Source organism: Serinus canaria, chromosome 18 (assembly GCF_022539315.1).
Source record: "Serinus canaria isolate serCan28SL12 chromosome 18, serCan2020, whole genome shotgun sequence".
Classification (NCBI taxonomy): domain Eukaryota; kingdom Metazoa; phylum Chordata; class Aves; order Passeriformes; family Fringillidae; genus Serinus; species Serinus canaria.
The window spans coordinates 5,905,960-6,360,982 of NC_066331.1; the positions used below are offsets into that span (position 1 = coordinate 5,905,960).

Genomic DNA, 455,023 nt, shown 5'->3' on the forward strand with positions numbered 1-455,023 from the left:
TTCAGCGCCGGGGTGGCATGGCCGGGCGAGCCACTGCCTCTATCCCCGCCGGGGCCAGGCCGCCCTCCTCGTCCTGCCCTGCTGTCTGAGGGCTCCGTAGCTCCTCCTCGCCGTGCCTTCGGGGGCCCGAGCCGCCCGAGCCGCGGGCAGGGGGGCGGCGGCGGGGCGGCCCCAGCTGCCGGTGCTGGCCCCACCCGGGGGGCGGCCCGCCCTTAGCGACTCTGCTTGTCCCCTCTTCTCCCCAACATCTGCCCGGGGCGATGGGATGCTGCTCGGCGCGCCGGGGACGGGCGACAGCGGAGGATGCTCCGGCGGCGGCCGCGCCGAGCCGAGCGCTCCGCACAGCTGGATCACTCACTCCAACTTCAAGTCCCGGCTCCTCCTCCCCCCGCCGCCAATGGGGGCTCGCCCGCGGCCCCCCAGCGCCTCCCCATTGGCTGCCGCGCGTGTCCGTCCGGGGGCACAGCTGGCCGGGCAGCGCGGTCTTCGGCGGGGCTGGACGGGGCGCACCCGCCCGGCAGCCCCTGCCCTGGCGGGGGCGCGGGGGGACAACGGGGAGACGAAGCGCCGAGCGGTGGGGGCAGGGAAGAGCGAGAAAACGTTAGGCGGAGGCAACCCTCGGTGGCACATTGCAGCACTGGGAGAGGGAGAGCCGGGGGGAGGCAAGAGGGAGAGATGCGGCGGGAATAGACCGCCCCGCCCGGTCTCTCCTGCGGGAGAGAAGAGCGCCAGGAGAGCAAGGCCGGCAGGGCCAAAGTGCCGAGAGGACTGCAGGAGCCGATATGGAGCCTTCCCGAGGGCTGCCTGAGCCTTGCACGCGATCCTCCCTCTGCTGCGGGTCCCCAGGGGTTGCCTCCTGCCCCTTTTCCGCCGCCTAAGAGCGGAGACCGTGCTACTGAGCTCGGTGCATGTGGGTCACGGCCCGGTCTTCCCCCCTTCCCAGTCTCCGGCTGCTCGAGAGTGGTCACCCCGTCCCGAGCCGGTCACCCCCGGGCTGACTGGGTACACGATCCCGGCCAGTAGCTCGCAGAGAGGCTCAGCCACGAGGAGGGGAGGGGGACCCGTCATCCTCCAGCCATGGGAGCAGCCGGTCCCCCCGGTTCCCCCTGCTCGGAGGACGCGGCCGGAGCTCCCTCTGCCGGTGCGAGTCCCGGCAGCGGCAGGAGCCGGTCCCGACGACGGGGAATCGCGCCGCCAGCGCCCCGGGGGACAGGCGGGGGACACACGGCCCCGAACGAGGGGCACTGCCCGCTGGGCACTCCCGGCCACTGCCGAGTCAGACCTTCCTCCAGCGGGACCCGAGTAAAGGATTTTCTGCCACCACCCGGCATTTTGACATCTCCAGGGTGAGCCAGGACCATGCTTTTAAATGCTTAGATTTTTTTTCCACTTTAGAAACAACTTTCTCATTCTTCCCCAGTAGCTGCTCCTGTGTATTTTAATAAATATGAGCATGTCCTTCCCAAGAGCTCCAGCTAGTCCAAAAACACCTGCAAGAACAACAGGCAGATGCTCCTGTCTGCCCCAAAATGCCTTCTCTTGGCCAAATCCTGCTGGCCTGGGAGCACACTTGATCTTGGATTCACAGCCTGTGCTGTCCAACTCGAGACAAATCACATTTCTATTGGCAAAGCTTCAAGGCCAGCCAGGCTCTGCTGCAGAGCTGTGAGGGACAGTGTCCAGACAGAGGAGATTCAAATCCCACAGCCCTCTGTGCAGGGCCAGGAGACCCTCCTGCAAGCCCACAGGGACACTGGTGTGACAGGACATGGCATGTGTGACACCAGGTGAGTGGAGAGCCCATGACACAGGGGCTAAGGACAGGGACTCCCATTTTTTCTGCAGGTTTCTGAGCGATTCCCCCCTCTGGATGCAGTGTGTGCACAGAAGGGGCAGAGCTTGGCTGTCTTTGGCTTCTCCCTGCCACAGCCAAAGCACATGAGCACACCAAGAGCTCCCTGAGCCCCCAACCAACCCTGCCACGGAGGGGCATGTACCAGCCCTTGCTCCCTGGCAGAGCATGGCCCAACAGCTCGGCTGTGGTACAAATGCAATTCCCAGGAAGGTCCACAAACACATTTGCAAGTACAAGGTGCAGTCTTAGATCAAGCAATTTCCTCGCTACATATGTACAGCCTGGTCACAGCTGCTTTTGATCCCATTCTCTTTGTATCCCAATAATGTACAGAGAGCCTTTGTGTGTCGTTCTGTTTATTTAAATGGATTTGGAGCAAACATTTTTTAAAGCTGAAGCTTTGAGCCTCTAAGTGGGTTACCAGATTATATGCTGTCTTCATTTTAATTACATTTGGCTCGTTTTGTTTATTGCATACATTTTCAAGAATTATGCTTACCATGAGAATTGAAAGCATTTTGCTTTAGAAGATACCTGCCCTATAAAGGGATCCAACATCACACAGGAGAGACGATGCAAACCTTCCCATCTCCAATAGCATTCTCCCTTCAACTAGGACAGGAAGAAAGGAAGAGGATATACAGTCTGTCAAGCCCATATTTAAAGTGAAGCATTCAAGGAGAATCAAGCCGGCACCACCAGCCTAACAGGAGTTTGGCACAAGCTAATACTAAACTAAAAAGATGTTCTTGATAGGGGAAGAATGATCTTGGTTGTGGATCTCGGAGGGACGAGAACCCAGAGCCTGGCACAGCCCAGTCAGGATGTTCATTCACCCTGTCTCTGGGTGGGAGTCCTTCCCAGCACTGCTCCAGCCCACGGCATCTCCCCAGGGAGCCCTTCCCTTGTGCACAGGCTAGACCAGGAGTTTGTCTTCCTCAAACAATGGGGTTTGTTTGAGGGGGGCTCAGCTTCCAGACAGAAGCGGAGTAATCTGTCAGGGACAGGGAACAGAGCTCCAGCCCAGAGTCTTAATGAGAAGGATGGAAGGCAGCAAGAAGTGACCCCAGAGATCAGAGCTACACATTTAGGGATTTGGGATGTAAATGAGTAGAAATTTCAATACAGCCTAGAACTAACGAGGTCACAGTCACCTCACATGCACAGTCCTGGCCTTCTAATTAGACCAAAGATAGCACAGGAGAGAAGGGATGAGCCAGGGACAGCTTAAATAGTGGCAGGAATTTTAGGGCTGTGGTGGTTTTGAAGGGGCAAGAGGAAGGGGACTCATGCACTGCAACATCAGTTATGCCCTCAACAGCAGTTGTGATGAGCCCCAAATTACCCAGCAGACCCCTGACAGGGACACCTGAGGAGGAAGAGGAAGAAGAAGCAGCCCTGGTTTCATTCCAGCACAGCCCTCTTGCTCTACTCTTCCACATAGTTTAGGAGGTTTTTGGGGGGAGCACAGCCCTGCCCTCTCTTCCTTAGCAGTCCTTCTAGGAAAAGCATTGTGAGCAACATTTCACGTCAAGGGGGAGATTTAGCTAAGCCAATACTCACCAAAAATGGCTCTGGCCCCAGCATGGTAATGGAATTTGGAATCAGCCATACAGGAGCTACTCTGAGCTACAAAAGGGAAAGCCTCCATCTGTAACCACTTTGGCAGGAAGAGGATTGAAGACAGACTCAGCAGAGAGGCTCCAACCCGATGGGAACCAGTTGCTATTTGTTTTGCTGTTGACACACAGCTGCAGTAGCTGTGGGTGATTTTAATAAGGCAGGACAATATTTCTATCTGTTCTGGGAGCTATAGATGGAACCCATACAGTATCCAGCTCAGGGCTGAGTGATTAATCACAACAAGGTCCAAAGCTCTTCTGATGCCTTGGAACCGGATGGAAAACACACATTTCGTTTTGGATGTCACAGTCTAGGGGCAGAGCAGGCCTCCCACAACCAATTCACAGACTCAAGTGCTGTGGAAGAGCACTTTAAAAGCAGCAAATCTGCTCTGTCCCTGCTCTCCCACCCCACCAGTGACAACCAGAGATCAGAGTCCTTGCTGTGCAAATGGGCTCCTGGCTGCCCTGTCAGTGAATTGACCCCCTGAGAAACATCATTCACACTATTTGAGCTGACACAGCTACAGCAGAGACACCCACCAAACCCAGCCTCACACACACCCTGCTTCCCTGCCCTCCCTCTTCCAGTGACATGGCTGCTCCTCCCAGTCCCAGCCCTGACACAGCCCTGCTGGGATGCTCCCATCCTCAGTACAGCAGTGGAGGATCTGGGAGGGGCAGCATACCAGCCCCACATTCCAAACAGTACAAACTAACACCTTAACTCCTCATAATTCCATCCAAACATCTGATTTCCCCCAAGAGGTCCTTTTGCTAATTCCCTCTGTCATCATCCAGACAATTTTGTGCTCTTCCCAGTTATACCATCAATGCCATGGTTATCCCAGTCTAGTGCTGCATCCTGCATCCCCAAACCCCAGGGGCCGAGTACTGGCACCAGGAACCACCATGGAGGTTTTGGGAGAAACTTAATGAAACCAACTGCTAGAGGCCATAAGCAGGGCTTTGTCTTTCTTTTTTTTTTTTTTTTTTCTCCTCTTTGCTGAATGGGTTTATTGTATCTCTCAATCTTTATTAAGTGAGGAGCCAGACAAGTAGTTGGAGGGAATATTTACTATGGCATAAAGCACCACCATGCAAATGTGCAAGGGGACGTCCGTGACCAGCACAATCCACTTGGTGGGCATGAAGGATTTAACAATTTAGGCTGGGGAATGCTTATTGTTGGCAGATGACAAGCACTTTCCTACATGATCAATTTTTGCACCTTGACTTCTTGGTACACAATCAATCCATGCCTGAGCATGGCCCGAGTTTTGGGAACTGCTTCGTATGCGAGGGCTGCTTGAGGCTGTAGCACTGATGTGGCTCATTCTCCTGAGAGCAAGGAGCTGACCCGAGCCCAAGTTTCAGCTCTGGGGCTCAGAACATAATTTATAATAAAAATCTCTCTGCCCCTGCCATCCTTAAAAAATTTACATTTCCCTTCACAACCTCTATTACCTCCAAAAAACATGAAGAGGAGAAGGAAGTACCCTTTCAAGGCTATTCTGTCTGGGCCAGATTGGGTGTTTTAGTGGCTACATCCTGGCTCTGACCATCATAAGGCACAAAACCAGACTGCCCCCCCTTCCCCCAACAGCACACAAGGACCCAGCACTACATTGGATATTGTCCCTGTTGAATATCCTCTTACATTTACCATGGCTCCCTCCCTCCAGAGGGAAAATAAACTCTGCTGAATCCAGCAAAGATCAAGGCAGGTCCCTGTCCAATGCCCTAGAGAGGTTCTGCCTTGCTCTCCCCCTGGTCATGGAGCCTCAGCCCAGCTTCTGGCTTGCCCTCAGTGCTGCTCTGGTAACCCAGTTCTGAGGGATGAAGTTTTGGAGGAGCAAGCCCTGCCCTGACACCCAGGCTCACCCCACTGAGCACATGCTGTGAACCAGGTCTTCCACTCCCAGCCTGGTACTGCCTCAGGTCCGTCTCCCGACTGGGCACCATTATGCAGTGCCAGGGCTCAGATCACACTCCAAGCCTCCAACCATAGAGTTATAGAGCATTTTAGACTGGAAAAGCCCTCTAGGGTCAGCAAGTCCAATCACCAATTCAGCATGGCCAAGCCCACCATGAAACAGTATGAGCCTGAGAAAGCATCACATGCACTTACCTTTTAAATCCCTCCAGGGATGATGATTCCACCAGTTTCCTGGGCAGCCTGTTCCAATGCCTGACCACCCTTTCTTTCAGTGTAGAGACTTTTCCTAATATCCACCCTAAACCTCCCTTGACACAACTTGTGGCCATTTCCTCTTACCCTCTTGCTGCTCCCCAGGAGCAGGCACCAACCCCCACCTGGCTATGACCTCCTTCCAGTTGTAGAGAGTGATAAGGTCCTGCTTGAGCCTCCTTTTCTCCAGCATAAACACCCCCAGCTCCCTCAGCTGCTCCTCATAAGACTTGTGCTCTAAACCATCCCTCAACCCCCTCAAATCTGCATTTCTTGCTTTTTTCTCCCAAGTTCTTTGGCTTTCATTGAGTTCCCACTAAGCAGGAGCACAGGGCATGAGCAGTGCACCAACCCTGCTGCTATCAGCAACTCCCCCTCTAATTGAATCTTCAAATCTTTCTGACAGGAAGAGACAGGAGGGAAATTAGATGCTTATTGCCAGGCCCTGGATCCCCAAGCTCTGCTGCTGCCAGCTCTGCTGAGCACCAGGACGCTAGTGAGCACCTGCCAAGAGAGCACCTGCCTTGGCCCCAGCACTGATAAAAGCACTTCCAGCTCCCGGGAGCTCAGGAAGGCATCCCCAGAGATAAGAGTGGCCTCAGAAAGGAAGGGTATAAAGTGCCAAAAAGAGAAAAGAACTGAGAGTCAGGCAAGGGGAAGGGCAGAGGCAGGGGAACACCTGAGAGTCAGGCAAGGGAACTGGTTGTGGAGCTCAGCCTTGGGCTCAGCAGGGATCAGGACACTAAGATCTCACTCAGCATGTGCAGGTTGGCAAGAAAAGAAACCTTCTAAACAACAGCAGCACACCCAGAAGTCACTGCCCTTCCCTCACAGCAGCTCCATGCACAAGAAAAGCCCTTTGTGTCCATCAAAGATTCCATAGCAGCCAGAGGTACCCAAGGGCATCACCAACCCCTCTCTACTGGCACAAGGGCTAGAGGTCTCAGCACAATAATTCTGCTTGAGCTCTTACCTGAGTGCTCAGGAGCTCCAGCCAGAGAACACCTTCACCCCAGAGCTTCACCAAACACCCTCCTGCCCCTGGGTCTGGCGAGGAAGAGGCAGGAGGTGGAGCTGTGGTGGCATCTGCTGAGCAACTGAGCAAATTGCTAATTGAGAAAAGATGGACATGGGAGGGGGAGAGAGAAGGGAGAGGTTAGTGTTCTTAGAGTTGGTGGACAGGCACAAGAAAAACAGATCTTGGCCCATATTTAAAAAAAAACCCTCCAAATTTTCTCTAGTAAAGGTTGTTTCCTGCCACCTCTCCCACCACAGAATAGCTAAGCCCTGATGCCTTAGGATTTTAGCTTTTATATTTTTCAAATCTTGTAGTGCTTTAGTGTATAGTTCTAAACTCCATATAGAGTGTTAGTTACTGTCTTCACATTTTGGTCACACAAAACAATTCCTCTAGGCCTGAAACTCAAGCACACCCTACTGCTTCAGGCCCAGAAAAGTATAAACAAAAGTGAGTTTGGGGCAGAAGAGCAACTGGGGGAATATGACTTCATTACCCAAAGCTGTAATTGGAGGATTAACCCCTGATATGTAAATGGGCTGAACTAATAATTGCCTGAAAAACTCATGACCATCATCCATCCTGAGTGTAGCCCCAGAGGTTTCTGACTGCCCAAGGTGTACCTTTTGAAGGTCTTTACTAAATACCTACTCTTATTGTCTTAATCTTGTCTAGCCTCTGTTCTAGGTAGCCACTCCAAGGCATCAGCCCTTGTAGGTCAAAATCATGAAACCCCCGTGCTAGGGCTGTGCTGCTGTGGGGAAGGGGGTCACATCCCTCCCCAGAGAGGCCAACTCTGTCCCCTAACTTCCAGCTCTGGATGGCAGGTCAGGTGAGCACTGCACCCCCCACACCTCTTCCCCAGTCCTAAAACAGTAGCTTCCCTCTCCAGCTGGGGACAAAATTACCCAAATGGCTTTAAAATAAACGAATATTAAATGAGCATGTGGCACTGATAGCAGTGACTGACTGACATGGAACAAATGTCTCTTTCTCTGAGGAGCAGAGAATAACTAGAACAGGGGTACCTGACAGGAGAAACCTGACGCTAGGGGAGCCAGGAGGAGAGGGGTCAGGGCAAAAGGGATAGTGGGGCTTTAACCTGGCATCTGTGGAGGTCGAGAGCCAGGTACCCCTGGGCCAAGCCAGCAGGGTGCTGGGTTGTGAGCAGGAGCTAGTGCCCTCCACCCCACTGAACATCTCATCCCAGTAAGTGATGCCCCAAGCTTGCAGCTGCAGGCTGGAACATCTGGGATGGCTGGGATGGCAGGTCTTTCCTCCAGGGAGGGGGTTCTGTACCTACAAATGATCTTGGCTGTGAACTGGAGGCACCCCAAGGGCCACTGGTCCTTAGACACCCCAAACTTTGCTCCTTCCCCTGTCAATTTTATTAATATTCCAGTTCACCTGTAAGAACTCTTGATGCGAAAAGCAGGGGTTTTTTACTGTTTTTTTACTCCTTTCCTTCTGATATTTTTTTTTCATATAAGGCCTCTACTGGGAAATCTTTGTAATTAATAGCCCTTTAAAATAAAATATAATTAAAAATAATGTGGAACATGACAAAGCCCTCCAGCAGCTCACAGTGGGGATGGCTGATGGAGGGCAATGCACCTGAGTGGCTGCAGACACAGGTGCCCAGGTTGGGGTGTGGGGGTACTGCAATATGCTGGGGTGGGCTCATTCTGGTCTCACTTCACCCTAAAGCAACTTCTACATCACCAAGAGCACTTGGACTTCTCTGTCTCACCTGTGGGGACATCGGAGTCCTTCTCTTCACTCTCCTGTGGGAGATGGGGCATGGGTGGCTCTGCTGGGACAAGATGCTGAACAAAGTGCTGGGGCAAGTAAAGACCAAATCCCACCCTGCAATGCATCCATACTGACCCAGGGAGCCTTCCTGGATAGGAAAGTCTGATTTTGACACTCTTAGAAAGCCAGGCATGGAGAACTGGCATGTTGAACCTCCACGGAAGCCTGTGCTCCCCAGCCACACTCTTGCAGGAGATGAGCACTGCAGAAGCATGGAAGTGAGAACTGGCTCATTTAAATTTAATGTTGGTGAGGAGATCTTCCTCCACCTTCCAGCAGAGAGCAGATGCTCTTGCTTCACATTGTCAAGGCATCTGTGAATCACCTCTAAATCACTTCCCCAGCAGCAATGTGTGTGGTGATGTCATTGTTTGTAAGTTATTAGTTACTATTTCATAGGCAAACCTGAAATTTTTCCCTTTTAAAGATACATTGAGATGGAGTCTGGGCTTCTGCTACCGAAAATATCCTGTTGGTTCCATCATTAACTTCCTTTCAAGATCAAGGCTGCTTTCTTCATGGCACATAATTAAAAGAGCACTTCGAATTTTTTAGCAGCTCACAGCATCTTCAGGATGCACGGGAACCCAGGCAACACAGGCAATGTCCCAAAGCCACGCTAGGCATGGGGACCTGCAGGAAGCGAGGGATGCGGTGTGAGGGGTGGCAGAGCAGCAGGGTGACCCCGGCAAGCCCCGGCAGTAAGCCGGCTGCCTGCGGCTCCGTGCGGTCCCTCCTTTGTGCCGTGCCGATGGGGAGGTGCTGCTGGCACCCGGGGGTTTTTTAGCCAGTTCCACACGTTTTAGCTGCATCACACCGCCTGTGTGTGGCCTCTCCCCGGCATGAATCATCATTGCCTTAGAGAATCCAGGGGCAGCACCGCTGGGGTTAACCCTGTGAGGGGGAGAGCTTGCTTTTGGGCTGCCCAGCCCTTGTGAGTTCCCACGGACTCAACAGGGACAAAATGAGATTCTCATGTCGTTCTGAGAGCCAACAGGGACAAAATGAGATTCTCATGGGTGGGGCAGGGCTGGTGGGGATCCAGCTGCCCTGTGGGGTGCAGGTAACACACGGAATGTGGTGCTGAGAAGCTCCACACCACCGGGGCAGTGCAGCACCAGCCCCATGCCACTGCTCATGCTCTGCATGCCGGTACCAGACCAGTACATTCCCGCATCCTCCCTTTTCTTAGGGTAACAAGTGGCACAGCCTCAGCCTTTCCCATGGGAGCTCTCCAAGGAACAGCCCAAGTCTTCACACCACCCAGGGATGGGGCAAAGGACTAGCAGGTGCCCCACACCAACCTCCCAGAAGCCCCACAGCAAAGCACAGGACATCAACAGGATCAAAGCCTGTCTCTGCCTCCTGAGAATTGTTGCAGTGGAAAGCCTGGACACAACTGTGTCTCAAGTGGCTTCATCTCCCCCAGCACAGCCCTGGGCAAGCCCCCACACACCAGACCTGGCTACAGCACTCAGTCACCCTCAGCAAGTCCCAAGACCTTCCCTAAGATCTACCTTCCCACAGTACCCAGGTCCTCTTTGCTTAGGATAGACACAGCTCACCCTCATGGGGACCAGCTACCACCCAAAAATCACCCAGGGCTTCCCCACCATGGGCCTGACCCATTTCACCACCTGAGTGTCCAGCTGTGACAGCCCTGACCTGGCCCCAGCATGGACCAGTGATGCTTTAGTCCACATCCCCACTCAAGCAGCAGCACAGCGGAGACACAATCCTGGCTTTATTTCAGCCCAGCTGGGTCCTGGCCCTCCAGGACCAGATCTCTCCCAGCCCTGGAGCTGCCCCAGTTCTGCCCTTCTCTTGCCCCAGTTCCTGCCCATAATAGTGCGAGCAGACACAGAGCGTTTGCATGCACAGAGGAGCCAGCAATGAAAGGGAACATATTAATGCTCCTCTAACCAACAGAGGGGAGTTAATGACATCAAACTGGTTTGTTGTTGTTGGTTTTGATTATAATTTTTTTAAGCTCTGGCTTCTATCTGTCATTACTGTTATATTGCATAACCAGAGAGAAATCTGAATGAAGTTAATACCTGCGGAGTGCAGTGCAGAATATTCATGTACTGTGAACCAGAATGCGGCAAATCTGAATCTTTATTACCAGTGGAGGTTGTTAAATATTTTATTTTCTGTTTGAGACATGCTGTGACACATGAAACTCAATTAGAATATAACTAAACCCCACTGTAAATTTTAGGTAAATGACAACAAATGAAGGGGAACAGCCTGAGCTCCCCAGTGCACAGCCTGGGGGAACAAGGGGGACAACTTTGAGAGGAGGACAGCCCCCTCAAGACACCTCCATCCCAGCCAGCAAGCAACAACACAGCAACGTGTTTCCTCTGCAGGGCTGATTTTTGCCCTAAGACATCCTGAGGGAGACCCTCAGGGAAGCAGGATGGATCCCATTTCTCTGCTAATCAGCTCATGTATTCACCTGAAACAGCCCCAGACTTCCCCCTCCCAATGCACCATAACTCCTGAGCTCCCTGTGCCTCAGCTATGTTTCCTTAAATCTGACTGTGCCTGGTAATAAAAACCACAGCAAAAAGAAAAGACAGATGTTAAGGAAAAATATGTATCAAGGGCCAAAGGCTGCACTGGTGCTGTGTTATGGAAATGCTGGGATTTTCTATCCTTTGGCTTATCAAAGCCAAGCTAAGGACATGGTCAGGGATGGAAAATTAGGGGCTGAAAGGCCTTTGGGGTTAATTCTGTAATTTGTTCTGGGAGATGCTCGTCATCACTGGAGAGGTTGCATGGACTGTGTTTTAAGTGGCTGCTGCTGGGATCAAGCAAAGCCTCTAAGCAATATCCACAGGGATATTGCTGTGGGCAGACAGAACACACAGGCAGACAGGCATGCTCTCAACCCTGACAGGCATTTTCTCCCTGACCCTGCCAAAGTTCCCAGGCTGCTGGGATTCCCCTTTGGTGGCCTTGTAAGAGTATCCAGCAGAAGCATCCTACCGTGTTGCATGGAGAGAGGGTTCAGGAGGAGCCCGGGTGCTACACTCCTCTGGGGGGGCGGCAGGACCCCCACTGCACTGCAGCCCTTCCCCTTGGCTGTCCTGGGAGATACAAGGGATTTAGGGACTTCATTAGTGCCACAAGGATCTCATCCAGAAACAGGGGAAGGATCTGTGGTGTTGATCAAAGCCAAGGCCTTTCATTAGTGTCAGTATCCAGGACTTTCATTAGCATGTGATGGGGGAGCCCAGAGCAGCGTGGCAGACAGGAGGATCGGGAGGTGGGGTGGAAAGAGAACAGCACCTTCCTCGAGGGGATTTTTCCCTGTGATTCTCAGATCTGCAGGCCTCAAAGGACACCAGGCCCTTGCAGTCCCCTCCATCCCACTCCCCTCTGGGGGCTCTGCCAAAGCACTGCAGTCACAAAGATGGTGACACTGAACCTCTGCCCTACACTGACTGTGGTTAACACAGCCATGCTCAGTGCTTTCCCTCCCCAGGATGTGTTTCCAGCCTAATTGTCTCCTAATTTTGCCTCTTTTCTCCTTTTGCTCTGCCTCACTGCCTCTGCCTGCCTGCTCCCAGCACAGGGTTCTCCTCCTCCTCCTCATCCTGCCTCCCAGAATGGGCCCTCTCTGAGCTCCTTGCCAGCACTGGCCATGGAAAGCAAAGCAGGAACCCTTCCCCAGCCAGAGTTTAGCCCCTGGCCAAGCCTGCCCATGGGCTGAAGGGTTTCCAAATGCTATGGGGACACCTGCTCTTGCCAGGGTACATCCCATCCCCATGGGTTTGCTCCACTGATGCTCAGGCTGCAGCTTCACACTACAGCCAGGACCTCTCCAGCACTTCTGCCTTCGTAGACTCCTTCTAAATTAGATTCTTCTCTTTATTATCCCTGCCAACCCCTTAGGAGATGGGAAATAACTTTATCTCCATCTTTTAAATTTCTTTTAATTTCTATTTGTTCACCAAAACATGGATTTCCTTTCTTTTCTGGGAGGTAAACACACCTGTTCTGGCTGCATCCCAGAGGCAGCACATCCCCAGCACGTGGCGAGGGTAGCAGCTCCCACAGCCCTCAGCAGTTGATGGAGACCTCATTTACAGCCACTAAATTATGAGTTTTAAAGCACAAGATGGTGAGGAATAGGAGCCAAGAGGGGTAGAAATCTGGGTGCTGTTAGCACCCTGAGCAGGCTCCCAGGAGGGACGAGAGGGTCGCATGAGAGAGCAGGGTCTGGTCCAAAGGCATGACCTGAGAGCTGCTCATGCAGCTCCATAGGGACAGGGATCCCTTGCTCCATCCCATCCCAGCCGAGAGGCCATGCCACTGTCATCTGACCACAGAGCTGGAGTGACATCAGTGCCACTGCACCCAGCACCCTGCCTCTATCCAGGGCCCCGTGACTAATTTGGGATGCAGTGGCCGTTTTTAATAGGCTGATATGAATATTCAGGGACTGTCAGCTATGAAAAAGGACCCTGCCTCATGCCCTGCTGCCAGGCCAGGAGGCAACACGAGGGAGACAGACCAAGCCCTCACTGGCAGCCATGGGAGCACGGAAACCCCAGAGGGTCACTGGGACATCCCCAGTTTCCATCCTGCTGTGAGAATGCCTCGTTGGTGCACACCTTGCAGACGGCCCAAGCCAGTTCGTATCCAAATTGTGGATGAGCACCAAACCAGTTTCCCGGTGGCCGTGACGTCCCCAGGAGAGTGGGGGCGGGCGGGGGGCGGCTGTCACAGCCGCGCCTCGCATCCCGCAGAGCCGCAGCTCGGCCTGTCACGGCGGCCTCCGCTCTGCTGAGCTGCACAAACCCGATGAAAGCCTTGTGCTGAGTCGCAGTGCTGCCGTGCTCGCCTGCATCGCCCCAGGGACCGCCTGCCTCCCCTTCCCAAGTCCCCAGCGCCCCCTCCCAGCCCCCCATCACTCAGGCAGCACCGCTTCCCCAGCCCCAAAAGCCTCATGCCACAGGGATGTGCAGCCCGATTTCTGCATACCTATCGATTCCTCCTGTATACTCTTCACCCCGTATCGATCCAGTTTAGCTTCTGTGACTCAAACTAAATTAGCTGCTGTTAATCCATGGATAATTGCAGCGAGCCCAGCTCTGCCTGTCCCAGATTCATGGGTGTCAGGGACGGGGAGGAGAGTGCTGGGTCACACAGACACATTCAGGTTTCTCCTCCATGGGTAAAAACCCCAAACAAGCCAGCAGGCATCAGCCCAGAGGCACCAAGGAAGTTGTCTCAGGACATCCATGCTGCAGAAACTATGGCTGGGAGCTGCAATTCCAGCAGGAGATTTGGCCCCAAAATCCAGGCATTGCCTTCCAGCTTTGGATTTCCCCAAGCCTCAGAATTCCTGTAGGTTTTAGTCTCAGGTGATACCATGAAATATTGCTACTTGTTCCTGCCAGGCTACAGCACATAAGGAGTTAACTCCAAATTCCACCCAGCCATGGGGAGAGGAGCAGCCTCAGCCCTCCTGGAGTCTTGGATAAAAATTGGGTGGAGAGCGGAGCCTGTTCCCCTTTGATTAGCAGCCCAGGCTCCCTGGGAGCCCTCAGCATCTCTTGCCTCTAATTTAGCAGCTCACAAAGTGCCGAAGTCAGTGGAGATGCCACTGTCAGCTCACCTGGACTGACAGGCTGGCACAGGACCTGGGGATATCCCCACACTGATGGCAAGGCCATCCCTCCACTGCAGTCCTGATTCCTTTGTACACCCCAAAAACCCCCTCCCACCCAGGTACCCACAAACCTGCACCTTCCTCCCTGGACATCCTCCTTTGCCCTTTTGTAAAGACTCCAAAATAAGCATTTATTTTTTATTTAATGCAACAGTTACCACAGTCAGTAAATACCAAAACTATAATAAAGGAGGATTATGGCCACATGCACCCCTGCCCTGGCCTGCAATGGCCAAGTGTCCATTGCATAACCCTTAATTGGTGCTGATGGCCTCCTGCTATGCCACAGGGCGTTCAGCCATCCCTCCCCACCCCTCCCTGCCTTCCCAGATGTGACCAAGGTTGGCAGTCCGTTGAGAAATAGGTGGGATTGCTGCAGCTGCCAGCCAGGAATGGGAGATTTCCAAGTGGTAAACTGGTTCTAAGCACTGGCCTGTGGGTGCAGAGCCTGTTCAGAGCAGCTGAGCATTACATGGGGATGATAGTCCCCAAAATACCTTAGCCAGTGCACCTGCAAAGGCAGCCAGCCTGGGGGGAGCTGCGAGTTCCTCTGCACAGCTCTGGAGCACACAGGGGCTCTGGGAGTGGCCAGGCTGGGCACATGCTCCAGGGCCATGCAGAAGTGGTGTAGGGTTTGGACAGAAATGGCCAGGACACGCTTTTGTGGGAGGGGAAACTAAAGCAGCAGCTGAGCCACAGGGGACACCCCCACAGAGTCCCCACAGCACAGCCCGGCTGTGTCCACTTGGTCCATGGCAACGATCTGCACAGGGGGTCAGTTTAAAAAGAAAGAAGCATGTTTTGAGCAAGTGTCAGCCAGCCTCAGCTGCAAATTCCCTTCTAAGGAACATTGGAATTACTTGGAGATGGATGGTGTGAACATCTGCGCAGCGCAAGTGCTGAGGCAGGGAAGGGTAATAGGAGCTGCCGAGCCCCCCAGCCCCCTCTGCCTGCAGATGCTCCATGGAATGCCAGAGGAGGGTTGGTGCAACCCAACATGTACCCCCACCCACATCCTGCTGCAAGGGGACTGCAGCAAGCACCCCAAAATACCCAGGAGAGGAGGCTGGAACTCAGGGAATTCACCATGGCAGCTTGCTGGCTGCAAATTCTCTCTGGGTGAATACTGGAGTAACTGGGCTCAACCGTACAGGATTGGCTTTGGAGAGACTCATACCAGCCCCACACCTCCTGCCCCCCTGCACCTGCCTGTCAAAGGTTCCCCTGATATTTTGGGGCATTATGAAGCCTTTCAACCACTTTCTCAGCAACCACTGAACGGCACTTCCAAACCTCTTCCTGCAGCAGCCCCCAGCTACCAAAACCTGCCTGTTCATGCCCAAAATAACCCTCATGCAGGAGCTAATTGTCCACTCAGGCATAAGCAGATCAGTGCTCAGGTGCTACTTGGCTACCCAGGTGTGTGGCAACGGGGTGCTCAGCTGTGCCAGACGTGGGTGCTCATGTATGAATTAACTGTGTGCTCAGCTTAGGAAACCTCATTATTTTGTCCAATAATGCATTCTCAAAGGCATTGCAAATTGCACCCCCACATCTGTTTCGGAGGGGGATATTGACACTGGAGCAGGATCCAGGCTTAGGACACCCTTCTCCATTCCCCTTCTCCCACAGATGCAACATCCCCCACAATAAACAGCTTTTAAAGCCCATCTCCCATTGATGTCACTTCAATGCCACAGGAGATAAAAGCTGAGAGATCCAGAACTAGTGCTGGGTTTTCCAGGGAATATTAATTAGAGGGAAGGCCTCATTAGTGCAGCAAGGGTGGCTGCTTATGCTGCCTCCCCCATACCCCATGTGTCCCGGACCCCCCAAAGGGACATTGTGGGTGTCAGGCCTCCCATCTGCCTTGGTGGTCTGAGCAATGGAGTGCCCTGCACATCCCCCAATGTAAGTTTTAAATGTTAAAGTGGGTGTTTACATTAAAAAGATGCCAAGGGAAAACCTGTTTCTCCCCATCCATGGCTGCTGGGGCTCCCAGGTGAGCCCAGAACCCTGGGCAGGACAAAGTCCCCCTGTGCCATCCACAGCAGCCCGATGGCAAACCCAAGTGTTTGTGGGGAAAAAGCAGCACATCAGTCATCTGATGTGTGTTTGGAGAGCTTTTTTGACAGCTCTGCAGCTGGAGAAGAGCGGGGAAGCACAGGATGCTGCCTCCAGCCACCCTGAGCCTCTGCACTGGTGGAGAAAGCCTCTACATCTGCAAAGGGAATGAGGGAAGGGATCAGGAAAATAGGCACTGGGAAGTGGCACAGGACTCCTGAGCCCAGAGATCCCACTCCATCATCCTCCTGAGGGCCTGGGTAGGCTGGGCAGCACCCACCAGCCCTGTCTCCTGGTAACTGCCCAGCAAAAAACCCTTGCAGCAAAACAGCATTTGCCATGAATTCAGAAGGCCAATGACAGGAAAGGACAGGAAGCACCACTAGGAGGGTTTAATCACTGTAGCCACCAATGAGGAGCAGTACCCCCGCGTGCCCCAGCACTGAGCCTGGCCAAGGGGTACCAAGGGGTCCAGAAGGGGAGCTGCAGTAGAACACAAGCAAGAAGTAGAACCCCTGCTAAGGCCATAAAGGCCAGGGGTGGCTCCAGGGACAGGGAGAGTGTGGGAAGCATAGGACATAGCCTCCAGCATCCAGGGACAGCAGCAAGGCAAAGGCACTGGGAGGACAGAGGTGCCACAACAACAGTTATTCATCACCAAGAACTTCTCATTCTTTTTTGTTTTGTTTTGTTTTACTGAGAGGTGAAGCCAATTCATCCTGACAGAGGTTCACAGCACAGCTCTGCCTGGGGGCTGCTCACAGAGACACCAACACACAACACAGTATGGGAGGAAAGCACAGTGCCACAAGGGGCTAGTGAGTACCAGAATCTCACCCTAGCCCTGTGCCACCTCGGTGACCACTGCCATTGTGCTATCTATGTGGGCTTCCCCACAGGCACTCAGCACCAGCTCTGCTCTCCGAGGATGCTCTCCCAGCAGACACAAACCAACTCACTCTGAGCACTTCTGAGGACGGCTGTCAAATCAATCCCCACAGCAGAGATGTCAAGTTAAAAAAAAAAAGATGGCAAAAAAACCCAGAAGAAAGTAGGCGGACATCTGCCAAACCAGCAATTTTCAGCTGGATTTCCAGAAACACTTCAAGCTTTTAAAACCAAGAGAGGAGAGAAAACAAAACCCCTCCACTCAGATGAAGTGCAAAATTCCAATTTGACTTCAAAGGCATTTCTCCAGGCTAGTTACTCCCAAATATTGGCACAATCCACTAGAAAGCCAGTGGGCAGTGCCACTTTGCTGCCAGATGACAGCACCCAGCCAGCTGGGGTGTGAGGTACTGTGCTGGGGGAGCCCAGGGTGTCAGAGTGATGCTGAAAACCTGGTACTCACCCATTTGGAAGCAGGGAGGACAAGAAGGGAAGGAGGGGAGGAAAGAAAGAATAAACTTTATATCGGCTGTAATCAGCAGTTTTTTCCATGCAGTATATATTCAGTTAATGTATGTTACAAACTCCTCTGTAATGGAAAAATACCACAGCTGTTGTAGCCAGTAACACTTTTAAGAGCGCTTGACTCCTAAGCCATCCAGGTGCTTTTGACAGTGTTACCATGGGTTGCTATAGGAACCCTAACAGTTTTCCCATCTGATTTCTCCATTAACACTGGGATTTATATTTAATTTGGTTTCCTTTTCCTCAGCAAGAAGAGGTGAGAAGCAAGCATGAATACAGAGGCAGGAGATGCTCCTCCATGGGTGTCTCCTGGACATACCAAAAACAGGACTCAGGACCACAGTCGGTTGTGCTGAGACAGTGTTGAAACAACAGTACAAGCAGACCCTGACCTGCTGCAGGTGCAGAATGGCACAGCCCAACTGCACTGCTAGGAATCATCTGGGATAGTGCTCAGGTTGCCTCTCTTATGGGGTTCTCCCATGTTCCCATGCCAGTCTGTCCCACTCTTCCCTTCCCACAGGCAGCAGGAATGAGGGGCTCATGGGCTGAGCATCCCACGCAGCTCCTGGGCAGAGGTGACAGGCAGGGAGCAGGTGAAGTTGCTGCAGATATAGGCAGTGGCTTTCCCATCCTTCCTCTCCAGGGATGCAAGGAAAGGCAGCTGGTGGTAGAGGAACCCAGCGCTGTCTCCATCTGCGACCATCAGCACCTGCCCAGAGAAGGATCTGTAAGAGCCAGAGAGCACAGGCAGCACCAACCAGCTGGTCCTTCCTGCCCCACTGACATGCTGAGGGCTGGCAGGGTCCCCCCACACACTCTCTCAAAATGGGGAGGGGATGGGGAGCTGAAGAGATCCACTCCAGCCCTCTGCCAGGGTCCCACAGTGGTCACATCCCTATAATGCCAGCGCAGGAAAAAGCGTGATGGAGATGTGGCAGATTAACCACACCGGACACTTGGCAGCCAGGATGAAGCACAGGGACCGGCACATCCCAGTCTAGCCAGCTCCTTGGGGACACCTATCCAGCCAAAGAACAGCCTCAGAAACAGCTGCAGCACTGCCCCATCTGACCTGCAGACCAGTTCCTCCTGCCCTACTCAGGCTTCCCAGGAAACCTGAGGCAGCAATGAGCAGTGGGTCAGGGGATCTCCCAGCAGACACAGCAGCAATCAGCCAGAGGTGATGACTGGGCTGCCAGGATAATTAGCTTTTCTGAAAGGGAAAATGTTTGTTAAAGCCTCAGGGCTTACAGGCTAATCAGGAGAAAGGCCAGGAGCTGGCAGCGAGCCTCATGCCGACAGAGATGCAAAGGGTGAGCAAAAGGCTGTCTCTTCCCAAGGCACAGAGGGAACATCCTGCTGCTGGAGCACACAGCTCTCCGTTGACTGCCCCAATCCAAGCCCTGCATGTGTCTGCTGAGCATGGACACACTTGCAACATGTCCCTACTACTCATGCCAATGCCACCAAGGGATGCTGACACCAAATGCCGCCTCTCACAGCACACACATCTCCCAGCATGGCACTGCTCACCTGGCACGCAGCATCCTCTACACTAGAGCCAGCAGAAGACCCAGCACTGACATCCAGAGAGCCTCATTCACGCCTGGCAGGGGCTACCCACACCCTTGTGTCCCCAGGGGGGCACCACATCCCCAAGTCCCTGCCCTGGATAGTGGCTGCTGCAGTCCTGTCCTATTCTCCATCACCCCACATCTGCTTGACCCAGCTCTGGCTCAGCCTGTCTCCCTGCCTGCCTCCTGCTCCCCCCAATCTCTTCCCCCTTCGCCTTTGTCTGGAATTAATTCCAGGAGAGATTAATTACCAATTCATGTCCAATCTGAAATTCATTATTCATTTTTCTCACAAGCTCCCCAAGGTTCTCTCACAGGGCCAGGATGAAGGCGAGCTGCAGGCGAGGGCTCTGCAGCTGAGGAGATAATGGGATCCTTCATAATTACCCTGAAGACCATTAACAGGGCAGGGATCTATACCAGCAGCTGGGATCCAGCCCCAGAGCAGAGAACAAACCCTCTCTGCTCCCAGCACCAGGACACCCACAGGAACAGCTATCAGCATCACCCCTACTTGCATCCCCAAAGAGCTGCCTGCAGCAAAGGGCTACTCCAGACCCAGGGTCCATTTAAAATCACAACCTCAATGCAATTTTATCATTAGCATCTTGTTACAGCAAGGATTTCAGGGTGAGGTTTGTAAGGAATTAATTACTGGAACAACCTAATTAATTGTGTTCCTGCACACAAGCCTGGCCCCAGCACCCTGCTGGCACAAAGGGAATGGGGACACAGTGGAACAGGGATGTTCCACCAACTCCTTGGCAAAGGCAATTCCCAAATCAGCCATGTCCCTGGAGCAGGTGACCCAGGGCTGCTCTGCTTAGGGCAGCTTTCCGAGGCAGGGAAGAAGATCTGAGGAGCAACTGAAGGGGGGATGGAGGCAGGTGGGAACAGGAGCATGCTCCTGTCTGTGTGATGCAGCATGGAAAGAGGGATGGCTGTTGGGAGGCAGTGGGCTGATCCCTAAGGTAGTGCAACTCTCTGAGAAGTGGGATTCTCCCCTCTTCCTCCCATCACCTCTGCAAGGGGAGGAGCCATTGCTACTGCCAGAGATCATGCTCCTACCACTTCTGCACGCTCATGCTTGGGGGAGATACGGGTCCAAAGGGCTATGCTCCTCTGGAGGAGAGCTTTTCCCTCCTGCCACAATTTTTCTTCCAGGAAACAAAGTCAAGCTGAAACAGCTTTGGCTCCATCCCATCATCGCAACATGAGGAACACACAAAGGGCAAACAAAGCTAGATTCCCACCCTGGCAGCTGCCAGCCTCTCATCTCACATGCCCTTCAAAGCATAGGTCCCCTGCAAGCAGCCCGGGCAGGCATGGCCATTGCTTCACTTCCCCATGGAAATATCCATCCAGAATACCCAGCCCTCATCTTCTCCCTTCCCCAAGGAATGCAAAAGCTTGAAGGAGAAAGATCCTCCCCTGGGGAAGGAGCATCCCCACCAGCCAGGCTTGTTACCAGCTTTCCAGGAGGGAGCCAGACTGCAAGGAAGAAGAGGACATGGCTGTGCTATTTGTTCTGCTCAAGACCCCAAAACTGCTGGTGTGGGCTCAGGGGACCAAGGGCTGAACAGCTGTGGGTAGAGGGTTATTAGCAATGGTGCTGGGCTCCTGTTCCTGCAAACTGGGTCACCCAGTGTAATCCTTCAAAGGGACAGAGGACGAGTGTGGGAATAGAGACCTCGCACACAAAATAGGGACCTGCATGGAACAAGAGCACTGCTGGATGGGTGATGGCAGAGGAAGGACAGAGAGCTGTGTGCCCCCACTCATGTCCCTGGAATGTGTCCCTCCTCCCCCAATGCTGACATTAAACATCACTAGGCAGAGTTTTAGGGGTGACACCACTGTGGGCTGAGCTAACAAGAGTACAGAGCAGAGGATTCTGTGCTGATGGCTCAGCCCTCCCCAGCTCATCCTAGCTGGGGTTACAGAGGCAAAGTGGCGCTTTGGCCTCAGCTCCCCAGACACTGAGGCTGAACAAGCCTGTCCCTGGCACCAGGACCCAATTGCCAGGGATGAATCCAATCCAAACACCAAGCTCCCTCGCTCACAGCCCAGTCCTATTTCCCTCAGCTCCACAGCTTTGCTGAGGTCAAAGCCATCATTCCCAAAGCAGGGACCAAGGATGATGGGCACCAGCTGCTGTGTTGCCATTCCCTGCCAGCTCCAGATGCAGCCAACAACTCCAGCCCCCTCTGTAGGACGCACTGATACATCTCAAAGCAAGGATGAGGACAAGCAGAGCCAGGCAGGAACCCCTATACACAGCAACAGCTGCTGAATGGGAGAAGAGCTTTGGGAAAAGCCAGCCTCTCGCAGCTGGTGGTACCCAGAACTGGGGTGAAGCACTGCCTCATCCCTTCCAAGGATACAAGGGTGTCTCCAGGCAGCAGGTGACACAGATACCAACTGGGTCTGCACAGGACATGACACATTCACACTACGCATGACACATTCACACTTGAATGAAAGGTTTCCCCTTGGGAATGCACTGGGCTTTATACTGAGAGCAGCATAAAGAGCTAGCAGCAATAACAACCACTGCTGCAGCCACTTCTGGGCTGAGCTGCCCATGCTCTGTGCAGGGAGAGGGCTGCAGCTATGGCCGTGTGCCTATGCTTAGGAATGAAAAGGACAGGATGCTTCCCAGAAGAGAGGCAGAACAGAGGAGGATGGGTGTAACAGCTGCACTGAAAGGATGAAACACCAGCAATGCACGCAGCAGAGACCAGGGAAGGGCTGGCAGGCAGGGAGCACCTCTACCTTGTTTGGGCTGAAGACAGAGCGGACGCAATGCAGCATCTCTCTGGTGTCTTCTCCTTGGGGGTCCCCACAGATGACGACCTATCCAGGGGGAGGGTGGATGGCAGGAGGGAGAAAACAGAGCTGTGACCGCACCCATGCCATTGGCAGCCACATTTCCTACAGCAGGTCCTGCAGGGGACAATGAGCCCCAGCCCATACCTGTTTGAGGGTGCGATGGAAGACAGCAGTAGCCCGGACCATCTCTGGGAGGGTTATTGGGATCTTCTGCAGCCTCTCTGAGAAGGCAGACAAGATCTTGCCTGCTTTTTCCACCCAGTCCATATGACCAGAGTAACAAGCTGCTCGGAGCAGGTTTGTGACAGCGACAGAGTTAGGAGTGGGTTCTGCTCCATCTTGGTCTGCAAAGGACAACATTTGCCATCAGCCCAGTGCCTCACCACCACCTGCCATCAGCCCCATCCTCCCACATCACAATCCATGGAAGACATTTCCAGGTCCCTGAGCTCACCATCCTTGAGACGCAGGAGAAGAGAGGGATCACTGCCCTCAGTGGAGAAATAAGCAAAGCCTTTAGGGTCCCAGAAGAGCTTGTCTTGCATGTGCTGGAGATGAAGGGCCCACTCCAGCCAGCCCTGCTCCAGTGAGGCTTCATACAGGTCAAAAAGTGCCTGGATGACAAAGACATAGTCCTCCAGGAAGCCCTGGATGGGCACAGCACTGTAAGAGGCAGACAGGGAAGGAAAATCAGAATCTCTAAACTGAGCAGATTAGAAACGTTCTCCAACCCAGCAAAGCCCTGCTTACTGGTCTCTGATACCCAAGGAGACGCCACCAAGCAAAGCAATGGCTGTGGCCATCACCCAACTCAGCCCCAGCGTTCTGTACAGGAGGAGACGGTAGGGGACACTTGCCAGCATGAAAGATGAGGAATAGAAAAGGTTTTGACTTCAATTCTTCCTCACTGGACAGGAGACACTAATCCTTCCTAAATGCACTGAAGCTCTATACAAAACAAACAGCCTCCCTCCCTCCCAGTTCAGTCCTGCCTGGAAGAGAGGAGAGGGAATGCTGGGGGTCTGAGCAGCACCTGCAGGTGGCCAGTCAAGTCTGTGGAGTCTCTGATACTCACTTCTGCTCCACTGAGTTGTGCTTGCCCTGGTAGCAGCTCCGCAGCAGCCTCCCACTGTCGGGGTCGAAAAGGTGTGTCCTCAGGAAGGCAGCTGCCTGTGCAGCCCTGCTCACATATCCAGGCTCGGCCAGGGTAGCCCCAGCCTGGGCAAAGCCTGAGATCATCAGCCCTGCAGAGGCAGAGACAGCAGGACAGGTCAGGGGGAGTACATGGAACCTGCAAGAGTGTCACTGTCAGTCCTCTGAAGGAGGCTCAACATGAAGCTCATCCTCCCTGATGTCAGATCTTAGCTCTTCTGCTCAGTTCCAATCACTAATGAAGTCATTCACTGTCACCAAAAAGACAGGAAAAGTACTGTAAGGTCAGCAAGGGCTTAGCCCTCACTTGTGGGCAGATACAGGGCTCAAGACTATTCCAGTTTGCAGGGTAACTCCAGCCCATGCCAGCTCCAGACCCAAACACTCAGGAATTTACTGCTGTGAACAGAGCCGGGGGTCCTGCAGTGATTCCTGAGGCAGGACCCCCAGACAGACACAGTGCTGTCATCCCACACCCATGCAGCAGTGGCTGGGATGGGCTCTGTGGCCACCAGGGTCCTGGGTCCCAAACTCAGACCCGTTCCCCACAGCTCAGCCAGAGGAGCTGAACTGAGCCAGGGAAAGAGTTCTGCTGCTCTCTGCTGGCCGCTGGGGGAGGAAATAAAGCCACAGCAGTACCCCGATGCTCCCAAGGCTTGCAGGTGTGGGGCTGCTTCCACACAGCCCCTGATCACAGGTCCCAGTCACAGCCTACCCAGTGCCTCTGTGGGAGCTTCTCAGTCCCAGGAGGACCTGTTGCTACCATGCCCTGGTGGGGGTCCAGCCAAGGCATGTGTCCTCAGAGCAGAGCCACCCCTCACCATTCCATGCTGCCAGCATCTTGGTGTCCAGGTGTGGCCGTGGCCGCTGTGCCCGGGCTGAGGACAGTCTCTGCTGGCATTCCTGCAGCAGGGCACTCAGGCGGCCTGGCTCCAGCCTGAATTGAGCTGCCGTCAGCTCCAGGGGGCAGCGGGCAATGAGGACGTTCTTTCCCTTCAGCTCCTGATGGGGGTCCTGAAGGGAGAGGGAGACACGTTCTAGGAATGCCATCAGACTTGGGACATGTTGGACTCTGAGTGTTTTGGGGCTGCTCTGCCATCCCTCCATGCCTATGGATGCAGGTTCCTCATCAGTGCTCCTGATACTAGGCAAGTCTTTGCTCTCCCTCACCTTCATGGGGTCCACGTTGCCAGCCTCTTCCACTCCATAGTGGTGCATGAAGACATCTCCCAAGGTTGTCCCCTCTGTGGCCCCCTCAACAGGGTCAGGGAGGAGAGCCCGGAGCTCCTTGGCTGTCCACACACAGAAAGCTCCTTCTCGCTTCTCTCTAGATGTAGTGGTCGGGTAGGAATCTGCATCTTCTGCACTGTAGAAACCTCCTGCCTGGGAAAAGTGCAACAGAGAGATCCTCCAGCTCCAGGATAGCACTTTCAGCCAGCTCCCCATCACTCCAGGGCTGGCAGTCTGGCTAATGAGCCTCAGAAGTGCTCCAGACTGAGCTCAGCTGGGATGGAAAAGAGGGAAAAACAGCCCCAAGCCACATCCCAGGGTGGGGTAAGTGGGTCCTTTTGGGTCAGCTCAAGGAAGAGGCTACCTGGTCGCTCAGGTCACGTGAGACGTAGAGCAGAATGTCTCGGACAACATCAGCAAAGAATTCATCACCAGAGATCTGTGTGAGACACAGGATAACAGTGTTACATGGGTGGGAGGGGGCAAGAGACACAGCAAGATGTGGTGAGAGATTTCAATTTGAAGAGTTGTCAAAGGAGCATTTGAAAGTCCATGGATTTTAAATGAGGGATGGATTCAGAGTAAGGCCTTCAACAGAAGTCTACCCTCAGTGAGTACTGCGTATCTACAAAGGGCAGTGGAGAGTAACGCTGGAGTTACACCAAGGTCAAAGGCAGCAGCATTGTCTGCTGACTTGCAAAAACCACCCCACAGGCTGTTTCTTCCCCCATTATGCTCAAAGCCCCGGGGCTACACTGTCACAGGTCTGTGCAGCACTTCTGGATAAACAACAGGAGATGAAGGGATTGCTCCATGCCCATGGGATGGGGAGTATCTTGAGGAAAATGCTTTGAAGCTGCTCCCCAAATCAGGCCAGTCCTTGCAGCCTGCAGGAGTGGGAGCCACACAGAGGGATGCCAAACCTGTACCTGGAAGGCCCTGCTGTATATAGCTGCCAGCTGCCCCTGGTCATAGAGCATCTTCTCAAAGTGAGGAACATGCCACTGCTGGTCGGTGGAGTAGCGGTGAAATCCCTGCAGAGACCATGTGAAGATGTGGTCTCTACCTCACATCTCAACCTCACACCTCCTGACCATGAAAGGGGCTTACCCCCAAAGATTTACTCCTACCTGACCAATGTGGTCGTGGATGCCCCCATGGGCCATCATCTTGAGGGTATGCAGAGCCATCTGCAGTGCCCGGGCACCTTCTGGAGTTGTTTGGTGCAGGGCCCAGTACGTGAACAGGAAATTCAAATTCACTGAAACAAAGGGAGATAACGAGAGGCTGTGGGGTGGGCTCCAGTCCCACGCTGCTGTCTGCCTCACAGCAGGTCTCAGCAGAAGAGACCAGACTTACCTGGGGTGGGGAACTTGGGGGATTTGGAAAATCCACCATAGTCCTCATCATAGGATCTGGAGAGCTGCTGGAAACAGGTGTCCATCACCTCTTCGGCTGGTGGGGGTGACTCCTGGCCCTGCACATGAATCTCTGATGTGTGTCGCAATGCTTCCAGAATCCTCTGGCTGCTCTCCAACAGGGCATCTTTGTTCTCCTTCCACTAAGATGCAAGGGGAAAGAGTTCTTCTTGACTTGCACAAGTCTGAACCACACCTCCAGTTCTCAATCACCCTCCACAAATCAGCTCAAACCCACTTCTAACCAAGCCAAAGCTCTGGCTGGTTGTCTGGGCTACTCTTCCTCACAACTGAATCTCCTAACTCAGTTACCTTTCAAGCCCAGACCAATTTCCCTGCGCTCCCTTTGGTTCAGCCCTGTCTGTTACACCATTCCTGCCCCCACACCTGCTCTGCGATCCGGAGCAGCACAGTCCGAAAACCAACACGATGAACTCCGTCCTCAGGAGGGAAATACGTCCCTCCAGCAAAGGGCTTGAGGTCTGGGGTCAGCCAGACACTCATGGGCCAACCACCTCCACCACTGGTGGCCTGAAAGACAAAACGCATGTGCACCAAGGTTATGCAAGAGGCACCTGCTCTGTGCCCTTCCAGCACATCCAAGAGCTTCACTCAAAGAGAGATGTGTGCTTCTGTCCACCGTTGAGACCCATCCAGACCACCTCATATACTGGTTCTTCTTGCCTGAGGAACATGACAATAAACAACACCCTGAGAGAACCAGTCAAAGCCTCCTGGGCCCTGCCTGTGCCTCCCTCACCTGCACAAATGTCATGTAGACTTTGTCCACATCTGGCCGCTCCTCACGATCCACTTTGATGCATACGAAGTGCTCATTCATGATGTCCCCAATCTCCTTGCTCTTGAAGGACTCCTCCTCCATGACATGGCACCAGTGGCAGGTGGAGTAGCCAACTGCAAACAAGCTCAGAAGGGTAAGGAATGGTCCTCTGCAGAGAGCAGGAAACACATGATGGGGAGAACACTCAGAGATGGGGACCTTGCTACGGGCAAGAGCTGCTGCCTCCCTGGACAAGAGATGGAGGAGAAAAGTCTCCTGAACTCTCCAGCTCTTGATCTTAAAAGCTAGCCAAGGACTCTGGTCCTACATGCAGCCCATTTTCAGAGAGAGCTACTCCAGCACATGGTACTCTCTTCTTGGTGGTCATCCATACCTATGCGGCTAATCACACATCAGCTCAAGATGCAGCTCAGCTTATCTGATCATCTACTGACCAACACACAGCGACATGAAATATGCCTTGTTTCTGGTTACCTGACAGGAATATCAGTTTGTTTTCTGTCTTTGCTTTATCAAAGGCTTCCTGACCCCAAGGGTACCTGTGGGGGGAAGACAAGAGTCCCTCAGCCCCACGGGCACAAGGAGAGGAGGAGGAGGAGGAAGGGGAAAGGCTCCCCATTGCTCTTACCAATCCACGGGGTTGTGGGCATGCTGCAGGAGGTACGGGGACCTTTCATTAATCAGGCGGTTGGTGTGACGAGGGACGCTGGGGGGGTCGGGTGTTCCCACCGTGGCCATGGCCGCAATCCCCGTTAGAAATGCGCGCCTGTGACACCAAACAGGCTCAGGGGTTCCCTGCTCACCACAACAAAGCTCAGCCTCTGGACAGAGCCGTGACAAACCAGAGCATCAGCACCACCACCCCAGGTCCTGCTGTGCCCCAGGACCCCCACTACTGGCTCTCCATGCCAAGGGAAAGTCTCAGCCCCAGGAAGCTCTGCTGGGGCTCAGTCCACCCCAATCCCCCCTAGGATGTTACAAGTCCTTCCCACTCACTGGAGGCTCAGAGGAGGCTGCTCTCCAGTTTGCCCAACCCACCCATGGTGAGGACAAGGCCATTCCTAGAGCTGCCCCCCACCAGCACACTTTGGGGGCACACTCAAGAGTTGTAAATGCAAGAGCAGCATCTGCGAGACTTGACATGCGTGTCCGTAGGGAGAACACCCCTTCAGAAAGGAAAATCCCCTCTCGTGGGGTGGCTATGGGCAGGGGGGACACAGGCTCTTTATCGTGAGGGGAGTGAGGGACAGGGGAGGACCAGGGAGACTCCTCTGCCGCCGGGTAAATGCGGGGTTTGGGTATGGGGATGCAGGACGGATGCAGGAGATGGGAAAGGGGTGCAGAACAGGGGTACAGAGTATGTAAAGTCGTGCAGGGGCTGTGGTAGTGACAGGAGGATTCAGGGAGCATACAGGGGTATGAAGAGGGATATGGGGAGGACGTCGGGGAAGGCAGGAGAAGTGTCCGGGTGAGAAAAGGCTATATGAGGGATTCAGGAAGGTGCAGGGAGAATCTAGAGGAAATGCAGATGGGGTACAGGGCGTTGCAGGAGAATTCAGGGGACGCGGGCGCTGCAGCGAGGACGCAGGGGGACCGGGAGAGGTGCGGGGAGGATTCGCGGAGTGGCGAGGACGCGGCGATGGCGCAGCGGTGATGGCGCAGCGGTGATGGCGCAGCAACGCTGGCGAGGAGTGCAGCCAGCGCACCCAGGGTCGGACCCGCCCCCCCCGGCCGCTCCGGTACCTGCGAGCACAACGCAGCGGCACGGCCAACATGGCGGCGGCTCCCCGGGCCCCGCCCCGTTGCCGGCCTGGCCGCGCCCCCAGTGCCACCGCCCTCCTCAGACACCGCCCGGCCCCTGAGGCGCAACCTCGCCCCCACTGGGACCCCACCCCCAAAGTTCCGGTCCCGCCCCGTTAACCGGCCCACCGCCGTTTTCTCCCCCTTGCCGCACGCCGGGGTCCGTCAGCGCAGTTTACAGTTGCACGGGGCACTCACAGGCATACACTGGGTTGCTCAGCGCAGTTTATTGTTGCACGGGCACCCACAGCCGCCACCGCCATCACAGCGCTCAAGCACCGCCGCCCCTGCCCCTGGATCGGCGCCCAGAAGCGGGCGGGGGGCGGTGGCGGCGGGAAGGGGCTGAGGGGGAGCAGCCAAGGGAGGGCGAACCCTGCGGGGTGGGAGGACCCGCGGCTTCCACCTCCGGCCCTGTGCTGCCCCAGATCCTCGCTGTTCTGGGGCAAAGCCCCACCACGCCGGGGGTCCATCCAGCAACCGAACCCTCTGCACCCGCCCGGCCCCCTGAGCGGAGCCCCCGCACCACAGCCCTTCGTAAAGCCTCCGCCATGGCGCCTTACAGGGGAAGGGGGTTCCCTCCTGCCCGTCAAGCACCGAGGCTCATGCTGGCTGCCTCCCAGCCGGCCCTACCCTGGCCCCCCACCCTGGCCCTCGCAGGGGAAGGGGTCCCCTGTTGCCTGTCAAGCACGGGGGCTCATGCTGGCTGCCCCCCTTAGTGGGCACGGGGAGGGGGCTGCGTGGGGGTACCCTCCGTACAGCTTAGCAAACCCCCAAGTCTTGGTGGAAGGAAAGATCGGGGCGATTGTAACAGCTGGGGAGGGGGTCCACATGTCCAGATGTCCAGAGGGTTCAGAGGAAGGGGTTGAGCCCCCCGGGCGCGGACGGCGGGGCCGGGGGGCCGCTCAGCGGCAGTAAAGGCTGCGGCAAGGTGCTGGGGAGTTCGGGGAAGGTGCCAGCCTGCGGAAAGGCACTGGCGGAGGCGGGGAGGGCAGCGGTGGCAGCGGGGACGCTGCTGAGGGGCATCGGCAGGGATGCGCTGTAGGTCATGGAGTTGGCGGGGTGGCCGGTGGGCAGGCCGGGCACTGGCGAGCTGGTCCGCATCTGGTTCAGCGTCGGCTTGGGCTGCTCGGAGAGGCTGAAGGGGTTGGTGGGGGATGGCGTGCTCAGACCTGGCAAGGAGAAGATAGGACATGTCACGACAGCCAGGCCACCTCCAGCACTTCTCCTTCTCTTTCTCCCCCGCCCACTACCTGCCAAGCGCAGGGAAGCCCCTGGCCAGCAGCCCTGCAGCACCTACCCGAGAGAAAGGGGTTGCGGGTCTTGGAGGCTGGACTAGGTGCGACGAGGGAGTCCAGGTTGACCAGGGAGGAGGCGGCAGGGCCAAGGAAGGCCTCGGGGGTTTTACAGTCCTTCCGATCCTTGCTGGATTCAGGCAGGGAGTCAGCAAGGTTGGCAAGGTCAAAGCTCTTTGCCCCATCCTGCCTGGTGCTGGGGAACAGGTCGCCAAAGGGGTCGGGCTCTGACATGGAGAGAGAGGAGATGAAACACATGAGCCAGCTGGGAGACACCAAGGGTGACAGCATTCTCCTTGTCACTGCACAGGGTGGCTGACAACGCATTTCACCCCAGGTCACAGCATGACACAATGGGGCTGAGCCTACAGCACGGCCCGCCAAAGTATCCCCCCAAGCCACCATGGGCGACAGCAGAGGTAGGGACATGGGTACATACAGAGACTTGGGCTGCTTCCTCAGCTGTGGGGCAGACTGAGGCCACAGCACATGCCCATGGAAACAAGATTTGGCCACACCAGCAAGCAACTACACACAACCTGGCCAGCCCTAGAACTACCTCCCTGCCACAGGCAGGGACAGGTCACCACCTCCCCAGTCCCAGCTCTTACCCACAGGGCTGCTGGACTTGGCCGAGGAGGGCGGCTGCGAGGGCTCCTGCTCCAGCGGCTCGGGCGGCTTTGCAAACGGGTCAAAAGCGTTCCCCCCTGGAGCTGGGGGGAAGAGGGGACACTCAAGGAGGGGAGCAAGCAGGGAGGCAGGAGGCAGGAGATGGAAGGGCAGGAGAGAGGCAGGGGTGGCTGCCTGCAAGGAGACAAAGAGGGGATGCAGTGTGGGGCATGGGGTTGGGGGTCAGGAATGTGCACTGGGGAAGGCTTAGATGAGCTAGATTATGGGATCATTGCGGACCAAGACACCCCTACTGCTTGCAGCCATTACCCCATAACAAGCAGATCCCTTTCCCAGCCCTAGCAGGGACAGGTGGAGGGGACAGGTCTCCAGGAATGCTTTAGCAGTCAGCACTAGCCCCTAGACCAGGTTCTGCAACCCTCAGCAGGGACCAAAACTGGGGGCAACATATGCAGGTCTTCCAGGGGCTGGAAGAAACACCCAGGAGGAACTGAGAGTGACACTGAGCTTTGAAACACAGGCTGCTCCTACAACTGTTTCCCCATCTGCAACATGGCACCTGTGACCAGCAACGGTCCTGTCTAGTCCTGGCAGGGTGTACAGGGGTCATTTGGGTTGAGCAAATAGGTGTCACTAATGGGACACAGCATCACACTGCTGCTGGAGGGGTGTGGGGCTGCCACCCGCTCCCAAGGGATGGCTCTATTAACTGCCATGATAATTAAAGCAGCCTCTTCTGTACAAAGATAAAGCCTAAAAGTTCCTTAAGTCTTCAGGATGCTGAGGGATGAGGAGAGGTCCTGCTGAAAGTCAGGAGGGTGGGAAGGGGGTGCTTGAGGGGCTGGTTGAAGGAGGAAGGGGGGAGAACCCAGAGATGCCCACTTGCAGGAGGGTAGTGATGTTCAAGGCTGTCCTCAATCCTCAGCAAAGCCAAAAGGTCCATTGAGCCTCTTACCAGGGATTGGAGGCTGCTCAGGCACAGCAGCCCAAGGGTCAGGAGCTGGTGTAGAATTGGAGCCCTGGGGGGCTGGGGGGGATGCTGTTCCCCAGGGGTCTGCAGGAGGGAAGCCAGAAGACATCGGTGCCTTCCCCCAGGGGTCAGAGGCTGCAGTGGTGCTGGGGGGAAAGTCCCAGGGCCCAGCAGGGGTTTGCTGGGATGAGGCGCTCGCCTGGGAGAGGGGCTCCCCACCAGGGTCTGGGACAGGCACCCAGGGATCCGCTGCACCGGTCCAGGCAGAGGCCACTGGCTCCACTTTGGGTTTCATATCTGGAAAAAAAGGGAAACTCTGGGAGAGGGGAACAATGCAGAGCACAGAGGAATGCTGAGTGGTGGGTATGAGGCCAGGGGACCATGGCTTCCAGCAGTACCACCTGCTGAGCTGCTGGGGAGGAACAGAGGCATGGGACAACTTTCTGCCACTGTCCCAGATTTTGGCAGCCTGCAAGTTGTCCTCACCTGTCATATCCCATGGGTCAGCAGACGTGTGGCTGGAGGGGGCTGGCGCCGGCCCGAATATATCTGCCAGCTCCAGAATAGAGGACTGCAGACAGGAAGGGAATAAAGAGGTGAGAGGAGCCTGAGGCAGACCTGCAGGATCACCCCTGTATGGCCACCCAGCCTCCAGTGCTGTACCTGGCTTTTCTTCATCTTATCTTCTTCTTGCTCTTCGTCCCTGCCTGGGGCAGTCTCCTCCACAGGTCTCTGCTGCAGGGAGTTCTCCCCTTGCCAGGTCCTCACTTCCTGTGGGGACAAGGGAAGGGGCCTGTGAGCGCAGCAACCCTGCAGACAGCACCTTCTCCAGGAGACACACCCTGCACAGGAGCTGCCACCCAAAAAGTCCCAGCATCTGAGCAGACAGCTCTTCCAGGGCCAAGCCCCCCAGGAGAGTACTCAGCAGACAGCCCGGAGCAGCAAAAGCAAAGCGGGCACTGGAGTGAGGTGATGTTTTGGGCTCCAGTGCCACAGAGAGAAGACCAAGTGCAAGGAGAGCGGAGCGCCAGGACTGCAGAACACAGGTACCTTCTCGTGCTCCTCTTTGCTCAGCGCGAGCGCGAGCTGCAATTGCCTTTCTTCATCTGTACTGGAAAGTGGAGGAAGTGGCTTCTGGCAACAGAGGAAATTGGGTGACATTTCAGCTTGCCCTCAACTCGCAAGACTGCTTGGAGGTTGTCCCTCTCCTTGCCACCGCCATTCCAGCAGCCCCTTGCCTGCTTGCACAGCATCTGTGCCCATCCAGCTGGCCTTGCCTGCAGACCCCCAGCCCAGTGTTCCTGTGCTCTTTAAACAGCTCCTGCTCAGGTTCCATGCAGCCCCTGCCCAGCTCCTTCCCCTGGGAATGGGGTGTATGTGTGTCAACACCCATAAATGTGTGCATGTGACTGTGCAGCCCAGATGGACTCCAACAAAAAGGCAACACTTTCCAGAGAGTGTTTCTTCAGTGCTCATTGGAACAGCGTGAGGAGGCTATAAATACTCCAATTCCAGGACAAAAATAGGGATATACACCCTGCTTTGCCTCCAAAAGAGCCTCCATTGGGCAGGAAAGACTGGCAGCAACAAGCACCATCTCCAGAGCACATCCCCTGCCCTGGCAGGACTGAGCTCATGGTGCTGGGTGCCAGCTCCAGGGGATGCCCACTGGTCCAGCCATGCAGCTCCTTGGTCCCTCTGATTTTGTGTACTAGCTGTACCCACAGGCTCATGCACGCCGTGCTAGCTGGTTTCTGGTGAGCAAATAATCCATTCTTGGTGGAAAAGAGGCCAGCAGACAAAAGGGACAGCCTGAGGTGGCTTCACACTGGGCACAACATCTCACATGCTTGATTCCTCCTGGGGCTGTTCCCAGTGCTCCTTCTAGGCCCATTTGAAAGGACCAGACAGTGGGAGGGAGCACCTGCATGCAGTGAGCCTCCAGCCCTGGGGATGCTGCTGGCCCTGCACCCACACAAACTGCTGGGCAAGGCTTGCCTCCTAAAACCTCTGTGGGTAGGCAAGAAGCCCTCGGCAGAGGAGGGCAGCCAGGTTGGGGGGGTGGGCTTTGGGGTAAATCCATAAGTTCATCCTGGGGTCTGGGAGGCTGGACAGATCCCAGCCTGGTGCCGTCCTCTCTAATACAAGAACAGGGAGCAGGGGCAGCCCACGCCTCCATCTGCCTGCTGGTGATTTTGGATGCCAGACACAATGCGAGCAGCCTGGTACAATTCCAGGTACATGCACCAGCCTCAGGCAGCCCCCAAAATCCTGCCTCTTCCCAGGGAACTGACCCACTGTGTTCACAGATAAGGCAAGGTAAGGGAGATGCCTCATTCCCCAGGACAGGCAGGGCCACTCTACCTTCTCTGCCTCCTCCCGACTCATGGCCAGTGCCAGCTGCAGCTGCAGCTCCTCCTCTCCTGTTGTCTGGGGCCGTGCTTGCTCCAGGTCAGAGGCAAACCGGGGGGATGAGGATGATGCTGGGAGATAAAAGAGGAAAAGGGGAAAGAGTGGTATCAGGACTGACGTATTTTGGGAAGCACATCAGCAGTTTCAAGGCCTCTGTCCCAATGCCCAGCCTCCCCAAGAGATGTAGCCACACTTTAGAGCTCACTACCTCGAACAAGCCATGAGTTTAAGGCTGCAGGCACCACCAGCTGCCACTGTTGCTGGGATCCACCACTGGCCCAGCCAAATCTCTGCCCTGTGGTGCAGGATGGGCTTCACCACCACCATCCCAAAAGATGCAGAAGAATGACGGGCACCAAGCAGGTGCAAACCAAATGCAACATCTGCCTCCCCTGAGAGAGCCCAAGTGAGCCGCCAGTAACACTCACAGTTGAATGAGGAGGGTGAGCCCCGTGTCCGGCTGTAATCTTCACCATAGGGTGATGCCCGGCGGCCGTAGGTGACCTGGTGGCTGCCACTGCCCATGCCCTCCAGGGCCATGCGCTCCTTGGTCTGCAGTGCATGCGCCCGTTCCTGCTTCAGCCGCTCCTCATCCTTCAGCAGCGCCATCACCTGCTTCACCTTCTCCCGGATGTTGATGCCCTGGTCCTTGCCATCACGGTCCACATACTGGAAGTCCTTCAGCGTCTGGATGGTGTAGAGGTTCTCCCGGCACTGGTGGGTCACCTTCTCGGAGCCAGTTTTGATGAGGTAGTCCAGGAGGGTGAGGGCTTTATAGACGTGACGCCAGTTCTTGCCGCTGTCGTTCAGCCGCCGCCAGATCATGCCCATGACCTCGGCAAAAGCCACTGTGTTGAAGGTGAGGTCGGCGATCTCTGACATCAGAGAACTGGGAGGACCCCAGGGATCATTGGAGGTGGCTTCCCGCACCTTGATCTCTGCCTCTGAGTAGTTGTGCACGATGTTCTTCACCTGCCGACGCAGTGCCGAGGTTGTCATGGCTGTGGTGCTGGAGACCTGCTGGTGGCAGGCAGGAACAGTGGAGAAGGGATGAGTGAGCACGGCCACAGCCTCACCAGCGCCTGCAGCAGGGAACAGTGACACAGAGATCTCAGCATCACCCCAACCACCAAGACCCATTCCCAGAGTCATTTGCTGGCACCAGGGACATTTCTCAAGGCAGATGTGACCATCATAGGGGCACCTGGCATCAGGTGCACCCTGCTAGGCTGCCACAACTCACCAACTCAGACATACAGGATGCTCAAGGGGAAAAGAAATCTCATGGCAAGTGATACCCAGAATTGCCAAGCTACCACAAGTTTTGACTCTGGTTTCAGCAACATTTGGAGATTCTACCCTGCACGTCTGCTTCTAAAAGTAATCATCTGAAAATGGCAGCTCCCTCCTCCAGATCCTGTCTGCCTCAACTCCACTGTCCTGGCAAAGCTGATTTCAGACCTTCCCAGCCGTTATGTAGCCACAAGTTCCCCTGTACACTCAGATGCACTACCTGCAGCTGCACGCAGCCCTGCTCGTCCCAGTTGTCAGCCCAAGGCTCTCAGTGCTGACAAGGCTGCATCATGCAAACCCAAAACCTCGTCATGAGTCAGAGCCTATAACGACTCACTAGTGCTGGCAGCTGCTCAGGCATGTTTTCCCTGCAAATTCAGTAATTTTGCTCCTGTGAGAGGCTGGCGAATTCAGGGTGCTAAGAGCCAGTGCCAGGTTAGCCAGCAGGATGGAAAATGCAATGCCCCTCTCACCAAAACCCCAAGCTGTCTGAGCCTCCTTTGGTCCTAGACACAGGGGCTGCAGGGGTTGTCATGGCTGGGAGCTGTCCTGGTACCTCCCCAGGGCAATGCCTGTCCTTGGGATGTGCTGCACTGACACAGATGCAGTGACGTGGGGCAGTCTGGACCTGTCCTCACATGAGCCCATCACAACCCTCTGCCCTGCACCATGCTGGTCCTAACTCCTCACCTTCTCCCTGCATGGTGAGAAGACATGTTCCCCCTCATTTTATCAGAGAGCCAAGCTGAGGGAGAAGCAGAGGCTGCGTTGCCCTCGGCAGGGCTGCACCGCAGGACTGGGGAGCTGAACTGCTCCCAGAGCCCTCACAGCAGCTGTGACAAAACTCACTGGCAATTTCCCCCCCATCCAAGATAACAAACGTGAGCAGAGGAATATCTCCCCCACACAGCAGTCTGCAGACAGCAGTTATCAGAGTCCATTCCATCACCCACCTCGGGTTCCAGAATCTCTTTGAACTGCAGCTGCTGCACCACATCCAGCCCTCTCCCAGCTCAGGATACCACTCCATCCCACTGGAACTGGGCCAGGGCCGTGCTGATGTACCTACAAGCCATGCACGGCACCCACCACGGTCCCACACAACCCGCACGACCAGTCCAGCACCTCCTCCTCCTGTGGGCCAGCCCCACAGCTCCGCCAGCAACATCTCCCGTGAGTCAGAGAGGAGCCTGGCACGGCCACGCTCGCGGGCTGACAAAGTTTCTCTCGAGTCGGCTCCCTGCACCGATTCCCTTTCGCAATGCAGCCCATCAGCACGGCCTTTGGATCCTGCCGGGAGAGCCCATGGTACAGTCGGCCAGGCCACTGCCCGCCTGGCACGGAAACGCCTCCGGGACAAGGGCAGTAACACAGCAAAGTCCTCCAGGACTTGGCTCCATGCTCTACTTTCCACCAACACCCAGGTGGAGATAAAGTCACATTCTTCAAAGGAGCCACCAGCCTGAAAAACACCAGCAAGCACACCGGCAGTCCGAGGAGGAGGCAGGATGGTTCCTTCTGCCTCCAACAGGTTTCCTAGCTGGACAAACACCAAGGTCCAGTGACAGGATCCCGGCATTGCTCATCCTGGCCAGAAACCTGACCCCAGTTGGACTTTGCCCGCCATGAGATGGCCTGGGAAGTCTGAATGGAAAGAGATGGGAAGCATGGGCTGGAGCAGGATGAGAGGAGCGTAATCAGGGCTGGAGCTGCCAGCGGGGTTTAGAGCTGCGGGTTTATCAAACACAGTATCATCCCCCCCTCCCTGGAATATAAAGGGAGTGAAACAGAAGCCGTGTGGGAGATAAGGCGGCAGTACCCAGCAGCTCATATGGAATTACTGCAGTGACCTTGACCAAGAGTGGCCAGGTGGAAGAAGGACACGGCTGCGGGGCTAGGTCCCCATCGCCCGCGGGCCGGCGCGAGGAGCTGCGGGAGCGACGCGGGAGAGGCGAGGGGGCGAGGAGGAACGGCCTGGAGGGGGAGCAGTAGGGATGGGGGGGATGCAGGGGGGGGCAAAAGGGGCCGCCAAGGGGAGGGGGGCCAGGAGGGTGATTTACAGCTCCATCCTTAATCAGGTGCGGGGCTGAGAGGAGCAGCGACCGCCATGGGGGAAGCAGCAGGGAACGGCCCCCGCAGCGCCGTCCGCCGCGCCGCCGGCTCCCGCACCCGCCCGGCTCCCGCAGCCGCAGCGGGGGCCCGAGCCGGGCCCGGGTGGCGTCCCAGCACCGAGCTGCCCGCCGGGGCCCGGCACCCCCCGCAGCCCGCGATGCTCAAGCGTATCGAACCTTTCTCTTCCTCCTCCCCCCCCCGCACCGCAGCCCGGTGCTAGGGGCGCGCAGCCCCGGTTACCTGCGCGGTGCTGCCGCCGGTGCCGCCGCTGGTGAGCGCGGGCTGGAGGCGGCCGCAGCCGCCCGCTCCTGCGGCGCGCCGCCGAGTTGCCGGGCTGGCTGGGTAGGTCCCGGCGGCAGGTCGCGGCTTAACCCCTTCGGGGCCGCCCAGGCACCGGCAGAGGCGCTCAGGCCCCCCCGGTGCGGTACGGCGCAGCGCGGTGCGGTACCGGCCGCGGGTGATGCGGCGCCGAGCCCCTGCCCCGCCGCATGCGGGAGGCGGGGATGCTGTAAATGCTCAGTCACTGCCTCTTCTCTGGCAGCCTGCCAGGCGCTGCTCGCTGCTGCCTGCGCGCCTGTATTCCTTTTTCTTTTTTTTTCCCCACCTCCCCCCCATTATTTTTAGACAGAAATCCATGTTCCCGGGCGCGGAAGAAGCTCCGAGGGATGTCGACCCTCCTCACCACGCAGCTCCCTCTCTACTACCCAAGGCCACGCTCGCAATTTGGGTTCTCTAATTTTTTTTTTTTTTTTTTTTTTTTTTTTTTTTTTTTTTTTTTTTTTTTTTTTTTTTTTTTTTTTTTTTTTCTAGGATCTAAATTTGGAGCGGGTTCTTCCCCTGCTCTGAACAGCTCCCGGAGCCTAGCTGGGGCGAGAGAGGGAGGCATCAGATGACATGACAAAATAAGTCATGTCTCTCGATCATTTTATGCCACCCCCTCTCTCTCGGCCTCTGCCTTCCATTTTAATCACTGACAGCCCTTCAAGTATTATGGATATATATAATCTTTTTAATATCACTGACATTTTTCACGATGGAAAACATCTCAGGGGTGCTGAGACATTCGGGGGGGGGGTGTGGTCGTGCCTTCCTGCTGCTGCTTCCACCAGCCACACAAAATGCTGAGCTGAGATCCATCTTGCCCCCAGGGTTCTGCCTCAGGTCTTGTGGGAGGCCATGTGGCTCTGGGGGCTTTGCAGATCTCAGCAGCCTGACATTCCCAACAGGCTCTGGCCTGTGCAAGCTGAATAAGCATCTAGTCCCACTCCCAGCTGCAGTGTGGGAAAAGGGCATTCAAACCCTCTGCAGGTCAGCCCAGAGAACATCCCAGCTGAGGAAGTGGCAGGCATTCTTCATGGCAGCCCAAGCTCCAAGCTTTCTTCTTCCTCCATTCCCAATACTCCTGATTCACTGTGTCAGATGGTAAGGTAGACAGCTTGCCTTTCTTCAGGCAGTGATTTTTTTTACAAACAAAGTGAACCTCTCCATGGGGAGAACATCCCAGGAGGTGTTTTTGGAGCTGTACAAATGTGGGGTTTCTTTGTTGGGGGTCCCAAAACCCCACTGTGGGTATAGGACCAGCAAAGCACTGCTTGCCCTCAGCAGAGCCTGGCTGCTCACTCAGACCCCCTCTGCCATTGGAAATGTACTATCATCTTCTGCTTGGCTCATTTTCCTGCAATTCCCCTTCTTCCCATCCTTACTGGTGGTGATGGTGTCTTCAGGCCCCACTCACATGATGGGTTTGGAATGCAACTCCCAAGGCCAGGAAGGTTGCTCACCTTTGTTATTTAGCAAACACAACACAAATTATTAACACTAATACAAATAATGCCCATGCTTGGGAGAGGAGAAGGAATAATTTCCTTGCCTGGCTGCAAGGACTCAGCCTTACAGTATCCTGCAGAGTGCAGAGCTGACAGCCCTGAGGGTCTTGCTGCTAGGGACAGAGCCCACATCTCACACTAGGCCTGTAAATAAGTGGTATATGTTTCTACAGCTACTCTGTGGAAACAACCTTTAATTCCACTGCAGTTCATGTTCTGTTAGTTCCACAAATCAATGCAAAAAGAAGAAAAAAAAAATAAAAAAAAAAATCAGCTGTCTCACAAAAAGCTGAAGCAGCCAGACAGCAGAGTACCACAGTTGTTGGCCCAGCACATCCTTTCCTGTGTGCTCCTTGTACCTTTTCGCTGAGGACACTCTTGTCCAAGGCCAAGCAATATTGTCCCAGCAATATTTATGACAAAAATTTATGACAAGTAATTAGACTTTTCACAGGTTTGTTCTCCTTTGCAGAATTTCTATGCCACCCGCCTGCCCTCTGCTACCAGTCTCCTCCCTGGAAGGGAAGATGCCAGCACAGGCCATTCTTCCATTGTACATGACTGATGCAAAACTTTCATCTAGCCCATGTTGCATTAACAGATTTTCCTGTGGGTAGATGTACACATGGAGCATGGTTTCAATAGGCTGGACTGAGGATATGGATCCATGGATGGGCTTTGTCATCCTTTAAGGTAAAACTACCAAATGAAAGGATTCCTGCCTCTCTGACAATCACGATGCCTCTAGAACATGCAGACTCCCTCTCTCCTAGAAACAGATGGCTTGAGCAGTTTGAGTTGGGCAAATTCACAAAGCTGATAATCATCTCCAGGGAGGCAGGAGCTATTGTCAGAGCCTGTGAAACACACCCCAACTTCAGGCCTTTTTCCTCCTAATTCTCAAAATGTTGCTGAAATTCTCACTCCAGGAATGCTGAGCAGAGACATTCCCTTTGTGGGTCTCTGCCCACTGAGCCAGAGGAGGCTCCTGCTGCTATGGAAGCCAAAATTCTTCCCCACACCCCACTATGAGAAAACATCTCAAAAGATGAGGAGCCTCACCTGGCCAGTGAAGAAAACAAGCTGTGCTTTGCCATGATATTGCTGGGAGCAAAGGGGAGAAATAGATCCTCTCCCCAGAGACAGCACAGGAGTTAAAATGAGAAAGCAGAAGACACCAATTCAGCAGAAGGAGCAGTCACTTCACACTACATGTGCAGCTGCAAGATGTGTGCCAGCCCAGGGACAGGGGCGTGTGCCCAAGGGGCACACCTGGAGCCACTGAACTCATGGCTGAGTGATGCTGAGCATGGATAGGCGTCTGCTGCTTAAGAGCTCCAGTGGGATCATCATCCCTAATGAATGATCTACACTGATGTCATTGCTCTACAGGGCCAAAGCCTTTCTGGGGAATGCTGTCCAGCTACTTTAGCAGGAAGGTGGCACTTACTGACACCAGGCCAGGACAGACCCCAAACAGAGCTCACTCTACCTCAAGAACCTGCTCCAAGTCCAATGTCCAACTCAGGCCTGGGATGTCTCCACAAAAAGCCCCATTCCAGCAGTGATGCACACAGATGGAAAATGGTGATGAGCCCAGACACACCGCGAGATGGACAGACAGGAGGGGTGGCCCTAACATGAGGACTTAGCATGTTTCACAATTTCTATAGCACAAATTTCACTCATTTAAGAGTGATTAGTCTTGGAAGGAAGCGTGTAAAACCTGGCTCAGAATGGGGCGTGGGTACCTGGAGCTCAATGGAAAGAGATTGTAAGATCAGCACAAGAAGGAAATCTGAGAGTGCAAAACCAGGCAGGGTGGCACACCCCTTGGGACAGTGTTTTTACTGGGATCCAGAATGCCTCAGAGAAGCCACCTGCCAGCAAGTCCCAAGGGGAGACTGGACAAGACGCCAAAAATATGATAAAACCCAGGATGGATTTGTCTACTGTCCTGGTACCAGTATTCATGAGTACAAGGACATCCTGTTCACTCACCTGCTGGCAAAGCACAATCAAGACACAAAGAATATACCTCATGTTAACTGGCACTTTTAAATTCTCCTTTAGCAGAAATACCAGTATTTTCCAGTCTTAATGTTTTCTGAGGTGGTGATACTTCTTGCCTCGTCTCTTCTTTGCATCATCTGTAGCAGTAACAGATGATCTAGCAATAGTCTCACATCACAGTGTGTCAGAAAAGAGGCAGCCCGATATTTGTAACCACTGAATCTCTTCAGAAAGAAGAATCTCCACTCCATCTGTGTAAATATGGTTATTTTATTTTTTAAAAAGCAAGTCTATTTCTACATACAAAGGGCTTTGCTCCCACTTCAGAGCATGTTACTGCTTCAGATCCTCAAATAAATTCACCATTTTGCTCACCATTGTATCCAGCAGCCTGTAAACCTGCAGAAATTCAAAGAGAGCTGCAGTGAAAACACATGACGAAATCTTGAGGCTGAGATTGACAGAGATGGTTTCTGAGGTACATTTTCTTATGGGCACACACACAACCATATAGAAGTGGGAGCCTGCTGCTGTCAGAGCTCTAGTAATAACTTCCCTGGCTATGAAGTGTGTTTAACATTATCTGAGGTACAATTAATTCAGCTGATCCCTCCAGAGTCTGCAAGCAATGCTAAAGACATCCCAGATAGAAGTCCCGCATGTGGCTATGTGATGGCTGGATTGCTGCTAAAAGATTCCAGGCTGAAACAAATTAATTTGGATTTCACACTTACCTTGCTGTAGCACAAGGGACATATGGCTGCCAGTTTTCTGAGTTTAACAAAATGCTTGCCTCTCCCCCTGAGCCTCTGTAAGTGCGCCTTACAAGAAAATAACAAAACCCTGACAATGATACAAGCTTTGTAGCTTACTTCAATGTAGAGCTTTTCCCGGTATATTTCAAGTGAAATAGAGTCCACCTGCTCCTGAACAGGTTCTACCCCAACTGTAGTTGCAGCTTCCTCTTTCACCTTCTGCTTCTCATATCTTCCTTTGATGGTCTCTGCTCTCCCTTTCATGACCTGCACAGAAATGAAAAATACTTGCTTCTCATCTTTTGCTTTCAGCTTTCTGCTGCCTGAATGATCCTAATCAGGGACAGACCAAGGAAAAAAGGGACATAGGTCAGGACACTGCTCAGACAGCCTCAAGATGCATCTCCCAGCAGCAGCACCTCTTTCACTGGGTTGGAAATGAATTCAAACTCAGGATACACAACCTCAGGATGATCACACTGTCCCAAGCACTCAGGGTTCACCAGGCATCCCAACACCTACTGCTTTCTCCTTTCCTGATGGCCCTCTACTTTTTTTGCCTTCTTTATCCTTTTTCTCTTCTTTCTTAGTAGCTATTTTGTCTTCCTTTCCTCCTTTTTTTGCTCCTCCTTTCTTTACTTCCTCTACAAAAGAAAGTATTTCAATTAACCAAAAGCATCCACACATCCAGAAAGTCCATCCCACTGCACTAGCACAGTGGGAATGTTACTTTTGCAATATATTCTCCTCTTTTTATTAATCTGAGATGTACTGCACTGAAAAACAATACCTTGAAGACTTCTTTGTTTAAATAAGGAATGAAGAGGTCTCATTGAGGCAGTATTTGCTGGGTCAGTCTGCGTGAAAACCATGGCTAGACCTAGCTGAATTGAAAGGCCTTTTTTGTGGGGATGTTTTTTCACTGATTCCAAACCACAGATCCCAATTAGTATTGTTACTGTCACACAATCTGCCAGTTATTTTCCTGATGCTTCTTCCTCAGGGAGACATGTTGAAATTGACATTTCAGTTCAAATTCATCGTGGTTTTTTGCATTTCCAACAGCCCACAGAAAGCAATTGCTGTGCTAAAACCACCATTTACCTGTTTCCTCTAGAACAGCTTCTGCATAGATGTCCTTCTTAATCAAACCAAGCACAGATCTCAGCCTCAGAGAGTGACTCACCAAGTCATCAATTGCTCCACGCCACAGCTGGAGGCTGAGAAAATGATCAGGATCAGAAGGGAGACAGTGCAGCAACTGCCACTTTGTTTCACCCTGTGCTCAGAAGTGAAGGCACCTTATAGCTGACAGCTGCCCTGTGCAACTAAACCAACTAAACAGCACCCACTGTCTAAGTTTCTGTGCAGGGGGATGCTAAATTGCTTTCCTCACGTTAGAGCCCTCTGAAGTCTCAATGGTTTGCAAATCAACAGGCTCCCAGGAACCCATAAATATTACTGTGAAACTAGGTCTGCTCTTCAACATGACACACATTGGTAAATCTACCTGCTCTGTGTTTACCTGCATCCTTCTAATTTAGAAGCAACTCAAAGCTGTTGATATGTTTACAGTCTGAAAGCCTGAGCAAAGAACAGAGAGACTGTATGAGGGAGGAGACAGTTATCTGAGCAAAAGGGTACAGAAAATACCCAAAGGTTTCATAAATACAGACTGGAATAATCTTGCCAGAAATAATCTTGTACACTCTCCAAAATTACATGCATTTAATATTCTAAACTTACCTCCTGGAAAAAAAAAAAAAGGCATTGGGGTCATAGACAGATGCTACAATTAAGCTATAAAAAAACCAGAGTGTAAAGATGACTTCTAGAGCTCCTATAATTATGTGCACTCTGAATCACAACACTTGCAAGAGAGCTTGCTGAGGCTGTTGATCACACAATGTTTTCACAAGTTTTTCCTTGCAAAGGTAACCCACCAGAGTGGATACAGAAGGTCTAACTGAGTCGGCCTCTGTTCAACACACAGCTCCAGAGCTGCCTTATTGAGCTGGGTCAGTGCTTCTTCCTGCTGCTCCTTCCCGGAGATTGACATTATAGCCTGTGAGAGAAAATTCACAGGGGTTGTGGAACACTTCTCAGTCTTTATTCCTAGTCCCTAAGCTCAGTGGAGCAATCCACAGCTCTCTTCCTGAACACCAGTCTGAAACCAGGCTGCACTGGACACTTACACAGCCAGATGGGGCTTCCTAAACAGCTAGGATGTGGCCAAGGTACCCAAGATCTGCAGAACAAACCCGGATTCCCTCATCAGACCAATATTAAGCCCCTTTGCAACTCCAGGTGTTCTGGGAAACAGGGATTCTATCAAGTTAGAAGGCTGCCTAGTAAAGCTTAGTTATAAAAACAACAAAGAGATTTCCAAGAGAGAACTACAGAAAAAACATTGATAGAATCTAATATAAGGAGGTCTGTACTTTATCCACAGCCTGTCATGAGTGCCCCCCTAGTTCTCTGATGAATAGGAAGGGCTCTCCAAGGAGGAGAGCCTTTGGGGGAGCCACAGGAGGCTGTAAGTCCAGCTGCCCCCACATTCAGTCCTGGGATGACAGAAAGCTAACAGGGGAAGAGCTTAAAATATCTATTAGATTGTGTGCTTCTCTTTTCTTCTTCACAACAGCCCACAAAGTCTCTCTTGGGAATCTCTTTACAAGAGCACTGAGGGTGTGGTCAGCAGAACCAACACGCACCCAGCATATTGGCAACAGTCCTTTAGGTGGGCTCACACTGGGGCAGGCTGGGCTGTTTGCAGGGGAATTAACACACCATCAGCTTGTGGGAACAGAGATTCCCACCTGTTTGAAGTCCTCAAGGGAAAGGTTCCATCCTGAAGGACCTGCTTCTTCCTCCTCAGTGCACTTTTTCCTTGGAATGTCCTCTAATGTGTACCTCCCACGTGGGAGCTCAGTGGTGATGCTCCGGACAGAGGGAAGCTCCAAGGTGCTTTCCTGGTACTCCATGTCCTCTGCAGTGCTCCTCTGGTCCAAGGGCACTTCCTCCTCCAAGACTGGAGGCACAGTCAGCTGCTGTCTCCACAGTTTATGCAGCTGCTTTACCACTTGATGCTGATAATGCAACTGTGACAATGAGGGAAAAGGTAAACATGAGCTGCACCTTCCCTTTTCAAACCCAACTGTTAAAGCCTCCATGGCAAACTCTGCCAGCTCCAGAATCCCAGGGATTCAGCATGGGTCTGCCCTGCCCACTTAGTTGGGCAGTCCATCCAATAGCAAACACTACCTTGGGATTTTTCCTGTGAAACAGCTCTTCCTCTGTGACACAGGAATCCACAGGAGATGGGGTGCGCTCGGGTGTCCGAATTTGGTTAAGAAGTTCATTCAGGCTTTCTTTCACTATAGAAGCACCTTCTCGAGCAGCCAGCTCACTCTGAGGCACAACAAGAACAACATGTGTGAGTCCCCACTCCATATACAAACACACAAACTCAGTCCCACCTGTAACCACACTATTCATTATACAGAGTTACAAGGACACAAACAACTGCAAACCCTGCTGAGCAGAGCAATACTTCCTACAGTTTTCAAATAAACTCTACAAATCCTGCCCCCAAACTATACTTTTCAAACCATAGTGTAATTTTCAATTTATGCCTTCATTGCCATCATAGTGTACAGCAGTCAATCCCCTTCCCACTAAGTAAATAATGAAATTAATTACCAACAGAAATTTCATTCTTTAAAGGACCAGTGTGAACACTTTAGGAGACACAGTCATGTCTTTAGTAACAACATTACAATAGACTGCAGAGTTCCTCATGTCATTTAGCAAACCTGCTCAAGTATGTTCAGACATTTTGTAAATCTCACTCTAAGCAGTAATTGCACAACAATAAAAACACCATGTTGTCCACTCCCACCCTTATCCTCTATTTGCATATAAAGTTCAAAGCTCAGTTACCCAGCTACATGCTTGGTTACCTCCAATTTCTCTCTGAAGTCAGCCAATTTATCCTCATACACAGCAATTCCCCAAAGGGTCACCTGAAGCAGAGCTCCTCCTAATAACAGAGGATGTGTCCTAAATTCCCAGGGCTCACTGAAAATGCCTGCTCTCTCTGACTTGAAAATAAAAGAAAACCTCCTAGTTTCTCCAGGCAAAATTACACCTGAAATAAGAGGGAAAATGCATTGGTGTGCAAGAAGCCACCTGGTTAGCCTGACCCTTTTCCAACCATCCCAAGTGTCCTTATCTCTCTAGGAGACTCTTTCTCCATAGTTTAGCTGGTTATCACACTTCATCCAGCTATCACTCGCCTTCCAGATTTATTCTCAGTCCCTATGTTCCTGAACTGGCATTATTTCCATTGCACTCTCTTTCTACAGCAAGCTCAGTTTTCTCTCCAGAAGATTATGACCCATTTGCCACCAGAAAATTATTCACTTCTCAATATTTCACCCATTTACACTCAGAGGAGAAGCAACCTCCTTTCCTTTAAGCTCCAGGAGAGGGATCTGCCTTGCACAGCTCTTTTGGGGTGAGTCAGCTCTGACGCCTAGGGTGGCTTCCTCAGGAGAAATCACCCAGCAGTGCTTTGCCATTAGTCAGACTCCACATCCCAGGTAACTCCCAAATTCCTGCTCTATGCTTGAGTACAAAGGTCTTGGAGACCGGCAGGTCTCATACCTGGTCTGGTATCAAAGTAAAAGCAGGGAACTTTCCTCCCCTTGGTTTCTCTGGAGGGGATCTGCTGGGGAAGCCTCATCCAGTTGTACCAAATGGAAGCTCTGCCATCATTGGTCACTGTCAGGAAGCTTTCAGCCTTCTCACTAGCCAGAGTCTCAAAGGTGAGCCGGGCAGCAATACCAATTTCCTTCTACAAGGAAGAAGAACAATTCCTACTCTATCTGGTAGGATTTACCCTGCATGAAGTCATAACTCAAATAAGGGGTTGAGCCTCGGTAGGAGAACTTGTAAGGCAAGTCCAAAGAAGTGGCCATTTTACAGAGAAAGCCTGGGAATCTGAACTGCACACCACAACCAGAGTCCTTCTGTTCCTAGATTTCTCTGGAGCAAACACAGGAATACTCTCCTATGCTCAGAATAAGTCCCCCATTCTGTGGCCTTGGAGTGACACTAATTGTACAACTGTGACTTGGGAGCTCAAATAGGCTTAGCTTGACTAAACAATTAAAATCTCACAATTACCCTGCAAGCAGTGATGCCCTTGATCCAACGAGCAGGCTCACCACAGAAAACTAAAGATGGAACATTTTCAGCTTCTTCTGGAACCTCAGTGAAGGAGTCACCTAAGGGGTCACTGCTAAAGAAAACAAAAGCCAGCATTTTCATGGAGTGAAATTCACTTCCAGAGAGGGGAGAACAAGGGGTGATTTACAAGACCCAGTAAGAAATAAACCCATTTATTATTTTCTCACACAGTAATCTCTTTAGGGACAGAGCCCTGCAGATGTAGTGAACCCATCTAGCTATATGTCACTGGCAAGGAGGACAGGACAGCCAAAATATTAAAGAATGAGTCCTGTCTAAGTACATGAGTGAAAAAGGACAAGAGGCCCTCAGGCTGTGCCTGTTACAGATGGATAGGACGGGCAAAACTAGGAAAGTAATAACGGAAGGCTAAAAAAGACAATCAAATTGAGGTAATGAAGAGTAGAATCCCTCCCTGCCTGATCTAACCTCTGAAGCCACACAGAGTGAAGACTGAAGGAAGACCCTCAACAAAACTTTTCTCTGATTCTTGCTCCTTTAGACAAAAGGCACAAAGGCTCATAGATCTGGTGATTATAATATAAGCATATGCCTTTTATTGTGTCCCAGTGGAGACTTGTCTCCATTCTGGATAAGAACAGCTAAGGACATCCTCACAGTCTGGTGGTGCACACCCAAAATTCTTAATTTTGCCAAAAAGTATGCCCCAAAGCAGAACTTACAGGATCTCAATCTCTTCAGAAATGGCGGTATGTTGAAAAGCCTTAGTTGAGACAGATGTGAAAGGCTGCCCTTTTCCAATCACCTCCAGTCCTCCCAGATCCTGGATATACACAGAAATTACCAGCTCACAGTTGCTCTTTTACATAGAAAGGACATTAAAACACCAGACAAATGCACCAACTCAGCTAAGTAAAGTGAAGCTGTGATATCTTGCTCCCACAATGGTTTTTAGAGGCATCCGAATAATGGTCCAAGGGACACAGGAAAGAACCAGTTCTGAGATTCCCAAAAATCCTAAGTGACTGCATTCCCCACTAGCAACGATGCACAGAAAAAGTGTCCTTCACACATTCCTCATCCTCAGAGACAGGTTTCAAAGACAAAAAAAAGTGAGGTTTGCTCTGTTTGCAAGAGGAGGGGCCACCTGCCTTCAGGAGATTATTTCAGAGTGTGTCTTCCACATGGATAAAGACCTCTTCCCTCTGCCCAACAGCACTAAATCAACGTCCTGCACCACTACTTGGCAGGTTTTTCTTTGCCTAGGTCCTGGAAGCTGCATGCTGCTGGTTTGAGGTCCTATTCTGAGGCCCCTAGACCACTCCATGCAGCACTTCAGGAGGTCAGACAACTCTTTCATAGGTGTGGCCCTTTGGAAATGTGGGAACTTACACGAAAAACACTGTGGGACCAAGCTGTAGTTTCCTAATGCTTTTTTCAGATCCAACTCCTGACAATTTTGTTACTCTACAGCACCTGACAAGAGACACAAAGAATGTCCTTGTTCCTGTGGTTTTACCGGCTTATAGAAGTCCAGCTCCTCTAGGAGAGCTTTTAGCTCCTGCCGTCGATGTTTCAGGAAAAGACTCTTATCCCAGTTTAGGTGGCAAGGAATCTTCTTTGGAGGCTTCAGACCTGTGGAAATACCAACACAAGAGCTCACTCTCTACACACTCACACGCCTAATCAAATTTCATTCTCTGCCAAACTTTGGCCTTGTGGTGTTTTAAAGAGAAGGCTCATCAGGGAAGGAGGTGCTTCTCCACACTTGTGCCCCATTTCTGTGGAATCACCTCTCTGCAGTGGTCCCTTACCTGTTTCCCTCTGGACAGCTTGGGGTTTCCCCACATGAGTGAGTGGTTCTGGGTGCCCACATTCTGTCCGGGTCAGGGTCAGAGTCAGCCCGGTGAGTTCATCCCCAATTTGCTCAGGAAGGCTCCAGAACTCGCTTCCCACTCGATGTCCCTAGGGTGGGAAACAAGGCTCCCACTGATTGTTGTGGATAATGGTGCAGCTACCTGCTACTTTCTGAAGCACTTGAAGCTAAAAAGAAGAGTTCTAACCCTACTATATGAGCATTTTAAAAGTCTATGAATTATCCATTTCTGCAGAGGAAGCCAAAATTTCTATCAGGCTGCTGTCAAAGACAAAAGAACTTTCTTCTATCTAGTGCACATGAAGGTTGAATGATATTAAAATAAAGCCTCACACAAATGCAAATTCTTTGAGAGTGCTACAAATGTGAAAAAAAAATTAACAAGATACTCCCATAACCCTTCTGCCTTACCCATGCCCTTTTCTCCATGACAATCACTAAAATCCAAGCCTGAAGCTATCAGATCTTTCTGCCCCTGGAACAGCAATTGTGACACGTTCCCATGCCACTTCCCAGGGCACAGTGGTCTTTGGTAAGAATCAAGAAATGCCACTTGCTCATCACCACTTTCCCCTGGCTGGTATGAATAGCACAATTCAGGTTTTTATTTTTCATGTCCCTGAAAGCTCTGCTCAGACACCAAGCTGAGGGATTCAGAGTGGCTTTGATAAACATCTCCTGACAGCACTTCAGAGGCTTACTTAGAAGAGTGTCTGTGCTGTGTGGAAAGAGCAGCACAATCAGGACACACAGGAAGTGGGGCTCTCACCTTTCCAGGAAACAGGGCAGGGAGAGTCCGGTCAATGAGGTCACGTTCTTCCTGGATTTGCCTGTAATTGTCTGACGTGTTCATCAGCAATTCATTCTCTGGCTTGTGAAGAATTTCTATAAATAAAAAACATCACACCATTGGTGCTGCACTTCTAGGCACACCCTTTGCCACTGTTATTGTTCACCTGTAACCCACTTACACTGTTCCCTACCAAATCCACTGCCCTCTCCCCAGCCAGAGCTACCAGTTCACCTTCCTACCACATCCAGAGCCAACAGCATGAGCAGTGTGGGAGCTCTGAGAACATAGAATTAGACTGCAATGGCAATGGCATTGACCCTGGTGGGCAATGACTGCTGCGATTTGGGGTGGGGACATCAAACTTCTCCACCTGAACACAGAATTTCACAGAATGAGACCTCCTTAGCTTTTCTCACCTCCTAGGTGTTTCTCCTGCTTTTTCCTCATTGCCATATGACGGCTCCAGTTCTGGAAAGCTTTGTGCTCTGCTAGTTGGGCCTGATGTGCCTTTTCTTTCTCCTCTCCTCCATGTTCCTCTTCTAAAGCTGCTGCAGTAACATCTGGATGAGGAACCTTAATAGCATCTGCTAGCTGATGAGAAATGAAACATTAAATGAACCTCTCCGTGTACACCAAAACAGGGAGAGGAGAGAAGAATTCTTCAGCTTGACAGCACTGTTACATTAGCAATCTGAGAGGAAGGAAACCAGGGCAGTGGGGACACGCTAAGATACAATGGATTTATCTGAGTCATGAGACTCCAGCAATGGCATTGCTGCAACACCAGCTCTTCCCTGACACCATCAGCAGGGCACACAGGGAAAAGGAAGCCTGTGTAATTGTTCCCTCCACGACCTGGTCCTGCACACGGGACTCCAAAACCTGCTGGTGCAGTTTCTCCAAAGGCAAACCCTCCCCCAGAGTGTGACGAGGCTGGGAAAAACCACACCTCAGGCCTGCCCTGCTCCTGATAGGTGCTGGAAAACATCAAAAGGTACTGCAGGCATCACACTCTACCTCTGGAAAAGTGCTATGCAGCACTATTTTCCTAACTCTACAAACCAACCTGAGTGTTTCTTTTGGCCAAGGCTTCCATCCTTAACTCCTGGAGACTTCCCAAAATGTGATGAGGGAGGATCTCTTCACAGCCATCATCAAACTGTCTTGATCCTACAACACACATGTAAAAATACCCAACCCCAGAGGCAGGTCATTAAAGTTTGGGTTAGCAAAACTAAAACCCAGAGGTAAGATGTGAAGTTGAACCTACCAGGAAAAGTCAGTGGTCCCCTGGGTGCCTTGGGGGGAACAGGATGTGCTACAAGATGTGCCACCTCCTTGGGTCGATATTTTCGCACAAGGTAATTCTTCCGAACTGGAATTCTCCCAGCATCACGGGCAAGGCGTGGAGCATGAAGCTTCAGGAAATAAACAGTCACAGTGCAGCTAGGTACACACTGACTCACCTTCATTCAATCTGATCCTTTTAGGATATGCACAGAAGTCATATCAGTACACTTCCTGTAAGGGTGCTGCGAGTCCTGGATAGGGACTTTTCACATGGACATGTAATGGCATGACAAGGAAGGAATGGATTCAAAGTAGAAGAAGAAGAGTAAGTTTAGATTACATACGAGGAAAAAATTCTTCTGTGTGAAGGTAGTGAGGCCCTGGTACAGGGTGCCCAGAGAAGCTGTGGCTGCCCCATCCCTGGAAGTGTCCAAGGCCAGGCTGTTATGGGGATTGGAACAACCTAGAATAGTGGAAGGTGTCCCTGCCCATGGCAGGGACACCTTCCAGTTTTAAGGTTCTTAAAAACCTTCTTTTAAACCTTCCAGTTTTAAGGTTCTTTCCAAGCCAAATAGTCTATGATTCTTTCCCTACAAGACACCTTACACAGCTGTGCAGGTACCAACTCAGTTACTGTCTTACTTCTCTGGATCTTGGTTTATAACAGGGGCACAAAAGGAGGGCTTTAAATCACTTTCCAGAAGAGATTTCTGCTGCTGTGTCACTCAAATACTTCCACTCACATACTGTGATCTGAGTTTTGGAAGGAAAGCCATGAGAGCTGCTAAACAATTTACAGGTCTCATTAGATCAGAAAGTTGAAGATGTAATTTTGAAGATGCAGACGACTTATCCTTCCATTTGAAAGGACCATATAGGCACTTTTAATCCTTTACTTTTAGCAACTGAACCTGATGAACTGACATTTTATCATGATGAAAAACCTGACAGACAAAACGGCATGAGAACTCAGCTGTAGGAGTGAGTTTTGGCTTAAGTAAATGGGCAGCACCCTCTATTTAACACCCAAGAGGAGTGTCCGTTAAGGCAGCTGTTTCTAGCAGTAAAAATACTCATACATACTTTCTCCAGGTCCTCCGCCCTAATTTCAAGTGCCTGGATGTCCTCTCCTTGCAGAACATATGGAACAGGCTCAGGCTCAGGTTCAGGCTCGGGCTCTTCTACAACTGTTGAAGAGGGTTCAAAAGTCTTTTCCTTCCTGCCTAAAAAACAGATGAAGAGACTTCTTCAGTCTCCCAAGAAGGACCATATTCCTCTCAGGCTGGTTAATGATTTCCAGCTGAACTATGTTTTGGGATTATTTCTCTTTAAGGTTGCAACGAACAATACATTCAGCATTTCTTGTAATTGAAACAGTGAACCTCTGAGAAGCTGCAAAGACCAAAGTGGGTCAGGTAGGAGTGAATTGTCTCATACTTTATTCAGATGAAAAACAATGGTAAGATAAATGCAAATAAATACAGATCCCTGCAAGTGGAAAAATACATTCCTGGGAAATTTCCAACTCTAGCTGCAAGTAAAAGCACACAGATCCCTGAGCTCACGCAGCACCACTCGGATAACAAGGCACTGCGTTTCAAAAGCTGTTTAGTGGCACAACAGCTCTGAAACACCAAACTCGGCTGCGGGGCAGCTCCTCCGGCACCCGCGGGCCAAGCCGAGCTCAGGGGATCCCACCAGGGACTGCTCCCCCTTAACCTGCGGGCCCCTCCGGTGGGCCATGCTGCTTTTAAAACCAAAAAAATCACAATAATGACAGAAGGTCACTGGCTGGGGAAAGGGCTGGTTCCGGCCGCTTCAACCGCCGCCCGGCCGAGGCCGCAGGCCAGGCCAGGCCCGGCCCGCCCGGCCGCCCGCTGCCCGCTGCCGAGCCGCACCCTGCTCCCGGCCGTACCAGGAGGAGCCCGGTTCCGAGACCGACCTCCCCCACGCGACGCCATGTCCCGGCCACCGGCACCACGCCCCCCCGCCGCAGGTCGCGACAGGCCGCGATAAGGAGCGAGGGCAGGCAGCGGCCTCGGGCACGGCCCCCTGCTGGGGCTCCGCGGTACCGCTCCTCCGGGCGGGGCGCACTATGCGCATGCGCTGCATGCTGGCACGCATGCGCCCTGCTGCTGCGACACGGCTGGGGACAGCGGGGCCTTGACGAACTTGGGAGAGTGAGGCTCCGAGCCACCGGGGACACGGAACACTGGGCGGCTAGGCACACCAGGGTGGCGGGGCACCGGGGTACGCGGACACAGCGGGATACTGGGGTGCCGGGACTCCGGAATACCCGGACACCAGGGACACGGGACACTGGGCACTAGGACACTGCGCGACTAGAAACAGCAGGGCGCCGAGACACCGGGATACAGGCGCCTACCGTGCAGTAACACCTCCCCCCGGCCAGCGCCCCTGCCCCAACACCCCTCAGCCAGCACACCGCTCTTGTGGTTTATTATCCATTATTATCCATTGTGGCCGCTGACAGCCCTTGCGCCCCCGCCACCGGTTCCTTCCTCCGCCGGGGTCCCTCGCGGACCAGCACCCGCTGCAGCTGCCAGAGCAGGTCGGGAAGCAGCGAGTCCAGCACGGCCAGGCCGGCCCAGGTGCACCGCAGGCCACTGGGAAAGAGGTGGTTGTGAGACCTGGTGCCCCTGGGAGACCCCCGGCGCTGCCCACAGCTCCCCGGGGCTCACCTGCTGTCCAGAACAAGCCAGCCCTCCTGCTGCAGTGCCCGAGCCTCCCCCGGCTCCCCGAACACGGCCTGCAGGCTGAGCTGGGGAGAGAAGTGCCCCCAGCGCTGTGTGGCCAGGGCAAGAGAAAGATGTTAGTGAGGGGGCATCAGCATCCCAGTACTTAAAGGGGCTGCAGGAGAGCTGATGAGGGCCTTTGGAGAAGGGCTTGGAGTGACAGGGATAGGGATGGATGAAAAGGGCAGATTTGGATTAAATATTTGGAAGAAATTCTCCTGTGATGGTGGTGAGGCCCTGACACAGGTTGCCCAGAGAAGCTGTGGATGCCACATCTCTGGAAATGTTCAAGGCCAGGTTTGACAGGGCTCAGAGCAACCTGGTCAAGTGGAAGGCATCCCTGCCCACAACAAGAGGTGGAACGAGATGGGCTTTAAGGTGCCACCCAATCCAAACCATTCTATGATTAGCATTGGGTCGATGGGGGGTGTCCCCACAGGTGGCTCCTCACCTCGTGTGTGATGCCTTCATCCGTGCGCAGTCCCAGGGTGAGCAGCTCCTCTAGCCTGTGGGGACACAAAGAGCTATGGGGCAGCACAGACAGGCAGTGGGCATTGGGGCAGGGAGGGAACCCCAGTACTCACTGCTCCAGCGGGCTCAACACTGCCCGACTCCTGGTGCCGTGACCCTGGCTCTGCACCTCCCGCATCCAGGTGACAGGCTCCAGGGTCTGCACACGAGCTTCCCGGCTGCAGCCACCCTCAGCCCGCAGCACGAAGCGTCCATGTGCCCCTGCAGCAGCCCGGCAGAGGGACAACAGAGTTCACGGGGCACACAGCTACACACTTCCCCCCACTCTGGCCCCCCATCACCCCCTTACCTGGCCCCACACCGATGTACTGGTCAGCCTGCCAGTATGAGAGGTTGTGGGTGCTGAGGGCGCCCTGGGGGAGAGCCCTGGGGTGAGGGGAGCGGCTGAGCCTGCTGGGGGACCAGCATGACATTGGGGGACACAGCATGGGGGGCATCCCACCTTCCGTGCAAAATTGGAGACCTCATAGTGGCGGAAGCCGGCGGCCACCAGCACATTGCAGGCAGTCTGGTACATGTCAGCCAGCAGATCCTGGGGAGGTGTGGGCAGGGCCCCACACCTGACCTGTGCTGCTAGCGCCGTGTCCCGCTCCAGCGTCAGCTGGTACAGGGAGATGTGGTCGTCACAGAGCCTCAGGATCTCCTCCAGCCGCTGGGCCCAGGCGTCCCGGCTCTGTCCCGGCAGCCCAAACAGGAGGTCGATGGAGGTTCGGCCAGGGAAGAGCCCCCGAGCTGCTTCCACAGCCTTCCGTGCCTCTGCTGCTGTGTGCTCCCGGCCCAGCATCCTCAGCTCGGCGTCATCCAGCGACTGCGGAGGGAGCACGGTGACAACGGGGCCACGGGGGGCTGCGGTGGCTGCGGCAGGGAGAGCCCCTCTCACCTGGACGCCGACAGAGAGGCGGTTGACCCCAGCTGCCCTGAAGCCGGCAAGGGCAGGTGTGCTCGTGGAGCTGGGGTTGGCCTCCAGCGTGACCTCAGCACCAGCTTGAAGGTGGGCAGCCCCTGCCACAGCCTCCAACACTGCCGCAACAGTGCCGGGGCTGGCCAGGCTGGGGGTGCCCCCTCCGAAGAAGACGGAGGTGACGCTGTAGGGCAGAGGGTGTGAAGCTGCAGGTGGGCACGGAAGGGCCCAGCACTCCCCGTGAGCCCACCCTGTGCACCCACCTGTGCACCTGGCTGAGGCGGAGCAGGGTCTGTGCCTCCCGCACCAGGCAGGAGCGCAAGGTCGCCTCGTCCACCGCCGGCACCCCGTACGTGTTGAAGTTGCAGTAGGAGCAGCGCTTGCGGCAGTAGGGCCACTGCGGGCACGGGGCGTGTGGGGGGCGGCCATAACCTCATCCTAGCCACTCCATGTCGAGGGGGGACACCCCCAGCCCAGTGCATGGACCTCAGTGCCCCCCACCTACCCCACAAGGCACACGACCCACAGGTGTGACCCTTCAGGTGCACGGCTCGGGGACCCCTCAGTTCAGGCTAGCTCTATGACATGTTCAACGCTGGGCTCTCCCGATGTGTGTAAGCCCCGAGGTCCCACATGCACCCACGTGTGTGTGAGCCCCAAGGACCACATTCACCTTTCACCTGTGCCAGCCCCAGGACCCACGTGTGTCCCCACGTGTGCAAACCCGTGACTCCCCGTGCACCCCCGCACATACACAAGCCCGGGGTCCCCCCCGTCCCCCGCTCACGTGCACGTAGAGCGCGGCTGTGGCGGGGGCGGCCGTGTCTGAGGCCGGTCCCGGTGCTCGTCCCGGGCCGCCCCTGCCGGGCAGCGCCCCAGCGACAGCCGCCAGCTTCCGCGGCCAGCCCCGCGCCGCCGCCATGGATCCCGCGGCACCGCCTGCGTCGGGCGGGCACCGAACGGAGCCGCCCCCGGCGTGCGCGAGACCGGGGCGGGGCGCAGGGGCCGGGGGAAGGATCGGGACAAAGCCTTTCGGTCCCGACGGGGCTGTGTCGGAGCTGCTCGGTGTGAATGACGGGGGTACTGCGGTCAGTGTCCTCCCCGGAGCCGGGAATGCAGGAATCAGTGTCCTCTCCCGGTGCTGGGGATGCCAGGGCCAGTGACCTCCCCCGGTTCCTCCCCAGACGCACGGTCCGAACGAGGTTTGGGACCTGCCCCCGCACTCTTCCCCGGCTGCTCCTCGGGGCCGGGAAGGGTTTTCCGGAGTTTCGGCGGAGGAAGGTGGCCTGTCGCTACTCAGGGCTTGCAAACCCGCAGCTGACGAACCCCGACGTTAGTAGCTGTCTCTATTAATAGTCACGAGGAACTCTGAAATACCCATGACAAAGGTTGGGACTGGAGATTCCCGTTGCCAGGCCAGAAACGCGTTGTTTGGTGTAAACCACCCCTGATATAACCTTCCCTCTCCGGGGAGATTCCGGGCAGGCAGCGAGGACTATAAAGAGTGGGACTCAGGCACGGGCAGGGCAGACGACATAGAGCGAGCCTGGAGCACTGCACACACCGAGACCGCGATGGCAGCCAAAAGGGCCAGCTGGCCAGCTCTTCCTCTTCCGTGAGTATTTACAGCCGAGGCTGCATAATCCCAGGGGTTGGGAAGGAGCAGGGTACTGCAGGAGGTGTCCTGGCTGGCGAGGGTTGGATATGCTCTGGGGAAGGCTTCCCTGGGAAGCTCAGCCAGGGCTTATACCCATGGATGGTGCTGTCCCACTCCCAGAACAAGAGTGGGGAGGCAGGGACTGTTCTCCCTGTGCTGGCTGTGACTAGGACCCACTGGTTTGCAGTGTGTTTGTCCTCACCATCCAGGGCTGGTGGCACTGTCATTTCTTATCCACTATCCCCCATCTACAGTGAGTAGATGGGGCACTTGTGGGCCAGGCAGGGGTTGTGCCAAGGGTGGAGGTACTGATCAGGCAGGTGGAGGAGAAGTTCCACTCACTGGAGGCCTGTTCTGCACTTAGGTTAGTGCTGTGGGAAGCAAAAGAAGGTAAACAGTCCTTCCCTAGACATCAGAGACCTTCTGTGTCCCCAAGGTTCCTGGCTACAGTTGCTGTCATGCAATTAACACCTTCCTAGGGAAGGAAGGTGACAGAGGTAACCAGGAAAGGGAGGAGACCTGAATGAAATGTGGAATGATCAGTGCTGAAACCAGCCCCACGAGCCGTGTGGGAACAGGAGAGGAACTTGCTGGAAAGACAGTGTACAAAAGGAGTCTGACACAAACCATCCATGTCTTTTTCTTTCAGAGTACAGACGTGGACAGGGAACATGGCCCCGCCGTCTGCTTCCATGGGTAGAGCCCACAGTCCAGCTGTGAGATGAAGGATTGAGACCTCTCTGATGCTTCCTCTTTCTCCCTGTTGCACCACTGCCCTCCACCCACTGGAGGAAGCTGCAGCATGGAAGGGAGCAGCCTTAGCTCTGCTCGGAAAGGAAGCAGAAGGGAGACAGCGGGAGGTCAGTGAGAGTTGGCAGCAACATTATCTGCTTTCCAGCTGGGGTGGGACACTTCTGCTGGCAAAGAGGAGCTCTGCCATCTCTCTTCTCACAGGAATGTTTCATGGTTGGGAGGTACCAAATAACTCCCGTAAAATGCTGTCCCAAGTACACTCTGCTTCATGCAGATGGGACAGGAATTTTGGTATTTCTGCAACAACCTTACTGCCTGTCTTGTCCAGAACAACAAAATAAACAAAGCCATGTCTACCTTGGAGAAGGCTTTTTTTGGGGAAACACCGGGGAGAAGTGTGGGAACAGAGTGAGGTTTTCCAGCCAGTTTTAGAGAGCCCCAATGCAAAGTCTCATCTCTGAAACCCCTGCCCCTCATTTCAATTGCAGTTGCTCTTAAATACCCAGGAGTCTCACAGCATCCAAGGAGAAAAGGCATCACCTATTCTGGGAAGCCAGGCCAGGGCATTTGGACTTGAGTGTCAGTAAAATACCCACCAGCATATGTTCAACGCCAGTGAAATGGCTGCAGCCAAGTTGCTCAGAGACACTCACCATTTTTAAACCTTCATAAGGTCTTTCAGTAACTGGACAGAATTCCAGAAATAAGCATCCCTTCCTCACACCACAGTATTTCTGTTGGCAAAGAAACAAGCCCAACTGGGAAAAAAAGGCGCTCTGTTTTATCGACTAAAAGGGCCATCAGCCTGGTGTCAGGCAGGGAAAGTCTCCATTGCATAGCCCAAGGCACAGGTGAAAAACAGACTCAGAGCTGACTGAAATGGGGCTGATTTATCCTGCTTTTTCCTCTGCTTCCCAATCTCAGAGCTGCAAGTGCTTCTCCATCTGCTCTTTCAACTTGTGTTTCTGAATCTGGAATAGAGGGCAGAGAGCAGGGAGAGAGACTCAGATAATAGCTGGGACAGAATGCCAGGGCTCCTGCCCTGCCCCAGCCCCCTCTTACCTTGCCTGAGACAGTGAGTGGGTACTGGCTCACAAACACAACATAACGTGGGATCTTGAAATGCGAGATCTGGGAAGAGAAAAACTAGGGCTACACAACCTGAAAGGAACAGCCTGGCTCTGCCAGGGCTGGGTGCCCCCAGTGCTCTAAATCCATGGGCTTTCATCCACCAGTCCCCAGCAGCCACTGGGTATACTGGTCAGGAAGGAAACTGAGGACTGGGAACCCACCTTCCCTTTGCAGAAAGCTTTAATCTCTTCCTTGGTGCAGTCCTGCCCAGCCCGCAGTCGGATGCAGGCACAGATCTCTTCTCCCATCCTTGAATCCTTCACACCAACCACCTGGTCGGGACAGATGGACAGTGTGACCCTTGGAGATGTCCCTGGCCTCCCACAGGGTCTATGTGTTGGCCCATGGTGTGTTCCCTGACCCCATACCACAGGGTTCTGGAGCACTGTGGATGCAACATGGACCTGTCATCATCCCTCTGCTTCCAAAAAAAAAATGGGGCAAGAGGTTTCACAAACAAGGAGACTTGCTAGGCTGCCACGAGTGCTTCGGGATCTCCAGATGGAATGGCAGGGTAGGGATGAGGTTGAATTAAAGCATCATTTAAAACCCTTATAATCACAGATCTTAGTGGGCCTCTGCCTGTGACACCAGGAAATGGGCTTTCCAAACCTGAGCTCTCTCCAACATTTGCTCCCACTATTCCACAAGAATCCTACTGTCATTCCCTGCCTCTAACCACGATCTCCAACTGCTAGAGACACATTGATCCTTTTGAGTCCAGAGCAGTAACATAAAGCCCTAGAAACCACATAAACAGGGCTGGCTTGCAACCCATCTGCACTGGGACTGTTCCAAAGAGAGATGCTCGCCTGGCACAGGCAGAACTCTGACTAAATCAGCAGTTTATTTATGGGGAAACTTGTCTGGCACAAAACCTGGAGGAGAACAATCCCAACAGACAGGGAGCAGCTGCTCAGTCCTGGAAATCTTTCCTGTCCTGCAAAGGAGTGAAACTAAGTCTCACTCCTCATCTCCAGGGGCTTGTTGGAAGAGTCTTCCTGGATGTTAGAGCTGAGCAATTATCAGTAAAACTGTCCTTCCAGACTGCTTTCCGAGTAAGAATTTCAGAGGGAGTAATGAAAGTGGACAGTTTAAAACTGAAGAATGACAAGAACTTTGCAGACATGCAGCTGGATGTCTGGGATCGCCACAATCCATATGCCCCATGCCCCTTCCATTCCATGAGCCTCTCCCTCCTCCTTGCTTACCAATATTACATGGAATTTGATGCTGAAAACAGGGAAAGACAACCAGGTTCCAAGCAGCAATCCCAGAAGCTTTATGTACAAGATTCTCAAAACCAGATTCTCACCCACCCCACCTCCTCCCACTCACCTGGACCTCCTCAACCTTGGGATGGGTGTGGAGGAACTGCTCAAGTTCTGCTGGATAAATGTTTTCTCCTCCCCGAATAATCATGTCCTTGCAGCGCCCTACAATTTTGCAGTAGCCATGCTCGTTCAGGACCCCAATGTCCCTGCAATGACAACACCCTTCTAGTCCTGTCCCAGCTGGGTGGAAAGATGGCTGATGCTCCCACCCAGCCAGGGTGGTATCAGAGGACAATGGCTGAGATGCCACCCGAGCACATGGAAGAGATCAAAGAACTCCTGTAACAGAAACTGGCAGCATCCACACAAGCTCCAGGGTTTAGCAGGGAGGCAATGCCTGGCCCTGCCCTGTACTCCCACAATCCCTCCATGCACAAGTGACCAGTGACAATTCCCCTCTCCAGGGACACTCAGCACCAAGGGCTCTGGGCTAAAAGCAGTTCTGAAGTGTCACAGACAGATCAGAGGGATAAACTGGGACAGTTTTCTCTACTTTGGAAAACCCCGCCAAGCACTCCTATACACACCCATGCATCCTCATCCAGTGCCACCCTGTGGGAACACCTGGGAGAAGTTCTCAGACTCACCCTGTCTTGTACCACCCCTCAGCAGTGATCACTTCACTTGTCTTGGCAGGATCATTCCAGTAGCCCAGCATGACGCAGTAGCCACGGATCTGAAGCTCCCCAGGAGTGTTCAGAGGCACAGACTGGCCTGTTTCTGGATCCTCAATTTTTGCCTGGAAGAGAAGAAGGGCTTAGTTGGACATCAGCACCCAACAGGGAGGATGGAGTGAGGTTTGCTGCTGGCAGAGCACCTGGAGCATGTGGGAAAGGTCATGGTCACCTCTGTGTGGGGAAAGATGTATCCCACTGTCTCAGTTCTCTGGTCGATGCTGTCATCGGGGAACCCCATGAAGGTAACAGGGCTGTTTTCTGTGGTCCCATAGGCAACCTGCAAACACAGGAGAGGAAATGTTTCTCAGGGGGAAATGGGACCACACAGCTTCAAGCACAGGAAAGACAAAGCTGGTCATGACTAGAGGGAAGAGTGGGGTGTGAGGATGTTCTCCCAAGCCACTCAGGTGACAGGAAGCCCTGCTCTGCTGGCTATGGATGGGGCCCTCCAGACACTTTTGCCAGAGAGTCTTAGAGAAACAGGATCTAAAGCATCACTGCACCTGCCTGCCATGGCCTTCTTCACCTCCCTCACAGTACTCCTGACCCATCACCCACAACACTTGGGGTGTCATGTACTTTTGACACCCTAACTGCTATTCTTGGAGTGTTCACCATCCTCTTTTTCAACCCTTGCTTCTCCAAGCCCTATCCTGTACCATCTCTGCCAGACATTGACTTTGCCTTGGTGCCCTTGCAGCCAAGGTACTGAGTTCACCTTGCACCTCTAACAACACGGAACATAGGACATCACTTTGAAAAAACCCTGGAGCCAGCAGCAGACTTCTGTGGGAGACAGTCCTGCAGCATGGCTGCTTGCTGCAGATCCTTTTGCAGACATCAGCCTCTGTAATCCTTGTAAGGCATCACAAGGCTGCTCAGCACTTGGCACAGCTGCCCTTACAGACCCAAAGCCTCACAGCGGGACAAAAGCTTCTTGCTGCTAAACCTCCCTCACAGCTAATCCCGAGGGCAGGCTCTGAGCCACCTCAGCTGAAGGTCACTTCTCCTCAGAGGAAAATTCCAGTGCTTTATGCCCAGCTCAGTGGCCAGGCTGAGGCCTCAGGAGTTGCACAGGAGGTGCCCTGAGCAGCTCTGAGCCGCACCAACAGCACCATTGCTGGGATTGCTGCTACATCTCCAGCTCCTGGGAGCTCTGTTTCAGCAGTGGGAGCTGCTGGAGCACTGCCCTGGTGTCTCTGACCCACTCAGAATAGTGTCATCCCAGTAATGTCACCTGTGGCTGCTTTGCTGGGAGAGCATGGCTGTGAAAGAGCTGATTTGGGAAGTATTTCTTCATTTCTCCTGAAGTTCTCCAGACTGACACATGAGCAGCTCTCACCCCCAAATTGTCCTGGCACCCAGATCTGGTCAGTTCCTTCAGAGTAAATGCCCAGGTGTGCCTGTGTAAATGCAGGTGTGCCTACATGGTCATGGTGCTCACCCAACTCCAGGCACTGTGCCCCACATTCATGTGGAGCTTTGCAAAGGACTATGATGAAGCATGTGTACAAGGACGAAAATATTGTGAATGAGCTGAACACAACACTGGTATAGGGTACAACAGTGTGTAATAACACTGGAGCACTTGGCACTTTCCACTGCTTGGAGCTGCTGCAGGATCTCATGTCGGGCACAGTCTGTCACAACAGCTGATGCTCTTGTTGACTGCACCAGGGTCAGCATAAATCCAAGCTGGAGCCTGCTTTTATACAGGAATCTGGAGGAGAACTTCTCCAGGATGCTGCAGGGACCATCTGGTGCAAACTGCTCTGCTTGGAGCCTGGCAGCCCCCAAGGAGCAACTGTGAATAGGCTTCTGCTCCCAGACACAAGGACAACTTCCCAGCCGGGTGCAAACCCACAGTGTCTCATGCTCAGACTGGATTTCTCTCCTACCCACTAATACGAGTCCTGTGGCTGGATCAAATGACTGACCAGACCCAAATCCGAGACCTTAAACACTTATTAAAAATCCCAGCACCTTTGTTTTTTTGTTTTACTCCGCTGGATGAATTGCAGTGCTGGTCCCAGGATCCCAGCCAAGCCCTAAGTCAATCCTTGCTGTCTCTCTGGGTCGCTCAAGCAGTTTAATTGGATGCAGGAGCAGGCAGCTCCCTGGCAGGATGTTGCTGTGAGTTCTGTGGCTCACCAGTCTCCTCCAGATGCCTAGCACTGTGCCCTACACCCCAAACACCAGCTAGTGATGCCTTGGCCTGTGGCTCATCCCCATAAACACCCTCACACCCTCAGAAATGGGCTTCCCAACTGGTTCAGAGGGCAACAGAGGTCTGAACCTCCAGCCCCTCATCTGCTTCCCAGTTACTGCCTTCCCCTGCCTACACCAGCACACCACTCTGTAGCCAGACACAGGGATGTTGCTCCACGTCTTTCCAAGATGTTATTTCCCTCTTAGGATGTTTATCCACAGCTGTATTCCTGGGATGGAGCAGGGGATGGAGCAAACACTTGTGCCAGCACAGCTGTCTTCCCAACCCTTAACTGACACGTGGACCATCCAACATGTCCGTTGTCAGCACCAAATGAAACAACACTTCCACAAAACTCCACACACCAATTTAAACTTGGAGATATCCATGAAGATTCCTAGCCTTCATGACCCAAAGGGACACTTAACATCATTCAGCCTTGTCATCTGGTGTAATTCAGTCCAGAAAACCTCACCTAATCATTTCAGCATCAGCTCCATAATTTCCACTGGAGCTGTATGTGGTGTCAAAGCAGAGCTTTCCAGAGGCTAAGATTCCAGCTTGGACCCTTGGCTTCAAGAGGAGCTACAAGAATACAAAATATAATTGACTGCAAAGTCTTTTTTTACTGTAGGACCACAAGTGACCCCTCAACACCCAGATCAGTCCTGCCCTCAGTGATGACAAAGACAGCTCCAAAACAAACTGCTGCCTAACTTGCTCCTACCAACAAGAGATTCATTCTTTGTGAATCCCAAGCCTCTGTATAAACCAGGAATAAAAGGAACATCTTAGCAGAACTGTGTTTTTTAAAGCACATTTCCCAAACATTTCCTGCTAGTGCTGTTCAAATACTGGTCACTGTGGAACAGGCAAAACAGCCTGAAGAGGGAAGCGTTGAAAAATTAAAAATAAAGTAAGAACAATCAGACTCCAGTCTCTTTAGTAAACATTTGGGAGGCAAGTTGACCTGGTGGGGACTGTGGGGACTCTGAAGACCCTGGGTTTTTCCCAACTGTGCTGCTTATTTACTGCATAACTTGGAAGAAGCCACATCAGCCCTCTGCTCCTTGGCTTTCCCTGGCATTCAACAGCAATAAAAACACCCAGTGTCTTCCACATTCAACTGCTGCTGAAAGGCTGTAATGAAAAGGCTGGGGGTTTAACCACAAGTACCCCAAGTGCCTTATACTGGCTGGGACTGGAGCAGAAGGTCAGGGCTGCAGAAAGGCATGAGTTCCTTGGAGGACACTCTACCCTGGACCTGAGCACTGCTCAGGGAGGATCTTCATACTCCTTGTCACCACCCTCCAGTTGTGCCACGCTGGAGGATGATGATGGCAGGGCTTGAACTGCCAAACTAAGGCCTACAGAAATTAAGCTTCACTGGAGACAATAATGGTCTCAGAAAAAAAAGCAGCAAATTGAACGTGAAATATTAGGGATTTTCAGACTTCAGAGAGGGCATTGTGAACAACAGAAAGCAGACTGGCAACCCAAGAGATGTGTTCAGAGACCTCTAAGAGGCCCTTTAAACCCCTCTAAGTGTAACATGCTGGATGGATCTAATTATCCCTTAACCCGTGCTGTGTGTCTGTCTTGGATATCTCCCCCTGAGTCAACCCCATCCCTTCCCATCACAGCCAGCTCCAAATCATTCTCAACTGAGCTCAAACCTTCCCTCACTCAGCTGCTCACTGCCAAGATCACCCTAAACTTTTCTGTCCCCTGGGGACGTGTCTCCTTGCTTTGGAGATATCCCCTACCCCAGTTGTATTGCAGTATTCCTTCAGGTCAACTTTGCTGCTGCTGCAAAAAAACAACTTCTGATCACATCCAGCCTGTGTCACACTGAGATCTCATTTCCTTCCCCAGCAACAGGGGAATCTTTGTGTCAAAAACATCAGGACACAAACAAACAAGTCTTGCAGGACAAATCTCCAAGGGTGGCCACCCTGTTGACATCTCTCTCCACCAAGAGAGCTGCCAGACAATCCCAGTCTGGATGGGGCTTTAAAGAGATCCCAGAAGTATTAGGTGCCCAAAGCACCTTCTTTGTGCGGTGGCACACAGTGGCTTTGCCTCAGGAGGAGACCGAAAGGACAACCCAGTGTGCCCAGGCTGAGACTGCACTGGGAATGAATCTCCTGTGATTGCCCAGTGAGGACAAGCTGCTCCTCATGGTCTTGAGTTAGAGCTGTCTCTCTTCTCTCCAGGCCAAGCAGAAGCCTTGAGGCTTGGAAGTGTTTCCCGTTTCCTGCCAGCAGTGCAAAAGTGCTGCCCAGTGGCAACCAGCAAAGACATGGGCAGTTAGTGGTTTATCCACAGTGTGATAAAAGGTCTTTGCTGTGCAATTAACTCCATCCCCCCTAGTGCTTATGCCAATGGATTTGGGAAAAGTGGAAAAATGAAAAAGTGAGAGGAAACGTACAAAGGTCACATGAAGGTAGAAAACCACTGGTTTGGGGGTATTAGGATGCTATTGGACAAGGAAACTCAGCAAAAATCTAGGGGAAAAGATAACATCCCTATGGATTTGGAGAGCTCAGTTTTGACCAAACACATGGCTGGAAGTCCGGAATCTTGTTGCTTCCATGAGGCATTTTAAATGTCCTCACAGCCCATTTCCACAGCTACAGAAACCACCTACTCATCAGGTCCTCCCCAAAACAAGGTGGGGTGGGATGAGGAGGCCAAGAACAAGCAGAAATGTTGTCACCACATGAAGCCAATTTTCCATTTTGAGAACAGAGGGGACTAATGGCTGGGGAACGTTTGGGAAAGTCAGAAGTCTTGCATGGATCAGTGGTGCTCCACAAGGGAAGAAGGCTCTGCAAACCAGGACAAAAGTCCTGGCTAGAGCAGTGGGATGCTAGGGAACGTCTGGTGCCTTGCAGGGTGGACACAGCAAGGCTGGGAGAGGCTGTAAGGGCTGGGTGAGCTTCACAGGAGAGGCCAAGAGCCTCATCCAGCAGCTGCTGGAATCAGCTGAAGGGAAGGGTGGGTGGACATCAATGGGGAGCCAAAATGGCAACAGATCAATGGGTGGAGGCCATGCTACAGTGGAAGAAAACCACCAGAAGGAAGGAGATAGACCCACCATCACCTCCTCCAGCTCAATAAGCAGCCCCCACACTGCAGTGATGGGGACTCTTCAAGAATTTAAAATAAAAATAGCAATTCAGGTCTGAACTCAGAACCCTGGATGCTACTGCTGGGACAGTCTGAGCTGCCTGGAAGAGAGGGGACCTCAAAAAAACCTCTGGGACTTCCCTTTGCCCACCCACCACAGCTCCTCAAACACTGTCTGGAGTGTAGTCTGCCCTTGGGACAAATCCATGGGACACTGCTGACTTGTACCTTCTCTCACCCTGTGCAGCCCAGCACCCTGTGCCAGGAGCTCAGCTCCACAAGGGCTGGGACACTCCTGGACACCCCCAGAAGCTGCCTGAGCCCCCACCTTCAGCCAAAAGGAGGAGGGGTGCACCCCAAGGCCAGCCACACTGGTCCCACTCCAAGAAGATGATTGCAAGTCTGCACTGTCACAGGAAACCAGATCTGGAGCCCCTAAAAGCTACAGAATCAGGCTTAAAAGAGCAACGGACTATTTTAACTATGGAGCTGTCTTGATATGCCAGAACTTTCATACTTATAAAAATAAAGATTAAACATGGAAAATACTATCTCTAGTATTGTATCAAACCAGGTCAGACCTGCAACATCAAAGAAACACCCCAAATCTATATTTATACTGCTTCAAAAACTGTATCTATTTGCTTAGCCCACAACACCTCTAAGAAGGAGAGGAGTCCAGCATCTGCAAATCACCAGGAGTGTTTGCAGAACTGTTAATCAATTAAGAAAGAGAGGTGGCACGATAATCCTGCCTCTTCTGCAATGTCCTTGCAGTGCTGTTCCCAGGGGACATGTGAGGTAGGAGCTGGCCAAGACTCAGCTCCCCTTGACTGCGGCACAGGGACACCGACACTGCTCCATTGTCACCTGCAGACTGCCAACCACCCACGAGTGGGACCTAGGCAGCCTTTTGAGCATGGCTGGACATTTGCTGGCCAGTTGAGGGCTGCAAAACTTGGTGTGGGAAGAGCAGAGCCCTCCAGTGAGCAGCAAAACACAAACAGCATGGAGCCAGGGAGAGGTGCCAGCTGTGGCAGATGCCAAACAGTTCCCACCACAGGAATGTGCTTGCCGAGGCATGGAAATCAAAAAATACTAAGGGAAAGAACTTCCTTTTATTCACTACTTGAGTCTGGAGAAATGATCTGAGGAGCAGACACCTTTCCCCCTATTATAACCTGGCATCCACCTAAACTATACTTCAGGATCAGGACTGGCAGGAGTGCAGAAGCAGAGACAGCCTCCCATCTCACACCAGCATCGTGGCAGATGTGTCCCAGCAGTTTCACAAGAAAGCTACACTTCACTGATGTCCACAGCCACAGCAGACACATCCCCACAGGGAGAGTGTCTCTGTCCCCCCAGATCTGCAGTTTCAGCCAGCAAACAGAAAAAGGGTGGAAGACAGTGAGAGGAAGAAAGAGAAGGAGGCTTGAGGTTTGAGCAGTTTAACCATTGAAAAGGGTCTTGTTCCAGAAATATACATGGGTGGATGTATTTATGGATGGGGTTTGCAAGGCCCTCACCAGCTTTTTGCTCCAACCTGATCCACACTGGCCAAAATCTCTGCAGAAGCAGTAAGCTCTTAGATGAGGTTTTTTTTGTTTTTTTTTTTTTTTTTTTGCAAGGGAATGGGAAATCTAACTACCAGACTCTCAGCAAAGGAGCACAGATTCAGTCCCCAGATTCAGAGTCCAGCAGAAACAGGCAGGGTTTTAAATATCACCCACCAGATGCTCTTGCACAGAATAACATAACTGCAGGAATTGTTAATCAAATGATTACAGTGAAAATTAAAGTGGTTGAACCTGCTCAGAGAGAAAAAATAAAATCAATTAGTAGACAGAAGATGATGCTTTAAAGGTTTTTTTTTTTTTCTTTTCCAATCATTCCCTCAGCTCCCTGCCTGAGCTTTACGAGCAGTGCACACTCAGGAGCACCCTCAGAATCATGGAACAGCAAACTGAAGAGGCAAAGAAGGAAAAAACAGAAGGTTCTGTCTATCTCTTGCTTCGCTGTCTCAAAGGTCCTGACCAAGGCACTCAAAGAGCTTCTCCAGAAAGAAAAGCACATTCATGACCATTGTGGCACTTACTGAACCAGGCATAAGCCAAAAAACCATTGTTTGGACCAAAGAGTTTTAAATCCCACAGTAACCAGAAGGTCCCTCCAGCAGGAGCATGGAGCTCTCTAGGTCAGAGCATCTCTCCAGAGGAGAGCAGCTCTCAGTGCTGAGGTGAGCTGCTCCACGGCATCACATCTCAGGGCTGACAAACACCGAAAGCCTGACATGGCCTGGTTTGCACCATGGTCCCACACATTACATCATCATTCGGCCACAGGCTCACCAGAACCACATTCCCACCCCAGAACCCTATTTTCTCCCCCAAATTGGTCCTGCAGTGCAAACACTACTCAGACTGACAGCTGCTGACCAGAGCAGGGCTGTCAGGCTGTTTGCATAACATGGTCTGGAGCACGCTCGGCAGCGCAAGCTGATTCCTCACTGCAACAATGGAAAAACCCAGAAACCTCAGTGAATAAGCCAGTCTGTGTCCTAAGTCAGCCCTTGGATTTCCTCCCTTTCTCGAGCCCATCTCGCCTCTACACAGGCTCCACTGGGGCTCTGCAGTCAGCCTCAGGAGCAGAAATCTCAACAAGCTCACAGTTATATGCTCAGCTCTCAGCTGTTTGCTGCAGCCAGGAACTGGCTGGAAATCAGTTCAAAATGTTCCAATTCCAAACCCCACCCTGCAACCCCTGGATCTCTCTCTTCACACTCACAGAAGCAGGCGCTGAGGCTTTTAACTGCTTTGCTTTAACCTTGTTTAAAGGTTAAACAAGGGGACATCCCTTGTGATGTTAATTCACCTTTGCCACCACTACCCTAAGACAGGAGCCAAGGCAGATGCCAGTTCCAGCTCCAGCAGGGATACTTTTGTTTTGCTACTTCTCCATCTCTTTATCAATGCCAATGTTTCTCCCTTTCCACAGCTCTGCCTGGAGAGCCACAGTCACTGCCACCTACCTCTACACCACTGCCTTGCATTTCATATCCACCAGCCTATGTCCCACCACTTCCCTGCAGGCTCTGCTGCTGTCCCATCCTTTGTTGGAAGGCACCAAGTGTCCTGACCATGACCATATTATCCTCAACTGTTCATAAGAAAAGACACAGAAAGAAAAGAAATTAAGACTGTCTTTGCACTCCCTTTCTTGGCCAGCTCTTCAATGCAGCCTAGATCTGGAAGTGTTCAACCAAAATTTTGCATTGCAAGAGCAACTGCTCTGCTGTTGGCCTTTGGCATGACCCCGTAGCACTCCCACCTCCTCCAATCCCTGTTTAGGCAAACTCCTCTTGAACCAGTGAAAAAAGGCACCCCACCCCCCACCAGGAACCTTCCTCTGTGAGAACAAGACCCAGTGCTTCTCCCCAAAGCAGCTGAGGCTAAGTAGAACCCCAGAATCTCCTGGAAGCTCCAGCAGGAGGTGGCTGTGGAGCTCAGCAGTGCTCCCTGCTAGGCTGCTAACCAAAGCAGGCTGTTTTCCCCCCTGCAGATGAATCTGGTCCCTGCTCAGCAGGGACCAGGGAGGTTCTCCACAGAGCAGGTCTGCATTGGTTTTTCCCGAGTATTTGCCTCCCATTTTCCTCCAGAGATGAAAACTATTGCTCAGCACCAGGGCCAGGCAGGGCTGTGGACACTCCTCTGCCTGGTGCCAAGGGGTTAAGCTCACAGTAAGTTCCCAAAGCCAGTTGTTTCCAACTGGCTGCTGCCTGTGGTTTGTGGGAAGGGATTTTACTTTTTAATAACATTATAAATAGGGCTGTGTTCAGTATGCTGCAAACCCGGTTACTCTCTCTCTCTCCCACCCGCCACTCTCCTCCTCCCGCTTCTCTTCCCACCACACTTAATTCCAGATCTGACCATGAATGGGTCAGGCTTCCTCCTCGGTGTCCTCAGCCTGCTGGCATTTCTCATCTCCACCATGCAGGCATGTCCCCCCAGCTGCCACTGCCATGGCGGAGACCTGCAGCACGTCATCTGTGACAACGCGGGGCTGAAGAAGATCCCCAAAGTGCCTGAGCAGACACGGCTTCTCAACCTGCAGAAGAACAACTTCCCCATCCTGCCGACCAATGGCTTCCGTGACATGAAAAAGCTGGTGTCCCTGCACCTCCAGAGCTCTCGGATCAAGGAGATCTCCACCGGAGCCTTCCGGGGGCTCAAGAGCCTGGTCTACCTCTATCTCACCGACAACCAGATCAGTGTCATAAAGCCAGGAGCCTTTGATGATCTTTCTGATCTCACCTACCTGTACCTGGACAAGAACAAGATCCCAGACCTATCCAAAGGGCTCCTCTCCCCTCTTGTCAACCTCTTCATCTTGCACTTGGGCAGCAATAAAATCCAGGAGCTGAAACCAGGGGTCTTCAACGGAGCTAAAGATCTGCGCTGGCTCTTCCTCTCTGACAACACCCTTACCAACCTCCTACCTGGGGCCATGGAGGATGTAGAAAACCTTGCTGTCCTCCACCTGGACAAGAACCAGCTGAGCAGCTACCCTGTGAATGCAATGAGTAAGCTGAGAGTGCTGGAGGAACTGAAACTTTCTCATAACCCAATTGAGGTCATCCCTGACAACGCCTTCCAGTCCTTCGGGCGATACCTGCAGACACTTCACCTGGACAACATGAAACTGAAGAAGGTGAGTCCCTTCTCCTTCCACTTGCTCCAGATCAGAAACATAGGGCTTGCTTTTCTTCCCCTTTACAAAGCCCTTGGTTTGCTGACCCTCCCTCACAGAGGAGAGGGGAGATGCAGGTCTGTAGGCTCTGCAGGCAGCAAGGCACTGACTACACCCTGACGTGGCTCAAGCGAGGGATGAGAGAGCACACCCCACCCCTCTGTTGAGTTATTTATGCAAAACCAAATTATCTGGAACTGATTAAGCCCTCTGGATGGATGCAAGGCAGTGCATTCCCTCCCAAGCTGGAGGTGACATCAGACACTGAGAAAGGTAGCTGGGGTGCTCCAGAACAATTAGGAGCCTTCCATACTCACAGACACCAGGTGAGGGATGAGAGGTGAGCGTGTCCCTTCTAGTGGAGGGCACTTCCACCTTGCAGAGCTGAACTGCTCTGCCTCCTCTGCTCAGCCCAGGTATCTCCCTGTAGATTGGGAGAGGGATACTCCTTGGAGGATATGTGAACAGTCCTGGTTCCTTACCCCTGCCTTGCAGACAGGTAGGGGTAGAGACCTTCACCTCCCCACTGCCTCCTAACCTGACACATCACAAAGAAAGGTTTGTTTATTGATGCTCTCTCAAAAGGAACTCTCGCAGCATCTTACAAAGGAGCCCTGTTCCCGCTGGAGGGGAGGAGGGACATTCAGGTATCCTGAAGGGCAAAACAACCCCCTCCTTTTTCTGTGAGACATCAGGATCCACAGGCAGGAGTATCACATTCAGGGAATCACTTGCATTAGGACCTTTGAAAAGCCAGGCAGTGCTGCAGAACCTGGCACAGGATCCTGATGCAGGCTGATGTCCTGGGTGAATCACCCATGGCTGGAAAGAGAGGGAGCTGCAAACAGAACAGAACAGTTCTCCCTGGGATGATGCTTTGCCAGGAAGCCCAAAAAGTATCCAGGTGAACCAGGCTGGGACTGCACAGCAAAGCAACAACCACCACACGCAGGATGATGTGACGAAAAAGAGAATTTCTTCACAACTCAGACAGTCTCACAATGATGAGCAGATCACATGAAAGCTACAAGAAATGCATAAAATCAGAGTTTTCAAAGGGAGATAGAATTCCAAAAAGCTCAAAAACTGGAATTACAGTTTGTCCAGGTGCAGAACAACACTAACTAAACCAGTTCAGTAATAACTTCAGTATTTAAGCCCTTGTCCACTCTGAGCATTAACCTCTCCAGTATGGGACTGAGCAAACTTAAGACTTGAAAAGGATCTATTGACCTTACTAGGCAAGACCTCAGATGTTCTGTGACAGCACTTCTGTAGACTCAGTTCTAAGGCACTTTCAGTCAAATATTGCAGCATAATGTTGTACCAGCTAGAGATATCAGAGTTCCAAGTTACATGTTGAAGAAATTAGACCTTGGGGTGTTCCAGGGAAACAAGCATCCTTGGTTTGACCAAGAAGCAATGGTTAACAATTTTAGCCAGCAAAAAGGACTTTTTTTTTTCACAGTGACCACCTGTGGATAGGAACTTAACAGGCTCTTGTGCAGCCAGTGCCTCCTTTCCTCCCCAGCAACCCAACAGGACATCAGTTTATGGGATCAGCACTAATAGGGGTGCCTTCTGCAGCTTTAGGGCTTGCAAATACAAAGCTTCCAGCTCATTTTCCCTTCAAATCCTCAAAGGTCTCATATCTAAACAGCCCACGTGTGAACTTTGCACTGCTAAGAGACATCTAATCACAGAGGCTGCAAGATCCAGGAAATCACCACCAAATGCTCCAAGTGCTGCCAGCATCTTTAACGCAGCCCTTCCTCCTTCACAAACATGCTGTCCTTAGCTCTTCCCTGCATGGCTGCAAGATTTTTGAACTGATCAAGCATAAACCCACATAAATCTACTCCAGCCTAAATTACATCGGAGCAAAAGGAAGAGCCTGAGCAAAAGCTGGAGCTCAAGCTCCAGCACAGAGCTCCCTTTTCCCCCCAGCATCACAGACTCACAGCAGATCCCACAAAGCTGTGTTGCACAGGCCAGTACCCTCCTTGTACCTCAACATGAGACAGGCACCCCTGCCTGTGCATTCAGTGTAAAATAACAGCAGCAATCCTCCATCTAAACAAGGGATAAAAATCGCCCTTTTCTCCCCAAAGACATGGTCTGGCAGGCGGCTCTGTAGCTGTTAGCAGCAGATGTGAACTCTTCTCATGGGGTTGGAAGAGGAATGAGCAGCTGAGACAGTAACACCATTGTCCAGCCCTCCCGCCCCTCTGCACCGCGTGCCAGCATGCTCAGAGCAGCTCTGCTATCAGCACAGTCCAGCCTCCTTAGGTCAGCTCAGTTTTGCAAGGAGAAGACCAGCAATGCTGACTGTCCAATATCTACAAGGATCTGGGAGTCTCCTAGCTAAACTCTAATCCCATCCAGCAATGCTTAATTTGGAAGATGACAAAAGTTCACGGCTTAAACCTCTGTCAAGCTTTTCAGCTCAGAGAGGATGAACACACCCTGATGGTCCATGAGAAGTGCAAGGTTCTTTTCAGAAATGGTAGCACAGGTCCTGGGGCTTTGGGAAGGCCTAGTGAGTGTCCTCTCCAACCTTTAGAGAAAGCTCTGCCCCACTTTCAGAGGGGGAAGAAATGGTTTGTCATAGCCAAGAAGAGTTTTGTGCTTTGTCTGGGAGCCCCTCCCCAATCCATCATTGCCATGGAAGTTCCTGTTGAGAGGTTTGCTTTCAGCAACTTTCCCACTTGCCTAACCATGGGCTGAAACACGTCAGGGATGAGGCCTCAGGGAAGTGAGGAGAGGGCTGCAGAGTCAGATCTACAGCCTCTCTTGCTTTTTGACAGCTTTCTTAAGGTAGGCTCTACCTTAAAACCTCCCTGTCAACCAAGAAAGCACAAACTTTACAGCATCCCTTGCAAAAAAAACCCCACAGGAAATGAGAAAAAATGGAGAAGGCTGAGGTGCTGGAAACCTGCCTATATTTCCACATTGCTCAAATGCCAAGTGTAAATTTCCACTCAGAGCCCCCAGCCACTGCCAAAGTCTACAGCCCCTTCAGAGGCCACAAACACTCCTCCTTCAGTTGCTTCAGGCAAGGCAACAGGCCTTGGGAGGATTTCCAGCCTTAGAAAGGAATATACCAGAATATATCTTCATTTAGAATGGAGAATTATGACTCAAAAATAAAAAGGGTTGCCAGATTTCAATTTATTCAGGGATGTGGCTGCAAACACAATCCCACATGGGTTGGGGATATAGCTCTCCCTGTAGGAGACTCCATCAACCATGAGCACACCAGCCTGCTGCCTCTCAAGTGTATAGAGAGTCCAGCAAGCCAGCTCACTTCTCTTGCTCTCTCTATGCTTCACAGAATGATAGAATAGCCTGGGTTGGAAGGGGCACTAAAGATCATTCCTTTCCAAAACCCCCTGACATGGGCAAGGACACCAGGTTGCTCCAAGTCCTGTCCAACCTGGCCTTGAACACTTGCACATTCACAACTTCTCTAGGCAGCATGTCCCAGTCCCTTGTTCTTATGACACTCAAAGTCTGGAACAGAGGCCCCCAGATTTGGAGTCCCCATTCCACAAATCCACGTTCCTCACCAGAAACCTTTGTGCTTCAGTTTGCAGACAACGCGTTTGCTGGCGTGACCGTGCTGAAAACTGCCCACGTGGAGAACAACCGGCTCACCCACCTGCCCCAAAACTTCCCTTTTGACAAAATGGAGACGCTGACCATCTCCCGAAACCCCTGGCACTGCAACTGCCAGCTGGCACCTCTGCGCAAGTACGGCACCACCACAGCCCGCGCCCCCTGGGGCCTCCCTGGGCCCCCCGAGCTGTGCCAGGACAGTCCTGTCACCCTCAGCAGCTCTCTCCCCACCCTCTGATAGCCGTGGGTTGCCCCTTTTTCAAGTTCCTCTCTTCCTTCCTCCCTGTGTCACAGGTGGCTGAAAGGCAACCGCACCCGTGCTGAGGACACATGCTACACCCCAGCCCAGCACCGGGGACAGCCCATCAGGGACACCCCGGCCCTCCGCTCCTGCAAGCTGCCCACCAAGAGGTCCAGGAAGGGGAGCCGCCATTAAACACGTAAGATGGTTCCCTTTCAGAGCCCCAGCACCTTTGGTGGCATCAGTCTTAAAAGCCCCCAGGGTCTGGCTTACAGCAGCTCATCCATCCACCCACAGATGTCTCTGCTCAGAGCTGCTCCATCTCCTGGCTCCATGAGCTCCCAGAGCAGAGAACCTGCCTGTAGCAGCAGGGATGGAGTCAGGTCTGTGAAAAAAATATAGGGCTAAAGACAGGCCTGGGGCAGAAATTAAGGGCAAAACATGTAAATAAATATGACATAGAGAAGTAAGGATCCTGAGAATACACACAGAATAATTTTGAAATCTTCAGAGCTTCTATTGCAACATGGGAAAATATTTATCTCTTTTTGCAGCAATCACTGTACATAAGGAAAAAAACAAAAAGCCCTACACTGTAACAGGGTTTAAGCCTCAATCATGCTTCAGGCACTATGTTGGCATCCACCTTGTCCTAACACCAAAGCCCCATATCAAGTCAAGATGTAATTGTTACACAAAAGGGATAAACACTATATATCAAACCAAGGGTGGATTTAGCTGACTCCAACCCTGACCACACACAAGCTTTACTTTTCTAACCAACTGGAGATGCTCAGCCCTTTGCCCTATAAAGGTCCTCCAGGTCTGGTATGAAATCCAGGACAGGGCATTGCTGGGAAGTCTTGCCGCAGACTGCCCAGCCCATAGGAATGTAGATATCTTCCATAATGAGCACCTCTTGATCCAGCACTTCCCTTTCCACAACTACAACTCCCTCCAAGACAGTCAGGTATTCAAAAACAACGGCTGTTGCCTTCAAATGAGTATCCCAGAGGAGGGAGGTTCAAGATAGCAAATAGTCTTTGGTTAAGGTGTCCTGAGCCAGGAGGTGATTCAGAGACCAGGCTGCCTTCCCCTCCAGCAATGAGCTTTTGCTGACAGCTACCAAGGCAAACACCAACTGTGAAAACTGATCACACAGACACCTTCCACAGCTGGAAACTACCAGGGGTATTAAGTTCAGCCTGCAGAGGAGCAAAAAAGCCACAAATGTCATCACTCCACCCTAAGCATTTTACTTTTTCCCATCCCAGAAATAGGTCTGGAGTTTGTACAGATTCCAGAGGACTTTGAATGAGCCTGAAAGTTTGTAAGCTCTTGGGGAAGGGACCTTTGCTCATTTGTTAAGGAAAGTGCAGTGATCCTGCACTGCATTGTACGAAAAGAGGTGGGCATTGTGCTATGTTATGGTCTTTTGATACCCACTTCACTAAGGATATGCACATCAGGGTGGAGAAAGGAAATTTATGACCAAAATGTCAGGGACTATGCCAGCTGCTCTGTGCCTTTCAAAAGTGGTTATTTCTCTTGTAGTGCCAGAGGGGTTTATGGATTAGAGATGAAAATACTAGTCATTCCATACAGGGCAGGAAAAAGTTCTGCTCTAAGTATGGAAAAACTTCAGATTTCTAAACCACCGTACTTAAACATAGTTTATTTACAGGTCTGACCCTTCTTAACCTTCTTTCCCTGCCTGAACTCAATCCCAGTTCACTCCTCCATGGTGAGAATAAGAAAACCATGACAATAATACCTGGGGTTTTTTTCTGTAGCACTTTCCATCCAGCTCCCTCAAACAGGTTTACAAGTGCTAAAGAAGTAGGAAATTATTTATTCCAGTCTTGCAGAAGACAAAGCTCAGTGCCTTCAGGTGTCAGTGTGAAAATGCAGGTTCACTCCAGTGTGCTGAGCATGAATTTTATGAAATTGTCTCTGATTTCCTCATGCACCCCTTGAGAGACAGGCAGGTGCCATATACAGGGGTCTGTATTTCAGGGATGAGGACTGACTTGGGTCACTGGCTACATTTAAGATGAAAAGCTGCTTGGTAGTTTCTAAGACTACACCTGCCCTGGATTTTCAGAATCGGGGCATCAGAATACTCCACTACTCTCACTCTGGGTGTCCTTCCTTTGCCAAGAAAGTGTTCCTGGACCATCAGCACTTTGGGTAAGATCCTCAGGAGTCACACAGAGAGTCAGCAGAGTAGCTCAGAGATAGGACTAACCCACTTCCTCTGCTGTGGGAAATTGTAACAGCTCCTTGACTCCAAACTCTTCACTTTCAGGTATGGGCTTCATCCACTGATTTAAAAATAGACAAATGTTACAAGTTTACTGCTCTGCTGGAAAAATCCCCTTAAAGGTGTGGCCTTCTCTCTTTTTTAATCCTAGCAGGCTCCAGTATGGCCTGTCCTGGTGACGGGTCACTTCAACCATCAGAAAACTACTGACTTCTGAGTCCTTCCTTCAGCTTCTCCTACCTGTCAGGAAACACTTCTGATATATATGAACACCTGCAGCCTCCTCTGAATCCCTGCTTCTCTGCTGATCACAAGGATGGAATCCACCTCCTCAATCTTTTCCAACATCTATGTATTTTAAAAGAGGCCTTTTTAAAAACTATGCATGACCATACTAAGACAAGCTAAGCTAGATCCTGCTGGTAAAACACAGTAATCTTTCCCAGAAGAAACAGAACCCACACCCCTGATCAACCAGCTGGTTGCTGTCTCTCCCATTCCAGAGGAGAGGGAGCAAATGGGAAGGTAGGAGCATCCCTCCCCCATCTACTTGGTAAGGAAAATCGGTCTCAACCCATGCAAAGAGACTCCCCTGCCTTCCACAGAGGGGATCCCTGCAGGCCAGGGCTGAGGGGACAGCTGAAGCAGTGACCAAGAGCCAGTGGCCCATCTCCCAAAATTGGCCAGAAATCCTTAAAGGGAAACAGTACTGGGAACCTCCAAAACTGGAGCCATCTGAAGACTGGATTTCCCTCCCATTCTGTGGGGTCACCAAGATGTCCAAGAAGAGAAGGTGTGCATGGTGCAGTTGGCCAGGCACCCCTCCTCTTCTTCCCACCCATATTCCAGAGGATCTAGCGGGACACCAGGATGACTATGGTTTATTGTCACAGCTATCTCAAAGCCACAGTTGCAATTCAACTATGTTTTTTAATCCTGAAGAGTTATATAAATATATGTCTATTTATTCCTCTGTAACAGTGTAAATGACCTTTAAGAGGGTGAAAACTCCTCTGCCTTCTATATAGAAATCAAATTGTATATTTTCTTATGTACATCTTCTGTATAAAGCTCTTGCTGCAAAGATTAAATCAACAAGTCTGTGTGTCTGTCTGAGGGCTGGAGGGATCAGCAGTAACATGAGACCAGTGGCACAAATATAGACTTAATCCTCTTTATCCCATGGGCAGAGCAACTGTTTGGGAGGGTTTTATTATTTCTCTTGCTACAAAACAGGAACATGTGACACCTAATGAGACCTGGGTTCTCACAGTAATGCTTGAAAATATTTTGTGAGGCCAAACTCAAGTTTACTATGAAAATAGGTAGCTGTCACCTGACAGAGCTCAAGCAGCAGCACCAACCCTGGTGTTTCCAGCTCAGCATTAAGAGCATCATATCTGGGAAAAAACCTGCCTGACCCAAGACAGCTTCAGGATGGATGCCCTGGATTCCCCTGGTCTGTGGCAGAGCACAGAGCTGCCCCTGTAAAACCCTACTGCTGGTGCAGTTGGGGTCTGCCAACAACAACAGCCTAATCTGACTCCCAGACCCTCATGCTTATCCATCACTACTGGCTGCTTCCTCAGCCTTGGGAAGCAGCATGGTACCAAATTAATTTCCTTTAGGGCAAAACAAAATAGTCCTTTCCTGGCTCAGCCATTCTGCATGCATCCTGCATGCAAATGGGAGGACATGCCTAGGAAATGTGTCACCTAGAGGGTCACTGGTGGAGCAACAGGACATGTTGTAGCAGACACAGACACGGAGCTAGCAGGAGCCCCGTGGAGGACAGAGGCTTAGAGATAAGAAAATGCCAAGTCTTAGTAACTAAGCCAGAAGTCTCTGGTCCTCCAGTCTAAGCTGATCTCTCTGTGACCCCACAGGCCATTTTCCCTAACCCTTACAATTCAGGGCTCAGTTCCTGAGCCCTGTTACCCCAACATCAGGGGCTACTTTAGCCCATTCTGGCAGAAGCACTGTTGCTGGAACCCTTCACAGACCTCCCAATAAACCTCACTGTGGATTCACCGGTGCTGCCTTCCCTCTCTCTCTCTATCTCTCTCTCTCTCTTTGTCTGCTGCCTGAAGGCATTGCTGAGCCGAAGTGCCTTTAGCAAGCTAAGAGCTGAAACTGTAAAAGAGCTGACATCACTAAGAGCTGATAATCACTGAGCTTGCAAAGGTAGCTGTGGCTGCAGCAGTTGGGTTTAGGACACCCGGCCTCCAGAAGGCTGAGCTATCCAACCCGAGCCTGCCTGCTCCCTGGGGCACACTGAACCTGCAGGAATCCAGCTGTCTGGCAAGAAGCAGACCCCGTGGCTTTCTCAACATGTGGCCCAGCACATACTGCCCTTCTAGCAGTGCAGCATTTGGTGCTGCACACGTGGATGGCACCACTCCCACGACCTGACTCAAGACATGACAAAAACCATGCAATGAGGTTTTACATCCACAGGAAATCCAGGATGGGGAAAGAAACTAGAGAGCTTCACACCAAGAGGAATACAAGCACCCACCCGCACCAACACGAACCAGCACTGCCTCTGCCACCATAATTCTGGCAGTGTATACAACTGAATGTCAGTAAAAGTTTTGAAATGAGCAGCAGAATTTCACTTAATGACATTGAATGTGATGCCTTGTCTTCTTCTGAAGCTTCTTCCCCAGACACCTCAGCAGCAACCAGGCAGAACCCCCACTTCTGTCTTCCAGGTCCTTTAAGCCTTCCCTCTTCAGCCTGATCCCAGCAGCTCCAGGACCACCAGGTACCACTGTGGTCCAGAGAACCCAAACTCGGTGTCTCACCATAACAATCACCCCTTGCAGGTCTGGTCACAGCCACCACAACTCACCACAAGTGCTGGCATGTGCATCTTGGTGATAATTGTCTTCATGATCTCAGGGGGAACAGAAGAACCTCCAATAATTCCTGGAAGAAAGAGGAAAATACCTTGGAAACCAGCTATTTATTCCCAGGAGTGGTCCTTCAAATGGCTCTCCACTCCCAGATTCAATGCTGGCAAGACCTGTGGGATACACTGGTTCCTGTCAAAATACTTCCTAAATCTTTTTATACAGGTCCTAGTTGTTCTAGAAGCAAAGGCTGCAGCAAGGCCAATTTGCCTTTCTCAACAGGAAAATAAACTCTATAACTCAAACCTAGTCCAACCTATATTTCCCCAAAAATGGAAAGATTCATAGCAGAAAGAGACACAGTTTTATAGTGGGACACACACTCTCATCGATCATCACCATAAAACCCAAAACCTTTTCTCTTGCCTCGCACAGAGCAGCCCTTTTGGGAGAGGGTGGATCCCAGTGCCACCTGTTCCAACCTAGGATGACAGAGCAATAGAGCAGGGCATTAGATGGGCTTTGGTGGGGAACAGGATGAAGACAGGATCGTTTTGCACTAAGCAGAGATGACTGGGTAACTTGCTAAAATATTTCCTTATGCCCCAGCACCACCTCCTCTCTGTACTATTATTGTCTCAAAAGGACTGGTGGTCTGCCCAGCTATTTCCAAGGTGGGCTGGGACAAGAGAGGAAGCTCCAGCACACGGTATCACACCCTCCAGCATGGGGATGAATGACTTCAGAAACAAGCAGGAAACTTCAGGTCTGAGAAAGAAATCTGAGCTTGGCTCTGCTTTATGGACTACACTGGTCTGAGACACAGAAAGCACCTGCTGCCACATGGTGGTGGTTGGAGAGACAAGGAAAATCAAGCTGCTCCTGACACCTCCCCTTGCAGCTAAAATAGAAAGGTCCTTCCCTAGACTGCCTTCAGATGAAGGAGTCCTAAAATACATAATGAAGGAAAGATTCCCCAAGGAAAAGAAATGTAGCATCAAACTAACAGGGGAAACACAAGGCTCATGCAACTAAATTCTTCCCACCAGAAGAAATGCGTGCTAACAAAACTAAAAATATGGCCTCCCAGCAGGGAAGCAGAAATATCCTGGATCTCAGGATTTCTCCATTTGAATTCTGGGACTTACCTCCCCGGAGAGTTGACAGGTCATAGGAGTCAAAGTCTGGCTGGGAGAGCATGTCTATGAACATGGTGGGTGTGCCAAGGAGGAAGGAGCATCTTGAGGAAGAAGGGATAAAAAGGCAAAGCTGCAGAGGTGGAAACTGGGGGCAGCCCCAGCTCAGCACCCATCCTGTCCTGTCCCATCCTGTCCTGTCCCATCCTGTCCTGTCCCATCTGGGGCTGCAGAGCAGCAGCATGGAGGCAGGCAGTAGATGTGCTGTTCATCAGCATATGCAGATATACATCTGCATAAAATATAGAGACATATGTACACTTATGATGCAGACAGCATCTTTTGTTTCCCAAGCTACACCTGAGGAACAATATGGAAATGCTATCCCAGCAGCAGAGCTGGAGCTGGAAAAGGAGGGCAGGTGTTCAGTTGTGAAAACACCGCAGCCACAGCAAACCAAGGCACCACTATGCTTCCCAACCAAAGCCCTATGGTGACAGGAAGGATCCCTTAATTTCAGGAGAAGGGTGACACACTGCCAAGGACAGCTGAAAAGGCAGAACTTTGGTTCCTGAAGTGCCTGTGCAATTGAGTGCAGCAGCAAATCTGCCTCTCCCATTGTGGGAAGAGCACAAGCAGGGTCCTGGCAGGTGGGGCAAGGGAAGGAGCAGAGCCATGAGGCCAAGAACTGCTCCTTAGCAAAACAGGCTCTCACTTCTCTCGAGACACGGCCTCCAGCAGAGCCTTGCCCTCGAAGCCGGGCGATGAGAAGATGCAGGAGGTGCCATGCAGAGCCATCACCATGCAGCCCCCCACCGACGCCAGGCAGTGGTAGAGAGGCGCAGGGAGCGCACAGCGAATCTCCTGGGATCAACCAGAAAACAGTGAGGAGAAGAGACCTCCCAGTGTGTGTTCAGCCCATCTCCCTGCTGAAGGGCATAGATCTGAGCAGTGACATTTTTCCTGATCCCCTTGGCTAGAAATCTGACAGTCCGCTGTGTTTCTGTTAGTTGAAAACACAACTGACACATCCTGCCTTTAATAAAAATCAGTTTGGGAGGTTTTTTATGTCAATATTTCATCCTGTAATTTTGCAATGTCTCTTCTTCGCTGGACTCCTTGGTCTGCTATATACCAAAAGAGATGAATGGGAGTGCTGTGAGAGGCATGAAATGTGCAGGACTTGGCACACACCATTTTATTTTCTTCTTTTTTTAAATCACCAAAGGCTCTGAAGACTGATTGAAACAACTCACCTATTCTCTGGATCAAAGCTGATGTGTACTTCAGAACTTCAAAAGAAAATATTCGTCTACAACATTTTTTTAAGAAACCACAAAAAGAGAGGTCATACCCTGATAAGAGTTATAAGACTGTAAATATGACATGAAACCAAGTCATGTAAATCAAATTAAAACCTCAGTCAACAGAATACAAAGTTAACATCCATAGTCTTGTAATTATTTGAAATTAGTATTCACCAAAATGAAAAATTATTAATTTTGTGTTTTTTCCCCACAAGAAGATAGCTTTTTTGCCGAAAAAAAAGGTTCACATGAAATTAAAATGAAAGATCAATGAACTCCCTTGAAATGCAAAATGTTATGCATTAATATCCCTCAATGTCATTTGCAGTAAAACATCCTTCCCTTCCACTGAGTAAACACCAGCATTTTCCACACGTGGTCTCTCCATTGCAGTGGTGGCCCCCACAAACCCTGTTCCCACCAAACCCACCTGGCCTGTGATCCCCAGCCTCAGACCAACCAGATTGGCATTATTCACAATGTTCCTGTGGGAGAGGGTGGCTCCTTTAGGGCTTCCCGTTGTTCCCTGGAAGACACAGGGAATTATGCAAAAACACCACCTTTTCTAAGGATGAGCTCAGGGGAGATTCCCCCGGCAGACTCTGGGGTGATCTTGCACTTTCTTCTCCTATCAGACCTGGGAGACTGGTTTTACTTTTTAAACAGCATCTGAATCCCCAAAAATAGCCCAGTTTCAGCTGAACAGAGTTCATCTGGCACTGTCTCATCTCCCTTGACAAAGGACTGAACAAAAAGAATGGGAGAAGGGGAAATAGTAGAACACTTTTTCCGTCCTATTGCAGAAGCTGGAAGCTTGGTCTCAGAGGAAAACAGGAAGAAAATGTGATGTGTGGCATTGCACACATCTTTCCCCGTGTTCCCAGTGAGGAGCCTAAGCCCAGGGCATGGAGCTGGCAGGGCACCTACCGAAGTGAACTGGATGTTGATGGGCTCATTGCAGGACAGCGTCTGCTGCACAGCCCTGAGCTGCTTCAGGTGGCTGCTGTCCCCAGCCTGCATCACTTCATTCATGTGGAAGGTGCCAGGCAGCTTCGAGTCACACATGATGACAATGGACAAGTCAGGTAGCCTGGCAGAGAGAAAAATACCATCAACAATAACAGAACAAGGAGAAAAGTGCCCAGACAGGCACACACTGGTCAGGGCAAACCTCTGGGCCAGCCTAAATTGTTCTCTTCAGATGAGACCTCCTGTGAGTCCTTCAGCAAAACCTGTGTTGTGCAGCTGAGGGGACATAAGGCAGGACATGGCTGTGAGGTCAGTGCAAAGACACCAGATGTTCCTAACTCACCTTTTGCTCTTTATTCCCCCTGGACTGCATTTTTCTAGCTCGGGACATGATTGCTTTAGAACATCATAGTATTTCTGTGTTTTAAATTGATTGGGAAACACCAGTGCCTTACAGCCAACCTGTGAAGGGAGACAGAAACTCATGAACAGTCCTGTTGGGTTGATGGTCAGGACATGATAAAGAGCAGCCACCCCCAGTACAGGAACAGGGAGGTTCCCCAGTGACTAAAGCAAATGAGCCTTTACAGCTGTGCACTCCCAAAGCAGTGCTGTGCTGTTTTTGCACACCCAGCATCCCAAGCCTGGATCCAGCTGTGCAGCCAGTGCTTTGCTCTTCCTCAGTGCTGGATTCAGGATGATTTTTGCTGGTCAAGAAATTAGAGCTGTAGCCTAAGGTTCCCTCCTTGCCCAGGAATGACACCCTTTGTTGTGAGCACAAGGTAAACAACTGATTTTTCAGATTATGAGTCTCAAACCTTAAAAAAAAGCCCAGTCCCAAAATATGAATAAATAAATAAATAAAGGTAAAACAAATTAATTTGTTTTTGATCTGGGATGAGGATTTTTGAGGAAATTTGGAAAAACAAGGACTTCTAAAATCTGCCTCTAAGATCAAGCCAAGCTTTTTCTGTGGAATTTTTGAGGTGTTCCTTTTCCTAAGAATTTTCCACCTCTTTTTAAAGCACTAGCTATTTTGAAAATGAAAACATTTTTCATTCAACCCTTACATTTACATAGTCCTAAAACAAAACATCTTAATTACTCCAAGAATTTTTGTTTCTTTTTCAGCAGTGGAGATTTTGCTGAATTTGACCCAGATTTGCAAACTGTTTTTCTTCCAAAAAATGTATTTGTGTCCAATAAACTATTTACATATTTACGCCACTGTTCTCATTATTCTCCCAGAGTCTGGGAAATAAGGAGACAAAGGCTACTCCAATAAATTATTTGTAAGTACCCTCTGGGCTTTGTCAGAAAGAAAGATAAACATTTGCTCTATTTTCTGGAACAGGCTGTCCAGAACCCAGGGGACTGAGGCTGTTTTGGGCCTCCGCAACTTTTTACTGCTAATTCCTTTAAACTACAATTCTGGTTGAACCAGTTCTGAAAAATAGATGCTGGGTGGGGAGAGGAGGGCTGGTTGAAGGGCTGATGTTGTACAAGATAAAGAGTCACTGGCTGGGCCTCTCCCACTTGGTCTCAACCTGAATGGCACCAGACCTGTCTTCAAAGAATGTAAAATACGAAATCTCTACATCAGTTTGCTTTTACCAAAAATACCTACTGTATTTCCAGGGCTTGCTTTAACCAAGCCCTGGAAATACAGTAGGAATCCAAGGAATGGTTATTCCACACATATTTCCATAGACACCAATCAGACTGCACAGATGGATGGGATCCAACAGGAAAGGCCCGAAAGTCTTCAGAAATTTTATTACGCAAATAAACAAACACAAAGAAATCTTTAGGGTGATGAGGAACTCCAGAGATCCCAGTGTCAAAGGCACATAATAAAGCTGGGAATGCTGGCAAATCTGGGAGGGCAAGACAGGAGCAATTTCCAATGGAGCTGAAGCACATTTCTGCTCTTATCCCACCAACATTCCAGGTTACATTAGAGAAGAAAATCAGAGGAGATGAAAACAAAAGCCTTGCTGGGGAAAAAGGGAAGAACTGAGTTGCACATTCCAGTAGGACAGAGAAGCCCAAGGACAGCCAGCCTGGAAGAGGTGGTGCTCCACTGCAGCAGTGGGTTCAATCCCTATGCATGAGAACAGGAGTGACCAGCAGGACTGCTGAGAGGATTAAAGAAAGGATGAAACAAGAATTCAAATTGGAGCCCAACAACCCATTACACAGTTACTGATACAAAAGAAATTTGCTAAAATTATCCACTTTCTAGGTAAAACTAACTTGGGTGCTGCCGGGAACATTCAGAAGTGGCTTCCTCTCTTCTAATATCAACCTTTCATTTATAGTTGAACAAATCACAATGAAAAAATTAGCTGCTTAATTTTTATTTTTTAGCCATCAAATATTTAATAATCTGAATTCCTCATTATTTGAGCAAGGGAGCCTGAACAGTTTAAACTGATCAGTGCTCTGCATGTCACAAACTCAAACCCAGGCAGGTATTAAAGGGTAGATGAGGCAGCAGGATCAGACAGCAGAGAGATGTTAAACAGTGGCAATAACTAGAACTTAAACCAGCTTTAATCCAAGGCCAGCCAGCCTCAGACAAACCTGGGAAAGAGAAATCAAGCTACCAAGTAGACTGGTCCTTTCTGAGGTTAAAATGAGGTCCTTTCTAAAGTTCTACTTTCAAGGCTGAAATCCCAGCTGGTGATTTTTGCCCTGAGCAGGAGGGGCATAGAGGAGGTATCAAGTCCTACATTTTCTTCCCTCATTCCCTGGTAGATGATTGCTGACAGTGGGGGCTGGGTTGGGGTAGTACTGGCAGTACCTGGCTGTTAACAGAGAGAGAGGGATGAGAAGAATACATCAGACAGGGTGGCAGCCACAGCAAGAAATGTGGCCACAGAATTGCAGCTTCATCCCCTGTACACATCCAACACCAGCCCTACTTTCCAGCCAGCTCTTCCCATACTCCCAAATCTTAAGCAGCTCATCTGCACCATGTCCCCACCAATCCCCTTCAACAGGTAGTTCATGCCATACAAACCTTCCTGAGCACAAACTCCAGCTCAGAGGCCTGGTAGGCTGGATTCACAGATACCTGAAGAGCCAGAAACAAGAATGTGATCACCTTCTTGCCTTGAACATGCTCCTCCCTAGCACAGATTCCAACAGAAAAGTTCCTCCAGGGTTAAGCCACACTCAGAGCCTCCCCTCCAACACAGAACTAACAGCTCACCACCACAGGGATTCCACACTCACAGAAAATATACCTGAATTCTGTGTTTGTTGAAAGAAAACAATTGGAAAAGAGATTTATGGGAGATCACATAGTCAAAACAGAGCTTCAGGAACAGAAACCAGACCTCCTGTCTCACAGGAGTTGATCCAGTTGATCTAGCTGATCCAATCCACTAAACTAGATCAAAATTCTTGTGCAAGTCAGGTTTCTTGATGGACAACCGTGATGACACCTTCTACCCAGCTCTCCACAGAGTGGCCACTGGAGTTAAGTTCACCCACAGGTTCCACACTCTTCCACCCTATTCCTGCAGACACTGGAATGAACCAGGATGGAGGAAATAGAGCAGAAGGCAGGGTACAGACCTCAATACAGTACACTGCCTAAATAAGGTGTATTTTGGTCATGCTATCAAATGAAAATTGGCTTTAGGCATATGCAGCCTGGACGAAATTTTTACATGAACCTTTGTTCCATGGAGCAATACATTTCAAAGGGATCCAACCAGTTGGTAACTGGTTAGAACAGCAACATCCCACATAAAAATGGTCTTGTAGAGAAAAGCACATCTCCTATTAACAGCTGTTGTAAGCACTTTTTTGCTTCTCATCCCTCTGCCGCCTGCTTCCCTAAAGAGTGGAGGACAAAGATGCAGAGAGCTGCACAGGTCTTCCTTAAATAATTGATTCAGCTATAGATGACATGCCAGGTAAGAGCATGGGAAAACAAATTTTAATCTCCAGTATTTCCTATTGCTTCTTTGTCTCTATTTCCTTTCCCAACAGACTGCTAAAAGCAAACTCCTTACCAGGATGATTCCTGCCTGGGCAGTTGCAAACTGCATAAGAACCCACTCATATTTATTGGGTCCCCACATCCCCAGCCGGTCTCCCTTCCTCAGGCCAAGGGCCAGAAGTCCAGCTGCTGCTTGGTCCACCTGAAAAATACAAGAGCCTGAGGATCACACACAGGATGCAGTGGGGGATATTGGTCTCCAGGCACTGCTTTCTGGAAAAAGCATCATCTTTGTAACTGAAATGCAACAGACTGTGTCTCCCAGAACAGCCCATCAGCCCATGCCTGCAGCAGCTTCTGAACCTGGAGCACAGACCAGCCCCTGCTCAGAAGGTTGGCTGAAAGCATAAAAATAACAAACCTGGAACAATACAACAAAGCAGGAAGGAAATCAAAATAGGCAATTATGTTGTTGCAAGTTACTTCTTGTCCAAAGACTATTTGTTGCCAAGTTTCTCATTAATTCATCTTAGGACCAAGCCTTGCCCATATGCTGGGCCCATCCACACTGTTGGATCTGCCTTCCTTCTGGGTATCACTTCCTTCAAAAAGGATTTGGGTGAAGAAAATTCTATCAAGTGATTTTTGACCAGTTCTGGGTTCCTGTCCTCAAAAGTGCTGTGAGGAGTGACTGGGGAAGTTGGAGGGGCTCAGCCTGGAGAAAAGGAGGATCAGAGGGGACCTTCTTCCTCTCTACAACTCCCTGACAAGAGTGCAGCCAGGTGGCAGTCAGAGTCTGCTCCCGGGGAACAAGTTCAGGATGAGAGGAAGTGGCCACAAACTGTGCCAGGCTAGGGTCAGGCTAGAAACAGGAAGAATTTCTTCACTGAATAGGTTATTAAATATTGGAAAAGACTTCCCAGTGAGGTGTTGGAGTCCCTGTCTCTGAAGGCATTAAAGAAACAACTGGATGTTGCACTTGGTACTCTGACCTACTTGACAGCATTGTGATCGGCCAAAGTCTCAGTCTTTGAAACCTTTTACAACTTTAATGATTCTGTGAGTCTGTGATTTGTTAACTCAAGTTCAGCCACTATATTAACAACTACTTTATTTTGCAGGGTGGTAAGCATGTTTCAGGTTCACAAATGTATGTATAAATACACTGAGGCATTCAGGAAAGGTTTTATAGTTTTGTTAAGTTCTCAAATGAATTTATAAAATCTGCCTTGTAGGAGATAAGAAACTAAGGAATAATTTGATTTAGTTCTGAATTACAGCCTACTTCTTAAAATTAGGGTGAATACAGCTAATCTTGTTTATGTGAATGGATGTGACCAAAACCATAGTAAGCCTAAAAACTACCAAACAATTCTTTCCTATCAAAGATCATATCACACATTTATTAGAAACTTTCCAGTTAGTCCCTCCATTTCAAAAACAGAGAACCATATATTCGTCTATGCACACACCCACACCCATCTGTGCATATGATATTGAGCCCTAGTCCTTTATTTTGCTCCATTGCCTTCATGCTTGGATAAAAATCTTCCCCACACTCAGGACCTCAGATAACCAGAGAGACTAATCCAAAATGTGGAGTCTACTCCAACAGAGAAAAACACCATGACTCGGCCCATAACCCATCAGATACGTATGAAGTATGAATGTTCAGTATGGGATGTTACCATGAATGTTCATTATGGGATGTTAGCATGGGATGTTAGTTCATGCTTCCCCCCTTTCATCCCAAGGCTGGGAGAAGGATGAAGGCAGCACATGCCCATCGGTGCATGCTGGAAATGCGCTGCTCCCTCTGCACCAGCATGAAGGGCCACACGCAACTCATCTCAGTCCTGAGCTGAGTAATGAAACTGAGCAATGTTTCCCACTCCTCCATCACACCTGCTGCTGTCATCCAGTCACCTGAGGGATGAACAAGGCACTCACCTCCTCTTTGAACTGAGCAAATGTCTTCCGAACCCCATCCCGGCAGAAGACCAAGGCCTCGCGGTCAGGAAAGCGCTCCACGGTCTCTTCCAGGCACTGGCCCACGGTTTTGTCAAGAAGGGGAATGTCTGTGGGTCCCTGGATGTAGCTGTTGGTCACCTTGGGAGACACAGAGGGCATCTTTGTGTGCAGGGCACTGGGAAAAAAAAAAGAAGAGGCTATTTAATATATCCTGTCAATACAGTTCTCCTCATCTGGAGGGATTATCAGCCTGCCAATGTCATTGGAATACCTGATGCACATTCCTGCACCAGTGGGAAGCACAGGCAGCTGCTTCAGTGGGTCAGGATCAGGAAGACTTCCAAAAGGACTTGGGAAGCTTATGCAGTGGCTTGGGGCACATGGACAACCTTGGTACCCCAAGGCACACACATGTGTATCTATGCCAGCAGGCAGAACAGGCAGAGCCTCCATCCCTCCATGGGAGACCTGGTGGGGAAGGAGCCTGCACCAGCCCTGCAGAGCTGGCACAGCCTGGTCCTACCATCATTCACCTGCACTGAAAACTACACAGACATACCAGCATGCCTGGACAGAATATGGGCTCTGCAGTTCACAGAGAGATGGCAACTGGGCTTGGTCTTTCTGCAACATTAAAAAGCATAAGTAGCTGTGAAGTAACACAACCAAAACAGTTTGTAGATAAATTCTCCCAACTGGCTGAAAAGAGCAAACAAATGAGAAAGAGAGAATTAAAATTAAAGAGGTCATTCTTCAAAACAATCAGCAGAGAAGAGTGTAATCCTGCAGAATTTAAACTGTTTAGAAGAGTTCAGAGAAGCTAAGCTGTAACTGAGGTGTCCACAAAGGAATGTTCTGTGTTTACAACAGCAATCAGCTGTACACCATCCATCTCTGACAGCTGGAATGCAAAGAGTTTATGGAACTCAAACAGCATCAATAAAAAGAGGAGCTACCAGCAAGATAAGGGGGGAGAAGTGCAGAGGCAATACCACAGAAGGGAGGAGATGGCCCCCACTGCAAATTTGAGACAGGTGGGAAGGAGGAGAGCAGGGATGGGTTTGAGAAGTACAAACCAGGCAGGGTAGAAGCACTGAGACATTGTGCTGGAGGCCAACGGGGAGGTCAATGAGTCAAGAGAAGCAACAATAGGAAAATCATTTTAAAATCATTAAGGCTTTCTCTGAGGTCTGATCATTGGTGGAAATGCAGCAATCTCCCCTTGAACCACAGCTCCTAAGCACTGCAGTTCCTACCTTGATTTCTCTCTCCATCTCCTACAAACCTCTCTCTACCCCAGCAGCCACCTCCTACCACACTGTCTTCCTCCCCAGGCAGCCCCCCCTGTTCTCTGTCCCTCCTCATTTCCTCTCTGCCTTTCTCCTGACTTCAGCTCCTTCATTCCAACATCAGGAGACAACCAGAAGGGACAGGGCCAAGGTACATTTGTAGGGTGCATAGCACAGAGGCTGTGTATAATGCAGTGTATAATGGGGAAATCCCTGCCTCAAAGAGGAAACATAGCTCAGCCTTAATGCCCATCTACTATGGTATCAATATTCTGCAAAGACTTGGTGTTACGGCGACAAATTATTTGCTTTCTTGCCCACAAGAAACAAGCCTGAGCCAGCAGTTGCCTCCTGTGTGGAGTGAAAGGTGGTGTTCAGAGAACAAAAGTTAGATTTTACCTTCGGGGGACTACAGCTCCAAGAGGCACTGAATGACCTGACCCTTTTCCCCCCACTGCTTTTTGGCAGAGGGAGGATTGCTCAAACTCCCACAGGCTCTGTTCAGACATCCCCTCTCACCAAGCTCTTGGGCAAGTCACATCAAGGCTGTAAGAATGCCTGTGGAGGAGGGAGGTCAAGTGCTAAACTGAACTTCCTCTTACTGCTTGAAAACTCCGGGGCAAAGCATGTGCATAAGCGAGGAGATGAAAGTCGGCTCTGAAGAAAGGCCTTTATAAACATAGGTTCTCTAAATCAAAAACTAGAAAACATTTTCCCTAGAGCAAGGGCAGGAAGAATACTCCTGGGAGAGCAGTAAAAGCCAGTACAGCCACCCACAGCCATTTGCTGGTTAAAAGAGAGACTGAAGAAGTCCCTGACCCCTGTCATAGCTCACGAGGGCGGATGAGGAACCGTCAGGTTGTTTGTTAAAACGCTTAATGGGGCCAGCCACACTCTCATCTCCCTCAAGCCAAGTCATCTCCGGTCTCAGCAGAGCCTGCCCCTGAATTCCCCGCCCAGGAAGGGCTGGAGAGGGCAGGGAGCAGCTGCTGACCTGCTTGTGCAAGAGCTCTTTCCCCCAGCATCATCTCAGGGGGCACTAGGAGCCAAGCAGGCTCGGCACTGGGAAAATAAACAACAAAAGACCATCACAAAAAGAGACTGCAGAGAGGAAGAAATACTACAAAATTCAGATTGAGAAAATTCAATCAGAATCCAAAGTGACCAGCTGAAACAGTCTCCTGCTCTCTGCAGTCAGCCTTCAAAGAGGTACTTGCCCAGCCCTGCACTGTCAGTGAAAAGGGGAATATCTTACACTGCCATGCCTTGGCAAAGCATTACACAGATCAGGCTCTCTGGGCTTACTGGCTCAGTATTTTCCAGACCTGAAGAGCCAAAGGTTTCACTGACTTTTCAGAACCAGACTTTTACGCTAAATGCAAGAAGGTACAAATCTCCAGGCTTCATAATTTGGGTTGCTCCCTACCCCCAAACATGAGGATGAAAGTGCATCAAAGAGTAGTAAAAGATAACATTACAAAGCCACATGCTGAAAAATACTGAGAAAACATGGGAGTATTTCACACTGTGAACACAGCTTGCCCTCAGAGGTCCCAAGTATTCACATTTTCAAATTAAAGCATCAGCAAATTATGAGTCTGAAATGAGAGGCTAAGAAGGCTAAGATATCTCATGCTCATAAGCCAGTCACTGACTCCTCTCAAAGCACTAACTCACATAATTTCTTCATATACATCAAAGCAAAATTCTCAGCTGCCATTGAGTCTGAACTCCCCAAATTCTGGTCTGACATTCACATCTGCTTCAGCATTTCTGTATCGCTTTGACAGTGGCAGAAGTGAAATGTGTGGGATAAAACACATTTGGAAGCAGCCTTTTGGAAGAACTGAGGGTCAGGAGTGGAATGAAGGAGGCAGACACAAGATATGTTCATTATCAGCAGCATCATGCTGGAAATCACATAGGGCTGGTCTCCCTCCTGCCTACAGCCAGCAGCAAGTGTATCTTGAATCTGATCTGAGAGAATGTATCAAAAGACCTCTAGAAAGAAAGGGTCCAAAGGATTTAGAAATAATCTCTGTGTTCATCTTTGTTACAGAAAACAAGCAATTCACCCTTCACCTCTTCCTACAAAGCATCTGGTGCTGCTGGAAATAAAACAAGACCCATGGTCTGATATTACACTAGCTCTCATTTCTCTGACTCAGCCAAAGGAGAGCAGATAAAACTCTGCTTGCTCTTGGGTGTCAGCACTGTAAACCATGGCTTTAAGAGAGCACGTCTTTTGTTACCAGCACGTTTCAGCAGCAAGACAGCCTGCAAATGAGCCATCCTCATCCACAGGCTGTTCCCACAAAACTCCAGAACCCTCGAGTTCAGCAACACAGCTTAACAGAGAGACATCAGAGATCTGGGAAGAATGCATCCTCCTCCTCTTCCCAGCAAAAAGCAGGAGAGCAGCCAAATCCCAGCAAACCCAGAGCTCTTCTGCCTGATGGCAGGGAGCAGAAATGATAAAACTGAAACAAACACTCTGGCCTAATCCTAGGAGCTGTTTGTATTTTTCTCTAAACAGGCCCAGTCAACAGTCTGGACTTGTTGACATAAGATAACCAGCTCTGTTTTCACCTTTACCTCTTTACCAGTCTGTACAGAAATTATCAAAAGGGATGAAAGAGAAAACAAGGGAGTGTAAGCTCCTGTCCCCTTTGTAATGTGAAGAACACTGACCTGCCCTGTGGTGCCATCACATCTGCACCTGTGGGAAATTGTCCAGAGCTTGGGAACTGTCCCAAAAACAGAGTTCATACTTTGAGAGGTTCACAGATTCTGTCAGTTCCTTTGCTCATGGACATCTACCAAGAGCATCTCCCCCCAAAGCAAGAGCTTTTGTGTCTTTTCTGTAATATAACTGCAATTAAAGAGTGATGAAAATTAACTCTGCTCTGTCCCCACTTCTGTTTTAATCTATTGACTAAAGAGTTAATCAGATACATACAACTTTTAAAAAATATTATTATTATTTTCGTTTAAGGAGAGATCAAGTACCCAGAGTTTTCAGACTCCTCCTGCAGCAACTTTCTGGTTTTGCTTTCCACTGTACCTCTCTGCCCTCTGCACTCTCCCTGCCAAAAGGATAAACAAGCCTAGGAGCAGAATTCAATAAACTTTTTTTATAACATTACTAGAGTTTACTCTCTAAATACATGCTCTCTCTCTCCAAGGGCTTTGTGTCCTTGCCCCTCAGTTTCAATTCTGGGCTGGAATGAGCTGCAGTGAATGCTGTCATGCTTTCCTCCTCATCCTATTTCCTAAGAACAGATTCTGAGAAGGCAATCTTCACCAACCTATGATGAAGTGGCTTCACCACTTCACTCCTAATGTCAAACCAGCTGAAAAAACCCACCAAAACCCCGTCTGTGAAAAAAAAGGAATGGCCCACCTGGTTCTTGGAATTGCTCACTGGAAGTCATTCATCCCAGTGATTACTACTCTGAATATCAGCTAATTCTTCAGAGCCTTTCCCAAAGCCAGATACTTCCCATTTCTTTTTTACTTCCCATATTTATTTTTTTTCATGAACTTGCTCCAAGAGGCAGCACTGAAGAAAAGCCAGGCAAAGAACTGGCCTGACTTCTCAAGCCCCAGAGCTTCTTGGTGTCCTGGACCTGCTGGGTCACCCAGCTCCCTGGGGGCTGCAGGACCACAGGGGGACAGGGACACTGACTGCAAGTCAGAGCCCTGAAGGAGGATGGGGAAGCTATTTGATACATTTCACATTGCTGCAATCTAGATGGAGCTGCTGCACAAAGTTCAGCCCTTGTCATGCCTCCACTTCTCTTTGCCTGCTTTCCAGGACTCACGCCTGCCCCTGGCACACTCCCAAGCTGGGGTGAAGCAGATCCAGGGATACAGCCTGCCTTCTGCCACTTTGGAGGGGTTTTAGGGGAGCCAAGGGTTACACACTGAGATGAATATGCCCTCCCTGCATATAGCCACTGGCCTAGCTGGACACCCACAGCGCTCTGCAGCTTCCCTATAGGCCCCCATCACACATGGTCTCCATCCTCTGCAGCCTCTGTGTCCTACAGCTTCCCAACCCCAGAGCCCTCTGCCCCCTATAGCCCCCATACCTTCTCATCCACAGGCCCCCTATCCCCTATAGCCCCTATTCCTTCTCATCCATAGCCCCCTTTCCCCTTTAATTCCTATCAGTTTAGCCCCAGTCCCCTACAGCTACCCACCCGCTACAGCCCCACAGCCCTCTCCCCACTATAGCCCACACCTCCCGTTCCCCAGCCCATCCCTACCTGCCCCGCGGGGCTCCCCGCCGCTCGCCCGCCCGGCGCAAGAGCTGCAGCCCGCGCCGGGGCAGTGCTGCCAGACGGGCCGCGGCCATTCCGTCAGCGGGAGCAGCACCCGAGCACCCGGCAGGCCCCGACCCGACCCGTTCCGTCCTGTCCCGTCTCGTTCGGCCGCTCGGTGCTCTGGGGCGCTGCGCTCCATGGCCCGCCCCGGCCCCGGCCCCGCTCCGCCCCGCCCACGGCTCCCCGCGGCCCCGGGACCCTTCGCCGGCCGGGAGGAGGCAACGGTGGGAAGGGAAGCAGAGAAGGCGCCCGCCCTGCCCGGTGCGCGAGAGGAACTGGTGGCTCAGACGAACACCCACAGTCCCGCTGGGCACCTGCCCCATCCTCTGCCGGTCCCCAGCCCAAGCTGTCCACCACAATTTCTTCCCTCTAAATTTCCACTCTATTATCCCTTCTTCCCAGTCTGTTCCATCAGTCTGACCCAACCACTGTTACGGCCCAGATAAGCCCCTGGACTCAAATGAGTAGAGATGGATTTTGGTGCAAGATAACCACCATAATTTGCCTCCACCTGTCTCCCATTGTATCACTTGGTGCCCTAGCCCTGTTGAGTCACCATCTGGCCTCCACCCTATCCACTCAATGAGTTATCAGTTGGCGCCCCACTACCGCCTTTAGGAACTCCCTCTGGAGGAGAAGAGACCAACTAGGAACTGCAGAGCTGCTCCAGGGCTGGGCAGGCTGAGATCCCCTCACCTAAGTGTAGAGGTGTGGGCAGGCACCAGGTAAGGAGTGTGGTGCTGCTGAGCTCTGCAGCAGCACTGATACTGCAGAGGTGACACAATTTATTTGTATCACATCAAGCACAATGGTGCTGACGAACAAGAGCATAAATATCAACCTCAGAATGGTGAATCTCAGACATCAAAGCCAAAAATGTGCTTGTAACAGACTGAAATACCAACTGCCACCAGACCTCTAGTGTCTGACGCTTTTAGAAATGAAAGATTTTCCCCAATGTGTATCTAGTTCACAAGGAATTTGGTTGGTGGCAGCAGTGACAATGTCTTCTTTGTTAGGGAAGGGGAGAGTTTTTTCCCTTGAAATGTGAAAAATTGGCCTTGGCGGCAGAGGGGTCACAGAGATCTTCAAAGAGTCTGGGAATGGTCTCCAACCCTAGGCTGGCATGGTCAGCTCAGGCCCAGTAAGGATTGTTAGATCACAATTAGATCTACTGTGTTCCTCACTTCCCTCAGCATTTCCTGCTCCCTTCTCCTTGCTAATGTTCTTGCAACCCCTGACAGAGTGCACAGATGTGCCTCGTGCTATGCTTTGTCTTTGTCTTGTGGAGTTTCAAAGTCTTTCTAGTCTACATGCACAGAGTCTTTCTAGCCTCTTCCAGTCAGTCCCACTGAACTCAGCAGCAAGCTGAGTTTCTGGATTCCCACAGGGGATGTAAAGCTGTGTGACATCTGTGGCCAGAAGTTGTCCTTCTACTGTTTGGCCAGAGCAGAGCAACTGTCTTTGTGCTGACGGAGCATCAGAGCTCTTGGTATAAATAAAATAAAAATAATGTAATAAATAAAAATAAAAATTACTTTTGGCTTGATCTTCCCACATTATTATCATTAGCCCAGAGGGAGAATCCCGATTAAAGAAAGAATTAAACCATGAATTATGCAGAAATTAATGTGACCTTAACATTTGGGTATATTTATTTGGGATTGTAGTAGTTTTGGCTAGAGAGGAATGCAAAGGACCCCTGAAGAAGTAACATTTCATACACCATTGCATAAGGTACCATTCATTTCTAAACAAGATTTTAAAATCTGTTAATCACAAGTAAGTAGGTATGTTTTGTAACCATCTACACCCTTGTTTGGTTTTGCTAGAGGCCAATGGCTCTTGGATTTGTGGAAACACAGATTTCATTCTCTGTAGCATTGCATTGACAAAGACCTTTCCCAGATATGCAGAGGGTCTTGCTCAGGCCCCCTCAGAGCCCCTCTGGGTTTTGTTCTCCAGAGCAGGACTGTATTTGGTGCCTCCCAGCCATGGAAGGGAACAGCACAGTACATCACATGAATCCCTCGCTGGCTCAGGGTAACGAGGGATCAGTAATCAGCTGCCTTCCTTGGAGATTTGGCTTCCCCACCACTCTCTGGACCAAGTCTTCTCTGGCCCTTCCCTCCAACAACAAACATTGTTGTGAAAAGCTGAGGTATGGGGGGAGATTCTTGGATAAGTAGACCTTGCTCCTCTCAGATGAGGGCTCTGTAATTTCTGATCACATATGGAAGAATAATAACATGCTCTAAAAAACTTTCATAATCTCCTGGACAGGAGCACCTCAACCTCAGGCAGACTTTATTGTAGTTTTTATGAGGCAAATCCTTGTGTGCTGCTTTGGGGTGGCTTTATGCAGAGAATCCTGTGGCCTTAGTTACCTCAGTAGTGAGCTAATGCTGGTTTCTGGGTGTTGGAAGAAATTCACTGGCAGTTTAAAAACAAACTAATGCATCCAGAGGGTAGATGTGCTGCAGTAGTGAAAACATATTTGCAATGTGTATTTGTGATGTTTGTCCCAAACATCATAAATAACACAGAGGTCAGGAAATTCATGGTTAGTCCTTGTGTAATCCCAGTACCAGGTAACACTAATCTGGCTCTGCTCCAGGCTCCTTTCTCTTTCACTGACTTTCTCCACAGACTCCACAGAGAAGAGAGCTCTGCTTCTGTGGGACTGGAGCCTTGGGAGCAAAGCAGGAATATCCATTAAGTGTTCCTCCTGGGAAGAGACATTTTGGGGTAATGTAATAGCCCAACTGAGAGGGAATTCTCCCCCTGGATTAGGGAGAGTGTGGACAGATATAAGCAGCTGTATCAGATATTGCAAAACAAGGTACGCATCCCTCGGTTTCTGTTGGGATTATTGGCCATAAACTGGTTGGTTCTGTGCATGGTGGTGTGTGTCAGGTGATGTGACTGGATGCAAAACCTCCCCTACTCATGGGTCTTGGCTGGGAGTTCTCCTGCCTTCTGCAGGGCTGTTTCATGTAGCCCAGATCCAAACTCCTGCCAATCTGGCCAGGGTTCCAGGGCTGGTGGGACAGCTGCAAGAATGCCCTGAGCTGTGCCAGCATTTCCCAAAATAAGCTCTGCCACCCAGTGTACAAAAGGCCAACCCACACCCAGAGTTGAGGTATTTGATTTCACTTATTTACAGTTCTGCACCGGATGGCAAATCCACAAAGCCAGCATGACAGCTGTCAGAATTTTTGACTACTTATATATTTTAGCAAGCAAAAGGCATTAATGTTCATTGGCTACAAGTTACCTAGTTCTCATATCAATTAGTATTCTATCTTCCATTGTTCAATGATTCTTTCGCTTCCCATGCTAATTAGTCCAGTCACAGTCCTTCTCTTCTTTTGGGTTGGTGGTTTTCCTGGGTCTGTGGCCATGAGTAGATGGTCACAATCTGCCCCTGACAAAACTACATTTTACCTGCTTGGAGCTGATTCAACCCAATTGCTGAGTTAGCTTTATTAGTTTCTTCCTTATCTTAGTGATTCTGCCTAATATCCTTGTAGCCCATAAATCCTGCATTCCTTGTTCCCGCTATCAGTAGCACATCCTTCTTCCCAAGCTTTGTTAACCTCCCATTAAGTTTGAGATCATCAGATCAAGCCTTAAACCTTACCAAGACAATTCTACCAACAAGAATTCGTCTAAGACAGCGTTTAGAGCTTATTAGCTGCTCTCTACTTCGGGGACTAAATCGCCTTTCTTTTTACTTAGGTTTGAAAGTAATCTGAGATCAAACATCAGATAACATCCTTTCTTAAAACAATTTGTAGGTGTTTAGCGGCGCTGGCGCCGGTGCGGGCAGTGCGGCCCCGCTCCGGGCCGGCAGCGGGCGCGCTCGGCCCCGCGGCGGCGGCTGGCGGGGCCCGCGCGGACGTGGCCGCGGAAGTGGGTGGCGGGGCCGGGCCGTGCCACGCCGGTACAGGACAGGACGGGCTGGGCTCTGCTGTGTTGTGTTGTGCTGTGTTGTGCTGAGCCGTTCCGAACCGAGACGCGCCGCCTCCCCCTGCCGAGCAGCATCTCCCGTGGGCAGCCGCCGACGGAGCCATGTCGCGGGGCAAGGGGCTCAGCCTGAAGGACAAGCTGGACGGGAACGAGCTGGACCTGAGCCTCTGTGACCTGAATGAGGTGCCGGTGCGGGAGTTGGTGAGTCTCCGGCCGTGGGCCCCCCGGTGGAGGTGGGGACCGGGAGCCGGCGGAGCAGCGTAGGGGAGCCGGATGTGCTGGGGGCTTGTGACCTGGCCTGCAGGTATTTAAAGCAGTGAGGTTCTGTGTCCCGCGGGCCTGGCAGCCGCTAGTTACTGCTGTCCTGGGATAAGAACCTTTTTGGACACAGAGATGGATCCGGAGATGACGTGACCTCGGAGCAGCCGCGGGGGATGGACAGACTGACGCGGGAGAAACCGCAGAGGCCGAAGCAGAACAGGTGTCAGAGGGGGTCGGGTGAACGTCCATGTTCACTCAGTGCCTTACTTGTCTTTCAGGCTGCTCTTCCGAAAGCTACTGTCTTGGATTTGTCCTGTAACAACCTCATTTCCTTGCCGGTAAGGTGCTGGAGAGCCTCCGTGGGGATGAGTCTGCTGGGAAGTATTTGGAAAGATAGCTGGTGCTTCAGTAGAGGCTCACCAGGCACTGTGGAACTGGCACTTTCGCTGCCCTGGGGTGGCTGAATGACTCAGTTGTCAGTGCTGGCAGTGGATTTGGCTGAGGCAGGAGAGAGTACAGGGTTGAACTGTGTGAAGATTGCAGTACGTTCTTCCAGAGCATCCCCAGGTGAATACAGAGGAGTTTCATCAGCAGTGGAGACTTGGGTTTGTTCCTGTCATATTGTCACCCATAACCTTCTTGGTCTGTCTTACCTGTCCCACTGTGTCTCACCTCCATCTTCCAAGGCAAAGGAGGAGAGCGATTTTCCTCCATCATAGTCCTGTAGTAAGTCAAGGATTTGTGCCTGATTTGAGGTGCAGGCTGTCTCCACATATTTCCCACTTAGGTTCTTCCATAAAGGTGCTGACCAGCTTTCTCTGGGTTTTATTTGGGTTTTAGTCAGACTTCTGCAGTTTGATGCATCTGGTGAAACTGGATTTGAGTAAAAATCGGTTGCAACAGCTGCCCTTGGACTTTGGCCGCCTGGTCAATCTGCAGCACTTGGACCTCCTGAACAACCGCTTGGTCACCCTGCCAGTCAGCTTTGCACAGCTCAAGGTAAAACTGTTTGCTGGGCAGTTACGTAAAGCTTTGGGATGCAGCCCATGGTCTTGTGATCCTGCTCAAGTTGATTTCTCTGGTAAAACATCCATCCTGCTGACTACCCATTCCAAAATTCAGCTGTGTCTGCACTGCAGCTCAGTAAAAATCCTCGCAGTCTATTGAAAACATCTCTGCTCATCTTCTGTACCTCTTTCATTATTGTGAAAACTAAGCAGTTCTTTGCTTTTGCTTTGGATCTCTTAAATAATTCCAAGACTGCTATGCTCTTACAGCCTCGCCTTTGTTGTGCCTTTTTGCAGAACCTGAAGTGGCTGGATCTGAAGGACAATCCCCTGGATCCTGTCCTGGCAAAAGTGGCAGGAGACTGTCTGGATGAAAAGCAGTGTAAGCAGGCTGCTGTCAAGGTAAGGAGTCTCGTTTTATTCTAATTTTTTTTTTCCTTTCATAACTTTGCCAGTGATTCTTCCTCTGTTTGCTTAGCAAGATTGGCAGCTGCTGCAGGAACCTGAAGTTTCTTCAGGGAGTGAGGTGCAGGTCCACTGCACTGACTCCCCTGCTGCTGTGCCTGTGGAGAGCAAACACCTGGCTGAGGAGGATGCTTCTCCATTTGTGGAGTTAAGAGAGGATTAAATGCTGGTTGCCAGGAAAGTGAAGGCATAATCAGACATAGTAATCCATGCCTGTGCTGATAGTACAAAACCTCTGGAGAAGTTCTGGCAAACATAAATAGAAATGTTCTGTGATCCTCTGTATCACAGAGCACCAGTTTGCCATGTTTGTTTTTAATGGGAAGATTTGTTTTTAAACAACAGACTCACATAAGTTGTGAGTTCTTTTCAGAGCTGTAGCTGTAGGGATAGGTGAGGGTTGGGGGTCAACCCCAGCTGCCTATTCTCAGCCACACTCCATCTGTTCTGTTCAGAACTGACTGTGCTACTAGGCTTCTGCACAGCCCTTAGGTTGTTTTCTTGGCTATTTAAGGTCCTGCAGCACATGAAAGCAATCCAGTCTGAGCAAGATCGACAACGGCAGCGGAAACTCCAGGCAGAGAGAGGTAGGGATGAAGAGCCCCCACATGCTGTCTGCTGAGGACTGCACTTCGTCGGTCTAACACACCCAGACATTCTGATCACCATCTAATAAATTGCCATCTAACACATGCTTGTAGCCACCCAAACCCAAAGTACTCAGGGAATAGTAGGGTAAAAGGGCTGGAGGGAGAAATATAGCAGGGGGGTAGCGTATGTGATTTCTTGGCCTGAGGAATAGTTAAATCTCTAGAAGGAATGTGCTGTAGGTTACCTATAAAACATGAAAGAAAAGCAGAGCAAAATGCAAGGTATGTAATACTAAATAAAATGATAAAAAAAGAGGATAGTCGTTTAATGGGTTTCCTCATTCCAGCTGGGATAATAAGGTAGTAAGGAAAATGGCAATGACAACCCATTGCATAAAAGGGAAAAACTTGCTGTTAACCCCCAGAAATGGAGAAGAAACGTGAAGCAGAACAGCGAGCAAAAGAGGCTCTGGAGAAAGAACTGCGGAAGCGAGAGAAGGCAGAGGAAAAGGAGCGCAGAAGGCGGGAGTACGATGCTCAGAAAGCTGCAAAACAGGAGATGGAAAAGAAAACTAAGAAGGAAGCAGTACACACCCGAAGTAAGTAGTGTCTGTTTTGGGTGGGGTTGTGCCAGGTTTCATTGTCATCAGATTGTGATGCTGCCAGAATTGCTTTCATGCAGCCCAGGTACTGGGAGACTGGAAGACGGGTGTGAGAGGGTAGGGTGGAACTTATAGGAGTTCTGATAAACTCTGCTGCTGTGCACTTTTCCCCTTTTCCTGTGTTACCATTTACTGTGAAGCTACAAGTCATGAATTTCTCCAGCTTTTTCTAATGAGAACTTCCCTCCACTCATTTTTTTCTTAAGTCTACTGAGCTACATTTGCATAATTAGATCTTGTGCAACACAGAGGTGCTTTTACATCCCCTTTGCTGCTGCCTGTGAACCTGGATCTGAAACTTTTCATCCTAAGCAGTTACATCCTGCACATCTACTTATTTATCAGAGCTAAGTGATGAAAATTCACAACAAAAGCCAACTGCAGCAGAGGATTAAGTGTCTTACCTGAACAGTTTGTTTGTGAACATAGCCTGTTATACTTGATTAATCCCTCACATTCTGTCCTGTTCACGTTCTCACTGCAGAGCCGGCCTCCAGCTCCCGTCCCCCTCAGCCCCCCCTGCATAAGCCCTCGTGGTCGCGGTCAGTGTTGAGAGTCCTGCTCTTTGTGCTGTTCTGCATCCTCTGTACCCTGGCTGCCTGCAAGCTGACGGAGCTGCAGCATCAACCTCTGTGTGTCAGTGTGAACACCCTCTACGAGGACGTGGTGGCTGCTTTGCAGAACCACAAAACCCTGCAGAACATGCTACAGCACAACTCGCACCAGTGATTGTCCTGGATGGGCACTTGCTTCATCAGCATCTTCTTCCACCATCTACGCAGCCAGAATTCCTATGGAATTGTGTTCTGATGAAACTACTTTGATCCAGTCAGCATTGGTTTGCTGGTCCACTCCACAGAGCAGAGCTATTGTTCAAACTATCTTTGTTGTGCATGTCTCTCAGTCGGCCTGTAACTCCCTTTATTTGTGCACATTAACCTAAACTTGTTACCACTCCTTGCCTCCAAGTTGTGTCCACCAGGATTGTGAGGTACAGGAAGCTGACAGTCTATAGGAATGGGAGCAAGCAGCTCTCACAGCATCTGGGTGAGACAGCTGTAGCTCTAAGCTAGAGGTGGAAGGTTTTTAATACATATCTGTTCCTTGCTCTCATTTCTGTGTGTGCTTAGAATGGTGGTATGGCTGTATGGGAATAATAGACTAAGGCCACACTCCAGGACCAATTACAGGCATTTAGGATGGCTGTGCATCCCTATGTTGGAGCAAAGAGGCTGATGTGCTATTGAAAGAAGCTGAAAATTTTCAATACAACAGTTTTCACAGCAATTTGTCTGAACTGGATGTTTATGTTATTAACATAGTTTTCATTTAAATTAGGCCTTTTAGGAACAGCCACTAATTGCTGCCTGCTGCAGCTGCAGAAGCAACACTGGGTGGCACTGTGGGAGCACTGCTGGCAGGAAAGGGGAAGCCTTGGGGGTGGGGAAAGGCTGGGAAGTTTGGTGGTTTGCATAGCAAGAGGAAAACTCACCTCTGCAATGGTCTGTGAATTATTTAGAATTTCCTTAAAAATTATTTAAAATTCATTTAAAAATTTCTGTAACTCCCATCAAGCAGAAGTTTTTCATATCCTTAAGAGCTTTGTGAGTTCTTAAAATGAGAGAATATCTGTTCTACAGGCTCCACTGAGACATTCTACACTGGTCTTCAGAATCGTTCCCTCTTCTCATAGCTGGGATTATTGCTGCCAGGAGCAGTGCTATTCATAGCTGGGATTATTGCTGCCAGGAGCAGTGCTATGGGGAAACCATCACAGCAGTAAACTCTCATTTTTCTGTAACCCAATTATAAGATTGTGGTTCCCTGAATATCGCACAGGAGAGAGCAGCAGCACGAGTGTCAGATTAAAGGAAGGAATGCAATTTATAGATTCAGGTTAGCAGCACTTCTGGTCAGGCCAGGGCTCCAGCTGGATGCCTAGAACAAGCAGGGCACGTTGGGATTTTTCCACTGGAGGCAGCAGGGTTCCAAAGAGTTAACTTCCACACATGGAATGCAGTTTAATTCTCAGCAATGCTGTTAGAAAAACCCTCAACTGTCCTTGTGTGAGCATAAGTGCTGATGGCTGCACGGACAGGCAGTGGTACCCAATCTAATTAAAAGGAAGCTTTTTGTGCCAACTGTTTAGACCTCATAATTCCAGCGCATATAATCAGATTTCAAGACCTTCTCTAGATTAAGCCGTCTGGAGACTGAATCAGAGCACTCTAAACTTGTATCTGAAAATTAGTCTTACTCATTCCCATCTGCTACAGTGGAACAACGAGAGGCTGTTTCGTGAAGTTCTTTCACCTCGCTAGAGGAGGTGTTGGGGGAGCAGCACCATGATGCTCTAGCTTCAGGATTTGTCCCAAAGGAGGGAGAAGGTAAGTCCTTGCAGTTCAGGAGAGCAACAGGAAGTATTCCTTTCAACAGAGGACATACCTGTCTATATTCAAGACACCATGTTAAGAAGCAAAGGTTATTCTTCAAAATTATTTATTTTATAGGAAAACAATTAAAACAACATCAGTACTATAAGCTGTGTGCAACTCATGTGCTTAGGGAAGATGTTCACCATCTTTCTTGTGTAAACTCCTGCTATTCAGCAACTTTATCCAACTTTTTCCTGCTACAATAAAGTCTTAATGTGTTTCAAGTCTTTAAACAAGGATCAATGAGTGTTATCTAAGCACTTCTTCACAGAAGAAAACTGAAAACTTGACCAGACAAATGGTAAAAACCCTTATTCCCTGGAGCTACCCAGTGAAATCCGAAATGGAACACTTAACTGAACAAACAGTACAACCCTTTTTCCCTGTGCTACCCAGTAAAATCCAGACAGAGGTCGGGATCGTGGGAAGTCATCTGCAGATAGATGCGTCGGGACAGTTCCGGCCCAATGCGCCGGGAGGTGGCTGTCACACCCTCCCCACGGTGCACAGGGATATTGGCCAGCATGTTCTCCCGCTCCTGGTCCGAGGAGCATTTCTCATAGGCCTAAAAGCAACACAAAGGCAACAATGGGATCACCCACTTGCATCCATTGATCAAAAAACCACTCAAAGCTAGGCACCTGTACCTGCTCTGCCCTTCCACAATGTCCGCTCATTTTTCACTTGGTCTCTGCCCAAGTCCCATCTGTGAGCTTGGAGAGTGAAGCCAGTGCTGCTCCCTCAGTGGGAAGCCAGAACAGTGGATGCCAAGGAAGCGGTTCCTTCACTAATTTACTGAACAGCGCATGCAGAATCACTATGTCTAATTTAATACTGATTAAATTATTTCTTCCACTCCCTGCATGAGCTGGCTGCCTGCACACAGTGCTGGGTATCCCTGAGGCATCCTCACCTGGATCAGAAGCTGAGGAGAAGGGTAGGCAGACACGATAGCCTCAGCCATCTCAGAGCTGACACGGTTAAATTGCTGTATCTGCCTCTTCCAAACTTTCAAGAGACCCTTTCCAGAAGGATCCACCTTCACCCCTCTGCAACAGTCCTTCTCCAAGTAGAAAGAGAACCCTGTGTTCTCTCGCTCTCGCCTAGGGAGAACAAGGAATGAGGAGGCAAATGAGACAATGAGGCTGTGAAGAAAATCCTATCCCTGCCATCTGTTGTCACAGAGCCAGAGCGCCGTCCCTCACTTGAGCTATCAGAGACACAACTGGCATCAAAGGAAACATGAATAATTTGACCCTGTTTTCTTTACATGCACTACCAATTTCTTTAAGACCTAGATTGCTCCTGAAAAAGAAACAATCCTGTACTCAGCAGCAATCCTGACACAAGTCAACTTGCAGACAAAGTGGTAAACAAGAATTCACCTTCTGGCAGTCAGCTATAACAAAACACTTTTAGATGTAATTTTTAATGACAGCTCATCTCTTGTCATGGCTGACATGAAAATCCAGCAGCTGCTGTGATAGGAATGCCAGGATTGCGTGAGACTGCGCAAGATGGCTTTCTTAGCTATCACTGTGCAACAAGCTGTTATCCTCCCTTATCAATTGAAAGAGTCAAGTGGTTCATTTTCAGGCATGTCTCTTCATTACACACTGAAGAAGAAAAGCTGACACTCTAAGAGCCAACCCTACTCGTGTTCCCTTCCCACTCCAAAAATCTGGCTCAGAACAAGAGCTCTACTTGATGTCAAGGCTCCAGTGTGAAACCTGAAGGTGGTGAGGCACCAGAACAAATTGCCCAAAGAAGTTGCAGATACTCAAAGAAGTTAGAGATACCCCATCCCTGGAAGCGTTCAATGCGAGGTTGGATGGAGCACTAAGCAACTCAGTGTAGTGGAAGGTGTCCCTGCCATTGGATTAGATCATCTTTAAGGTCCCTTCTAACCCAAGCCAGCCTGTGACTATGAAATCAGGGTCTGTCCTGACCCCTCTGTGGGCAAGACATCAATTTCAAGAACAAGTCCTGTGTTGAAGGAGCTGCAAGAGCAGATGCTCTGTCACCTGCAGCTTTAGGAACCGTTATACTCTGCATTGTACCTGCTATGCCTTCCCAGTAGATTAAAGTGCAGCCTTTTCAAAGGTAGGACCAAACCTCCTCTGCTTACTCACTTGTACGGTGCCTCAGCCACAGCTTTTGTGAACATAGTGGCATATTCCCCAAGCTCCTCACTGCTCTCAAAAATGCTGATTTGGACTTGTGTGCTCAGCTGCAGATCCACCAGGGCCTGTATCACCATAGGGAAGAACAAATGGCACAATCAGTCTTGTTGCATCAAATTCCATATTTGTCTGAAGCAGAAAAGGGTCACAAACGTCCTGCTGTAGGACAAGAACCTTCACTCTCTCTCCATTTTGGGAACAGTTAAACTTAAGACACTGAAGTATTTAGAGGCAGTCTGTCTCCTGACAGTTAATATCACCTCAGTGACTTCTGAGCTGCCTCAGCTCCTCTGTGGCTCTTGTAACGAACTTGCCACCACCAGTGGGCTTTGCCAATGGGCCATGAAGGGCAAGAGGTGCTGCGACTGACATCAGTATCCAGGTGAATGAGACACATCAGTCTGTGTGGGAACAGGCATAAGACTGAGCAGTGGGGAGCTGAACCCAAAAAGTTCTGTCCATAGACTGATGGACAAATGAATAATGAAAACCACGTACTCCCATGTACAAAATTGTGTGACTTGGTCAAATGTTCAAATACTGGGAGATAATAGATGATGGTTGCATGTGTTTTAAAAGCACTCACTTCTTTCACATCCATTCTGGATAAGTTCAAGCTAGAATCCTTAACTTCCTTTTTTCTCCTTTCTCCCCGTTTCTCTTGATTCCCACTTGCTGCTGTCTGTCGCAGCCTTTGTTTTGGCTGAACTTGGAGAGACCTAAAAAGAGTAAAGTAAGAGTGGGGTGACAGTCTGGATGGACCTTTGCTTCCATTTCTGTACAAAAAGTGGTGGAGCAGTTCTGGGAATACCTCTTATACTCCAGTCTTCGCTAGAAGGAATTAACATAAACACCTATGGCATTTCTCAAGAGAGAACACAGAAATATCTGGAGGGAAGAAGTCTGACCTGAAATAATTTTCTACTCCAACTACTGCCAGAGCCAGAATTCTCCCAGGCATTTTCTCCATCATATGAGCCACATAGCTCTGCAGGGTCTCCTTCTGCCTTTCTGCACAGCCATCAGCATTCTACAAAGATGAACGGAGAAAATAAGGAGTTAAACCATTTTGAGGTATACAGAGAAGCACAGCAAATTATTGCCCTGGTTGTAGGTCTGCAGATGAGTCCATTCACCCTTGATCTTCAGGGCAAGAAGGCAATACATGATCCCATGTAAAATTAGAGCAGAAAGAAGAAGAAAAAAACAAAAACAAAAACAACAGCAACAAAAAAACCCACTTGATGTAACAATGTAACTCTTCAGAGGAATGTGTGAAAAATTTTAACTGGTGAAGAAAGCTTTTTAGAACTATACATTATACAGCCCATTAATGGCTTCTAAACCCAGATTTCTGTTTCAATGAAACCCTGCATTCCTCCCACACCAGAACCTTCCTGCCACTAAGAGGGATGGCAAAAGACCGGTTTTACATCAAGGCATGTTCAGGAGCACAAAAAGTCATAAGCATTCTCACTTGCTTGTAGCTGTGAGCCATGGACAAAAACTCCTCCAGACCAAGCAGAACCAGAACATTTGGTTCTTCTGTCCATTCATCTCCTCCTCCCATCTGTTCAGATATGAAAACAAACAGGCCACAGTCTGTTTAGAATTCACTCAGACTCCCACTCAGATCTCTGAGCAGTGAAATTAGAGGGAGTTCACTTGGGTTGCTAAATACAATTACTAATAACTGCAAATAACACACGAGGAAAATGACGAGTTTATCAAAATTTTGCTCACATACCTGTGATGTCACTGTCTTTCTCCTCCAGGTGATGCTGCAGGGAACAGCGTGGTTCTCAAACACACAGGAATAATTGGCAGCCTGCAAAGCACTAAGGATCTGCTCCCCACCTTCTACCTGTAAGATGACTGAAATCGATGCACGGGTCAGGCCTCCAGAGAGAGGAGACAACAGTCAGTACAAGGCAGCAGCAGGCTGTGAGGACAACTACCTGGATCTAGCACCACTGTTATGTATTTCTGGCACTCTCCTGGCCGCTGAGCTTTCAGCATATTGGCAACGGCTCTCTTCCTCTCTTTCTCCTCCTCCTGCTTCCTCCTCTTTGTTTCTTGCTCCTTCCTTCTCTGCCACGCATTCTGGCAGATTGCCTCCCGTTCCTTCGGACTATATAGTCGCTTCTTGAGAGGGAGCGATGTTTCTGGCCGTTCTCTGCTTACCGGGGGGCTACTAGGCCTGTCAGAGTCGATTGGCAAGGAGCACAAGGAGGACCTCTCAACACTGCGTGTGTCATTCTCACTATCACAAGCTACTTCTCCAGACGGCGTCAGGTCTTGCCAAAGCCCTTCGCTCTCAGGAGCCATCAGGTCACCACTAGCACAAAGCCCAGATGCTTCTCCTTTATCATCAGAGCCCAGGTTGAAAGGCTCAGGGTCCGCTCCCACCCTCACCTTGACCCTCTCGTGCAAAGGGACGACGTCCACCTCCTCTACGCTCTCGCTGCTCACCATCTTGACAACCTCTGCCACCTCAGGATTAGGAGATGGCGACCGCGGGCGGCTCGGCTCGCCGAGGCATGGGGACGGCTGTAGCAGGTAGGCGAAGGAGGGCAGGTTCTCCTCCTCGCTGCTCTCAGATCCCGACTCGCTCTCCGCCATCTCCCCCGTCTCCTCAGGGGGACCGGCGCCCGCCTGAGGGGAAAGCCCGCGCCGGCCGCTGGTTGGCCCGGAGGCGCGTGCAGTGGGTGGTGATTGGTCCGAGCGCGCAACCTCGCTAGCGTTCGGACCAGTCGCCGCCCAGCGCGCACGCTTGTCGCCTTCCCACCGGGCGGAGGCGGGGGACGTAGCGCCCTCAAGATGGCGGCGCTGGGACGGCTGTGTGAGTGAGGGCCTGTGTCAGCTCATTATCCTCTGAGGGGTGGGGAGCGGCGGTCTGGCCTCCTTCTGGGGAGTGGGAGGGATGAGCTCGGGAGAAGGTGCCCCAGGGAGGTCACCCTGCGGGACGTCGCGCCCCCGGTGGGACGTCCCCACCGATAGCACGAGACCGAGGCTTTCGCCTTTGCTTAGAGCTGAGGCGAAGCTGTGGTGATGGCGATAGGCGGTTTTGTGTATGAGAAACTGTAACTATGCTTCATCTTTGTCTAATTTCCTGTAAATCGTCAAGTCTCGGAGGCTTTAATTTACTTAATGGGTCATGTCCTAAAATTAATGGGTTTTGAACCCTTTCCTCAACAGTATTTCTTAGAATTATGGACAGGTTTGGGTTGGAAGGAACCTTAAAGGTCATCTTGTTCCAATTCCCTGCCATGGGCAGAGGTCCCGTCCATTAGACCAGGTTGCATAAGCCCCACCCAGCCTGTACTTGAACGCTTCCAGTGGTGGGACATTTCCAACTCACTGGGTATCCGTGATGATTTAATTAAGTTAAACTAGTGCTTTTGCTCAGGTTAAGGAAATAAGATAACCATTGTTCTGCACTAACCTGCTGCTTAACGGGCTAAATAGAGGGATTCAGAAAAATTAGGTTAGTCTCCTACCTGCATAAGAGGTGGTACTGAAGAGATTTTTAAGACAATGATGGCTTGGATTGGGAGGGAACTTAAAGATCACCCAGTTCCTAATCCCTGCCATGGGAAGGGACACCTTTCACTAGACCAGGTTGCACCAAGCCCTATTCAACCTGGCCTTAAACGCTTCCCTTAAACTGGGAGGACTAATGAAAAAACTGTGCTCCAGACTCCCTTTTTGCCACTTCCAGGGCTCTGTATTCCTTCTTAGAGCTTTTAATCATAGAATTACAGAATCATTAAGGTTGGAAAAGACCTCCAATACCAACAAGTCCAACCTTTATAGTCCGTCTGGATACTCCTCAGACTGTTTCTGGCTGGTCATAGATTTTATATATTTTCCAGACTTGGAGTCTGCTCATTTGTAAGATTTCAGGATGTAACTGTAAGTAAGTGCCATTTGGTCAAAGGGGAAACTGAAACAAATCACAACCCATCTTTTCTCAAAGCACTGTAAGAGCAATCCACAGCAACCAATGACATGTGTGCTGCATTTTACAACAGGAATTTGTGCACATGATTTAACATGGTTGCTGAGAGTTTTTTTCTTACCTGGGCAGCAGCAGCACTTGAGATGTGGCTTTTTTCCAAGGAAATTAGGCCATTTTGGTCTAATTTGTCTTGGAAGTACTTTTTGTTTGTCCCAGGGCTTTCCTTTGCCTTTAACTTTAAAGCCTGTCTTCCTTTACATCTGGCAGAAGGAATTATGTATAATAGTTTTTCCAGCTGATGTTGTTCTTTCTCCTAACCTAGTTCTAACCACTCACCATACAACCCTGGTTGCTGTCAGATGGGCCTCTAAGAAAAGTGGGGGCAGCTCGAAAAACCTAGGTGGCCGCAGCCCGGGGAAACGTTATGGGTTCAAAAAAGTCGAAGGTAGGTCTGAGTATCTTATTTGCATTTCACTGGGTTCTTCACAGCTGCTCTCCCCTGATATGTGTCAGTTGCTGAGTGTTTCAGGAGGAGGTGGGCAGGGTACTTTTCCAGGAGAAAGAAGGGGAGAATCAGTGAAACCTCATGATCAAGGGTTTGTGGGAGGGCAGGGTGAGTCAGCTCCCCCCACCACGAGCCTGCCGGCTGCCAGCCAAAATTGCCTACAGAAAATGTACTTTGGTTCTAAGTTTGCCTCTCCAGAGCCCAGGAGGAGGGAACACTGTGAGACACCTCATAGCTGCACTGCACTTTCCCCCCACACTGGGTGGAAGAACCGAGCATTTCCAGTGTTTACAAAGGATAATTACAAAGCTTAGCAGAAGTGCCAAAGTGCAGATTCTTGCAGTTGAGTGCTTAATAATTACTAACTTTGCTGATGGAAACATATCAATGTAAATGTAATAAAACAAATGCCTTCAGCAGCCAGAAAATTCCTTGTACCCTAGAAGCAATCTTTTCAGAGATTTGACTTTTTGCCATTGTCTATCCATTGCCCTTTTATTTTCTGCTAACAGCATTTTCATTCAGATGCTTTTAACATTTGAAGTAATTTTTCCTTAGAAAGTGCCTACAGAAAGCTGGGATTTGAAAGTCACGGAATGACTTGTGTTCTGCCAGGGTTCTGGAAGCTCTTTCTCTTCAGCCTGACTGTGTCACTCTGTTGCAGGTGCATTTGTCCATGCAGGAAACATTTTGGCTACACAGCGGTTGATTCGCTGGCATCCTGGAGCTCATGTAAGGCCTTTTCTCTCTCTTTGGTTCTCAGAGAACAGCAATCCCCCCCAGAGTCCCACAATCACTGCCTCCTCTTTCATTCTCATTCTTAATGTTCATCCCTGTGTTCTGTGGTATTAGTCACAGAGCCTGCTCAGAGCCTCACCTGTGTTCGTGGGACTCAGGGAAGATATGCAAGTAATTGATATCCCAGAACACTTCTGTGACCTGACTGGACATTTGTGCTCCCGGGTAGAATGGGTGTCTCATAATGAGCACCATTGCAAACTGGTTGCTGGAAGCAAGTTGTGTGGTTCTATTTTAAAAAATAAAGCAACAGATGCTGTTGAAGCCAAGATATCAAACAAGGCAGACCAATGATCAGATCTGCTTTAGTCGTGGATGTCCAGCCTCTCCCTTCTAATGCTCTTCATCCTCTCCCAGGTGGGCATGGGCCGTAACAAGACACTCTATGCCCTGGAGGATGGGATTGTGAGATACACCAAAGAGGTCTATGTGCCCCCACCCCGCAGCAGTGAGAGCAGGGATGTGATCTGCCAGCTGCCCAAAGGAGCAGTCCTTTATAAAACTTTTATCAGTGTTGTCCCTACTACAGAAGTAGGAAGCTTCAAACTCATCAACATGCTGTGAACCTCCTGTGTCATGTGGGCACAGACAGAAAGGACAGACCACTACAGCTATACTGGCATCTGAAGATAAGAGAGGCTCTGAAGATACCATTTTAGGATTTGGTTTTGTTCCTGAAGTGCTTGTGATCTGTGTTCAGGCACTGAGATCACCGGCTGACATTTATGAGTGTTTAATAAATGCAGCTGAAGGTCTTGGCTGCTCATGGAATTGTGTTACCATGGTCATGTAATATCTGGAGAGCCTGGTCTGTTTTGCCATTGGATGAATTCCCTCTATAATCACACTTGTGTCAGTACTTGTCCTGCTAATAATTCCCTTTATTTTTGCTCAGTTTTAGTCTTTACTGTTCTACTTGTACCTTAATTCACGATACTACAGAACAGATCCTTTTCCACATGCACCTATGCTGTGTACCCGGAAGCTGGATTTTTCCCTCTAGCTCACTCACCCCAATGAGTGTGCCATATACTGCCCATGTGAGGCAAGTTCACAGACCTAATTCTAACTCATTACTGAGTTTAGGGGGCTGGCAAGATGCCCAAATCTGGGCTAGTATTTGAAGCCTCAGCAGGTGGAGGTGTATGATAGAGCATTATCCAGGATACTCATCCTTTTGAGACATTAGGTGACATTTTTGAGCTTGTATTGCTCAAAATAAAGGAGCCCCAATGGGTTGTGCCTAAGCTGATCTAATTTTATCTACATGTTTGTAAACAATTTGAAACATTGACTCTGCAGTAGAAAACAGGTTATCAAAATCAGTAATGTAAGGACACCAGTGTTGACATTATTTAGACAGTTCTGCTATGCAGAAGAGCAGGTGAACTGGGTCAGTCACATGTGTCCACCTGTGCTTCACAGTCTTCATGTAGACCTCCAGCTATTCAGTCCATGCATCTGTCCTTTCCCAGCCTGCAAATCCAGTCCCATGGTTCATCTTGCTGGTCTATATTTGGGTATAACCCATGGAGCCTCTCCAGATCCATGTGTGGGCTCTGTACAGAACCGCTGTCAGTCAGAGGCCACTGGGGCCAGAGCATGCAGCAGTGCTCCAAAGCACATCCCTTCTGCCACTCACAGGTGAGGATTTCCACATGGCAGGTAATCCAGATACAGTAAAACACTTGATAACCTAAGAAACAGGTGAAGCAGCGCAATATCACCAGTGCCTGAGGTCCTATCCTTTGTACAGCCAGCAGTGCTGCCTCACAGAGGTATGAAATGCTGCTCCTAAGGAGCTCTGGCCTAGCAGACATTCCTCTTGGCTTTGCCCTGTGCAGCACCAGCAGCTAGACCTTTGCCTTTGGTGTTTGGCAGAATGAGCAGATGTCCCTGGTTCCTCTGCTCAGTGCAGTACCCAGCAATGGCTCTGTGGTTGTTCTTGTGCTGCAAGAGGGATGTCACTGGCTGGGTTGGTATTGCCTATGTTTCCAGCTGATTGTGGATCTGGGTGAAGGTTTGGCCATTCACTGTGGAGGAAAATGGTATCCCAGGCACTTCAGTTGCTGACAGAATGGGAAACAGCAGTACACTGAGGCCAAGGGCTTACACTGCAGTGTTCCGCTGAGTTTGGTAGCTGAAGGGGGCATGGAAAGGGTCTGGAACACCATGTCTGTCCAAGGTCTCTGAGCTTATTCCTGTTCCTGAGAAAGCTGGAGGATGCCTCAGAGCATGCTCATAAGGAGGTGGCATCTGTTGAGGAGAGAGGAAGAGCATTACAGCAGATCAGAAATAAGCAGGAGATTATCCCATCTCTTCTTACAGAGCAGATGAAAAGGCTCACAACTGCCACCAGCCTGAAATTAAACCCACCCAGTCCTCCAGAACAGCCAGCTGTAGGCTGGGGGACACCTGGAGATGACAGCATCGGTCTGGAATACGCCACAAACCTGCTGAGAGACACATTCTCCCCTCACACTCCGTGACAGGTTCCTGCTCTTTCCTGTTCCCTTTCAAGGACTTGGCAGAAGGCCAAAACAAACTTGACTTTTGTTGGGAGAGGGCTGTCATTTGTTTTCCCTTGACTAAAGAAAAATTATGGGATTTACACAAATACCTACAAACCAGGTGGTGTACCCAGGTTTTGGCAGCAAGTCTCACTGCAGAAAGAGAGGAACCTCCAGGCCTTGTCACATTTCTTTAGGCAGAGCTGTGCTAGCTTTCTCCCGACAGGTGATGGGAAGTTGCATGACGATGTTGTGGGAAGAGCTTCCAGTGCTGTTCCTCAACTACTTGTCTTCGGAGCTTTACTCTCCTGTGCCCTCAATGCCCAGGTTTCACAGAATTACAGAATGGTTTGGGTTGCAAGGGACCTTAAAGATCATCCAGTTCCAACCCCTGTGTGGGCAGGGACACCTTCCACTCTATCAAGCTGGAACTTTTCAGGCAGGTAGCTCCAAACACTGAGTGGCAAGGGCTAACTATGCCAGGCTTTATGGTACAGCTTTGAGAGCTCAAAATCCAGGTACATCAGTGAACTTTTAATGCTTTACTCAGGGTTTCAAAAGTTTTTGTCCTGCTTTAGACAATGAGGTCTCTGAACGGGAGCATCTAAGGATGCTGCTACAGGACCTACTTGGCAGGATGCACTCACTTTTCCCTGTTACATTGTGGGAGTGCAAATCTTAAATATCATAACAAGCAAAGCCTCCTGCTCATAAATTAGCCATAAACACTTCAAGGTAATACCAAGATTTCTCCCTAGGAGTGTCCTGCAGGGAGAAGGAAGCAAGAACCCATGAAAACCTTAGAGATTCAAAAATAACGCTCCCAGTCTGAACTTGTATGGAGCAGGTGATCTGAAGAGCTTGCTGTTTCTCGGTGGGGCTCTGCCCTGCCTCCTGGTACAGGCATTTATGCAAATGCACTGGGGGAGGAAAGATAGATTATTAACCAGCACAGATGTACACTAAAGGAGCCTCCCAATACACTTTGTGCTTTCCCAGAGATAAAAGCTATCAGGAAGGCAATCACAGAGCACAGAGTCCTCAGCTACCACCAACTGTGAAGCAAGATACAGATATGAACCACAGTGGTGACTGCCATGGGCTTCTGCCAGCCCCCCACTGCAGGGAGGGGAGCTCACCTCCTGGGATGGTGGCTCTGCCCACAGCCCAAACCTGTCGGCAATCATCTGATGGATTTCCCGCTGGCGATCTTTCTTCCGCACACTCTCGTAGCTGGGCAGGCAGGGCTGCTCCCAGGACGGGAGCTGGTACGTGCTGGGGGGTCCGACACAGAAAAGCTCATCTCCCTAGAAATGTCCATCCCCAGAAAAGGGTCAGTGTGATGGTGGCTCTCATCACTAGAAGTTTATGTCCTGGTGCAACCTTGAGTTAATTCAGGGTTCAAAGCTGTAGGTAGTTGTAGGCTCCTTTGAACGCCCAGAGAGGATATCCACCCTCCCAGGGGACAATTACACCATGACTGCACCACAGGATCCCAAGCCCCCAGCATCTACCACTGGCACTTCATGCACAAACACCTCAGGGCACTAGTATCCTCTGCAATATTCCTTCCCTCCACATGCCGCCTACCCCTGGGGTTTTTACATACTGGCAGCACTTCCCAAAATTGTGGGATAGCACCAGAAGATGCTTCCCAGCACCTTCTGCCCCAGGCAAACTCTATAACCAGAGCCCCTCTCCAAGCCCATGAGCACCATTCCCACCCAGGTCCCAGCAGGGGCCCTGCCATCACCTGCATGCCAGGGTTCTCAGCAGTGCTCTCCAGCCGTGAGGCTCCACGCTGGGGTCCCACCAGCTGCTGGCTGCTGCTGAAGTAGGGTGGGGGGCGGTCCTGGAATGAGGAGGACATGAACAAAGCCAAAATCCCTCCCATCCTTCCCAGCAGAGAGCAGAGCTCAACCAGCTCTCATAGGACAGCAAGACCCTGGCGGAGGAAGAGTAGCTCCCTCCTGCAGCTCTCACTGCTGGCAGCAGCCCCTGCCTGTTCAGTGACACCAACAGCTCCAGGACATCTTCCCTTCCAAGGGCTGGAGCCAGCTGGAGCAGAGCATAGCCAGAGGGACAGTCTGGGCCCCAGGGCACGGTTTCATTGAAAATCAGAGGAACCATCTCTTTTTGGGGTACAACAAAAAACAACCCAGCTATTCTGCTGGTGTAGATAAGAGCTCCATCACATGCTCAGGATTACAGAATTTGTTAGCTCTTATCTACTGAGCTTGTCATTTCAGGATAATGCAGCAAGCAAATCTACAGGGCAATAGTTGTGCTGTTCCCAAGCTGTCTTGCTCCAGTTAAACTGGATTCCCTGTCAAGACACTGAGCAACAGTGAGCAGAAATCCTGTTCACAGAGAACAGCCCCTCAAGCCAGAGCCAGGACTTGAGCCATGGCTTTACCTTGCTCTCAGAAAACCCCATCTCTGCCAGCAGAAACCAGGCCAGAGACTCTCAGGGCAACCAGGGATGCACAAGGAGGACTATGAGGATTTACTGTTGCTCTTAGCAAGCAAGGAGCTGTTTGTCTTGGCTCTACAGCACAACTACAGAAGCTGCAGGAAAACAGCACCCACCTGTTGGTTCAATAACTCATGAGCAAAACCAGTGCAACTATTCCTGCCCAAAAGCTGCCTCACACACTACAACTGCTTCTCTTTTTCTGAAGGAAATACGTTATGTGTTTCTTTTCCTTATATAATTCTTTGCATCCATCCTTCCGCACAGTCCTTTGCTAAAGGCAAGATGCCTGCTTGAAGTTTCCACCTCAGAGCTCAGGAAGCATCCCACACTGCCTCAGAGAGCAGTTCCACAGGGCAAGGGAGCACAGCAGCAGGGCCTGCTCTCAATGTGTGCCATGGGCAGGCAACAGGAGGGAAGAGAGGGAAAGGAGTGGAGACAAGGACACCAACAGTGCAGCCTATTTCCACTGTGATTTCTGGCGGGGACTTCTCAGCCTGTGCTGGACTATTAGATTTGCCTTTCATAGCACTAGTCTCTGCACCCCTTGCTAGTGTCCACTCTTCTCCCAGGGACTGCAGGTCTCCCCTCAAAAGCCATCCTTGCAACTCTGGAGGCTGAGCTTTCCCCAGGCAGTCACTACCATAAGAGCAACACTGGCTACAAACGCTGCTCTTTTTCCATCAGCTTCCCTAGTTGAAAGCCAGCCCTAGGAAATTACAGATGTGAGCAAAAGCGCTTTGTGTCTCACTGCTCTTTCCCCAGGAGCTGTGCACAAGAGAGCCAGTTGTCAGGGATGCGGGTGGCTTTGTCTGCCTTTGCCCTCAGCTTCCAGCTCCCTTCCCTGCTGGGCCCCTTCCTATAAAGCACAGCCCGACCCCACACATGACTATGCAGGGGGAGGAGAACCTCTCTCCCGAGCTGTGTGGAGAGCAGGCAAGCCTTTTAGTGTTGGGCCTTGGAGATGCAACCACAATGGCACAGCCAGGCAGGACTGGGTGGGTGGATGGATGGATCTCTTGGATAGAGTGGGAGCAAGGAGGTGGTAGAGCCCAGGTCTGCTTGGAGGACCCACATCCATCAACAATTCCAGCGAGGCTGCAGGACAGTAACCTGGCAGTGCAGCCCCACAGACTCAGCACAAGGGAACAGGAGCTCAGGGGACAGAGGGGATTCGTGGGCAGGAGGAAGAGAGGAAGGACTCAGAGGACACTCACATACTGGCTGGGGGTCTGGAAAAGGCGGCAGGAGCAGAGGAACTGGCAGCACATAGGGTCCCGGTGGTACAAGAGCAGCAGCAGGATGAGGATCGCCACGATGAAGACGGAGGTGGACACCGCTGCCAAGAGATGAGAGAGGCGAGAGAGCCGGTGGTTCGACGGTCCCGTGGGCCTCCTCCTGCCGCCCGCTCTCACCCCGCGGCTGCCGTTTGGAGAAGCCCCTGAGAAGCCGATTCCACCTGCTGCCCGTCTCAAGAGGGCTAAAGCCCCTTTGTGCCCAGCATCTCTCTCACTACCAGACGGTGAACAACCTGCAGAGCCAGGAGGGGCTCACCCCATCCTGGACTGCGGCGGCAGGGACAGCCGGCGGGGACCAGCACCGGCACCCACCGTCTCTCGCCCGGCGCTCTCGGCTCCCTCAGCACCACGGCAGGGCGCCGGTTCGCCAGCGTTCCGGGACCCCGCGGCCCACCCGCGAAGCCCACCCGCACGCTACCCCCGCCTCCGCTCCGCTCCGGCCCCAGTCCCGAGAGACAGCGGGACCCCCCCGGATTAGGACCGGCTGCTGCAGCGACCTCTCCCCCGCCCGTCCCCAGGTATCGCCTTATCGGCACAGCCCGGGAGGCACCGGCAGAGGCCGATCCCGCCCGGCGGCCGACCCCGCTTCGCTCCCGGCACCGCCGGAGCCCCCGCCCGCCACTCACTGGCGGCGATGACGATGGCCAGGACGTTGTTGTCCATGCTGGCGCTGGCGGTCGCTGTGTGGCCCGAGGCCTCTGCGGGCTGCGCCATCCCGACCCCGCCGCCGACAGCCCCGGCCCGCCGCCCGCGTTCCACAGCCCGCGAGGGGCGGGCCGGGGCGGGGCGGGCCGGGGCGGGGCCCGAGAGAGCGGGCTCAGCCCAGGGCTCCCCTTCGGACACGCGTCGGGGCCCGGCTCATCCGCGGGTGCCCCGCCCTCGTGCCGCGGTTAGAGTCCCGCGGAGCCGGCCGAGCGGCAGCCGGACCGTGGGTCACTGCCGAGATCAGCGGGCACGGGACAACCCCAGCGCTGCCCTGCTCATGCAGAGGCAAAGCTGGCCTGTGCAGCAGGAGGCTCCTGGCCCCGCAGGCAGCACGACCTGCCCGCTCATTAGCCGATTAACACCTTAATTAAGTGCCATGTCAACGCTAAGTATCAGGGTACCTTCAGGGCACTCGCTGCCAGGGTGTAACCAGACTCGGCCCACGGCTCCGTGTCACTGCCGAGCTCTCACTCTCCAGCCAGAGGCTTTGAAAACCCCAAGCTTGATTTTGGATTACACATCACCCATCTGAGGAAGGCGATCCTGCCCCACCATGCTCACAGACACTGTTCTGGTGCCCAGGAGGGATTTACACTCTCACCGGGTACGACCAAACTTCCCCCACCCATTCCATACCACCACAAAAACCGACACACCAAACTGTAGAGATAGAGATGTATTTGTGGTAATGTTGCATATTTAAGACAACTTTACGTAATGGTTCTGACACACAGTTTTGGCATCCTCCAGTGTGTAGCCTTACTCCCCCCACATTCCTCCACTGCCCCAAAGTACACCAAGTAGAAGTGGGTACAGGACAGGGGGACTGAGTGCCAGCAGGTACTTGCCCTCACACACAGAGGTCTCAGTCCCCTCCGTTTTACAGTACACACCTTGCAACACCCACATCCTTAGATTTGGAGACTGGGAGTGTCAAACCTGCTGGGCGGAGAGAGCTGGGACATGGAAGAAAAGTTAGGATGGCACGGGAGAAAAGTTAGGATCCATGGAGACAGCAAATCCCCACCAGCTCCTGAGACCCTGCTTTGAGCAGAGGGTTGGACCAGGTGGGCTCCAAATTGTCCCCAGCTGTGAAGTTTCTTCCCAGGATGAAACCAAACCCAGACTTCTCCTCAAACCCCAAGGACATCCTGTGGGCACTGCAGGGAAGGAGGATGCTTCACTGCAACCCCTCCCAAGAGGAGGTGGCGCCTCTTCCCTCTGGAGCAGTGGGAAGCAGAAACAGCAGAGGGAGGATGGGGCTGGCTGGACCTCATCTTGCTGCTTTGCTTTTTGCCCAGGGAAGCACAGTGGGTCCCGAAAGCTTCTGCCAACGTGGGAGAAGAGAAAAAGTCGGGTCAAGGAGCTGTGGCACAGGGCAGCCCTCCAGGCACGGCTCATCCGCAGCAGGACATCAGCCCTGTGGATGATATTTTGGCAGGGGATCAGGGCGTCCTTTTGCTGAAGTCGAGACAGAAGTGGCAGGGTCTACAGCACAGCTTGTCGGACCTGAACCACACACTGAGCACTCCCTGCTCACTGCTGCACAACACACCAGGGTTCCAGACATTTGGCATATCTGGGCAGCTGGCCCACAGTCTGGGGGCAGCTCTGCCTCAAGGCCAACAGGTTACAGGTCCCCAGCAGTCCTCAGCAGGAAATGGGCAAACAGCAAAACAATAACAATAATAATAATAAAAAAGGATGTAAACGACCCAGAACCCTATCCTGTAGCACCAGGACACCCAAGGGAACAAGGTATGTTACAGTCTGAGGGGAAACGGAGACACAGGGACTTCCCGACCAATGCGGGGTCTTGTCTCTATTGCACTTTGCATCATATATATTTCTATATATATATTTATAAAAATACAAACTAAAGGGCTGGGGTGGAAAGGATGAGATGTAAACCCTAAGCCAGCAGCAGCTCTGTGCACACGGCAGGTTTTGACTCATTCCGCTTCTCCCTATCCCCAGTCCCTCACCAGCCCACCAGGGCAGCAGCCAGCAACAAGGGCCCATCCTGCCAAGATCTAGTCTGCAGCTGGGCAGGATGCTGAGCTGGTCAAGAGCGTGCCCACTCAGCAGCAATCCCTCCCTCCCACATCACCCTTTCTTGAAGCTCCAAGGCCTGGAGTAACAAACACACAGCTTTTCCCAGGTGCCTGCCATGCCTCCACAGGGATGGCCACTCCAACACGCTCTCCCTGGCCAGCAAGGGCTCATTCCTGCAGAGATGGGCAAGACCCACCTCATGCCTCTCCCTCAGCCCAAAATACCCCACAGGAGAAGGTTTTCCCCTGCCTGGAGGTTCCCATTTTCTCTTCCTCGAGTGACTACAGTGCAAATGGCACAGGGTGATGTGGTCCAGAGAGAGCCCCCAAATCAGAAACGGAGGATGCTCCCTGCTCCCAAGGCTGCCCCCTCTGGCTGCTCCTGCTACCTCAGCCGCCCGTCAGGTTTGACAGGCCCCAGTTCTGATTTGGGGTCTGGGGAGAGGGAGCTCCAGGAGGTTTTGCTGCAGATCTCCAGGGAAGTGCAGGCAGAGGGGCTGCTGACACAGACATTTGCTGCGGACCAGAAGGTGCCGATGGCAGCATCCGCCCAGTCCTCCAGCTCCTTGCTCGTCAGCCGTGCCTTCTGCAGCGCATCCTCCTCTGCCACCTCGGAGCGTGGCAGGTTGAGGATCCCACCCAGGCCCTGGAAGTTCTGGTCCATGTACTCATTGCCGGGGGGGCCACCATGCAGCCAGTTGCTGTCATCTGGGAAGGAAAGGGAGAGAAAAGAGAGGGGATGAGCAGTGCAGCAACATTCTGGCACCCTGCAGGTCCTACTCCCAACTCCAGCTGGGGCACAGCACCCCATTCCTTTGCAACCCCAGCACAAGGAAAAGGATGCTGGTGCAGGAAGGATCTGACTGACAAGTGCCAATGGGCTCTCCACAGCTGCCAAGAGGATAGCTCAGTCTAAGGATTCACATGGGCAAGGGGCACCAGTGGAAGACTGGCTCCAGCCTGGTCATCAGCTGCAGCCCAGGGGCCAACACAGGGGGGAAGCATTTGGACTGCCCACAGGGACACCCTCCCATCCAGTCCCAAACTCCAGAGCATCCTCACCTTTCCTGAGAGGCTGCTTGCGATTGAAGGTCTGAGGCACCACCAGGAACTGGTTCTCCCCCAGAGGCTCCCAGAACTGGAGGAGGCGGATGGTCCAGATGCCAGGGCGCAGGGGGTGGTTGAGGGGGGGCTTGTACTGGGTGAACTCTGCCTCAACATCCACAGTGATGTCGTAGGAGGCAGCAATGACATAGGTGGGGTCAATCCACACCACCGTGGCCGTCAGGTTGGGGCCCCGTGACCACTTCTGCATAGCCACCGGTTCATCAAAAGGCCCCATCAAGCCTCCAAAATTGCGGAAGAGTCTTTCCTTGGGGTCCCACTCTGTGCCCACCTGGAGGGACAGGAAGCACAAGCAGTGTGGCACTGGGCAAGGAGACACTCAGCTGAGGTTCTGTATTTCACCTCCCCAAAACAGAGAACACATAAACCTTAGCATCCAAAGCAATGGACACTCCACGAATTACACACCAGAACTAATTCAGCTGTGCAAGGCCTCCTGCAGCTGCATGCACTGGATCTCACCTGCCTCTGAAAGATCCCCTGAAGGCCTATTAACCGACAATCAGCTCCTCACAAATAAACCAAACTTCCAGATAAAGGTTTATTTTCAGACACAGTGTCAGCTCTGTGTCCCTTCTGTCCCCATGGCAAACAGGTGGGGCAGAGGAGGAATGGCAGCACAGTGTGGGAAAGCCAGGGAGCAAAGTGCCAGATTTACCTGTAGGTTTTGCAAGCGGTTTGCCTGCCTTCCATGACTGGACAGCTTCAGAGCTCCTTGGGGCATCATCCACACCTCTAAGGATTCTGTCTGACCAGTTGCCAAATTTTGTACTTCCTGCATCACCAGATAACCCTGGAAACGGTCGTCATAGAAATATAAGTGTACACTGGAGGGGAAGCCTCGAGGCTCAAATCTAGAGAGATAAACAGAGAGGTTGCATATCTGAGCATAAGCATACTTCTAGCACAAGATAAAGGCCTCCATTTGGAGCCTGGGTTGAGACCACAGAAAATACCCCACCTGCAGAGCTTGTCAGCCTTGGCTGCTGGTGTGGATGAGGCTTTGTGGAGCCCCAGCCTGGAGAAGGCTGTATAGAAGGTGAGGGTGACATCGGTGAGACCGCTGAGCCCATCAACACGGTCGTAGACGTTTTCCCAGTAGGCCTTGAGGGCTGGGGTGTTGGCGGGGTAGCTGCCGTAGAGGTGAGTGTCCAGGATCTCCAGCACCTCCTGATTCACCGTCGACTCAAACTTGCGGGCAAAGAAGGTGGGTCTGGAGAGTTGCTGGAAGAGCACAGGCATTTCTAACAATGTTGGGGGCACCCAGTCTGCCCTCCCACTCCAGCAGGATCCATCCTACCCACTTTGCAGGCACAGGCTAAGGAGCAGCACAGCACAGCCAGCCTGAATGTGGGATCTTCTATGAAAGGATCAGTGGGAGCACACCAACAGTTACTGGGAATGCAGATGGGTCCCCATCTCTCCCACCACCTCCCCCTTTCTGTACCCAGAACTAGCCATGTGTCATCCAGCTCCTTTGCTGCAATCTTTATTCTGATGAGCCCCCACCCACCACACCCACTGCTAGCCCTGCATTAGCTCTGGCCAAGTGGCACAGCCTGCAGGAACAGTGTCTTGGGCTCTGCAAGCCTAGAACTGCTGGAAAATCCTGCCACAACTGCTCTTTTCAGGGCTGGCTCTATCTCCCTCAAGCCTGTGCTCAGGCCACATCCCCACGCACTGAGAGCATGGGGAGACGTTTCATCACAAGGCATTTTGACCTGCCAAAGAAACAGAACTTTGAATGGGTTTTACTAAAAAGGTATTTCCCTCAAGTGATACATTTGCAGGGAAAGAGCAGGAAAACAGGAGAGAAAGTCTAGGAATAGGAGCAATGCTGCAAGCAGAACCCTGGCTGCAGGGCAAGACAGTCAGGATATTCCTACTGCCTCTTTACAGACACATCTACACTGAGCCCCACTGGGGAACCTGATCATGCTCCAGTCTCTTGTGGGGACATACACAGCAGCCGGCACTGCAGACTGGGGTGCCTGCAGGACAGCCCAGAGAGAAGAGGACAGGGAGGAGGGGAAAGAGCAGGAAGAGAAAGGAGGATCTTTTTCACCTGTAGCCGAAGGAAGTCCTGGGGTTTGAAGTCATTTGGGGAGCACCCGCACCAGTCGACTATGTGTTTATATTGGCACTTACAGCCCAGCTTCCGGTTCCAGTTGGTCACTCGGAGGTTGTTATCGACCAGCGTCTCACAGGCGTGGCTGTTCTCCAGGACCGTGTGGAAGAAGGACTGTGCAAGGCAGAAAAGGGGCAGCACACCCAATGGGATGGAGGATAGGTGGTTAATAGAGACCCCCACCCACAGAGGAGAAGGGCAGACCTCAACTGCTACTGAACAGAAGCTTCCCCATTCCCAGTAGAGGGCAACACTTAAGGGACCAGGATTGCATCAGTCCTCATCTGGCCCAGAGGGTGGCTGGACCTAAAGCTGGCTTGTATGTAAGCATGACCCCTGACCTACCTGCTCCTCTCTTCCCTCTTTCATACCTAAATCTGGAAAAGGGGAGGCACAAAACTGCCTGAACAGAACCAGCAACACCCTTTGCAGGTACTCAGAGAAGGGATGAAGTGGGAAAGATGTGTTAAGCACAGTGGGAAGAAAATCTGTCCTGTGGCTCACAGCCAGCACCCACCTCAGCTGGCAGGAGTGTGTAGGTGTAGAACTGGCGCAGCTGGGACACCAGCTGGTCCTCAGCATAGACCACATACTCCACAAAGCTGCGTGTCAGCGAAAACCAGTCAGAGCCCCCGTCCACCACGATGCCCTCGGGGATGTGGCGTTCGCCCAGTCGCCACATGTGGGAGTCACACTCATGGAACAAGCGGTCCAGGCCCTGCTTCTTGATAAACCTGGGCATGGGGATGAGGAGTTAGGAGTGTCAGCCACCTTGCTAAGTACAGATGCAGAACATCCCCTCCCTTCCACAGCTGTTTCAGTTCTTTTCTGAAATCCCTTCTTTTTTGTTCCTCCAGTTCAGCTCTGCCTCTAGCTGAGATTACCTGGCATTGTCTCGGCCATGTGACTTCAGGAAGTTCTTATCTCGGTATTTGGACAGGAACATCACCAGTTCATCATTGGTCCTGAGGTAGAAATCAGGAATCATTAATGCTCCTGGGGTGAAGCAGCCCAGTAAACATTCATTCTGCAAGAGCCATTAGAAACAAAAGAGACACAAGAGACACAAGAAACCCAAAGACACAGACACAACCCCTGCTGTCCCATGCTTCACATGCATATTCTCCTGCAATAGCCAGACCACAGGAAAAAACAGCTTTGGAGGTACTTGCTGGGCTCCTCTGCATACATGGGTCCAGCCCGGCCCCAGAGCATCATCACCAGCACATGGGTGCAATCCCCAACCCCATCTCCCTCAGCTCCCTGCTCCTCCCAAGGTTTCTGCAGCATCACACAGCCCCAGCACCTCCAGCCCCCTCCCCTGCCCCAGTAAGGCACTCACCTTGTGGGGTAATCAGTGGCACTCAGATTGATGAAGAAGTCCCAGGGCCACTCAGACAGTTCCAGCAGGTCCTTCATGCTACGCAGGTACATCTTCAGCAAACTAGCACCTCCCCAGATGGTCACCATGCGCCAGGGTGTCACACGGATGTTGGGGTAGTGCCGGGCCAGCTCCACAGCCTCGCGATGGAGGTAGTTGGAGCGCTGCCAGGGAACATGGCTCACCCTCAGCAAGGAGCGCATCCTCCAAGGGCCCTGTTTTCCTTGCCACCCGGAGTCAGCCCTTGTAGCAGCCTCCACAAGGAGAGAAGCATCAAACAGGGCAGGGGGGATAGATCCTGCTTCCCTGGGGTTGCAGAAGTAGCAGCAGAGAGTCACAGCTCCACAGCAGCGAGGACTAACCCTATCCAGCCACTTTCCTCATTCACCACCACCCATGTCTCAGCTCTGCTCCCTTTTCCAGGGACCGATGGAGCACTTTTAGCACCCACTCCCCCTCACCCCTGCCACACACCTTGTCAACGTGGATGTAGAAGAAGTGCTGTTGGTGGTATACGGCCTTGATGAGCCGCTTCAGCTGGCGGATGGCCCTGCCGTGCACCACCAGCATGTAGGCAATGCGCACAGGCTTGCTGGGGGGGCCCTGCTGTAGCCGGCTTTCGTCCCACTGGATCACAGGGCTGACCTTGCCTGCATGGGGAGGGAGAGGGGTGTTAGCCACCCCCATCCTTGGTACCTCCTACCTGGAGCTCCTGAGCAAGGCAGGGGACAGCAGGGAAGCACTCAGCCTCAGGCAAATCCCAAACTGGCTGCAGTGCCAAGGCATGGCGGCACATGCAGCCCCTTGGGTTACACTGATGGGGGATTCTGGGAAAGGGGGTGTCCTCCCCTGGTGCCTCAAAACAGAAAATGCAGCTGGGCCTGGCTCTGACCCCTGTAGAACTGCAGACTGGGATGAACAGCCCAACTTAAGAAGGCTGCCACAACTTTGACTGGATTTTGACAGAGACAGAGGTAATCTGGGAATTAGTGACAGACTGAGGCTGCTGTTTGCCAGGTGGGACAGTTTGATGACATAAGGAAGGTGGCCTACCAGCCTCCCTGGGATATTCCTGATGCCCAGGGTGACCAGGAGCACTCCAGCAGGACTCACCTGAGAGCTGGCAGTGGCGAGGCACAAACTGGGGCATGAGGCTGCCAGCCCGGTGCAGACACACCACGTTGGCAATCTCCTGTTGGCACTGCTTGCTGCTGGCCCGGGCCAGCGCTGACAGGGCATCTTTGCCCGTGATTTCACACTTGGGGGTGAAACTGTTCTCAGTGGGCTGGGGAGCCCCCTCCACGCTGCCTGTGTCACCCTGCTGGAAGATGGCCAGCTGGGCCTCCCCATGCAGCTCTGTCAGGTTCCTGTGGCTGGAGGAATCCAGCATGGCCGGCAGCCTCCATCCTGGTTTGTGCCTGGCTGTGACCGCTCTCACCACCTTGGACACCATGGCCCCGGGGCTGTCCAGCCGGCCCCGCCATCGGCCATGCTTCCGGCTGGCGCTGCTCCGGCGCCCAGCAGAGCTGTCCGAGTCCTTGGAGCCATCGCTGCTCTCGGGAAACCCAGCTTTTTTCTGCCGCTCCTGTTGCAGGTTCATGAGGATGCAGAAGAGAGGACAGACAGCATTAACTCAGGCCTGCTTCTCCCTCTATCTATCAGCATGCTCCTCAGAGCACCCATTCCCAGTCCCCACAGCGCTCAATGCTGCAGCATGACAGGTGCTCCAGGAGCAACCACTGTGCAGCACAGAACATTACACAGCGCCTTCATCACTCAAAACCCCAGACTAAGACCCAACAGCAGCCCCCTGCCTATGCCCCCATCATGAAGATAGCAAGACAGTCTCACTCTCTGTGGTTGGGCTGCAGACTAAATGGACAAAGTGGGTTGTGTCTGCACCAGCCACCCTCTGAGGTCTGCCCACCTGCAGGGACATCCCTGATGCTGGAGATGAGCACGGGGCTGTACTTGCTGGTGATGGTTATTTCATTGTGAGATTATTGGACCAACTCTTCTATGCTATGACCATGCTGCGAACCCAAGCCCAGCACAGGAAGAGTCCCAGGCAGCCACAGCTGTGCTCTCTGGGCTGAAAGCACTGGACAGGAATAGACTAAGACCCTGCCCATGCACCCCTCCCTGGACCCTGGCTCCCCATGCTGGGCTGGGGCAGGCACTGCCATCACCACCTTCCCTAAAAATGCACTCACAAGCCCTCCAGTGGACCCAAGCAGATGTGTAAAGGGAGCACTTAATTATGCTTCGTTACCTCTGCCAGGCTGGCTGGACAGCAGAGACAGTCAGCCTTGGGGAGAGCAGGGAGTTGGGAAGTTTGGATGCTGCTCTTGTGGGAAAGAATTTTCCCAGTGAGTGTACCCGTGATGTCAGGGCCATGTGCTCCAGCCCACTGCCAGCACTCCCGGATGACAGGCAGGCAGCTGCCTGCTCCAGCATAACCTCCCAGGGCTGTTTCACAGCACCCCCAAGCTCTGACTGCCCAGCAGTTGTGCCAGGCACCATGTGGAGCTGTAAGGAACAACCATGGTTACTCCTGAGCAGCGGCATCTCACAGGATGGACACATGCCTCAGAAGGACAGCAGGACTGAACTAGCCCCTAGCACAAGACTCCCCTGAGGGTGTAGCTGCTGGGAAGGTCACAGCCAGGAGAAAGCACAGAGTGAAAAGGCTGGAAAGCATTTGGTGTGATCTGCCCATTTCAGAGACCCCAGACTACCCATGCCGTGCTGGCACAGTCATGGCCAAAGCACTGCTTAAATCCCAAAGGGTTGGTTCAGCAGGGATCAGCCAAGCCTGCCTCCACCCAGTCAGGCGTCACAGGCAGCCCAAGACAGGCAGTGAACCCTTCATTAGTCACCATGCAGGACCATCTGCCCCAGAGCTAGAAACCTGTTTTCCTCACAGAGCATCACAGGAGAGGGCAGCCAGAAGGCCACAAGTGAGGAGAGAGTATCTTCCATGTTCCTGCAGGAAGAGACTTGCTGATCCCACTCACATCCTCCACTCCCCAACACACCTGACTGTGGGGACACCCCCTATTCAACACCCACCCATGGTTACAGTCCTGCTCATCTGCCTGGAAGGAGCCCTGTTCCCAGCTCAGAAGAATGCCTGGCTGCCTTTCCCAGTAGGGAAGTTGTTAGAAGCATTGCCAGCCCTTCCAGAGCTGCCAGCCAAGGAACTCAAGGGTTTTCAAGTATTGCAACACAGCAGAGTGATCCCTCCACCCCAGCCTGGCAGGGAATGGCTCCAGCCACATTGTTCTGCTGTATTTAAGACCTGTGTGGGACAGTCAGTGAGGCTCCCCATCGCCTCCCTCTGACACAAAGATGACTCCAGGCACCAGCCAGAGCTCACTCAGAATCACAGAATCATTTAGGTTAGAAACACTCGCCAGGATCACACAACTGTTAAACCCCTGTCAAAGCCACCACTAAAACATGTCCCCAAGTGCCACATCTACCCATCTTTTAGATACCTCCAGAGTCTGCAACTCCACCACTTCCTCATCTAGCCTGTTCAAGGGCTTCACAGCCCTTTTGGTGACAAAGTTTTTGCTAATATCCCACCTAAACCACCCTGGTATAACTTGAGGCCATTTCCTCTTGTCCTATTGCTTGTTACTGGGGAGACTTGTCCTGTTCTGCCTCCCCCAATGTGACACTGCTACCCTAGAGTGAAACAGAGCCATGGGTCATGCATCTACCTGCACCCCATCCCTTGCACAGGTCCCACTGTGCCACTGGGAGGAGTAGAACTAACATCACCTGGTTTCTGCAGGATTCCCTCTCTGGCTGTCTGACTGGTTTCTGCCACATACCAGCACTCATCAGACAAAACCAGCACCAAAATGCTCCAAAGTCATCAGGGGAATCCCAAGTTAACATGGCTGGAGTAAGTCCCCTAAAAACAAACTCTTTGGCAGGAAAAGTAACTATCAAGGAACCTCTTCTCCAGAAGAAAAGACACTTCATAGGAAGCTTCTCTTGCGGCCACAGCACACAGAGGATACCAACACACAAGCCCCAGAGAGGTGCCACCTTCTTCCTGGACAAAGACAGGAGACTAAGTGGCTAAAACATTACAGTGACAGATTCTCTTCTCCACCCACAAGGTAACTTTGAGGTTTGAGTTTTACTGGTGCCAACTCCACCACGGACTAAGAGTTTCAGGAAGCTCATGTGCTCATTCAGGAGCTGTGGGTATCACAATGACAGAGGCAGGATCTCTCTGGTCTCTCAGGCTCCCACTTCTATGGGGAGACACTCATGCTGATCACAGCAGAAGTGGGAATTTCCTCTCTCATCCATCAGTCTGGATAGGGATTGTGTTGTTTGATCCTGATGGAACAAGATTAATTTGGTTTCCAGGAGGAAACACAGTGCTGACTTGGGCAGATGGAGACAAAACCAAATACTCCTGGTCTGCACTCCATAACAAATCTGCTTGGTAAACAGAGGGCACCTTGCAGGACCCAAAACAGGGCTTGGGAAGAGAACTGATAGATCCAAGAAGCACAGCCAGCTTCACAGCACTTCCAGGACTTGAGTGTCTTTTTCTTTCTCCACAGCCAGTCACAGCCTATTCATGGTGGGGATGAGCTTTGTCCATTAGTGGGAAGGAGCTATTTACTATGGCAATTAAAAAATACCAAACTTCCACGAATCCTTTCCCTGCAAGGTCAGACTCTCCTGGGACTGTTCCTCTGGCTTTACCAGAAACGCCCTTAGCGAAATGGTGTCTCCTCTAGGTCTGGCCAAAATCAGATGGCAGGATGGCACAGAAACCAAGAGCTTTGCATTTTATAAGAATTAAAGGTTAAATGGACTTTTCCCAGGCTGTCTGTGAAGCTAAGGATGGTTCTTGTCTTCTCCAAAGAGGCTTGTCAATTCCCAGGACTGCTGGTGGTGAACCAACTCCTCTCCAGGAAAGGGGACACATGGCCAAACCTGTTTGGCTGCCCAGCTCAGTTTTGGGGTGAGACATGGGGAAACCAGGCAAGGACCAAGGCAGAATGAGCCAACCCAGGAGGCTGTGAAGGGCAGGAGCAGAGAACAGCAGACAAGCAGTGCAGGATGGTATAGAGGGAAGGAGAACCCGGGACGGGTGAAATACTTTGATCAAGGTTACAGAACAGGCAAAGGACCAGCTGGGCACTCCCTGGTGCCAGATCAGTCTGCTCTCATGCTTCCAGTGCCTCCAGATCATGATCCTCTCCTTGCTGCATTCATTCCCTGGTGCTGTCTTGGTGATGGGCATATGGCAGCACATGAGGGTGCTCATGGCCATTTCCTGTGGCCCAGGAGGAGGCCTAAGGCTGGGAATTCACCTGCTGAATGAATGGTGTCACTCTAGAGACCTTCCCCACTGCAAGGGGCTGCCTCATTCGCCTTCTCACCTCTTTGCTCTCAAGGCCTTCTAGACCTGCTGATCATGAGATCACCCTCCACATCAGGGAGGCAATAGGAGGCTTCAGCCACTGGTCCACACAGACATAGTAGACCTGGACACAGTCTGGGCAGTTCCCAACAAATAAACAAATCCAAATTAACAACCCACAGGTGGGAGCTTTGTTTGAAGGTGGCAGCAATGTGTTTCATCAGCCTGGGTCCTCTTTGATACCTTCTCTGTGCCTGACCTTGGGCAAAATCCTTCAGCAGACCATGCCTCAGTTTCCCCACACTCACAAGAAAGAAGTAATGCATTTGGCCTTAGCAGGGCGTTCTAGTATAAAGACATCAGCGACTCCAAAAGGTCCTTGTACTCTCTCACTTCACAGGAATTAATAACTCTCACCAGAACAGCAACATAGGAGCTGACACAAAACTGCCAGCTCTCTGAACTCCATGTTTTTTGATCAGGTGTCCCTGATCCCAGTTTCCCCAAACCACAAGTGCAAGATCCCCATCAAGCCCCCCACACTCCCCACTCTATATCAGACCTGAAACAAACCCCCTGAGCCACAAGCTCCCCTTCTCAGGTGCTGTGACCCTGCACCGCTGCAGCCAGGAGCCCCCAGGCAACCTCCCTTTGCCCACCCCATCGCCAACACCTTCAGCAGCCGGAGGCTGCAGGACCCCCCACCCCAGGAAGCCCATCCTGGGTCTGGGCCCTGCCAACCCCACAGAGCCCACCCTCTTTGTCCCCGTGAGCAGGGGGACACTCGCTACCCTCAGGGCACTGTCCCTCCCAAGGGCTCCCCCACGAAAGCCCCCTCCCAGCACCCACCGCCCTCCCATGACACCCAGGCCCTCGGCCCACCTCGAGCCCCTCAGGCCTCCTCGGTCTCCCGCGTCGTCCTCAGCCCCCTCACGGCCGCCCCAGTCCTTTTATCGCCCTCCTTCAGCACGGCCCACACCTCCTCCCCACCGTCCCCCCGGCAGGCCCCGGCCGCCCCCCTCCCTCCCTCCCTCCCTCCCGCGGCACACCTCGGCCAGGCCCTCCTCATCGAGGCCGGCGGAGCTCCAGAGGACGAGCCCCTGGAGCAGGAGGATGGCGAGAGCCGTGGCGGCCGCCAGCCGATAGCGCCGCACCAGCTTGCGCGCCCGTCCGCCGGCTAACATCGCCCCGCTGGCCACCATGGCCCGCCGCGCCGCCGCCACAGCTGCGCATGCGCGGGCACGGAGGGGCGGGGCTAGGATTGCGCTGTGGGCGGGGCACACGGCGGGGGCGGGGACTGTGAGAGAATGTGAGCGCGTAAATGTGAGGGAATGAATATGTAGGTAATTAATGTGTGTAAATGTGAGGGAATGAATGTGAGTGTGAGCTAATTAATATGTGAGTTAATTAATGTGAGTAAATGTGAGAGTGAATGAATGTGAGTGTGAGCTAATTAATGTAAGTAAATGTGAGTGAATGAATTTGAGTGTGAGTGAATGAGTGTGAATGTGAGTGTGTTAAATGAGTGAATGAATGTCTGTGGGTGTGCAAATGAATGTGTGGGTGTGCAAATGAATGGGAGACAATGTGAGTGTGAATGAGTGTGAGCGAATATGAGTGAATGTATGTGGGACTGTGAGTGATGTGAGTATGCACTGGGGTGCACATATGGTTGTGTGTGGCCACCTGTGCACTGCTGTGTGTACCTGTGCCACTGGTGTCAACCCCCCTGCCATGGCAGGGACACCTTACACTACCCCAGGTTCCTCCAAGCCCTGTCCAACCTGGCCTCGGACACTTCCAGGGATGGGGCAGCCACAGCTTTTCTGGGCACCCTGTGCCAGGGCCTCCCCACCCTCCCAGGGAACAATTGCTTCTCAATATTCCATCTAACCCTGCCCTCTGGCACTGTGAAACCATTCCCCTTGTCCTGGCACTCTGGGCCCTTGGTCTAAGTCACCCTCCAGCTCTCTCAGACCCCCTTTAGGCACTTGAAGGGCCTTTAGGGGCTCTGAGGTCTCCTTGGAGCCTTCTCTTCTCCAGGCTGAACACCCCCAGCTCTCTCAGCCTTTTTCCTGTGAAAGCTCCTGGGGGGGGGGGGGGAAAGTATTTCAGCAGAAGAAATAGGAAGCAGTGGCTGGGTGGTGATAGCAGCTCCTGGGAGTTCTATGACCTCCTGTGAGCTTTGTGGGCAGATTCTGCTGATAAAGCCAAGGGAACACTGCAGCCTCAATGCCTCTGAGGGTTTTAAGAGGAAGAGCTTTAGCTAACAGGGGCCTCCCCAGGCTGCTGAAGGGTTCTGAGCAGCCTGCTGAGCTCTAGGAGGACTTCCCCTTTGATAGCAGCAATTTAGACCGTGCCTCAAGAACTGAGAGCAACAAGATTGCATCAGCATCTCCACACCAGCAGGAAAAGGCTCCCTACCTAGAATTCTTTAGGCTGCAAAAGACCCCTAAGAACATCAAGACCATCCATTTACCCAGCACCACCAAGGCCACCACTAAACCATGTCCCCATATGCTACATCTACATGTCTTTTAGATCCCTCCAGGGATTGTGACTCTACCATTTTCTTTGCAGCCCTGGAAGAAATTTTCACTAATATCCAATCTAAACCTCCACTGGCACAATTCGTGGAGCTGTTTCCCCTTGTGGCACCCTGTTTCCCTTGTCCTGTTGCTTGTAACCTGAGTGAAGAGACCAACCAGCACTTGACTACTACCTCCTTTCAGGTATCTATAGAGAGTGAGAAGCTTCCACTTCAGCCTCCTCCTGGTTGTGATATAAATCAGCATCCCTGCCCTGAAACCAGACCCGTTGCAAAAAGCTACAGTGCCCAAATTCTCATGGCAAGGGTGAATTCACCTCTTTGTGCAAAACCACTAGCATTGGAACCATGTAAGAGCTCAGGTTTTCTGCTCCCAGCCCATCACAAAAGGAGACCCATCACTATGGCCTGTTTTTTGTGGGAGTGGATGGATAAATTGCCTGGCACTGGGCTGGAAAAGAGTGAACACTCATGGGGGAGGGCACCAGCATGACAGGGGCAAGACTACATGGACTGTTCCAGGAAGGAGTGATGCTGCAGCAGCTGATGGTGGGGCTGTGGGTTTGTGCTGGAAGCCCAAGAGTCCTTTTGCTTAAAGATCTGAGTTCTCACACTGCTGGGCACCAGCAAGGGGCTGGACCTACTTTCAGGGGGACACTCTGCAACAAACCCTTTAGCAGGTGGGAACCTTTTGTACAAACACAGTCACACACCACGGCTGATGCTGTCAGATTATTTTTGTCACTGATAAAGCAGCAACAGTTCACACAGGAAGTATTTAGTGGGTGCCAGAAAAAAAGTTATCAGCAAAGCAGAGAAGAGCAAGGTGATGGTTACAGCCCATCTGTGTGCTCCTAGGCTGGGAGTCCTTGGGAGTGGTGGGAGAGAAGGAGCAAGAGCAAACTACCCGGGGTTGTGTGGTACCAGGGGTTAGGGCAGATGCCATTTCTGCACCAAGATCCTGATACACCTCACCCTCTACATGAGCACCCCATGCAAATGCTCTTGGATGTAACATTTCCCACTGTCCTGGTTCCCAGAAGCTGCCAGCTGGCATTAGTATGAAAAAATGTCAGTCTGAGGTGAACAGTGGGTTTGGGAGCCACAGCCCACATGAGCAACGCAGCCAAAGGAGCAAGTGGGATGACTGATGAACAAAGGGAGCCAGCTCACCCACCTGCCCAGCCTCACCTCCCCTGCCCACCTCTCCCACACCCTGCCTGGTGGGTCTCTGGCCTGGACTACCCTACTACAAGGGGGAGAGCATTATTCCCAGCACCACTGCTGTACGGATGAGGACTCCAAATCGCATTTGCAAAGGCAAGACTTTATCTTCAACCCTCTCTGTGCCTCCACACAACCTCATCCTCTCTGATGTTGCCTCAAAGAAACATGAAAGTCTCGGAGAGCAACAGCTCTGCTATCGAGCTGGCTCCTGCCTGAACAGAACATCAACCCCATGTCTTCTGTGCAAGTCTCACTGGTGCTGCCAGCAGCAGGAGCAGCCCATGGGGCTCATCTACCCCACACTGTGCTGTAGAGCTCTTCGCTGGGACGTGGAGCTGATGGCATGTTGGCATAGATCCACTCCTGCTGCGGCATGGGCTTCTGCACTCTGGCATATAACGCCTCTCTTTCTTCTTCCAAAAGCTGGGAAAGGAGGGAGATAAACAAAAACATCCTTCATGGGGCTGCTCCAGGAAAACACAGTCTGCTGGAACCTCTCTGTGATGTTTTAAGCACCCAGTGACCAGAGAGGGAACCCACATTAGCCAGGGTCACTTTGACCCAGGTTTGGCATTTCCCTTTGCAATCCTCTCCTTCCCCACACAGCCCATCCTGCTGCTCATTCTGTCACCTCACCCACCCACTTCAGCTTTCCTCCCACCGCCTCCAGCTTGGCAGTGCTTGGCATTCTCCTACCTGAGCACTCTGTCTGACCTCGATGTACTCCACTGGGAGCGTTTCCAGGCGGTGGAAAGCCTCAGCACTGCTGCACTGGCTCTCAGCCGTGCCCGGGCTATGGTCAATGTCCGCATAGTTCAAGGCTTCTGCTCCCTGGTAGAGAAGGATGAGCTCTTACCCTGCTGCCACTCACTGCCTGCATCCACAAGGGTGGGAATATCTCCCACCCTGCTGCCTGTCCTGATGGGTGCTGAGATGGCTGCAGGGGCACTGGATGGAAATAAAAATTGAAGCAAGGGCGGGCTCAATTCCCCAGGGGAATTCTTGTGACACCAGCCCCTCCTCAAGAGCTGGCAAGCAAAAAATCAGAAAATACTTTCCAAACAGTAAGCAAGGAGCAGCTACACTGCAGCACTTCAGGTGTGATTTGCTGCAGGTTCCCAGGGCTGTTTCACCCAGAGAAGTAGCTCCCATGCTTGGAGAGGCTTGGAGAGAAACCTCTCAGATCAATCCTAAATTCCTTTCCCAGGAATACTCTGTGATAGCCACAGAAAGTCCCTGGTTGTGTCTTTCTGTTGGCAAGCAGAGCCCAAAGGATCCCTCCCAGCCTACAGTGCCATGAACCTGGCTGAAAGCAGCAGCTCTGGCAGCTGGGGGTGCAACGTTTCCCCTCTTCATGTGAACTTGGAGCACAGAATCTCAAGAACTCATGAGGTTTTCCTTACTGTATGTGACATGCTGCAAGTCCCGTCCATCTCCATGGCTGCTCCAGAACAGGCTGGATGAAGCATGGATGTGGCTGGACATGAGTGAAAACAGAGGAAAAGAAACATATTGAGAAACTGCACTGCCACTGCAAATCTTGCTATAAAGCAGGACAGGAACTTGACACGCCATGAGCCATACAAACTGAAGCAGTTCTTCAAATAAAGCCAGACCCCACATGCCAGCTGGAAATATCCTCTCCTGTCCCTCCCCATCCTTCACACTGGCCTTAAACTTTGCATCAAGCCTAGTGTAAGCCTGGCCCACGCAAGTGATGGTGCCCAGACAAACTCAAGCAGATTCTGTGCCCAGCAGTACCCACCCCAAGGGCTGTCATTCCCTGCTCCCAGGGGACAATACACATGGGATGGACCCACTGCTCCCTTGAAGGAAGGAGACCTCCCTGGAGGAGGTCTCAATGATGGACTGAGGAACTGGATGATCACGAAGGGAATGGGGTAGGAAAAAGAAGCAGGGAGAAAAATAAGGGAAGCAGAGAAGGCTCTGTTACAGAAACAGGATGTGTGTGGCACTGACAATTTCACTCACCCTTCTTCTTCCTGGAGAGTATTACTAGAACACCAGCAGCCACTGCAAGCAAAAAAAGGACCACAATGATGGCTGGCGTGAGGATGTGCTCAATCACGTCCAAGCTGCAAGAAAAAAAGAATGAAGAAGACAATTTATGTTGTCATGCTTCTCAGGATGAACCAGCATGGAGCAGGGTTGCAGGAAGCAGCTGTGGGTGACATTGGAAGTAGCTGTGGCAGTAGAGTGGCAGGGCTTGCCCATCAGAGCAGGCATGGGATGGTCAGGCTGCCAGCTGGGCAAGGAACAGAACAAACCAAAAAGTGCAGAAGCAAAAGGATGCTTGGGTCTGAGAGCCACTGTGCCTTCAGTGATTTAAGGATGGATTCCTGCATTTGCTCTGGTTTAACTTCACTCTGTGTTAACCTTGTTTGTAATGGGCAAGCAGAAAAGGGTGAGCCAGCACACCCTTGAGTGTGCTGATGGGGAGTCTCAGCTTTGTCTGCTGATGGCATCACCTCCAACAGGCAGGAGAGAAGGGGGGAAGACCTAACTCTCTGGTCTCATGCTTTTTCAACTTTCTCTACCAGGCTGTGTGTAACTACAAAGAACAGGACACTGGGCAGCACTTGGCTTCCCACAGTCTCACTGAGTTTTGGGGAAGGAAATGGGGTCGGTATTGCAGGCAGAAACCACTTCTCCCATGTGACTAGAGGCACTGGAATTACCATCATAGAATTAGGGAATGATTTGGGTCAGAAGGGACCTTAAAGATTATCCAGTTCCAACCCTCTGCCACAGGAAGGGACACCTTCCACTAGGCCAGGTTGCTCTGAGCTCCATCCAGCCTGGCCTTGAACACTTACAGGGATGGGGTATGCACAACATCTCTGGGCAACCTGTGCCAGGGCTTCACCACCCCCAGAGAGAAGAATTTTTCCATGTGGAGTGGTCTCTAAAGGCAAAAACAGGAGGTCTGGATCCTTAAGGGAGGTGTGAAGAGTCTGATGGTTGCAGGGCTCCAGCAGCATTAGAGAGCTCATGGAGGAAAGTGGCTGCTGTAGGCAGAGCTGCTACTCACAGTTGAGGGGTGGAGGGATTTGATGTTGATTGCAAAATTTCTCCCTGAGAAATTGTCTGTGTGTGGCCTGTTACAGAGAGAATGAGACCAGAGGATGTGGTGGTCACATAGGTCGATGATGGGTGGGTGGAAGGAGCTGTAACAAAAAGAGGAGAGGCATGGTTGATCTCTACAGAGAAAAATGCTGTGGGTTTTGCAGTGAGTCAGAAGTGACATAAGTGCTGTCACAGGAGGAGAAGCTGTGTCCCCTCTGCCACATCCAAAGGACACATCTTGAGGTCAGAGTGCTGTAAGACCCTTACTCTGCCCACAAGGCTTTTCACAGTCTCAGTCCCCCCCAGAAAATGCACAAAACAGATTCACCCTGCAGAAAGGGGTCTGGGCACCCCATGCCCAGTTTAGTACGAGCACAGCAACAGCACATATATATTGTCCTGCTCTGCAGGCTGACCCCTGGCAAGGCAATGGAGAGGGATGTTTCCGAAGCCCAGGACCTGGTGCTCAGAGGTGCTGCCTGTCCCAAGTGGGAAATGGAGCAGTGCAGTGCAATGATGAACACCAGTGTTATACAGGAAGGCAAGGAGGGCACGGAAAACACCAGCAAGAGCTAATAAAGAAGAAAAGCAGGCACGGAGAGCACAGTACACCACAATAATGGGAGATGGCTAATCTGGAGGGGGGCAAAGAAGGAGCACTGGGTAGAACAAAGAAGAGAAAATGAGTGATTGTGGCACCTACTGCATTCTGGTGTCACACCCTGGGGCTGTCCCACGTACATGGGCACCCATCAGCTCCAAGCTCCCTACATTGCAGCCCCTGCTCCAAGCAGCAGGAGGAGGACACATCGATGCTGCATCAGGGGGCCCTGGAGCCCTCAAGTACTGACCTGAGAGCACGATCACCTCCACATCAGCACTCCCATCACGCAAAAGTGCTCCCGTTCGCACCCCACAGCGGAAGGTGCCCGCGTCCTCCTCGGACAGACCATCCACTGTCACCGTGAATGCCCGGTGCGTGCGGTTGTCCCGGATGGAGAACCGGCCCTGCCGCACCTCGGGCTGCGACTCCGAGGTGATGACGATGTCCTTACCACAGGTAAAACCAAACGTTCTACTAGGTATGCACCAGAATTTCGGGAACTTCTCCCAGTCCGGGTGGTACGTGCAGGTGACCGACAGGGAACCCCCCAGGAATCCCCCGACCGTGCCGGGCCCCGTCACTGCCGCGCAGCCTGTGGAGACACACGGAGCCGCGGGAGTGCAGCCGCCGCAGCGGCACCTCCAGCCCGACGGGGCCGCCCCAGCAGTCTGGGGCTCCGGCGCAGCCTTACCTGGCAGCAGAGCCCAGGCGAGCAGAGGCAGGAGCTGCATGGCCGCTGCGGGACACCGGGGCTCAGCGTGCGGCCGCTCCCGGCTGCTCTCGGCGGAGCTCGGCCCGCCCCCGGGGCCGCCCCAGCTACGCGATCACCCCGTCGGGGTGGAGAAGGGGAACCCGGGACTGCTGGGCGCTGGGGGCCGCCGGGATACGAGGGGAGGGGGCCGCGGGAGCATTTATTGAAACCGGCGGGAGAAGCAGGCAAGGCTCGGCGGGTCCCTGGTGCGGCCTCCCCCTGCCCGCGCCGTCGGGACCGGGGCAGTCGGGGGTCGAGCGGCGCCGGGCGGGGCCGTGGGGTCCCGGCGGGGGCTTAGCGGTCCCGCAGGCTGACCCAGAGCACGGCCACGCTCATGGCCAGCAGCTCCAGCAGCTGCAGTCCGGCGAGCACAGGGAAATAGCGGAAAGTGCCGCGGGTCCCCTGCGGAGCGTCCGGCGAGAGCGTCGAGGTTGCAGCTGCGGAAGAAGGATGGATGCAGCGGTGCAAGACGGGTCCCGTCTTCCTGTTACGCTCAGGGTGAAACATCCTCCCTCAGTGTGGTCCCGGGCCCCCAACGCAGGGATCACTGCTGCTATGAGGAAAACTTGCATGGACCGATCCGGGGTTATGATAACCTCCACGTCAGCACTCTCATGTAAGGGGAAAAATCCCTTTCGAATCCCACAGCGGAGCGTGCCCGCATCTTTCTTGGCCAGACGCTCCTCAGTCACCCGGAATGCCCACAGCACGCAGCTGTTCAGGATAGAGAACCGGCCCTGCCTCACCAGGAGCTGCAATTTCACGGTGCTGACGATGTAAGTGGCACAGGTGACTCCAGTACGTGTACTCGCTTTGCACCAGAATTTCGGTAACGTCTCCCAGCCAGGCTGGTGCGCGCAGGTGACCGGCAGGGTTTCCCTCAGGAATCACTGCACGGTGCCGGGCCCTGTCACTGCCCCAGAGCCTGTGAGGACACACGGACTCGCGGGAGCGCTGCCGCTGCCCGGACACCTGCCGCTTCTTCTGGTGGCTCCAGCGTGGAGCTCCAGCCCCGGCGCTGCACTCAGCCCTGCCTGGTAGCAGTGCCGAGGCCAGCACCAGTAGAAGCCACATGGATGCATTGAGGGAGCCCTGCTGTTCCTCTTAATTTTGTCTCTGGGGCTTTGCTTCCTCTTTTGCCTCTGCTACCACCTCCGTTGCTGCTGGAGATCCAGCAGGATCATGGCATTTCTTGTTTCCTAGAGTTTCAGCTTGTCCTGGTCCCTGAGATTACTTGCTGGGCACTGTCCCCTGTGCCCTCCCGCAGAGTCTCTGCTTTCTTCCTCCAGCCTGGCCCAGCCCCCAATGCCAGGACACAGCCTGCCTCTCACTACCACACTGCCCAGCCCCTCTGGCCAGGCAGGGCACCCAGAGGGAGAGGTAGCTCAACACAGCAAAGGGACCACCTGAAGCCCAGACAATCCTCCAGGCTGGGCAGTGCTCCTGCACCGCCACCCTGTTGAAGGACAGGGGAATGAAATGGGTAACCCCAGCCCCTCATCACAGTGCAGCTGGACAGGAGCACCCACTTCTCTTGCCTGCACAGCCCCTCTGTGGCTCAGGAGCCCCATGGATCAGGTCCCTCCAGGCCTCCCCCTGTGTCCCCAGTCCCTGCAGGTGCTGAGCAGGGGCAGAGTTGTGGAAGGACACCCTTGCCTGGCTATTGCTAAGCTGGAGATGGGCATTTGGTGGAGCAGGGAGAGGTGGCAGAGCTGAGGCTCCTGGGGCTGAGGGCTCCTCTCCCCATGAGGAAGCTCAGCTGGGCCATGGGGGAGCCCCTGTGACCCCATGTCCCCCCCCTCGGCCACAATGCAGCATGTCCCCACACGTGGTATGCACAGGTATGTGCATCAGCATTGACTGCCACAGACATCCCAGGCAGTGCTGGCAGCCGAAGGAAGAAGCAGACAGGCAGACAGACAAGTAGACACGGCTCTGCAGGATACCCAGCCTTTATTGCAAAATTCTGTTGGCAGCTGCAGCTCAACAGACACAGGCTCTGTGCACCCCAAACCCTTCCCTCTGCAGTGCAGGGGCTGCCAGGAGGGGCCGAGGCTTTCCAGGGGCCGAAGTACCAGGAGTCGAGCACCTCCTGGCACGGGGCCCTGAGGGGTGGCACAGCCCCAGCAGGGTGGGGGCCAGGGGGGCAGGAGGGCGTCCCTGGGGCTCGGAGGTGTTTGGGACGGGTGGGCAGCCCCGTGCCCTGGTGCTGCTGGATGCCTCCAAGGGCTGCAGGATCTCCTGGTCACGGCTCCTGCGCCGGCTCCTCACCCAGGCTGCTCCACCAACCATGGCTAGTGCCACGGGCACCTTGATGCTGAGCAGAAGCAGCAAGTGGATGACACTGAGCTGGGACCTGTGTAGGAAAAAAGAGGTTATGCTAGAGCTTTAGTAGGGTCTGGGTAATAAGGGTGGGGACTGGGGCACTTGCATGTCTGCCAGCTGCCCTGTTTGCCCCCAGGATGCTCCCTGGGGACTCAAAGCTAGGAGATACATGCATGGGAAATGAAGGTTTTGGCCAGGGGATTCTTTGGGGGGCTTGCCTGGATCCCAAGCCCTGACTCACATCACTGGAGGCTCCCCACAGTCCCTCAGGCACAGAGGGTTGGTGGTCAGTGGGCTCAGGTTGCTATCCTCAGTTGTGTTTGAAACAGCTGGCAGAGAAAACAGAGTCATAACAAAGCAGATACCCCCACAACCCCTGTCTGGTACCCTGTACAGGAGTCTCTGTCCCTGAGACTTCAGCAATGCAGGTGCAGGGGGTGGATATGGAGGTGTCTGGGCAATGGCCTGAGCACTGCAGAGGAGGAAGAGGAAAAAGGGGGAAGTTTAATGCCAGCTTTGCTTCCAGCCCTGTTTTACCTGCAGAGACCATCACCTTGGTGCTGTGCCATCGGTTGATCCCCACTCTCTTCTTTACCCCACAGGAGTACTGGCCTGCATCCCCTGGTGTGACACTGTTCAGTGTCACTGTGAATGAATTTGCTGTGTGGTTGTCCCTGATGGACACCCTGTCCTGTGTCACTGTCACCTCTGAGCCATCGGTTTCGATGATGTAGGTCAAGCAAGGCCAGAGGGAGTTTTTGCGGCACCAGTACTTGGAGTTGAGCTTGTAGCGTGGCTTGTAGCTGCAGGACACTGCCAGTGAGCTGCCCTGCTCAACTGTCACCTGCTTGGGGCCTGTCACTGCCTGGGCACCTGCAGGGGACAGAGAGAGGAGCTGTAAACACATTCTGGCATCGCCTCAGGGAACCATGAAGGGTCTGAGCCCAGGGGGTACAGCCTGAGGGAGTCTGTGCCTGTGCACCCACTATGCCGGTGAGCAGTGGTGAGGTGAGATGTCACCAGTCATTTGAAAAAGAGCCACCATCCAATGTGTATGTTAGTAAGAGAATGAAAATCCTTATTCCCAGGGTTCACATGGCAGGGAACAAGCAAATCTCAGAGATCACACCCTGTAACTACCAGAGGAAAAGTTTGGGATCTGTAGGGGAGGAACACACAATGCCACAGGGATCAACTGGTCTATTGCCATGACCACAGTGAGCTTCCTGGTATGCATCAGCCCCAGCCTCTCCACAGCTCTGCCAGAACCCCTGATATAGATTTTCTGACCTGTGCTCGTGGCTCTCATGAGGAAAAGGGTCCAAACCAAGAAAATCCTCATTTTCCAGCTTCTTGCTTCTGAGGTGGAATTTTCCCCGTGGTTTTTCACAAAAAATCCTTCAGGAGGAAGCCACACATCCAGGATGTGGCTCTTAGGATGTCCTAAGAGTTTTCCAAGCTGTGTTCTCCTGCCACTTCTTTGGGCAGTACTTATCCACAGACCCTGGATGTCTTCTTTTTAAGACAGTTACTTCCTCCCCTTCACCCACCACTCATGACTCACCCTGGGGTGTTCCATGACAGAGACTCTGCTTTATCTCTGAAATAGTCACTGGATTCCCAGGACAATGCCAAAATGCAGCAGGTTCCTCCACCGTGATGCCCATCCCAGCAGGGACCAAAAACCCTTCCCCTGCACAGAGCCCAGAGGATTTTGGGGAGTTTTGAGAGGGCCTGGCCAGAGCAGGATGCAGGGACTGGGACAGAATGAGTGCAGCTCAGCCCCTGCTGATGGACTGCCTGGGATGCTGGGTTGCTCTCCCAGTTCTTATGGATTGGGATGATGGCTGTGATGATGGACAGGCATCCACCCCCCTGCACCACTACCCTCTGGCTCTGGAGTGGGCTGCCAGCTTGAGCTGGGCTGCTTTTGTTTGTTTTCTCAAGCAGAAGAGTCTTCTTTTCCTCCACAAACCACCTTTTTTGGCACAGCTGTGGGATTTTGGGTGCCAACGCTGTTTTTTCCCCAGAATTAAATGCTTCCACTAAAAGTTTCAAAAACCCAAACACACAAAGCAAAGCTGCTTCCCTGGCTTTCTTCCAATATGCCCCATGGAAAGAGCAGAAAGCACAAACCTCCAGAATTCCCTTCCCTCTCAATGCCTTGTCATGGCAAGAGGAAGCTCTGGGTTTCCCTTTGGGTCATCAAGTAACTCCTTCCTTCCCAGCTGACTGGTTGTGAGCCAAAACGCTGCAAGTAACACCAAGATCTAAATTCAAAAAGTGGCTGGAGATGGCAAATCTGCTTTGTGCTGAAACACTTCCCACTCCAGCCACCTCATTTTCCTTGGGGATGCATCCCTGCCACTGCCTGGAAAATCACAGCATCCTTCCCACCCTTCTCTTGGAGTGAGAAGAGGACTGGGAGAAGTGGCTTGGAGGTAAAGACTCTGGATGGAATGTGTACAGGGAAGGTGCCTACACAAAGGTATTTGCTGCATGAGGATTTTGAAGGCAGTTCAGTTACCTGAAAGCAGACAGAAGCTCTTCTTCAAAGAGCCACTTAGGTTGAGCTGCTGGGGAATTTTTCAAGCCACATCCATGCTGTGTCCTTAGTATCACATCACCATCAGATGTGAGGCGTCATTTCCCTATTTCCCAGGTTTGGGTCCTGGGCAGGATGAGCAGCTGCCCAGTGCAGTTCAGGGACCCCCAGAACAGACTGAGGCCACTTTCTCCCCATCATGGCAGTCCCCAGAACTGTTTTATACCCCAGAGAGCTCCTGACTGTGTCAGTGGAAGATCTCCTTCCAACCCCTGAGGATACAGCAGTGATTTACAGCCACCCAACACCAGCACTGCGACTCACACATGGGGTTTTACTTTGATACTTCTCCTCTCACCTGCTGTGTGAGGGGGTCCTGGTTCAGTGGGACACTGGCGAGGGGCTGTCAATGAGGGGTTTGCAAAGGGGATAGCTCCAGCTCAGTACCTCAGCCCCAAACAAACAGCTGTGTGTGAACATCCTCCTGGAGCGGAAGGTCAAGATGAGAGCAGGCAGGAATGAGGAACCCCAGAGTGCTGACACAGAAGTCTGTCACAGGAGGATCTGCCCAGTTAAAGTGAGTGTCAGTTGGAAGGTGAAACCAGAAAGGGAGTAGAGCAATTCAGGGACAAATCTATACAACAGAGTGTGATGAGGAATCACTCTGTACAAAGTGGGGAGAGCCCTGCAGAGAGCCCCTCTGACACCCTCTAGCCGTGGCACAGATGCTGAGGTGCTTCAGAAACCCGGGGGGAATGGATAAACAGGGCAGGGGAAGGCACTCTGCTCTGAACCAGCAGCTCCTGGGGGCTGTGCCAGGATCCTGCAAGCCAAGACCTCTCTCTTATGGCAGAAAGAGGTCCGGGAAGCACAATGCAAGGCTGTTCTGGGAGAGAAGAAGCATTGTTGGAATGCTTCTCAGGAATCCCGCTAATGCACCCCAACAGGAGAACATCAGGTTTTTTTTTGTCTGCGCTGCATGCGGGGCTGGAACGAGCACCCTTGCGTGGCTCGGTGGCTGCAACAGCGAGCAAAGTGTGTCAGAGCCCAAAGTGTGTCAGAGCCCAAAGTTTGGCAGCGCCATCGTGATGTGCTGTGGGCACGGCACGGGACTGAGAGGAGCTGACAGCTGCCCCCCGACAACCCCTGCCTGCCCCTGGGCAGCGCTCCCAGTCCCTGCCCTGCAGCAAAGGGACACTGCCTGACACTATCAGATGCTGCTTTCGCTCTAGTTCTGCAAGATTATGAATCTGGGTTTACTCTCTGGTGTTGATCCTGAAAAAAAGCCTCAAAGACTTTCTGAGACAGGCAGTAATTGAATCAATCAGAGCATGCATCTCCTTGGTTCAGGGCCCAGCAAGAACAGATCTTCCCCAGTTCTCATCCCACTGTATTACCCACCACCCCAGCTGAGCCTTTCCAGAATCCTGTCTTCCCTGGAATTCAATGATATTTCCAATCCCCAATTCTGTTATTTAATCTAGGGCCTTCAAAAAATAATCTGGTTGTTTCAGTCTGTTCTTCATGGGCAGATTTAGCAAGTTTGGTAAAATTGTCCTTAGGAGATAAGGCTGAGTATAATATTGTATCTCCTTTAGTGCTGGCTGATTGAGCAGGCACTGTCTGATCTCTCTTTCTGCTGCCATCTCAGACACCCAAGATAAGTCTGGGTCATTCCCAGATCTCCCAGTTCAGCAAAGCCAGTAAAGGTGGCAAAACCTACTCCCTGAATTTGTGGTGGTGGAGGATTTGCTCTGGGCTCTGCCTGAGGCTGGACTTAGCCAGAAAGGGCCAAGGCAGCAGTTATGCAATGCAAAGAAATTAAGAATCCATACTTGGTGGATTCAAAGGATGAAATTCTGATTCCTGCCCAGCTCATGGGGAAGGAATGACTTCAGCAAGGCTCCAGTTTCCCCCAGATGTGTTGTACAGGCAATTCAGGGAGATACTACAGCAGTTGATAGGGTTGGGCAGCAGAGAACAAGCAGGAGCAGTCCAGGAGGACAGTGAAGCAGAAACTCCCTCCTGAGCTGGATTTAAGTCTTCCACTGTTAGAGCTGTACTTCTCAAGGCAAATACACAAGTAATTAAGTTACCAGAGGTACAGTCTGTGAGCAAACACACTAAACAATGGATCTAAATTGCAGGTTTATTTGGAATCACTGCAATTTATAGGTCATTTCCTCTGATTTCATTGCTCTGCATTGATTTCAGCTGGTCAGCACTTGCTTGGGGCTGTAAACTGCTCGCTGGCTGCCAGAAACCTCTGCTGGGTCTGGGCAAGGCTGGTAGAGCAAGTGGTTTGCTCTGGGTGCTGGGGAAATGCATTCCCCAGTGTTTGAAGGGAGGCAGTGATGCCCAGGTGTTGGGCTGCTGGGCTCTGATAAAGCTGCTGTTATCACTTATCTACAATGGGTCAGGTCCTCCAGCATGATAAAGTGGGATAAAGCCCTTGGAGCAGGGCCAGGGCATGCTGCTGCCTGTGTTTTGCCAGCAATCTGTGTTGTCTCATTAGGCTGCATTACATTTGGAGATATCATGATAAACAGGAGAATTGTCTTCCTGCTGAGTGAGGTTAAACCTGCAGGATTGAGTGTGTCTGGTGCAATGCCAGTGCCTGCAGAGGGAATGGGCAGCTTGGCTTGGTGAAGCTCTTCAATCCTTTCCTGCTCTCTTTTGTGATTCAGGGGAGTTAACAAAAGTTGCTTGAGCTAAACAGTCAGAGAATGCTCTCTGAGCCCCAGAGCTTCTCCTGCAGCAGGGACCTGCCAGAAATTCCCATCCAAGGATAAGCAGACCTGGAGCCTCAGACCTAGTGAGATGTTGGGGGCTTACCTTTCTCTTCACCCACACCTTCCAAGAGAGGTCTGCCTGAGTACCTGCTCAGGTTGGGTGTCCAGGGCAGAGCTGTGCAGTCCCTGCAGCACATCTGGGTCTCTGGGGTCTGTGGGGCCCAGCAGACAGCTTGGGTCAGGTAGTGCCCCTGCTCTAGGGCAGGAGAAGAAGGCTGAGCATGCACTCAGGATGATGGCATGAAATCTCCATCCTTAGTGGGCCATGGCAGCACTGGGACATCTGCAGGAAGGATTTTGCAGACAACAATGGGAGTTGGGGAATTTTGACAAGTTCTTGGTGTGTTTAAGAGTTGCCCTGGCTTTGTTGAAGACCCCCTGAGCTCTGCTGCTCTCTTCTTCTTGGCCCTGTCTATGTGGGGTGTCTGCACTATGTTGAACCACTTGCTTATTTTCTGATCCTGACACCAGGGCTTGTGATATCATTTGTTCTTGTGTTGTTGATTGTGTTTCAGTGCATGAGGCCATGGTCTGGCTGCAGGATGGTCTGGGTTGGGTTGGGCTGGCCTTTTTGGCTTCAGGCAAGCCTGAACCCCACTGTCTCTATCGGGTTTTAATTTTTTTTCTGGCTATTTTTCTGAGTCAAATCATCTGACCCAGCAGAACCATCTCTGCAGTCAGAAGAAATAATGGGTAAATATAATTAGCAATGTCAGGCCCAGGCAGTCAAACAGCAATTGGATGGGTGCAGATGGCTCATGGTCTGTTCCTTTGGCTTGAGGCCATCTGCTGCTCTTGAAGGAACAAATTGGAGACTGAATTGAGTCTCTCTTAAATAAACTTCTGAGTAAAGATTAATTTATTTCCAGTGCAATGAACAACATCAGATTGCTCTAAAGGGAGTCATAAAGAAAAAGATCTCAACAGGATATTGACTGTCACCTTCAGGTTTAGGCACAGCTTCATTCTGTTTCTAAAAACATTTTTTTTTACTTTAAGCAGGGTCTTAACTGTGCTCTGTAAATGCGGTGGGATCCCAAAGTGGACCTGTCAGGAGAACCAGGCTTAGCACCAGTTGGGTAAAGAAACTAAAATGGCCTGGCTAGCACGAGCTGCTGCCCCTCCCTGGGGTGACACGCCAATGACCACGCAGCTCTGTGCTTCATCCTGCCCGTGGGCTCTGTGGGCCGATGTCCAGAGGGCGTCAGCCAGAGCACCCTCGGTGCGGGCAGGAGGCTTCTTAATTGCCGACGAGCCTGCTGTGAATCCGGGCTGGAGTAGGGCAGCGGACCTGGCTCCGTGCTCTCAGCTCGGTGTTGATCGGAGCTGGTACCGAAAATCTTTCTGCCAGGGCCGGCCGTGCCCCGTGGGTGCCTCCCGCGGCCGAGGGAACGTCAGCGATTCCCGGCGGCGACGGCAGGAGCCCCCGGGCTCTGCGAAGTCGGGGGGCTCTATCGCGGGGGACAGAGATGGGGAGGCGGAGGTGGGGAGGGACCAGCGGTTGTGCGGAGAGTCCGGCGGGCTCTGCCGGCCTGGGGGACGCTCCCACCGCCTCCCCGCCCCCGCGCGGGACCGGCCTCTCGCCGCTCCCCGCCCGCCTCCTCCGGGCGGGGGAACCCTGCGGGCGGCGGCGAGGAGCAGCGAGCGCCGCTGTCCTGCGGGGCCGGAGCGGGCCGGGCAGTGCCGCACCGGGCGGGCGCTGCGGGGCCGGAGCGGGCCGGGCGGTCCCGGCGGGGCGGGCGCTGCCCGCCGTGCTGAGCGGGACGGGCGCTGTCCGCGGTGCTTCAGGGGCAGCCCGGACACCCCCGAGCCCCTCCGGCCATGGGGGCCCGCGCCGCCGGCCCGGGGGGGGACGGCTACAACGAGGCACTGCTGCACAAGGTGGGGATGGGGATGGGGATGGGGATGGGTGCACCCGGGGGGGGGGCTGCAGAAGGGGGAGAAGGGGCAGGGCTCTTGCTTGAACTTCCCGACAAATTCCGTCCCTCTGCCTCCCTCTCTCCTCCCGATGGGGTCCGTCTCTCACCCTGGTGGGGGTGCGGCGGCAGCTCTCTCTCCCACTGTGGGGATGGGCAGCCTGCGGGGATTGGCCCCGGTCCCAGCCACATCCCAGCTGATGGCAGGCAGTGGGGTGGCAGGATTCGGCGTGTTTGGGAAGCCAGGACTGCTGGAGCGGGGCCAGCCCCACGGCATAGCCCGCAGCCGCCCTTCAGCCCCTCCCGCTGTCCTGTGCAGGCTCAGGGTGGGCCGGGGGCAGCTGAACCCCGGGGCTCTGTTTGCCAGAAGCAGATTAATGAGCTGGGACTTCCCTGCCGTGAAATAGCCATGTCCCAGAAACGTCCATTCCTGCCCTTATTGCTTTGAAATCCCCTTTTGCAGTGTTCCTGGGACTGTGTTTTTTAACTCCTGGGACGTGTTTGGTAACTGCAATGGCACGGAGGGTGGTCAGGGTTGGTGGTGTCCCTGCAAGGCGTGGGGTTCTCGAGCTTTGCTGTGGGGACAGCAGCAGCAGGGATTTTGCTCTCTGCAGTCAGGTGCTGCCCTGCAACTCCCGGAGTGATGGAGGAGATGCTGATTTATCACAGATCCACCCATCATTCCTTCCTGCTGTTTCACACTGCTTTCCTGCAGTCCCCAGTGACTGTGCAGGAACTGGCACCCTCGGGAAAATCAGGGATGGGACAAGACAGGAGAAGGGCTGGGGTTCTGTGGGTCCCTGTTCACAAATCTCAGTCTGTTCTGTATCCTGCTGTACTCAGGGCAAGGTGCCCAGCCCTTGATTAGTAGAAAAATATCAATTGCTAACAGCTCTCATTTCTGTTGTACATGGAATACATAGAACATGCCCCCAGGGATGACTTGAGAAACTTTGATTCTTTGCAAAGCCTTAACTCTCTCTTCTCCAGGAAGCAGCTGCAGCAGTTAAGGAATTACATTGCTGGAAATGAGGCTCTGGGTACAAGACCTGCCCAGACAAATAACCATTCCAGTCCCATGTTTCCTGCTGTTTCCCTTGGTATTTTTCTGCCTCTCCTGGCTGGACTGCTTGTCTTGCAGAAACAAGGCTGCTCTCACTCCAGGGAAGTGAGGCAGCACTAGATCCTGTGTCTGAGCAAGCAATCACATTTCAGATGTGTTGAAAAACCTCAAGAGAGCTTTGCAGTTTGGAGACAAGGATTAAATGATTTCTGGTTGGTGGCTAAACCCAGGCACAGGGAGGAAATGGGCCAGGAGCTAACCAATGCAGGAACAGTAGAGGTTTATTCTGGGCTGTTCCAGAAAAGTTTTGCTTGATACAAAATGATGAATTCTGCTCTCAGGTGGTTTGACCCATTGCCAAATCATTCTTCCTCCTCTGTGATTCCTGGATCCATTTAGCTGGAGCAAGACCCAAAGGCAGAGGGATGTGTTCCTTGTCTGTGGTTGATCCAAGGTGTTAACAGGGGGTTGCAAACAGGGATCCCCTGAATGATCTGAGCCAGGTTCTGTTTGATGCACAGCCCTAGAGCTCATGTCTGCAGGGCTGAGATACAGCCTCTGCCAAGGCAAGGACCCAGCCAGGCTGGCAGAGCCCTCCAGGCTCTCTCTCAAGCTGGTATAAGTGTTTTGGCCATGGTGAAATAGTGTCTGGGCAGGAGGGGACAGCCCTGAACTGTCCCTGTGGCACATAGCGACTTCTAGCATCATCCAACTCCATCCTGGAGTACTGCTTTGAGCAGGGGAAAGACAGCACAATTTTATATAAAGAGCAGGTTAAAAATAAGTCTCAGGGACTGAGAGTCTCAGCCTGAGAGGCCACGAGAGTAGGGTGGTGAGGGGCTGAAAGCAGACATGTCTTCACCCTCAGACCTCTCCCAGTGCTATGTCCCAGTTGAGCTCTGCAGGCAGCTGTGCTGGGGGCACACACCCATTTGCCACAATTTGCTGTGATAAAACCTGCTCACCTGGGCACAAACCTGTGGGTTTGGGTCTTCATCAGCTCCCCAAGAGCAACACCAGAGCCTGTGGAGGGCACTTCTCCCTTCCCTGCATCTCCTGACCAGGGTTTTACCCTGTCAGGCTTCCATTAGCTGTATTTAGCTCAGGCCCAGGTTCTGCATGTTAAATCTTGAAAATGAGCCAGGAAGACAACCTCAACCCAAATGCACTGTCCCAGATCTCCTCTCATTTGGCTGGCACTGGAATTGCATTGATTGCCTCCCTGTGCTGCCTTGACAGCCATGCAAAACCTCTCTTCCCTCAGCAGGTTAGACTAAATATCTCTTTTCCTTGCAAGTATGGGAAGTTTGAAATATTTTGCCTTGTCCCTGCAGCCCATGCCAAGTCAGCAATGATTTTGACTGGAAGTGATCCATTTACATTAGAAATAGCCCCAAAACTAACTCAAAGTGTAGAGAGGGACATTTGCTCTTCCCCTAAGGCAGAGCAGGCAGACAAGTCTTTTCAGGAGGCTGTTACAAGGTGTGCCTGCTTTTCTCTGGCACTGTGGGGTGGTGGAGAAGTCAGGTTACCTCTGGCAAAGCACTGTTCCATCCCCACACCACCAGGCAGAGAGGATCAGCAACATCAAAAGGAATCTTGCAACATTTTACTTAAGTTTCCCATGAAAAACCAAAAAGCAAACAAACACTACCCCCCTAAAAAACCCCAAAAAAACCAAAAATAAAATCAAAACCCCACACCGAACTGTCAAAAAACCCCAAAAAACCAAAAAAAAACCCCAAACAAAAACAAACAAACAAAAAAAACCCAACCAAAAAACAAAAAAACAAACCCCAAAACAATAACAACAACAACAAAAGCCACCTGGGAAAACCTGGGGGGATGGGAAGGTGTGGAGGAGGTCTGTCTGTGGCTGAGGATGGGGAAGGGTCAGGACAGCTATGGAACTTCATCTCTGGGAGACTTTTTACTATCATGACTCTGTCATGTCCAGACTGAGATTTCAAGGGCTAACAAGCCACATCTTCCCTACAGTGGGCTTTTTGTTCTTGTTTTTTGTTTATTTGGTAACCAGGAAGGCCACAGTTATTTCTACTGTTCTGTCCCTCCACAGAGCCCATGAGCTTTTCCTAAAGTCATTAGGAATATCTCTTGGCTGCTCCAGGCCAAATTTTGCTGTTATTATTAAGTCATGAAGCAATTAATGAGTTGTCTCTATTATGAATCCCATTTAAATTATTAATAGAGGAGTCTGCCTTTTATACATGTTCTCTTTAAACCCTGGGCTCTGGAGGCTTTCTGGTGCTCATTCCAACCAGCTCTTCTCCCTCCATAATTAAAGCTGTTCTCTGCATTAACTGCTCCCAAAGACAGCACTGCAGGGTGCACCCAGTCTTGTTGCACATCCCAGCATCAGTATTTCACCTGGAAATAGCATGTAACACCAAATTACACAGCACTGAGGTGCAGGAGCCCCATGGTAATGAATTCTTGGAGTGCTTTCCTGTCCACCTGCTCCTGGACATATCCTTTTCTCTGCACAGGGAAGAGTTCTGGGCCCTAGGGAAGAGCCAAGGGGGGGCTGGGCAGGGAAATTTTCCCCTGGAAAGGGGTGAACCAGTTCCTGTGGCCCAGAGATTTCTGCCTCCCAACATTCCCCCAGTGCAAGCTCCCTGCTCACATGGCTGCTCTGAATGTACAAGTGACCTGCAAAGAGCCCAGGCAGGGGGGAGGGAGAAATCTCTGGCTGCAGATCTGGGCACAGGTTGCTGCCTTTCAGCACACAGGCCTGTGCAGCAGCCTGCATCTGGCAGAAGTGCAGGGCTCCCTCGTGCCAACAGCTCTGCTCAGCAGGTCAGTTTTCCCAGGACAGGTTCAATGTTTGGGATGTGCTCTCCAAGGGAAAGTGCTGATTCACTGAGGCAAGCACTCACTGAAGTGTATCAGCGTGAGCACGCTCCAGGCAGGTTGTGGGGTGGTGCTTTATGCAAGGCAGGATGCTGATTTCCTGACAGTCCACATCCCTGAGTGGTTCGTGGTCCTCAGGCTCCTTGGCTTTTGGTTTCAGCCCACTTCTTTGGGATCTGTGGGGTGCAGGAACCATGGCATCAGGTGCTGTGAAGCTCGCATGGCCTCCTAGTGTATAGAATCAGGTCTTGATTTGCTGGAGCTGTTCAGGCATTTGATTCAACTGATTTGATTCCTTCACATTCATCCTCTGTTTCACAAGGGGAAGTGCAGTGCCTGAAGGAGTGCCAGGATTGGTGTCACCCCCGGGCACTTTGGGACAGGAGAGAGATAGGACCAGATGTGCACAGCAGCTCCCCTGCATGTTGGGGAGGTACTGAAGCACCTTCAGGCTGGAGACAAAGGAAGGAGCAAGGAAGGAGCAAGGCTGCTGGAGCTGCACAAACACAAACCAAGCAGGGGTAAAACAGATGCAGCCAAGTGTAGCAGAGGTGGATGCAGAGGGTGGGGAGGTTTAATCCCAGCACCTTGCTGCCTCATCCCTGCAGCCTCAGGGGTGACAGGGTACCAGTAACAGAGGGGACACTCCATGTTTGCCAGAACTGCATCTTTAGGAACACTCCTGTCCTGAAAGACAAAGCCCAAAACGCCTCTAAGCCAGAAGGTTGGTAGCAGAGTGTTTATTTTAATTTGTGTCCTGCAAAAGGGTTGAAAGTGCCTCAGTTTCCTGAAAGGATGGGAATGTTTGCCAGTGTCTCTGTGAACAAAACCCAGATACCAGCAGAGGGAAGGGAGGGGTTCTGTTTGCACTGCAGGTCTCCCTTAGGACAGGGATTTTGAGGAACATGGGTAGGAGCAGAAGGGAAGATGAGCTCCCCAGGGGTACCAGGGTCATGGCTGGCAGTGTGGGAGCTGCTTAAGAGGTGACAGCTCTGACACCAGCACAGCTCCCTTGACCCTTCTGTTCAGGGATAGGAGCAGTCTGGGGTTTCCCATGGAGGCTGGAGAGGTAGAGTGACTCCGTGATTGCAAACCCATCACTTTGCCAGGAGGGAGTGCTGTGGGTCCATGACATTAAGGCAGGACAAAGCCACGCAGTGACCCAGCAAGGCTGTGTGGCTGTGGCAGCAGCTGTGTGCAGCAGCTGCAGGAGATGGTCTCTTACTAAACAGTTTTGGACTTAATCCAGTCACTCCAAAGTCCTCCCAAAGAGGTTTTCCAACAGGACTGTGTGAGCCAAGGCTGCTTCTGCCCAGCAGGTTCCTGAGCTGGGGTAGGAGCTTCCCTCCTGCTCACTCTCCATGACAGGCTGTGCTTTACTTTCTCTCCCATCTCTCCTCTCTTGGACAAGGTGCAGTGGGTTTCAGGCCTGAAGCTCATCCCAACAAACATTTCATTAATTACAGAGATGGGCAAAGGGGTGAAGGTTCCTCTCTGGACAAGTGGCAGAACCAAATGTGAGAGATCCAGGGGCTGGGTGGGTCCTTCTTCATCCTGCTGCATTTGCTGCCACATTCCCCCAGCACACCTACCCAAATATCTGGCTCCTGGCTCCCCCATCACCTGCACCTGCACTGATGCCTCTTTATCTGGTCTTTACAGACAATCCTGGTTGGAGACAGTGGCGTGGGGAAGACATCACTGCTGGTCCAGTTTGACCAGGGCAAGTTTATTCCTGGCTCCTTCTCTGCCACTGTGGGCATTGGGTTTACGGTAAGAGCCCAGTCCCTGGTCCCTGGGCTCAGGGCACTCACCCTTGGGGAGCAGCTTTATTTGGGGAATCAGAATCTATGAATCTGTGGTCAGCACAAAGAATTGGATACTTTGCTTTGGTGCTGCTGGATGAGGAGTTTGGTTTGGCTCTGTGCTTCTTGGCATGCTTTGAATTGCTGGGAGGTATGAAGGATGGTAAAGCTCCATATTCCAAATCTCTTGGTGGGGCCATGTCTGAGTGCAGCCTTATGCTTCACACACAGAAAGCTGCCTTTGGAGCTGCCCTGCTTTGCCAGGGAGATGCCAGCCTGTGTCCTGCTGTGTCCAGCCCGAGGCCCTGGCGAAAAGTCAGGCAGATGGTGACAGTGCCAGGAAAAGCACTCGGCTGCCATCCAGAGCTATTTGCAGAGCTGCCGTGGGGTCTCAAGTGGCTCTGATGTGTGTGTCCCCTCTCCTGGGGGAGCTCAGGACAGGGACAGTGCTCGGGACCTTACTCCAGAGAGACTGTCATCCCTTCAGCATTGTGACAAAGCTGGAACTCAGTAAGGGGCTGGTACCTATGGGGATGAGATTACCCACAGGAATTTTCTTTTTAGTCCAGGCCAAGGAAGCAGGAAAATGTGGTACCAGTGGGGATGGTCTGGGGACAAGCAGCCCAGGGACCAGCAGCCATGGGTGCCCCTGCTGAGGAGCCTGAGCCGTGGGCAGGCAGAGTAGGCTCAGCCACACCACTGATCTCCGCCAGCTTCCGCTGCCTCGTTTCTCTGGCAGCAAATGCCAGTGTGTGGAAGTGATGCTCTGCCAGGCGTTTTTGCTGCCCAGCACAGTTTTCCATATCCTTCCAGCACCCTCCCCATCTTGCTGCAGAGAAGCTCAGCCACTTCCAGGAGCTCCAAGCATCCAGCCTCCAGCTCTGGGCACTTTCCTGGCCAACGAGCACATATAAACTATAAATCCCCCGGGTCTGAGCGCAGTTACAGGACTGGAAATACAGGTTCTATTTCCCTGGGGGGCAGAGGAGGGCTTGGCTGGTGCAGGAAGTGGATGCCATTCCAGAGGACATCTCTGCCACTGGACCTCCTGCGGCCTTCACCTGGAGAGCAGAGAGGGGCACAGCACTGGAGCCCTGCACCCCCTAAATTCCAGTGGTGTGAGCAGGGATGGGGGCTGGCCTGAGGTTAGCCCTGATGTGGGAGAGATGAGATGTGATATTCCAGGGAAAATAGATCAGGGAGGGCTCAAGGCTCCTATACACAAAGTGGTGCCTGTAAGGCTGAAGACCTTGACCAGCTGTAGTGCATGGACTTCAATGAGGTTTTATGGGATGGGGTTTTGGGTAACACAACATCCCTCTCCAGGGAATTCTCCCACATTCCCATACTTGGGCTTTTCCTAAATGAAATGCAGTATGAGCTGGGCCCCAATGGCTGGTGTAGGATGCAGGGGGCTGCGAGCAGCCATTGGGGGAGCGGGAGGCCTGGCAGCCATCCCGGGTGAAAGGCAGGCGCCGGGGAACCGGCTCGGCACAGCTCGCGGCTTCCGGCTAACGGCTCCTGCTCGGCTTCCCTCCCGGCTCCGCGGTGCTCACCCGGGGCCCAGCTCAGCATCGCTGGGGCTGCAACTGATGGGGCAAACCCCCCACCCTGGGGTGGACTGGTGGGATAGTAGTGGGAGCTGCCGTCCCCGCTGTCCCGGCGTGGCAGGGTGGGGGTCTCCATCCCCACACTCTGTGAGGGACGGGGTGACTGTTCATTTGCGGGGTGAGCAGTTTCTCCTCTCCCCACCCCCGTGTCCGGAGGGACGTGCCGGGGCTCTGCCCGCTGTCCCGTGCAGCCAAGCCGGTAGCAAACCCCAGCACGGAGGGGTCCCCGCTGCGGGGGTGCAGTAGAACAGGTTCCCACTCTTCAGCCTCTTCCTCCTCATCCCGTGCCCGGGCTGGGCAGGGAGGCGGCCGGGGCACGGCCTCGGGGGTGGCATCGGCCGGGGAGGAGGAGGAAGAGGAGGAGGAAGGCGGGTGGGGCCGCAGCTCCTGCAGGTCCCGCGGCGCCGGGACTCTGCGGCTCCCCTCGGACGCAGCATGGGCGGCCCCGATGGGGCGGCGGGGAGCGAGACCCCGGAGGGGAGCGGGGATCCCCCGAAGAGCAGCGGGGATCCCCCGGGGCTGCCCCGGGATTACGAACTGTCCGGCAAGGTGGGAGGCGGCGCGGGGTGAGCAGGGATGGACCTTCCGAGCTCTGCCAGAGGGGAAAGTTTGGGTTCCCCCCCCCCGGCTTGGGGGAGAACAGGAGGGGTTTAGGGTTTAGGAAGGGTCCTGAGGGCCGCCCGCTTCCTCCGCTGCTGCCATCGCGCCCAGGCAGCGGCCGAGAAACGGGGAAGAAGGCGAAGAGGAGGCAGCCCCAGCTGATCCCCCCAGGCCTTCTCTGCCCCGGGAGTCCCCCGGTGCAGCAGGGGCTGGGATTGGGGTTTTCCTTCCCGGAAGGTGGAGATGGGGGCGTCCCTGTCCCGAGGGTGCCGTCTGTGTCCCGGGGGTGTCCCTGCCCGGCAGTGGCAATAGGAGGGACCAGCTGCAGGAACAGGACTTTGGGGGTTCCCGGGGGAAGAGGAGCATAGCCGCACTCTACCCCCTGAGAGCCCGTCAGACCTTTTCCAGGGCAAGGGGCTCCTGCCAGCCCTGCAACAGTGCCCCCCATGGCACAGGGCAGGGGGAGCAGTACCCCATCCAGGCCATCACAGCACCCCACGGGCTCCAAGGTGGGAACAGTTTTTCAGCCCTGGATCCAGCCCAGGGCCCCCTTCACCCACACCGCAGCATGTCCCTTGTGAATGTCTCTGCACCCCTGCCAGGTCTTGGGGCAGGGGGGAGCCCTCCTTCCTGAGTGCCCCCCTCTTCCCCACCCCAGCCCAGGCAAGGGTTGCCCCAGGAAGCCCCTTCCTCATCTGAGCAGCTCAGGGGAGGCGCAGGACTGATGAACCTTTTACCCCCAAAATTTAATATATAGCCCCAGGCTGAACCCAGAACTGATGGTGTCAGCCCCAACACCCCCTGCTGCCTCACTGAGTCTATTCCAAAGTGGTGCTGCATGCTGCCACCTTCTCTAAACTGCTTTCATTCCTTTGCCTTTATCCTCCCCTCTCTGACTCCTCTTCATAGAGGGCAATTTCCAGGTTTGAGGGAGAAAACCAGTTTTCAGCTTGGTCTAGAGTGAGGTGGAGGCAGAACTGAGTAGTGTTCCCAGCTCCCCAAAAGTCCTGGAGAAGGATTTGACCAGCAAAGTGGTAGCAGGAGGCAGAGCATTTCCAGCCACCAGCTTTGGTATTTGCTGTGCCAGCCCTGGAAAAGGTGGCCACGGCCTAGTGTGTTTGCCTGCCCCAGAGGCAGCAGGGCTGCAGAGATTTACTTTGCAAGCTCCAGCATCCTGTCAGGTGGGCATGCAGGGATGGACCTTCCTGCTGAAGTCCTGCTCACTGCTATTTTTCATAAGGGTGAAAAATAATGCAGTCAGGTTAATGATTGCTGGGCAGGAACAGGTTGCTGCAGGTAGGCAGAAAGAACACAGCATCGGGAAAGGCTGTGCTTATGGAGCCCAGCGTTGGTCTCAGCTGCTCCCTGCCTGAGTCTGGCGGTGCTGGAGTGGCTGGAGAGCCTGGGCTGATCCTGTTTGCTTAGCAGGAGGGGAAAGGCACCATGTTTGCTTTGGTGTCTGCAGCAGGCACCGACAGGGACAGAGTCCCGGACATGCAGGGTTTGCCCAAGCCAGGCATCAGCCCTTGGGCTGGGCACACCTGGGTCAGGGGCAAAGCGTGGGAGCTGGCTCCACGTATTTGGGAGCTGTGGCTGGTTCTCTAGGAGCCTGCTGGGCTGGGAGATGGCCAGGGCCTGGCTAGGAGATATCTCTTCTTGCTGCAGTACTTGCTTTCACACCAGCTCTCCCGCTTTTTCATGGCTGGGGGCTGCCCTGCTGCCCTGGGGCACTGCTTGGCGGCACCCTCAGGGGTCCCACTCACACCCAGCTCCCAGGGGACTTTCCAGACCCATCAGGACCAGCCCTGGGGAGAGAAACTAAGGGAGAAAAGGAAAAGGGGAGGGCTCAGCACCAGTCAGGGGTGCTGCTCCCTCCCTGTCCTGCTGACATCTCTCCCTGCGCCCATCTTGCAGGTGATGTTACTTGGAGACTCGGGCGTGGGGAAAACCTGCTTCCTGCTCCAGTTCAAAGACGGGGCCTTTCTCTCCGGGACGTTCATAGCCACCGTGGGCATAGATTTCCGGGTGAGACCACCACAGCTGCCAGCCCCTCGGCACCCTCCACCTGCACCTTGGCCAGGACAGGGTGCTGGGCAGGGAGAATGGGGGTTTCCAGCTTCTGTACCCCCAGTTATCTCCCAACCAGCTGCATGTGCTTGCTGGAGCCCTTTCACCCCTCTCTGGGAGAGCAGTAACAGACAGAAGAGACCACTGGTACTGTTGCCTCTTACCTTTAAATCAGCAAACAGTCTAGGTTTAGCCCATCCCAGCTGTGTTCATGGTGTGGCGGTGTGTGCTGGGCAGCCAGTACACTCCACCATGCAGGCCAAAGCCAACATTTGGGGGGCACAAACACTGGTTGCTGTAATTTCATGCCTTGAAAGGGCTGAAATGGGCTGCTGAGAAGTCATTAGGGTTACCAGATTCTGTTTAAACCCCCACACTGCTGTCTGCTCACCAAATTTCAGCTGCAGGGTCTCTCTAAGGATGTCCAGGGAGGCACAGCTGTTTGCAGCACAGGGCAGAGCAGGAAGGAAGTCACGGGGGTGTCCCTGGGCAGAGCTCTGCCCACAGCAACCGACACGTGTCAAGTGCGGTCAGTGCTTCCTCTGCCCCCGCAGCTGCAGCTGCTCCTGTTTTCTGCCACTTTTGCTGCCCCAGCTGTCTTTGGATTTTGGTGAAACTGGGGGCTTGGTGGTCAGGGGCTGGGAGAGAGAGATGGCTGTGGGTTTGGTTTGAAGGGGCCACAAGGCCTATCCTTATGATAAAGTAATGAAAGAAGGAAAATCTGCTGTGTCACATTGCTGGGTTCCATGCTGGTCTCCCCAGAGGTGTTGCCAGCCCGTAGGTGCCTGCTGTGCCTCGTGCAAGCATCCCCTGCAGCAGCTCATGGCTCACTGCTCTAGGTGATCTCCAGAGTCTCCTAGGGCATGTTTTTGTTTTATCCAGCCCATTTGCTCAAATGCTGTCATCACCATATGGGCTGAATTTCCATTTCAAACAATTCCAGGCAACCAAATTATTTATAGGGGTCTTCTCTTTCAAGACTCCAAGTATGATTCTTTAGGAGTCTTAAAATAGCTTTTTAGTAGTTTTTGCTTTTCTTTTTTCGGGCCTCTGGAGAGAAGCCCTTGTGCTTCTGAGATGAGAACAGCGACTGCTTAAGCCTCAATAGCTGCTTTCCCAGCTTAGTTGGAAATGCCTCTTTCCTTTCTCAGTCGCAGCCCAGCCAGGCTGCAAACTATCCTGACCCAAGAGATTTCCTCCTGCCATGCTGGATACAGCTGTGTGCTACATGCAGCCCCTCTAGCGAAGTGTTTTCTACCTCCTTTAAGAACCAAGCAAGGCTCCACCAGCAAGAAAACCTGAGCAGGACATCCAGCATCACCCAGTGCATATGCCCAGGCAGTTTGTAGCATCCAAAGCCCTTAAATTACTGCAAACAGGCTAAATTTTTAGTGCAGCAGTGGTTCCTGAGCACATGGAGCTGAAGAGTCCTGTCAAAAAGATCAGGGGTTTTTGGTAAGCAAACGTAAAAGCACACCAACCTGTTATTAATAAATGCAAAAATATGTGTGGTTCATCCATGCCTCCCCACTTCCGTAGCTCTGCCAACTTCCCAGTGGCTGCTGCAATCCCAGAGCTTCCCAGCAGGAGCCAGAGCAGGTTGGTGTTCCTGGGATTTGCTGGACAGCCAAGGTCATTAACTGACTAGTTAGGGCACTTGGGAGCCAAGGACAGGGACTCTGGCTGTAGGACATGAACGAGGCACTGGATCCAAGGCAGGCTGGGATCTTGCTGTCTCCTCTCCACTGATTCTGCTCTTCACTCTGCCTCGAGGGGTTGCTGCTCTGGGATGTCCCTGTAGCTGCCAAGCAATCAGGATCACAGTTTGTAGCAATGAGGCTTCGATGTCCAAGCCAACAGGCAGCCTTGCTTCTTTCCACTGGCCCAGGGAGAGCAGCTGAGGGGCTGTGGAATGCCAGCTCAGTGCCAGGGCTGGCTGGCACATGCACCAGCACATGAATTGGGCTGATAAACCTGCTCTTCTTGTCTTCTGCAGAACAAAGTGGTGGCCGTGGATGGTGTGAAGGTGAAGTTGCAGGTGAGCTTTGGGAGGGGGGAAGAAATTTCCAGATGGAAACCCACCTCAGGCTGAGCGTGGTGGTCCAGCAGGGCTGGGAGCCACAAGAGCAGACCCAGCTCGGGGAGGTTGCTCTCCCTGCTCTCACCAAGGCAGTTTCTCGGCAGATCTGGGACACAGCAGGACAGGAGCGTTTCCGCAGCGTCACCCATGCCTACTACCGGGATGCCCAAGGTGAGTTTGGGGTCCAGCAGGGATGGGGAGACCATCCAGAGCACATTTTTGCAGTATAGCAATGCCTCTGCCTCTTCTCCTGCAGCCCTGCTCCTGCTCTATGATATCACCAGTAAGATGTCCTTCGACAACATCCGTGTGAGTTCCACCATGGCTTGGGGGTGTTTCTCCCCAGGGCCTGGGAGCATGGGTGCCCTGCTTGGCTGGTCGGTTGTTTGGAGCAGTTGGGAGCCTGCTTTACCTGTAAGCACTGGCTGTTCTGGCCAGACCCAGCCAGCTGGGAGCTCATCCCAGGGCACCTGGCTGGGAGCTGCATGGCTGGGTGAGTTTTGTTTAAGGACACAGTGAATGCCTGAGGGAGAAAACATGGTTTGGGAAGGATGTGAACTACAGCTTGGGCTGTAGCCAGGAGACAGGGTGTTTTCTTCAGGACTGCTCATCTGTGATGCTGGAATAATTCCTGTGCCAAGAAAAGTCATTATCCCTGTCCTTGTGGAGGAGAGATGGGGGTGCTGAAGGGATGCGAGGTCTGAGAGGGAAGGGAGGGGGCTACGGAGGGGTGGGGGGCTGAGTTGGGAGGGACAGGGGTACCCCTCACCCCGACACAGTCCTGCTGCCCTACAGGCCTGGCTGACAGAGATCCATGAGTATGCCCAGAAGGACGTGGTCATCATGTTGCTGGGCAATAAGGTGCGTGCAGGGTCCCCATCCACCCTGGGGCTTGCTGTGCTGTGCCGTGCCCTTACCATCCCCATGGCTGTGCATGGATGGGGCTCTGCCTGCACCCTCCGCCGGGCTCTGCTTTTTCCTGGGCCCAGCCAGCCCGGAGGTGATCCCAGGGGTTTGGGGGCTCGGGGAGGGCAGTATTCCCGGTAGCCACCGGGTGGCAGCACGAGCCTGAGGTTCCCGGCACGGGATGCTCCTCGAATGGGATGCTTTGGTATGGGATGCCCACCCAGGCCTGGATGCCCCCCTGGACTTCAGGTAACCCCAAGCCCTAGAGGCCCAACAAGGTCCCAGATTCTCTCCAGGAGCCATAGATGCTGCTGGGTGCCCAGTGCCCAACTGGATTTCCCCTTGGGACTGAATGTCGCCTAGATCCTGGATGATGCTGAGTACTTGATGCCCAGCAGGGTACCTGAGCCTCCCTGGGGCCTGGATGCTCTCAGGTACTGTCCCAGGTCCTCAGTGTCCCCAGGTCTCAGGTTCCCCCTGATATCCTTAATGCCACCAGGTCCCAGATGCTCCACAGATCCCAGATTCTCTGGGCAGTGGATACTTCTGGATCCATGCTGCCCCTCATTCCTGTCAGCCCCCTTAACACCCCACTGCTGGTTTACCAGATGCCCCAGGGTACCAGCTGCCCTGGTGCGTGGTGACGTTTTCCTTCCTTGGCAGGCTGATGTGAGCAGTGAGAGAGCTGTGAGGACGGAGGATGGAGCATCACTGGCCAGGGTGAGTTGTGCCACGATCTAACCCAACTTAAGCCCCCCCAGACAATTTCACCTCACTCAGGGTTCCCATGCAGCCGTGCCTTCCCCTCTGAGTGCCCAGATCTGCCTGGCTCTTGCAGGGGCAGCACAGCAGTCACTTGCATGCAAAACCTGGGGCAAGGCAGGGAGGGGATGACCCTCAAGCCTTGTCCAGGCTACAGGGATGATTCAGAGGGCCAGGAGGGCATCTTGGGGATAGCTGCTGATGGGGTCGTGCTGCTCTTGCAGGAGTACGGAGTGCCTTTCATGGAGACGAGTGCCAAGACAGGCATGAACGTGGAGCTGGCCTTCCTGGCCATTGCCAAGTGAGTACCTGGGGCCAGGGCACTGACAAGGAAGGGTCCCCTGCAGCCCCACCACCTCCCACACACCAGCACAGTGTGGGAGGGAGTAACACAGCCTTACCACTCTAGGGAGCTGAAGCAGCGCGCGGTGCAGCCGCTGGATGAGCCTCACTTCCAGATCCATGATTACATCGAGTCACAGAAGCAGAAATCCAGCTGCTGTGCCTTTTCCTGAGGGTGGCCCAGAGGAGCTGGCAGGCCTTGGGGCCCAGGTGTGAAGCAGAGCGGGGCCCCATCCTGCCCTCAAGCACCGGAGGGAACCAAGCTCTGACAAGCCAAGGTGGATGGCACAGTACAGTGGGGCAGAGTGCATGAGGAGAGCCCTTGTCCTGGTGCCAGGATTCAGATCCTGCTGCCCTGCAGAGCAATGACCTCTGTGCCATCGTGGGAATCACTATGGTGTGGTGACTGCCAGCCTGGCCAGCAAGCCATGGTGATCCATCACCTCCACCACATGAGAAGGGTGCAGGGCACAGCCACACACCTCAGTGAGGGACCCTTGGAGCAGCTGGAGGAGCTGTGCCATGGATGAGGCCCCTTGCAGCCCCCAGTCCTGTCCTCCCTTGCAGCGATTCTTGCTCACAGTGCTGTTGTTCTCCAAATGGAAGGACTTGGTCCAGCCCCCATGTCCCTGGTTCTGCCAGGCTCTGGTTCCCTCCAAGGAACCTCAGCTGTGTCCCCCCAGGCTGCCCCACACCCCAATGCCCATGCTCAGCTGTGGCTCCTCATTTCTGCAGTTGCTGCCAATGGCTTTTATCCTCCTGCCACCACAAATGCAATGATGTCCCTATTGTATCCTGGTTCTGCTCGAGGGAAGGGCTGGGATGGGGAAGGGTCCAGCCAAACCTGCTCCCTGCCCACACAGCTGGTGTGAGAAATAAAATTCCCCTGGGATCATCCCAGCAATGCTTGGGGCACTTCTGGTACACACAACAATTTGGAAAAACTTTGCTTCCCCCACACTGTAGCCATAGAAATTAGAGATTTTTTTTTTTTTAAACAAGAAAAGGCTTTATTTCAATGCTTCCAGACTGAACCATCTCCAGTCTCATGCAGGAGATGCCCATGATGGCATCACCTGGGGTGATGCTTCAGCCCTGCCCCCTCCCAGGCCAGGCTGGGTTTCTCTCCTGTCACTGTCTATGTAATACAGCTATGCCTTCCTGCTGCTGGCAAATAGCAGCTGGAACCCATTTTTAGGCATCTTTCAGATGCATGGGAGCCTTCAGCCAGCAAACTGCTCCATTGGGCACTGGTGGGGCTCAGGGACATCCCTGGTGCTCAGCCCAGCTCTGTTGCTCTGTCGAGCACACTGTCCACTCCCCTTAGCAATCAGATGGTGAATATTTGGTTGTGTAGCCGAAGCACTGATGCAGAGAGCAGCTGTGGAGGGTATGGCACTGCACACAGGAGTCAGGAACTATCCCACACATCTGTCCCCATCAGCATCTTCCCTGGCTCTGCACCTGACTGCTCGTGTCTCACCTGCCCTGGTGCCTCCTTCACCTCTGCTCCGCCCCCGGGTCTCTCTTTGCAAGTTTACAGATTAAAGCTGAGTATTTTTTGAGGCTTTGCATCTGTCTGATTGTTTATTGCGTGAGAAATCCCTGCCCTGGGTCTGCAACGTGGGAGGCTGCTGTACAGAGGCGCTGCAGAGCGGCCGGCCCGGGGGGCCCTGGGAGCAGCCGTGAGGAGGGGAAGCACCCACGGCCCCTTCCTCCCTGTCTTCCTGCCCGGGGGGGCTTTCATTGCACATTTCAGACAGACCAAAGGTGAGAGGGGAAGAGTAAACATGGCCTGTTAAATTAAAACCAACCTCCTCCCCTGCTGTTCTCATGGTGCGGAGTCCAGCATTCCCCAAATAACTCCGTCTTCCCACCAATGGCATTGCTGCTGCCGCTTGGCTGATGTCTGCAAAAAAATTCTGGATGGCTTCAACACAAACAGACGTTGGCTCTTTTCTCTTTCCCTCCTCCTGCCTGAGCTCCTTTAACTTCACTCCAAGATGCAAAGGACAGGAGGAGGCAGCTGGGGCGCGACGGTCCTGCCTGTGCCCTGCCATCCCGCAGGCACTATTGGACACAAAAGCAGCTTCAGCTGTTTCCTTTGCTGCTGCCTTTCTTCTTTATCTCAGTCCCGTGCTCAAACCAGCCGTGCTGGAGCTGGGTTTTGTTTCCTGATTAAACACAGGGTACCCAAAATATGCTCTGCATCTACCCTTCCAAAAAGCTCACTTGTGCGGCTTTGCTGCTCACAGGCCCCTTACCAAGGGGACGGCTGTGACACGGGCGATAGATCCCCCTGTCCTAGGGCCGTACCACAAGACGCTTGCCCTGGTTTTCCCCTCCGAAGGCATTTGCCGCCGGCTGCCGTGGGATTCCTCTCCGTCGCTTTTCTCAGCGCCGAGCGGCCGCAGGCCAATGCTCAGCCAAGTGGAGGAAACAAATGAGCCCACCCTCCTCTCCCAGCTGCGTCCCACGGAGCTGGAGCACGGCCACCCCGAGCACACAGAGGATCTTCAGCCGCTCGGGTCCCTGAGCAGGGTTTTGGGGCAGAGTGCCTTGTCAGAGACGTGTGCCCCTCCTTGCTTGAGGTCTGCAGGTCAGTTAAACGTGATCCTGGCTGCCCTGAGGACCTTTGCCCAGGAACTTCAGCCAGGCCCTGCACTGGGAGACACCTCTGTGCTACCTTCTCTGGGACAATCCCAGGAGGCAGCTCCGCCTGGCACCAGCAGCCCTGCGGCATGGCCGGAGCAGCCCAGGCTGGTTACTGCCTTGCTCTGCCCTGGCTGCCCAAAGCCCAGGATCTCACATGCTCATGACCCCCTGCAGCTACTTCTGCTTCTCAGTCCTTGAGCAGAGAACATGGAGCCAGGGCAGAGGAAATCCTCCGGGGTTCCCTCCACCTTCCCCCCCTCGGGCCACCAGCTCTTAGGTGCTGAGCAAGGTTCAGAGGCTGCTGGGGAAACAGGCCTGGCATCTCATTTCCACTGCAAAGCGAGTTACCTGCCCTCTTCCCTGCCCGCCTTCCCGTGCAGTTTCGATTTGGGGATTTTATTTCACTTATTTTTATTTTACTGCGAGCATCCCTCCACCCTCTATGTTCGAGAAGGGCTGGGAGCAACTGCAGCCTTTAAGGAGTGGGCGAGGATGTATGCGATGGATGTTCCCCGAGAGGCCACCCGGAATGTGCCGCGGAGCGGGAACAGCTCGGAGCGTCCCGCCGATCCCCGGCCAACGCCGGGGCTGTCTCCGGGACGGAGGCAGAGCCGATCCTGGTTGGGGGAGTTCAGCAAGAATCGGAAGTTGCCGCGGGGGGCTCGGGTGGCACCAGGGACAGGTGGAGGCGGCTGCGGGAAAGTGGCCCGGCCGCACGGGGGAGGGGTCGGACCCCACCGGGAGCTGCAGGTCCGGTCCCGCTGCAGGCACCACAGCCCCGCGGCGCCGCGACCAGAGCGCCCCACCCGGGCGACAACACATTTGCATACCCACCCCGCCTATATTTGCATAACCGCACCTCTAATAATTTGCATAGTCACGCCCCATTACTGTCCTTATGTGGCGGGCATCAGCCCATCCCGCGCTCCGATTGGCGGCCGCCGTCCCCGCGCCCCGCCCCCCTATATAAGCCGTGCTGAGGGCTGGTTGCCGCGCAGTGCGGTGAGTGCGGGTGGCGGGACGGACTCGTCGCTGCTCTCGTTGCTTCCCCCGCCATGAGCAGCGGCGCGGGCTCCGCCGCCCGGCTGTGCCGCCTAGAGCGCGGCCCGGATGGGTACGGCTTCCACCTGCACGGCGAGAAGGGCAAGCCAGGCCAGTTCATCCGTCTGGTGGAGGCGGGCTCGCCGGCCGAGCGGTCGGGGCTGCGCGCTGGGGACCGGCTGCTGGAGGTGGACGGCGAGAACGTGGAGCGGGAGAGCCATCAGCAGGTGGTGGAGCGGATCCGCGCCGCCGCCGGCACCGTCTGTCTCCTCGTCGTAGACTCGACGGCCGAGGATCAGCTGCCGAAGCGGGGCGGGGCGAGTGCCGAGCCGCCGGTGGTCGGCGGGCAGGCGGCTCCGATGCCGGCGGAGCCCGCCGAGCGGGAGCCCGGTGGTGGCGACCAGCGGGTAAATGAGCGGCCGGGGGACTGGGGCTCAGAAGTTTTCGGGGCAGAGGGTGTTGTCCGAGGAGGAGGGGTTGCGATCGGCCGCGGTCGTCTCCCTCCAGGCGAGCGAGCGGGAGCCGCGGCCGCCCTGGGCGTTTTGTGTGGTTTCGGTCTCGATTCTTTCTTTTTTTACTGTGCTGTAAACGCGGCTCCCCAGAAGCCCCGGGTCCTGCCGCGCCCGACTGCTTTGCCTTTTAATTTTAAATATTTTTTTTTCCCTCTAAGTGGTCCTGTCTCCCAGCCGTGTCAGTGACGGGCGGGGGCAGGCGGACACACCGGGCTGGTTGGACCCATAACTGAACCCGTTCCGTCCTGTGCTGTGGGGCCATTAAAACGGGGTGAGCAGCGCACAGGGGGAGCTTTGACGTGCAGCTGAGCCCAGAGCTGGGCTGAGGGGTGCTGGCACTAACCCACCCCAAAATACAGCAAAGAACCCGTGGCAGAGGTTTTTGGGGCCCAGACTGCAGGTATTGGTATTAGTCACTCCTGCTTTGAGTGTGTTCAGTCTCTGCTGTGGAGTGGAGATAGCAGAGCTCTTCCCGGGCTGGGGGCTTGATCCTGGCAGTCAGTCCCCACAGACGCTTCCTAACTCAGGAATGTTGGCCTTAAACACGTGTGGGAGTGAGCAGTTGCACAAAAAAAGTTATGTGGAAAGGTGAGGAATTGAGAAACAGCTGACCTTTCATGCCCCAAGCGGATCCTAAGAAACACTCCAGGCTCTGGGAGATAATACTGCTTTTTATTTACCCAGCAAAGATGTGTTTGTTGTTACAACAGACGTGTGGATCGCTCCCTGGGCAGCCGCCTCTTGAGTTCCCAGTGTGAGGAACCTTCTGGGGAAATCTTGTGACCTGTTCCCAGAGAGGTTGGTGCAGTGGAGCCTTCCCAGTGTTGATCATGAGCCCCAGGAAGACCTTGGTGCCTCACTGAGCTGCTATCACTAGGGTTTTGTTGAGGATTAGGTGGTTTGGAGCTGTATCTCCTGTGGGACTTTAGCCTGTGCTTGCTCCCCTGGTTGGGCTGATCTACTGCAGACACAGCTCTCATCACTGCCTGGCTAAAACATCACTCCAGTACTTCCTTGATGGGCTTATTTGGGTGAGAACAGCCATGTTCTATCCCTGTGCTGTCTTGCTCGCTGTCCCCTGTATCATCCCATGTCCCTCACGTGTGGCGCCATGCTATGCCCTGGTGCTGCCCCATGCAGAGAGAATGTGCCTGCTCTCCCCTATGTCACAGTGCCAGCTCTCCCTCGGGGCTAGTGAGACTCAGCTCTGCTTTCTGCTCCCAGACCTCTCCATGGGCTGGGAAAAATAAAAGAGATGTTCTTAATGCAGCTCGTGTTGAGTCCCCTGCCCAGCTTGGGGGCTAAGGATGTGCAGTCCCCAAAGAGGATGGAGCCCTCTCATGCTGTGAGACTGCTGCCTGCTCGCTGTGTTGGCTGGAGTGATGGAAAGAGCTTAGGAAGCTGGAGATGCCCCACAAGAGTTTGGGAGCCAGCCCCAGCTGGAGATACTTTATGGACTTTGAGGGACAGTCTTGGCTGAAGATTCCCCACGGTCTTGGGGAGCAGGCTCAGGGCACAGCTCATGCACAGCTACTACTGGCAGCTTCTCTGCTAGCGGTTTCTCTCCTCACTAGATCAGGAAGCAGGTGACATGGGGTGACATTGCCACAAGGCCCCAGACCGTTTCTCAACAGGTAGCAGCAGGAAATCTTGCGGCTGGGGGCAGGGCCCAGTGGAAAAGTGGGTTTGGAGACATTGCCAGGCACCCACCAAGCAGGGTGGGAAGATGCTGGGTGGGATGCTGAGCCAGGCTGGAGCAGGCAGAAAGAGATTTCTGTCCAGTGAGGCAGGAACACACTGGTGGCCTGTTTCTGGCCACTGGCAGGCAACCAGTGCTGGCTGCTCCATCCCCCTGCAGCCCCATCCCACCACTGTGGGTTGGTAGGATTTCCTGGGATCACAGGGGAAGCGGGAGATTTGCACGTGTCAGAGTTCTGTTTGCTTTATTGGGCTGGACTTATCTTTATTTGTTTAACAAGCCTGGAGACGCTCAAGAGCTGGGAGAGCTGCTTGTGGTGAGCAATGTTTAATGTCTCCCACCTTCCAGGAGAATCCATTCTCTCTCCAAACTGTTCTGTGTCCTGCATGATTGGGACTGCCAGGGGTCTCAGACACCCCCATGGATCCCTGAGGCAGTTGTGGGCTCCATTTTCATTCCTTTTAAACCTTGAGTATGCAGATCCCCCTGATGCTGTTGTGGAGGTTTTGAGCCTCCCTGGGAAGCTGGTCATGCACTACTGTCTGTGGTGCTGAGCCAGTGTGGTGACAGTTTCACACCCCTCAGGTCAGCCCCATTTCCTGGGGCCCTGTGCCGTGGGGGTGTCCCCCCACCAAGAGCTGTGACAGTTTGTCTGCCTCCATCTTTATTTCCGGAAGCTTCAGCTGCTCGGGAGTGTCTTGAGAAAGTTTCATACAAGCTGCACAGTGTTCCCAGGGCAGCATCGGGTGCTGCCAGCACTGTGCTCTGGTACCAGGGCAAGGCATTTGCTACCAGCCCCGGCTTCCCTCTTGCAAATTTAGTGTTAAATTAGAGCCCTTCCTGCCAGCAAGGCTCATCCCTCCTTGTAAAACCTGGGAGAGCCTCCCAGGGCTGGGTTTCAGAGTGTAACAGGGGGCAGTTCCCCTGGCATTGGGAGCGTTGCACTGGGGTAGCTGGAGTTTAATTAGGAAATGAATTCAATTTTTTCTCAAGGCAGCTGCATGAAAAGCAGCTCCAGTCAAACAGGACGTGACAGGGATGCTGCAAGGAGGCTGCTTTGCATCCCCTTTGTATGAAGCCCGAATGTGCGCGCCAGATTTTGGGACCCGTGTGAATTTGCTGGCTCAGGCATCCTCAGAGCTCTTGTGTTTTCTCTTTGAGTAACTGGGAGGGTTGCTGCCACCAGCAGGCTTGATGCTGCTTGTAGGGCTGCAGGGAATTTCCTGGGACTTGAGCCTTCAAAAGCTGTCCTGAAATTGCTGTTGAATGGCTTGGAAATGGGGAGTGAGTCCTGGCATGCTGTGCAGCTGGGGTCTTCACAATCCCGGGATGGCTGGTCCTGCCAGGTGGCTGAAGGTGCTGCAGAGGGAGAAGCATCTGGGTGTGCCCCAAATCCTGTTTCAGGGTAGGAGCAGCAGTGTGATGCTGCAGAAGTCCTCATCCCAAGTGGGCATCTCAGCAGAGAGACCTCTCTGCCTTCCCTGGGTGAGAGGGGTGGCTTGGGATGCATCTGCAGGGGGCTGATTCCAGCTTCCCCCACTGCTGTCCCTGACAGAGGTTGTAATTGTTTGTAACAAGGCTCTGCCAGCTAATCCCAGTGCGGCAGGAGAGCTGCTGGCCTTGCCGGACAGGATGCAGCAGTTTAGAGAAATTAGGGACATTCCCAATGCCCAGCTCCAGCTCCATAGCCACGGGTCTTCTTGGGTTGTTGGCTCCAAACCCTCTGCCTCACATTCAGCCCAGAGGGGACTTCGGGGCTAAAAGGATGCCCTGCCATGGGGTACTCACCCCTTGGATGGGCAGCTACAGCTGCGGGAGGATTAGATGCATTTGTTTTCCTCTCTGGATGGCAGAATGGTGGCTGCCTGCAGGGTTTCTGTGACTTGGAGAGCACAGGCAGCCTGGCACACTGGGCTGGAGGAGCTGCCAGCCACTGATGGGGGGATGCTGGGGGGCCGGGTCATGGCTTAGCCAGGCTGCCCTCGCAGTGAGTGCTGCTGCCTTGGCCAGCTGCCTTTGCAGGATCAGTGCCTCCCTCACTGCCATGACCTGTCCCTGTGTCCTGAGACATCTGTCCACCCTGCAGGACTTCCCATTCCCCCCGCAAAAATTCATGGCACTGGCATCTCAGGGAGACCAGGCTGCCAGGGCTTTGTTGGTATGGGTGGGAGCAAAGCCCTCCCTCCTCCTTCTTGCCCGGGAGCGCTGCCAGCACCACTTGCTGGGTGCTCCCTCTGGCTTTGTCCTGAGCTATCGGCGTGGAGCAGCCCCGCAGTGCTGCCAAGGGCACCGGCAGCACGGGTGCTCCAGAGCCTGAACCCTTGCTCCGGGTTGAGCCAGGGCAGGGATCTGGGGAGGTGCTACCTTCATCCAGCAGCTCCTGCCGTTTGTTGTTATTCTGGGTATTGTCTGTCCCCACCATTGCTTGGGATTTCTGCCTGGGTGCAGGATGCTATCACACTCCATGAACCTGCTGCCACCTGGGCACGGTGTGGGGACAAGAGGGCAGAAGGGGCGAAGTTGAGAGGGTCACAATCCTCCACCCAGCCAGGGAATCCACAGCTGGGCTGTTGCACTGAGCATGTGAAGTTGACACACGTGGAGACCAAGTTCTGCATGCCAGTACTGAGGCATCTCGGGATCACCTTCACTTCTGGCTGATGTGCTTGGTGCTGCCTGCACCTCCCTTCCCAGGGCGTTGTCAAGTGGTACTGGGGTGGTGGCCGGCCTTGACCATGAAGGAAGGTGTTGTGCAAGAGGATGGGGCTTTATCAGGGCTTTATTGCAGCATTGGGCTTAGTAATTGTAAATGTGTCACCCTGGCCCATGTGGGACCCTGTGCCACACCAGTGTGTCAGATACACGCTGTCAGCACCCCAGGACCCAGGTTTTCCCTGCTGTGGGCAAAGGTGATTTTGTGACAAGATGTGAGAGTGCTGCACAAGGGGTAAAGAGCACCCTGGTGCAGGTGTGGGAGGGCAAATTCCTGCAGTGCCTGTCCTCAGTGATGCTATGAGTACCAACAGAGAAAAAATCATCTCAGATGAAAGATTAAATACACCCCTTTGGTGAGGAATATTCCAGCAGTTTGAGGGAGCCTTCACTGCTGGGAGAGCCCAGCCAAAGCCCAGGTTCTGGTGGTCAAGGTGGGATCAAACCATTTTATATAAAAATTGTAAAAGTGGCATTGGGTGCTAGGGTCAGAGCAGTTCTGGCAGTGTGACATGCAGGTGTCTGGTTTGTGTCACCTGGTTCCTCTAATGCTTCCTGGACATCCCACTCCCCCCGGGTGAGTAAAGGCAGTTCCTGTGTGCCAGGCGCCTGGGGATTCTCCTGCTTCTTCCTGCTGCTCACCATGTGGGGAGCTTAGAGGGCACCAGGGGGGCCAAGCGAGTGGCTCTGGCTGCCCCATCGAAGTTCCCTGTCTCCAGGTACTGGTGGATCCACAGGTCAAGGTGAAACCAGGTGCAGATGAGCTGGGTGTTGCCTCCTGGAGAGGTGAACGTCCCAGTTGCACCGCCCCAGTGGAGCTGGTTTCTGTTTTGCAATCCTGGAAGGTCATGCTGGGGCATGGAGGTGCCTCAGCATTAAAGCTGCTCCATCTGGGTTCCAGCTGCCTGCTCGAGCCCTGTGTGCCCCTTCCCTGCTGACAATGGCTGTCGGGTGCTCTGGGGTTGGGCATCTCCCTGAGCCCATGGCTGGGTTTGCCATGGAGAGGGGCAGTTGGCGGGGGGGTGATGCAGGGGACCTGAGACCTCTCCAGTAGCCAAAGCTTTGTGAGTGGGATGGGGTGGAGTGGGGGTGCTTCCCAGCCACCTGGGCTGTGTTTCCTCCACCTTCATGGCAGTTGCAGTCGTGATCCCAAAAGGAAGAGTGTGGTCTGGGAACATACGCATAATAACAAGTTTCTTAAATGTTTCACTGCAATTAATGTGCCCTGCACCTAATTAATTAATTAGAGCCCAGGATCATGGGGGGTTTGGCACCCTGCATCCTATCTTGAGCTGTCAGTGCCCACAGGTGGCCACCTGAGGATGGTGTCCCTGATACTCCAGCAGCATTCTGGGGTTCCTGGTGCTGTCCTTGGGTGTTGGGGCTCTGGGAGCAGTTCACCCATAGATTGTTCCCATTGCAGGAGGAGCTAAGACCTCGGCTGTGCCACATGAAGAAGGGCCCTGATGGCTACGGCTTCAACCTGCACAGTGACAAGAGTCGCCCAGGGCAGTATGTGCGCGCTGTCGACCCTGGTTCGCCGGCTGAGGCAGCAGGGCTGGCTCCCCAGGACCGCATCATCGAGGTGGGCTGGGCTGTCAGGGGAGGTCTGAGGGGCCTCTCTGAAAAGCTTGGCACTCCCTCACATCCTGGTGCCTGGGAGACAGCTACCCTTGGCCAGGAAGGCACACAGTGTCCCTGGTGCCGCTGGTGACTCACAGCACAGCCGCCCAACCTGCACCAGCCTGCCGGTCCCCACCCACGGGTGCAGCACTGTGGAGGGCTGGGACTGAGCATTAATTACCTGTCTGGGGGTTAATTAGCAGTAGCACTGTCCCCTGTCCCCAAGGATCTCCTGGGGTGGCACAGGCTGGGGACAAGATGCATGATGGTCACAAGTCCTGCTGTCAGGTGTGACTGGGGTGGGGATGAGCTCAGGTTTGTGCCACGTGGGATGATGATCTATGAGAGCAAGGACGAGCTGAGCCCCAGCACTGCTGCTCACCAGGGTGTGGGGCTGCTGCCTCTTCTGGGGTGAAGCTTGTGGGTTTCTGGAGACCATCACTTGGCACAAGGGTTTTGTGCCAGCCCCGGGTCTATGTGCTGCTGGGAGTTCCCTGCCAGCTTTGCCCATTCGACCCCATGCCAATTACTCAGAGGGAAATCTGCTTTTAATTAGGTTTTTCTGTCTTCACTGCTAATCCCTGCGAAGCCATGAATGCCTGTGGGGGCTATGGGGTGGCTGTGCTGGGATTATGACTGGTACCAAGGCTGGTACCTGACCCCTCCCTGGTGCTTCCAAGGGATGGATGTCCCCCAGCTCCAGTGGTGATGTGGTACCTGCAGGTGAATGGTGTGTGCATGGAGGGCAAGCAGCACAGCGATGTGGTGGCAGCCATCAAGGCGAGTGGTGACGAGACCAGGCTGCTGGTGGTGGACATCCTCACAGATGAGTTCTTCAAGAAGTGCAAGGTGGTGCCCTCAGAGCAGCACCTGACAGGTGGGCTGGGGACTGTGCTGCTGGGAGGGGTTTGTGCCACCTCTGGTGGCTCTGTGTCACCTTCTCACCAAACCTAAGGGTGCTGAGCCCCGGGAGCTGGCCTTATCACCTTGGGGCCAAGCAGAGTCACCTGGCTTTGGCATCTCCTTGCTTGGCCAAGGGCCCCATGCAGGGCTGGTGGGGCTGACGTGGGCACATTTATGGCCCTGAGTTGCACTTTGGCAGGGTTTATGGCTTGGGGAGCAAACAGGCATCAGCTGCTCTTTGCTCTCCTCTGCTGTCACAGTGGTCCCCAGGAGGATGTGGAAGGGGTCTCACTGGGCTCCACATCCCGGCTGCCATCATGGAGATGTGTCTGGCAGCATTCCCCTGTGCCATGGGGCTGGCTGCAGCGGGTGTTTAAAAAATTCAGGACCTGGCTAGACCCTGGGCAGTGTTGTGTGAGCATTGGCCATGTACAGCCTTGGCTTGCCCTCCACTGGCAAGGGGACAAAGCAAACACATCCTCACCCAGTGCCTGTGTCCTTTTCCCACAGGTCCCTTGCCAGAACCAGTAGCCAATGGTGATATAGGGAAGGTAAGAGCCTTGTCTTGATTTTAATTCCATCTATGCCCATCTCCAGTCAGGGACCCTCCTGTTCATGTACCCTCTGCCCATGGATGGGTGATGCCAGCAGGTACCACAGTGGTCTCAGCCTGCCACACAAGAGCTGGTGCCACTGGGAAGGGAACTGGTGTCCTCCAGAAAGGGGGATGCTTGTGGTGCTGAGTTTCATGGAGGTGGCTGTTTCCCTGTTCTCTTTTGCCTTCTGATGCTCCAGGGCTGGGAGTCCTTGTACTGCAATAGGGAAGTAGCACCCAGCCCTGCAGCCACCCTCCTCCTCCTCCTGCTAAAGCCAGAGCAGTCAGGCCGGGGTTTAATCCTTCCCTGCCCTGATGGGCAGCGCTAGAGGTATTTATGTGCCTGGAGCTTGCAGGGGATTACGTGCAGGAAGGACTGCAGGAAGGATGATTTCATGGCCCCAGGGTGGGCCTTGCAGCTCTGGAGGCTGTTCTCAAGCCCCGGGGCTGAAGCTCACACTGCTTCCCTGCTCCCCTCAGGAAAATGGGGGAGAGCCGCGGTCCCACTCAGTGTCTGAGAGCCCGTCCAGCCCCGCGCCGCCGGCCGCAGCCCCCGGCTCCAGCGAGACCCACAGCCAGGTAGGGCTGGGCGTGCTGGGGGGAGGCGGTGCCTGGAAAGCAGGATCTGGGCTGAGCCCCCACCATGGGGCCGTCCAGGGAACACACCATGGGGCTGACCCCGCCTCTCAGCCCCAAACTCACACACAGGAGGATGACAAACACCATTCAGCCCCTGGCTCCCTCCTGGACCTCGACATCCCGCTGGCCGTGGCCAAGGAGCGGGCGCACCAGAAGCGCACCAGCAAGAGGGCACCCCAGATGGACTGGAGCAAGAAAAATGAACTATTCAGCAACCTGTGAAGGCCCTGAGGCAGGGTGGATGTCTTGTAGCCTCCCCCCCACCAGCCCCATACCCACCTCTCCTGCACTCTTCCCTGCCACGGGCTCCTGGTAGAGATGTGGGACTGCTCCCTCCCACCCTGACCCAAGTGCTGGGCTTTGGTGGCCAGTGAACATCCCTGCAGCGGGGTTCTGGGCCGGGGGTGCTGGGGGTGCCCCCTCCCAAAAGCTCATCCCCAGGGTGCTCCTCCAGCCTTGCCTTGAAGCCCTGCACACCCTGGTAGGCACAAGCAGGGGTTTGGGAAGGATCGAGGATTTGGGGTGGCCTGATGCTCAACACTCCTGGTCCCCACTGTTCCCTGCTTTTTCCCCTTCCCCAAACCTCATCTCCATTTGAGATCCCCCCCAAATTACCCTTTAACTGTAAAACCTGAGGCTTTTAGGGTCCTCTCCCAAATCCCACCTGCCCAGCCACTGACCACAGCCAGGGTATTTGACCCTGGGCCTGGCAAGCTCCGTCCACAATGACCCTGTCCCTTTGACTCTTCAGCTGCAAGGAAGGGTATGGGTGCCCAGCACTGGAGAGTGCCCAGCACCCTGCCCTGGGGTGCTGGGCACTCTCCAGTGCTGGGCACCCAAATTTTGGGAGAGGAGAGGGTGTCTGGAGCCAGCACAGTAAGCAATAATAGTCTCCTTTGCTCCTGCACACTCCCAGAGACAGAGCTAATCAGGGTTTGAATCCAATACTGTTTAATTTAAAAGCTTCTCACAGACTTTTTGGTTTTTTTCTGAAATGAGTATTTTTCCAATCACATCTATTTTTTTTCTACCTGTATTTTGTGGAAATTCTTCCTGTGGATGTTTTGTTTCCGTGTGCTGCAATCAGGTGTTGTACTGTTGAGCTCAAGAGAAATTCTGTTTACTGGAATAAAACTTTCTGACTTCACAAGTCTGGTTTAAGACTAAATCCTTTCAGAGCCTGGGGGGGTCGGGTGGTGCAGAGGGCTTGCTGTGGCCCTCTGGGGCTTGGGGAAAAAACAGTAACTGGGGGACTCTGGGCCTGGTTTGGGTAGTCCTCAGCACGTGATGGGGACAGGTTGAGGGGGTTGGGGAGGCACCGGCTGGTCCCAGTGGTGGTTAATGCCTCGAGGTGATTAATGAACTTTAATCCCCTGGGGAGTGGGGGGGGCAGGGTGGTGGTGGCGGGGAGGGTGAGGGGGGTGATGCAAAGCTATAATCTGGGTCTGCTGGCCAGGCTGGAGGGCAGTAGCTCTGTTTGAGGCAGCCCAAATGTGCCCCCAGCCCCTCAGCAGTTTTTTGGGATGAGCCTGGGTTGCACCTGGTTTGAGGAAAGGCAGGGGGGGATCAGTGAGGAGAGGGGTGCTTGTCCCTCTGAATGAATGGGTGTAGCCTTGGGTGCCTCAGTGGGGCCAGACTGGTGGCACAGTAGGACAAGGCAGGGCTGTGCCCGGCCTCTGTCTGGTATCTTCACTTCTGCACACTCTTGTTTTGTGCCCCAAATCTGCAAATAAGCTTTTCCACCTGAGCACACAAATGGTCACAGATCTTTGCACCTCAAGTGACACCTAAGTGACAAAGTGCCACGAGACTTCTGGGGGTTGTGCAGGTGTCACTTCCTCCTGGAAGCTGAGGGAGCCCATTTCCAACTTGTCTCATCCTCCAAAGACGTGTCCTCTGAGGGAAGGTGAGCCCCCATCCCCTGTTTTCCCATCCTCATCCCATTGGGGCAGCAGGACACCCCTACCTGGGATGGATGCCACAGGATGGGCAGCCCATGCAGGGCAGGAGTGGGGGCACCCAGTGGGTCCCAGCAGTATCTTTTGCCTCTTGGCCTGGTCAGAGCAGCTGGGCACTGGATCCCTGTGGAAGCCCTGTTTGAGCCCAGCCAGGATTCTCCCCCAGCCTTTGGGGTGGGCTGAACTCCGGGACGTGCCCAACTTTGTAGTGGGTTGCCAGGGAAAGGCTGTTCCCAGCCGCCTGTGGAGCCCGGGGATGCCAAGCGGGGCCCTCACTGGCTCCAGAGCAACCAGCTGGGCACAGGAGATCACCCTGCCCCTTTCCCCCTGGCAGCAGAGGTTAAAAAAAATTATTTTTCCCACATTGGTCATTTTTAGGGGAGCAAATCCCAGCCCAGCTACATCTCTCCTGCCGGTTTGGCCTTGCTCCTCTGGCAGAGGGATGAGACACTTCACTGAAGAAGCACCAGAGCCAGCAGTTCACCCAGCAGGTTCTGCAAATCTGAGGAGCAGCAGGATTAGTAGCCCTTGTCATGGTAATCCCAGCAGGAAGTAGAGCAGCTCTTCACTTTATTACCACACAAAGCTTTCACTACAACTAAATCCACACTAAATACTTGTTTAAAATGCCATGATACACTGTTCCTACACTTGGTTTTAACATTAGTCACAGGAATCATGTATTTAAATCAGCTAAAATTGGAAAACTAAAGCCCCCAGGCCCTAAAAATACAGGCACAGCAACACTAAAAATTCCACTGACTAACAATCTCCAAAACATCCCTCGGCAAATCTGAAAGTTATTACCTGATCTTCTATCACTGAAACAGATAATTTGTGGTCTAGGATTAGCCATTACAGCTGCTGTTACAGTTATGAAAACACACAGGAGCATCACTTACCCTTGTTACCTTCTGTCCTCTCCCCTTAGCAGCTGCCCTGCTGTGGACAGTGTGTGTAGGGCAAGACAGGTCAGGCTGAGTAACTGCTCAGGGAAGTTTGTCAAGTGGGAGGCAAGTGGCAAGTGCCTCTTTTTCATCCATGGATCTCAGATCTACTGCAGCAGAGACTGGATAACTCCCGCCCTCCAGTAAGAGATATTTCCCCTACATTCATCTTTATCTTAGTGGAGAGCACCCACTATGGACTCTCCAGGCTCAGCAGAGCGAGGCCTGAGCGGGTGGAAGAAGGGAGCTGTCTCCTTTCAGTGTGTTCTCCTCCTTACTTTCATCAAAGCAGTGAAGGAAAATGAAGTGCAACCGGGCTGAGGTTTTCAGACCTGAGCACAGCCCTGAAGCTGAAGGGGATTGTCTCAGAAGCCTCCTGCAGCTCTCAGCTCCCTCATAGTGGTGGGGCTCAGCTCTAGCCTTGATCAGCTAATATCAACAATTTCCATCATATTAACTTGCCATTTGTTTCTGCTCACCCACATCTGAGCTTCTTCCTGCCAGGACCCAGCAGAGCCGCCCGGCAACCTACCAGACCCCAAAAAACTGGGTTTAAAGAGTCTCTGCTGTCCTTTACAATTTCTAAACCCATTTTTGAGCTGCCAAAGAAACTAGCTTAACCACACATAGTGCTCAGGCACCTCAGATCTTTGTGGTTTTTAATTTTTTATTCAAGAGTAAAAAAGAATGAGCTGCCAGTATATGAAACCTCCTTGCTGATGAATCCTGATTTAAGAGCAGTGGGAGAAGTTTCTGTTTGTCCAGGAATCAACTGCTGGTGATTTTAGGCTCTGTTTGAAAAGCAAGACAAAGTCAGAGTCATTCCTAGCCAAACCTATGAGTTAATGGCTGTTCACCAGGTCCAAATTTCAGGCAGTAATCCTGGCTGGTAGAGCAAAGTGCAAAGTTGACAAGATGACAAAGCAGCTGAAGGAGACGGAACAGTTCCAGTGTTGGCTCTCTGGTGTCCTCCACACCCAGACCTTGCAACAACATCCAGCTTCTCCCTGGAAACCCAGCTGGTGTCTGAGGTATCTGTCAGGTGTCCAGCACCCCAGCAGGCTGCTTCAGCTCAGTGTAACTCTTCTCCTCCACGTGGTTTGTCTGCTCCAGGAGCCACTGTCTCTCCTGGTCACTGACATCCAGCCTAAGCATCACCTCCTGGAAAATGCTGTTTACAGCAACCTGCAGCACACAAAGAAAAAGCAGCTCAACCCCAGCCACAGGGCAAAAGCTGCTCACATTCCCTGGGGAGATGGGCTATTACTGCACCTCCTTAAAGTGAAGCTTTTTGAACATGCAGATACTGGCTTCATTTTCCTGACCAATCTTAGCCTCAAACTTGGTAATCCCCAGTTTTCTCACTCCTGCAGGAGAAATCAGATGGAGAGTCACTTCTACAATGTGCCACATCTATAAAAGCACAGGACTCCAGTCGTGGGGCAGATGCATCCCTTACTACCCTGCCTGTATCACTGGGAATTATCTGCTCCCAGACCTCAGCCCCCACACTCCTGCTCCCTGAGCCACCCTCACCGTAGGCCATCATCAGCAGAGCTGCCTCCTTGCCAAACCCTCTGCCACGGCAGCTGGGCTCTGAAAGAGACAGCACAGAGTCAGCATCCAGTTAGGGGAGACAAACCAGCCACACCAGACACTTCTCAAAAGAGGCTGTGACCTGGACACGCCACAGGCTGATCAGGGCTGAACAGCTATGGTAAAGCATGAGAACAAAAAGCAACATGATGCAGGAACATCAACATCTCTCTGCAGCATGCAGCCACAGTGACAGAGGCCCAAGCTATGAAGCAGAACTCGACCTGCAATCATGATTTCAATCTCGCCCACAGTCGGGTCCTCAGCGTTGGTGAGGAAGAGATTCACATCCCCAACCATGGAGTTCTCCTCCGCCTGCCCAGGCCAGCGCTCCGAGTCCAGAACGATGAAGGTGCACTCTGGGGAAAACAAGAATGTGGCAGCATCTTCAGAGTGTGCTGATAATTACTCATAAATGACCAAAGAATGAAATTAAAGATGCATAATGGACAGAGGAAAAACAGTTTCCACATGTTAACAGCAAGGAAAAGTTAATAATTTGACTTCCCACACCAGGTGCGCCTGTTCCCACCTACAGAAAGGAAAGAAATACTTGGAAAAACCTATTGTGAGAGTGACATAGACACCAAGACTAGAGACAGTCTGTGGAAGAAGTGTGAAAACTTCCTTCCCATGTCTGAGATCTCCTTGCCTTGCCTTACTCAGCAGCAAGTTGGGGCAAAGAATTGTTTTGGTGCACAAGAGGCTGAGACTGAGTGATTCACCTGGTCCATATTATTGCCACTCCGAGTAAGGTTTTTTTATGCCACCTAAGACAAATGCTCCAGACTGAGCTCTTTGTCAGCTTCAGTATTTTCCAGCTCACTAAATTTCTACCAGGCTTTTATGGGCAGTGATTCATTACCTGTAGAAGAGTCAGGGAACCAATTTAGTCAATACACCTCAACCAGGTGATCATAAAATCATCCAATTTATCAAGGAGAAATACAACGTCCTTCTACCTTTCTGCAATGATCAGACCTGGGGAGTTTTGGCTGTGCAGGAGTGATGCTTAATGATTTTTGGCTCAGCACAAAATGCTGTGGGAAATGAATCGTTATAGTCTCTGGAAAGCTGCATAAAAAAGACACAAACAGCTCGAGGAAGTGGATATTCTCCACTTCCCTGAATATATACCAGCTGTAATGAGAAAACCCATTCAAGCTGCTGTTGTAGAAAGTGTTGCATCCCCTCTGGCTTACAGGAACTTGGTCACAGGGCACTCCCAGCTCACTGTGGGTCCTTCCCAGAATGCAAAGGACCTGCTCACCACTCCCACCCTCTGCCAGAAAGCATTCCAGATGCTCACTGTCAGCGTCATCCCGCCAGCTGCGCTGCATTTCGTACTCCTGCTCCAGGCTGAGGGGCTCCGAGGCTGTCAGTCGCTGCAGCTCCTCCGACTGCATCCACTCGTGGTACCTGGCAATGGACCCGGCCCCACATCACTGCCCCAGCTGCAGCACCTCAGGAGGATTCCTCCCAGTGCTCTAGGGGTCAGACAGCTTGGGAAACACCAGCCTGGCTTTTGTGGCAACTTAAAATGCATCCACAAGCCCCTGTCCTTTATGGAACACAGTGCTCTCTGGAAATTTAGGAAGTTTGCCTGTCCTGTGGCTTTGTTCTGGAGTGCCAAACGCACACCTGATGTTTTGGAGTTCTGGTGCATTTCATCCCGAGCAACATGGAAACAGCACCTCCAGGACACTGATAAAACACTAACGCTGGTATCTTTGTGCTGATCTACTTTACAAACTGTTGGCATGCCTGATTTATCAACCATCCACCTGGCTTTACACGCTGAAGCTTTGCTCTTCCACTGTCACCAGGGAAAGGCCTCACTGAACAGAAGAACTGCCGTGTTCCCTCACCGCCAGGGGTTTCTCAGAGGCACAGGTGAAGTTCTCCCTGAGAGAAGAGCTGGCACAGAGCTCAGCCGTGACAGGGATGGTGCTGCCGGGCACCGAGGACACCTCACCGACTGATTCTCGGGGGAAGCGGACCCTGCAGCTGGCAGCCACCTTTCCTGACCCAAACACTGTCTTCAAAGGGAGAAGTGGAATCAGACCATGCAGGAGCGTCCGAGGAGGGCAAGGGGCACGTACCGGGGCACGTGTGCAGCGGTGTAGGGCACCAGCGTCACCTTCTTTCCTCGCAGCACAGTGTCCTGGTTAACCTTCATGGCCTGTGCACTAAGGGGGAGACCCAGCACCCCACTCCGTGTCTCCGGCGAGGCCAAGGGATGAGGCAACGCTGTCTGGTGCCTTTCTGGAGCGAGAGGCGACTCTCACAGTGCGGATCTCACAGGTCCCACCAATACGGCCGCACTAACACGCCCAAATCCCTGTTCCGACATCCCGACAGGACCCTGGGGCTGGGGAGGGGACCCGGCACCGACGGGGATCTGCACCGGAAGCTCACGCGTGCCCGCCCTACCGCCTCCAACGCATGCGCATAGACCGCGGGACCGCCCAACTACGAAATGTGTGGCGTCATCGCTCTGCCCCGTATGACCCCGCCCCTTTCATACCACGCTCACTCCCCGCCTCTCTCCGACCCCGCCCCCATTACCCCGCCCATGCTCCTGCGAGGCCCCGCCTCTATCTCGGCCCTGCTCCTCCCGTGACCCAATCAGGGTCGGTGCCTTCCCCCTGTCCCCGCCCTTGCTCCATCCCCGCCCCACTCCTGCCTCTCCTGGACACGCCTCTTCCGCCACCGCCACGCCCCTCGTTGTCCCCACCCAATTCTCCACGCCACGCCTCCTTCTGGGCCGCGCCCATTCGTGCTCACTCCCCTTGTGGTCTCCGCCCCGTCCCCTCCCATGCCCCGCCCTCATCCTTACCCAATCACGATCGCCTCCTTCACCCCGCCCCGTCCCGCGAGCCTGTCACGTGCGCGGAAGGCCCCGCGCTCGGGCAGCGCGTGCGCCGTGAGTGCCCCCGCGCGGCCGGGGGCGGGGCTGCCGGCTCGAGCCGCTGGCGCTGGTGAGGGGCCGGGGGCCTCGGGGGTCCCGGGGGCCCGGGCGGGACGCGGCCCTCAGAAGGGCTTGGGGGCAGCCCTGTGTGGGGACAGCGTGGGAGGAGGGCTGGGGAGGGGCTCAACGGGCGGGGACAGGCCTGGGGAGGGTCCTGGTGTGGGGCGGGGTGTGCACCGGAACGGCGGGACCCGGGCCTGGGGATCACGCCCTGGGGTGAGGGGGGGTGCTGCCGGCGTTGTCGGCTCTCTGTGGGCCCAGGGGAGTTCCCCCGGAGAGGGCAGGGGGTGCGAGCAGCGTTCTGTCTGTGGTACAAGCCGGGGGAGGGCCGAGGGCTCTGGTGCCCTCGGGGGTCCTGGTGCTCTCGGAGGTCCCGGTGTCCGTTTCCCCCGCCTTGGGTGGGGCCTGCACGGGGACACCCTGGCCCCGGCCGCGTCCCGGAGTGTCCGGCCGCGTCCCGGAGTGTCCGTTGTCTTCCTGTTTGCTCTGTATTTACCAAGCCTGGCTTCAGTGTTTTGAGGCGAGGTTTGTTGTAAAAGGTGGTGTTTGATCTCTACTTCTGAGGCTGATCCACTTCTGACCTTAGTGAGTTATGCTGCCTGATTCTTTTCTGACATTCAGCGTGGGTGTACAAGCTTATAACTGGGTTTTTTAGTGGAGCTCAGCTTGTGCTGATGGTTTGTCTCAGCTCGTGTGGCTGAGTAGGAGCACATGTAGAAGTGTGAAGCCCTTAATTCAATTATGGCTAATCATTGCCACTGAAACCTTCCAGAAGGCTTCAGTTCCTCCATACACGTCTAGTTTTTGAGAAACAATGTAAAGCTTCCCAAATACTTCTGCTTTGGAAATGCTGGTGCATGAAAAGCATCTTGGTGTGTCTTTAATAGGTCCCATATTTTAATTTGTCTACTTATTTCTGTACTTGAATTTAGGCTGGTTTTTTGATTTGTAGGAGGCACATGTTTGCAAGGAGTAGTAGCTGCATGAGAAGCAGCAGTTTGAGATCATCCTCAAGGCAGTAATTTTTCCTCTTGAGGTTTTAGTTGTCTGGAATAGCCCTCTGGCTGTTTGGAGAAGATGAAGTTTGATCATCACATGCTGTGAAAGGGCAGGGCGTTTTGGTTGCTTTTAAACCAGTTTAACAGGTATGAAAACTTCTCACAGAGTATTCAACCAAGTGGTACTGGTGAGTGGGGTCTGTCTGAAGGGCAAGATCCTGCTGAAATCTGTTCAAGTACCAGAAAACTGATGTGCCAGAGCTAACTTGTGAGTTCTTCCTTTTTCCAGCAAAGATAACACAGTGTTATGATGTTTCCCTAGGTTAAAGGTGACAGAAGTTGCAAACACCCTCCCCAAAACACCCTTCTGGCTTTGCTCTGGGGTTCCCCTCCATCTCCAGGATGGCAGGTGGCATCACTGACACTGGAGAGCTTTACTCTCCCTATGTAAGTTCCACTGCTTGTGGGTTTGGTCACAAGTTTTTTTTCAAAATCCTCTTTCCTCAGCATTTTGCTTGCGAATCCTACTTAATCATGGACATAACCTCAGCATTTCAGGAGATTATGGGGGTCAAAGGGTGGTTAAAGATGCTTAGTGTTTATAGTTATGTAGGTTCCTTTTTACATCACAGATCACTTTTCATAAGGTAAAGGGATGATGTGTGCTTGAAGTATAGATCTAAAAGTGCTAGAAAGAACTTCGTGTCCCATACCAGCTCTTCATCCTTCTGCCCACTTTCTTATATTTTGTTAATGTTTTCATCAGCCCAAATTGTCATTGGAATAGACAGGGGGGACTTGGACATTGAAACTATCCCACTTTCTTCCCTTTTGTTGCTTTATATAAACATTTCCCCCTGAATTTCTCAAAGTTTACTTAGCTGCAGCTGTTGCAGTAATTTGTTTTATACCACTTCAGTGGAAGTGAGTAATTTAGAGGTTTCTTCCCTGTAATGTGGTGTCCTGTGCAACTGCAGACCCCATTACTGCTTTCCTATATTACTGGAAAAACCGGTTTTCATAGCCACAAGTCTTCACAAAATGTCAGCTTTTAAAAACAGCACTTTGTAAACACTTTTTTTTTTTGAAGTGAACTCAATAATTTTAGAACCAGACCTGAAACCTGTGTGTTGGATTTTAAATGCTTTAAAATGTTCATCTCCATGTTAATGATTAAATGTAGGAGAAGTGGATATTAGGCTGCAGAAATAGGTCACAACTGAGAAAACGGAGAAGTAAGACAGTAACTGGGATGTCTGGACCCTCAAGGATTAGTGTCACCTGCTCTTACGTTGCTGGTGCTGCATGAACTTCCTCGAGCAATCTCAAAGGCTGAGGCTCTCCTCTTTCCCTTAAGGTTTCTAACCTGGATGAACATTCCAGGCACCATTCATATTTCTGCTTCACCAAAGGAAAATCATGGTTCTGGGATGTTCAGCGAAAGATGAATTTGCTGTGCTTATGCCAGTGAAGTGCTCTCAGGGTCACTGGGGAATCATTCTCCTGATGTTAATTGCTCCACACCCAGAAAAGTCTGCTCATACACAGCTCTTTACTGGCTTTCCTCTGGAGGGACTCTGACCTATATTAAAAAAAAGCCCACTAAAGCATAACAACTTTGGCAGTTTTTGATCTTTAATTGAGCTAAATTCTTAGCCTGGGGGCGGTCTTGTCCATGAGCAGAGTTCTCTTTTGTCTCTGGACACTGAAAAAGCTCATTGCCAGAGAAGATAAAATCCTTTCCCTTCAGGAAGTAAAATCTCTTCTTCACAATTTGCTCAGCTTCTTACTGGTAAAATAGCAAGCAGGCTTTGAATTAGAATTCTGTTTGGATATTTCCTGCTTGACTGAGAATAAAAGGTTCTGAAAGGTACATAGCCATAACTACTTGTGTTCAGGTCAGATAAAAAGGAGAGACCCCCAATCCACAGCACAGACCTTCTGGTAGAAGGCAGTGATTTGTAAAGAAACAAATCTCATGCACTTTATAATTTTACAAGCTAGAGAGAAAAAATATAATTTAAAATAATTAGAAAAATGGAGGGGAATAGTTGTTTCTCCAGAAATGTGCTGACAACCACATTGTTCTTTTTGGATTTCAGTCCCTTCCTCCAGGTATTTCTCACATGGACTGGTTGCCACCCTGCTGGCTCAGGGACTGCCCTCTCCATTTAAATCAGGGTGTATGTGAGGTGTTTTGGATGATTCCTGGCACACTCTGATACTGTATCCTGTGGCTGATTGCAGGTTGGCCTGGTGTACATGTTCAACCTCATCGTTGGAACGGGAGCCCTGACCATGCCCAAGGCCTTTGCCACAGCAGGGTGGCTCGTCAGCCTCATCCTCCTGATGTTCCTGGGATTTATGAGGTAGGATATGTGTGTGTGTGTGTGTGTGTGTGTGTGTGTTTTTAGGGGACTGGGAAGTTCAGCTGGGTGAGCACAGTGTAAAGACTTTTACTGTTTTCCTGTGTGCTCTGTCCCTCTGCTCCTTGAGTGTTTGTTTCTGTAGTGGTGTTACCTGATTTGGAAGGATGCACTTCCTCACTCTCTGGTACATCCCATTTCCTGACTAATGGGAATGACTTTTCCTGAAGTTCAGAGTCTTCTGGGACCTTTATCCCCTCTACCTTTTTGACATTGTCCTCACTGTGGATACGATCCATGCTCACCTCTGTCACAGATCAGTTCCCCAAACACCAGGTTGCAGGTGGCACGGGGTCAAGTCTTTGCTTTGTGACTTGCAGATGTGTAAGCTTTCTCTTGGCTTCTGGCAATGCTCTCACAGCTGAAAGAGTGTCAGGAACACAAATTCCTGTATAGCCAGGCCTGTCTTAGCCCCTCCAGACCTTTGCTGCTCAAGACTCTGGAGATGGTCTCCTGTTTGTCACACTGGTTCACTGTGAGCCCCTGCCCAGGTACCTCCCTGCTGGAGCAGCAGATGGAGCTGAAGGCTGTGGATACAGCACTGATTTCTGAGGAGTTACTGCTACAATTGCAGTCTTCTGGTGGGCTGGGAATCCCTGCTTGCTTCTTGCTTGGCTTTAAAACAAAACAAAACAAAACAAAACAAAATTCCCTCCTGTCGTTTGTACAAATGGACTTTTGAAGTGCCAGCCTTTTCAGTTACCAGTTCTGCCAGCCTGAATTTGCCTTTGGTTTGGAGGCAGAGCTTTTGAGATCTGTTCTGTGCTGCTATGAAGGGAGACTGAATGGTCAAATGCTTGTGACTGCCCACCTCAGAGCTGGGTGCTGCAAAGGCTTGGTAAAATGATATCTTGGGTTTACCAGTAACTGGGAGCTTTAGGAGCAATTTCTTTTAGCTACGTTAGTTTAAAAGCATAAATTCAACATATGAAATTCAGCACCAGCAGACAATCCTTCAAGGTCAGCAGGAGAGCACAAACCTCCAAATCTGTGTACCAGAACTGCACTGGATTAAGCTCAGAAGACACAGCTCGAAGTGCTGCATGCCTTGGGAGCTCTGTTGCTTTTGTTCTGGTACTCATGACTTTCTCATGCCCATTGGGGACCTTTGGTGCAGGAAAAGCCTGGGCAGAAATTGCTACACAGGCCTCAGCACTTCCTTTTATTCTTGCAAAACTCATCTCTTACTTGAACTCAGTAGGCAAGTCCAGTTCCTGAAGCAGTGAGAAACCACTTTAAAGCCTTAAATAAGATTGATTTGAGGGTTTTTTTAAAATTTATTGATTAATAATTCAGGACTGGTTTTAGCTGAGATAATGATATTCATTCCATCAGTGGCTCTCCCTGTCTCCCTGGACAGCTTTTCCACTGGCCTCCAGTATTTGCCTGCATATGTGATGTGCTGCTCCTTCTTGTATTGCTGTTTTGCTTCTGATGCCATGTGTAAGATTCTTTAAGGGACCAGTGTATCTTTGCCATGAGCTTCAGAGAAGAACTGGGTTTGTTCTAGGTTCTAAAAAGAGGAAGGAAGCTTGCTTTCTAACAAAGATCAAAGTTCTCTTGCTGTCTTCAACCCACAGGAACACTAGGAATGTGCCTTCCAAATAGCTAAAGTGTCTTATTATATCTGAAGGTGTGTTATATTTTACTGCATATTGTGGTCTGCTTGAACACCTGAATCTCAAGAGCAGAAAGAAGCAATAAACTGAGATGAAACACTATCAAAACAGTGTTTGCGGAGCTGGCAAAAGGATTGTTTTGGTTTGGTTGTTTTCTCCTATACAGATGGGAATTATTCTCCATCTCTTTTCAGTGACAGTTCTTTACTATTACTGATTATATCAATTGAATTCTTCTCTCTGTAGCTATATGACTACAACCTTTGTGGTGGAAGCCATGGCTGCTGCAAATGCCCAGCTGAGATGGAAGAGAATGGAAAAACGCAAGGTTTGTGTGGGGTTTCATTCTCCTTTTCCTCCTGTTGTTCTATCACGTAGGATTTTCCTGGCATTCCCCTGCATCTTTGCCTTGTCTTGTTACTAACTCTAAGGAAATAAATTTCTACTGTACTTAACTTTGCCATATAAAATATAGCTGTTAGTTCCCTGTGGGGTTGCTCATTAAAGACAGGATTTTCTGCTCCTGCTTTGAAAAATCTCTTGTGCTGTTCACATGTCTTACTGATAACTCTCCTTGCCCAGAAGCGCTGCTCAATGAATGTAGAGAGGTGGCAGCCAATATATTGGTGCTATTTGGAGTGTGCTGAGGACTATAAATCCTTGCTGATCTCAGGTCATTTAACTGGGACAGGCCTCAGCCTTGTCCTTGCTGTTACTTGGGCAGTATCCGAGGTTGTGGACAGTTCTGAATTATGTCCTTGCTGTGAAACTTACTTGTGGCTTTACTGGATCAAAGGGAGGCATAATTGTTTGCACTGATTAAGACCCCTGGCTTGGTGTTAGTGGGATGGAGTTAGGAACTAGACCTGCTTGTGCTAGCTAAATATGCTTGGATTATTTTTTTTCTCCCAGTTCTGTAACACTGCAGATCTTCCTGAAGTTTCTAACTTCCTTGTGCCACTTACCACTACATGAACTGGGCAGTGTTGCTGTGTATGTGTGTGTGGCCTGGGGCTGGTACACATCACTCACTTCAGCCTGCTCTGCTAGTGTCCTCTTCTGCCCTCCACAGCATCCTCTGGGTTCCCTGGTATTGCCTTTGCTTGCCTGTCCTCCCCTCCTGTTTGGGACCTTCCTTTGAGTGTTTGGAATTAACCATGACACTGGGGGTGGCACAGCCTGTACTGTGGATAGCAGATATCTCAGCAGGGGTCTTTTCGACCAGGAGGATGATGAAGATGAGGATTCTTCCTCTGGAGTGTCTGACAGTGATGTTCTCCTCCAAGATGGTTACGAGCGAGCAGAGACACGGCCTATCCTGTCAGTTCGTGAGTACCCAGTTCCTGCTTTCACTGCTATGAGGCCTCTTCTCTCCAGTGTTCCACTGGACTCCTCTGCCCATTTCATCCTTACTTCCACATGCTCTCATCCCAAAGTCCTCAGCACTTGTAAGAAAAGACTCATTGAGAATTCAGTTTGCCTTCTGCAGCCTGATAAAGATCTTTTCCCTCTACGTCAATAAGATGAGAACATCTTATTTTCAAAACACCTTGGACTAGCTTCCGCAGGGTAATTGGCCCAGTGACTCTGCAGCTGTGGAGTTGTACATACTGTCCTTCAGACTGCTGCTAGAGGTTCCCAAGTATCCAGGTAACCTGGCCTTAGGGCTTATTGGAGGGACTGGTTGAAAGACTTCTTGTTTTTTAACTTGCAGAGAGACGTGGCTCAGCCAATATCTTTGAAATCACTGAGAGGGTGGAAATGGGCCAGATGGCTTCCATGTTCTTCAATAAAGGTAAGTGATGAACATTTTCAAAAGTCCCTTTGGGTCCTCCTGCATGTTGTGTGTATAGCTGTTCTGTAAGTTTGCATGCTTCTCAGTGTGGGTTTGCATCCCAAGTTTGTTATAATTCCACCCAGATGTGCTGTTCCTTCTCACTGTGGACTGTATTCATCCTCCTGTGTGGTGTTTCTATAAAGTATTTATGGGCCAGGAGGGCCAGAACCTGCTGTGGTGGGCATGGAACCAGCAAAACACTGCAGGTTATGGGAGCAGTGTCTTGATAAAGGCAAGTGCCTTTTCTGACTGCAGTTCACCTACCTCTGAACTGCAAGTGTCCTCTGTGATCTCCACTTTCTGAAGCAGTAGAGCCCAGCTGTAAGGTTTTCCAGCTGCATTTTGGTTGTAGCATTTGAGAATAAAACATTCAGGCTTCTCTGAGCCTTGTAGATAGCAGTCTGAAGGAGAGAGACTTCTGATAGGAGCTTCTAGGAATTGTCTGCATCTGGGGAATTATCAAGAGAGCTGGGACACAACCTGCTGAAGAGGTCCCTGCTGAGGGTGTGATAGGCAGCTGGCTTGTCTTTTTGCTTTTAAATGTCTTTTGTATGCCAGGGAACAAACTTGTAATCCTGCTCTAATAAAGCCCCATCCATTGCTGCGTGTGATAGAAATGCAAACCACATTGATGACGATTCTGAAACCTGTAAAGCAGGACAATGAAATGCTGTGCAGAGCCAGAACATCATCAGATACCATGGCTGTGCAGTTTTGAGCGTGTCAGGTCCCATTTTTTGTGGAAAGTGATGTTTTCCCTTATTTGCTGGCTTGCAAAGAGGTAATGGAAGGCTGGGTTTTTTCCACTATATTACATCGGTGTTATACCAGTGTAAGGCTGTTGCCTCTGAAGGGCAGCTGGGCTTAAGGAGTAAATATTCTTTGAATTTTATTTTTTTGCTTTTAAAGTTAATTGAAAAACACTTTTTAATTTTCCTGCACATTTCTTCTGGGATTTTGTAGATTTGAATCGCTTAGGACTATCAAAATAATCCACCTTGGACTAGGTTGTCACATTTTTAGTCAGAGAAGTGAAGTGTGTCAGAAACATGTTGTTCCTGGTCTTGCCTCTACCACTGAATTGTTATGACCTAAGTCAAGTTTTCTTGCTTGTTTGCTTTGCTGCGTGTAAAATATGGTGAACACATCTCTTGATGCTCCTATGAGGAGTAATATTTGAGAAATGCTTTGAGAGCAGTCATGTAACAGGGTTTAGCTGTATTGCTGAGGATTGGGCTCTGGAGGATGGGGATCACAGGAGTCAGGGTGTTCTCATCAAGTTTCAGGAGGCCTCTTCTCTGCAAGTGCCTCATAGGGGAGCTGGAAAGGATCCCCAGGAGCCAGGCAGGTTCTGGGCCTCTCTGGTGCTCAGCCAGTAGAGGGTGCTGGAAATATGTGTCCTCTCTCAATCAGCACTGATGTAGCTTCCAAGCAAAGTGAAATAAACTGCTTAGTACTCTTAAATCTTAATCCCTCTTCTTAATGTTACTTTAGCCAGAGTTATCTGATTTCTCTGTTAGGGATCCTCCCCAGGGTCTGCTCAGCCCATCATAAAGGGATGAATCCATCTGCAGGAAGGTGGCTGGAACAGCTGCAGGCCATGGGCTGGCCCTCCTTGTCGTCTTGACTTCCAGATGGGGTGAGGTGCCCACAGCAAAAGACCTGGGGCAGCTGTAACTCATTTGCTGCTTTCCCTGTGTTGGAGCTCAGTAGTGAGGCTCCATCCCTGTCACTGATTCAGAGACACCTTCTGGCCTGCAAGTGGCTGCAGAGACAGGTGAAGGATTCTGCAAGTCCCTGCTAAAGTGCTCCCTCCCCACAGCTGCACAGAAAGGCCTTCAGCAAGGGCAGCTGCTCAGTGACCACTCAGTGCTGAGAAACTGGGCCATACTGGGGAATTCCCGGCTCCAAGCACCAGCCTGTGAGGTTTCACAGCTGGTAAATGTCTGGGTATTTACTGATGATAAACAAAGTATGGATCGAAACCCAAGGTGATGGAGGGCTTTACAGCCTCCAGAGGGAAGGCTGATGAAAGCTGTGCAGTAGACCTCAAACCCCCTGATTTCTAGTGAGTTCTCTGCTCCTTTCCCTTGACTGATTTTTATTTTCAGCAATCTGACAGGAGTTGAATCTGCAGTCCTAGGAGGTTAGCTGGGGATAAATCTCAATTTCAGATTGTCTGCTTTCTTAAAGGGAGCTGACTTAGGTTTAGACTGTGAAGAGACTGTGTGCTCTTTTGAAAGAGCTGGCTCTGAAAAACTACTTTTTGATTTTTTTATTTTTTAATGTTGGGTGCTTTCTTCTGGGACTGAGCAGTTATTTATTGCAGTAATAGATTCTAGGCACATCTATCACGCTGTTTCCTCACAGGAAGTAATTGCTTTTTTTTTTTTTTTCCACCTCTTTTTGTGCCAAGTAATGAAAGTATTGATCAGGGAGGGTCAGCAGCAGTTTATAAAATAACTGACGTTAAAGTCTTCCTGTCTTGGAGAGGAGTGTCACCTGTGCTTTCTGCAGACAGAGAGGTCTGCATTGGAATGGGGGTGCTGCTGGGTACTGGCTGGTGCTGCTGAGGCTTAGCTGGTCATGTCAGCTTTATTTTGTGAGTGTGGGGCAGCTGAGTCCTGAGACCAGTCGCAGATCCCAAACAGAATATCTGTCTGAGTCTGTGTAGTCCTCAGCTTTGTGTCTCTGCAGCTTCTGTCCTATATTAGATATTTTTTAAAACCTTCAACCCTTCTTAATGGGAAATTGGAACAGACTGGTAGGTAGTTTGTTGCTGTCTCTAGAACAACACAGAGACTCCCTGACTGTGAGGACATCTTTCACAGAGCAAGAAAACAATGGGAGAACTATATAGAATGATCTGACAATTTCTGTAGTTAAGTCCATTTATCTCCAGCAACAGCTCTAGAGCACTGATTTAGTGTGCTACTGCACAGAAGCAGGGAAGCTGATACAGCCCCTTTCATGCTAAGCAGGCTCAGCATATGGAATAATTTATTTAAACAAAGGAGAATACCTAATAATGTTTTCTGACATCCAGAGATCCAGGGGAAGTATGGTGGCAAAACATGGCAAAGCTTTGGGGCACCCAGGCACTGTAGGAATGAGTCTTCAGTCCCGCAGCAGGGCTGTTCTTGTTTGATAGTTGTCACAGCTGTGAGTGTGAGGTTTGCTCGAGCTGCTCTGGGATTAAGCATCAGGTGGCATCACAACTTGAAAGTATGGGCAGGTTTCTTGAGCTGTTTTCCTTCAAAGTCATCTTCCTAAATTAAATAAATTTGAGGCTTTTGTTCTGTAACTCATCTGACTCTGAAATAAAATATCTTCCAATTTGTTGGTGAGATTTATACAGACTTGCTTGCAAGAAGAGAATCCTGGAGTCTCATCAAGCATTTCTTTATCCCTTTAGATTTTAGTTCTTCACAGTGATGTCTTCTTGTGCCTCAGTAAGGCTGTTCTGTGCACCCAGTTAATTTGTGTAAGATTTTCTTTTAATCTCATACGTGAAGGCAGGGCAAGCTTTAAATTAAAAATAATTTTTAAAAAAATCCCAGAAAAAATTTATCCCAAAAAATGAGTAGGGGCAGGAACAGTGTATGTGGTGGCATCAGAGTAAGTGAGATGCAGAAACAGTTTTAAAACTTTGCAGGATTGTACCTTGTCTCAGGTTGCCAGTGGTAGGGAATCTCCCAAAGCAGCTCCATTTCAGCCCATTGGAATCTGAGCTCTGAAGGACTAAATCCCTACAAGTCCATATTGTGAAGGTCCTGCATGTTTGCATTCAGAGGATTTGGAATCAGCAGAGCCTAGAAACATTCTCTCTGCATTTCACTTTGTCAGGCTGTGCTCACACTGAGTCTGAGAGCATCACCCGGATGTTTGCCTGTGGCTGTTCAGAGCTGACAGCTTTGTCTGGCAGGTGACTTGTGTGAGACCTGTTGGTCTTGACTGCAGGATGGGCTTGAACTAGAGGGTTTAGTATCAGTACCAGCTATTGAAGGAGGCAGAGTGGAGCTCTGAGACCCCTCATGCCCCATCAGATCCTGTTCCATGGTAAGTTCCCTGAGCTTGGGTGGTTTGCTGCAGAAACTATGGAGGCAAATGGTGATTTAAGATCTTAAAAATTTTGTATATTTGAAGTGCAGAGAACAAGAGTCTCTGTGTACTCTGCTGAATCTGGACAATATTTTCTTTTTCTGCAGTGGGTGTCAACCTCTTCTATTTCTGCATAATTATCTACCTCTATGGAGATCTGGCAATCTATGCAGCAGCGGTGCCAGTCTCTCTAATGCAGGTGACCTGGTAAGTGTACTTACTCCTCAGGGGCTGTGTGCTGCCAGGGAACAGGGCAGGCTTAGGGTTTGATGGGGTGATAAGTCTGACTAGGATCAACTGTACTTTCCAAAGCATGGATTGGAGAAATGACTCAAGGACAGCTCATCTCTTGTGGGTGGGTGGTGAAGTTGTTTTGTATTCCCCACCTGTGTGCCCACTGCCTGACTGCAAAGTGACTGACCTGATTCCAGACAAGTGCTCAGATGTGAAGTATTTCCAGCTTCGGCACTTGCAGACATGAGACTTGTTGCTCCATAATTTGATTGCAATGCTCTGCAATATGTTGCCTTCTCTCTCTCTTCAGTTAAGAGTTGAGGGGTGTGATGCTTACTAAGCCCGAGGCCAGTGAGGGATGTTGGTACGTGGACTTAGCTCTGGACTGGGAGTGGTACCTTTCTCAAAGAAACAGATAATAAAATAGATTGGTTTGATCAAATCTGGGCTGGATTTGTACTTCAGTCTTGAAAATGGAAAACCTCAGCGATCCATAAAGGATCTAAGCTCACCGGCTTGATGATTAAATGGCAAAACCTGCAAATAACTGCAGGCAACCCAAGAATTTGCCTTTAAACCTCTGGTACTCAGTGACTCGCTGTGTTACACTGTCCAGAAAATGTAAGGAAGTGACTGTGACCAGAGGCAGAGAGGAGGATTGGCCTCTGCTCATTCTTCTTACTTGAATGCAGGAGAGGGGAAGACATCTGCTAGGAGTTAATTATTCTCTTTTGTTTCTCCCTCCTTTCCCAGCAGTGTCACTGGCAACCATTCTTGCAGTGTTGGAGACAGCACAAAGTACAATGACACGGACAAGTGCTGGGGGCCAATTCGAAGGATTGATGCTTACAGGCTGTATCTGGTGAGTTTCTGGAATTGGGATGACCACTGTTACCATTTAAACTCTGCTTCTAGTGCACAGGGAGGTTTTTTTTCTTGTAGAAATAATGTAGTTCAAGTGAACAACAGAATATTAAACTTTCGGTTCAGTCTGGCTTTTTTTGGCCAAATACCCCCTCCCTGTTCTTGGTGACATGGCTGTGTTTGAACTTGCTGGCCATCAGAATGATCCTTATGGTTTTGAGTTTGAGTTCTGTCCATCTTGGTGTGTAGATTTATATTGCTTAAGCAGGTGAGATATTTTTGCCAAAGGCTGGATTTTTCTTCACTGTTTTTTTTTTTTTTCAGTAGCTGGCTAATTCATATTTGCTTGGAGGTAATTGTTGTCAAGATACTGAAGTATATTAAACTTATTTGAGTGCTTTAGAATATAAAATACCCAGAGTTGGAAGGGACTCACAAGGATCATTGAGTCCATTCTTTATGTGAATAAAATTGTTAATGCTGCAGGAGAATCTGCTACTTGAAAGATGATGGAAACAACCAGCTTAGACAACATCCAGTGGTATACACTGCCTTAGTAATAGCTTTGTCTAGTTCAGGATTGTCTATTGCATCTAATGCTGTGCTGGGGTTCTACTCTGAACCCAGGGTTTTTCCCAGAGGATGATAAACATGGCTTCTCTAGAGCCTGGGGAGTGCTGAGTGCTCGTATTTGGAGACAGATGTTGGTAGGGCAAAGTGGGAGGAGGGAAGGATGCTAGTGCTGCATAGTGTGGCTCCTGTTAAGGGTCTCAGTGAGAATTTTAAGTAAAAGGAATGAGGGTGGCTACGTGTGTGCAGAGAAATCCAGAAGTAATTTTGGAGTTAGTACAATTTGGAGATGCAGTGGATCACATCCAGTGTCACTGCAAAAGTAAGAGCTGGGCCCCAGAAATATTAGTGAATGTCAAAGACTAGTTAATTATTTAAGAGAAATATTATTGCTTTATTAAATTCTGTCTTGGTCTGTTTCTTTAAAACTTCTAGAAGATTGAAGATTTCCTTGCTGAATTTCAATAATTCTCCCTGACCCAGCAGAAGGAGCTAGTCAGAAAAGGCAGACATGCATTAATTACTGCCTGTGTCTCTCAGATATTGTGTCTATAATTCATGAAGATAATTGTTGTTAGGACTTGCAAAATTAAAAAAAATTAAGACTCTGTAAGTATTAGACTTGAAGTCTGTGTACATAACTCTCAGAGGAGCTTTTCCCTCTGCTTGTCTTGTGGATTTGGAGAATAAATATCGCAAAGTCTTTGCTAGTGGTTAATCCTTTTCTGCTCAGTAACTGGGATGAGGCTTCAGTGTTGTTCTCTACGCCCTCTTAGGTGGAGGGTGGGATTGTTTGTGGGAGAACAGACCAGTCTGTAGTGGGTTACTGATGGGGGTCAATTCTCACAATCACTATTTTCAGGATACTTCTGGGTGTCAACATTATCCCTAAGTTCTGCTTTTCTGTTCAAAGTCTCTAATGCTTCTTACTCAGTGAAGATGGGAGTAAACTGTAAAATGGAACTTGTTCTGCCTCCAGCTCTTCTGGTCCCACTCCCTGTTTGACCTGTATGATTTCATTCTCCAGAAAACAGAGAGGATGGTGACCTCTTTAGAGAGGGATAAGAGATGTAATCATTTATAAAACACTCAGATCACAGTACTGATCTGAGTGTTTTATAAATGATTGAGTTTGGGCTGCCTCTGAAGTGGTGATGCTGGTTAATATTTTCCCCACTGTCCTGTTTGTAGTGTAGACAGTTAGTGACCGGTTGAGCTCTTAAACTTTCTGAGGGAAACCTGGGGAGGGGAAGGCAGGGCAAGGAAGTAATTTGACTTTGAGCAAAAAAAACTTAGTAGTAAACCATTGTAATTACCTCTATGTATTTTGTCCAAGCTTCATGTGTATAGAAGTAGAGTTTTGAGCATGCTAGAAAAGCTGAAACCTGCCTGTCTGAAGGGGAAAATGCAACATGAAAGTGAGGAGGGGAGAGATGCATCAAGAGCACTGCTTCTCTTGATCCCAGGGGATCATACCCATAGAGAACTATTCTCTTTTCTTAACTTTCTATTTTGAATTCTTGCCTGATGCAATAATTCAGGTTCCACGTTTCAGTGGACAAACAAGGTCTCTTTTTGCAAACAAGTTCCCCTGTGGCAAGGGGACAGATGGACACTGTGATCCCAAAAGAAAGCAGCTGAGTTTTGGATCAGCCCTTTTGTCCTAGATGCCTGCCTCTAGTTTTTCTACCTTATCTTAATTCTGCATTTAGGTTGAAGTGATCTAGGAGGAAGATGTGTGGATATAACTGAAATGTCTTGCTCGTTCCAGTGAAACAGTTCTCTGGAAGTAGTGTTATATTTCATACTCTGTGCATGACCCTACAGAAAACTTGTTTTGGAGGACAATAATCTATTTGAGGTTTTCTGGACAAATGGTGCCAATGGGAGCTGCTTTGTGCCAAGTCCCACCAGAATGCCAAAGACCCGTGCTGCCTTCCTCCTGTCAACTTTTTCTCTACCAACACTGTGTCTTCTTTTTGACAAAAACCATTTCAAACACTGACTCTTCAAGGTGGGGAGGAAGACAGGAATAATGGCTGACGTAAAAATCCTTTTTCACACCTTATTGTCTAAAAAGGCTTCTGCAAGCTGACTCTGCTCTGATTACTGTGAATGGAAGCTGAAAGCTATGTACGTAATGAGAATATTTAGACAGATTAAATTCTTCTCTTGAGACTTGCTTGTCTGTGCAGCATCTTTATTGCTGCTCCAAGATTTCACACCTAAGTGTGTCTGCAGAGTCTTCAGAGACTGCTAGGCCCCTATTAACCTTTGTCTGAACAAATGGTTGTCTCACTTCTTGTTTATAAATTGTTTTGGAAAATAAAAACTTGCAAAACAAATAAGTGAAGGCAAGTGCAGGAAATATGTAAATAGACTTTTGCTCCTGTCCCATCATCTGCTGCTAATACTTGCCTCCTTTTTGGGACCATAAAAGACCTGGGAGGTTAGAAGGGTCAGCCTTCCTATGCTGTTCGACTCTTGTGAGGGCAAGACCCTGCAGGACAAATTTTCTTCCAAGAAAGGCATGTGTTGGGCAGCCCAGCAACCTTGTTTAAGGCAGGCAGTGATCACAGTTAAAGCAGATCAATGGCTTTCTATCTTTGCTTCAAACCTGTTACCACCCTGCCATGTCCTCAACAGCTGGAGTGACTCCCAAGTCCCTTGGCTGTCTCTGGCAGTGCTGAGGACAGGGTCATGTTCTCTCAGTGCTGAATTCACACTTCAGTGCAGCTGCTTTATCATGCTTTCTGTAGGTTCCACTGGGCTATGCTGGGGAGGTCATGAGGATGGGGCAGCAGATTTAAGTTTCATTTTTCTTTCATTGTAACACTTCCTTATCTTTCTCATGAAGTCATGTGGGAATGTGATACTATAGTCCCTGCTTCTAGAAAGCAGGATCTGAGATAAATAAGAGATTAAATCCTAGGGATCAGCAGCCATTCAGAGTGTCTGATCCAAACTGTGTTCATGACCTGGCAAACAAATGCTTCTGTTCTGCACCAGGGCAGCCGTTGAGGCTGAAACCTCTACTCCGTTCTCAGCCCTCCTCTTCTGGCAATCTGGGACATGGTGTCTTCCCATGATGGAAAGGAAATGGCTTAAATTCTCAAGGGGAGCCGTGTGCCTTTCAGAAGAGGCACTGGCACAGGTACTCCTGGTAGCCTGGCTCAGTAGCGCGTCAAAGCCACCAGGTGCATCTGTTCTGTCTGAGTCTCTGTTGGTTTTTTTAGCTGATTGGGAAAGGGACATGGCATCCACTTGTGCCGGTTCACAGATGCTGCAGTAGCGCAGGCTGCCCAGCGGGTGCAGGCCAGGCGAGGATGGGAGCGCAGATGGTTTAATGGAGATTATCCCAGTTGGAAACGTGCTTGTGCAGTGAATAAAATGAACGGGCTCACAGGCACTTACTGTCCCTCTTCAGGAGGGGACAATGTCACCCCAGCCCGATGCTCTGATCGGTGAGCAGAGCAGGGCTGGGCTGCAGCTGCAGGAGGCTGTGCAGGGGGGTGAGGGGGTGGTCTGAGGACACACGTGCTGTTGTACCATTGCTCAGGACCGGCAGGACTTAATCAGCAAATGCAAAGGCTGAACTGATAAGCGTTGATGTGGATCCCATCGGCCTCAGTGCGGTGCTGCCTTCCCAGCCCTCTCCGGCTGCAGGCTGGAGTGCTGGGCTTTGTGTGCCTGCTGTACGTGCTCTGCTTTCCTCCACGGCATTTCTCCTTCCTGGCTCTGCCTGTGCCCTGCTCTGGGTAAAGAGATCGCTGATTTTTATTGTCAAAATAGATCTTTTCAAATGGATTTACCTGCACTGGGGCAGTTTTATCAGCTTGTTTGGTACACGATGCTCTTGTGGCCTCTCAGTCCAATGTTAGCTCCTGTTCGTTTCTTTTTTTGTTGTTGTTTTTTTTTTTTTGTTTTATATTTTGCCTCCCAGCAGTGAAATGAGAGGAGCCCTCATGGCAGTACTTGAACATCCATGCTTGATCTAAGCTGTCTGTTTCCAGCTGGGAGCTGGAGCAACAGAGCTGGAGCAGTGCTGCAAGCAGAGTGCTTCTTCCAAGGGCACCTGGATTTTCTCCACTGTTCCCTTTGCAGCAAGTGCTTTTCCTCTGCCCTGCCTTCCTCAGCTGTACCCTGCAGCAACATGCAGTAATAAATGGGTCACAGCTGCTGTCTCCTGGATATTTGTTCTTACAGGTCTCAATGTCTAGAGACCTTGAGAACCTGTGGTGGGGGAGAAAGCTGCCTCAGTGGCAGGAGCTGGACCAGGGAGGGCTGATCTCACAGCATATCAATCTAAAAGGTTTGGGGTGCTTGTCCTGGGCTCCCAGAGTGAGACAGTAAAAAGGAAGGAAATCTGATGGAAGTTTATCCTGATGGTGTGAAGTCATCATCTTGTTTAAAGAAATTGCTTAAACTGTAGCATTGTTGTGTTCTAGGTTCCTTCAGCTTGCAGTAAGGATGCAGCAGGACTGGGGCACTATTAGCTTGTCACCCTGCATATCCTATGAGAAGTTATTCATGGTAAAACCTTCTTGCCAAAAATATTGCATTATATTCCTTAACACAAATGTTTTGACGTGGTTTACTACGATGCTGATGTAGAAATAAATGTACAAAAAAGGCAGCTGCTACTTCTGTGCATAAAGGCAGTTCTGAAAGCCTTCAAAATAAGAAAAAAGCTTTTCAAGAGTCCAGAATATTGTGCCATTTCTGTGTGTACAGAGCACCTGAGTTTTGAAACGTTGCAGTGACACGAGAGAAATTAGTACTGCATTAAGTATCAATATCAGTAGGCCAAATTGTTATAGGTGCCCCTGAAATACAGTTTTGCTTGGCTAAAAGCCCTGTTTCAGAGGCTGACTGGAGTCTTCTTATCCCTCTTGTCTACTCAGCCTCCAAAAAGTGAGGTCAGTTAAGTTGTTGCTTTGGTCTGAAGTGGTTGAGTAGGGATAGGAGCCAAGTTCTTCTGAAATAAATGGTGTCTGGATGTGGGATGTGAAGGCAAGTCTCAGCTCTTTTTATTGTGCAACTAATAGGTTGAAATTGGCACACAGCCTTGTTAATATGGCATAAATCCTGCCTCCTTCATCCTGGTCTGTTCTTCTGTGGACTCATCAATAAATCCTTTCAATTGCTTGCTCATCATATGCCTGTGACAGATAAACTGGCTCTACTGGAGGTTGCCACACTCCTTGTGTTTCCTAATGCAAAGGTATCTTCAGATAATAATTAGACTTGTGAAAAAAAGATTCCTCCTGAGCCGTCAGGAGGAGAGGCAGATGAGAATGGTGTTGTGGAAGTGAAATATAAACTTGTTGTGCCAGTGACCTAAGAGCTGGAGTTCAGCTTTTGATGAGTGATTTTTCTTGCTTCCTTGTAATTGATGGTATTTTGAGTAAAAGAAATACCAGCCAGAAGGGCAAACACTGGATGTTTGAGAGAATTGGCCTCTGGGACCAGACTGAAGCAACTGCAAGACCACACTTTGAAGCAACTAACATTAATGGATTAGCTTGTCTCTTTTCACTGGGAAATCAATAGTGCAGGGGACTGGAATGTGTTTTCTGTACAGAACTGTCTGTTCACTTCACAATGAGAAGTGTGTTTTTCCTAAGTGGAGCTTGGGTTGTGCTTGTCACTTGGATGCTGAGCTTTTCCGAAGGACCAAATGCGTCCGTCTGGTACCGCCAGCAGGCTTGCAAGGGCTGTCTGGAAGGGAAGGGTCCTGTGGTGCTGCTTGAATGCATGGCCAGGTGTGCTGCAGGTGGTACCAGCCCTACAGAGAAATAAGATGCAGGAGATGCAGAGATACAATGTGCAGAGGCCATCAGTGAGCCCAGACACTCTTGGCTTCCCCAAGGAAGAATGTCCTGTACACTTTAGTGCTTGGTTTGACTTAGGGGGTGTTGAATGGTGATCATGAACTTTGGAAACAAACCGACTAAACAAACTGGCTGAAGCAGTGGCTTTACATAGATCTCTGTTAGCTTTTCTGCACATTCTGCAGTTGGGAGCTTACCAGAGGTGATGTTGGGCTCAAACCACAGCCCTTATGTGCAGCACAGCCATCCTGCCAGGGAGGAGAGGCCATGCTGCTCCTTTCCCTGAATAAAGCTGTCCTTTGGAGTCAGCTCAATTGGGCAGCAAGGCACCAAAGCTGACACTGTTCTCTCCTGATGCTGGAGACCAATCTCTCCTGAATAGGGCAGGTGTCAGAACTAATATATGTGATCGCTCACTCCCTACACCAAGTGGAAAGGTTTAAAAAGGGCCTTTTAAAATTTCTTTCTTGGGCTAGGCTGTTCCAGCAGAGCCACAAATCTTAGGTTTTCAGAACATTGGTAGAAAATAAGTAATAAATAGATTTCCCCTGTGCGGTGTTACTTTCTGCAGTGATTGTGACAGCATCCTAGGAACCAGAGCTGGAGAAGATCTGTTAAGTCAGCTAAACAATCCCCTGAGAAATGCTATATAAGCCTTTTTCTTAACAGCATATTTTACAGTATTGTTTGGTGCTTTAGCACCAGCTTTGTTTTTAAACAGAGGTCTGACCTTGCTGCCTGCCTGATTCACATCATTGTTTTCATCTAGTAAGACAGCAGTCTTGATCTCTCATCCCCTGAAATTACCGTTAGTTCTTTAATATACAGGTAGAAAGTATCAGGACTGCAGAACTGTGCAGTTCTGCTGCTATGAACGTTATCAGAAGCTGTGGAGGAAAGCTCTGGACAGACCTATATATCTTTTTACTCCTAAATAAGTCTGCAACTTAACGCCATCCTAAATTGCACTGTACGTCTGAGTGAGATCAGACATACAGTCTGATCAGACATACAGTCACTGTGTGACGCTCTTATCCAAAAATGTGGATTTTTGGACTACATCAGCAAATCCCACACGTAGCTCATGCTTCTGTAAGCAGGACTATAAATACAAATAATGCAGCTGGGATTTATCTTGTAAGTTGAAGTCGGTATAATGCTCTGGGGCAAAGCTGATCTCCCAAGCCTGTTGCACCTGTTTGGTGTGCACTGTGCAGGGAAGAAGGCTGGAAGTGAACAGACACCCCAGTAGCCCTGGGCAACAAGGCTTTATCTCTTTCTTTGTGCTAAGTAGTTTTAAAGTGAGAGGCTTTCCTTCCCTTCAGGCAACTTCTGCATGACACAGTGGGCAGGATGATGCTGCCCCTGAAGCTACATCCTCCAGGCAGCTGGAGAATCCTGAGAAACTCAGCTGAGAAGTTTGTAGGGGAGAAAAGTAAAGAGAACAAATAATGGCTTAGTGGTGAAAGCACTGTTGGTGTTGTGGCAGACAAGGGCTTAGTGGCCGTCAGGAACATTCATCCTTGCTGAACCCAAGTACCTCCTAACCCTGGCAGCTTATAGCTTGACATGTTTGCAGGGCCCTCTGTGCATCTGTGTCATGCTGGTCTTCATCTCCCTTGCTTTGCGCTGTCTAACCCAGGGGCTTTTGTAGTCAATATAAATATTATTGTAGTTGTCAATGCCCTGCCAGGAGAGGCTACAAATATGCAGGAATTTGGGGCTGTATTTGTGGATAAAGATGATGCCCTCACACTTTCTTGGAGGAAACTCATTATTCTCTCATACCGTGCTAATGAATTGGGGAGTCAGAGGACAGCTCCTCAAGGTTACCCAGTGTCAGGAAGGAGGAAAGCTCCACTTTCATATGCTGTAGGAGATCAGAGCAAGCTGCTGGTGGTGGGTACAGCCAATTTTGGCTCTGCACCTCCTCTGCTGTCCTTCCAAGTATCACAGCCCAAGCATTCAGCTCTCCTGCATCTATCCACTTTGCTGCTTCCCTCCTGCTTGTTCAGATGCAATTAGGAGATGCAGAATAAGGGGGTGCCAGGGGTCAAGGAGGCGGTAAAGTGATTACAAGATGCTGCAAACGGCTGTGCCATAAATACTCCAATGATGAAAAATTAGATGCCAGTCATCTCGGGGTTATTGCTGGCCTCTATCTCTCTCTTGTTGTGAAAAATGATAATGGAAGTGTATTTACCCCAGAGAGTGTAAGCTTGCCACTGGCTGTGATCCTGCACACCCTAGGTATGCCAGGAACAGAATCCTTGCACCTAATGACTTTCTGAGAACACTTTGTGCCTGAATTCCTTCAAATTAAGTGGAGAAATAACTGGTATTTTAGGGTATTCTTTCCAAAGTGGAAAGTTCCTGGTGCTCAGAGATTGACCAGCTTCATAAACAGGCTGTGGCCCTGAGTAAGGGTAGGAGAGGAAAGAAGAGCAGCACCCTCAAGTGCTGCCTTGCTGTCCATATGCTGCTTCTGTCTTGGCCTCCCAGAGCTGCATGTGGAGGCTGCCCAGTTCATAGCTGTTTTTTGGTGTATTGGATCACCAGCGAGACCAGAGCTTAAGGAGCTGGGATGACTACACCTTTTTGTTGGGAGGGCAGTTAGAATCAAGTACTGGTGCTGGGCTAGAGCCTTTGAGTACCTCTAGATAGTATTCAGATCCACTGAAGTTGTCATCTTTGGGGATACAAGCACTTCTTTTCATCCCTTGCAGGAGGTCTTCCACTTTGGAAGAGGCATTAGGATCCCTGCGGCGCAGGAACTGTAGAAGGCAGCATCCAGCTTAAAGGGTGCTGTGGGTGAAAGGCCTCTTTGCTTCACTGGCAAAAACCAGCCTGGTAGCAACTGAGGTCTTAATTCCTGGAGGATACCTCCTCCCTGCCTGAACTGGGGAAGAAGGTGGGTGAGGGTTCCTCAGTGCCAGGAATATGCCTGATGTGAGTTATGATTATAGAGCTCTGCCAGGTGTCCCGAGAGCAGCACGTTAATTACCAGAGCTGCTGTGGCAGCTGCCTGCTGTACCCAAAGCATAACTGCCCTTGTTTCTTCAGCTATAAATATTCCTTGTGGATTGTCTGGTGGCTGTGGCCTCCCTCCATTGTGACTTCCTGACTCTGCAGGGGATCTGGAGGTTAAAATCCCTCTTGCCTCTCAACTTCTTTGAGCAATCCTTGTTCTGTGGCTGGTTTATCTCTTTTCAACCAACTCTGAGCTTCATAATAGCTTGTCTGCTGATAACTTACTGCCTATCAGCACGGCCCCTGCTGCAGCCCTGCCTCTAGCCTTGAGAGGCTGTGGATTTTCAGCTTTTTTTTTTTCCTTAGCTCTCTAAAAAGCTCCTTCCTGAACAATCAGACTCTTTCCATGTATTTATATTTGTACTGTCCACTGCAAGGGGTAAAGCTTTACCAGGAAAAGCTTGGATCATCGCCCTTGCTGATGGGCCATCTGGCTCTGTAGCTTGAGATATGAGCTCATGTAGGACAGAAACATGGCTTGTCACCCTAATGAAGGGGACGAGAAATGGCAGAGGGGATCCTTTTCCCTTAAGATGTTTTAGCTGAAAAGCCCTGGGGCCCTGGCAGGAGTAACTGGAGCCCACCTTGGGATAGCACTGCAGTAACAATAACGTGAAGTGGGTACAGAAGAGCTTGCAGAGGCTGCAGGCGTGTGCTTGGGGGGGGCTGCAGGTAGGTCTGAAATGCCATGAAGCTGTTTTCTTTATCTAGGAGTTCCAAACAAGAGTGGGGAAAGCACCATGCATTTAACATTTCTCTCCAAAGTCAGCCCTAAACATTCCCTGAGGATGTGAACAGAACACCAGTTCCTAAGGAATTACTAAAGGTGATAGGTCTGGTTCAGCCTTCCAACTCTGACCTCTGCCCATGCCAATAAATGCAGTTTTGCTTTTTGGACCTCTTTTTCCCTACATGTGACACACTCTAGTGGAAACCACTTGAGGTGGGAACAGAGTATCCCAGCTCCCTGACATCTTGTTTGCTCTCTGTACTTGCACAGTCTGGCTTTGTTGGATTGTTTCATGTGTCCCTTCTAGTGCTCATCTGAGTTGTGAAATAGCTCTGAGCTTGGGGATGTCTTGCAGAAGCAAAGCGAGTGTCAGAGTTGCCACTTCTGACAGCATGTGAGAAATGTCTGCTTTTTCCTGCCATGCTCAAGGAGACTTTCCTTGGATCTGAGCACTGAATCAAGCAAAGCTTCCTTTGGGAAGTGCTCGTCCAGTCAAGCCTGTGTCTTATTGGTGTCAGCTTTTGCTGTGGGAATGTTGTGTACCCACAGTCCAGTATCAAGCACTCCACCCTTGCAAAAGTGTCAAAGTGTCTACCAAGGAGAGTGATCCATTTTATTAAACCAGTGATTTTTTTATGAGCTCTTATCATACCCCTCTTTAGAGTAGGGTTATTTGCTGTGCTGTCTTGTGGGGCAGTGGTACCATTGCTCAAGAGCTGTGAAATCTAAACATCAGTATTTGCAGAGATGGAGCTTGATACCATTCTCAAGTGAAGTTTGTCTGAGATCTTGTAACTTCTATCAAAGGGAAGCGATAACTCCAAGAAATTATGGTTTGGGGTGTGTTGTAGGTTTGAATGAGGGTGTAAAAAGCAGGAGGAGGAAAGGAAAAGGTAGGGTGGCTGGGGGCCCAAAGGGGGATGGATATCTAAGGAGTGAGCACTACAACACCTCCATCTTCATATTAAAACTGAGGGATCATTGCTCTGTTATTTGAAACTTAGTAACTTCTCATTGGTATGATGTGCTGCACAAATTATTTTATTCAAAAACTCTTGTACTTTTTGCGCTGCTTCTTGCACATTCTTTGCATTTAACAATCACGGTCTCACTGTGGTCAGGCAAATACCCTGCTTCCATGCAATCTTTCTGAAAGTTTCAAGGCTCTGAATCAATAAGAAGAAATAGCTACTGTTTTTAATTTGCTACTTGGCAAGCACCAAAAACAGATGCAATTCTTACAGATGAGTGTGTGTAGCATGAAAACAAGCAAGTTCTGATGACAGTTATGAATGAGGTTGGTTTTTCAAATGGTCCTCTTGCAAATGTATGCAGGCACTAGCCATAATGCTGTAACTACTGTATCTAAGACATGAATCAGCCACATTTTGGATGCTAATTCTGCTTCCTGAGCTATATTGGCTGCTGCTGTAAAAGCCACATGCTGAGCAGCAGATGAAAGCTATTGAACTGTACTGGTTCAGTGATAGATGGACCCTTCAGGTCAATAAAGAACCCGTTTGGTCAAACAGCCCTCTGACTGGCTTAAAGCATGTTTGTATGGTCTGAAAGGCTCCTGGCATTAGCTGGCCATCACTTAGTGGTTGAGAGCTGTCTTGGTGGTCCTCTTGGCTGCAACTAAGCTGATAAAAACCAACCAGATGTCCTATTAACGCTTGATCTTACTCTTGCTTTTAGAAGATAATCCAATAAACAAGGTTATGTAACCAAGTTTTAACATAAGAGCTTTAATAAAATATACTTTTAGAAATATATAAATATATATAAAAATATATTCCTGGCAATGGTAAGCCCTAGTTAGTTCCCCCGTGGCAAGAAGACTTGAGTTGACCAGCCTGCTTTTTCATTTTGAGATACCGAGAGCTGACAGGTGCAGAGGCTGGGAAAGTGCTATCAGCTGAGTTGCCAGCTCAGGGAAGATTCCAAACCTTGGTGCTTGTGTTGCTGTGGCTTGGCTTGGTGGGAGAAATGGATTTGAAGACCCTCCCAGGGGTTGAGCAAGCTGGTGTGCTGCTTGTGGCTCCTACTAGCCTGCAGGGAAGAGTGTAATTCAGGGTGACAAGCTGCTGTTCTTTCTTCTACCATCACTGGTTTCTCATTTTTTTGATTGGAAATGTCAGTAAAAGCAACAAAAACACAGTCTTATATAGTCTGTAGTGTGCTGGATTTTCATGCTGTTTTTTAGCACGAGAAAGGAAGAAAAAAATAAGGAATTTTGCATTTACTTGCTGTGTGTGGATTCCGCATACCCTTCACTATGAGCCTGGTGATTTACCTGGCCTTTCCCATTTAATGGAGAAGCTTGGAGGGAAATGAGGGAATAATTCTTAATAGCCAGCCCTGTGCCAAAGCAGTGTAATGGTTTCTCTCTGCCATCCTGTGAATTTAGACAGCATTTAATAGATCAGTTCTCCTCCTTAGCTGAAGGAAGCATTCCTTTACCTTGTTTCCGTTTAGTAATGAATCAGCCCCTTATGCCTGCTTGTTTCTAATAAACCACTTCGCTAGCAGAAAAATCTTAATCAAAGCAGACTATGCCCATTCTGCCTTGGGTGGGTTTATTTGCTGAATCTTAGTAAGAGAATGATAAACTCCTAGAAAATACCTCAGCTGACTCAAGAGGTGAACTGGAAAATTTGGGAAGGTTTTTTCATGTGCCAGGGCTCTGTATATTTGACTTCTGACAGGGCTAACTGGTACAGTTTTCTATGTAGGTTTTAGATTGTGTGAATTACATGTGTAATGGGGTACTTTGTGAATTATTTCCCTCTGGGAGAGACTGGAGCTTGGAAAACATCAGATGGAAAGTTTGAGTATATGTCTGAGGTGCTTATTTGGGCTTACTTTTTCCTTAGGAAGAAGTTATGAAACTAATTAACTTAATGGGTTGGAAGAGGATTGAGGTGTCTGGCACAGCGAGGTGGAGGAAGTAGACACTCTCCTGCTAAGCACTGTGGTCTCTTCTCATCCTTTTTGGGATGTGCTTTTAAATAGAGTTCCTGGCCTTGGGATTCTTGGTGGTTGATGGTGAGATTAGCTCTAATCCAGGGACTAAGTCCTTGTCCTCATGTCCTGGCTGTTGGTGAGAAACTGGCCCCTTTTTCCTGCTCTGTGCTCAATCCTGTTGAGCTGCATGCAGTTTCACTTCAAAATGATGTTGGTCTGGATGTTTAATGTCCAGTTCTGCTCAGGCTTTCATCTTCCAAGCAGTCCACTGGGTTCTGTAGCTTCCCTGCCTTAACAGTGGTTGCAAAAATTCCTTCAAAGCAAGACAACCTTATCTCATTGCAGGTCTTAGCACTGTTTGTATTGATCCATGGATATTCATCTTGGATCACTGATGGATGTCAAATGGAGAAGGTAATAAATTTCTGTTGCACTAGAATTAATCTCTTGCTTGGCTCTTTTGGACCAGCATCAGCTTAAGAACAGAAGACACTGGTCATCCTAAAGGATGGGGGGGTACATCAACCATTCAAGCACAACTTTTATCTCTTCCCCATAAGTTAAGCAGTAATGGCCAGAGAGGAGGAGAGCTTAAAACCTTGCTGAATGGATTTGGTTGTTTAAGGTGCTCTGCAAAAAGTGAAGAACACCCAGGTTCTTCCAGTACCTCAGGATGCTTTTCAGCAGCTGAGCCCCAAATCCACCTTGACATGTCTCCTTTCCTCGGTGGGTGAGACAAATCTAGGTTTCAGACCCAGCTGTTTTGATGCTTGGTGATTTTGTGTCAATCCTTACTATGGTTTGAGGGGCTGTTTTGCCAATTGGTTCTGGAGCATTCTTATTGCAGCAGACACCTGTTCCTTAATTATCACATCCTCAGTCCGTCTCTCTGTGCTCAGCGCTTTTTGATGCAGGAGCACTAAACTGATTTGAGGGGAGGTTGTGTTGAGCAGTGTTGGGAGAGAAAGTTGAAAGAGATCAGTCACAAACTCAAGAATACTTGTCAATAAGACAGTTGGTGTCAACTTCTGTTTGCTTTGGGCCCTTGCCCTACATCACTTTTTAGTCAAAGGTTTCTTTAGTCTGTTGGGGTTTGTGTATTGCTCTAGGATGGAGTGGCAGTCCATAGTAGGCAGGTGTCGTGGTTTAACATAACTCAGTTTTTTATTTAAAGAGAAAAGAGTGGAGTTAAGTCCCAATTAGAATAAAGGAACAAGAAGGAAAATAGTAAAAAAAGGTTTGTAACTGACTGGTTTGCTCCTATGTTAAAACCTCAAGTCCCATAACTGTTAAACCTGATTTGACTCTTAGTCTTGCCAGTTATGCCTGTGGCATTGTATTCTGTGTGATCGCAGCGTTTCATCTAACAACCATCAATTGCTTCACAAATCTGAATTCTGTGCATGTTTCCTGTCCTTTTTTTTTTAATGTGAGCAGTAAAAGCAAGACTTGGTGTAAGCAATGGTCTCGGATCAAAATATATCCCCACCAAGCAACATGTCAAACCAAGGGTTCTCTCCCCTGCTCCCCTTCTGGGTTTACTTTCATCACCTGAGAACACTTGTGATGCGAGGCATTTCCAATTTGCCTTGCAGATATTCTAAAACTGTCTCAAAAAAGGTTTCTTGGGGTTGTGCTAGTCTTAAAATAGCTTGGATTTTGTTCTGTCCTGACTCCGTTGGGGTTGACAGAGACCTTGAGGCTTGGCAGACCTGCCCCTCTGAGTCCCAGGTCTTCGCTTCTGGTGACACCTTTTCTTGAACTGCTTTAAGAAGTCATGGAAAAGAGCAATGTGTAAATATTAATGTTGAATATTTGTCTTTAAAAATCTCTTTGGGATGCTCTACAGACCTATGCTGTGTGTGCTGTGGCTTTCTAAGCACTGCCTGCTTACAGCATTTGGACCTGTTAGTGTATTGCTAGCTGGTGCCATCCCATGGAGGACAGGCAGGTCTCTCTTCTCTTAACACCCATTTTGTCTCCCTCTTATAAGTAGCTTCTCTCAATCTCAATGTTCAGACTGCAGCCAGGGTCTGTTTCTTCCTGCAGTGAAGCCTTTTCTCTCTGGGGTAAGTAAGGCTTGAGTACTGCTTTGAGCAGAGGTGACAGTGCTGCACAGGACATGTCACCTCAGGGCATGGGCTGATAGCATGGTTGCCTTGTGTGCTCTAGGAGGTGCTAGAAGAAACTCTCGTGGGAAGCTGTATAGTCCAGGTTCCTAGGATGGATGTTTGTTGGATGTATTTTGCAGCCCAGCTGGAAGAGATGCAACAGACTGGTACTGCAGTATATCCCAATTTAATTTTCCCCATCCCTGGAAGTCTCCAAGAGCAGGTCAGACAGGGCTTTGAGCAACCTGGTCTAAAGGGAGGTCTCTCCCCGTGGCAGGGGGTGGAACAAGATTGTCTTCAAGGTCCCTTCCAACACAAACCATTCTGTGATTCTGTGGAACACTGGTCTCTTAATAGACATCCAAGAGGGGAGAGAGGAAGTTCTTCATTGAAGAACCTTTATTTTCCACACTGAAATAAGTTCTCTGAGTATCTCTTTGATGAATTTTTCCCTCATTTTGCACAGGTTTTTAGCTTCCAAGAGCTGAACTGTTACACTGTAGCTTCCCACTATCTGTTTTTATGGTTATAAAAAACCTTCTATGTTTTACACAGGTGACTTAAAACATGGGGGGGAAAGTTCCAGGCAGACTTGGCTCCATTGCTGTTGAGCCTGGGATACCCCGAAGCCACCCCATCAATGTTAATGGAAGTAGACTGGTGAGGGCTATTGCTATTCATACCTAAACTCAGCATGTACTTGGGCAAAGAGGCCACAGTTTAATATTTAATGTTCTGTAAGGCTGTACTGAGAGCGTTTACTGAAATTTGTCAGTAAAGGAGTGCTGTAGCAGCGATAGCAAACGGCTGAGAGCCAAGAGGATCCTGAGCTCTCCTTCTGCCCAAGGCATGTTCTCTGATACCCAACAGCTTACTTGACCCCTGTGTCTCAGCCAATTTAGCTGTAAAATTAAGCAACAAAGAAAGCTTCATGACAAACGGACATGTCTGGAGGTGAACTTTCAACACAAGCTTTGCTCTTCTGATGAATTCATGATGATCCATCTTGCTGGCAGAATTTCTGGGTTTTAATCTAATGTGTGATTTTGTTGTCCTTCCAGGCAGCGTTCACCCTCCTCCTGGGTCCTTTCACCTTCTTCAATGTGCAGAAGACCAAGTATCTTCAAATCATGACATCCCTCATGAGATGGATAGGTGAGTCTTGGCAGAGGCTTGGCCACCTCTTTACCGTTGATGGAACCCGAGTCACGCCACTGACGTTTCTCTTTGGCAAGATCTTGTTTGGAAGCAAGTGCTTGTCAAAACAACCTCTTTGAGGACAGTTGTGCAGGCGTACTAAATCTTTGAGGAGAAAGGTTTTAGTCTAGGATGAAATTTCAGATTAAAACAAAACAAATTGTTCTCCATCAGACGTGGCTGGTAAATGAGGTTTTAGTCTGGTTTGTGTGAGGGGCAGAAGAGGTTTGGCAGAGTTGCCTGTCTAGGTGCTGGCTGTGATACCCACCAGTTGGAAGTTTCTTATTCTCACACATATGCACAACAGACTTTGGACAATATTTGTTTTGATCCAAGAAAAAAGGCATTTCTTTCGGACTTTCTACCCTTAGTTTTATCATCTGCTTGCATTTATTTTACTCGGTCTTCCTTTATGGTAAGATGTGCTGCATTGGAAACCCCCAAACCAATGTGTGCTGTCCTTGGGAAGTCCTGCTCCCATAAGTTATTTCCAAAATATTGCCAAGAACTTCTGGGAAGACAGATCATTCCCTTAAGAGAAGTAAGATCATTCCCATCACTCCTGTTTTCTTTTCCCAATGCCTTAGTCATTCAAAGATGCAGCTGCCTCATGTCTGGCTTGTGTGTACATGCTGTTAAAGGCTGAGAGGTGTGTGTGGGTTGTGGAGGTTTATGTTTAGGTTTATCTATTTTTCTGTCACCTAGACAGAGTGACTGATGCTCAGGGCTAGTAAAGAGCATTTCTGCAGGTTAATGATCAGCATTTCTGCAGGTTAACAGTTTCCTGATGTGTAAATACAGACCATTCAGACACAGAATTAGCTCTGTTTATACCTATCACTGGAATAAGAAGAAAAGCTGCTTCTCCAACTATTTCCCATTACACACATAGTCTTAGCCAGACTGCAGTTGGGTATTGTCCCTCCTCTGTGAATTCATCCTGTTTGGAGGTGGCTGGCAGTTGCTGCAGAGGAATAGAGATCCTCTCTTCTAGAGAATTCCTGAGATGGGGTTAAGCAGTTGACACTCATGAAAATTAAGTTGGATTTTAAGCTCTCAAGTCTAAGGTGTTGAACAGTTTGAGTTAATGAATCCTGACTTTGGACGGTGTGGAAATCCTGAATGCCTGTTTTTCTCCTTTGTTGTCTGAGCACATGAAAGGTTTGAAAGCCCCCCCATTCTTCAGAGAAAGAAGTTATCTCATTAAGGGGTACTAAAGGAAATGAGGAAGTTTTGCATGGGGATTTTTTGTTTTTTCTTTTTTTTTTTCTTTATAAGAATGATCTCTGCTCAGCTGACTGGCCTGATTCCAATCACCCTGCCTCCTCTTTCCTGGTAAAAACATCAGTCAGACCTCATCCTGTCTCTGTGACTGTCTGATGCCTGCCTCATCTGCCATTGGTTTCCCTTTAGCCAGCTCCTTCCAGTACGAGGACTGCTAAACCTTGGTGTGATGGCAGAACTGTTCTTCTCTTTCATGGCTTGATGGAGAGGGATAAAGGCAGTGATTGGAGAAGTGTAGGGGAAATTCATGCTTTAGCCTGATTGATTCCTGCTTCAGCACGCTGGGGAACAGCTGCCCCAGATAATGATAGTTAATGACCCTGACAGCACCTCAGTGGCTACTTAGAAGAACAGATTCCGTATGTGTACAATGAGGGATAGATTTATTGGGAAAGACAATTTGTCAAAAAGCCATGTGATACAGGGAGCAGAGAAGAAGCTCTTGCTGCAAATCCTGGGCTAAGGATCAGTCCCATACTGCTGAGATTTGTCAAACTGGCTTCTCCCATGTCCTCACATCACTGCTGTTCCCTCCTCCAAAAGCAGGGCTGTGAGTTAAACACAGGTTGGTGTTTAGAGAGCTTAGATCCTAGAGAATGGTCTTGGGTAGTGTTTTGTGGTCTTCTGGACTTTTCCTGCCTGCATGCCAATGGCCAGATTTGAACTCTTTGTCCCGGTATAAACTGTGCCTTTCCTTCACCTTCCTTGTGTTGGTTTTAGCCATGTGGGGCTGAGGGTGGTTCTGCAAAGCACTCTGAGCAGCAGAGCAACACTGCAGCTTCCCACATATCTGTTTATTGCATGGGCAAAGGAAAACCTTCCCATGTGAACAGTGGCTTATTCAGCTTACCTGTGCTCATTGGCTTGGTTTGGATGGGAATCTGACCCATGCTTTGCATCATGATTTGAAAAAAAGCAAGCCTCCTAAGCTGGGAGGTCAGTACAGACTTTGCAATGTGCCTCTCACAGGACCCACTAAACACCCTTCTCCCCAACCAGGTGGAAAGTCCCTGGATTTCTGAGCAGAAGAGGCTGATGTAAAGCAGCACTGCCCCAGGTGTACTGGTGATTCAGATGATAGCAGCTGAGAGGATGGTTCTTGGCAGCAGAGAGAGCTAGCTGTGTGTGAAGGTCATTTCTGCTGGTGTTTGTAACAGTGTCAGCCTTGCCTTTGAAAGTTGCTTCCCCTCTTTCTCCTGATCTAAGTGATAATCAAATGTCACCAGCCTCTTCCAGAGCCTTGTGCTCATCACAAGCAGCACATCAGCTATCAAAGCCTACAGCAGTCTTATTCCACACCTCACAGATAAAAAAAAAAAAAATCATTCTCTCTCTGAAAAATAGGCTTAAACACTGGGATCTGAGCTGGAAATTAGAAAAGGACCAGTTCAAAGAATGTGGAGATGTTCCAGGGATCAGCCCTTTATCTGGCATCCTCCCAGGATAAGGGACTAAGCCAGGACAGGCACCTCTGAAGCCTCTATAAGGAGAAAGTTGAAGGAGGAGCTTGCAAGCCCAAGTGTTGTGCTGCTAGAGAGCCCAGACAGATGGGCTCTCCCTGTCTGGGCCTGTTGATCACAGACAGCTCATCTGGAAGGAAGGTTGGCATGGCAGGGCACTTCCCTGCCAGGAGTGATAAGAGCACAGAGGGTGGATCTGTGTCTCCAGGTGGAGTGGGGCTGGTGGCAGAGAGGGCTTCCAGAGGAATCGAGCTGTTGCCAGTCTTCTGAAGAGTAGCAGTTACACACTTGGCTGCAGAACTGATTGTCACTTGGCATTGGTGAGTGCCAATGGTTAAATTCGTGCAGCAGTTGGTGCTTGCGCCTTACCCTTGCTTAGAGATCTCTGTTCTCCAGGAGCTGGCAGATGAGTAAGGCTTTGCCTACCCAAGTTCTCATCCCTTTCCCAATGCAGAAGCTCTTCAGACTGCTTTGTCAGCCTTTTGCAGGTACCTAAGCTGCCTTGGGAGATGGAGCAGAGGCACCCTAAGGGGTGCAACAGGGAGCCTGCCTGCTGTGCTTCCCTGGACAAAGGGCCAGTCATGAAATATCACTTAGTTTAAATCCTGACAATGGTGCCTACAGTGAAGCCTTGTTTTGATTTGTGGTTAGAACCTTTTTGGCTCACCCAGTTCTGGGGCCGTGTGAGTACAAATTGTTCCTGTGGGGTGAGGAGGGTCCTTACCCAAAGTTTAATTCCTGCCTTCCTTTCATCTCTCTTCCACCTCAGCCTCAGGAAAGTGTAGAGCTGTTATTAAGTCAATACTTTTACCAGTTTTGGAGCCTGTTTCCAGGTCTCTTACAAAGTTATTGGAGCAGGGCTTTCTGCAGAAGGCTAAACCAATCGAGCCATCAATAAATTTAGAGCTGTTTGGATTTCAGACACTTTTTTTTCCCTGGAGGGTTTAAATCTATGGTGGCAATGGATTGCTCTCTAAAGAGACTTGCTTATCTAGCTTTTTTTTTTCCTTCTCATTTCTTCAATCCTGATCAAGTGGGTACTGTTAGGGGTAAGCTGCTGAAGGGCACAGCCCAACAAGAGAGACTGATCCAGGCAAGTCCCATACACCTCTCACAGCAGAGGGGATGCAGCTCACTGGGGCACAGCCCTACCTCTTTATTATTGGATAATATTGGATAATAACTGTCTAGCAGCATCATGGGATAGGATATGGATTAGAAAAGATAACAAAAGGACAGAGCTTGGTGGAGCTGAGCAGCAAGCACTGGGCTATTGTGTATTAAGCAGCTAACCTGATTAATTGCAGCCTGTTGCAGCCCGAGATGTCCAGCTCTATAGGTGAGGACTGCTGGCTCTAAAGACATTGGTAGTGTGATTATCACTGCTATTATTAAATTGTCTCTGCCAAATGGTCCCAGACAGCTCCCATGTGGGGGCTGTGCTCTGTGTACTGCTCATGATGCTGTATTGAAGTTATTAGAAGGTATTGTATTTTAATGAAGAGATAGTTCATGGAATAATAAGCTTCTGGGTTTGGCTGAACATGCGCAGTTCTCTCTCCCTGTTGGATCACCCCACATCTATTCAAGTAAATGCAGCCCTTGAGACAGAGCCTTCACAACCCTGCCCAAACAATGATCTCACAATTACATTCTCAGGAATAAAATCTCTACCCCAGCTCTTTCCCCTGGCCAATAAGATGGAGGGAAAGCAAACAAGAATTTCTGGGTAGTCCGTGTTAAACCCTTTTTTTCTCCATCCCATCCCCTTCTAGGATACTTGGTAGAAGGCTTCTGGGGCAGAAACTAGGAAAGGGCTGTCCAGAGCATGCTAGTGGGGCTGACTTTCTGTATCTGGTAGTTTCTCTGTTAGTTCTGATCTTTCCACCAGAGCTCTGCTGTTTACAGCACTGCTCTGAAGAGAATGGTCTCAGACCATCTCACCTTGAGAGCAGTCTCAGGTAACTGTCACTGCCATCCTTAGCAGCAGAGCTGTCTGTGCTGGAGTTGACTCGCTGCAGAAACCTGGAGTCACTGTGCTATATCCCTTCAAGTTCTGAGACTGAGAATTACAGAGGAGGCTGATTTAGGAGGGGGTGACAGTTATCTGAAGTCCTGCATTTCAGTCTCCTGCTGAGAAATTAGCCTGCCATTGCCCACAGTCCTCAAGGTGGGTGGCCTCTTTTCACATCAAAAATTGAGCTTTCTGCAAATACCTTAAGGAGGGATCACTGTGATCTCTGCCCCTCTCTTTTCACACTGCAGGGCATACAGGAGGATGAGGGAATTGGACTGTAAATCAGGACACTGTTGCATGTTCATTCTGACATGCTGCTTCAACAAAGTTACTTCATGTTCTTATATCCCTTTCAGAGCAGATGAAGCTGCTGCTAGAGCCCAGGGTAAATAATTCACTAAGAGAAGTGAATATATTTATGAAGAGTTAGTTAAAATGCTGTGCTTCTGTCATGCCTGCTTTTGGGATTGTCAGCTGAGGAGCTCATTTCAGTGCTGTTTGTGGGAGGCAATGGGGTGAAGCAGTGCCTGTGTGAGGAAGAGCCTTGTGAGCTTCAGACACAGATGGAGAGTGATTTGCTGTTCTGGATGGGACCACTGAGATCCTGCCTGAGGAGCTGATGCTCCTGAAAAGACCACTTTATTAGGCAGCAACAGACACTGATGGGCCTGAGAGCTGAAGAAGGGGAGCTGGATGTGTAAGGGAATATTCAACCCTGCAAAAGGGTCTGGATGATGGTGCCCACTCAGGTTTTTAGAGTGGAGCTGTGGCATGAAAAGCTGCTTTCTGTTCTGAGTGGACATTGGTTGAACAACGTGATAAAAAACTTTGCTGTGTAGGGCCCAAGGCAGGATGGGCAAGATGTGGCAAAGTCTGCAGAGCACCTGGATGTTATGGGACATGGGTGTTCTGCAGCCAGTGCTTTCCAAAGCATGCACAGCCGTAGCCCAGTGACACCAAAGTGTGTATTATTCCCTTCTCTCAGAAGAATATATTACGACATGGGGAAAAGTGACTGTCAGAGCTAAAAGGCCAAGCCAGCAGCAGAGCTGGGAGCAGAGTCCTGGTTGCAGAGGTTTTATGGTTCTTCTGCCAAAGGTGACTGGCAGAGAGAGGACCATAAACTATGCAGGTAATTTTCCCCCAGAAGCAAACAAGCCTCACTGGCTGCTCTTTCCTTCCCATATGTTGAGAAAAAGCATCTGTGATAAACATTCGAATGCAAGGCCATTTTTCTGCTGTGAACTGTTGCTGGTATGCAGATGTCTGTGGGACCAGCTGATGTGGGCTGAGAAGGGCCAGGTGTGCTGGTTTCATGGCAGGCGTTGTTACCACCGTTAGGGAAACTACTTGTAAATCTTGGTTATGGTATTGCAAGCCTGATGAAGAAAAGCAGGGAAATTGTGCCCTTAGACCACTGAACTGCTTTTGATTGCCAAAAACTCCTGGTAGTACTTTTTAAATGGAATTTCCCTTTGTGAAGAAAAGGGGCTTCACCTGGTCCAAGGCAGCAGTGTCTGAGTTGGCTGCAGCAGGAGCAAGCCAGACCTGGAGGAGTTGAGGTGCCTGAGAGGCTTTTTCTTGCTTTCTTGGTAAGCTGTGTCACACTTCTGTGTATAAGCAACAGTCCCCTGCCATGTGGACCCTCCCTCAGGCTTTGGGGCAGGGAGGGTAACACTGTCCAGACAAGTCTCTGCTCTCCATTAGAGGAAGGAGCCACAGTGATATTCCACAACTTTTGCACATACCTTTTTTTCTGGGAAGTAATTTCCCTCCTCTTTTCCTTCTGACGTTTCTCTCTGGAGAATTGCTGTCTTCTATGGACATATCCATCTTGTTTCCCCACAGTCTCTGCACTCATAAATCCTTCATCTTCCTAGAGATGGTGTTTTAGGCTCTGCCATTGTCAAATCAAATCCTTAACTACTCCAGCTCCCACATCTAATAGAGCAAACCTGGTTTTCATGTTACCTCTTTACTGTCAATTCATATAGAAACCCCCTCTGAAGGTTGGAGAAATTAATCAGTTCTGCTCTGGAGTTTGTGGAGAACTGGAGGTCATGAACAAGTGGCAGGATACAGCTTCTGCAAGGGAAACTGGCTAAATGAGTTTTAAATTTAAAAATCAATGTCTTAATTTCAGATACTTTGTTCTGCCAGCATGTTGGACTCCAGCTGTGCTTTAATATTTCAAATGACAAAGAATCCAGAAAGCCTGGTGGTTCCAGAGTTGTAGTGGGCTCTTCAGCTTGCCCACATCACTGCTGGAAACCAGATGGCTCTGAGAAGGGGCACCAACATCCTAGAAAGACATCAGCAGGGAAGTAGACAGCACAAGTGTCATGTGGGAATGCAGAAGGTCTTGACGTCTTCCTTGCCTGTTCAGTGTGTACAGAGCAGATGCTCCTGATTTTGTGCCCTTTCTATGAAAAAACTGCCTAATATTAAACTAAATGAGATCTATTCCCCTGTTAAAGAGTGGCCTGCTGTATTTTGACTTGATACAGGATTGTATCAAGTCAAAAGATTTTTTTTTCCAAAAAGACTGGGGAAAAAAAGAGACTGGGTTTCCTTTCCAAGGAGACTGAGTTTAGGAAGCTCCTGAAAATGTCTTCTTCCTGGAATCCATCATTGTGCCTAATGTATGAAAAGGGAAGCAAGCAGCTTGTGTTGGGATAGGGTGATCCATTATCATTATTTCCTGGCATATTGATTCTCTGCCTGGACAGGAAAGCTCTGTCACGCCGTCAGCTAGCAGTGACAGATGGCCCTGCCACAAATGTGTCATGGCACCAGCTCAGACAAATGGCTGGGGGTAGGGGAGCAGCCAGGCGTGGGGTGGCTGCACACCACTGCCTCTCTGGGCCCTGGAAGGGGTGGGAGGTGTGGTGATGTTCTCTTCAGGCTTTCCTTGTAGAAAGAGGAATGGGAGTTGCGACAGGGCTGGAGAAGATGTGAACATCTCACAAGTACCGTGTCTTGCAGGGATGCAAGGGGTGTTTAACCAGAAGCTCATTTTGAGCATAAGTTTTTGCAGGAACCTACCATGACAGGCAGAAAAATGTATTTGAGGCTTGGACTTATTTTCTTTTCTGCAATAGCCTTGCTGCAGAGAGATGAAACTCCTGTACAAACACCATTTTTCATTTACAGAGGTGTTTTCTCTGACTCTGTAAAAGGATCCTTAAACTCAGAATGGCTAAATTATCTTCTCTGCTTCTCTGCAGCTCTGTTATGTTTCTATCAAAATGCACAAAAATGTATTTCTTAATATGCCCAGACTCACATATTTCCCAAACTGTACTACTTTGGACATCTGCTCATCCATATTCATCCTTACTTCACCTGCAAGAACCAGAGCAGAACTGCCCTGTCTCTGAATCAACATTTCCTGAGTCAAGCAGAAGAGGAGCAGTAGCTGACTGCAAGGTCTGCTTTATCTGAGAACATTTGTTCCTAAGATAGTGAGGGGAGCAAAGAGAGTCTGCAGGAGAGACAGTTGGATGGCTGGGATGAGATTCATCACAATTTTCCTTTATGGCGTAGCCCCTCTTTTTTTTTTTTCTTCCTCAGGCTCACTTAGATCCTTCACTAAAAATGATGCTTGAACATCTAGAAGAGATAAGACAAGAGGTTGCCTCTGTGCCTTGCTGACTGCCAAGCCTGTGGCGTGGGGGCTTGGAGTGTGTTTAACACTGTGGAAAAATCAGGACAAGCAAAACCCTTGATTGCTTTTTAAGCATTTATATAAAACAAGGCTTAAAGCAAATTTTTCATGTAACCATTGTAGCAATCCAAGGTGCCATCACTGTGAACCTTGCTTTGTGACTCTGGGTGCTGTTGATCATGGTCTGAAGGTGTTTCATACCTGGAACACATTGCTTGTGTCTTCTGTTCTGTGTGGAGAAGAATGCATGTCTTCACCAGGATTCTTGTCTTGAAGGAATGCTGTTGGACAGCTGATGTGACAACAGTAGGTGACATGAAATAGTGTCGTGTGACTCTGCCTTCAGGCTGCTGGCCCAGGTAGGGGAAGTGAGTGGGAGCTTTGTGTGTGCCTGAGGATCTTGTGCTGCCTCTTTCTGCTCAAAGCTGCCTGTCTGTCAGCCTGTCATCTTTTCATTTTGACTTATCAGCCAAACCATATCTAGGTTTCAGAGTTTCATTTTTTTGCTTGCCTCTTCTTAGGGACAGAGAGATAAATGTGACAGGCAAGTGTTTTAGCTCTCCAGTTCTAGGAGTGAGAAACTCTTCTGCATCAGGGACTGAGAGAAAACAACCATGGGGCAGCGCTTTTGTTGTCCTTTCTGAGGCTGGAATTGTGCAAGGGGGGTTTCCAGTTTACTCAGCACATTTCCTCTCAAGGGTCTTGCTTCTGCAGAGCACCAGTGCTCAGGCAGGAGAAGCAGAGCTTGCCTTGTTGGAAGCAAAACTGTTTGGATCTTAGTATTGGATCCTCACTCCTTGTAATTATAATAAATTTCTGAAATGCATATTTAATGAAAAACAAATATATTAAATTCTAGTTACATAAGCCAAAGACCATCCATCATTTAGGGAATCCACAAGAATTCTGCTCCTTCAGTGTTCCCTGCCAGAAAAGCACTTGTCAGGGCAGAGGAGAGTCTGTGGGAGATGCTTCAAGGATGGGGTGCTGCCTGCCTGAAAGTTTCCCTGACCTGGTCCTGTTGACTCTGATGCAGAATGTGGGGCTTTGTGCCAGCGGTGAGAGTGGGTTTGGGGGATGGAAATAGATCACTCATTACTGTGTTGAGCAGAGCATGAGGAGATCCACTGTCTGGTGTGCAGGGGAAGAGGTGGGAGACTTCTGAGTCATGTCTTAGCCCAGACAGATGACCAGCTCAGGATGGGCCTGCAAAGCCTGACCACCTCGCCCAGGCAGGAAGGAAAGGAACAGTCTCAGCACATTTCCAGAGCTGCCCAGCCTGCTTTGTCTTACTACTCAGGGCATCCTTTCTCTTCCTTGTAGCCTGTGCAACCCCAGGGAGTGCAGCCATGTCACATCACCTGGAACACAGCTCTTTCTAGGTCTCTTGCTGAGCAGATATGGCTAGCAGGCATCTCCCCTCCAGGGAGCAGTGGGGGAGGCACAACAACTGTACCCCTGTTCGCCGTGCCCCTCACCTGCTGGGCTTGAGTGAAGGCAAGGGGAATTGCACACCCCCAGAGCAATGAGCTGTTGCCTTCCATTGCTTTCTGTGAGTGCCCTTGGGGGAGGAAGTAGAACCTCGCACTCCCAAAACAACCTCGCAGTGTCGTGAAGGATGGATCTGCTGCTGTCGGTGCCGTGTTTGGGGAGGGCTGGTAGACGTGCCCTGTCACTGGGAAACAGCTGGAAGCCAGAGGGTTCCTGAGGCAGCACAGGGTGACATACAGCATGTGGCTTGGGAAGGGTTCAGCATGGAGCTGGTGTTTGCTGCAGGAGAACGTGAATTTCTGAGAGAGGGTTTTGGAGAGTGCTGGGGGTGTATGGGAGGCAATGTTCAGTGAGAATAATCTGATCTTTCTGGGCACAATAGAGGCAGCATTCACTAACTGGTCTGTGACTGTTTTCCCTAGTCCCATCCCTGGCAGGGTTTCCCATCTCCAGCCGCCTGTTGTGGGGAGCAGGACTGGGCACAGAGCAAGCCTGTGATCTTGTCACCCCATGGTGAGCCTGCCCATCTCCTAGCACTGGTGCCAGCCTCCTATGGACTTCCTCAACTGTGCACTGTTCTGTTTAATTCCTCTGGATTTATATTAATGACATTCAAAGTTGTCTCTAGTAGTTGTTTCAGCACTTTGTTGATTTTTTCATTACCGGGTAATTCATGGCTCTGTTCCTGTGCCTCAGACTGGTGCAAGGACAGCTCTGTACAAGCCACAGTGGCTCACCCATTGCAGCACCAGACTGTAAATCTCACTGCTTGCTGCCCTGCCAGGCAGGTCCTTTTCTCCCCATTACTTGTTAACTCCAGCAGCTGACGATCATCTTTCCTAGGCTGATACAATTTTTGTGACACCAGAATTAGTTTTCTACTGCTTTTATTTGCCATGGTAGGAATGAGAGTCTCACAGTAACTGCTCTGGCTCAAATTTCCACCCTCAGAGTAATAAGGGCATTAGCCCAATCTCCTCAATTCATTTTGTCCCTGGCATGTTGTTATTTGTAATAAGCATTGTAAAATGTTGTTAGGCTTTTTCCTGACATAAGTGAAGGGTAGACAAGCAGACTTTGTGTCTAGAAATGATGAATTTTAATAGCAGTCTTTCAGTGGTGTTTTAGTCCCTTCCAGACTGGCTTCTCCACCCTGGGATTAGCTACAGACAGCCTGTTCCTTCTACCCAGGAAATGGCTGGCTAGTTCTTGCTCTATCATGCTTGACAGATCCCAGGGACAGGAAAGCTTGCAAGTAGCTGCTGCTTCTGTGCATGTAGGGGAGTTCTTGAAAACACCAGTTAGAAATGGGTAGGACTGTTACTGGGGTTGACTGGAGCCAAGTCAGAGCCAGAGCTCAAACATCTTTAAGCCTTTTTGAAATGACAGTATTTAACCAGTGTGTGTGCAGCAGAAGCATCCAAGACAAAACCCTTGAGAGCTTAGGGTTCACTAGCCATGTCAGCCTTCTGCTTCTGAAGGGCACAGCACAGCCCTGTGCTCTTGGGAGGGTGGGAGGGTGAGTCCCTGTGGGAAGGAGACTGGAGGGAGATGTCTGAGTCCATTCCCTTATCTGCTGACTGGCATTGACAGCAAATCACGATTAATTCCTGTGCACCTTGCCTTTAATGTAGCACCCTCAGATAAGGTGGTGCATCAAAGAGATAAGGAGATGCTCTTGCATAGCAGGAGAAAGCCTGTGCCAAGACTGCCAGTGCAATGGAAGGAGGTCATGAGGAGCGTGGGCCTGGGCTTGACCTGAGACCTTCTCTCTCTCTCTCCAGCTTTCATCCTCATGATTATTCTGGCCCTCATCCGCATCAGCAGAGGCCAAGCTGAAGGTCACCCGTCCATGGCCCAGCTGTCGGGCATTCGCAATCTGTTTGGGGTGTGCGTCTATTCCTTCATGTGCCAGCACTCCCTGCCATCTCTCATCACCCCCATCTCCAAGAAGAAGCACGTCAACAAGCTTGTGCTGCTCGATTACATCTTGATCCTGGCATTCTACAGCCTCCTGTCCTTCACTGCCATTTACTGCTTCCGTAACGACACCCTCATGGACATGTACACGCTCAACTTCACCAACTGTGAGATCATCAGCGTGGCCTTCATTCGGTACTTCCTGGGCCTCTTCCCAGTCTTCACCATTAGCACCAACTTCCCCATCATTGCAGTGACCCTGCGCAACAACTGGAAGACCCTTTTCCACAGAGAGGGGGGCACCTACCCGTGGGTGGTGGATAGGATTGTCTTTCCTGCAATCACGCTGATTCCCCCAGTGCTGGTGGCTTTCTGCACCCATGATCTGGAGTCCTTGGTGGGGATCACGGGAGCCTATGCTGGGAATGGGATCCAGTATCTCATCCCAGCTTTCCTCGCGTACTGCAGTCGGAAGGACACTCAGCTGGTCTTCGGCAGCGGGACGGTGAACAAGCACCTCTCTCCTTTCCGGCACAGCTTCTGGATTGTGTTCGTGCTCATTTGGGGTTTCTCTTGCTTCATATTTGTGACTGCAAACATTGTCCTGAGTGAGTCAAAGCTCTGAGGAGGGTAGCAGCACACTCCCTCTGGAGCTCCAGAGACTCCAGCATTTCAGCTCCCCCTCTGGAACTGTGCAGTGAGGGGGAGAGGCAATATGAAGGGAAGTTTCCAGGCTGTTGGCTTGGGGACACAGACTTTCTTCACTCCACTCTGAGTGTGGGTGGAGTGGACTCAGCCTTGTTACAGTTCTGGTTCTCGGACAAAGCCCTGGGGCTGAGCCCTTGGCAGCCTGCACCGTTAACCGGTGTCCAGCCATTCCTGCCTTTGGCTCTGTCAGAGCAGCACATTCTCTGTCTGTCCCTCTGTGGTTCTCTGTGTGCTGCAGGTCTCGGCACACAGGAGAGAGACAGCCTTGGCTGTGTCACTAAATGTCCCTTTTCCCAAAGGCAGGAATGGGCTGTGCAGAATCCAGCAGGAGCTTGGGATAACTGAGTCTCTTCTTTCTGCTGAGACTCCTTCAGACCAACCTCCTGTGCCAGCTGAAGGAAAAATAAGGGTGGAAATAGACCTAATTCAGAAGGAAATAATTTTGTGCTGTTACATTTTCTTTTTCTAGAAGCATTATCATGTTTGTGCACATTGCCTGGAATAGGGGATCTTTTGCTTGAAGCTGGATTTCTCCAGCCTGGGAGTTTACATTCACATTTCCATCCTGTTCTCCTGTGCTGTGACAGCTCAGTTGGGCAGAGCAATGCCCCTCTGCACGCAGGGATACAGTTCTTCCTACTGGAAGGGAAATCAGCCTTGCTTCCCTCAGTACCAGCACGCGACTCCAAGCTTTCCACTGGCAGAGACCTTCTCCCTTTCTCAGCTTTGCCCGGGGCTGGTATCGGGATCGGTGTGGGCTGAGGAGGTGCTAATTACTCAGTCCTGACACGTGAGAGGCTTCGGCTGTGCACACTGATGCGTTCCCGGCTCCCGCGTTGGGTAATTAGCCTTGAAACAAGGTGGGTGTTAACTCAGGGGAATGAGCTGGTGCCAGGAGGAAGCGGCTGTGCCCTGGCTCAGCTCTGCCTGCAGCAGCGGAGCTCCCAAAACAAGGGAGCAAAACCTGAAACCCTTCTGGAATTGGGCTTGACCCCATCTGGTCTTTTGGCACAGGGTTAAGGTAGGCTTGGGGATGCTCCTGCTCTCCTTTTTTCAGAACTGGGCTGCTCCTACCTTAGGCAGCTCTAGGTGAGGCTCTGCTTTTAGGATGACTGTGGTCACTGTAAGACCCCACTTTGTCACCAGGTCCTGTGTTCAGAAGCCCTGGGGCACAGATCATACAGGGTTTCCTGACAGAAAGAAGAACTTCAAAAGTTTTCACCTGAACTATTTTAAACCCCCTGTTATCAAAGCAGGTTCAGAGCCAGGTGCACATCAGATCCTCCTGCCCTCTGCACTTGCTGCAGTATTAAATGTCATCTCTCACTAAAGGAAGCTTTGAAATGCAGCTCTTTTTAATCAAGCTCTGTTTTCAAGTAGGACTTTCTGGTTTCCATATGACCTGAAGTGCTCCTCCTGGGGGAATATGCAAGTACCTGGAGCTGTATAAAACCACTTCATAGCTTTTAGAGCAAAACCCTGCACCTCTCAAGCCTGAGCACCGCCATTGTGCCCTTGCTGAGCTGCCTGGGGAGAATCTGGAGAGACTGTTCATCTGCTCTCTAACTTGAGCCTAAACAGGCATTTGCAGCCCCTGCTAGTGAGTTTAAACATCCCCAAGTGCTCCTGGAAAGCTGATGTGGTGTTTTTAGTACCAGATTAAGAAGGTATTTTAGAGGTATCTGGTGCTGGTGTCTTGTTTAGGAAGCAGTAGTTTGGAGGTGAGATTCATGGGGCAGCTGAGCTGGGAGCCACCTGCGTGGCAGCTGGGAGCTAGGCAGAGCTGGAAGGAGAATTGAATGCTGATGAAATGAGCCTTTGGAAGCTGGAGAGGCTGAGGGGGCTGTTCCTCTGCATGAATGTGCAGATGAGGTTTCGTGGAGGGGCTGAGAGCTGTCTGCTCTGAGCTGCCCATGTATTGCAAGGCCCTTGCCTCAGCTCTTGCTCTCCACATGCCCATTTCAGTCTCTTGCCTTCAGATTTCATTGCAGCCAGGAAACAGGGCTGTTCTGTTATTTCATCTCCTTTCACCCTCCCTTCCCTTCTCAGGAAGGAGGGACCCCAGCCTGGCACCCGCTTTCCTGACATCTCTTACATTTAAAGATGTGCCTTCTCTTCCCTGGCCTGTGTGTCCCCCTCTCCCCCTCAACAATGTGTGACAGTGACTTCTGAGGGGCTGCACCTCCAAGGGCTGCTTTGATCCAGGTATTGGATGGAATGGGATGCTGAGTGCTTGTGTTCCAGCCCCAGCCTTTGCCATGGTACCATACTGTACTCCCCAGGGAGCATGTGTGCTTCTCAAATAAATAACCATGAATTCCAAGACACCTGCTGTCCTTGCACAGCAGCAAAACAAATATATCCGAGGAATTGGGGTGATTAACAGAAAGAAACTCTACAGCAGAGAACATTTTTCATATAAAACATGACATATCAATGCCTTAAAAATTACTGGAGAAAGAAAGAAGGGAATGGTTTGGTGCAGCCAGCACTGGCTGAGGGGACCCCATAGTGCAGGGCATGAGCTCTCTCCTCTCACTCATCACGAATAAGTCTATTTTTATTTGGCCATTATCAACAGTAACAATTCATTATTGCAGATTCACATGTGATGCTTTGTCCTGACTGTAATTAGTTTTTAAAAAACGGGATTAAAACCAATAAAATGCACATTATACGTCTGGTTTAGTCTGACTTCTTTTTCCATCCCTTTCTTCCTCATGCTTAGGCACGGAGCAGCTATTCCTAGAGGGGATGGCTATGACAGATGGGGCTGCAGGCCAAGGAGAAATGGCAAATGGAGACCCTCACCTCTTCTCTATTAGCCTACTGGAACTCTGGGTGCTAGCTGCAAACTCAATTAAAACATCTGTACTTCCCCCTTCTCAATTACAGCTCCTTACACTTAAAGCCAAACAAATTGAATTGCTCCGCTGCCTCAGGCTGCAAAGGCAGTTTCTGCCAGCAAATTTATTATCACCATAAAGTGCAGCTTGATTTATGTTAAAATATTAAAGCAGATCTTTATGATGGAAATAAACACTTCCTACTGTGATTCTCTCGAAGGACCTCACAAGCAGCAGTGGATTTTGGGGCTTGGGCTGTAAATCTGAGGCCAAACTGGCATCAGAAAGGAATTCAGTCTATTGCAGCACTTGGCAGAGCAATGGCCAGGGAAAGAAAAACTTTGAACCTGAGAAGAGGCTTTAGGCAAAGCTTCACCACCATCAAGAAGCCACATGTCCCTGAGGGGATTCAGCTGTTTGAAAGTTGGAGGAAAGTGCTTACCAGCCTTTCCCCTGGATGGATTTGGGCAGCCCAGGAGCCGTCAGTGGGTCAGGAAGGGCACCTGCTGCAGTGTCTCAGCTGGGGAAGGTTTTGTGCCATGGCTTTGCCTTGGCAGGAGGCAGGAACCAGGAGGTGACTGCACTTGCTGCTCCCTCAGGCATCCTTGGGCACAGGCATGGCAGCTGTCCCCAGCACCTTCTTGGCCCCATATGTGTCCTGGTTTGTGATTTAACCAGTTTCCTCTGCCTTAACTGGAGTCACCATCTCCCCCCAGCAGCACCAGTATATCCTTGTCGTTGGAACCCCTTCCAGTGGCTGACCTGTGCTGGCCTGCTTTGTTTCCCCTTTCCTCATCAGGATGGGTCTTATGATGCTGAGCAATGGGGCAGTGAAAATAGGACCTGCTATGGAGATGTCAGAGCTGGCAGAGGCAGGGGGTGGGTTTGGGAGGACAGTGCCTGCCCCCATCAGTGGGGCTGAGCCCCAGAGGTGGGTACCCAGCAGTGATCCAGCCTTATTTCTCTCTGCATAGCAGCCCACAGCCTCCCAGAGTACACTGGGTGCCAGAGCAGGCTGAATTAAAAAGTGATTGATTAGACAATTTCACCAAAAAGAAATAATATTTCTCAACGTCTGTTAAACACTAAATTACCCAGCCCCTCTTTGGAAAGCCTAGCCAGAGGGTGCTTCCAGACTGCTGCTTACCTGAAGGTTTGCCCCTGATGTACCCATGAGCAGGGAAATTCTGCAGGAGCAGCTTGGTCCTTCCTTGGTCCTTGAAGGTCACAGGTCTCACCTGCACTGGACTGGTCATGCCCCAAAGATCTCCTTTCCCCCCAGTGCCCAGCACCTGGCACAGAAATGGGAGAAAAACTCTGCTTTTCCATCCCAATTGGCATGTAAAGATGATTATGCAAATGCCACCATGGTGGCCAGGGACCTGGACATTCACATGGGGCACCCAGAATAGCCCTGGCCTTACACCAGGTGCTGACACCCAACCCTGGGGCCACCTCCCCTGGGAGCACCCTCTGCACCCCATTTGCCCTGTCCCTTGCTGTCCTCAGTCTCCTGCAGCAAAGCCCTTCCATAAAACATGAAGCAGCTCCATTTGGCCTCTGCTGAGTCACCAGGGACATCATTAATTAATTTAAAACGTGGGTTGGGGATTTTTGCTACTTTTTTTTTTTTTCTGCTCCCCTTTGCTGTCACAGCCCCAACCTCAGCTCAGGTTTGACTGCAGCTGTGTATGATAGCTTCCTCAAGCCAGAGAGCCACAATTTGAGGGAAGGTTCCCAAGGCCACACTGTAGCTTCCTGGGGACCAGCCTGTCACTCCAGGGGGCATCTGGGGCACTTGGCTGGGAAGAGCTGCTCCGGGTGAATGGGTGCCATCACCTGTGGCAGCCTGGATGAATACCCTCCTCTTCAATGGGATTTATTTATTTATGGCTTTTATTTATACATCAGCACCTCCCACCCTTGCCAGGAGGCTTGGAGGGGCTGCCAAAGCCATTAAGAGACAATTGCAATGATAAATAAGTAAAGGGAATTTAAAGTGCCAGCACCAGTGTGTGATGGCAGCCAGGCTGGGGGATGGGGGAATTGGCTGGATTTAACCCCTGACAGATGGGTGGATGCATTGATGGACAGATGGATGGACAGACAGATATTGCCAATGCTTTTGAGCCTGGACCACACGTGGCTGGGCCCTTCTGGATCTCCTCGGGGTTTTGCAGCCATCCCTGGGGCAGGGCTGGGTGTCCTGGAGCAGTCCAAGCCATCGTCCCCTCACTGTTACTGGCCCCAGCTAGTCAGTGGCTGCCAGCAACCCTCAACAACTGTGTTTTAATAGATAGAAAAAGAAAAAGGAGAAAAGAAAAAAGAAAAAGGAGAAAAGAAGAAAGGAAAAGAAAGAAAGAAAAGAAAAGAAAAAAGAAAAGAAAAGAAAAGAAAGAAAAGAAAGAAAGAAAAGAAAGAAAAGAAAAGAAAAGAAAGAAAAGAAAAGAAAAGAAAAAGAAAAGAAAAAAGAAAAGAAAAGAAAAGAAAAGAAGAGAAAAAGAAAGAAAAGAGAGAAGAGAAAAGCTTTAGAGCAGCTTTCCGGGGAGACATTTTGTGGAGGAAGGTGATGCCAAAGCTGGGAAGAGGGGCTGAGGGTTGGCCTGGGACCCTGGGACAGCCTGCCAGCCAGTCATGGGCAGCTCTGTGTAGTCCTGGTGGTGCTGCTTTGGGATGGGGCTGGAACAGCCTGGCAAAGCCCTGGCCTTAGCCCGGGGCCCCGGATCCTCAATTTCCATTTCCCAAAGACCCTCTCCCCTGCCTGAAGCTCCTGTGAGTCACGGCCGCCTCCGGTCGTGCCCCAGCCCAGTAGGGAAAGGACTGTGTCAGGTGTACATGAAGAAAAGAATTAAACCCGGCTCATCTATCACATCTGATTTATGGCTCCATCAGCCTGGGAAGGTGGGAGGAATTTTTCCCTTTCTCATTCCCCACAGCACACCTTCCCGGGGCTGCTGTGCCGATCTGGAGATGCCTCCCAGGCTGCCGTCCCAGGCTGCCGTCTGCAGCAGTGACAACATCCCTCATTGACCCGAGCCCAGGGCTATCAGTGCTCGGCACCCCAAAGCCTGATCTGGCTCCAGCCTCTGCACAGGCTGACGCTCCTAATCAAACCCTTGGACCAGCTGCCATTTTTCTTTTCCATCTTTCCCTTGCCGGTGGGACGAGTCTGTGCCGCGTCTCAACCGTAACGGGTCACGGACGGGGAGGGGATGCACAGGACAACGAATATTCATGGGAATCCATGATGCCAAGGGCAGCCCCGGAGGATGGAAGAAGGATCCCCAGGCAGCTGAAAATGTCTTTTTAATGACCTGGACATGGCGTTTAGAGTCCGTCGAATGAAACCAAAACGTGACGACGAAAAGAGCGCACCGGGACCCGCCGAGCCGCTTGGAGCAACCCGCTGCCGGCGGTGCAGGACCCCGGGAGGCCGGAGCCCGGCCGGGAGCCGCTGGCTGGCCCGTGGGGACACCCGGGCAAAGGGCAGGCAGAGGGGTGCGGACACCCCCCTATCCCCCCATCACACCTCCGACTCCAGGCTGGAGACCCGCCGCCAGGACCCGCCGGCGCAGGGACTCGCTACCCCGCGGGCCACCGGTGGATCCCTCCTCTCCGCCCCCACCTCCCGCAGCACGGCCAGCTCCCCGCGCCTCCCACAGTCTCTGCAGGCGCTGTCCCAGCGCCCGGATCCCCGGGCACAGGGCTGCACCCCGGGGTGCTCCCGGGACGGTGCGGACCCCCGCGAGAGGTGTCTGGCGTAGAGGGGCAGGTTGGCGTAGGAGTTCATGCAGGCGTGGGGAGCGCACGCCGGCACGGTGAAGGTGGCACCAGGGTTTTGCCGGCAAGCTTCCCGGTAGGACGGCAGCCTTGTCACGGGCGAGCGCGGTGGCAGCCGGCCAGCGGCCTGCGGGCAGCGGGAGCCGCAGCCGTAGCCGGCCTCGGCTTCGGGGAAGAGGTCGGGCACGTCGGCGCGGGCGGCCGGGCGGGGGGCCCCGCAGCGCCGCAGCCCCGCGGGACGCCGCTTCTCGCCGCGCTCCCCGGGCGCCCTGGCCGAGCTCGCCCACCGGCTCAGCTTCTCCCGCTCCATCCCCGCCGCCTCCGGCCGCGCCGGCTCGCCCCTTGCTCTGCAAGTCCTGATGACTTTCGGGAAGGCTCCGCGAGAGCAGGATGGAGGCAGCAAGGCGCTGCCCACCTCCCGCTTCTTCTCCGCTGCCGAGAGCAGCCGGGGCAGAGTCCCTGAGCCCCCGTGTGCCCCGTCCCTCTGGTGCAAGGGGGTGTTTTGTAGCCTGTCCGGCCGTCCCGACGGCCGCTTGTGCTCCCTGTAGATGTCCGGTGGTGGGAGGTCCCTGGGGGATGTGGAGGGCGGGAGGGTAGCCCCGACATGGTTCCCCACCAGCATCTGCTCCCCATAATCCCCTCCTGGGGAAGTCTTCACCAGGAGGTGGGGTAAACCTGTGAGAGCTTCATCCCCTACACAGCCACCCCGAAACTTCAGGGGGTGTATAAGGTGGGGGTGCTCGTTTTCCTCTCTCCAATTCTCCTCCCCGTGCAGACGGGATTCCACGGGGATGGGCTGGGGCAGCGGCAGCCCCAGGGGAGCACCCTTGGGAGCGTAGGCTCTCCCCAGCCTCTCGGCGGCGTGCGGGCCGGAGGGCGGCCCCCGGTGTGCGCCGGTGCTGTTCTGCACCACGAGCTGGGGTGTCCTCAAGGAGAAGGTGGTCTGGAGGCGCTCACTGTGGTTGCTCCAGTCCTCAATGGTGCGGGTGGCCTGCTCCAGTGAGCCGCCCACGCTGGCCGTTGTCACCATCTCTTTGGCCGCCTGCAGCATTTTCAGCACATTGGCCTGGGCTGAGCTGGCAGTGACATCGGGCGTGGGCGCCCGCCCGGGGCTCGACAGGGTCTGCACCCCATTGAAGCAGCTGTAGATGCCCTGTGGGGAGAAATGGGGACCCCCACCATCAATAGCAAGATCAGTGGGGTCCTGCCCCCCTGAGCCCACCCTGCTGAGCTGAATTCATGCTACTGAGTCTGAGGTAGCTTCAGAGCACTGATGCCCCCTCCCCAGGATCCCCAGAACTTGTCAACATGGGTGACACTATCCTCTATCACCCCTTTCCCCAGGGTTGCTGATAAGGATGTGGGGTCATTCCCAGGATTGAGCCTTTTTCCCAAACCTGGCTTTTCTCACCAAGATCTCATATCAACAAGAACATCTTCAGTCCTTCCCATGCAGGTCAAAGGACAATGCCCACCAAGCCGCGTCCATCTCTGTGACGCTGTGTGAAGACATTTGGGCCCCTCAAAAGCCCCTGTCAGCATCCCTCACCCTGCTGATGGCCAGGAGGAAGTCAAGCTTGTGGGATTTGGGGACGGAATGACGCAGCTTCCAGTAGACGAGATGCTCCCAAGCGAAGACCAGCAGGCTCAGCCCCATGGCCACCAGCAGCATGTAGAAAACCCCAGCCATGTTGTCAATGTCCAGCTTGCTGCTCATCACCTCATTCTTCTCATTCTGGCAGATCCCTGACAGCCAAACTGTCTCCAGCTTCTGGGTCTCACCTGGGACATGCATAACAGTGCAGGGGTTGAAAATGCACCCATGGACCCATGGGAATCATCTTCCCAAGCACATCCCTGCCCCTTTCCACCCTACTGTGGGTGGAGGAGAATAAAGAGACCCCTGACCTTCTGGAGCTGGAATCACCTAATATTGCTGCTGCATTGGCCTGAGCATCCCATGAGTCACTTGTCCTTCTCCGGGGGGGTCCTCTCCCGACTCTGTTACCCACCCATGTGCCAGTCAGCCATGCTTACTGTCCTCTACCCAGGCTTCTCCTCAGGACCCTCAAGTGCACAGCCAGGATTTTACAACCCAAGAGGGAAGGACACGCACAACATCCAGAGGATTTCATATCCCCTGAAAGGAGATGGTGAAGTGACAGATTCACATGAAGTGAGTGCCATCCTGCCATGAGGATGTCAGCTGTGAAGGCTGCAGAGGGTTTGAGGACCAAAGTTCTGCTCCCTGGGTTAATCTGCAGGGCAGGAGTGGGGGCAGGATGGGGTTAGGGCTGAGGAGGAGCTCACTCAATCACCCACCATCTCCCAGGAACTGGAGCAGAGCCAGGTCAATGGCCCGCTTCCAGCGTGAGTCCTTCTGCAGGGCAATGCCGTAGCCCGTGGTGGCAAACACTTTCCCGCTGCCGATGGTCACCAGCTTGCAGCCCTCATCCTTGCCCGCCATGTAGTTGAGCACCGCCGCGTCGTAGATGAAGGCATCCAGCTTCCTGCCCCACCAACAGAAGGAAAGGTGAGGGGGATCTGAAAGCCCATTAGTGGGGGAGGGCTGTGCCTATTTGGGGAGCTCTATCCCTTTCAGAAAGCTGTAACCTATCTGCAGGGGGTTCTATGTTCTCTTGGGGTCCCTGACCCATCCTGGAGTGCTGTAACCACACTTGGAGGGGAAGTACCTAGTCTTGGGGGGAGTTTTACTGCTTGGGGGAGCCATGCCCCATCTGGGGTGAGCTGCATCCCCTTCGAGGGAAGCTGTATGAAGCTGTACCCCATCTGCAGTAGGTTGTGCCATATTTGGGGGTCCTGAACTTCATCCAGGGAAGATGCACAGAGCCATGCCCTGTCTGGGAGAACTGTACCCAGCCTGGGGGGCTCACAGCCAACTTCAGGGGGGTTGTACCCCAGTTGAGAAGTCCCTTCTCCATCTGGGAAGTCCTGTACCCTATTCCAGGGAGCCATAGTTATTTGGGGGTGCTATATATGGGGGTCATTTGGAGGAGCTCTGAGAGCCATACCCCATCTGGAGGGCCATACGCCATCTCAGGGAGCCATACCCCATTTTGAGGCTGGTGAGGGCGTCCTCCACAGAGCGCTGGTTGTACTTCACCATGTGGGTGTGCATGTCGGGGTAGTTGCTGCGGATGTTCCTCTCAGTGCTGCCGTTGGGGACAGTGCCAAAGCGGAAGGGTGGATACTGCTCCTGTGGCCTCTGGAACTGCAAAGGGGAGCCCCAGGGGGTGGCATCACACAGTGCCCATGTCTTTCCATGTCCCCAGCTTGTCCCCTCCCTGCAGCCAGCCCTCTACTCATGCACTCATGCCCAGCCAACTGGCAGTGATGTGTAGCTCCTCACACATCACTGCCAGTAACTTCAAAAAGGGGTTTTTTTAGGGATTTTTTAGGGTTCCCACCCCAATGATCACCTTCCTGTCACTCAGCCCTGACACAGTGTCAATGTACTGCTCCTGGATCATGAATGCAGCCAGGTTGGCCGTGTAGCTGGCGAGGAAGATGACAGCGAAGAAGGCCCAGATGAGCACCATGATCTTGCTGGTGGTGCCCTTGGGGTTCTCGATGGGGACTGAGTTGTTGAAGACCAGAGCCCACAGCAACCACACGGACTTGCCAATGGTGAAGGAGGGACCTCCTGGCCCTGCAGAGACAGGAAACAGAGGGGAGATTTGTCAGCCCAGCCAGGGACCTGTCCCCCTCTCCCAGCTCCCACCTTCCCTACTCACTCTTGCCGCTGGTGAGGTTCTGGTTGTAGCCAACAGGGCTGAAATACTCAAACACGAAGACGGTGATGGCCACCACAGTGAGGCACATGACAAACATCATGACCCACACGGCTGGGCTATAAGGCTCTGCAAAGCAAGTAGAACTTTGTGAGCCTCCAAGGACATACCCTGCTCCTCTGAGGACTGCCAGGAGCCCTCCTGGATGGATGGGGCTCATCCTGAATATTGCCCCTCCTTGGAGAGAAATTGGAGGTTGGCAGCACCATGGCCTAGCAGCTCTACAGGGAATCAGGAGGGAAGGGGGTTGCTACAGAGCTAGGGGATGCAGCCATGCTTCTTTGCCTAGATCAAAGCAGGTTCTCACCAACAGGGAGATCTTTACAAAATGCTACCTGTCTCCAGGGTCACTGCAGGAGGGTTTCCCATGGAATCTCAGGTTGTCCCCCATGATGGTTCTGGTCACAGGACTCTGCCTGCATCAGGCACAGAACCAGCCCCCAGCCCTGCTCAGCCCTGGGGAGAGCCCCCCGTGAGTGGTCACAGTCAATGAGCCGCTGCCTGCCCAAGATGATCTAGGATGGAGTAGCAGGAGCACTGGGGATGCATCTGAGCTGTCAACGTGCAGCCACCGAGGCCCATTTATCAGAGCGTCCTTTGCTGTCAGGGAGGAGAGGCCTCCCCTGATGGGGATGTGGCTCACTAGCACAGAGGCAGGAGACACAGGGACATGGGGACTGCAGACCTCAACCCTTCCAAACCAGGGCAGGGTGCTCTGTCTGTCCCTGGGGCTGGTGAAGGTGACCCTGCTTCCGTGGGAGTCTGGGCTTCATGGTGTGGGGGGGACAGGATGAGGAGGATGTGCCCAGGCTGATGGCCCCAGCTTCCATGGCATCCCTGGCACCCTCCTGCACCCTCCCCACACAAGAACCCAGTGCCAGCTGAGATGGGACATTGCTGCTGTGCCCTTGCCAAGTGCAGAGAGCCCTGCCTAAGCTGAATTTCCTGATGACATTGGCCCATCCTCCCCTTTCTAGGCTGCAGCTTTGCTGGTGTAAAAGTCATTAAATAAAACTTTTAGCACTGGTGGTTTCCTACACTTGGCTTAACCACTGGCTCTGGTGACAGTGGCAGAGATGGGTCCCCAAACCAGAGCTCCAAGCTGGCAAATCCTCCCACGACCCCATCCTCCCTCCTCCACACAAAAAATGAAGAGGAGAAAACCACTGAGCCCAGCCTTAGTCTCCAGCCTCCATCTCCATAATAAAAGGATTATTCAGGCAGGGAAGAAAGAAGCCCCAAAGCCGACAGCACAATCTCCTTCCCTTATGACTTTGACTTTTTTTTCTTGAAAGTTGTTAAAACTGAACAATATTTCCAATTTGCATTTGTAGGAAGTATGGGGTGAGCCTGCAGAAAGACAGAGGGATGCAGGGCTCACCCAGGAAAGCGGAGGGGGACACGGTGCCGTTGCTCCGGGCCACCATGACGCTGATTCCCGTCTCCACAAAGGGCACGGAGAAATCCACAATCTCAGACCGCTCCTCATTGATGGTGAGGGAGCCAATGGCCATGTCTGCACGCTTGTAGTACACCTGGAAAAGGGGCAGGTGAGCTTGGGATGGGCAGAGGGACAAGCAGGAGGACCCAGACCACTTTCCCCAGGCATTTCCTCATTTCAGCCTTCATTTCTGCCTTAAAAAAAAAAATTATCTTCCTAAGTGATCAGGGGCACAGACACAACCTGCTGTGGGGTTGTAAGTGTTCATCTGATGACTCCTCCAGGGAGGAGCTCATGCCAAGCTGTCCCCTGCCCACAGTCCCACTACAAATCCCACCTCCACCAGGAAAGCCCCAGGTCAGGGGTGAGTGGTGCCCTCCCGGGAGTGTCGAAGTGGGGTCTGAGCCATGCCCATCCCTACCTCACCAATCATGCCATTCCAGACCCCACGGACGATCTTGCCGTGTTTGCCATTTGTCACCAGGTAGAGGTCGTAGGAGAACTTCACTGCCTTGGCCAGCTTCTTCAGGATGTCGATGCAGAAACCTTTGCAGCACAGCTTCATGTAGGGATCCACAAGGCCATCACCACTGAAAACACATCAGGAAAGATGGGTTGGACCAAACAGAGATGCTCTGAGCACCCTGGACACCACATGCCAAGGGAGCAGTGGCCAGACCTGCCAAGCTCCATGTCCCTGCTCACCTCTGGGAGGAGTTGGTCTGCTTGCGGCAGGGCACGGTGTTGCGCATGCAGACCCCCGTGCTGGGGTCTGTGTTCTCCACGATGACAAAGGGTCTCTCCTCCAGGGTGGCCACTGTCAGGTGGCGGTTATCGACCACGGGCTGCATGAAGGAGCCGTAGCGGGGCCACACCGGGTACTTCATGTGGATGATGCCTTTCTCCCATTTGCCCACCTGCCCCCAAGGGAGAGCACATGGTCACCCCAGTTAGGGGCTCTGGAGGTCCCGTGTGATCCCATATGCATCCTCCCACCTTTGGGGCTTATTCCTTGTGAGCCCCAACTCAGCATCCCTTTCCCCACACACTCATGGATCCGGGGTGAGGTGTTTCCTCCTGAGCCCCAAGCTTCACACTCAGGTGAGCACAGACCTGGCCAAACTTTACCCAAAATACTGTCAAACTACGAAAAACCCCTCCATGCGTCTTGTTTCAGATCTAGGTGGCAAGCTGCTGTTCTCCAGAAGTGGGAATCTGCATTTCTGACTTTTTTTGAACTTATCAGCCAAATTGCAAGGAAAAACTGTCAACTCCTGCCAGGGCTTTGGTGCTCATCATTGCTGCAAACCCCCACCATTGCACCATTGGTACTTTTGGGGCTAGCCATCGTACTTTAGGTTTTTGCATGGTACAACCCACCCCAGGGTGGAACCCCAGCCTGTGCATGGCCTCAGGCTCACCGTGCCCAACCACCCCACAGTGTGCCCATTTCAGGGGGCATGGGGGTCCTACCATCTCCCAGAGCCGGTGCTGGTTGAGCGTGATCACCACCATGGTGGGCTTGACCAGGTAGCCACCTTCATTGAAGGAGAAGTCCCTGTGCTCCCATGTCACATTGAGAAGGTGCCTGGTGGGACACAGAGCCTGTAAGCCCTTGGCTGTGCAGCCCTGCACTGTACAGCCCTCCTCCTCCACCTTCACCCAGGCTGCCACAGGTCCCATGGAGACATGTGGGGCTGAGAGCTGGGGACCAGCTTTAATCCCCATGCAAGGGGCAGAGGGGAGCGGAGAAAGCTCTTCTAGCAAGGAGGCACCGAGGATGATGGCTCACTGCAGGGCTGAGGATGCACAGACTGCCAAAGCAGCCCTGAGGTGCCACAGAGCTGTGATAGCCTTTCTGAGACCCCCAGGGGTCCTGAGTTGCCAATAAACATGGGAAAAGGCAAGGGAGATGATGGGAGATCTCTGGGGAGATGTTCCAGGAGAATTGCTGCCAAGAGGCATGGACTACCAGCTGTAGCCCTCAGTGAACATCATCCTTGCTGCTCACCAGCTCCATCCCCCTCCTCCCCTGCCCTTTCCCTCACCTTTTCCCCACTCCTCCCATTTTACACCCACCCCAGGGGGTCCCCAGTCCTCACCGGTAGAAACTTGTGTTGGTGGCAGTGGCAGTCGCCCTGGTGGGGGTCCAGCAGTCCCGCCCCACCTCTGGGAGGTAGCCATGGGCACGGAAGAAGCTGGCTGCCCCCATGGCAATGATGGCCACACCGTCCCGCACCTTCTGCCGCAGGCTCAGCTTCCAGCTCTCTGTCACCACGCTGATGAGGCCAACTGGGAAGGAGGAGGGCGGCACCTCCATGTTGCCTACTGTCATGCTGGGCACAATCCAGATGTATCCTGGCCCCACTAGCCCAGCTTGTTCTGCCATGGAGAAGAGATACTCAGCCTCCTCTCGGGAGCAGTAAACAATGAGGACCTGGGCATCAATCTGGCGCAAGAGCCGCTGCGTCCTGGAGCTGCTCTGCTCCTGGCTCATCTCAAAGGTGAGCACCTCTTGCAGCTCCCAGCCAAAGTAGCTGGCATCCGTGAAGGAGCGGATGACATCCAGAAAGATGTTATAGCCTGGGTAGAGGCTGGTGATGACAGCAAAGGAGCCCCAGTCGTATTCCTCCAGCACCTTGAAGATCACCTGGATTTGCTGCTCGATGGAGACACCCAACTGCAGGAAAGCTGATCCGGGCTCCTGAGAGAGGAGATCAGGGATCAGGGGCTGCTCTGGCATCATGATCCAGGTCTCATGCACCCATGCAAGCCTCCTTGAATTTGCCATCATGAAAAGTTCAAGATTGCCATGAACCGGTGTGGTCCGTGGGCTAGAGACACCCAAAATCACACTAATGCTCCTCCAAAGAACTTCACCCCATGCAAAGGGTCAACTCCTGCAGCCTCACATCCATTTCTTAGCATATTGACCAAAAATTTCTCCATCCTCCAAAGGAGATCATCAGTTTCTCCTTAAACCAGGAGAAGGAGGTGGGCGAGAGTTCTGCCAGGAGCATAAATCCCATCCTTGCTCCATCTCACTACCTGCAGCCAGAACCTGTGTGGCTCCTTCCCTCCTGCTCCACCTCCCTGGCCATCTGGCCTCTCATTAGCAAACCTTAATTGGTCTGATTCTGTCTTAAATGATTCAGTGAATGGCAGTTGCCAAAGGTCACGTGCAGGCAGCAGGTTTTGCCACCCAGACCCTCCCCACCTCCAGAGAAGGAGTCTGGGGTGAGCCCCAGAGAATCCCAGACAGGGAGGAGGAGACAGATCCCTCCACTGACCCTGAAATACGGAACTCCTGAAGAAAGCTGCGGAAAATCACCCGGACAGCAAAGCCATGGATATTTTTCCACTGCTCCGGGCTCCATCTGAGCCCTCTACACCCACCTGAGTCTACTGCACCAACCAGAGCCCTGAGTCTACTGTACCTTGAGCCCACACCCACTGCCACCCACCTACAATGTGCTCAAGGTACTCCATGAGCACCAGTGAGTACAGGCAGGGCTGTAGGGGTGTAATCCAGTGGATTGTACCCCAAATCACTATGCAAGAAAAGCACAAAATCTGTTCCCTGAAGAAGGGCAGGACCTCCAGCAGGAAAGAGCAAGCACTGAAACCCCTCCAGCACCCAGGTCAGGCAGGTTGAGGAGATAGACCAAATCTCAAAGCCCAGGACCCTCCAGCCTGGCTCCAGCTCTCCCTGCCACCAGCAGTTCCCAGCAGGCAGGTGACAGTAACTGACAGTGTCTGATGCCAGTGAGGAGCACAGAAGACAGAAATCCTGTGTCAGCCACGGTGCACCTGAGATCACCGCCAAGCTGAGGACGGCTTCTTCATCCTGCACATGCAGCCATTCCAGGGCTGGATCCAGCCCCAGCAGGGCGGGGGGAAGATAAGGTTGTGACAACCCTGCCGCTGCCCCAGTAGCTGCAGTGGCACCAAGCCAGCATCCCATGGTGGGCACAGGAAGCAGCACACCAGGCAAGGTCCTTCCACTGGGTGTTGAGATCCTCTCCCACATCCCATTAACAGGGCCCCTTCTTGAAGTCCCCACCATGTCCCACCACCCCAGTGAGTCACACTGCCACAGCCACTGATCCACCATTCCTGGCCCTGACCGCAAAGGCTGCAGTCCAGCAGTTCCTCTGCCCTCCAGCATTCCACATCCCTTACCTACTCCACTCCAATAGTTCCTCATTTCTCTCATGCCCCCTGGAAATAGTGAGTACCTCACCTTTGGGGTCAGGACCACTGCAGACCCGCCGCTGATGCTGATGATGGGGACCTGGGTCTGGGAGGAGATGAAGTCAAGGATCTGGGCCACGGCCTCCGTGCCCACGTTGTCTTCAAAGATGATGCCGTGGATCTTGTGGCCAGCAAGGATATTGCAGATCTGGGTGAGGAGGGTGCTGGGGTTGGTGTTGTTGACGACAACAGTGATGGGGTGGATCTCCAGGGGCATGTCCAGGAAGCTCTGGGGGCTCAGGCGGGAGTGGATGTGCAGTGGGTAGGACGTGCCCCCAAACACCACGGCCACGTTGACCACGGGCTCCTCAGGGCCTGGCAGCAGGATGTCCGTGAAGGCAGCCGAGCAGCCCAGCACCATCGACAGTAGCAGAGCGTGTGCCGGCGCTCTGCCCATGTCCACCAGCGTGTCCCTGCCAGCACAGGACACAGCCCCTCGCATCCAGCTGCACACCAGCACCCCCAGCCCCACTCGCCCCCGCCCTCCCCACTGTCCTGGGGCATCACCTTTGAGGGTTGACCCCAGGGAACGAGGGGACCCTCATCCTTTGGACGCTGGATGTGGTGAAGGAATGACCACAGTGTTGTACTCACCACCCACTCTACACCTCAGTGCTGTGTCACTTGTCTCCATTCTTATCAACCACTAACCCTTCATAGCCAGTCCCTGCTTCCCACCACCACCCTGTCCTCATATCACCATCACCATCTCCCTCCCACTGCCCTCCCACCCCATCCAAAAGCCACCACTGCTACACTGGTCCATATCATCCCTTCAGCCAAGGACAGAGACAGATGCAAAAGTTGCCAGGAGGGGCTGGGAGGTCTTTGGTGCTTCTCTCTGCAGCAGACAGCCACCTTCAATATTTAGAGGCTTTGCCCTTGAGGGATGGTTCAGCTCTGCACCCTGCTTGTTGAGATTTTGCAAATCACAGTCACTGAAGTAGCTGGTCCCCTGCCTGTCCCACTGCCTGTCTCCTGCCCATCACCCTCCTTCAGCCCCTTCTCTGCCACAAAATCCCAACCAATGCACCTATCTGGCTCCATATCTCCAAGTTTTCCACAGCATCCTTCAGCTTTCCTTCTTCTCCTCTTTACCCCTTGTGTGTGTCCCCTGCTGGCAGTGCCCACCCCGATGGGACACCCTTCACACTGTGTCTGTGCCCACTACAGCCCAAATCCAGGCTCACAGGGGCTGTTCAGGCACATCCTCCCTGCCAGATCACCAGTTCCCCACTGCCAGTGGGTGCTCACGCTGCAGCAGTTGAGGTGACAGTCCCCTGAAGTGGGATACATGCCTGCCCACAGTGAAGCACCCCTGTGCTGGAGTTCACCAGTCAGGGACCACCAGCAAAACCAACCTTTGGCCAGGGGTATCCAAGCCTGTCTGATCCCCATTTCCCCCAGGGCAGTCACCCTCATGCCAAGCAGGGCAGCAGGGAGGTGGACAAGCAGCCCTCCACAGTGGCACCAGCCACGCACCAGTGTTGCTTCATGCAGCAAGGTGCCAGCTGGTGCTAAGAAACGTCACTTGCAATTAAAAGCTGCTGTTGCTTAATGTGTCTCCAGCACAGCCAGATGCTCCTCTCACTGAGTCCTGGCTGATTTTGGGATCTGGGCTGCCCTAGTGACCTGCACCCAAACACTCCTCCATGCCGCAGTGACGGAGACTCCTTCAGTACACTGCAAAAACATTGCCAGCATGTTGGACGGAAAATGCAGGATATAAACCAAACAGCTGCTGAGCTGGGCACCCTGCAAGAGCTGCTCAGTACAGATTTGTGCACTGGGGCTATTCCCTCTAGGGAACACAAACTACACATTTCCCTCCTGTACCCCATGGCTACCAGGAAGTCTTGGGCACTTCTCCAGGCACTGATGCTTGCCGGGCAGCAGCTCTCTCAACCAGCTGAGTTTCATCAGGGAATCATCCACCCCCAGCACCCACCACCACCCAGGGGGTTCACTCGACTTGACTGCATCTCCCACCCCACTCTACATCACAGCTGGTGGAGCTGCAGGAGCCACAACGCCACACCGACGGCAGCAGCCAGGGCCCCTTGGCCAGAGAGGGCAGCAGGTGAGTCATGCCATGCTGGCAGCGTCCCATGCTCCGGCATGGCCAGCTCAGTGGCAGGGCAGCCTGCACTGCCTGCTCCTCACTGCGAATTCCCAAGTATTTTTAGTCCTGTGATAAATAATTCATTGGGAACCCGGCATCAGCTACCCGAGCAGAGAGGAAGGGGAGCAACACGCCACCCAAAACAAACAGAACTGCCCTGCCAGCAGCACTGCCTGTCTGAGCCCTCCTCAAGGACGTTTAAATATACTCTGGGCCCTTGTGGTGATTGATTGGGTTTGCTTGTGCCAGCCCTGGCACCTCACCTACTCCAGGACCTTATCCTCCTCCTCCTCAACTCAGCTCTTGCCTAAGCTCGGGAGCCTCTTCCAGTACCGAGTAATCCAGGCACAGACCAGTGGTCATCCCTTGCAATGCCAAGCCCTGCCACCCCCTGCTCCTTGCTGTGACTGGGGACAGGGCTGCGCAATCTGGTTTCCCATGGACCAAGCCGCAGGTGGAAATTATCCCCATCCCTCCCAGCTGAAATGCAATGGCAGCAGCAGAGGGGAGGTGGGCATGGGCTCATCCCACCATTCAGCCAGTGCTGAGACAACCAGGGCAATGAATTCCCATCCTTCCCAGGAACCTGGTGCCTCCATGCAGAGTCAGCCTGGCTCACCACAGCCTTTGGTGGACATGGAAGAGGATGGAGGGGTTTAAGGCCACAGAGCCTATGGCTGGCAAGGGCTGCATGTGCAGGTTGGAAATGGGGCTGCTCCAAAACGGCCGAATTTGGGAGGCAAAGGGCAGCCAGCTCCTCCAGCCCAGCTAACACCATATGTTTCCAACCCACTGTTTCTCCTACTGAGCTAGAGAGGTACAGCAGAATTTTGGGGCTTTTTGAGGGGGATGACAGATTGCAGGAAAGTGGTAGAGGCTGAGGAGAAACTCACCCCATTCCGGAGCTACTGCCAGAGCTGGGGCTGCGCTTGGGCTCAGCACAACACAGCAAAGCCCCTGCCAACTTCAAAGAAAATCCACATTTTCCAACCCCTTGTAGGAAACAGTGCAGAATTGGTCCCTTGGGAAAAGACTTTCCCAAAAAGGAGGTTTTTCCAGCCGGGTGAAGGGCCAGTGGCCAGTCAGGGTCAGGAGGAAGGTGGCCATGGCCAGGAGCCTGGGCAAGGCAATGCCACCTCCTGGCAGCCTCCCCAAGGACCAGAGGACACCACAAAGCTGCTTGGTGTCTTTGGCACTTGTTTTTTGTTGCTTTGGGGTAGTTTTGAGCAGGTTAACCACCTTCCTAGGCACAACTTCCCCTGGTGCACTCAACTCACAGAAACCTTATGCTAAATGCACCAATAGAACCCTTACCTCTCACCAGACCCTGAAATGCCATTTTAATGCAACATGGAAAGTTTGCCCCTCATTTTAAACCCCCTTTTTTTGCCCTCACTCCTTTCCCTGCTCCAGGAGAGGGAGAGATCATGCAGATATTTTGACCTCCAGAATGGGAAAAAATAAAATTCCAAACTGCAAATATCATTCAGGAAAGAGAAACCTCATGTCCCCAAAAAAAGCGTCCGAGCCTGAAATCAGAGGGAAAACGCAGCCTGCGCCAGGGGATGGGGAACTGCTGCTGATGGACGGGAAGGACAGAGCAAAGCCAAACCCAGCAGGAGCCATGTGGGGAGGAGAGGGGCACAGAGGATGGCACCAAGATGTGCCAGGGCTTCTGATTGCCCCGGGGGGAACATCCCTGTGGAGCAAGGAGATCTCCATGAAGCCCCTCAGAAGGGGAGAAAGCAGCAAAACCTCCTCAAAGTCAACTCATCACCATCCCTGTCCCCATGCAGGGGGGGTGACTCGGGACAGAGAAACACTGGCAGCCCTCGGCAAGCACCGTCTCCTTTCAACCTTCATCCGTCGCCACCCGGCATCACCCTCCTCTTCCTCATCACCTTCCCCTTCCTCGCCCGCACCTCTGACAGCAACAGTTGCGGGCCGGGGGATGCGGGCCGGGGCCATGGTCAGGGACCCACACGTACACACCGAAACGCAGCTTAAAAAGGTCGAATATGGATTAACCAAAAATAAATGCCAAGTGTCCTGCCTACCGCTGGGTTACGCAAGGTGGCGGCGGGGGACACAGGGCTGGTGGCACCCAGGGAGGTCTCCTCAATTTTTCCTGCCACCCACTCCCCCCAAAACCCCCCAGAACAGCGCCCAGGATTAAGGCTCATTTCTGTCCCGTGCTCGGGATGAGGAGCAGGAGCTCTGGGGATGCGGGGGGATGCTGAGGTAGGGGAAGACGGGCAGGGAAAACCCCCACCCCAGAAAAAAACAACCGCCTCGTCCCTAAAAGTTGCTGGCGGCGGTGGCGGGGTGGCAGCGGAGCCCGTCGGGCTCCGGATGCCCCCAGCCCGCCCGGTACTTACGGGACCGCCGCTGCTCGGTGCCTACATGCCCCGCGGCTCCGGCGGGGCTCGTCCCACCGGGGGTTCGGCTCTTCCAAAGCTTCTCCTCCTGCGGGACAGCTCCCCGGGGCAGGGTCGGCCCCCGCCGCGGCTGGCGGGGGGCTCCGGCGGCCGCCGTCGGTCCCGGCTCGTCCTTGGCGGCGGCGGCGGCGGCGGCTCTGCAGCGGCGGCTGGAGGCAGGGACGGGAGCGGGGGAAGGAGGGAGCGGGAGCGGAGCGGGTGTGCACGGGGGGGGGCCCGGTGGCAGCAGGTGTCTCGGCGACCTCCGAGCCCTGGCAGCCATCTCCCCCCGCCCCGAGACCGGCGGAGCTGCCCGGGCGGGACGGTCGGGAGGAGCACGGGGGAGGGATGCGGGGATGGAGGCTGGGGGGAGCCCGGGGGCGGTAGAAGGACAGGACGTGTGTCCTCCCGCCTCGCCGCAACTTCGGGGCTGGCCGCAAGCCCCGGTGGAAGGGGGGGAACGGGGGATAGGCAGCCCTCCCTCCAGAAACCGGCCCGCCTCTCCTGGCACTGGACTGGCCCCGGTGCCGGAGAGAGAAGGGGGCAAGACCGCCTCTTTTCCTTCGCCCCTCTCCTCCATCTCCAAGAGGGAAAACCCATGGTAAAATGGCACAGACTCCCTCTCTGGGCAGTGCCCGTCCCTAGCCCCGGTGAGGGCTAGAGGAATGCGGTTGGAGTCATTCCCTCCCGCCAATATCTTCCATCCCTTTGTTGATTGAACTGGTGGAGAGTGGCCAGCTGCCCACCATGGTGCCCCCAGCCGGTGCAGGACAGCCTCAGGGTCCCCATCGGTCACAGGGAGGGGGGTGACACTGAGCAAAGCCCCCGCAGGCAGCAGCATCCTCCAGCTGTCGCCAGTATTAAAGCATCAGCTGATCCCGCAGCACTGGTTTAGAGCAAGCCAGACTGGGGGACTGGATGGGGCGGGGGGATAGAAAAGGGGAGAGACACAGTGAAGGAAAGGGGGAGACAGGCAGGGGCCCTGCTGGGGCTCCCTTGTCCCTGGGTGGTGCCCACTCTGCCCCAAAATGAGCCAGTGGCTGCAGGCAGATAGGCTATGGCTCTGGCAGGACCTGGCAGGAGTTACAGCTCAACTCAGACCTCACTGTGGGAGGCAGATTCTCTCAAATCTCCCCATGTCCCAGCTCAGAGACACCAAAAACCTGGGCATCACCCCGAGGGCACTTGCCCTCTCCAACAGAGCTGGGTGCCAGCAGTGCCTGTGCCCAGACACTGCCCTTCTGCCTACCCCAGGGACAGATGCCTGGCTCAGGGACAGGGCCACCCAAATGGGTTGGGTGTTGGGCATCTGCCACCCAGGCTGGCACTGCAGCCACCTGCAACAGCATCCTTGTGGCTGCTGGGCTTGGAGAGGCCATTTCCAGAGAGGTTTCAACTTGCCTAAAATCCTTCTGTCTGTGCTTAGCCATGAGCTGCCAGGACCTCCACACACCATCCCTGGTCCCCAAGACAGCCTGGCCACCTTCTGCCCAGGTGCAGTGGGTGCCTTTGAGGCACCTTAGGGGTGCAAAGGTACCAAAAGAAAATAAAGAAAGAGGAAAGGGAAAAATGCATCTAGGGCTGCATTTTAATCCCTATAAAGAAGCACCTGCTCTCTGCAGGAGCCAAATCAGCCAAAATCTCTCAAGTTGCTGCAGTGTGAGGGCTCGGGGCAATGGGGGATGCAGAATCTGTCCCGTCCTGGGTACCTGCTGGCCATGTCCTGCTCCCCCAGTCTCAGGCTGCCCACCTCTGCCTGATTCTGGCAGCACTGTCCACTCTCTTGCCCAAAGGGAGATTTAAGGGTTGGCAACAGGTCCTCAACCCCTCAAATTCTTCTCCCAGGTCAACAAAAGGGCCAGTCTTGGGTTTAAGGTTGAAGGAGGCATTGGCTGCATTTAACCCTTTCTGCTTTCTTTCTTTCTTTCTGCTGATGTGGCGTGACAGAGCCTGTGGGACAGCATTCCAGGGATCTGGTCCTTTGGGCTGTCATAGAAGCACTGAGCTGTTCCCATGCCTTTATTACTCCTCCAGCAGCTCAGGGTCTTCATTTATCTCTCCCAGGACTGACTAGTCCATGGACTGGATCCCTCAGAGGGTCTTGGCTCACAAATATTTCCCAGCAGAGCTTCCAGGAGGACTGAGGGGATCTCAGCAACCCCACATCTGGGACAATACCCAGCTCCACCATCACATCCATGACTCCCCAGCATTCCCATCCCAATGGGGCATTTAATCCTCATCACAGCCCAATCCCCACACGTGAGACAGAGACAATCCCAAGTCTGGACCACAACTGGGCACAGCTGGAAGGTGTCTGGAAGTGGGGACAAGCAGTGGAGGGCAAGGACTGATGGTGGCACTCTCATGCCAGGCCACAGACACATCTCCTCTCCACTGGGTCCAGTGGCTTGCAGTGAGCAACTGCCCTGAGAGCCCAGCTGCAGTTTTGCAGTTTTCCTGGAAAAGTCCTTCAATGTCTTAAAAAAGAAAACTCCAACATTTTTCTTTGGGAGAAGGTAGTGAGTTCCCAAATCCAACCTCCTTCTGGGTCTGGATCACCACATTGATGCAGCTTGTGGGAGCTGTTCTGCATCATCAAAATAATTTATTTGTGCATCTAAACACTGAAGTCCTTTATATATATATATATATAATTTTTTTTAATTGCCCTGATGGCTACAAAGGCCCAGGTTAAAACAGAAGCGCCACTGGCACCCCAGGATGGAGCCCACAACCCCAGGAAATGCAGCTGCACTTTCCTCTTACTGCCCTAGCCTCTTAGTGTCACTCTCCCAGGGGATGCTGTGCCCTCATTGCCCAGCTTTCTGGGCTGGGTGGGGACAGCACAGGCACCAAGTGCCTTTCCCCACCTTCATTCTCCTCCTTCCCACTGCTGTGCTAGTGGCCCAGTGTGCATCCCAGCTGGTCCCTTAACCACGGCACAGTCCCAGCAAAGGGAGCTCAGCCAGCTTCTCCATCGCCTCGTTATCTTTCCCTGGCATCTCCTCTTGCAGGAGGCTCTGTAAGCAGGTAAATGCAAGGAATGGTTCTCTGACAGCTCCTGGTGTGCAGCCACCTCCTGCAGGGAAGAGCTCGCTGGCAGCCAGGCCGGGGGAGCAAGGAGAATGTGGAAGGCTCGTGCTGGGACTTGTGTTTGCCCAGGTTTGCACTGGCCCATCTAGGCCAACACCAGTCAGAGAAGTGCCCTGGGCTCCATGCAGACTCCTCAGAGCCCACTGCAGCCCCACTGGCATCTCACATCCTAAACTCGGGTAAAGCCCCACATCTTGCCCCAGCCCCCTCCATTCTGGTTCCACCAGAACTCGAGCCTTGCAGAGTTCCTGAGAACCCCCACCTCCAGCATAAACTTGCACCCCAGACCCTACTCAAATCACCCACTCCCAGCCAGGAGAGCAGCACACCAAGGCTTTGGTATCTCCAGCTCTGTGAGGCAAACCCCAGCATCAGCCTCCTGCTCCTGCAAGAAAGTCAGTGTAAGGTTTCTAATCCATGTGCATACTAGACCAGTACTTGGGGAAGGAGAGGAAGGACCTGCATCTGTGCACTGCCAGCATAAAGCCAGAGCTGCCTCTGGAAATACCGGGTGGCATCTGGGTGACAGCCCTCTTGGGCTGTCCCCACAAGCATCTGCACCCCACTAATGGCATCTGACATCAGATGCCCACAGGTTCCTCTGCCAGAGCTGAGTCTTGCAGGCGACACTTGTGACACATGGGATTTGGCCATGGGGACCTACATCCATTCCTTGCCCTGCACTCATCCCAGTCCTGCATCCATCTCAGTCCATCCTGTTGGCTGCCAACCTCTCCTTCCCAAGAAGTCTGGCCAAAACTTAAGAAGGTCTGAGCCCAGGTGCTCCTATTCCTGTTCCTGTCCTATTGGGTCTCACGTCAGATGTAAACATAGGTGTAGATCATCTTCCTCCACGCTCTGCCCCCTTGAGCTGACAGGGCCACCCCTCCTTCTCCAACTCCCCTGTCTGCTCCATCCCCCAGAGAATTCAGGGCTTCAGTTCTTAAATAATCACACAGAGCTGGCCGGTATCTTGGATCCCAGCAGCCATAAAAGCAATCAAGGCAGAGAGTGGAGCAAGGAGAAAGGTGGGACAGAAGGCACAAGGATGGTGCTGTGCATGGTGCCCGGCTGGCACGGGTCCAGTGCAGCTCCAATCTGGCACAGCTCCGCTGCCACTGTGTCCTACCCTCACAGTAATTAAGGGAGCAAAAATAAACACGGATGGTTTTATCCCTGCAGGGTTAATTCATCCCCCTGGGGTGGCATGTGCCTGCAGGGCTGCCCCAGAGGCTGGGGATGAGGCAGACAAAGCTGCTGGAAATGGAAATTTCCCAAGAAGGAAGGAAATCACTTCTTTGTGGGGTGTAACCAGCCATCACCCGCCAATAACTTTATTTGCCGCTGTCATATCCCTAAATAACTCCTGGAAGCAGCTGCTTGGAGTTTGCGTCTCCTACACCTCTGCTCCTCTCTTGACCTTGAGAAATGAGCTCATGCAATCCCAATTTCCAAAGTCATTCACCCCAAGCAGAGGGAAAAACATCTGGATTTGCAGCACCACTACCTGACCCTGCACAACCCTTCAACCACAAACAAGACTTTGGCAAGTGCAGAACCCTAGCAAGACTGGATCTCTAAGACTGGGCAGGGAAACCATGAGCCTGTGGTGGGTCTGGAGTCAAGGACGTGCTTGGGGTCCTCTGGGAGAAGGGATGATGTTGTCCCTTAAGTGAAGTGAGGCTGGTATCCAACTCCAATGACCCCAGAGCCTGGTATGCCAATGTGTACTCCATCCCTGCCCAGGGCTGGGAATGAATCTGGAGGGGAAGAGCACATGAGGGATGTGCCTGGGAGAGCAAGAAGTGAAGGTGGGTTAAAGCAGGGGCCGGAGCTGTGCTCAGCCAAGGCGCTGAAGTCAGCACTCTCTGGAGCCATCTGTTCCCGGCGAGGCCCCAGCGCAGACGGACTCGCCCGGGCTCCCTCCCGCCAGCGGGTGCCGCAATTCGGTGATTCATGCGGAGAGGGGCCGGCGCGTGGCCGGCCGCCGCCCCTGCGCCACGCCGGCTCCGGGGATGGGGCTGGAAAATCTGTGTTAGCCATGCTGGGGAAAAGCCTTTTCAACCATTTTTCTGGTCGCGTGAGCTGGCTTTTAAACAGCAACACAGCTCCTCAGTGCCAGGCCAGAGATCCAACTCCAGCTGGTTTTTCCCTTATTCCTGAGCACAGGAAACCTCCTGCTTTTTGGACTCTAAATACCCATTGGAAGAGGCCACCTTCAGAAGGCAAACTAGCAAAGCCAGTGAGAGATCTGCACTTGTCTTCTGGGAGGGGTTGGAAAATGAAGCATCAACAGGAGCTTCTGGGATGCCAGACCTGGTACTCCAAGGCAGGAGCCCGCAGGCAGCCCACAAGCCTGAAGAGCTTGCCCGGACATCTTCAGACAGGGAAACTGAGGCACAGCAGTGCAAAGCGACAAGAGGAAGTTGCAAAGACCCAAATGGAACCATGCCACCACCCTACAGTGTGACAAGCTTGGCCCCACAGCCAGCCTGGCTGCCTTGCAGAGAAGCACACAGGAGACAGCGAGGGAAGCGTGGAGCAGGGAGCCATGTCCAGCCACTCTCCAGGCCATCGCTCACCACATGCTGACCTCCAGCAGCTTTGTGCAGCCTCATTAAAGCTAAGCTGAGCCATAATTCATCCAAGCAGGGCAATCCACATGCAGAGCTGGCAGCAACGACTTTCAGTGTTTCAGGCCTCTTTCCAACAGCAGACGGGTGTCACTCACAGCATCGCCTTTCCAGCTCCTCACCTGCGTCAGAAAACGGCCTTGGAGCTGCTCCTGTGGCAGCTCAGGAGAGCGGAGGGCGAAGAGATGGCTGCCCAGCCAGTCTCCCCTCTTGCATTTCCGCGGTGGGGACACACCTGGGGCAAACACAAGGTTATTCATGCCGAAAAGCAGAGCCCGGATGCGAGCGGGAGCCTGCAAGGGTGCCTCAGGCTGCCCGGAGCCCCGGCGGGCAGCAGGAGCGCTGGGAGCCCCCGGCCCGGGGGTGTCAGGTCACCCCCATCCCCTCCCGGCCCCTCCGCTCCCGGTACAGGCTCCCAGCGCCACCTAACGACGCGGCGGCGGGGACAAGGACCTTCCTGGTGCTGGATGCATCCCAGTGCCCTGTGGAGGATGGAGGGCGGCGACAGCGATGGGGAGGCAGAAGAAACCTGAACACAAGGCTGGGGCTTGGGCTCGTAGGCAGCAGAGGAAAGGGAGCTGGATGCATTGAATAAGAATTTACATGATTGTAACCATACTCCCTCTGCCCATGAGGCTCAGTCCCCTGTCCCTGCCCTTCACTGACCTTCATCATCCCATGGTTTTCCCACAGACCAGCATTAACCCCAGAGCCTTGGCCAAGTTCTGGGTTGAGCAAAGTCACTGAGCTCAGCAAGGACAGACACTCCTGTTATTCTGTTATCACAGCCCAAAAACTACCCCAAAGCATCCTCAGTTTGGGAACAGCCACGTGCCAGGCTCAGTGCAAGCACAGTGGCCTTTTCCACCGCTACAAAAGCAGCCTGATATTAACATTCAAGGCGATGTGGAAGAAAATCCTGGAGAGGATCTGTCTCCTCTCTTCCCAAAATCTTCAGATTCGATGCAGCCACAACAACCCCTTTGCCGTCACATTCCTGGCTGGGCTGCCAACCTGAACTGCTGCTCCCCGTGGTAGGTGCAGCCCCCTTGCCTCCCTCCCCCTTCCCAAAGCTCTGATTCACCTCGGAACCCAGCACTGATGTAATCTCCGGCTCAAGAGTTCAGCATTAGGACTGCATCAGCCACGAGATATAAGGAGAGCACATCACACAAACAGCTGTTCCACAAAAGCTTTATTGCTCGTTTGAGTACGAGTTCCCATTATCACATTTCCTGAGTTTCTTAATGAGCTTTCAAATGAGATTTAAATAGAAAAGTATGGGAGAGAAAAAGGGAAAAATAGGGAGAAGTCAGAGATCTCCGTTCCTTGAGTTGAGACAGAGATGAGGTGAGAAAACAGTGCCCTGTGGGCAAGTCCCCTGCCGTGAGAGAGCTGGGCTGAGGTGGAGGTTGCCCTAGCTCGATCTCTCCTCTGCCTCCATCACAGAGCCACTGCCACTGTCACCATTTCCACAGGCCAGGGAGGAGGGGTTGCACAATCCTGCAGTGCTCTGGCAGGGAGCACGGGGGGTTGGGGACAGCCAGGGAAGGGGCCCCACTGACGCTGCCCCTGCGCCAGGGATAAAAAGAGATTACAGCTCACGGCTTGTAATCTGGCTTAAAACCTGACACCATCACCGTAGGCAATCTGGGCTAAGAGAAGCATTTAATAAGCTTCAAAACAGAGACAAAAAAAAAAAAAAAAAAAAAAAAAAAAAAAACCACCAGTGAAAAGAGAGAAAGAACTCAAGGCACTGCTTGCACCAGTCAGTACTGGCAGATACCAATGGACACAGGATCCCTCACGATCCTGAACAAGGCAATTACATGCTTGCTATCCCAATCTACCCTGTAAGACAGACTGTGGGAAGTAGAAGGCAAATTAATGCCCTTTTCTGCTTGTGTAGAGCTCACAAGTGGAGAATACCCAGAGCTGCCTTGCCTTGGGACGTTGCAGGAGCCGCAGCACTTTGGGGGCTGCTCCAGGGTCAAGGCAGTGGCAGACAAAAGAACCCAGACTCAAGTTGAAGGTCCATTTTGGCTTCCCTGGAAGGGTTTATTTAACAAAAAACAAAAATTATTAAAAGATGCCTGCTCTGGCATGAATGACAAGGCAACAAACCCATTTGGCTTGTGGCTTAAAGGGGAAGCAGCAAGACACAAGGAAACTTCTCCATGTGATTTGCTGTGAGAGAGTGGCTGGCCAGGAGTTCCCCAGATGCACACCTGCACTGCATGATTCATTAATGCTTCAAAGACAGACAAGAATCACCTCTGGGAATGGTAGCTGGCTGCAGGGATGCAGGGCCAGCCAACAGCCTCGGGTCTTGAGACTTTGGGAACCCAGAGTTCATTATTACCAGAGAGGCCCCAGTGTCACACACTCCTCCAGAGCCACCACCAGCCCCAGAGAGAAGTCCTGTGCTCCCAGGCTCTGCTCATGACCCACTGGAGTTGCCCCAACAGCACCAAAGTGATGCAGTCCCACCACTGCTGCCTTAGTGACCGATGATCCGCAGCATCTCCGCAGGATCTACGATCTTCTCCCGGGGTTTGCCAGCAGCTTTGCCTCTTGCCACTTCAGCAGCATCAATCTTCTCCCAGTCCGAGAAGGAAACGGGACGGACCCCTGAGGCAATGGTGAGAGACAGGAGAGAGAATTTAACCAAATAGGAACAAGTTCGGCCTCACCACCCCATTGGCAGGGCCCTGATGTGGCAGCAAAGCTGCCCTTTTCCAACACAGTGTCAGGGCTCAGCCTTGCAAAGGAGAAATAATTCCTAACACCAGAAGGAGAGGGCTGGCAGGTTCCAGTCGGCTCAGATCAGTCAGACCTTTGTGAGCCGTAACAACAGTGAGCACAAATCACCTCAGGGAACAAAATGCTTCCAGTTCACTGTTAAACCTCAGACAGTTTAAGAGGCAAAACACACACACACACACACTTTAATTGAATGTCTTTAAACACAGCTACAGCAAATTACTCTCCTGGGCATTTTAATCTTTCCCCTAACTTGCTTGGAAGGATTACTAGGAAAACCACTCAAGAGCAATAGCTCACTGTCTCGGCAGCTGACACTGACATTTTACCCAAGGTCTGTGCTGCTTTTATTGGCCCTTCCCAGAAAGTGGTCATTAACCTTAGCAATGACACAGGTATTTGAGAGAATTCAAGCCCTGTTCTCCCTGGGCTTTGGAACATCAAAACAGCAGTAACATCCATTCCCATGGTTCACACTCTGCTCCCTCACAGATCCAGGAGGAGTTCGGCTGCGTTGAACCTTCCTGCTGGCTGCTACCAAGCCTTGCACTGACCTCGGCTGCGCAGGATGCTCTCCACAAGCCCAAAGCCTTCTCTGGAAGGGGATATATCCAGCACACCACCCTGGAGATCCTCCAGCAGAGACTGGGCAGTGTCAAAGCTGTCGTTCATGGTGGTGATGATCACGCCTGTGGGTCCTCTCTTCACCCACCCACTGCAGTACAGACCTGCAGGGGCACATGGAGCAGCCAGGCTCAGGTCAGTATATGGCCTTGGACCCTTCTGGCTGCAAGTCCTTGCCCTCTTCCCCACCTTGGTGATGTGAACAGACTCTTAAACAGTGCTGTGGCAGGAGTTTGTGTACCTACAGATCAGCACAAAACAGCTACATGGGCTGTGTCACTTTAGTAACAGGATGCAGTAAATCCCCTGTGCTAAACAAGACAGCCCTTAAGAAAGGGAGACTGGCCAGCTCTTAACCCCTGATAGAGGCAGCTCATGCCCTCAGTTTCCACTCTCCAAGGTGTGCAATATCCATGCCCTTGGTGAATGAACTTCCCACCCAAAGCCCCCAGCCCACCAGCTGTGCTCAGCATGTCCCATGCAAATTCCTGTGGATACGGACCTGGGACACCCTCCACTCTGCCCGAGCTGTTGGGGATGACCCCGTGCTGGCTGTCAAAGGGCACAGCTGGGTCCAGCGGCAGGCTCCGGTAGCCGATGCTGCTGAGCACCAGCCCACACTCCAGCTCCTCCACATCTCCAGTGGGAACGGCTTTGGCAGAGTCACCTGAGCCCTGAGAGAGGGAGGAAAAGGCTGCTGACTGCCACAGTCACCACTGCAGAACAACAGCCCCTTCCAGTCTCCTATGGCATCTTTGACCCCTGGGTATTTGCTAAAGGCCATTCTAAAGCAGCATCAGGAAAAGAGGTTCCTTTGGAAAAACTCTTTGTGGTACCAGAAGCTCTTTTGGTACCAGATTCCCTGAGAGCCTGCCAGAGGCCACTCCTGACAGACAGGGAACAGAGAGGTGTCTTTTGGGAGATTCCCAAGGGATGGATGTGTCCTGCTCCACCCCAGCCTCCCAAGGCCACCAGGCCCCCAGTACCTCCAGGCGGGTCAGGGCCATGCGGATGCCCCTCGCCCTCCTCCCATCAGCACTGGGCAGCACTTCCTGGGGGCTGCGTTGGAACTTCAGCCCCCACTCCCGGGGGCCTGCTGCCCCTGCTGCCTGCATCTCCACTGGCTTCTCCAGGGCTGTTTTGATCATCAGCTCAGTCAGTCGCTTCCTGGGCCTGGAAGCATCTAGGGAAAGAGAGAAATCTTCACAACAGGAATCAGCAAAAGCCCCTTGAGACACAGCACTGGGCCAAGGCAATGTCAGGGCAGTGTCAGTATGTGAGTCTGTCATGTCAGTGGGAGCCTGACACCTTTGAGATGACAAACTGCAAGTCAAAGTGACCAGGGGTCCTCCTGAGGCTTCAGACCAGTGGGACACACAAATCAAAGTCTGCAATTTTCTGTCTTGCTGGTGCTTGAAGGCAGCAGCCTGTGGAGAAGAGCAGGTCTCTGGACACCCTTGAACTCAGTGTTTTCTTTTTAGGTCTACAGGAAGCTCTTAAATCAACAGCCTTGGGATCTCCCCTGCAAGGTTCCCTCAGCCCTCCTGAGCCTCCTGCCCTCATCACTCAGAGTGCAAGCACTAAGTGGCTGCACAAACAGAGATACCCAATGTTCCCTTATCTTGGTGCCTCCAAGCACTCTGAGGACATGACACACCATGGTAACTGAGCCTTCGTGAGCCAGGCATTAAGTACAGGACAAGAGTTTCTCTGATGTACAATCTGGGCACCTGCAGATCACTCCTGGTTGCTCACCTGCCAAGGTGAGTCCCTGTCTGGAGAAGCATGGCACACTTCCCTCACCTTTGACAGCACTTTCAAGGCCTGTGAAGTCGGCAGGGTCCAGGACAGCTCTGGCACCAGGCAGGTTTATCATCTCCCGCAGCTCCTGGAAATTGTGGGCAGGAAAATGTAACCCCAATCAGAGAGAGGACAGCCCCAAACCCCTAGGAGCCAGGAAATGGGTGCAGGAAGGAGGATGCCTGGGGTCCACTCTCCCCACCAGGGACAGGCAGTTTGGGGCTCAGCTCTGGGAAACAGCAGCACCTCCAGCCTCACCTTGATGGTGAAAGCGACTTGGAGAGGTCCCCTCCTCCCAACCAGCCAGACACGCTTCACCTTGCTGCAGGCAAGAGCTGCCAGGGAGCTGTCAGTGATGTCTGTCTTCTGCAAAACAGAGACAGCAGAGTGGGATGAGGGCAGATCTGGAGGGAGCTGGGGAGAAGGCACAGCCTCTGAAGGTGAAAAATCAGCAGAAAAGCTGGCTGTGCATGCAGAGAGCCCGAGCGAGGACGGGAAACAAGTCATCTCCCTTTGCACAGAGCTATTTGCACAGCTGGTCCCTCATCACTGAATGTTCTTTCTGAGGCCATAATGCACCAGAGGTAACGAGCCAGCACCCCATGACTGCCTCGGGGGATCCACTCAGCAGGTTCACCTTGGGGCTAACAGAGCAAAGCCTTCAGTGAGCTCCATTGTGAGGTGCCTGCAGATGCTGTTGGGGAAATTCCCAGCTCAGGATATACAGGCTCTGGATGAAACCTGCTACAAACCACAGCTCAAATCACCACCTGCCTGCCTCAGGCAGCCCCAGCATAAGCACAAGCATGGCCAGGCCTCACCCTGGCATTGGCACCTCATAGAAATCCTGTGCTCTGTTTCAGTCATGTCTGCTTATCTAGACTGCAAGATCTTTTCCAGAGAAAACACAATGGGAGAGACACAAGGTCACCAGGATACACCATTCCAGACCAGCATTCCTATCAGGGAACTACCTGCCCACCCTTGCACTCATACCAGTGCCATGTCTTTTGCAGCACTGCTCCCAGCTGGCTTAAGTCACTGGTTGGCAGGGTCTCCAAGTTTGAGGGCTTTTATAATTTAATTTAGATATTGATAGAGGAAGTTGCTGCACAGCTGTAACAAACCTCATGGCATTTCTCCCAGAGGGAAAGCCTTTGCTGCCAACATCTGGGGCAGCAGCTGTATGGAGCAGCTGGTGCACACCAGCGCCCAGCTGTCTATAGGGATGAGGTCCACCAGTCTGCCCAGTGTCACCAGCTGAAACCAGGCTGCTGCCCTCAGCTCCAGCAGAAAAAGATAAACCCCAACAGAAGTTTCTGGTTTGGTGGCAGAAGAGGGAAAGTGGCTCCTCTTTTGCTTCTCATAGGGATGATGCTCAATTTCCAACACTTTGGATGCCAGTAGAGCAATCCAGAGGCCTCTGCAGCATCATCCAGGTCATGGCCACAGCCTTGGATCACTCCCTATAGACTGTGAATCCATGGGTGCACCCAACAAGCAGCGCCTTCCCTAGGGAAACATCCCAAAGACAGAGTTTGAGGTTTTATCTGAGACGGGTAGGAGCCAGCAGCCACCCAGCAGGGAGGGAATCTAGGGCGTGGGCTGCCCTCATGGGGCAGAGCAGCCATCACTCACCCTGAGAAGATGCAGTGGGGACAGCAGGATGCGGGCTATGTCCAGTGCCACATTGCCATGACCCAGAATCAGCGCTGTCTCACAGCTCAGGTCAGGCTTTAGCTGTGGGAAGAGAGCCAGCTGTGAGGAATCCATAATGCTTCCACAATGTCCAACCCTTTAGACCCGCTCCTCCCACCCAAATTCTCTTCTACCCTGCTTTGCCCCAAAAAGAGGTGATGTAGCTTGGGAAACTCCACACCAGTCTCCTCCCCAAGCAGACATGGCAACACAGCTGCTCCAGGCACTCCAGATGATCCCTCTTCCCACCTTTCTTGCCCTCCTGGGAGCAGGAGCTCTTTTGGCCAAAAAGCCTCCTCAGTAAGCAGAGCATCACCCCTACAGGTTCGCATCTGGCCCTGCCAAAATGTGCTGCAAACATGCAGAGCTAGCTAATCTACTCTCACTGATGTACAAATTGTTCACATTTCTACCATCTAAGAAGGATTTAACATGGCTCCTGATAATCTTTTCTAATTGCAGGCCTTTCAGGACTTAATCTGGATCTGAATGCCTGTATTTGGATGGAAAGAAGGATGGGAGGAAGGGCAGGGAAGCACAGGGCCATACTCACATCCTGGTTCTCAGGCAGCCCGTTGTACCAGCCCACGAAGGCTCGGGCTGAGTAAACACCAGGGAGGTTCTCCCCTGGGATCCCCAGGACCCTGTTGTCTTCAGCACCATAACTCTGAGGAGGTAGCAGACACAGTCAGAGATGCGATCATGTGCAGGGTTTGACACCACCAAAACACAAATCTCTCCTTCCAGCTGCTGCCAGGATCACTGCATGGCTGTGATATCCCCTCCCAAAGGCTGAGATACTCAGTGGAAGGGCTAAACACAGCCCAAGCACAGGGGCTTTACCCGCCTCATCATCCTGGGCTCCAGAGCCAAATTCGACGTCCTTGGTCCAAGGCAGAACTTGACAAGCTGAGGACTGAGCAGCAAGGACAAATCCATGGCAGGCTAAAATAAGCACTGGCCAGCACAGGGAGAGGTTTCAGAGACCTGCACTTGATGCCAAGCTCCAGCACATGCTCCCTGCAAGAGCTTTGGACGAGCCTGCGAGCATCTGAGCTGTCCCAAGGCTGGGAACAGTTTCCCATGGTAACAAGGCACCCAGAAGCACCTCACCCAAACACTCTTCCCAAGATCCCAGTGGAGAATAACCCTGCAGGCGTCCCCAGGATCCCTGGGACCCTGAGGTTGTGGTACCCACCAGCACCACGGCGTGGTACGCCTGCCGCAGCTCCGGCACAGTCACGTCCCTTCCCACGGTGACGTTCCCGTAGTAGGCGCAGCGCTCCGAGCGCGCCGTCTGTGTGAAGGTGTTGATCACGTTCTGCAGAGAGCACAGACCCAGAGTTACATCCACAGCAGGGCCAAGGCCTGCTGTTGACAGGAGATCCCTGTGCCCGTCCCCTCCAGCCTTGAGATGCTTCACTGCCTCATCCCAATCAAGTTATTCTGAGGCTCTTATCTACCAACAGCCAGAGATAACTCACAGGGAAATAAGCACAGCTGTGACTTGGCACTCTCTCCACCACCCTCTGTGAAAGGAAAAGCCATATTTTGCACCCACCTGGGGAGGACAGGACCTTCCCAGTACATCCAGCCCCTCAGAATCAACCCCACTGCAGGGGAAAACTCCTTCCCAAAAGTGAGGTTTGCAGCACACTTGGTCCCCTCTGCTGGCATCTCATCTCAACCCTTCCTGAAAGCCCCTCCCTCGAGAGAGGATGCAGGACAGGATGGCATGAAGGCCGTTTTCTTCTGAGTGATCAGGGCTACACAGCAAAACCACCATTCCCACCCCTGCAGCCCCAGATGGACTCAGCCTGGGGACAGGACAGACACCACCATAACAGTGGGGCAGTGTCTGCAGCATGTCCATTCCTCTCCTCTCACACAAAGGGATCCAGGCATTTTGGTCTTTGGACCTCCAGAGATTAGAGGAAACCATTTCAAGATAGTGCTGTGTCTGGATCTCCTGTGTCCTACCCTTCCAACCACCTCCAGTCCAGCTCAGATATAGCAGATACTCCTGGGTACCACTCACTGCCAGGCAAAGGAAAATGGCTGGGAAATCCTTGGTTTAACTTTTCTTTGCCCAGGAGAGCACCTACAGCCCAACTCCACGGCCCCCATGAGGAGATCTGTGTGTTCCCAGAATGGGTACTGCTTGAGGGGCAAACAGAACAGCAGTGAGCAGCCCAGGGACACAGAAACCCATCTGTGCTCCTTGGCCTTGCTCTAGGCCAGGCTTATCAGCACCAGGAGCAGCACTTCCCATCACAAGCGCCTAGTTCTGGCCTGCTGTCCTGAGCCCTTATGCCAGGTGTCCCATGTCACCTGTCTGTGGTCTTAGCATGGACAAGGAGGAGATCTGGACCTCTCTGGCCTGACAGCTCCATGTCACAGAGAGCTTGGGGCACCAGGAAGGACAGTGACCACATCAGCTGCACCCACCACTGTCACAACACTCAACCACACAGGCAAGGGCAGGGAGCCAGCACCAACCTTCACCTCAGGGTGGTCTGGGGCCACTCCAAAACGGACGAGCCCGAAGGGAACGGGCAGCTTCTCGTAGATGTCCACCAGGGCCCCGCCATGGTGCTGCAGGAGAAGAAAGTCACAGGCAGGATGAGGACAGAAAGGTCACAGGAGCCTAGCAACACTCATCTGCAGCTGGGGGAAATACAGGGCAGGAAGATGGGCTGCAACAAGCCAGACACAGCCTCTTCCAGACTTTTCCATGAGCAAGATGATGCTGCACCTGTTACTGCCAGCTCAGACCACAAGATGTAGCAGAGAGTGACCCCAACCACCACCAAGTCCATCTTTTGGGGCTCCATCTCTCTACCCAGTCTGGAGCTCCTTTTCCCCACTAACCTGGTGGGTATCCAATACCTGGGGAGCTGCTCAGAGAGCCCCCATGCCAGCTGGGAAGCAGCCAGTACAGCACCCTGCGTGCTGGGGGACCTGCCAGACATCTCCCAGTCCCCAGCAGAGATGCCCATGCCCTTCGATGGCCTGGCTGAGTCACCTCAGGGTCAGAGCCTTAGACTGACTCTTGGCTGCAAGGCTTTTGTTATCTTGTATTTTGAGTCAGCCTCTTCCAGAGATTAAGCAGCCCTGAAATTCGTCCCTGAGGCTTAGTAACAGCTATTTTCCAACACATTCCAGAGACAGCACAGCATGGTTTAATGATGGGGTTAAGCTGCTGTATTTCTGGAGGGTGCCAGTAGCCCAGTTCTGTGTTTAGGTCTCATTTCCCAACAGACCTGACTGCCCAGACCACTGAAATTTGCAGACACAAGGTAAAGCATCACCCATGTGTCTTAATTCTGCTGGGGGAGGATAGCAGGTCCCACATAACTATTTTAAACACACAGTTAATGTCATTCCTTCTGGGTGACAACAGCTTTGAACGAGGCAGATTCCCGCTGATTATTTGATTCTAGAAAAGTCATATGGGATAAACTCACAGGATGGACAACCCAGGGGCAGGGCAGGGATGAAAGCAGCGGTACCGACCCCAAGCAAAGAAGCCCAGAAGGACTTTGTGGGGTCTGGGCAGCCCCAAGCGGCCCCCCAACAACACCGACCTGGCTGGAGCAGAGCCAGGAGCCCACAAAGCCACCCCAGAACTGCTGAGAGGCAGGCAGGGCAGAGATGCCCTCGGCGGGGAGGTCCCTGTCCTCCCCCGCGGGCAGATCCCACCGCGGTACCTTGAGGATGTGCTGAGCCGTGTAGAAGCCGGCGGGGCCGCTGCCCACCACGCAGACCCGAGGCGCCGGGGCAGCCGAGGACAGCCACCGCCGCAGACCTGCAGGGGAGAACGACAGGCAGGGCGTGAAGCCACCCGAGCTGCCACCTGCCAGGGGCGGCACGGCCCGTCCCTAGAGCCCGGCACCCACCCAGCGGGGCTCGGCCCCCCGCGCCGGCCATGGCCGCAGCGGAGCAGAGCGGGGCCGGGTTATGAACCGAACCCGGGAGGCGGGAACGCCTCGAGCTCAGGGACAGCGCTTAGGGCCGGACCGGGGCCGGCGGGTGTCAACTGCTGCACAGCCCAGAACCGAGATCCCCGAACCCGCGCACCGGGGTCCCGGGGCCCCGCGCCTCTCACAGCCCCAGAGGTGGAGCAGGGCCTGCGGGCGCGGTTCCCGCAGCCCCTGGGGCCCGCAGCGTCCGCTCCCCCGGCCACGCGTCCCCCGCGGCCAGGCTCCGCTGCCGCCGCTGGGTCCCGCCCCCCTCCTCACTGACCAATCGTGAGGCGGCACAGCGCCTTGCTTAGCATAACCCCTCCTCCCGCCACCGCCTGGCCCCGCCCCCGCACTGACAGCCAATGGCAGCTCGCAATTTCTACGGCGGCTGACCGGAAACGCGGAGTTACCATAGAGAGGCTGAGAAGGAAAAGCCATCTGGCGGCCGTTCCCACCGCCGCTCTCTATGGTGAGCCGTCCGCGGTACCCGGCGCGCTCGCAGGATCATCATCGCTGATGCTGCTAATTGCCTGCGCCCCATTATCGCCCAAAAAGCGACCAGCTGCCGAGGTCTACCGGGGAAAGCGAACCTCAGACTGATTTTAACCATGCGCTGCACAGTGACCCTGCTCTTGCCCCGAGAAAACCCCAGCGTCCTTCAATAAAGAGTAAAACATTAATGCCAGAGAGAGTGGATAAATGATGCTGACAGAACTGCCCCAGCGTCCCCACGGTCTCTGCTTTATTTCCTCCTTCCTCCTCATCACTCAGCACATTTCAAATGCTGGTGCTCTCACTTTCCATGCAGGAACACTACATCTTTCTTGTTCAGACCCTGCACAACACACCAGACAGAAAAATCATCTCAGCAGGCCCAGCAGACATTTAAAAGTTGACCAGATGCCAGAGCACGCAGGCAAGTGCTTGACAGAGCTTTTTAAATGCAATTAAGACCATGAGGAGTTTACAGCCAAGAGCCAGTTGTAATATGGATCATAAAATTCACACACTTTCTCTCCTGGTATTGGAAATTAGTTGATGGCTTTCTGCAAAGGCACACTGGAAACGGCAGCTGGCTCTGTGCCTCCTTCTGCACCTGCTCCTTCAGGGGAGCTGTGGTGAGGACCAGGAATTCTGACAGCTCCAAACCCTCATCCTCAGGTCAGCACAGCAGTCATTGAGCACCTGCCCAGAGAGGCAAGACTGAAGGCTCCAAATATCACCACAGAGGTCATCCACAAAAGCAGTCAGTTTACATTTGGAGGGTTTCAAGCACATGAGTCAGAATCCTTTTTTTTCCAGAATTCTCCCTTTTCCCCCATTAATTTCTGTATCCACCAGTTCTGGCAGGGAATGATCCATCTATTTCCCAATCACTGGCTGTCTGAGGGACCTGCAAACACTTGCCTTCAGCTGACATTGCTTTAAACAACATCCATAAAATCCAGCTGGGAAAAGAGCTGTTGCTCCGACCAATGCCTGGGAACGTTTTGGGGGTTGACCTCTTTGCAGCAGGAGAGGGCAAAAGAGCATTTTGTGCCCACAAACAGGAACATGTGAGGTTAAGATTACCCTACCTGAACCAAAAGCACCTCTAATGTTCCCTCACCCCTTTGCTGGAGCTGGGAATGTCAATAATTTGTCACTTTTATCTTACTTATCTCTGATGTCTCTGATGCTCTGAGAGATGAATTGGGGAAGGAGGGGGGAGAGGGGGGGGCACTCTGGGGAGGGTCTTAGACCCCCCAGAGCATTCAGGCCATTTGCTCTGGCCATGCCCCTCCAGCTGCTCCCCCATCTACAGACCAAGCCTAAGCCCTGCTCAAAGGATGGGCTTTGCCCTTTGGGTGTTCCATAACGTCCTGGATCGATGACCCACATGGGCCTGGAGAGAGGTGGCAATGCCATCAGACCAGTGCATCAGCAGCCCCTGGACCCCAGCCCAGCATAAATCAATAATTCAACATTTCGGACGCCAAAGGGGTCGCACTGAATGGTCCAGGGCCACTCTTCCTTGTCCTGAGTCTGGATCCTCTGCACAGGGATGCCATGGCCATCCCAGCTCCAGCCTCACATCACAGGGACACTCCTCCCATGCATCTGAGGAAGCTCCCACACTTGGTGGAGGAGAAGCAGAGTAAAACACCATGGATTGCCTGCTGCAACAATCACCCTGCCACGGGCCAGGACCAGGGCAGAGCATCCTTGAGCCTTGGGACACATTTGCCTGTGAAGCCTTATAAATCCACAATGTGGCACTGTGGGGGGTGCAGGCTGGATGGAAGGACAGCTCAAATCAAAGAGCAAACCCCCAGGCTGAGAGCAAAACCACACTCCTCCCAGTTTGGCCACCTGTCTTTTCTGCTGCCAGCTCCCCACCGTGACCCTGGGCTGGACTTTGTCATCGGTGTTGCAGGTCTGGGACAGCAGAGCAGCCTGGTAAAGGCAGACACAGCTTCCCATAGGTGGCTTGATCTGGCCACATGAGCATCCCGGCCCTGGCAGCCGCACAGGGGGCAGAGTTCACCCTCCCTGAACAGGGAAAGCCTCCCAGGCCCTGACACCTGCCTGCCTCTGACAGATGATTCCCTTGATAAATTCCTGCCATTGCAATGACCAGGTCTGGGGTCACCTCTGGCACCCCAACACAGACACCCCCCATGGGGTGAGGGTCCTTCCCCCACTCCAACCCTGGGCACCAGAGGATACCAGTCAGACTTCCTCCAGCAAAAAACCCCAATGATAAAGGAAATCCACCCCAAGTGTTAAGGCTGAACTTATCTTTGAAACAAATCTTTGTTCCTAGAAGGGGCTGATTTAGCCCAAAGTCAGGCAAAGCACAAGCAGCAGAGTCACAGCCCCCTCCCCACATCCACCCCTTCTCTGAGACCCCGACCAAACAGCTGCAGCTCCATCCTACAGATCCTGGTGCTTCTCAGTTCTGGATGTCCTGGACGTGGTGCCGCATCCCCCACGGATGGGGTGGTTTCCTCTCCCCAAGGGTGAAAGCAGAGTGGATAAAAGTAAGCCCTGGCTGGTGATGACTGTGGGGAACCCCGATTTTTCTGTCCCAGGTGCTGCACCACCTGGCTCTCTCCCTGCAATGGCTCCGTGCACCATTTTCTAGCCAAAAGCTAGACTTCAGGGAGAGATGTTTCCTACACAGTGACTTCATGGAGGTGTTGGTCCTGCTAGAACCATCCCTCTGAATGTCCCTGCAGGAAACAGCCCCCAAGTGCTGCAGCCCCCAGGGTCCTCACTGGATGCCCACCAGCTCCGTTATGGGGGGAGCATGGACCATCAGCTCCTCGTATCTCTGGAGGAAGAGCCAGAGCCTGGAGCTGTAGGTGTCCTCGTTGTAGGGCAGCTTCTTCTGCTTTAGGTACTGGGAGACGATGGGTTTGATCTGCAAAGGCAAAGGTAACGTCACTGCTGTGCAGGGTGCCCTGGTGTTTGTACAGGATGCCTGAAACATGCACAGAAAAGCCATCCCACATGCCCAAAGCTGGGCTGGAGCAGGCAGCACCAGCTGCAATATCTTTGCTGTGAATATTAAGAGGAAGGTGGTTTCCAGTTGCAGCATCACAGGGAGTTCACCCTGGCAAAACGCCTTTGGAGGGCTCCAAATTAGGAGATATGCCCTAATGAGGCTTCTAATGAAAGCCAGCCAGGAATGCTCATTGTTCACACCCATCATTATTGGCCCACACAGCCAGCTCGTGTATGGGACTGGGAGGCTGCCACAGCCTTAATGACCTCCTTCCCTGTGACACCTCTTCGGGGGAAGTAGGTCCTGCCAGGCCTCTGAGCTCAAGCAAAGGACACTGAAAACAAAGGCACAGCACTTGCTGTGGTGATCGTGTGCTGAAGGGTGATGTATGGACCTGCCTTGGCATCCCCTCCAGCCAAGGCAGTGCTCAGAGCCCACGTTTTGAACACACCCCACACCTCAGAGCAGCAAGTAAGGGCACGACCAGAACGATAGGAGGTTTGCCTGGATGTTGTCTGAACCAAAAACTGCACTGCGCAATGCTGAGGATACTTTCCCAGTGGAATAACTGGGAGGATCCTGGACTGCTGGAAGGCTGCTGCAGGCTGGAATTGGGACCAGGAGTAGGAGCAGGGAGTAGAAACCCAGGAGGAACAGGAATGGGATGGCAGGGGATGGGTTAGGGACTGTTGCAAAGCAGTGTCCCACATGAGAAGGAGCAGCATAGACAGGTTTGGCAGTGGGGGCGGAAGGGGGTGGGAAGATTTCTTGTCCCCGTGTCCCCTCCCAGTCACCCCCTGGAGTCATCTCACCTTCAGGCACATATTGTCAGAGAGGCTGGGGAAGAGGTGATGCTCCACATGGCAGCTGATGAGCGAGTGGCCGAAGGACCAGTCGAGGAGGGAGTTGCGGGGCAGGTTGAGGACACCCAAGCTCATGAGGTGGATCCGCTTGGGTTTGCGATCGGCCGCGAACATGGGGAGGCCAATGTGCTGTGGGAGAGGCAGGGTGGGCACCCTGTGGCACCTGCCACATCCCCAGTCTCTTCCCAGCAGAGCCAATGGCAGCTCTGCCTGTGTGTGGGCACAAAGAGCCACATTTTGGGGTCTCTCTGCCAGCCCAAGAGCTGGGTTTGTCCCTAAAGTCATTCCATCTTGTGCTTGTCCATTGAGCCACCAAGTAGCTCCCAGGCTCTGTTCCCCCAACACATCCACACTTAGAGCCACCAGCCTCTCCCCACCCCAGGGCCTGTAACACCACCTGAAACACATCAGCCCTCCCAGCCACTGCAGAGGACATCATCTTCACACCCTTTGCATTCATCTGCCCTGATATTTTCTTAGGGCCACCATTTCCACCCAGCAGCACCAGCCTGATCCTCCTGGTGACAACATCAGCACATGGGAGGTGACAACTGAACCCACATGCCTTAAGGTCACACAAGCTCCAGCTAGCAGCACCAGGGCACTGGGTGGTGGCTTGCCCATCTCCAGCACTGTTGGGATACCTTGAAGCTTCAGGTCTCTACCTGGAATATGTTGACATGGATGTAGGGATGGGCCAGGAGGGATCGGGTGACCAGCATGCACAGCAGGGCGGACCACGGCGACTGGAAGCCTGAGACATGGAGCAGGAGCCAGTAATGGCAGTAAAACCCCAGAAACATGCAGCAGAGGGTCCGGAGAGCTGCCTTCCACTCCACTTTCCTCAATAAATCTGAACAAGGAAGAGGAGGCAGCGCATGGGAGAGGTGTTGATGTTTCCCTACCATCACTGCTGCTCCAGCAGTCAGGCTGCCCAGTGTGCCAATAGCCCCACAGCCCAGCCCAGCCCATGAACTCACTTTCCCCATCCTCCAGGCTGGCCCAAACCCTATAAAACTGCTGGGGTGTGGGTCTGAGAGACTCCCCAAAGCAGCAGATCCAGCTGTGCAACATCACTCAGGGGATTTGGACGCACCTTCGTTTCTTATAATTTGCCAAGTCATTGTTCGTGCATTTCGCACTGCCCAGAGCTGGGTCATGCAGCCTGGAGAGCTTTGCTTCCCCAGCCTCTTACTGCTTTCTGGGCTCTTCTCCCTGATTGTTTTCTGGCATCATTATTTCCCTGGAGCCACGACCTTTTCTGCCCAAGCTCTTTGTGTCTGGCCCCTGCAGCACCCCAAACCTCCAACCCATACATGGCCACCAAACAGCCTGTGTGTTCCTCTGATCAACCTGTGACCTGCGTGTGAGACTGAACCCCATTATGGTCACAGATCTGAGTTCAAGGAGAATCGATTGGGGTGCTGCAGGCTCATGATGGCTTTTGCCAGAGACTTCAACAACCAGCCCAGGAAAAGGTGAAGGGTTTTCTCAGCATCAGCAGAAAGTAGATGCAGAAGATGTGGTCCTCAGGGCAAGTAGGACCCTTGGGTGGGGTGAAATCTAGGCAGTCACGAGCTTCCCATACCAAGTACCCTGTCCCAAGGCACCTGGGACACGTACCAAGTGCAACCAGAGGGGTTAGGATGGGCACTGCGAGAGGAGCGATGAACATGTAAACGTAGCGGTTCAGGAAAGGAAGTTTCCACGTGCTGGAGTCCCCCAGGCCAATAATGTTGGTGTAGCCGTGGTGAATCTTCACATGGTTGTAGGTGGCCTGCTCGACTGTGAAAGCTGAGCAGAGCTGGGAGGGAAGAGAGAAAAGTTGTGGTACCAGGGTTGGGCACTGCCTGGCTTGGGCTTGTGTGGGAAGAACCTGTGGAGATGATTTGGAACCCACAGACCCCAAACCACTCTGGAAATGGACTTTTAAGAGTTAAGCACCAGAAACCTTTCCCACCATTCCAAACATTTCCCACCACCACAAGGTGCCGATGGGGTGTTTTTGGGGGCTGCCCCACTCACCTCAATGAAGAAGATAGCCCACACTTTGCTCCAGGTCTTGGACTCAGTCAAGGCATTGTGGCTGGCCAGGTGGCTGCCCTTGACGGTCAGGGTGTGATGCACCACGCCAAGGGTGAGGACACCTGCCAGGAAAGGGATGGCCTGGGCTGACCGCAGGCACAGGAACCCTGTGGAGAAACCAGCCGGGCAGCAGCTTGGCCATGCTCACGTCCTGCAGCCCTCTGAGCCAGACTGGAGGTGTTGCTACACCCAAACACACCAGCCACAGCCCTAAACCTGTTCTTCAGCCATAGTTACAGGTATTTAAACCATGCAAGTCAGAGTTTGGCTCCTCATCATCCTCATGACTTTACCAGTCACACTCACCCTTGTGCTGAAGATTTGGCCACTTCCAGCCTCGATGGCAACAAGTGCTGCAGGTGCCTGATCCCACCCTACAATTCTGGGTTGTGGGATTCTACTGGTGCTATTACTCTGCCAGGATTTCAGCATCCCCAGGAGTTCAACCTCAAGACAAGGCCCCAGCTTTCCAGCCATGCCACCAGAGACCCACACTCAACTCTTTTCCCTTGCACCCACCACAGTCAGGGCCACCAAAACCACCATGTCCCATGGTGGGACACATCACCCACTGTCCTGCCCTGTGTACATCTGCCTGGGCACCATCCCCTCTACCCCAGATACCACTGTGCCCTCAGCCCAGGCTGCACCTCGGGTGTCATCGTCACCTGCTGTGGGTCAGAGTGCACCAAGTCATGGGGAGGAGCACTTATTGTGGCTTGGTTACAACCTCAATAGATGCCAATAGGCTCCCAGCACAAAGCAGTCATGAGAAGACTGGGACCCCCAGTAGGACCCCTGGGGACCACCCCCCCCCCCCCGGCCATGGTTTGGGGGGGCTGAGCCAGGTTACCTGCTGGGAGCAGGAGGAAGCTGCAGGCAAGGATGCTGATGTCCACGCCGTGTCGCTCCCACCAGCTGCTGCTCTTCACCACCTTCTGCACCAGCTCCAACAGCTCGGTCATCAGGGCTTCCTCGGACTGCCATGCTCGCTGTGGGGCTCCCCCGGGGGTCACATCCCCATCACCCAGTGCTGGCCCCGGCTCCCAGCCCTCGGCCATCACGTCTATCCTGCTGCCACCAGGTGCTGTTGTGCCCCGGAGCGAGGGGTCCCCCATCGCCCTGAGCCGGGGGATAGCGCTGACCTCAGCGCTGACCTGCCGTCTCCTCGGCCTCACCGGGTCCCCATCCTCCAGCGGCATCTCCCTGCGGAGCAGACGCCACGCAGGCTGTCACCCCCAGGGGACCAATCCCAGCACCCCGAGCCACCGCGGACGGGCTCGCCGGCTCCTGCTGCCGCCGAAGGACACGGGAAGGACAGGGATGGAAAAAATAAACAATCCAAGGAGAACGCAGCCAGCGGAGACGGCCGGAGAGCCACCCAGCCTCCCAGCACAGAGACAGCACAGCCACCAGAGCCCCCTACTCACGGCAGCCCCGGCTCGGCGGCTCTCCCGGCGCTGCCCGCTCCAGGGTGGCCGCGCAGAGCCGCGCACCGGCGGAGCTGCGATTGGGAGGAGGAGGAGCAGGGCTGGACGGGGAGGAGGGCGAATGCAGATGAGCCGCGGCGATAATCCGCCTTCATGGCCCATTTAGGGGAGCAGCCGTGGCGTCGGGGGCCTTGGGGAGGACGCTCGGCTAGGGCCCTGGGAAGCGACGGTAGCAGAGGAGGGAAGGAGTGGAAAAAAGATGGATAGAGGTGATGGATATGTTGGAGGCGGAGGAGCCAAGTGCCAGGAACAGCCCTGAGAAACCCAAGCGGAGCACTGAGGACAGGGATAGGGTTTCGCTTTTGGCAGGGAGAGGGAGCAAACTTTGCATGTCCCACGTGGGAGCCGTTTTGGGGAGAAAATCGGCCTTTTCCACAGCGAGGAGCAGGCTGCAGGAAGGAGGGGCTGCGTGTGCCCGCCTGCCCAAACTGCTGCTGCCGCGGAGCCTCCCAGCACCTCCACTCTGCCGGGAGCACCTGCCAGGGACCAGGCCACCCCAAACTGCCCCTTGCAGCTCTGGCACCCAGCTCTGACCCCTGCAGGGTCTCTCTTCTCTTCTGACCTGATTCTGTATGAATTTACCCCATTTTCCATCACTGCCTCCTGACTCATCACCCAGACACTGGCATCCAAAAGCTTTGGGGATGCCCTGCACAGACCAGAACATCCAAAGCTCTATTCCTTTATGAAGGAAAGCTAAAATCACATTGCTCCTCGCTGTGGCACTGGATTTCTTCTTACTTTGTTATTTCTCCTTGCCAAACCTCAAATCAGCTCAACTGATCCACCAAAACCTTAATGAACATTGACATCCATCAAATCCACATGGATTTGCAACAAATAAGGCTGGTTTGCTGCACCCATCACTAGGATATCACAGCCCCAAACTGAGACGGGCTGAGCGCCTCCAGTAACATCACATCACTGCTGTGATTTGCAGGGAAGAAAACCTCACACTCAAGTTACACCAAGCCCCAGGGAATTGTCATCATTCTCTGGAAAAAAATTAATACAATTTAAAAAAAAAATGCAAGCTGCTGCAAAAGGGGCAGAGCTGAGAGTGCGTCAGAGACCTGCTGAGGTTTCATTTCCACTGTAAGAGTGTGCATTAGGAAAGACCATTTCTAGAGCCAGGGGCACTGAGGAATCAGGTGGTGTGTGAAGCCCAGACAGTGATTCACTCTGATAAGCAGAATGGCTTTTGCCACCTGCCCACAGCTGGGAGAGCACCCATGGGTGCTGCCAGGCCAGGGGAGGCAGGTGTCAGGCCCAAAGGTGCATCAGGTGGGGCTGCTCCTGAGAGACACATACCTACATTGTCATACCACAAGGGACAGTGGCAGGAGGGTGACAGCCCTGTTCCAAAGGTGCTGTTTGGCAGGGGCAAGGGTGAGTTGTGCTGGAACTGCCATTGCACAATGGGGAAGAACTGGTTATGTGGGGACAGCTGAGGAGGAGCAGGGGGTGGGGATCACCCACACATCCAAGACCAACATGATCCACGAGGATCCCACTAGCTGGCACAGGGAGAGGGAGGTGCATAGCATCACTCAGTTCCTTGCTGCCACTAGGACCAGAGACCACCTGGGTGAGGAGAACAAATCATGGGTTGAGAACTACATAGGAGAGGCTGAAATTTGATTTCTGAGGAAAAATGCTGAACTCAAAAGAAGTACAGCCAAGATGGGAGTCACAATGCTGACAACAGACCAGAAACTGTAAGAAGAGCCTGCAGAGCCATAAGGACAGTCAGCAGGTCCAGGATTGTAGCCCTAAATCTGCTGCCTTACAGAGCTCCATTTCCAAAAGAAACTTTTGAACATCTGATTTCCCACCCACACAGCCCAAGTCACACAATTCCCCTGACCCAGCTGAATCCTAGGGATCAAAGCAAACACTGATCTGGCCCTTGCACTGTGGACACAAACACCTCCAATTTAGCAGGGAAAACATGTGTAAGACTCAGAAATCCTTCAGCACACAGCAGGGCAGCTGGAGTGGATCAACATAATCCCTGAAGCAGTGAGCTAGGGCCAGCAGCTGCTGACCCTGTGGCTGTCCCTTGCCCTGGGCACCACGAGGGTCCCACAGGCTTCCCCAGGCATCTGCCATCCCGAAGGAGCCACGGGAATCAGACCCTGCCTCTGTCTTCATCTGACCCACTCCGCCCCTAGAAAGGCCAAATCTGGCTCCCAGCAAGCTCCTCCCGTGTCCCTGCTCCCCAAAGAGGAGAAAACAAGCATTTAATCCTGGCACACGGACACACATGTCGAGAGATCAGGACCCAGCGGCTGCAAGTGCTTCCTTGCTGAGCCCTGCCAGGGTCCCCCCCGGCCCGTGGGACAGCACCTGCTGCAGTCCCAGAAGTGCAGCTTCCAGCCCAAATCCAGGAGTATGGAAAGGCTGCAGTATTTGCACCCCAGGGTTGTGGCGAGGAGATGGAGCTCCCTCAGCAGCCCTTCCCTCCCTATAGCCCATCTTGCACACCCTTCTCCTCCTCCTCCCTGGGGGAGGAAGGCTCAGGCTGCAGGCGCTGGCAGTGGGACACCCCCAGATCCCCTGGTTGCCTCAGCCAGACACTCGCCAAACCACCACCTCCCCTTCCCCTGACACTGATCGCTGCGTCTGCAGAGATTCGCTTTTATAATAACCGGGTTTGGGCGGCACTTCCTTCCTCCTCTTTCAGACCAAAAGCTTTTGGGTAATTAACTTAATCAGGGATTAATTACCACCATCCACTGCCCAGCAGGGAGACTTTAAGCACCGCCTCTCTTTGTCTTTTGGGGGCTGGCAGAACTGTGGGGTCCTCAAGAAGGAGAAATTCTCCGGTTCAGCAGATCCCTCCAGCCCTTCCCTGAGCCCAGCGGCCGAGCGCGGAGCTCCATCTGCAGGCACAGCTCTGCCCCCATCGCCCCGAAAGCAGCTCCCCCCCAAATCCGGCCCCTGGCACACGGGTGTTTGGCACATCCCGAGCCCCACAGCCGAGCAGCTCCCACAGCTGCTGCCCAGGTACGAGTTTAGCTCCGGTCCCCGCTCACCCATCCACCCCGGGGCTGCCCCGAGGCCAGCTGGGGCACCCAAACCTTCCCTCCGGTGGAATGAGGAAAGACAGAAGGACGAGCTCGGGACCACGGGGCAGGCACCAGAGGGAGTCACAGCTCTGTGCAGCTGTGCCTGCTCGGCCTGTCGTTTGGCCACAGTGCAGGAGATTGAACTGGTGGTCTCCCAAGGGGCGCTTAGTGCTGAGCCCGTGGGCTTCCAAAACGTGAGACCCAGCCTGATTTTTGTGCCAGGGAAACAAGCTCTCAGTGGATGCCAGAGCTGGCACAGCCACCAAGCCCTTGCCTATGGGATGCAAAGTCTCCTTTCAGGGACCAAAACCTTGGATGCTGGGGGGACAAAGCCACTGAGCCTCATCCCATGGGTTGCTAAGTCCTCTCCTAGGGATCAAGACCTTGGGTGCAGCCACAGCCTCTCTGAGAGCTCCAGTGGTGCCAGGCTGGGACGGAGCTGGCGGGGGTGAGATGCCAGACCTATCAAGGGCTGTTTTTCAGTCCACATCCTCCCAGCCCTATGAGACTTGGCAAGGTCATGCTTTTAACCTTAAATAAATACCCTTCCCGTGATATCTCACTGTTTGCACGGCCCAAATGGCCACTCCAGGCCCCAGAAAACTTCCTGCTCGTGCTCAGCAGCTCCGGGAAGAGGCTGGATCCCGTGCTGGCTAATCTGGCCGATCTGTTTGCATGGCACAGGCCGGACGATGGCGAGACAGGGTGGGCAGAGATCTGGGTCATGCACCAGCTCTGGGGGAGGCATTGTGGACAATGCTTGGTCTTATCCAGGCTCTGTGCTGGTCTTATGCAGGCTCTGTGTTGGTCCAGTGCTGCCCTGCACTGCCCCGACACCTCCGCATGGAAGTGGCTGAATGGCAAAACCCCACAGAGGACATTGTCCAAACAGAAAGGGGTTGGAGGCTCCACATTCTCAGTGTCATTCTCACCATCTTTTTCATTGCTGCTATATTTTCCTCATCCATTTGACCCTAACATGGGTGCTGGAGGGGTTGTAGGTGGGGAATTGCTCTGCCAAATCTCAGTGATGTTCACCCAGGGTGAGAACACCTGGTATTTACCTGCCAGCAGCAGCCAGGTATGGAGACATCAACCTAACTCCTCACTCTGGCAAGCTTTGGGAGCTACATGGCATTGTAGACACTGAGCCCTCCTGGCTCTGGGGTTGGAACAATGGTCCTCTGGGTCCTGGCTAGGCCAGAGTGCTGCTGTGCTGCAGGGATATAGGCCATGAATAACCTTGCACTTGCAGGGTGGGGACAGACCCTTGGGACAGCCTGACAGAGTGGGAGATTCTTCCCTGCATGGAGTTAAACACAGGCCTGGTATCAGCTGAGCCATGTGTCCAAACACAACGACCTCCCCTCTTCCTTTTCTAGTAGCCACCTGCAAATACAAGAATCTTAAAGCTCAGGGATAAGCGCCCTGAAATAAGGTGTAATTTCTTTACTTCCCAAGGCTGCATGAGACTCACAGCAGTGGCTGGTGAAGGGAGATTTATTCAAAGCACATGGAAACCAAACCCAACACAAAGTCCTGCCCCGAGCCCTTGGATATCTCAGCCCAGGGCTCAAAGCCACAGCACCAAAACCTACCTTTCTCCACGAGCACCTCCAAAGCCCCTGGGGACTTGCTGCATATCCCCCACCAGCATATCCTGATACCATACCTAGGCAGTGTTTTCAGTTTTATTCACTGCTTTATTCACTGTAGTTTTATTCACAACTACTTTATTCACTGTATCAGCAGTGAATAAAGCAGTTGTCATCCACCCCTGCTCCAGCACAGTTTAAAATCCAAAGCCTGGCTGGAGGTGTCAACTAATCACAGACTTCCTCCACTTAGCAGCTCAGGGCCAAGGTAATCACTGGTTTGGATGCCTCTGCTCTTGCCCCGACCGAAACTGTTTGCCCCCACCCCTGTGTCCCTGGCGTCACTGCCTGGCCGGGTGTTTCCCAACGCAGCTGCACCGTGGAGATGCCATAGGCTCCGTCCCTCTCCATAATGCTGCCACAATGCTGAGCCTGTCACCAACAGTGTCACCAAGGGATGGTTGAGTCTTCTCTCCTGTCAGCCTGGCAGGTCTTCTCTAATGCTGAAGTTCTGTGGAGTTCTGTCCTGGCAAGGATCAGCCCTGAGGAGGGAACCAGCCATGGCTCCAGTTCCAGTCAGCAGCCAGCGATTGGAATGATGCTCCTGGACACAATCCTACACTTCCAGTCCTCAAAAATTAAATTTCTTTCTCCTTGTAAACATGGTACTACCCAACCCCAGCCTTCCCAGTTCCCAGGTGCCCTTCTGGTCCCCATCCAGAGCCACTGGGGCTGGCCACACACATGTCCCCGCAGGCAGACACCTGGCCCAGCAGGTCCCTATCAGACGCCCACACAACATTTTTACCATTCAGTGCAGGCAGCGTAACTCCAGGCTCCATCCTCTGCCCTCTCGAGGAAAGAGGGACGTTTCCAGCCTCCTCACTGTGCGGAAGGAGGATGTGGACCCCAGGATGGCATTAGCCAGCACTTGCCACCTTGGGCTAATCTGTGACCGAGCAAGGATGATTTGCCAGGGTGGCTGAGTGTTATTACCCGCAGCTGCTTTTGGGGGACATTTCTCCCTGCCAACTTCCACTGCTGGCTTCACAGGCCAGAAGGGAAACGACCAGGGAGGGAGTGCAGGGCTCAAGGCCGAGTGCCTGTTCCTTTCTCCCCCAGGACTTTTCGAACAGGCTCTGCTGGGGCTGTTGTGTTTCCCCAGTTTAAGAAACCAGAGCTAAGGTGGGTACTGACCCATAGCTGTGTCTTTACTCTGTTCCTGTTCTTTGTGGTATCAGGAAACCTTGAATTCACAAAAACCCGGAATTCCTGCAAGACAGAAAGCTCCCTGCTCATTAAGAAGCCCAAGTACAGCTTTAATTGGCAAGAGGAGAGATTGCACAAAGTAGCCCCTGCACCTGAGACGGGCACTGCCCTCCTCTGGGCATGTGCCCATGCTTTTCACTGGCATGGCAGGTTGGTGCCACCCTGGGTGCAAACAGCAATTAGGTGCCCTGGTCCCCGAGCAGGTGCCCGATGCCACGATGCTCCGGCCGCAGGGTAGGCGAGGGCAGCCAGGCTGTGATGTAACCGGCCGTGCCCAGGAGGCAGCGCTGGAAGGGAGCGAGCCGCCTGCCCGGTCTGGCAATCCAGTGTGCTGCGTCACTCCTGCAGGCTGGAAAGCTGGTTGGGAGCCAAAGGGCTGCCCAAATCCAGCTGGACTCCAAGAATGCATCCCCACCTCGCCGGTCTCGTGTGGCTGTAACCTATTTTCCCACTTTTGGCTGCTGCAGAGAGATTATAGTTGAGCTGAGGGGATGAGGAGAGGGTCTGTCTCAGCTCCATCCTGCTGCCAGGCCTAGGGACACATCCAGCCAGCACCCAGTGTGTCCACTTGTCCATTATATCCTTCCCACTCAGCACAGGCAGCCCACCAGAGCCCTGTTGAACTAGGCACTCACCAAGGGCAGTGTTTGTTTCTTCTTCCAAGCGAGTGCCCAATGCTCCCTGCCATCCAGAGGGATAACTCACATGCTGCCTGGCAGCTATTTCATCAGCACAGCCAGACCCATACAACCAGTTAGCTCGGAAAAACACGATTCTTCTAATGATACCTTTGGAGAAGTGGTGCTCTGGATCCCAGTCGACCAAGGGAATATCTGGAGGAGCCCTGAGGAGGTTGTGGGTCAGCTCTGGCTGGCACATGGCTTCAAACCCAGTCCTGCCAGCAGCACTGGGTGAAGAAGCTGCCTTCCATCCCCAGTGCCTTAAAACCAGCATTTTTCAGCCCACTAAGAAAAGACAAGCACCAGGAAAGCTGTTCATCCTCCAGCTGGTTTTCCCATGAAAGAAAAGTCCCCCTGGCCCCATTCTGCCTGCTTTTACCCTCCCACTGTAAGCCATTGCAGGTAAATCCAATGTGCTGCTTCTTAATCCCAGCCTGGGGAAGCAGGAGCCACCCTGACCCAAGCAAACTCACCTCACTGGTGCATTTTGTTACTGACTTCAGCCAGGTCCTGCTGGGATCAGGGTCAGCAGCAGCCAGAGCTCACTGGTGGGAGGGCAAAGTGGGGCACAGCAAAAGAGGGAGGAGGCCCACAAAAAAATAATAATAAAAAAAAAAGTAGGGAATAGAAACCAGGCTAGGGTTAAACTGTGGGTGTAGAGGCTGTTGTGGCAGGCAGAGCTGGCTGCTCTGCCAGCCCATGGGACCAGAGGGCCTTTGAGCCATCCTCAGCATCCTCACCAGATTTCCAGGGTTTTCCATCCTCTGGTTCTGGTAGTTGCTGTGCTGGAGGACTCAGAGAGAGCAGGACTACAGGGATGAGGCTGGGTGCAAAATGAACAAGAGCTCAGTCCTAAAGCCATTGCTCCATCCTGCAAGGGCTCTTCTGGTCCGTCAGATGGCCATGTGGCTCCAGAGGGTCCTTGCTGCCCCTTGCTGTCAGACCTGGACAGTGACACATCAGGAATGGAGACTCAGAGAGCAGTTCTGCAGAAAAAGTAGGGTTTGTTTTTACCTTTCTTCCCTATTGGGAAGAGAACAATCAACAATGAGCCAAGCTTGGCACAAGGCAAGATAAGGCTGGCCTCCTGCAGCGCCTATGGTGGCACCATGAGCGTCACGGGGCCCTTGGCACAGCCCAGAGGGTTCCTCCGAAACACACACAGGGCTCACAAGGTGCCCAGCACCACCCTGGCACCTGCCAGCCCAGGAGGCCCAAGGGTAGCTGGATGCACTGGAAAACACAGAAGGCATCTTGAAGTCACATCCCTGGCTGGGCCATGGCCAGCTGGAGGCAGGCAGGGAGCTGATAGCAGAATTTACCAAGAGAGGCCAGAGGCAGTTCTGGGAATAGCCCTGCTGCCCAGCCTGAGCCTGCTTTGAAGAAGGATGTTTCTTTCTAGCATGTGGCAAAGGTGATATCCTCAGAAAACTGGGAAATTCACTGGAAGAAAGGTGATAAAGACTCATGTTTTTTTGGAAAAAGAGGTGGAACCAGCCTCCTTGAAGTTCATGGGAAATCTCATGTTCAGCCTGAGCATGGATTGATGGCTTTTCCCAATCCCACAGGACAACTTGTCTCTTAGGAATGCACTCCATCTGCTCCAGAGTGGGAGAAAACCTGCTGTCAGCCATAGAAAAAATATCCCTATAAGCTCTGCTTTCCCCTAGCAGTAAGTATGCCTTTCCCATAGGGAAAACTCCTCTGGGCAACAAAATTACCTTTCCAAAAGTCAAGTCCACAGTGATGTTGTGAGCGGGGTCCTATGCCCATTCCCTGTCCCATGGGAGTGCAGGGCAGATTGCCCTCAGTCCCTTGGGAAGGCTCTGCTGGTGGCAGGGCTGGTGGGGATCCAGGCTGGGGAGGACATCTGAGGAGAGAGAGTCAGGGCTGCAAGCTCTCACCCCTTCTTTACTTACATAATAATTTTGGGAAGGAACACAGTAAAAAGGTAATTCTTTTAGCCTTCAGTCCCATCACAGCCCTATCCTGCTGACAGGGCTGGCTCAGTCCTTGGCATGACCTGTCCCTGAGATGGTGAGAAAGTGAGCTTGTGCTACCCTTCAGAGAAGAAGACACCCAATCCATGTCACCTCCTCCAGCCCCTGGTGTCTGTGGGATCCTGGGGAGGGCTGGAGACCTACTCATACCCCTTTGCATGGAAAGCCACCCAGGAGGCACTGGCTGATCTTCCCTTGGGAAAGGCGGTTTGAGCACGTGGCATCCCTGCCCGGCTGAGTGGAGCAGCCCCGGGCCAGGTGAGTAACACATTCAGCCGCCTGCCTCGAATACCGGGGGCTGATCTCTCACCTGGTGCCAGCAGGGAGGAGCCACGCTGCTCCACTGGCACCCGGGACCCTATCTTGGCACCTCCAAAATGCCTCCTGGGGAGGGTCAGGGAGCCCTCACTGCACCCCGGGTTTTGTGAGTGATGCCCAGCACAAGGCAGGGCTGTTCCTATTCCCTCAGGTGCTGTCCTGGAGCCGGAGCGGGGCTCTGGTCACAGACATGCCGATGTTGCTCCCAGCTCCCTGCCTGCACGGCATTGTATAACCTCTTACGTCAGGCAGGGCCACGGAGCATCCAGGCCTGGCACTGCATCCAGTCCTGGGACACAAAGCTCTGGGGTCCCACTCCCTGGGGATCCCTGCATCTTCTGAGTACCCTGGGGGCCTTCCATCCTGCAGCCTTCCCACAAGGATGCTGGCAGGTGTTGTCACCTGATCCCCACTGTGACCCAAGGATGCTCATCCTCCACCTCAGGACCTTTTGGAGCACACGAAGCAGCACTTCTCATTGTGAAAGCAACTGGCGGGGCGGGGGGGGGGGGGGGCGAGAAAAAAAAAAGGCCAAAAAAACCCCTTGCTTTTATGCTTTTCCCAGGTGAGAGGAGAAGAGAGGAGAGGAGAAGGGGCAGGATGTGGTCAGAGCTGATCCTTGACCAGCAGTGGAGATGAGTCCAGCACATCCCATCACAGTCTGACAGGTGCCCATAAAGCCTCCACCTCCTCAGCCATCTCTGGCCTGCTTTCCAAACCCGACTGTCCGGGTTTCAGGGTACTGGAGGGGTGCCAAAGCACCAGGACAGTGGGGTGAAGGCATTCCCTGGCACTAAAGCAGGCAGGACACCATGCCAAGAACAGCACCGGCTGCTCACCTCCCCTACCCAGCCCCCGAAACGCGAGCAAAGCCCCTGGGGAGATGCTGTCTGTGCCTGTCAGCGAGTGCCGTGCAGCACCCATGAGACCATAGCCGGGGTCCACTTCCCTGGGCACGGGTGGCCGAGCCCGGACACCGCCACCGAGCACCCACTGTCGCCCCTCAGGCATCCCTTGAGAGTGTCCCAGCGCTGCAGGGTTTGGTTCGGAGCCGGGTGCTGTTATGTAAAGGAGCAGGAGAGTGGCGGGGATGAGCTGGTCTTTGTAGGTCAGAAAATGGAAGTGCGGGGCAGTTCGGGGATTGGGCTGGGTCAGCTCGTGAATCAGTGGCAAAGGAGGGACCGGCGCGGCGGAGGCTTTATTAGCGGATGAGGGGTGGAGCGAGGCTCCGCAGGCAGGCGAGCAGCCGCGCCGAGGCTCGGCACCGACGGAGCGGGGCTCGTCCTCCCTCCGGCCCGACGCGTCCCCCGCGCCCCGGCCCGCCGGCGATGCGGCCCCAGCCCCGCTCCTCCTCCTCCTCCTCCTCGCCGTGCCCCTGAGGGGCCGCTCGCCCTCCGCCGCAGCCCCAAACGCCCACGGCGCAGCCAGAAGGCGGTGATGGAGCAAGGTCAGTGAAACAGGTTTCTCCTCCCGGATCCCTGGAGCAGGCGTCCTTCCTGCGCCGGCTGGGGAGCTGCGGACTTGTTGACAGCGGCTCTCGTTAGCTCGGTTATTGAGCGGGGCCGAGGGCTGGGCTCCCTGCTCCTCCACAGGTAGCGGCTCCGATGGGGTCATGGATGCCCTGTGCAGCTCCCCATCCCTCCCCAAGTGGGCAGCCGTGCTGCTCAGCCTTTCCTGGCCTCGTGGGACGCCCAAAGGATCCCCCTGCCCCGGAAAGTCTGCTCCAAAACACTACTGGGGTCAAGGTGCTGAAATAAGGGGTGTTGGTATGGGGCGTCTGCAAGGGATGTAGAAAAGTTTGGGGGTGGCATCCCCATCTGATTCCAGAGCTGTGACCTGCAGCCACCCCGGGTCAGCTGAGCCTCAGTGCCACACTCAGGGGTTGTTTGTGGCTGTGGAGAAGGACCAGGCTGTGGGTTTATCACTGCAGACATAAAAGGCAGCACCAGGCTGGCTTCCAGAATCCGCCTTCTGCCCTGTTCAGGCCTTTTGGCATTCTGTAATTCCCACACATTCCTCTATGCTGGTCACCAGCACTGCCCACAGCTGATGGCACTGCACTCCAGGCAAGGGGACGTGTCAAGTCTGGCCATCCCAAACATGGGTGCATTTCCAAAACAGCCAGAGAGCCCAGGGCAGTGTCCTGGGGGGATGAGCATGGGTGAGAGTCTGAGGTTCTGCTTGGACATGGTCATGCCTGCCCAGTTTTGCTGTTTCCTGGGGTAGAGATAATGGATGGGAACAAAGGGATGTTGTGGCAGACAGATCTGTTGCTGGCGCCTCCTGCGAGGGCAGAGCCTGTCCTTGGACCAGAGCAGCGTCGTGCTGAGCCTGCTGCTACCTCTGCCCAGGCAACAGTGTCTGCAGCCTCAACAGAGAGGAGATGGGACCCTTGGAAAGTCCATCTGTACTTGCTTACTGTCTGGGTTTAGGTGGTTTCCAGGCTGGATGCCACCCTGGCAGCCCTGCCCTTGCTCCTCCAGCCAGTGCAGTTCCATGAGGAACTGTGTGGCCCAGCTTTCACCCAGATGTCTCCTTTGGTGATGGCTGCTCCTGGTCCCACCATGACATTTTGGGCTGGGTGCCTTGGCTGGCTGTATAGAGTGCTGATGTGTTAGAGCTTGGCGTCCTGCAACAGGAAGATATAGTTGTTGTCAAAGTAAAGTCTGAAACCTTAAAGTTTAGAGATCAGGAGCAGCAGGAATGTTGTCTCTGTCACTCCAAGAAAGTGAAAGATAATGATGAAAGCTGGGGTCACCACAGCCCTCAGAGCCACCCTGGAGCTCAGGTTCTGTGAGCAGGGATCCCTGGTGCCTGGACATGCAGTACCACAGTCATTGGCCTGGCCCCAGACCAGCCAAAGGCCCCACAGCCCCCTCCATGCCTTTGTCCAGAGCAGCATGTATAGGCCACCAGAGCATCAGTCCTGCAGTGCAGGTGTTTGCCCCAGGTACAGCATGGTCACAGCTACCAGCACTGCTGAGGAGCCACTGTTGGTATTGTCCCAGCTTCCGAGGGTTTCCCACCTGCCATCACCCCTGGGACCCATGTGTCCCTGCTGAGCTGACCCTTTGTTCACACAGGGGATGTTGTGGTGCTAGGGCTGTGCCTGACTGCTCAGTGTTCTCACCCTAGCATGTGGAGTGGCACAGAGCCAGCTCCATCACTGGGCTCAAGTCAAGTCCTCCTAAAATATTTCCGCAGTTTCAGTTTCCCTGGAGCAGTGTTTCTGTGAGCCTATCCTCACTGCTGGTTTCAGGGCTGTGCCAGAGCCTGGGTGCCAACACCAGGGATGTTCAGCAGCTGGGGATGATGATGTCCTGGGTGATGACATGGAATGATCAGGTGGTGCCTGTGCTCCAAGCAAACTGTTTCCCAGCAGTACTGTCAGTGCCCATTGGGATGGATCCAGAGGGGGCCCAGGGCACTGGTGATGCCTCACACCTTTCTCTGCCCTGGCTCCCCCCTGGGATGCTCAGTGCTATCTGCAAGTATGTCCCTGTGCTCCTTCTTGGGAGCAAGCCAGGATGATGGGTACAAGGACAATGGGTACCAGGGAGTTCACTCCAGCCCTGAAAAAACTGGTGTCAGAATCCATGGCATTGCTTGATATTTTGCTGGTACTTATGAATTGCATTAAGTAGAAAATTTATGAATTGCAAATGTAGAAAATCATTTTCCCTGGTAATTCTGAATTCAGAATAAATTCTGTAAATTCTAAAGTCAGAATTTAAATAAAATGGCCCTCAGCTTCTCCCACTTTCCCAGCCCACTCAGCAACTGTCACTAGGAAGACATGCTGAGCTGTGTCCATGCTCCTGCTTTTTGGGGCACTTTGGTTTTGGGAATAGCCACGGAGAGTTCCAAAAGCAGTTGCAAGGCCCTTGTGAGGTGCTGCATCCAACCCAGGCCATATCAGTGCCACATCCATCCCTGTGCTGGGCTGCCAGGGAACACCACGCAAGGCTCAGCAAATCCAGAGCATGCAGGAGGTGCTCTCCAGCAATCCCCTTGCCCCTTGCCGCCATCCTGGCCATGCACCTTTCTGCAGCCATGCATTACTCAGCTGCTGGGCCAGGAAGTGAATCCCCGGTGGGATGGGCAGGAAATAGTTAAGCAAGTGGGGTGAAATGGTCCATGCTGGCCTGGCAGGTCCTAGACCCCGGAGTCACCCTCTGGTGTGGGCACCGTGGCTGTCACCAACCCTGAGTGAGCCAGGGGAAGAGGAGCACCAGGCCAAGTAAAATGCCTCCCCCTGGTCCTCGCTGCCTGTAGGACCTAGTGCCCTGTGGGTGCTACCTGGTGTCCTGTGGTTTATGTCCTTTCTGAGTTTCCATGTCATTCCCACAAGGCAAAGGCGAGCACACGTGCCATCCCAGGGCAGCAGCCAATAACCAGGTGCTGCCTGAAGTCTGGAGAAGCAGCCACGTCCCCACAGGCCAGCAGTGGTACCCAGCAGCCAAGCAGAAATGCTGCAATGGTGCCTCAAACCCACATCTCCAACAACACCACTGTATGACCTCAGTCTTGCCAAAAAACTCCCCTGCTCTCTCCCCACTCTTGACCATGGTCTGGAGCATCTGAGGGCTAATGAGTGCCAATATATCCCCCCTTGCAGCAGATGCCTGGGGATAAAGGCAGGGCCTGGGAACCAGCATCACTTTCGTGAGCAATGCTCCTTCAGTGGAGGAGCTGGGGCCGTCCAGCTCAAGGATGGAGTGTCCATGCCATGTCTGGACCACTGGCATGGCCTACTGGCCTTTCTCCACTCCCTACACACCACCTCCAGAGCCATAAGGGACAAGGAAACGTGTGTCCAAGCTAAACCCAGGGGACTGGTTTTGCTGGGAAGGCTCATTTAACACAGACACAGGGTGGTTTGGGGTTTGTGGCTTGGGGCAGTTACAGGACAACCATCCCCAGGATCACTGGTTCCCTGATGAGGATATGCTGCCATCCACTGCAGGACCTGCCCTGTGTCTGACTGCTCTGGTGCCACCGGCAGGGACAGCGTTTGCTCCTTGGCAGCAGCGGGTCGGGGAAACCTGCTGCCTGGCTGGGTTTCTGTTTGGGAGGGTATTTAAGGGTGTTCTCCAGGGTGTGCCAGCCCTGGCCTCCACCCTGCTTTCACAAGCACCCTCTCCAAAGAGGAGCTTGTTATTCTCGGTCATGGAGTGTAATGAGCACCGTGAGGTTCCCCCGTGGAAGCTCTGATGGGCGGAGCAGCCAGAGGGCAAGCTGAGCTCTGAGAACCTGGGGACAGCCACCTTCCCATCTCATGCTCCATCATGAGCCCAGTGGGAGCTGGACGAGGGGGTTGGAATGCAGGAAACATCTCTTTGGTTAGGGCTTTGGATGTTGTGTCCTGCAAGGTCTGTGGTCCCGCACTTTGTGGGACAAACTTGGTTGGAAACCATGGACAAACCTCAAGACAAAGAACACACATGAGATCCAAATGCAGGTGCTTGTTCTGGAGTTTTTGGTGCCAGTGACATCCCCCCATGTCTGCGGACCACCCTCCTCACCCCACAGAGCCCATCTCTTGGGCTCTGCCACACTGCATTGATGCCACAGCTCAGTTTTGGTCTCTCCCTGCATCACGGGGGTGACCACATTGATTTCAGGGCTTGGTGATCCCAGCTGGCATTTCTGGGCTTGGTCTTAGCTATGCAGGGACATGTCCCATGGCACTTGGGTACTGTCATGTCACCAAACCTTTCACTGGCTCTTTGAAGGAAAGACAAGTTGGGAGAAAGGATCTCTGCCTGCATCAGCTCGACATCAGCAACTGCTTTGCTTAGCTGTTTGCTAAGCAAAACAGCAAAAGTCAGGGAGTGTGCACATCCCAGGTGCCAGGACCTCTGAAATACCTCCACATCCCAGTGCCTGGCCTGCTAAAGTCTCCAGTGGGTGCCAAGCCAGAAGATTCACTTCTCTTTGTCATCTGCTAGGATAAACTTGTTCCCACTGCACGGGAGTTGGAATGGAGTGAGCCATGGCAAATCACTCCCCTCCTGCACCCTGCACAGACCCAAGGGCAGAATCTATCCCTGGGGAAACTGGGGCTGGGGACTGGTTCATGGTGGCAGTTGATGCTTTGGCAGTAACCCAGAGAAAGGGCAGAGGGCTTGGATGAGGTTCACATGTGCATGAGGAAAAGTGAATTTAGTGATCATAGACTCACTTGAAAACTGGTCCGAGGGTGCAGGTCCTGCTGGCAGCAGTGGATCCCAGTGGGCTGTGGATCCTGCTCTCCCAGACCTGGTCCCAGCAGAGGGAGCTGTGACATCAGCCAAGCCATCGCCCTCCCTGCTGGGACACCAGCCCCGGGCTTTGGAAAGGGACCAAATAAAACAGTGCTGGGGCCGGGGTAGTGCAGCCTTCTTGGACAGCTCACTGACTCAGCACATCTGATCGCTCACGCTTTTGCCTGTACATTGAGCCAAGAGTTATTCAGAACTTGTAATTTCACATATTAATGTACTGTTAGCTCTTAAAAAATGCTTTAAAAAACCGAATCAGTTGACATCTGTGCAGAAAGATCTCAGACCCTCAGTAAAGTGATGGTGTTTAGGGGATGCCAGAGCATTTCTGTGTGCAGTGGCTTGAGGCTGGGACCCCACACTCTCCTGGTGGGGATTCAGCCACTGGGGGAGCAGCAGGGCAGAGAAATACCTGAGTATTTCCAACTTGCAAAGAGTAATTTCCCTCCCCTACACCCACACACCCCGGGCAAGCACAGACAGGGAGCAGCACAGCTGCTTCACACCAAACAAATCCCCGTCTTCCAACCAGCATAACCACAGCCTCTGCAATTCCAAAGGAACTAAGTGTGGTCCAAATCCCAGCCTGGCCTGCAATGAGCACACACAGGTCATTCCTAATCATTTGCGTCCCTGAGATAAAGTGAATAAGCAATTCAAGTAATGTGTGCAGCATTTTTCTGATCTGACAGTCTACATCACAGCCTGAACAGGCACTTTGCCAATACCCCATGTCACAGGCTGCTGACTGTCCCTCAATAGGATATGTCACTGCTCATTCTGCTGCTGCACCCCAGAAACTCCTGCAACCCAGGAGCCATTCATAGATCACATGTAAAATAGCACAGTGGAGCTGGGAGTGCACTGGTCAGTGGGATGGGTCTGTGAAACACCTGACACTGTGGTTCAGAGCTGTGCTTGGAGCACTGATGCATCAGGGATGCTCAGAAGAGGCTCTGGGCTGCAGCCTGGTGCTGTGCTCAGTCCTGGGAAATTGCTGCATTTCAGAGACAAGGTCCTTTGCACACAAACTGCTGACACAGCTCAGTGCTCTGGAGAGATGGGACAGAAACACTGGTCTGTGAAATAACAATTTGACCACTGTAAGGCAACTACCAACATGTTCATCATGTGCATCATCTTCATTCTTGATTTTGCCCTCAAGACAGCACAGACCAGACGCACAGACTTGTTGGGCACCAGCTGGCTAAAGTCATGGCTGGCACATCTCAAACTGAGACCATGGCCATCAGAACTCCCTTCCAAAAACATAGCACCGGACAGGATGATGCTTCTCACCAAATGAGAATCAGGAGCGAGAGCAGAATTCCCAAACCCTTTGCTCCTCAAGCCCAAACCCCAAAACAACCACTTGCTCAGGGAAGAATAGATTGTAATTATTTATTTTGTGTCCCTTTGAAAATATCACGTTATGTCCTTCCATTCATGGCTTGGTGTGGTCTCACAGCCTGTGACAGCAGTGTCCCAGCCATCTGTGCAGCTCACTCCTTCCTCCAGCGAGTGGGAGACCATGGTCACTTGAAGGTGGGTAGGTTGGAGCTGCCTGGTCCAATCTCAGCTGTCATCCCTCCATGCCAGGAACCGCCCGGGAGCATCGCACAGACAGGGAGCAGAGTGAGGGAGCAGTCCCATGGGACTGGTGGGGATGGCTGTAGCTTTCAGCTGCCCCAGAAAGGGAGTTTCTGGCTTGTGTTTTCTGGCAACTTAGAACTGGTTTTTTTTCTCAAGCATTTAAAAAAAAAAAAAAGATGCTGCTGCTATCTGCAAAGGAAAAGAGAAAAATCTATCAGCACTGTGAGGATCCAAGAACAAGCTGTACTGAAAGGCTGTAAAAGCAGCACACAGATATCTGAAGGCTGGAAAGCCCAAACAACACAGTGAATTGGGGTGTCAGTGCATGTGGCCTTCCCTTCTCCCTTCTGACAGGTACAGTCCTTTAACCTTACCAACCAAACCCTGGAAACACCATAAAACAGCAACAACTCCAAGCCAGATATGCAATCTCCAGAAGCCTGAGTAAGATCTCAAGCATTTGGGGAAGGATTCCCAAAGCAACCTGGCACTGCCATCAGCCTGCTCCCACCAGGAATTGCGGTTGATTTCCTAATGTCTTCAAAAGGTGAAGAGTCAATACAAGCCTGAGTGTGGTTGAAAATCTCAGCTACATGGACTGAGAAACATCAGACCACAAAGCAGTCTGCATTCAAATGGGTTATGAAACAAAACAAGGGCTTCACATCCTGCCCAGTTACATTAAGGTTGTTGAGTAATGAACTAACGCTATTGCCACCTCTCCAAACTCTCATCCTTTCCACACAAGCAGGAATTTGCCCACACACAGAAGTGCTGAGCTTACCTGGTCTCCTACTCTTCCAAAGCAGGTTGAAAACAAGACCTTATATTATAAATATCTCCACCTGCTGAAGGGTTTAACCCCTCAGATACCCCATCTCCTACTTACAGTTCAGTGTCTACAATGACATCTGGCTTCTCCAGCGTTTGTCGTCTCCTCTGGATGGCATCCACAATCTTTTTCCTGGGGCCCAAAGGGATATTGATGCTCTTCAGGTCATGGTCTGAACATAGCATGAGGGCCTCCAAGTCAATCTTTTCCTTCTTCAGAATGGAGATGAATTCAAACATGTGCAGGGAAGCCAGAAAAGTTTCCAAGGGGCTTGTGTCCGGTTCATCGTCATCGTCTAAGCCCAGCTCCACCTCATCCCAGGGCAGCTCCTCGGCATTCCTCTCCTGCAGGCTGTTGGCACTGCCAATGCTGTCGTTGAGACTTGGCGAGCGCTGCAGGCGGCTCCGCAGTCTGATGCCCATCCCATCGGCGCCATCCTCCCCCAGCGCGCCCCCGTCCTCCCGGCCGATCCCGAAGAGCCCGCTGCTCACGTAGTTGCGCCGGAACACCATGGTGCCCAGCCCGGGGCGGTTGAACAAGGAGTCGTGTCCAGAGTCAGTGCTGACCTCTGAGTGGGCTGAGTCCATGTGCAAACCCGGGTCGCTTATGGCACGGGAGACAGTGTCTTCATCTGTGAGGAACATGTCGCGGATATTGCGGCGAGTCCACTCCTTCGGGCTGGCGTACGTGCCCTGCTTCACAAACATGACGTCATTGCCCAGCTGCAGACCAGACAGAGACCGCACGCTTTTCCTGCCATCCTCGTAGATCTTGAATGTCCCGTCCACCTGCTTCTTCTTCTCTAATTTCTTTTGTATTTTAGTCTTTCCCTTGGCCGTGCCATGGATGGTGGCTTGTGAATATGGCAGGGAAGTCACCATAGACATGTGCTGGAACTTCTTGCTTAAGGTGCTGCTTGAGTAGCTGGAAAAGCTCATTGTATCCGAATTATCTGACATCTCCTTTCTGTACCGTTTCTCCATCCTTTCGTGGTACTTCTTCTGCAGCTTCACACAGTCCTTAATCCTCCTTTCTGCATCCCGAAAGGCCTTGTCCTTCAGTTTGCTCACCAGCTTGGGGTTGAGGTTGCTCTGCTTGGCAGCGATCGAGTCCAGGTACCGCACACACTCCATGTGCCCCTTCATGGCTGCCATGTCCAGTGGGGTGTGGTAATCATTGTCCAGGCACCAGATGTTGGCCCCAAAGGAGATGAGGAAGGAGAGGCAGTTCAGGTGGCCATTGGCTGCTGCCAGGTGGAGGGGCGTGTTCCCCCAGATGTCACATTTATCTGGATCACCCCTAAACAGCAAGAAAATCAACTGTTTAGCATGCAGGGACTGATGACAGACTTCACTGAGACATTCCCAGCTGTGCAGGGGCAAATCAGCACCATGAACTGTTGTCTCCTTGCTTGAAATATCAAGCTACACACCTAAGGTTCCTGCAATTTAATTTTAAAGGGGTCTTCTGGAGGGGTGTACTACTGACATGGAATCACGTGCCCCACATGCAAGGCTGTGGCAATGTGACTTGGGTTTAGGTCTCAAGAACATGTGTTCCCACATGAAACCAACTTCTGGAGAAAGGCAAGTCAGGTTCTGGATAGCCCAGAACTGAGATAACAGGTCTAATTCCATCTCAGACCTTAAGCTTGTTGTAAAATTTCAAATCTCAAATATCCCATTTAATTCTAGTCAGAGTCTGTCTTCAGAACTTGGCTTCATTCAGACTCTGGGGGGGGCATACCAAAATGCCACATCCCAGGTAGGACACCTTGGGATCCCACCATGAGACAGCCATCCTCAGCAATGGTCCGGAAAGCCCCCAGCTGCCATACCTTCCCACCCAGCTGTTCCTTGGCACCTGGGGAAATCTGTGGCACAAAGAGGAATGTTGGCAGGAGAGGATGAGTGATTTTGCTGTCATTGGCCTCAGCACTGGGGTTTTGAGGGGGATTTTGCTGTACCATGCTTGGTCTCGATAGCACAGCTGGAAGCACACTGGTATTAGCATACCCAGAGAATCCAGTTTCAGAGAAAGTGCAGATTAGGTTTCTGCACTGCTCAGGAGCTGGCACTGCCAGTAGCATCTCCATTTGCACTGTGCCAGCCCCTGACCCAGCAAGCTGCTGGCAGGACACAACCACTTGCCTGCATCTCCTGCCTCCTGTGCCAGGACAAACACAAACCTGGGATTCAAGGGAAGTCTGTCCTCCTGACGTTCTTCTGTATTTGTGCTCAGGTGAAACAAGAGAGAGTTCACACCCCTGCTGGCACCAGCCCTCTCCCGAGCTGTGTGCTAATGACATGCAGCCAGCAGCAGTATCTGTCAACAGAGCACTCTCCCTCTGTGCACATGGATATGGCAAAGCCTTTTATTAAGGCTGGGCAGCTCCACCACCCTCAGGAGCAACTCCTCGTGGGCAGCAGGGCTCTGGCAGAGCTCTGGCTCAGCACAGCTCCTGCCTGTTCCCACACCACCCTTTCAGTGAGCTCCAGAGGAACTCTGCACTGTTCCTCCTCCACACAGACCTCAGCTCCAGTCCATGGTGACAACAAGAGTGCAGAAAGCAAATCACAAAGAGTTGAAAGTGACCCATCAAAGACCATCAGGTCCAACTCCTTAAATGCATGCTTGAGACCTTCAGCAAGGGTTACTTAACTCTTCGCTGCTTTAGGGTCTGTGATGACAAGAGCTGGGAGCAGCAGAGCCCAGAACCCTCTCCCAAATCCCATGTGCTCTGACCTATGGCTTGTCTGACTTCAAAAAGTCCAAAAACTTCTCCAGGGAAGGAGCAGGAGATCACAGAAGCAGGAGATCAGAGAGGGACTTTGCCCTGCTGCTTTGCACCTTCATCATTTTATGCTATGCCCAAACCCCAGAAACAGCCTCATCCAGCACATTCATACCCACACAGGGACCCCACTGCCTGCTTGGAACACTGTCCAAGGGGCAGCTGAGACAGAGAGGAACTGCCCAGTCAGTGTAATGCCAAGTTTGCAATCCTTAGGCTTTAGAAAAGCAATAAAGCCTGTCCAGAGGTTAAGCTGGAGATTATATGCACCCAGAGCATGAACTTCCTAACTTTACTCCCTGAAAGCTGCTATGAGGTGCACTCAGCTTTCTCTGTGGGAGCATGAACAGCAATGCCATTATAAATGTTTTCACTAAATTTACAGAAACATAGTAAGTACAACCTTGAGCTCATCGGCAAATTCAGCAAGTTAATCAATAGGTTTGAAACTCTGTAAAGCCAAAAAAACCCACAAACCCTTCAGGACTTCTGAGCCAGAGCCTTTGACATCTCTTGTAGAAGGAGAAAAAGGTTTCAAAGATGGGTGATGAGGAGGGGGAAGGCAGGAGATTGAGGAGCCATGAAGCCAAGAAAAGGAGAGAAGGGATCTGATAGTACACTGGCAATGCTGAGTTTCCAGGAGCAGTAATTCCCCAGCCCTTGCTTCTACCCTCGTAGTGACATGTCCAGGCTGGGAAATGCATGGGGAGGATAAATATTTGATGAATTGCAAGAGAGGAGTAAATTATTGATGGAGCTGGATTTAAAGAGCCAGTGAACTGTTCCACATGGAACTGCTGGTGCTGGTGGAGAGACTCCAGTGCGTGAAGGGCTGTTGGTTTGTTTTGTGTGTTCTGAAAATAGCACTTGTGTGCCTGTGTGGGCAGGTGAGCCAGGGCACCCCAAGGGTCCCAATGTGTATGTGGACTCATGATGTGGACAGTGACTGAGCAGTGGACTCCCTGGAAACAGTCTTGCTCTCTAAAACAAGTGTGTGGATGCTCAATCCATCAAGTATCTTTTGGAGCCAATTCTCAGGTCTGTCTGGTTCAGGGGGCAGAGGTCAAGGCCAGGGAGCTCTTGGGGGTTTCATATGTGAAAGTCTACTTTCCTCAGAGAGTTAGGGGAAAGAACACCAAAAGCAGCTTTCCCTGGTCATTTCCACTGTCTAGAAAGAAAAGTATTAGAGCAAAATTAGATATCTCAGGCCTTCTGCCCTGTAAATGTCTGCCACAGGCACTAAAAATGCATCAGGAGGAAAGAAGAACGGTGACTTGCAAAGTAGAGATGTTTGATTCAACTCAGATAATAAACATGAGGCCCTCCCTCTGGCAGGTGTCTGTCTGAGCAAAACTTCACCTCCGGGGTGCTGCACATGAGGAGATGCTGACTGCAGGGTCACTAAGTGGGAACATATTTTAATAACAGGTGTAAAGTGCAGTACTTCTCAGCTTCGAAACGTTTTTGAGCATTTAGTCAACTCCTGTAATAATCATTATTAAAACACTGTTAATTGGGCCCCTTAGGTGGACATGTGCATCTCTTGAGTCACTGTGTTTGCACCATGACATGCATGCTCACTCCCTTCCTGCTGGTTTTCCCCTCTGCTTCTCCCATAGGATTCCAATTAGCTGGGGAATCCAGTGGCACTTACATATGTTCTTCCCTGGCCACGTGTGTGAAGTTCCTCCGATAGCAAAGGGCTGGCTCACCCTTGGCTCATGGGTGTGTGTGAGATATTGGGCCCTCAGACCAGGAGCCAACTGGGTGCAGAGTGTCTCTGCTCCCATGAAATGGTTTTGGATAAAGGAAGAGTGAAAAAAATACTTTATGGCTTGAGGAACAATCCTCACTACCTTCAGCATAGTCAGTCAGGGCAATGATCCAAGCAAAACCTAGAAAAGAGCAGAAAAGATGAGGTTTTGGGCTCAGAGCAGAGCTTTGGGTCCTGTACACAAGTTTTCCCCAGGTAGTGGTAGGCCAAGGACTCAGTTGTCCTGCAGGTTAAAATCCCCAAAAATCCAGCAGAGATGCTGTAGATGTGGGTCATGCCAGGGCTCTCTGCCTCTCGTCCCAGCAGAAAGCCAGGCTGGCAGTTCCTGTCCAGGTGACTGTTTGTGCTGGGGCAGTGCCCAGGGCCATATCTCCTGGTTCAGCACCTCAACGTGCCCAGGGCTCACCCTCACTCCTAGCAGCTGGCTCAGGTGCCGGAAGCCACGGAGCTGCAACAGTGCCCCACCCTGCTCCTTCACCTTCCCAGCAGGTCATCACCCTGGGAAGGTCCCCACCAACACAGCCAGGCTGCCCCGGCCCCAACGTGGCCTCCAGCACTGTGGGTGCAGAGGGTGCACATACATCACCTTCACGTGCCTTTGCTGCAACCTCTGCTTCAGCCCTGCTTGGCTGGGGTGCTGTGATGCCCTCAAGCAGCCTGGCTGATGTCAGGAGCCACCATCACCCCCAAAGCATGGCTGAGCCACTTGTCCCCTCTGCCACTGACATCCAAAGTATCTGTGCCCCCTGTTTTTGTAAGGGAAGATGAGGACCAGCTCTGTTGGGTGACAAAGCTGAGCAAGGACCTGCAGACACATCCACACTTCTCCTGCTGTCCACTCCAAGCAAGTCCTTGGCTGATCCCAGGAAAGGCCCCCAGACCTGCCTATAACTGGAGCTGGACTGGTGCCTGCCACTGCCACAGCAGTGCCTAACGAACCACACTGAAGAATTACTGTGTCTGAAAAGTTGCAATGCTAAATGCCAGCTAGCCTGCCTCTTCCCAGCCATCATGTTAATTGAGTTTGTTTTCCTCACTGGAGCCTGGCCAGGAGGAAGAAAAAGGCTTTTTGTGTGGCAAACAAGAAGGATGAGCTACTGCTGATCCCTCCATCCCAAACTATCTCTCTGTTGCAAAGAGTGCACAGAGGCACAGACACATCACCAGCTGGTAAAGGCAGCACAGTAAGCCTATTTCATTACCCTTTCCATGTTGTTTGGGGCAACAAGCTTCCCTCAAGGATCTACCAAAGGATTTCTTTCCCCCTCCTTGTTCCAGCCTGACACCACAATCTGCTGAACACATGTGGATGAAATTCCTTCACTGTGGACAGAACCTAGATGTGTCCATCAGCCTGGCACAACCATTAGAGCCATGATTTTGGCCCCCAGGAGCTGCCTCCCACAGCCCTGCTTTCTCAGAGTCCCTCTGGCTACCCTCACCAGGGGCATTTCATAGCACTCAATGTCCCATCTTGTTTGGGGACTGGTGCAACTGCCCAGCACTGGCAAGGAGATTTTGGTGTTTCTTGCTGTCCCAGGACTCCCCATCATGCTCTGTGCTTTGACATCCCTATGCAACCCAGATGGAGGCTCACCAACCCCCTCAGACCCTGAAGATGCCTCCCACCCCATCCCAAAGCCTTCACTCCCCCAGACGCTGCTCCATCTCACAGTCCCACACTCCCATCTTGTAATGCAGGGCTCTCTGAACCAAAGGAGGAATATTTTGGCAGCAGAGGCTAGAAAGCAATTCTCTGACATTTTGGGATACTCAGGGGTACCCCCTCTTGCCTCACAGTGGTTATAGTGCAGTTGTAATAGTAACATATATAACACAGCATTTTCATCCCTGAGCAAAGCTTAAATATTGTGGCACATCATCCTGGGCACTGGCAGAAAATTACAGGGTCTGCCCTCAGGCTCTCCTGGGTCTTGCACAATTCCACCTCTCGCACCCTTGTCCCCAGGCTGGGTCTTTCCTGCCTTTGGCAGACCCAAAGCCAGCTCCAAGTAGCAAGGGTATGCCTGCCTCCTTGCCAACCACTTTGCTGGTCTCTCTGTGGCCCTGGGCAAGGATCTGACACTTGGAGATGAATGCACAAATGCAAACACATCCTGCAGTCCCACAGCCACACACCTTGCTCCACCATCCATCATGTAAAGGGCACTGGGCTTTTGCCAGGCTATTTTCCTTGTCAGGAACAAATGTATATTAGGTTGTTAATTAAACAGCAGCCAAGCTGCACTTGAAAACGATTTGAGCCCACAAGGACCTTTTAATCCAATGTTAGTTTATAAAAGCATCCCTTGGGCTTTGTGGAGAGGCAGAAACTGCTGGCTTGGATGGGGGTTGGCAGGGAAGCAGTGGTGCTGCAGGGTGCCCTGTGATGGAGATGAGCAATATGAGGAGGTACAGTGATAAAAAGAGATTATAAAGTCAGTCCAAAAGACTTTGCCTTTCTGGAGGGGCATTCATCCACAGCTTGGGCCTTCCAGGCTGACTTTTTGGCCACCAGAGTCTTTGGAACCATTTTTAACTTCAGGCTCTCATCCCCTGAGCATTCCTCCCATGTCTGGCTCTGGCTCTGGCTAGCAATTCCTGTCCTGACAGGAGCTCTGGACAGGTTTTTGCTGAGTAAAGTCTTTCATGGGAAGTACACAGAGAGTCACAGAGCCCCACCCTGGGAAGCATCACAGAGCTCTCAGCCCAGGACCCTCTCTGGATGCTCCACTCAGAGCACTGTCTTGCTCTCTCCCTTCCAAACGCAGAAATAATCTTTTCCTGAACACCCTCCTACTGCATCAGAATTTCTCAAAGCCACTGTGAACACAGCCTTCAGTTGAGGATCTGAAAGGAAATGATTGACAGTGAAAGGACAACAATGGATGGAGGAGCTTTGCCTGTGAGCGCAGCTGAGGTGCAGGCTGAATGTTTTGCACAAGCAAACCAGAGTATCAGGAAATGGCAAAAGCCAAGGAACAGGTGCAGTGGAGATGTGTCTGGTCAGGTAAAAGAGCTGCTAACACAGCCCAGAGTGGACAAAAAAATCCCTGCATGGGAACTGACAGGCCAACCAAGCCTAATGTGGAGAAGTAAAGCCCTTCCAAAGAGGTGTAATGTCCATCCAAGCTGCTCACCTCAGTACCATCCCACAAGATTAGAAGTACAAAAATCAAAATCAGCACAAGGCAGAAGCCACTCTAGCTTGGATGGCTTTAAAAGAGGTGCTCAGAAGAGCTACTGGAGCAGAAGGAAGCACTGGGACGTGTTTTTGGGGGGGTTAGTAAGAACTGGAGAGTCACAGACTGCCCCAGAGGGAGCTAGGAATGGCAGGTCTTGCTTTAGCACAGACCTTGTGTGGTTCCCCCAACACTGTGTAAATCCCTCCAGTCTGACAAGTCCCCTTAATCCCACTCCCACCTCTCCACCATATCCACATGTAGGAAGCCAGAACTCATAAGATTTGGCAGCCCAGGGTGAGGTACAGAGAGACAGACCAGTATGGAGCAGGCCCTGTGGGGAGATTAAGTTTAAAGAAATCTGCTCTTGGAAAACCTGAATTTCCCAGGCTCCAAGTGTACAACAAGCTGCCCAGGGATCACATACTGAGACCCTGCTTTGGGTAAAGCAGACAAGTGCCACACACTGCCAGCTGGCACTGCATGCATCCCTCTGTGAGCATTCTTGGGACAGAGGGAGCAGTTATTTTCTCTACCTCCTCACTTAAAAGGGTTTTTTTCACATCAGCAGCACAATGTGTTTATCCTTACAGATCCTGTAAAAGATTACAAAGCACTTGGAAAGGGGAACTCATCCCTATCCAGGGTGCTGCAAGCAGGCTGGGGGTAGGAGCACTTAGAGAGTCAGAGGAGCTGGGAAAACACAGAACAGTTTTCAGGAGTGTTGGATTAGATTCAAAGCACAAACAAAGAAAAGGAACAGTAGGGAGGACAGGAGTAAGGGTCTTATAGGGAGAAGCCATAATTTTGTGGGGCACACTGACCTGTGAGCAGAGAAGGGGGAAGAAAGGGGGTCCCAGCTACTCTGCTCCGCCGACCAGCGCCGTGCCCTGGCCAACACTCACCCTCTGCTGACAATGAGGCGCAGGGCGTCCAGGTTGCCGTGGTAGGCAGCCCATAGGGTCGGGGTCATGCCATCCTCATCTGGCGAGTTCAGGTCCTTCTTGGTGGCTTCCTTCAGCAGGTCCAGGTAGCCGTCCCGGGCGGCTCGGTGGTACTGATCATTCATGGTGCGAAGGGGTCCCTGGGCCAGCACATGGGTGCCCAGGGGGTCCAAAGCATAGGCACGGAGGCGGGGCAGGGCAGCTGCCAGGAGGGCCCCACTCGCCTCGCACAGCTCCGCGTACCGGGACACCTGAGAAGTCCTGGCCGAGCAGGCAGGAGTGGTTCCAAGCCCAGCCAGCCAGGCTCCACAGCGCTTCCCCTGGGTCCTAAGCATCCTCCGGCCCCGGCGGCTCCTTGGAACACCCACCAGCTCCACGGCACATTAAAAGCTCCAATTAAAGAGCATGGCTCTGTTGGGCTCAGCACGGGCTCACAGCAACATTTCACCAGGTTTACGTGTCCCCAAAGCAGAGCAGGCTGTCAGACAGGCTGCTGGGTTGTATCCTGCCCAACATGCCCCTATTCCATAGCTACCCCATCTCAAGCAAGGGGCAGCAGTAGCCAGAGGAAGAGTGGGTCAGAGAAGCATAAGCCCCCGTGGCCTCCACTCGCAGCCCTGTCAGAGCAGGGACCTAGATGGATAATCCTGCTGTGTGGAGTTGACTGAGAGCAGTTTGGTGACTGATTTCAAAGTAATACCAGGGGTGTTCACAGTTCAGCTTTTCCTCACTTAAACAAACAAACAAACAAAAACCGAAACAAAATTTTAAAAACACCCAAACAACCAAAATAAACAACCCCCCCAACATTTATTTATTTATTTATTTATTTATTTATTTATTTATTTATTTATTTATTTATTTATTTATTTATTTATTGACAACAGCAGACCCAGTCACCATCCCTATCCCCCACCTACCCTGCCTATACCCACAGAATTCTGCTTTCCAAGGAAGTGCATAACAAACTGCAACGGGAATCTGATGAACCAAGGAAACTCGTAAGGGCTGGAAACATTCCCTTTCTCACCTATTTTCCCTCTCTGGAGACTTAAAAACCCCCAAACCCCGTGTGTAACTCGGTACTTCGCTGCGATGTGCAGTGGGTGCACTATCCGGCCTCTGGTGTCTTTTATGCTGACACAGAATTCCGGCTGCGTGAACCCTCGGGAGTTGCACAGCCCCAGGCAATGTCTCCAGCACAGCGTTCCTGGTTCCCGGGCACCCTCTGCTGTCGGAAAGATGGAGCCAAGCCTGAATGATGACCGAAGCACGAAGCTGTCCCAATACATTACGCCCAAGGGTGAATCGGTGGATTGTATCCCCTGGAACACGCTGACGTGGAGGAGGAATTTCCTGCTACTCTCTTGTTCGTTTTACCTGTAATGTCCTGACTCTGGGAATGGAGATCTCCAGGGCGGGACTCTGTGTGTGTCACCATGGCCCTGGGACAGGCACACGGTTTGGAGAGGGTGGACAGACCCATCAGACGGGTGAGAAATGGGAGGAGAGTGGAAAACTGGGAAAGACTGTATGACAGCATCAGGGGGGGCTTGGAGGCAATGAGTAGAGAGAAAGTAAATGAGAAAGGCAGCTTATTTTTGTAAAGAGAAAAAAAATGCCCCAAGAGAGGAGGGTGGCCCTAAAGCAGTGCCAGGTGCGCCCATGCAAGCTGCAGTGATTAATCCCTGGGTGGCTGACACGGAGTCAGCGTCCTGGCTGCCCGGGGACACCTGGAAGTGCATCAGAGCCAGAGTCTGCTCACCTCAACAGGTTCATCTGCACCAGCTCAGCCTCCCTGGGCAAGCTCTGATGGGATGTAGTAGCCACTGAGGCTTTTGATACTGGGATCCTTGCAGGTGAAAAGCAGCACAGTAACGTCTGCAATTCATTACCGACGATATTTAATGATTCTTGTATTGTTACTAATTAAATTGGTCGCGCCGTACGGTGGCTGCCAGGGGGACTGGGAGCATTGCCCGAGGCAGTGAACACTTTTTCCTCTATTGCTGGCTGGGAAGGACAAAAGAGGCACGGTGAAACAGCGCGTTTAGCCCGAGGGGCCTCGGGACCTCTGGCCTCTGCAAAACATCATTATCAGCTCGGATTTACTTCTGGGAGGCCTGGGCTTCCCCTGGGAAAGGCTGCAGACTGAGAAGAGATCAACCACTCCCCCCAAAAGGAATCCCCGTGGCTCAGCAGAGGCCAGGCTGGGCAGACCTGGTGCAGCTGGTGGCAGCACAGGAGGGACACACGGGGCTCTCTCTGGGCTGGGCAGTGCATCCTGAGCTCTCCTTCCCCATCGCACACAATTCAGTTTGCTGTCCTGCCGTGCGGCAAGGACACAAGCGGGCAGGAATGGGACTGAGAAAACACACAGCAAATGGCCCCAGCTCTGTGCTTGCCCTGAAGGGGAAAAGCAGCAGAGACATCTCCAAAAGAGGCATTTCAAGGACTAAAACTTGTCTCTCTCCACACAGAACTGCAGTGACTCCTATAGCTCCGCCACAAAACATAGCTGGGTGAAAGGGACCTTGAGCAGAAACTGTTCCCTTACCAGACAAACGTTTAAATCATACCTGCCCTGTGATTTGTGACGTGGTTACTCCTTAGAAGGAGAGGAGTTAAGGTCCTGAGGTCCAGAGAAAGGTGATCCCACCCTGAAAAATCAAACTCAGTGCGTCAGCAAAGGAGAACACAAATTCCAGACCCTAAATCCTGCCCTTCTCTAGTGCTAAACCTTCCTCGTTGATGACAGCATGGGTGGGAAAGGATTAAGTTACCGTGGCACTGAACAGTACAAATTCAAATTTCTTCCTTTTCCTCAAGAACCTTGGAGGCATGGAGAGGACTGATTTGAATAGAACAGGGTGGGGCACAGTGTTTATTGTGCTCCAGTAAGCGGAAAACCAAGCACAAAATCATCGCCAAAGACAAGTTCATCACCTAAACCATCTCCTCTCAAGGGAAGAGACCTCATGTATGTAAGGAGATGGATTTGGTGGGGTGGCCTTGCTCTGTGGTGACCATAACCCTGTGACCGAGCAGTCCATGCCATGCCTAGCTGTGTTGTCAACTCATGCTCTTGCTAGGTAAATAACCCTTATCTCCTCATCTCTTTCCAGCTTCCCCAAAATCGGCTATTGCACAAAATGGATCACATGAGTTTCTCTGAGAAGCCCACAAAGCCCTGCTGTCAGCTCCAGATATGGTATAAATTACAGAGACGTCCCAATAAATTCTTCAACTGACCAAGCTGCAGCAACAGGGAAACTTCTCAGCCTGGCAGGAGCAGAGATTTGGATCCCAGGCAGCAATACAGGTTGGTGGAATGACTTTGTTTGGATGGTTAATTCCCTTTATTTCAGGCTTTTCACTGAGAATGAATGAAATGCCAAACTTGGCACAGGCAAGGGACTTTAGAGGGTGTGACAACTCAAGTAGTTCACACCCTTCCTGCAGGAGCTGCTACAAATTATGATGTGGTAGTCCAAAGATTCCCGGGGGGTTTCTTACCTTTTGGTGGCCTGTTCTTTAGTAAGGAAGTATAACAATTTCTCAGAATATTTAGTGTTTGACATTTAGAATTTAAACCACACTGGCTGTTTGCCCCAGGATATTTGATCCTGTGAGTGCTTTTTGGTGCTTTTCCAAATCTTGCATCAATAAACACGTAAATGTGGTGTGACCAATTAAACACACTTCATAACACTGACCTGGGATCTTCCCGAGCAATAGCATGTTAAGTAAAAAAAGCCGTCAGGGAACCAGGAAAGGGAAAGTTTGAAAATGAGCTCACCTTTCTTCTTGCACTCCCTGTCTCAGCTTTCCCTGTTCCTGTGCTCCTCATCACATGTCCTGCTTTGGCCCAGTCCTGGGCTGTTCCAAATACACCTCTCACTCATAGGCCTCTCTTCTTAACAGTGCTGATCCTCAGGCAGAGCCTTGGTTGAACCATGACCGAGGAGCCCGGGCAGAAGGACAGCGAGCTCAGACACCCCCACTGCAGCATGGGCTGCGGACACAAGGACGAAAAAGCCAGCCTGGCTTCGAGCCAGATAGCATCTTTCAGCCACCAGACCCCCTCCACTCCTGCCTCCAAGGAAGTGTGGAAAAAGGGTGGCCGCATGTTCTCCATCCTGCTGGCCGTGCACCTGGCCCTGCTGGCCTGCACGCTGGTGAGCAGCGGGGCTTTCGAGAAGATCGCTGTGCACGACTACGACGTCTTCTTCCTGCTGACAGTCATGATGCTGATTGTCATCATCTGGATCATCTTCTACCTCGCCGGCACCTCCCGGTGCCCGGGTGCCATCCTGGGCAAGGACTCCCACGCTGGGCCCATCTGGCTGAGAGGTAGGTGCTGGGGCTAGAGGGGAGATACAAATTCCAGTCCCTAAATCCTGCCCTTCTCTAGTGCTAGAGATGGACAGTTCATGGGAGCATCAGTTATTACAAGGGAAGCAGCAAAGATCTGGGTACAGCCTCCTCCTGCTGATGGACTGAGGCATGGCACCTTCTTCAGGTCAGCTCCTGGTCCCTGCACTGGATTCACTTTCAAGTCTCCCTGAATCCACAAAGGCTCTTGGTAACTTACACCAGGATCTTTCCCACTGTTTTTGCAAGAGCTGTTAGCCCCGGCATACCAGGCTGATTGAAAATCACTTCCAGCCAAAATTATTGTACGATTTTGTTGCTGCCAAGATAATTTGGGTGCCGGGGGAGGAAAAACATCAGTAGAAGCAAAGCCTCTTCATGACAACATTTCCTCTTCTTCCTCTCATCCATCTGCATTAGCCCATGTGTGCACATATCTGTCCAACCACAGATATTTTTGTTCCCCAACAGGAGGCCTGATCCTATTTGCCATTTTCAGCCTTGTCATGGATGTGTTCAAAATAGGATATTACTCGAGCTTCTACAGCTGCCTGTCTGCAATCAAAATCATCTACCCCATTGTACAGGCAATATTTGTGGTTGTCCAGGTGAGATGGTTGTGCTCTGTCTTGGGGAGCTGTAGAGAGACACAGGCACCAGTGAAAGGAGCTCTGATCTCTTGGATTTAGTTCAGCTGCCCCCACAGCAAATGCAAGGGCTTAGCTCAGCCCCCACCCAGCCCACATCTTCTCCCTCCAACCACAACAGCTTCCATATATGGCAACTGAACTCATTCTAAGGCAGTGATTTAAACTTGTTACCATCCCATGGCATTTTTGTCACAAACTCTGAAAAGTCCCCAGCCAGCCAGGCCTCCTTTCCCATGAAGAACAGAGGGGGAGAAGGACAATCAAGGCAGGGGATACCTTACAGTTTGAGGGGCCACACAGAGGACCCCCTGCTCTGGGACCATGTCAAGGAGGGAAGAGATCAGAGAGGGAAAATTTAGACAGAACAAGGATTGGCCATGGGCAGAACAATGGCAGTGGGAGCAAATAAAGAACATCCAGCAGGGGGCCAGCATCATGAACTAGGCTTCGCCCAGATAGACCCAAGCAAAAGAGGCACCACCTTGCTCTCTGCTCTGCAGGGAGATCCCTCCTTCAGAGGGGTCCTTTGCTTTCTTGTTTTGCTGGGAATAACAACTCCTTTTCTTTTCCCTGCAGACATATTTCCTGTGGGTCTCTGCCAAAGACTGCATCCATGTGCACCTGAACGTTACCAGGTGAGCACTGCTGCTCCTTGAATCCCACTGGCCCAGCAGATCTGGGCCCCACAAGCATTCTGCACTCTCACACAGCTAAGATGTAACCAGGGGATAATCCCTTGATGCTGTCCAAAACAAAACCTGCTCAATCTCCAGCTAAACTTAGATCCCAGCTCAAGCAGCTGTGGTTAATGACCTATAGATCTATCAGGGTTGGGATTCAATTAAAAAATACAAGCATTACTCAAAGCAGATAGTATTAAATAAATAATTATCATTAAATAATGATTCATAGCTGACTTTTTCTTCCCTAGGGAAGATAACTATGCAGTGGGCAAGCCTCAGGCTAAAATAAGATCTTGTCCACTTTTGCAAGACTGGATCTACTGGAGACCTGTTCAGATCTTTTAAATTATTCACTATTGAGAAGCTCTTTCTAAAGCAACAATGTGTATCAAGCCTTGCTAATTTTCATGAGCATGGACAAAAAACAGGAAGAGAGTGAGGGCAGCAAAGAAAGGATCAAGATTTCTAGCCTGGGCCATTGGAGTCCTTGCACCACTTCAGGCAGATGCCATACTCCCAAATCATGGATGGGAGAAACATGGCCTAGAGCCACTGCTTTAATGCCACAAACCTTCTCCTCCTCCTGCAGATGTGGCTTGATGCTAACGCTGACTACAAACCTGGCTGTGTGGATGTCAGCAGTGACAGATGAGTCTGTCCACAAGGCACATTCAAAGCTGAAGAAGAACATGACAGAGGAAATCTTCAGGTGGCTCCTGAAAGGTAATCTGCCACTTTGCACAGCCATCTGGTCCAGGGAGGGATCCCACCAGGTAGAAATTGTTCCCCAGCAAGTCAGATTTCATCCCTTTTCAGAAGGTCTGTTTAGAGCTGGAGATACCTTTGTCAGGGCTGGTTTGTTAAAAGCCAAGTATGGATGTTCATTTCCTAACCTCTGTCAGAGAGGAGTCAGAGAGGTGGAAGACTTTCTACAAATGGGATAGGATTGAAGAAGGGAAGGAAAAAGAAAGATTTAACCTGACAGTTAACATTTTAAGTAATAACCTGGGCACAAGAAAGCTGAGGGTGGAGTCTCCTTGTTTTCAAAGTAGTCACATATTCTTTTGTTCTTTGTTTTGATTTTCACTGACCCCAGACATCCAGTTCTTCAGGGAGAAGTGTTGCTCCTTGTTTTAATACCATGGCACCTGTCTGGTTTTGTCTTGTTTCAGTGGGAATGAGAAGCAGCTCAGTTGAAGAATGCAATTGCAACAGCCAAATCTGCCAGATCTTCAAAAATGGCTATTTTTGGCTGTACCCCTTTAACATTGAGTACAGTCTCTTTGCCTCTGCCATGGTCTATGTCATGTGGAAGAATGTTGGACGATTCATAGACCACCACTCCCACCACGTTCAGCGCCTGAAGTTCAGGCTCTTCCGAAGGACCTTCTTTGTAGGCATCATGTTGGGCCTCATCATCCTTGTGAGTGGTTTGGGAGTCCTCATCCTGTATGAGGTGCAGGTAAATTCCAGCACTGAATCCAGCAAGAAGAGCCAAGCACTCACCATGTACTACATCTTCAACATTGTTTGTCTGAGCCTGATGTCTCTTGTCTGCATTGGTGGCTCTGTCATCTACCGGTTTGACAAGAGGGACATGGACCGGCACAAGAACCCCACCAGGACCCTGGACGTGGCCCTGCTAATGGGGGCAGCCTTGGGGCAATATGCCATTTCCTACTACTCCATTGTGGCCATCGTGGCCAGCACGCCAAGGGACACTATCAGTGCACTCAACCTCACCTACGCCCTCCTAATGATTGCCCAGCACACCTTCCAGAACGTCTTCATCATCGAGGGCCTCCACCGGCAGCCCCCCAAGGAGGACTGCAAGCACGAGTCCCACCAGAAGGACCTCTACGGGCTCACCTTTGTCAACATCAACGCAGTGTCCCTGCGGGTCCCTGACACTGGCAGCGCCTTGGCCGCTGGAGCGGAATCTGCCACGGAAGGCACGCGTGCTTCTGACCTTGTGAGGTCCCTCACTGCCCCCAAGAAGATGAACTGGAGGAGGAAGTTCTTGAGGGAGATCTCCATGTTCCTGCTGCTGAGCAATATCATAGTGAGTACATGCAGGGAGAAGATTTTGTGGGGAAGGAGAAGGCTACAAGCACAAGGGAGAAAAGCAGTCCTTTCTGTGCCTCTGCTGTACAGAAAGTACATTAGTTATATTTACAAATGCAGAATCCTGATTCCCTTGTCCCCTAAAAAAAAAGCGACTGCCCTGAAGTGAAGACATTTCAGGCTACATCAATAGACCTGTCACTTATCACCAGAATATCAGACACAAGAGGTGGATGCAAGAGAATAATCAGTTTCAGTATTTTTATTGTGTATTAGTGGATGTGTGGGATAAATTACATTAATAAATTACATTAAACCATTCCCTTCACCCCCTAAAGAAGGGCTGTAAAGTGACAAATATCTGGGGTGAAGTCTGGGTTTTCTTGAGACATGGCAGCACATCTCTTCTTGAAACCCATGGAGATTGCTCCTTTCCTGGGAAGGTGTGACTGCAGGCCCCTGATGTAGCACACACCTTTCTCACAGAGTGCTGTTCTCCCATTTCTCCCACAGCTCTGGATCATGCCAGCGTTCGGTGCCCGGCCCCAGTTTGACAACGACACAGAACTGAACTTCTATGGTGATTCCATGTGGCCAGCCATTGTGGACATTTGCCTGCCCTTTGGCATCTTCTACCGAATGCACGCTGTAGCCAGCTTGCTGGAGGTCTACATCATGTCCTAAAGAGCTCCCTTGCAAGGAAGATGAGATCCTCCTCAAGTAATCCACCTTCTTCCTACCCTGGGGCTGGGAAGCTGCCCAGATGTCCCCAGGGGTCTCCAACACTGCCTGAATCATGTCCCCTTGCAGTGTTGGGGCATTTATGAACTGTCAGTGAAGATGATCCAAACATAGTCCAGATTTTATTTTTGCTACTTGTGTGTGGATGTGCCTGTGTATGTCTGAAATTCCAAAAGCTTAAAAGAGAACAGAAAAAAAAAAAATGAAGTTATCTAGGGTGAGATCATGGTGATTACCCTTGGTTCACACAGAGACTCACCTTCCTTGTAAACCCTGTTCACTCCATGCCACTGATGGACTCTCCAGAGTGTTCTCAGCACCCTCAGGCAGTCAGAGCCTCCTTGCACACGAGAGCTGGAGAGTTCAAGGGGCTGACAAAGGCCTGGAAGGACAGAAAGGGAAACCACTTCACCTCCTCGTATGGCCAGTCGGAAATCACTCCCCTGCAGCGATGTGAAAAACAAACTGGTGACCACCAAAGGCTTTGGGAAACATTTTAATCTTTCCTCTCTGTATTGCCCATGTGTATGGGCCCTCTCAACACTTCCCTGTGCCAGCCCGTGCCTTCCTCTCCAGGAAGCTTCACTGCAGCCTTCTCTTCCCAAGGAGGGAGAGCTGTGCCTGTGGTCCTGGGCTAGCCCTGATATGGGATTGCTCTAACACACTTTTTTTCTCAGCTTTCCTGAATCAGGGCTCAAGAATCATAAAGATAATGTGGGCAATACAGTCTGGGGGATAATAAAGAGATTTTTTTTTCTTTTTTCTTTTTTCCTTTTTCTTTTATAAATACATAATGATTTTTTTAAATATATGAGCATTTTTGTATGCAAAGTTATTTATTGATTTTCACTGTATCTGAACTCCTGAACGGATCCTATGACACAGAAATCAATGTAATGCTGTGGCCAGTTTGATCTCCCAGCACCCTGAAGGGATGCTGGTGCTGCATCCTCAAGCCTGTGTGTGCTTTGAGGCTTAGAGCACAGCCCTGCACCCAGACCCTGTGGCCCTGACTCAGGTTTCTGGGTGCCTGCAGCTCTCCACGAACTCTTGAATGATTGAGGGGGCTTTCAGAGCAGGAGTCCTGGGCTGCAGGAGTAGAAACAAGCCCCTCTGCTGTATCCAGCATCCAAGCAGAGCCTCAATAAACCTTCTCTGCCAGGACAGGAGGGTTCATGTCAAACTGGCGCAGCTGAGCTCTGTTTGCATCCTGAGAAATCAGGGTTTAACCATTCTAATAAAGGCTTTATTGTTCTATCAGGGTTTATCGTTCCAATAAAAAACACTGCAGAGGTGGCAGAGACCATCAAGCCTTTTCCTATGGACGTTTGCACATCCGCCAAAGAAAAAATAATAAATGGAAATCATGGGACTTGAAATGGAGTGACGCAATTTTCCACCCTACGGCCCAGGCTGACGTGTTTCCAGCCATCTTCCCCTCCAAGTTCAGATCACAAAACCAGCAAGGACCAGTGCCTCTGGCTGGTCTGACACCAGGGTTCCTGTCTGCCAGCAGCCTTTCTCTGAACTGGGTGGAACATGGGGGAAACCCCAACTTCCCCTGCCCTCAGAGTGCTGCACTGATCCAGCATCTCCGCTTGGGCCAGTCCTTTCCCTCACCAGCCTGGGAGTCTTCCCAAGCCCAACTGACCCTGCAAAGGCCTGGTTCTATTTTTACCGTTGATCAGGTAAAGATAAAATCTTCCTCTAGAAACCTTACCTTTCCTAAAACAAAAGCCTCATTATTCTGTGGCTCCTGCAGCTGAAATTAAGTCAGAAAAGAGACGCAAACAGTGCAGACGTCAGTCCTACTTACAGCTCCACACATTGTTTGAGCCCAAGCTGCTGAGCACACACAGGGGCAGAAAACACTTTTAATCACCCAATCTGTTCCCAGTAGGCACACTAGGTTTCCTCCTACATGCTCTTGCTGGTTCCTGCTCACAGGTTCCCAGGAATGGGTGCAGCAGGACACACTCTTTTCTTCTGGACAACTGTTGTAGGGGCACTTCTGGGGCCAAACAGATTCAGGATGGATGTCAGGAGAACCCCCAACAACTCAAGCAGCTCTGATACAGGCAATAATTCCAAATCAACTTCTTCAGGGTGGTGCATCAGCTGGAACCACAACATTCAACCACAGTCCTATTGGGATAAACCAACAGGCTCCATAAGGATCCCTGAGGTATCTCCAGGCTGCAAGCACAGGGATGACAGGGGATTCCAGCCAAGGGCTGAATTATTCTTCTGCCCTCCAGCCACAAACACATATCTTGGGAAAAGCAGTAGATTGGGAAAGAACTAGTGAACCCCAGCTATATACCAAAAAAGGGGGTTTATAAATATAGGGGGATATATATATATAGCCAGAGGGAAAGTGAGCACAAATGTGAAGAAGAAAAAAAAGAAGCCGCCTAAAAATCTAAACCCTGAAAACTCTGCTGTAAGCCCTCTTGTGTGCTCAAGGACAGCAGGAGGTGTCAGCTCATAGTTACTATGCAAAGGGGTGTGTTCCAGGGCTGATGGAGAATCATCCAAATGTTCTGGGCAATTCCTTGGCACATTCAGTCTCCCAGGCGTGTCACCCAAACCCAGGCACAGTCCTGGAGCAGGCACTGCCACATCCTAAGTGCACAAATCTATGCCTTACCTTGGAGTTCCTCTCTGGCAGGAGACACAGCTGACTGCTGCTGGCTGCTCCATCACTGCCCCTTCCCCCTGAGAGATGGGGCACAGCTCCTCACAACCCAGTTAAAGAGCAGGATGCATCTTCTTGATGGAGGGTTTGGTGGAAGGGGAGAACACCACAAACACAGAGTACCCAAGTTATGGAAGGGATCATGCTTGGCCCTTTGTACACACATCCTCATGTCAGATCCCTGCAGAAAAGCACTGCTGGTAGCTCCATCTTCCATGCCTGGAAGGAGGGAAACTGAGGCACAGGAGCTGGCTGAGAAGAGAGCCTGCCAGAGCAGAGAACAAGGCCGGCCCCCAAGGCCAAAAGCAGCATCTTGCTAACTGCTCCTGCCAGAGCATCCTTATGGAGCAGGGATTCCATTCCCATTAAGGGATGGGGAGCCAGGACAGAGATTTGCCTCAGGGTGACTGTTTAAATGGCAGTCGCTGCAAATGAAGAGCTACAGGAAAGCAGTGGGCTGCCCTGGGGTGCACCAGGTCCTCCCAGGGGCTTCCAGATTCACCCACTTTGATATAAAATCCACTTTGGCCTACCAGGGACTTGAGCACCAGCTGTGCTGCAGAGGTTTGGTGGAACCCCAAACCCCAAAAATAAAAATCACTCTCCAGGGGTTGGCAGGGTTAAGAGCTCAGCACTGCTTGAGCTCAGGAGCTCCAGTCCCAAGACCTGAGACACTGTGTGAGAGTCAAAAGAGTCTCAATTCAGACCCTGGCCTGAGGGAAACGGTGCCAGAGCCAGCAAGGGTGAGCAGCAAGAGAGGGAAGAGAGGAAGAGCAAGAGATGATAAAAATCATTGCTCAGAAAAGAGCAAGGAGGGCCATAGCCAGGGTCAGGCCTGAGGCATCATCCCACCCCTACCTGGGTTTTGCATCCCCTCCTCTTCTTAATCACCTGTTATTTGAGGGCGAGATTTGTTTTATTAGGGAAAAAAAAACAAAACAAAACACCATTATTTATCTGGGTGGTTTGCTCTGAGGTGTGTCCAAGACGGGAGGAATCCAAGTTAATTATTATCTGTCAGTGCAGTAGATGGAAAGTGGATGGATTGAGAAGGTCACAAGGCTGGAGATGAGGGATGGGATTGCAGCACAAGGTGTCTGTGAGCAGGACCAGCTCCAGCGGTGTGCTGAGAGCCAAGTCAGGAGGTGATGGCAGAGGAGGCATTTCCCTGTGGTCCTTAGCAGTGAGGAGGAACTCAGTGCAGGCAGGAGGTCAAAAGGACCTGTACCAAGAGCCAGCAGGGAAGATAGAGACACACTCACAAGCAGAGCCAGGCCATAACCCCAGAAGCCATTGGAGGGGATGGAGGGCAGAGCTGGGCAGTGCAGCACAGCTCACCCTCACCCACACTGGATGAAGCTGCTCTTTGCAGTCACCCCAGAAGTCTCTCACTCCCAGCCCCAAGGAGACGTCACCACCGTGGTTATCAGTGCCAAAGGAAGGGCGTGGGCCGGCCGGGGAGATGTGAGGAGCCTCGCGTTCCTCAGGTGGCCTTTGGGCAAACACAGCGGCGGGGCACGGAGCTCCTTCCTCCCAGGCCCTGTTTACAGACCTGCTGGGCCTGGCCTGGCTGTTATCACTGCTGAGTGCACAGATATCACCATTAATAAGCACACTGCTGATAGCAGGGGGGCAAACATCGCTCCTAACGTTTAGCAGCTTTCTCCCAGCCTGTGAGCAAAGGCAGCTTCTCCGGGGCAGTGATTCCTGTGATCGATCCAGTGAGTCGGACTCACCTTCTCCTTTCCCGCACGCTTGCTTACTTAATGATTTAGTTAAACTTGTGTCAATACATTTCAGTAAAACAGCTGCTCTTCTTCAAATTAAGCTCCAACTAAGGAGGATTAACCCATCTCCCAGGGCTTTAAAACTCTTCTGGGTTCAATTTCAGCTCCAAAGCCAAGATAGGGCAAGTCAGGCTAGGAAGGATGCCTCATCTTTGCAACACAGATGCCCAGTCCCATTAACAAAACTACTGAAGCACAGCAGGCACCAGCATTTTATTTCAGACCCGTCTTTGAAGGAAAAACCTCCAATTTCAGCCAAACATTTGGACTCATGGCCTCCATTTCCTACTTCTGTATGGCTATCCCAATTTAGGATCACAGCACTGAAAAAGAGCAGATTTGTTAATGACTTGCACAGAAATAGTTGGCTTTGTCTAAGAGAGGCCACCAAATGGTTCTTGGGATATCCCAGTTCCCTGCTATCCCAGTTCCCTGCTGAACAGATTCTGGAAAAGAGTCAGGCCCCTGAAAGAGCTCAATTGCACTCAGGGGATCTCAAAACATGAAAGCAAGGACATCCAAGTAGGCTGTCCAGACAGGCTGGAGATGCTGATGCTTTGGGGCAACGCAGAACAAATCCAGCCATGGATATTCATGAACACCTGCCCAGACTGGAGCACCTGGGCTCCACCACATCAGTGCAAAGGCTTGGTCAGACATTAAACATGACCTTTTGCAGGCAGACATCAAACAATAGCTGCACCAGCACACACTGGGTGTTCTCACCCAGGAGAAATGGGGCCCTTTCAGCCTTGTTTTCCATCCCTTTCGTCACATCCCCACACACGATAACCTGTGCTCCCCCAACCACTCCTACCCCTAATCAGCTTCTTGGGAATTATTTCATGGCTCTGAACTCCCAGCTCATGCCTTTGCTAGCTGTAAGGACCTCAGGGCTTGGGGGTTCATCCTGGGACACACAAATAAGTCCTCTCCTGCCAAGGAGAGGTCCATCCTCTCCTGATGGACCTTCTAAACTCACCAGCTCAGAAATGCTGAATCCCTCCTGCCAGCCACAAAACCTGGGGCATCAGCTCATCACAGAGTCCCAAGCAAGAATTAGTTTGTTCTGCAAAAGGAGAGGGATCAAGAACAGCTCAGCTTGGACCTAAAGCAACCCTGACCACACTTGGCGAAGACTGTGAGGCTGGCACATGTGGGTGTCACTCTGAAATCGGCATTAGTAGGTTGTAGTTATCACCCTCAAAAGCAGCACCTATCTGCCAAAAATGCATCAAACTGGTGTCATTCCTGCACCAAGTGCAGAGGTGGACTGCGAGCTTTACCTTTTGGGTAAGATGTGTGCCCTGGATAAAAGCAAAAAGAAATCGTATATGTGAGGGAAAAAAATCTTAGGATCTACTTAAAAACTAGGGAGTGGGGAACTCAAGTGGATTTTGGCCAAGGCAGTGTGGGTAAGCACTCCCAACACAAGCCTGTGCCAGGAGATTAGCTAATACACCTGCCTGAGCCATGGCACAAATTAGTCACCACCATTTGTGGTTTTACCAGTTGGCAGATCCTGCGCCGAGCCTGTTGGTGTGAGGCAACCCAGCAGGTGCATAAAAGAGCTGCTCCCCATTGGCTGCCTGTGGCAGATCTGAGAGCTTCCCACTGAGTAATTAATGAAATGACAATAATAGACACAAAGTAAACAAGGTGGAAAGAAAATAAATCAATGGGCTGGAAGCAAAGGCTGCATTTAGTGAGGAGCAGCCCTGACGGCTCCTGTCTGCACCTTGGGCTGTCAGAGGCTCCTGGCCATCCTGGTGGCATTCCAGCCACCGGCTTGAAATCGGCTGCACCCAAGGCAGGGCCAGCTCCTCAGGCAGCAGAGACTGCAGGCAGGTAAGGGCTGGGCTTGGCTGCTCCCCACAGCACAGCTACGGGGTCAAGGGCTTGGGTTCCTCTGTGTGCAGTCCTGTCTGGGCACTGGGTACCTCTTGGTGCAGCCTGAATGGGGTTCCTGCTGATTTAATGGGCTCTAAGCTCCCTTTGGAGCAGAAGAGTTATGGCCCTAGAAGAGGGAGTTTGCCCCTCTGCTACCAAGTTAGGAGAATTTTGGAATCTCCACCAAGAGACATGCCAAGGAACTCAGGGGCTTGGGGGCTCATCCTAGGACACACAAATTAATCTTCTCCTTCCATGGAGAGGTCCGGACACTCTAAACTCACCAATTTAGAGAGAAATGCTGAATCCCTGCTGCCAGTCACAAAACCCAGTGGATCAGCTCACCTCAGAGTCCCAGGGACAAGGCCAAATAGAGCACTTCTGTGCACATGCAAAAGAAAATGGAAACACTAAATTTCAATCCCTACTCAAACAATTTCTCCCCAAGACTACCTATCACAGAATGTTTAAGGTTCCCCCCTCTCTCAAACACACCTCAGGGGGCTTTTTTTGCACTCCAGCCACCGTTCACTGCAGTGACTGCCAAAACTCGAGCTAACTTTTAGGGCTTCAGCGCCAGGCCAGAAGCATCCCAAGCCAGTTCCCAGCGCCAGGGGAACTGCCTCGGGATGGTGATTTACCAGAGGCACAACCTTTAGAGCCACTTGCTCTACGGTGCCAGACACGAACCATGACAGGCACCAGGCAGAGGAGAAAGGAAAAGGCTCTCCATCTCGAGGTTCCACAAGGAACAATTTATTCCAGGAGAAGGGAGCAGGACAAAAAGCCCCTGGCTGTATTGTGCAAGGGATTTTGTTCAGATACAAGTCAGGGGGTGGACACAAACAGGTAACTAATAGGGAATCCTCAGGGAAGAAGTGAGGGGATTACATCAAGTGTCTGGGGCCAGTTGGGGTAGGAGGGTGGAGAGGATGGTTCACATGGGCACATGAGGCTTCCAGAAGTAGAATAATTCCAAAGCGGTGTTACAGACACAGACTGGCCTGAGCTTTGAGTGGCACAGAAGGTTCAGGAACAAATGGGGCGCGGTTGCCTTGACAGGCAGGGAAAGAGCTGGAACAAGGGGCAGGGAATGGCATGAGGGACAGCTTTGAGGGAGGGTAAAACCCAGGGGCAAACCAACTCGGGGAGAACAGGGGGGTACGACAGAACTAAACACTTAACAAGGAATCAATAAAATAAAATCAAACCTCAACACTTCACTACAACCAGAGCCACGGCCTGGAATGGAAGCATCTTTCCATGTACCAAATCTGTAGAGAGGCTGATTGCTTTCTGTGAGCAAGATTTCCCTCTCAAGAGCAGTACAGTCCTACCAAGATTTTACCAAAATATGGATGGGAAAGCTCCCCTGTAACTGTCTATTTGGGCCAAGCCCTCGCGCTCCTCTGTGTCAGTGTCCTCACGGCCTTGTGCTTCAAGAGGAAAAGGAAAGAAAAACAGGTACTGATTGTTTCCCAGTCTCAGCCCACCTGGGTGGGAGTTTGGATCTTCTCCCAGCAGCTTATTCCAAGCTTTACAGATCCTTTGTTTATTCTCTCCAACTCTGCTACAATTTGTGTGACCATTCAAGGAGCTTGTAACTCTCAGAGCCCAAAAACAAAAGGAAGAGGTTGGACCCATCAACTGAAAATCAAAATGGCTCTGAATTTCAGAGCAGGTCTAAGCTTGCTCTTCATTTACAGCTAATCTTACAGCAACAAAGGGTAAGGAGAAAACCTGAACCCAGGGCTGGAGAAGCTGTGAAAGGTGAGGGTGGGAATGGTTTGGTCACATCTGGTCCCAGCAGCTCCTGGTAGTGGTGGGGCAGGTAGAGATATCAGACACCCACTTTAATCCTGTGTCTCTGGACAGGTTTTGGCAGAAGGGCCTTTCCCCAGTGCCCTGCAATGACTCTGTCCACTGGGGAATTTTTGATGCCTAACCTGGGCTAAAAACCAATCTCCTTTTCCCCTTCATCCAGCTTCTGGAGAAGGAAGGAAAAGCTGCAAAGCAAGGAAGGGAGGTCACAGTGAAGTGGCCTTCACAGCAGAGCATACCACCTCCCATCTCAGCACATCCCCCCTTTAAACCTCCCCTCTTTTCAATGCAGCAAGTGATCCCCAGGCATATGAGCCATGTCTGACAAGAAAGCTTCCAGGCCCTGTCACCACTGCAAGAGCAGGTCAACATCAGTCCCAACAGACACCTCCATTATCCACTATGAGAAGTTCTGGCTGTACCGTCACTGCTCTTCGGTGCAGCAGCGGGACCAGCAAGCTCAGAAGGCTGGGCAGCTCTTCTCAGGGCTGCTGGCCATGAATGTGGTGTTTCTGGGCAGCGCCTTCATCAGCAGCATGATCTTCAACAATGTGGCCATCACTCTGGCAGACGTCTGGATCTTCCTCTCTATCCTCAAGGTCTTGTGCCTGTTCTGGATTATTTACTACCTGGTGGGCACCAGCCGGCAGCCACATGCGGTGCTCTACCGGGACACCCACGCCGGAGCTATCTGGGTTAGGGGTAAGTTCTGCTTTTGTTCCTTCTCTCATGCCTTCTTCCAAAGACTTGGAAGGCAAAGAAATTCTTCCCCTGTTACTATAAGAGCTAGAAGCCGTAGAATATGCAGTTAGGGCATTGGGAACCTCCCAGTTCCTGTCAGGCTGATGGGCACAGTGGGTGCCACAGAGTGGAACCCGAGCAGCCAGGAAAGCCTGAAACTCGGCTTCCCTTCAGCCTCTAGTCAAAGTTTGCTCTCTGGTCCCTTCACAAAGAGAAATCCAGGCATAAGCCCTTTCTGGGACAGCAACTGAGCACCATGGGAAAACCATAGGAAAGGTTTTGGGCAGGAGCACTTTGAAAACTGAGAGGAGAATCACTGTGTTTATCATCCGAGAGCACTAGTGGCCCTATGTCTCCATCATCCTCATTTAACATCACCACAGCCTTGTTGCCAGGGAAGGATTCGTACCCATTGAGTCACACCCCAGTGACACCCAGGCTTTCCTGGCTTCTCTGGGAAGCCTCTGGGTCTCTTCTTTCCTGGAAGATTTTCCCTTCAGTATTTGTCCCACTTTGAGAAATTACTGTTCTCACAGCAGCCCTGCCTCTGGTCTATCATGGAGTTTTTAATTAGGCACTGTCTTGCTAACTAAGCGTGGAGAATCAATTGAAGGAAGCTGTAAGGTACTTGAGTACCTAAAGCTGCAGAGACGTGTCCAAGGCAAAAGGCAGAAACAATTCAAGGGTTCCAGCTTCTGCAGATGGGACTGCTACAAGCCTTAGCAGACCTGTGGTCATCTCAGGTTTCCTCCACAAGGCAGAAAGCCTGATCCACCATTAACTTACCCCTATCATTTCAGATTGTACAGAAAAGCCCAAAAACCCCATCCCCACCTTGCATCCAAGCACAAGAAAATACCTTGCATTTTCCTAGCACCTTTAACCAGTCAAAGCATACAATCAGGTTTGGGAATAAGGTTCTCCTCTGCCCTCTTCTAAAATCATGAGAATTCCAGGAGAAAGACTGCCAGCTCCACACAATTCCAAGAAACAAAAGGCCTCCTATCACCAGACAAGCTCAGATGCTACACACATACATCTGGTTTATTTACTGGTCCTTTGCTCTTTGTGCAGGGTCAGTGCTGCTGTTTGGCAGTTGCAGCGTCCTCCTGAATGTGTTTCAGATTGGCTACAGCTCAGTCCTCGTCCAGTGCAAATCCAAGGTGGAAATTTTGTTCCCCGTCATTGGAATCCTTTTTATTTGCACTCAGGTACTGCACCTTACCCTTCTGTAAGCTTGTTTACTTTCTCTGTCCCATTCCTGGGAACCCCAGGGCTGGGGGGAAGCTGGGAGGTGTGGGAAAGTGAATGAACATGGGGCATTCTTTTGAGCACGGAAAGCATTAAAGCATCACACACCACTTCAAATGCTACCTGCACTCCCTGTGTGCCATGTAGAGAGACAGGGAGAAAGATTCAAAAATTACCCTAGAATTTCCTGACATACCATAGGATCCAGAGGAATTTGCTTTGAAACAAAGTAAGGAGAGAGGAGAGGAAATTTCACATTTTGCCAGAGATATCTTTGCACCAGTCTGTGCCTCAGCTCCTCTTTGTATTTGCCAGTCCATCCACCCAACAAAGTCCTTTGCACACAAAGATATCTCACACCATTTTCACCTTGTTATTCAACACCAGCCTTCTTCTTTACAGACCCAAAGCCATATTTGAAAAGTAAACTAATTCCCACCTCAGCAGTAAATACCCACATGACCAGGACAGAGGAACACAGAGCTCCAGGATGTGCATTCAGTGCAGTCACACATAAAAGCTGCCCTTACCCAAGGATGCCAGCAGCTGCCTCAGCACCGGGGTGCAGGTGCACACATGTCCCTGCACCCTTGCACACAGGCAGGTTTGCTCCTGCTTGGACCTGTACTTTCTTGTCTACCTGTTTCTTTCTACCATGTGTGCCCCCAGCTGCTAACTTCACCCTGCGCACGGTGTTATTTTTCTCCACTTGCAGGCTTACTTTCTGTGGCATCACTCTAAGGACTGCATTCAAGTCCAGCACAACTTCACCAGGTAAAAAACTAGGACAAAAAATGCCTTCTAGTGCTCTAAAGAAACTTTTCCTTTCTGTCTGTGATGTCCATTATGATTCCTGCTAGAAATGTATGCATCTGATCCTACACAGACCCTATATTTTAAGAACCAAACTATGCATTGTTCAGACCCATCCTCCCTCTACTGAACTGAGCTCACCAGCTCCCTTCAGCTTTCCTTTGTGCCGTGGGATGCTGCAAAGCTTCTTCCTTCCTTCCAAACGTCTTCCTGCTGCCTGTCTCAGGGACCAGCTCACAGACTGGAGGATGAAGGGGGGGGGTCTCCCCATGCCTGTTTCTGGGAGATGTCTCAGCTGAGGCCACTTTCACCAGGCACCACCTGCCCTGCTCCTTTGTAAATGGCAAGTGGGAATATGCTCAGGTGTGTTTATGCAAAGCCACACTCCACGGGCCTCAGGTAGAGCGTGCACAAATCTGTGCATGGCCCAGCGAGAGGGGAAGGACACACTGACTGTGAAACATCTCCAGACATTGTACAAGTCCTGTGTCTCCTCCCAGGTGTGGGCTGATGGTCACCATAGCCACCAACTTTCTTGTCTGGCTCCTGGCTGTGACCAACGACACCCTCCACATGGAGATTGAGTCTCAGCTGCGCGAGGTGGAGCGGCGATTCTCAGGCAAGGCTCCTCCTTCCCATCCCCACTGGTGTTTGGCTGCCACAGGTGACTTGTAGGAAAACAGCCTTTCACAGAACTACAGAATATATTAAGCTGGAAGGGACCCACAAGGATCAGCAAGTCCAGTTCTTGGCCCTGTACAAGACGATCCCCAAGTAGTCCACCGTGTGCCCCAGAGTATTGTCCAAATGCTTCCTGAACTCTGTCAGGCTTGGTGCTGGGGCACTTCTCTGGGGAGCCTCTGGGTCTCAGTGATTCAGATGTCTCCACTTCCCCCAAATGCTGCAACTTCCCTCTTATTGGAGGTTGTCTCGAGGAAATGGGCTGCAAGGGGAGATCTTCACCTGGAGGGAGGGGATCTGCTATGAAACCCTGAAACTGAGGTCTAGGAAAGGAAAAGCTCACCATAAATTACCATTTTTGCTCACTTTTTCCTATTAACTGCAAGCACAGGATTGCCAGACTAGAAGAGGCTCATGTAATTGCTGTGGTCTTCTTTCTGAGCATATAGCGGAAGAAAGGGGAATCTTATATTCCAGGGGGAGAAATAGAGAAGGCTTTGTTGTGAAGGAAGAGGAGTCTCTCATCCAGCACCTGTGGTGTTGACCATAGGTAGAAAAAGACACTAGCTAAGCTGTGTTATTCTGAATCCTCATATCCTTTAGGACTGAGCAGTAGCCATATAACTTTCTTGTGATCCCTCTTTCTGAGGCACAGACACACATGTTCTGCCTGCACTCAAGAAACTCCCAAAGACAGCTGTGACATCCAGGTCATCTCTCTCTCAATTGTCACCTTCCTCTTCTCATGCTCCAGGTAATGAGACTGTCTTGTGCATATGCCCAAACACGACTGTCTGCAGAATCTTCCAGAAGGGCTACATCCTGCTCTACCCTTTCAACACTGAGTACTGCCTGATCTGCTGCTCCATGCTCTACGTCATGTGGAAGAATGTGGGGAGACGCATCAGCCACCACCACAACCTGGATACCAAGCCCAAATTCAAGCTCCACGGGGTGGTCTTTGGGCCAGTGCTGGGCGCCAGTGCTGTAATCATCGGGGCTTGTATCTTCATGATATACCAGATCCAGGCCACCAGCTTAGACCCCAGCCGCCACGCCTTTGTGATCTATTATTCCTACTATATTGTGCTCCTGCCCCTGATGTGTGCGGGTGCAGTGATTGGGACAATCATCCATGCCTTGGAAAAAAAGGAGCTGGACACGGTGAAGAACCCAACCCGCAGCCTGGACGTGGTTCTGCTGATGGGGGCATCCCTCGGCCAAATCTGCGTGTCCTACTTCTCCGTTGTGGCCCTGATGGCCACCAATGCCAGGAGCATGCTAAACAGCCTCGCCATGGCCTACTCTGTCCTCCTCATCTTTCAGAACATCACGCAAAATGTTTTTGTCATCGATGGGCTCCACCGGCGGCACGTTGTAGCAGCAGCTGAGCCCAAACATGCTGCACGCTCCGAGCAGTACACGGTGGCTGCAGAGCTGCCTGGGGAAGAGGAGACCACACTGAGCAGCAAACAGGAGCACAGCCAGACACCTCCTGGCAAGGAGGAAGACACTAAGGAAGAGCAGAATCAAGAAGCTAACAGCCAGAGACGAATCAGCATGCTGGAGCTGGGACAGGAGATCCGGAAAGCTTCCCTGTCCTACATCCATACCTACTCTCACCTGAGCTGGAAGAGAAGAGTATTGAGGGAGATCTCGTTCTTCTTAGTTTTGTGCAACATCATAGTAAGTATTGTGCTCTCTGCTCTGTCACAGCTCCGGCTGAGCCACGGTCAGCTGTGTCACAGATGTGATCTCTTTGTCTTTCTCCTGTATTCCAAACAAAAAACCTTTGCCCACCAAGTCTTAACCTACTGGTGAGGCAAGTCAAGACTGGTTTTGCTGGTAATACCCCACCCTCATAATTAGAAAGTCTCTCTTTTACCCTTTGAGTCAAGTATCACTGTGTTGCATGGGTGCAGGGAGGAGACAGCTAATAAATCCTTACTGGCCAAGACTTTAGCCTCTGAAAAAAGCCCCACTAGGCTCATTAAGGGGGTTTCATGAGAAACATGAAAGAAAATGTCAGGCACCAGCATTAAGTCTCTGTAAACATGAATCTCCAGGCTTGAAACTCACTCAATAAAGGTCTGGGATCTTGAATCAACATTGCAGCCTTAATCCAGTGAAAACCCATTGCCCAGGGAAACAGTGAAACCCTGTAGAAAGAGAAGCAGGCTGGGGCAGAATGGGGCTGTCTTTAGGTTTCCAGGGATTCAACAGAATTTGAATTACAGCAAGGAGTCAACAGCATAACTATGGGATTTTCCTTCTCCTCCCTGGCAAGGAGACTACTGTGATACTCCTGAAATATTCCTACAACTCTTGAGCCAGTGCTGAGATTGGGATGCAAGTAGGGGACAATTTGTCATCCTCTGACTTGTGTTTCTTTCCCTCACATTTCTCCAGCTGTGGGTCATACCAACGTTTGGGGCTCACCCCCTCTTTGAGAATGGAATGGAAAGGTCATTTTACGGCTTCTCCACCTGGTTTGTGATCGTGAACTTCGGACTCCCCTTGGCTGTGTTTTACCGCATGCACTCAATCGGGGGGCTCCTGGAGGTCTACGTGACAGCCTGAGCCAAGCTGGACCCCCCACCCCAGGGGCTGGGGAGAATCAGTGATGCTAAACAAAGATGCAGTAAGCAGTAGATATGCATATCAAAGCTTCTAAGACTTTTTCCCTCCAGCTTCTGCTTGGACTTCTTGTACAACATCACAGTGAATTTAAGAGGTTCTTTAATATTATCTTTTTCCACCATAGAGAATAGACTCAAAGCCCATAAACTCACTGCTCTCAGGAATCACACATGCAGTCAGCAGTTTGCCAGTGGATGCTGTTTGGCAGCAAATGGGACTTTAACAACTCCTATTGAGATCTTCTAGATAAAAAGAATGCAAGGGCAGCCTTCAGCAAAAGCAATGAAGACTGGCCTACACCAATTCAGAAAATCAATAGCAATCGAAAAATAAAAGCTATTACATGACCTTGCCTTACTGAGAATAAACACTACTTCTTCCTACAGGCACTCCCAGAGCCTCAGGTGGGAATCACTAGGGAAGTACTGTGGTGATCTTCACACACCATGGATGATATTATCACTGGTGTGGACTAGCCAAGGTCCCATCCTTGTACAAGGGCTAGTTCAAGATCAAGCCACTGCTACATCCACTGTGAATCTTTCCCCACCCCAACACGCTGTCCCTTGCTGCTGCCTTGCACACTCACAAACCTTTCTCGAGGCCACCATGCACAAAGGAAGGCAGCTGCAGTGAGGTGCCTGATCAAAGACCCATTAGGACATGTTCCATAAGGCTGCTTGCTTTGAAAGCATGTGGGAGAGCAAGGGGCTTGTGACTATGAGTCCTAAATCCAGAGCCTGATGAACCAAAATAAAAGAGATTGAATTTTCATGTGTGTCATGTGAAATCTCTGGGTCTGCTCTGCACTCAGTGAGCTCAAGGTTAACTCACTTAAATTGCTCTTACATTCAGAGGGGGCTCTGAGTAACCTGGCCTAGAGGAAGGAAATCCTGTCCATTGCAGATGCGCTTTATGGTCCCTTCCAACCCAAACCATTCTGGGATTCTATGAGATTTAAGAGCAGGCCTGCTCTATAATCAGTCAAAATCTGTCATGACCCTTACCCAAGCATGGCACAAAAGGCATTCTCATTATTGCTTCTGTTCCTTTATAAGTGAATCCCAGGATCAGTGTGGGTTTAGGATTAGAGCCTATTTATGGGGTTTTTTGGGGATTCCCTAGTAAAGCAAACATCTCCCAAGACAGTTACGGTGAGGATTCAGCATTCAGGCAGTTTTACTTTCTGTAAAACTCTAAGTGAGACTGATTGCATGAGCATGAACTTTGCCCAATAAGTGTTTGTATTTGGGCCCATGTCAACAGAAATGTCATGAGAAATAACAGCTGGATAAATTAGGCTCCAATAAAGTTAATTATTATTTTCATGTCAGTGTTTGTACCATGGGATCCACAGGACATACATGCTAAGATCTGACCTCAAACCTTCTTCGTAGTGACTGACAGCCTGGGGCCTAGGGACAAGGAGAGATAGCACTTTGTGGGCAAACCATGACTTGGATTTCATCCAGTTTAATGGATAAAACACTGGTTTAAGTTACTGAGTTTTCACAAAGCAGGTGACTTTGGAATGAACACTGAATACATGACTGAAGACATGATCAGCATGGACAGGAATGAACCCACCAGCTCCAATTCTCACCTACAGCCACCACAGATCAGATAAAGAGTCAAGGCCCTCCATGTCCTTTCCTAACAACCCCTAGAGTGCCTGTTTTACAGGTCTCAACTGCACAAAGGTTTTAGCACATGGTTCACTAACTCAGGAGACTTGGTCCTGTTTGATCTTTGATGATGCTATAAATACAGAAATGGCCAAACCCACACAATTCAGGCTTATTTCCCAGAGTCAAATCTTCATTTTTGATTATAAAAAAATTACCACTGCAGAGGAAGCCAACCCATGGTCCCCTAGTGGCACAAATCACCTCAGCATAAGACAAATAAGATTATAAACCTCCCTCTGTGGAAGAGGGAAAAAAAAGTACCCAAGTGCATGTTTCAGTTAATCTTTATCTTTCTGTCCATAAGTAAGCAAAGAGTTTACAGTGCAAGTTGATTTCCACAGAACAAGGATCAGACTCCAAACACCAAGAAACAAACAAAAAGGCTTCCAGAGGAACTCACAAAGAAATAAGGAAAAGAGAGAACGGAAGAGATCATGAGAACCAGCAGATCCATGGGAGGGAAGAGGCAAAGCACATGAGATATGGGAGGCCCCATCCCAGCTGTGAGGTGCGAGAGCCATACAGTCAGAGTCTGGCCCCACCAAACCACATTCTTTTACATGAGATTTTCCATGTGAAACAGAGCCCTCACCCTGTTTACACCTGAACACAGGTGGGGTCAGGATGGGAGTTGTGCTGGGTGGCAAAGTGAGTTGGAGATGAGAGGCAGGTGGGGGAATAACCTCTCTCTATTTCACATATTTCTTGTCCTTCAGAAAACCATTCCAATTTTATTTCACTTTCTACTGGCCTGGGACTCCATTCTCTCTCAGTGCTCAGAGGAGGAAACCACCTGACTACAGGCCAGTGGGAGCCAGCAGCACACTGGAGCAGCTCTCTGGGATAGGATGGTCCTGCTGTTCCCATTGCAGCTGCAAAGCTTAAGCCAGGGTTACAAGTCACAGAGTGTGTGTCACACTGTCCTTGTACTTAACGTGACAGACCTGTTTCCATGCAGTGATGCCACTGGGCCTAATCTCTGGCAAACACCTCATGGCCAGTAATCCTCACAAGAGCCTGAATAAAAGAGCACCAAGGATTATGCTTTGATGGAAAGGCCTCAGTTCATGACAGAACTCCTCACATTTCTCTGCCTAAAGACCACGTGGATCTAAGACAGCAGCCTCTCCCAGCAGAACATAAAATTTGACTCAAACCTCAGAGCGTCTGCACTCACCAATGTGTAACCCCACGATGCTGAACCTAGCCAGCAACAGCAGATCTCCCACCAATTTCCATTCTGGCTCCCCAAAATTTACACATGCTTGGGACCCAATACATTCAAGATCCAATAACTTGGTCAATAAGCAAAATGCCCTGAAGAATTCAACTTTGCCTCAGCATTCTCCACTCCCTAATGACATGGAGATGCTTTTCCTTCTACAGCTTCCAAATTCCTCCTAAAACTTCCCTGAGTGCTTCCCTCAAACCCTTGCCTTCAAAGTAGTGTGCAAAAGACCCTTCTGCTTCCTGCATTGAATCAGCCTGCTAGGCAAAGATGGAAGGATATGGTTCCTTTCAAACCCAGGTGACAGTGTCCTTTCAGCCAGTGGGAGAAGACTCAAAAGAGTTTAAGTCAGGTCTCTTCTCCTTGCTCTCACTGAGCCAGTCCCTTCCTCCCTGTGTGCTCACATGGATTAAACAGGGCTTTTAAAAGTAAGACAGGCTTCTTTGCAACAGTCCACCATGAAGGACAGGCTGCTGGGCCTGGAAGCCAAGGAAAAACTTCTGAGCCACACCAACAAAAAACTTCTCAAGCAGCTTTCCAGGAAAGGACTAGAGAGATTCAGAACTGAGCCACAAAGTTCTCCTTCAACATCATCTCATTTCATTTAGGTGGGAAAGACTTCCCTTTATGCAACTGAGACACCAGGGAGACACCTGCAGCCAGAAGGGATGCCCTGGAAACTTTATGGAGCTACATGGAAGTAACTGCAGTTTCCAAACCCTGTCTCCTGCAGGAATAGCAGCTTCTCCCTTTGCACCAAATTTACAGCTAGTCTTTTTCAATTAAATGCTGACTCTGACAAGGGCAAGGACAGGGTCAGATTGGTTTCCAAACCACATCCAGAAGCAAAAGAGTAACAGAGGAGCTAAGAACAGACTGATTTCTAGTGCAACCACAACAATGGACAATCCCTTAGATATCTTTAACTCAAGGTTCATGGTGAAGGGTGAGGGAAGAGAAGTAAGCTGGAGGGAGGGATGCCCAAGCAGGTCTCGATTAAAGCTTTAAATGACAGGGAGGTAAATGAAGTGATTGTCCTTTTGGTCTCTCAGCTGGACGTGAAATGCAGGAATAGCTGTGATGAAGCAGCACGCCACAGTCCTTAGATCCAGTGTATTTCTCTCAGTAGAGGTAAGTGTTCTCTTCAGACCCGTTGAATTTCAAACAGCTTAACATCTGTGTCATACCAGATTGGGGGATCCACATTCCTGAGAGAGAAAGACAAGAGCCACTTTACTCCCTGTGGCCAGTTACATAGAATTCAAATCTCACAGCGATGACTACAGGAACTGGCTGCACAGCCCTCAGCTTTCAGCTCTGCATAAAAGGAAATCACTGGTTGAGAGACAAAGCACCTTACAGGGATGACAGTATCTACAACATCCCACAAAGCCAGAGCTTTGCATAAAATCCTGCACCAGACCCTCTGGGCACCTTTTCTATTCCCTGCTGCTGCCAGCTCCCAAACAAGCAGCATTCCCAGAACAACCCCCTTCATGTCACCCACTCAAAGTTTTGGAGTGGCTAATACATCCCAGTCTCTTCCAAGGAAAAAACATCTTTCTATCCTGTAATTATGAGATAACCCAGGGCTGGCTGAGGGCATGCAATTCTCTCTGTAGGCCTCCCAAAAGTCCAGCTGGTTTACCTCAGATAAATAACTCCCCACATGTAGGTGCGGAACCACATGGCAGTGCCCGAGTTTGCCTGGTACTTGCGGATGAGGATGGGGTGAGGCACTGGCAGCAGCCCCACCAAGGTGCCATGCTGCAGGAACTTGAGGATCTCCGACTCATCCGTGAGACCCCTGCCAAGATACAGACCAGGAACATCCTTAGCATGTCCCACAGACACCTCCAAAACTGCTGCAGCACAAAGGACCAGTCCAAACACAGATCTGAGCTGTTGCCCAGAACACACCCCCTCTCCTCTGTAAACAGAGTGGAGAAGGGATCAGACAAACAAGATGTTTAGCATGCCAGGTAACAACTCTACTGAGCCCAGGATGCTTTCAATCAAACTTTACAAGGTTTCCCTCAGAGGTCCTCCAAATTCAAACTCTGCCAGCCTCATATTGCTCCTTAAACACCACACAGCCCTTCCTTTCCAAAAATGTCCTTACTTGTCAATACAGATCTTCTCCACCTGAGGGACCAGCACCTGTAAGAGCCGCATGATTGTCTGCAGGGGGAGCTTTGACTTCCAAGACATCACCTGTGGGCAGGACAACAGCAGGGAAATCAGTACACTGCATTAGCAGGTTTTTACAGCTGTCTCCACAATCTCTGCAACAAATGAAGTTTACAATAATCACAAAGCTGGTGGGTGAACTGAGTGCACAGGAGCCATACAGTAAATCCTGGAGCATTAGAATTATGAGGCACCCAATAAGACCAGTGGGGCATTGCTTTGAAACAGGTAAATAAAATATTTCTTTGCAGATATCAGTAAATTAAAGTTCTGGAGCTTTGACCTCAAGTGCCTGTGAGGAAATGCTGCACTGGGAAAGCCTCTGATGGCAGGGAAGGGGCAGAGTGTGTGAGGCATTTCTGCCACAACTCTTTCTCATTACTTATTTCCTGTGTCCAGATGCCCTTACCCAGTCAGGAGTTGGAGTCCACTGTCCAATGGAGGATGCACTAGAGAGACGCCTTCGATCCCGCCGGGAATGTGATGCCTCCTATCAATAAATATTATTTTTAACAAATAAAAACAAACAAATGCAAACAATATTTAAGAGTAAGAAATACAATCCATTTTCTGCTGATATTCTCCCCAGATTTTCTAGACCACTACTGGGAACGACAGCTCAGCCTGTCTCTAGAACATGTCAAACCCACTCAACCTTCATTCACCAAACCCATGTGCTCTCACCCAGAGAGTGGCAATATTTGATGAAGCTGGAGGACCCTGTAGAAGGTCACAGCTCCAGTCACTGTTGACACTCTGCTGGAACAAGCCACAGTGGCAGAGTTAAAACAGCACTGACAAGAGACTGTTCAGAGGAATGCTTCTTTCTTTTGGCACAGAGATGATACAGCTAAGGGCCACAGATTTTTCAGCCTCTGTCTATTGAGTATCTCTGATTTTTGTGTCCATTCTGGAATATCTTAAAAAGCATTTTATCTAGGGCAGCCTCCCAGCAACTCCTATCTAATAACTCCTTCCTCTTGAGGAATGACACACTCAACCTAGCATTCCATATTCATGGTGGGAAGGAGGGAAGAAAATAACCCTCTAAAATCACTGTCAATCTCTGCATAAGGTGAAAACAGAGAGGCTTTTTCCGTTAGCAATGCTCCCTCACCATTCACTGCTACAGCACAGAGCTGACTTTTCTACAAAACAAATGGGCACAGCACTTCCTTCCAACAGCCACCCTGCAGCTCCACATAAATGGACTCACTCACTCGTCACCTTCTCAACCAGAAACAGCCAGCTTGGGGTAGAGCTGTGCCAGAGCTTTTCCAGCTGGGGAGCAGCTTGAGCCAGCTGCTGGACACAGATGGAAAGACCCATGATTATGTTTCATGGGCTGCTGGAAGAAGATCTCATTTAATGACAACATAATTAATTGTGTGCTTAAGGTGTCTTGCTAGCCACAGGCTTCACCTGGTACCAGGCAAGGCCAGGAAGGGTAAGTAAAATTGGTCCTGGAGTTTTTGGGATTTCTGTACATTTCAATTTATTCAAGGCCACTCTGATGGCAGCACCTCAGCCCAGCCTTCATGGGAACACATTGTTCACAGCACCAGCTAGTTAAAGATTCTGGTAGAGCTCTCCATCCCAAGGGAGATGAAAAAGAAGCAGCAGTAAGAATCTGAGTTGGAAACATCAGGATCAGGAGGTTTCAGGGACATCATCTGGCAATTCTGCACTCACTGCTCTGTCACAGTCTTCATGTTGGAGAAAGCTCATTCAAGTGCCCCAGCTCTTGTGTCATTGCATAAACATGAAACACCCAAGATGATCCAGCAGCCCTTCTGGACCACATTGTGCCCCAGCACCCTGCACGTGTGCACACTGCCTTTAATGTGATGCCCTTCTTCAATGGGCCACCAGACCTCTTCTTCTAACCCCTCATTTTTGTTCACTTCACACCTAGACCTTCCCTGCACACCAGCATCTGGCCTTACCCCACTCCAGGGCTCCCCATCACTCAGGGCTGCAGGTGGGTTTCCCTCTGGTGACAGCTGGGAAGCCTCAGGCTCCAGTGAACGCATGGTCCCATCCTCTGACACCTGGGACTTCTCCGTGAGCTTGTCAATCCCTGTGTTCAGAAGAGGAAAAGTTCAGAGACACAAGTTAATTAAATAGGTTTAAAAGCAGAGGGCTCTTCTCTGCCCCACTATGCACAGACACCCTATGTCTCTGCTGATATTGGAAAAGAAAGAACAACAAGAGAAGCAAGATTTAGCTTTGATTTCACAACCCCGAAGGACTTTTTCTCTATGAAAATGCTCCCTGAGGAGGACAAAGAACACAGGTTCACATGGACAGAGTTAACCTGAGACAACAGGTCAAGATTAGGACAGATGGTCATGTGGACACTAAGTCTGAGAGGACAGAAACTCAAGGCAGTTTGTTTGTGATCAGCTTGAGCCAACTGATCTGAAACTCAGACTGAAAGGCAGTTAAGTTATTCACAAATGTAAACTCTTTATCTCTCCACACCCAGTGAAAGGGTGAGTCCACACCATATCCCACAGAGAAAACAAACCTCTCCTGTCCCAAAAGTAAACTAAAGCTCACCTGGAGTAGCCACCAGACTGGTCTTCAGCGTCCCTGGCTCAGCAGGGGCAGCAGGACGTGACCCTTCCATAGAGACCCCGTCCTGGGAGTTGGTGCGAGAAATGGGTTCAGGGTTTTTCTTCTTGCGCTGCAGCCCCTTCTGGATGGACTGGGAGTCGGTGGGCAGGTTGGCCAGCTGGTGAAAGACATTCCGCTTGCGGATAACAGCATAGACCAAATTGGAGTTCCCTGGGAATCACAGCAACAAAACAAGCAGAGAAGTAAGGCTCAAGAGCTCTGCCAACCCAGCGCAGCTCACTGGGTACACAAAGCCTGACTGCTCCCACCCACAAAAGCAGTGGCACAGGAAAGAAAGAGCAGAACTCAATATCCTCTCATCTGTTACAAAGCAGTTCAGAAAATTCAGTGAAATCCTTCCTAGGCTGGAAAGCTGACAATAAATGGTTTGGTGAGGGATATTCAAACAGCTGAGAAGAAAAATGACAGTTTAAACCACATATTAGTATCTATTTTGGAAGAAAAGGTTACTAGTCAAGGTTCAACATTCTTCCATCTTCAAAAGAACTCACAAAACAAATCAGGGCATTTAATCTGAGGAGGCTTAAAATAGCAAAGCCAAAAGGTCAGAATTCTCACTGCCTGCAAGATGGCACAGAACAGAATGAAACCATCCTCTAATATAAAACACAAATTACACCCACAAAGGCTGCTTTTGGATTTGGCAATTGCCACATGCAAGATTCCCATCAGGGAAGCAGAATGGCCATTCTTGATTTGCAAATTTAAAGCAAAACACTAAATTTTGACCAGGTTTAGGGACCTTAATTATTCATTAGGCAAAAGACTATTATGCTATTAACAGGGAAAGCATGAGGCATTTCTTGGAAAGTAGCAAATATCAGAACTTTCTTTGGATGAGGTGATTTGGTCTTCAGCCCCCAGAGATCTGCCAAAGCAGAACTGAGAGGCACTTGAAAGTTGTTTTGTCCCATCACCTACACTGCTGAGCAACATGAGCAGTTTTACAGTAATATCCAGCCAGTCTCAACTTAGGAGTTACACACTCACTTTTTGTTTCTTTTCCTCTCTGTCCATCTCACCTTCTGCAGGAGAGCTGAGGTTATGCTGATAATTAGCTGCCATCTCATTTTGTTCTAACCAAATCTGCCTGGGCCAGGATCCAATGCTGATTATCTACTAACCCAACTTCTCAGTCCAATATAGCTCATTTCTACACTTCTCACCTCCTCTCATCTCCTTGGACTTCCTCTGAGCTTCCATCTGACATTCTCTTGGACTAAACTAGTGCAAACCCACTAAATAAAGCAGTCTGTTACCATCAAACTGGTACTGAATGATGTTGTTGAAAACTTCCAGCAAGAAGAAAACAAGATGGTGGTTCTGGACAGCAGAGAATAAGAACCAGGTGGTGGAAAAAGCCTCCAAGAGATGTAGTAACTTGTTAGCAGCCACCATGGAGAGAGACTTCAGGTATGGAGACACTGTGGAAAGCAAAGCAAATGAAAACTAGAGAATGAACCAAGGTGTATATATTCTCAAAAATACACTACTAAAAATGTTGCCTTTATGACCTTCCCACCCTTGCACTTCTGAGAAAGCCTCATGGAATAGCTGAGCCAAATGGTTCCACCGAAACATTTCCAAATACAAAACAAATGAAACAGAGATATTGCCTAGTAAAATGAGGCATTGCTGCTTTTAGAAGATTTTGTTTAGTCTTACACTAGTAACAGCATCTCTGCTGTGCCTCCTGAAAAGCTTCACAACTGGAGCCACCTGGGCACTCACTAAGTCCAAGGGAAGCACCACCACTGTGAGGAGGTGGCACTCCCTGCTGGAAAAGGACAGTACTGCCAACTACCTTCACCAGGCCTGCTGGCAAATGTCCTGTTGCGCCCCAAGGGAGCTCCATGACTCCCTGTCTCTCCTTCTGCCCCATCTGACCATGCAGGCAGATCTTTCCTGCACTGGCCAGTGCCCTCCAGCAGCAGGGGAGCACAGAGAGGGGCACAGGGAGAGGGAAGTGAGAGCACTGTGAGCTGTGGTTTCTCCCCCCACACAGTACTCACCATTCACAACGATGGTGAGCAGGCAATCGAAGAGGGGCTGCAGCCGCTGGTGCCCACTGGTGATGATCTTGTGAAAGACCTGTGGAAGGAAGGAGCTCTTGAGCAAGGCAGTAACTTACTGAAAGCACCCTCTCAACCAAAACCAGTGCCACCCTTACACTAATCGCCTCCTGACACTATTCCTACCTAGGCAGGGCCCTGCACACTCCACAATTACACAGGAGGGGAAGGCTGCTCTCACTGCAGACTTGTGCTCCAGGAGTACAAGCTTTCATTTACAAGGAATCCTTTGGGAATGTGATATAAGGCTCTATAACACTGCAAACAGAAACTGACTGTGAGCTGTTTAACAATGTTCAGGCAGACTGGGACAAAACTAAACCACCAGGAAGTAAGAGACACCTTCACCTCCAACAGACTTTGACTCTGAACCCTTATGATAACTGCTTGAAATGCCACAGAACTAATCATTTTTCATTTGATTTTACTGCAGACTTCTAACTCAAATGTTTGTCCTATTTTTAACTATATCCTAAGAATTGGAAAGATTCAAGTGCCTTGTAACCAGTTCAGACATTCGCAATCTTGGCCTTCCCACCTTTAGCTGGCATGTCTGTAAAGTCCTAAGCATAATTAAAACAAAGAGATGATCTGAGATTAATGGAATGCAAGACCAAAACACACAGCACCAAGAGCAGTTATAGTAGGCAGGTTTCTTCCTATTCCTTTTAATAGAAATCTCCTCTTGGAGATTTATGAGAAGCTGCTGAGAGCTTCTTCTCTGGCAAATGAGAACGTGACAGAAGGGAAGCACCTGAGGCTTGTATTGCAAAGCACACGGCTGTTCACAGGCAGTGTTGTGGGCAGACTGAAAGGTCAATGAAACTTGCAGCAACCCAAAGCTGTAGAGCTGAGCTTGGTATCACTGTTGTCCCCACTGACAGATGTGCTCCACACACCTCTGTTGCCTGGGACAGAGCCAGATCTGCCTTCCCTACCAGTAGAGTAGAGTAGAGTAGAGTAGAGTAGAGTAGAGTAGAGTAGAGTAGAGTAGAGTAGAGGGCATGCACCATGAGGAATCCTGTCGTTTGGGATCATATAATGCAGATGGATTGCACCTCATGCATATGCACCCTACCAGACACATCACCTCAGGTTAACAGTGCGCGTCCCATACACTTCCTAGCTATTCAGTGGGCTTCCAGTTTAGGGAGGGTGAGTATACTGAAGGTGCACAATTATTTGTGGAGCTAGGAGGGTTCAAGAAGTGCTGGAGCTGTACTCACTATGATGAGCAGATCTGCATGTGTCCCTGTGAAGACAGGGATGTCCATAGGCACTCGTACAGAATACGGCTTGTTCAGTCGCACCCCAAAGTTACGTTCCCCACTGAGGAGCAGGAGGATAAAGACCCCAATGTGCATCAAGCCCACTCGTGCTGCAAGGAGAAAAAACAACAGAAAAAAATGTCACAGTGAGGCCAGTGAAATTCTGTGAGGGGCAGTGAGGAGAGAGGAGAAACGCGATGGGACTGATAAAAAACTGCACAGACTAAACCATCCTGATAAGGGACATCCCACACAGTGCTCCCTTCATTGTCAGCACCAGTGTCCTTTCCAAGTACATCTGTGTTAAGTCTTATCAGTGTTAAGTCTTGGATGCTTTTCTTCATTATGTTCTTAATGTAAACCTATCATCATTGTAGTGAAGATCTGACTACTTCTCTCCACCACACAATGATGCAGTTATGCCTGATTTACTCCCATAGCAAAGCAGATTGGTAATTTTCCCCTCTTCACTGGATCCGGGACACAATTTTCAACAAGAGGACTCAAACAGTTAACACATACTAAGGAAGGATTTCCCTTCCCTATATTGCAGGATAGATTGGGTCCTACCCTTTACAAACATTAAAACCCAATTAATGGGACAACTCCACTCCATGTCTGTACAAGGTCAGGAACACACATTCAAAATGCTGTCAACTGGTAGGGAGGAAGCATCTCAAAAACATTCTAGCTCAACTGTCAAGCACAAATTGTTCTGAATATTGAAAATAACCAACTTACACTGGTCTGCTCTGGCATCATTAAGAAAATACAAGATTGGGACAAGAATGTCCAGAACATCACTGCTCTTCAGCACAAAGAAGAGGAATTTCTGGAAGAAAAGGGAGGATTTCAGACAATCATAAGCATATACTGTGCACCATCCACAGGACTCAGGACAGGCAGTCTCTAGTTAATCAGTCTCTCAAGAACATTAGAAACGCTGGTGTCTGCACTACCTCATCAACTCCAGTGTTATTTGTAGAGTTATTATAATACCTGTTGCAGAACCTGCTTCCAGCACAGACCTTCAGGAGCTGCAGCCCCTCTCCCAGGCTGTCTCTACAGCCAGACCCCCAGCACCTGCATCAGAGGGGCTGATGACCACAGCATCCCAGAGCCACTGCCAACTACCCACCACAGCCCTTCACCAGGGCTTGGTCCAGCCAGAGTCACAACAGCCTAGCTGGGGTGAAGCTCAACAAGAAGCAGATCCGCACCTTGTTGAAGTCACAGAGTTTCCAGAAGAGGACAAGGAGTTCCTGATGGAATTGTATCTTCTTGGCAGAGTTTGGCAGGTAGGTCTGGACCAGCGGGTTTGATAACAAGCGAGCCACTCCTTTCAGGATGAACTGGAAATCCTGCCAACAGATCAGGAAAGAGACTGTGGTGGGCCAAGGGCTAATGCAATCAGCATGAAATCAGACAGGGAGCAGTGCAGGAAGGAACATGTTACCTCCTCCCGGTGTATCCTTGAGAGGTAATTCACAAACAGATTGTCTGGTCCAGGAGGCTGCATTCAAAGAAAAGGAGGGAAATGCTTACTGGCAAGGTATATTCAGGAAGTTAGAGTATAACCATCAAGGTTTCTCACTTCAGCTTTCTGCTCTGAATAATCCAGCTTTAAATGCAAAGAGACAGAGCACTGCGTGGAATATTAAAGTCAGGGGCTTTTCACTTACATGCTCCTGATTTAAGTCAAGTCAAATCTAGTATTTTGGTCATGTATAGGTCTTTAGTGACCACAGGACTGAAGCAGGATTGGAACAGAGAGAGCAGACTGCAAGGGGATCAGCAGTGCTACTCAACAAGCAGTGCTGAGTCCTATAGCTCAATATTCAATACCAGCTGCTGTGAGAGGACCCCAGTGAGTACAGGAGAGCAGCAAATACAAATTCCAGTATCACTCACATCCACATCATCCATGGCTGTGCCAGTGGTTGTGCCATCCACAGTGGGGCTTGAACTGGTGGAGCTGTCATAGTCCAAGGTGACAATCAGCACCTGGGCCGCCTCCTCCACCAGCGGCTCACGGTAGTCAGAGAAAAGCAGGTGATTGTAAGGGATCCCATAACCCACGGGGTCATAGGCACAGACGACGTTCAGGAGCGAGGTGAAGAGTGGGAGTGCATGTCTGAGGAGGAGAAAATGTTCTCAGAAGGTAGCAGCAGGAAACAGAAGGCACTGCCTTGGAGAGAGACAGGCATTTCTCTCCACAGGAGCCTGGGGCCATGAAAAAACACAATCATTTTCTCTAACCTGTGACAGCAGTCCATGACTGAGCAGCTCAGACCCAAGAGCCAAGACTCCAGCTCCCAGCTGGGCTCCTGGACTACAGCTGAGAGGGGAGGGGAGGTGAAAAAGGCCATGTGGGCTTCCAGAGAAATCGTGCAAAATATGAAAACGGGAAAGGACCTCAAAGCTCTCTAGCCTCTGGAAAGACAAAACTATTTCTTCAGCCTCCAGCCAGGTTTGTACTCCCCTACGGTGAGTGTCACCTGAGGAACTGGAAGTCCCAGAGGTACAATTTCACTAGAGGGCGGCATTCATCCGCCACCAACACCACACCCCCTTCCCAGGAGAACAGCAGGGAACGGGACCTGCCACTTCCCACAGGGCAGGGATCAGTCCTGCAGCAAACTCCAGTGGGCACCGTGCTCAGACTCTCCTTTTGCTGCTGAGGAACACATCTCACTAAGCAGAAATACTAATGGGGTGCATATGAGGCAGGGACAAAGTAAAAGAATAGCCCCAGAATGCTGGAGGTAACAAGTTCTATGGTTACCCATTACCAAAACACTCCATGGAACGGATTTGAAAATATTTCTCCCCCTGGCACCCAGGGCCCCACCCTTTACCCTCACCTGTTCTCTGTAGAGCAGAAAAACTGTACCCAGGGGTTGGTGTTGCTGCTGTCTGAGGAGGGAGGCAGGTACATGGCCTCAGAGAAACAGGTCAGCAGCAGCTTCAGCAGCTCCGTCCTGGAAGGAGAAGTAAAGGCCTGGAGCCATTCAGGAGCAGTGACTGGGCACAGGAGGCACAATCACCACAATAACATGCAAGGAAGGCTCAGTCCTCTCTATAAAGTCCTTCTGAGAGAGAGCTAAGCCCATTTCATTTCCTAAGCCATACTGCTGTCACTGGTACAAAGCTAAACAGAATTGCTGCCTTTCAAAAAAGAAATCCAGTACAGAGCTCCTTGGCATTTCCAGAACAGCAGTGTTTACCCAGTTCCTGCTGCAGACAGTCTGACTCCCACCTTATATTACGAAAAGCTTCTCAAAAGGTCAGCTGGCTTTTTTTCCGTGTTGTTACCTCGGAAAGGAGCAAGCAGAAAGCTCCTAGGGAATCATGGATACAGGCAAAGAGAGCTCATCTCCCCCAGATCTCCATTTCCTGAGCCCAGTTTCTTTCCATTTGGCCTTAGCAGAAGCTCTTACCTATTCAAGTCATGGATGTAGTTGGGCTGTGGAGAATGAGCAAAGCCCACTCCTGCCTCCCAGATGTACTCACAGCTGTCAATGGAGTGGATATCTTCTGCTGTGTCCTGTGGGAGAAATAAGAGGTTGAATCACAGAAGGCAGGAGCCAGAATTGGCAGCAATGGTGGTACATCCAAGGCAGTTCAGCCCCTCTCCAGAAAAAAACAGCAGAGAAACAACCAGACAATTGAACTGTATAAAAGCTCCCCCACAGACCTGAAAAAGCAGGTGCTGATGTCTTCAAAGAACTCAGCCTTTGCAAGCAAGGGATAAAACACAGAGATAAAAGTATTGTGCATGATGGAGGGAGCCCACATTTCCAGCCATAATTTTAGGGCTGACTTCAGTGGGAATATGGGTCAGTCCTGTGTCTCCTTTGCCCATGGTCTCACAGTTCTTCCTCTTTACTCAGTGGTACTTCAGCCAACATCCACCACAACCTGTATCTCTGCTCTGCCATGAACAGAAGTTGGTGGTCCCCTCTCTCTGCTCTTAAGCTGCAGTCAGACCAAGCCCAGAGAGGAAAAGTCAGCTCAACAAAGACTACAGAGGCTGCAGGCATCAGAAGGGCAGCCAGCAGCAAGGAACATAAATCATTCACAAACTCAGTGTCTAATTCCACTTGCCCAGAATCCTGAAAAACCAGTCTGGCTGCTGCCAAGGGAAAAATCACAGGTGCAAGTGGTGGGGGGAAACTCTCTCAGGAAAATCCATTGTCACCCTGACTTGTGCAATCCATCCCAGGTGACAGCACTGGACAGGAAGTCCATCTGTTTTAGCACCACTTAGTCATAGCACATGGGCAGCTCTGATCCAACCTTGCCCCTTCAGCCCCAGGTGAGAGATTTCAACTCTCTACTACTTAGAAACCCCAAGCAATCAATTTAGTACTCAGATTTGTCACAGAATTTTGCAGCCATCAAATACACCATGGTTTAGCATACTCATTTTCAACTGGTATCAGATCTATCCCAAAAAGGAGAACTGTTTTTTTTTTTTTGTTTCTAGACTGAACCTACAAAAAACATTGAGAGTCACTTGCAGGGAGAAAGGAGGGAGATGCACCACAATCTGTTCTCTGTTCTTAGCACACCTGGTAGAAGATCCCTGCTTCAGGAAACTCCTCTGAGGTACAGACAGTCACCACAAGGATGAGAACATATTTAGATGTCCTTGCTGACACTATACAAAGAGGGAGAAGAGGTGGAAAGACACAACAGAGGCCAGCTACTCATTCAGATCTCAGCACATGTGAGCAGGCAAACAGCTGCTTCCTGCCCCAGAATGGACCAAACTGCCAGAGAGAGGAACGGGTGCTAAAGGTCTCTGCTCTGCTGGCAACAACAGAAGAGCAATTGTTTGCCAGCATAACCACCTTTTCCTGAGGGGTAAGCTGTAGTGTGGGGGTAGTTGCCAGCCACTCCCTTTGAGACTCATTCCCAGAACATCTGTTTTAGAAGGCACAGACACCATACTATGAACCCAAAACGATGATCAATATTACTCCCTGTAGGATCAAGCTCAGCAAATCTGCATTTTCATGCCTGCAGGAAGCTGCTGGAGTTTCCCAGGGTCCCCCCACCATGCAGCTAATCTGCCTCTACGCAGATAAATTCATGATTCAACTTCCAACTCACCACCGTGCTCCTCCGGTGGCTCTGCACAGTGAAGTCAGGACAAAAGAGCAGATCTGTGACAGCGAGGAGCAAGGACTCAGCCAGTGGCCGGGCATTTTCATCATCTTCATCTCCCTGAAGTGACAAACAGGACAGCATTGTCAGTTCAGGGTAAGCAAAGAGCACACAGTAACACCAATATGTCACAGCACAAGAAGATACACTCCCCAAAAACACATAGGGAGGCAAGACATTACACAGGAACAGGAGGGAGCAAAAGAACAAAGGAACAAAAACCCAGACAGTACAGGAAAGAAATTTTCCCCCAGGTGGTGCTGACTGAACAGGAACAAGCCCTTTAATAGCAGCAAACTGAGCAGACAAAGGCTTGGAGGTGTCAGATAAAAAGAAGAGTAGCACTGGGTACACCTTGCCAGGTGTCTTGGCTTATTGAAGACAAAAGGAAAGAGAAGCATTGACAGAGAAGATGGTTTTACATTCATGAAGGAGATGTCTCCATGCAACATATGGATGTTGCATGGAGACAGCAATAGAGAGAAGCCAACCAGCAGCAATAAGGTATAAAACACCTCTAAGTTCTTTCTGCATGGACTGCCCAAAACCAGAAGTGACAGTACAGGGTGAGGCTGTGTGCATCAGGCAAGGGGCTGACCCAGCCTGCCGCGGCAGAGTGAGCACAACAGCAGAGAGGATTGTGCCATCTCCAACATTCAAAGAAATCTCTCCAAGCACGCATGGCTACTCCTCTGCAGCTGTTGCCACGGGAAACCTTGCCAGATCCTGCCTGTCAAAGAGCATCCTGCCTGGGAAGCCTTCCCACCACACACCGGTGCTGGAGGGAAAGGCAGAGAGCAGGAATGGCAGGAGTTTATCTACCTCAGCCAGGCCTCTGTCAGCCTGAGCACAACAGACAGCTCTTCAATCACAGCAGGCAGCTATGCAGATAATGGTCTGTGTGGCTCTGAATCCATCTTGGTGACAGCAGGGAGGATACCACAAACAGAGCCCAGATGTAAGAACAGGCACAGAGAGGATGGATGGAGCCAGCAAAGATGCTTAGACTTGTGCTCACAGTCAGAGGTGAAATGACAACAATTAGGGTCCAAGGGGATTTCTTTACCAAGAGTGATCTTTACTAAGAGTATCTCGACTGCCAGAAAAAATGTCCCCGCAGGCTGCAGGTACCACCACGTCCAAAACAGTGACAGACAACAAACCAGTAGATCTGAACACAATACAGACTCCCATAGAGGTGGGAAGAGCCATGGCTCCAGGAAGCTCTGCCATCCATCACTCCATCATGAAGCAGGTGAAGCATAATCACAGAGATATCTACTAAGCGTCCAGGCATACCGTTGTCATCAGTTTCCAGACAGAAATCAGCCACCAGACAGCAAAGCTGTTGCCCCAGATTAGATGTGATCCCGAACATCTCAATGATGTATTTGTTATCCCAGCCTTACAGGTTAAATGCACGTGGTTAAATGACTGAGCACACCAAACCACAACAGCTCCACCCACACTCAGGAGGGTTCCCAACACAGCACACATGGACTGGGCTGCATCACTTTCGGGTGACTCCACCACTCTGAGACTGAGAAACTCTTTTCTAGCAGCTGAACAAAGTGGAAAAACAGGAATAACAGCAGCCTGGCTGGATCAGAGCACCAGGCACCCCTACATATTCCTTCCCAAAACAAGTTCCTCCATTGTTAAGCCTCACCAGCACTCCCTGGCCCCTACAGGGATGAAAGGACTGACAACCACCACCCTCCCAATCGCACAAATCACAAAGCACGACTAGCAAAGACTTCCCTTTTCATCACCTAGAACTTCCTTTTGATGTGCCTTCAGGCAAACCAGATTAGAGGTGACAGGCAGAGACAGCAAAAGGTGCCATTTTATACTGTACCAACCACTGCCAACCCTTCATAACTGTCCCCAAAGACACTGCACTGCACTTAGACTCAGGAGAACCACATAATTCAGTACAGCAACACTGACCTGCATATCAGAAACTCATAGGAGAGGGCTCTCTATGCACAGAGCAGCTGCTGAGGGAGCAAGCAGGCAAATACATACTCCTGGTATAACTCAGCTGTGCTCTCAGTGCTGCTATTCCTCCTATTTGCAGAAGATCCTAAAGCACCTTCACCCTGTTCCTCTGAGAGATGCAAAAGAGCACTATTGTGCTTGCTCTCCAGACAAAGAAATGTGGGGAGGCTGAGATACTCCCCAGAGTTATGGACTTCACTGACAGAGCCAGAAACAGAATCACTCTTTAACCACTCTTGCTCAGCTGTGGGCTTCATCTCCCAGGTTAGGCCTCTGGCTAAAACTGTATCACTCAGCTCATAAGCAGGGTATTGAATCATGATGCCAAGAGCTTCTCTGGCACTGTTCATTTTAAATGTGACATTGTAAAATCAGCGCAAACAACACCCTGTTGCATTTTGATTTGAAACTTATATCAACTGTAATTAATGGAACAAGGACATTTCAGTCTAAGAAAATCATATAGCCTTTACTACAGCTCTCATATTCACTAAGAGTCATACCTCCAGTTGTACTGGGGAAGCCTTTCTTCACATATCAGTGCACTCCCACAGCTACACACACAAGTGAAATATCCAGAAGATGCAATGAGAACCAAAGAAAGGGAAAGAATTTAGAAAGTGTTACCTAATTTCTGACCACATAGAAATAATTGGAATAAAGCTGCCCCCAAATACCCATAGTGTCTCCTCACTGCAGCCTCCCCATCAGCCTCCAGAAAGAAGAATGAGTGACAAGAGACAGACCCCTCCTCGGCCAGCCCCAGGGACAGTTGACCAGAAGAAACCTCTCCAGTCTGGGTCCTCAAAGATGTAAGGCAGGATACGGGTGAGGAGTCGACAGCAGTTCAAGACAATTTGTCTTTCCTTCTCCGTGTGGCAGCCACTCTCTGCTCCCTGCACCAGCTTCTCCACAGCCTGAAGGAAACAAAACCAAGGAAGGCAGCATTAGCCTGGGCACAAGTTAGCAAGAGCTAGGCAGGTCTGTCCTGCTAGTGATAGCCTCACACAGACTTATAAGCATCTTGGGAGTCCATTTGCTCTCAGTTTAATGGCACAGTTGCTGTGTGAAACTCTGTAAAAAACAGGGTTAATGATTTTAAACAGACCTTCTTGAATTTCTGCTGTTCCACTGCAAGAGAACTCAAATTCCAGGGTTAATCCATGCAGCACATGTGTGGTGCCACGTGAGACAAACAGCCAAAGCACCAGAAGGCTCCTTCCAGCACTGCTCCATGACACCAGACACTGAAAAGGGCAGATGAGATTAATCAGCTGCAGCAAGTACACGAGATGCAGGCAGGAAGGACCAAGGCAGCAGCACTGTGCTGCATCGAGGGAGGCGCTGGCAGAAACACACAGTCTGACAGTTCTGTCTGTGTGATTACAGCAGGAACCTCTCCTGACTCAGGAGGTGGCAGCTAAGCTGCTGCCTGTGTTATGTGTAGCGATACAGCCTCCAGCAGCATCTGTCAAGGTCCTGCTGCAGAAGAGGGTGGCAGCCCAGGTTTCTCCACTGCCCCTGTGAACAGGACTGCTGCTCTGGAAAGAGCTTCTGGGCTGAGACTCTGCAGCCCATCCAGTGGCTGCTGCAACTGCCAGTGGAGGGTCACTGGGCTTTTCAGAATAGATGTGGGTCTCACCAGGCAGCAACTACAGACATAGGAGGCAGTGCAGAGGTTTTACCCACAGACAGAAAAAAGCACGGCTGCCCCCACTTGCTCTTACTCCCTGATCCCAAGGGGAAACAGAGGGGAAATGAAAGCCAAAACATTTAACAAGGATTTCACCTTGCTGCTTTTTAATTCATGAGGTCATGTGTCCCTGCTTATTTTTATGGCAGACTGCCTGGGTCACTGACTCTGCCAGCCTGCGTCACTGCATTAATGGGTATTAAAGTGCTGTTTGTCCCAGCCTGTCACACACTAACTGAGCTGAACGATTTCTTCAGACACACTTATGACTATACAGCCTGAATCTCCAACCATGACTGTAAATGACATTTCTTCACAAACACACAGTACTGCTAAGTCCAGTGGCACATTGCATATGGCACAAGTCAGGGCTCTCAGACTGGCAAAAGCAGTGCTAGAGTGGGCTCCTATGACACTGATATCCCAAGATCTACAGCTCATGCATAAACAGTCCTGCAGTGACAAGGCTTCCAACACATGTTTCCAGTCAGCAGAAGAGACCATACTTTAGTTTTGGTTTTGTAAGAAAGAAAACATGAGTGTCAAAGGGGTTACAGATCTTCTAAGCCCTTCTCAACTCCCAAATAGCTCATTGCCAGAGGGCAATACCAGGGAAAAAACATTGCAGTTTTCCTCATGTTCATATTTTTTCTCAAGTATCCTCTACATGCATCTGTCTACAATTCACAGTCAGTACCTTCACTATGATTCAGTAAGTCTCATTCACATATTGTACAGGAGGAAAGAAAAACAGGATGGCAGCAACTATTTAAAACTGGAAAAGTGCCATTCCAAATGTTTTCAACTACAAATTCAAGGCTACTCTTGGCATGGCTCAAATCAGGAGCATTGTTTTCACCTGCACTTTCTCAGGCTGTTGCTCACCAGCCTGAGAATTTGCCAAATTTGGCAGGGTAGGAAATGCTGTTCAACGTCTCTGTGCTCCATACAAGGATGTGATAAAACCAGAAGCAGCATCAGGAATGTTCTGTTGTCACAGCAGAACGAAGAAAAGTCTTAAGATCTTCCTCGAACTTTATCCAGGCGTTTGGGCAGTGACAGTCTGCACAGCCCTCTGGGATCTCTCAGCTTGAAGCCAGACTGGTGCATGGTGAGGCACAATTAGGTGCAGACAAGGAACAGGATGTTTCAGCCTCACCACAAATATACAGCCTTGCTACAAAAACCCCTGAGCAAGAAGCAGTTTATAGATATAGAGCAGGTAAGACCCGTGAGGACAGAATGAAACATAGGAAGGGGACAAGAGGAAAAAGGCTCCAAACTGATCAAACACCAGCTATGGTCTGTCCTAACCTATGAGAGGAATGTTGAGGAACCCTCAGGAGGAGACAGGGACAAGCAAGCACATTATGTGGTACAAGGTACCTGTTATCCCTTGGAAATCACAGTGCTGTTGATCCAGGGACACCCCTGCTAGCACAGCTCCAAGGAATAAAACAGCACCAAACTTACCTTGTAACACAAAGTTGCCAAATTTGAAGGCGATTCTTCTCTCACTGCTCGGATCTCCGCAGCTGGTACGAGAGCAAAGACATCCTGCACTGAAGTGGCTGTGTCTGCCCAGAACTGGTCCCAAAAGGCATTATCCGTGGCCTCCACAGGCTGTGGAGAGACAAATGTGGTTATAGATGTGAAACTATACCATTCCATACGATCCAATCATCAGCAATTATGCCTGGCTTGGGGATGGGATGAGGCAAGAAGAGGTTCAATAAAATATACTAGCACTGTTTTTTACATGTCAGCCTCTGTTTCCAGGGCTTTGGATGATTTACCTCCCAAACTGAACATTCCTTCAGACATACAGAAGGCTTCATGTTTGTCTGCAACTGCTGCCAGTAATCGAAGATCTTCACCACTGCACGTGGGACAGGCTGTCCTTGTTCACTCTGCCACCTTCAGAGCAAGTCAAGGAAACCCTGAGTGTGCCTTTGAATTACTTCTGTTGTAACCAAAATCTTGAGGAAGTAATCAGGGACATCTCATTAGGGCACGAACAGACCCATGGAACTGACAGACCCACCTCAAAGCACTTAAAGATAAAATGTAATTGATCTTTCTGAATCAAATATTTACAGAGAACTGGACTCAGTGCAGCCAGTCGCTGCCAAAGCTTTGTTCTTAAAAAGCACTAAGTGTGCCATTCAAAGAGTAGATGAAAGAAGGAGACCAAAGAAAATCAATTTCAAACTTGTGGTCTCAGAAGCTCAGCCCCCAGCCCGGCCCTGGGAACACACCTCTTTCCACTACATTTTCTGCTAATACTTGCCAAGAGATAGGCACTGCCCAAACACAGCTGCAAGTGCTCATCCCACCCAGGGGTCCAGCTACAGGGATACATGTCTGTTTATGACAAGCAGTGTGAAAGAGATGGACCCATGATTGCACTCAGAAGAGGAAAATGTGAGCTTTCCCAGGAGTTTCACCAGCCATGGTGTGGGCATGCTCGGCAGGTCAGAAGAGCTGCTCACTTGAGCACCACCAGCCCTTGGCTTAGGGTGAGGAGGAGCCTCCTGCCTGCAACCAGCACAGCTCCAAAGCAAACAGTAGCGCTCGCTAAGGGCAATAATCAGCACCATTGGGTGGGTCTTGCATGTCAGATATGAAAGGGGCAAAAATATGACTGTGTGTTTAATTTAAACAACTCCTGCCCACTCCCAGATTCCTGGTAGAAGGGAGGAAATTTGTCCAGCTCTATACTGTGTCTAAATGCAGCTCAGATGCCACTTGGGGAAGAATGGGTCATTCACAACTCTGACACAGGGAAGTGCTGCATTGCCCTGTTTGCTATCACCTCCTGAACTAACAGGCCCAGCCCACTGGCATGTGATGTGTCACCACCACGACAGGCCAAAAAGTGAGAGGGGCCAGCTACCTCAGACTGGAACAGCAGGTTATTGCCCTGCAGCTCTTTGCCTTAATGCTTCAGTGTTACTGGTCCTAGTCCTTCCAGTCATGCAATGAACCAGCCCAAACGACCCCCCAGTCTTTAAAAACAAAACCACAAAAAAACTCCTGTGTGTTCAGACATCTTATTAAACTCAGCCCTAGTGATGAAAACCTAATTTTTTTCACCTGGACACCAAAGCAAGATCCCACCAAACCTCTTCCCAAGGGAAGAGCAACTTTTCCCAAATGGTTCAAGACCACAGGTCCTCAGAGGGGATCTGTAGCAGCAATCCAATGCAATATTCACAGCCTTTCATCTGAGCATGTGAAAGAGCTGAGCTCTTTGTAACCTGGGCATGAAAAGCTTAAATGGAATGGATATTTTGCACATCTTGTCTCTAATTGTACTCCTCAAAAAGAGCCAAGTATTTGGAAATCTGATCTATGTACTGCATGAAATACCCCACAAATCCTACATCCCATTTCAAACCACACAGCACAACCTCGTGTAGAACTGCCGCATGTACATCCTGGCTGCCTGCCACAGCCACTCCCACTGACTACAGCAAGCAGCAATTGCTGCTAATTGGGCATCATGCATAAATAATGCCTTCACTCTCATCTCGAGGGGGAGCAGAAAACCATTTCCCTCTAGCAGATACTGATCCCTTTACCTCCCACTAGCCTGAGGCCTCCTCAGAGGTTGAACACTGTTTTACAGATGGCAGCCCAACACGGACTGAGGAACTCTGACTGCAGTCCCTTGGAACAGGGAAGCACAGGGGTGATTCCCCTGAGCTGCAACACTGGATGTACAGCAGCGCTCATGTCTCTGCTGCCATCCTGGCAACCAGATTATCCTAACACACCAGTACCTTCCATTTTTAATAGCTGCAGCAAGTCAGGTCTTCATCAACAGATGGTATCCCATGTACAATCCTGGGACATGGATTCAGTACTGAGTCACTCACATCCTCACTGCCCCCCTGTTTTAATTACCAGCCTGGCATCACAAAGCTACTCAATCCACATAATATTCATCTCCTTGATAGAACATTACTGGCTGGTTTTAAGCTTGATTGTTTTCTGCATGCAGCATCTCTGGGGATCTGAATATCCATTTCCTCAGCTGAGCTCACCCAACAGACTGCATCCAGCCTCACAGAGGAGAGAAATACAGAGACCTAGATCAGCCTTGTTCACCAGCCAGGGATATCTTCATTTGGAAATGTCAAGATTTAGGTACAAGTGTTGGTACAGCACATGCTGCAGTCACAAATCCCAGAGCACTCCTAGCTTTTACAGTGCTTCAGCCGGAGAAGCTGAATCCTCAGCACAGCTAAGAAAGAGACTAAGGTTCCTCCAGCACAGTGCAGACAACCAGCTCTGCACCAGCAGAGCAATGAGGGTAAGAATTGAGGGATCAGTAGTTTGACTCTACTCTGGAAACACAACTGGCACATCCAGAGAACAAAGAATCTTCCTGACCCACACACATCTCATGGCAGAGGCTGCTGAAGGGACAGAACTGACTGGCAGAGAGACACTGATGCCCAAGCTAAGCTCCACGCCACAAGGGTGAGGTAACTGTAGAGCAGTGTGTTCCTGAGGATACAGTGGGCAGATCCAAGGTGATGTGACAGAGCGGGCAAGGAGGGAGACTTCTGCCTTCAATTAAGACCTCCCACCTGCACGCTGGCTAAACAAAGGTAAAACCAGTCATTCTGGACACCTCCATTCTTTGCTTTCTACTAGTTGTAAATGTTGCATTTCAGGTTCTTTGAAGCACACCACATACATGCTGCAGAAATTAGGAAAGGAAGACACTCAGTTTGCTAGCCTCATGCCAGTTACTGAGCAGAGAATCACAGCCTGAGCAGGCAATCCTCAGACAAACAGGATACCTCACAGGAAACAGGAAAACAGAGAGGGCCTGACCATGTCCTAAAAACAGAAAAAGCTCCCAAGGCACAGTCTTGCCTATTTGTTACTGTTCTCAGCCTGATACCAGCACCACCTTCACTTTCTCTTTTGGACATAGCTCCTCACATATTCCAGCAGTGTGCGTGTGAGTGTGTGTGTTTGTACCTCCTCCCAAGAACTCTCTGTGCTTATGACTTAAATCAAATGTCCATTCCTAACAATTCCTCCAACAGGCCCTCACTGGAGGACTGTCCAAAAACTAATTCTAAGATTGCTGCAGATCATCAGCAGAGAACCAAGGGACAAGCATCCACTAGCCTTGCTCAGTGTATTCTTTTTTTGCTTCTTGCCAACATGCCAGCTAAGCATTCCACCAGCCACGGCAGCAATCCTTTGGAGCAGGGGTTCTCCTTTATCTGGGGCTCAATAGCAGAGCCCCTTGTCCCTGCCCCGGGTTTCCAGCCAGTACTGCACAAGCTCAGATGATCTGTAACAGCAGTTGCTCCTTTCCACCCCAAACAGAACTGTGGTGTGGAATCACCATTCACACAGCACACTGTGGTGTGGAATCACCATTCACGCAGCACCTGATTGAGCTTTAGATCAGGTAACCCTGCAGGGCCAGGGATTAGTTTGAGGCAATATACACATCTTTGTACCACCTGTTTGTGCAAAAGGAAAGCCTGTGGACAGACTTATTCTAAATATGAATAACTAGTCAGATTTTATCCCTCTAGTCAAGGACAGCGCGTCTACATGTGGCTTCAGAACAATAATAACTTTTTTCTATAGGATCTTTGCAGTCAGCAGTGCAGAATCAATGAGACTTCAAGTCTACCACCAGTTCTCTGCTCTAACAGCAGAGACAGTATTGCAAAGCAAACTGTAAAATGGGATTTGTAGTAGTCTGGCAGGGAAAGACAAGGACAAAAGTCAGCTCTGCCAAGTGTTAGTTACAGCTTTGCTTTTAAGACAACTTTGCTTTTGATCAGCCTGAGACTCTTGGACAACTTAGTCAAGTTCGAACACTGAAAGAAATGGTCTGCCAGAGACCAACCTCTCTCCAAGCACAAGATGTGCTTTTATCAGACTCAAGCTAACAGCCCATTGTACTCCTGGATTTCAACACCATGGAAAAGGAAAGGACTGGGGTTTGTCCCTCATGTTTGATTCTTCCTGTCTCTTTAAATGCAGAGGCATAGCTGCCGTTAAAATCTAACAAGCCAGAACAGGGGATCAAAATTTCTTATCTTCTGGCTGGTTGCTGGCAGGAACCCCAACTGATTGGGAAAAGAAAAGGTGGTTCCCCAGCAGTTAAAGCTCCCAGACCTGCAATTGACCAGCCCTGCTGAACTGTCATATCCTCAATCCATGTTCCTCTGATCTGTTAAATAGGCAGCACTTTTATGGGCAGTTTGGGAGGGCTCACACATTCTCTATCATGAAGCACATCTGTTTTATTGTCAAAGGAACAGGCCCTACCAGTATAATGTGTGCAGAGTAATATAATATATACATGTAACATAAAAAGCCTAAAGACCATTTCTCCATGTGTGACTATAAATATACATCTGTAGCTTAAGTTAATTTATTCCTTCTGGTAATACTGCCGTTTTTAATCACTGAAATAATTCTGAAGTGATTTTTCTTTTTTAATACTCTTACACCTTTAGAGTTTCTCTTTGGCAGTTAAAAAATCAATTAAATAATTCCATTTGCATCCGGACTTGGTTCCACTTTCAAGTTCAGGGCTCAACATGTGCTGTAAGCATTCAAGTCTTATGTTCCTTACAGATTTTTTTTTTTAATGCTCACACGGGAACACTCTTTTTTTTTAATTGAGAAAAGCGTGAAGATTATAAAAATTAATTTTTAATAAAAAATTAACTTCTGTGCCAACTCTAAACCTTCACCAACGAGTGAACAGTGACTTTGGCTCAACCACTTCTTCCCAAGAGTGCCTTAGGAAGACCTCACAATGCATTCTGAGCTCACAGTTTCCATTACAGATGATTGGCAAAGGTCTCTTTGTCCCACTCTCTGTCCTAATGTCAGAGGAGAAGGCTGCAAAACAGGAGACAGGCTGCCGAGGAAGCAAAGCATGTTGTGAACCAATAGCTTGGAAGGATTTGGCTCTGTCCATTACTGCAGTCTGGTTTTGGATCCAGGATCTCATGGACCAGGAGGGTTCTGCTGCTGGTAAGAGATCAGAAGGCTCCAGGAGAGCCCAGTCATGTGTTCTGCACAAGCAAACACTGGTGCCCTTCTACAGAATGTAAATATGGGAGCGCCAACACCCCACCCTTTTCCACATGCAGTCAGTCTCACCTAGATCACAGAAACCTGAAATAAATCCAGCCAAGAATGAAGCTTTTACTCCTGCCTTTTTATTCTGGGCCCCAGTGAACCTTCTTCCCTTACACAGGTCAATAAACCAGGGGAGGGGAGTGCTCTTGCCTGGGCTGCTGATCCAAGGAATTGCCTCACAGGATTTTCTTTGTGAACAGCAGACTGGCAGAGCCCTGCAGGCCTGATTTACCACCCCCCAATCTCACTTTATAAGCACATTTCCCCACAAAGGAAGGACAGCCCAAAGCTGAGGATACTGTGAACTATTTGGAATGCAGAATAAACTTTGGAAGAACCCTTTAAAACATTAATTTCCCCACTTCTCTCTTTACCTACATTCACAACTAGTGGTTTTTAAGAATATATTCACAAAAGCCATTCTTTAGCAATGCAGATAAACGTGATACTGCTTCAGAAAGTAAAAACATATTTTTTTCCAGTCTCTTTCACAGCCTTATCCATCTATAATTCAATTCCCAGTAGCAGCCTCTGTCTCTGGAGTTTTCACAGATTTTCTCCTACCACCCTTCACCCCTTTGCATCCATACCCTTTGCATGTGAATTCATTCCCAATCATTAACTATCTTTCTGCCATGACCCCCACATTTTCTTAGCAGCCGTTATTGCCTTACTTCTAAAGGTGGATCATAACAGCTGTTCTCCATTGTAGCTCAGAAGAACACAAGATGTGACTTCTCAATAGAGCAAAATCCCTCTGCTCCTTAGACAGAAAGACAGGCTGCCAATTTTCTGCCAGTGTGCTGCTGCTACTGGGCACTCCACTTAAAACAAAAATCAGCAAGCTCCCAGGACATGCACAACATATGTTAGACCTCTAGACAGCAACCCACCCTTCGCACAGCCCTCACTTTCATTTAACTCTTTCTCCACCTCAGTCTGCAGAAATAAAGTGTGAATTCACAAGTCAGAGATGGAAACCTCTGCTGCCAACAGCACAGCTCCCAACAGCCCTTTCCCTCGGCTATTACCTAAAAGCAGGGCTAGGTTCTCCACCCATTATGCGCGGGGGTGGGAGAAAGGATACAGAAAAAGGAGCAGTGGCAAACCGTGTGATGTAAACCCGCAAGCGGAATGCATTAGGAGCTCTGGACATCCCTTATGACAGCAGCGTCTGCTCTGTTAGCACAAGACGCTGTTCAGAAGACACAAGATGTCACCAGAGGCGGTGACAGGGCCCGGCCACGTCTGGCAGCTGCCCCGGGGACCGGCCGATGCCTATCCACAGACCGGTGGCACGGTGACGGGCGCAGCCTGCCCTGTGCCCCACCGGCCCCGGCCTTCGGGCACGGCCTCGCTGGGAGAGCCTGGCCGGGGCCAGCCGTGACTGCAGCCCCGGCCCCAGACGCAGGGCCCCCTCGGGGACCGCGCACAGGAGCGCCGGGGGTGTCTCGGGCAGGGCCGGGTGTGAGGGGCTCCTCAGGGCGGCGGTTCCCGAGATGGCGCGGCCCCCGAGCCCCCCGCCCGAGATGGCGGCCCTCACCTGGGTCTTGGTGGTGAGCTGGATCACCGCCTTCCTGAAGTTGAGCTTGGAGTCGGCGCTGCCCATGGTGCGGCCCGGCTGTGGGCAGGGCCGGGCAGGGCTGTCCCCTCACGCCGCCGCTCCTCGGGCCGCCGCTGACGCCATTCCCGTCCCCGCTCCGGCGGCTCCCGCTGCCTCCCTCCCTCCTCCCGTCAAACCGGGGCTCGCCGGTCCCGGCCCTACCCCTCCTCCGCCCGCATCCCTCCCTCCCTCCCTCCGCCCGAGGCTCCTCCTCCGCCAGCCCTCCATCCCTACATCCCGCCCCGCCACCTCCCCTCTTTTCCCACCTCCTCCTGTCATCCGTCCGCCACTTCACCCTTTCGTTCTCGCCCTCCCTGTCGCAGCCCCTTCCCTCCCACACTTTTCTCCCCACAGACCCTGCCTCGTCTCTACTCACGGCAGAACATGGCTTTTCTCATTTCTCCTTCCTACCTGTCCCCTCCTGCCTGCGCTCCCTTCGCCTTCTCTGCCCTGCTCTTGCCTTTACAGCCCTTCTCTTCTGCTCCATCCTTTGCCTTATCCCTGCATCAAGTTCCTCTGCTCTCGTGTCACCGCTTTTCCCCTTTTCTTGCCCCTTTTCCCACTCCTCTGTCCTCAGTCTTTGTCCTCTGAGGCTCCTTTGCCAGGCTCGGGCACAAGCCCAGTGACAGCTCTGTCAAAGCAGCACCGGCCACTCTCCGAGCCCGGTCCCAGGCCCAGATGGTCCAGAGGTGCAAACAGGATGCCAGGACAACAGCCAGCTCCAGTCTGTCCCTAGCCCTGGGTTGAAAGGAACCAGGTATAAGCACGCTTGTAACACAGACCCTGCACGAGCACCTTATGAGGAGCTCATTGCATGCGGTGGCCTATAAACCCTAATGAAATTCCACCCACACACAAGGAGAGGATGTTTTATAACCCTGGGTGCTGGGAATTCAGGACTTGGCACTCACTGAACACCTCAAAGCAGCTGTTTGAGGGCATTCAGTGTGGCCTTTGAAGCGATCGTCGCGGTTTTCTGCTCTGAGCGGCTCTGTGAACTGCAAGCAGGTCTTTTTGGTGTCCCTAAGTTACATTTCACATGCTCAACTCTACAAACCTTTCTTCAGAAAAAAGTGAGGTAATTCCAATCGTTCTGCAAAACAAAGCAGTGTGCTGACTCTCCAGCTGGGGCAGACTGTGGGAATTCTCTTTTTTTGGCATATAACCTGTTCAGGAGTGATGTTTGATTCAACTCAGTGACATATCAGATCTGAGACATTCTGGTAAAACCTAGAGGAAAAATATTTTCACAAAATCATGTAATCTGGCTTTTCTGCCAAACAGCCTGGGTCTTTGCATCCAAGTACTCAATATGGCTACAATATACAGATAAATTATAAGAATTTATTATAAGATATAAGAATTCTGTTACAAACAGAATGCTTTTCAAAAGCAATTATTTCTCACAAATAATAGAACAACTCTAGTCCAACTGCCTGACCACTTCAGGTCTGACCAAAAGTTGAAGTATGTCATTAAGGGCATTGTCCACATAACTCTTCCATAGGCATGAGAAAGTTAAGATTTTCCCATTTCTGTATTAAAATTGCTTAGAAAAACATCCAAGACCTAAAGATGGCTTTCTCCCAGATACACCACAAGTGCTGAGTTTATGTTTACTGAGTTATAAATGCCGAGTTAAAGAGACTCCTTGATTCTGGTCTGTGACTGCATTAAAGCAGATGACTTTCCAAGCAGCCACTGAATTTTCAGAATGTGTATATGTGATGGAGAGGTCTATGAGGAGAAAAGGAGAGAGGAATAGTCTGTAATTCCTCTCTTATTCCCATCTTTATCCTTCTCCTCTGCTGCTGTACACAAGAGCCGAGTACTAGCCCTTGCTTTAATCAACCAGGGCACCCAGCTGCCTGTCACTGCTGGATTGGATAGAGTTTTCTGACACAAATCCCATCTTTTCTGGATGCACAGTCTGCTGCTCTTGCGTAGAGACTTTATATTGCCTTTTCTGTAGGCACCACTGCAAGGTAATGTGATCAAATTTAAATCTGTGGAGTTCCATCAAGCAGAAGGAAAAAAAAAAAAAACCACAAAAAAACCCCACTACCACCACCAACAAAAAAACCCCATAATCTAAATACACTGTTACTGTGTTACTGTCACAGAAGTTGATTTGGATCTTGAAATCTTGGATAGATTCCAGGGCTGACAAGCACAAATAAATTCCCTTATACCAAACTCCAGCTAGGAGAATGACCGCCACCTTATTCTATTAAGGTGGAAAGCAAGCACCAAAATCCAATATATTTTCTGAATTTGCTTATATGTAACAGATACATTTCCTCCTCAGAACTCTATAAATCCCGATTTCCCTGAATTTTAAGTTCCTTCCATCCTTCACAAAGATAAGAAAAATCAAAGAGGAACCTGCATCAGAGGCACTGATTTCCCATCAGAGTGCAAAACAACACGGGCAGGGTTGGAGGTAGACACCACACTGAGGAAACGCTGTGGGGCTGTTTGTATGGGGTGTCGCCTTTTGCAGCCCCAGCTCAGGGGGAATGAATGATCTTCTTGAAGAACAACCCACACAAACCCAGCAAGGCAGAGAAGGCACTGAAAGCCCCGCTGAGAGATCCCGGTAATAGCCCCAAGTCACCGTGAAGCCCACGGCAAGGCCGGACACGGCATTCCAACGGCAAGCTGGGATGGACAGAGCAGGGGCACTGCGGGACAGCTCCCGCTCCTCGCAGCCCGGGTGAGCCCCACCCTGGCACCCCACGCTCCGCTCCCCGCAGCCCCGCAGCCGCCCCGCTGTCCGCGGCAGGGCTGGGCGGAGAGGAGGAGGCGGAGAAGGAGGCGAAGGAGGCCGGTCTCCCTTCGCCTCCCCCTTCCCTCTCGCCGGTTTTCTTTGCAGCATTTCCATGCTAGAGGTCCCCACCGAGCTGCGGAGCGAGGATCTGCCTGGCTGCGCCGGGCCCTCTTCCTTCCTTTGTGCATCCCCCAGCCCTGTACAAGCCGTGCCCCCCCGCCCTGGCCGCCACGTCCCCGCTGCATCCCCTCCTCCGGAGCACCCCCCGGCCTTGGAGGCAGGAGGAAGCTGCCCCCCAGGGCACCCAGAGCCGGGGCAGCGGCCAGGCACCGGCTGCCACGTCGCGCCACCTCCTCCTTCCCGGCCCGGCTGGGGCACCGAGGCCGCATCCCCGCCTGCATCCCTGCCCGTATCCCCGCATCCCTCCCGCTCCGCGGTCCGGAGGCGCCGGGCTCCCCTTCGGCGGATGCTGCGCGTCTCCCCGGGCGGCTGGTGCTAAATGCTGAGCGCCGACAGGATGGAGGAGTTTCAGAGCGAGGAAGAGGAGCCCTGGTACGACCAGCAGGACCTGGAACAGGGTAAGGATGGGGGCATGCCGCAAGCTGCCAGGGATGGTGGGCCAGGGGATGTGCGGGCAAGAAAACGGGCAAACCCCGCGGATGAGAGGGTGGGATACCTTCTCTCCAGACTGCTATTTGGTTGGCAAAGCCAGCGCCTCATCCTGCAGCGGCAAATCTCGGCTCCGCTGCTCCAAACTGCTGTCCTGGCCAAGGAAAGTTTGAAGCCGATGGATAGAGGCAGGGAGCCCAGAGCTGTCCTAAGCACTAGGGCAGTAAATAATTTGTTGTGTTACATCTTCAAGGTAGCTGGTTCCCCAAAAAACTTGCTGCAGGCAGAATCAAACAGGGGTAGTTATGACACTGCTTTTATTTCAGAGTAGTCCAAGGTAGAGTTATCAGGCACATTAGTTAGAAATTAATAAAAAGGAAATAATGTATTGCTAAGGATGCTGAAAGTCTGTCTCAAAAGCTTTGCTGTCCAAGGCCAAATCCAAAGGGATCATCAGCTTCTTAGTCACCTAATTACTTCTGGAGATTTTTCCAATCAGCCATAATATCAGGAGAAATATGGGAGGAGAAGAGAAAAAATCAAGGCCAAGTTTCGAATGGCAGAATAAGCCTTGTTAGAAGATGTTTACTTCTGTAGTTTGCTTTGAAGTTACTGTACCTAATTCAATTGAATGTTTATTCTAAGACTGGACAGTTGGTGCCTGTGAGTATTTGGGCTTTTTTAAATTTTATTTTTCTTATCTTAATATTTTGAGTCAACATGCATTAAGTAAATAACTGGAAGAAGTCCCATTTCAGGCCAGTGGCCCAGGAATGAACAGGATGGATTTGGCAATGCATAGCAAAAAATCATTCCTACCTGAACACAGTTCCCCTCTGGCACATTGTGCTATAGGTACAGTTTTATATTTGCTTTTTCCAGCTGACTGTCAGCAGGGATGTGCAGTCCAGCTGCAGTGCCTCAGCCCACCATCACTCCAGTACATTATGTCATGATTTGAAGTTTATACAACTTCAGCTGCAGGACAGGGGCCCAGCAAAGAATGATAACCAGCCCACCAGGGGTTGTCACAGCTGGGCTTTAACCCAAATTTCTCAATTAACAGGAAGTAGTGGGATACTGGGCCCTGTTCTTTGAAACACAACACTCCAACAAAGCCAAGAGCACAGAGATGAAGCTATCAGCTGGATAAACAGTGCAGCCTTTGAATGCTCAGAAATTCACATTTCTGGGTGACATCTTCCCATGGCTCACGAGGGGCCTGGGCACTAGTCCAGGGGTGGGATGTAGGCTGAGGAACAGCAGAACTAGGGATGAATACAGGGAGTGTTGAACAACGTAGGACCAATTGATTTAGCCTAACATTGTCCCTGGTGTCAGGTTCATGAGTCAGCACTGGCACTGTACAACTGGCTCACAACAATAAGAGCACCTTCCCACCGTAGGCCACCTTCCCAGCTCTGTTTCAGCAGCCTAAAAACAGAATGACTGTCTACAGATGATGGATTGAGGCTGGGTACAGGCTCCACTTTTGAGCACATACAGAACTGGAGGAAAACACACACCCAAAACAAAGCCCAGCTGTGGGTTTGCAGCCTCCTGTATATGAATAGGGGCTGCACAGGCTTGCACAAACTCAAGGAGAGATGCGGAAAGGCTTTAACTGGAATCAGCCAAATGGAAAGGTCCTACAGGGTAATTACAACCGTAATTAATTTGCACAATGCACAAAGCATCACAGAGGACAGTGCTGGACTTTGTCCACATACACTCTGCCTTTGCATGACACCCAGAGGTCTTTGGTGGCGGCACAGCCATGGAGCCTTTGGTTTGGGAATGGGGGTGGATGTGCAGCACGAGACATCCAGCGTGGCACGATTAGAGGCATTACTAAGAGGATTGGCATGCCAAGAGCCCAGGGTCGCACAGAAACCCACGCCTGGCAGCAGCACCAAGAGGGCAGAGGACAAAAGCAGAGGCTTAAAGACCATTCCTTAGGAGCAAGGGGTGGGAGAAACAAGAAACAGTCCAAGCTAAGAGAGCAGAGAAGGTTCTTCCGTGAACCAGTTGGTTGCTGGGCCTTTATCATAATTTCACAGCATCATCAAATATTTATTACATTTACATCCAAAACTGTTTGCTAAGCAACAGATGGCTTAACTGGGAGCTCTGTGATGATTATGTTAATTAACCATTTTAGCACCAGAGTGGAAATCATGCCTCCAGCTCCACACCAAGCACCTGTTACTTTCTTTGTCATCCTCCATGAGCTTCACCTTGCCAAAGTAACTATTTTTTTCCAAAATAATAAATCCTAATCACTCTTTCTTTTCCCTGAAGTGTCCACAGCAACAGGGTGCATCTACCACATGCAAGTAAGATCTGGTCCCCAGCCTCAAGGCCCTTCCAGCCTTGTTCAGATTAAGCCAGTTCCTTTCAGATGCCTTTACCTGTTTCCTGCACACTGTAACACTCTGTGGCTCAAGGCATTGTACCAAGATGCCTTAGCACACAGAAGCAGAGACTCAAGTCCCAGCCAGGACCCTCAGCAATGACATGGTAACAGCAGTGGTGTCCTGTGAGGTTTCCTTTGCAATGATGTTCTCTCTGAGAAGGCTTTCTGATTTGAGAAAAGTGGTAAAAATTGAGATGCAATTGCAATTCCCTCATACCATGACTTAGCTTATTACTTTGTAAGCTTGAAGGGATATCAGTGCTGCTTTGGTCCAGCCACCTTCCATGGGCCAGTGAGTCTGTGTCTCTAAGTGTTAAAACCAGGATAAAATTCTGGTGAACCTTTTTCCAGCCATTGTAAACTGATGATGTAGCTACAGTTGCATCACATCCTGTGCACAGGGCCTAGTGCAGCCAGACCCCAAGAGAATGAATGAGCTAAAATTAGAGAGTCTGAGCTGCAGATAAGTGGGGGCACCTTTCCTGTTCATCACGAGCATTTGTGTTTGGGAGGGCTGTGTGCCAACTCAATTGCATCTGGATCCAAACAGACCCGGCAGCTCTGCCAGCCACTTCCAGCCTTCATCTCACCGCAGCAATCTCACAAGATAAACCCTCCTTGCAGTCATGCCACTGCATTCCCTGATCTTCCCAGCCTCCCAATCCCACTCACTGCCAGCAGGCTGGTCTCAGAGCAGAGTGCAACCCAAGAGGACGCCTCTCAAAGCCACCCTTCTGATTCCTGGACCTAACCATAGCCTAAGGCACATGGGGGTTTCTTAGGTGTCCTGCATGGGTCGAGGAGTTGGACCTGATAATCCTGATGGGTCCCTTCCAACTCAGCATATGCTAAGATTCTATTAGTGTGGGATGATTCCTCCCATGTTAATAAACAGCTTCTCACTGCTCTGAGATAGGCAGCAGGACCAGAGGGAGTGCAAGAACCAGCACATCACCTCATTGCCACTGCGAGACCAATTGTCCTCCAGGGCAACCACAGAAAGCTTTGGGCCAAACCATCTGCAATGCAGGCTTAGGACATGACAGCTGTAACCTCTAAAGGTCTCCAGATTTAAGGATCTTTTTAAATTCCTCCTCCTCTTGCCAAGCATCTGATTCATTGAGCACTAAGAAGGAAAATGACACAAGGTGCTGAGCTTGCACCACTCCCAACTCATCTATGTAAAGATGCAGGGACACCAGTGCTCCAGTGACCAGATCCTGGCATTGGGGTGAGCCCAGGGAATCCATGCTGGCACCCACTAGCACCCATACCTGCACCACCCAGGTGGTCCAGAGCACTGCAATCCATTATCAGCTTACCCAAAGCATTCACTGCACAGAGAAGCTGGTGAAACTCATATTCTACCCTTCAGGAGGCAGTTATCCCAGCAGTCCAGGAACAAGGCACACACCTTGCCTGTCCTCCAGGAGCACAGCAGTTATCTACTCACCATCCCTCCCTCCCTCCCCAGAGGCAAGCCAGAAGGACAGAGCTTTGCCTGCGGTAGCTGAGCCACTTATTTATTTAGCAGTACAGTATAGCAGGTAGCTTATGGAAGTGGAAAGTTTTCAATGACTAATTGCTGAGCTGCTTAAGAATGACAAGAGGGACTAGAAAAGTCACAGGAGACAAGGAAATAAGATGACAGATTAGTCTAAAGAAGTGATGAGACTCCAAATATGGAGGGGGGGGGGAAAGAATATATATGGATGTATTTTCCTAGAGTTAAAATTCCTCTGTTACTTGAAGGCAGCAAGAAAAAAGGGCACAAGAAAGCCAAAAAGGGGCACAAGAAAGCCCCACACAGCAACTTTCAGTGAGAGACCAGAAGCTCCCCTCCGCATCTGCTGAGACCAGGCACATAGTTCCAGCTGTGGGAGGGAGCAGAATTAGAGGAACTGCTGGAAAGGGAAAAGGGAAACAAAGAAACTGAAAAACCCACAAAAACAAAATAACAACCAAAAAAACCACGAACAAACAAAATCAGAGTTTTCCATATATTCCATCCTGAAGCAATCAGCTAACAGTGGCAATTCTCCTTGGCAAGGCCATGCACAAAGGATTTATGGTCTGAATCCTGAAGGACATTTTCCCACAGTGGCTCTAAGCCTGAGGGACTGGGAGCCAAGGTACCGGCCATTAACACCCTGCACATGGAGCCTGTCCTCCCACCCCAGCATTTTCCAATCCTCTCTCTTTACTCCAGTACCAGCCAGTGCTGGCTGGTGACAGGGCGGATGCACTGACTCAGTGTGACAAGCAGGAACTACTGAGCACAGTGACAGCACCAGGGTCCCATCCTGCTCCTGCTAAAAGCAGTGCCAGCACTCAGGATAACGCACTGCCCGCTCACTCCTGCACTCACACTCTGTCTCCTCTCCCAAAAGGCTTTCCCAGAGCAGCACAGTGCTAAATTCCTACCTCATCTCACTCCAACAGATCTGTGTGCTCACATTAAAGACACCTTCAGGGTTTCCAAAGCTTCTACTTAACCTGCCCAAAAACACTATGTGATATGTGGGCCAAGAATTTAGGAAAATATCTCCAATACAAAATACCCTAAAGGAAGGAGACCAGATGTTACAGAACTGCTGCTTTTTGCACAGCTGGGAATTTCAAAGGGATTTTATGTTACAGTTTGTTTTTTGTTTTTTTTTCCATGTGTATTTAACAGTTATAAACCATCTCTCCAAAAAGTGGCAGTTCCAATGGTTAAAACAGACTGTTTCTCTGCAGCTTTCTGGAAAGTCACTGTAGTCTTTGCAGCTGCCCTGGCCCTGCTCAGTTAATCTGCCTCCTCTCTGAAGGATTCAGACTTTCAAGTGTGTAATACCCAGGTCCATGCTTCTTAGCCTCTTCCAATTATGCAGCTGCAGCACCAGCAGTTGGAGCAAGGATGTGATCATGCCATCCTCCAAGTTTTCTTGGTCCACAGGGAAGTGTTGAGTCCTGGGAAGGCACCTGAACTGGGAGGTGGTGGCCAAGCACTGGTGTCTGCAGGAGGAGGCAGAGCAAGGAGCAGCACAGCACAACCCACAAGCATCAGTCTTTGAAGCAGAACTGTGGCAGGGACACTGTTTTTGGTGTTGGGCCCCCAGAAGAAGTATTGCTCTGCATCCTGCTCAGGACTAGCGGTGGACATGACATCATTTTGAGAGTACATCAAGTATTTCATCACTCCCTTTCCCTGCAAACTCAGACTGGCGGTTACAGCCCTGTGCTCTTGCTGTGCAGCTGCACAAACAGCACTGATCACTCATCTGATGAGAGGTCAGGATCTCTTCCCACATGGGCAGCATCTCCAGCCTGTGCCATAGCCAGGCACAAGACAGCTGGGCTGTGAGCTGAGCACCTGGAGGAACAGGGCTTCCTAAACTCCTCAGCAGCAGATGGGAAGGGAGCAGAAGTGGAGCAGCACCCTGCAAGATGATACACTTTTTTTCTAAGTCAAGCAAAAGGGCTGATGGAGAAAAGGTGGGCAGGTTTTTTGCATTGCTGCAGAGGGTCAGGCTGTTTCTGCATTTAGCTGTAACACATGGAAGAAAGGTCTCTGTACCTATGTGCCTCTGGACATAAGAGGTAGCAGACAGAAGTAACCAGCAGTGGCAGTGCTGCCAGGGGTCTTGGGGGCTGCTACAGCTGCAAAGTGACAGTTGTGCTAGAATGGTTGCTCCCTGAGTGCCCTGAGTGTCCAAATCACTCAGAATCAGTGGTTCCACCTACTTCCCCCTAGCAAGAGGGGAGCAATGGCATCTGAGTTGGCTGGGAATGGCTCAGAGTAGGGGAATATGTTCAGGAGCAGGGCAGGAGAAGGGCAGGGCAGGAGAACTGACATGGTTGTGGTAGCCCAGTGCTGTGGGCACCATCCCCTGCCACGTGAGCACAGTGACCTGTCCTTTGCAGGGTGCCTTTGCTCGGGGATCTGCACATGCACAGCACTGTGCTGAGCACCCTGGTGCTCCATCCTCCTTGTCCATCCTGGGTCACTTACAACCTCCTGCCCCCAAAACACACAGGGGAGAGGAGTTCTGCCACATGGCAGCCATCCACATGCCTGTGTCTTTAGCTTTAAAAGACTGGAAGCCTTTATTCACGGTTTTCTGAGCCCAACATAATTAATTAGCTGGAGATTTGCTGCCCGGGGGAGGAGCACACACAGGAAAGCTCCGGCTCCCTTTCTCTCTTCTCTTTCTTCACTCCTTCTCTTCAATAGCCCCACTTGTATATATTTATTTAGGACATTCTGATCCAGGTGCACTATCAGAGCCTCAGAGCCACCAGTCACCAAGCTCTTTCAAGCCATTTTAGCCTATAAGGCAAACAGGCACTGAGGCTTTTTAGATAAGAGAACAGCAGGAAAAGATGCAGATGGGGCCTCAGCCATGGTCTAATAACATCCTCTGTGTTCTCATGCTCTAACAACTTGGCAAAAGGCACAGCAGTTGTTGTGGGCACAGGGATGGGACTGCTCTGTGTGCATTTGTAGAGACACAGCTCAAGCAGAGGTGACCCTCTTGGGTCTCAAGTATTAATATACAGGGGAGAATTTGGAGTGCAGGATGATAAGAGGGAAGAAAGAAAAGGCATAAATTAAATCTAAAAAGTCTGAGAAGAATAAAGGAGACCTGATAGAGAAAATAGCGAATAGAACTGAAAAATATAGAAGGCAAGGAAGGAAGCAGGGCAGGCTGAGAGAGCTGGAGGACTTCTCTGCAGCACAGCAGAGCACAGTATAGACAGTGTGTACCTGAGCCCCTTGTCAGGGATTTCCACTCCTTGGTGATGCCACTTTTGCCCAGGGGGGCTCAAGATACCATGGAAAGAGCTGCTCTCAGTGCACTGGGCTTGCCTTGACCCCCTGCCAAACACCCCTCTGCCACCTCCTGCGCCCTTCCCCCCCACCCACCAGGGACACTTGCACAGCCAAAGGCAGCACAGGAGCACGTAACAGATTACACAAGAGAAAGAAAAAGGAAAAAAAAAAAACAAAATAAGCAGGAAATCCAGCAAATCTCATTAGGGTAACAAAAATGCCAATGTGATCAACATCAGCTCAGCCCAGCAAGAGGCACAGTTTGAAAGGAGGAGAAGGAAGAGGAAGAGGCGGCTCTGCTGCCAGGGGCTTAGGCACCCTGTTTGCTCTCACCCAGCCCTAACAGAGGCTTTTCCCCACCTGCTTCATTGGGGCTGTTTTACAAAGCAATCCCTGCCTTTGTGGAAAACCCCACTGCACCAAAATAGCAGATCCTCCCCAAAAATATACAAAACACCAAGTGAAGAGCTGAACTGAGCAGCAATGTCCGAGGTACACCAGTGTAAAAGCAATGGGGAATCCATGTCTCAGCAGTTACACTGGTAACTCTTTGGAAGCTCTGGCTGGCCTTAGGAACCACTATCTTTGTAGAATAGGCACATTGGAAAGGCTTTTTCGAGTTATGTTTGAGGTGCTGCCAGATGGCATTTTCTTCCCTGCACCCCAGCAAGTTCCATTGCAATGCCTTATACAGGCCAAGTACAGAGATTGCTTCCATCAGCTGCCATGGAGCAGCAGTAAGTGATATACAAAAGCTGATCTTCATTGCAATATACCCAGACAGCACAATGCGTCACAACTATGAAGGAAAATAAATGAGTAGCAAGTATACCCTATCCCAGGGTAAACCAGCATAGCATCATTCATTTAGACTTTGAAAGGAATAATTGCACCCACCCTTGACTTTAAGTATCCATGTGTAATGGAGCAGACAGCAAATGCCTTTACATTAAACATCAACAGCATTAAACATCAGTTCTTAACTCTCAATGTACCCCATCCATCAACTCACAAGCACCCTGAGCTTCCTCCAGAGACCTCCCCACCCTCCTTCCTGCTTCAGCAGATGCATTCACCATGTGCAGCACAGGACAGGAGCAGCCCTTTCTACAGCCCCACATTTAGGAAGGGGCCACAAGTAATTCCTTTATACATGCTCAGCTGTAAAGGACCTGCAAATCCATAAACCCTTGCTCATGTGCGCCACACAGCAAAGGACGTCTGTGTCCCCTGCAAGCTGCTGGCTTTGCAGGACAGGGACAGGGCTGGTTTATTAAAGGTGAGGAGCCAAGTGCAGCATTCCCAGTGTGTTCTCTCACAGCCTAAACATGAGAATCCCTCACTGCAAGAGAGACGACAGGGGAAAAGTCCAAAGCAGCTGCACCAGATGGTGGCTTCCTCCAGAAAGCTGCATTTGTGAAGAGCATCTGAACAGCTACCAGATCATCATTGAGCCAAGAGCAGCCAAAAACTACCCAGCCCCAGGCTTAGGCTTATGCTTTCCCAAAGTCACAACCAGGAGATGCTGGAGGGAAGAAACCTCTCCTGAGGGCTGTGGCAGAGTGCTCTGCTCAAACAGATGCAGTCCAGCACTGGGAAGGCAGAAACAGCTCCAAATCCTCTTTGAGCCTTGTTGCAAGGCCGGGGAAGCATCCAGCTCTGCCACAGCCCCATGCAGGGAACATCCACCTGTGCCAGCACTGCCACAGGATGCTGCTACAAGGGAATAGCCTGCAGTTTGTCCCTCAGCCTCCTTCCATCAAAAGTGACTTGCTACAGCTTTTGGATCAGGATGGGTTTTTTCAAGTCTCCTCAGTGGCACAGAGGTAGCAGAGTCATTGCTGGGCTGCTACTGCTGATCTCTGCAGCTCCAGGACGGTGCCTCCTTGATGTTCTGCCCAGCCCTGCTCCTCTGCTTGGATTCAGCTCCTGTTCCCTTCCCACCATATGGTCTCTCTTCCCATCCCCACCCTCCTTGTTCAGAGGCCTTTCCCATGGAAGCTTTCAAAGAAATGCAGCCTCCATCCCTCCCTCCCCTGCTCCACAGGCACAGCCCTTCGTTTGGGGACACAGCCTGTCTCGTTGGCTGGTGTTAATTAGAAGGGTCACATCAGTGCTTGCAGTACAGGGAACCAGAGGGTGCCAGGCTGGTGCTGCCTGGGACAGTTTGCATCCATAGTTCTCTCCTGATAGGATTTGGCAGCATCAGGACCCCATTTTTGAAGTTGAATATTGGCCATTTCACAGTGGTGCCTTCAGCACAGGCAGGATGTGGAGCGATCAAGCACATCGAGCAGACACACAGCACTTTATTTCTCCTCCTGCATCCAGAGGTGAGGGGGAAGGGAGGCATCAGCATATCTGCTAAATTAGGGCAAGTCCTTCCGCATTGGCTGGCTGATCTGACAGTGGAGAAGCAAAGAAGAATACAAAAAATAGTGGGAAAAACATAGTACTATGTAGAAAGGATTCCTCAATTCCTAAACAGTTCTTTTTCTCCCTCAAACAACTTGGTGAAATTTCACATTCAGCCTCAGGTTTACAAGGTCTCTGTGGAGAGGAGCTGTGTGCTCCCTCAGCCCATGCAGAGCCACAATTAGTACAAAGATCAAGAGGGATCTGGTCTAAAGACAACATTAAAGCACTTCCACAGCATTCCCCCCTCCCCTCAGCCCCATAGGCTGGGAGGACCAACAGGTGGGGAACAGGACTCAGGCACAAGGGGGTGGATGAGACAGGATTACCAAGGATGCTTTGGCTGGCAGGCAGAGAGTGAGGGAGTGTGTGTGACAATGGCTGAGGCAATTAAAAGACACTAAAAGAATCAATTCCCCCATGTCCTTCAAGCCTGGAGTCTCCCAGGCCCTTATGCTCAAAATGGAAATGAAGACTCAATTTCCTCCTCAGAGCCGAGCCCCATTCTTTCTCTTTCCCACTCATCCCCAAATGCTGCCCATTTCCCCCATAAAATTATTGCTGACAGAGCCCTTTAAATTATAATGCAGGATCTTGCACTGCCTAATCCACTTAACTCAACCCCAGCTGATTAAATTGGATGCCATATGGTGGGAGAGCACTGGTGTAATCCACAGGGATGGGGACACACTTGACTCATTACCTGGAGCACAGCATGGAGCCCTCTCACTCCACACCTCCACATCGGGGCCCTGCTTGCTGCCAGGGATGTGATTTCCAAGGTGCCACTCTCCAGGAACAACACTGGCTCTGGCAAGGTGGGGCTGACAAGAAACACAGCCCCAAGCAGCTTAAAGACACAAATTATCCTTTATCTCTGCTGGCATCTGGCTGTTCCCCCAGCCCCAGCTGGTGTAGCAAACACTTGGGTCTCCCAAGGGCACTTTATAAACTACGGAAATTTGGTGCTTGGAAAAAACCAAATAGGTGGAGGAAGTCTGTCCATGGGGAAACGTGCCAATAACTTGATTGCAGGGAGAGCTGCGACTGCAGCCCTCAGACTGGGTCACTGTGCAATGAAGAGGATTATAATTAAAAAGGTCACAGTCCTTTTAATAATAACACCCTGCAATGCAGGGTACAGCTGGACAGCCTATTCCCATGGAGAGGGGAGATTCGAGGACATACTGAGCAGCTGTTGGCAGCACCACATCTGGGGAGCCAGCAGAAAGAAACACAGGCAACACACAAACTGGTAACGTATCAGCACATCTCACAGCACAGCACCATCCATCAGGAAAGCTCCATCCCAGGCACTGACAGCACTGTAGCTCACCCTCTGACAAGCACTCATGTCCAAAGTCAGTGTGAGGCTCATTTTGTGATGTATGAGAGGTCAGGGCCTCCTCAGGCTCAGAATACATCCCAGGAATCCTGGTTCCCCTTCTTCTTGTCTTAGTGACCAAACATCCCTCTTTCCCAATCAACTGCATGGCCAAATGAACCACTGAAGAAAATGATAGCTACTCTCAGCCCTGGCAAAGCCTTTTCAGAACACACCATTAAATGCAGACTAGAGGGGAGCATTACAACAGGCTAAGAAAATGCCAGGGCAGGAGACCCAAGTCCCCTCACACCCTGCAGGATTTTCACTGCTCAATTACCTACAGCTGCATGATAACCACACCAGAAAAAGAAAGAGCAATAATGCACACCAGGACCTGTTTCTTTACCTTTTGGAAGGATGAAGGTCAGATTTTCACTCTGCCATCCTAAGAGCTGTTATCTCTAGAAGCATGAATAAGAATGAAACCCCCTCCCCCACCCCCGCTCATAGTCAGGTTCTAAGAAGACAACCAATTCCTGTGAAAGTAAAGGGCTGTTCTCAGAGCCAGCTGTGCTGTCCCAGCCTCACAAACAGCATCACCTGTGTGCTCAAGCTCTGGCCAACACAGGATTCACAGGGCCTGGAGGCTTTTTCTTTTCCCAGCAGCAAAACCAGCATTTTCAATTGACCACACTGTCAACATCTACTTTTCTCTGCATTTCTCCTGAAGTCCAACTATTTCAGTAGCTTCCTAAGGGCATTTAGAGGTGGCAGAGAGTGAACACAAAGTAGTTTGTCCTTTCCCTGGAGCTGCCCCAAGGAAAGAGCCTTGGGTTCAGCCACTGCAGTACTGCCAGGGCAGCACATCTGGGAGGTGCCTCCAGCCCCCTCGGGCCACCCGGGGTTTTATTACTCCTGTCAGTCTATTAGAGGGTGATGGATGGAGGCTGATAGGGAAGGCAAGGCACTCCCTTCATTAGAGATAATAATGTAATATACAGCATCCCCAAGGCCCTGCAGGGCTTTACCAACCCTTTGCTCCATTCTGATGGGCGCTGAGCCCTTCTTAGCGATAGGGGATGGAGGTGCTGAGCACCTGCCACAGCCCAGATCCTGGGCTGATCGTGTTTACAGTGTGCAGGGAGTGCAGGAGGGTTTTGCAGCCAGCAAAGCACTAAATTGTCATTGCATGGAGGAGCTGCAGAGTCCTGAGCTTGGCCTCCCCTTGCTCCTGCAGCCAAGCAACACCAGAGGCCAGTTCCCTATGTTCTGTGACCATACAGCCAGGTCAAAATGTGCCAGTAAAAACCAATGTCATGAAAAATGTGCTGCTGTGCTTGGTGTGGGGTCATTTTTTGGGGTGGGGGGACATCCCACCACACCCAGCCATGGAGCTGTGGGAACTACAGCAGCTTTGTCCCTCTGCTTTTCAGACTTGCACTTGGCTGCAGAGCTGGGGAAGACACTGCTGGAGCGAAACAAAGAGCTGGAGGACTCCCTGCAGCAGATGTATGCCACCAACGAGGAGCAAGTGCAGGAGATTGAGGTAGGGACACAGTTGGGACAGGACCTGCTTGGCCACCGCTGTCACCTAAGGGCAAAGGTGGGAAAGGGGCACTTCCACCAGTGCCAGCAGCTCAGATGCCAGCAGAAAGGCAGGGATGTGCTGTGGGGAAGTTGAAGTATCCTCTGTGAGTGCCTGAAGCAGGATGGGTTAAAGTCTGTTTGAGTTTTAAAGTTTGTTGATGGATTAAAGCTCATCCCAGCCCTGGAGAGGGTCTTGTTCCCCTATTAACTGGCATTTTTCTTTTTCTCACATCCTCACTCCCTGCCCAGATGTGCACACCAGATTTTGGCACCAGATTTTGGCACCAGGCTGCATCTGGGTCACATTTGGCCTTCCCCTGCACATCCATCAGCCTTCACAGTCACTTCTCTCTGCTCTGCTGCAGCTTTCCCTTGATCCCAGAGATTCCAAATTGTGTTTGTTCCCAGCTGGCCCCTCAGCACCCCCCATAACACAGCCCCCTTTGTTACAGGCATAAAATAGCTCTTTCTCCAAGAGCTGCAATCTAAACCCCCATTTCAAGCGTCCTGTGGGGTCAGGGCAGTATTTCTAAGAGCTCACAGAACTGATTTTAGAGGCTTAAACCTGCTGTGCCTGGGAGGGTTTTCATCCACTGGAAACCTTCTAGGGATCTGTGAGTTAAAAAAGACTGGACACCCCCTGATTTAAAAGGACACAGGGCAGAGAAGGTCTGCCAGTTCACAAGAGCAGCACATGATGCTGCAGGGATCAGACAGCTGATGTTTGAGGGAACTAGTGGATGGATTTAGTCATTCCCCCTCCAGCAGCCCATCAGAAGCACATCCACCATAGGATCCGGAATCTGGCCCCAGCTGAGAGTAAGCACCTGAGTAGGTGCCCCTCTCCTAGTCTTCTGAGGATAAGATTTTGCAATGGCAGACTTACAGAAAAGGGTGTGCAAATCCACAGAAACCACAGGTCTCATATTTCACAGACTCAGAGTTTTAGCCTGAATTTCCAAGGAAACGCAGCTTCTGCAATCGATCTGTCAGATGATCCAACTGGCCAATTTCAGTCAACTTTCAGTCCCAGGGATATCAACTTTCTTTGTTACTGGGAACAAAAAGCAGTTGAATAGAGAGAGATAAAGGTTAGTGCCCTTCACAGAGGGCAGGGGAAGTTCAATCATATTTTAGACACAGAAATATTTACAGTGGTCGAGGGGATGAATATTTCATCTGTGGAAGAGGCTTCAACCAGGCAGAGCCACAGAACACATTATCAGAGGAAGCAAAGGCTGTAGGAATTTCTGCTTGTGAAAAACCCTGCTTTTTGGATGTGGAGTGCTCATGCTTCACTTTTCCCTGCAGTACCTGACCAAGCAACTGGAGATGCTGCGGCAGATGAACGAACAGCACGCGAAAGTCTACGAGCAGCTGGACCTGACAGCACGGGACCTGGAGTTGGCAAACCAGAAGCTCGTGCTGGAAAGCAAGACTTCCCAACAGAAGATCCAGTGGTATGGCCTCCCCTGGACTGTCAAGATCCAAGAGCCTTCAGCTCACCTTTCCCCTGCCCCAAAGTGCAGCCTGTCATTGATATCTGAGCCATTCTCTTTTGTATCAGCCCACTTTTACAGATGTTTAGAACACAAGTGTGTTGCAGGAATGCTGGTTAGCAGGGGTCAGCCACAGCACAGACGTCCCTAGGATGAGGGCTGGATAAAAGAGTGTCTGAAGCTACCTGGAGAGAGGCACAGCAGCCTCTCCTCAGATGCTTTCCCTTGGAGAAAAGGCACATAATCCTATCAGGGAGATCCCCAGCACACAGCCCTGAAGAAACACCAGGCACAGATCTAGCAACTCATGAAACACAGGCTAGTCCATGCTGAAACACCAGTTTATCAATAATATTTCTTTCCTAAAACAAGTCCATGATCAAGGTCATCCCTAGAAACAGCAGCCTATGCCATGTCCTTGTAATGCAGCATCATTTGCAAACAACTGTGTGGAGAAGGATTTTCTGAGCAGTGTTTTACAAACTATCTGCAGACAGAACAAAACAAAATCTCTGCCCAGTCTCTGTGTTTCTCGACAAGATAAACAAAATAATAGATGCTTGTTTTAAGTGTAGAGAAGTTTCCGGAGAGTGCTTATGTCCCAGAGATGACTCTTTCAGCTGACTGATTTGAGGACAGAAGGACTCCATTCAATCTCCCTATCCCATTTTATAACTAAAATCCATTCAAGAGTGACCACACAGAGAAAGATCAACAAAAAATAAGTGCTGTCATGATCCCAAGGCACACCCTAGAAACTGGAAGCACCTTCCCTAGACTGGATTTCTCTATAGGAAAAAACCACCTTTTAGGAACCTGTAGCATCTGATTTTTCACCTGTGCTCCCTCCTCTCTCTGCAGCTTAACAGAAACAATTGAGGGGCTGCAGAACCAGGTGGAGGAGCTACAGAAGCAGGTGGAGGAAATGCGGAGCTTGGAGCAGCTCCGCATCCGGAGGGAGAAGAGGGAGCGGCGCCGAACCATCCACACTTTCCCCTGCCTTAAGGAGCTGTGCTCCAGCCCCAGGTATGGAGCCTCAGTTGTGGCAACCCCTCCAAACTGCTCCCCACAAACAGGGGAGGTGGTGGGTGAGCAGAAGCCCCTCAGACAGAGAGGCTGGGCATCAGAGCCTGAAACCCACGGCTGGAGCTGAAGGGGGGATGTTCCTCTCACCAAACCACCTGCCTAAGGTGGTTCTGGCAAGGCAGAGCCTTAATGATCTCAGCATTGTGATACTTCCCTTTCCAAACTAGTACAGCCCATTTTCCCTTTCCAGCTGCCTTCCAGCACAACACCAGTGCCTCTGACTCACTGAAACCAGTTGAGATGGTGCATTTTGTGCTGCATGACTCCAGCACTCCCTAGGAACACCAGTCACACATGCAGATATACCATGTGCTGCCAAACACTTTCAGCACTACTGCAGCCTTAATCCTCCTCAAAACCTGGGACTGTGTTAGTTCACTGACCTCACAAGGACATTTCTACCTCAGCTTTGTCCACAAAAGAGAGTTCTTTAAATAGATGAGCAATCAATAAACTTTGTTACTGAAAGCATCCTCTGCCAGAGGATATGAACCAAAGACATTTTCACTGCAGCAGCAATGGGGATGTTAATCAGGCCATAACGTGACCCCCAGCAAAATCCACTTAATGTCTCTGTGGTTCTTTTCCCCCCAGTCCCCCAATCCCACTCTCCGCCCTACCACAGGACCTTGGGCCCCCTTGCAGCTCCACAGTTCTCTCTGAAGGTCAGGCTGCCTTTCAGTGCCTTGAAACCTGTTCAATACCCCCCACCACAGCCATGCCTCCCAGGCGAATCCATGGAGCTTGCACTTTTCCAATCTATTCTAAACAAACAGGATGCCATAGGTGCTTCACTGAGGAGGAAAACGCAAATTCCTGAAGGGAAGGGGGAAGTGCTTGTTATCACTTCCCAGGCAATGAAGAAGGGGCACCTCTATCAAAAATCTCTGTTTGCCTTGCCATGTAAATCTTCCCTCACTCCCTCCAGAGCACCTGCCAGACACCGGGCTGCCCTGGCAGCAGCACATGTGCTTCAGAGTTTTGGCTGGGTGGGTCTGGGGTTGTTGCCATATGCAGTGGGTAGTTGGTGAACTCAATGGTGCAGAGAGCAGCTGATGGACTCTAGCAGGAAAAACCCAAAGCCACCTACTTTCAGCTCAGACTGGTAGCACTTGAACATTCATTCTTGCTTCACTGCAATGCTGGTGGCTTGTCTGTTAAGAAGATGTGTCTTTTACCTTTTAGGATCTCATTTCCCTCCTGTCTTTTATTGCTGCTGTCCAATGAAACTGCAAGTTCTGTGGGACAGAGATTTGTCTCTGTGTCCACACCTTGTGGTCTCCTGGCACATGGAGAAGGCACATCTCACTCCATGAGCTCATATCCTTTTTGGACATCAGAGGGATTACTCACATAATAAAACACAAACCCCTCATGGGTCAGACTGCTTGGTCAGACTCTCTCAAGCATCTTTCTCCTCTTTCAGGTATGAGGATGCGTTCCAGGTCCACAGCTCTTCCACAGAATTCAACCAGAAGCCGCTGGAGAGGGAGAACGAGCGTCTCCAAGCCATGGTGAACTCGCTGAGATCCCAGGTGAACCAGGAGAAGCAGCGGAAGGAGAGAGTGGAGCGCGAGTACACCTCGGTTATCCAGGAGTACTCGGACCTGGAGCAGCGGGTGTGCGAGATGGAGAACTGCAAACTGCGCATCAAGGAGCTGGAGGCAGAGCTCCTGGAGCTGCAACAGATGAAACAAGTCAAGAAGTACCTGCTCAGCAGAGAGGACAACCTGTCCGAAGCCCTCCTTGAGCCGCTGAACAATGCCCCAGAAGCAGATTACATCGACCTGTCTGAGGAGGAAGGAGGGAAAAGCCACGGGACATCCATGACCCCTTCCCCAAACCACCCGGTGCGGAAAAGCTGCAGCGACACGGCCCTGAACGCCATCGTGACCAAGGACGCCGTGAGCCGGCATGAGGGCAATTACACCCTGCACGCCAACAACGTGCGCAAGCGGGGCATGTCCATCCTGCGCGAGGTGGACGAGCAGTACCACGCCCTGCTGGAGAAGTACGAGGAGCTCCTCAGCAAGTGCCGGCAGCACAAGGATAGCGTGCGCCACACGGGGGTCCAGACCTCCCGGCCCATCTCCCGTGACAGCTCCTTCAGGGACTTCCGAGGAGAGGGGCATGAGCCGGAAGAGAGGAAAACCATGGAAAAGACCATCAGCAAACACGTGGAGGCCGTGGACAAGCGGCTGGAGCAGAGCCAGCCTGAGTACAAGGCTCTTTTTAAGGAGATCTTCTCCCGCATCCAGAAAACAAAAGCAGACATCAACGCCACAAAGGTGAAAAACAAGAGCAGCAAATGAGTCCTGGCTCTCCGCAGCTCCCACGAGCAATTGCAACGGCCACGTCTCCTCTTGAGCCCCAGGAAGTGCCACGTGGCCCCTCTGCTTTGAAGGTTCGAGAGGTCTGCAAGCAAGAGGATGTCACAGGGACTCAACTCACTTTTTTAAGCTTAGGGTCTGGACAACCCATTGGGACAACTGTACATTGTAGATAGAGGATTTCCAAAACCACATGACGGATCTCTGCATGAGTTACTGCCTCTGCCAGACATCACAACAGCAATGTAAACCCCACCATGAAAGAAAAGAAACCAGTCTCCCCCTCCACCTTTTTTCAGCTTGTTCTACAGCCCAATTATCTGCAAGCAAAAGCCTGGATGTCCTCCAGCATCCTGCCACAGCTAGAGTACAGCGCCTCAAAGTAAAACAAAAAGCCATCAGAACTTTAGGGGCTGCACTAGCACAGCAGCCCAATCCTCCAGTTAGGTTTTATGGCTGAGAACCTATGCTTGAACCCAAGAGACTTCTATCTCTGCCTTCCCCAAAGGGCAGCATGGTCTTGCTATTTAAGCCATTCTCTAATCAGTCAGGTTTTTCAGCTCTTTACAATGCAAGCTCATTGCAACTGGAAAAACTTGAAGAGAAACATAAGACTGATCATTCCATCTCCATCAGTGTTGCTCAATGTTTTAGTCCACAATCTCCAGACCTTGCAGGCACATGGGATTTACTCACTCTAAGTCTGCCCTGGTATTTCAGCCCAGGTGAAGCACCATGCCTGGTAGGAACTCAGTGCCCAGGGCTTGCCCACAGTGAGACAAGAAGTGCTATTACAATCTCAGAAACACACTTTCATCTCATGGTCTGGGTACCAGTTCTCTGTGTGATGCTCTTCAAGTCATTGTCCCATCGTAGCAAATTCCTTAAAAACAGCTTGCATGGGCTCAAAACTGACTCCTAGGGTTTCACAGACAAGCCAGGGGATGCAGCATCTCCCGGGTCAGGAGTCTGGCCCTGGCAGTAGCACAGATCACACATCACCCCTCACTCCTGCTCCAAACATCTCCCCAGCCACAAGGACAGATTTCAGCTTCCTGCTGAAAATAATCTTTCTTGGCTGAGACACTGTCATCTCTCATGTTCCAGTTCCCTTTCCAGCACTGAAATCTCCTCACTTTGGCTTCCACAGACATGCAAACACGCAGCCAAAAGGCCACTGCAGTCTCAGGAATCACCAATTTCCAGCTTCCGTGAACTAGATGATGACCTTGTACAGTTAGACACATTTTAGGCAGAGAAGCAGCATCTCGTTACAGCTTAGGCAACACCCTGAGCATTGAGCCACAAAACCCAGCAGTTCAGTGTAAGCAACCTACTCTGCACGCCCCTGGAGCAACCATCAGCTACATCTGGATTCTCTTTTCACCAGCTTACATCCCAAAATCTTTGGTCAACAGCTGGAATCTTTGCAATATTGAAAGAAAGAAATGCAAATGTGGCTTTAGAAGGGGTAGACTGTTCAAATGAAATAATCCCCTATATCCAGGGCTTTGATGCTACAAGGAGCAACCTTTCTTTCATTCCCCATGGAATTAATACAGAAAACCCCCCAAAACCACCCTGTTTTGTTAAGCTGAGTACCACAGAGGTAAGCTGGCAGGAGTGTGATGAGCAAACCACCCCTGCTCCAGAGGTCTCCTCCTCTAAACCACCAACTTCTCTTCTCTTCCACACTCTGCATTTCCAGGTGCCCCACAGCCCCAGATGCATCAGGAGCTGCACGCACAGCTGTGGCTACCAGCTCTGTAACAGTATGGAGAACCTTCATGCCTTATTTATTTATAATGGAAAGCAGTTGTCTAATAAAATAAAATAAATAAAAATTAACAACAACAGCAAGAGAAGCAGTGTTGATTTTCTGGGAGCGTTCTCCGCCCATTGACTCGGCACTTGTAGCAGTGTTGGTTTAAGCCAGGCAGTGTTTGCCCTGCAGTCAGTTGATGCTGCAAAGGTGTGGGAAGGGAATCACCCTCACCTTCTGTTTTAAACAATCCCATGGGGATCAGTATCACAGTTAAGTGTGCAACACATTAAATATATTTTTAAATGGTCTATTCTCTCAAATACAGAGAAACATTGATTTTATTACAGCTCTTACAGTTCTTTTTACTTTTAAGAATAGCACAAGAGTTAATTCTTTGATTTTCAAGTACAATTTGGGTCGAGAAAGTGCTTCAGGCACACTTGCAGAAAGGAAAGAGAATATGCTGAACTATTCTGCTGCATTATTTATGTAACACACATTTTTTGTGCACTTGGACTGCCAACACTGCCATGCAATCAAACCTCTCTTTTGTCAGCTCAGAAGTCTCTGTAAACCCACACAATTTCCAAGCTCCCAATTCAAATCCTATTTTTCTTTTGACCTTTTTTGCAAACCACAAATCCAAAACTGACTGATGTAAGTAACATGATATTAGTACTTGGCTTGACAAAGGCACAGCTGCCATGTATCAGCAGCATGTTCAGCAAAGTGCTGAGGGCAATTTTCTTCTGCCTCCAAAAATATTAGTGGCCATATATACATGTCCTGATTGAGTGTGTGAGTCAGAATCACTTGATTCCTGCCTCAAGTGAGGCTTTCTGTGATCAGAGAAGGAGAAAATAAGCATCTTCTGGCCTTTTGTGCCAACTTTCATCTAAACTTTTCCAATCTTTTTGGAACACCAAGGAAAGCTACACAACTCCACTAAGAGGGAACAAGAGAGTGCTGAGCAACCACTCTGCCAGAGAAGTGGTGTAACAGAGAGCAGCAGCTGCTTAACAGCACACCCCCATGGTTCATGACAGAAAGGAAAATTGCTGCATGCAATTAAAATGGATGAGGAAAAGTATGACGTCACAGGAAATAATTCTTAATTTCAGAATTTGGCAAAATCAGTGACATTATTCAGCTCACAGCATTAAGATCAATAAGGGCACAGCTTGTCAACTGCCTGGTTCCATGCTGAATTTGAAAGCTGGCATTTACACACGTGTAGTTCCATCACACCTGGCCTGGCTTCTCACTGGAATAACGCTTCAAAAGGACACCTGTTGTTATAAAAAGGGAGGGGCCACTTGAAGCTCAAATTCAAGGGATTTACAGAGCTCGAGCTCCCCACAGGAAGGATTCAGCATTTCTTACAGCAACTGAGACTTTCTGGAAAGCCCCTCAAAGCCCTGAGGGACTTTGCTCATAGATTAACAGCCTGGACCCTCACTCAACCAAGGAGCGACTGCATCCTTGGACTCCTCAGCCTTTCCCTCAAGTGTCTGGGATGGCTCTTGTCAGCTTTTGCTCACCAGTGACCACCAAAGTGCTGAGATGGCTTCCTCAGCCAGGACAAGTGACAAAGCAGTTCATTTCTCCAGCAGGAATGCCAAAGGTTTGGCTCTCTTGGCTCACACCAAAGTCAGACATTGCCATCCCAAGCCCTGCCTGACAGGGAGAGCAGTTTCCAACCATCCAAACAGAGATCACCCAGCTTTTTACCAAGGCTCTGTGGACAAACACAGTGTGGGAATGAAGCAATGAAGCAAAACCAGACAAATGTCCTTTTAGATTGGTCTGGCTTCACCTGTGTGACCTTCCAGCTCCTCTCCCAGTCCCTCAGAGGCACTGTCCTTGGAGGGTGTTCCCGCACAACAACCACCAGACACGTTTGACAACAGCTGGTAAATGAGTCATCCTGCCTTGAGTATTCCATCCCTCTGGCTACAAATCACAAATATTTACCTGTTAGAAATTAAGGTCACCAGATGGCACGGTTTGCCTCTAACAGCTCTGGGTTTTTTCCTTCTAGCATTTTGTTTTCAGCTGAGTTTGGACAAGGACAGTGGAGCAGAACTCCAGTACTCTGAATTTCCATTAAAACAAAGTGAGGAGCCCCCTGTGGCCCTGAGCGGCCCAGCTGCAGCCAGGGCAGAGAACCATCCATGTCCAAGACTTGCTCCCTCCAGAGGACTGAGTTCCTTGACTATAAATGCATTATCTGGATGGAACTCAGATCAGTCACACAGTCTGCATCAGCTTCTGAACACCCATTTTGGCTTCATCCACAGTTTTAAATAAGAGATTGTCAGCTCCTGTCAAAACACCAGAGCAAATGACAGCCCATCCCTGCCTATGCATTTTCCTGCTGCCAGGAATAGAAATCCCTGCCCCTCTGAATGCACACCCTTCTTGTCAAGCCAGCCTGGCAGCTTCAACAAGAGCAAAAGCTGAAGGATTTCCACAACTGCTTCACTTCCCTGCATTCTATATCCACCGCTGCTGTTTCAGCATTCAAAGAAATACTTGTGTATATAGACGTGTGTGTTTGTATGTAGCTCTTTAGCATTCTTGAGAGGACAAAAATGTGAAAACTGAAGCACTCCAGGTGCAAAACCGACACAAAACATGGAAAAGCTGGATGTATTTTCATTTTCAGCGCTGGCCACCACGCAGGTCTGGGACACACAGACGCCACAGCCACCCCTGACCACCCTCATAGCCCCGCGGTGCCCCACAGGCCCCAGGTGCCCCCAGGACATCACACATCCTCCTCTCCTGGCACCCCCATTAGTGCTGCAGACCCCTCCCCGCCCCACAGACCCCCAGCACGGACACCACACGCTCAAGCTTCATCCCCACAGACCCCAAAGAGCCCCTCTGCCCCCCCAAATCGCGCCCTTGCTCCCTCCGCCCCGCCCCGGAACGCGACGCGAGGCTGCCGTTTCCGCGGGGACGCCTGGCGGGAGAGCACCGCGGGGGCCAACATGGCGGCACACACGCTGCGGGGCCTGTGTCGGCCGCGGCCGGGGCTGGCGCTGCTGTGCGCCCGGTTCTCGCAGCAGCCCGCCGCCGGCACCGAGTACCGGAGCTCCCACAGCCTGGACAAGCTGTACCCTCCGCGGCAGGACAGAACAGCCGTCCGCACAACGGTCAGAGGGGCGGGGAGGAGGAAGACGACGAGGGACGGCGCCTGGGCGGGGTTTAGTTGTTGATTGACAGCAGGCCAGCGGGGTTTATTTCATGGGGTTGATACTGGGTGGGCGGAGTCTTAGAAAGGGGCGGTGCAAATTGGGTGGGCGGGATTAGCACGAGGGCAGCGGTGCGGTGGGTGGGGTCAGAGTGAGGGGCGGGGCTTCGCCCTGCCTTGGTGGTGATGGGAGCGTGCCGGAGCGGAAGGGGCCGGGTCCGCCGCCCGCCGCTGGTGGTGGGGCCCGTCCCGGTCCCGGTCCGTGTGCCCGGGCGGGCAGGACCGGCCGAGGGGCCGCCGGGACTGCTGGATCCCCCCAGACCCCCGGCGCCCCGCGTCACCGCCCGCGATGTGTCTTCCAGGAGGAGTTGCAGCCGCCCGCCCTCGACATCCCCATGGGTGAGGCCCCCCCCGCCCAGCACACCCGAGCCGGGAGCCGGGCAACCCCCCGGGCGCCGAGTCGGTGCTCCGAGCACGGCCCCGTCCCGGCTCAGCCCCTGCCTCTCTCTTCCAGCTCGCCTGACCGTGTCCTACAGCCGGAGCAGCGGCCCCGGCGGACAGAAAGTTAATAAAGGTGAGGAACAGGTTCTCCCTTGGAAAAATCACCGGTTTCGGTTGTTTTTCTGTATCATGTGGCACAATATTGAGAACTTGAAGTTAAACAGCATCTTCATGCTGCTGGTCACTTTTCATTGTCATCACCCTGCATTAACACAACTTCTGAGTCTTCAGAGTGCTGGAGACCAGCGCTAACATGTTTGATGCTCCTAGGAACACTTACAGGGATCATTCCTGCTAAAGGTGCCACAAGTAACACCACCTGTTCCTATAGATCAAATATAAAAGAGCCAACTGGATTCTGAATGTTCACTCTGCTATAAGTTCTCAGCTTAATTAAAATAAATTTAAAATACTGCCTGTTCTGCCATTAACAATTAGGTAGGCAGTGGCTGGCATTAAATTCTGTGGTGTCTAGAAAGGCAAATACTATGACAGGTACAAGTTTGTCTTGTGGAGTGGTGTGTAAAAATACAGCGAGAAAAGAATTGTGACCTTTCAGGAAATGCATCATGGAATCATCCCATGTTGAAAGCCAGCAGAGATCAGGCTGAATTACCTCACAGATCTGAGGAAGGCAGGCTGTGACATGGAAACAAAGACCCTGTTTTTCCTCCCAGTGAATTCCAAGGCTGAGGTTCGGTTCCACCTGGCATCGGCCGACTGGATTCCCGAAGCTGTGAGACAGAAAATGGCTCTGATGGTACCAACCCTCCCCTTCCAACCACGGTTTCAATGTCTCAGTGTCAGAACATGACAGTTCCAGCGAGGTTTCAGTGGTCACAGCGTGTTTTCCCATCCCTTCAGCACAGGAATAAGATAAACCGGGGTGGTGAGTTGATTGTGACCTCGGAGGAGAGTCGCTACCAGATGAGGAATCTGGCGATTTGTCTGGACAAAATCCGGGCCATGGTCACGGAGGCCATCGAGAAACCCAGGGTGGTGTCTAAGGAGACAACACAGAAACTCATAGAGAGGTATCTTCATTGAATGCTCTTTATTTGGGTTCAGGCTATGACATTACACAATTTAGTTTGCAGCATTTTTAAACAACTTTGGTCATACTCCTTTAAATTTCCTTTTTTAAGGAGTATCACTGATCCATACTGTTTAGATTTTAACAGGCCCAGAACGGGGACTGGCTTTTTTCTATCCGAGGATGTTTGTTAGTTCTTCAGATCTCAAAAGCTGAAAATTTAAATGCTTTCTCTGTACACGGAGGGATCTTTTGATTTTGTTTTAGGGTGGAAAAAATGAACCGTGAACGGCTACGACAGAAAAAAATCCACTCAACTATAAAACAGAGCAGGAAGGCAGATTTCGACTGAGAGCAGCAGAGATCCAAGCCCTTGGCATTCCATCTTCTGAAAGAAGTGGTGTTGGCAGCTGTTAATGATGCTAAACTCATGAGCTGGATTGAATAAAAATAGCCTGAAAGTGTAAATAAACATATTTAACATCTTTTGTAGCCAGTGATACACTGTGATGGCTTGTGAATAATTTTTCAGAATAACTATTGTTCACATTTGAGAGGAACTAAAACTTCTGATTTTTGTCAGCCACTCCTTTTTTTAATGCTCTTTATGTTCTTCAGGCAGCATTTGCTCTATCAGAGCACCCTCTTCTGCTGAACAGAGAGCTACTCTAGATTTTTGGGGAAAGAAAGGGAAGAGTAAAAGCAGTCTCAACAATGCATCTAAGTAGAAAATAGAATCTTAAAGCATTAAGTCTGGAAAAGACCTCAAGGATCATCACATGCATCCCACAGAGTATCTCCTGTTTCTTTCCTTCTATTTCCTTCCTGTCAGCTTTATTCCTTTCATTGATTTTTATCTAACCAAACAAAGCACATAATTTAGTTAAGCTAAAGCCACATCAGGAATTTGGCAGAAATCTCAACAGTAGGAGATAGTAAGCCTCCTATAAATGCAGAAGGCTTCTGGGCTTTGAAGTGGGACACCAAAATCCTTTGGATGAATTCTCCAGGCTCGTTAGTGGGCGCTGTTAAAGGAGAATGAAGCTCTGTGGTGTGATGTGTTTCACCATTGCCAAGTGGGATTACTGTGAGGCTCAAAGAAATCAAAATCACTTTTTTTGATTATTGGCTTGGCCTCAATGGCCTAATGGTAAGGCACCAGGAGTTGTGGGCTCAAGTCCCACCTGGTGTGGAGAAGAGGTGGATCTGGAAAACCCCAAATAAGAGAGGGAAGTCATCCCTAAGGTTAATTTGGGGCACATGGAAGTATCACAGCTCTGCTGTCCCTGCGTGTTTGGAAGTGGAGCTTTGAGCTCTCCCCTGATAGAGTATTTCCCTCTGCAAAAACAGCATTCAAAGCCCAGACCCTCCCCAAAAGGGAATGCTGAGGGGATGCAGGAGCACTCCAATGCATCCTGACATGCCAGAAAGCCCTGCCCTGGCCTCTGCACTCCTGCTCAGCACCAGGAGCATCTCACACTTCACCTCATTTCACATTTTCTCCCACTGCAAGCTTTTCTGCAAGGAATCACTGAATCATTCAGGGTGGAAAAGACCTCTAAGATTTATCCAGTCCAACCCAGTACTGCCATGTTCACCATCAAACCATGTCCCCAAATACCACATCCACACACGTTTTAAACACTTCCAGGGATGGTGAATCCCCTTCTTCCCTGAGCATGGGAGGGGGGTCTCTGCCAGCGGCACTCTCACGGGTGCAGGTGTCTGGAGCTCTGTGCTGTGCCCCGCCCTTTACAAACAAGGGGATGTCGCTGCCTCCGATGTTTTTGTGACACTGAATTTCAGGGATTAAAAGCAGATTCCGAGGTTGCCGCTGCTCTAACACCCCGAAAAATGCACGACTGAAGGAGAGCAGGGCAGCCGGACGGGACTGCGGGCCCGGGCACTCCCGCCGCGGCGGACTGAGGGGGCCTCGAGCTCCCGGGAGTGCCCGGCCCGCGGTGGACCCTCGGCGGGGAGAAAAGAGTCACCCCAGATGGGACTCGAACCCACAATCCCTGGCTTAGGAGGCCAGTGCCTTATCCATTAGGCCACTGGGGCTACGGGACAATATTTGCCGGGTGCCTAACCTAATTCTTTGTTAGCCAGGTGGCCGCGCGAGCTGTGGATGAGGATGGGGAGGGTCCCGTTCGGTATTTCCGGGACCACCCCGGGCCGAACAGTCCCCCGACCGAGTCCCCGCTCCCCGCCCCGTCCATCTCCCACACCTCCCGGCGCAACTCAAAAACGCCACCTCGAGGTGGGGATGTGGCGGGGGGATGACATCTCCGCGCAGCCCCCTTGGCCCCCTCGGGAGCTGGCGGTGCCGGTTCGGGGTGCAATGAAGCCCAGAACGGTCCCCGGAGGCCGAGGAGACAGGGCGGGGACCCGGGCGTGAAGCAGCCGTCGTGGGCGAGTGGACAAAGCAGAGGTTGCCCTAAGAGAATGATCTAGCGCGTTCAAGACCCGAGTCCCACTTGTGGCAACAGAACTTTAAATTCCCACTGTTCAGCTGGATCCAGCAGTGCCCGTCACTCACAGCGGGGGTGGCCGTGGTTTGATCTTCCCCACCGAAAGACTGAATCTCGCCTGAGCTCCCCAAAAACTCTACTAGCAGCATGAGAAATCCCACAGACCAGCCGTAGGTGGACTCAGGCTTCACCCCACCACTAGTTCCAAGGCCCCCTTTATCTTCCCCACAAGCGCTACCCCGCCGCAGGGTATGAATTCCCCCTCACTGTCAGGGTGCCTCGGGGGAAAGCTCACCTTAAATCAGCTTAATGTGTACTTTCCCTGCAGCCTTAGCTCGCTGAGTCCCCCACGCCAGGCACCTCTTCACCCCGCAATGACACCCCCCATGTACTTCCCATGGCTTCACCCCGCAATGACACCCCCCAGTGTACTTCCCATGGCTTAAAAACAAGCACAAAGGGGCTCGAACCCTCAATTTCCTGATCCAAAGTCAAACACCTCATCCATTAGGCCCCCTGGTCACCCACAAGAGTGGTGCCTGCTCACGTCACATGCTGGGGGCTCCCCAAGCACCCCCCGACACCCCTGGATATCCCCTACATTCACCCTGGACATCCCCCACCCTCCATCTCTCCTGGAAGTGTGGCTGGCTTCCCCGACCCAGCCCTGGTGATGGGGGTGCCCCCTCCTCTAAGACCCCATGTACCACTAAGAAGTCACTGTAGATGTGACCGTCACAGTGTCTGTGCCAGCAGTGACAGGCACCACTACAGCAGAACACTATAACACTACTGGAAAAAACACCACGGGCCTCATTAACCCCCTGTTTGTTCTCCTCCTGCTGCAGCCGCTCTCCCCAAAACCCACGTTTCTCATCTAATCCCAAAAAAAATTTCCCGAAGCCCACCCCAGGCAGGTATTTTAATCGGTGGTCCAGTGCCCGGAGCTTGGGTAGGTTCGTTGCTTTCCAGGCAGCAGAGCCTCCCACACCTAGGAGAGAAAAACAACTTAAAAAGAAATTTCACTTTGTGTTTTACTGGTGTGGCATTACCCTGACCAGAGCTGCCTTTAATATCCATTAACTCCGCAGGAAAAGACCCTCCAGGCAGATTTGTAATGACACGAATCTGAGAGGGCATTATCCCAAAGCCACTTAAGGGAAGGACTTTGGTGCCAGGGCAGCACAGCCGAACGCTGTGACCCCACAGATCAGCCCCTCAGGCAGACGTGGTTTCTGGTAGAGTAAATCTTCCTGACATCCCAGCTTGTCCTGCTTCAGGAAGAGGTCCCCCACACAAGGTGGACATGACCCAGCATCAATGGGCTTTTTGTTGGGGCTCGGGTGCTGCTGATAATACAGGAAGGAAGAAAATGCAGCTGAAATTCCCTGAAAAAGGAAAATGCAGCTGAAATTCAAGAAAAGCCCAGCTCTGCCCAGACAAAGGTGATTAAACAACTGGAGCTGCTCTGCTTTGATGCCTTCTGGGACCCCTTGAAAGATGTCCCTGACCTGGGCATAGCCATCCTTTCACTAACATCCCTCCAAAAATCAGCCTTTCATTAACACCTCTCCTCTCATCCTCAGGTCCCAGAGCAAAGCTGGTTGTTTATCCCCTCGATCACAGCCTCACCTGAGCTCTGGGACCACACAACTTACCGCACAAAACATCCACCTTTGCACCCAAGCCTGGGGCAGTTTGTAGCAGCTCCTCGTTGCTTCCCTTTTCCATGAAATCTAAACAGGGGCCACTGGCCGGGAGCAGACAGTCACAATATCCCATCAACAGCAGCTCTTGGCCCATAGAGAGAGCCCGGAGCTACCATGGGGACTTCGCTGTCCCGGGACACATCACGGACCACCCCGACCTCGCTCTTTGGTCTTTCCCCCCACCAGACTCTGTGTCCAGTGCTGTGCTCGGACAGGGCGCTCGTCTATCCACATCTCTGGGCTCTCCCGGCGCATCAACCGCCTCACCTGGCATTTCCCACCCGGATGGGGAATGTCTTCCCACCAGGCAGCAACAGCCAGAGCTGCAGGAGGAGGAGGAGGAGACCCGAAGACACAAACGGGGAGAAAGAGCATGGAAACGGGGCTGGCAGAGGCAAAACTGAGGGCTCACCCCAGGTGGGACTCGAACCCACAATCCCTGGCTTAGGAGGCCAGTGCCTTATCCATTAGGCCACTGGGGCGGCGCAAGGTGCGCCCCCCGGCCCCCGTGAACCCCTCCAACCCCGCGTTCTGAGGGCGTCCCGGGACCCCCTCGGGTCGGGCCGGGGCCACCGCGGGGCTGGGGCGGGACCGCTCCAGCAGCGCCGCCTCCCGGCCCGGCCTCGCATGTTCCCTCCACCCCGCGAGGGGCAGAGATGCGAGGGGCGAAACGGGAAAATAGGATTTAAAAGTAAGGGGGAAAAAATGTCGACCACGAAGGGACTCGAACCCTCAATCTTCTGATCCGAAGTCAGACGCCTTATCCATTAGGCCACGCGGTCTCTGCAAAAGGCTGGTACACTGATGCTCCTAACCTTCGGTATCACCCCTCCCCCCCCCCCCTGCAAATCCCCCCTCCCCCCCCAAGCCCCTCCCGGGTACCGCCGGGGCTCCGGGCAGAGACCGCGCCAAGACACGGGGCCAAGGGACACACGGGGAGCCGCGGGGGACACGGGCATGCCTGGGGGACCGGAGACATGGCAGGGGACACGGCTGGAGAGGGACCATCCACTGCCATGGGGAATTCTGCTGCCAGAGGGGGAATCAAGTGTGGGACTTGCTGACTGCAATTGTTGCCCTGGAGCCTTTCACAGAATCACGGAATATCCTGGGTTGGAAGGGACCCACAAGGATCACTGGGATGACAGCAGGAAAGAAAGGCAGAGGTGGAGAGGAGGGCAGCAGAGGAAAACACAGACAGATAAAAAAACCTCAGAAGTCTCTGAGCCTTCCATCTTAACTGTGAGGACTCAGAAAAGAACATAAGGAGCACAGGAGATCAGCAAGGAGGCAGAAGCAGAAAATCCATGGGTGCATGGAGGGCTCAGTGGGAAATGACACAATGAGGTGTGCTGGGAAGCAGGACAGGGCTCAAAGGAGAGCAGCCTCCCCCACAGCCCTCAGTCACACAAGCACTAATTCCTGATCCTTTTCACTGGGGTTGCAGCAAACTCTCAGCACCATAAATGAGCCTAAATTGCTACTGAGTAGCTCTGGCTCTTTGCCTTTTCTTTGTGGGAATGGGCCCTTTCTTTTCCTCTCCCTCAAATTGTTGGATTTTTTTTTTAATGACCTTATTTTTCCTTGACCACAACTAAAGGCTACTCCTAAGAGCCAGTTGAGTGCATCAAACCATTAGCAAATTCTTCCTCCTAACAGATAAAATGTGTTTACAAAAATCCATCCCTCATTAATAAATATCAAATCAACTTCCACATAACAAATGACGTGTCCTGGACCAGTTCATAAGACTCACGGTACCATTCTCCTCCTTATTTGGAAGCAGGAGATGATGCAGGGAGTTTTTGTAGCCATCCTCACCTTTTCTCTTGGGACAGGTAAGTGCAAGGGGGGTTGAAAACCTTAGAAGAATTCTGTTCTCATCTGTGTGAGAAGGGATTTTTATGTGTTAACATTTTTCACATCCACAGCTCCACACCTTTTCTTTTTTGATGCATCCTCACAGGTTGCCTGATGTTTTTGTTTCAAGTGGAATTCTCTTTCCAGCAGGGGCTGCTCCAAAGTACCTCTGCACCTACTATGACATTGTTGACTACCTGAACATCTCCTCTCACGACAAGCTGCATACGTACATTCTGCCCAAGACAAACATGAAGGAGCCTGTGGAAGTGAAGGTGGATTTCTTTCTGGTGGCAATTCTCTCTGTGGTAAGGACCCAAAATGAGTTTTTACAACAGGAAACTGGGCTATTACTAGGCCAGGGTTTGAGTCTTCTCACAGCAAGTCCACAGGGGTGAGAATCAGTCCCTTCCACTTCAGCTTTCTGCTGTTGGAAAGCACTTTTCTCCCATTCCTTCCAGAAGTCACATCCAGACAAGCAGTCTGCTTAGTGGGAGGCTCCAAACACCCTGCAGAGTGCCTGAACTGGGCAGTGCATTTTCAGGACACTGCCATGGAAATGTTAACAATAACCTATTATTTTTCCTAACCATTGGACTGTCAGCTCCCACTCTTCAGCCGTAGGATTAAGAGCCATGAGCACTCTTCCCAAGCCCCATTACTTCAGTCTGTGGTCAGGGAAGAGGTTCTGCATTGGATACATCTAAGAAAATCAGCTAAATATCTTTGTTTTTCCAGGTGGAAAAGCTCCAGACAGCCAGTTTTTACTTTGTCCTGACCCTGGTAGGTCCCTCAAGAGCGTTTCTCTCCTGATGCCCAACACAAAGTCTGGTGCCTAGCCCAGAGCTCATCTCTCTCCTGCAACTTCTTCCCTCAGGAATGGCAGAACCCTTTTGCAACCTGGGACCCACGGGATTTCTGTAACATCTCTGAAATTGTTCTGCCCATGGATACGTATTGGTCACCCCCCATCTTCATCTTGGAGCGGTACGTTCCCCTTTCATTTTTATCCACTGGCTTAACAGAAATACAAAGGATGCAAACTGTTGGTTATATTATAGGAAATGGGATAAACTCAGATGGCTAAAAGTTGTTCCCTTGAGCTCTCTGTAACAGAGAGCCTCCTAATTTAGATTAATGGTGACTGCAGTTTATACAAAGCACTTAGTGGCTCTGTAACAGCTCCTGAAATATCCCATCTGGGTTGCAGCTAAAACCAAGGGAGCAGCAGAAACCAGCACTGCTGTGGAATAAAGTGACCTTTAGTAGCGTGTGGAAAGATACAGGGAAGAGCACTGAGGTCCTGACAGAGGGATGGGCACCTCCACCAGCTCTCCAGAGGAAGAAAGAAGTGGGAGGCAGAGCTAGGAATGAGCCCCTGCCCTGGTGAGGGCAGGAAGCAGAGGACAGAGAGGCAGGAGATGCTCAGGAGGTGCAGAGCTACAGCAAACCTTGATCCCAAAGGGCTCCTGAGCCCTTCTCCCAGACCTAGTTTCCTCTCTTCCTGATGTATCCCAGGTCTGGGTGGTGGCTCAGAGGCCCCCAACAGGGTGCTGACATCCTGGTTTGATGGAACTGAGGCACAGGCAGCATCTCAGGCTCAGTTACTCTCCCTGTCTATTCCCTCCAGAGTGAGCGGGCAAAACCCAGAGCTGAATTACATGGTCCTCATGCACAACGGCAGCTTCAACTCCACCCGGCCCTACCAGGTCACCCTGACTTGCAGCTTGATAATCTTCAAGTTCCCCTTCGACACCCAGATGTGCAACTTGAGCATAGCTTCATTCCTCTACCCAGGTACAGCTGCAGACTGAGCTTGACCACCTCTGGGCTGGATTTGGAGAAGGAGGACTGGATGAAATGGGCCCTGGTAACTCCTGGGCTCCTGAGCAGCACCACATGCTCACAGCGGGGTTGAGGTCATATGAGACCAGGGAAAATGAGTTAAAATGCTGCCATTCTGTCCTGGCACATTTCCCAGCAACATCTCTGGAACAATACAGATGTTCTCTGCCAAGCCCCTACTAGGACTGGTTTCTACAAACCAAAAGACCTGGGACAAGGAGGCTTCCTGCAAAACTGCTACTTGTTCACATAGAATTTTGCAGGACTGATCTTTAAACACACCTGAAAGCCATAGAAATAGGAGGAAATTAATCATAGAATCTTAAGATTGGAAAAGATTTCCAAGGGCATCAAATACAGCCATTGAAATGACAGTTTCAAGGATTCAAATTGCAGTTAGAGTTCATCCCTACAGGAAGGGCTGAAATATAAGCAAAGGTGACACAAAATCTCCCCGGTCCCATCCACAAAGGCCAACTGCCCTAATTCAACAAATGTTTCCCCTCTGATCCACATTCCCAGAGGTCCAGCCAAGCCTCTTCCCAGAGACCTTTTTAATTTCTCCCTCATGGGCCGAGAAACCTGAGCAGTGCATGAAACCTTTCCCCTTCCTGTCTGCATACACCCTCAGTTGGGTGGGAAAGGGAGAGGAATAACTGACCTCTAATAATTAAATTCCTAAATTCTTCAACTTCCCTCCCCCCTCTGCCTCCTGCCCAAGCAGTAACAGACTTTGTCATGAAGACGAGACGGACACCAACTGAGATCATAAAAGACAGCAAGAGCTTAATCCTAACTGATGGAGAATGGAAGTTTACCAACCTAAGCATCATTGAATTCACGGAAATGATGGATGACAAAGGATTTTCTGTGGTCACCTATGTGGTATGGTGGCACTTCCATATTATATTGCAGTGATTTGGCACTAAAAAACCCCCAGTACAAAACAAGACAATTTTTTACATTAGGGAATTTGTCAGCACATTGAGTCATCTCCTGCTTATCAATTTTGTCCATCTTCCTCAACAGATTTCCATGGAGAGACAACCCACTCTCTACATTCTGAACCTGATCCTCCCAACGTGTGCCCTGTACTTGCTGGACATGGCTGTGTTGTTTGGTCCCAGCTCTCTCGAGGAGAAAATCAACTTCCAGATTGCCATCATCCTCGGCAGCTCCATGCTGGCTGTGATTCTCAACAACAGCCTCCCAACTTCCTCCAACAAACCACCCATCATAGGTACCCACCTTTATCAAATAAACCCCGAATAAATGCAGGTGGCAGCCCTAGGGAAGGCTTTTGGGTGTTGATACACGTTCATGAACACTGAAGTCATGAACAGCTAAGCTTGATTGCTGGAGTTAGGCTTTCCCTGTTCCCAACCAGGCAATGGAATGTAAGAAAATGCCAATTCTCCAGAGCTTTCTCTGTTTTCCTGTTGTTCTGCAGTGGTGTTTTTCCTGGGCACCTTCCTGCTCATGATCATGGCTGTGTTAGACACCTTCTTCCTGTTGTACCAGCAGCATAAATCCAGGGGCTTGGACAAGGTCCTCAGGAGCTTCCAGCAAGGTAAAACAACCCTTAACACCCGTAACAGAGGGGGTTTGGGGCATTTTCCTGCATGTTTGCTGGAGCCAGGGTGGGTTTCCTCAGGGGTAAACAATGCCCCAGGCAGTGTGAGCCACGGTGGCCCCACTGTGCTGACACTGCCCTTCACTCCCTGCAGACCCACACAAGCTGCCCAAGAGACCCCCAGGCAATCTGGCCAAGGGGGGTCCCCAGCAGCTGCACTCTCCCAAGGCCCAAGGACAAGGGCAGCCTACCAAGCGCCTCTGGCAGCTGCAGGAGCTGGACCAGTTTCTTCCAGTTCTGGAGAAAGTGCTTCTCTTCAGCCACCTCTTCCTGTCCCTGTTCTTTTTTACTGTGATTTTTGTTAAATGGAGCAGCTGAATGTCAGCTCTGCCCAGTGCCAGCTCAGTTGTTCTCTACTGTGCTGCTTCTGATCACCTGCTGTAATTTGCTCCTGGTCAATTCATAGAGCTGCAGTTCAGTTGCTTGAATAAAATAAAATTATTAAAATTCAAAGCCACAGGACCCAAGATCTGCATGAGTAGTGCTTTGTACTCTGGTTCAGTAGAACTACAGATGTTCTTGAGGTATTCTGTGGACTACTAAGGTATTTGAATAAAATAGTTGTAAAATCTGGGGATAACAGCTTCATTCTACCTATCTGTAAATCTGACCTCCAACATGACCAAGAAGAAAAGGAGCTGATTGCCTTCTCTTAGAGGAGTTTCCATCTTGAGGGAAGGTGTTTAAGAATGCCACCTCAGATTACTAAATAAAACAATGAAAGCCTTTACTATTGTTTCTGTGAGTTCCAGTAAGATCAGCAGCATTCAGAAAACCAGGGCAAAGAGAAAAGGAGCACCATGATTAAGTCTTTTTAAAAAAAACTTAAAAAGTAACTTTTTTTATGTGCATCTCAATACACCAACACTCTTTCAACTCCTTTTGCAATTGGCTCTTCCTAAACAATCACAATCAGCCCAGAAAACAGCCCGACTTGTGGCTGTAGAAGTCCTGAGACACTCCAAACACACCCAAATCACTGCCAAATACATTCAAACATCTCAAAGGGCTACACACATTCAACTTCTGAGCAAGTGTCTGCCTGCAAGGGCAGGAGAACTCCATTCCCTGCACCTCGTGGTTACAGAGAGGGACAGGAGGTTTATTTGCATTTCACAGGGTTCAGTTTGATCAGCAGAACAGGAAGCTTGGTCCCTGCTACCAAAACAAGCTCATGGATAGACAACACAAAATCCAGAAAAAGTGGAATGTTTGAGAGTTACTGTATTGCTCCACATTACTCAGAACTCATGTCTAAGATCTAAGCCACAAACAGAGAAAGCTCTTTATTTATAAGATCCTGGAGTCTGACAGTCATTAAACAGCTCCCTGATCAGTTTACAGATCAGCAATTGGCTTGTGGGGCCAGAATGGATATTTCTCCTTGTTCAGTTTGGTTTCAGGGAAGGCTTCACTCAAGTCTTCATACGTCATCTGTTCAAAGGGAATCATGTTCTTGAGCTTCTGGAGCTGTGGAAGCAGGGACAGACACATCACAAGTCAGTGGTCAGCAGGAAGGAGCAAAGCACACCCAGGAGAGCAAGGGGTGTGGTCCAGAGAACGTTCCCTAAGCAAAATCCAGCCTCACCTCCTGCTCGTACTGGGCGATGCGAGCTTTGGAAGCCTGGATGTACTCAGCAGTGCTCTTGGCCTGGGGAGGGCAGAGGACGTGGGGAGAGTGGTGATGATAAAGACACCGACCCAGAGTGAACCTGCACACACCCCCCACCAGGCTTTCAAATCCATTTCAAATCCATGGCATTAAAATCCATCACTGTTACACTGGGTAACTGATGGACTCTCCAGCAGATCCCAAAGAGCCAAACCCTTCCCTGTGCAGGGATCCCCTTGCTCAGAAAGCCAGGCACACATGTGAAGGGCAGAGCTGTGCCCTGCCTCGGGATGTCCTGCCTGTGCAGGGGCACATCCAGAACATCCCCTCCCTCTCACCCCTTCCCATCCCCAGAGAAGGCAGGCACAGCCTCAACAGCAGGGAATGGTTCACTTACAGCTTCCTTCTCCTGGGCATCAATCTTGGCAGTTTGTGTATCCACTGGCTCAGGAACCTTCAGAGCACTGAACTGTAAATTGAAAGACAAATATTTTTAAGGTTTGTTTGACTGAAACAATCCTTCACATCGAGGTCACCTTCCCTAGCAGCAGGGGAGCATTCCCTCCTGTCTTCCTAGGATTTGCTCACAACCATGTGTGCTCATGGGCTAAGAGTCATCAGTGCTTCTGTCCCCTGTCCCTCCCAAGCAGCACTTGCTCACCCAGGAGCTTCCAGACACCTCCTCTATCCGGCCCACCACCCCCAGGACACACAACACCAGCCACTCCCCACAGCACTGGAAGTAAATTGGAAGGTCCCACACCACAGACTTACCCTATCAGAGTTATTGCCCCCCACAAAGCTCCCAGACCCATCTGAGCTCAGTGGGTGCCTCCACTCTTGGGAGACAAATTTTCATAGTGATGCAACCAACCTCCTCTGCTGATCCTGGTGTTCTCCTCTCAGTACCCCAATTAAACTCCAAAGAGCAATAACCAGCTGGCAAGGAGACTGACCTTCTTCTGGAACTCATCCACCATTCCAGCCTTGGCAACATTAGCTTTGTAGAAAGCCCAGTCAATGGCCGGGGGCTTCTCTGGCAGCGCAGCCAACCTGAAAGGATGGAGCACAGCAGACGTGAGCAGCAGCCTGAGCATCAGGACAGCCTGCTGTGTTTAGTTTAGGTGTTCTCAAGTTTGAAACAAGCCATTTCTGCAAATCCCTCTGCCCTTGGAACTGGCTCCTCTGGACAGACAGGCAGAGCTCAGCCTGCAGCTCTGCCCTGCTTCACTCAGCCCCTCTGGGTGCAGCCCTTAAGGAAGGACGAGGCTGTTTCACAACACTGAGCCAGGGGCAATCACCAGGATTCCCTACAACAGCCAGCACTTGTATCAGGCAGAGAATGCTAAAAGATTTGAGAACCACAGATGAATTTGTAGAGCATTTAACAGCGACAAAGCTTCTGCCAAAGCAAGGTGCATTCACAGAACTGCAGCTATGGGTTTACCCTGGGGAAGATTAACTAAAGGTGATTTGCCAAAAAAAGCCACCAGCTGCCTCAAGGTGACCCGCTTTAATACCTGCGAGGCCACTCCTGCGGGACCACAGAAGGACAGACAGCAGCACTCACAGCCGGCTGCCGGGCCAGGGCTGAGCGGCCCCGTGGAGCGGGCGGGCACTCACCGGGCCGTCAGCGCATCGTTGCGGGTCTTCAGCGCGTTGAACATGGCTCGCTGGCTCTGGGGCACTCGCTCGGCGAAGGCCGCCCAGTCCACGGCCTTAAGGGCAGCTCTGCGTCCCGCCATGGCTCCGCCTGGTCCGGGAGACACCGGTGGGTCACAGCGCCGGCGGGGACCGCGGAGCGGAGCTGGGGAGAGCGGCTCCCCTCGGGAAAGAGGGGGCGGGATGGGGCGGGATACGGGGGACGGGGACACGGAAAGGGTCAGGTCGCGGAACGGGGCAGGGACACTAGGGGATCGAGACACGGAGGGAAGGCGGGCACCGGGGGATCGGGACACGAGGGTCGCTCCCGAGCCCCGCCGCGACCTCACGCTGGCCCCCGTCCTCTCCCAAGAGCCTCCCAACACCGAGGGCGCCCCCACCCTCGGGCTTCCAGGTTCCCCTCCCCAAGACCTCTTTCCCTGCCCCCCTCCCGCTCCCCGGCCCCGCTCTCACCTTCACTGACCGACACCCTCGTCCCCGCCGCCGGAAGTACCGCCCCCTCAGCTCCCATCGCCCAATCAAAACGCGGATTCACTGGAAGTCATCATCCCCGGAAGCGGCGCGGGCGGCGATGGCGGCGGGCGGGTGCTGAGGCTCCGCCATGGCCGAGGGGCCGCCGAGGGGCCGCACGCCCAGCCCGGGCCCCGGGGGGGCGCCGGGGCCGCCCAGCCCCCGCGCGGCCGGAGCGACGGCGGGGTCCGCCGGGGCGCTGTCCCCGCCCGCCGCAGCCTCCAAGTGGGTGCGGCTGAACGTGGGCGGCACGTACTTCGTGAGCACCCGGCAGACGCTGTGCCGGGAGCCCAAGTCCTTCCTGTGCCGTCTATGCTGCCAGGACGGGCCCGAGCTCGGCTCCGACAAGGTGAGGCCGCGGCGGGGCCGGGACCCCCCAACGCCGGCACAGCCCCTCCCCGAGTCGCCATGGCAGCCGGCGTCACCAGGGTGCCCAGAGCTGTCCCGCGGGCAGGGGGACACCCCCGGCTGCCTCTGTCCCCGAGCCTCCTGTACTGCCCCGGGCCCGGGCCGTGCGTGGGCTGATGTCTCACGGTTTGGGGCACGTCACTCTGACACATCATTGGCTTGTCCCTCGTGTCGCACGGCCAGGGAGGGGGTGGCATCCCCAAGAACGGGACTTGGCTCTGCCCTCGCGCCTGTGACACTCAGATGCCGCAGGTTCTGATCCCTCCACTTCCCATGGACTGCGCTCAAGGAGGAGCCCACATTCCCCCGGTGGTTACAGCAGGGAAGCAAACTCCTAGAAACGGGAATGTTACAATTTCTCACCCTGAGCATGTTTGCTGTTGGTTTGGTTTTTAACATATTTCACTTCATTCTCATAAAAGATCATAGTGCACATTCCTCGCATGGCTTGACAGTTTTAAAGTCACTGCAGTTTATTGTCAGGATTTTGCAAACAATTATTCTTGCAATTGCAGATTTTCCACAGAATCAGGTGCACAAGGTGGTGTAAATGTGTTGTGAGTGGGTCCACCAGAATTAGTTGAGTCTATTGCTGCTCTATTTGGAGTTTAATCACAAGATAAATCCTGGTTGTGACTGAAATATCAGTCAGCACCATCAGTGAGGAGAGGAGATATTTCAGAGTGGGTTTGCACAGTTTCTTATTGCTTTAGAGTAGATTGGCAGGAGAAACAATGCTTTAAAGTCCTTAAGAGAGGGATCTGAGAGTTCTGCAGACAGCCTGGCAGTGCTTCAGAGCTGCTCAAGAGATGCTTTTGGCTGTCAGTTGTTCGTTATTTAATGCCATTTGTTGTTGTATTGCTGGCCACGTGGCTGGAGCATTGCAATGTGTGTTTGAAATAGTGGAAAGGGAAAAAAGAAAAAAAGAACTGTTTTGGCTCTCAGGTGCCCTTACTAGAACTGGAGATCCCATCTGCCTCCAGAGCCTCCTAGTTAAACTAGTCTGGAGAACAGGCTTAGCCCGAATAAAACTGCCTGGTTTTGGTTCTTACTGCAGTGAAAAAGCCCTCCTAATCCCTGCTTTTTTCTGCAGGTCCATAAACTGTGTGAATAAGTGCTTCATGTAAGGCACTAGCCAGCCTTACTGGGGCTGCAATGTTCATAGATCAGACACTGAAAAAGAAAAATGGTTTAAATGTAGCACATTTGTACACCTCCCACAGGCAAATTAATCCAGGTTCTCAAAGAGAAACTGTTCCATTTATTGTGTTAGATTGAAATTCTTTTTTCCTGGTACCACTGAGCTGTCCCTGTTTTGCTCTCAGGATGAGACTGGGGCCTATCTCATTGACAGAGACCCCACATACTTTGGTCCCATACTGAACTACCTCCGGCACGGGAAGCTCATCATAAACAAGGAGCTTGCAGAGGAAGGTAAGAGAAAAACACAGGGAAGGCTGGAAGTGCTGTTTGACAGCACATCCAGGAGCCCTCACCATAAACTGGTATGAGAGTGTGAGCAAGTTTCCCAGGAGTGCTGTTAGTACTGTTAATTGCTCATTAGCAGGGATTAAGTCTTCACATTCTGTGTCTTCCCGAGAGCAGAGGCTGCAGCTCACGGCACACCCTGTCACTGTTCTGAGCCCAAGGTGTGTTACAGCCCATCTGCCCCTCACAGACCATGGTTCTCCTCAAAGAGGCAGCTCTGAGGGCTTTCCCTTGACGAGGCTGGGTGAAGAAATAGACATTGTACCATAAAATTTGTGATAATTGCAGGGAAAGGGAAATAATCTTTCTTAAAGATCCTCTTAAGTCACAAAAGGAGGTGACAGCTAGTCAGGCATTTTCTCCTAGCCTGAGAGCAGGGGGTGGGTGGCACATTTGGGATTCTGACATCTGGGCTAGATTTGGAGTCAGCAGCAGGTTTGCATCCTTGTGACAAAATCATCTTCATTCTATCCTATGCAAAGTAGCAGAATCTGTGCTTTGGGTTCCTCTTCAGGGGTGCTGGAAGAGGCTGAGTTTTACAACATCGCGTCCCTCGTGCGACTGGTGAAGGAGCGGATACGGGACAACGAGAACAGAACCTCTCAAGTAATGCACCTCTGGGTGATGGAGTCACTTCTGGGGCACAGGAGGGCAAGCATGGCTCCAGGCCCTTGAAGTAGCACTTCTTTGGTTCAGCAGTAACAGGAATAAATGCTGTTAGGTGGATGCAGGGCATGGCTAGCAAAGAGTTCTGAGTGTGGCTTTATAAAGCACAGACCACTGAGTCATCTCAGCACTGTGGGGAATCGCAAGGGACACCTAGAGGAGAGGGCCAGGAGCAGACATGGGTGGTTATAAAGCAAAACACACTGCTTTGGCAAAGAACAGCTCCAACTCTTCCTTCTCTAAACCATTTTTTCCCTTTGTCTCTCTGTGCCATGTTTTTCCCATTGATGTTCAGCTGATATCAGCACATCCAGTAGATTCAATTTCAGAAATGTTTTCAAAAAGCAGCAAATGGCTTTGAAAGCTAAAGAAGTTTTGCTTTAACTGTAGATTAGACGCCTAGAAAGCTTTTAAGAGAAGAATGCCAGGCATATGGTTCTGTTTTGGAATCAGTGGGATAAAAAAGTCCTTAGAAAGGCTGTGGGGCTCTGACTTCCTAGGATGAGAGCAGGAGTGGTTGTCATCTTAGGAATGATACTAATGCTAATTTTCTAGCGTGATACTAGTAAAGCAATTACTAAACTACAGCCATTATTTTCTGTGCTCCAGGGACCTGTGAAACACGTGTACAGAGTGCTGCAGTGCCAAGAGGAAGAGCTCACACAGATGGTGTCCACCATGTCCGACGGATGGAAATTTGAACAGGTACCATTACCAAAGAGTGGCAGAATTCCCTTGAGAACTGCATGTAGATAGAATAGGTAGAGTTGCTTGTTGAGTTGCTCTTCACACTGCTCTGCTCTTCTGAATAAGAAGCCTGACCTGAGCAGCAATCCACTTTTGTCCAGCTACTGACAGGGGAGAGCAGAAGTCACTCGAGCTGCCAGAGAGATTTCATTTTCTCTCAGGGCTTGTCTCCTTGTCAAATCCCAGAGCATTTCCTTCCCTTCTGCTGCATTTCATCACATACACCAGGCCACAGTATAACAGTTCTATCCAGGAAAAAACACAGCACATCTTTCTTGGAACCTCAAAGCCACAACTGCTGTGTTTCCTAAAGAGGCTCTGAGTGACATGAGATGTCTGCAGATATCTTTGCAGTGCACCTAGTTCCAGGGGCTGGGTGTCACTGCAGTTGCATGTGGCATTGGTTCCACATTTGGTTTCTGGAATCAAACACTGATCTCTTATTTCTGAGGAGGGAGAACTGGAGCCAGCTGGCCTGTGTGTTATGTTATATCAAGAAACTGCAGAATAGGGTCTGTGGATTACAGCAGTGTCTTCCCATTTAGTCCAGCTTCAGTACAAGTGCATGCTGTGGGAAGTGTGCTGACATGAAGTGAGGCAGAGGATTAGAAACAGCACTTCCCATCAGTTGTTCCTATGGATCTGTTCTGTAATGCCTGAAAACTATCTCAGAGTGGAGAGGTGGCCAAAAACCTGCCCCTGTAAGGAAATAGTGAAATCTTGTGACCAAGAACCACTCCATGAAAATGCAGTTCTCCAACACCCAGGTTTTACTGTCCAACAGTTTACAGAATCTGCTTTTCACACATCCATATCTACACCCCCAAAACCTTGAGGCTACAGGCAGTGCCTTTCATGTTCACCCTAAAAACACCCTTAGATCTTTCCTAATCTTCCTTTTCAAATCTATCATCCATAAATATGGAGCTGGCTCTTCCAAAATCTATTTGGACATGGAAGTTAAGGTGCATGCTGCACATTAAAGTTTCCCAGACACACACAGTTGGTAAGAGTCACAATGCTTTCTTCAGATGACTTGGATTTATTTTCTGGAAAGCAGAACTGAGTTGTAAATGACAAATTAGCTCTGTACTCCCGGATGTCCTTTCAATGTAATAATGATGAATGAGACAGATGGGATTTCTTGGATTGAGTCCAGACCCCCTCAACACAACAGTAATAGAATATAATCCTGTTTACACAGATACCAGACTCCATTTTGTCAGCATCCACATAAAGGACAGTGTCTGTTTGCCACATGTCCCCAGTTAATCCAACATCTGCCTGGGGTTAAGAATTCCCATTTCCACATCAGTCACAAGGCAGTTGAGAGCTGAGTTCAGCAAGGACCAGGCAATTTGCAACGCCTGCCCACGTCTGAGTGAACTGGATATTATATATTGCACAATCTGTTTTCCCTTTTTCCACCCTCAGAAACTGGGCAATGTTCTGTTCAGCGTTGGTTTCAAGTTGGAATTCCTTCCTGGAGCTCCAGGTGCCACTAGAGGGCTGTGGAGCTCGGATGTGTCCCTGCCTTACACACACACACAGGAGGCTGCAGGGGACACTTCATCTAGAACAGATCTGGGACAGTCCTATCTCACAGCAACTGTAGGAATAAAATCAAGACTTACTGATCATTACCTTGGCTGTCTCCTGTTGCACAGCTGATCAGCATCGGATCTTCCTATAACTACGGAAATGAAGACCAGGCAGAATTCCTCTGTGTTGTGTCCAGGGAGCTCAACAATTCTACCAATGGCATTGTCAAGGAGCCAAGTGAGAAGGCCAAGGTAAGGCAACTGCTCAGATGTATCAATTTGAATTCTCCTAGAAAGAAAAACCTTTCCTGTACCAAGCTGCAGCAGTAATTCTGTGGATCAGCTTTCCCATTACCTTCTCTATCCCCTCTTGGAAGATTTCATGATTTACTGTAGGACAAAGAGCTAAGCTAAGCTCTTTGTGCACTTCAAATTAAGATCAAAATAGTGAAGGAAAGAGTAACTTGAAGAGGGAGAACAGAGTTGCAAGGATCTTTGAGGTTAGGTTTTGTGGTTGAAGGATGTTGCAGGGGAGAAACAAGATTTTTCTTCTCTTCAAACCTTCCCATTCCTGGAAGTGTTCAAGGCCAGGTTGGATGGGGCTCTGAGCAGCCTGGTCTAGTGGAAAGTGTCCTTGCCCAAGGCAGCTTTAAGGTCCCTTCCAAACTAAACTATTCTATGAATCCACTTTTTTTTTTTTTTTTTTTTTTTTTTTCCCAGAATAAAAACAAAAGGCAACATCTTTACCTCCTGGCAAGCAGCTGAGCAGGATTTCTAGAGAAGGGGCTCACTTACCCTTAACCAGCCCATCAGTTGTTGTGGTGGCATAAAAGCCTGCAAGCTGCTCTCACATTAGTCCATGCTTCCTTTCTCTGCAAAACCCGAGGACTCTGAACAGGAACTTTTGCATTTAAACTTGTCTGAGCTTTTCATAGAAGGTCTCTTCTGTTTCAGATTCTTCAGGAGCGAGGATCACGGATGTAATTCAAGTGTCCATTAAACTCCCAGATTTCACAGGGCAGTCCAGCTGGGCAGAGCATCTCTCCACAGAGCAACCCAGCCCTTGTACAATAACCAAGCTAATGCAAAGCAAAGCCAAGCCTGTCCTGCCAATGGCAAATAATTCTGGTCATAACCAAAGGCTTTTCTCTTACCGTGGAAACTGAGAGAGGAAAAGACTCTTCCAGTTGGACAGTCCTTTCCACAAGTATTTGTTTTATTTACTTGGCCAGCGCTGTATTGAATTTTTCCGAAAATGGCTGGGCCGGATTCCCAGTCGGAGCCTTTGTGAAGGTTGCTCAGGTCCTCAGGCCCTTGTAATCAATCCTACCTTCCACAGGCTGCTGTGGATGGGAAGGCCCATATTTGAGCTGTGCCATTGCTTGCACCCAGGTCTGCCACTAGAAAAGTGCAGGGACCTTGCAGTGCTCCCCCTTCTCCCCCAAATCTGAAGAACAGGGCTTTAAAAGGAGGAACAAAACTATCACTCCTAAAAAGCCCACACAAACTTTTCTGTCCTTGCTTTGTATCTGTTCCTTGTTCAATTCCTAAGAGCTGAGTTTAGATCTGAGTGGAGGGGAGTTGTGTACCCATCTGACACAGGTCTCGCTGGTAACACTATTCCACATGGGCTCCCGGTATTTTCCAAAGCCCATTACTTTGTATGCATAAACAAAGAGGCCGGTGTTCACCCAAAATAGTGATAGAGTGATAATCCCATCCTTTACACTTCTCCACAGAGGAATAGTGGTGACATCTTCCCCCCCAGTACCCTGCCATGGCCATATCTTAGCCTGGTGCAAAATCACAAGGTTTAGGGATTTGGTGCTGCTAAGTTCAGCTTTGCCTTGTTTGTCTCCAGCAGTGTGGGCTCTGTCTCCTTCCCTCTCACCAGGGAGGGCTGCAGGCAGAATTTCTTTTGTACTGTACCAAGCAGATAGGTTTGTCTGACCCCACGAGATCCTTTGCAGAGGAGATCCCCGATTTACACACAGTGATTTACCTGCAGCCCCCTCATGTCCCCACCTTTAGGAGATCACCTCAAATTACAGAGGGACATCACAGAGCTGGGGTGGGGGGGTTTGGTGAAAAGTTGCCAAACTATTGTAATGTTTCTTGTCCAAAGTGATGTGTCAACTTTTGTGACTTTTCTTTCCTTTTTTTTTTTTTTTTTTGGAATGCCTTGGATGGATGTGCAAAATGTTCGTTTGTGCCTCTCTTGAATTCTAATCTTAGCCAAACTGCAGTCACTGGTTCCCCTCTGTTACTCTGTGCCACCCCTAACCAAGGGCATGTCCCTCCTAGTCTGGTAAATGGAATTTCATAGAAATTTGCTGCATGTTTTTCCCCTTTCATCCTGGCTTTGTTCTTTGTAGCCTGAGTGTCCTGACACTTGGGTCATTTTCAGTCCCAAACTGACATTACAGCAAAGCTTTGGAAATGCTGGAATTCAGACATTGACAAGCTCAGAGCAGATGTTTCTCAATAAGCTACCAGAAAATTCCTCACCTGGACTGAGGGGTTGGGCTCCTTTCTGGAGGGCTTCAGCTATCCATGTTCTCCTGAAAGTTTTGACACAGAATTAGGCAGGTTTTCCATCTTAACCGCTTGTTGCTGAGAGGGTCCTACCAACAGTCCAGCAACCAGTTCAGTGACCAAGATGTGCAGCAAAGACACTGAGTGGCACCACTGTGCTCTGCCTCTCTCCAGTCTTTCTGCAGGTCCTCTTGCCTGTCCTCCATCCTGCTTTGCCAGTGTACCTCCTCCAGTGGAGCCCTTGCCTCATTCTCAAGAAAGACTGCTTAATTGTCTGTGCTAGATTAGTCCTGGTAACAACAGACTGTGCCAAATGTCTTTGAATTCACATTGTGTCAGTGACAGGCTGTTGAATCATGGCTGGCTTTCCATCACACTGAACAACCCAGCTCTGCTTCCCTCCATCTGCCCTGTTTATAACATGGTGAGCTGGTGTTGGTGTGATCAGACTACACACCTTGGCTGGGCCTGAACAACACTGTGATGTGTACAGATCTCCCTCCTCTGTCCCTATGCTGTAGCCTCAGCCACTGTGCTCATAGCTAAGAAATCAAGCACATGTGTGCAAGTTAGCAGCTTGAAAAGCCCTTTAACACTGATTTGTCTTATTCCCCTTCCTCAGAGGAGGGAGTTTTTGGGGACTGATCAAGAAATACTGAACTAAAGGCAACAGCAACTGGTCAGGCTGTATTTGCCACATTGATGCCATCTGAGCACCTTGTTAAACCATGGAGCTCAAAGCAACACTGGCTGCAGAGGGAGACTTTCTGTCCAGTATGGTTCAAGTAGACAAGAATAACAAACACTACCCTGGCTTCTTTGTGTCATATGTGGTGAAGCCCACTGGAGGGTTGCCTGATGAAGTGATCCCCTCTGAGCCATAGCCTAAAAGTCACCATTAGCAGGTAAATGCCACAGCTGCTGAACTGATGAGCACAAGAAAGATCAAAGTTGCATCTTGGTTTTCCCTTTCATGCTGCTTTTGGCAGTGAGAAGGTGCCAGGGGACCATGGACTCTTGGGGTTCCATTGCAGGATCTGTTGAATTTCAGCAGAACAAATTTATGGTAGAAAACAAATCATTGGTACTGGATGTTCAAGTTTATGGGTGATGTTTAGGACCAGGCATGAAGTCCATCCAGAGCAGGTACATTCCAAGTGAAGGATTTCGCCTTCCCTGACTCTGCTAAGTCACCTTTAGCCTGAGACAGGACAGGTCTCAGCATTATGCACCAGTTGCATCCCTTCTGTGCTCAAACAGGGCTTTCCTTCCATTGCCTTTCACTCAGTCACAACTATATCAAAATTAGTGCTGAATTAGGATGAAATTTGTCCCATTCACTCTAAAAAAAGTGTAGCATGTTGTGGTGAATAGAGTAGGAGAGCAGGGGTAGATCTACTGGCTGTCCAAGAGTGCTTATGCCTCTTGGGAAGGTTCACTTTAATGTATTAATCCTGGGAATGGAGTGTTATGACACTTAAGTTTTTTTTATAACTTTCCCAGTGGCCTAAATTGTTCCATTAGGGCAAGACTGGAAATAACCTCTTGAAGTGTCTTTGTTTCTGCACATTTTTAAAAACTGATTTTTCTCAGGGGTGACTGAGTGGGCTGAGGCGAAGGGGGCCTGGTTGGCTGCGGGGCAGAGGCCGGAGTAGCCGGGCCGTGGGCTCCTACCCGGAGGTTTTGTACAGTTTGTGTGTCAGTGTCAGTGCCCTTTGCTACTGTTTCTCTTTGTTTATTAAATGTGTTTGAATAACAGTTGAGATGATGTGATTTTTTTTTCCCCCCAATAAAGATTCTGAAGTGGGTTTGAAAACTTTGAAGGGCAGTCTGCAGCCTGCTGCTTTGGCTGCACTACACAGATACTGCATTATGGGGGAAGAAATGTGCAGATTGGGCATTTGCTTCTGGCTTCAATTCACTTCTAACAATAATTTGCCAAAAGGAGAATCTGGAGTCCTCATAGGCTGCTTTCAGGGATAAAGTTAAAACTGAAACTTGTTTCTGATGTTTTAGTCTATAAAATAATCTCTAATTCCACATTTATCCTAACCATTTCTACTGATAACCACAAGCAAGTAGAATATTAATACAACCACTAAATGTGAGCAGCTAAAACAGGAAGACGATTTTTTTTCCTTGTCAGCTGTCATTTGCTAAGCCCCTACTCAACACTGGACTACATGGCAGAAGGGTCTGACTCTTTCAGCTTTGGTGCTGCCAGAAGTTGGATGGCATTGGCAATTCAGGCCCAACACAATGAAAAGGAAGAACAAGGACACAAGTGAAGAATGGGAAGTCTTGGGTTGAGTTAATCCTACTCTTGATTACAAGTGGCTGTTGCCTCCTGTGGGTACTCTGTAGGCTGCAAGTCTCCATCCTCACTGCCACAAGACCCTCAAAGCTACAGAGCAGGGATGGGCTGACACATCCCCAAGCCAGGTTTTAACACCAGCACAGTGGAAAAGGATGAGACTCTCCCCGCACAGGGAGCTCACCAGAAACCATGACTAAGCCAAGTCACCACACAGTATGAGTTGATTTAAGATAGTATTTTCAAACCTCCACACCCATTTGTCTATCCCAGACCTGGGTGTATGTCTGCAATGCCAGTGAATTTGCCCAAAGCAAAGCCACACTTCAAGTGCTAGCAGAGTGTTGGGCAGAGGTGGAAACTGCAGTGCTTGCACTGCTGACACCACACACATATCTGTTCATCAGAGAGGGCTTGTCAGCAGAAATTCAGGTTACAGCCAACATTTACATAAAGCCATAGCCCTGCTACCCCACCTTAGGGCTGTCTGATAAGGCCACATAAGCTGGAAAAGGCTTTGCAGGACCTTTAACCAGCTCCAGGTGTGCCAGGCAGATGGCTCCTCTAACACAATGCCATGTCACCATGCAGGAGACAGAAGCATTACTCAGTGGTTCCTACAGAAACCGCAAGCTGGAGCTGCCAGGTCTTTGCACCATCCTCACTTTCCCATCCAAGGCTGTGAAACCCCTTAACTCCTTTAAAAATTAATTTTTTTACTTGCTGCAGGGATGAGAGGTTATGGAGGATTGACAGTGTATGTTAACTTACCCAAAAATAAAATCAACCCTGTACATCAGCTCTTAATGTGCTGGTCTGCAATGCCAGTGCATTGCTGGTCTGCAATGCCAGGAGCCCAAAGCTCAGCTCTCCCTGTTGCCAAAACCAGGCTGCTCTAGAGCTACTGCAGCAGCAGAAGGGAAAGGGGGATGGTTTGCAGCAGAACTGACCTCAGCAGAGGGTTATGGGCCCTGACTCTCATCTGGTTGATCAGAGCACCCCAGGCTGCCTCCCAGTGCTGTTGGCCCAAGAAGATGTGTGATACCCAGTGAAGGCACATCCCCAGGGACAAGAAGCTCCTGTGAGTGAGGGGCTCTGTCCACGAGGCTGTGCCGCCACCCAGGCAGGAGGTGAATGGCACCACAAAAACACCCCAGGGATTTCTTACCTGCCCATAGCAGAATTTGGTCCCTCCTACCCCCAGAGACAACTAGGGGGAAAAAATTCTCCAGGTGGCTTTGCCAGGTGCCTGGGGGAAAGATAAGTGATGAAACATCACATTTTCTGATAGCCAGAATAAATTCAGTAGGTAGTGCATGCACCAAGCTATGGCAGAGGGACTTGAAAATCCCCTCATCAGACTTTTCTTCATTGGATAGCACATAAAAGGAGCAATTTTACATCCCCCTCTGGAAAGAGACTCAGGCCCCCTCTTGTCCTCCAGGCTGTGTCCAGGGCCCACCAGGCTCCCTGGGGCTGGTGCTCACCTCCCCACAACACTCCCATTAGTCACCCCAGCTGGAAGCTCACCTTGACCCTGACAGTTTTGCCTGGAACACAATTAATTAATTGGTTTTTCTGGCCTGCCTGCTCGTGTCCGTGGACAAAGGGGAAATAGTAATTGACATTAAAGATAGAAAACTATTTTAGCAGGGTCAGGCACCTATCAGCATCCAACTGCTTGGCCTGGGGCTCCAGCAAAATGCAGTGGAAACTGAGGCTGCATTTCCTGTCTGCACATATGGGAAGGTGAAACACAGCGATGCAGAGGTCCTTACCACAGCCATACGTGCATCTTGCACAACTCCTTCATATGCTTTTCTGCTCTGCCTCAGGCTCTCACACACAGATGAAGGTCAATTCCTCACTTACCTGCCCACCCTCACCCAGAAGAAAGTAATCAAGCCAGATCTGTCTGCAGACAGGAAGCCTGCAGATATTTTCAGCTCAGCTTACTAACTTGTTTGGGAAACAAGGACCTTGGCTATGTCCTTCTACCTAGATCTGGCTTTGAGGCAGTTATTGATGGTTTAACCCAACTTTTACATGGGTAAGTAACCACCACATACCCTCAACTTTCCAGGCTGGAGAAACACGTTGGTTACTCCAAACCACAGCAAAGAAAGAGTTGCAATGCCCTAATACTACATTCAGATTGTGCTGTAACAGATGAGCAAAGGCTTATCTCAAAAGATAAGCCTTTTTGACCTTCTGGTAATATTTCCTGTTAGAGGCCTCCATCCCTCCTAGGTGTTTCCCAGACTTCAGCAGATGAGAGTTTATCAGCAGTGTGAAGTGCACAGAGTCCTCAGGTTTCATCAGTGAGCTGAAAACTCCACTGGCCTCTGTGTCACCATGAATATCCTTGAGCTCAGGGCCATCTAGGCAACAGGTCCTTCACCACAGCCAGGAAAACATGCACCAGTGATCTTGATGAATTCAAATGACAGCATCTAAAAATGAGGAAAACCATTTGGGCAACGAAGCAAGGAGACAGGCCTTTCACCTGGGCACTAAATTCAAGATGTCTTAGAAAAGCAGGCAGATTCAACACTAAACAGATAGAAAACACCTAATAAATGGTCATCCTCAACTAATGTTCCAGTGTGTTTTTATCCAAAATTTTAATACAAAGAAACATGTAAAAAGTAAGAAGAAGAGGAATGTATTTGCCAAACCAACAGGGATTTGCCCATGAAACAGGCTCAAAGCCACGTTTTGCTGTTTCCATACCCCTCCAAAAATATGACCCTAAGGCACACAGGGACCTGCAGTTCCCACTGGGATAGAGTTCCTGCCTTTCCTTTTCCAGAAATCACAAAACTAAACATTGCTATCCCTCTGGGTATGAGCAGGAAGAACCTCAGTGTCAGCACTAAGTTGGTGTATCTTCTCTTCTACCCTGTTATGACCTCTAAGCATCACCCATATTTTCCTCAGAGCAGAACATCCTCCTTGGACAGGAGACTAGGGCAGGGCCTGGCTGGGATGGCAAAGCATCTGCCCAGAGCTAAAGAGCCAAAGCTGAATAGCTGGAGCCCAAAAACCAGCTGGCTTCCTAAAAACCATGCTCCAAAATTTCTGGCTGAACACCTTCAACCTCCCACAACCTCCTCCACCTGCTCCACAGATCCAGCAGTCAGGCACAAGGAAACACTCCTTTTGATCCTACTCCAAATGAGTCCCTTATTCCTTATTAATAAAAGCCAATTTAAAGCATATTTAAAAGCTTGTTAGAGGGAACCTTCAGCCACTGCTCAGGATCAAAATATCAATCTATGAAAGAGATGCCCTGCAGCAGGGCTAGACTACCCACAGCTGCATCACATTCCATTCCTCCCTTCCTCTGCCACATCTTCACCTACTGCAGGAGTTTCTTGCAGCTAATGACAAGGTAACTTCATTTCTTGAGAATCCTCATTTTCCCAGGAATGTGCCCCTGCCCCCCCCCGCCAATCTTTGCAAATGCAGACAATTGCTGGAAGAAAAGCACCCGCACCTTCCAGATATCCTCTGTAACTTCAGCCAGGTTCCTAGCAAGGACCTCCATCTGTTCAGATACTCCATGCCACCACTGGTCCCTCTCTCTGTCCACTCCCAGGGCAGGCCAGGGCAGTGTGGCAGGTTAGGGTGTCACACAGCATGAGCCAGAGCTGCTCCCAAAGCCACCTTCACCATGAGTTTAAGCAATGTCTTGCTCAGACTCATCTCCAGATCCCCATTGCCTCTGGGAATCTTGTCCTTCTTGGCACCACACTTTGTACACAAAGCACAGGCTCTGGGGCAGCCGGGGGTGGGGGGACCAGAGGGGATCGTGGCAGTCAGGAGGGCAAGGGCCAGCATGCTCACAAACCATCTGCAGTCACCCACCAGCCAGAGATCCACCACAGGGATAAAGAGCAGGGACAAACCACAACTTGCTGAATTCCTGCAGGCCAATGGGAGCTGTCAGTGCATGCTCTAGTGCCAGCTGCTTCCTCAGCTCTCATTTCCCATCTCCAGGCTAAGCCATGTTATCCCAGCACTGGCTAATGGCCATTAAACCAAGTCCCAAAAGGGGGATTTCTCACGTGGTCTTATACCCACATTATCAGTGATTGATGAGCACAAGGCAGACAGGCAGACCCCAAGTCAACCCAAGAGAGCAGAAAGCAGTGGTGAAACTGAGCAAAAAGTGATCCATGCAAGGATCTGGACTTAAATGCAGCTGGAAAACAAACAGGATGGAGGGGGTGTAGGAGGAGGAGGCTGGTTGGGCTAATTAAGACCAGTTAGTGCAGGCAGGACCCTGATCCCTTTAGTAGCAGGAGGATGTGGGAGTGATGCTATGGGAACTGCTTGGGAAAGTCAGGATAAACCAGCACTTCCTCCATCCTTGGCACAGAACCATTTTCTCAGTACTAGCAGAGCTGGTGTGCAGGGGTTTTGCCAGGGTTGTTCAGATCCTGTCCTAGCCTCAAGAACCTGTTTTCAGGTGCTCTGAGACCTAGGTTTCTGTTGGGTCTGTCTACGTTCCATGGATGGATTAGAGCAAGAGTTTAATTTGTGACTGAACCCAGGGCAGGAACAGCTCCCTGCCACAAAGCACTCAGCAATCCCATAGCTGAAATGTCACTTCATTCCCCTTGCTTTAGACAAAAAACAAAACCCCAAACCAAACAACCCCCCACACTTCCTCTGCAAGAATTAATCTGCCAGAGGATTTGCTAATCTGGATGTCTGGAACAAATTCAACTGGTCTTTCTCAAGCGTGATTTGCAAGCTCAGAGGCATTTGCACTTTGGTATCCAACCACAAAGAATCACAGAACCATTTCCAACTAAAGGTTGGAAAATACCTTTAAGATTAGTTGAGTCCAACCATTAACTCAGCACTGCCAAGGCCACCATTAAACCCAGTTTTTAAGCCCCAAAGCTGCTGCTGAGGCTCCTGAGCTCAGGCCTGGTTTACCAAGCTGTAACTTGCTGGTAAGGACAGGGAGAGACCAGGGGGCTTGCAGCCACCACCACCATGCCCCAGGCACAGCCTTTCCCCTGAGGGCTGCAATCAACTGCTGACATGTGACATCCAGCAGAGAGAAGCCCCTAGCACTGGGGCAGGCTGCACCACTTGGGCTGATGCTTTAATCAGAGCTAAATCTGGATTCTCTGCTATCACCTCACTGGATGACCTTGGAAAAGTCAACTGGTATATAATATAAGCTACACGGGAGAAAATGGCAAAGCAAGCCATGGTCTCAGGATGAAAAGGTACTTTAAAAGTCACTTATAAAGGTATTTACCAAGACAAGTGCTTGGCTTTCCTACCCTCAACAGACACTGAGTGACCCCAAAAAGCAGTTTACCACCCCACTCAGTTTACAGTCAACATCTTGCTTCTGTACATGCAGCTTATCTTACACATTCATAAAATATGCATCCAGTGCATGCCAGGGCTGAGCTTGATGGTAGGATGGTGCAATAAACCTTCTCCATTCTCATTCCTGCTTTCAAGCTGCAGGCATTGTCCAGTCTCTGAACATCCCTCCAATCCCCATTGCTTTGGGTAGTAGTTCTGTGTCCTCCCAGCCACACTCCTGACTTTCCTGCTGGACCCTGTGTCTGGGTCTCCCTCCTCAGTGACTCCAGAGAAGAAGTGGGCTGCTCGTCTCCCTGCAAAGGTGCCCTAGCTACAAGCTCTTACTGAAGACTATAAATACATTACTTGCATAACATAAACCTGAATTTGTGACATATAAACCTCTTCCTATGAGGTGAGTTACATAAATGCCCCAGGCTGTTGTGTCCCTTGGCATAAAGGGCTGCTCTTGCAGGGGGCAGCCAGGAGCCCTCACCCCATCAGAGCTGAGAGAAACTGAGGCACAGAAGAAGAAGAAGGGAGAGTCACTGTATGAACACTCCTGGTCTGCTGCTATAAATAACAGCTACCAGGGCTGCTCCACGACAGCTAGGGAAATCCAGGGTTTGGATGCTGATGTCTCTGGGATCACTGGAAGAAGAAACAACATTCAGACATGAACAGGAGAGGATTAGCTTATGAGGGCAGACAGTGACTGCCAGAGAGAGGCTGGAGAGAAAGACTGAAACAGGCACTTGTTCCCTGTGTCCCATCCAGGGCACTCATGTGTCCTCAGGTGCTCCACAGTCTGGTAGAGAGTAGCACCTTTGCACTCTTCACCTGCTCACAACAAAAGCACACTGTTTGCAGTAGGCATCCAGGTGTGGCTGTTGCTGTGAACTCCAATCCTATTCCCAACCCTGCTAAGAAGGGATGATCACGTGCATGTGAAAATCTGCCCGTCTTTCACAGGTGTCCCAGTCCTGTCACTGCTCAACACCAGGAGCAGTTTGCCTGAGAGCATCAAGCCCATAGGAGCAGGAGAACACACACCAGCCCTCCACTTTCACACTGTCCATCCTATCTCGATACCTTGGAAGGGTTAATCCGCGGGTGTGCACAGCGCGGCTGTTGCTCGGTGTGGCACAGCCCTCTAAACCAGAACTGGAATAATCTTGTTCCTTTACCTTCGTAAAAGAGGCAGCGAGGACGCAGCGAGGAGGTCGTGTGGAACCTGCAGCACATCCCCAGGGTCCTTGCAGATCAGGCTGCCCAGGGAAAAGGTGTCCTGCAGCCTGGGGCAGAAAGTGGATGAAAGCCAAGGGGTCTGAAGCCCCACTGGAGAGTCCTCCCCTGTAAGCAGGCACCCAGGGAGATGTGAGGGGAGCCAGAAATCTGCTGGACAAACTCAAAAGTTGGACAGGGCAGCTGGGAACAGAGAAGAGCTGTGCTTCTGCCTTTTTTTGCAGGTTTGCTGTTGCCGGGGAGAGGTTTTAGGCTGTTATCCAGCTAATTCACACCACAGAGACAAGCACTTGAATTAGTTGCATTATCTGCGCCCAGCTAAACTGGACAAAGGATTAAAGTGTGCTGAGCACCACCACCGTGATTTGCATCTCAGAACCCCTTCCCACGGGCCTCCTCTGCTCCCAGCCTTTTTTTTTTTTTTTCATTTTCTGGCTATGAGCCAGCCAGCATAAGAGCCCTGTTTACAGAAATGATGCCTAGGTTAATATTGCAAAAGACTTCATCAAAGCCTGTAGTCGCTACTGAAGCAGAAGGGTCTGACCGTGGGCCATGAGCTGACCGGGCTGCGCACACAGGGGATGAGCCGCAGCCACGTGGCACCGCCCATCGTTTGACAAATTCTGGTCTCAGCCTGAGGTACGAAACTAACATTCTGCCACTATGGCATATTTGAAATAATGAGCAAAATCAAACTATTATTCATTTCTAAAGCTGCACACAAAACCTCAATGCAGCTGTTGTTTTAGGGAAAAAACACTATTTGAGTGCTAAGTAAATATTGTGCTGTGCAGTGACCTTATGGGCACTTTTTCTGAGCTCATCCAGCTGCCAGAGATTATTATTTTGTGCATGTTTGTTCATGTGGAGAGGATGCGGAATGCTATTGCTATATGTTTCTGTCAGTCTCAGAGAAATCCAAACTTGGATCTCTCAGAAGCAGCTCAAGATCTAGAGGTAAAGCAAAAGCCTCTCTGCCATCACTGGATTCTAATTAATTAATGGCTTTTAAAATGTTTTTTCACCACCAGCACTTTGTACGTAGGTGTAGTTTTCCTGAAAGGTTCACACTGAGCTCTGCTGTGACACAGAACCTTTATAGGTTTCTATTTTGCTTGGCATTTGCAGTTTTTCCTCCTTGGCATAGGGACTGAGTGACCTTAGCAATTGCCAGCAAGGGGACTCCATATGATGAAAGCAGGTGAAAGGGAAAATAAGGGCGGAACTAGGTAAAGCCAATTCATACCTCAGAGGAGGTGTGGTCCTGTCCTCTACCTGGCTGTGGTCACAGTCTTGTGAAATATAAAAGGAGAAGGCAGAGGTTCCTTAAACAATCTGGTGCCAGGATCCTGTAGTGAGAAGGAAGGGAGGTGCTGGAAGAAATGCAGAGCAAGAAGTCAAGAGTGTCAGCTGGGAAAGGCGTGGGACTCACTGGTGCTCTGAGCCTCAGCAACACCATCAGCTCTTTCCTGAAGGCCTGTTCACTGGGCTGAGAGTTGCATGGTAGCTGCCCTCCCTTCCCTAGCAGACTGACTTAGAGGAGAACGGAGCTATCATGTCCCAAGGAGAAGCAGCAGGATATGGCACTGCCAAGCCCCAGGACCAGGGATGGGCATGGATGGTCCTGCTAGCTGCAGTGGTGCTGCAAGGGCTGACGCTGGGCTTCCCCTGCTGCATTGGTGTCTTCTTCACGGACCTCCAGCACGAGTTCCAGGCCAGCAACAGCGAGACATCATGGTTCCCGTCCATCATGGTGGCCATGCTGCATGGAGGGGGTGAGTGACGGCAGGGAATGGCCTCCACCACCTCCTGCTCTTGTGCTGTTGGTGGGGGGATGTAATGAGGATATTTCAGCATTTCATTAAGGCAGGTGGTGAAAGGGACTGGCTGTTTGGCATTACACAGCATTTCCAAGACACTTGGATCCCACAGTCCAAAGCTAACAGATTCCATGCTCCCTTTTGTCACTCTCAGAGTCAGCCAAGACCCCTGGTCAAAGAAGGCAAGTCCCTTTCTCAGGCCAGTTTTTCCAGATCAGCAAAAACATAGTTATTTCTCACAGAAGCTCTTTGAATAAGCCAGCACTTAGTGCTGGAGCTACGGTGCTTTCTTGGTTCATCTTGTCCACGAGAGCACATCTCCTTCCAAATGCCACATGACAGCTCTGTTCTTTGTGGCTGAAGAGATGCCAAAAGCTCAGCTCCTCAGTGCTGCCAGCTGAGGCAAAGCCTTAAAAGCAGCTCCTTGGACGGTGGCATGGAGCACACACCTACGCAGGCATCAGGGTGGATGTGAGCAGGGCTGGAGCAGTGCAGAATGTGGGTCAGGCAGCTGCAGGGCTGGAAGGAGCATTGTGCTCTGTGGATACTGGAATGAATCACTGGTTTTCCCCTCAAAAAAAATATGGGAGCAGCATAGGGCAGTGGTCCCAGATTCCACACACAGAATTGGGGATTCTTTTTCTGCAGAGAGAAAACCAAATTCCCAGCAGCTCAAGGGCTTCCCAGTTAGTGGTGTGTGCTTTGTGACCCATACAAACCCTGAGCTTATTTGATGAACAGACATCTCAAACCCTACCAGGCAACAGAAGGAAAGTTCCTCGTGTTGCCCATGTATCCAAGCTTCTCCCTTAGTTAATTCCTGCTCCCTTCCAATGCTGGTGAAAGTTGATTCCACATTATAAAGCAAAAAAAACAATCCCAGAGCCCTGAGTCACACTGATGTGAAGGCTATGGCAGGTTCAGTCTGTACCATGCAGGATATGGCCAGCAACCACCTGCATGGAATTGAGAGTTTGCACCTTAGCAGAAACAGCTGGGTCCAGAATATCAAGATGCAGATGGAAAGAGATGTCGAGGGAAGCGACAAGGGGAGGAATCACCACTGAGAGTCAGCAGAAATATCCTTGGGGCTTGGAATTTGGAAGCTGTTGGGCATTCACCATCCTGCTTTCCAGCCCCTGTGATCCTTCTGTCATTAGTGGGAAGGATCCAACTGGGACCTGCTGGCTCTGGGAAACGGTCTCAGAAGCACCTTGGTCCCAGCATGTCCAGGAAGGACAACTCTGGCAGTATCCACAAGAATATCAATTATCCTGTCATTTTCAATGAAGTAATTTTTGTGTAGGAGGCTAGAACCACTGTAAAAGGTAATACAAAGACAGCCAATACATAGATCCAAAAGTTATAAACTAGATAAGGAAAGAATAGCTTTGCGTTGATATTCACAATAGAATTTGTCAGGGCACAGCCAGAGAGTTGTACTTTGCTTGCCAGTTATGTCTCCTATTGTAGGGTGTTAGAGCACAGGAGGGCTTATTCTTTCCCCCAGTAGCAAGAGGCAGCAGTAACATAAACTGTAAGGAAAAAAAAAAGTAAAATAAACAGAGATCAAAGCTTCCCTCTGAGGCCAAGCACATATGGCTTTTGCTGCAACTTCTGACCTCCTTTGGAGGGGGCCAGGCTTTACTTGATTCAGGTTCTCTGGTTACATTTCAGCACTTAAATCTGTCCCAAAATTGCATGCTGCCATCACCAGTATCTCTTAAAGGTGCCACTCTCTTCACATTTATTCCTTTTAATTCAGAGGAATTGAAGGGGAAAAAAATTTATTTGTTGCAGAAATTGGAAGAGGAAGGGAAATGGGCAGAGCAGCCTATTCCCAGAGCAGCCAGTACTGGGAGAAGGTTCCATGCAGGAGAGCTATTGAAGGAAATGGGGAAGGGCACAGGGCAAACAATAGCTCATAACTCAGCCAGACATATTCCATTATCGGTGTTATGTTCCTAGGTAAAAGCCATTAACAGTTATTTTGTTATAAGATAATTTGAGAGACCTAGGGTGCTACATCGGTGTCCAGAAGGAGATTTCAGGCTGTTACAGGTTCCTGCTCCTAGATATCCATGCATACAGAACACTCTGCACTAACTCATACAAATGCAGCACTTTTGTTGATATTATTCTTGCAAAAGAAAGCACAAAAGCCCCAGGCAAGTGAGAAATAATATTTGAAACCCAGACAACAGGTAACCAGGAACTAATCATGACAAACCCTTATGGTTTTTAGAGCCAATCTCTTAATTTTATGGTGTTCAATTTATGCCTTCTTGAGCTAGTTAAACATCAGTACCATCTTTAATGTCTTCAGCAGGAGGCAAAATAATCCAGTCACATTTGCTGGACACTTTTTCAAAGGCCAGTGAAGTCTGAGGTGAAAATCTCCCAAGCAAATCAAAATACAGACAGCTGCACTCCTAATTTTAATAATGTTCCACTGTTCACTTGACTGTGTGGATTTTATTTCAAAACAGAGGTTGATTTAGGTCACAAATGTGCCACAGGTTATATTCCCTACACTGACTGACTCCTAATTCTGCAGCTTGCAGTAATTTTGCATTTGCTTCCATAACCTTAAGTGTTCAGAATTGGGAAAAAAAGTTAACAAAACCTGGAAAACCTTGAGGATCCTCAAGGGAACAGGAAAAGAAACGCTACCTTCAGATCTTCTTCTCCCAGAGCATGCAGAAAGAAGCACATTCCCACTGGTGGGCTGCAGGTATGAACTAATCTTTCCCTGCCCCAAAATGAAGGATGTTAAATGTCATTATCAAACAAGTAATTTATCATAATCTCATGGAACCACCAGAAGTCCATTTCCAAGGGTTTTAATGAAAATCCATCACATCCTACTTTGATGGTCAAAATCCCAGCAGATCACAGACTTCACCTCAGCCAACAAGCTGGCCAAGCACTTGGGAGGATCATGGAATATATTTTCTCTTCCTGTCTCCCCCACTACATTAAGCTGCTGGGAAAACCTTCAGGGTCTCTAGACTACATCATTTGATAATTGCAGCAATCCAGCAGGTACAAAATACTTCCTTCCTTCCTAACTGCCTCCCTTTCCCTTCTCTACTTCCAGGGCCCCTCTGCAGCATCCTGGTGAAGCAGTTTGGCTGCAGGTTTGTGGTGATGCTGGGTGGGCTGCTCAGTGGGCTGGGAATGGTGTCCAGCTCCTTCTGCAAGTCCATCAGCCAGCTGTACCTCACAGCTGGCCTCATCACTGGTACGTACTAGAGAGCAAGGAAACTCAGCTGCTGTGCTGGAGAAGGGAAATGGGAGAGCCCCAGCTAAGTAGTCACATTTTTCCACTCATCTGTGAAACAAGAGAACTCAACAGCCTCCCAGAACAGGAGAAATCCTACAGCCACTAGACTTGGCCTTCACACCCCTTTAGCACACACCTCACCCACTCAAGCTCACTGGGAAGTGCTTCTCTCTGGAAAAAGCTACAGGTCTCCAGAGGGTAAAATGGAGAAAAAGGATGTCTGGTCTTTTTAGTAGCTTCTCAGCCTTTTGTCTTTCAAGAAGGGAGGGTTTTTGTTGTTTTTCCAATCTTGGAACATAATGTGTTGTGATAATGTCCTTCTCAGGTTCCCTGAGCTTGTATTTCACCACTCCCAGACTGGGGGAAAATGGAGACATCTTTTTCTAACAAAAGACCCTGTTGGTTTTGAACCGAAGTAACAGATGGGAACTTTTCCTTTCCAAATATTTCTCCTATGTAACTGACGTTCAACTCTTGGTTTTTAATAACACAGGGAAATTAATTCCTTACTCTGGAACCATTCCTGCTGGATCTTGCAAGTTAAGCAGTGGCCACTGCATAGAGAGAAAAACAAGCAACTCCCTCAGCCCTGATGAAAGCATCAGGAAAGCAGCACTTTCATTGCATGTGGTATAAAACCCAAGCTTTTAATAAACAATTCCATAGCAACTTTAGAAATTACAGCGTGTACCAGAAGAACGTCAGTTTAGATCAGTATATTTACTATACCCAAGAACAAAAATAGTTTAATTTACATGTAACATCCTTCTTCATCCCTGGTGTGGCATTTCTGAGTATTAATCAATCTCTGGGGGCTGTGTGGCCTGGCAGGTCAGAAAATACTTCAATGGCAGATGAAATCATCTGTGGGTACACCCTGAATCTGGGCTCTTTTCACCCTTTAAGACCACAAAGAGAGATCATTTATTCTCATCTTTAGGTCTGGGATCATGTTTCAGCTTCCAGGCAGGAGTGACTGTGCTGGGCTACTACTTCGTACGGTGGCGGACACTGGCCAATGCCATGGCCTCCACCGGTGTCTCCCTCGGTTTTACGCTGTGGCCGCTGCTGTCTCAATACTTGCTGGATGAGATGGGTTGGAGAAACACCTTCCTCATCTTTGGAGGAATATTACTGAACGGCTGTGTTTGTGGAGCCATCATGAGACCCATTCAGCTGGCATCAGGGTCACTTCCGCAGTCTGCCAAGCCCGAAGAGGAGCCAGGGAGCAGAGCGGAAGAGGCACAGCTATCCAATGGAGCATCTCCTCACCGCCCCACACTCCAGCAGCACACCAAAAGGACAAAATGCTTCCAGATGCTGCAGAAGTACCTGGCTTTTGACATCTTCTGTCAAAACAAAGGTTACCAGATTTACACTATTGGAGTAACCTGGATGATGATGGGGTTTGCCTTACCCCATATCTACCTTGTGCCTTATGCCATCCACAACGGGGTGGAGGAACGCAAGGCAGCCCTCCTCATCTCCATCATCGGGTTCATCAACATCTTCATCCGCCCTCTCACAGGGCTGCTCTCAGGACACAGAGTCTTCACAGGAAGACGCATCTACCTGTTCAGCCTGGCCGTGCTCCTCTGCGGGCTCAGCAATTTCATCTGTGTCATTTCAGCTGAGTTCAGTGTGCTCATCCTCTACTGCATCATCCTCAGCATAGCCATGAGTGGCGTCGGGGCGCTCACATTCCAGGTGCTGATGGATGTGGTGGAGATGGACAGGTTCTCCAGTGCCCTCGGGCTCTTCACCATCCTAGAGAGCACCACCCTCCTCATCGGGCCCCCGCTCACAGGTGAGAGAGGCTATGAAACCTGGCTGGGGCAAAGGTGGTGGTTTGGAAACTGGTGACAAGTGTTTAGGAGCACCAAGAAGAGGAATTAGGGAGTTTCCAGACACATGGTGTATGTGAATCATGCAAAGGGAGCAGTATAAAAGGTAGGGATGGAAAAGAACCATCAGTCTCCTTTGACAGCTGGAAAGTAATTTCTACAGCTGCATCTAGATCACACTGAAAATTACTCACTTGGTATGTGATCTGATATATATGGGAGCAATGACAGCTTTTTTCCAGTGGCAAGAAGCCAACAGGAATAACTACGAACTTCTTCACCTTTTTATCAGTTTGCATTGCTTCATCCATGGAGTCTCAAGAAATTGTGAACATCCCATTAGATGAATTATTTGTGTTCACAATTATTACCAGTCCTACATTATTCAAAAGCCCCACAGTAAAAGCTTTTGTTAAGTCTTTTTTCCAAGTTCATGGAGAATATTAATTTTTCTCTGGAGACAAGAAAGGAGCTAGTTATGACTCTCAGTCCAATAAATTATTCACAGTTCACTCCAAATGCCACTAAGTGACCTGTCCAAGACACACCTGCTCCTGCAGTAAATTCAAAAGACCAACAAACTACAAATGTCAACCTGAGCATGTCAGCCTCAGTTCATGCTTTAGTTCTCTTCTCCAGACAATGAATTGTGGCTACTCAGCAGGAAAATTATGTCTGGTTCAATAATGTGGTGGTAACATGCAGTTTATTTCAGCGTACTCCCTGGCATTAGCGTGTTAGTCACTTCTCTCAAAGAGCAAAAAAAGTCCCTTCTTGGTCATCTTTGACAGGAGCAGCAGATAGGCAAAATAAAAAGCACAGTAAAAGCTCCATTTTTGTTTGTAGTCCTAAAATCTACAGAAAAGTACACCATGGAAAGCAACATCACCAATCTTGACTGAAAAATACAAGCAAATTAACATTATTCCAGTATTTCCACATTGATAAACAGCCTATGGAAGGCATCATGTATTTGGCCGAAGTATCACTTTTCCATCTCTAATATTAGTGTTAAATGAGTCTCTTGATATCTCACATTTTTAAATGGTTTATATTGAGGTCACCTAATGTTAGTTATAATCTTGCCGTGCTATGAATTTCCTTATCCTTCATTAAACAGGATTAGAGACAAATGTTCAGTTTGGTGACCTTACCATGTAAATTTCTGACCTATTTCTCTATCTAGTTGTTCTGTTTTCTGCCCTAGGATGTAAGAGGGTCACTCATTCCAAAAGCCACTGAGTGGCACAAGAGTCCTCTGCTGAACAAATGAAATAAAGCAGCAGGTTGGGGAAAAAATTACAATTTCCTTTCTTTCCTGATTTTTTTGTGTATTGAGAAATACTTTCTACAGAAGTATCACCTGATTTGTGACTACAAATAAAAAAACTAAACAGCCACTAGAATCCAGAGCAGAGGAGAGAACTTAACTCATCAGAGAATGGTTGTCTTTTGTATATGGCAGTTTGCTGAATGATTCAGGTTTAACATTCATGTAAATGAATGCCTTTAATGTGCCTCTTCTCTTTGGCTAAGCTATGACTTCTATTTCAGGTCTCCTGGTAGACATAACCAGTGATTTCCACTACGTCTTCTACAACTCCAGCTTCTTCCTGATATCAGCTGCATTATTTATGGGGGTCAGCTTCTGTGCTCTGGAAAAAAAAAACAAATTGAGAGAGGCTTCCAAAGCACATTTGGACAATCCTTTCAGATATCAATACAGTGAAATGCTGACAGAAACAAAGGCTGTAAGTCAATCCCCTCCAGCAGTTGAGTACATCACAAGCATATGAAAATAAAAGATGGGAGGAAAAGTGCAACGCCATGAAGTGGTCTGTACAAAGCAACACAACACTGATAACACTGATGGCAGATCAGAATAAAACAGTCTGCTTTCCACCACTGTCATCTTCCTTTTGCACTTGCACTCCACAGGGCCTTGTCAGACTCCAAGACAGTGATCCAGACCATGGGCCCAGCACAGAACCCAGCACCAGCCAAGGAGATGAAGCACAAAGAGATCTGAGCTCTCCAAAAACAAACCATAGGATAACAGCCATGGGACCCAGCAACAGGAGACAAAAGCTGGGTTAGTTCAATTGGGTTAAGTCACCACCTTTAAGAAGTCACTGGAATTTCACAAGGACATTCCAGTTGGAAGTACTGGATAACATGTATTAATGGGTAGTTCTTCCCAAAGAAATATTGTTGCCTCAACCCAATATGCAATTTTGGTACACAGGCTTCCTGTTTGCTTCCCATGTTGGCGGTGGCAAGTCAAACACTTTCCACAGAAAGTGTGTTATTATTTTCTACATCTCTAAATATTATACAAAAGCAGCTGTGTGGGTTGTAGAACTGAGACAGATCTCTAGTAAGATCAACTGTTTTCTCCTATGAAGCATACACAGGAGTTCTTCAAGCCAAGGACAGTTTCAAAGCCTCAAAATTCAACTCCAGAGCCTCAAAAAAAAAAAAAAAAAAAAGCCCCCAAAACAACCCACCATGCCTTGGAGTGCCTGCTTTGTATAACTACTGATATCTGAAGTGCAGTTTAATATATCATAAAAGAGGATTCATGGCTCATGTAAACACACTTCAGCACTACCTGGAACCCATTTGGAGCAGGGAGGGTGATATCAGACCTAAGAAAAGGGATATGCATCCTTTTATAGGGCAAAATACAAAGAAACTGTAGTTCCTATTTGTGGAGATCAGTTCAGTTCTTTATCTTAGACTTTTGAGCCTAATTACACCAGCATTCTCATTATAGAGAACTTTGTACAAACCTAACTTGTATTTCTTATAAGCACAAGCAGAACTTCAAAAGAAATCTGTGGGGAAAGCATACTGAGAAAAGCCAGTGTTGCTGACTTTGTATCCATACAGCCTCGACTGTAAGTGGCTTTCTCTGCCACATTCCCAGGATTTAGGCTCGTCACTGCTCAATGGCTGCAGCAGCCTCAGCATCAGCTCAAGATACCAACTGTTCATATTCTGTGTCATCCCTGATCCAACAGATGAGGGTAACAGCTCATGAAGCACGCAGATAAAGATAATCCAACACAATCAAAAAGATGAAAGCACAAAATGGGAGTGAAACAGAAGAAGTAACAGCTTTCAATGGAACTGCAGTGCCTGTCTAAGGACTGTTATATCAAACTCAGCTGCAGTGCTTATCTGGAGAACTGACCTATCACATTCCTAGTGACAAACCCACAACTTTCATTAGAGCTCCACAGACCAAACAAACAAATCAATTTAAAAAACTCCACTCTGGATGAAACCATTGGAAAATTGATTACAAGGTCTTCAGAGACTACAATGGCTTCACAGGTGCCTTTTACACAGAGCTCTTCAGAAGGGCTCCTGCTCCCACTCAGGAGCTCAGTATCTTCTCCAATACTGCCCTGGTATAACAGACCCAGGAGGATTTGCGTTTCCTGATCAAACCTATACTTAAGTAAGATGGTTAGGGGGAGAGAAACATATCTGATCTCTCTTCACATGTGTTTATTAACTTATGTAATGCTTACATGGTCCATAACTATGAAGTAAACAGGGACTGATGCTTCTCAGTTTACCAAAAGAGACTGATGTACATTCCTAGGAAAATGAGGGGACTTTCTCACAAAAAAGCAATAAAAAGGGATTAAGTCCAAAATTTCTTCTAGCTATTGCAAATAAAGAGCTAAGCAACTGAACAGGCTGTCATTTTCTCTGTGTGCAATTCTTAAATTTTAAATTCTTTTCACCTTTCGATATTCCTTTTCTATATTCCCTTTCTGTTTTCTTACAGAAATATGAGATTATGTGGCCCCAGATCCTCCCACTGCTACAAAATGTCATGGGCAAAATAGGCAAGATATAGTGCAAGCTACAATCCACCAAAATTCCTCACAGGAAACAAAGGTTAGGTGAAGGAGCAACGGAAGGCACTTCCTGCACGGAGCCAATTGATCCACCTGTAATGCTTTTGCCTTGGTTGCTTCATAAAAAAGGAAATGTACAGGGCAAAACCAAAAAATCTTCATCAGCTGAAGCTGACACAGAGATCAGCTCCTCCTTCTACCAAGGCAAAGACACCTGTTTTAATACTTTCTTGATTGTACAAGATAATTTAGGACGGAAGGCAAGGAGAGTGCTTTTCAAAAGTGCTTTTTGGTACTCCCAGACTTATCACTGGGACTTATTCGCAGGTGCAGAGGGAGGTTTCTGGGAAGAAAAACAACCAATTCACAAACCTGTTATTTTAACATTTCTCAAATTGCTGACTGAAACCTTTCTAATAGAACTTAAGCCTGAAAACAGGGTTGTCTTCCCTGGTTACTTTCCACAGACCCTTTAAAAGTAATCTACAACCCACAGGTTTGAAGCAAATCCTCAGCAGACAAGAAGTAACATTTTATGCTGTGTTTCCAAGGTGAATATGATGTCTTACTTCCCATGACAGAGAACACAACCCACTTCCTCTCCTTTCCACAGGTCTCCTCTTGCAGGAGCTTGGCCAAGGATAACAGGAGAGACCTGAGCATGCTATAGAACAATAAATATTCCCCCTCAGAGGGATCCTACAGAGGCAGCAACACTCAGTCCTTAGGAATTTTGGGGATCAGAAGGAAAAGAAAGAGATAAAGGTTCCTCTCATTAGTTTAAAGTCAGCCTTTTACACAAGGCAACCACAGCCTCACTGAAGCAGTTTCTTTAACACCTGTAGAGAGTAAAACAACCCTGGCTTTAATTTGGGACAAACACTAATAACTCAGCCAGGTTACAAATGAGAAATCGCAGAGCCACAAAAACTGACCAGAATTAAATGCTCCCTGCTCCCCCTGACCCCTCTTGCCCCTCCCCTGCCCCCTTATCATTGAAGATATTCTGACCATTGCAAGATAAGTATTTTGGCTAGAAACATCTTTCCTCGCTGAAATGAAACATTCACACTGGGAAATTCACACTGAAGTATTGCAAGATCATGATCCTTAAAAGCCTAAGATTCTCTGCCAGGATAATACTTGGGAAAGTTTAATATTAATGATTCATATTTAATAGCAATAAACTCCAAATAAAGGTTACAGCACTCTTACACACTCTAAGACACCTCTGAAGTGCAAAATCACTTAATTTAGGAGCTTGGCTTGCTGTTTGCAGACATAGTTAGTAGCTATAAGAAAAGAAACAGCTACTAGAAATTAAAATTTCCTCAATTCTGGCTTCAGTGTGCTATGGATGTCACCAGAACAGCCCCTGGAGCTGTGACTACCCTGGCTAGACCAGCCCCTGCTCTGGGAACTGCTCTAGCCAACACCCAGCACTTGGAGCACTCAGACCATCAAACTATACAGCCAATATTTGGTGGGTAAATGCAGTTCTTATAACAGAAGTAAAAGCATTTTTCCTTTTTAAACACAGCTTCCCCCCCCTTATTAGTCAATCCCAGCAGTGCTCTGTTTATCTGGACTAGCTGCCTGTGTTTGCTTTCTCTGCTCCTTCTTTCCCACATCCCATCTCTGCTCCTGCTTTCATTCACCTTCTTTTTAATGACAGATGAGGCTTTAAAGTATAGCAACACTTAGCACTTACAAAGGCACCCATTAGAAGAGATTTCTTACAACAGTAGCAAGACATTCTAATATAGACACAGTTTGTAGTACCTTTGCTGATCATTTTCAGATAGATATACTCAAATATGCAGATAAATACGTGTATAGATTTAGATATACACATAAATACATAACGACTCCAGCTGATAATCATGCTAAGACCTGAAGTTGTTAGCACTTAGCCTGGCTTAAACTTTTAGACCAGATAGAAATATATATCTTCCTTTTCATGTTCTGCGTCTTCCCACACCGTTACAATGTTAAAATATTTAGCATTACTGCATTCAGTGAAGCTTCTTTGCTCACCTTTCTATTTATAAGTAGTCATGGGCAGCTTTTTCAGTGCCCTCGGCTGTGTGGGTTATCAGACCACCACTCTTGTCACTGGTGCCATGTGGAGCAGTCCACGACTAATTTGCTCGATATGAAAATCAATTGCATTTGAGATAACACAAAAGACAACATATTCTCACGGCCAGTTCCTTGCCTGATCCACAGAAGAACAGCCATGCACATAATTGCTTCAATAAAAGCAGTACAAATTTCTACAGGGTCCACTCCCACAGTTTATGATCTTTATTAACCTTCACCTTGTATATTTGCACAACATGCACCATCACTGAACTCTCTTGCAACACATAAAATTGTGGTGGTTTCACTGAGCTGTGTTACTTGAAGACAAGGGAATTGCTCTGCTCTGTGCCCAAACCATTGTACAACCAAGATGAAATCACCTCCTGGTCTTTTAATTCACTCCCTAGCTTTTCTCCTTTTTTTTTTTTTTTCCCCACATAATTTCCCTTACTGTGCAAGTATTGTTCCCTCTTTTTACCTTTTCTCCCTCAGCTTCATGAATTGCAATCCTGGTATTTAAACTGGGACTGATCCAGGAGCAGCGCTACCGCAAGAGCAACAGCATTGGGATGGAACACCAAAACATACACAGAGGTGAAAATTATTTAAGTAATCAGTGGGAAAGGTTAACTGCTTTATAAAAGCGTTTAAACAGCAAAGCTCTGCCATATGACGAGACATTCAAATATCCCAACACAGGCTCATTCATTTTTATATACAGTATATCATTATAGATCATACCTCTCCCCTGAGAGGAGTAGAGCTACCCCCCGCCCACAAAATGGCGGCCGCTCCCGCTCCTCCTGAGGGGAGATGGCACCGCCCTGTCCCGCCCACGAAATGGCGGCGGGCGAGCTGCTCCGGCCACGCTGACCCGGCCGGTTCGTCTCCGTTCCTCGGTACACCCGATCCCTGAGCCGACGCTGCCCGGTGCGGTGTCCCTTGATGGAACTCGGTCGTCTGGAGTACCTGCAGGCGCTCGTCACCGAGTTCCAGGTGACGGACAGCACAGGTAACAAATGCCGCTGCTCGCTCGCTCTCTCCGTGTCGAGCGTTTCCTCACACCCCCGACCCTTTTCCTTTTCCCCTGCAGAGGCCAAGGAGCAGGTGCTGGCGAACCTGGCCAACTTCGCCTACGATCCCAGCAACTACGAGTATCTCCGGCAGCTCCAGGTGCTGGACCTGTTCCTCGATATGCTTACCGAGGACAACGAGACCCTCGTGGAGTTTGCCATGGGTAAGGACTGCCCCGAGCGCCCTCAGCTGTCACCTGGGCAGGGGACAGCGGGCCTAGCTCTCCGTTTGGTCGCTAACCCGCCCTAAGTGCACGCAGGGCTCCAAAAACAAACTCACGCTGTGCTGATAAATCCTCGTTTAGTGCAGAATGGGAGAGAAGTCAGAGGCAGGTGTGTCTTCCATGTCCTTACAGATCTTAATGAAGACACTCTCTGGAAAGGATTTTGGGGTTTTTTTCCTAAACACTAACTAATTAATTTTTTACTGAAATCTCCCCTCTAGAGAAGCAGTCACTAATGCATAAATTTTGCCAGGTACATTGTACAGATCCATGTAACCATTCAGCTATTGGCAACTGGTCTTATAGAATACTTACTTGACAGTTTTAATAAATCTTTTGAGAAATTGCCTTACCACAATTTTTCATGGTCTGAATATAAGCTATGGGGCCATATGCTCTTGAGTGTTTCTGTGAGATGATACTAAATGGATTTGATTTTTAAGGCTTGTGGCTGCATCTCAGAGTTTCAAGTGGCAGACATTCTGTGCTTCTTGACTACTCTGTTACCTCCATTCTCTGGCTTTCTATAGCACCTGCAATAAACTGCTGGTTTGTGTCTTCCATTAGGGATGAGTGGGCATTCCTGGAATCATTCTGTGGAAGCAGTTATGTGCAGTAGTAACAGTGCCCTCTAATGACACATAGGAGGGGTGTGCTGGTGGAAAATCGTTGGAAACAACCAAAACACATGGCCTAGGGAATCGTTAAAAATTTTCTATCCATACAGAAGATCTGGATGTTAGAAACAGGATGAGCGGTGAATTTGCATCACTGCAGACACTTTCCCCTTGCCATTCCAGGTGGTCTTTGCAACCTGTGCTTGGATAAAACAAACAAAGAGTATATTCTGGAGGCCAACGGGGTGGAGCCCATCATTAACTGCCTGTCCAGCTCCAACGAGGAGACCGTGGTGTCAGCCGTGACCACGCTGATGTTCCTGACAACGCCGCGGTCGCGCGCGCAGACCACGGCGCTGCCCGTGGTGGAGTGCATGCTCCGCTTCTCGCTCTCGGCCAACACGCGCCTCAGTAACCTGGCCTCCATCTTCCTGCAGGACTACTGCAGCCCTCCACAGGTGGAGGAGGCCAGGAACCTCAGCAAGCACACGGCAGTGGGCATTCCTCTGCCCAAGGACTGAGCAGGGCTGCGGAGAGGAGAACCTCCTGCTGTTCTCACTTTCTGCTCAGCAGGTCAAGAGCAGCATTAAAGAGGGGAGTTGGTCCCACCAGTGCTGGTGTTTGGTTAACAAACGGGAAGGAACAACAGTAACACGACAGCTGGGCCAAGCACACTGCTAAGCCTCCAGATATTTAAAATAAAGCAGGTCATGGCTGCACACTGGAACGTGCTTTGCCAAGTGCAGCTCAGCACCTGGCTTGCACAAACAACCCTTCCCAGCAATGAGGGGTGTGTTCTGCTTGGGTTATTGGGCAGAATTATATCCACTCCGGTTCCTGGCTAGTTGTGCTACACCTCTCCCCTTCAGCTTCCGTGACAGTGACTTGAGTTGATACTTAGTGTCACTTGAAATGTCACAGAAATATATTCCTCCTGCAGAGAAAGGAGTTTCCCTGCCCTTGGAGTTCACAATCTTTCCATCCCTGTGGTACTAGTTATGCCATCCTCTAATCATGGCACAGGCAGCCAGCTACGGAATCACTACATAGGGCAGGCTGTAGCTACTCTATAAATTAAGAAGTAATTTGTCTTTTATTACCAGTGGTGAGAAAGGTGAAGTAATTAAAAAAAAAAAAAAGGGGGGGGGGGCTCATGGCAGTCTGGCTCATGAGAACAGCTGTCTTGTAAAAGCTTTGGTTAATAAAACATTAACTTAACTTAAATGCTGTGTAATGATTTCTGTGTGAGAAGCACACAGGCCAAGAAATCGAAGCCAGCCTAGTCTCTTTTCATAATCAGCCATGAGGCAAGGAAAAACCTAATAACCACAGTGGCTAAATAGATAAAATATAAAAGGTTTGACTGTTGAGCCCAGTGCTTCCTGTCAGACACCCGGACTGGATCTGCTCACGTGTGAGAGCCTTCTTCCTCTTCTTCTCTCCCCTCTGCCCCCACAGACCAAACAGGAGTGAGGTTAAACACACACAAAAATCCAACCACAGCTGCTTGTAGTTTATAGTTTCTCTTCTCCAACAGCAAACATCCAAAACACTACAGAGATTAACAGTGCAGAGAAATCTTCCAGAAACCCAGAGCACTGTGTCTGACAGGAGCAGCTCATTTCTACTATGGCTGATCCCTATGGTGACAGTGCCTCCTGGGCATGGCAGGGGGTGGGCTTGTTGTTTCCTGGCAGTGGGAAGAGCACAGCATCCCCTTCCTGGACTACTGCCTGCGCTTGCTTTCCAGGATGGCCTTCCAGTCGTCGGCCCAGGAGCGCAGGCGCCGGCGTGGGGCCGGCAGCTGGACATGCCTGTTGTGGCAGCAGGTGAACAGGATGTGCTCCCAGCTCGGGTTCGCCTCCGCGCCTGTGGGAAGTGGGGGAAAGCTGGAATCAGCTGGTATCAGCTCCCCAGCCAGCAGCCAACCATGGAAATGCTGTTCAAACCTTGGATGGTGTCCTTGTCATCAAAGAGCAGGTCAGCAGCCACCACGGTCTTGTCTCGGGTCAGAATAATCCGCTCCACAAACGTGGGTCCCAAGTGTTTCTCTACCCACTTATACTGCAGAGACAAGGAACAAGAGAAAATCCCACTGTGCTCTCAGCTGGCACATCACTCCTGTCAGACCAGCCCTAATAGAGCAATTTCTTCCCCCTGTAAACCTTATCTGTGTCTAGGAATCCCCACATGGAGACTGGCTGTGGCCCAGGATGCTGAAGAAACCGGTTTGTGTGACAGCCTTCACTCAGTACTGTCCTGGCTGGGCCCAACTGTTGAGTTTGTGAGAAGCACTGGCTGCTTGCCCAGAGCACACAGGTTGTACCCATCTAGGTCATTCCAGTGATCAAAGTTCCCCCTTCCATTCTCATACCACAGGCAAAAAGGATTTATTCCAACACTACAGCCTCCTCTACATACCCCTGACCTCTTCTGGGACATCTCAGGCTCCAGATTTAGACTGAAATAGGTTTTCTTGGTTGGTGGTTCTCCAGAGTAGAATCCCCTGGGAATACTCCATCCCTGTGGGTCACACTACAACAGTCCTTTGTTGTCACCTGCTGACAAAGCTGGTCCCAGCCCAGCTCCAAGAACCCAGGGCTCACGTGCTCCACAGCAATTCTGGCACCATGTAGCACTTGGAGATTCCCTGTCCTGAGTTACTGCTCTGTGTGTGAGAACCTATCCCTCAGACAGGGATTGAGGGAAGCCTGGCAGCTGGAGCAGCTACTGTCTCTAAAAAAGAGTAGCTCCAACTTGGGTAGTATGAAACAGCAAGGCCTTGCAAAAGCAGCATTAAATCCAATAAAAACAATTCTCTCCCACCTTTTCCACGATGCAGTGCTCATACTTCTGGAGAGGGCTTGTGCAAATGAAGACTTCAGTACTGAAAAGAAATAGCCTTTGTCAGCAGTCAGGGGAAAGTGTGTTAGATCCTGGAAAAGGGCTGCAGGGTGCAAAGTGTCCTTACTCCTGCATGTGGAGCATCTCCTGCACAGCTTCCAGGGCCCCAGGAATTGGATCCAAGTCTAGGAAGAAGCCAGGTGACTCATAGACACTGGCTACTTTGGCCTGCAGGAGACAGAGGACCATGAAGCAGTGGTTGTGCTCTGTCATAGCACTCTCCAGTCACCCCCGGTGTAATAGCCTGATGCTTCTTCCCCCTGGGAGTGAATTATAAAATTTCTCACCTTTGGGTTCTGGGAAAGGTCCAGCTTGGGCACACAAGAAGGAAAAGTCACTTTCTGGTGGCTCATGAGGAGGCAGAGTTCCCCCTGGCCTGGCTTTGCTCCCTCAACCAGCCCTAACCCACTGGAGTCTCTGGGGGGGCTGAGGGAGGCAGAGTTCCCACCCCACCCCTTACCAGCAGGTGTCTTTCAGCTGACTCTGGTGAAAACCAAAAGAACAAATTGGAGGCTTCTCCTCCTCTGTCCCATTTGGCTGAGATTAGCTGAGGGCTCAGGAATTCACTAGGGATGGGTGGGCAGACACGGGCACTGCCCATCAGCCTCCTTTTCCTTCAGAGCAAACAGGGTACAGAGGTGACTGTGCCAATGGCCTGGCCAGCACAGCCACACCTGGGGGGAATCCCTTCAGCAAGAGGGAAGGATGAGGATGAGAGTGCTGGGAAAGCTCCATGTCTTAGCTGCTTTTTTGATTTTCAACCACCCGCTTCAAATACTGTTGAAGGAGCAGGCAGCCTTGGCCCCAGCCTGGATGGAGCTGCTCCCCTGTGGTCATGGGCTGATGCAAAGTCTGCTCCAAAGAGTCAGAGACTGCAGCACGAAGTTCACAGGTGATCCCTGTGCTTCCCCAAGAACTTTTGGCTCTGTGAAAGGTGATCTGTGCAGCCCACTAGCCCCATCTGGGCTGGGTTTGAGAGTGCTGTGGGACACTGCTCCACTCCCCGAGCTCAGCACTGGGCTGAGCTCTGTGATTAAGGGCTTCATCCCTTTTGTGTCTGCACCTGCTCTTGGTGTAAACCCGTCTTCCATACAGGCAGGTGGAATGTCACATGAACCAGAGAGGAAATTAATGATAAACAAGTGGTGAAGGAGGTTAGCTTGAAAGGAAGAATCATTTTTAAGTGAATGTAAACAGGAAAGAATCAAGATTTCTGGAGGAGCGATGTTATCCCAGTCTAATGTATCCAAAAATGGGAGAAAAAAGTATTTAATATGATACAGTACAGTGGTATCTTTAATCTATGAAAGGAAGAGCAGTATTTCCAGGGCAATTTCCACGTAGGACTGTCCTTCCAGTCCTTTTTCTTCTTCATTTACTGATAAGACATTTTCACACCTTTTATTATTAGGAAATTTACTGGTTTGAATCCAGCTCTGGTTAGTTAATTTTAAGAATTGCTCCCTGGTGACTGCCTGTGTTAAATGAGTGTTTCATAGCAGGTCACAGCTGATGGGTTTTCCCCTTCCTTATCCCACATCCCATCATGGCAAAGGACCCACAGCAGCACCGAGGGCTGAGGCCCTTTCAGGCCTAGGTTTCACCTTCAGACAGAGAGGTTAAGCTTCCAATATCTCTTTACCCTGAGACACACAAATCTTAACTTCCTTGGGGTCACATAGCGAACTTCAGAGGTGTCAAAGCAGCATTATTCCACAAACATCAAAGTCATACATTCTCATGCCACTGAACAGTCTGGAAAACTTAATTCTTGTTTAGTATTCTTCAAAGGCAGGCTGCAGCCTTTGCTTAGAAGTGTCCAGCTCTTTAGACTACAGCTGAAGGTCTCCTTGCTTGATATCACCAGTGGAACATCAACAAAAACCCATTTCAATTAAGCAGCAGTGAGGAAGACTGAGCATTAAGCCAGACTCCCAGATCCTGAAGCTCACTCAGTTATCACCACCTACAAATACTCATAAATAACAGCCAGAAAGTTGGAAGCACTGCCTGATTTCACACGCAGATCAGAAGAAGTTAAGCAGCCTGTCTAGGTTCAGACATGGCAATCAGATCTGCCCAGAACTCTGTTTCCATGCAAAGCCTCCCTGATCCCAGCAACAATTCCCTGGAGCTCTTCCAAGGAGATTGAATTACAGACTTGGGGCTCATGTCTGAAAGCTCTTTTATCCTTCAGCAAGACACCAGAAACTGGCAAGTTTCCACCACATCACAAAAAAGGCGGGCTTTTTTGGAGAAAGAAATTTGATTTGATGACTCTTGGAACCAGAAGCCATTTCCTCTCAAAAAAAAAATGACTAGAAAAAGAAAGCAAAACCATTTTCATTTCTCATGTTCATGCCACCAATGCTGAACGTTTCCTTTTAACTTCCGTTAGTAAGATAACAGTTTGGATACAAAACTACATCTGTCCCTATGCTTTCCCATTTGCAGGACTTCAAAATAATTCTAGACATTTTTACCACTGGTGGGGATGTTGAATCCTTTTCCTGAAACTGCCTGGAGCCAGAAGAAATCCCCACCAACAAAATGGCCACACACACAGGAGGGCAGGTAGGCAAGTGCAGTGAAAAAATCTTCAACTAAATAAAATGGATTAGAAGTCCTTCTAAATAAAATTGATTTACAGTGTGGAATTAATTATCAACTTGCAATCAAAACAGAAACAAAAACAAAGTAATGGCTCAAGTTTTAAGGGGCAGCTGCTCAGCAGCAACTAAGCGTGAACACCACTCAGGAGGAGGTGATGCATAAATCATCATCACAGGACTTCCCAGACCCTGCCAGGAGAATATCCACACCCTGGAAGTTCATGGACAGACACAGCTGACACCTGCCACAAAGAGCCTGGTGTCCAGCTGACCCCTGGTGTCCAGCTGACCCCCTCCTTTCAGCACTGACAAACTGCAGGCTCCATTTCCCTGCATGGCCCCACAAACTGCCCGGTGAGGGCTGCTGGTTCCTGCCAAAGCTTTCCCTGCAGCTGGAGCCAAGAAGAGACTTTCCACAGGGATTCTCCTGTCCCACAGACACTCTATAGAGCCATAGCAGAACAAACAAGGACTCTGTTTTTAAATTAATGGATGGAATTTACATAAAACCCAAAGGAGCCTCATATATTTAAACCTTTAACTTTATTGTTCTGCCAAAGATACCTAAACCAGCCCAAAGCCCCAGAGATTACTGAAGGAGACATACACACAACATAGCTCCCTAAAGCTTATTTCCTTAGGAAGTCAGGCTCGAACAGCAAGATAAGAGCTTTCTGCCACTGCTGGTGTGCTGGGATCCAAACCACTTATCTGGTTATTTCATTGCCACACCTAAGGTCTGGGGAGGAACAGGATGAGCACGAACCAAATTAGAGAGTGAGGATTCCAGAAATAGAACAAAGGGCAATTTTCTCATAGATCAGATTGTAGCCCTTCCAAAAAGAAAAAAATAAAAAGTCAAGACCCCTTCCTTGAATTACCTGCAACTCTTTTTTTTTTTTTCCCCACAGGATTCATTCAAGGAACACTCATTTAAACAAAAAAATCATGTTTGTTAATGCAATGTAATAGCCAAATTTATGTCTACTGACTATATTTACATATTTCTGCTTCCAGGAACTTCTGACCATCAATAGTCATTGATCTGAACTCCAGCAGTGTGGAGCCTGTGGAAATGCTGACTGGATCCAGCACTCCTGCCCCTTACTCTAATGCAGGAGCCTTTACCTCAATATGGAACAGGAGTGAAATGAATGTGAATTGTCATTTATTAGCAGTAAAAAACTCCCAGGCCCGGTACGGGATCTTAAAATCAACAATGAACTTCTCAGAGAGTGTTCAGCACAGCCTGGGTCAGCAGGCTGTCGAAGGAAGGGTGAAGTCTGGATTCACAGTATTTCTAATTTTGTGTTTCATGCAGCCTTAATTTGTGTCCTAATAATCGGTGACTTCCTCCAGGATAGCCAGCCCTTTACAGAGGGATGTGTGTGTGGGAATTCTGCCATCAAACCATTCACTGAACCATCTTCTCCTTTACCTACTCATGTTCCTGCTCTTGCTTTGCAGCAGAACAATAACTTAAAGCTCCCTGAGCACCCTGCATGTGCTCACACTGCTCCATAGGCAGGAGAAGAACTATATATGTTCTATCTGAGTTTGTACAGAATGAAATCCTGTATTCATATTCCCTCTGCATGCCCTGACAAGCAGAGTGCACAGCTTGTGATCAGGAACAGCAGGAGAAAGCTGGAACACCCTCCATCCATGCAAACTGCTATTTTTAATGCTTGCTAATGGCTGAATGAGTAACAGAGAGATCTGCAAAACAAAATTACAAATACTGTAAATCCAGACTTCACCCTTCCTTCTGGTCACCACAGGACAGTCGAGGACTCTGTAAGGAGATGGAACAGATGCTGATCCAGGCTGGGCTGAACACTTTCCCTAGAAGTTTATTGCTCATTTTAAGACCATGAACTGAGCCTGATGGTTTTCTACTGCTAAGAAATGACAATTTCATTTCCCTCCTGTCCTATAGAAAAGTGCAGGCTCCTGCCACTGGCTGATAGACAGGAGTATGAATCCAGTCAGCATTTCTACAGGCCCCAAACTGCCAGAGTTCTGATCGATGACTATTGATGGTCAAAAGTTCCTGGAACTAGGAACCCGTAAATATAATCAGTAAGCAGGAATTAGGTTACCTTACATAAACAAATATGACTTATTGTTCGAATATTCCTTAAACGAATCCCATCTAGGTATTCATGGACAAAAAAAACCTGCAGATAAATTAAAGGCTTTTTTTTAAAAAAACACTGGTCCCACGCTGAGCTTTGCGCAGCCCGGTGGGCAGGGAGAGGTTTCCAGCGGGGTGGGGAGGGTGTGTTGGCCCCGCAGCCGCACTCACCGCCAGGTCCTCCCGCAGGCTGCGGTACTGCTCCCGCACCGAGAAGCCCCGGCGCTCCTCCAGCTCCACGCAAGGCTCCGTGGGGAAGCGGGCGCGGAATTCCCGCAGCACGGCGCCCTCGAAGTCGGCCAGGACCCCGTCCATGTCCAGCAGCACCCGCAGCGGCGCGGCCACGCTGCCCATGCTGAGCCCGGAGCCCGCTCGCCGCTCCCGGCACACGCGGCCGCAGCGCCTCCGGTCCCGCACAGCGAGAGCGCTCATGCATATGCATATTAGCTTCATTAATATGCATGAAGGGGCGGGCGCGCAACGCCTCGAGGGGAGGACGCGTGGGAACAGGGCAGGGCTGCAGCGGGAATAGAGCAAAAACCCACAAAGGCCACCCCCCCGTCATCCCTCGGTACCCCGCAGTGGCCGGGACGCGGCTGCCAGGTCCTCGGCCCGAGGAGAAAGGAGCACAGTGGAGCCTCAGCAGCCATCAAGGAGCATTAACAAGCCCCCCTGGGCACGAGGCTTGCAAATGAAATATTAATTTATGGGTTATTCCCCATGCTCTCTGTGCAGTCGGCGCAGGACGGTGCACATCAGCTACAGGCGACAGCGGGGAGGGAGGACAGGAGGAGCAGGTCAGAGCAAATCCAGTTCGGTAGGTTCAGCACCTCAGGGCAGGGCTTCTCCAGCAGTGATGTGGAAAGCCACGGTGCTTTCAGGCACCAGCAGACACAGCAGCTCCATAGAGATCCTCTGCTGTGGTTTATTGGGCAGCAGAGCCCTTCTGGAACAGCAGAGAACTTCATGGTTTGGTCTCAATTCCACCCTCTCCCTTTTCAGGGTCCTCTATTTTTTTTCCTTTTAATGAGGAAAATAAACTTTTCCCAGTTTTCTTGAGAAAAAACAGTGTTTTGGATAAACCATAATATAAATCAAGCCATATTCCACAGATCTCTGATCTAGAAGCCAAAAATGAAGAGATAAGTCAGATTCTCTCTTCAGGGGAAGCCAGCACATGGTGGTAACCTCAAACCAGGTGTAAGAACTCAGGATCCTGTGTTAGAGCAGGGAAGGATGGCTGAGACAAGGACAACTGAGAACAAAGCAAAACCAAACCCGTGAAATAAAACCCACACAGGAAACACTGCTTCAAAATTTCTATATTATTTACTTTTAAGCAACAATCCAGCTTTGTGAAATTACAACACACACTTTAAAGGATGAGATTTTCACCTCATGGTCAAGCACCAGCATAATCATGCACAGCATTAAGTCAGTTGTAAAAAAAAATGCCCCGTAATTCTTATTTATATGATCCACTCCGCGTTTACTGCATAAAGTCTGAATCAGCCCCTTCCCAGCACTAGGCCAGGTGGCTCTGGTCATCAGCCCTCTATTTGGCACAGACCCTGTGTCATAGTAGTCCAGTATCAAGATTTATTTTGTTTTTAAAGGCAGCATGGTGTACATTAACCACTTAATGATTTATATGGCACAGCAGGGCTCAAGGCATTTACCACATGCAGTCAATGAAGCCTTTTAGATACCTAAATCCCACATGTGGAGGGAGGGACTGCTCTTGCTGATTGTTTGCTGGCCTGGTTAACCAGGATTCTAGACCCTTGTAAAGCTAAGGGGTTCTAAAAAAAAAATTTTTCAGTACAAAAACCCTCTAAGCACACTTAGAACCAAGCTACTCTCTTTTGAATTACATTACAATACTTCATAAAGCCTTCCCTCAAGTCTATCACTAGAAAACACTCATGTCACTTCCAGTAGATCTGGTGGAAACACAGGACAGAAGTGGAAAAAAACCCTTAATTTCAAAAAAAAGATGGAGTACATAAAGTGCTTCTTTTTAATGAAAGAAATTTGAGATGTACAGTCAGGCTCAAGTTGTGCAGTTCACAAGCACGGGGGAAAGAAAACAGACACAAGTTCAAAACAGTCAGGAAGGGAAAGGTTTAACCGAGCACTAGGCTGGACTTGCCACCGGGTGGATTTCTCCTGGAGGGTGCAGGTGCTGGTGCTACTGGGCTAGGAACAGGTGCAGCAGGCAGGGACTTTTCTTCACTCTGACCTGGGGCAGCTTCTACATCAGCCTCAGTGTTTTCTAGAAGAAAAGAAGCTTTTAAAGAGTTTGATGTGGATGATGAGAGCCAGATGTTTGGCTGGCTCAGATGGAAGCTCAGTTCCTGTCAGTTTTGTCCAGGGGTACAGACACTCCAATGCTGTCACCCACTGGCAGGGCAGACTCAGCCCTCAGAAGTGTTTCTCAAATCAAATCTGAGGCCTTACAGCTCAGCCTCAGGCCTTCAGCAAGAGCCACATTCAGCCAGCTGGTATTAGGGGACACCAGCAATCCATTTTTTTTAATGACAAGCAGCTTAGGGCTTAAGTCTTCTACATATAATCAGTCAGTGTTGTGACTGTGACGTTGTCACTCAGGTCTGAGCAGGTGCTGGCAGCCACAGCAGCACCAGCAAGTGCTCAAACTGCATCCTCAATTTCCTAACCGGAGGGAAAAGGATCTGACACAATTCTGAGGCTTCACACAGGACACATCAGGGAACAGCCATGCATGGGGAGGCTCTGATTGTACACTCCCTGGAGAGCACATGATAGTTTATTTTAAATCCTTCTGAGCAAACCACAAGTAAAGGCAGGGCACAGAAGAAATTCTTCACAGGAAGCACTTTAGATACTGGAGCAAACAACTAATGTACTGGCATTGTTGACAACTGAGTACAGCATCTCACATTTTTACAGATTAGCATGACCAGTTCTGAGCCAAAGGCCCAAATCAGCACCAAGCAGCCCCTGATATTGGGGACAAAAACGAACATCACCTCTTTTCAACAGACCCCTTTGTTTCCTCTCATGATCACTAATTCTGGGTTGGGAGGATTCAAAGAACTGCTGCACATTCAGCTTAAGCTTCATGATTTAGCAATCTTGATCAATTTTCCTGTCCCAGCCTTCTCTTCAAACTGAACAGGCGTGACTATTCCAGTCTCCCCCCACAGAGCAGCCACTGCACCCCTTAAATTTCCCTGCGACCTCCACTACAACCCCCTGCTCTTCATGGGTCAAAGACTGTACACAATTCAAGATATGGGGGTATTACCATTGTTTACAGGAAAAAGTATGTAATTTTCCATCCTCTCCCTGACGACATTCAGTATTTTGCTGGCACCTCCAAACACCTCAAAGAATTTCAAGGGGAAGGACTCAAGGCAGATCCTGGGAGCACCACAGCACAGAGCTGAACACAAGGCTGCCATGGTTTAGTTTTTGGGGGATCCCCCCCCAGCCCGGACTCATTACTTTACACTTGCTTACACAGGGATTATCCTGCCTTTATACCTGCCAGACTCATTTAGCTGAGTCCTTCTGGCAGTGATATTTTCCCACAATCAGCACGATTTGACTACTTGAAAAAGGTAGTATCACCAACAAAATTGGAGACTTCACTGCTCATTACCTTTTCCAGGTCACAGACAAAAGCACTGAATTAAACCACCTCCAGCATCATCTCCCATAGCTAATTTTTCCAACCTGAAAAGTAATTACTAAGTCCTACCCTTTGCCTCCTTTCTTCCTACCCCCAGCAGCTTTCTTCCTACCCCCCAGCTTTCCTCACATGCTCTGTCAACTTAGTTTATTTTTTTCAATGCAAAATGTTATCAGAAACACCAAAACCCAACTTGTGCCCACTGACTCTTCCCTATAGCCATGCTTTTAATCACAAAGAACTCCAGCATCTGAGCACAGTCCCCATGGAATCACGAATAATCTCCACTAGAGATCCTCTGCTGTGCTCATTAACTGTTTGTTTCAGCTGTGCTGGGTTAACACCACATTTTAAGCCTGAAGCTCCTCTAGCTGCTGTGTCCCAGTCTGCTGAGTCAGCAAGGGCTTCTGAATGTCCCTGCCTGGGGACAGTCCCAGCACTGTGCAGGATCCAGGCTCCACGTTCCTGTGGGTCATGTACAGTCAGGGCACTGCCTGATTCTCCTTAGCTGCTCACATTCATTCAGCTCACACTGCCCCTGAATCACAAAAGAAACAAGAATTACCAGCACAGGAGGCTTTGGGGGAAGTTTCTGTAGCTCCTTGTGTAGCTGATAAACGTTAACATTTCCCACATAATCAAGCTCAGTTTGCCAACCTGATGAGTGAAGTGGTAAAACCAACCGGATCAGATAAAATATTAAAGCTCCTCCCTTCTCAGAAAGGGTCTAATTCCTTAAACAGCTCCCTGCTGAGTGCACTGCAAGCCACTGGGAACTCTGATGCCCAAAAGAGGAAACAAGAGCCCTGCTGCAAAATAAGTGGTGTTTTTACCCTAGACAGGCTTGATTAATAAATATATACCTCCCACCTGATACATGCTTGGGGTTTTATAATCAGTTACATATAGAAAAAAAATTCCACATTCAAAAGATTAAACATTTTTAATGACATAAACCTATTAAGGATCTGGTTGTGCTGTGAACTTGTCAGCAGACAGCCTTTGCTTGGAGGTGTGTTCATTGTTCCTGTCCTAACCCCAGAAACAGCCCTAGAAGGCCAGTACAAAGTCCCAGGTGTGCCAATGGGATGTTAGCAGCCTAGGTCTGCCACCCTACAGCAGGAAAATCCAGGGGAGGAGGGACAGCCAGATCAGAGAGATTGGGCTCCACTGAGCTACAACACCCAAAGCAATCAATGGTAGGAATCCATTTAACAATTCATCAGGATGTTCAGGTATCTGCCACAGGCACCATTTCCAGGAGGCATTAATTTCTACTCCTTCCTAAGTACCATCAGTGAAAGTTATTCAAACCTTTGCTTGCCATTTTTATTTCATCTTGGCCACCATAAAAAATTTAATTTTCAGGCATGGCCACAACAACAATCAATCCCAGTTACATCCCATGAAACACTTGTTTTTTAACCACCTCCCAGCATAGCTTCACCTGACCCTTGATAAGAACTTCCTTCACTGTCACTTGCCAGAAACAAACCAAAAGACAAATACACCCGTGAAAATGTGAACTTTTTAAAAAAAGCAGGAATGCCACTTTGCACTTCGAATTTCAGCCAGCTGTCCTGATCCCAGGCAGCCCTATTTCTGCCTCCTGGCATCTCAGCCCTTCTCACCTCCCTGCTGTTTGTGGGATCTCCTCTGCCCTGTGGGGAGCTGGTTTCAACAAGCACCAGGAAAAGCAGCAGAGCCCTTAGAGCAGTTTTCTTCTATTAGCAAACCACATCCTCCTACTCAAGGCATAAACACTAGATGCCTGCAGTGCTAATTAAGATCAGACAGACATGGGAAAGAAATCCTAGAGCCTGTACACCTGGATTAGAAGCAGCCTGCTAAAGAGGCTACACTTATTTTAGGCACAGGCCTAAAACTACTCAGAGGTAGTGGAAATGTTCTGGAAAAGCTCTCCCTGCTCCCAGCAAGTGTCTTTTCAGGCCATGGAGGTGCTAATGGCCTCAGGGATGTCCCACCACTCCAAGGTGTTGAAAGAAGCACTTGAAAAGCAGCAGTCAACACACGAATTCCTGTCATCAGGAAGCCAGATATTCCTACAGTGAATCTTGCAAAGGAGGCATTTCCAGCCTCAGTGCTAGAAAAAGCACTTCAAGGGGAAATGCCTATTTACAGGAGATTTGCAGTATGCAGATCCACTTCCTTGGCAAAAATCAGCATTTAAAAAGCAACAGGAAGTCAAGACCTGGTTAATACAGATATTTGCAGAAGTTTGGGTTTGATTCTTCCTGTGAATGTGGAGTTTGCTGTATCAGAAGACAATGGGAAAGAAGGAAACTGCTAAACTAAAATCAATTATGTTGACTGTCCTGTTTAATTATAAGCAACTCTAACAGCAGAGTGGCCTTTCAATCACGGAACTCTTTGCAGGAGTCTCCGCCTTACCTTCCAGTACTTAGACAAATCTTGACACCAACAGCTGTTAGCAAAATAAACTAACAGGACAGTTCTCCTTTTTAGCCTGATGAGCAACAGCACTCCATCATTTCCCTCCATGCCCACACTCCAGTGAAGCAGCTGGTCACTTCATTGATTTTATGGGTTCCAGGGACAACCTCAGGCTGCCTCTCCCCTAATAAATGACCATTTCTAGATCCTACATCCTCTTCTACTGCAAAGCCACCTGCAACAGGCTTTTTTTACTAGAGGAGTCCAAGGAAGTTACTCACCAAAAACGTCACCACCAACATCTCCTCCCTAGAAAAGAGAGAGGAATATGTTACATCTGATGTCTCATAAAGCATTTTCCTATTCCATGGAGTGGATGCTCCTCCATGGTGTGACCATGTGTCAGGGCACACTGCTCTATGTGGCATCACATTCTGAGCCACAGACTCAGGGAAGCCCTTTTGGAGCAGCAACAGCCTCTGAGGCACAGATCCCAAGAGGCTCTGAGGGACAGAACCCAGAGCAGCAAGTGGGCTCTGCACTCATAATTCTGCAGACTGAAATCATGGGTTTGTAAGTACCATTTCTTAGAGACTGACTTATAATTTAACCAGCTCTTTATTTGCCTAACATATCACTAGAAATTGAAACAGATACTGGAGTAATCCCGATGACATGTGGCACATTTGTTACTCCCACAGTGAAGGACAGAGGTGGGTAGGAACACTTTACTGTACAGAGCATCCCAAATCAAGCAGCACTGACAAGATTCAGAATATTCCCACTGCCCAGCAGGAAGGGCAAAAAAATTCCACTGACAGCAACAAGCATCCTCTGCTTTCTACTGAGCAACTCTTTGCATTTATCTGTTGGCAAGGCCAAGAGCATTTGTTCTTTCCAGGGTATTTAACTTCATTTGTGAAACACAGATCAGCTTTTTTCTCCTTGATGAACTTTCCTTCACTACATAAACAGTTCAACATTCTTCACATGCTGAATCTGTTTGCAGGCTGCAGCCTGACACAAAGATAGGGAGTCTCCCAGCAGCAGCCAAGGCTCTCCAATGGCATCAGATTTATGGACTTTCATAGATTTAACTTTGCTAATTACACAGTGAAACTGCAGAAATTGGGATTTAAAAAAAGCACAAAAACTGACACAAACATATATTCTTAAATCTTCAGCTGTTTGCACCTGAATTACTGCATAAAAGTAAAGTATTCCACATGGGAAGAATCTGTTTGCAAAGCTAACCACAGTATTTAAAACAATTTAGAAACAATTAGATAAAACAGTTAAATTTAAAACTGAAAATATACCACAGAAAATAAATTAGCTAAATTTGAAACAAGAGTCGCTAAATTGAAACAAGACTTTTTTTGTAAAAAAGAACAATTATGTGACTTAAAGCTACAACTAGTAACAAAAATGGGTTGTGATCCTTGATGCCAATTATCAAAATAAAACCTAAGATAAAAGGGCTCTGCTACAACATTTCAGATATTTATTTATCTACCCAGTTCTTTTCAGAAAACCTAAGGCTGGAGAGTTTTAAACAAGATTTCTTTTTTTAACTTTTTTCATGCAAATACAGGCTATCCTACATTCCTACAGATCTAAGTTCAGACAAATTACTGCTTTTTTACTGAATTTAGTGTGTTTCAAAACAACCCTATTTTTCCCATTAAATGTAATTACACATCTCTCAAATTTTACTTAACACCACTAACACTATAAATTATGCCCCATATTACTACTAGGTAAAGAGTTTATACAGAAAACAACACACCTCATGGTAGTATTAAAACAAAAAAAGCACTGAAGTTACTGAGGTAAGAATTTGCTGGGATGTGAACCCAAGTTTGTTGTCAGACCCACAGAGAGTCTGCTGTAGTAACTGTTGTTTGTGAGATGTTTAAACCCACAATCACACACAGAGCTGAAATTGGATTTCACATCACTTCATTACTGTCTCAGCAATGAGATGGGTTAATAGCTCTACAAAGTGGTCCTTGTTAAAAATCCAGCCCTTCCCTTCTCAGCATACTGAAAAAAAGAAATTTGAGAGAAAGGATGCAAATCCTACAATGCTTCCAACTGTGTGAACATCCGTGATAAATCAATTCCACAGAGAGTGTGAATTGTCCATTATCAGGCTCTTTGTAGTCAAGTACTGACCTTGGGATCTACGAACTCTCCACAGTTTGCCTCAGTTGAGTTTGTTCTTTGTGGTCCAGAGGATTCACAGCTGTCTCTGGTTTCACCTGGCTTAGCCCCTACAACCAGAGATTGAGTCTAATCAGGTTGCAAGATAAACTTTATGTGGAAGCAGATCATAAATAGTTACAGGTTTGGGTACTTTGGGAGAGGTTCTTCTTTGAAATTAGAGCTTTACCATTCTAAAAAGTCCTGGTCCTTTAGATAATACCTCACAAATTATTGTCTTACAGCAGCACCCCATGCACTGAGAGTGTCATTTAAACAGATGGAGTTTGGGGTCCCAGGGCCACCCATAGGCAATACTCTGCAGAAAGGGAAGCTTAAATCCAGCTGTGAGAACACGAGGCTAAACTTCCTCTGAACAATCAAGACCAAACAGTGCTAACTCCACATAAGTCCACTTGTGAGAAACTGCATCCAAAATACAATTCTCTGTTTGCAACATGCCTAACACTTGCATAAAGTAAACCCTTCTGGAAGAAATTAATGAGAAATAAACAATTCTCTGCAAGAAGACATCATTTATAAGCCCAAAGTACCAAGCAGGAAGGGAACTCTCGTTTCCACAGCAGCCACCAGCAGCATCAGGCTGAGCCACAAAATGAATCAATGCCAATCAGCAGATATGGAAAAAAAGCACTACAGCCTCACCTGCTGCTTTAGCCCAGGAAGGTGGGTTCTCCTCAGGAGTTCCAAAGATGCTGGATGCCATTTTGTTCCTCCTCACAGGCTGTTCTTTGGGCTCATCAAAGCCCAGGGAGAAGTTGGAGCCGCCGCCGGGAGGACGCAGCACTCTGTGGAGAGAGACAGCTTTACCCCCTATGCCTGCCCCAGCTGCACTCCCAGCACATCACTTCAACCATCCAGGTAAGCTCCTGCCAGAATTCCATCCTGGCACTGTATCTCCACTGCTCTTCAGTGGCACTTACAAAAATAAAATGCTCTCGTGCTCTACTTGTGCCCTTGTTCCATCCAGAATCACGCCAAGGGCTGCTCCCCCCACTCTGAGCCAAATAAAAAATAAAAATAACTACGTGGGCATGTCAAATTCCAGATTTTTTAAGAGTACCCTGGGAAGGTTCATTTTTAATCATCAAACTGGCTGCACAGCAAAGACTGAAGCTTGAACCAAAGGACTGGCTGCACCATTGATGGCTGGGTGTTGCAGCCTTTATTTAGATTTGTTTCCTCAGGGAAAAACCCTCAAGTCTGAAGCATGCTGCTGGTCTGGAAGTAAAAGTTGAAATTAAACAGCTTGGAGCTGACTATTATTAGGAGAGACACATGTACAAAGCTCCAGATACATAACCTAAATCTAACAATCTGCTCTTAGACACAAAAGAAGCCTTCTCAGTACTTCAAGAGCTTGATTGCAGTCTGCTTTCCAACCTGCAGAACCCAAACAAAATGAACAGCTGCAGCAAAATAAATCTTGAAACATAAACTCCTCCTGATCTTATTTTCATAAGCAGGAGATCTTTTGTTAGCTGGAGAAGCCAGAAAAAAGCCAGGAGAACAAAATTGTGTGTGAGAACTTTCAAAACTCCCAGAGAGATGTGAATACACCAACAGAACCTGCGGCTTCTTGGGCTTTCAAGACCTCCAGTGCTCCAAAATGAACACCAAGACAAACTAAGGATGGTGCACACTTCTTCTTCTTCTTCTTCTTAACAAATAATTTAATAAATCAACATTAGAACATGAAACAGTACCCAGCTTGTTAATGCTCCAAACCTGGGAATTTAACACAAAGAGCATGTCCAATAGTACAACTCACATCCTGGGAAAATTTGTGCCTGTTACATTCCAGCTGCAACACAAAAACAGTTCTCCAGCCTACAGAGCTCAAACACCCCAATGGCAAGGGAGATTCCTAAAGGTGTGTGACGTGGATATTTACTGTTACATAAACAGAAAAATACTTTCCCTAACAAAATTCTTTTTCTAAGAATTACTAATGCTCAGATGCTAATGGGAGGATCCCAGCAGACCGGAGAGTACGTTTTATTGTGACTTGTTTTGTCTTCTTTCTGAATCAAGTTGTCATGTAATGGTCTTGAATCACTCCTTTATCTTTTTTTCTCCGAGGAAACGTATAGAAGGTTTATTTTTGTAGTTATAGCGGTTGCAGTTACTAATCTGAAGAACAGTCTGTTCAAAGCAGGGCTTGTTCCCAAACCTTAGATAGCTCTTTTCACCACAGCTGTGAAACCAGTACTCTCTTAAGGGCACAGCAGTTTCCACTGACAGACTTAATGACATTAACAGAATAGGCAACTGAAGAGGGAAAAAGGATCCATCGCTCAAATTGTTAAAAATGAATAATCAATTCCTTTTACCAACCTCAGGTAAAGTCTGATAGATTTTATTAGAAGCCTCTCACAGCCTCAAAATGCTGCAACCTGCTTTATGAAAGCCATGTTTAACACCTCAGGCAATGAAATCCTGTTAAAATTCCATCTGATACCCAGTGATGTCCACCGAAAATGCACCCACAATCCAGGAAGAGCTCTGGCAAAAGGTTTGGAAACAAGCTTTGTAAAGAATTTTTTTTTTTTTTTCGCTTTAAAAGGCACCCTGGAACGCTAAAAGGGAACGGGAAGCATCCGCTTTGTCAGGCCAAAACCTGACTGAAAAAAGCCACGATCGCGTGGAAAACGACACGATCCTCTCCAGCTGTGACTCCCGAGACCGCGGGTGCCCGACCCAGCGCGGTGCATCTCCTCCAGACCAACCTGCCAAGTTTTCTTTGTTTGCAGACAGGCTCCGCTTCGCCCCCGCCCCTTCCAGCCCCGAGTCGTCCCCGGGAACGAGGCCGCGGCCCCAGGCAACGGGCGGCCCCGGCCCCGAGCGCCGGCAGCTCGCGGACCGAACGGGCCCCCCCGGGCAGAGCGGCGCGGGGGGGGCAGGGGGGCCGGGCAGCGCAGACAATGGAGCCCGGCCCGCCCCGCCCGGCCCCACCCAGCCCGCGGCGGCTTCGCGGGGCCGAGCGAGGGCCGCGGCGATGGGGGGAGACAGGCGGGCGGAGGGGCGCGGTGCCCCCCGCCCCCGCGCCGTGGCTGCGCGGCGAGGCGGGGAGTCGCCTCCCTTCTTTGTTCGGCGGCGGCGGCGGGGCCGCATTGAGCGGCCCGGGCGGGTCTCGGCAACTCCCGCACCTCGCTCCCCCGGGCACGGCGCGGCCCCGGGCTGCCCTCACAGCCCACCGGGGTGGGCGCGGCCGCACCAGCCTCCGGCCAGCCCGCCCGGGAGAGACCGGGAGGAACCGCATGCCCACAGCCCCGGCCCGGCCGGAGCCCCCGCCCCAGTACCGCGCCCCAGCACCGCTCCGGACATGTCTTTTCCGGGACCCCTAGCCCCACCGCCCTCGGGGTCCCAGCGGCCCTCGAGGCCCCCGCAGACCTGGAGCTGTTCCTGCCATTGGGGTCCATGCCCGAGAACGTGGCCGTGGTGGTCATGGCGGAGGGGTCGGACCAAGGGAAGGGCTCTGTACAGTGACGGTCCTGGGGACAGAGCAGCTACGTCCAACCACCCCTACCGCTACCGGTGACAACTGCGGGCGCCGCCCGCCCCACCGCAACTTTTATACACACCGCAAGCCTTGCCCACCTTCGGCCTTCTCATTGGGCGGTTCAAACTCAGTCGCGAGCTCTTATTGCACAGCGCCCTGCCATTCTCCTACTTGCCCCGCCTCTCTGTCTATTCCGAGGCGCCTTGCCTCACCGCTAAGAACCCATTGGTGAAGCACTACGTCTGCTCTGCGGTGATTTGCTGTAGGCGGTGGAACCTGTTACTGGTGATTGGCGGAAAAGCTGTCGCTCACCGACGGCGAGATGTGATTGGCTCAACCGCACCTGAGGCCAGACAAAACTCCCCACGGCGCTGCCCCTGTGACGGGCCCCGGGCTGTGTGGGCGGTCTGCCTGTCCCGTTGCTGCTTCCGCGAGCTCCGCATGGCTCCTGTCCTCACAGACACCGCCCAGGACATACCATCAAATCGGCCGTCATGCCACCAAACCGACCCCTGGCACCCCCTTGGCCGCGCAAGGCCCGCCTCCCTCACACACATTGCCGTACAAGCTCCGCAGGTGCCTCAGAGGTGTCATGAAGCAGCTCCAAGGTACCTGGATGAAACGCACCAAGGCCCTGGCGGTGCAGGAGGGCTTGGCACAAGGCTGTGGTGGCTTTAGCTGTTGGATCCGACGAAGGCTGGGACACAGCCAAGGGCCTGCCAAGGCCACGGGGCTGGTAGGGAACACCAATACCTCAAAAATCACGGCGGAATAAAATAATCTGCAATTTATTATTTTGGATTGCGTGAAAATTGAGTTCCAGCACTGCTATTGCAGCTGGAGTACAAGGCCCAGCAATGCTGCTCACCTGGCTGTCAAAAACACAAAGCTGCACATTTTGGGTCATGCATCTCCCTCCAGCCCCAGCACAAAACTCACAGGACAGACTTTTAATCACCACGTGTTGGCTGCTGACCCATCTGTCACATCCACCTTTGATTTGGTGACAGGGGGCTCCCTGAAACTTCCAGACACAGATGACTCCCTGATCACAACTTTTACTCCAAAACCTATGCATCAGCAATATTATTTCAATGAGCACTTGCATAAAGGAGGGAGAAAGGGGAAAGAAAATCCATCTTTTCCAGCTACCCCTTCCAGGTTCCATTAATAACAGCCCTTAATACCCTTTCTAGAGAAAGTATTTTTTTGGTCTGGAGAGCACAAATATTGTGTTACATCCCTCTATGCATAACATGAGTTATCCAGCATTTGAATTAAACACTTAATACTAACACAGATCATGAAAGATAAGAACTGTTAAATGTACACAAACAGGACCAATGTATTATTTCTTCTAATCTAGGATCCATTTAAAAAAAAATCCTATTTTGTTTTGGTTGTTTTTTGTTGTTTTTTTTTTAAGCTCCAACCACTATTTAGATCCCCAGGGAAATCTCTGTTGCATCACATTTTTTTAGAGCTAGATTAAAGGGAAATTTTAAGTAACATGACACAGTTGTTTTAATTCTATTATCCCTTAGGCTTGGGCATTAGGAAGTTAAGTGATACCTATCTGCCACAGGTAAACATCTGCTCTCTCAGGAACTTGCAGAAGTATTTTGTCATCTAAATTCTTCTTATTCAAACCCACGGGATTTTACTCTTTAATTTGTACCCCTGAGACACACACAGAGCCACTTATAAAAGTCAAGATGAAGAAAAACCCGTTCGTTCCCTATGACACAGCCACTTTTCACATGGAGCTTTAGAATTCTAAAGCTTAAGTGTTTCCAAGGGGCCCCACTGATCTCTACAGGCCTGGCTGCAGGGTGGACCTTAAATAAAAGCTGCTTTTCTGATTATTCATCCATTACAAGATGAAGGAGTTTATGAAGATGGCTACAGAAACTGGGCTTTCAGTCCATCAGAGGATGATGACACTTTACCAGAACAATTCTCAGCAGCTGTCTGGTCAGACACCAAACAATTCCACCTGTTGTTGAAATTCCACCATCAAAGAATGCACAATGCATTGTGCATTCTAGAAGTCTGAACAAGACTCCAGGAAATGCAAGGGTTAGGCAAGGAGAAATACCATTGGCCTGAGAAAAGCCTCAGCTTGGTCATCCTTCTGTGACCAAGGGTTTTTTCATGCCAGTCTCTGCTACTTGTGGGTGTCACAGAGAGCATCCCTGCTTTATTCCAAGCACAAAAAAAAAGAGGGTTTGACTCAGTTTTCTCTTGTTCCATTTCATTCACAGCTGAAGTGCCAGCTAATAAACAATCCTTGCCACAGCTGGATTTGCCCCTGTCAGATTTTTGCATCTGGAGTGATGCATGGAGGTTCAGCAGAATGTGGATCCTACAGATCCAACGGTTTGTCCCACTGAGCTGATGCTGTTGTTTGCAAGAGTTGTGAAAGTTGCTCTGGTACCTCTCTACATCTTCAGGAAAAGTTCCCAACAGCCTGACACTGTTTCGGATGGGGAATTGCACCACAATGCCCAGACTCCTCTCAGAGCTCTGAACCACACAAAAGCAGAGTGGCCAATTCATGCGGCTGTTCTTGTCTGGACATCCAACAACACCAAGCCTGGTCGTGCACTCCAAAGTGTTCCTCCTTACTGGGAAAAGGCAGGGATTGCTGGAAGGGGAAGTCAGTGTCCCAGTCTTGTTGTTTCAGTTTTCTTCAACAGTGAAATTTTCTTATTCAACTGATCATTCAAGAGCCCTTGCAGGCATCAGATGTGCTTTGATGGGATCCATGTACTGGGTGCTGAAAGAGGGAGATCTAAGCCACCAAAACGAGCACAAAATTCACCACAAAGGGTATCTTTTGCATCCATGTTTCCCCGAAGAATATTCCTTTCCAAAGGAGAAACTCTATTTGCTAATTGGGTTTCCACCACCTTAGCCTTTCCCCAGTATTCCAAAGTCATCCTCACAGAGGGATTGTTTAAACCTACAGTTCTTCCCACAGTCCCTGTTCCCACTGCAGCTTCTCACTGACTCACACACATCCTCTGTCCTTCCCCAGCACCTGCTGACCTTCCCTTCTGAGATCTCTGCTGACAGCCAGCCAGCACAGCACCACCCGGCCCACCTCACCCCTCCCATGCAAACTGAAATCCTTCCAGGACAAGGGAAAACTCTTTCCTTAAAGAGACTTCAACCATTCTATAAACACTGGGTGGGGCTCCCAACATCTCCATGTTACAGTAAAATCACCTTCCCATGCTGCTAGGGAAGAAACCAGGAAACCCCTTGAATTAAGCATCTTGGAGGTTAATCAAAGCTGAGAATAGGGATCAAAATTCCATCTTCCATTTATCCTCGCACTCCTACATCCTAATCACCCAGGAGAAGTGCTGTACCACCAATTCCTTCTGCCACCAAGAACTAAAAAAGCAAGACAAACTAAAGGATTGATTATTCCCTATCAGAACACATTGTCTGAAAAGTCATTACAGGCAGAATGAACAAACCTCAATAAACCACAGAATTAAATGCATTCATTATGCTGGTAATATAATTAATAATAATAATCCAAGTAATGTAAATACATTTAGATTAATACTCCACAAGAGTCCATCACAGCAGTTGACACACATGTACTGAGAAGAGGCCACTACCTAAAATTCTAAGAAAAATACTTGGATTTATTGTTCCCATGATGACCAAGGAGGCATCTTTTCATCCTTAGCTTTGAAAACAAATTGCTGTTCCTTAGATATTCAGTTACTTCCAGCAGGCTGAAGCCAAGGAAGTCTCCTCGCTTTGAGCGAGTCACTGCAACATTAATGGAAAAGCATAATGTAAGACACAATAGAACCAGCATCCACCAGGCAAATGACAGCACTTACGTTACACTGACTCGGAAGTAATGAAGAGAAGGTACTAGAAAGGAAAATTCCTGCTGGAAAACCAACTTGCTTTGACCTTAACCCTTGCAGAGATGCTGTCTCTGTTCTGATATAGCAGTTATCTTGAAGCAGCAATTATCTTAGTGTTACTTCAAGGACTTTTCTTTTGTTAAAAACACCTCCATATGCCAGCACAAGAATCTCTCTCATGTTACCACTTGGAGTATTTTCTTACAGTCTTGGCAGCCTGGAAGATTCACGTCAGAGCAGCCTTGCACTCCTCATCCCCTTTCGAATCAGCACCTCAGGCCAGTTACCCCTGACCCCCAAAAGGAGCCCCCTGGGGTGGCTATGATCCCCACTGTGCAGACAAACAAAGGCATTGATTTTCAGGTGTCAACCACCCAAACCAGATGTGATTTCCATCTGTCATTATCTCCCCTGCACATTAATAAAAATTCCTTAAGGAACCCAACAGAATTTTGGTTACCTGTTTTTAAATAACTGGTCATGTTCACCACTCATTTGAGAGACTAAAACCTCAGCACAGCTGAAGGGGTCCAGCTATCAACTAGAACTCACCAGGGGACTGTATCCAATTATAACTTACTCCATCCTTTTTCATTTAAAAACCATGGGAAAAATATTAACTACATTGCATGGCAATCACTTTAGAACACATTATTTGAAAATTGTGGGTAATAATGTAATTTTCCCAGGCTCTTGAAAGATCCCAGCTGTTTAATAAAACATGAAGAACTTACCTTCCAACTAGCCTGACCAGACCTCTTTGCCCATTTTCCTTTATCCTCCAACAAGTGGACTTCCACAAGTCCATGTGGCTACCAGTGTAAACCTAGGAACTGCCACCGACCAAGCAGCAAAGTATACTCCAAATCAGTTGATTTAAACTGTCCATATCCTTGAACTCCATACCACTTTCCAAATCATCACCCCCAGGAGCAGTTTCCCTAAAAGAGGTAGTCACAGTAAAACGACAGAGGGTTCCAGCAATCAGGAATCCACAGGTAAATCTGTAGCACCACAGGAGCAGTACAGACAAAAACAAGTTCTGACATAAAGAGTATTTGCAAGACCATGCAAAAAGAGAGCTAATTTTGGTTTTTTTAAAAAAGGACTGTATTTCCGCATTACTGTTACACCAAGGTGTTATATATCAGAACCAGAATCAGGAACCAGACAACATTAGTTTGCTACACTAATGGAAATGCAACATTTGAGGCTCTTGAGGAACTAAGTCACTGAAGTTGAGATGTTTTTGTGATTACATTAAAAAAACAAGAAACAATATCAGAAAAGACTATTTAACACTTTTTGGCTGGAGTCACCACCTAACATAACACCATTCAGCATTGTTAGAGGAATCATTTCAGGAACATAAGCAAGCCCAGGTAACAGCAAAAAGATGGAAAGTGGAGGAATGTAGGTGAATGCTGCACATAAGTTCATGACAGATGAAGTAACACTTGACTAATTCAGGAAATGAAGACATTGTTTTTAAAAGCTCTTCAGTACCTGTCACTTGACTTCTGTTGCCTCAGGAAATAAAAAGTACAAGGCAAGATACAACAGGGAGCTTTGAGCTTCACAATCTTAAGTTGAGCTGAAAAAAAAATTGTATTTAAGGAGACCTCACCTTTTCTTCAGAAACTAAAGCAAGTCCAAACACCTTTTTTGGCCAAACAAGATAAAGACAGCTTTCTCCTGGGAAAAGTCTTGGCATGATATCAAGTTGAAAGAATTTTATACACTAATATCAGAAGTTTAGCCAGCTTAAAAGCCAGAGATTCTAAAGCTAAAGAGCAATGTATTCCATATGTAACTTAGGAAAGATGTTGAAATATATTCCTCCACCTCCCTCTTTTCTTCAAAGTAGATTTTTATAGGCCTTTCAGACTTGGATATGTAAACATTTGTTCACAAGAAGGAATTTTAATCCTGCAAAATATCACAGAAGTCTACAAGATACATCCCACAATGAGAAGTAATTTGCTTGGCAGTAGCATTTCCTTGAATTAAAAACAAAGGTACACAGATTACATTCTCCAGCTACAGACTTGAATGCAACTGCAAAAACAGATGTTAATTTTCCCTGTATCTCCATTAGATGGAACTAATGTAGCATCAAATGTGTTATTTCTGACAGAAGACAAATAGATCACAACTCATCAGCCAAATGCACACACCCATCATTCTGCCACAAAACTTTCAGCTCAAGCAGGCACAGGCCCCACGTGTAATAATCACTCCTTGAATTAACTGTTACAAAAATTACCACTAAAGAGTGGCCTCAGAACTAAGAAATCTATACCTAAAAATGCATTAACTTACTATGAAATATTGGAACATTCCTAGGACATCAGAGAATGCTGTGGGGCTGTGGGTTTGACAGGTACATAATCTTCCATGAACGTCCATTGATTTCTCCAACCTCTAAACTTCACCCAAAAAGCTCCCCAAGAACTCAAGAATTGTGGAAAAAACTTGTGAAAAACACCACCATGACTGTATCTCCCTTCAGTACTTCCAGCCTCTTTCCCTCTTCCAAGCAGAAGAGCAAAGTGGGGTAAAGCTGAGCTTGGAATTTTCACCACCATAGCTAAATACACCCAAAAACAGAACTCAATTTTTTATTTTTGCTTTACATTTCCAAGCAGCTCCCATTTGATACCATGGTAAACTGAACAGTTAATGAAATTATTTGCTCTTTAACTTGATGTTTACATCAATATGCATTCAAATACAGAGTCTTCAATAAACTACTGCAACAACAATATTGATGCTTCTAATAAAGACTGACAAGAAGAGCTCAACCCAAAAGCATTACTAAGTAGTTCAGTATTTTGCAGTTTGCCTAATCAAACAGTTTTGGCTTAGCAGAACATTCACCAAAAAAAAATAAAAATAAATCAAAATAAGAGAAAACTGACTTCTATTTCCAGTTCAACTGCTGACTGATAGACCTCAAGGAAGCCTTTCCTTTTTTAACAGTCTTCTGCCTAGACAGGGGGGATTTTGCTTACTTACCATAGAGAAAGCTGAGATTTGAGAAGCATAGAGTGCTGCAGAGAAAGAAATACAGCTGCTGAGTACTATTACTCCACAGAAAAAGAAAGAAAACTGGTTATTTTAAACAAGAAGTTTATTTAAACAACAAGACGTTTTACTTGAAGGGAAAACTATCTAGGACTTTTTTTTTCCTTTTTTTTTTTTAAAGAGTATTTTACCCCTACTTAGACAGAGATTGCTCTACATGTAACAGCTACGTACAAAAAAGTTATAAAATTGCCCTTGGTTTTACAATGATAAAAGAAAAACATTGAAATTATCCAATCAAACAAGGTATGCAAGGTTTTTGTTTTTTAACAGTGAGAGCAAAATAACTTACTGGAATATAAAGATAACTCGGCTTATTCTGTGATTCTGTAAAAGTAGAAGGAGCATGCCACTAACGGAGAGAGGGGCATTTTCACAGAACCAGTTTGTTTTCCCACCCCATCTCCATTAAATGTTGATCAAAACATACCATTGGCCATTTAGTTAAAAAAAAAATGCATTATGCCTGTGCACATCACCAGTTACTTTATGTACAATAAAAGGAATAAGAAAAAAATCAGAGAGAAGAGAGAAAACTATACTGCAGTAGTCAGGATGTGGCTGAACCAAGTCTCATTTTTCTAATTGTGAAGTGTCGCCTGTGGGAGCACAGTTCTGGAGAGGAAAGTAGCAGGTTCTTTTTTGTGTGTTTGTTTTAGTAAACTCCTCCTGTTTGCTGCTGGAACACATCAATTGTATCTTCATCCTCCATTTCCAACTAGAGCAGAAAAAAATAAAAAAGGGCTTTCAACTCTTTTCACATCTCTACAGCAGCCTGGGTTGTTCCTGACTTTATGTTTACTTTTTATGCAACTTAAACCAGAGAAGCCCCACTACCCTCCACCACCACCCTTTTGTACATTTAACAAAACTCACTAAACTCAAAACCAAAGAAACTGCACAGAAAAAAAATTGATAACTGTTGACCTAGAATAAATTCTAGCACTAACTTCAGGGTACACTGTGTGACTCCTAAGAAACAGATTTATAATATTTGATTTCTGTTGCCTACTTTGCCATTGAACCTTTGTTCTCCTATTTACTCCCACAATTTACCTTAAAACATTGCCACAATTCCAGTTGGCTGCTGCTGCTCAAATTGCTACAGCAATGGGGAAGCAGACTGGAATTAAAGCCTCTATTCAACCAGGCAGTAAAATCAAGGATCAGCAAGCACAAAAAAATTAAAAACACTTGGCATGTAACAACTCCAGTGAAGAACAGCAATACTTCATTAATATAATCCTCTTTTTTCACCCTAAGTTTTACAGGTAATATTCCTGGGATGTTAATGGCACTTACTGACAAAATCTGTACCAAAACTGGAGCTGCTATAACTCATTCAAGTTATATTTCCCAACAGACTCAATTGCTGCTCAGGAAATCAAACTGCTCTGTGCCATTTACCACACCTATAACAGACTGGTCTAAGCTTCAGTAAAACATGGAGGGAAAAGAAAAATCATCCTGTTGCCTCAATTATCAGTATTGCAAATTAAAAAGTTGCATAGATTGGGACCACAAGAGGCACAATCTTTGAAGCAACAGCTTGGAAAATTTAAAACTGAAAACTAAAGTCCATTATTTCATTACAAGTGGTTCTGAACAGCAGATAAAACTATCACTTGGTCAGGCTGATTAAGCACAGCTCCGTGGAGCAGGACAGAAAAATGCTCCAGGGCCAAAGGGAACCATTCTGTTCTCGGAATGGCCTTCTTTCAAACACTTACAGACAACCCAAACTTCATCATATTCATTCATTCCATGCTGCTGAAACAGCTTCAGATCACAAACAAGGGAAATTACTTTTGTATTACAAATGCAAGCTTGCATACAGAATCTCTCTGATAACATCCTGGCAAGCTTTTATATAAAAAATAAAGCCATTGCTTCAAGAAAAATTCAATTCTTACCTTACCATCCTTATCTCAGAGCCATGAATCAATAAAGTTAAAGTTTTACAGGACTCACCACCTGTACACTGTATTTAATTTTTCTGTTTTATTACAGTGATACAGATTTATTATTCATAACAGCAAAAGTCCTGGATTCCATTTCTAATTATCCTAAAGTAGTTACAGCAAAATAATGGTAAAAAATATCCAGTTCTATCAGTAATATACGCATTTACATAAGTATTTGATAGGAAACAGAAGCATCAGTTCCTGCAGCAAATTTCAAATAGTTCTTTAGCTTTGCCTGTGCTGTTTACCTGTGCAGGTGTGTCTGTTTCATTAATTGGCTGCCCATCGAACCGGAATCTGATTTGCCTCATTGACAACCCCTGGACAAAGAGAAATAACACAAAGGGAAATAAACCTGGTGTAAAAGTACTCAGTAGTTTACTCTTGAACATGTTAATGAATTGCAGCACCATCATTAAAAGCCACCAGAGATTCCATCCTTCCCTCATGTCCTGACTTTTAAGCATTTCATTCCAAATCCCTGCAATCTGTTTTGTATTAAACACTGCATTGTGTCCAACAACTCATGAGAAGCAACAGTGCCCCCACTAAGTTAAAATAAAGCCATTTCTGAACACCACAAAGGCCAGCAGGTTTTTTGTGCTTTTGAGTAATTCACTTAAAAACTAGGTGCAACGCTCTATGTAATACATGTCCAGCAGTAACAGTCTACACTCCTTTTTGATCTTCTCCAAAAACAAAGGTATTCTAAAATATTTCTTCTAGAAATGCAACAACAAAATTAGTCTGCAGCAGCAAAGAGTAAAAAATGGGAATTTTTTGACCTTCAATTCCTATTCTAAAGAAATTAACATATCAATTTTTTCCATGCACAGATGGAAAAAAAAAAAAAAAGGAATTTTCTACTTCCAGAAATTAGCCAGTATTTTGGATATGCAGGTCCACACAACACTCATTTTACGGACCTCTTTCATCCCTAGAAGAATATCTCTCATCCTCACCTGAGCCTACAAACTGAAAAATGTAATTTGGGAGCAACAACCAACCTCTCCTACTGATAACATCAGCTCCAAAAATCACCAGTGAGTTTTCCAAGGTATTTTACAGCACCACATATTCCGCAAAGGCAGGTCAGTGACATTTGGGGATACAAACTTCCTTTCCAGTTCTATCCATTCTCTCCAGAGTATCTAACTATCCAATGGTCCAATCTGGTTTTGAAGCCAATCCAATGGATTGCAGGGTCATGCTTTGGCATCTCTGAGTTAGAAGAGAAGCCTTCATTCAGTCTGGCAAGAGCGGATGTTACACACAACAGAAAACAATGTAGTAATTATTTCTGAGAAATAGATTTGTCAGGAAAAATATTTTAATAAATGTGAGTAAACTTTTAAAATTAACTTTATGGTTCACAGCAAAATGCCTTCTCCAGCATGATCAAGACACTGCAGTGCTCACTCAAAACATCATCTAGTCTAAGGAAGTGTGTGGCTCAGTCTCATGGCAGCAACACATTTCTGCACAGCAACATTTGGTTTGAGCCCTTTTCTCTGACATTGTGTTTCTTGAAACATGTATTTCCTATTCCCAGAGTGTTGTTTTTTTCCAGGTTCATAACAACTTTACGAGCTAAATAAATGTTAGCTGAAAACATACTGAAAAACTGTCCTTTGGTGAGCTTAGCGTCCACAAAACATGAAGTATGGTCCACAGATGATTTTTGCACCACTTAATCACAAATAGTCTTGATGATCTCACCAGGTCACTCAAATTTATTTACTTCCATTTTAGATCTACTACACACAATTTTCATCCCTTATAGCTGCTAAGTTCTCTATCACCTCAACAAAATTAAGGATTTAAGTTGGGGTGTACCTAGTTAGGTAAATAAATACATGAATAAAACCTAACTTTTAGAGACATGCAGAACAAATGTTTTTTGTTCCAACATTCAGCAAAATTTCAGAAGTAAGCACCTAAAGACAAACCCACATCCACAAAAATATTCTTTGGCTACTTACTAGCTTAAAACTAAGATCAGAAAAAACGTCTCCCATTCTCAAGATTTACTGATGTTTTTCCTCCAGCTGATACCTGGGTTTTGGTGGTTTTTTGGGGGGGTTTTTTTGCTGGCTTTGGTTTTGTTTTTCTTTAAGCTGAGTAAACATTTTGACAATCTAAGACAATTTGAAATATTACTTTTGCTTTCTTCAAAGTAACTAAGAATGAATGATACTTTAATTTTTTTTTTTTTATGCCAGGACTTTATAGACAAATAACCAATCCTCAAATTCCCTGAAAGACAGCTATAACTGCACTCTATGACTGGAAAAAGCAACACAGTGATTTGCAAAATAGAACAAGAGTTTGTACGACTGAGGTAGGAAAAACAAACTCACAGCTTCCAACATTCACTAATTTCTCCACAGAACACTCATACAAGAACACATTGACATGTTCAGCAAGAGCTAATTTTTCCTTGTCTTTACTTTTATTCTGTTGTGGCACAGGGCAAACCAAAGAGGTTTTACGACTCTGTATCACAGAATCACAGTGAATCACAGGGCTTTTTTTCCTGGTGATGAAATAGCTGCACCAATATTTTATACTGACTTTATTCTATGCAATAGTATCCTTGGGTATTTATGCTTAAAAAAATTAAAAATTCACTAATTCTGAACACTTGTAGAGCTAGAACTTTCTGAAGGCAGACAGTCACTAAAAAATATAATGGATAACAGAGACAAAATTTCCCTAATCCGGAGCTTCAAAAGGAAGAGCTCCATAGCTCTACTCAAACAGGTGTTTTTAAAACTTGCAATAGCTGCCTGCAGCTTCACAAACTGGCTGCAGCTGCCACCACATCAGCAAACACATGGGGTGTGTGTCTCTCTCAGAAGATTCCTTTGTCAGCCAGGACACGAGAAAAAACAAAGCTCATCATTAAATGTACAAGCTCCTTCTCAAGTTATCTTCTCATCTCAGTACAATTAAGCTAATAAATCAGAAGCCAACGACTAGTCCAAGAAGTCACTCAGAGTTATAAAAATCCCTGATTATTGCTTAACTCTCTCTCCCCTAAGTTCATCCCAAACCCACCCCTTTCCACACGAATATTTCGTATCATCAGAGCAGCAGTTACCTCCCAGAAGCCTCCACCTTTAAACAGAGATTTCATAAATGACAACAGATCTTTATTTCACCCATTTCCTGCCACAACCCTCTCAGTCCACCCTGTAACAGACCCCAAGGACAATACACTTCACAGCACAATTAGTTTCTGTTCCATCTCTATCATTTTGTGTATTTACTTAAGTTTTAAGACTTCAACTGTTTTCCTCTATCCCTGTGGAGAACAGCTCTCCCCCAGACACCGTTCTCCTGAGATCATACCTGTCGTTCACAATAGGCTTTCATTAGTTTACTAAGTGGTGTGTGCCTCTTAATCTTAAACTGCACCACAGACCCATCTTGCCCTGCCACCTTCAGATTAATGTGGTCATTGTTTTCAGTCTTCACTCCTTCCTGTGGAGGAAATAAAAGAAAAAAAAATAACCAACACTTTTTAAAAAAGGTATGAAACGAGAAGTTAACATTTTACCAAAGTGCAACAGGTTATTGAAAAGGAGGAAATAAAGATATTAAAGCTGTTTACTGACCTGAAACCTTGAATTAGGGAATAAAGGTCAGCACTTTCCAGTTGAAAATTTAAAGGAAAAAAAGCCACATACAAAAAAAAAAAAAAAAAACCAAAAAAACCCCCCCAAAAAAAAACCAAAACAAAAAAAAACCAAACCCCCCCCCCCGATATTAGTTGTCATTCTGCAGACTGGAAATATAGCAATGAAGAATTACCAGGCCAGGCATTAAAACAGATTAAAAAAAAGTTATTTCTATCAAAAGCACAACAATATGCAACACCAGTGGTCCCACTGAATGGAATTAAGTTACCTATGTTACAACTATGATCTGCTGTAGCTTATTTGTGTTATAACAGTGCTCCCAACCAGAAGCAAGGCTCTTTCTCATTGCACCTCAAACTTTCTCCTACCATTTCATGTCCTTGTTAAAAAAAAACTTTGCCGATACTTTGAAGGGCCATGTTTCAAACAGTGATAAAACCTGAAACGGCTCAGGTCTTCTCTTTCAGAAAATCTTTTAAAAAACTCTACATCAAACAACCCGGCCCTCCCGGAGCGGAAAACTGCGGAGGATCAACTTCCAGCTCCGTCCCTCGTGTTCTGGCCGGGCCTCAGGGCAGAGGGACGGGGACCGCGGCTGTCCCGGCCTGGGGCTGTCCGGCACCCCCAATTCCAGCTTTGTTTTCGCTCTTTGCTGGGAGCCGGGTCCCGCCATGTGTCAGCCCGCGCGCGGCCCCGCGCCCTCCGCCACTCCGAACTCGGTTTGAAAATAGCGTGGGGGAGGGGAAAAAAAAAAAAAAAGGAAGGAAGGGTGAGGGGAGGGGGAAAAAAAAAAAAAAGGCCGAAAAAAAAAAAGGGGGGGGGGAAGCCAACCCCCCGGCGGCGGCCTCTGTTAATTCCTGCCGTGCGGAGCGGAGCCCCCGCGGCCCCCCCGGCCCCGAGCGGAGTCAGAGGCGGCACAAAGGGGCCGGAGCCGTGCGGGGACCGTGAGGGCAGCGGCTGCCGAGGCAGCCAGCAGGGATGCTGCGGCCGCGGAGGAGGAGGAGGAAGGCAGCAGCAACCGCCTCCAGACCTGCCTCTCGCCCCGCGGAGGGCGGGAAGGCGGCCCGGGCTCTCTCCCCCTCTCCCCGGGGATCCCCCGCCCGCCCCGAGAGCCGCGGCCTCGGCCCCCCCCAACCGCGCAGGAAAATGGCGCGCAAAGGCGGCGCGGGGGCTGCGGGCCGGGGCTGCCGCCTGAGGGGCCGAGCGCGGCGGCGGGAGCTGCGGAGCGCGCCGGCCTCACCTTGGGCTTCTCGTCGGCCATGGCGAGTCGGCGATGCGGGGGCGGCTCAGAGCGCGCACAAAGGGGGGGCAGAGCCGGCCGAGCGCGGCGGAGAGAGGGAGAGAGAGGGACACAGAGAGAGGGGAAGGCGGGGGGGGCCGGGAGCGCGCACGCACGGGGCAAGGCGCGGCCCCGCGGCTGTGCGTGCGCGCGCCCGCCGCGCTCTCCCCTCCCCCCCGGGCGCGTTCCCGCCGCCCATTGGGCCCCGGCGCGCGGGGGATGGGCGGAGCTAGGCCCGAGCTGGGGGGGGTGAGGCGGAAGGGAGGGGGAAGGGGCCGCGAAGGGAGCGCGCGCGCGCCCCGCGGCCGTTACATAACGCGGCGGCGGCAGCGGGAGGGGAAGTGCGCGCGCGCCCGCGGCCGCGCTGCCCGCGCGCTGCGTGCGCGCGCCCCTGCCCCGCCCCGCGCGGCGGGCATTGTCCTTCGCAAAATGGCCGCCGGGCCGCCCTCAGCGCCACCGCGCCTCGCACCGTACCCTTCCCGAACAGAACTTCCCCTAGTCATCTCCAGCATCCTTGGCCCCCTCAAATCTTAAACGTCCTCAAATCTCCTCAGTACCGCTGGGCCGCCTGCCACAGCCCCCTCAGTGCCCCCTCAGTACCTCGCACGGTGTTCTTTGCACACACATCTTCCCTGTCGAACGGGCCGCCCAGGCAGGTGGTGAGTCCCTGTCCCTGGAGGTGTTTAGGGGAAGAGTGGACGTGGCACTCAGTGCCGTGGTTTGGTTGACAAAAGTTGTGTTGGGGCACAGGTTGAACTCGCTGATCTCAGAGGCCTTTTCCAATCTCGTTGATGCTGTGGTTCTGTGATCTCCCTCGTCCCTGCCTCATCAAATCTCTCCCTCCTGCTTGTGCCCCTCACTGTGGTATGGAGGACAATGATAGTGTGGCAGACCCCCAACACCCTGGGCTGTCCCTGTGAGGAAGGGTTTTCCTGGAAGAGATGCCATGTCTGTGAAGGAACTGAGCGCCTGCAGCACCCCAACAATTACTCCACATAAATCAGAGCCACCAATTATGTGATTTCTTAAAGTTCATTCCAATGGGAGGAGGAAATTCTCAATAACTCCAGAGATTTCACAGGTTCACACAAAACAGTTCCTGTACCTTTTATCATCGTTACACTTGCCACCATCATTTGTGGTGGCATCAAATGCTTCTCTACATCATGTAGATGGAAAAGAAACATCACTGAAATGATCCCTGTTGATCCCCCAGGGATGTATTTTCCAGGTGGGCATCACTCCACACTGGCACTGCTCCCAGTGGGGGAGCACTCAGTCATGACACCAAGGTGGCCGTGTGGTCACACATCCCCTGCTCCTGGCAGGACAAAACTTTCTGCACCATTTCAGAGATGTTCCTTGTCCAGAATAAACTGCTGACATAGTGAAATATTGACTGAAGAGAAATTTTCACTTACAGGCAGAGCTGCAGACTTGCTTTTCACTGTCAGTTCTGGTCCTCTGCTCTGCCTTTATCATGTTACTTCACATTCCAGCTCTCTCCTTCTGAGCACAGATTGGATTTTTCCTGCCATTTTCTGGAAATTGCAGAAGAGTAAAACCAACTGGGGAGAAGAAGCTGAAGCCAAACCTTTATCTGAGTCCTCACTTGAGAAAATGGCACAGCCATGAGGCAGGAAGATGTCCCAGATAGCCACCTGAGCTTCCACAAAACATGAGCAGTGGTCTTTTACAATCCCTTGTAGTCCAAAATTTTGCCTGAAATTTCATAGAACCTTTTAGTTTTAGTATTTTACTCCTCCTGAATAGTCTTAGTGAGTCAATTCTGAAAAAAATCCCAGACAGAGACTTGTTCAGTTTGACCCAAGAAGGCAACAGATGCTGTTTCAAATTGTGACTGTGATTCAAAGAGATCATCCTTTGAGCTCTGCTTTCCACTCCTACCTGTGTCAGTTTACTTGATTTTTCATCAAAAGATAATCAGTTGATCCTGCCTGTTTTCTCTGTGTTTAATTACTCATGCTATTATGTTTCTGTTTGCTTAAGGTACTGGGAGGTGAGAAGCACCCTGGCTAGGAAGACCATGTACTTCTACCCAAATCCCCCTTCATGTGTGATGCCTCAGGCTCCTATGATCTCCCTTCTCCTTTCATTTGAGTTGTGGAAAGCAATGGGCAACTTGGTTTGGACCTTTTCAAGTCGATCATCACCACTAAGAACTAGAATTACTAGTGAGAACAAGGAAACAAAGCACCCCAATCCCCACCCTTCTATCTCATCCCTGGCTTTTTAAAGCAAAACTACAAACCCATGGTATTCTTCACACAACTAAAGATGTGTTGTGATTTGCAATGGATCTTTAGTTCTATTTTTAGTGATGATGCAACATCACAGAAAAGTGTCGAAGGGTATCATGGGGCTTGATGGTCCTGTTGTATTTTGTTCTTGTCACTTCCCCCTCCCTCCTTGAAGATCCCTGTGCTGCTGGCCCAGGAGGAGGATATTTTGGGAAGGTGAGATGAAACTGGCCAAGGCCTGAGTGTGGCATGAAAGAACTGAAGGCAGGAATGGCACCAAGTGAGACACATTAAGGCAGCATCACAAATAGAACAAGTGTGCTAAAAAGACAGGAAAATACTCTAGAATTTGTGAGAACATATGGGAGTTAGATGTGCTCAGAAAAGCTGAAAATGGCTTCAGCTGCACCAGCACTGGTCTCACCACCAATCAAACAGATCCCAAATCACAGAGCAGGTTTATACAAACCTCATCTCTGTGTGGCTTTTCTTTTCACATAGCAACTGAAGAAACTGGAGCTGACAATAATCAGTCCTCAAACCTGCAAAGGAACTGGCCAGACAGCAGCACTGGGAGTGAGCAGCGGGAAACACAAAGCCACACTGGGAACTACAAAGGCCCCACTCCTGCAGGGTCCGGGCTGCAGCAGAGGGGAGCAGAGCAAAGCTTTTTGTCCCTCTGAGCTCCTCCTCTTCAATGCACCAAGCTGAAGGGAAGTGAATGGGGAAACGTCACAGTGAGAACTCCTGAGAAATTCCATCTCTGGGAGGAAAAAAATTTACATGTTTTTTCTTAAAATATTTCCATACTTTGTTTCATTCTTTTACTGCAGTTTTATCAGGAAGAAATATCTTTGGCTTAATTCTCCACCCTCTGATGAAGAACATAGGCATTCCATATATATGCTCTTCATGCTGGGATTTTAAAACAGTCTGTTTTCTGACACCAAAGCAGCTACAGGCAGAAGGTGTGTGCTCCTGCTCATCAGCATCAGCTTACAAAACTTACTCCAGCCCCTTTAAAACTGGGTGTCATTTTGCACTGAGTCCAAGGCAAGTACTGAAAGCACACAGTAATCTGGAGGTGTGAATGAGTATGTCCGGTGACTGGCTCAGAGTGCTCTGAGTGCTTTACTCAGGATTCATTAATTCTGGCTTAGCCCTGGGAATAGAAAATACCTTTTGCCTGCAGCCCT

General features: G+C 50.6%; 36 protein-coding genes, 1 long non-coding RNA gene and 3 other non-coding genes across 76 annotated transcripts in view; 15 read left to right on the plus strand and 25 right to left on the minus strand.

The window, feature by feature from the left end:
- The window catches only part of CACNA1G (calcium voltage-gated channel subunit alpha1 G), a 141,258-nt gene extending 141,153 nt beyond the window's left edge, over positions 1-105 (minus strand). For all 6 annotated transcript variants that reach the window (XM_050981292.1, XM_050981293.1, XM_050981289.1 and 3 more), the window contains exon 1: positions 1-105. This exon is cut by the window's left edge and continues 354 nt beyond it. The gene's annotated coding sequence lies outside the window, so the exon portion shown is untranslated.
- Positions 106-18,004: 17,899 nt separating this feature from the next.
- On the minus strand, positions 18,005-28,520 carry SPATA20 (spermatogenesis associated 20). 5 transcript variants are annotated; one of them, XM_018919026.3, is made up of 16 exons: positions 28,416-28,520; positions 27,301-27,438; positions 27,147-27,211; positions 26,631-26,785; positions 26,258-26,401; positions 25,812-26,013; positions 25,583-25,713; positions 25,382-25,486; positions 24,817-24,891; positions 24,393-24,605; positions 24,044-24,236; positions 23,146-23,314; positions 22,525-22,733; positions 22,215-22,414; positions 22,014-22,094; positions 18,005-18,373 (listed from the first exon to the last, which is right to left on the minus strand). In XM_018919026.3, the coding sequence occupies exons 1-16, from the start codon at positions 28,445-28,447 to the stop codon at positions 18,203-18,205; spliced, it is 2,283 nt and encodes a 760-aa protein (XP_018774571.2). In that variant the 5' UTR covers positions 28,448-28,520; the 3' UTR covers positions 18,005-18,202. The 5 variants fall into 5 exon arrangements, with proteins under 5 accessions (XP_018774571.2, XP_018774572.2, XP_009092644.2 ...); XM_018919027.3 differs by having other exon boundaries at positions 27,301-27,467; positions 28,416-28,492; XM_009094396.4 differs by having other exon boundaries at positions 27,301-27,493; positions 28,416-28,482.
- A 155-nt stretch (positions 28,521-28,675) lies between these two features.
- Positions 28,676-37,544, minus strand: EPN3 (epsin 3). 5 transcript variants are annotated; one of them, XM_050981560.1, is made up of 10 exons: positions 37,422-37,544; positions 34,205-34,858; positions 33,729-33,847; positions 32,415-32,498; positions 32,028-32,135; positions 31,851-31,935; positions 31,350-31,661; positions 30,376-30,477; positions 29,770-29,991; positions 28,676-29,641 (listed from the first exon to the last, which is right to left on the minus strand). In XM_050981560.1, exons 2-10 carry the CDS (start codon positions 34,773-34,775, stop codon positions 29,322-29,324), a joined length of 1,923 nt encoding a protein of 640 aa, XP_050837517.1. In that variant the 5' UTR covers positions 34,776-34,858; positions 37,422-37,544; the 3' UTR covers positions 28,676-29,321. The 5 variants fall into 5 exon arrangements, 4 of the variants coding, with proteins under 4 accessions (XP_050837517.1, XP_018774574.3, XP_009092645.1 ...); XM_018919029.3 differs by lacking the exon at positions 37,422-37,544 and adding an exon at positions 36,195-36,395; XM_009094397.4 differs by lacking the exon at positions 37,422-37,544 and adding an exon at positions 36,023-36,166.
- A 3,726-nt stretch (positions 37,545-41,270) lies between these two features.
- On the minus strand, positions 41,271-53,382 carry MYCBPAP (MYCBP associated protein). 8 transcript variants are annotated; one of them, XM_050981557.1, is made up of 19 exons: positions 52,864-53,382; positions 52,032-52,171; positions 50,929-51,076; positions 50,725-50,828; positions 50,075-50,249; positions 49,635-49,750; positions 48,804-48,954; positions 48,509-48,624; positions 47,712-47,812; positions 46,966-47,080; positions 46,444-46,633; positions 45,738-45,925; positions 45,040-45,186; positions 44,595-44,876; positions 43,719-43,840; positions 42,880-42,995; positions 42,298-42,419; positions 41,893-42,042; positions 41,271-41,419 (listed from the first exon to the last, which is right to left on the minus strand). In XM_050981557.1, exons 1-19 carry the CDS (start codon positions 52,907-52,909, stop codon positions 41,354-41,356), a joined length of 2,595 nt encoding a protein of 864 aa, XP_050837514.1. In that variant the 5' UTR covers positions 52,910-53,382; the 3' UTR covers positions 41,271-41,353. The 8 variants fall into 8 exon arrangements, 7 of the variants coding, with proteins under 7 accessions (XP_050837514.1, XP_050837512.1, XP_050837511.1 ...); XR_007779060.1 differs by lacking the exon at positions 42,298-42,419; XM_050981555.1 differs by lacking the exon at positions 41,271-41,419 and having other exon boundaries at positions 41,481-42,042; positions 52,891-53,382.
- Positions 53,383-53,391: 9 nt separating this feature from the next.
- On the minus strand, positions 53,392-56,080 carry RSAD1 (radical S-adenosyl methionine domain containing 1). 2 transcript variants are annotated; one of them, XM_030233759.2, is made up of 9 exons: positions 55,924-56,080; positions 55,400-55,533; positions 55,116-55,320; positions 54,678-55,043; positions 54,525-54,588; positions 54,289-54,436; positions 54,156-54,210; positions 53,651-53,754; positions 53,392-53,575 (listed from the first exon to the last, which is right to left on the minus strand). In XM_030233759.2, exons 1-9 carry the CDS (start codon positions 56,056-56,058, stop codon positions 53,410-53,412), a joined length of 1,377 nt encoding a protein of 458 aa, XP_030089619.2. In that variant the 5' UTR covers positions 56,059-56,080; the 3' UTR covers positions 53,392-53,409. The 2 variants fall into 2 exon arrangements, with proteins under 2 accessions (XP_030089619.2, XP_030089620.2); XM_030233760.2 differs by lacking the exons at positions 55,116-55,320; positions 55,924-56,080 and having other exon boundaries at positions 54,678-55,115; positions 55,400-55,574.
- Positions 56,081-56,096: 16 nt separating this feature from the next.
- Positions 56,097-57,902, plus strand: LOC108962675 (uncharacterized). The gene is made up of 2 exons (XR_001991363.3): positions 56,097-56,751; positions 57,443-57,902. It is a non-coding gene; the product is annotated as an uncharacterized LOC108962675 (long non-coding RNA).
- Positions 57,903-58,305: 403 nt separating this feature from the next.
- ACSF2 (acyl-CoA synthetase family member 2) lies at positions 58,306-94,815 on the minus strand. The gene is made up of 16 exons (XM_009094402.4): positions 94,654-94,815; positions 89,073-89,268; positions 87,196-87,324; positions 86,193-86,246; positions 83,511-83,629; positions 83,126-83,288; positions 82,629-82,724; positions 81,607-81,755; positions 80,904-80,995; positions 79,755-79,831; positions 60,858-60,965; positions 60,599-60,750; positions 60,016-60,157; positions 58,839-58,949; positions 58,609-58,677; positions 58,306-58,517 (listed from the first exon to the last, which is right to left on the minus strand). Exons 1-16 carry the CDS (start codon positions 94,740-94,742, stop codon positions 58,467-58,469), a joined length of 1,797 nt encoding a protein of 598 aa, XP_009092650.3. The 5' UTR covers positions 94,743-94,815; the 3' UTR covers positions 58,306-58,466.
- Positions 69,846-77,991, plus strand: CHAD (chondroadherin). 2 transcript variants are annotated; one of them, XM_009094400.4, is made up of 4 exons: positions 69,846-70,739; positions 74,368-74,531; positions 74,691-74,836; positions 77,052-77,991. In XM_009094400.4, exons 1-3 carry the CDS (start codon positions 69,960-69,962, stop codon positions 74,830-74,832), a joined length of 1,086 nt encoding a protein of 361 aa, XP_009092648.1. In that variant the 5' UTR covers positions 69,846-69,959; the 3' UTR covers positions 74,833-74,836; positions 77,052-77,991. The 2 variants fall into 2 exon arrangements, with proteins under 2 accessions (XP_009092648.1, XP_009092647.1); XM_009094399.4 differs by having other exon boundaries at positions 77,055-77,991.
- A 3,777-nt stretch (positions 94,816-98,592) lies between the features above and the next one.
- LRRC59 (leucine rich repeat containing 59) lies at positions 98,593-102,954 on the plus strand. 2 transcript variants are annotated; one of them, XM_009094403.4, is made up of 7 exons: positions 98,594-98,883; positions 99,222-99,281; positions 99,784-99,942; positions 100,248-100,352; positions 100,930-101,002; positions 101,431-101,604; positions 102,152-102,954. In XM_009094403.4, exons 1-7 carry the CDS (start codon positions 98,785-98,787, stop codon positions 102,394-102,396), a joined length of 915 nt encoding a protein of 304 aa, XP_009092651.3. In that variant the 5' UTR covers positions 98,594-98,784; the 3' UTR covers positions 102,397-102,954. The 2 variants fall into 2 exon arrangements, with proteins under 2 accessions (XP_050837244.1, XP_009092651.3); XM_050981287.1 differs by having other exon boundaries at positions 98,593-99,281.
- On the minus strand, positions 102,605-108,930 carry EME1 (essential meiotic structure-specific endonuclease 1). Of its 2 annotated transcripts, XM_009094588.4 has the most exons (8): positions 108,244-108,930; positions 108,033-108,160; positions 107,763-107,855; positions 107,194-107,315; positions 106,872-107,004; positions 106,235-106,350; positions 105,016-105,205; positions 102,605-104,667 (listed from the first exon to the last, which is right to left on the minus strand). In XM_009094588.4, exons 1-8 carry the CDS (start codon positions 108,905-108,907, stop codon positions 104,491-104,493), a joined length of 1,623 nt encoding a protein of 540 aa, XP_009092836.2. In that variant the 5' UTR covers positions 108,908-108,930; the 3' UTR covers positions 102,605-104,490. The 2 variants fall into 2 exon arrangements, with proteins under 2 accessions (XP_009092836.2, XP_018774582.2); XM_018919037.3 differs by lacking the exon at positions 107,763-107,855.
- An 89-nt stretch (positions 108,931-109,019) lies between these two features.
- On the plus strand, positions 109,020-112,320 carry MRPL27 (mitochondrial ribosomal protein L27). Its single transcript, XM_009094404.4, has 4 exons — positions 109,020-109,127; positions 110,569-110,691; positions 111,416-111,483; positions 111,907-112,320. The coding sequence occupies exons 1-4, from the start codon at positions 109,106-109,108 to the stop codon at positions 112,111-112,113; spliced, it is 420 nt and encodes a 139-aa protein (XP_009092652.1). The 5' UTR covers positions 109,020-109,105; the 3' UTR covers positions 112,114-112,320.
- A 464-nt stretch (positions 112,321-112,784) lies between these two features.
- LOC108962676 (uncharacterized) lies at positions 112,785-118,588 on the minus strand. Its single transcript, XM_030230863.2, has 5 exons — positions 118,457-118,588; positions 117,750-117,871; positions 115,813-115,911; positions 115,199-115,366; positions 112,785-113,805 (listed from the first exon to the last, which is right to left on the minus strand). The coding sequence occupies exons 1-5, from the start codon at positions 118,542-118,544 to the stop codon at positions 113,659-113,661; spliced, it is 624 nt and encodes a 207-aa protein (XP_030086723.1). The 5' UTR covers positions 118,545-118,588; the 3' UTR covers positions 112,785-113,658.
- Positions 118,589-119,196: 608 nt separating this feature from the next.
- Positions 119,197-131,836, minus strand: XYLT2 (xylosyltransferase 2). The gene is made up of 11 exons (XM_009094405.4): positions 131,674-131,836; positions 126,337-126,808; positions 125,698-125,873; positions 125,185-125,387; positions 124,727-124,807; positions 124,360-124,576; positions 123,780-123,956; positions 122,676-122,938; positions 122,373-122,568; positions 121,652-121,985; positions 119,197-121,297 (listed from the first exon to the last, which is right to left on the minus strand). The coding sequence occupies exons 1-11, from the start codon at positions 131,824-131,826 to the stop codon at positions 120,975-120,977; spliced, it is 2,595 nt and encodes an 864-aa protein (XP_009092653.2). The 5' UTR covers positions 131,827-131,836; the 3' UTR covers positions 119,197-120,974.
- A 2,055-nt stretch (positions 131,837-133,891) lies between these two features.
- On the minus strand, positions 133,892-138,959 carry LOC103819985 (CMRF35-like molecule 2). Of its 2 annotated transcripts, none has more exons than XM_050981308.1 (7): positions 138,782-138,959; positions 138,338-138,682; positions 137,452-137,518; positions 136,392-136,495; positions 135,803-135,876; positions 135,096-135,230; positions 133,892-134,822 (listed from the first exon to the last, which is right to left on the minus strand). In XM_050981308.1, the coding sequence occupies exons 1-7, from the start codon at positions 138,819-138,821 to the stop codon at positions 134,688-134,690; spliced, it is 900 nt and encodes a 299-aa protein (XP_050837265.1). In that variant the 5' UTR covers positions 138,822-138,959; the 3' UTR covers positions 133,892-134,687. The 2 variants fall into 2 exon arrangements, with proteins under 2 accessions (XP_050837265.1, XP_050837264.1); XM_050981307.1 differs by having other exon boundaries at positions 137,452-137,587.
- Positions 138,960-139,135: 176 nt separating this feature from the next.
- Positions 139,136-139,915, minus strand: LOC127060259 (CMRF35-like molecule 6). The gene is given in 3 exon segments (XM_050981575.1): positions 139,136-139,308; positions 139,311-139,766; positions 139,876-139,915. Coding segments are annotated over 3 exon segments (669 nt in total).
- Positions 139,512-164,099, plus strand: RAB37 (RAB37, member RAS oncogene family). 5 transcript variants are annotated; one of them, XM_030230665.2, is made up of 10 exons: positions 139,512-139,617; positions 154,016-154,126; positions 158,283-158,393; positions 160,432-160,473; positions 160,620-160,686; positions 160,772-160,824; positions 161,311-161,376; positions 162,085-162,141; positions 162,408-162,484; positions 162,593-164,099. In XM_030230665.2, the coding sequence occupies exons 3-10, from the start codon at positions 158,286-158,288 to the stop codon at positions 162,696-162,698; spliced, it is 576 nt and encodes a 191-aa protein (XP_030086525.1). In that variant the 5' UTR covers positions 139,512-139,617; positions 154,016-154,126; positions 158,283-158,285; the 3' UTR covers positions 162,699-164,099. The 5 variants fall into 5 exon arrangements, with proteins under 5 accessions (XP_030086525.1, XP_030086522.1, XP_030086523.1 ...); XM_030230662.2 differs by lacking the exon at positions 139,512-139,617 and adding an exon at positions 148,316-148,384; XM_030230663.2 differs by lacking the exons at positions 139,512-139,617; positions 161,311-161,376 and adding an exon at positions 148,316-148,384.
- Positions 140,825-142,508, minus strand: LOC103819987 (protein CD300H-like). Its single transcript, XM_050981576.1, has 4 exons — positions 142,478-142,508; positions 141,704-142,042; positions 141,408-141,495; positions 140,825-141,197 (listed from the first exon to the last, which is right to left on the minus strand). The coding sequence occupies exons 1-4, from the start codon at positions 142,506-142,508 to the stop codon at positions 140,825-140,827; spliced, it is 831 nt and encodes a 276-aa protein (XP_050837533.1).
- Positions 164,100-166,153: 2,054 nt separating the features above from the next.
- On the plus strand, positions 166,154-176,054 carry NHERF1 (NHERF family PDZ scaffold protein 1). The gene is made up of 6 exons (XM_009094407.4): positions 166,154-166,628; positions 172,568-172,729; positions 173,491-173,644; positions 174,181-174,221; positions 174,746-174,844; positions 174,974-176,054. The coding sequence occupies exons 1-6, from the start codon at positions 166,236-166,238 to the stop codon at positions 175,124-175,126; spliced, it is 1,002 nt and encodes a 333-aa protein (XP_009092655.3). The 5' UTR covers positions 166,154-166,235; the 3' UTR covers positions 175,127-176,054.
- A 2,388-nt stretch (positions 176,055-178,442) lies between these two features.
- NAT9 (N-acetyltransferase 9 (putative)) lies at positions 178,443-181,900 on the minus strand. 3 transcript variants are annotated; one of them, XM_009094408.4, is made up of 6 exons: positions 181,508-181,898; positions 180,715-180,824; positions 179,630-179,764; positions 179,346-179,405; positions 179,082-179,176; positions 178,443-178,994 (listed from the first exon to the last, which is right to left on the minus strand). In XM_009094408.4, exons 1-6 carry the CDS (start codon positions 181,582-181,584, stop codon positions 178,848-178,850), a joined length of 624 nt encoding a protein of 207 aa, XP_009092656.1. In that variant the 5' UTR covers positions 181,585-181,898; the 3' UTR covers positions 178,443-178,847. The 3 variants fall into 3 exon arrangements, with proteins under 3 accessions (XP_009092656.1, XP_030089299.1, XP_018774590.1); XM_030233439.2 differs by lacking the exon at positions 179,082-179,176 and having other exon boundaries at positions 181,508-181,900; XM_018919045.3 differs by lacking the exon at positions 179,346-179,405 and having other exon boundaries at positions 181,508-181,899.
- Positions 181,901-182,279: 379 nt separating this feature from the next.
- On the plus strand, positions 182,280-226,118 carry TMEM104 (transmembrane protein 104). Of its 3 annotated transcripts, none has more exons than XM_050981371.1 (10): positions 182,280-182,386; positions 183,697-183,821; positions 185,622-185,743; positions 187,666-187,747; positions 188,645-188,747; positions 189,134-189,214; positions 193,465-193,564; positions 194,345-194,453; positions 210,759-210,852; positions 222,598-226,118. In XM_050981371.1, the coding sequence occupies exons 2-10, from the start codon at positions 183,777-183,779 to the stop codon at positions 223,356-223,358; spliced, it is 1,497 nt and encodes a 498-aa protein (XP_050837328.1). In that variant the 5' UTR covers positions 182,280-182,386; positions 183,697-183,776; the 3' UTR covers positions 223,359-226,118. The 3 variants fall into 3 exon arrangements, with proteins under 3 accessions (XP_050837328.1, XP_050837329.1, XP_050837330.1); XM_050981372.1 differs by having other exon boundaries at positions 194,348-194,453; XM_050981373.1 differs by lacking the exon at positions 183,697-183,821 and having other exon boundaries at positions 182,329-182,386.
- Positions 226,119-228,787: 2,669 nt separating this feature from the next.
- Positions 228,788-244,693, minus strand: GRIN2C (glutamate ionotropic receptor NMDA type subunit 2C). Its single transcript, XM_050981339.1, is given in 14 exon segments — positions 228,788-231,220; positions 231,617-231,849; positions 232,390-232,577; positions 233,139-233,299; positions 233,508-233,737; positions 233,823-233,948; positions 235,261-235,414; positions 235,742-235,910; positions 236,026-236,237; positions 236,794-236,908; positions 237,423-238,024; positions 239,564-239,987; positions 244,075-244,624; positions 244,627-244,693. Coding segments are annotated over 14 exon segments (4,641 nt in total). The 3' UTR covers positions 228,788-229,810.
- A 6,327-nt stretch (positions 244,694-251,020) lies between these two features.
- FDXR (ferredoxin reductase) lies at positions 251,021-263,330 on the minus strand. Its single transcript, XM_018919046.3, has 12 exons — positions 260,627-263,330; positions 260,438-260,535; positions 259,227-259,322; positions 257,926-258,048; positions 257,281-257,394; positions 256,668-256,769; positions 255,288-255,395; positions 255,033-255,117; positions 254,216-254,412; positions 253,732-253,903; positions 253,160-253,333; positions 251,021-252,473 (listed from the first exon to the last, which is right to left on the minus strand). Exons 1-12 carry the CDS (start codon positions 260,655-260,657, stop codon positions 252,343-252,345), a joined length of 1,431 nt encoding a protein of 476 aa, XP_018774591.1. The 5' UTR covers positions 260,658-263,330; the 3' UTR covers positions 251,021-252,342.
- A 127-nt stretch (positions 263,331-263,457) lies between these two features.
- On the minus strand, positions 263,458-268,751 carry FADS6 (fatty acid desaturase 6). Its single transcript, XM_009094596.4, has 7 exons — positions 268,561-268,751; positions 267,984-268,336; positions 267,071-267,237; positions 266,669-266,849; positions 265,711-265,898; positions 264,995-265,174; positions 263,458-264,098 (listed from the first exon to the last, which is right to left on the minus strand). The coding sequence occupies exons 1-7, from the start codon at positions 268,713-268,715 to the stop codon at positions 263,949-263,951; spliced, it is 1,374 nt and encodes a 457-aa protein (XP_009092844.3). The 5' UTR covers positions 268,716-268,751; the 3' UTR covers positions 263,458-263,948.
- Positions 268,752-278,880: 10,129 nt separating this feature from the next.
- On the plus strand, positions 278,881-304,707 carry OTOP2 (otopetrin 2). Its single transcript, XM_009094413.4, has 8 exons — positions 278,881-279,000; positions 298,061-298,257; positions 298,860-299,288; positions 299,781-299,917; positions 300,536-300,594; positions 301,232-301,365; positions 301,815-302,704; positions 303,220-304,707. Exons 3-8 carry the CDS (start codon positions 298,892-298,894, stop codon positions 303,388-303,390), a joined length of 1,788 nt encoding a protein of 595 aa, XP_009092661.1. The 5' UTR covers positions 278,881-279,000; positions 298,061-298,257; positions 298,860-298,891; the 3' UTR covers positions 303,391-304,707.
- On the minus strand, positions 285,203-295,291 carry USH1G (USH1 protein network component sans). 2 transcript variants are annotated; one of them, XM_018918800.3, is made up of 3 exons: positions 294,897-295,291; positions 286,299-287,540; positions 285,203-285,598 (listed from the first exon to the last, which is right to left on the minus strand). In XM_018918800.3, the coding sequence occupies exons 1-3, from the start codon at positions 295,268-295,270 to the stop codon at positions 285,595-285,597; spliced, it is 1,620 nt and encodes a 539-aa protein (XP_018774345.2). In that variant the 5' UTR covers positions 295,271-295,291; the 3' UTR covers positions 285,203-285,594. The 2 variants fall into 2 exon arrangements, with proteins under 2 accessions (XP_018774345.2, XP_009092660.2); XM_009094412.4 differs by lacking the exon at positions 285,203-285,598 and having other exon boundaries at positions 286,295-287,540.
- Positions 304,708-309,653: 4,946 nt separating the features above from the next.
- Positions 309,654-318,541, plus strand: OTOP3 (otopetrin 3). Its single transcript, XM_009094414.4, has 7 exons — positions 309,654-309,780; positions 311,936-312,345; positions 313,459-313,595; positions 314,351-314,409; positions 314,949-315,067; positions 315,884-316,815; positions 317,539-318,541. The coding sequence occupies exons 2-7, from the start codon at positions 311,961-311,963 to the stop codon at positions 317,707-317,709; spliced, it is 1,803 nt and encodes a 600-aa protein (XP_009092662.1). The 5' UTR covers positions 309,654-309,780; positions 311,936-311,960; the 3' UTR covers positions 317,710-318,541.
- A 1,184-nt stretch (positions 318,542-319,725) lies between these two features.
- On the minus strand, positions 319,726-346,630 carry HID1 (HID1 domain containing). Its single transcript, XM_009094415.4, has 19 exons — positions 346,405-346,630; positions 339,195-339,344; positions 336,775-336,945; positions 333,974-334,087; positions 332,296-332,402; positions 331,720-331,836; positions 330,767-330,989; positions 330,312-330,368; positions 330,076-330,216; positions 329,597-329,687; positions 328,814-328,965; positions 327,528-327,606; positions 326,775-326,939; positions 325,438-325,665; positions 324,822-324,955; positions 323,285-323,365; positions 322,808-322,899; positions 322,334-322,492; positions 319,726-321,893 (listed from the first exon to the last, which is right to left on the minus strand). Exons 1-19 carry the CDS (start codon positions 346,468-346,470, stop codon positions 321,830-321,832), a joined length of 2,391 nt encoding a protein of 796 aa, XP_009092663.1. The 5' UTR covers positions 346,471-346,630; the 3' UTR covers positions 319,726-321,829.
- Positions 346,631-349,370: 2,740 nt separating this feature from the next.
- CDR2L (cerebellar degeneration related protein 2 like) lies at positions 349,371-369,178 on the plus strand. Its single transcript, XM_009094416.4, has 5 exons — positions 349,371-349,812; positions 362,251-362,363; positions 363,716-363,864; positions 364,765-364,929; positions 366,416-369,178. Exons 1-5 carry the CDS (start codon positions 349,734-349,736, stop codon positions 367,299-367,301), a joined length of 1,392 nt encoding a protein of 463 aa, XP_009092664.3. The 5' UTR covers positions 349,371-349,733; the 3' UTR covers positions 367,302-369,178.
- Positions 369,179-372,048: 2,870 nt separating this feature from the next.
- On the plus strand, positions 372,049-374,317 carry MRPL58 (mitochondrial ribosomal protein L58). The gene is made up of 6 exons (XM_009094418.4): positions 372,049-372,245; positions 372,646-372,682; positions 372,798-372,857; positions 373,462-373,544; positions 373,649-373,818; positions 374,085-374,317. The coding sequence occupies exons 1-6, from the start codon at positions 372,081-372,083 to the stop codon at positions 374,167-374,169; spliced, it is 600 nt and encodes a 199-aa protein (XP_009092666.2). The 5' UTR covers positions 372,049-372,080; the 3' UTR covers positions 374,170-374,317.
- Positions 374,318-375,805: 1,488 nt separating this feature from the next.
- On the minus strand, positions 375,806-375,878 carry TRNAR-CCU (transfer RNA arginine (anticodon CCU)). Its single transcript has one exon. It is a non-coding gene; the product is annotated as a tRNA-Arg (tRNA).
- Positions 375,879-378,406: 2,528 nt separating this feature from the next.
- TRNAR-CCU (transfer RNA arginine (anticodon CCU)) lies at positions 378,407-378,479 on the minus strand. The gene has a single exon. It is a non-coding gene; the product is annotated as a tRNA-Arg (tRNA).
- A 227-nt stretch (positions 378,480-378,706) lies between these two features.
- On the minus strand, positions 378,707-378,779 carry TRNAR-UCG (transfer RNA arginine (anticodon UCG)). Its single transcript has one exon. It is a non-coding gene; the product is annotated as a tRNA-Arg (tRNA).
- Positions 378,780-379,786: 1,007 nt separating this feature from the next.
- LOC103819992 (5-hydroxytryptamine receptor 3A-like) lies at positions 379,787-383,653 on the plus strand. Its single transcript, XM_050981577.1, has 8 exons — positions 379,787-379,835; positions 380,005-380,165; positions 380,735-380,844; positions 381,488-381,654; positions 382,427-382,587; positions 382,732-382,942; positions 383,153-383,272; positions 383,430-383,653. The coding sequence occupies exons 1-8, from the start codon at positions 379,787-379,789 to the stop codon at positions 383,651-383,653; spliced, it is 1,203 nt and encodes a 400-aa protein (XP_050837534.1).
- An 886-nt stretch (positions 383,654-384,539) lies between these two features.
- On the minus strand, positions 384,540-387,174 carry ATP5PD (ATP synthase peripheral stalk subunit d). The gene is made up of 6 exons (XM_009094419.4): positions 387,063-387,174; positions 386,571-386,700; positions 385,904-386,000; positions 385,345-385,416; positions 384,924-384,986; positions 384,540-384,805 (listed from the first exon to the last, which is right to left on the minus strand). The coding sequence occupies exons 1-6, from the start codon at positions 387,118-387,120 to the stop codon at positions 384,674-384,676; spliced, it is 552 nt and encodes a 183-aa protein (XP_009092667.2). The 5' UTR covers positions 387,121-387,174; the 3' UTR covers positions 384,540-384,673.
- KCTD2 (potassium channel tetramerization domain containing 2) lies at positions 387,166-396,262 on the plus strand. The gene is made up of 6 exons (XM_030231660.2): positions 387,166-387,468; positions 388,853-388,961; positions 389,530-389,621; positions 390,291-390,386; positions 392,096-392,221; positions 392,924-396,262. The coding sequence occupies exons 1-6, from the start codon at positions 387,211-387,213 to the stop codon at positions 392,951-392,953; spliced, it is 711 nt and encodes a 236-aa protein (XP_030087520.1). The 5' UTR covers positions 387,166-387,210; the 3' UTR covers positions 392,954-396,262.
- Positions 396,263-404,195: 7,933 nt separating this feature from the next.
- Positions 404,196-414,057, plus strand: SLC16A5 (solute carrier family 16 member 5). The gene is made up of 4 exons (XM_009094420.4): positions 404,196-405,175; positions 408,321-408,464; positions 409,447-410,313; positions 411,905-414,057. Exons 1-4 carry the CDS (start codon positions 404,956-404,958, stop codon positions 412,144-412,146), a joined length of 1,473 nt encoding a protein of 490 aa, XP_009092668.1. The 5' UTR covers positions 404,196-404,955; the 3' UTR covers positions 412,147-414,057.
- On the minus strand, positions 411,977-437,762 carry JPT1 (Jupiter microtubule associated homolog 1). Of its 3 annotated transcripts, none has more exons than XM_050981399.1 (5): positions 437,588-437,762; positions 434,840-434,982; positions 434,147-434,244; positions 432,250-432,277; positions 411,977-412,005 (listed from the first exon to the last, which is right to left on the minus strand). In XM_050981399.1, exons 1-5 carry the CDS (start codon positions 437,641-437,643, stop codon positions 411,992-411,994), a joined length of 339 nt encoding a protein of 112 aa, XP_050837356.1. In that variant the 5' UTR covers positions 437,644-437,762; the 3' UTR covers positions 411,977-411,991. The 3 variants fall into 3 exon arrangements, with proteins under 3 accessions (XP_050837356.1, XP_009092672.1, XP_050837357.1); XM_009094424.4 differs by lacking the exon at positions 411,977-412,005 and adding an exon at positions 427,188-428,152; XM_050981400.1 differs by lacking the exon at positions 411,977-412,005 and adding an exon at positions 428,166-430,091.
- Positions 416,321-419,311, plus strand: ARMC7 (armadillo repeat containing 7). The gene is made up of 3 exons (XM_009094421.4): positions 416,321-417,322; positions 417,404-417,547; positions 418,408-419,311. The coding sequence occupies exons 1-3, from the start codon at positions 417,256-417,258 to the stop codon at positions 418,743-418,745; spliced, it is 549 nt and encodes a 182-aa protein (XP_009092669.1). The 5' UTR covers positions 416,321-417,255; the 3' UTR covers positions 418,746-419,311.
- Positions 419,717-426,324, minus strand: NT5C (5', 3'-nucleotidase, cytosolic). The gene is made up of 5 exons (XM_009094423.2): positions 426,049-426,324; positions 421,196-421,296; positions 421,051-421,111; positions 420,174-420,288; positions 419,717-420,093 (listed from the first exon to the last, which is right to left on the minus strand). The coding sequence occupies exons 1-5, from the start codon at positions 426,307-426,309 to the stop codon at positions 419,951-419,953; spliced, it is 681 nt and encodes a 226-aa protein (XP_009092671.2). The 5' UTR covers positions 426,310-426,324; the 3' UTR covers positions 419,717-419,950.
- A 6,425-nt stretch (positions 437,763-444,187) lies between the features above and the next one.
- On the minus strand, positions 444,188-451,695 carry SUMO2 (small ubiquitin like modifier 2). Its single transcript, XM_030231876.2, has 4 exons — positions 451,528-451,695; positions 449,998-450,129; positions 446,892-446,963; positions 444,188-445,397 (listed from the first exon to the last, which is right to left on the minus strand). The coding sequence occupies exons 1-4, from the start codon at positions 451,546-451,548 to the stop codon at positions 445,335-445,337; spliced, it is 288 nt and encodes a 95-aa protein (XP_030087736.1). The 5' UTR covers positions 451,549-451,695; the 3' UTR covers positions 444,188-445,334.
- Between the last annotated feature and the right edge of the window lie 3,328 nt (positions 451,696-455,023).

Coding starts and splice junctions, on each gene's coding strand:
- SPATA20 (XM_018919026.3), bottom strand. CDS start 28,447: ATGTTGGCCGTGCCGCTGCGTTGTGCTCGCAG. Junction 25,487..25,582: donor TCCACGACCACATTGGTCAG/GTAGGAGTAAAT, acceptor TGGTCTCTGCAG/GGATTTCACCGCTACTCCAC. Junction 23,315..24,043: donor GATGCTGGCAGCATGGAATG/GTGAGGGGTGGC, acceptor CTGCCTCTGCAG/GGCTGATGATCTCAGGCTTT.
- EPN3 (XM_018919029.3), bottom strand. CDS start 36,237: ATGTTGCTGGCGGAGCTGTGGGGCTGGCCCACAGGAGGAGGAG. Junction 34,859..36,194: donor CTGGCCCACAGGAGGAGGAG/GTGCTGGACTGG, acceptor TCCCTGCTGCAG/GCGCTGGTGAGGCTGTGGCC. Junction 32,499..33,728: donor GTCGGGAGGAGGCAGAGAAG/GTAGAGTGGCCC, acceptor CTCTGTTGCCAG/AAGCCACTTCCTCCACTTTC.
- MYCBPAP (XM_050981553.1), bottom strand. CDS start 52,909: ATGGCGTCGCGTGGGGGAGGTCGGTCTCGGAACCGGGCTCCTCCTG. Junction 48,955..49,634: donor CTGCCCTGTTTCCTGGAAAG/GTGAGAGCCCCA, acceptor TTCCCACCCTAG/GGACATCGAGTGGGAAGCGA. Junction 44,877..45,039: donor TTCACAGGAAAAATCCCAAG/GTAGTGTTTGCT, acceptor TCATTGTCACAG/TTGCATTATCAGCATCAAGT.
- RSAD1 (XM_030233759.2), bottom strand. CDS start 56,058: ATGGCGGCGGCGCGGGGCTGGCCGCGGAAGCTGGCGGCTGTCGCTGGG. Junction 55,321..55,399: donor CGCCTCAGCCAGGTGCACAG/GTGGGTGCACAG, acceptor TCTGCCCTACAG/CGTCACCTCCGTCTTCTTCG. Junction 55,044..55,115: donor GCCTCTCTGTCGGCGTCCAG/GTGAGAGGGGCT, acceptor CTCCCTCCGCAG/TCGCTGGATGACGCCGAGCT.
- CHAD (XM_009094400.4), top strand. CDS start 69,960: ATGAATGGGTCAGGCTTCCTCCTCGGTGTCCTCAGCCTGCTGGCATTT. Junction 70,740..74,367: donor ACAACATGAAACTGAAGAAG/GTGAGTCCCTTC, acceptor TTTGTGCTTCAG/TTTGCAGACAACGCGTTTGC. Junction 74,532..74,690: donor CAGCTGGCACCTCTGCGCAA/GTACGGCACCAC, acceptor CCTGTGTCACAG/GTGGCTGAAAGGCAACCGCA.
- ACSF2 (XM_009094402.4), bottom strand. CDS start 94,742: ATGGCCGCGGCCCGTCTGGCAGCACTGCCCCGGCGCGGGCTGCAGCTC. Junction 60,158..60,598: donor GAGGGGTGGTACAAGACAGG/GTGAGTCTGAGA, acceptor TTGTCATTGCAG/GGACATTGGGGTCCTGAACG. Junction 58,678..58,838: donor AAGCTTTCTGCAAAGGGAAG/GTGGGTTCCCAG, acceptor TTCTCTTCCCAG/ATCTCGCATTTCAAGATCCC.
- LRRC59 (XM_050981287.1), top strand. CDS start 99,117: ATGGACAGACTGACGCGGGAGAAACCGCAGAGGCCGAAGCAGAACAGG. Junction 99,282..99,783: donor ACAACCTCATTTCCTTGCCG/GTAAGGTGCTGG, acceptor TTTGGGTTTTAG/TCAGACTTCTGCAGTTTGAT. Junction 101,605..102,151: donor GGAAGCAGTACACACCCGAA/GTAAGTAGTGTC, acceptor TTCTCACTGCAG/AGCCGGCCTCCAGCTCCCGT.
- EME1 (XM_009094588.4), bottom strand. CDS start 108,907: ATGGCGGAGAGCGAGTCGGGATCTGAGAGCAGCGAGGAGGAGAACCTG. Junction 107,856..108,032: donor GAAAGACAGTGACATCACAG/GTATGTGAGCAA, acceptor ATATCTGAACAG/ATGGGAGGAGGAGATGAATG. Junction 107,005..107,193: donor GGAGTAGAAAATTATTTCAG/GTCAGACTTCTT, acceptor TACTCTTTTTAG/GTCTCTCCAAGTTCAGCCAA.
- MRPL27 (XM_009094404.4), top strand. CDS start 109,106: ATGGCGGCGCTGGGACGGCTGT. Junction 109,128..110,568: donor GGCGGCGCTGGGACGGCTGT/GTGAGTGAGGGC, acceptor CTCCTAACCTAG/TTCTAACCACTCACCATACA. Junction 110,692..111,415: donor TGGGTTCAAAAAAGTCGAAG/GTAGGTCTGAGT, acceptor ACTCTGTTGCAG/GTGCATTTGTCCATGCAGGA.
- LOC108962676 (XM_030230863.2), bottom strand. CDS start 118,544: ATGGCGCAGCCCGCAGAGGCCTCGGGCCACACAGCGACCGCCAGCGCC. Junction 117,872..118,456: donor GGCCATCGTCATCGCCGCCA/GTGAGTGGCGGG, acceptor ATCTCTTGGCAG/CGGTGTCCACCTCCGTCTTC. Junction 115,367..115,812: donor CTGAGAACCCTGGCATGCAG/GTGATGGCAGGG, acceptor GGACATTTCTAG/GGAGATGAGCTTTTCTGTGT.
- XYLT2 (XM_009094405.4), bottom strand. CDS start 131,826: ATGGTGGCCAGCGGGGCGATGTTAGCCGGCGGACGGGCGCGCAAGCTG. Junction 125,388..125,697: donor TCTACATCCACGTTGACAAG/GTGTGTGGCAGG, acceptor GTTCCCTGGCAG/CGCTCCAACTACCTCCATCG. Junction 122,939..123,779: donor AGGACTTCCTTCGGCTACAG/GTGAAAAAGATC, acceptor GTGCTCTTCCAG/CAACTCTCCAGACCCACCTT.
- LOC103819985 (XM_050981307.1), bottom strand. CDS start 138,821: ATGCAGCTCCTGCCTCTGCTCGCCTGGGCTCTGCTGCCAG. Junction 135,877..136,391: donor ACTCTCCAGGAAGAAGAAGG/GTGAGTGAAATT, acceptor ACTCATGTCCAG/CCACATCCATGCTTCATCCA. Junction 134,823..135,095: donor AGGTCAGACAGAGTGCTCAG/GTAGGAGAATGC, acceptor CTCCTTTCCCAG/CTTTTGGAAGAAGAAAGAGA.
- LOC103819987 (XM_050981576.1), bottom strand. CDS start 142,508: ATGAGGATTTTCTTGGTTTGGACCCTTTTCC. Junction 142,043..142,477: donor CTTGGTTTGGACCCTTTTCC/TCATGAGAGCCA, acceptor CTCTGTCCCCTG/CAGGTGCCCAGGCAGTGACA. Junction 141,496..141,703: donor CAAGGTGATGGTCTCTGCAG/GTAAAACAGGGC, acceptor TTTCTCTGCCAG/CTGTTTCAAACACAACTGAG.
- RAB37 (XM_030230662.2), top strand. CDS start 148,325: ATGGGGGCCCGCGCCGCCGGCCCGGGGGGGGACGGCTACAACGAGGCA. Junction 154,127..158,282: donor CTGTGGGCATTGGGTTTACG/GTAAGAGCCCAG, acceptor CCCATCTTGCAG/GTGATGTTACTTGGAGACTC. Junction 161,377..162,084: donor TCATGTTGCTGGGCAATAAG/GTGCGTGCAGGG, acceptor CTTCCTTGGCAG/GCTGATGTGAGCAGTGAGAG.
- NHERF1 (XM_009094407.4), top strand. CDS start 166,236: ATGAGCAGCGGCGCGGGCTCCGCCGCCCGGCTGTGCCGCCTAGAGCGC. Junction 166,629..172,567: donor CCGGTGGTGGCGACCAGCGG/GTAAATGAGCGG, acceptor TTCCCATTGCAG/GAGGAGCTAAGACCTCGGCT. Junction 173,645..174,180: donor CTCAGAGCAGCACCTGACAG/GTGGGCTGGGGA, acceptor CTTTTCCCACAG/GTCCCTTGCCAGAACCAGTA.
- NAT9 (XM_009094408.4), bottom strand. CDS start 181,584: ATGAAGGTTAACCAGGACACTGTGCTGCGAGGAAAGAAGGTGACGCTG. Junction 179,765..180,714: donor CTGGCGGGATGACGCTGACA/GTGAGCATCTGG, acceptor TGTTTTCCCCAG/AGTGCACCTTCATCGTTCTG. Junction 178,995..179,081: donor AAAAGCTTCACTTTAAGGAG/GTGCAGTAATAG, acceptor TGTGTGCTGCAG/GTTGCTGTAAACAGCATTTT.
- TMEM104 (XM_050981371.1), top strand. CDS start 183,777: ATGGCAGGTGGCATCACTGACACTGGAGAGCTTTACTCTCCCTAT. Junction 188,748..189,133: donor ACGGCCTATCCTGTCAGTTC/GTGAGTACCCAG, acceptor TTTAACTTGCAG/AGAGACGTGGCTCAGCCAAT. Junction 194,454..210,758: donor ATGCTTACAGGCTGTATCTG/GTGAGTTTCTGG, acceptor TTGTCCTTCCAG/GCAGCGTTCACCCTCCTCCT.
- FDXR (XM_018919046.3), bottom strand. CDS start 260,657: ATGGCCGGCGCGGGGGGCCGAGCCCCGCTGG. Junction 258,049..259,226: donor CAGACCACCCTGAGGTGAAG/GTTGGTGCTGGC, acceptor TGCTCTCTGCAG/AACGTGATCAACACCTTCAC. Junction 255,396..256,667: donor CCCCACTGCATCTTCTCAGG/GTGAGTGATGGC, acceptor TCTGTTTTGCAG/AAGACAGACATCACTGACAG.
- FADS6 (XM_009094596.4), bottom strand. CDS start 268,715: ATGAAGGCGGATTATCGCCGCGGCTCATCTGCATTCGCCCTCCTCCCC. Junction 267,238..267,983: donor CTTCCTCCTGCTCCCAGCAG/GTAACCTGGCTC, acceptor GTTTCTCCACAG/GGTTCCTGTGCCTGCGGTCA. Junction 264,099..264,994: donor CTGACAATATGTGCCTGAAG/GTGAGATGACTC, acceptor TTGCCTTTGCAG/ATCAAACCCATCGTCTCCCA.
- USH1G (XM_018918800.3), bottom strand. CDS start 295,270: ATGCTTAGGACCCAGGGGAAGCGCTGTGGAGCCTGGCTGGCTGGGCTT. Junction 287,541..294,896: donor CGCCTCATTGTCAGCAGAGG/GTGAGTGTTGGC, acceptor CTTGCTGTTTAG/GGGTGATCCAGATAAATGTG.
- OTOP2 (XM_009094413.4), top strand. CDS start 298,892: ATGACCGAGGAGCCCGGGCAGAAGGACAGCGAGCTCAGACACCCCCAC. Junction 299,289..299,780: donor TGGGCCCATCTGGCTGAGAG/GTAGGTGCTGGG, acceptor GTTCCCCAACAG/GAGGCCTGATCCTATTTGCC. Junction 302,705..303,219: donor TGCTGCTGAGCAATATCATA/GTGAGTACATGC, acceptor TTTCTCCCACAG/CTCTGGATCATGCCAGCGTT.
- OTOP3 (XM_009094414.4), top strand. CDS start 311,961: ATGTCTGACAAGAAAGCTTCCAGGCCCTGTCACCACTGCAAGAGCAGG. Junction 312,346..313,458: donor CGGAGCTATCTGGGTTAGGG/GTAAGTTCTGCT, acceptor CTCTTTGTGCAG/GGTCAGTGCTGCTGTTTGGC. Junction 316,816..317,538: donor TAGTTTTGTGCAACATCATA/GTAAGTATTGTG, acceptor ACATTTCTCCAG/CTGTGGGTCATACCAACGTT.
- HID1 (XM_009094415.4), bottom strand. CDS start 346,470: ATGGGCAGCGCCGACTCCAAGCTCAACTTCAGGAAGGCGGTGATCCAG. Junction 330,369..330,766: donor CAGCCATGGATGATGTGGAT/GTGAGTGATACT, acceptor CTTTGAATGCAG/CCTCCTGGACCAGACAATCT. Junction 321,894..322,333: donor TGGGGAGTTATTTATCTGAG/GTAAACCAGCTG, acceptor TTTCTCTCTCAG/GAATGTGGATCCCCCAATCT.
- CDR2L (XM_009094416.4), top strand. CDS start 349,734: ATGCTGAGCGCCGACAGGATGGAGGAGTTTCAGAGCGAGGAAGAGGAG. Junction 363,865..364,764: donor TCCCAACAGAAGATCCAGTG/GTATGGCCTCCC, acceptor CTCTCTCTGCAG/CTTAACAGAAACAATTGAGG. Junction 364,930..366,415: donor GAGCTGTGCTCCAGCCCCAG/GTATGGAGCCTC, acceptor CTCCTCTTTCAG/GTATGAGGATGCGTTCCAGG.
- MRPL58 (XM_009094418.4), top strand. CDS start 372,081: ATGGCGGCACACACGCTGCGGGGCCTGTGTCGGCCGCGGCCGGGGCTG. Junction 372,246..372,645: donor GAACAGCCGTCCGCACAACG/GTCAGAGGGGCG, acceptor TGTGTCTTCCAG/GAGGAGTTGCAGCCGCCCGC. Junction 373,819..374,084: donor ACACAGAAACTCATAGAGAG/GTATCTTCATTG, acceptor ATTTTGTTTTAG/GGTGGAAAAAATGAACCGTG.
- LOC103819992 (XM_050981577.1), top strand. CDS start 379,787: ATGATGCAGGGAGTTTTTGTAGCCATCCTCACCTTTTCTCTTGGGACA. Junction 380,845..381,487: donor CCCATCTTCATCTTGGAGCG/GTACGTTCCCCT, acceptor TATTCCCTCCAG/AGTGAGCGGGCAAAACCCAG. Junction 383,273..383,429: donor CCTCAGGAGCTTCCAGCAAG/GTAAAACAACCC, acceptor CACTCCCTGCAG/ACCCACACAAGCTGCCCAAG.
- ATP5PD (XM_009094419.4), bottom strand. CDS start 387,120: ATGGGAGCTGAGGGGGCGGTACTTCCGGCGGCGGGGACGAGGGTGTCG. Junction 386,701..387,062: donor GAGGGTGTCGGTCAGTGAAG/GTGAGAGCGGGG, acceptor CTCCCGGACCAG/GCGGAGCCATGGCGGGACGC. Junction 384,806..384,923: donor TCGCCCAGTACGAGCAGGAG/GTGAGGCTGGAT, acceptor CTGCTTCCACAG/CTCCAGAAGCTCAAGAACAT.
- KCTD2 (XM_030231660.2), top strand. CDS start 387,211: ATGGCCGAGGGGCCGCCGAGGGGCCGCACGCCCAGCCCGGGCCCCGGG. Junction 389,622..390,290: donor ACGAGAACAGAACCTCTCAA/GTAATGCACCTC, acceptor TCTGTGCTCCAG/GGACCTGTGAAACACGTGTA. Junction 390,387..392,095: donor ACGGATGGAAATTTGAACAG/GTACCATTACCA, acceptor CCTGTTGCACAG/CTGATCAGCATCGGATCTTC.
- SLC16A5 (XM_009094420.4), top strand. CDS start 404,956: ATGTCCCAAGGAGAAGCAGCAGGATATGGCACTGCCAAGCCCCAGGAC. Junction 405,176..408,320: donor GGCCATGCTGCATGGAGGGG/GTGAGTGACGGC, acceptor CTCTACTTCCAG/GGCCCCTCTGCAGCATCCTG. Junction 408,465..409,446: donor CACAGCTGGCCTCATCACTG/GTACGTACTAGA, acceptor TCTCATCTTTAG/GTCTGGGATCATGTTTCAGC.
- ARMC7 (XM_009094421.4), top strand. CDS start 417,256: ATGGAACTCGGTCGTCTGGAGTACCTGCAGGCGCTCGTCACCGAGTTC. Junction 417,323..417,403: donor CCAGGTGACGGACAGCACAG/GTAACAAATGCC, acceptor TTTCCCCTGCAG/AGGCCAAGGAGCAGGTGCTG. Junction 417,548..418,407: donor CCTCGTGGAGTTTGCCATGG/GTAAGGACTGCC, acceptor TTGCCATTCCAG/GTGGTCTTTGCAACCTGTGC.
- NT5C (XM_009094423.2), bottom strand. CDS start 426,309: ATGAGCGCTCTCGCTGTGCGGGACCGGAGGCGCTGCGGCCGCGTGTGC. Junction 421,112..421,195: donor GAGATGCTCCACATGCAGGA/GTAAGGACACTT, acceptor ATTTCTTTTCAG/TACTGAAGTCTTCATTTGCA. Junction 420,289..421,050: donor AGCACTGCATCGTGGAAAAG/GTGGGAGAGAAT, acceptor TTGTCTCTGCAG/TATAAGTGGGTAGAGAAACA.
- JPT1 (XM_009094424.4), bottom strand. CDS start 437,643: ATGACCACCACGGCCACGTTCTCGGGCATGGACCCCAATGGCAGGAAC. Junction 434,983..437,587: donor AATGGCAGGAACAGCTCCAG/GTCTGCGGGGGC, acceptor CTCTCTCCACAG/AGTGCTGCGTCCTCCCGGCG. Junction 434,245..434,839: donor TTCCTGGGCTAAAGCAGCAG/GTGAGGCTGTAG, acceptor CTCTGGTTGTAG/GGGCTAAGCCAGGTGAAACC.
- SUMO2 (XM_030231876.2), bottom strand. CDS start 451,548: ATGGCCGACGAGAAGCCCAAG. Junction 450,130..451,527: donor TGGCCGACGAGAAGCCCAAG/GTGAGGCCGGCG, acceptor TTTCCTCCACAG/GAAGGAGTGAAGACTGAAAA. Junction 445,398..446,891: donor AAACAGACACACCTGCACAG/GTAAACAGCACA, acceptor TTTCTGCTCTAG/TTGGAAATGGAGGATGAAGA.